At 43.8% G+C, this 576,716-nt stretch overlaps 2 protein-coding genes and 2 long non-coding RNA genes across 8 annotated transcripts; 2 read left to right on the forward strand and 2 right to left on the reverse strand.

The window, feature by feature from the left end:
- Positions 1-90,506: 90,506 nt before the first annotated feature.
- On the reverse strand, positions 90,507-183,886 carry LOC137518848 (uncharacterized). Of its 4 annotated transcripts, none has more exons than XR_011020911.1 (5): positions 183,682-183,886; positions 169,847-169,933; positions 109,545-109,642; positions 103,824-103,897; positions 90,507-90,709 (listed from the first exon to the last, which is right to left on the reverse strand). It is a non-coding gene; the product is annotated as an uncharacterized lncRNA (long non-coding RNA). The 4 variants fall into 4 exon arrangements; XR_011020915.1 differs by lacking the exon at positions 183,682-183,886 and adding an exon at positions 183,577-183,620; XR_011020913.1 differs by lacking the exon at positions 90,507-90,709 and adding an exon at positions 100,053-101,799.
- Positions 183,669-448,316, forward strand: DAPK1 (death associated protein kinase 1). The gene is made up of 26 exons (XM_068237212.1): positions 183,669-183,850; positions 195,174-195,331; positions 331,884-332,105; positions 343,943-344,081; positions 349,322-349,451; positions 349,576-349,624; positions 356,818-356,844; positions 360,917-361,069; positions 369,690-369,735; positions 371,569-371,658; positions 374,012-374,104; positions 385,446-385,565; positions 385,943-386,041; positions 386,203-386,301; positions 391,466-391,564; positions 397,609-397,806; positions 401,218-401,415; positions 407,566-407,664; positions 422,772-422,849; positions 425,626-425,848; positions 430,859-431,047; positions 434,962-435,159; positions 438,608-438,746; positions 438,884-439,004; positions 440,687-440,875; positions 445,110-448,316. Exons 2-26 carry the CDS (start codon positions 195,270-195,272, stop codon positions 446,340-446,342), a joined length of 4,293 nt encoding a protein of 1,430 aa, XP_068093313.1. The 5' UTR covers positions 183,669-183,850; positions 195,174-195,269; the 3' UTR covers positions 446,343-448,316.
- LOC137518861 (uncharacterized) lies at positions 253,969-293,727 on the reverse strand. The gene is made up of 3 exons (XR_011020916.1): positions 293,621-293,727; positions 281,651-281,774; positions 253,969-254,410 (listed from the first exon to the last, which is right to left on the reverse strand). It is a non-coding gene; the product is annotated as an uncharacterized lncRNA (long non-coding RNA).
- A 71,704-nt stretch (positions 448,317-520,020) lies between the features above and the next one.
- Positions 520,021-529,473, forward strand: CTSL (cathepsin L). Of its 2 annotated transcripts, none has more exons than XM_068237253.1 (8): positions 520,021-520,125; positions 521,361-521,497; positions 523,547-523,669; positions 526,067-526,216; positions 526,302-526,526; positions 528,086-528,254; positions 528,346-528,460; positions 529,210-529,473. In XM_068237253.1, exons 2-8 carry the CDS (start codon positions 521,369-521,371, stop codon positions 529,307-529,309), a joined length of 1,011 nt encoding a protein of 336 aa, XP_068093354.1. In that variant the 5' UTR covers positions 520,021-520,125; positions 521,361-521,368; the 3' UTR covers positions 529,310-529,473. The 2 variants fall into 2 exon arrangements, with proteins under 2 accessions (XP_068093354.1, XP_068093363.1); XM_068237262.1 differs by lacking the exon at positions 520,021-520,125 and adding an exon at positions 520,422-520,505.
- The last annotated feature ends 47,243 nt before the right edge of the window (positions 529,474-576,716 follow it).

Consider the following 576,716-nt stretch of genomic DNA (forward strand, 5'->3'; position numbering starts at 1 on the left):
TTCACCCAGTATATGTAGTATGCTGCCCCCAGTGTAGGTAGTATGCTGCCCCCAGTATGTGTAGTATGCTGCCCCCAGAGTAGGTAGAAATGTGCCCCAAGTTTAGGTAGTATTGTGCCCCCAGTATAGATAGTATTCTGCCCCCAGTGTAGGTAGAAAGGTGCCCCCAATATGGGTACTATGCTGCCCCAGTATAGGTAGAAAGGTGCCCCCAGTATAGGTAGAAAGGTGTCCCAATATAGGTAGTATGCTGCCCCCAGTATAGGTAGTATGCTACCCCTGGTATAGGTAGAAAGGTGCCCTAAATATAGGTACTATGCTGCCCCCAGTATAGGTAGTATGCTGACAGGGGCGTAACAATAGCCCCTGCAAGGGATGCAGCAACAGGGGGCCCTTAGGGGGACTGTCATGGGAAACTGTGAGAGGGTGCTGTCTGATACTGGGGTCTGTTATTAACTGCTGTTTGTTACTGGTGGTCTATTATGAAGTGAACTTTGTTATGGGTGTCTGTCATAGTGGATTTCTCTTACTGGGGTCTATCATGAGGTGCTATGTGTTACTGGGGTCTATCATGAGGTGCTATGTGTTACTGGGGTCTGTCATGAGGTGCTATGTGTTACTGGGGTCTATCATGAGGTGCTATGTGTTACTGGGGTCTGTCATGAGGTGCTATGTGTTACTGGGGTCTGTCATGAGGTGCTATGTGTTACTGGGGTCTGTCATGAGGTGCTATGTGTTACTGGGGTCTGTCATGAGGTGCTATGTGTTACTGGGGTCTGTCATGAGGTGCTATGTGTTACTGGGGTCTGTCATGAGGTGCTATGTGTTACTGGGGTCTGTCATGAGGTGCTATGTGTTACTGGGGTCTGTCATGAGGTGCTATGTGTTACTGGGGTCTGTCATGAGGTGCTATGTGTTACTGGGGTCTGTCATGAGGTGCTATGTGTTACTGGGGTCTGTCATGAGGTGCTATGTGTTACTGGGGTCTATCATGAGGTGCTATGTGTTACTGGGGTCTATCATGAGGTGCTATGTGTTACTGGGGTCTGTCATGAGGTGCTATGTGTTACTGGGGTCTGTCATGAGGTGCTATGTGTTACTGGGGTCTATCATGAGGTGCTATGTGTTACTGGGGTCTATCATGAGGTGCTATGTGTTACTGGGGTCTGTCATGGAGGTCTGGTCTTCACTGAGACATGCTGCTAAGGAAATCTATAAGCTGACCTATTTATGTGTCTCTGTATACGTGACCTGTTCCCATATCTCATTCTTACTGGCCAAACTGCACTTTACAAAGGTCATGTCCACTTCTGGTTGTAGGTTTGTCACCACCCCTTTTATATGCCCTTTTCCTTCAGGGAACAGTTTCAGTGTTTGCTGCTATTTTTCCTAAAAATTCCACTGATTCTTGATTGGTTGATTGGTTATTACACTACAAGATGGGCAGCGGCTAATTAAAAGTCTCATATTTTGCCTTGTTACAGTGTTCTGGATTTTAAGGGTCACTGGTTGCCATGCAATATGTCCCAAAGTGCATAGAGGCATCCAGATGTGTATATGCTTAACATATTAGAACATTTAGAAAGTTGAAAGTGAACACAAAGGGATCATGCACACATTACCTTCTTATTTTGTAAAACTCTTATCTTAATCATTTCATCTATAGGGATTCAGCAAATGTTTATCTTTATGTAGATTGTCAGTTCATTTATGTTTTTTTACATATTTATCTACAGCTAAACTGTTCAAATGAAAAAAAAAAGTTTTCTACCGTCTGACATATTTTTCCACATTTCATATCTCTATAAAATCTTTATTGGTGAATTTCAATCAGGTTGCATTGTAAATAATCAAACAAGTAAGATTTCCAAATTGTAAAGCTTTCTGTTTAATGGTTATGTTCATTTTATATACATTGGTACCCAGCGCAGCTTGGTGGCTTAATCCTCTGGTGGCTACTATTATTTTAGCAGAATTCTTTCTAAACCAAGTAGGATATTTGTGGTTTCGGTTTGGCTGAAGGGTAAAGTAAATCTGTACTTTGCTCAGACTTGCACTCGCACAGTCCTTGGAAATCATGGAGAAATATACGAAATCTTACAAAGTCAAATATTTTCAAATCATTATTCAGCAAATCCATTCCTTTAGTTAATAATAAACAATAAATCAAATCTCTAAAACAGTAAATGAATGTTATGATGTATATATGATAATGAAATGAGCTAGCTTTTGTATAGCTGTTTTTTTTCCCCTGTAGGACTCCAGACACATGGGCAGTGCACACAGAAATTCTAAGCTAGTTATGTGTGTATAAACTAAAAAAAAATGGTGGAGCTCTCCTCAATAACGCGATTGGGATGTGCCAGGTAGATCAGACAGCACACCTGATAAGTAAGTCCAAAGAAGTAGTAGACCGGCACCATCCAAGTAAGTATTCAATGCTCTTTTTAATTTAATCAATCATCACAGTACAATAATGCGACATTTCGGAGTGACAGCTCCTTTTTCAAGCATAGCTTCAAAAGTCGCATTATTGTGCTGTGATGTTTGATTAAATTAAAAAGAGCATTGAATACTTACTTGGATGGTGCCAGTCTACTACTTATAAACTAAAGGTAGACATACATCAGGCAACTTGGCGGGCGATCGACCTTCTGACTTGATTATTATAATCGGATCAGAGGAAAATTGGTGCTGCCAAGTGCATGACCAAAATTGGTCGCATGTATTGATTAGACATGCTACAAGATACAGGGCCGACATGCTTGATCGGGTGTACGGGGGTAACGATGTGATATCGGGATGAGGGGATGAGTGACAAACATGACTGAACCCCTGGTGCTGTCCCCCCAATGTAAAATACCCCCCCCCCATGTCCCGTCCAGTATATGTTGCCTGTCAGTGTCCGCCGCTGGCTCCTCGCTCTTCCTTCCATACATGAGCCCAAAATGGTTGCAGGCGTATACCTGGGCATGTGTGTGACATCACACACACCCCTACATTGCACCAGCAACCACTTGTATGGAAGAAAGAGTGCAGAAACAGAGCCAGCGGCGTACATCAACAGGTAAAGTATACTGCATAGGGCCGCGGGGGCACATTTTACATTGGGGACAGTACCAGGGCTGGCCAGGCGGTGGATGCGCGCCTCACAAGGCCAATTCTTGAGATATTTCATGCTGAAATTGGTCGTGAATCGGCCTGCGGTGTATGGGCAGGCAACAGATCTCTCTCCGATCAGATTCAATGAGAGAGAGATCTGTCTCTTGGTCGATCTGCCCATGCATCGACTGATGTATGGGCACCTTGAGTGTGTGAACCCCAGTCAAAATGTGCTACCTCTGCCAGAAACTGGCAATACACCTTACAATTTGTGGTAGATTAGGTGGTAAAAGATCAATATCTACTACCTTGAATCATTGAATAAAATATCAACAAAAATATTGTCCACTGCTGGTAGCTTTGATGAGGCACAAAGTTATTGGATCCTGGATCATGTACTGCTGTTGCCTTGCTCTCCTGCATTACTGGTACTTGGGATTAGATATAGAATGGACACGCCAGTAAAACCAACAAAAATCAAGTGACGTGTCCTTGTTTTTTCAGACATTTTTATGTGATTTGATATATGTACTGTATATAGAATTGAATGTCGAATCTGTTAAAGGACAACGAGGTAACACGTGACATGATGAGATAGACATGTGTATGTACAGTGCCTAGCACACAAATAACTAGGCTGTGTTCCTGCACGTGTTGCTTCCTGCATTTGAAGCACATGCTGCTCCAGTAAGATATGCCCAGTCTGGGTGTGTTCCACCAGCCAGAAGAAACTCATTCAATTAGTGCAAGTTGAATCAGCAATGACCTTCAGAAAGCTGGCTCACTGGTCCAGTCACGGGCTACTGCTACTGCGCATGCGCAGCCACAGCTATGCACCTCCTTGATCGCACTCCTGTGACCCGGGAGCGTTCTGCACAGTTCCAGTTTTTATGAATTGTGCAAGCGAAAAATGCTTCCGGCCATGCGAAAGTGATCAGGAGGCCGCGCATGCAGCTTCCAGAAGGGCACTGCTGCTGAACAGAGGAGCGCGGAATGATGGTGAGGTACCAGGAGGACATCAGGGGCTGGAAGAAGCCCCAGGTAAGTTAAACTGCCATCTTTTATTCACTTTAGGTTTCCTTTAAAAGAAAATCTTTCCTGTTTTACTTTTATATATGAATTTTGAATAGACTAATAAGGCAACATATACTAATTCCAAGAACAACAGAGGGCAATGTAATTCACTGTCACAAGCCCATGCCAGCTTCATTACAACAGGCTTGTACGATGTTGTGTTGCTAGGCAGTTGCTCCCATGGTCTCTGTTCCCAGGCCTGCTGACCATCTTTTTCCCAAATGGATGTGATTCGGTGTCCACCCTGCACCACGCCTGGTTTATTCCATAGTGCAAGAGCAGAAGAGAAGAAGAAGGTATATTGCCATATTTTTCGGAGTCTCTTGCTAAGTCTGTGTATTAGAACCTGCCAACTCAAATAGCTTACGTCTGAGATCACCTAACACACAGGGACATTTGTTAAATAAATTCAATTTTTGCATTAAGTAAAATACTGTGCAATGTATATGTAATCACTCTAAATTATAAAGATGTATTTCTTTTTTTAATCTGCTTTTATCACTGTACTGAGTTACAACCCCTGTCCTTGAGTACCCTGAAAAGAGAGTGTAACATCTTGGCACACAGCTGTAACATGCACAATTAGTCAAGAGAGAAACATTCATTTTTCATAACAGAACTGAAGCACATTGGTTATACAGTGCTCCGTTGGCTCTGAGTCTGTGTTTAAACTGAATAGATGTCCAAAACAGTCGCAAAGCCAATCTTTCACAGCAGAAGCTCGCTGTAATTAATCGACTGAACTTGTTTTAAAATGTACTATAAAACTAAACAAACCAAAAGAGCCCCAGTGCCATATATAGCTTTGGTTTCTATCACTCGGACTTCATTTCTGAGCTTAGAGTTTATAGCTCAGGAGACACAAGTTGTCCCTTGAAAAAAGATATAGTCAATTCATCAGTTTAGATAATACAAACTTTAGTATTCAAAGATAATCTGCCCTGATAGAGATACTGGTACTGCCATTGCAATTTTTGACAGCTTAAAAACTTAGTAAGTCATTGATCCAGATCAAATATAAAGGCAAAGAACTTGAAAATCCTGATTACCTAATTTTATCAGTAAAAAAAGTATTCTACACTTCTCATATGCTAGGGTGACAAATGAGCAAAATTAGTAATATTCCACTGTGTCATAGAGGCATAGAACATAGAGGTGCCTACACTCTACTCCTTATGCTGCTACAGCATTTTTTGTATTGACCTGAGGAAGCAGGCCATGGCCTGCAAAATGCTTTGTCAAATTTTTAATAAATATTTTCCCGTTGAACTGGTGTCTGTATCTTCTGGAGAGGTAAGCAATTACCTCTAATTTACACATTATGTTATACAATATATTTTGGGAGCCTCCACCCCACTCTTCTATCAATTAGACCTCCTTTAGAGGTAATAGCTTTACAGTTTTCTGGAAAGTGTATTGAATTACAGGAGGATGACCATCCAGTATCCGGCAGGACCTGGAGCACCGATCGAGGACAGTGAATTCCCTGCAGCCTTATACGTTGGTTGCAGGAACTGCAACCCACCTTTATGAGTATATTATTTTAAATACTTTCATCCCCCATTTACCTAACAATACTGCGCCATTGGCCTCCATATCTCTTTTTACTACCTCTACTACTGGTTTAGGTGTCCTTTTTCTCTACAAGAACCACCGAACCCCTTCTACATTGTGGATGATGTTGCCCTGTATGAGAAAGAGTAGCTGGAGTCTTCTGCAGCAAACCTCATTAGAATGGGGCAGTTCATGCTGATGTGTCTGGTTAAGGACACCCGTATCAAAACCATGAAGGACGCAGACCTGTACTGGGTGGCCACTTTATTAGACCCTTGGTTCAAACAGAAATAGGCAGAGATGCTAGCCTACCACAATCACAAAGGGTGGCCAAAATGTAGAACTTCAATATCAAGCTGAGACAGGTGTTGTATTCTGCCTTTTTAGGGTGGTGGTACAGGGAGAGCCATTAAAAGCCAAAGAAGTGGCAACAGTAACACTCCCCTGCCTTCAAGAACAGGGTGAATTGCTGCTGATGGTGATGTGGCAGTCATGTCCAATATGAGGTCCGTCTTCTGTACAATGCCTCAACAGGTTGCTTCTAGATCCACCTTCAAGGAACACCTCGACCAACAGGTATCCGACTACTTTGGAGTAACGATCCCCGTGGACACTCTGAGACTCTGAGGAGCAAAGAACCTCTGGACTTCTGGTTGTGTAGGCTTGACCTGTGGCCAGAGCTGTCACAATTTGCTATGGAGCTGTTGGCTTGTCCCGTGTCAAGTGTCCTATCAAAAGGACATTCAGTGCCGCTGGAGGGATAGCGACAGATGAGCAAAGTCGCCTAGCACACAGCAGTGTTCATTACTTAACATTATGAAAATGAACGAGGTGTGGATCTGAGAGGGTTACAACACAGATGTGTAATATGATTATTACACATTATTACCCTGGCGCATGCCAGTTACTTCAGGTCTCATGTCCAGTCCATCCTGACCACAGGCACAGATGTGCTCCACCATCATCAGCACAGCACCCAGTATGTAATTTGATCCTACTTCAATTGGCTTTACCGAAACAAAAAATGTATGTTATTACCCTGGTGTATGCCATCTACTCCAGACCTCATGTTCGCCCTGGCTAAAGGCACAGCTATTTTGCACCACCATCAGCACTGTACCTAGTATGTAATGTGATCCTACTTCAGATGGCTTTACCAAAAAAAATAAAAAATAACTACGCTGGTGCATGCCAGTTACTTCAGGCCTTATGTTCGCCCTGTCCAAGGCCATGGCTATCCTGCATCACCATCAGCATGGCATCCAATATGCCATTTGTTCCTACTTCGATTGGCTTTACACAAAAAAGAAAATAATAATATTACCCTTACTTTTGGCCTCTGTCTCATACCGAGGCTGAAGTTCAAATATTTATTCGACAGGTAAATGACCAATTTTTATGGCCTCTGTCTCATACAGAGGCTGGAATTCAAATATTTATTTGGCAGGTAATTGACCAATTTCTATGGCCTCTGTCCTATACAGAGGCTGAAAATCAAATATTTATTTGGTAGGTAATAGCTAAATTTTTATGGCCTCAGTCTCATACAGGGGCTGAAATTCAAATATTTATTTGGCAGGTAATTGCCCAATTTTTCAGGCCTCGAGTGTGGCTGTAAGAACAATGTTTTGGGTGAGTAACTCCTCAATTTTTCAGGCCTCACCTGCTGTGACTGAAATTTAAAATGTTTAGGGAGATAAATGCAAAGGTTTTCAGGCATCTCAGACAGTGGCTGCACATAACAATTTTTAGGCAAGCCATTAAAGTCAGTGAGGCTCGCTGCAAATTTCCGGCTCGCGAATTTATACATACACATATGTGTATATATATATATATATATATATATATATATATATATATATATATATATATATATATATATACATATATACACACACACATATATCTATATATATATATATATAGATAGATAGATAGATAGATAGATAGATAGATAGATAGATAGATAGATATCACTAATATTATAATTGCAAAAGTTTGGATGTTTGGATGTTTGTTACTCAATCACGCAACAATGGCTAATTGGATTTGAATGAAATTTGGCACACACATAATACATTACCTGGAATAACATATATTTTATCCCCACAACCAAAAAGTAGGCGGATACGAATACAAATTTCACTGGGAAAATGTAAACTGCAGCCATTCCTACACTATTATGGTAGGGTTCTCAAAATTTGCACAGTTGGTCACTAGGAGACTAGGATTACTATTCAGAAAAGTGGGTGAAGCCTACAAAAGCAATCAAAATTCACCTATTGTTTTTCCAGGGGGATATTTAATTGCTGCCATTCTTGCACTGTTAATGGCTCAAGCCTCAAACCTATTATATATACTGTATATATATATATATATATATATATATATATATATATATATAGCCGATTTACAGCTCATGTTGTAACTTCTAAAGGTATTCTCATTTTCAGATCTGAAAAATCAAAAGATGTGAACTTATGTTATGTACCTCTGCTTTTCAGCAGAAGCCTATACAGAGTATTTTGCAACACAGTAACCATCCCCCTCCCCACTGTTCTACATGGAAAGAACTTTTAAGATAAATGTGAAAAGGGATGAATTCAGACTTCAGCAATGAACAAACTGCACAGATGTGCAAATGAGCCTGTGGTCAGACACGTTGTACTTTCTGGAATGAAGGCTATTTCCTAAAAGCCAGAAAGCTCTACCTGCATATCATCATGAGAATGTCTGCAGTTTGCCATTGCTCCCCCAACCACATGAGCTGTTTTTACTGAGAAAACATAAAGAAAATAACACAAAATGCATATTATATGTCCTAATATCACATTCCAAAACTCTGAGGGGACATTATTTCCAAGCCGAACTCCAGCCAAACAGCTAAGTACACAGTTCAATAATATATATACAAATTATTTCACACGGCAGTTTTGTATAACCCATCTTTCTAACAGTGTTACCTTTCTGGAAGTCTAGTTATGAGATTCCCTCATTTTCTTTCTCAGCTTTGCAGCTTTTTTTAAAAGCTAAAAACAAGCACAGAAAGATGGAGCAAAGCCTGTACAGATCAATTGGTTTAATAAATAACACATTAACAGGAGAGGGTACAGAGTTCAACTTCACAGAAGCATACAGTGCCCTTCGCATCTCAGAGGACCACATCTCGTGGTCAGCAACACCACATTCTTCACTTGTCTTTGCAGTAGATGTCCAACAAGAGCTGGTGCAGGTGTGGGGCTCACAGAGGCCTACAATGTGCTGGGCATGCCAGGGGAACACACACTGTGGTCAGTAGTACTGTACATGAGAACGTTCCTGTCCTGTCCTGGCTGTAGGTGTGTAGAGTAGGTAGGTGCATGCATGTGGAAGTGTATTGGAGGAGACAGCAGGCGGATGCGGCTGTGCGAGAATCTGCAGCTTGCTGGGTGTTTCAAGGGCTACCCCATAGAGCCACATTAGTCCATGCCATAATGAACTGACACATCATTGCATTCCAGCAATTCTGGAAATGTGTTTAGCTTTCAGGGTCATCAAAGAGATAATTTGCATATTCAGCGGTTTAGTAAGAGGGCTTTTTGGTCCTTTTTAGTCCCTTACACGCTCCTAGGAATTCTGGTTCACCTAGAGCTTGCTGGGTAATCTGTAGTAAAGGAAAACAAGGCCAGAGGAAATTAAACAAAATCCTGCGATAATACAATCTTTAAAGCGTAATGAAACCCAGCATTTCTTTTTTACTCCAATAGATTATTTACAGCATATTATATACAACCAGCATTTTTTTTTTTACTAGAACAGCATTCAAAGGGTTACACACATGACTTAGAAGCTTCCTGCCAGCAAAGCTAGACATCCAAAGTGTAGATAATGTTATCTTGTGTTTAATTGTATCAAGTGAGGAATGTAAGTAAACACTTCTCTGACACTGCCGGGTCTCCTGAACAAAGTCAGACAATTTAAGCCCCATACACACACTCAACAGCGGTCTTTTAAGGTGCGTACACACGCACTGCCAGCGGCAACGACGGGTCCGCCAGTCCCTCCCGCTGGGCGGATGTTCAGCCGACAGTAGTGCGTGTGTGCGTGCTGCCGGAGGACTGATAAGGCTGTTTCTGAACGATCCGCTCAGCGTAGTGCTTGTGTACGCACCTTTAGGCTCTCACAACTTTTCTTGTGAAACACCTAAAAAAATCTCTTGCTATTGTTCAAGCAGCTGATATGACTGATAAGAAGTCAATTGAACATTTGGATTGACTTCTTATCAGACTTATCAGCTGCTTGAACAATAGCAAGAGATCTTTTTTAGGTGTTTTACAAGAAAAGTTGAGTGGGACTGAAGACCGCTGTTGAGTCTGTGTATGGGGCTTTAAAGAGGAACTCCAGTGAAAATAATGTAATAAAAAAGTGTTTCATTTTTACAATAATTATGTATAAATGATTTAGTCAGTGTTTGCCCATTGTAAAATCTTTTAAATCCCTAATTTACATTCTGACATTTATCACATGGTGACATTTTTAATACTGGCAGGTGATGTAGCTGCTGCTTGCTGTTTTGGCAGTTGGAAACAGCTGTAAACAGCTATTTCCCACAATGCAACAAGGTTCACAGACAGGAGACTGCCAGGAGTACCATGGTCCTCAGAGTTTCTTGTGGGAGGGGTTTCACCACAATATCAGCCATACATAGCCCACTGATGATCCGTTTGTGAAAAGCAATAGATTTCTCATGTAAAAGGGGGTATCAGCTACTGATTGGGATGAAGTTCAATTCTTGGACACGGTTTCTCTTTAAAGCATTTCTGCTTGTTACAACATGAATAAAGCAGTTATAAATAAAATGCAAAATCAGCTTTCCGAGCAAAAAAAAGTGTTCTTTGGGAACGTATAATTTCTAAATGAATACTAATACTTATGCACAAAAGCAAATATGATAACCGTATGGCATATAAAAAGTAGGAAAACATGTTCTTATTGAATATTATGTCAGGGTTTTATACCGCTTTAAGACGGAACAGGTTGCAGTGCTGAAATGCATAAACTGTTATCAGTTGGGCAGACTCCATGCCCTAAGTGAATCTTTACAGTACCTGGAAAGTTTAAAGCAGAATGAAGAGTTGTGTGCTGACAGGCATTCTCGGTTAAGAGGTGCAGAGGGAAATGCAGTGGGTGTTGTTTGAAGAAAGCTATGTAAGCTGGCACTGTCCTGGAAACTATCAGAAAAAGAATGTCAGGCAGCCTGACAGCAGTGTACAGTTATATGGCTGTGTTTATTGCCAGGAAAAACGTTTTCAGGAATTTAGTGTAATAAAACTATTTATTCAAAACATGCACTACTTAATCATTTAAATTGTCAAGCTGAAAAGACTCCACTCACTGTTAAAAAGCAATATTTTCACAGTTTTATAGAACTGCTGTATGTATTTAAGACGTGGCGTTTGAGTATGCAATGCTCCTAGCAAAGGTTTCACTCTTTCCCTTTTAGAGTAATGGACAGCATCATAGAATGTTGCAGAGCATTTTTCACATGGGCGTGCATTAATAATCCCTCTATTAATACAATACAATACAATACAATAACATTTCTATAGCGCTTTTCTCCCATAGGACTCAAAGCGCTTAGGCTCTCTCAGATTCAGATATTAAACACCAGTCAGCACAGAGCAGTCCATGACTAAGCAGGGCTTGTGATGGGCTGTGGGCATCTGGAAAATGCGTCTCCATATCTGTACGTTTTGACAACTGTGGAAGGAACTGCAGTGGCGAACCTAGAGATTATGTGGCGAACCTAGCAAAACGTTCATGGGCCCCTCAGGTGTGGGCACTCGTTAGCTATGTCACCTGCCCCTACTATGAGTTAATTGGCAATTTACATTCTTGTGCAATGTACACTGCATATAGTCCATGGGCACTGATAGAGGGTGGAGGAACACAAGAAAGGTAATAGTGAATACATTATGTACCACCTGGCCTCCTCTGCTCCAAGATCCCATAGCAGCTGCTATCACTGCTATGGCTATTGCTACGCCCCTGAGGAACTGCAAAATAGAGTTGGGAGGATGAGGATTGGCGGTCAGCTTGTTTACTCCTTTTCTGCACCTACTGATGTAGAGGCTCTGTGCAGTGGGAACATTGGGCCAGATTTATCAAGAGTGTCTGAGACAAAACGCTGGTAGGTTTGTAGAACTCCGTGCAGAACTGTCTCAGGCACCTTAAGAAGCCACTAGATGGTGCTGTTTCCTTCCTAAACTGTTCTAAGTGAGGAGGAGCTAGAACAGTGTCTCAGACAAATGAACACAACAGTGTATGACTTGTTTGTTTATCCATCTGGGACACTAGCAGCCCAGGTTGTAATTTCTCTCCTAAACTTTCATTCTCAAATAATCCCGATGTCTGCTCTGTCTTTTACATACATTTTTAACATGCTCTAAGAAGACAATTCTCCACACACTCGTCCACAATTCCCCTCCTTTTCTTAAACAAATAAACATCACCAGGGTGAAGGGGAGTTCACCTCAGTAACAAATGAGTGTGGGTAGATGACAGTAAATTAAAAAGGAAGCTATGAGGTGTCAGCATAAACCTGCTCTGCGCGGGGTTAAGAAGTGGTATTAGCCACTTCTTATTTAGGGACAGTTCTGCGCTGTTCTTAATCTAAGGAAAACTCTCAGAACTGCCGCAATCTCCCTTCACTTAAGAAAGCACTGGGAAGCTTCTTACAACCTGCAGAACACTCCCCCCTGCTGGTAAGGACAGTTTAAGAAGAAAAAACTGTCAGTAATGCTTTGATAAATCTGGCCCATTGTACCTAATGAAAAGGAGTGGAATTGCAGAAACCACTTCATCATGGGAAGGAATGGGGTACTGGGAAGCAGCTAAGGCTTCTGTGGTTCCAAGTGTTCCATAATTTGTGCCCCCCCACCCCCTGTCGAGGGAGAGGCGTGCAGCCTGCCACTGAATTATACATGTCAAACTCCAGCCTGTGGGCCAAATCTGCCCACATCATCTGCCCAAATCATCTCAGAGCCATTAAATTTGGCCCTCAAGTGGTTTCCCCACTTGGCATTATGTTTGGCCCACTCTAGACCACCAGGGAAGCTACATTGGAGGTGAAGCCTTAGAACACCAGGGAAGCCATACGGGGAGGGAGGCGGAAAGCACTAAACACTAGGGAACTGTATAGGGGAGGTGGGGTCAATAGACACCATGGAACTGTATAGATGAGAACTGGGACCTCTAGACACCAAGGAACTGTATAGGGGAAGGAAGAATACTAGACAGCAGGGAACTGTATAGGGTTTTGGAGGGGGCATTAGACACCTGGGAACTTTATAAGGGAGGAAGGTAGTTAGTAGACATTGAGGTTGGCTCGCAACTAGGTCCCAGTGTACAATTTCGGCCTACTTTGTCTTGAGTTTGACACCCCTGCACAAAATGAATCTGCGTGTGGTGGAAAAATGGGCGTGGCCATGACATGATGGGGCTGGAGCCAACTGCATGATGCTATATGCAGCTCTGGAGATGTGTTCAGCTTCTTGGGGATTTAAAGGAATGATTTGCTTATTCACTCACTAAGCAGAAGTGATACATCATAGTAGTTCCTTCTTACTTACATAACACTGAAAAACTTCCAATTACCTCTGTTTCAAGAATGTTAATTTATATTAAAAATTTTCTGTGTGCTATGATTCATAAACAATATTTATAAACTGGTCTGAATTCCTGATGTTTCTTGTGAAGCGGTTCAATAAAACAATATGATGTTATGTAGCTGATGTTTCCTCTGGATGTCACTGTTTAGGTTAGCCTGCAACAACACGGTCTGTCAGACCACTGGGCGGGGCTCAGCAGTGCTTTCTCATTTTGTTAGGGTTAGTAACTTGTCAGGAATAAAAGGAAAATGTTATGAGGGGTCTATGTCACATCAGTTCTGTTCACTAAAGCATATTCTTTGCAATAAATACATTCTGACAATGGCAAATCCTCTCCAAGCTCTTGTTCAGACAGGAGGAAGCCAGGTAACATGGGTTACCAAAACATGTAAGGTCATTGGAAATACAGGTTAAAGGTCACTGAGTGTATGTCTGGCATCTACTGAATCACTCATACTATAGGCTATAATAACACATACCTTTAAACAGGAAATTGTGCATTACTCCTTTAGTGTTCGCAAATATTTGAGAAAGTAGAAATAATTACGGTAATCAGAACTAAAAATGCAAAAAATGCACTGTAAACTGTAACTGTGATCAGGCTATGAAAGGAATACGATTTTAAATTGCCAAAGAGACATTTTTGTTTAAAGTAATATGTTTGTTTGTTTCCGAGATTGCTAGAGAAAATAACTAATCTTGCATGCTTAAAATAGATGTTTAAAAATAAAAAAAAAATAAAAAAATAAAAAAAAAGTTTTGGCTGCAAGAGTGTGTATAAAACTAGATTCACACGAAGACTGATTTACTAACCTTTCAGCAACTCTCTCTATGATCTGATATAATCCAAGACTCCTAACAGCAAAATAATAAAAAGGAATCTTGAAGTGAGAGGGATAAGGAGGCTGACATGTTTAATGAATATTAAACAATACAAATTACCAGGCTGCCCTGCTAAACATTTGCCTCTATCACTTTTAGCCATAGACACTGAACAAGCATGTACATTAGAGGTTTCTGACAAAAATCTGACTAGATTAGCTGCATGCTTGTTTCAGGACGGGGTTCAGAGTCAGACAGACACTACTGGCGCATGATAGATCAGCAGGATGCAAGGCAACTAGTATTGTTTAAAAAGAAATCAATATGGCAGCCTCCATATTCCTCTCACTTCAGGTTCCCTTTAATGAGATCACACTGGATTACTTCTGGATCACTTCAGAAAATTCGTAAATCAGGACTGTTGTGTCATCACCTGCCTCTCAACCTCACTCCAAGCAACAATGTTTTCCTAGATTTCTGTGGGCAATAACTCACAGAGCATGTTATTCTCTCTGTAGAAGCTCTTGGATCAGATGATGTCAAATAAATCACTATTATGGCTCAGATACAATATAAGTGCTTTTCTGAGTGCTTTTTGGCCCTCTGAGCTTTTTGAGAGCTTTTTAAAAAATGCTCCCGTTGACTTACATTAACATTGCAGTAAAATTACAATAGCTGTAAAATCGTGTGATTATACCGCAATTTTAATGTAAGTCAATGGGATCGCTTTTTAAAAAGCTCTCAGAAAGCTCTGAGGGCCAAAATGTGCTCAGAAAAGCCCTTTTTAGTGTGTCTGAGCCCTTAAAGTACCTGGTCAGGAGCCCAGACTCCAGCCACTTGCTGCTCTATAGACACAGTCATAGCTATAGGCTAAAATCTCAGGGACTTATTGATAAACTGCTTCAGCAGAAAAGTGCAGTTATTTCAGTAAAATTGATTACCACTTTTTTGATTGGCTCTTTTTACACTAGGGAAAATCTGGCTTCTTTTATGCAATTCAACATATTTATTTTTGTATTATTATTTCAATACGTTTTTATTGAATAAGTTTCATGTACAAAGTATATCTAATGGATTAACAACATCCTTCTACAGTAGATAAGGACAAGTGTAGTTACCATCTTAACATCAAAATATAAGAAGACATAGTCATAAGAGATAGGAGTGTATACCTGTTAAAATATGTCTTCAAGAGGTTTACAGACATTAGAGCAATAACCGCAGTGAGATAAATTTGAACTCTAAAGAGAGTTGCTAGATATAACCCGGAATGTAAAACTACACTAATGCATATCTTCTCACATTATTGACATGGGTAGTTAGTGTTATAGGGGCCCACCAATTCGACATACTGTATTTATAAAGAGACGATCTGCCCGATCATCTCTTTATTATTTACAAATAGCATTTGTTGGTATAGGCCATAATGAAGCACATTGGTGTTTGAAGGGTACAACCGTGTGCAAGATTTGCTGTCTATGGCACCACCAGTCCTAATAGAATGTGCCTGTGTAAGTCAATGGGATGGGTAACCCCCTCACCTTCGACCTAACACCCCCCCCCCCCCCTCCTAGAACCTGAAACTCGATCCAAGACAAGATTTTTCAACTGCAGAAGCCTTGCTTCATACAAACACATAATAGCAGAGCATTCTGCTTTTTTTCTTTTTTTTATATCGCTATATGAAGTCAAGGATTAGCTTTTGCTTACGAATTGCTAGATATCAGGTGAAACAATATGGAATCCAGAGACTGCCATAAAACCTTTGACATTCATGACAGGTAAATGTTTTCAGAAAGTTATTCAGTAGCCTGAAGACTTCTGAATGATTGTAATTTAAAAAGTAACATCTGGAATGTTCTTCTCCAGACAGGGTTAACCAAATGTCAGGGGCAGACAGTGGCAAAGAGTAGCCTTAGGATAAACAGAAGGTCTTAACTGCAGGAAATAAGCTTGTTGTTTGTGTATTATTGCATATAAGCATTTATATTGGCTACTAACAACCTCAAGCATTTTACAAGAAAATGCTTGCTAGAGCATCAACAAAAAATGTAACAACACTATTTTCACATAGTTGGGAAAACAATTTTTAACTGCCTCACTTTTACATCTGTACATCAACTTAGATACAGATTTTACATATAATGAATATGTATAAAAAAATATATGCCCGAAAAATATGTACAGTAAAAAAAGTGAAGTTTCACAATGTTCACCTAAATGTATTTTTTCTTTTTTTAAGAATGCTTAAACTAGCCTTATTGGGACCTTAAAGGGATTCTTAAGTCACACACCAAAAAAAAAATATTTTACCTGGGGCTTCTTCCAGACCCCTGGACTCCTACTGCCCACTCCCTTTAAGTAATGATGTGATTTGGCTCCATTTTGAGTGTTGCCCTGATTTAAGACGCAAGGCTGCTCATCCTCAGAATCAGAATCAGAACTTTATTTTGCCAAGTGCGACCGAGGTCGTACCCGGAATTGGTTGTGGTTCACATGGCAGTACCAACAGAGCAAGACAGAGATCGGCATAAGACAATAACAATAATACAAGCGAGACAGGCATAAGACAATAACAACGATACAAGCATTAAAGCAAGACAGGCAAGTAATCTACAGTACAATATGTGGTTTGCTCATGAACATGAGTCCTCTGGGTTTGGATATTGTGCTTCGTACAGCCCTTAGAGTGGAGTTCTACCCAGAAGCACCCACCAGGGTGGCAGCTGGATTTATATTACTGGCCCGGGTTCAGTGTGCCTCAGCCGGGCTAATTGGCCTGAGTGCAGCTAGCCTACCGTTGAGAGGCAGGAGTTCAGCAGGAGGGCTGCTTGGGGAAAAAAGGTGTCTCTGCGCCTATTAGTCCTTGGGCGGATGGTCCTGTAGCGTCGGACCGAGGGAAGGAGCTTAAAGAAGCGGCAGCCTGGGTGGGACGGGTCCTGGCAGATCCTATTAGCCCTTGTCTTCATTCTAGTGGTGTAGAGGAGGTCAAGAGGTGGCAGAGGAGAGCCAATGGTCCTTTCCGCTGAGCTAATGATTCTCTGAAGCTTATACTTACCACACAATAATGGAGGAGCAGAGGGTAGCTTCAATAGTGGTCGTGTAGAAGCTGGACAGCAGCTCCTGAGGCATACCAAATTTTTTCAATTGGCGCAGGAAAAATAGTCTCTGCTGAGCCTTCTTCTGGATTTTGGTGGTGTTCTCCGCCCATTTTAAGTCGCTCGTTAGAGTTGTTCCCAGGAACCTGACGCTAGAGACCCTGGACACTTCAATCTCGTTGATAAGGATTGGTTGTTGTGTGGGGGGGGTGTCTCCTGAAGTCTAAGATGAGTTCCACTGTTTTGGCTGTATTTAGGACGAGCTTATTGTCCTCGCACCATCTGCAGATTCTCTCTATCTCGCTGCGATAATCGTGTTCCCCCGCCCCGCCGATGAGCCCAATGATGGTGGTATCATCCGCAAATTTAATGACCTTTACAGAGTCAGCTGAGGAAGTACAGTTGTTGGTGTACAGTGAGAACAGGAGAGGGGACAGAACACACCCCTGTGGAGCACCTGTGTTGGTGGTGCTCACACTGGAGAGGCAGTTACCGAGCTTCACCTGTTGGGTCCTGTTAAAGAGGAAGTCCTTTACCCACGCGCAGAGTGTGGGGTCGACTCCAAGATGTGCCAGGTTGTCGATCAGTATGTTTGGGCAGATTGTATTGAATGCTGAGCTAAAGTCCAGAAACAGGATCCTAACGTAGGAGTTTGGTCTTTCGATCCTGTTGCTTAAATGGAAACTGTCTCCAGAAAGATAAGTGGAAAACGTATGGGAGGCTGGCACTTCCAAGCGTGAAAAAAGCTCTTTTATTGAAACATTAAAAAGTGGTAATACAACGACAGCCCGCTGTTTCAGGTGTCATCCTTTCTTCAAGATGTTTCAACCACAACCACCTGGTTGAAACAGCTTGAAGAAAGGCTGACACCTGAAACAGCGGGCTGTCACTGTATTACCACTTTTTAATGTTTCAATAAAAGAGCTTTTTTCACGCTTGGAAGTGCCAGCCTCCCATACGTTTTCCACATTGATTTGATCCAGAGGTGTGAGGATCTTTTGAGGCTTGGGCACCCTTATCCCTGCTTTAGAAGAGTGCCACTCTTTTTACCAGTGTCTTTTCCAGAAAGATAAGAACTTTTGCTTTATTAATATTAAGTCTGAGAAAATGGGGTTATGTGAAGTAAGAAACATCAAATTAGAGGACTTGGGATAATAGGACAGAGAGAAAGATTTCAGTGTCATCAGCATGATGCTAAAAACCTAATAAGCAGGTTTTTCAACTACTCCACGATGCAATGCATTTCACAGGTGCAATCCTGATTCATCAGGCAATCATAGGAGCAACTAAATTTAGTCTACCTAATAGCAAGCGCCTCTGTCCAACACACTACCTCCCATTTGATATAATTTTAGCAAAAGTTGTTTTTTATTCCTTTGGCGCCTTTGTACAAGTTTCCAGTGCCCAAATAGAACTCAGGCTGTCCCAAAATTCAGTTTAGCTTATCTCTTGTTGCTCCCGTTCAGCACAAAAGATGGGGGATGCCTGCACATGAAATAAATAAATAAATGGCTGAACACATCACAAACATAAAAAATGTTTGTATCAGAAATCAAACATTTTCTGATACAGAAATCCTTTATTCGCGGAGTCCGATTGGTTGTCGTACTCAGAACTGATCAGTACGTACCTAAAATGAGCAGATACTTTGTGTACCGCATACACATTACCTGAACTGTACACAACAGGTTCCAAGCATGCTGTAAGCGAAGAGGAGTAGAAAAATATGCTGCACCAAAACAATCTTTCCTAGCCAGCACTTTAAGAACATTCCAGAAGATTAACATTGCGATCTCTGTTATAAATGTAAGCAAAGTGCTGATCACAGTCTATGATCGGATATAAAATAAATATTTTAATTTCCTGAAGAAAAGCAGATGATCTGCTGTGTGTGTGGTAATGCCTCTTTTTCACCAGAGAAAACATAAATCATATACTACTGTGTGTGCCTTGTAATGTTTTATTGCATTTTGTTCAGAAGTGCGTTGAGTCTTCATTTACAAAGAGAAGTTTGAACATGTATTTTACAGTAAGCTATGCAGACTGGTCTACAGCAGTAAAATCAGACATATATCTGGCAGGATTCTAAGTATTCCTTACAAATATAACTTTCTCTGAGTGGATGTGCACTGTCATAGCACTAATATGCTGGTAAATTCCTCTCATTATGGCTCAACCCTTAATGAGAAACATAAAGTGGGCCTACAAAACCTACCTACCCCACAAACACACAAAATAGTGCCTACTATACGTTTTCGCCTCAGCAGTCTTACGGGCCTCAAGCAGGGCCTAACTATAGAACTATAATTGGCTCCCCCTCCCCCCCATCTTCTGGTCAGATCCTATGTTATTTATAGGATCCATGCCAGTATGCAACAGATTCGTTTGATCCATTGTGGTGAGCGAAACGCAGATTTGGAACCTGCACGATTTTCCCAGATCACCTATAAAGTCGATGCAAACAGTATCAATGCAAGCCTCTTAAAACAGACAGTGTCTGTTCTCACTAGGCTGGTCAGTACGTACTTCCCTGCTCTACTCACCTCACCCTGTTCTGTATCATCTCGTGTCCTCCACCACTGCTGCCACAGCAACATGGCTCCACTGCACAGGCTACTCACTGGTTTATAGATCAGAGTCCCAGCAGAAACAGGCCCCCATTGGATTGCAAATGAAAACCAAGGAGAATCCTGCCTAGCAACAGGGAGGATTCTCATAGGTTCACTGAGTAGTGGACCAGTGGCTGACAGCTGGAGGAGCTACATGCTATAATTAGAGATAGCCCAAACCTCCAATTTTCGGTTCACGAACCAGGTTCGCGAACCTCTGCCAAACGTTCGATTTGCACGAACTTTCGCGAACCGCAATAGACTTCAATGGTGTTACGTTTTTGCATGGAGTCTGTGCGCTGCACCTGAGCAAAACGGAAACAAACACACAAACCCGCAACCAAGCAGAGATGTCACTGTTAGGAAAAGACTGACAAACCAGGAGTAAATGAATAATAAGGATTTATTATTAAATGAAAATAAAGTAATGCTGTGCATTAACTGCATGCACAGAACCAATCAGCATTGACTTGCAGGCAAAGTATTCTACAGGCATACATGCACTACAGCAATAATACAGGCAGATATATTCATATAGCATATATACACAGCAATGATGATACCGGCAAATGTATTCAAATAAGCAAACAAATGTATGAGAATCAGGGTATATACAAGGACCTCTCTGCATAAAGCGATTTATGCAGAGTGGATCCAGTGTATAGGACTGTGTGCACACTGACCCTGGATCCGGAATAGTATCCACAACATAAATCTAGAAATGTATACAAATACAAGATGCACAACCGAGGAGGAGACACACGGATAGTCAGCAAGCATAGGTCATCAACAGGAGATCAAACAGTACAGTAATCGCTAGGCAAAGAATAGTCAGTAATACAAAGCACAAGGTCAACACGGGAGATCAATAGAGCAGGGAATCAAGGAACTAGGAAATCTAATACCAGGAACAGGGAACTCAGGGCAGGATGGCTAGAACGCGGAACAAAGAGCTAGCAACTAGTGAGTGTTCAGGTGTGACTTAAATGCCATGCTGAGAGACCATGTGACAGTCCAGGCCTCCTCCCTGTCTGTGGAGAGATATCAAGAAAGTCCGCCCTCTGCTGGTGGGCAGAAGAAAGTTCAGGTTGCAAATTCACAGAGGCTGGTGACATCTGCTGGTGAAGCAAAGGTAGTTCATGCATGAATTTACCAGCAGATGCAGATTGTGACAAATGGGGAGGCAAACTTTGAAAACTAGAAACATTTATGCTGGCCACAAAAGTGATGGAAAAGATGTTTCAAGGGGTCTAACACCTGGAGGGGGGCATGGCGGAGTGGGATAGACGCCAAAAGTCCCAGGGAAAAATAGGGTTTGGACGCAAAGCAGCATTTCATGGGCAGAAATCACATTGAATGCTAAATTGCAGGCCTAAAGTGCTTTAAAACATCTTGCATGTGTATACATCAATCAGGTAGTGTGATTAGAGTACTGCTTCACACTGACACACCAAACTCACTGTGTAACGCACCGCAAACAGCTGTTTGTGTCGTGACGGCCGTGCTGGACTGGTGCGCACCATGGCTAGATTGCTCTTCCTTACTCAGTGATGTCGGGTAATGTCTGACTGCCTTATCAACTTTCAATGGTTCTTTCTCTACCATTGTTAAAGCTTACATCTATTTTTTTAAATACTTGTTCTGCTTGCCTTTCAGTGCCTGCAACGAGAATCTTTTATGGAGGGCAAGTCTGCCATTGTGAGTGACCACGGGTAATGGCCGGGGAATCCTGGTTCGATTCCGGTCCGGAGTGGGAGCCTAAGAAGCGGCTACCACCACCACACATCCAAGGAAGGCAGCAGGCATGGCATGCACGTCCCAAGGTAGTGACCAAAATTAACAATACAGGAGGACTTTCGAAGCCCTGCTGTATATGACATTGATAGACTGTACTACCTGTAACGGGAATCTGTTATGGAGGGCAAGTCTGCCATCTATTCAAGTGAAAGGTATGCACTGACTGCCAGGTATAATACAATGTGCAGTCAAAGATGCAGTGAAAGGTATGCAGTGACTGCAAACAGCTGTTTGTGTAGTGACGGCCATGCTGGACTGGTGCGCACCATGACGAGAGTGCAGGTAATGGTGGCTTTCCAGCCCATATGGTCGCCGGGTTGAGGTAGCTGAATGACAGAACAGTGACTGTCCAGCTGATCAAATTTGGTCTGTCCACAATGAAGCAACGACCTTATTATCTTTGGTGTGCCACCCCCTGAGACACTCATATAGCCGGCGGTCATTGCTTCATTGTGATACGCAAGCCCCTTCACCGTGGCAAGGTAATGATCCCGAAGGGGAATGGGCACATGTACATGCCTTTAGCGGACAGGCACAGTGACGCTGCGTGCGCTTAACTCATGTAGGTAGGTGGTTGCACTGTGAACAACAGGTAGGTAGGTAGGTATATGCAGCAATGGGTATTACAATGTGCACCTGTCACACACAGACAGGTAGCAAACAGGCACAGTGACACTGCGTGCGCTCAGCTCATGTAGGTAGGGTGGGTGCACTGTGAACAACAAGTAGGTAGGTATATGCAGTAATAAGTATTACAATGTGCACCTGTCACACACAGACAGGTAGCGGACAGGCACAGTGACACTGCGTGCGCTCACGTAGGTGGGAGGGTGCACTGTGAACAACAGGTAGGTATATGCAGTGATGGGTAATGTGTACCTGTCACACACACAGGTAGTCACTGAATGTGCTGGGCCTGGCAGTGGCACACACAGTATGAATTATCAAGGCTGTCTATGCAACACAAGTGTCAGCGGGACACACAGAAAAAAAAATAGATCTCAACAACAAGATTAGCTCTCAAAAGAGATGTTGTGGGGTGCTATTTTAGCAATAAGAATCAGCAAGGAGCAAGCTAAGAAGCCTACAAGAGCCTAACTAATCTTTTCCTATGAGAGAGTCTGCAGCAGCTGTCCCTTCTCTATTTACTGCAGGCACACGAGTGAGTAAAATGGCCAGCAATGCCTGCCTTTTATAAAGGGGAGTGGCTCCAGAAGGGAGTGTAGCCTGATTGGCTACAATGTGCCTGCTGTCTGTGATGTAGAGGGTCAAAGTTGACCCTAATGGTGCACTATGGGGGCGAATCGAACTTCCGGTAAGTTTAGTAAGCTTGCGGTTCTCCGCAAGCTTACTGAACCGTTCGGGCCATCTCTAGCTATAATCACAATTTTAGTGTAGCGTACTGAGCCATCCAAGGAATCCTTATGTTCTGCTGCAATTTTCTTAACCACGTGAGGACCGCAGTGTTTATCCCCCCTAGTGACCAGGCCATTTTTAGTTAAATAGGCTACTGCAGCTTTAAGGCCAAGCTGCAGGGCCGTACAACTCAGCACACAAGTGATCCCCCCCCCCCCCTTTTCTCCCCACCAACAGAGCTCTCTGTTGGATGTGCTTCTGTGTCTAGGATCCCGTCTAGGAGTGCATTTCTACTGACTCTACAGATTGCGTGGTGATATTGTCGTTGAACCGACAGTTGACTGTGTACACTGTATGCCTCTGCTCTGAGGAAGCGGTCTTTGGCCGTGAAACACATGTCAGGCAGTCCTTTTTTATGATGTGGAGTCCTGTATTAGTTGTCTATGTACTTGTCCGCAATCTTGAAGAAATTTGAAAATTGAAGAATAAAAGACTCTTGGTTCATTTAAAACCCCGTCATATAGCCTTTGTGAATTGTATCTGATATTGCATTTGGGGTGGAACTATACTATTGTATTTTAAGTGATCTTGTATTGCTTTAGCCCCATAGACAGCCGTTCACGCCAATGGGCGTGGAGCGGTCCTGAGGCTGCTGCACTGCTCACGCCCATTGGCGTGGAGCAGTCGGCAAGTAGAATCAGTACAATTAGAAGAGTCACTGCATCAAACTTAAAGGGACCCTGAGCAGAGGCTGCGGGTATGCATTTAAGCATACCCACATCTATTTCATAAAGAGGAGACACTCACCAGTCCCTTATCTAAGCTCTCCTGCTCCCGGTCTGGCCGCTATAAATTACATTGGATCAGCGACTCTGAAATAAAGTTGCGCTGTGACCCAGAACAGGAAAACTGCTGGTCCTCTCTGCACATGTGCATGATTACAGGCTTTTTCCCCCTTCCTCTGCCGCTCATCAAATCGCTGTGCATGTGCGAAGGTGAGGAAGAAGCCTGTAATCCTGCGCATGCGCAGAGAGGACCAGCAGCTTTCCTGTTATGGGTCACAGCGCAACTTTATTTCAGAGTCGCCGATCCAATGTAATTTATAGCAGCCAGACCGGGAGCAGGAGAGCTTAGATAAGGGGCTGGTGAGTATCCCCTTATTACCAAATAGACGTGGGTTTGCTTAAATGCATACCAGCAGCCTCTGCTCAGGGTCTTAAAAAAGCTGCTCCAAAGATCTGAATTCTTTTCATTTCATAACGACACTTTTGGCAAAAGCGAGAACACATGTACGCAAACATTACACTTTTGCTAATTGCCACTGTGGCAAGGAAACAAAATTAGAATTTTCTGCAGATGTAGAAGATTATAGCTTGCAACAAACTGAAATTAAAATGTAATTTTTAATAACCTTGTTACAGAACAGCTAATGTAGCTGCTGAGTGCAATTTAACCTTTAAAGAATATTAATTTCCCTGGAGTTCTTTGTAAAGCTATTTTCTGTAATAGGTATCCCTAGAGAATTGTTATACGCATATACAAATCCAAACTAAAATGTTCTTTATTAATCTGCTTAAGCACGAGCAGCACAATCGCCAGTCTGTTGAGCACAAAGCAGCACAGTGAATGTAGCCTATGGTTTCTTGTGGATGGGACTAAACTGTCAATATCTTTCAAAATCTTCCCAGAATTACAGCCCTGGCTAAATTACATCCTCAGGAAATCCATGTAATCAAGACATAATTTAGGGACAACTGTTTCATTTTCCAGGAGATGAACTAAATGGGTTCATCATTTTTGTTATTAAGTAATTGTCAAGGCTCCCAGGCCATGCATTTATTGGGTAATATACATTCCAGTGAGGCTGCTGACAGCAGAGGGTGGAGGGCAAAGGATTAGCCCTGTCTTGCACAACATTGTCTCAGGTTGTCTGTAAAGGATGTATATTAACATTGCACTGTATCTCAGTACTGTAGAATGTATGCTGTCTTTATATGTGTTTTCCTTTGATGTCTGCATTCCTGAAACAGTGAACCTGCTTAAACTGTACCTGAAGTCATCTTAAAGGTTGGAAATAAACATGTCACGTATATACTTGCTTATAAGCCAACAATTTCAGCTCCCAAAATTTGCTGAAAAGTTACCCCCTTATACGCGAGTCACCTCCTTTCAGAATGAATCAGAGTGGAGCGAAGTGCAGCAGGCGTCTGTAGAGACACCAGAGCTGAGCATGCCTGTGGAGTCAGCACTGGGGATCCTCAGCCTGACTGGCCTGCAGAGTGGATCGGTTGGGATCACAGTGGAGGTGCTTGTGGAGAGGAGTGAAAAGCAGTTACATCAGAACCAGAGATTCATCTTTAGCCTGAGTGTCACTGGGCTGGCCAATACTGGGGGCACATCTGGATATTAATACTAAATAAGGGGGTGCCTCATAATGGGGGCACATCAGGCACATTTATACTAGGGAGGGGGCTTATACATGAGTCAATCACATTTTCCTGGTTTCTGAGGGAAAAGTGGGCTTATACATGGGTCAGCTTATACACGACTACGGTATGTTGTTTTCACTATGTTCGATCATATCCATCTCCTCCCCGTAGGAGATCACTGAACTCTTAAACTACATCCACACTCTCAACAAAAGCTGTTTAAAACGTACAATGACCTACAGATTTTGCCATATTGAACAACAATAGTGTAAAAAAATTTAGCCCAACAATGATGAGCGCCAAATATGCCTAGAGGCATATCAACTCAGATGACAGATATTGTGCAGTCGGCCGGGTGTGTACAATGTCGTTCAAATGACAATGTTCAATAGCATGTGCGCATGTCATGTGAAATGTCACCTTTGCTTGTGTGTGCAGTATTTAAACGACATAGCAATTTAGAGTATTATTGTGTGTGTATGACGTTGTTGTTTCTTTTTGCCGGAGTAATGTCGTTTGTGCAGCGTCCATCATTTATGTGTGGCGACATTAATCCACCATGTGTATGGACGGTTACACTTTAATAGTCTGCTCAGATCTTACTTCATAGAAAGTCACACAGGCTTTGCCCTAGAAAGTGATCTGTAGACTGCCCTGATTGGCCCACACTATGAAATCATTCTCCACCCATTCTCCTTCTTTTTGTCCTCACTCTTGCCCCACTATGCTGAGCAGATAGTCCACAGAGTCTGCACTGCCCCGCACAACAGTGCAAAACAAAGTTTCAGTGATCTGCTTCAAGGGAAGAGAGTTGGTTATTACTGTGTGTGCATACATGTTTATTTCTGTACTTTTTAGGTTACTTCAATTGCACTTTAAATACATTCAATTCCAGGTAAAAAAAATAAGTAAATCAATCAATTAATGGTTTCCAGGAAACACTGCAGCCTTGCCAACCCCTGAAAACCCGTATAATAAGAAAAATATGAAGGTTCTCCTTGCTGACGTCCTTCTAAATAATGCTAATTTACTGTTTTTCATAGTGACCCTTTGCTTCGTTAGTTAAAAGTGCAAAATAGCAAGTCTGTAAATAACTTTTACTAAAAGTGTTTATTAACCCAACAATGGTTTCCTTTCCTAGTGGAGACTGATCCAGTTGTAGAGGAGTGATGGACAGGGGATGGCATATTCATAGTTAAAAAAAAATGCCTGTGATGAGGTACTGGAATTCACTTAATAATCCTGGCCATCAACAATGGCGCAGTGCTCACCTGATAAACCTATCTCAGGGGAAATGTTCAAAAAATATGCCTGCAATGTTGTCATTATTACTACCCAGTTTTATAAAGAAAAAAATGAAAAATACAGTGGCACCTAGTCTCCCATGCAAGTTGGTATTCTCCGGTGAATTTGGAGCCCACCAGCGAGCAGCTCTGCTCCTTGAGGAATACACTTCTACACTCTCTATAAGACTGAGGGGCACTCTGGAGCAGTGAAGCTGAACCCACATCCAGTGTTATGGACACGGGGTTCATCTCCACCCTGGTGCCCTTGGGGACACTTAGTTACAGCTTCCTGATAAAAAGGTTTAAAAGGGATCATTTTTAACCATCTACCCAATTATACAATTGAAAAGAAACCATTTTCTTCGGTTTTTTAAATTTACTCTTCTGTTTTCATCTGTATACTTATTTCTTATTCCAGTTTCTCCTTCTGTGTACTTCTTTATTCATCTTTGGTCTTCTGGTCTTCAGTTTTGTTTGTATTTTGCTTTTATTTATTTATTTATTTTTCCTTTTCTTCTACCTTTCCATCAGTTTTTGCTACATCCTGCCATAATATTTGCCAGTAGCCCCCATGTGCTCATTAGATTTTTTCCCACCAAATGATCTATAAATGTATCACTAGGATACCCTGGTGGGGTAATGTATGTATGGTCAGTGCAGTGGTCAGTGAAATATAGGGAGATGTGCCCATGCATGCATTCCTTATGTATTTCAGTAGAGGTGTGCATGAGTGCACTAGAAACTGGCCATGGCTCTATAAGTGTTACATCTTGCACTTTTGTGCTTCGGCTGCCCCTCAAGCATAGGTGATTGCAGTAGAACTAAGTCAAGGCATTGCGCTGTGCAATCTCTCAGTTTAGTACATTCTAGTCTTTTATATACAGTGCACCATTGCAATCATATTTAGCGACCTTTTTATTCTTTATTTATCTGGATTGGACTACACCCTCTTTTCACATGATGATTCTGTACCATCAAATCTCCTGTAAACCTAAATGAGAGAGGATGCAGTGGGCCATGTGACTGGGCATTGCTTGATCTCGGGAAAACACTGTCATGAATTCTCATAAACTCAGAGTCAGTCAGAAACAGATGATCCCAGCAATTATAAGGGATTTAGCTAATGGGGCCACCTGCTAGCATGGTAGTTAAAGTCATTCAGTTCCTAGAACTGTATCCCTGAGTATTTAAATGAATTTATTAAATGATACAGCATCAATAATTCCACAGCACTTCACACAGCACATAGAACCATTCACATCAGCATCTGTCCCAGGGGACCTCATCGTCCGATATCTTTACAGTCACTCAGATCTCCAGGGCTGTTTTGGGTAACAGCCAGATGCACTTATGTTTCTAGATGGTAAAGGACTAGAAAGTCCAGCTAAATGCTTTTATATATAGGGTGAACATCTAGGTTGTGGTCTTATCGAATCTCAGCAAAGCAGCCCTGAAATCATTCAGGCATGCAGAGGCAACAAGGGAAAGATGCTCATCCTTTAATTTACAGCTGTGTTGGGTCTTCTAATGCTGGACATGCTGTTATACTAAATCTCATTTCTGGGAATCCATACATGGTCAGCATATATATGTTGCTCTACATGTCTCTCTGCCGCTTTCTACTCCACCATCTCCACCGCTATTTCCTCTACGCCGCTATCTCTGACATCATTTATGTGGCTCCCGGCACTTTGTTCCCAAATTGGTCACTGGACACCACAATAGCCATAATTCAAATTGTGGTCTATGGTGGTGCCTAAATGTTCTGTTTTGATTCAGCTGTGCCCCTATGCCCCTAGCCTCCCAGTTACCATTATTAGGTAACCCTGCAAGGCCCCCAGTTAGCAGTATTAATTGAATTAATATATGCCCCCCATAGTACTAATAGCCCTAATAGGTAGCCAGATGGAATGGTGTAATGTAAATTGTGAATTTCTTAGATTTATAGACCCAACCAATTCTATTTGAGTTTTCCATAGTTGTTTTCATGATTGTGGAAAAAAATCCATCTTAAACAATCTAAGGAGGCGATAGAAGCATTTGCAGGTTATGGGAGTTAATTTCTCAGTAAAAGAGAAAGAGAACAGGTAGTTATAACTTGGTGAGTTCTTCTCTGGACTTACTTAAACCCTTTCACATGGAAGTCTTGGTCCACACTAGGACAGATGCACAATAGTGCATCTCCAGTGCATCCTAGTGTATCCTGGTTCCGACGTGGTTCCGTCACAGTCAGCCACACTAGCACCATTATGCATCCATCTCCACTGCCGCTCAGGTTTATGCTACTGATCATGTTGCCCCTCTTCCTCCCACCGTTAACCACCCTGTCAAGGTAGATCATTTTAACAAAGGGCAGCTGTCTCATCTAACTGTAAACGAGGGAACTGCGTAGGAATCAACCACAAGTCTAGTTCTGTTGGTGAACTACACATCTCAGCAGACCTAGAGTACTGGGACCCACTCTTTCTGGGGTCCTCAATGTTGGAAGAATATTACTGAGGCTCCCTGTTACACTGAAAGAAGCCAATAGGAATCCTCCCTCCCCAGAGAGGATTCTCTTTGGTCCACTGAGTGGACCAGATGAGAATCTTTCCTGGGGAGAAAAGGTTCCTAGTGGCTTTTTTAGGCCAATGGGGAGCCCCAATAGTGCGCTTCTGTTGAGGTTACCATGGGTATTGAGGCACTTGTACTCAGCATCATGAGAAGCGGTGACGAGTGGCAGCAACAGGTAAAACAGTACGGTAAACAACGTAGTGAAAAGGGACACTATCCATTATCATAGCATTTCATTACACCTGTCGGCATCCGCTTCCCATTCCGTGTCTGGAAAAATAGTACCGTCAGGACTTTGCATTCCACTCCTGTTCCACTCCACTTTAAATCCCAAGGGCAAACGGATGCTATTCTTAACATAGGATCTATTAAAACATTGTTGCCACCCTGCTGAAGTGGACTGTTTAAGAGCCAGCTGTGTACAGAACCTAAGTCTTCTCCGATGAACTGGCCGGTGGAGAGGCATCCACCACATTGGGTGTCAGAGGCAACATGATGAAGTGTTTTGCTGCCATGTAATAGTATTGTGTGTCAAATGTGGGGTTACAAATTGCAGCCAGAAGGCAGTCTCAGGTTGGAGGCTGCACTGTCCTACATATGCTCAGTTCAGCTGTCTGTGTGAGAGAGCCCTAAGGATGAGGACAGGCCTAATGAAAATGAGAATAGTACCAGAAAGATGGCAGTACTGACAGCATGTCTAATGCAGTAGCTCCTAAACATTTTTAGACTAATCGTTTCCAGTGAGGAAAAAGTTGCTCATAAATTTAAATATTCTAATCTGAAAATGATATATTTTCAAAATTTGCTCATCATCAATACACTGGCCTCAGCTATTAATATTGTAATGTGTCAAAAAGGAAATAGAAAAATACAGTGCATTTATGTCTAAAGGGCTTCCGGGTAAATAAGGCTATATGCTATATTTATACATCACAATGCTAATACCATAATGAGCTTCTTTTGGCGGCTGTTACAACTTGACAGAAGGGATTATCACAGCACACCAATGGCATTCCTTAATATCTTAGTCATGATCCTCAAGAGCAGATTCGTTCTACTGAGTAACTGGAACAGCAAACATTTTACCTGCAAACAGTTTCTGTATATTTAAAGCAAACCTGGGAAGTTTGCAAGGCAAGCAAAAGGAGGCGGTAGCCTCTCGATCCTGGTGAGGCTTCCCCCATCCTCGTGTCCCTGTGATCTCGACTTGGGTGCAGGATACAGCCAGTACATGGCTTATCCTGCTGCTGCACAAGTTCCTGGTGGCGATAAATACTATTCCCCCTCTAGGTCCATGTGGATAATGGGGAATAATGTAATTCGGCTTCCAGCTATTGCTGGAGGCCGAATTACAGTGTTTTAAAAGTAACTATAGCCGCTATAGCCGTAATTCCTATTACGGTCTATGGTGGCGCTGGCTGCGCCCAAATCTCCTGCCCTGTTATTACAGCACTTGTCCATTCTCCTCCACCAGCTCGATCCAGTCTGTGCAGTAGCTTGGACCCGCTTTTCTCTAATTCTCTTTTTTTAACTTATCTTATTTTATATGATCATTTTTTTAGGAACTGTGTATGAGAATATATGCGAATATACTGTATGCTACCGGTATATTAATCTTATATTACTATTGCTTTGTACAAAAATACTTTTTGTTTGGAAGCCAGGATATTTAGTGTTTTTATGCCTCCCAGATATTTCCTTTTTACCTGATGAAGCGGGCTGCATTCCACAAAACACGTTAGACCCTGGATTTGGATGGGAATTTGCATCAGCATGGGTGCCGCATGCTTTTCAAAAATGAGCGTGGTACCCCAATGGAAATGCCGCTGTAACATTTATTACACAACACAGCTAATATAGCAACAACATTTACTATAATGGGTTGTTATTTCATCACTGGTAATTATTTCTCAACCCATTTCAATCAATCGTGCTTATCCTATATTATTAAACCCTGTACTGCACAGACTAAAAGTCATATAACAGGCATACTGAAGGTGACAGTCCTCTAAATCAATTTAATTGACATGACTCATATTATGTATCGTATATTCCAAGACCTTCTGACTGTAATTGTATATAACAATATGTATGAACAATAAATGAAACAGGAACACATTGTTTAAATTATCCATAATGTGTTGCAATCCCTTAAGAACCTCCACCTTCATATGTTCTTCCCCTATGTGGCCATCAGAGACAGCAGACAGTTTTGGATCTAGTCTGGGCTATTATGAACACTGTGTGCCCACGACAGGAATGATTTCCAGATGTGGCTGTTGGGGACTTGGAGGATTGAGGCAGAAAACGTTTGAATGGGCTTCCTGTATCCTGACTCTTTATCAATCACAGTGGACAATGCTGGCAGCAGGGAGACATCTAATGAGGCCATGTAATATCACAGATTTCTGGATAATGCTGCAGAAACATAGCTCTTCGGGGACAGCAACTTGCAGGGATATCCTGTTTCAGCGCTTCAGATTTTATTCAATGCTGTACATCTCAGAGAGAAGCTGTGCTCTGAAATTGGAACTAGGGAACTTTTAACGATATTAACAGCATTCCAAAATGCTTAAGCCAAATATCTGCTTCCTTTGTATACCTTATAATGGCAGTTACAGTGATACAATCCCATTTTTACCACATAATTAAAACAGAAGTAACTGTGAAGTAGAAATGTTATGAACTTGCACGTTCATCTTTTTTAAATTCAAATGGAAATTTAAAAACCACATTTGCTTCAGCAATGTGCAGAGTCCCATAATTCACAGGGAAAATGTGGACTTGTAAGTAATTCTGAAGATATATACTGTAGGTAGGTCACATGCAAATCTTTCCAGCAGCCATTATTTTGTACCAACATGAAAAATGGGGGTTTGGTAAGTGTGGTTCAGGCCATGGGCCGCTATACCAGAATTTCAGGATCAATTGTCTCAACTTGAATGGAATGAATAAAGGGTTTGAATTCTATCAGCTTTATCTTGCTGACTGTTTCCATGCCCCAACCCACTGATTACACCCAAGACTCTACTGTTAAGCACCATACATATGCTCAACAGCGGTCTTATATACTTTCACAACTTTTGTAGTGAAACAAGTTGAAACACCTAAAAAAAGTCTTTTGTTATTGTTCAAAGAGCTGATAAAACTGATAAGAAGCCAACTGTTGGACTGACTTCTTATCAGTCTTATCAGCTCTTTGAACAACAACAAAAAACTTTTTTTAGGTGTTTCAACTTGTTTCACAGCAAAATTTGTGAAAGCATAAAAGACCGCTGTTGAGCGTGTGTATTGGGCTTTAGCCTTCTTTTTAATGCATCCCATAGCAGTACCCATGAAGAATCCACTAGGGACAGACAAAAAAATGGCTCTGTTGTGGTATCTTCATAGGAATATATATACAGTTTATCATTATCCTGTTGTTGCTCTGACTCACTGAAATGATCCTTCATGTTCGGTCATTGACTGGTTATTGGCAGACTCTACAGCAGCTTTTGGCATGACTGGTGTCCTCCAGTACATCACCTTCAAGCCTCCTGGTTTGTCTTTTCTCATGTTTAGAATCACAATGTATGTAAAATGTCATTGGGGGAGGTAGAAACCAGACTAAAATGAGTTAAAGAAAGCGTTAAGACTCATACACACATACATGACTTTACAGTGTGTACAGGTAGTCCCCGGTTAAGGAACGAGATAGGGACTGTAGTTCCGTTCTTAACCTGAATCTGTTCTTAAGTCGGAATACTGTGCCATCTCTGTCCCCTGTACTTCCTCTGTGCCTCCAGTGTCCCCCTCTGTGTCACCTCTGCCCCCTGTTCCTGCTTGTACAAGTTTAAAAGCCATTTTTTCCTTGGATTTTTTAAAATCGATTTTCTCAAAAACTATAAGTCCAATTTGAAAAAATGTTTTTTGACTTGTTCCCATGGAAACACAAAAGCCATGCCGTTCGTACCGGCGGGCCATTCGTAAGTCAGGCGTTTGTAAGTCGGGGACTACCTGTACTTGTACAGATGCATCTCCAGCCTCCAGAGTAAGTGCAGCAGACCTGTGTAAAAATATTTACCTGCTCCAGTTGCATCAGGTCTCCTCTTTCTTCTGGCAGCTGCATACTCTATGCTGCTCTCATTTGGCACCATATCACATGACATGCATCAGGAGAATGCAGCATAGCCAGAAGCAAGAGGAGAGCCAATGCAACGGGAGCAGGTAAATATTTGTATACAGCTCTGCTTCGCTTACTCTGCAAGGGAGTAAGGAAGAGAAGCTGGCCCCCATAGTCCCTGGGCCCCTGATGGGGTGTGTGTGTGCTGCAGAGTACTCCATGATCCCTGTGTGTGCTGTTGAGCACAGAAGGGTATTAATATGCTATGGTTCTCTGCGCATCTCCACACTGCTTGGGCATCTCTGCAGCAAAAATGTACTAAACCAAAAAATTGTAATTCAGCTAAGTAAATCAGCCTTGCTAATTAGTGAATGCAAAATAAGGATTTCTGGGAAAGGCCAGGAAGGCCCAGGCCTTGGGGGGCTGCAGCCTAAGGGGGCACCTGGAAATGAAATAGGGGTTGCTACATATTGAAAGAGAAGGCTAAATATGGGGAGCAACTATTGAAAATAGAAGTTGATGCCCAAGGGAGTTGTACATGAAACAGGGGCTGCAGTACATAGATGTTACACATGGGAGAGGGGACTGTGCAAGGAATGGGAGGGGCGCTGCTGCACATGGAAAGGGAGCTCCAACATACTTGACCTAGGGGCAAAAACAGTATAAATCTGGCCTATATTACAGCCCCAGAGTTTACTTCTTTAAAAACAAAACAACCATGGCATATATCTTTCCAAGCAGGTCCCCACCAAGAGAAATCCCATGTTTGTTGAGGGAAAAAACAACAAAGCTAATTTCTGCTTTGTCTGTAATATGTTGAAGTCTTTATTTTAATGTATCTATAAATGTAATAATAACTAGATTCAAAACATGTTTAAAATGTATTTGAGCCAGTGTTATGGAAGGAAAAAAGGAAAGCAGAAAGGTAATCACTGGTTTTAGAAATTGGAAATGAAACAATGGAATGTATCACTTTTTTTTCTAGATTAAATCAAGGCAACGTTAGGTCAGCCATAATGGAATGTCATGGCAAAATGCAAACCATGAGTGCTAATGTGTTTTCTCCAGCCAAGTACTATCATATTAATTACAGTACTGTGCAATGTCAGACGAAGAACTGGCTTTCCTTGGTATTTAATTGTGCTTATCTGACATTCCCCTCATTTGGTTACTATTTGCAGCATTGGTCACATAATTATAACCTCTCAAGGGAGATAGTTTTAAGAAAAAGGCAAACAAGTAAAAACGTAAACTGTATTTCCATGTCATTAATTATTTGGTGGTTTACATGGATGAGAACATAGAAATGACCCACAATTTTCTGAACAATGTTCAAAACTGCATAACGTAATTGTGCTTGAAATTACAAACATAACCCAAGTTTCATTACTTATCTCTGCTTGTGTTGGCCTGGAGTATGATAGTTTTCCTGTGGGACAGTTTAGTGTTGGTGATAAATGAATGGAGCAAGATAAAAAAATATATCGCTCCTAGCATCAGCGTCTTTAAAACATCATAGAGATGCCAACCTTGTGGTTTTCTTTATTTGTGTATTCTGCACAAAAAATGTGAAAAAAGAAAGCATAAATTGTAATGAATCTGCATCAGGCTGTGGACTTATTGCCAACCTCCGTAGTCTTTTTACATACCTGGACAATCTATCACTTCATCCTGTGTAACTACAAAAGTCCCATAAGTGTTAACGACTATTTGTTAAACTAGTTTAGGAAAACAAAAATTAGCTTTCTTAACCACTTCGGGACCAGTACCCTCTGCCCCCTTAAGGACCAGAGGGTGCGGGTCCCGTAAACCGCCGCTTCCCGACGAATCGTCGCTAAAATCCGCCGCTCCCAACGAACACGCCGCTCTATCCCCGCCGCAGGCTGCTCTCTCTGCCATCGGTATGACGGCAGAGCGCTGTGCGCCGGTCAGGAGCCGCTTTCATTGGCTCCTGACCCTGTCACTCCATGTAAGCCAATGGGAATGGCTTACATGAATGACAGGGCCAGGAGCCAATGAAAACGGCTCCTGACCGGCGCACTGTGCTCTGCCATCATAGAGGCAGGGCAGCACATTTCCACGCAGACCGAGCGGGGACAGCGGCGGAGACGGGCGGGGGCGCACGGTCAATGGGACGTAGAGTTTACGTCCAGTCAGAACCGCAGCGCCCCCTGCCCGCCGTAGATTTATACTGCGGCGGTCCGCAGTAGGTTAAAACAGAAACAATTTGCGATAATTCAGGTTGGAGTGAACTCCGAGATGTTTCCCAGAGCTTCACTGCTAAATATATGCAAATTAACAATTGTTGCCCTTAGAAGCTAAACACACCTCCAGAACTGCTGGAATGCAAGGATGTGTCAGCTTGTTAATTTGCACAGAGCCATCCAACATCCATACAGACTGTTTTGGATTGGTTGATCCTCATCAGTGCATGGTATGGATTAGTTTGGCTCTATGGATGCATGGTATGGATTCGTTTGGCTCTATGGAAAATAGTTTACCAACTGTATTACTGTATCAAGTACAAGTTTTATTTTCACATAATATTCCTATTTAATCTTCAAAAGACTGTACTGTAAAGCCTCTTACACATGTATGAGGCATGTCACTAGACAGGGATCAGCAACTGATCCCTTGGGCAACATTGCAAGGCTGAGGTTATACAGATCTGCTGGTAGCCTGGATATTCTGTTCTATGCGGGTTGGGAAGAGCTGAGTGGCACTGGAGTGACGTCAAGCAGAGGGCATGGTAAGAGGGGAGAACAATGCTCCCAGCTGTCGCTCGGCCAAAGCGATCTGTCAGGCTGATCACTGGTTGAGTGGTTAAATGCGCTCGATGGCTGCTGTACACACACTGGATTCTCAGCAGAGGCAGTTGTTGTCAGTTGTTTCATCTAGCAAGCGTATGGCGCTTAAAGAGGAACTGTAGTGAAAATAACGTAATTAATAAAATTGCTTAATTTTTTCCAATATTCATTTATAGACACTTTTGTAACATCTTTAGTCCTGCCAGGTGGTGTCTGTGCATAGAACTATCAGTAAACGAACATTTTGCACAGAGGGATACTCTGTATGCTTGGCAGTTGGAAACAGATGTTATTACCCGCAATGCAATGAGGATCCCAGACAGGGAACTGTCAAGGCCATGGTCTTGACATCACACTGTGGGAGGAGTTTCATCACATTATCAGTCATCCCCCTCCCCCCTTCCCTGATGATTGACTCAAGAAAGGGTAAAGATTAGATTACTCATGGAGAATGGGAAAGGAGGTATCAGCTACTGATTGGGATAAAGTTCTGTTGGAGGTTAAAGTTCCTGATATTTTCTGTTGTAGATAATAATACCTTGACAACTTCCCTTGATTCCCACTAAAACAGTTATTGGAAGAATTTATCTTATGCTGGATGCAGACACAATGCAATTTCCCATCAGATCAACGGGTAATTTGAGAGAAAGTTACATCATGTGTACATGTCCAAACTTCTCCCGATGTCCCAATCGGACATGTCAGAAATAATCAGTTCGATCCCATTGAGCAGATGGGAAGTTGTATCGTGTGTACCCAGCAATAAAAGAAACCAGAGACGAAAAAAAAAAAGTTTTATACATACCTGAGGCTTCCTCCAGCCCCATGCCCATGGATCGTTCTCACGCCGTCGTCTTCCGCTGTCTGCAGCTCCGGTACTGGGTCCCATAACTTTCTCCAGTCACGGCCAGTCTGCACAAGAGGAAGTGTGCTCTCTACGTATCTCGCCGGGGGCCGAGCTTCAGTGGTCTCTGCGCTGGAATGGCTAGGTGTAGGGGGGGCAGGAGAAGCCTTTGGAGGTTACTGGAGGTACATATCAGATGTTTTCCTTTTATAATCTCAGGTTTACTTTAACTCTTCAGCTATGTATTTCTACTATCAGTATTAACCTAGCAGTCTAGGCGACAAGCCCCAGCAACCGTACATAGGACAGCTATTGTAGCCACTCACTCACTGTTCAACATGGATGCCATATACCGTAGTTCAGAAATGTTTACAGCAGAAATCCAATCTCCTTCTTCAGCTATCGGCATATCAATCAAGTCACCCCCAGCTGCTGCTCACATGGCTTGTTTTCATTGCTCACCTGCATGGCACTTCCATATCTTCTCTTGCAAAAAATATTTCCTTGTGTTTAGTGTATAAAACTAGCCATGCCTGTTATTTATGTGGGCTTCTCACACACCCGAGAAGAGTGCATAGAAGTTTACACAATAAGCTCAGTTATTTTCCTCCCTGCAGTGTTTATAAAATTCCACAAATTCCACATTCAAACCTTATCTGCCTACTGGATACATCATTTTTAAAATAAAAGTATAAAATATGCTATAAAGTTTTTATTATAATTATTTATTGTGCACTAAAACTACATTTTAAACAGTATATTTAATAAAAAAAAAATCTTTGAAATTAAAGTTTTACTTGGAAATCTCAACTTACTAGTTTGATTATCACATTGTATAAGCAGAAACGTGTCAAGATTTAGAGCCCCTTTCCCGTGGCTGCATGATGATCCTATAATCGGATCAGACACAATTTTCTTCCACTTATCTTTGGAAAATTGCAAGCCCAATTGCAATGTGGATAATAACGATTGCACACAAAATCATGCCACTACGCACGAAAGTTGCATTTGTAAAATAGTTGCAAACTTAGGTTGCAGCATGTTTGTGATTTCAACCACAATTGGCAGTGGAAAAGGGCACTTACTGCTGTAGTTAACACATTTCTGGCATTACAATAACCATGTCCCCTAAATCAGAGCCTTGGGTTGGGGTATTTGCTAAAATAAAGTAAAGGGGTAAAATCCAAAAACTAACTAGCAGTTACACATTTACTGCATGATCAGGGCCTCATATTAAAGGACCACTATCGTGAAAATCGTAAAATTTAAAATAATAATAATTGTAAACACATACAAATAAGAATATCATTTCCTCCACAGTAAAATGAGTCATAAATTACTTTTCTCCTATGTTGCTGTCACTTACAGTAAGTAGTAGAAATCTGACAAAACCGACAGGTTTTCGACTAGCCCATCTCTTCACAGGGGAGTCTCAGGGTTTTGTTTATTTTCAAAAGCATTTAGTGAGTGGCAGTTGCTCTGTCCAACTGCCAAAAAAGTGGGCAGCGAACAGGGAAGCTGGCCAGCACCACTGTATAAATCCTTTTCAGGGAATGTCTCTATAAAGAATAGGAGCCTTGCTGAGAATCCCCTATTAAGAGATGGACTAGTCAAAAACCTGTCGGTTCTGTCACATTTCTACTAACTACTGTAAGTGACAACATAGGAGAAAAGTAATTTATGGCTCATTTTACTCTGGAAGAAAAATACTTCTTAATTGTATATATTTACGCTCATTTTAAATTTTAACATTTTTCGCGATAGTGGTCCTTTAAGTAGTTAAGTTCATTAACTCTTTAATATTAGGGCTAAGCTTTAGTATACAACTGTAAAACATTTTTTTACATACATAATGTACCAATCCCAGCAGAAAATGGACCTCCAAAAATGAATATTTTGTATTTTTCTGATTTGAATAAAATAAGGGGAAATATCTGTATTAATAATGATATTATGTCATGATAAATAAAAGCAAAATGTAATAAGAGGACACTACACATTCCCGCTAGTACAGCATAGGGCTTGAGAATACTTGATGCTGAACACAGCCTATACCTCTTCACACTGGCTTCTCGGAATACCAGTCCCAGGGAAGAAACTTAAACAAATGATAGCAGCTCCCTTCCTGGTAAGTGTGTGTAAAGATAGTAGTTGGAAATTCAAGCCGAAGTGTCTAATTAGCTGCGTGCAGAAGTCACATAGAAGCTTGTAAAATCCGGGAAGGTTCACTCAAGTGACACCAGATCCAGTAATGAGAGTGCTTGGTTATTGGAACATGTAATGGACTACTGTACCCGCCTGATTTACAGTACTTGCCATGCAACAGCTCTAATCACTGAACCCTCAGCCTCGCTCACTACTTTGAAATTGAAACTCCTTCACTTACACTTCATTTTTACAGACCACCATCATGGCAATAACCCTACCTATAAAATATTAGAAAATAGCTCTCCTGACAACTGTTTGCTTTTATTAAAGATGAATAATCCCATTAGCTCAGCATTATCCATCTGCTGTTGTCAGTTTTCTGGCTTCATCACTTCAAAAAATGATTCCTTTCTAGTTCAAAATGCATTTCGACCCTAAGAGCCTAGGTGTAGTGTTACATGAGGAAAAAGTCTCAAAAGTTTATGATGGAGGCTGAATTCCCAAATGAAGTACTAGACTAGTGTCAGCGCTGCAAATAATCCATGTTTTTACATTCTCTGCATTATTTTAACCTTAATTTAGAAAAAGAGACAAAGTGCGCTAAGTCTTCTTGACTTCTATTTTTCTTCAGTAAGCTAAATGGTAAAGCGTGAAAAGCAAAGCCAGAGAGTCTTAAATCAGGATCTACACAACCAGCTAGTATACCTTGTATGTGAGCGGCATGCATGTTACTTGGCTTTTTTTTGTATTTTGGCACTCTGTATTCATGGTTTTGTTTGGGGTTTTAATTTGTCTTATTTGTTTGTGACAGAATGCATTGCTGGTATGATGAGGGAAACACCCCCCCCCCCCCCCCCCCCCAAAGTTGATTTTAAAATGTGGAAAAATTGCGTAAACAAAACATGCACAAACACAGAAAAATGTCTGAATCCCGAGCAGGCCATTGACTTCTATGTAGAGTGTGGTGGTGTGCGATTTGCCTCACGCAAAACTAACAAGTGTGTTCCCTACCTAAATCTTTGTCTTTACAGTATACTTTTACATCAAATATTTTGGTGCAGAAATGTTGTTATGGTTTTGGGACTCCTTAGTGCAGACATTTTTGTACATAATATCTATGTGTAAGCTATTTCGTTATGAGTCATGCCATCATTCCTCCTGCCCCCTCCATAGCAACAGAATGCTTCACTAGGCTGTGGACTAGCAATGCATCTATGCAGTACTCTTACCCAAGGGAATGAGTTCAGATTCCTATTGGTGACATTCAGAGGCGTCCGAGCCATTAGGCAGCTATAAATTTTCGCCTAAGGCGACAGGAAGAGGCAAGGGCGCTTCTGCACTGAGTAGTGAGAGAAGAAATGCCTCTCAGCTGACTCAGGTGTCAGTTTACACAGCAGCAGCGGGGCTGACTGGACTTCAGCTCAATGATTCAAAGAACCACAGTAATGAATGAGTCAGTGAGAGAAGGCACTCATCCTAGTCAGGGATCCGAGGAGTACAGCATCATCAGCTCCTGAGTCCAACTCCTGAGAATTCAGTCCCTCTCTCTCTGCTACTGCTAACTGCGTGGATGTAGAGACTGTGTAGCAGCCAGGCATTGACTTCCCCCCAGGCCGCCTTTCATTCAATGATTTAGGGTTGGTCCTGTGTCTGCTGTATTCAGGTTTGTTGATGTAAGGCAATGTAAAATACTAGGCTAGCTGATAAAAGTGCAATTAGAGGGCAGGCTAGCTGGTAAATATACACAGCATGATGTAGAACTCGTCTGGAGGGTCAGTGGGAAAAAATCTGTCTGGTCTCTCTCCATTGTTATAATGACTGCATGTGCAGATAAGGTCTTAAACAGGTTGAAAAGTTTTGACAGTCCCTAGACTCCAGGAGGGCTGCTTGCTGACTTGTGTAAGAGATTGGCAGGGACAGCAGTCCTATTACCAGCAACTAGTCTCTGTGTAATGTGGGACTGCAATACAGATAAACTGCTCCATCTCAGGCTATTCTCAGTCTCACTCCACTCCTCCTATCTCTGTATGTGTATAGTGTATGTCTACTGTGTGCTGTGTATAGTGTGCTCTCTGTGTGTGTGTGTGTGTGTTGTGTGCAGTGTGTGTACTGTGTGTGTGTGTGTATGTTGTGTGCAGTGTGTGTACTGTGTGTGTGTGTGTGTGTGTGTGTGTGTGTGTGTGTGTGTGTGTGTGTGTGTGTGTGTACTGTGCTGTGCGTGTCTAAAGTGTGTGTGTGTGTGTGTGTGTGTGTGTGTGTACTGTGTATAGTGTGTATGTTGTGTGCAGTGTGTGTACTGTGTGTGTGTGTATGTTGTGTGCAGTGTGTGTACTGTGTGTGTGTGTGTGTGTGTGTGTGTGTGTGTATAGTGTGTGTACTGTGCTGTGCATGTCTAGTGTGTGTGTGTGTGTGTGTGTGTGTACTGTGTATAGTGTGTATGTTGTGTGCAGTGTGTGTACTGTGTGTGTGTGTGTGTACACTGTGTGTGTGTGTGTGTGTATAGTGTGTGTGTGTACTGTGTGTGGTGTGTGTGAGTGCATGCCGCAATAAGTATATTTTATGGTGAAACGCTCTGCTGCATAACAACTATTTTCTGGTGAACCCATGCCGCAATAAGTACATTTTCTGGTGAAACGCTGCTGCATTATGATTTTCGGGGGTCTTGGGGGTGGGGTTCACCACAGGAGTGGTGTTCACCATGAGGGGTGCGGGGTATGGGACTGGGGGCAATCACGGGGGGGGGGGGGGGTGCCATAGGATTTCTCGCCTGGAGTGCCAAAATGGCTATAGACGCCCCTGGTGACATTGATTGTCCCTTCCCTAGAGAAAGCATGCAAAGCAGAGGAATCAGCAGTGTGTCTGTGCACTTGTCTTAGATGAGTACTTTATAAAATATTATAGACATATCAGTGCTGCAGACAAGATAGTAATATTTTTAAGAAAGGGTTAAAGAGGCAACACCATAGCTCTCCAAGGAAAGATCAGGTGTATTAAACCCTCAAATAGCATCTTTTTTAAAGTATAGCACGCCTACTGATGCACCCTGCTGCTTCCCTTACCATTCACATCCTCTTAGGACCCATGATACTCTCTCCTTGCTTAGTTTGTCCCGTGTGTGTGTGTGTGTGTGTGTGTGTGTGTGTGTGTGTGTGTGTGTGTGTGTGTGTGTGTGTGTGTGTGTGTGTGTGTGTGTGTGTGTGTGTGTGTGTGTGCATGAGTGTCATAGGAAATAACAAGAAAGCCAGAATTTTCTGACCCACTCTTTGCACCAATGAAAGGGGGGGGGGCATGAAATCGTGGGGCTGGAGCCTCAGAACTCAAGTTCAGTAATAACCTGATCCTGAAGACAACAGGTCCTAGTAGGAAAGAAGATTTGGTCTTTTAATTTGCATTTTGCATTATTACTACCCAGCGTTCAGTGCTCCATCAGGCCACCAAACACTTGTTTACCACTTCACTGATGACTAATCCTTCATCTAGAATCACTGATACTGAACTGTCCATTTATGGCAGAGAAAGATAAATATTCCATTATACTTGTACTTTTCTCACAAGATGCTTTTAAAAACAATTATAAAATTCTATCTCAAGAGAGCTGTTGACCTTAATGTACAAATTATTTTTTCTTCTTCCATGAACCACTTTTCTGTTAATATGTTTGAGCCCTCAGTTACCTCAGCAACAACATTATGATAAGATAACGATGATTGTTCAGGGGTGATACTCCAAGACAGGAATTAGCAGCCAGATTCCTTCAAGTCAAATAAGCTTTGCATCAAAACTGACCTTTCTCTGGAGTATCTGACAACGTTTGGCAGTGATTCAGTATTATGATGTATCTGGTATGCTGATACAAGTGGTCAGAGTGGCTTTGGTCTTCTCAGGAGATGGTGAACAGCCAATAAGAGCATTGTAAGGGGCCAAAATTTAGACTCTTAAAAAATTTGGTCACAAAAATAGTTTTGTTGAAGTGCATATGAAAGATATTTTCAAGGGTTTATTACCAGTAATGATTGTTAAACTAGACTTCCAACCTTTTTTTCCCCTTTGGATAAACTATGTAACAGTTAGAACTATGTCGGTTGTTTACTGCTGTCTACTGGTTGAGGAAACGTTCCCTTATACCAGCTCACAGGCTCACTAAGAGCAAAAACACAGTTCAAATTTACTTAGAACCCAGAAAACCATAAAGTCAGTTTAGTTTAAAGCAAATGCTCCTTCTCTTGATTTCATTTGTGCCAAGGTAAATAACATTGTTTTACTGGCCATGCAGGCTACAGTTGCAGAATGTGGCCTCTCTATTTACACAACAAGGCCAAAGAAGCGCCCGAAATTAGATAAAATTCCATTAAAAACAAATAAAAATAGAAAAAATAGAAGTGGCTTACCTCTCAAATGACACTAGTAAAAGAGGATAAAGTAGGTTTTTATCAGCAAAGGCAACACGTTTTGTGGGTGCAAACCCACTTCCTCAGGCCAAGTGCCAAAGTTTGTATAGCCAAAAGCTTGGAGCGCCTCTCTATTTAGTGGAACCTGCCATGTAGCTTTTTTCAAATTCTACAAATAAAATCCGAATCTGCAATTTTCTCAGATATTATAATGTATTGATTTATTTGGATTATTTTATGGTCAGAATTTTTTTTGCAGAATGTCAGGATATAAAAAGTACTCAGAAAGATTAAATGGGCACATTCATAGCTTCTGCATACATGTTTTTTTAATGTATTTAATATATCGCATACTTGTCTACTGACACGATCTTGTGCGCCCACTGGTGCTAAAGTTCCATGCACTGTTCAGGAACCAATTTTAATGGCTCCCAAACATGTGATCACTGTGAGACAATCACAGTGATTGCAGAGTGAATTTTTTTTAAAGGCTCTGGTCCTTAAACAGACACTAAAGCGAGAATAATTCTCGCTTCAGAGCTCATAGTTAGCAGGGGCACGTGTGCCCCTGCTAAAACGCCGCTATCCCGCGGCTAAAAAGGGGTCCCTTCACCCCCACCCCCCCCCCCGCAAAATCAACGACCAAATTGGTCGTAGATTTTGCTGCTCCTAGAGGCAGGGCTAACGGCTGCAGCCCTGCCTCCAGCCGCGCATCGCCGCCTCTCCCCCGCCCCTCTCAGTGAAGCAAGACTGAGAGGGGTGGGGGAGAGGCAGAGATACGCGCTGACAGACGCGCGTGGTGCAGGGCTGCGGCGGTTAGCCCTGCCTCAATCCGGAAGAGATCCCCCGCTGCTCGAAGGGGATTTCAAGGGGTCAGGGACCCTCGTTTAGCCACGGGATAGCGGCGGTTTAGCAGGGGCACACATGCCCCTGCTAACTATGAGCTCTGAAGCGAGATTTATTCTCGCTTCAGAGTCTCTTTAAGGGGGTACAGTTACATGGTCCCGAGGTGGTTAATATTGTGATGTTTTTGTTTTTATTAGACATCTATGTTGACATGTTCTTGCGGGGTGGCATATAGTGAGGAAAATTTCCTAGTGGTGTGTCGCAACCTAACAAGGGTTAAGAACAACTGAGCCACATCATATGCTAGACATCACTCATTATGCTAGACATTGACATTTATCTTGTCCTTAAAGTGAACCTGAACCGCGTAAAACTATTTAAAATAAACACATGATATACCTGCAAATGAGAATTACATACTTACCTCAGAAGCTCACCATTTTCTTCTTACAACGATTCCTTCCATTTCCGACAAGATTTTGTCAGAAGGGAAATATATCAGTTGCTGTCAGTTATATATCAGTTACTGTAAGTTATAACTGAAAGGACTACTGATGAGCAAGGTGATGTCCATGTCTCCCTATGACTCAAGTGGACAATATTACAGTTTAACAGTGTGCTTACCAGGAAGCTGTTATGTGGTAATAGCCATTTTCAAAATGTAGGACAAAGAATTGCAGTGATCACATTGGACAAGTGGAGAGGAGAAAGAGATGAGTTGACTATATGAGAGGTAAGTATGATCTGTGTCTGTTTATTTTGACTTTTAATTTTTAGTTCAGGTTTGCTTTAAACACTTTTGAATCAGACCCCTTGAGATAGAAGGAAGCAGACAGCAATAAGCTTCGGTTCTGGCAAAGCCATAATAACTGTGCTTGAGGAACATCTTGCTGCTGTTTCAAGGGCTGAAAGCTAGAGAAATCCACAGCTGCAGAAATATTTGAAAAGCACACATTGAGAAAAAGGGATTGGTTAAGGCCCAATAATAGGATCTATACAGCATACGTTTGTCTGGATTTCTTCAGAGCTGCATGCATGTAGCCAGTTCTAAGTGTTAATGTTTTAACACACATGGAGTTTCTAAACAGTACACATAAGTGTCCTATGGTAAAAGATGTAATGAATTAACTAAGAATAACACACAGAAAAGAGTTACATGTGCCCTTTTAAAGTAACTCAGCTGGTGAAATGTGAAACGTAATGCTGAGAGGTTTTAATTGGTGTTTATTTTATTTTCAAATTTTAAGGAGCTTCTATTCAAATATATCTGTTTTTTTTTTAGAATATTGTGACCTCTGAATGACACATCCCCCCGTAGGTAGTATATATCTAGCATAACCATGTGGTATCATTTCTCTTGCAGTATAGTTTACCTAAACTGTCGCTCAGCTCCAAAACATGATATAATATATGAGTACTGCGAATACTTCTATAAACCACATTGAACTATATTATTTCAGTCAGTGATTACCGATGTCATCGCTTCATATATGGTTCTTCATAATGTCAGGAAGTCAAAAAGGGTTATGGAAATCATCTACCCTGCTGTATATACTATAGCAATAGACCTCACAGAAGCTCCATGACTATATAGAATAAAGATAATGAGACAGCATGTCATAAAAACTCCATGCTTCACAGTTTTATCTATAAAAAAATGCATGATGGTGTAAGCTAGTGAAGTGTGGTCTGGTGTTAGTCGAGGAGCAGAAATGCAGACATCAAACCATTGATTCCTGCAGTGGCGTACCTAGGGCATTTGAAACCGGTGCTGGGTATTAACCACTTCAGCCCGTGGGGATTTTTCACCTTATGCATCAGAGCAATTTTCACCTCCCATTCATATAATATAACTTTATCACTACTTATCACAATTTATTGATCTATATCTTGTTTTTTCCACCACTAATTAGGCTTTCTTTGGGTGGTACATTTTGCTAAAAATAATTTTTTTCTAAATGCATTTTAACAGGATTAATAAGAAAAAAATTGAAAAAAATCATTATTTCTCATTTCTCGGCCATTATAGCTTTAAAATAATCCACACTACCATAATTAAAACCTATGTATTTTATTTGCCCGTTCGTCTCGATTATGACACCATTTAAATTTTGTCCCTATCACAATGTATGGCGCCATTATTTTATTTGGAAATAAAGGTGCATTTTTTCCGTTTTGCATCCATCACTATTTACAAGCTTATAATTTAAAAAATGTTTGTAGTATACCCCCTTCAAATGCATATTTAAATAGTTCAGACCCTTAGGTAACTATTTATGTCTTTTTTTTTTTTGTTTCCATTAAAAATTTTATTTGGGTAATATTTTGGTGTGGGAAATAAACAGTTAATTTTTAATGTTATTATATGTGTAAATTGTAATGTAAAAAATATGTAGATGTAGTTTTACTATTTGGCCACAAGATGGCCACCTTGAGGTTTTTTTTCCTCCTTGTGCTTCTTGATAACCGGAAGCACAAGGGGGACGTGGAAAATTTTACGTGCAAAAAGACTGAAGCCTCTTGTAAGAGCGCTTCGGTTTTTCTGCTGGGGACACGGATCGGTGATCCCGTTCACTGATCCCAGGGCTACTGGGGGACAGCATGGGGGCACAGGGGCACGCCCGCGATCGCGCGTGGGAGCGTGCCAAAGCGCAGCACCGCAGCAGAGCAGCCGCCCGGACGTGAAGTGTGCATGGCGGGTAATGCCAGGCATAGGTGCCCCCAGTATAGGTAGCCTGGTATAGTTGCCCCCAGTATAGGTAGCCTGGAATAGTTGCACCAGTATAGGTAGCCTGAAATAGTTGCTCAAATATAGGTAGCCTGGAATATTTGCCCCCAGTATAGGTAGCCTGGAATAGGTGCCCCCAGTATAAGAAGCCTGGAATAGTTGCCCGCAGTATAGTTAGGCTAGAATAGATGCCCGCAGTATAGGTAGGCTGGAATAGTTGCCCACAGTATAGGTAGCCTGGAATGGTTGCCCCCCAGTTCAGTATAAGTAGTCTGGAATAGTTGCCCCAGGCCAGTATAGGTAGCCTGGAATAGTTGCCCACTGTACAGGTAGCCTGGAATAGTTGCCCCCAGTATAGATAGCCTGGAATAGTTTTCACCAGTATAGGTAACCTGGAATAATTGCCCCCAGTATAGGTAGCCTGGAATAGTTTCCCCAGTATACATAGGAAGCCTGAAATAGTTACCCCACTATACGTAGCCTGGAATAGTTTCCACCAGTATAGGTAGCCTGGAACAGTTAGCCCTACTATCAGTAGCCAGGTAAGTTCCTCCAGTATAGGTAGCCACTATAATTGCCCCTAGTATAGGCTAGCCAGGTAGGTGTCTCCAGTATAGGTTAGCCAGGTAGGTGCCTCCAGTATAGGTAGCCAGTATAGTTGCTTCCAGTATAGGTTAGCTAGGTAGGTGCCTCCAGTATAGGTAGCCACTATAGTTGCCCCCAGTATAGGTTAGACATGTAGATGTCCGCAGTATAGGTATCCAGAATAGTTGCCCCCAGTATAGGTTAGCAAGGTAGGTGTCACCATTATAGATTAGCCAGGTAGGTGTCACCAGTATAAGTTAGCCAGGTAGGCCTGCCCAGTATAGGCATCCCGCCCACCCCCTCCCTCCCCGGATGCTGCTCCATTAGCACCTGCAGTCAGTGGCCATCCTCCTCTATCATATTGTCCCTGGCTTGCCTAATCCCAGTTTGGCGCTGCATGCAGCAGAGTCCTCAGTGTGGTGATGCTCTCGGCCATCCACAGACAGAGAGAAGGCGGATCTTCCTAGTAGCCGTGCATATACAGGAAGTACTTACTTCCTGTATACGCGCAGGTACTAGGAGGATCCACTTTCTTCTCTGACTTTCTGCAGGAGGATGCGTCACCTTGCTGAGGACTCTGCTGTATGCCATGCCGGGCATGCAGCAAAAACGTGAATCAGGCAAGCAAGGGACAATGTGATAGACGAGGTAGGCCGCCAAGTCCTGGAGCTAATATGGCGGTGGCCGGGTAGGGAGGGGGGTGGGCAGGATGCCACAGCATGCAGCATCAAGACTTTGGGGTGGGGCTGGCCTTTTTGACACCCGCCTCTTGCCTGTCACCCGAAGCGCCACACCCCTTGCACCATATTAACTGTACGCCAGAGGATTCTGGTAATACCTTTAATGACTAACTGTACATGGTTTATTGCAAGCTTTGAAACGTGAAGTCTCTTCTTCTGGCATTATACAGAACTGGATCTGAACTGTACTACACTAATGGTATGGTTCTGATCCAGTTCTGTATGCTGTAATGCCTGAAGAAGAAACTCTTTGAAAGCTTGCAATAAACATTGTAGTTAGTCATTAAAGGTATTACCAGAATCAACGTTTGTTGGTCTGATGTTGTAAGGATACTACCGTTCTAAAGCATGATGGGTTGTCTGCTTGCCTGGGGTAATAGGGTAACCTTATGGAGTTCAATGGGATTATATTGCTGGAAGAAAGGAAGAGATGTGTCTTTATGTGACATGATGCCATGGAAGATGTTGGTGATATAAAAATCAATAATAATAATAATAATAATAAGAAGAAGAAGAATATACTGTGCAGTAATCTTATCTCAGCACAGAAGCGGTTTCATACATGTGAGTAGACTGGAACTCTTGCCCAAAACTCACTACATAATACTTTCAAGTCATTTGTATGAAACACTTGTGCAGTGCATAGAATTTTTGATCCAGATTTAAATACCAACCAGCACATTTATCCCGTGTTTATGTGGGTTTTTCCTCCAAGAACTCCAGCTTCTTCCTACATACCCAAAACATACTAATCGATTAATTGGCTCCACCTAAATTGGCCTTAAATTACAATGGGGACAGTAGACCATGACTGTGGTAAGGGTCAGACTGTGAGTTCCTCTGAGGGGCACTTCATGACATCACTATGTACTCAGTACTGCACTATGCAAGATGTCAGCCCTATACAAGAATATGTGCCATGTCAGGCACATTTTGTTAACGGGTGGGCATTTTAACTAGTATTATAATAGCATGTTATAAACTTAATCCTAAAATGCTATGCTTCTAATACAAACATTCTATGCTCATAAAAGTAGAGATGGCCCAAACGGTTCGGCCGGCGAACGGTTCCCGGAGAACTTCCGTGGTTTGCAATCGCGGAGAACCGCGATCTTTAATGGAAGTTCGATCGCCCCCATAGTTCATCATTAGAGTCAACTTTGACCCTCTACATCACAGTCAGCAGGCACCTTGTAGCCAATCAGGCTACACTCCCTCCTGGAGCCACTCCCCCCCTTATAAAAGGCAGGCAGCGTCAGGCAGTGGACTCACTCGTGTGCCTGCAGTAATTAGAGAAGGGAGAGCTGCTGCAGACTCTCATAGGCTCATGTAGGCTTGTTAGCTTGCTCCTTGCTGATTCTTATTGCTAAAAAGATCTAATCTTGTTCTTGTGATCTATTTTTTTATCTTTTGTGTGGCCCACTTGCATTATATACAGCCCTGTCAGTCAGTCGCAGCTGGCCTTTGGCCCCTTAATTCCTACTGTGCCACTGCCAGACCCAGCACATTCAGTGACTACCTGTGTGTGTGTGACAGGCAGCTGCAGATTTGTAATCCCATCCCAATCACTGCACCTGTTCACTGTTCAGTGCACCTACCTACGTGAGCGCATGCATTGTTAATACCACCAGTCATTGCACCAGTTCACGGCGGTACCTGTGTGTGTGTGTGAAAGGTGCGCATTTGTAATACCCATCACTGCATATACCTACCTGTTGTGTTCACTGTTCAGTGCACCCACCTACCTACGTGAGTGTGATATTCAATACCACCAGTCACTGTACCTGTTCACAGTACGTGTGTGTGTGACAGGTGCACATTTGTAATACCCATCACTGCATATACCTACCTGTCGTGTTCAGTGCACCCACCTACCTATGTGAGCGCACGCAGTGTGATATACCACTCCGTGCATACCTGTGAACTGCACCTGTGTGACTGCACATTGTATTAGTCAAGTCAGTGCATACCTTTCACTTGAATGGAAGGCAGACTTGCCCTCTATAACAGATTAAAGGATTTAAAGATGATTCATCTCATATACAGCAGGGCCTCGAAAGTCCTCCTGTATTGTTATTCTACCTCGGGATGTGCATGCCATGCCTGCTGCCTTCCTTGGATGTGTGGTAGCCATTCCTGCTCCTTTGCCCACAGCGTGCCTGCTGCCTTCCTTGGATGTGTGGTGGTAGCCATTCCTGCTCCTTTGCCCACAGCGTGCCTGCTGCCTTCCTTGGATGTGTGGTGGTGGTAGCCGTTTCTTAGGCTCCCACTCCAGACCGGAATCGAACCAGGATTCCCCGGCCACTACCCGTGGTCACCATGGTACTGAGAAAGTACCATCTAAAGTTTCACACAGTTGAATGAATGGCAGACTTGTCCTCCATACCACATTCTTGGCAAATGCTTTTGATTTGGTTTGTCTTGCGCTGGGTAAGGGTCTATCTGATCACAGATGCCTGGTCTGCAAATCACGGTCAGGGCAGGTACATTACTTATACAGCAAATGGGTCCTTACTTGGATGTGTGGTGGTTGTAGCCGGTTCTCAGGCTCTCACTCTGGACCAAAATCGAACCCTGATTCCCTGGACATTACCCGTGATCACAATGGCAGACTTGCTCTACATAATAGATTCTCGTTGAAGGTACTGAACAGCAAGCAGAAAATGTAATTTAAAAAAAATAGATGTAAGCTTTAACAATGGTAGAGAAAGAACCATCGAAAGTTGATAAGGCAGTCAGACATTACCTTATATCACTGAGGAAGAGCAATCTCGCCATGGTCCAGCACGGCCGTCACAACGCAAACAACTGTTTGCGGTGCGTTACACAGTGAGTTTGGTGTGTCAGTGTGAAGCAGTACTCTAATTACACTCCCTGATTGATGTATACACATGCAAGATGTTTTAAAGCACTTTAGGTCTCCAATTTAGCATGCACTCTGATTTCTTCCCTTAAAACGATGCTTTGCGTCAAATCCAGATTTTTCCCCAAGACGTTTGGCGTCTATCCCACTCATCCATGCAAAAACTCAGATGTTAGACCCCTTGAAACATCTTTTTCATGACTTTTCTGGCCAGCATAAGTGTTTCTAGTTTTCAAAGTTCGCCACCCCATTAAGGTTTATTGCGGTTCGCGAAAGTTTGCGCGAACCGAAAGTTTTGCGAAAATCGGAGGTGCGGGCCAACTCTACCTAAAAGTAATGTATGAAGTTTTGTAATATATTGTGTTTTGTAATATGTATTTTTATTTTACTATGTTTTATACTAAATATACTGCCTTGGTTTAATTCACAACATATGGAATTTTACTGGTAATAATGTTATTCTGTTTTTCATACTGCACCTGCTCTTTTAAATGGCAAGTACAGTGCTTACTAAAACATTGTGCTTAAGTGTTGTAGTAAACACTTATCAAAAGGGCCTGATGCGCTAAACTCCAGTAAAGTTCCTGTGCACAGGGAACAGAATGAAATGTTACCATTGCTACCACAGGAGGAGCAACGGCTGGCCAATAAACCATTAGCGCCACGCACATTACTGGGTTACTGTTGCTATAAAATGCAGTGTACCAACTATATAGTGGCTTTCAATGGACTCCTACAGTCACATAATCAAATGCAGCACTGGAAAACACTTTTACCTCTCACAAAAGCCCTCAGAAATAATTAAATTCCCTATAAATGAGGCTTCAAGCTGACATTCATCATAGTTAGAAATTATAGCACATACAGTGCAATCTCAAGAAGAGGGTTATCTACTCCTGCAGCACTTAAGTCCTGAATTGATGCAAGTCTCAAACTAATTCACCACAATATGAAGCTGGGAAGCGAGACCCAATGCCACAGCAAATAGCTAAAGCTCTCTTGTGAGGTTTTTTTTTCCTCCCAGGCAAACCACTCAACTCAATATTTCCCACTAAACTACATCACCAGTTATCACCAAAGCTGTGACAACTATACTTTTGTTGCAAGTAAACTCTCTTTTTAGTGTTTTTCTTAGCTCTAATTTAATTACTGTGTTCTGAAATAACAGCATCTGTAGAATTGTTGTACTGTAGAGGAAGAATAAATACTCAGAGTCTCGAGCGATGCAGAGGAAGGTATTTTATTTGCTGAAACCAAAACAACTACTTACAATTCTAATATAAATATTTAGTATACTGGAGACAGGCCCGTTTCTAGGGCCGTGCGGGCCGTGCCGCCGCCCGGGGCGCTGTTGGGAGGGGGGCGCTATAATGGAGGGGGGAGCCGGAGCCGCAGGGAGGGCAGCCCGACCTCTCCCTACCTCTCCCGGGCCGCCCTCCATGCTCCCCCCTCAGATGCAGAGCGAGCGCAGCAGGAAGCGCTGTTTACAACTCACCTGCCTGGCTCCAAGCGCTGCTCTCTCGCCGCCTGTCTCCTTTCTCTGCATAGATGCGGATACACACACACGCTGCTTCCGGCTAAACAGGAAGCAGCGTGTGTATCCGCATCTATGCAGAGAGAGGAGACAGGCGGCGAGAGAGCAGTGCTTGGAGCCAGGCAGGTGAGTTGTAAACAGCGCTTTCTGCTGCGCTCGCTATGCATCTGAGGGGGGAGCACGGAGGGAGAGGGAGGGAGAGGTCGGGCTGCCCTCCCCGCGGCTCTGGCTCCCCCCTCTATTATAGGGGACAGCTACCTATCTAACCTATCCTGGGGGCAGCTACCTAATCTAACCTACGCTGGGGGGCAGATACCTTATCTAACCTACCCTGGGGGGCAGCTACCTATCTAACCTATACTGGGGGGCACCTACCTAATCTAACATACACTGGGGGGCAGCTACCTATCTAACCTACACTGGGGGGCACCTACCTAATCTAACATACACTGGGGGGCACCTACCTAATCTAACCTATACTGGGGGCAGCTACCTAATCTAACCTATACTGGGGGGCACCTACCTAATCTAACATACACTGGGGGGCAGCTACCTATCTAACCTACACTGGGGGTCACCTACCTAATCTAACATACACTGGGTGGCACCTACCTAATCTAACCTACACTGGGGGCAGCTTCCTATCTAACCTACACTGGGGGGCAGCTACCTATCTAACCTATACTGGGGGGCAGCTACCTAATCTAACCTACGCTGGGGGGCAGCTACCTAATCTAACCTACGCTGGGGGGCAGCTACCTATCTAACCTATACTGGGGGGCACCTACCTAATCTAACCTACACTGGGGGGCAGCTACCTATCTAACCTACACTGGGGGGCAGCTACCTAATCTAACCTATACTGGGGGGCAGCTACCTATCTAACCTACACTGGGGGGCAGCTACCTAATCTAACCTATACTGGGGGGCAGCTACCTATCTAACCTATACTGGGGGCACTATACTGGGGGCACTTATCTAACCTGTATTGGGGGAACCTACCTAGCTAGCCTTTACAGTTTGCAACTATACTGGCTACCTATATTGCAGGCACCTACCTAAATAACCTATACTGGGGGCACCTACCTATCTAACCTATGCTGGGGGCAACTATTCTGGCTACCTATATTAGAGGCACCCACCTAGCTAACCTGTACTGGGGCACCTACCTATCTAACTTATACCGGGGGCAACTATACTGGCTACCTATACTGGAGGCACCTACCTGGCTAACCTATAGCGGGGGCAACTATACTGGCTCACCTATGCCTGGCTACCTATACTGGGGTACCTATTCTTGGCTACCTATACTGGGGGGACCTATACTAAGTGCAACTAGACCTGGCTAACCTATACTGCGGGCACCCATACCTTGCTCGGGGGGGGGCGCAATTTTTACACCCTTGCCCTGGGTGCATTTTGGCCTAGAAACTGCACTGACTGGAGAATCACAATGATGACCCACCAAATTCTCACACAAGAACTATATATATATATATATATATATATATATATATATATATATATATATACACTGTATATATATATATATACAGTCATACATATATACAGCGGGATGCGAAAGTTTGGGCAACCTTGTTAATCGTCATGATTTTCCTGCATAAATCGTTGGTCGTTCCGATAAAAAGTGTCAGTTAAATATATCATACTAGTCCTAAGGCCCGTTTAAAAACGGGCGCTAGGCTGTGGTAGCGCCCTTCCTCCCCCCGCCTCGCTCACGGCTTCGGGACCCGTCCTCCTCTGCCGCACGTCATTACCCCCCCAGCTCTCGGCAATATCTCTGCATCCCTCCGTGCACATGCGCAGAGACAAAAAGCACTGAAACACGGATATGGGATGCAGGGACACTTGCCAATTATTAGGTGGGATAGGAGACACACACAGTGATATTTGAGAAGTGAAATGAAGTTTATTTAGATTTACAGAAAGTGTGCAATTATTGTTTAAACAAAATTAGGCAAATTTAAATTTGGGCACCACAAAAAAGAAGTGAAATGAATATTTAGTAGATCCTCCTTTTGCAGAAGTTATAGCCTGTAAACGCTTCCTATAGGTTCTAATGAGAGTCTGGATTCTGGTTGAAGGTATTTTGGACCATTCCTCTTTAAAAAACATCTCTAGTTCATTCAGGTTTGATGGCTTCCGAGCATGGACAGCTCTCTTTAACTCACACCACAGATTTTCAATTATATTCAGTTCTGGGGACTGAGATGGCCATTCCAGAACGTTGTACTTGTTCCTATGCAAGAATGCCTTAGTGGATTTTGAGCAGTGTTTAGGGTAGTTGTCTTGCTAAAAGATCCAGCCCCGACGCAGCTTCAGCTTTGTCACTGATTCCTGGACATTGGTCTCCAGAATCTGCTGATATTGAGTGGATTCCATGCTTCCCTCAACTATGACAAGATTCCCAGTCCCTGCACTGACCACGCAGCCCCACTTTTTGTAAATCCAATAAACTCAATTTCACTTCTCAAATATCACTGTGTGTGTCTCCTATATGATATATTTGACTGACAATTTTTCTTATTGTCGCAACCAACGATTTATACAGGAAAATCATGACGATTAACAAGGTTGCCCGAAATTTCGCATCCCGATTCCCACTATATATATATATATATATATATATATATATATATATATATATATATATATTATAAACTTGGTGGTTCTCCCCTATTTGTTTCTTTTAAATGTTAGCCTCTTTCATGTGTTTGTTTTTCCTTCCATGTTAAAACAAAATTTGTGTACTGTAATAATCTGCAGTGTTTAGATCAAAATTTAAAAACAGAATGTTGCAACAATTTTATGCACCAATTGCACCACCACCAGCGTGGACATAGTGTATGGGCGGAATGAAAGGCCTCGTCTTATCTTCATAACCACTTATGAATGTCTTCTGGAGAGGAAACAGCCATAGTGCCGCTCTGTCTTCCCCTCGCACCAACCACCAGTTGCTAACACCTGTTATGCATGGATGCACATTATAACATTACTGTAGTGCATCAACGTCCTGGCATTTGTCTCCTCTAAGTGGCTGCTGGCCACATTTCAAGGCACTGGACCCAGTTGCCATTTCAACATAATGACTGGCCCCACCCACATACCTGGGGAGAAGATTGAAGGTCTGAGATAAGCTCCAGCCCCAATAGACTAAGCTTCTCCCCAAACAGATAGAAGATGCTCTTAGCTCTGGGCTAAACCTCCAAGACCCTCAACCAATTCAAACTCTTCCTTGCAGACCCTCAATAAGCCCCTTTTTCTAACCCACAGTCCCTTAGTTTCCCTAACTATTTTCCATGTAGACCCTCAATAAGCCCCTTTCTCTAACTGCCAACTATTTAGTTATTTTACTAGAGAGACACCTGGCTACTGGATTCTTTTATCTGGCACATGGTACGGCCATCTCAGTGGTACCAGAAAATGGATTATTCCTGTCACAAAGGCTAGACAGATCCCTAAAATGGAATATGTACGGTATGGATTTGTGATATTATTTTTGCTGTGTAATGTGAATCATTGAGCTCCTGTAACTTTTTATCTGAGGAGTGTATTTGATTGTAGTAGGAAGGGTGCTGTGCAATGTCACAAGGAATTGGTGGCCAGAATTTTCAGGTGTACAGGGAGCAGAGGTCTGTAGTTGTGCCACTGGGCCTGTAGTTACTTCCTCTATCTACCATTTGTCTAGGCTCTACCCACAAAGAACCGCCGAGCCACTTGCATTCCAGCATGGATTCCCACAGACAATAGGTTCCATCTGTGCACCTACAGTTGTGCACATATGAAGTGTATACTTGAAACAAAAGGGAACCTGCAACTTCTTCTTTACCTTTCCCACAGGTTTTTCAGTGATAGTCCTATACCACAAACTAATGGGAGAAATTAACTTGTTGCTGTTACCTCATAAAATATATCTTTAATAATAATTTTCAAGCAGGCCAATTACTTTCCCGCCCCACTCTGATTGGCTGTAGTGCTGTGTCCATCCACCCTGCACATGACCCCTCCTACCCCTCTCCGCTGAGATTGGCCACAACACTGATTGGATGGCGTGTGTGGCTGAGAGATGGCACACGCGATCCTGCCTTGTTCAGCGTTGTTCCCGCTACCAGCTACTGAAAGAATATATTACATTTTTCTATTTCTCTGTACTTGGGAACAGCTAGCTAAAGCTCTGCTTTTTCAGTTATGATTTATAAACATAACTTTATGTGCCAGTTCGTGTTTAAAAATGTCTTTTAATGACAAATTCGGTGTTCTTTCTCTATCTGAAATACTGGGTGGTATGCAAATGGAAGACAAGTGCAGAAATTAATATGTGCTGATTTGCTTCTATAAACACCAATTTGAGATTTGTTTACTTTGTATTGTAAGCCACTGCCTCCACTCCACCACCTGTTGGGATGTTTGCCAGGACCTGTTTCACAAGAGGAGCATCATCCCAGTTTCTTATTTATCATCCCAGAACTCTACAAATACAAGATTCCTTTATCCAACAGGAATGATTACTTGTATCATATTAAGTCAAAACTGAAAGGTAATGAAGATTATTTATTTTTATCCCTTTGTCTATTATGCGGAAAATTAAAAATGCATTTCAAAAATTAACTGATTAAATGTGAAAAATGTAATATTTAATACTCTCAGAATCCAGTAGGATGCTTTGCTGTCACGTGATGACTTTTATATTTGAAAGAAATTGTTCTAGCACACAGGGGTCAGGAACCTTTTGGGCTGAGAAAGCCATAAACCCCACATTTTTAAAAATGTATTTTCCTGAGAGCCATACAATATGTTTCAAACTGGGACAGTGCGCATGCGCAGCAGAGGGCTCACATCCCTGTTGCGATGGTGATGTGTATAAAGCTGATCCGCTGAGCAATGGAAGTGTCAGACACGACTTCAGCTTCTCTTGGGTTTCAGCAACATCAGCAATTTCCCTGAAAGCCAGACAGGAGAAATTCCCACTAACAGCTTGTACAATTAGCTAGCTGACTTGGGGGTTGATTCACTATGTAGGATGAGATCCCCGGAACAGGCAGCCTATTGGGCCACTCAAAGTACCGGGATCTCGTCCTACATAGTTACTGGACCTGACAGGGTCCAGAGTGGGACAATTGGAGCAGCAGTTAGTAGTGGATGCTACAGCAGTAGCGTGCCTACCTTGAAAATTTTGCTTGCACTGCCACACTAAGCTGCGCTGCTTGAGCAGTGTAGCTTAGTGACTCAAACCCTACTGATTTGTCTGTGAGCCAGATGTAGCCATCAAAAGAGTCACATCTGGCTTCCAAGCCAAAGGTTCCCTACCCCTGTTCTAGCAGGTTGTCAGTCACATGTCCTCCCCTTATCCCCTCTCAATACAGCAGCATGGGCCAAGCAGTATGTCTGTATAGCATTTTGCTATACAGCAATCTCTAAAGATCATTTAAGGCATTTTAGGTGAGACAAATTAAAAGTGTGTACATAGCCTTACACCATTTTCCATGCTAATACCTACAGAAAGGCAAAAACAGATTGTCCATAAATTTAAGGGCAGTTGGCTACCCTGATAGAACTGCACTCTTGGCTGACCTGAGCCCTATCCATAGTTGGGAGGGATAAGTAGGAGCAGTATTGAAAGGTAGCAAAATAGACATCAGATGAAAAAAATCTAATGTGATGCATTGCTATTATTCTAATCTAAATTAACTGCAGATGACAGGGGTTACCTGTGTAACCCTCTAAAAGAGGGTCCCAAAAGTTTTGCTAATGTATTTCTATGTGTGAGGTAACTTTGGCATCCAAGGCTAACTTTCGCCTTAGATGCTTGCCTGTGGAACCAAAACGGCACATGGGGGAGGAGTGGAGGCATTGTAATGATCGCATAGACTGTTGCTAAGCAACCAAAGCACACAGAGAGCAGAACTTGAGGAGACAGGAGCAGCAGCGAGGAGTGGGAAAGGAGGGCACGAGGAGAACTGCCATAGCAGTCACTAAGACTAAGAGGGGACCCGGCGGTCACGCAGAGACTACAGTAGAGCAAGTAAGGCAGAGGCAACCTGGCCAGACACTGACCGGAGGCCAGAGGCAGCGTGCACAGAGTCCATCCGAGCAAGTCTGGACAGAAAGGACCTCGGCAGCCAGATAAGTATTCGGCCTGAGAACCAACTACAAGTTACAGTGTGTGTTCAGTTAGTAGCCAGTGTTCAGCGGAGGCTTGCTGAGATTGAAATATAGCAACCCAGAACCTGAAGAGGCCAAGTACGTTCAAAGTGCTGTTACTAGAGACTGTTTGTGTGCAAAAGCTTTAAAGATACAGAGACCTTGGGCTTGATTTACAAAGCGGTGCTAACAGTTAGCACGCTGGTGAAAAGCCCTTTATCACGCCTAAACTCAATTTAGGCATGATAAGTTTAGGTGTGATAAGTTTAGGTTTGATAAGTTTAGGCGTGATAAGTTTAGGTGTGATAAGTTTAGGCACCAACTGGGTTAGCACCGCAGTGCACAGCTGATCAAAAGTTTTGCGCTAGCAAAGTCTGGTGCACTTCACATAGAGTTTAATGGCGCTGCTTTGCATGCGGGACTTTGCGCGCGATCTAAACTTATCTAAACTTATCATGCCTAAACTTATCACGCCTCAACTTATCACGCCTCGACTTATCACGCCTCAACTTATCACGCCTAAACTTATCACACCTAAACTGGCTTTTCACCAGCATGGTGCAATGGTTATCACACCTAAAGTCTCTAACTGGGTTAGCACCGCTTTGTGAATCGAGCCCCTTGTTTTGATGATACAGTTGTTGATGCAAGATAGAGCTGCCCAGCTAAAGTGAAGAAATCTTCTGCCGCTTATATAAAGGGTATTAAGTTTAAAGGCCTTGCTGTCACTAAGGGACATTAAGAGCCTCCATAAGTACCCCGCAGAGCTGACACAGCCCTCCGCTTGCATTAAGTCCAGTTACAGAGACATTGTTCCTGTCAAGTACGTTTCAAGTCAAGAGTTAGAGTTCATGTGTTCTTCTGTGCAATGTTCTGAATTGTTACCAAGAATTTGATACAAGAAGTGAACCAAAGTGTGATTTATGCATAATACCTAAGTACACGGTCCTAAAGAAAGAGGAGATAACCAAGGCCGTGAGAGTAAAGAAAACCTGTTAGTATTAAAGAAGATAAGTGAAAGAGGAGGAGTTGCATTGCGTCTTGTGATACTAAAAGTGTGGTGCAGTAAGGAGTGAACTGACCTTTGACCAAGATACAGAGTCCACTTGCTTGGAGTACAAGTTTTGCAACAACTCTAATGTCGAGCTTATTCAGCCTAAAAGTCAAAGTGCACTAAGAGAGAGTTATATTGTGGGAGAGTAATTTGGGTGGCATAGCTGGGTGCATTGGTCACTTTATATTTTGTTTTGTTTACTTTTATTTTCCTAATCCTTTTTGATTATTTGATTTCTATTTAATTTTGTTTGTTATTTTTGGAGGCCCTGTGCAGAAGGGTGTGTTCTGTGTAAAGTGGGTTTGTGGTAGATTATCAAGGGTAAAGAGTCTGAGAGATCTTTGAGCATCCTTTTTGGGATCAACCAAGAACTGTGCAACTATACAGTACCATCTTAAGACCTGTCACGAGTTTCCCCAAAGTTTTGCTGAGCAATATAGCTTGGACTTGGTTAGAAGGGACTGAGGGTGTTGAATCTAATACAAACACATTTGAAATATATTACAGTGATTGGTTGTGAGTTACTCTGTGTGTAATGATGTAATTCATGTGCCGGTCAGTAGGGGGCGCATGATATACGTCATTACACTGCCTGCACAGCGCCATCTTGCCTTCCAGAGGAGAGGGGGACATAGAGAGCCGACAGAAACAGCAGAGGTGCCCGCGATCGTGCTGGGGAGGCACATAATCCATCTTGCCCCCCAGCAGGTGCAGGAATGAAAGGGGGACACGGAGGGACCCACGATCGCCGGCAGCAGCAGCAGGAGCTCAAGGAGGCACCCGGCATTGCGCTGGGGAGGACTGCACATCCTCCATCTTGCCTCCCAGCACATGCGGCAATGACAGGGGGACACGGAGGGACCAGCGATCGCACTGGAGAGTGACGGACCTCACTCATTTTGCCGGCAGGCACGTTCAGCAAGGAGAGGGGGACACAAAGAGGCTACAGCAGCGGCAGGAGCAGGCTACAGCAGTGGCGATCGCTCTGATGAGTGATTTTACAGCATGACGAGCTACGCTCGTCCATACCGTTCCCAGCAGGTTTTGTATGGACGAGCTACACTCGTCCATACCGCTCAGAGGGTTAATGTAGTTATCTAATCAACCAATCACATGGCAGTTGCTTCAATGCATTTAGGAGTGTGGTCTTGGTAAAGATAATCTCCTGAACTCCAAACTGAATGCCAGAATGGGAAAGAAGGGTGATTTAAGCAATTTTGAGCGTGGCATGGTTGTTGGTGCCAGGGGGGCGGGGCCGAGTATTTCACAATCTGCTCAGTTACTGGGATTTTCACATACAACTATTTCTAGGGTTTACAAAGAATGGTGTACAAAGGGAAAAACATCCAGTATGCGGCAGTCCTGTGAGTGAAAATGCCTTGTTGATGCTAGAGGTCAGAGGAGAATGAGCCGACTGATTCAAGCTGATAGAAGCGCAACGTTCCCTGAAATAACGACTCGTTACAACCGAGGTATGCAGCAAAGCATTTTTGAAGCCACAACACGCACAACCTTGAGGCGGATGGGCTACAACAGCAGAAGACCTCACCGGGCACCACTCATCTCCACTACAAATAGGAAAAAGAGGCTACAATTTGCACAAGCTCACCAAAATTGGACAGTTGAAGACTGGAAAAATGTTGCCTGGTCTGATGAGTCTCGAGTTCTGTTGAGACATTCAAATGGTAGAGTCAGAATTTGGCATAAACAGAATGAGAACATGGATCCATCATGCCTTGTCACCACTGTGCAGGCTGGTGGTGTAATGGTGTGGGGGATGTTTTCTTGGCACATTTTAGGCCCCTTGGTGCCAATTGGGCATCGTTTAAATGCCACGGGCTACCTGAGCATTGTTTATGACCATGTCCATCCCTTCATGACCACCATGTACCCATCCTCTGATGGCTACTTCCAGCAGGATAATGCACCATGTCATAAAGCTCGAATCATTTCAAATTGGTTTCTTGAAAATGGCCCCCACAGTCACCAGATCTCAACCCAATAGAGCATCTTTGGGATGTGATGGAATGGGAGCTACGTGCCCTGGATGTGTAGCCCACAAATCTCCATCAACTGCAAGATGCTATCCTATCAATATGGGACAACATTTCTAAAGAATGCTTTCAGCACCTTGTTGAATTAATGCCATGTAGAATTCAGGCAGTTCTAAAGGCGATAGGGGGTCAAACACCGTATTAGTATTGTGTTCCTAATAATCCGTTAGGTAAGTGTATATTGCTGTAGCAACACCTGACTTCATTGTGATGTCTAGAGATCCACTTTGACAAAAGTAATTGAAAATAATATAAAGCATCAGATTGTAAAGCTGTAAACATTGAAAAAAGCGTACGTAAAAATTGACAAAAGTCAAATTACACAAATGTTCTCTATAGACATAAGACCTGCAATGACTTATCGGGTGTTAAGAAAAGCCGTGAATGGGTTCACAGTCACTAGCTGTCTGGCAATATCAATACAGGTGCTAAAAGATCATTAACATTCACCCAAAGGAATCTGTCAGAAGCGATCCCTCCTGGCACCTGAGAATCATTGTAAGTCATCATCTTTTGATTCAGAGGATTTTCCAATCCTCCACAACCCCTCCACTGCCAGCCAGGGCCCTCTTTATCTTCAAAGTTGAGCCCCCTTCTGTGTGTAGCACGACAGCACTGGACAGGCACCAGTAATGTTCACCCTTGTGAAGTAGCCTGGAGAAAAAAGCATGCAAAAGCTCCGTGCTACTGCAGGGGAGGTGAAAGTGGCCATGTGCAATATTTACATTAATGCTGAATATTGTAAAAAGGGTCCAGACGCAAGAATGTAGGGGCATAGGAAAACTGGAGAAGCCTGTGGACCATTCAAAGGCTTCCCCCTACTAAAGTATCTAACTCTTTTTGCTGACTTCAGGTACCCTTTAAGAGCATAGTGCTAAATGTCTATTCCTTGCAACTGAAATTACCATTATTTTCCTAAATCTAGTTTACAGTGCAGCTACACAATTCTTCCAAATTAGGTTAAAGAAAAAATGCAAAAAAAAATACATGAAAATGCATTATTCAGAAAGCAATATTGGACCTGTCAAGATGTGTAGAGGACAAAGAAGAACTGGCCTAGGAAAAAACATTCCATGAGTTTGCAGAAAAACAGGAAGTAGAGCCCAGCAGGGATAGAATCAGAAATGCTACTTCAGATGAAGGCTATTAGTTTTGCAGACAGAGACTGAAAAATAAGACGCTGAATACACACAAAATCTACGTTCCATTACTGGCCCAGTAAGCGGCCACCAGGAGGAAATGAAATCCTGTGCACTGGACAAGCAACAGACAGTGATATATTTATTTCATCCAATTAAATATTCATATAAAGTAAAGCAGAAAACATTCTGTCAAGCTGAGACAATTCCGGAGTGGCTCAGTGACTAAGTGTACTTTGTCTGCATGTCATTTCCAAATGTCTTATGGCTTTGTCTATTTTCTTGTGAAAATACTAAAAAGGAAACTGGAATACTTTAACCCTTAAAGCAAACTTGTCCCATCATTCACCAAATTAAAGAACAGTCTGTACTATTATGTCAAAACCAAGATATTTATATATGAGTCACCAAGTCATTATATGAAAACATCATAATTGATTCCCACCTTCATCCTTGCTGGCCAGTTCTTCTGTGTGACCCAGTGGCATGTGGGTGAGTGTGTACATTCCGCTGGGTCACTGAGAAAAGGCACCCTACAAGGATGAAGACAGAAGCACATAGACTGAAGGAGGAGCGCACCATCCCAACAGGTGAGCTCGCTCCACTGCATATACTTTGCAAGGGAACCACTATTCACTTGTGGGTTGAAATCTGAGGGGGGCACAAGCCAGCTCTGGAGCTATCTGGAGGAACAGGGGCTTTAGATAAAAAAGGCACCACCTAATGCCGCTTCTAGGGAGAGAAGGAGTTGTGGGTCAGGGGGGCCCATGTCATTTTTTGCACAGGGCCCCATTGTGGCTAAGACCAGCCATGTGGAGACCACCAGGCATGTGTTCAGAGACCACCAGAAGTCTCCATAACACTACTGCTCTGGGGATTGTCCAATCTGTTTGCACAGGGGTCTGCTTTATAGTCCGACACATACTCAGGAAGAACTTCTGTTTACTCTATGAAGCTATAGTGGTCAGCAGCTTTCATTGCTATTGTGTTAAACTAGAGGGTACCTGAGCTGTAGACTCTCTATCAAATTACCAGAGAAATTAGATTATGCTGTTGTTATTTTATTGTTAATATCTCATTAATTAAATTTGAGCTAATAATATTGAGTTTCTACTAGTATTAAGCTGTTACAATGTGAATTTGCCTAAGATGAATCATTCTACACCTCAACAGAAACTAACAAAATGACTGCCAGTTAATCCAGTTCTGTATTTAATCAGAAATAGGATCGCACTGCTACAGTGTTGACAAGTTCTATACAGTCAACGGTGTAGCAATAGCCATAGCAGCAATAACATCTGCTATGGGACCCTGTAGAGGAGGGGCCCAGGTGATACTTGATGTGTTCACTTTGTTTCTCCACCCTCAGACTTTGTCTCAGTGCCCATGGACCCAACACAGTGTACATTGCATGGAAATGTAAATTGCCCAGTCAACTCATATCCATAGGATAGAGGCAGATGGCATTGCTCAAGAGTGGCTCCATCTGGGGGCCCCATAAACAATTTGCTATGGGGCCCCATAGTTTCTTGCTACACCACTGTACAGTGCAACATACAGTCCATAGATTTGCACCACACCTAGGACTATGTATATAACCCAGTAACACATTGCAGGCAGTGTGTTGTTGTGCTCGTTGAACCACAAACTAAGCAGTGTGAAATGCTCCATTGACATAAAATGGCATCGTATTTCAATGCGATTATATTGTCTGATGTAACGGATGAGCCGTGAAAGGAGTCTTGGGGTCTGAACACACTAGGGTGCTTCTTTCTGCTTTTCAGCAAAGCATGTCAGTCTGTATCATTGATATGTTGCTGAAAAGCAGACAGAAGCGCGTTAGTGTATTCAGGCCCTTAGGCCCCTTCCACATTCGCACTGGAAAACGCAAGGGCCATTGCAACACAATTGCATTTCAGTGTAACTCATCCCAATGCGGTTGTGATTTCCATTCATTACAATGATGGAAATTGCAGTGCATTTGCAGGAATTCAAGCCAAGCATGAGTTGTGATTCCGCGGTTTTCACAACACATGCATGGTGATATCAGACAGTGCAGTCTATGCACTTCTGATGTCCCTGTGGATCCTGTCGAATTCCGTAGCTGAAAACACAAGTGTGGGTAGAAGCAGGGGTGCAGCTAAGGTTTTTGTGGCCCCAAGCGGACTGTAGGAAGTGGCTCTATCCTGCGGCGTGCGAAGCTATCCCGCATAAGTGGGCGTGGCCATGACATGTGGGTGGAGCTGGAGGGCGGATTGGGGCGGGGCTGTTTGCGGGGAAAATGGATGTGGGGGTGATTGAGGCGCGTGCAGCACGCCGCGCCGAAAGATGGATTTGGCCATGACATTGTATGGGCGGAGCTTAACCGTAGCACAGCAAATATAGCCAACTATGACCATTAAATAATAAATGCAGCAACAGTTACCCCAGACACCAGAAAATAAAAACGCAATTTGTGCAACATTTCAGCAGAAAACAAACGCAATTTGGGCCACATTTCAGCAGAAATCAAACGCAATTTGGGCCACATTTAAGCAGAAATGAAACGCAATTTGGGCCACATTTCAGCAGAAATCAAACGCAATTTAGGCACATTTTCAGCAGAAATCAAACGCAATTATGGCACATTTTCAGCAGAAATCAAACACAATTAGGGCCACATTTCAGCAGAAATCAAACGCAATTTGGGCACATTTTCAGCAGAAATCAAACGAAATTAGGGCACATTTTCAGCAGAAATCAAACGCAATTTGGGCACATTTTCAGCAGAAATCAAACGCAATTTGGGCCACATTTCAGCAGAAATCAAACGCAATTTGGGCACATTTTCAGCAGAAATCAAACGCAATTATGGCACATTTTCAGCAGAAATCAAACGCAATTAGGGCCACATTTCAGCAGAAATCAAACGCAATTTGGGCACATTTTCAGCAGAAATCAAATGCAATTAGGGCACATTTTCAGCAGAAATCAAATGCAATTAGGGCACAGTTCAGCAGAAATCAAACGCAATTAGGGCACAGTTCAGCAGAAATCAAACGCAATTAGGGCACATTTTCAGCAGATATCAAACGCAATTAGGGCACATTTTCAGCAGAAATCAAACACAATTAGGGAACAGTTCAGCAGAAATCAAACGCAATTAGGGCACAGTTCAGCAGAAATCAAACACAATTAGGGCACAGTTCAGCAGAAATCAAACACAATTAGGGCACAGTTCAGCAGAAATCAAACACAATTAGGGCACAGTTCAGCAGAAATCAAACACAATTAGGGAACAGTTCAGCAGATATCAAACGCAATTAGGGCACATTTTCAGAGCTGCAAAAAGAAAAGAATTTACTCACCTGGCACTGGCAGAAGTCTTCTCTCCCCATCTCCTCTCCTGGCCGGCTCCTCAGGCGCGCAGTTCCCACGGAGCTCCCTCCCTCCTCCAATCTCCCGCGCTGATTGAATCAGGGCTACGGGAAGATGGCCACCCGAAGCCCTGTACTGGAGGCATAGTCTCCAGAGCAGGGCTTCGGCGGCGGCCATCTTCCCGTAGCCCTGCCCTACTCTGCTCTGCCAGCCCCGCGGGGCTGCGGGAAAACAGTGATGTCACGCCGACGTCACTGAGCCGCCGAGGCCCCTACGATCTTGAGGCCCCAAGCGACCGCTTGGTTCGCTTTATGCCTCGCGGCGCCCCTGGGTAGAAGTCCTTAGTGTGCATTCACATTATGCATGTTGAGTTGTATTAATAAGTATTAATAAGTTGTATTGTAAGTAATAACTTTAAATGTTGCACAGAAAGACAACTTCACTGAGATTTCTGTGCTGGTTGATCAAAACTTGAATTTACAGATTTGTTTGGATACATAGTATTTCAGCTTTGTAGTGTGTATCTGCTTTAAATTCGGCTTTAAGCTCTTAATATTCATGCCTAGCCTCATGAGACAGTAAGATAAGTAAAATAACTTACTAAAAAACAAAACAAACGAGAAATACATGAAGGAAACCGGGTGCATCACCTTTGTAATGAAAATCAATATTTTTAATGTAAATATGATATTGGCTGTGTAAGCCTTGTTTAATTCATCCCTTACTGTATATTTCTGTAGAGATCCCCCCAAGCCTGACATCTGCTTTCCACCAACATTTCTGTAAATAGATTGAGCTGACTGGGGTCAGCTATATTTAACTTCCATTTGTTTATTTTGGCATTTATAAGGTGAAGCATTGTAAATCAACTCTGCAGTACTTTATATTATCTTAAGCAATTCAATACTTTCGCCGAATGCAAGTGCAATAATTCACTTGTAATAATAACCAAATTACAAAATCATATGGTTATAAAAACAAAATTAAATGACCACTGATCATCACAGCAGATTAATGGCTCTATGAATTCACATACATGCTCGATTAGACGGTGTTTTTAAAACAAACCTGTGATGTTTTTAAAGCAAAAAATTGAGATACTAACCTCGGATCCTCCAGAGGCTCCTCCCATCTCTCTCCACCTTGCCGTTCCAGTGCTGTGTCTTCCCGAACCTCGCGGCCGCGCTCCCTTATGAGAATGAGTGTGGTCGCACTGCAAACCTGTGATGTTTTTAAAGCAAAAAATTGAGATACTAACCTCGGATCCTCCAGAGGCTCCTCCCATCTCCCTCCACCTTGCCGTTCCAGTGCTGTGTCTTCCCGAACCTCGCGGCCGCGCTCCCTTATGAGAATGAGTGTGGTCGCACTGCAAACCTGTGATGTTTTTAAAGCAAAAAATTGAGATACTAACCTCGGATCCTCCAGAGGCTCCTCCCATCTCCCTCCACCTTGCCGTTCCAGTGCTGTGGCTTCCCGAACCTCGCGGCCGCGCTCCCTTATGAGAATGAGTGTGGTCGCACTGCAAACCTGTGATGTTTTTAAAGCAAAAAATTGAGATACTAACCTCGGATCCTCCAGAGGCTCCTCCCATCTCTCTCCACCTTGCCGTTCCAGTGCTGTGTCTTCCCGAACCTCGCGGCCGCGCTCCCTTATGAGAATGAGTGTGGTCGCACTGCACCTGTGCAGTAGCACGTAACCGCATGGGCTTCAGTGGAAAAAGCCAAGCCCCATTTGATCCGTGCTATTGCTCATGGGCGAGCCATCGACAAAGGCTTAGCAACAGTTTTCCGGTGGTCACATGCTAGAATGGGCCAGTGGAGGAGGATGGGGATTATTGTTGTACCATTTATACCAGTTATTATACCAGTTACAAATGTCTACAAATGTATAATTATAACAAATCCATAGTCAATTAACCCTCCGCACACTCACATGCAAATTCTCATGCAAAGTCTTTCACACAACTCATGCAGGAACCAGTGCTATCCCTACAGCTAAGTTAAAAGCCGGGATCTTTGTTCCAAGAATAAAGTCTCTTGCATTTTTACATACATCGCATTGAGGGCTCCCGTGTTAGTATTTATGTTTGTGCTATGCATGTTACAGGGTCAGAGTTAGAACACGTACTAATACGTTAATTGACTTTGCTGTTTTATTTGCCATACCCCCTCTATCACCTCCCCATTACATATTAAAATATTTAAATGTCCATGTTTTAATACATAACATCAGAGGGCAATATAAAAGATAGGAGATGAACTTTCTTTCCTTTGACGTGTACAAAGGACAAGGGGGCATGACATGCGTATGGAGGAAAAAAAAATTTCCACCTAGTCAGGAAAAGGTTCTTTATAGTGGTTAAAATATGGAATATATTACCACAGGAAGTAGTTATGGCAAATTCTTTATCTGTATTGAAAATACTTGAGATGAAATAAGTTTCAGGTTTTATACATATCTGGGGCTTCCTCCAGCCCCCTTGAGGCCGTTCAGCCCCTCCCCATCTCGCCTGGCTGCTCCGGTCTTCTGCTGGATGGTCCGGTACTCTGGCAAAGTCACGCTTCGTCGCACGTGTGTGGCTGGGAGTGTTCTCCGGCCAAAAAACAACAACAGAAAAGTAAAGCAACAACAATGCAGCACTATGCACTTCTGATGTCCCTGCAGATTCACCGCACTGTGTTCCCAAAAACGTGCTATGTGGGGAAACCGCCTAACAAAACACTATCACTCCACACTGTTCTCATAGGACCCTGTCAGGCCTATCTATGCTGTTTCCGATCACTGGTTTAGTGCAAGGATTCAAAATGCATAAGAAGAGTTCTATCTGTACATATTTAAGCAGAGAGATGGAAAGTTCTGGGCATTACTTTCTTTAAAGATAGTACAGTTGTAAAAAATGTTTTTTTCCTGAATTCATATCTATTGTGAATATTGTCACCTGTGCAGAAATGAAAGAAAATTTCCATATTCGCGCAGGGATTTGATACAAAACAATGGCCACAATTCATTAAGCTCATCTCCTGTCTTTAGTAATGATTATGTGCTGTTTTTTATTGTTATCACCATGGTGATAATGCATTTAGTATTCACTAAGCAATTTACCTCAGGCAAACCTTAAAAATAAGGATTTTATCCTAAATTTAAGGAGAGATTTCTTAAAGAGACTCTGTAACAACATTTTCAGCCGTACTTCTTCTATCCTATAAGTTCCTATGCCTGATCTAATGTGGTCTGGATTACTGTAGCCTTTCCTAGTTGCACAGTGACTTTATTATCTCTGTTATATGATCTAATCTTCTTTCCTCTGACGGCTTTGTCGAGCTCAGGCACTCAGGCTGTAATGTGCTGCTCTACTTGTGATAGGATAGAAGCTATACACACTCTCTCCACGCCCCCTGCAGGCTCTGTGTGAGTCACAGACTGAGCTTTTCTCAGCCTATCACTTGCCATGTCTTTTGTTTGTAAACACTGCCTAAAACTGGCAATTACAAGCCAGGATTGCAACAGGGAGTGGCAGAAACAGCACAGAGGGGCCCAGGAGAACATAATGAATAGAATGGTATGCTTTTTATTGTAAGAATTTTAGAGTACAGATTCTCTTTAAGTTAAGGTTTCAATCCTTAAAATAATGACAGAATTCTAGAGTTACAGACAGGATGCTAATTCACAAAGTGTAACGTGTGTGAGGAAATATCACCTGGCCTGAGCTGTTGTTAAAGTGGACCCAAATGAAAAATACAATATTTCAGAAATAAAATCTATTTTCTAAATTACAGTAATAAATAGCAGCCTTTTTTCAGCTGCATGATGACAAATAGGAGGAATTGCTAATGGCTGCCACCTGTATAACCCTAGTTATGAAAAGAGAAGGGTGAAAAGCATGCACTGAATTGCTCATAGGCTTGAAGGTGTGTTTATGTATATTCTGTATGTGTCAGAATAGTGCAACTAAATATTTTGAACTACAAAAATGTTTGGTTTGGGTCCGCTTTAAGTGAAGTTTTACTACAGACTGCAATGTAAAGTAAAGCATTCTGAGCTGTCTGCTTTATTTTGTGCTAGTTTATGCAGAAGGGGACTCTGTATAGAGAGACAAATACACAGCAAGCACACAGAGAGGGAGGGAGAGACACCAAGAATATATATACAAGCATATACTGTGTATATATATATATATATATATATATATATATATATATATATATACACACAGCCACACATATACACATTTACTGTACACACAAATAAATTCACACACAGAGACAAAGAAACACACGCAGACCCAGCCACACACACACACAGCCACAGCCTCTCTCTCTCCTTCCTTTGCTGTCATACACAGGCTAGCTATAATTGTGCTGGCAGCAGGAAAGGTGGAGCTATATCCTTCCTGTGTGTGTTCCTCCTCCCCCTATCTACTGCATCGAGAATAACTACAGAGATGATAACTTAAGGCGCGTACACACGCATGACAGCAGCCAACGTCGGGTCCGTCGGCACCTCCTGCTGGGCGGGTTTTCAGCAGACTGTAGTGCGTGTGTACGCACTGTCTGCGGACTGATAAGGCTGTTCCTGAACAATCCGCCGGGCGGATCGTTCAGGAACAGCCTTATCACTCCGCCGACAGTGCGTACTCACGCACTACAGTCTGCTGAAAACCCGCCCAGTGGGAGGTGCCACTGGACCCGTCATTGGCTGCTGTCGTGCGTGTGTACGCACCTTTAAAGACTGGAGTGATAAGACAACCCTCTCACTGTGAAAGCTTATCACTACATGTTAATAAGGCAAGCTTCTTTAGTGAATTAACACTTAAAATACTGAGCGATGTGTGGTGACAAGTTTTTACTTACCCTTTTATCACCAGCATGATCTTATTGAATTGTGGCTAATATTACAAGCAGGATCTCACATTATTCCAATATTAGTATAAATTAAGCTTACAGCTACATACGGTAGCTCACAACAACTGTCCCTTTTTTGGAAACCAAATCCCCCTGTCCCTCTTTCTTCCTCATTTGTACCTCTCTCATGACTGATGTTAAGATCTATGTAAATATATGTATTTTTCTCCTGAAAAATGTTTTAAATTGGCTCTATACTTTATTCCCATCCTTTAAATTAATATATTTCCTACTTTCAAATGTTATTATGAAATAAAACTAATGATGATAGAAAGGACCAGTGTGATTTGAATGATGAAAGTACACCTTTTGCTTATGGATTCTTTGGGAAATGTGGGACTAGGGGTGTGGCTGGGCGTGGCTAGAGGTGTGGCGGGGGTGTACCTTAAAGTGTCCCTTTTTCTTAACTCAAAAAGTAGGGAGGTATGCAGCTAGTTTTGGAAAGTCATAGTTAGCTGCAAACTGAAATAACATTTCCTGTTATGTGCAAGTATATATTTATATATATACATATATATATATATATATATATATATATATATATATATATATGTGTGTGTGTGTGTGTAATGAATAGCGGAGATGCCGCCGCGCGGTTTGGCGGCGGGGCGGCTGTCTCCACGTTCAGACCGGCGGTTTCCGCACAGCAGCATGCGTCTGATTTGCCTGGGCCTTCTAGTGCACACAGATGGAGAGCTACGCGCGCTAGAAGACAGGACCTTTATGCCAGCAGGAGAGGTATCAGCTGATCAGGACGATCAGCTGATTCCAGCGGAACTCCTGATTGGCTGAGTGGCTGGGGGCGGCGCTGAGGAGCGCTGCAGTATATATAGATCTTGCTTGTCAGTTGCTGGTTGTCTGAAGTTGCGAATACTTACGTGTGAGCACTCAGACCTCAGTCAGATCCTACAGTGTGTTAGAACCAGGTGGACCTGGGAATTCACAGCCAGATTACGCTCTTGTTATTACTGTGTTGTACTTTAGACCAGTTCCAGGATGTTGAGACCAAGGACCTCGCACCCAAGCTTAGGATTACTGTGTCATTGCTGTGTTATACTTTAAACCAGTTCCAGGGTGTTGAGACCAAGGACCTCACACCCAAGCTTAGGATTACTGTGTCATTGCTGTGTTATACTATAGACCAGTTCCAGGGTGTTGAGACCAAGGACCTCACACCCAAGCATAGGATACTGTGTTATTCCTTAGACTACTTCCTGGGTGTCGAGACCAAGGACCTCACACCCCAGACTAGGATTGTGCTTTATATCTGTTATGACCATTTCCTCTGTCGACCTCTCTCTTGCTTTCTAATTCGGTACCTCTGCCTATCTGCCTACCAGTTGCCAAACCTTGTCTGTACCCGGTTACCGAATCAGCCTTCTGTCTTTGTACCTTATCTGCTCGTGTGTTGCCGACCTGGCCTGCCCGACCCTCCTGGCTGTCACTTATCCTCCGAGTGTTCAGTCTGTCTGTACTACCCGTGACTGCAGTGCAGTCAGTGGCCTCCACCCTATAGGAGTCCCCTGGCTGATTACTAGTTTACCAGGGAATCACTGGCTGCCAGATTATCTCTATCCCCTCTCTTAGGAGATAGTCCCTGCACAGCCGAGGGTCACCTGCTCCTCAGGTGGTCTCTGGCCAAAGTTATCTGTGTCTCCCGCCCCACGAGAGATAGCCTACAGTTGCACCAAACACTTACACTTCATTAGGTGTCCAGAGGTTAGTCATACTTGTATTATTGGTGATTCTGCAGATCATCCATAATCAGGTATACATCTGTGCTGTTGATGATTCTGCAGATCATCAATAATCAGATTCTCTCTGTGTGCTGACACCAATCATTACAATATATATATATATATATATATATATATCATGGTATACAACATACAATAATATTGTAAACATTACTGGCAACAGTTCCAACATTAAGCCAAAAACATGAACTTCACTGAGCACCTCTGAGATATCACTGATTACAAGCCCGAGAACACTGATTCCTTTGTGTCTGAAAGGGTGCAAATCCCTGTAGCTATACTATAAAGTCTAGTAGAAGACGTTTCCATACCTCCCAACTTTTTGAAATGAGAAAGAGGGACACTTAAGCCACACCCCTGATGACGCCCCATTACACCCCTAGTCACGCATACCATGAAGATTTCATAAGAAAAATATGTTGTTTTATAATTCAAACTACACTGGTCCTTTCTATCCTGGTTCATTTTCGTTCATATTAACATTTTAAAATATGTAATATATCAATTTAAGGGATGGGAATAAAGTTTAGAGTCAATCAAACAAATGTTTTAGTAAATAAATATATATATTTACATAGAAAGAGGGACACTGTCCTGAAAGAGGGACAAATGAGGAAGAAAGAGGGACAGGGCTCCCAAAGAGGGACTGTCCCTCCAAAAGAGGGACAGTTGGGACTGGGAGCTATGCGTTTCCTTAGGATAGGACGTGGTCATGACTACGAAAGACAACCAGCTCCATATTACTTTAGATTATGCTTTTGAAATGAAAATGTTTAGGAAACAGAGAAGTCTTGTAGATCACTTTGAGCGCAGAATTATTTAGAAATGACTTTAGCTCCCCCTAGAGGCATACTGTAAGTATAACTTTTGAGCCTTTTGAAAGGAAGTTGCACAGCTGTTATTGATAAGCTTCAGTTATTTAGAATACTAAATAGACTTAGGCTAATACTGTCATAAAGTGAGATCTTGCTTGTAATATTATTTTGTATCATATGAAATGCCTGAACAAATAATTTTTGCATAGATTCACAAAGTATATGACCACGAGAAAACACGTTTGGACTTATATGTGCAAAAATATATGGATATCAGAAAGACATTTTTGCCAACTGCATTGAAGTCAATGCATATGAGAAAAATAATTTTCTGACAAATATTCAAAAATATTCACAAGAAAATGGGCACAAGAAAACACATTTTTGAACAATTATTGAAGTCAACGGGTATGCAAATCACCCTTGAAAATGTATTTTCACAAAAATGTATATCTTGCAAAACTGTATTATATTTTCAGGAAAATCTCACATCAGACGAAAGTGAAAATTTTGAACCAAAAAAATAAATGGAGAAATTTCAAGCTCATGCCTATTTCATACTTAGGTGGACAGCATATCCACTGTGTGGGACAGTGATTAGCTACCTCGCTTTGTAATGTTACATTCCCAGCCAGGAAGCTAGCTGTCTAGTGTTTATTTCCACTGCGTGATCTCATTTTCTCCTACAACAACAACAAAAAAGACTGGCATGTTAACAGTTTTTTCCCTGAATTCCCCCTTACATGCAGAGCCTGCCACGGAATCACTGCTAGAGATGGCCCGAACTGTCTGCCTGCGGACAGTTCCTGGCGAATAACGCGTATTTGCATTGGCAAGTGATCACATGGCGTGTTCAACGCGTCCCCCCATACATCATCATGGAGCCAAACTTTGACCCCTAATTCCACAGTCAGCAGGCACATGGCAGCCAATCAGCTATCCCTTCCTCCTGGAACAACCCTCCACCCCCCCCCCCCATAAAAATGCCGGCACGGCGACATTTTACACTCTGCCTGTGTGCTGCGTATAGGAGTGTAGGGAGAGAGCTGTGCTGCTGACAGACAGGGATAGCGTTAGTTAGACCTGTGTTCTGTGTGTTCAGTGCAGTATCTTGCTGCCTGCTACCACAGCATCCTGATCAAGCACCAGTAGCCCTTCCGAGGCAAGGGGGCCCATGAATATCGTGACCCCACTGTCAGGTCAGCTCTTCTGAGCCTACGTCATCTGGTGCTTACTGCCCCTGCACAGTAGTTATGTGCAGTACACGCCAGATGACATGGACACGCGGACAGACACAGAAGAGCCGACCAGCAGGGTCGCAATCTTCACAGGCGGCCAGCGGGACAATGCAGAGGACCGGCGAGGGACTGAAACGGCTGCTAGGGGCTGAAAGAAGCCCCAGGGGAGTAAAATCTGTTTAAGCCCCCTCGTCTCGGAAATCCTTTAAGGGCTGTTTTTTCTTGCTATTGTTATATTGCAGTTCTGTGTGTCCACTGTCCAGTGCACTGACGAATTTAGCTGTTGGACACAGGTGTACACACTACTCAGAGCCTGATTTAGGCCAAGGCCACCTAGGCCATGGCCTAGGGCACCACAGGAGCAAGGGCACCATGTTATATTGCTGTTCTCTGTGTCCAGTGCACACATTCTCTGAGTCCAGTGCACCGACTAGATAACCTAATAATCCTTCACCACCACTACTGGCATCATCTAGTATCCACTACAGCCCCTGTATAAGGCCTCACTGGCAGGGCCTATATTGTGAATTAACTATTGCAGGTGGTACAAACCCATCTGTCACCTGACCTGCATAAAGTGACATTCTGTTTCGCAAAAAAAAAAAAAAAAACAGCTGAGTGTCAAGAACCACTGGTATCTAGTATCCACCACTGCCTCTTGTATTGTGAATTGATTGTTGCAGGTAGTATAAACTCATCGTTCCCCTGACCTGTGTGAAGTGACATTCAGTTCCTCACTGGCAGGGTATTTATTTTTGCTATTTTAATATTGGGTAATAAAAAAAAGACAGGCAGAGGCAGGCCACACCACAGAGGTCATGCTGCTGTGATTTCCTGTGGCCCTAGAATATTGCCCATGTACCCTGAACTCACAAAATGCTGATGATGGTGTTGACTGGCTAACACAGCACACCTTATTTTCTACCGCTTCTGCTTGGAACTTTGCCTGGTCTTCAAAGCACGGCCAGGGCAGGTATATTACCTACAATGTCCAATGGGTAAACCTGCTGACAGCTGGGACTACACGTAACACCCAAAATACATGTAATCTGGCAGCAGTGGTCCCCCAACATACACAATCTGGCAGCATTTCCCCAAAATACACGTAATCTGGCATCAGCGGTTCCCCAAAAATACAGATCTGACAGCAGTTCTCCCAAAATAGGTACCCCCAGTATAGCTAGCTAGGTCTATAGGTGTCCCCAGTATAAGTAGCCATGTGTATAGTTGTCCCCAGAATAGGTGGCCAAGTGTATAGATGTCCCCTGAATAGGTAGCCAGGTCTATAGGTGTCCCCAGTATAGCCAGGTGTCCCCAGTAAATGTAACCAGGTGTTCAGGTGTCCCCAGTATAGCCAGGTGTATAGGTGTCCCCAGTATATGTAGCCAGGTGTATAGGTATCCCCAGTATAGCCAGGTGTATAGGTGTCCGCAGTATATGTAGGCAGGTGTATATCTCCCCAGTATATGTAGCCAGGTGTATAGGTGTCCCCAGTATATGTAGCCAGGTGTATAGTGGCCCCAGTATATGTAGCCAGGTGTATAGTGGCCCCAGTATATGTAGCCAGGTGTATAGTGGCCCCAGTATATGTAGCCAGCTGTATGGTGGCCCCAGTATATGTAGCCAGATGTATGGTGGCCCCAGTATATGTAGCCAGATGTATGGTGGCCCCAGTATATGTAGCCAGGTGTATAGTGGCCCCAGTATATGTAGCCAGATGTATAGTGGACCCAGTATATGTAGCCAGGTGTATAGTGGCCCCAGTATATGTAGCCAGGTGTATAGAGGCCCCAGTATATGTAGGCAGGTATATAGTGGCCCTAGTATATGTAGCCAGGTGTATAGTGGCCCCAGTATATGTAGCCAGGTGTATAGTGGCCCCAGTATATGTAGCCAGGTGTATAGTGGCCCCAGTATATGTAGCCAGGTGTATAGTGGCCTGAGTATATGTAGCCAGGTGTATAGTGGCCCCAGTATATGTAGCCAGGTGTATAGTGGCCTAAGTATATGTAGCCAGGTGTATAGTGGCCCCAGTATATGTAGCCAGGTGTATAGTGGCCCCAGTATATGTAGCCAGGTGTATAGTGGCCCCAGTATATGTAGCCAGGTGTATAGTGGCCCCAGTATATGTAGCCAGATGTATAGTGGCCCTAGTATATGTAGCCAGGTGTATAGTGGCCCCAGTATATGTAGCCAGATGTATAGTGGCCCCAGTATATGTAGCCAGGTGTATAGTGGCCCCAGTATATGTAGCCAGGTGTATAGTGGCCCCAGTATATGTAGCCAGATGTATAGTGGCCCCAGTATATGTAGCCAAGTGTATAGGTGCCCCCCCCCAGCTGGAGGGGAGCAGCGCAGCACAGAGGAGCATTGGGCAGAGCAGCGGGGAAGGGCGGACGTTTCCCCCCCCCCTTCCCTCACCTTAGGGCTCCACTCCCTGGCTCTCCCCTCCATAACATTGCGGCGGTGCTCCGGGCGGGCGGTGGCTGGCAGCGGTGGGCGGGACTTACCTCCTCCAGTGTTCCGGCGAGTGGACGCTGTGCGTGCGTGCGTGCATGCAGCTAGTCTGGTCTTCACTAGACCAGACTAGCTGCACGCATAGGCACAGCGTCCACTCGCCGGAACACTGGAGGAGGTAAGTCTCGCCCACTGCCGCCGCTGCCAGCCACCTCCCGCCCGGAGCACCGCCGCCAGCCACCGCCGCAATGTTATGAAGGGGAGAGCCAGGGAGAGGAGCCCTAAGGTGAGGAAAGGGGGGGGGAAACGCTTGCCCTTCCCCGCTGCTCTGCCCAATGCTCCTCTCTGCTGTGCTGCTCCCCTCCAGGGTGCTAGGGGGGACGGCGTCCACTCTGCAATAATAGTAAGTGGACGTCATCCCCCCGCGTTCACGCAGGACTCGACCCCTGTTAATATGCCAATGCCAACATCATTCTGGTCTCTGCTACAGTGGCTGCAACAAACAATTTTTTTTCAAAATAAATTAAATTTTTGTATGTAATGTATACGCCATGACAACATTGTTTTGCCTCTGCTACAGCGGCTGCAACAAACAATTTTATCCACAATTACTGTATTTTTTGGACTATAAGACTTACTTTTTCTCCCCCAAAAGTGGGGAGATAGTCCAAATGCAGGGAGTTCCTGGCTTGTGAACGCCTGCCAATACTAACCTCCAACCCACCACAATGTCGAGGACTCCCTATACTGTGCCCATGCAGAGGAGGACACATGGGGACAAATGGAGGACACAAAGGGGCATACAGGAGGACACAAGGAAGATACAAAGGGGCATAAAGGGGGACAAAATGAGGACAGAGGCAGACACATGGGGGACATAGGAGGACACAAGAGGGACAGAGGAGGACACAGGGAGACACAAGAGGTACAAGGGGGCATGAGGTACAAAGGGGGCATATTCGAACAGAATGCCCCTTCACCATGGATGCACCAGGTTTAGTATATATTTTTTTCCCTGGTTTTTGTCCTCTAAACCTAGGTGCATCTTATCATCAGAAGCGTCTTATAGTCCGAAAAATACAGTAATTAAATTTTTGTATGTAATGTACGTATATGCCAATGTCATCATCATTCTGGCCTCTGCTACAGCAGCTGCAACAAACATTTTTTTTCCCAAAATAAATTCAATTTTTGTATGTAATGTATATGCCAATGTCCTCATCATTCTGTCCTCGGCTACAGAAGCTGCAACAAACAATTTTTTCCCAAAATAAATTAAATTTGTGTATGTAATGTATATGCCTATTCTAACATTATTCTGGCCTCTGCTACAGCGGCTGCAACAAACGAATTATTTCAAAATAGATAAAATACATTTTGTAAGTAATGCATATACCATGTCAAAATCATTCTGGCCCCTGCTGCAGCGGCTGCAACACACAATTTTTTTTAAACCAGATAAAAGTGTTATGGCCTCTGCTGCTGCAGCTTCAACAATTTCCCCTCCAGCATGCCACGGTCCAGGTGTTAGGCCCCTTGAAACAACTTTTCCATCACTGTTGTGGCCAGAAACGGTTCTTTTAGGTATTAGAATTTGCTTGCCCATTAAAGTCTTTGGCGATTCGCTGGTTCGCAAACGTTTGCGGCAAATTTGCCATGAACCATGAATCAAAAATTTGCCGTTCCCAACATCACTAATCACTGCACTAAATCCATACTCATATGACCATGCAGCAGAGTGTACCTGACAGGGTAATTTTCATAGGTCCACACCCACTCTGTGACATACTCCCTGCTAGATGTGAAGTACGTCACTGGGATTCCCATGCGCACCGCACCGCGCTCCATCATTCATACTGACTGCATCGCCATAGACTTGCTGCGGTAGGCTTTCATTGCACTGCATTGCGTGTATTAAGTATGAAAGTCTCCATAGACTTTCATTGACTTAGCAGCCTCTTGCTGGAAATTTCCACTTGATACTGATCAAAGAAGAAGAAGAAGAAAAATATGGCGAAGATGTCAGCTAGTACTTCTGACAAGTTCTTAATCTTAAAATACAAGTCTCAACAAAATTCTGGTTTATCATTGTGGTTTATCTTGTCTATGCCTCTTTCATGGAATCTGGGCACTCAGGGCTCACTACCAATGGAGACCAGAACTGAAGAAATGGTTGTTTTTTTTTACCATTCTCTAGTTACTGTTACACTGGAGAAGTATTCCTAAATGTTGGGAATACCACAAAGATTCCCAGATTTTTATACATCGACAAAACTTCTGCTGACCATTTAAAAAGCTGGTTTAAAAGCTGGTTTATAGAATTTGTGACACCAACAAGCAGCATGTAGATATTTATAATTTGTGAGACACAGCTAAGGCTCATATATGAAGAAGAAATATTTAATATACTGTACACAACTATGAAGGATTAATGGGATTGTTTAGGCAGTCTCTACCAAGTACAGTACATTGAACATGTAGAAGAATAAAATATATTAGCTTGGGTAAAGGCCAAACATTTAAGTGATGAACTATGGAAAAAAACATGCACTTAAAAACTTTTAAAGATTTGTTCTTTTAAATATATGATCAAACAAGCAAGTGCCTCTTTTCTTTTCTTTTTCTTTATAGATGTGGACAGTAATATACAAGTAGATCCAAGAATGATCAATGAGATATTCAAGCATAGTTATTAACATATCTTCACCTTTGTACAGCTAATTTTAAAGTTCCCTGTGGAGGGCAAAATTGATTCAATAGACTAGATGTAAACAAAAACAAGTTCCTGGGATCGGATGAGCTATCTATAAAATGTTTTAGGGCTAGTTCACAGTGCTCAGTTGTGTTGCAGAATAATTCTGCATGTCAGCTCACTGCCCAAACAATCCTATGGGCCTGTTCACAGTAGAGTATTGTAACTGATCACATTATTCTAACTCGCTGCATGCAGGCTTTGTATTAAAGCCTATTTCCAGTCTACATTGCAGTTCACATTATAACGCATTATAACGCATGGGTTATGCAACTGACCACTGTGACCCTAGCCTTAAACTTTTGAAAGTAGAAATGTCCGCTAAATTAGGAAGGATATACAACAACATATGTTCTGAATGCACTTATTATCTCCAAAAATGAAAATGTGATGTCACTTCCTGATCTCTAATCAACGGGAAACCAAAGTTCAAATATTCGGGGTTTCCTTTCACTCCAGCTTTGTATTTTGCTGCATATGGTTTAATAAAGGGAATACTCACTGAATGGCTGGACTCTGGTTTTCTGTTTGATGGAATTTGGTCAGGGTATGATGGATTGCCCCATGAAGTCAGGGAAATCTTTCATGTTATTATTATGGTTTGTATCATTATACATTTATATAGCGTCAGCATCTTCTGTGGTGTTGAACAGAATATAAAGTATAACAATAGAATATACTGCAAACAATACAACAATTAAGACAATGGTCGATTACAGCAGATGCAATTGTGGATTACAGCAGATTCAATGAACAAATCAACAAAATATTTTTACATATGTTTGGAAGATTTATATGCACATTACACAATATTGACAGACAAAAGGGAAAGAGAGAGCCAAACAATGGCCTGCGGACAAATTTACTTCCTTATCTGAAAGTTGTATGGCCCAGAAGCTTGATACCACCATGTATTGGTCAGTGGTCTAGAGCAGTGCTATTGAAACTGGCCTGGGAGAGCCACAGTGGGTTTGGGATGTTATTTGCACATACCACTGTGCTACCAATGATTGTATAAGAAATTTAAAATACCTCTTGATACCACTTAGCCCAATAGGTTTTACAGGAACAAGCATTTTTTCAGTATTTTTTCTTCTCTAGTCTTACCTCGTAACTCATCCCTTACTCTCTTCCTCTGTGGTAAGTCTCTACCCCATTTCGCTCTCAACTTCTCGCCTCCCTCTTAACTTTATTATTATTATTTACTCTTTCTTGTCATTTCTCTCTCTCTGGGCCATATGCAATTCACCTTTTTCACTTGAGTTTTCTCCTAGGTGATATTTTTACAACTTGGAAATAAAATGCTTTTTAAGCCACCAGCAAGCAAACAAATACTCAAAATAATTTTGACAGTACTTTATCAACTACTTTTTGGTACTTTTTCCATTGAAAAGTGCTAAAAACCTATTTTAAATCAAAGATGAAAAATGATCTCCTAGGAGAAAACTCAGGAGAAAAAGTGAATTGAATATGGCCCTCTGTCTTTCCTATATGCTTTATCTTTCCTGTCCCTCTCTCTGTCCTCCAGCTCAACACTCTCTCCCATTTTTGTTTTGCTGCAGACTATGTTTTGTCATTCCAGCCATGGCCGGCCTTTGACCTGAGCGACCAGAGCGGTCGCTCAGGGCGCCGGCTTCCAGGGGGGCGCTCCTGCCGTTCTGGCGAAAATATACTTGGCTGCGGGCTCTGGCAGGTCCATCTTCCGTGGTAGCTCCGCCCAAGTTCGTACTGACCCACTGGGTCAGTGTTCTCAATACTGAGCTGCTGATTAGCAGAAGGACCAGTGCCCCGCCTACCCCTCCTCCTGCTTCCTCCCCCCTTGATGTTTCTTCAGCTGCGTGTCAGTGTTCAGCAGCAGCTGTGGCGCGAAATTTGTACTAAGAGGAGTGAGGAGCAGTGGAGGGAGACGAGCACTGGGAGCTGTACATGGAGGAGAGGAAGATCAGAGACACAACCAGACCCAGCCGGCAGCTGTACACGGAGGGGGAGATCGGAGACAGAGATAACATCTACATAGCCTGCAAGCCGTACATGGAGGTGGGAGCTGAGACACAGCCAGACTGAGGCACACCAGAGAGGTGATAGTCTGGCTTCTTATTTTTGCCATTTGATCTCTATTCTAGTGTCCATCTCTGTCTCTATCCTGTGTCCACCCTCTCTCCCTGTGCATCTCTTTGTGTGACTACTCTCCTGGCATCCTACTGTGCCCACCTTCCTTGCATGCTGCGCTGTGCTCACCTTCCTACCTTCCTTACACCCCCTGTGCCCACCTTCCTTGCATGCTGTGCTTACCTTCCTTACGCCCCCCTGTGCCCACCTTCCATGCAGCCCCCTGTGCCCACCTTCCATGCAGCCCCCTGTGCCCACCTTCCATGCATCCCCCTGTGCCCACCTTCCATGCAGCCCCCCTTCCATGCAGCCCCCCTGTGCCCACCTTCCATGCAGCCCCCCTGTGCCCACCTTCCATGCATCCCCCCTGTGCCCACCTTCCATGCAGCCCCCCTGTGCCCACCTTCCATGCAGCCCCCCTGTGCCTACCTTCCATGCAGCCCCCCTGTGCCCACCTTCCATGCAGCCCCCCTGTGCCTATCTTCCATGCAGCCCCCCTGTGCCCACCTTCCATGCATCCCCCCCCCTGTGCTCACCTTCCATGCGTCTCCTGTGTCACCTTCCCCATGCGTCCCCCTGTGCCCACCTTCCATGCTCCCCCCCCCCTGTGCTCACCTTCCATGCGTCTCCTGTGTCACTTTCCCCATGCGTCCCCCTGTGCCCACCTTCCATGCTCCCCCCCCCCCCCGCCCACCTTCTTTGCCTCAGTCTACTTGCAACCCTCTTATGTCCTACCATATTATTATTATTATTCATTTATATAACACTGACATGATCTTCTGCAGCACTCTACAGAGTACAGTCATGTCACGGACTGTCTTCAAAGGAGCCCACAGTCTAATCCTACCATTTATTTTATTACAAATTTTTTTATTTACTGCTGACATCTTCGGCAGCACTGTACAGAGTGCATAGTCTTGTCACTAACTCCCTCAGAGGAGCTCACAATCTAATCCTTACCATAGTCCTACTATGTCTGTATCAGTGTAGTGTATGTATTCCTGCCTAGGGCCAATTTAGGGGAAAGCTAATTAACTTATCTGTATGTTTTTGGGATGCAGGAGGAATCCAGAGTGCCTAGAGGAAACCCACACAGACAGCCGGGGGGCATACAAACTCCATGCAGATGTTGGCCTGGCTGGGATTTGAATCAGGGACCCAGCGCTGCAAGGCGAGAGTGCTAACCACTACGCGGCCGTGCTGTTCTAACATAGTCATAGCCCAATGTGCTACCATTTATTATTTATTTACACAGCACTGGCATCTTCTGCAGCACTTTACGGAGTACAAAGTCATGTCACTGTCCTCAGAGGAGCTCACAATCTAATCCTACCATAGTCATAGTCTAATGTCCTACCATATTATTATTATTATTATTATTATGTATTTCTATAGCACTGACCTCTCCTGCAGCACTTTACAGAGTACATAGTCATGTCACTGACTGTCCTCAGAGGAGCTCACACTCTAATCCCCACCATAGTCATAGTCTAATGTCCTACCATATTATTATTATGTATTTATATAGCACTGACATCTCCTGCAGCACATTACAGAGTACATAGTCATGTCACTGACTGTCCTCAGAGGAGCACACAATCTAATCCCCACCATAGTCATAGTCTAATGTCCTACCATATTGTTATTATGCATTTATATAGCACTGACATCTTCTGCAGCACATTACAGAGTACATAGTCATGTCACTGACTGTCCTCAGAGAAACTCACAAGCTAATCCTACCATAGTCCTAGTCTTGGATCTGCCTATATACACTAAAAGAGGATCTGCAAGCCTAGCCTATACATACACTAAAGGGGGGAATATGCCTTTATATAATAAAGGGGGGATCGTAGTTGTGTGTGCGCGCGTGTGAAGAGGATGGGGGGGGGGGGGCACCAAAATCAGGTTTCGCTCAGGGCGCTGTGAAACCTAAGGCCGGCCCTGATTCCAGCTAGATATAGTTACTCTCGGGCCCATATGCAATTTACTTTTTCTCCTGAGTTTTCTCCTAGGTGATATTTTTACAGCTTGTCATAAAATGCCTTTAAAGCCACCTGCAAGCTAGAAAACACTTAAAGTAAATTTGATAGTACTTTTTTCACCAACTTTTTATAATTTTTTCAGTTGTAAAATACTGAAAGTTTAGTTTAAAGAGAATGTAAAATTGATCTCCTAGGAGACAACGGAGGTGAAAAAATGAATTGCATACGTTTCGACGTACAATTTTTTAGGGTAGTGTTACAGAGGCAGAGTTCAACACTTTTTATACTTCAGGTGTTAGTATGTGAAATATATCATAATTTGCAAAGAACATACACTCTGCGAACAGTTCAGGCTCCTCTCTCTATCCTATCATAACCCTAAAGGTGCTCATCAATGATGCAGTCTTGATTGTACTATTTTACCACTTCTGAGTTCAAAGTATATTCACTCAGTTTATTATTCTATTACACAGATTTGGTAAGATTGTACAATCCCATTATTATTGGTGGGCGTCTTTAGAGGTGCTCTGAGAGGATCAGCCAGTCTTTCCGTGACAGTGCTGAGCTGATTCCCGGTCCCTTCCTCCTTCTCTTTGCTCCAGTTGACAGACTCTTTGTGGCCAGCACTGCAGAACTACAACTCTGAGGAGTCTCAACACTGTCTACTTTTTCCATCCTCAGTGTGTTTTAATCTTCTTTTTACATGGACTCTGTACTGACTTCCTTATCTGTTTTCTGTCAGTCTATCAGTAAGGTCTCCATCAGTCCTAAACCTTCCTGTAATAATCTGGTTTTTTAATCATGTTTACCTGTGCTTGTTCTGGCCCCACCAACCTAGCCAGCTGTTACAAGTAGGTCCACCTCAGCATGATCCCTTTTGGTAACATGGAGGGTCCACTGCCTGGCTGGTGTCCATGACATGCTGTTGTGGACTTTGTTGGGTTGGGTACGGTGCATTTAGTCCACCAGGAGAAAAACGTGATATAAATGTTATGTGTCTTGTCTCATCTACATGATAATCATCTTTGTGTAATTGATTCTCAGTTTGTTTCATCACTACATGGACAGGTCTGGCAGAAGTCACATTTTACTATAACTTACAACAACAACAAAAATCAGAAATAGATACCATAAGTCTTTTCAGGAAATAAGCTATCATGGTGTGTTGTTTTCATCTTATTTCCAAATTAAATGGGTAATCTTCATCTACCCTCTGCATGTATATAGCAATAACAATATAATATCCAAAACAACAATATAACTGCAAATACCTAATTCAGTCCTTGATAGACTATAAAAGAGTCCCTGACTCTCGGATCTGTGGCAAACTTGAACAAATGTTCTTGCCACCATACTAATAATAAATCTATACTCCATACCAAAGTATAGACTCCACCTTCACACCCGATGACTTTGAGGCAAAGACAGCCTTTATGATGGGAAGGCAAACATGTAAACAATTTGACATGTTATTAGGTCATACAAAAAAAGTCTGAAGATTCATCTGATAAATGCAGCCAGAGCTCTGATCTCAGTGTTCTGGAAAAAATCTGAAGCACCTTCGGTCAGGGATTGGCTTAGAGTCGAGGTCATGGAGGGACTGGTTTCCCAGATTAAAGATACAGCTAAGAAACATACCTTTACATGGGCATTGTCGATTGAATTCCAATATTCAGAGGAATATAAGCAAATCATGGATGTTTAAACTGTAGTCTTCTCTCCTTATGTAGACTCTACATCTCCTCTTTTGTGTTTATCACTTCTCACTCCTTTGTTTTTCTTTCTTTTTTGTCACTGGATTTGGTATACAGTATTACTATATGACTGCTATATCTACTAAAATCTTGTAACTTGATTAGGAAGTCTTGTATCTGATACTTGTATATTTCAGCATAACTTGTTCTAATTGTTGCAAATGTCACAAAACTGAGTTGATGATTTATAGTTTATTGATGCTGGCTTATTTCTGTTCCTCCTGATTGTGCAACATACTTGCTCTTTTTGTACAACTACAACTCTGTTTTCCATAAATCTTTAATTGTGAAAAACACAAAAACAATTTGACATGTTAACAAGTCAGGTGATGTAAACAATGCACGTGATGTGCATTACTGCAAGAAAGTATTGCATTCCTTGATACGTTACACATTAGAAATGACAAGCAATTCTCAAGTAATTTGATTAGCACATTATTTCAGTGACAATGGAAATGGAAGCGATGATGACCAAAAACAGAAGTGACAGCGGCCAACTCAAAGCAATGAACTGCCAGTCAGTTAACCGATAACTGATATGCTGGAAACACACCATGAGTTTCCGCGTCGCACGCGGCCGTCGATACGCATCGATTCGATTATTTCCGAAAATTTCCGAACGAATTTTGATGATTTTTCGGTCGATTGCCATGTAAAGTATGGCAAATCGACCTAACGATCCATCGAACCTTCAATCGGACATGTCGGAAATAATCGAATCGACGCGTATCGACGGCCGCATCGAACGCGGAAACGCATGGTGTGTATCCAGCAATACATTTACTCATCTACCAGTTATTGATTCTGAGACTCTTGCTCTGATTTGCCCACTTTCACTTTTACTTCAGTCACCATCACTTCCATTTCTGGTGTGAAATATAAAAGACAAGGATGGAGAATGAGCTACACATTATCGTGGTTGGCATGTATGGTTTCTGAAATCTTTTTTTTTTTTTTTTTTATAAACCTGATATTGAAAAAACTGTTTTATGAGTTCTGATTTGCTAGACCAGGTTTGCTAGACTATTGCAATAGCACATATTCACGTATTTAATTATGAGTTTAAAGTGGATCCGAGACAAACTTTTACTCATTGCATAGTTGTGTTCCTTTCATATAGTTTATAGGGAATTCCTAAAGCCAAATACTTTTTCTGTTTTATTTTAATACTCTAATTCCCTATAAACTAAACAAGCCTCGCCCGCAGCTCCTTTTGTGCCTTGGCACTGCAGCAAGGGCTTATGGGAGCTCAATCTGGGCAGGAGGAGGAGGTTACTAGCCATTGATTTCAGAGGCAGAGGGGAGGAGGGAGGAGGAGAGGGGACTGAATTTACACACAGGCAAGCTGATAGCATCTCCAGCCCTCAGCCTGTTACAATGTGACAAACATGGCTGCCCTCATTGTATCACAGTAATAAATAAGCATAAACTTCTGAAGTTGTTTGCAGCTAGATATGCTGTGTAAACTATCTAAACTTTAGATAAGGTATATAGACAAGTTACTTGTTATAGTTAGTTTTTCATCTCCGATCTACTTTAAAGAGACACTGAAGCGAAAAAAAAATGATGATATTATGATTTGTATGTATAGTACAGCTAAGAAAAAAAACATTAAGATCAGATACATCAGTCTAATTGTTTCCAGTGCAGGAAGAGTTGAGAAACTCCAGTTGTTATCTCTATGCAAAAAAGCTATTAAGCTCTCCGACCAACTTGGTCGTGGAGAGGGCTGTTATCTGACTTTTATTATCTCAACTGTAATTGAACTGTTTACTTTTCCTCTAGCAGAGGAGAGTTTATTACTTCACAGACTGCTCTGAAAGACTCATTTTGAATGCTGAGTGTTGTGTAATCTGGACATATTATAGGGCCCTTTTCCACCAGCGCGTTTGCGCTGGCTGAATCGCAAAAACGCAAACCGCTAGCGATTTTACAATCGCTACGGTTTGCTTTTTAACATAGGAATCACGGTAGGTCATTTCCACTACCGCGATTCGTTTTTGTCGGGAACGCGAACGCGCGGCGGAGCGATAATTGCCGCGATTTTGCTATGCAGTGCATAGCATAGCAAAATCGCGGCCACGAACGTCGGGGAATCACCGCTAATTGCGATTCAGCAATCGCTAGCGTTCAGCGTGAACGCTAGCGATTGCTAGTGGAAAAGGGCCCATAGAGTGATGCAATGTTAGAAAAAACACTATATACCTGAAAATAAAAATATGAGAATATTTTCTTTGCTGCTAATCTTCTAGTAATTATTCATAGTACACAACCAATTCATTATATCATATATTTTTTTTCACTTCAGTGTCTCTTTAAAGAATAAAATGATTACTTGTCATTCACAATCTGTCCACTAGAGGTCACTATATACTTACGTTTGGCTTGGTATAAAAATGCTTGTGCTGCTGAATAGAAGCTGTGTGCAAGGTAATACATTCATTATACTGTGTTCGCCCAGTTGAGGCTGATCAGGGGTTTTTTATGCAAATTGTGTGGAATATTTCCTATTACTGTTAATCCATAAGGTTTCTGCATTACACATAAACAGTTTTTTCAATTTTTTGTCTTTATTATCAGGCTTATTTTTGCATATTTCTTTCCTGGGTGAATGTCAGACACTGCTAAAGGCCCAGCAAAAACTCAGTATACAGAGGCACCAGAGTAGAGTAAAACGTTTTAAAAACCGCTTAAAAGCAGAGGGGGATGTTAGGGTGGACTTACCTCCCTCTTACAAAAAAAGAAAACTCACTTGAGTCTCGATAAAACAGAATTGGCAAATAATTTATTCAACTCCACAAATGCACAGAGGCACTCACCTATTGCTTGACCCACTGAGTTGTGCTCCTATTTTTGAGGAAGAGGGTCACGCCCGCGAAATGCGTTGCATTTGTGGAGTTGAATCGGTGCCTCTGTATACCGAGTTTTTGCTGATCTTCCAGTCTACCCTGGGTGGAGGGGTGCATCCCCATCTACTATCTACAGAGAGCGACTTCTTAACCTGAGTGGGGTCAGGTCCTAATGCTCCCCACCTGCATTTAAAGTGGCTGCCTATGGGTAACCTGTGTTTGTGAGTATATACACATAAAATTGTATTGAACTCTTCATTTTACCTGACAATACTGCACCATATTGGGCTCTTGATTCTCTTCTTGTTTTTAAGCTGCTAAAGGCCCGTATGCATGACATGATTTTTATGGCGATTTTTCACAACAATGTTTATCAAAGCCTTGCTAAACATTGTTGCACAACGCAGCCATCAACGGTGATTGCTCATCTTTAAACAACCATCACGGCGGATCCAATCGCAAACAATCGTTGCGAGACTTCCATGAAAAACTAACGCAATATGCTCTCCTTTCAGCATGGAATTTTAACCAGCTCCAGACCGTCTAACACCAATGGGTGGTGGGAGCGTGGCTGCTGGAGGCCCGCCTAACGCCAATTGGTGTAAAAGTGCGGTGGGCAGGATTAGCAGGGAATATAAAGAAAAAAAAACGAGAGCCCAATATAGTGTAGTAAGTATTGGAACAGGAAGGGAATAATGAAAAGTAAGTATTATACTTACAAACCGGGGTTGCCCCTAAGGCAACCACTGTAAAGGCAGGTGGGGAGATTAGGCCTGTCAGGACTAAGATGTAGAGATGTTGCGAACTGTTCGCTCGGCGAACATCTCTGGGGCCTTTACTACTTCCGGGTCGCTCATGACGTCACGCACATGCGCAGAGAGTGCCCGGCAACAGGAGCGCGATCTAGGACGCGCTTCACCGGGCAACGCAGGCGTACTACTCCGGGTCAGATCGACCTGGAAGTGGTAAAAGCCCCAGGGATTCAGAGATGTTCGCCGGCGAACGGTTCAGGAATCGTTTGCTACATCTCTACTAAGATGTCGCTCTCTGTGGATAGAGGAAAAAGAGGGTGTACCACCCTTCCACCATGGGTGTATATCTTGATTTGAAAAAGATGTACAGAGGCGAGACAAGGATAAAATATGCTAAAATCGGTGGTGGACCAGTCACTCCAAAACAGACACGACACTGTCGATTGAGGTAGTCACAATTTATTCACATACTCCTAGAAACAACTGGCAACGTGTTTCGCGGGTATATTCCCGCTTCTTCAGGCAATAACAAATAGGAGTACACACAGTACAGTCTCTAAGCGCCTCTGGGATTAGCAGGGAACACGCTTGTGCCTTCCCTGCTTGTAAACAGAGCGGGAATCCATCAACACCCTTCCAGCCGTGATTGGAGCTGGCAGGCTGTAATAAAGGAAAAAAGGGATATTTTATAAAAATAATAATAATAATAATAACTTTCTAAATTAATAAAAATAAAAATTGCAGCAGCAATCAGAGACCACCAAAAATGCTCTATTATTGGCGAGAAAAGGAGGTAAAATGAATTTGGGTGATAAGTTGTTTGACCAAGCAATAAATATTTAAAGTGGCGAAGTGCTGAATTGTAAAAAATCTAACAATATAGAGACAATGGCCTCGATTCATAAAGCATTCCCGCATGCGGGAATGCAGAAAACGGCACACTTTACCGACCACACAGCAAGATCTGTATTCATAAAGGCTTTTCCGCATGAAAAGCCGACATTCGCGAGCAAAGTGATAAATCACCGCCTTGCACGGTGATTATCACAGCAAAAGTAACAAGTGGTCAATTCATAAAAATTAGAGGTAGCGGTATGCAGACGGGTATTACCGCTACCTCTGATGTGGCGAGAAGCGTGCGGAATCCGTTGCAGTGAATGGGACAGACCTCCCAAGCAGCTGCAGAGAGAACACCGCACGGAGGGATTCCGCCTGCTTCTCCGGCTTCCGCATGTCTCCCGACAGCCTAACGCCTGCCTACAGCGGAGTATCTCCACACGCCTGTCACAACAGGCAACATTTTTATGAATTACCACCCTGAAGGCGGAAATACCGACAGCGGTGTTTCCCCGCTCGACTTTCCCCGCTCGCAGGCACTTTTATGAATCGAGGCCAATGGGCAAAAATCGCCTGTGGCCGTAGTTCCTCAATACTTGACCATCTTACCCACACAAAAGATAATGGGTGGGGCAAACCCCAACACTATAATACTTCCACAAAATATCTGAACACATACGGGTTACCAGCCGCCTTAATGTGCCAAGTATCAAAATTTATTATTCAGTAAAGGACATACATAATCTCTAATAACACACCCGCTCAGCTCAATGGTTAGTTGTGGACACTGAATCAGGGGATTATCTAACTCCATTATCAGTGGCTGTTGCATGGAACTTGCCGGATTGTGGAAACATTAAGGGGGGCCCCCACTATAACAGCTTATTATCTGTATGGCACCAGTATGAATGCGCAGGATGCTTGATGTATGCAAGTGTGGGATTGTCCATATGTATTATCAAAATGGAACATTAATTATCATTGCTGCTTTGATGGCCACATTAGTTTTTGCATACGCAATTTTAAATTTTTGAATCATGGTTGCTCTTTTTCATATGTGTGTTATTAGAGATTATGTATGTCCTTTACTGAATAATACATTTTGATACTTGGCACATTAAGGCGGCTGGTAACCCGTATGTGTTCAGATATTTTGTGGAATTGTAAAAAATCGCCTGGTCACTAGGGGGTATAAACCTGTGGTCCTCAAGAGGTTAATTTATAGATTTCATCAGTCTTGTGGAGAGGGGTCTGTGATAAGACAATTTATAAATAGCAATTTAATCATACATCGGAAATGGCAATATAAAGTATTTATTTCAATTGTTGACAATGCCATGACTTCTGTACGCTTTACTAAATACAGTGGGTTGCAAAAGTATTCGGCCCCCTTCAAGTTTTCCACATTTTGTCATATTACTGCTACAAACATGAATCAATTTTATTGGAATTCCACATGAAAGACCAACACAAAGTGGTGTACACATGAGAAGTGGAATGAAAATCATACAGGATTCCAAACATTTTTTACAAATAAATAACTGCAAAGTGGTGTGTGCATAATTATTTGGCCCCCTTTGATCTGAGTGCAGTCAGTTGCCTATAGACATTGCCTGATGAGTGCTAATGACTAAATAGAGTGCACCTGTGTGTAATCTAATGTCAGTACAAATACAGCTGCTTTGTGAGGGCCTCAGAGTTTGTCTAAGAGAATATTGGGAGCAACAACACCGTGAAGTCCAAAGAACACACAATACAGGTCAGGGATCAAGTTATTGAGAAATTTAAAGCAGGCTTAGGCTACAAAAAGATTTCCAAAGCCTTGAACATCCCACGGAGCACTGTTCAAGCGATCATTCAGAAATGGAAGGAGTATGGCACAACTGTACACCTACCAAGACAAGGCCATCCACCTAAACTCACAGGCCGAACAAGGAGAGCGCTGATCAGAAATGCAGTCAAGAGGCCCATAGTGACTCTGGACGAGCTGCATAGATCTACAGCTCAGGTGGGACACTCTGTCCATATGACAACTATTAGTCATGCACTGTACAAAGTTGGCCTTTATGGAAGAGTGGCAAGAAGAAAGGCATTGTTAACAGAAAGCATAAGAAGTCCCGTTTGCAGTTTGCCACAAGCCATGTGGGGGACACAGCAACCATGTGGAAGAAGGTGCTCTGGTCAGATGAGACCAAAATGGAACTTTGTGGTCAAAATGCAAAACGCTATGTGTGGCAGAAAATTAACACTGCACATCACTCTGAACGCACCATCCCCACTGTCAAATATGGTGGTGGCAGCATCATGCTCGGGGGGTGCATCTCTTCAGCAGGGACACGGAATCTGGTCAGAGTTGATGGGAAGATGGATGGAGCCAAATGCAGGGCAAACTTGGAAGAAAACCTATTGGAGACTGCAAAAGACTTGAGACTGGGGCGGAGGTTCACCTTCCAGCAGGACAATGACCCTAAACATAAAGCCAGTGCAACAATGGAATGGTTTAAAACAAACATATCTATGTGTTAGAATGGCCCAGTCAAAGTCCAGATCTAAATCCAATCGAGACGCTGTGGCAAGATCTGAAAACTGCTGTTCAGAAACGCTGTCCATCTAATCTGACTGAGCTGGAGCTGTTTTACAAAGAAGAATGGGCAAGGATTTCAGTCTCTAGATGTGCAAAGCTGGTAGAGACATACCCTAAAAGACTGGCAGCTGTAATTGCAGCAAAAGGTGGTTCTACAAAGTATTGACTCAGGGGGCCGAATAATTACGCACACCCCACTTTGCAGTTATTTATTTGTAAAAAATGTTTGGAATGATGCATGTTTGTGGCAGTAAGGTGACAAAATGTGGAAAGCTTCAAGGGGGACGAATACTTTTGCAAGCCACTGTAGTACTGCTTCAATTGTGTTCCAGTTTTTTCAAAACCCCAGTGTTGTGGCCCTGCCTTCCGGTGCCCCCTGTAATGTGGAAGCTCAGCAGTGATTTATTAACAGATCCAGGATGTTTTCTCATTGCACACAGGAGAATCAAACCACAGAAACTGAAAGGAATTCTGATATACATTCATTGCAGATAATGTAATAGTGACACCTACAGGCCAGAGGCTGGAAACCACTTGCCTCTACAAATTTAAATTTCAGGAAAAAGTATCAAGTGGTATAAAATAACAATATTCTAGAACAGTGCGGTCCAAGTTCATGGACATGGAGGGCCAAATTATTTTGAGACTACACGGTGGACGGACGGGTACAATAAACGCTCGGTACCAATAGTGGTATTAAATGTACAGAACAAAAGCACTGATATGATAAGTGGGTTTTCTCACCCTAATGAACTCAGAGACCACAGTGTCCTACATAATAAATGCTAGTGACATTATGGCAGGGATTAGGTTGTAGGCAGCAATTTCCCCCTAAAAACACACATATGAGATTTCAGGCAGCATTTGCCCCCATAAAATACATTCTTCATACTTTTGGTTAGCTTTTCCGCAATGACACAGGTCTGGGAGCGGCGGGGGAGCGAGGTCCAGCAACAGAGATACAGCTGCTGCTATTGGGGCCTGAGTGTAAGAACCGCCCAAGCCCTGGGAGAGGAGAGATATGGCTGCAGCTGGGAGCTGGAGCTCTGGGTTGCACCTGCTTGGACTCAAGGACAGTAGAATATCAGTAAATTTATGGACATTCTACTACCACTACTACTATAACACCACACATACTGCTCAAACTTCCAACACTTCTGCTACTAATCATGTGGCAAACAGATCAATCCCTCCCTGATCTGAGTCTGACCAGAGAGGGATCCCCCCATACACGGCACACAGATTTTCATTAGATTTCATCTTGAAATCTAGTTAAAATCTAGCAAACCATAGTGGTTCACTCTTACATTCAGTGCAATGTATTACAATGCCTTGGACTGGCAATCTACCGCCGTTCCACTGCCGTGTCTGATTGACTGAATTTTTCATCTGGTCCAATTATAATATCAATCATTTTTTGCTGCAAATTGATCGGCATTACAATTGATGCGGCTAGTTTAGAGACAGTGGGTAGTGGGTGACGAGAGTGGTAGATAGAACTTACCGTACTTCATGGTGGATGGAAGGATATGCTGGAATTCCTCTTCTCTGTCAGTGTGCCAGACTAACAGCTGCATCTCCTCTCTCACTTCCTTACTAACAGCACCACATGTTCAGGCCAAGAGCCAAGCCTTGTTCCATATGCGGAAAGCTGCTGCAGGGCACTTTCCACTCCTCCTACCCTTAGGACAGAGCCTGGCTCTCCTCTTTTCACTCTGCAGACCAGGGGACAGTGTCTGTTTCCCAAGGCTAACAGCTGCTGCATGGTGTACAATGCAGTACAGCCAGGCTTTCCATTTCCACTGTGCAGGAGGCAGGTCTTCTTTCTCCTGCTGGCTCCTAACATCCTCCTTACTGGCCAGCCATGTATGCAACCTCATGGAGGGTGGAGAAAGTAGCCAGCAAGAGACCCACTATTTTAATGGGGGTAACGCCAGGAGCATGTAAGGGCAAGAAGTGCGCCCTTTGCTCTTAGTGGCGCTCCAGGCGCAGGCCTAGAATGGTTGTGCCTAAAAACAACACTGCATTTAGGGTCAGGGTGTCTCAGCCCAAAATTTAGCATGTGTACAGCCTCTTTTCTGATGCATCACCGAGAGATCTACAGTGTCATATATTGCCTTGGCCATGCTAAAAGTCTCTTTCACCAATCTTCTCATCAGTATACACCTCACTTGTCACTCGTCTTGTTGGCATTTAAAGTGAAACTGAAGTGGATGTAAGAAAAAACTCAGATACTTACCTATGGAGAGGAAAGGCTCTAGATCATATAGAGCCTTCCCAGTCCTCTCTTGGTGTCCTTGTTCCAGCGCTGTCACCCCCTCGCAGGTATTTGATCAACTGGTCGAACACACCTTCCAAGCTCCTCAGAAGGCTTCGGAAGCCGTCATGTCTCTGAGTGCCACCGATGACGGGCGGCTCCGTACTGCGCATGCGTAAGCATGTACTCACACATTGGCCTCAATTCACTAAGCTTATCTCTAGTCTTTAATAACGTTTCTATAGTTATCACCATGGTGATGAAGCATGTAGTATTCAGGAAACATTTTACCTCAGGCAAACCCAAAGTTAACTCTTCTGTCTTTAAGTTAACTCTTCAACCCTCAAAATAACTTCAGAATTCTAAAGTTAAAGACAGGCTGTTAATTAACTAAGTGTGAAAATAACTACAGAGGAGGTAACTTAATTACAGAGGAGGTAACTTTAAGGCTCGTACACACGTCTGATCAAAGGCAACGACGGGTCCGTCGTCATCTCCCGCTGGGCGGGTTTTCAGCAGACAGTATAGCATGTGTACAGTCTGTCGGTGGACTAATAATCCACCGGGCGGATCGCTCAGAAACAGCCTTATCAGTCCACCGACAGACTGTACACACGCTGTACTGTCTGCTGAAAACCCGCCCAGCGGGAGGTGACGACGGACCCGTCGTTGCCTTTGATCAGACGTGTGTACGAGCCTTAAAGAATGAAGAGATAAGATAACTCTCTCACTGTGTGGTGGTAAGTTTACTCTTGCCTTACTATCTCCAGCATGATCTTGAGGATTGAGGCCAATGTCAGTATGGAGCCGTTGCTTCTGAAGCCTTCCAAAGGTTCCCAGAAGCGGAAAATTTAAACGGTGGACGGTGCTGGAATGAGGACATCAAGAAAGGACAGGAAAGGTTCTATGAAATCCACAGCCTCCCTTCTCCATAGGACAGTATCTAATTTAATATTGTTTTTTTAATTCGCTACATATTTGTATTAATGGCTTTAGCAGTAGATTACTTCAAAAGCTGTATATCTGCAACATGTAACTTTAAAGGTGGCTATACACTAATAGATAGCCACCAAAATCGACCATTAGATTCCTCTCACTTAAATCTGATCAGAGAGGGAACTATTACTGACACACACTGTACACAGATTTTCAATAGATTTTACCATGTGGATCCACCACTGCCTGCTGGGCCCCCATGTCTCCCCATCTGATGTGCTTCCCCGTTATATATGACCACATACTGTACATGGAGAGAGGACACAGGAAGACTGTGGCGGTGAACAGGTGAGGGTACGTTTCACTGCCAACACTCTGCATGGCCCAAGTGGTAGCACATTTTAGATGGAAGGAGAGTGCTCGGGGTGTCTGTCGGATCTATCAGTTATCCCGAAATTGTGACATGTGACATGGGGTGTGACTGACATAACAGTGGTAATATTACTGTGCACACACAGCGCACTGCAATATTACCTTTACTAATGCCAGCAAGAACTGTGAGTTACGCTATTAGCACGACTCGTGGTTCTCGAGTAGCATGCTTGCTGCTACGCCAACGTGCATAACTAAAGAGCATTTCCATTAGTTACATGCATTATGCTGGGAATACGATCCGTGCGGATCGACTACCGCTCGTCCCCGCCAGCGCTCCTTATCAGCTGCTCGATTCCCTGCCATTGTCCGCCGGCGGGGATCGAGCGGGGGTCGAGCAGCGTGATCGGACCAGCTGAATATTATCAGCTGGCCAGATCAGCTGTTCGATACACGGTACAGAAACGTACCGTGTATCCCCAGCATAACAGAAGTAACTGTCGCGCTACTTGAGTACCTCGAGTCGTAACTACTGGTACTTACTACCATAATAAGGGTAATATTGCCATGCACTGTATGTGCACAGTAATATTACTGCTGTTATGTGAATCAACCTCAAGAAGAGATAACCATATACAGTATATAGCAATATATAATACTAGCCCTACTAAGAAATTATCTGAAGTCGCTTATTTTCCAGTACAGCAAGCGTTAAAAGTTAAGTCGTAGTGTTCCGTGTTATAGTATTAGGAGCCCTATGAGCCTATAAGTGTGGCGGGCGTTTGCTGGTTGAATATTCCTATGCCCATGTATGTTTTACCCAGGCCTGGTCTGCCCATGATGCCAGGTGAGGCAACCTCCTCAGGCAGAATTCTGGGGGCAGCACCAAGCAGAAACAGGAAGTGAAGAGAGTGCCAGGCCAACCTATACTGGGGGCAACAGTACCTGGCTAACCTAAACTGGGGGCAACTGTACCTAGCTACCAATACTGGGGGCACCTATACCTGGCTACCTACCTATACTGAAGGTGTTTTTGGGGTGCTCACCGCAGCTATAATGTGTGGTGCAAATTGTCAGGTGCTGTGCGATCATTCCAATTCGGGGGGGGGGGGGGGGGAGGGGGGTGATCCTCACAAGTTTGCCTCAGGCAGCAAAAAGTCTAGCACCGGCCCTGGTTTTACCTGCCTGTACCATGTGAAGATCTCACTCCACTACTATGATAAAGATAGTACGTGCATCCTGCTGTACTACTGATCATCTGTGAAATTTCTGTCCTATCCTTTATCACAGTGGCCTGACATTATGGGGAAATGCCTAAACATTTAATCAGCAAGTGCCCTCTCCCTAACAAACACTGGGCCCCATTGCTTCCCAGCCCTATTTGTGCTGATATCTGGTGCTCCTTGAAATATAAAAGATACGTTTTCAACACAGGAGTAATACAGTCTTTGGAGAGCACTTTATAGAAACTGAAACTAATTGTTTTGTATGGTGCTAAAACAGATTTGAAGTAATGTATTCCCGAATGGTGCTTCCAAGTGTTCTTCAGCAACTGACATTTTTTTGTCTCTCTCTGTATTTAACCAGTTCCCGTGGTAATTGCTTTCTGAATACAGAAGAACAAAAAGTGGCACTGCGCTAATTGCCTAGACATAAATACCATGACATAATTTATTTTTACTCCACACTCACAAATGCAAATCAATTAATTGTGTGTCCATGGGCTACTAGTTTCCTGTATCTTCAATAACAAATCAAGACAGTGGATAACTGAAAAGTTTGCAAGCTATCAAATTACCTTAATTCCTGCAATGACTAAGCCCCAGTGTTTCTCTTTTACACTTAACCTATGGCTCCTAAACTGTCGGAAGCTTTTACAAATTTCAGGCTCACTCTGCATAGTCACTATGACTTCTGACTTGGAGTACTGCTTTGTCTCTCTTGCCATCCACTGACCAGTCTGACCACCTTAACTGCCAGTAATGAGGCTCTCATTGGTTAAAGCAAAAATGGGGAACAGAGTTCCAGGTCAGAAGTCAAGGCCTTTCTATAGAGTAGATCTGAGATTTAAAGTATAAAAAGGGGAACCATTTGGCATTTATGACCCTGTGCGATTCACAGAAAATTCACTTTATTGAATGTCACAACAACAAATCAAACCATAGAAAATTAATAATTCAAGTCAAGACAAACAAATTAAAATAGTCTGGCAGTGGTAAACAAAATGAAATTCAGTTCAGACATAGGTTTGCAAGCATAAAACATTATTGGCAATCAGCACAATGTCTGTATATAATTGGAAATCAGATATCCCTCACCAGTCCGGGACTAGTTAAAAAGAGAAGTGGTGGTTGGCTTATACCTCAGAAGAATAGACCAATGGACTAATGATGTCTTGAAAAAATGATTTTATTAGCATATGAAGCAAGAACAACACATTTTGCAGGGTTAACCGGCTTCTTCAGATCAATCAGTACAGAAATGTGTCAGACAATCTGATATAGGCCTCAAACCTCATAGCATCAGCTTGAATTCTTCTTAAAGAGAACCCGAGGTGGGTTTGAAGAATATTATCTGCATACAGAGGCTGGCTCTGCCTCTACAGCCCAGCCTCTGTTGCTATCCCAAACCCCCCTAAGGTCCCCCTGCACTCTGCAATCCCTCATAAATCACAGCCACGCTGCTGACAAACAGCTTGTCAGAGCTGGCTGAGTTTATCTCTATAGTGTCAGTCTGCTGCTCTCCCCGCCTCCTGCAGAACTCCAGTCCCTGCCTGCATCCCTTCCCTCCCTGTTGATTGGAGGGAAGGGATGGGGGCAGGGACCGGAGCTATGCAGGAGGGAACAGCTGAGACTGACACTACAGATGTAAACACAGCCTCACAGCACGGCTGTGATTTATGAGGGATTGCAGAGTGCAGGGGGACCTTAGTGGGGTTTGGGATAGCAACAGAGGCTGGGCTGTATAGGCAGATCCAGCCTCTGTATGCAGATAACATTCTTTAAACACACCTCGGGTTCTCTTTAAAGGAGAGAAATAATGGGCACAGGAAATCCTCAGAATATTACCACAAGCATATGGAGATATTGAGAGCATTTACAGAAGCCTTGAAGAAGTGCCACAGATAGCAACCTTACTAGAAAGTACTAGAAAACTTTTAGTACAGAGTTCTTATATCACTACAGTGATTCCATAAGCAACTACCCCGCCCACAGCCAGTGGCATACCTACAGACCTCTGACCCTGATGGAGAATTTAATCCTGCCCCCATCCTCACACCATAGCTCAGTCCACCTCACCTTCCTACAGTCAAACACAATCTTCAAATAAAAAGATGCAGTAGCTTAATATTTCACATACAGTGGGGTGCGAAAGTTTGGGCAACCTTGTTAATTGTCATAATTTTCCTGTGTAAAATTGGTCCTCAAACTAAGGCCCGTGGGCCGAATGTGGCCCCCTGAGGCTTTTTTACCGGTCCCCCATACACAAAATGTATTATAGATGCAGTCAGCTACATCTCTAAATATTGGTGGTCCCCATATAGAATGAAGCCAGAAAGCAGTAATTTGCATGTTTCCAATCAAATTCCACATCAGGTGATACTGTTGTCCAATTGGACTGCAGGTTGTCACCTGGGTATGCTTCACTGTCTGGCCCGCCAAGACTTCTACATCATTTTATGTATGGTCCGGCCCCCCAGCAGTCTGAAGTATGTTGACCCGGCCCTCGACCAAAAACGTTTGGGGACCCCTGACATAGGGAGACACACAGTGATATTTGAGAAGTGAAATTAAGTTTATTGGATTTACAGAAAGTGTGCAATAATTGTTTTACAAAATTAAGCAGGTGCATACAGTACATTTGGGCACCACAAAGGAGAAATGAATTGAATATTAATATAAATCATAGTAGATCCTCATTTTGCAGAAATTACAGCCTCTGAACGCTTCCTGTAGGTTTCAATGAGAGTCTGGATTCTGTAAAACATCTGTAGTTCGTGCAGGTTTGATGGCTTCCGAGCATGGACAGCTCTCTTTAACTCACACCACAGATTTTCAATGATATTCAGGTCTGGGGACTGAGATGGCCATTCCAGAACATTGTACTTGTTCCGCTGCATGAATGCCTTAGTGGATTTTGACCAGTGTTTAGGGTTGTTGTCTTGTTGAAAGATCCAACCCGGCATATATTCAGCTTTGTCACTGATTCCTGGACATTGGTCTCCAGAATCTGCTGATACTGAGTGGAATCCATGCATCCCTCAACTTTGACAAGATTACCAGTCCCTGCACTAGCCACACAGACCCACAGCATGATGGAACTACCACCATATTTTACTGTAGGTAGCAGGTGTTTTTCTTGAAATGCTGTGTTGTTTTTCCTCCATGCATAACACCCCTTTTATGCCCAAATAACTCAATTTTAGTTTAATCAGTCCACGGCAACTTATTCCAAAATGAAGCTGGCTTGTCCAAATGTGCTTTAGCATAACTCAAGCGGCTCTATTTGTGCTGTGGGCAGAGAAGAGGCTTCCTCTCACATACTGCATCTCCTTGTGTCAAGTGTGCCGAATAGTTGAATGATGCACAGTGACTCCATCTGCAGCACGATGATGTTGTAGATCTTTGATGCTGGTCTGTGGGTTGACTCTGACTGTTCTCACCATTCGTCACTTCTGTTTATCCGAGATTTTCCTTGGTCTGCCACTTCGAGCCTTAACTTGAACTGAGCCTGTGGTCTTCCATTTCCTCAATATGTTCCTAACTGTGGAAACAGACAGGTTAAATCTCTGAGACATGTTTCTGTATCCTTCCCCCAAACCATGATTGTTAACAATTTTTGTCTTCAGGTCATTTGAGAGTTGTTTTGAGACCCCCATGTTGCTACTCTTCAGATAAAATTAAAAGAGGAGGGCAACTTAAAAACTGACCCCTTAAATACTCTTTCTCATAATTGGATTCACCTGTGTATGTATGTCAGGGGTCACTGAGCTTACCAAGCCAATTTGAGTGCCAATAATTTGTTCTAAAGGTTTTGGAATCAATAAAATGACAACAGTGCCCAAATGTATGTACCTGCCTAATTTTATTTAAACAATTATTGAGCAATTTCTGTTAATCCAATAAACTTCATTTCACCTCTCAAATATCACTGTGTGTGTCTCCTATATGATATATTTAAGTGATATTTTTGTATCGTGACAACTAACAAGGTTGCCCAAACGTTTGCATCCCGCTGTATATAGCAGCCTTATACCCCAGATATTAAAATTAGGTAGCCATGTCCCAGTGTCCTCCTTTATGAAAACCCAGTGGCCACTGCCTTGTCATGCTGCCGCTTACCCTCTTCCACTCTGAGTAGCTTACCTGGGCCTCCTGGCAGCAACGCACCACTGCTGCGTGCATCTAGTTTAAGGCCCCGGAGTAGGATGGTCCAGGGGAGAGTGGTTCCATCTGGTGTGTGCGCCTAGTTTTAGGCCCCGGAGTAGGATAGGGCCAGGGGAGAGTGGCCATCCCATACACTGGGGAAAAATCTATCAATACAGCAATACTGAGGGCACTAACTGGCTTGATTCACACATAATATTATTATTGATTTATATAGCGCCAGCACCTTCCATGGCGCTGTACAACAGCATACATGGTATAACATTACAAAATAAACAATACAACAGTTAATACAAGACAAGGGTGGATTACAGCTGATGCAGTGGAAAAATCAACAACAGATTTTACACTGGGGTGGGAGGTATGTACACCCATTACACAGCATTGTGAGACAAAAGGGGAAGAGAGCCTTGGCCAAAAGGCCTTGCAGTCTAAAGGTGTCCAGTCCTTGGCATCAGTTTTGTATGCGTTTCTGTGGATTGGATATGTTCAAACATAAATCTGTACATTTCCGGTTCAGTCCTGTCCTGCCAGTTTTGTATGTGTCTCTATGGCTGTGTTCAGGGCTGGATTTACCATAAGGCATTGTAGGCATGTGCCTACAGGTTCCTGATGATGGAAAGGCGGTTGACTCTCCTCCCCTAGTGCTTCCCTCCTTCCCTATGCAGAAGTCCAAAGTTGGTTTGCACACCAGTAAGTTTTTAAAATGCGTCTTTATTCCTTAGTGCATTGGTCAGCACAGTGTATTGACAATTGTTTGGGGGCCACGGCGGGTCCTGTTCATCAGAAGGGGATCCACCGTGCACTTTCTGATGAAGGGGACCTGCCGTGACCCCGAAACAATTCTCAATACACTGTGCTGACCAATGCACTAAGGAATAAAGACGCATTTTGAAAATTTACTGGTGTGCAAACCAACTTTGGACTTCTGTATTGTGTTGGATGTGGCTTGGCATCCTGGTTATGCACCCAGAATATCAACGGTAAGGTGTGCCATCCTTTCTTCCTTCCCTATGCAGAGTCCAGAGCAGAGCGTAAATGGGAGCTCTCGGCATTCCACTGGCGAGATCTTCCTTCAGTTGGGAGCAAGCCTAGTTACTTAATACTGAGGGTACCTCTGGCTACCTAATGCTGTAGCTAGGATGGGCAAGGGAAGAAAGGAAGAAGTGACAGTGGGGCCAGACAGCACAATTGCGATGCAGCAGGGTATGTAGGCTCATGGAGGGCAAAGTCTAGGGTGCCAGGACATCTGTGCCTATAGGCTCCGGTGATGTAAATCTGGGCCTGGCTGTGCTTCACACAGCAGTGTTCTCCCCAGGATTTTTTTCCAGCCGGGTGGCATGAAAAAGTAGCCGGGTGGGGTGTGAGGTGGGAATGCTGGACCAGTGCAACTCTACTTACAGCATAAGAAGAGGATGAGGAGGCGAGCTGATGACAGCCAAAACTAGTTAGGTGATGCACCCGTCTAAAAGAGCCTGGAGAGAACACAGAATATGGGTGTTATAGTTACATTTCATACTGGGGAGATTATTGCATTTAATATGGGGGGGGGGGTTAATTTCACGTTTCATACAGGGGTGTTGCATTTCATAAAGGGGGTGATTTTTGTTTTTCATATGGTTGTGATTTGCTGCTGGGGTCAAGCGGTATTGCAGATAGTAAACAGGAGTCAGTATCATACTAAATTATCTGCAATACCCCTCTACCCCAGCAGCAAATAACATCCATATGAAATAACTTGCATGTGAACGCTGCAAGAATCACCCCCACACACTGTCCTTTCAAGCCACTTGCACATACCCTCAACACTGGATATATGTTCCATTTTTACTATTTTTGCAGCAGCAGCAACTTTTAACATACTTTGTCCAGCTAGTACAGCCAGGGCCAGATTTGTAATTTTTACTGCCCTAGGCAAACTTTTCACAACTGATCTCTGTGATTGAATTGGCCAGTTGCTAAAAATCAAGTCATGTTTCCACATCTTATAGGCAACCAAGCAGGCAGATGAGACAGACAGCATCAGCAGCAGCCTCCATCCCCAGCAAGTCATCTAATCCACATTGCAGCCATTGTTTGTTTTCACAGGTCCCCTAGCTAACTAGCTTGAAAGCTCCGTGTACTCAGCAGACTATGCACGATATCAAATAAGAAGTGAAGATTAGCAGTGGTTTCACTCACACCAGAGGAAGGATGATTATCCACTCATGTGCAGTGCTCTGAACTTTTCCCGGCATCAGTGTGGCATGCTTCAGAGGAGCTGGTGTTGTAGAGAAGCAGCCAGGAAACAGAGGGGGCGGGGCGTCAGAACTCCTTGCCGTGCACTGTATCTGGAGCTGAAGATTCATGCTGCCAGGGCACAGGAGAGACTCTGTGTGGATACGATCGCTCAGGGGAGGGGGGATAGAGTGTCTGCAGCTTCAGGTTCTCTCCCAGCCGCCCTCAAGTAAGGCCCGGTTCACATTAGCGTTCGCTATCCGGATTTTCCGGATCTGATCCGGACCGCATACTGTACAAACGGAACATACGTTCCGCATAGCAATGCAAAGGCTATGCGGACGTTCACATACGTACGTTCCGTACAGTACGGAGCCGGACCGGATCCGGACTCTTTTCCAACATGAGCTATTTTTTGGGTCCGGATCTCCGGCCCACGCACCCGGACCGGAGCCTGACCTGAGCCTGACAGCACCATCAGGAACGCAGAAACCAATGGGAAACGGAAGGCACAGAACACACTACCTACAAAAACCTGACGTTCTACCCCACTTCCTATGCATATCCAAGCGGCCATTTCGGATGGGGACACATGGGCCAAGCATGTCTGGAGTGGAGCAGCAGTGACAGACGTGTTGGAGCTGTTTGGCAGAATGTCGGAGGTGGAGGTGAGGCCTATAGCGGAGGAACCTGATTGTACATGTGCACCAGGTGCACCTTCTGCTGACCCGAACATTTTTTTATTTATATTTAACTATTTTTTGCCCACGGATCCAGATGGCAGCCTGATGCATGCCTGATACAAACGGACCGGATCTGGATCGGAACCGTACGGTTCTGATCAGGATCAGGTCAGGATCCGATCAGGATCCAATCAGGATCCGGTCCGTTTACTTGCCAAAACGCAAGTGTGAACGGGGCCTAACTGTGACAGGACTAGTTTCCCTGCGCTCTGTTTTTATTTGTACCTGGCGGCTGCCTCTGCTAGCTGAGCTGCCTGCAAGCTAACAGACACAGGCAGCCAGCAAAGCGGGGCATAGAAGAGGCTTTCCGTTATGGCGGTGACAGACAGTCAGCCAGCCCTGCCCCTTACAACCTGCTCAGCCAATCACTGTACAAGCAGGAGGTCACGCAGGCAGATGAGCGCTCCTGCAATGTATAGCGAGAGCTGAGCACTGATTTATTGCAGGCAATGAAACCCTCTGCCAGCATGACATCTGCTTTAGCAAGGTAGGCGGGCGGGATCTCAAACCAGCCGGGCGGCCCGCCCACTTAAAGAGCCCTGGGGAGAACACTGCACAGGTGTACATTTCCGATCCAGTCAGGTAAGGATGTGTTCCCACTGCTTCCGGATCACCTGCGGCCAGCGGGAGTGGACAGTATAATGCCCCAGGCTGTAATGGTCCGCAGTGATCCAGCTGGAGCTCAGATGCTCTGCCCCATAAGCTATGTGGGGGTACACATCTGCCTGGCCCGGGTTATCATGGATTGCACAGAAGTGCTGTCCACTTATTGCAACGGATACCGCAGATCCATTGCAGCGTGACAAGTGTGAACGGCTCCTATGTATAACATAGGTGCCGTTTACTCTCCGCATAGCAGGGAGCAGAGAATGGACAAAAAATGTCAGTTCTCCACTCTAGTGGGGACAGAGCCTGAAACTGACAAAAAAAACCTGACTGGACCGGAAATGTACAGATTCTAAAGTCTAATACTTTAGGGTACAGATTAAAAACTTATCCAAACAAAATTAACTCAGTCAAGCAATGGTACATCATTAGTGATAAATAATTTGAACTCTGCTGCATGTTTACATTTTCAATTAAAACACAAAGAAAGCACAGATTATAGAGAAAAATATACTTTTCATAAATCAGCACTGTTACATAAAGGGGCTTCTGAATTTATTCTAGGTTGTGTTTCAAGAGGGGCTCATGTAAATGAAGTTTCACATACATTAAGCAATGGTTTGCTGCTGAAAATCATCGTAAATGCTATACTTGTGTTCTATATCTATATATATAATAGACTAAGTGCCTCAACCTTCAAACAAGAAGAAGAAGTACTTTGCATGAGAAAATTTATGCGTCCTCAAACACCAAGTTTAAGGCCTCTTTTCCACGGACTGTTGAGCTGTGTGCTCAGCAAGCAGTTACCAGGCAGCAGTGAGCAGATACCAGGCAGCAACAAGCAGTTACCAGGCAGCAGCAAGCAGTTATCAGTCAGCAGTAAGCAGATACCAGGCAGCAACAAGCAGTTACCAGGCAGCAGCAAGCAGTTACTAGGCAGCAGTGAGCAGTTACCAGGCAGCAGTGAGCAGTTACCAGGCAGCAGTGAGCAGTTACCAGGCAGCAACAAGCAGTTACCAGGCAGCAACAAGCAGTTACCAGGCAGCAACAAGCAGTTACCAGGCAGCAACAAGCAGTTACCAGGCAGCAACAAGCAGTTACCAGGCAGCAGTGAGCAGATACCAGGCAGCAGCGAGCAGTTACCAGGCAGCAGCGAGCAGTTACCAGGCAGCAGCAAGCAGTTACCAGGCAGCAGCAAGCAGTTACCAGGCAGCAGCAAGCAGTTACCAGGCAGCAGCAAGCAGTTACCAGGCAGCAGCAAGCAGTTACCAGGCAGCAGCAAGCAGTTACCAGGCAGCAGCAAGCAGTTACCAGGCAGCAGTGAGCAGTTGTGAGAGTTTGAGAGCCATTTCACTCCCTATTCACAGTCCATGGAAAAGAGGCCTTACCCTAGCAAGTCTGACATTGCAAATCTGGCCTAATTGGCTATTCATGAGGCAATGCTCATGCAAATGCATGCACAAACCAATACCACAAAGCAGTCACCCTGCTACATGCTACATTAGCACTATCCGGCTTAGTGCACACCAGAGCGGTTCGGCAGCGTTTTGCGATCCACTTGCGGCTGCGGATACGCTTGGGTAATGTATTTCAATGGGCTGGTGCACACCAGAGCGGGAGGCGTTTTGCTGAAACGCATACTCCCGAGGTGAGGCATTTTTTGGATTGCGGAGGCGTTTCTGCCTCCAATGTAAAGTATAGGAAAAACGCAAACCGCTCTGAAAAACTGCAGTTCAGAGCGGTTTTGCAGGCGTTTTTGTTACAGAAGCTGTTCAGTAACAGCTTTACTGTAACAATATATGAAATCTACTACACCAAAAACGCTTTACAAAACCGCAAAATGCTAGGTGAAATGCTACAGAAAAATAAGAAAAAGCGTTTCAAAATCTGCTAGAATTTGGCGGATCTGCTAGCAGTTTTTGGTGTGCTCCAGGCCTCCAGGAGCGCCACGGGGAGAATTCCCAATGCCCCCTTTTTATACAACTGGGGGGACCGCAGGGTCCCAGGCTCTCTCACTGCCTGGAAACCACAGCGGCACCCCGGAGGGGGAGGCTGGGTGGCGTGGACGACCCCCCCCAAAGTGTGGCCAGCGCCGGGGAGAGCCGTCTGCACCCACCTCCCAATATTAAAAACAGGCACTTACCTTAACGTCCATTGCGTTCTGCTACATGCGCATTAATTTGGGGGCACCACATGAGAAAGGAGAGAAGCATGGGTCACCCCGAGCTTTAGAGCTCAGGGCTGGCTCACATACAGCACTCCAGAGGGGGGGGGGGGAGGACAGGCGCACTCACTCCAGGGTTCCCACCACCGGAGCAAGCCATCCACCACCTGCCTCCAAAGGATACAAACTGCACAAAATGCTTTCCATGAGAAAATTAATGCGCATGTAGCAGAACCCAATGGACGTTAAGGTAAGTGGCTGTTTTTAATATTAGTAATCTCCCAGCGAAGCAGGCACACCATCCGTTCCTTTGGGTGCTTGGTGAGGCGGTATAGGCAATACCAAGCTCGTAAGTCAATCTCAAAGATCTCACCAGCACACCACAGTTCAAAGCACACCCTTTATTGTGCCAGTATCCACAAAAGTTCCAACAATTGTTTCTGGAGCCACGCAGGGTCCCCCTTTCTCAAGGCATATGGTTACATCACACATTCATGTCAATTCCTCTATATACACTCCTACTACCCAATACCCCACTCGAAAGCTGTGACCTCACAGATGACACCATGGTTATTAACATAGGTAAACACAATCTCCATTTCCCAACTATGAGTAATCTATGGGCTGTTCTTGCAAAATGCATATTTCAGGGTATCCCCCCTGTCGTTCGTTTACTGTACCTATCATCATCAGGTGCACCCAGATCGCTACTGGCATACTACCGTTCTGATTGCATGCATTCAAATTTCCAATACCTTCCCCCTCTGTCCGTTATCTGCTCATCACCGTCCTGATTCCACAGAACGCTCGCCGCTGATGCCGCCTGGGGGCGTGGCCAACGTGTGTCCAATCCCTCTGCACAGTGTCACCAAGCCAATCCACGATGACGCGCAGGCGGCTCACGTGTCGCATGCGTCACGCGTCTTACCAACGCCAGCCGCATGCGCAGTACACGAGTGACCAGAGCGGGCGTGTCACTGATCCCCGACTCCGCCCCTCTCGCCTGAGCCTTCGTCCAGGGAGACCGGGGCGGGCGCATCGTAGACACAACTCCGCCTCTATCTCTCCCAATGTGCACACCGTAGGTACCACTAGCGATCGTTCGCGCAGGGTGACCGAGGCAGGCGCGTCATTAGACGCAACTCCGCCTCCATCCCTCCCAGCGCGCTCACCATGGCAACCAATACGCATTATACCTATGTATAATTACAACTGTCCGCAGGACTAGTGGTATTAATCTAATGAATGAATGGCTTAATACATTAACAGCTATCACCAAACCTCAGGGCCGCACAAGGGGGAGACAATAATCCCCCATCTAATGCACATAGAGCACTTCAGATAGGGAAGGCTTAGAGCTGAATGCATTCGTTATTATAATTTAGTACTTACCACCTGCAATCTCGGGGCACCCCATGACGTGAAGTGCCACCCCCACATATGGGAGAGTCATACAGACTGATAATCGTGGGAAAGTGGCCAGAGCAAATCTGAAAAAGCAAACAAACAGAATTCCCATATTACTCTATGAACAACACAACCATGCTGATACAGTGAAATATCAATAAAATCAAAGATTAAAAACACAAGATCATCCTGAAAAAAGGGGGGGTTAATATTCATATGATGACACCAAACTTTACATTATCTTTCCCCTAAAAAACATGTCAGGGGGTTGTTCTTATTCAAACCCCCCGGTGCAACTGTCCCCATCTCGAAGATCCAAAAAGCCTCTCGCTGTAATAGTTTTCTCTCCCAGTCTCCTCCCCTTTTGGGCCTATTTACTTGCTCGATCACTACCCCTCTCATCTGGTGTGCTCTGTGGTTGTTTTCCACACAATGTATGGCCACCGGCTTAGTGTAATCTAATTTCTCACCCTTTTCTTTGGCTACCCATGCCACCCTGATGTCACTACGGTGATGTTGGAAGCGTTTTTTAAAAGGATTCGTGGTCTGTCCTATATATGCTAGGCCACATGGGCATTTTAGCATATACACACAATGGTCCGTATTGCAATTAAAGTACCCATTCATTTTGTATTTTTTGCCACTATTGGGGTTCACGAATTCTGGGCCCACTATAATGGAATCGCACACGTTACAGTTGTGACATCTGTAACAACCTTTTTTGTTAGAAAATACAAATTCTTTTTTATATTTAGATTGGGGGTCGGCTTGCACCAGAAGATTCCTGAGATTAGCACTGGACCTGTATGCAAACATTGGTCTTTCCTTTATTTCCTGAGTAAGTGTCCGATCTGCTTGGAGAATGTCCAAGTTTTTGATGGTTGCTTTCTTAACCAAGCCCGCATTTTCATTGTGTGTTTGTACAAAAGGTATTCCTTTCCTGGGGTTGGCATTCTTTATGCTCCTGCCCTCCGCTATTTCGAGTGCCCTCTTCTTTGCTCTCTCTAACACCTCGGTCGGATATCCTCTTTCCAGAAACCTTATTTCCATCTCAGCCATGTTTGTTCTGCACATCTCACTGTCTTTACATATCCTCAATACTCTAAGGAATTGGGATATGGGGAGACCCTCCTTCAGATGTTTGGGATGTGCACTCTGGAAATGTAGCAAGGTGTTCCTATGTGTCTGTTTGCGATACAAGGTTGTGGTTAGGGCCCCTTCATCATTAATCACCATTACATCCAGGAAGGGTATCTGTGTCACTGATACCTCGGGGTTGAACACAATTCCTTCAAATATACCATTGAGGAAGTCCACAAACTCATAGAGTTCTTGTTCAGTGCCATTCCAAAGGACAAAGATATCGTCTATAAATCTGGCCCACCACATTACATGGAGACTGTATGGCGCAGAAGTATAGACGAACTCCTCCTCCAACCATCCCATAAAGAGATTTGCAAAGGCCGGTGCGGCCGAGCTTCCCATGGCTGTGCCCCTGTGTTGTTTATACCACTGAGTCTCAAACCTAAAATAGTTCGATGTCAATATGAGCTCCAGACCCTCAACGATAAACTCGGCTGGGATCTTTGGGTGCTGAGACTTATTCAGGAAGTAACGTACTGCTTCCAATCCAGCCATATTTGGAATAGATGTGTATAGGGCCCCTATATCCATTGTGCACAGTAGGGTATTCGCTTTTACTTCCCTTACATTCCCCAATTTCATTAGGAAATCATTCGTGTCCTTTAGATAGGCCGGCAGACCCCTCACCATGGGCTGTAGGACAAAATCTATGAATTGTGCCAAGGGCTGTGTTACCGATTCTGTTCCAGATACAATCGGTCTGAATTTCAAAGGGTTTACCCCCTTATGGACTTTAGGAAGTCCGTATATTACTGGTCTCTGTGGAAAAGCAATATGCATATAATCATATTTATTCTCTGTTACCCAACCATTATTAAGGCCCAACTTTAACAATTCCTCCAGTTTTTGTCTAATTTCATTGGTGGGATCACTGCCCAGACATGCATATGTACTGTTATCACTCAACATGGTGACCATGCCCTCTCTGTACTTATCATAATCCATAATCACAATTGCTCCCCCCTTATCTGCTGGTTTTATAATTATGGTGTCATCATCCCTCAGGCGATTAATCGCATCCTTTTCTGCTCTAGTCAGATTAGGGCGCGACTTCCTGTTCCCTTCACCTCTTTTGGTATCAAATTTGACCATATTGCTAAAACTTTCAATGCTCGGGTACTCCCCGGGTGGTATGAACTTGCTCTTCAACTTGAAGGGACTCACCTCTTCTGCGTCGCTCTGCGGCTTTAGTGGTTGCTTAGAGAAAAATTGCTTGATTTTTAATGTACGTTCAAATTTGAACATATCAACTTCCAGCTGAAAGTCACTTTTGGGATTATTTGGGCAGAACGATAGTCCCTTAGATAGTAGATTCATTTCTGCTGGGTCTAGGCATCTTTGTGATAGATTAATTACCGGGCACGATTGGTCACCTTCCTTGTTTCCATTTGGTGTTTTTTTGTTGTTGCTTTTCCGCTTGCTCCTCCGGGGTCGTCTGCTTCTCCGGCCTGTTGAAAAGAATTCGAAGATCCTACTCCGGCTTCGCTGTCTGAGCTTGGATTTTCTGTGAGGACATCGCTTTCTATATTGGTGGGTAAGTCCTTTGGTCTTGGTCTCTGTTTTGGTTTGTGTGGTTTCTGCGGTTGTGGCCTCTGCGGTTGTGGCCATCGTCTGTACGGGAAGGGTCGTCCGCTTGGATGTTGATTTCCGTGTACCCATGGATACACCCGGCCTTCCTTATAATCAAGACAAACCAATTTATATTTATCACGCTTCTTTTGCTGAATGAATCTTTTGTACTCCTCAATGTCCTTATCCAATGCTGCTAGATCCTTTTTAAAGCTTTCGCTCCTCTCTGATACAACTTCTATCTTGGTCTGAATCACGATAATATCACTCTCCACATCTGATAGTAAAACCCTTATTTCTTCAATGATCATCAGCATGTATGTAAGGGAGTTCTTAGTCGATAAGGCACACCACCGTTCACAGAATTCAGTTTTATTCCTGCTGATGGTGGGTTGTAACGGTATACGGAATCCTTCTTTTCTCTATAATATTCTGACAATGTTTCTCCATGCAGTTCAAGATCCACCTTCCTCTTCCTTAGTCTTTTATATTCCTTAATCAGGTCTTTATCATTATCGTTGCCAAATCCACCTCCAGGCCTCCTTGGGAATAAGATATCATTGATGTCATCCGATGAATATTCACATATCTGATCTTCCTCCTCCATCGGGGGCTAAACCGCCCGTCAGGGTGTCTTGTGTATTCTCTACTTGTCTGGCTCAATCGCAGCCAGACAACTGATTCAATTGCACTGCCAATACGGACCCAATCACAGTCCGTGTCAATCCGTGAAAGATCCTCTTCCAGCCGGACTATTGTTGGTTTCGGATAATTCCTTTAGGAGGGTGCTCTGACTCTGACTTTTTAATATTAGGAGGTGGGTGCGGATGGCTCTCCCCAGCGCTGGCCACGCTTGGGGGGGGGGGGGCGGCTGCGCCACCAAGCCTCCCACTCCGGGGTGCCGCTGTGGTTCCCAGGCAGCGAGAGAGCACTTTGCAGTATTGGTTTTTTGACCCTGCATAGTTTGGCATGCGAAAGCAAATGCATATTTGCATGAGCATTGCCTCATGAATAGCCAATTAGGCCGGATTTGCAAAGCCAGACTTGCTATGGTTAAACTTGGTGTTTGAGCACGCATACATTTTCTCATGGAAAGCCTACTTCTTCTTGCTTCAAAGTTGAGGCACGTACTCTATTAGATAGATAGATGCGGCGTATGCTACGACGCGGGTTGGCTAGTTACATATATTTGACTTTAAAATTTGAAAGGAGGAGGAACCCCCAAAGAATGTCTACTGGGATTTATAAAACAGATTCAATTCATACTATATATATAGACAGCTTTTGACTAAATATCTCTACTATTACACCAGGAGGGAAATAGCAGTCAAGTGAAAGGCTACTACCCCCCCCCCCTTTCATTAAATGCATAGAAGGAAGCAGAAAACCAAGTGCAAGATCATCCACCAGGCAACCTAGGCAGGTGCTTGGGGACTAGTGGGTGTCAAGGAGCCCATCTGCCACCTTATTTTACCTCTCTCCATTCCAGCGTACGTAAAGGACCACAAGGGGGCCCCAAATCTACTACCATGCCTAGGACCCCATTAATTCTTAAACCATCTCTGGATGACTGCATGAGATATGAATGGGTCGATAAGACAATACAAAAGGATGCTGAGTGGGGGGCCAGGAGGCTCAGACCTTTACTACCCTTTCATCCTCTACCTTCTCTCTTCTATCTCTTCCCTTTCCCTGAAGCCATCGGATGCGTGTTTGAACCTACATGCATGGCAAGATACACCTACACGAAACGGTGGAAAAGAAATCTGTTTTTCAATAAGCTTCTCTGATAACTATGGTAACATAAAACACTTAATGTAACTAGAAGTGAAAGCTCTAATCTAACTGCCACTAAGACTGGTATTAATATATGTGACATTTCTTAACAGCTTTGCCTTTTTATTGCCGTATATGCTGGGAGGCACCAGTTACTGAATGTTAATTTTGTTGTTCTAGGTTTACTCTTTTCTTATAAAGACAATAAACTTGATCTGTTCAAAAATAAAAAGTGAAAGAGAGGAACAGTGTTCAGTACAGAAAGGTCTCATTTTAAAGGAATCGTCAGGCATACAATGCTGAATGCAGTAGTTCTGCGCCTACGCAGTACACTGCGAACAACGTAGGCTTGATTGACAGCGGCGCTCGCGCAGGCGCAGTAAGGACGACCTCGAGGTCGGCCTCTGCAGCGGTGGGGACCCCCGGCCGGCGGCTGGGAGCCGAGATGCTGTGTGGGACATGTCGGCTGCAAGGGGCTGGAGGAAACCATAGGTCCACCTATAAAGGCTAGAACAGTGTTTCTCAGCACTATTAAAATATGTACCCCTTTATGAAAGATGGTGTTTACCGAGCAACCCCTACTGTGAGCCACATCATATCAAGTACAACTTGATATATATATTTTTGGAAGATGCACTCCATATTTTTGTATAATTGCATTTGAAACATTACTTCATGTTTTTAAAAACCAACCCAAGTACCTCCAGGGCTACACATAACACATGTTGAGAACCTAAGGGTAGAGGCAGAGCATCAAATCTCAGTGAATCTCAGTAGTGCCTACAAAACATATACACAGGCAGCACTGGAGTATATAGAGCATACATCAAAAAAAGGAACCTGGAAAAAGGGGTGCAAGGGATTGCCGCTAGTAGAATATCACTACAATTAGCGATATTCTACTGCTGGATTCCGATAGTAAAATATCGGTAATGTTTACGATATTTTATTATGGCTAAACTCAACCCTACTCACACACAGAACCCTCCCTCTACCGTTGCCTAATCCTAACTCTAGGACCTCCCGGTGGTACCTAACCCTAAGACCTAAGAACTGTTACAATAATGATTGCCTGATGTGTTTCTCAGATCAAGGCTGCTTCATCAGAGGTACTTTCTCATCACTGCTGGCAGGACTGGACTATGTCTCTCATTCAGAGATGGATTATGGTGAAATGGGGAAACGGGGGAATGTAGCAGTGTTGTCTCCCACTGATTTACACCTGCTCTTTTTGGTAAGATGGGGTGTGGAAAGAGGTATTCAGAGGAGGTAGCAACCAGGCCCCTGGAAAAGCACCAGGCCCTAGGCACTTGGCTAAGTTGCCTTGTGGATGATCCAGCTCCGCTCTCATGTACTATCTTGGATTAGGTGGTAATATTACCTCCATCACTGTAATGATGCTGATTTTTTTGAATTGGCTGATGTTATTTGGCAATTGATTGCTTTATTGTAAATGTGCTGCTGTTTATTTGCAATCATCTATATTTTAATATGATCACATTAAATTCTAGCTTTCCATCATTAATTAGATCCTCCCAGCAGTAGGCTTCCTTCTGTACTCTACATTCTGGGTCAGCCTTCCTCCAACTGGTCTCCAATTCAAGAAAGGTGAGTGGAAATTTTGACTATGCCCTTCTCATAGCACTGATCAAGTGCCCCACCTCCAGAGAGAAGAAAGTAGGAAGAGAAAGATTGTCACATGGCATGGAGGAGACTCTGAATGGTTTCTTAATGGTTTTTGAATAGGCTCTTGTAGGCTTGTTAGCTTGCTCCTTGCTGATTCTTATTGCTAAAAAAGCACCCCTCAACAGCTCTTTTGAGAGCTAATCTTGTTCTTGTGATCTATTTTTTTTTGTGGCCCACTTGCATTATATACAGCCCTGTCAGTCAGTCACAGTTGGCCTTTGGCCCCTTAATTCTTACTGTGCCACTGCCAGGCCCAGCACATTCAGTGACTACCTGTGTGTGTGACAGGCAGCTGCACATTTGAAATCCCATCCCAATCACTGCACCTGTTCACTGTTCAGTGCACCTACCTACCTACCTACGTGAGTGCACGCATTGTTAATACCACCAGTCATTGCACTTGTTCACGGTACGTGTGTGTGACAGGTGCACAAATTTAGGCATAAGAAAATATTAAAAATCATAATAAAACTGTTATTTTTCTATTTTATTTGAGATAAATTTGAGTGAAATATTAAGACATCTTCAACTAGAACAATGAACCAAAACTGTTCAAACACTGTTTCTGCTTCTGAAACCAGAATAAATGTTTTCCTAACAAGTGCGGAGGTGTGACAAGTAACAGTAGTCCCACGCTAGGAAACTGAACCCTCCCTGTACGGATCTCTCTCTTTTCCCATGCAAAGTGTTATGTTGACTCTGAAAAGAGGAAGATGCATACTTGGTTTTTTTTCCTAGCATGCCTACTCTGCGTGACAGCCATAAAATGTGCTATAAAAAGTTTCACAAAAAGCCTTTTTTAAACACATAAGGGAGGTTTGTAACATAACTCATGTAGCCCCCCCATTACCTGTGAAGGTTGGCATCATCATCTGCAGCTGGCCGCGCCTCAAAGAATCGGGCTGTTAGACTGCCTCAGCTGCAATGCACGCCAGGAGATGCAAGCTGCATTGCATGCAGGGAGCTGTAGTATATACATCTCCCCGGCAGGAGATGTACTCACATCTACATACTACAGCTCGGCGTACATTGCAGCCTGCATCTGCTGGCATGCACTGTGGCTGGGAGTGAGCTCACAGGCAGATTCTTTGTGCGGCCAGCTGCAGATGATGATGCCAACCTTCACAGCGATGGGGGCTACGCGAGCATCCCCCTGTAGGTAAGCAATTGTGCTCCCTCCTGTCCCCTGGCCCCCAAACGGCATACTGTATAAGGAACCTCCCTTATGGAGAGGTTCATTATAAAAAAAATTAAGGTTGCTCAGTGCCGTTTAACGCCAAGTAAGTGACACACGCGGTTCATTAGTTAGGTTGGGTTAACACCAACAGAAAAAATATATGTTGAATCGGTGTATTGATATAAAGGAGAAGTCCAGACAGAAGCGAGGTGGGGTGATGCCAGACACTAGTGATGCTCAAATACCCCTTTTCAAAATTCGAGTTAGGTCGAATTCGAATAGTAAATTATTCGAGGTCAGTCGAATATTCGAGTCGAATAATTTTTACTATTCGATCTCGGACTTCGAGCTCACTATTCGAGTCGGTATTCGAGCTCACTATTCGAGCTGACTATTCGAATTGGCCTTAAATAGCTTCCAACACTTGTTTTGAGGGTGAATGATGCAAGAAACATCTTTTTTTCCAAGTAACAACAGCAAGTGATTATGTGGGGATGTTCCTTTAAAAAAAAATGTGGAAAGATAAGTTGTGTCCTTAATTTTGTTCAGTAGTGTTACTGTATATACTTCTTCTTCTTCTTCTTCTTCTTCATCTTCATCTTCATCTTCATCTTCATCTTCATCTTCATCTTCATCTTCATCTTCATCTTCATCTTCATCTTCATCTTCATCTTCATCTTCATCTTCATCTTCATCTTCATCTTCATCTTCATCTTCATCTTCATCTTCATCTTCATCTTCATCTTCATCTTCATCTTCTCCTTCTCCTTCTCCTTCTTTTTCAATATCGTCTTCTTCTTCTTCACGTATTTCTCTTTTCAATTTTTTTTTTAAAGAAATGCAGCTATTTTTGAGCGTAACAAATAGCTGGTGGGCGCACGCATGTTGGAAGCGCCATTGTATGTGCTCCCTGGCAGTGGAAACACAAAGACAGCAGGAGGTAAATTCAGCAGCAGGAGGAGGAGGATGAGTGTGTGGCAGCAGGCAGTCAATGAGGCAGGCAGCTCGCCGTGACATAATAGCCCTGGTACCTAGCGGTGATACCAGGGCTGTAAAGAAACACAACAGGAGGTCCCAGACAGCGGTCGTGCAGCCCACATTGTGTCCAATACACAACTGGGACAACACAGTTTTCAACCCGGGCACCTCAGAAAAATTAAACCTTTTTTTTTTTTTTAATGGTTTGTTTGGTTTTGGTTTTGCAACCAATATAGCTATTGTTTGACGTAATAGCTGGTGGCAGAGTGGCAGCAGAAGGTAATTCTGTGTACCCTGGCAGTGGGAAACACAGACAGACAGCAACAGCAGCAGGAGGAATGGAGGAGTAATGTGAGCAGCTATTGTTTGACGTAATAGCTGGTGGCAGAGTGGCAGCAGAAGGTAAATCATCTGTGTAGTGTACCCTGGCAGTGGGAAACACAGACAGACAGCAGCAGCAGCAGCAGGAGGAGGTATGGAGGAGTAGTGTGAGTGTGGCAGCAGGTAGGCAGCGTGACATAATAGCCCTGGTACCTAGCGGTGATACCAGGGCTGTAAATAAACACAACAGGAGGTCCCAGACAGCGGTCGTGCAGCCCACATTGTGTCCAATACACAACTGGGACAACACAGTTTTCAACCCGGGCACCTCAGAAAAATTAAACCTTTTTTTTTTTTTTTAATGGTTTGTTTGGTTTTGGTTTTGCAACCAATATAGCTATTGTTTGACGTAATAGCTGGTGGCAGAGTGGCAGCAGAAGAAGGTAATTCTGTGTACCCTGGCAGTGGGAAACACAGACAGACAGCAGCAGCAGGAGGAGGAATGGAGGAGTAGGCGAGCAGCTATTGTTTGACGTAATAGCTGGTGGCAGAGTGGCAGCAGAAGGTAAATCATCTGTGTACCCTGGCAGTGGGAAACACAGACAGACAGCAGCAGCAGCAGCAGCAGGAGGAGGTATGGAGGAGCAGTGTGAGTGTGGCAGCAGGTAGGCAGCGTGACATAATAGCCCTGGTACCTAGCGGTGATACCAGGGCTGTAAATAAACACAACAGGAGGTCCCAGACAGCGGTCGTGCAGCCCACATTGTGTCCAATACACAACTGGGACAACACAGTTTTCAACCCGGGCACCTCAGAAAAATTAAACCTTTTTTTATTTTAATGGTTTGTTTGGTTTTGGTTTTGCAACCAATATAGCTATTGTTTGACGTAATAGCTGGTGGCAGAGTGGCAGCAGAAGAAGGTAATTCTGTGTACCCTGGCAGTGGGAAACACAGACAGACAACAGCAGCAGCAGCAGGAGGAGGTATGGAGGAGTAGTGTGAGTGTGGCAGCAGGTAGGCAGCGTGACATAATAGCCCTGGTACCTAGCGGTGATACCAGGGCTGTAAATAAACACAACAGGAGGTCCCAGACAGCGGTCGTGCAGCCCACATTGTGTCCAATACACAACTGGGACAACACAGTTTTCAACCCGGGCACCTCAGAAAAATTAAACCTTTTTTTTTTTTTAATGGTTTGTTTGGTTTTGGTTTTGCAACCAATATAGCTATTGTTTGACGTAATAGCTGGTGGCAGAGTGGCAGCAGAAGAAGGTAATTCTGTGTACCCTGGCAGTGGGAAACACAGACAGACAGCAGCAGCAGGAGGAGGAATGGAGGAGTAGGCGAGCAGCTATTGTTTGACGTAATAGCTGGTGGCAGAGTGGCAGCAGAAGGTAAATCATCTGTGTACCCTGGCAGTGGGAAACACAGACAGACAGCAGCAGCAGCAGCAGCAGCAGGAGGAGGTATGGAGGAGCAGTGTGAGTATGGCAGCAGGTAGGCAGCGTGACATAATAGCCCTGGTACCTAGCGGTGATACCAGGGCTGTAAATAAACACAACAGGAGGTCCCAGACAGCGGTCGTGCAGCCCACATTGTGTCCAATACACAACTGGGACAACACAGTTTTCAACCCGGGCACCTCAGAAAAATTAAACCTTTTTTTTTTTTTTTATGGTTTTTTGGTTTTTGGTTTTACAACCAATATAGCTATTGTTTGACGTAATAGCTGGTGGCAGAGTGGCAGCAGAAGAAGGTAATTCTGTGTACCCTGGCAGTGGGAAACACAGACAGATAGCAGAAGGGCAGTACACAGCAGCCCACTGTAGGTGTAAAATGTGTGGCTGCAGGCGACGTAATAGTCAAAGTGAACCAGGCTGGCTTAGTGAGCAGGAGCCAGGAGGTGGTAAAGGGTGGTAAGGCACATTAACGATGGTTCCGGCAGCCAGTTCATGTCCCCCTCTCGCCGACAATAGGGGCCAGGAACTCGCCTTCCACCCACGCCTGGTTCATCTTGAGAAACGTCAGTCTGTCCACAGACTTGTGAGACAGACGTGAGCGTTTCTCGGTGACCACGCCACCAGCTGCACTGAAGCAGCGCTCGGACAGCACGCTGGAAGGGGGGCAGGACAGCACTTCCAGGGCGTACTGCGCCAGCTCGCTCCAGATCTCCATGCGCTTGACCCAATACTCCATGGGATCAACAGGGGCATCGCTGTCAAGCCCGCTGTACGACCCCATGTAGTCAGCCACCATGCGGGTCAGGCGCTGGCTGTGACCGGAGGAGGATGCTGCTGCATGCATCTCCTCTCTAGTCACTGCTGCCGGAGCCTCTACAGTCCTGTAGAGCTCGTGGCTGAGAGACAGCAGGTCTGTGGGGCGCTTGCTGCTGCTGGATGCAGGCACCTGCTGCTGCCTCTGTGCTGGCTGCTGGACAGTGGGGGTGGAAGGCTGGGGGAAGGCTTCCTCCAAGCGCTCAACAAGGGCCTGCTGCAAGCTCCTTATTTGTTGCGCTGGGTCTCCTCCTGCAGGCGGCAGGAACTGGCTCAACTTCCCCTTGAGGCGTGGGTCCAACATCATGCTGATCCAGATGTCCTCCCTCTGCTTCATCTGGATCACCCTGGGGTCCCTGCGCAGGCACGTCAGCATGTGCGCTGCCATTGGGAAGAGGCGGGCCACGTCTGCTGGCACATCGACGTCAGTGCTGTCCTCATCCTCCTCCTCTGCCGCCTCATCCTCTCTCCACCCCCGCACCAACTCAGCTGCGCTGTGCTGATCCCCCTCATCAGCAGCCAGGTCAGGGACCTCCACCAAGTCCTCCTCCTCCTCCCCCTCAGAGGTGGACTGCGCAGCTGGTTGCCGCTCCTGCTGGTCCAAGGCTGCCGCTCCCTGTTCCAGCAAAGCATCGAGGGCCCTGTTCAGCAGAGAAACCAGGGGCACCCACTCGCAGACCATAGCATGGTCCCTGCTCACCATGTTTGTGGCCTGCAGGAAGGGAGCCAGCACAAAGCACACCTGCTGCATGTGCCTCCAGTCATCATCGGGGACGATGGACGGGATGTTGCTGGTCTTGTCCCTTCTCTGAGCGGCGGAAACAGTGGCCAGGGCAAGGTACTGTTTGACAGTGCGCCTCTGTTCAACTAGACGCTCCAACATCGCCAGGGTGGAGTTCCAGCGAGTTGGAACGTCAAGGATCAGCCGATGGCGTGGCAGATCCAGCTCCTTTTGCACGTCTTCCAGGCTCGCACAGGCTGCAGCCGAGCGCCGGAAGTGACGCACAACATTCCTTGCCGTTTCCAGCAGTTCGCCCATCCCCTGGTAGGTGCGCAGGAACTTCTGCACCACCAGGTTCAGCACGTGGGCAAGACAGGGGATGTGGGTCAGGTTTCCCCTGTCTATTGCGGCAACCAGATTGGCCCCATTGTCGGCCACCACCTCTCCGACTCTGAGGCCTCTGGGGGTCAGCCAAATCCTCTCCTGCTCCTGGAGTTTGGCCAACACATGGGTTGCCGTCAGCTTGGTCTTCCCAAGGCTGACCAAGTGCAGCAGCGCTTGGCAGTGGCGGGCCTTCACGCTGCTGCTGAGGCGGGGGGTTTGGCCAGGTGTGCCGGAGGATGGCAGAGGATCGGAGGAACCTGCTGCAGTTCCCCTGACCCTGCGGGGTGGCACCACCCACTGTGTTGCTGCTGCTGCTGTGCCCGCTGCTGCTCTCCCATCCTCACCCCCTTCCACCAAGCTGACCCAGTGGACAGTGAAGGACAGGTAGCGGCCTGTCCCGAAGCGGCTGCTCCAGGAGTCCATGGTGACGTGGACCCTTTCACCAACCGCGTGCTCCAGCCCTCGCTCCACATTGGCCATCACAAAGCGGTGCAGTGCAGGAATGGCCTTGCGGGCAAAGAAGTGTCTGCTGGGGAGCTGCCAGTCTGGGGCTGCGCAAGCAAGCAGCGCACGAATGTCGCTCCCCTCCTGCACGAGCGTGTACAGCAGGAGTTGGGAGCACATGGCCCGTGCCAGCAAGCCGTTCAGCTGCCGCACGCGACGGCTGCTGGGAGGCAGAGCCCTAACCACCCCCTGGAAGGACTCGCTCAAAAGGCTCTGGCGTGGCCTTTTGCTGACACGGGAATCAGCAGACACAGCAGAGGAGGCCACTGAGGACTGGCTGCCAGAACAGGCCTCAGTGTCGGCGGCAGGAGTTGCAGAGGGGGGAGGAGCAGTGCGTTTCCGCACTCCTGCTGGTGCTGCTGGAGGAGCAGGAGGGCGGGTGGCTGCTGTTGCTGCTGCTGCTGCTGAAGGCTGTGCAGTGATGGGTATGGTGCCACTGCCAGCACCAGATGCCTTCAGCCTCTGGAACTCCTCATGCTGGTGGAAATGTTTAGCCGCAAGGTGGTTGATGAGCGAGCTGGTGCAGAACTTTAAGGGGTCTGCACCTCTGCTCAACTTCCGCTGACAGTGGTTGCAAGTGGCGTACTTGCTGTACACAGTGGGCATGGTGAAATATCGCCAGATTGGTGACTTAAACATCCCCCTACGGCATGGAAGCGCTGCTGCCTGTCTCCCTGTGGTGGTTGGGGGGGGGGGGCTTGGGTGCGGCTGGTGGTGGTACTGGCAGATGCTGCTGCTGCTGCTGCTGAGCCTGAGACACCAGCAGGCTGTGGGACCTGCCTACTGCTGCTGCCAATGCTTGCAATGATGCGCCTCCTTGCAAGGCCCACAAGAGCATCCTCCTCCTCCTCCTCAGAGCTGCTGAGGACGACATCCCCTGGAGGTGGTGGCACCCAGTCTCTGTCTGTCACCGGGTCATCATCATCCTCCCCCTCCTGAAACATGTCCTGCTGGGATGAGGACCCCCCAAACTCCTCTCCTGATGCATGGATGGGCTGCTTGACTGTCGCCACAGTCTTGCTGTCCAATCCCTCATCCCCCAAAGTGCCCATCAGCATCTCCTCCTCAAAATCGCCAACAACAGCAGACAATTGACTCATGATGCCTGGGGTCAAAAGACTGCTGAATGACAGGTCGCCAACTGACGGTGAACTGGCCTCCTCCCCAGGCCCTGCTGGGCGGCTGCTGCGAACAGGGGTGGTGGTGGTGAGGGTGGAGGCCTCGGATGCAGAGCTGATGGCGGACTGCTCATCCTCCGTCATGAGTTGCACCACAGTGTCTGCATCCTTTTCCTCAATGGGACGTTTCCGACCCGGCTGGAGGAAAATGGGAGCAGGTGCTACACGCTGCTGCTGCTGTGTCTCTGCAGCGTGAGTTGCAGATGCTCCTGCTGGGCGGCGCCCAAGGCGTCCACGGCCAGTGGCTATGGGAGGAATGTTAGCCACTGACGCTGCTGCTGCGGAACTGTGCATGGTGGCGCGCCCGCGGCCGCGGCTTGCCACAATGCTGCTCCCTCTCCTCCTGATTCCCTTGCTGCCCTTGCCCTTGCCCAAACCACGCTGGCTGCCACTTCCAGACATCTTCAATGTTTTGGGCGTATAGACAAAAGTTTTTTAAAAGGGCGGGTGAAAAGTGGGGTACTTTAATGGAGTGGGTTGGTTGGTGAGGTGACTGAGTGAGTGTCCCCTAGTACAGTAAGTAAGTAGTAACAGTCAGGAAGTACAACTAGCAGTTACAATAATCAGTAGTAATCACAAGTAAATTTAGTGTGTGTACACTCAGACAGTGAGTGCACGCACGCAGGAGCTAGTAGCCTATGAACACAGTGACTGAGTGTCCTAGACTCCTAGTACAGTAAGAGTAAGTAGTAACAGTAAGTAGAACTAACTAATTACAATAATCAATCAGCGATCAGAAGGAAATAGAGTGTGGGTGGTGTGTGTACACTCAGACAGTGAGTGCACGCACGCAGGAGCTAGTAGCCTATGGACAGTGACTGAGTGTCCTAGACTCCTAGTACAGTAAGAGTAAGTAGTAACAGTAAGTAGAACTAACTAATTACAATAATCAATCAGCGATCAGAAGGAAATGGAGTGTGGGTGTGTGTACACTCAGACAGTGAGTGCACGCACGCAGGAGCTAGTAGCCTATGAACACAGTGACTGAGTGTCCTAGACTCCTAGTACAGTAAGAGTAAGTAGTAACAGTAAGTAGAACTAACTAATTACAATAATCAATCAGCGATCAGAAGGAAATGGAGTGTGGGTGTGTGTACACTCAGACAGTGAGTGCACGCACGCAGGAGCTAGTAGCCTATGAACACAGTGACTGAGTGTCCTAGACTCCTAGTACAGTAAGAGTAAGTAGTAACAGTAAGTAGAACTAACTAATTACAATAATCAATCAGCGATCAGAAGGAAATGGAGTGTGGGTGTGTGTACACTCAGACAGTGAGTGCACGCACGCAGGAGCTAGTAGCCTATGAACACAGTGACTGAGTGTCCTAGACTCCTAGTACAGTAAGAGTAAGTAGTAACAGTAAGTAGAACTAACTAATTACAATAATCAATCAGCGATCAGAAGGAAATAGAGTGTGGGTGGTGTGTGTACACTCAGACAGTGAGTGCACGCACGCAGGAGCTAGTAGCCTATGGACAGTGACTGAGTGTCCTAGACTCCTAGTACAGTAAGAGTAAGTAGTAACAGTAAGTAGAACTAACTAATTACAATAATCAATCAGCGATCAGAAGGAAATGGAGTGTGGGTGTGTGTACACTCAGACAGTGAGTGCACGCACGCAGGAGCTAGTAGCCTATGAACACAGTGACTGAGTGTCCTAGACTCCTAGTACAGTAAGAGTAAGTAGTAACAGTAAGTACAACTAACTAATTACGATAATCAATCAGCGATCAGAAGGAAATAGAGTGTGTGTTGTGTGTGTACACTCAGACAGTGAGTGCACGCACGCAGGAGCTAGTAGCCTATGAACAGTGACTGAGTGTCCTAGACTCCTAGTACAGCAAGAGTAATTAGTAACAGTAAGTAGAACTAACTAATTACGATAATCAATCAGCGATCAGAAGGAAATAGAGTGTGTGTTGTGTGTGTACACTCAGACAGTGAGTGCACGCACGCAGGAGCTAGTAGCCTATGAACACAGTGACTGAGTGTCCTAGACTCCTAGTACAGTAAGAGTAAGTAGTAACAGTAAGTAAGTAGAACTAACTAATTACGATAATCAATCAGCGATCAGAAGGAAATAGAGTGTGTGTTGTGTGTGTACACTCAGACAGTGAGTGCAGTGCGCACACGCAGGAGCTAGTAGCCTATATGAACAGTGACAGTGAGTGTCCCTACGGGTACAGTAAGAGTAAGTAGTAAGTAAGTACAACTAACAATAATCTATTAGTAATCAGAAGGAAATAGAGTGTGTGTACACACAGACAGTGAGTGAGTGCACACACGCAGGAGCTAGCTAGTAGCCTATAAACAGTGACAGTCAGTGAGTGTCCTACTCCTAGTACAGTATAACTACAATACTATTAGTAAAGGACAGCAGAAATACTGGTATAGATGAGAGAAATAAACAGAGGACAGCTGCCCACAGAGGCAAGGCCCCCCTGAGGCCTAAACCTGTAAGCTTGCAGCAGCTGCCTGTCTCTAATGTAACACACAAGCTACTAACTAAAATACAATGTCTAACTAACTAACAACAATATAGGTGTGTATAGGAGGTGTATGTGAGCAAAAACGCTAGGTAAATGACCACAATAGAGCTCTTGCTAAGCCAAAGCACAAAGGAGCAACTCTCTCTCTGTACAAGTCTCAGGCAAGCACGGAGAAACGTAACATGGCGGCCGCTATTTATAGGGTAGGGGCTGGCCAGGGTCCCCCTCTGTGATTGGCTGCCGTCAGAGGGCCTGGGAGCCCTCTGATTGGCTCTAAGGACATCAATCTGGGCTATGACGCTATTCGAGCTCGGTACCGAGCTCGAATAGCGCTGGGTTGCTCGAATAGCTCGAATAGTGAATGGGCTATTCGAGTGTACTCGGATAGCCCATTCGAATAGCTCCAGCTATTCGGAGCTCGAATACCGAGCTCGAATAGCTGAAAAAGAGCTCGAATATTCGAGCTACTCGAATATTCGAGCTCTGCTGAGCACCACTGCCAGACACCACTATTATGAGCCATTGCCAGGACTGTAAGTTAAAAATACAGATAATGATGGGATTGTAGCTACATGTCAAACAGATTTGTAGTCTACTGGGCAAATTAATCAAGATTAGGGATGGTCAGTGATAATACAGAGTTAATGTAGGATTATTTGAATTTTGTTTTCAAATGTAAGCAGCTTAAAAACCTCCTTAGAAGCAAGGCATCTCCCTGAGCCACCCACGCAGCTCTCTACTGAAGGACCTGGATATGGTTATAATGCTATGCCTAAGACCCACCTGATAATTGAGGTGGATACAATCTGATGAGCATCTAGTGAGAAGGGACAAGGGAGATAGATGTGATTTATCACCTGGGGAGCACAAGGCACAAGTGATTTCTAGGGGTTGGAATAGTGCAAACAAAAAGACTGAACAATATTGCCCTATGTGGAGTCTGTTTTCTATTTACAGGAGTGGAGAGCGCAGCAGTACAATTGAGCTTAAAAACTGGACCAATCAGATACTGTCTAGGTGGGTTTTGATTAGTCCATTTAAAGCAGCATAAATTTGCAAGCAAATTGTCTTCAACTCATGAAGCATAACCGCATGAGGTAATGCAGTAAACTGATGATTTTATGGAGCATTTAGTAAAATGTCAATTCATAAAGGCTGTTACTGCATGGCAAGCTGAAATTACTGAGCAGTGAGGTAAATTACTGACTTGTGCGGTAAACACCTCAACACATGTCAGTAAATATTATCAATTCGTGAAGATGAAGAGCATGCGGTAAAGCCAAGTAACATGTTCGATAATTACCTCCAGCTCTGATGTGTCAGAAACCAGCTTCAGTGTGCGATAATACATGATTGACTGCAGCAGACAGCCAATAGGAAGAGTCCACCAATATCAACCAATATCAGTAATACTTTGACTTATTACATAAGGTTCACGGAATGAGGATTTTTGCAAAGTGAGCATTGAAATGCTGAATTAAGCAGATAGGAGGAGGAATTTCTATTTTTTGCGAAAAAGAGCATAGCATGCTTGCTTTAAGATCGTAAAATATATTTGCTGAACTTGTATCATATAAATTGTTTAGTTAGTAATAATGACTTACCCTTTAACTAAACTTATAAACATATGTATTTATAGTTATGTGGTGAATTTTTAATTTTACTGTACCAGGAAATATGGTCTCATGCTCAAACCATAAATGGTGCTATAGATAGGCTTATTTTCAGACAAAATCATTACAGTATTTCAGAGCATTTTAACATTGATTTTATCATTACCTTGAGGCAAATTTGTCTGATCCAAAAATGGCTCCATTAAGAAAGAGTCTAAGGCTCCAATGCTCTTTGAAACCCTATTATTAATTAAAATAAAGAGTCCAGAAAGGATCGCTCATCATGAAGAATGCACAGGTTTGGAAATGCACTTACACAATACATTTGGTAGCCTTAGAATAAAAATGGATGAATTGGGACAAAGGTTGTCTGCTTGATTAAATTCCTATGTCAAGTTTGGACTTTAGTGGTTTTTATTTGAATGCTAGTGGTTCAAGAGACAGGAAATGCAAAGGCAAAACTAGAAACTTGATCAAGGCTTTATCTCTTCCCCACTGAGCAAAAATGTTTTATCTGTCATCATCAAAAAATATAATAACCTCTGATGCCTTTTCCATACTATCTTCCAAACTATCTAAAGCTCTTTTTTTCCTGTTGGTTAGATTTAATGTGCAAAAGGTAATTGATAATAGGCTACAGTCTTCTAAGGGCTCTTTCACACTAGAGGCTAGTTTTGGCGTTTTACAGCCAAGATCATAGTTAGCGTTTTCCAAGGTAAAATAAAAGTCCTTAGACTTTCATTTTACCTTTCACACCTAAAGCAGCTTTTTTGGGTGTTGAGTTTTGAAGCTCCCTGGAGCTTTTTCAAAGCTGTTTGCAGCCGAAGTTGGCTTTTCACGTTTCAATGATAGTCAATGGAAAAGGCCAACTACAGCTTTTTTACAGCTGTTTCAAAGCGTTTTACAGCTGACTTGTTGACTTCTTTTTAAAGAAACAAAAAGGTAGTTTTCATATAAGCTGTAAAACGCTTTGAAAACGTTGTGTATTGGCTGTAAAACGCTGACAGTGTTTTAGCCTTTTCTACCGCAGCCCCTAGTGTGAAAGAGCCCGATTAACTGTCTTATCTATGTTTATTATTTTACAGTTTGGCTTCTCTTTAACCAATTGCCCTCTCCTGGGACATGTATCTACATCCCTGAAATCTGCACTTGAGCTCCTAGGGGCATAGATACTTATCTCCTGGTATGAGTGGTACACGGTATTGCACAGATTTGTGAATGGGAAGATATGTTCCCAAAGCCAATCTAGGGGTCTAAATTGTTAATGATTGCTAATGATTACTCTTGCAAAGAGCAAATTAAGTGAACAGTCACTTCCTGCTGGCCTGGAGCTGTATTCTAATCAGAGGAGATTGTGTAGGGACATCTAGTGGCCCCCCAAAATATTACAAGACATAAACTAAAAAAATAAAATTTCTAAACCTGTGAAAACTCCCTTAACCCTTTCTACACCTTCCCTGCCCCCATATAACACATTTGTGAAAAAACAATTGCCAAAATGTCGGAATTTAAAAAAACAATACGCATACATATATTGTTACCTTAGGGGCTTAGCTTTTTTAAATATATATGCCATGAGGGTGTATTACTGTTATTTTTTGCAAATAAGGGTTTGTTAATTATTGATAAAGGACAATACAAAAAAACAAAAACAAGATAAATGGGCAAATAAAATGTGTGGGGTTTAATTATAGTAGCATGTTTTATTTTAAACTGAGATTTTTTTTTTCCATTGTGTTTCTCCTTATTCAATTTAAAATGCATATACAATAAAATAATTCTTATCAAAAAGTACCATTCAAAGAAAGCCTAAGTGGTAAAAAAAAAAACAAAACCAAAAAATAATGTATAGGTCATTAAGGTGTGAAAAGTCATGATAAAGTTATTGCTGAATGAATGGATGCAGTGCTGAAATGTGAAAATACCCTTAGAGGTGAAGTGGTTAAACCAACAAGGATAAAGCATGGCCTGTGCAACTCCTATAGGTGAAGGATGTCATTTTCAAACACATAACCTGGCTTTTTTTTAATCTTTTTTTTCTTAAATATAAGTTAACAATTTAATCTCTACAGCATTTCTATAATTATTACTACAGATACCTTCCCCACATTAATTGGTGTCCATGATACCGTTTTTTCTCATGAAAGCAATAATTGTGCAACAAAATGTTAATAAGGACATTGTGGATGCTCTTACAAAGATGGGCTCCACACTACTGCCCTTAATGCACCTGTCACTATTTAAACAATGGCCTCCTTTCATGACATAGTCTATCTCCTTTTCATGCAGAGACATCTGTTTCTGGTAACAGTCTCTAGCTTTTATAGAGCGGTCTAAAAATACCTGGTTCCTGCAGCTGAGGTAAAGTTAAATGCATTGTTTGCCATAGCTATGTCCACAATGTTCCACGTGACTGAACTCTGCTCAAACATACTCATCCAGGTGACAACAGGAAATGACACACAGCTCAGCTAGCAAGGGACAAGCATGATCAGAGTATACAGCAGTTGACAGATAATGTTCTGCAAATTTTTCAGGTGTTGCAGGTAGCCCCTATAAGTAACTACAAATAGTCATTCAGCTGTATATAATGTTTGTAAAAGTACCTATAGTTGTTTTCATAAGTGAGTATCATAACCCAATTTTTTTAAGTAATCTGTGTTTTAAATGTGATTTCAACAGAAACATAATTACGCTTTTGTAATTAACTTTTTCTCTTGAGATTTCTCCCAGGAGATATTTTTTTCAATCTAAAACATAAGTTTTCAGCAAGTAGCAATTGAAACATACTAAAAAGTAGATACAAAAGTAATATCAAACTTATTTTAAGCATTTTCTTGCATAGTGTGAGGTACTTTATTGGTAAGGTATATCTCCTTGGAGAATCCTCAAGAGGAAAGTTAATAGGATATGGGACAATATGTTTAAAGCGGACCTGAACTCAGAACTTCCTCTCTGTTTTAAAAGATAAGCAACAGCATAATAACCTTTACAGAAAAACATTTATTTGTTGCAGTCCACAGAACTCCTACAATAAATCTGCAGTGTGTCTACTTCCTGCTTTCATGGAAGCAGACATAGGGTTAACATCCTGTGTTTACAAATTAGCTGCTCTGCCAAGGGCTGCCAAGATTCCTGTGTTGACACAGGTGAGAGATCAAATTACAGTTGTGATTAGTCACAGATGAGGGGGAAATAGACAGGCTATACTCTCTAAATACATACAGCGTGTATTTCTCTTTATTTTCCTTGTATCATGTGCAAGAGTTCAGGTCCACTTTAACTAAAGTAACACCAGCTTTATATGTAACAGAAGAACAGTTCTCAGTTACAATTTGTTTATTTATTTACTCAATATTCATAATTCACTCCTGTGTCTGTTCTCGGTAATATATTGTCTTACTTAAACTCTGACATTTTTGTCACATCTTAATTACAAACACTGCTTTGCATAAGCTTCAGATTATCTTATCTGGCGTTTTACACAGTATGTCTTTCGTTGGGCAGATATATCTGATGGGTTGCTTGTTGTGTACTTTGGAGTTTGGACACTTGTCTAATGCTGGGGATACACGGTACGTTTCTGTACCGTGTATCGAGTAGCTGATACGGCCAGCTGATAATATTCAGTAGGTCCGATGATGCTGCTAGATTCCCACCCGATCGATCCCCGCCGGCGGACAATGGCAGGGAATCAAGCGGCTGATAAGGAAGCGCCAGCGGGGACGAGCGGGAATCGATCCGCGCGGACGAGCGGGGACGCGGCGGGAGTCGATCTGGAGGCTAATCGGCCGCCGGATCAACCCGTGTATGCCAGGCATAATGTACTCTAGGATGGCATGAAAAGAATTGTGAACTTGGCTAAATGGACAGTTAGACAAATGTTGTTTCACCTGAACGGTCTAATCCTCTTAACAAGGTGGGGGGGGGGGGGGGTAAAGCCCTCCTTATGCCTAACCATAACCTTGCTATCTAATGTTAAGCTCCTACCTAATGTTTAATCTTAACAGTCTTTTCAATATTAACCCTTCCCTAATGCCTACCCTACCTACCTAAAGTCCAAGTGCTCCCCCTACTTCCCCATCTTATCTATGCTATCAACTAACCCCCCACCTTCTACTGTATGCCTAACCATCACTGTTAACCTTAAAGGGAACCTGAAGCGAGGAAAATTATTTAAAATAAACACATGACGTAGCTGAAAATGAATATTACATACTAACCTCACTGTCAGTTCCTTTCAGAAGCTCAGCATTTTCTTCTTACAGCGATCCCTTCCAGTTCCGACAATATTTTGTCAAAACTGAAATATACTAGTTGCTGAGTTATTTATCAGCAGCTGTCAGTTATAACCTGAATGTACAATCTAATGTCCATGTTTCCCTATGGCTCAAGTGGGTGATATTACAGTTTAACAGGAAGCTGTTAGGGGATAATGGCCATTTTTAAAATGGAGGACCGAGAAATCCATTGATCACAGTCGACAAATGGGACGCAGGAGAGGAGAAAGAGATTGAGGAGTAGACTACACAGGAGGTAAGTATGACCTGTGTATGGTTATTTTGACTTTTTATTTTCAGTTCAGGTTCTCTTTAACCAATACTCACCTTTCATTGTATGTGGGGCTGTATGTGGGATGAGTCTTTTCCCCCTGGCATCACAGATGACATCACCCATACATTTGATAATACAACATGGTGCAATCTTAACTCCTGACAGTATCAGGTAAGTCAGGAATGACAAATATTTACTTATGCACTGGCATTGCCATCATAGAACATATTTGTATTTGTAGAAGGTAATGACTGTGGATCAGCTTGGACATTCCTGCGGCCCAACATTCTTTCAGATAGTTCCCCTAAGCTCTGTAGATCATACTACTGCTACTAAAATTTGCAAACTGACGAACAATTAATATATTAAATAGTAAAGCCCAATGTAATCCAAATCTTTTATTGTAGTCTAAAATACAAACGAGTACACTCCTTCAGCTACATATTTATAGCTGTTTCTTACTCTGTTGGGTATAACTTTGCTTATTTCCACTCCATACACACAGAACAGGAAGAGAGAAGTATTATTATTATTATTTATTGTATTTATATAGCGCTAACATATTACACAGCGCTACACAATAAATAAATGGGGTTAACATACAAGGTAGAACATACAAGGAACTCACAACAAAACAAGATCATGCATAACAGTAGTTCAGTTTCTTTGGTCAAAATAGAGTCTGTTCTAGTCTGCAAAAAGGTGTCAGACAGTAAGATTGCATAATCAAACTGGAAACACTTGGGGGGAGGGACTTGCCAGAGGCTTACAATCTTAAGGGTGGGGGGGTAGAGACAATAAGTGCATCTGTTGAGAGGGTGCCCAGCAGAACAAATTATGGTACTGATGCGGGAGGGTAGAAGAGCATGAAAAGGTGAGTTTTGAGGGCTCGTTTGAAGGTATTAAAGGTGGGGGCAAGTCTGATGGCTGGTGGGAGCGAGTTTCAGAGAGTAGGGGCATGAGATATGTGCGGTGCGAACAGGCACAGGTCATTGTAGGACTGGAGGGGGCGGTGGGGTATGTGTCTGTGGATAAGATCGGAGATGTTGGTTGGGCAATTGGCAGGTCCTGTGCACAGATTTGTAGACTAAGCACAACATTTTAAAGTTGATCCTGAAGAGGATGGGGAGCCAGTGGAGGGCTTTACAGAGGGGAGTTGTAGAGGCACTGCTTTGAGAGGAGTTGATCAGTCTGGCTGCCACATTCATTACCAATTGAAGGGGAGCAATATAGTTTGAGGGGAGGCCTGATAAAAGGTAATTGCAATAGTCTAGGTGGGAGATAACAAGGGCATAGATGAGGAGTTTGGTGGTATCAGTGGACAGGTAGGAGCAGATCCTGGGGATGTTGCAGAGGTGGAAGTTGCAGGATGGAGTAATAATTTGAATGTAATCCAAAGTATTACACAGAAGGAGAGTAATCTCCCCTTTTGTGGTAAGGACACAAGTAACAAACTGTCAGAAATTCCAACCCCTCATTGTAGCCAGAGCTAAAAGCATTTTGGTAGGAAATGAGCTTATATATATAAAATTCTCAGTGAAGGGCTGACGTAACAATACCATAAAGCGACCATTTTACTTCACCTGCTTGCTTTGTTTCTGCTCCCTACACTTGCTTTAACCCATCTCTAAAACACCTGGTGTTTTTTCAGTATTCAAAAGGTGACATAAATTCCTTTCTGTTTCTTTAACAGGTGAACAAGCTTATAAAAACAACCTTCGTTCCATTTAGAATACAACTAAAGCAAATGTAGCTTCATGAAGAATAACATGTGGACACAATGAGGTACTGTATGTTAATTCCTAATGCATCTTTGTAGAACGGCACTAAAGTCATAGAAGCTGAAAATATGGTTTCGGTAAGAATTAGAATTGTAGCCGTTCAGAACTGCTAATCCTTGGCATCAAGAGGTGACAATTATGCGTGCATATTAATTTACCTTAGCATTTCCTGTGATCCCCATGCAGTTCATTACCTTTCCTGGAAAAAGCTGGTATTGTCATCCTCTGAGGCCTGCAGGTGCCAGCAGCCTGTGCCTAGTGAACTATACAGTACACAGTAGAAGTCTGGGCCTTCATTATTATTGGGGAGGGAGCAGTTCATTTCCTGTCTCTTATCTCTTTATGGCAGATTGGAATGTGATTTACAAGTGACCCCACAGGTGGCTGCTAGAGAAGGTCACAGATTCCAACTAACGATTATTTATTTTTGCTGCACAGGTACAAATCAGATTTGAAAAGCTGAAGATTAATTACCTGACAGCTCATTAATTAGCCAGCTGCCGGGTATCAGTATGTTTTTCTTCTGAATCTGATTAGCCCCATGCAAAGTTCCGGTTCTGCCAAGGGGAATTAACACGCATCTGGGCAAAAGAAATGGCACAAGTCCACATCCAGATAACATCTCTGGTGGCTGCAACTTGAGATAGCTGGATAACTAGGTTTCCTGTTTAACTATGTTTGGTAATTGTGGGAAACATCTGGGGCCGTATGCAATTTACTTTTTCTCCTGAGTTTTCTCCTAGGTGATATTTTCAAAACGTGTAAATAAAATACCTTTTACACCACCTGCAAGCAAACAAATACTCAAAATATTTTTGACAGTACTTTTTCACCTTCTTTTTGGTACTTTTTCCTTTGCAAAGTGCTAAAAAGTCAATTTAATTTGAAGATGAAAAATTATCTCGTAGGAGAAAACTCAGGAGAAAAAGTGAATTGCATATGGGCCCTGGTACCTAATACTACTATCGGGAAAGGGGGCCTAAAAGCTACCTAATACTAATACTTTTAATAATGGCAGAGTTAAAGGGAATCTGAAGAGAAATTAAACTTATGATATAATGAATTGTTTGTGTAGTACAGCTAAGAAATAAAACATTAGTATCATAGACATGAGTCCCATATTGTTTCCAGTACAGGAATAATTAAGAAACTTCATTTGTTATCTATGCAAAAGAGCTGATCTGAGCTCTCTGATCCATCTTGGGTCGGAGACAGGGGCGTAGCAATAGGGGTTGCAGAGGTTGCAACCACATCGGGCCCGAAGGGCCCTCCCTCAACTGTACTATTAGCTCTCTATTTATAGCTCTCTATTAGTCCTGTGCTCATAGTAATCACTTCTATAGATACTTTGAATAGAGGTAATTATTAACAAACTGTTCCCCATCCCCTTCCTGCACCTCTGACACTTTAGTTGCTATTGGCAGGTTTTGGTGTGCCGTATTAATCGTTATGTATAGCTGTTTGGGGGGCCCCAATGTAAAACTTGCATCGGGCCCCACAGCTCCTTAGCTACTCCACTAGTCAGAGACAGTCCTCTTTTTTGAAGCACTTATTCATCAAAGAAACAGTAAGAGATAGCTTCAGATAAGGTTTTACTGCAGAGGATTTCAAAGGGTCATTAGTTCTGCTTTGTTTCATAGTTTAAAATACAGAGTGTGGTTCGTAACTGCAAATATTATAGAATGATGGAATGTTATAAAAAAAACAAAAAAGCTATATAAATGTAAATAAAAATGAGACTCTTTTCTTTGCTACTAATGTTATTAATTATCTGTACTGCACATAAAATTTATTAAATCATAAGTTGTTGTTTTTTTTTGTTTTTGTTTCAGTGTCATGTGTGATTTATTTTAGATCTAGCTTCAAAACTTACAGTATTTCTAAATGATTTCCCCTAAAAAAAACTTCTGGTGCAGTTTCCTTTTTCTGGGCAACTTTGTTTGAATTCCTACATTTAACAATATGACATCCAATGAGTTGATTCAAGGACGTTTGGGGTAAAAGGCACAGAAAAGAAATGACTAGCATTTTTGGAGTGTGGAAAAAGATACTTGTTTGTGATTTATTTCTGCAAATACTGGCTATATAAATAGTGCAGGTGGTAGGGGAGCAGCTGTGCATAAAACCTTGTCCATGCAATTTAAGATTTCTAAATGTCCTGGTGTCGTATGAGCAGCTGTATTCACACTGGAGAGATTTTGTGTGATGCTGCTAGGGAAGAAAGGCTATATGCAGCATGACAGGAACGACAAGAAATGCAAAGCATTTATAGAGTAGTCAACCTCGAAAGAGCGTATGTGGAGAACAGTGATGGTAAGTGAACAAAAATCCAGTCTGCCCTTCACATCTGTCCTATAAAGTCTACTTCTCATAACACCTTTTAGAAGCTCGCATACGGTATTTACCATATCTATTCAGTTCCTAGATACAGTGCACAATTCCCAGAAACCTGTTTTACTTTTGGAAAAGGAGTGTGGAAAGGAGCTAGAAACTTCTTGGGGGCAGTTTTACTTCGGTTTGTATACTGAAAGAAAAGCTTTCCCTCACTGCCTGTTACTGGGACCTCTATATACCTCCTTGGCTTTAATATGAAACATGGTAATTCCATCTGGGTTTCTAACTCTTCTTCATCACTCAAAGAAAAGAAGTTTTACTTATGTGGTTTCTGTCTTTCTTGAAGATATTTCCTCACTTTCTGTTTCAACAAGAGGTGATGGAAATTCTCATGGATAGGGACACAAGAAAATGTAGAAGGGGCTCTAACCCCTTAAGGCACACCTGACGTGACATGTGACATGATGAGATAAACATAGGTACATGTAGTACTAGCTCTGCTAAGAAATTGTCTGAAGTAATTTTCATTTTTCCTGCTCTGAAAATGTTAAAAATGTAGGAGTTGTTGTTTATGCAAATTAGCTTGTCATATTCAGTCGATTTCAGGAAAAGTAAATAGAAGGCAACCCAGTTTGATATGAGGGAGACAAGGTTTCCGATAAGGTTTTAGCGATGGAAGGTTCAAAGGGACATTACTTCTGTTGATTTTCAGCTCAGCAAAGCAGATTTTTCACAAATGCTGTTTAGAATTCAGTCTTAAAATTAAGTCCTTAAACTGAATACTCAATTCTATATTCTATATAACTTAAGTAAAACATACAATTAATAATCTTATAAAATTTCACTTCAGCTTTGCTTTAACAAATGTAACAAGCACCTGTATCTTAGTTTAATTTACTTGTTTTTGTCACAAGCTCATGGTTGACGGAATAAATATTCATGGTCCTAGAATAATGAATCCTAGAAATAATTAGCCTATTATTCGTCAGTCAAGATGTCATAGTTGATAACTTCCTCAGTCACTAACTAAGCACTTCATCAGATTCATCACCATTGTGCCTCAAGTGACATGTTCGTGTGTACACATTCCATGTTATTAGATTTTATTAATGTTGTCATTTAAACTCATTTAGATTAACATCACATATATTAGAGTTATACATTTGATGAAAAGTGCTGATGATAGGGAAGTTAGTCATTTATATACAGACAATTCTTTGCTCAGGAAAGCTGCCCATAAATCTTAAGATACCATAGATATGACTTATTTATTGGCACCTAAGACCAGCTCATCATCTGCAGATGTTTTAGAGGGTAGAGGCTCTAATGCAGGCGTTCCTAGTCCAGTGTGTTTCTCTGAAGCGACAAGTATATTGACCTGTAGAATCAGGTAAGTTAATTTTCAGCAAGTAGGCTAATCTCTAAAATATCACGGTGTAATACTCATTGGGACTTGTCAAGGAAAGTGCTTTATAAATGGTACATCACCCCCATTTCAGTAGGCTCTTCCCAAGCGTGTTGGAAATGTGGGGGTGCTCCAGGGACATACCTACACATGCTTTGGGAATGCCCCTTAGTGTCTCGCTTATGGGTTAAGGTTAAAGGGACACCAAGCAGTGCAGAAACTATGGAAAGATGCATATCATTTTAAAGCTCTCTTTCTCCTCGTTCCAATGATATATAAACCGTCGCCCTACGCCTTTTAGTTTTAGCTATTTTCGCGATTGAAATTGCCGCGGTCGCGATTTCAATCGCGAAAATAGAGAAAACTAAAAGGCGTATGGTGACGATTTAGGTGTCGTTAGAAAGAGAGATTTAAAATGATATCCATCTTTCCATAGTTACTTGTATTACACAGGGCGACTTTTTCTGCTGAATGGAGCTGCTGACAATGGGGAAAGTGTCGTCCTGTGTAATACAAGTAACTATGGAAAGATGGATATCATTTTAAAGCTCTCTTTCTGGCGACACCTAAACCGCGGCCCTACGCCTTTTAGTTTTCTCTATTTTCGCGATTGAAATCGCGGCCGCGGCAATTTCAATGGCGAAAATAGCGAAAACTAAAAGGCGTAGGGAGGTGGTTTATATATCATTAGAAAGAGGAGAAAGAGAGCTTTAAAATGATATGCATCTTTCCATAGTTCCTGCACTGCTCGGTGTCCCTTTAAAGAGAGTCTGAAGCGAGAATAAATCTCGCTTTAGACCTCATAGATAGCAGGGGCATGTGTGCCCCTGCTAAAACGCGCCATCCCGCAGCTTAACGGGGGTCCCTTCACCCCCAAATCCCCTCCGTACAGCGGGGGAGCGCTTCTGCATTGGGGCAGGGCTAACCGCCGCAGCCCTGCCCCACGCGCGTCTGTCAGACGCGTATCTCCGTCTCTCCCCTGCCCCTCTCAGTCTTCCTTCACTGAGAGGGGCGGGGGAGAGGCGGCGATGCGCGTCTGATAGACGGCGCTGAGAGGCAGGGCTGCAGCCGTTAGCCCTGCCTCCAGGAAGAGAATTTTACGACCAAGTTTGCGACCAACTTTTGCGGGGGTGGGTTTGGGGGTGAAGGGACCCCCGTTAAGCCGCGGGATAGCGGCGTTTTAGCAGGGGCACACATGCCCCTGCTAACTATGAGCTCTGAAGCGAGATTTATTCTTGCTTCAGAGTCTCTTTAAGTCATATATCCGCAGGTCCTTTATACCTAGCTTTACACTATCTCCCTGTCACTAGTGGACTAGAGATCTTCCTATTACAGCTCGACCTCCTATATGCCATCTTATTCTCAGTGCGCTTCACATGATTTGACTAATTAGGGCCTGAGCCCACCTACGCAGTTGTGTCCGCTTTTCAGTTATACATTAATGTTACAGATGTTGAAAAGCGGACAGAAGCGGACACAACTGCATTAATGGGCTCAGGCCCTTAGAAATCCCAAGAAGAATTTTCAATTCCACAATTACTAGCTACTAATAGATACAATCTACTCATGGAACAGAGAGTTAGAGCCAGATTAGGTCTTGAACAAAATTTTTATGCCGTCCCTAATTCGTGGTGTTAGCTTTGGTCCTTTGTTTTTAAAGCATTTTTATCCTGGGTTAGCATGCCTATAGATGTAACAAATAAACAGCGTTATTTGGGAGTTAGGTTATCTCTGTGTTTTGTTGGTAATGTTTTATTTCCATTTATATTATATATGTTATCTGTAGACAATTCATTCAATGTGATCTTTGCATATCTCTGTGCTTGTTATTATTGTATTGTCAGTACTACCTTTTCTCTGATCCTTTGTTATCTAATGTACATTTCTTACATGTTTCAATGCCTTCTTATAAAAATGATAAAAATATTTTATGATCAAAAGAGAGCCATATACACCCTGGTGTGCATCCTCCCACCTATTAAAGTGTCTATCCTGTGATCTATCCAGTGTTTTTTGTTTTGTTATGAGAGTGACAGACCACTTTGTATTCTCCACAGGCTTTTCATTGTGGTTGCCCTTAGCAACCCGCCTTTGTAAGTAGCATTCTTGTTGATCCTTAACCACTTTCCCCTCCACTACAGTATATCTACGTCAGCTGTGGCACCCTCCAAGCCACAGTGACGTAGATATACTGACCTCCTTGCAGCCCTGCTGTGCACGATCGGGTGCGCTTCAGAGCGCACCCTCCGGCACTGTCAGCTGCAATACTAATTGGTGGAAGGGAACATGTTCCCTTTTGGCCAATTAGTATACCCTCCTCCCATGAATGATCGCTGCAGTAGTGAACTGCAGCGATCCTTCATCTGTCCCCCTCGGCGCACAAATAGTTAAAAAAAATGCACAAGCAAGCAGCCACACTCACCTACCTCGTTCCTGCGTCTATCCTGAAGCCTGATCCTCCGATCACCGCTCTGAAGTCAGCCGCATATTGCTGGAAACCCGGGTCCCGGCTTGATGACGTCATCAAGCCGGGACCCGGGTTACCGGCAATATGCGGCTGACTGCAGAGCGGTGATCGGAGGATCAGGCTTCAAGACAGTCGCAGGACCGAGGTAGGTGAGTGTGGCTGCTTGCTTGTGCATCTTTTTTAACTATTTGTGCGCCGAGGGGGCTGCCTAATGGGGGGGTGCATCTGGATCTATATATTATTGGGGGGAGGGGGGATATGTAAAGGGGGGGTGCATATGCAGGGGGGACATCTGAGTAAGCAAGGGAAGGGGGGGGTTACACATTTTGCACATCTGGGCACCTGGGGGGCCCATAACTTAATACTGGGGGCACATTTGGTTATAATGGGGGGCAGCACTAATCTTGGGGGTACATCTGACTATAATGGGGTAATCCTGATCCAGGGGACACATGTGGTTATAAAGAGGGGCACTATTCTTGGGGGTGCATCTGTCAATCGATTCTGGGGGTGGCAAACACAGGGGACACATCTGGCTATGCTGGGGGGGCTGATATTGGGGACACATCTGGCTATACTGGGGGGGGGGGTGATACTGGGGACACATCTGGATATCTATACTGGGGCGACTTTAACTGGTTGCACAGTTTTTATGTCAATCGCACTTTTTATTTTTAAACAGAAATTGGTCAAAATTGAGAAATGATGCATTTTTTTATTTTTCCCCCCCTTTTTCCCATTAAAATGCATAGAGAGGAACATTTTATTTGGGACCAAATACCCCCCAATGAAAGCTTAGTTTGTCTTGAAAAAAACGATATATAGATCATTTAAGTAGCACGAGTACAGATGAAGTTATTGGTGATTAAACAGGGACACCGCTGAAGCGTCAAAACTGCTCTGGTCAATAAGGGGAAAACAAGGTCTGGATGCGAAGTGGTTAAGCTGGCCATACACTAGGCCGATTCCCTGCCGATCGACAGCAGATTCGATCACTGGGATCGAATCTGCTGTCACATCGTTCCCGCTACACGCTAGATTTCGATCTATCCTGTCCGATCCCGTCGATCGCTCCGTGCGGAAAATTACAGTCGATCGCCCACGGGTAGGGAGCGCGTCGCTAGCCGCGTTCGAGTGCCCGACCATCGACGCAATAGAGCCTGCATACATTACCTACTCCGCCGGCGCGACTGCCCCCGGTCACCGCTGCTCCGTCTCCGCTTTGGTCTGGTCTCCGGGTCTGGCATGCTTCACTTCCTCCTGCCCGGCAGGAAGTTTAAACAGTAGAGGGCGCAGGAAGAAGTGAAGCGTGCTGGAGACCAGACCAGACCAGCGCGGAGACGGAGCAGCGGTGACCGGGGGAAGTCGCGCCGGCGGAGCAGGTAATGTATGTGGGGGGGGGGGGGGGGGGGGGAGCGGCGTCAGCACCACCACCACAGATGGTGAACGGTTTCAGGCTGAAATCGGTTCACAATCTGTTTGCAGTAAAGGTAGCCATACGATCCCTCTCTGATCAGATTCGATCAGAGAGGGATCTATCTGTTGGTCGAATCTGGTGGCAAATCGACCAGTGTATGGCTACCTTTACTGCAGCATCCTGGAATACTATACTTTATTGGTTCAACTGGTTTTCTGTTTGTTTGTCTTTAATTGTCTGATTCTGGAGTTTGTCAGCGGAGAGCCACTCACCATATCAACTGTCTGCTGAACAATGATCAAGCAATTTACTCCCGAAACAGAAGCACAGATTCTAGCAGTTGATTCAGCTTTGGTAATTGTTGGTTGCATAAGAGAATCTCTTGCTACTGATAATCGCAATAAACTAACAGTGTTCAGCCATTTGGTTAAGACCTCTATTCACATCTACACAAACTTACTATAGGTCATTTTTTCCTCAACATTATTATGGCATGTACCCCATTGTTAATGAATGCACTGGTCAAGTTCCTGCCATGGCATCATCATCTCAAGTACCCCTTGACAAATATACAACATAACGTGGGTTGTGCAAATAGCACAACTTGTGTTACCTTGCTTACAGCACTTTGAGCTACTTGCGTAGTATGTGTTACCACCTAGGCACGGGTTGCACTGTTTGTCACTCAGCCTCAATGTGTGAATGAATGGGGTCCTGGCTTGATGATGTCATCAATCTGGGACCCGGTTCATTAGGCATAGTGAGGCTGACAGTGGTACTGCAGGGAGGGGAATGCAATCGCTGCTGGAATGAGGACAGCTGAGAGATACTTATGATCCCTACTTGCTGATCACTGCATGGGGGGAGGGGGGCACCTTAGCACACACCTGACTACCTTTGGGGGGACTAATAAAGGTGCACACTTAGCTATCTATATTGGAGGGTGGCAAATAAAGGGTCACATCTGGCTATCTATATGGGGGGGCTAATAAAATGTATTAAAGGGAGGGGGCTAATACTACATGAAAAGTACACACTATAGCAAAAATAAACCTTTATTTGGGAATCAAATATCATCACCTTAAATTGTGACAAGAACATAATTTACGTTTTGCGAGAAATAGCCAAATAAAATCTTTTTTTTTTTTTTTTTTAACAGTAGCACTATATATTTTTTATTATTATTATTGCTTTATAAAGCGTCAACATATTCCGTGGTGCTGTACAAAGTAGGAAAATAATGATTTATAAAATAATACAGACAATGATATACATAATGATACAGACAATTATATACATCAAATATGGACACTGGTACAAAATACGGAACTGGTGATTTAAATGACAGATGTAACAGGATAAATAAAATATATAAAAGAGTGCAAACTATGAAAAGAATAACAAATTCCAAGACACAAAAGGGTGAGAGAGCCCTGCCCTTGTGAGCTTACAATCTTAAAGAGAACCCGAGGTGGGATTTCATTATGTTACTGGGGCACAGAGGCTGGTTGTGCACACTAACAGCAGCCTCTGTTGCCCCATGGTGTGCCTCCAGGACCCCCCTGCGCGCCGCTATACCCCCCGCAGTGCTGGCAACACACAGCGTGTCGCCAGCACAATGTTTACCTATGCGGTGTCTGTTAGCGCCGCTCCCCCGCCTCCTCCGTATCGGCGCTACCCGCCCGCGTCCCTTCCCTCCCACTGATAGGAGGGAAGTGACACAGGCGGGTAGCGCCGATGCGGAGGAGGCGGGGGAGCGGCGCTGACTGACAGCGCAGAGGTAAACATTGTGCTGGCGACACGCTGTGTGTCGCTAGCACTGCGGGGGCTATAGCGGCGCGCAGGGGGGACATGGAGGCACACCATGGGGCAACAGAGGCTGGTGTTAGTGTGCACAACCAGCCTCTGTGCCCCAGTAACATAATATAATCCCACCTCGGGATCTTTTTAAGGAATGGTGGAAACAAGAGGTGGGGAAGTATGCAGTGTATATACAGGAAATGCGTATTTGGGTTATTCAATAAGAACTAAGACTTGATGTGAGGTCGAAGGGGGAATGGCCTAAGTTAGAGCGTTTAAAGATTTCAAAGGTGGGAAAGTGACAGATGTACTGTGGAAGGGCATTCCAGGAGGGATGAGGCATGTGAGAAGTGTTGTATACGTGAATGCGAGGAGGTAATTCTAGAGGAGGATAGAAGAGGCTCATGTTCAGATCTGAGATTGCAGTTGGGTTGGTATCTGGAAACTAGTTAGGAGATGTATAGGGGAGAGAGATTGTGGAGAACTTTGTAGGTTAAGGTTAAGAGTTTGAACTGGATCCTCTGGTTAATTGGTAGCCAATGAAGAGATTGACAGAAAGGAGCAGCAGAGGAAGACTGAGAAGAGAGATGAATGGCACGAGCAGCTGAGTTCAGTACAGATTGGAGGGGTGCTAGTCGGTTAGTTGGAAGTCCACCAAGCAATATATTACTATAGTCCAAGCGAGATATAATAAGAGCATGTACTAACATTTTAGTCGTGTCCCGAGTGAGAAAAGGTCAGATGCATGATATGTTTTAGAGTTGGAGATGACAGGAGCTGGTTATGGAGCTGATATGAGGAATAACCTCCCTGGCGGAGCTCGGGCTGAGCCGCCGCGGAGGATTTTTCAGGCCCTGGTGGGCCGATTTGCATAATTTTTTTTGTTACACGCACCTAGCACTTTGCTAGCTGTGTGTACAAACCGATTGCCGCTGCTCCTCGCCGATTCGCCGCTACCCGCCGCACCCCCCAGACCCTTTGCGCAGCCTGGCCAATCACCGCCAGGCAGCGCAAAGGGGTGAATCGGGACTCCCTCCAACGCCATGGTGACAGGGAAGCCAAACAGGAAATCCTGTTCTGAATGGGATTTCCTGTTTGCTCTGATCGCCGGAGGCAATCGGAAGGGGAGGGGAGATGCCGCTGCACAGTGGCTATCATGTAGCTAGCGCTAGACCGTAGGTCGGAAGGTCCCCGGTGTGGTCCTGGCTCCTCTCCTGGTCCCTCCGCCGCATACCACACTGCCTACACCCGGGCCAGGTGTTGGGCTCCCACTTCCTGAACCAGGACGCTCTTCGTCATCACGTCGGCTGCTGCTCGTCATCACGGCGGCCGGCGTGACAGTGCTGCGCATGCGTGATTTAACCGTGCATGTGCAGTACTGTGACGCTGGTCGCTGTGATGATGCGCAGCGGCCGACGTATTGACGAAAAGCGTCCTGGTTCAGGAAGTGGAACCCTGACACCTGGCCCCGGTGTCCGCGGTGCGGTATGCGGTGGAGGGACCGGGAAAGGAGCCAGGATCACGCCGGGGGACCTCCGGTGGGCTGCAGAAAGCCCCAGGTAAGTACCAATTTTGTTTATTTTTTGGGGTCAGGGTCCCTTTAAATGTGCTTAACAAACGCTTAGGATTATGTGAGTGGGAAGATATGAGGGAGGAAAAATATGACTGTTTTGCAGAAGAGAGAGCATTTCTAAAGTTGTTCAAGGCTTTTTTTGGTAAAAAATTAAATCCTTATTAGTATTGTTTTTTCTCCAACGCCGTTCAGCTACTCTAGAGCACCCCTTTAGCTGTTTAGTAGCTTTGGTCAGCCAGCGTTGGCTACTGACATGGTGTGGGCGGATATTTTTAGACTGTAATTGGTAACACTGCAAATAAATGTATTTTTTCAATTGTTTTCTTTTTTCTCCCACTAAAATTAATAGGAAACAAAATTGATCTTTGGAGGAAGAAAAAAACACTGCTCAATTAACCACTTTACCCCCGCCCGTACGAATTTCTCCGTCCCTTTTTCCATCCTTTAACCCCCAGGGACGGAGAAATCCGTACTTTCCGCGCTCCCGCCGCTGCCCGCGCTCCCGCTAGTAAACACGCTGCCCGCCGCTCGCCCGAAGATCAATGAACGGGAAAATCCATTCCCGTTCGTTGATCTAAGCCCCGCAATGATCCGCTGCTCTCCGATGAGCAGCGCGATCAGTGGCGTAGCTAAGGAGCGGTGGGCCCCGATGCATGTTTTACAATGGGGCCCCCCCAAGCACTCTATACGTAACAATTGATACGGCGCACCAAAACCTGCCAAGGGAAACTACAGTGTCAGAGGTGCAAGAAAAGGATGGGAAACAGTTTGTTAAGGATTACCACTATTAAAAGTATCTATTGAAGTTATTATTATGAGCACAGGACCAATAGAGAGCTAATACTGTAGTTGAGGGAGGGCCCTTCGGGGCCCCTCTGGCCCAAGGGCCCCGATGCGGTCGCTACCTCTGCAACCCCTATTGCTACGCCCCTGAGCGCGATCATTGTGAAAAAAAAAACACTTACCCAGCCTCCTAGTACTTCCTCCAAGAGTCCTGAATGACGCTTGGAGGTCGCATTAAAACAAAAAGTTACTGTGGCCATCTTGTGGCCAAATAGTAAAACTACACCCTAAACATTTTTCACATACAAATAAATTACTTTTACACAAAAAATTAACTCATTACCTCTCACACTCCCATTTTTTTTTTTTTGTAAAAAAAAAAATAAAAAAATTTACAATAAAAAAAATACATAAATAGTTACCTTAGGGACTGAACTTTTTAAATATTTATGTCAGGAGGGTACAACACTGTTACTTTATAAACTATGGGCTTGTAATTAGGGATGGACGCAAAACTGAAAAAAATGCACCTTTATTTCCAAATAAAATATTGGCGCCAAACATTGTGATAGGGACATAATTTAAACGGTTATATAACCGGGACAAAAGGGCAAATACATTTCATGGGTTTTAATTACAGTAGCATGCATTATTTAAAAACTATAATGGCCGAAAACTGAAAAATAATGAATTTTTTCCCACATTTTTCCTATTTTCCCATTAAAACACATTTAGAATAAAATAATTCTTGGCATAATGTCCCACCTAAAGAAAGCCTAATTGGTGGTGGAAAAAACAAGATATAGTTTGTTTAATTGTGATAAGTAATGATAAAGTTATAGACGAATGAATGGAAGGAGCGCTGAAAGGTGAAAATTGCTCTGATGGTCAGGGGGTAAAACCCCTCAGTGGTGAAGTGGTTAAAGTCTAGTTTGTGTTGAAAAAAACAAAACAAAACCCATATATATCATTAGGTGTCATGGGTAGGGATAACGTTATTGGTAATTCACCAGGGACAAAGCTAAAATGTAAAAAATGCTAGGACACAAGGCCTAGATGTAAAGTGGTTTAGCAGTGTACTATGTGCACAAAGACCTATAAAGTTAGGCATATGGGGTACCACTTTCACAGTGACAAGTAGTAGAGTAGATTTTAGGGTGTATTTAAACTGCGCCTGCTGCCATCTAAATAAAAAAAATAGTGACAAATTGAATATAGAACTGAAAAAAATGTAATTTTCAAAATTATGGTTACATTTGGGAAGATTTCAGCCAAACCACACAAGTCTGTATATTACCAATTACCCCTGATTGACTAGCCCTACATGCCTATTTTAAAAAATGTTAACAGTTGTGGCATTTATCCTGTTGGTTAGACAATTAAGGACCTTTCATTATTAATACAGATTAAGGGGGAAAAAATGTACCAGCAACATAATTTAAATAAACTCTGTAACAAAAAAAAAATTCCCCTGGGGGGTACTCACCTCGGTAGGGGGAAGCCTCAGGGTCCCAATGAGGCTTCCCTCTCCGCTGTAGCTGCAGTCAATCCAGCGCTGGCTCCCCCAAAGTCTCCTGCAAATCTGCAATCCACACTCGACGCTTGGTATATTTACCTTCCCTGGCTCCAGCAGGTGCGCTGTTGCGGCTCTCAGCACGGAGATAGGCGATCTCTGTCAGGTCCGCTCTACTACGCAGGTGCAGGAGACTTGCGACTGCGCAGTAGAGTGGGCCAACAGCGAACGGCTATTTCCGCCTATCTCTGAGCGGAGAGCCGATACTGCACCTGCGCTGGAGGCGGGAAGGTAAATATTTACATCCCCGCTGTTGAGAGGGCCAGAGCGAAACCGCTGAGGGACACAGGAGGACGGGGAAGCCTCGATAGGATCTGGAGGCTTCCCCCTACCGAGCTGAGTACCCCCAGGGGAAATTTTTGTCGTTACAGGTTTTCTTTAAGTTAAATTAAAGGTGATAAATAGATTAATACAATATGAAGTCTTTTTCTACAGTGGTGCTGTTTATTTTCAAACTCTAACTGGTGAAAACAGAGTTTTTCCCTTTAATATGCATATGAAATAAAATATCTGCAGAGGAGAAAAGTGCCCAAATAATGTTTAGCCCCCCCCCCCCCACACACACACACACACACACACAATTTTGCAAACCATGCAGCGCTATCCTCTTCTATAAAAACACTCCGGACACAATCACAGGTGCTAAGGGAACAAAATTCCACTCTGGCTTCAAAGAAGATCTCGATATAGTAATCAGCGCTGCACCCAGTAACCAACCAAAGATGGTAAAAGCTGCAGCCACCCACTGCTCAAACAAACAGGTGACCGTCACCGGATAAAAAACAATTATCCATTAGCTAGTTTCCAAATATGTATTGGTAGATCCACATAAAATTTGTACATATAGTACTCAAATCGAGGGCCTTTATGACAGGGTCACTTCAGTAGATAAAATGGTGTAGTGCACATCCAGTGCACACAAATAGCAAATAAGTTGATGGAGTAATGCCCAGTTTGCACAGCTCTACTGGTTTTGGCATTCCACTGTCATCATGAGCGAGTCGTCCTGACGACATACATGTGCCATACATGTCAGACCTGCAAGGCTGACGATCGTTTCGGGGCCACTCTGGGTCCCCTTTGTCAAGGCAGATAGCAGAAAGACTTTCTGCTATCTGCCTTGACAAAGGGGACCCTGAGTGGCCGGAAACGATTGTCGGCCTTGCAGGTCTGACATGTATGGACTTCTTCTTCTTCTTGAAATACGATTGGAAAGCCTGGAAGTCCGGCACCAGCGCACACACACACTGGAGTGTGGTCCTCTCTCTACTAGATAAATAGGGATAAAGTTACTGCTAATTAAATAGGAGCATAGCTAAAATATCAAAACTGCTGGGTTCCATGAGGGGAAAACAGGCCTAGTTACGAAGTGGATAAAGGATATCCGAACAGATATCCTGTACAATACCAATCCTATTTAGAATTGTCTGTGCTCTCATTTTTTCCAAGAGTTAATGAACCAGTGGAATGAACAGCAGTAACATAATGTTGATGTTAACCATGGCTTAGATTTCAAACTAAGATTTTCAAAACCCAAAATACTAATATGGGACTGCAGGAGAGGCATTCATGGCGTTTCGCCGCCTGGGCTTTTTGGTGCAGGGTGAGCCAAATAACGGATCCCCTTGCTGCCGCACAAATTCCGAGCGGTGTTAAATACTTACCGGTATAGGTTCATTTTCACTTCATGTTTGCTTTAAAAATGTGATAAAGTGGTAAACAGAAAGTTATGATATTGTTTATTTTATTTTATTAATTTAGGCATTTTCCATTATATCTATCTACAATTTAAAGGACACCATAACTGAGAGGGATATGGAAGCAGCAGTATTTATTTCCTTTTAAATCAGTTGTCTGGCAGTCCTGCTGATCTCTTTTGCTGCAGTAGTATCTGGATCACACCCCTGAAATAAGCATGCAAATAGTCTAGTCAAACTTCAGTCAGAGCATCTGATCTGCATGCTTGTTCAGGATCTATGGCTAAAAATATCAGAGGCAGAGGATCAGCAGGACAGCCAGGTAACTGGTATTGTTTTAAAAAGAAAAACATGGCAGCCTCCAAATCCCTCTCAGTACTTTAATTTCGGTCACTCATTATACATTCGTACAGTGCTGATCCATAGGAAATCCAGTTACTGCAGCCATGTTGTCTAAATTAGCCTATTGACATCGGCAAACACTAGATGAGCATGCAAGGCCTAGAACTGCATTTTAACATTGCTATCCATATAGATAGATAGATAGATAGATAGATAGATAGATAGAGAGATAGATAGATAGATAGATAGATAGATAGATAGATAGAATGTGTTTTTCTTCACATTCCCCACTCTGTAAATAACATGTGACAAGTGTTTTGTAAAGGTGCAGTTGCCACGTCACTGCTGTTGTTGCACACAACACAGGACCACCGAGGTTTTATTGTTTTCTGTTACTAGGCAAATGATATTGTCTGAGGCTGTGTGCAGAGGAGGGTCCACACTACTTGTGTCCTCTTGTCTATGCTGTGACCTCTTTACATGATGCAGAGACAACAATGGAGAAGCATTCTCTCTGTTTGTTCGGTGTGATGAAACAGGCGAGAGCATGAGAATGTCAACCAAAATCCCCCGAATGCTGAGAAAAGCAGATGTTAAATAGTTTGATAAAGAGTAATCAGAGGCTTTGGCATCTTTCATTGCAGTCTGTGTTTTACAACGTGACACAGCTCAAAGTGATCCTCACCTACACAGCTCTTTGCCTAGGCACAAAAGATGATAATTTACAGGGGGTATACTCAGAATGTATTAGTATTACAATGTATCATAGTTGTATGTGGACACAGACAAGCGAGACCGGGTGTATTGTTGAGCAAAACAATCAGTGTTTAGGATTTATTACAGTTTTATAAAAAGCAAAGTTATTTAAAAAAAACAACAACAAAAAACAAAATAACGTAAGGAATACAATGTTTGGGGGTTGACATGACTTAAAGAGAACCAGAGATGAAGCACCCTCATGTATTTTATTACATTTATCAGTGGGAACATGACAGTAAACACCCACCCTGCTTTTAGTTTCATTGTTATCTGCTTAATTAGTCTATTAGCAACTGTGATAAGAATCCATCAACTATTCAGTCAAGGTTTGACCTGGAATCATTATAGCTGAGTCACTCTTCTGTGGAGTCCTTTCAAGCCCAAGCCTTCCCCCTCCTGGCTTAGATCTTCTGCTTTACATACTGAGAGCTCTGATGACTGGGAGGGGCTGCTGCTCCTGAGAGAGAAGCTCTGTGGCTGTAATATGATCCCTGTGTGCTCTGTGTGCACTAGATTCTCATAGGAATGAAACTGCAGTTATTATCAGTGACACTTCCTACAGGCAGATCATACCAAAATGAAAGCACATAGATGAAAGGCTGCATAAGCCTAGATAGCAGCATAGTCTCATATAGCCTAGACAGCACATCCAGAACAACTCATATAACCCGGAAGGAGAAGGGATATGAGCCGGCGGCCATATTTGATTTTTCCTGGAGCAATAATGGATAAAAAACACTAAAAAAGGCACACCAGAGCGGCAAAATTATCAGGTAGAGCATTTATTCTTTACAAGCTATCAACTGATATGTTTATTTTGTGTGAAACGTTCATCTCTGGTTCCCTTTAAATAAGATGCAACAACCATGCCAAAGAGTCTCAATCATAAGACAATATTTGGAAGAATAATAACCCATTTTAGACTACAGCCGTATATAAAAAAATTAGGACGCCCCATTAAATATTTAGTTTAGTTAAGGCCCGGTTCACATTAGCGTTCGCTATCAGGATTTTCCGGATCGGATCCGGAACGCATACTGTACAAACGGAACGTACGTTCCGCATAGCAATGTAATGTCTATGCGGACGTTCACACGCGTCCGTTCCGTACGTACCGGAGCCGGATCGGATCCGGACTCTTTTCCAACATGCGCTATTTTTTGGGTCCGGATCTCCGGCCCATGCATCCTGACCGGAGCCTGACAGCACCATCCGGAACACAGAAACCAATGGGAAACGGAAGGCATAGAACACACTGCCTACAAAAACCTGACGTTCTACCCCACTTCCTATGCGTATCCAAGCGGCCATTTCGGATGGGGTCACATGGGCCAAGCATGTCTGGAGTGGAGCAGCAGTGACAGACGTGCTGGAGCTGTTTGGCAGAATGTCGGAGGTGGAGGTGAGGCCTACAGCGGAGGAACCTGATTCTACAGGTGCACCAGGTGCACCTTCTGCTGACCCCAACATTTTTTTATTTAATTTCGCTATTTTTTGCCCACGGATCCTGATGGCAGCCTGATGCATGCCTGATGCAAATGGACCGGATCCTGATCGGATCCTGATCGGAACCGTACGATTCCGATCAGGATCAGGTCCTGATCCGATCAGGATCCGGTCCGTTTGCAAGTCAAAACGCAAGTGTGAATGGGGCCTAAGAAATGTTCACATATCAATTTCTAATCTTGTTTTTATCTTTGGAAAAGAAAGTGATTTAATAGCAGGTAAGTAACAAAAATTAACCTTGATTTAAACGATATTAACAAACTAGCACACTACCAGTCTGGCATTTGTCTGAGAAAAATCTCCACTAGGACCAAATGCAGTACAAATCTGCAGCATTTCCCCACAGGTGAGTTGGGTGGGGAAACTCTGCCTATTTCTACTATATCCTTCCATCTAAATCACACCCGAATTCCTATAGCTGTGCATGGCACGGCTAAGCGATTCGGGCTGCGGCTTTGTAAATCAGAATCGGCCAGCACCTAATGGAAATAAGCCCCTAATGAAGAATTCTTTCAGCTGTGAGATGTTTGAGGGGCTTCTTGCAAGTGCAGACCCTTTCAAGTCACCCTATAGTCACCCTATAATATCTAAATGAGACTAAGATTTGGGCGCTGTACTGTTTAAACTTCCTGCCGGGACAGGAAGTTCAGTGAAGCCAGCTGGACTCGGAGCCCGGCGGAGAAGAAGACAGGGGAGAGAGCGGGGACACGCGCCAGCGGAACAGGTAATGTATTGCAGCTAGCGTCGGTCGTCGGGCATTTGAACGCCGCTACCGACACACCCCCGCCGGCGATTGAGCAAAATCTTCCGCATGGACAGATCGACGGGAATGATTGATTTTGGACGGAAATTGATCGTTCTGTCAGCGTTTGCGCAACGATTTAACAGCAGATTGAGGAACTGGCCTGACGTCATCACCGCGGACCGGGAGGCAGAGGCGGCGAGCGGCTGCGGGGAGAGCTGCGTCGAGGAACATGCTGGGAGCTTTGGGCTGGAGGAAGCCCCAGGTAAGTAGCACTTATTTTCTTTTGGAATGCCTGATAAATCCTTTGAGCTAAAGTGCAATAAAGTGAATGTGTGCTTACTTCAAACATCCAATTGTGTAACTACTTAAAAAAAAGCAACCTGCAACTGGTTGCTATTATAATTCCCACGTGCAGGACACATTCTGATTTTGTTCCCCCCGCCAATAACGACCACCTCAGCTGACAATCAAGCATGCGCACGGCAGCCCTCAATTCTTAACCCAGAAGCGATCCACCCAGTGGAGGACACCACACCTCCAACCGCTACTTGAAGTCACACACCCGCTGCTCTGTCATTCTACCCCCCCCGCATAGCAACAGTATGCATAATCGGCTACATAGCTGACACGCACCTGTAAAGGCTGCCCCAGTGATGTCACCCAAGGGGTTTGGGTCCCGATCCCTGATGGGCGACACACATTACAGGTATGTGCACACCTTTAGAGCCCTTGTCGTAGCCACAGGACACCATTAGCCATAAACCGAGATGGTGTCCACTTCAGGGGTGAATATAAGGATAGGATTATGTTGTAATTTAGAAGTACCTGAGATCTATAGACATTATAATAAACATTGGTACTAACAATGACATAATGATAACGCCTGTGTTTAATGATTGTTTGGAAAGTTACAAGCCCACTTTGACATGCTAAACGTATTAGCTAATGTATACTAGTAATTCTAGCAATCTACTCCTAATTCCAATGCTATTGTATCATCATAATGATTTCATTTGCCAAGGAAAATTTTAGGCACCTAATAGCCAGAGCTGTGTTTCCTACTTTGTAAAACATAGAACCTTTTAATAGGTTATAGATTAGCTATAAACTTGTATTCTACTTAATTACTACACCACAACCATCAAGTAAATGCATGCTTTAAGCTACTTGCGTTCAATTTACATTTGGCTGCTTCTGTGATCAGGGTGATTTGTGAACTACGGCATATAGCAATTTCATGGGGGGAAGCTGTATCTTCTCTTATCCCAGGGGAGTGTATGATTATTAAAATTCATAATTCTACAGCTAAATATAGATGTCAAAGAGTGGTAGGAGGTACAAACATGATTCAACTACTGAACAATATTTGCTGTGATAGACTATTCCCTTATGCTGGTCATACCCATCAACATGTGGTCCTATGATAAAGCAAATGATTAGAAGAAAAAATCATTGCTTTAATACAATATTGCATTCCAAAATTAAGAACCATCAGATTGTTTCTGTATTTTTAAATTCAATTCAAAGAAACTTACAAATAGGAATGTTTGTTTGTTTCTAATATTGCTGGTTTCTAATCGGCTCTAAGGAAAATTAGTCACAAAGCTTATACTGTGCATGTGCTTCTGTAGTTTAAATTCTTCTGCAACTGTTTTAAAACCAATCATATACCCAAAGGCATGAAAAACTATTTCCCTGTGTGTAGCATAAATGTGCAAGCTCATGGCAAAAGAAGAGAGTTCGTATAACTACAGACAGGCGGATAGAAGCAAGCCTCCACATTGGTTTAAAACACCAAGTTCTGTACTATAAAATGTTTAAATAGGACAGCAGACTGAATACACAGAAGATTAACATCCCTTATAGTCCTTTGCAGGAACAATGTCTAAAACACAATCATGCTCACTGTCACTGCATGAGAATAAAAGCTTTGCCTGCTGAAGAGCAGGCGAGTGCTGCGACATTTAACTCCTAGCCGACACGCGGCGGCAGCCCCAGGACCGCTCAACACCAATTGGTGTGAAGTCCTGGGGTGGGGTTTTGCAGGAGATCGTGTGCATCGATGCACGCGCATCTCCGATAATAAACTCCCAGCGGTGATCACCGCTAGGAGACTGTTAGACGGTGAAACTTCCGTCTATTTACACTGTACAGCGCTGCGATCTATGGCAGTGCTGTACTGGGGACAGCCGTGTGACACGGATGTCCCCCTGGGAGGCACAAAAGTGATCAGCAGTCATAGCCAATCGCTGTGATTGGCTGGCGGAGGGAGGGAAACAAAAATAATAAAAAGGGGAAAATGTATTTACAAATATATAACAAATAAAAAAAAGAAACAAAACATGCCGGCAGGGTTCAGACCCCACCAACAGAAAGCTCCGTTGGTGGGCGTAAAAGGGGGGGGGGGGGGGGGAATCACTTGTGTGCTGAGTTGTATGGCCCTGCAGCGAGGCCTTAAAGCTGCAGTGGCCTAAATTGTAAAAAATAGCCTGGTCACTGGGGGGTGTAAGCCTCAAGTGGCTAAAACCATAAAATAGTGTTGTGGTTTCAAACCAAAAATCATTTCTGGCTTTACCAGTTTTTGGCATCCATACCTTTATGGTGCTTTGAAGAATCAGCCTCCCCAAGTACCTCTTCATTAGCCTCTTCAACAGGCATTTCCAGTAGCATAACTTTATGATCCCGTACAAGCAGTAAATATATTTGTAATGCAAGAATATGTATGTAACTGGGATAATGCAGAAGTTTACAAGCAGTACTAGTTAATGCATGGAATAACACACTGATTAGCATATTATAATGTGGTTATGATTTAAGCTTCATATGTAAAACCCTCTGCAACATTTTAACATTTACATAGGTGGCAGCACATATAATTTTGTAAATTAAAGTCCCTTGTCCCTTGACATGCATGTTATTGCAATGTTATGCAGATGCAAAGCAAGATCAAGTGTAGAGATGGCTCGAACCTCCGATTTTCGGTTCGCGAACCACAAGCATGAACTTCCGCAAAAGTTTGGTGCGCCCGAACTTTCGCGAACTGCAATAGACTTCAATGGGGAGGTGAACTTTGAAAACTAGAAACATTTATGCTGGCCACAAAAGTGCAGGCGATGGCGGTTTTCAAGCCCATATGGTCGGGCTGAGGTAGCTGAATGACAGAGCAACAGTGACTGAGTGTCCAGCTGATCGAATTTGGTCTGTCCACAATGAAGCAACAACCTTATTATCTTGGGTGTGTCCCCCCAAGACACTCATATAGCCGGTTTCAAGCCCATATGGTCGGGCTGAGGTAGCTGAATGACAGAGCAACAGTGACTGAGTGTCCAGCTGATCGAATTTGGTCTGTCCACAATGAAGCAACAACCTTATTATCTTGGGTGTGTCCCCCCAAGACACTCATATAGCCGGTGGTCATTGCTTCATTGTAATACGCAAGCCCCTTCACCGCAGCAAGGTAACGATCACGAAGGGGAATTGACACATGTACATGCCTTTTGTGTTGTTGTTGCAGCTGCAGTGCAGCCAGAAAAATTAGGCAGGCATGTACGCGCACCAGAAAAATTATTACAGGGAGTGCAGAATTATTAGGCAAGTTGTATTTTTGAGGAATAATTGTATTATTGAACAACACCCATGTTCTCAATGAACCCAAAAAACTCATTAATATCAAAGCTGAATATTTTTGAAAGTAGTTTTTAGTTTGTTTTTAGTTTTAGCTATTTTAGGGGGATATCTGTGTGTGCAGGTGACTATTACTGTGCATAATTATTCGGCAACTTAACAAAAAACAAATATATACCCATTTCAATTATTTATTTTTACCAGTGAAACCAATATAACATCTCAACATTCACAAATATACATTTCTGACATTCAAAAACAAACCAAAAACAAATCAGTGACCAATATAGCCACCTTTCTTTGCAAGGACACTCAAAAGCCTGCCATCCAAGTATTCTGTCAGTGTTTTGATCTGTTCACCATCAACATTGTGTGCAGCAGCAACCACAGCCTCCCAGACATTGTTCAGAGAGGTGTACTGTTTTCCCTTCTTGTAAATCTCACATTTTATGATGGACCACAGGTTCTCAATGGGGTTCAGATCAGGTGAACAAGGAGGCCAAGTCATTAGTTTTTCTTCTTTTATACCCTTTCTTGCCAGCCACGCTGTGGAGTACTTGGACGCGTGTGATGGAGTATTGTCCTACATGAAAATCATGTTTTTCTTGAAGGATGCAGACTTCTTCCTGTACCACTGCTTGAAGAAGGTGTCTTCCAGAAACTGGCAGTAGGACTGGGAGTTGAGCTTGACTCCATCCTCAACCCGAAAAGGCCCCACAAGCTCATCTTTGATGATACCAGCCCAAACCAGTACTCCACCTCCACCTTGCTGGCGTCTGAGTCGGACTGGAGCTCTCTGCCCTTTACCAATCCAACCACGGGCCCATCCATTTGGCCCATCAAGACTCACTCTCATTTCATCAGTCCATAAAACCTTGAGATATTTCTTGGCCCAGTCTTGACGTTTCAGCTTGTATGTCTTGTTCAATGGTGGTCGTCTTTCAGCCTTTCTTACCTTGGCCATGTCTCTGAGTATTGCACACCTTGTGCTTTTGGGCACTCCAGTGATGTTGCAGCTCTGAAATATGGCCAAACTGGTGGCAAGTGGCATCTTGGCAGCTGCACGCTTGACTTTTCTCAGTTCATGGGCAGTTATTTTGCGCCTTGGTTTTTCCACTCGCTTCTTGCGACCCTGTTGACTATTTTGAATGAAACGCTTCATTGTTCGATGATCACGCTTCAGAAGCTTTGCAATTTTAAGAGTGTTGCATCCCTCTGCAAGATATCTCACTATTTTTGACTTTTCTGAGCCTGTCAAGTCCTTCTTTTGACCCATTTTGCCAAAGGAAAGGAAGTTGCCTAATAATTATGCACACCTGATATAGGGTGTTGATGTCATTAGACCACACCCCTTCTCATTACAGAGATGCACATCACCTAATATGCTTAATTGGTAGTAGGCTTTCGAGCCTATACAGCTTGGAGTAAGACAACATGCATAAAGAGGATGATGTGGTCAAAATACTCATTTGCCTAATAATTCTGCACTCCCTGTATAGCAATTCAGGAATCCACCTGGAGTCCTGGACCCTGTTGGTGGTGGCGGAGAAGGCAGTCAAGCGGCCTGCAGGCAGAGATGCTGTGTGGGGACCGACTTAGTCATGGGGCAGGCAGTCACATGGCGTGCAGGCAGAAATGCTGTGTGTGGGGACTGACTTAGTCTTTGGGCGAGCAGTAGCCCTCTGGGATCCATGCCTCATTCATTTTGATAAAGGTGAGGTACTGAACACTTTTGTGACTTAGGCGACTTATCTTCTCAGTGACAATGCCTCCAGCTGCGCTGAAGGTCCTTTCTGACAGGACGCTTGAGGCAGGGCAAGACAGAAGTTGGATGGCAAATTGGGGCAGCTCTGGCCACAGGTCAAGCCTGCGCACCCAGTAGTCCAAGGGTTCATCACTAGTCGGCTACCTGCCGGTCCAGGTGTTGGTGGAGGATGAATTTGGAAGAGCTAAGGTGAGGCTTTGGACTAAAGAATTTCCGCATGTCCGACATCACCATGAGATCGCTGGAGCATCCTGTCCTTGCCTGCGTGGACATGGGAGGAATATTACTGGCAGTGGTACCTTTATTCTGTTGTGTTGTGACATCACCCTTAAACGCACTGCAAAGCATAGTTGCCAGCTTGTTCTGCATGTGCTGCATCCTTTCTGCCTTCAGGTGAGTTGGTAACATCTCTGCCACTTTGTGCCTACATCTAGGGTCTAGTAGTGTGGCCACCCAGTACAGCTCATTCCCCTTGAGTTTTTTTATACGGAGGTCCCTCAACAGGCTGGACAGCATGAAAGATGCCATCTGCACAAATCTGGATCCAGACATACTATCCATCTCCTCTTGCTCTTCCTCACTGACGTCAGGTAAGCTCTCCTCCTCCCCCCAGCCACGAACAATACCATGGGAAAGTTGAGCAGCACAAGCCCCCTGTGATGCCTGCTGCGGTCGTTCTTCTGCCGCCGCCTCCAAAAACAAAACAAAAAAAAACCACCCTTCTCATCATCTGAGTCTGACTCCTCTTCCCCACACGACTCTTCCTCCTCCTTCTCCTCCCCCCTCTGTGCTGCCGCAGGGGTTGAGGAAACAACTGGTTCTGATGAGAATTGATCCCACAACTCTTTCTCCTGTTCCTGTTCTTCTTCACGCTCCTCCACAGCTTGTTCCACCACTCTACGCACGGCACGCTCCAGGAACAAAGCATAGGGGATCAAGTCACTGATGGCGCCTTCACTGCGACTCACCATGTTTGTCACCTCCTCAAACGGCCACATGAGCCTGCAGGCATTTCGCCTGAGTGTCCAGTTCTTGGGCCAGAGCATCCCCATCTCCCCAGATTGTGTCCTTCTACTGTAGTTGTAGAGATACTGGGTGACGGCTTTCTCCTGTTGTAGCAGGTGGTCAAAATGGCCAGGGTTGAATTCCAGCGAGTCGGGCTATCACAAATCAAGTGTCTCACCGGCAGTTGTTTCTCCGCTGAATGTCCGCAACGCATGCCATGGCCGTGTAAGACTGCCTGAAATGCCCACACAACTTCCTGGCCTGCTTCAGGACGTCCTGTAAGCCTGGGTACTTAGACACAAATCTTTGAATGATGAGATTCAGCACATGTGCCATGCAGGGAACATGTGTCAACTTTCCCAAATTCAAAGCTGAAATTAGATTGCTGCCGTTGTCACACACCAAGTTGCCGATGTCCAGTTGGTGCGGGGTCAGCCATTGATCCACCTGTTTGTTAAGAGCAGCCAGGAGAGCTGCTCCAGTGTGACTCTCCACTTTGAGGCAAGACATGTCTAATATGGCGTGACATCGTCGTACCTGGCATGCAGCATAGGCCCTGGGGAGCTGGGGCTGTGTAGCTGGAGAGGAAATCGCAGCACCAGTAGAGTTGAACTGCCACTCAGCCAAGAAGGAGGAGGAGGATGACAGCAAAGAGGATGTAGCAGGAGGAGAGGAGGTGTTAGGACTCCTCCTGTGACGTGTTCTGTCCATTGCAGGTGGTGCCGCAAATGGACAGTTCTGGCTTGTCAGTCTGCGTTCGGTTGTGCATTCGCAGTGAGTCATATTGTCATTTGCAATTGCTCTGCAGTTATGAACAGCTCAGAATACTGTAATTATTCCACTAATAGCCCTGGATTTCCTGCATGCATGTTCTTGCATAGAACTGCATGCATTTGTTATGATGGTCTTTCAGCTAGCAAATGGGATTCAGGCCAGCACAGGATTGAGTGATTACCATTCAGCTGTGTGAAGATTTGCATGCTTGCATCCATTGGCTGATGCCAAAATAAAAGCCTGCCTTTGCTGTTAGACTGTGGCCCGTCATAGTTTCAGTCTTAGCCTGTCTAGCTGTTACTACTGGGCCCTTGTTCCTGGTTCCTGTTACCTTGCGGGGATTGCGCTGACTCCTGCGTAGGAGTAGCGAATCCTTCCTAGTCCTGTTCCTGTTACCATGCGTGGATTGCGCTGACTCCTGCGTAGGAGTAGCAAATCCTTCCTAGTCCTGTTCCTGTTAACTTGCGTGGATTGCGTTGACTCCTGCGTAGGAGTAGCAAATCCTTCCTAGTCCTATTCCTGTTACCTTGCGTAGATTGCGCTGACTCCTGCGTAGGAGTAGTGAATCCTTCCTAGTCCTGTTCCTGTTGCCTTGTATGTTGGTCTGTGTGTGAACGCTTGCTGTCGCTGGGTCAGTGACTGGATTGGCAAGCGTTCATTCTGTTTGTCTCAAGTCCTTGTTTATGTTTAGTTAGATCCATGGTACATTTGAACTGGCAGGACCCCAGGGATTTTGTTCAATAGTTAGTTCTGTTATACTGTTTAATACTACCTGTGATTATCTGTGTTTGACCTATTGCCTGTTTATCTTGCTCTGTCTGTTCTGCCTTGTGGATTGCGCTATCTCCTGCGTAGGAGTGGCGAATCCTCTGGTCCTGCTCTTGTGAGGTACGCCATCACTGCGGTCGTGATTGGCTGCCTCATTCCAGTCTGTCTTGTATCTGTCTGTATGTTTGCTATCGCAAGAGCAGCGCAACATCGTACTGCGCTGCCATTGCGTCTTATCAGAGGCCCAGAGCTGCAGTTGCTTTGGGCAGCCTGTGTAGCCTCTTCCATAATTCAGCTCTCAGCCTTGTTTTGCTGGCTGGTCAGAAAGTATGACCCCCCAGCGTAACAGGAGGTGGCTGCAAGCCTACCTGCAAGCCGTGGAGGTGTCACAAGTTCTGCTGCACAGCCACGTACTCCCTGCTTGCCAGCGGTCACCAGGTTGACCCAATGGGCTTTGTAGGTAATGTACCTGCCCTGACCGTGCTTGGCAGGCCAGGCATCCGTGGTCAGATTGACCCTTGACCCAACGCTGTGTGCCAGAGGTAACACCACTTGCCTCTCAACTTCATGGTACAGTTTGGGTATCGCCTTTTTGGAGAAATAATTGCGGCCTGGTATCTTCCACTGTGGTTTCCTAATGGCCACAAATTTTCGGAAGGCCTCAGAGTCCACCAGCTGGTATGGTAACAGTTGGCGAGCTAACAGCACCACCAAGCCAGCTGTCAAACGCCGGGCAAGGGGGTGACTGGCAGACATTTGCTTCTTCCGCTCAAAGATTTCCCTCACGGTCACCTGGCTGCTGCTGTGGGCAGAGGAGCAGGAACCGCTCAAGGTGAGAGGTGAAGTGGAGGAGGGTGGCTGTGATTATGAAGGTGCAAGGGAGAAAGCGGATGAAGATGATGCACCTGAAGGAGGAAGAGGAGAAGGAGGGTGGCTTTTCTTTTGTGTGCTGCTTTTCCTCAGGTGGCCTTCCCATTGCAGTTTGTGCCTTTTCAGCATGTGCCTTCGTAAGGCAGTTGTCCCTATGTGGGTGTTGGCCTTTCCAAGGCTCAATTTTTGGAGGCAGAGAGAACAGATGGCATTGCTCTGATCTACGGTAGACACACTAAAAAATGTCCAAACCGCTGAGCCCCCCTGGGGTGTGGGCACTATGGTGGCCTCAGCAGCTGACGTTGAAGGGCATGTTGGCTGGCTGTCCTTAGGTGGTGATACATGGCGCCGGACACTACCACCAGCTGTTTCTGACAACGAGCTCCCCCTGCTTCTTTCAGCTACTCGTCTCCTCCTACTCCTCTCTGACTCCCCCTCTGAACTGTCCCCCCTGTTCATCTCCTCTATTGGGAACCCACGCGGCATCCGTATCATCATAATCATCCTCCCCAGCTTCGCTTGCCTCAGACACCTCATAAACTGCACCAACATCATCCTCCTCCTCACACTTTACGTCCATAGTGTCGCCTAACTCGGACATATAAGGCAGTGTAACTTGCTTAGCGCCTTCATCTTGTTGTAACAAGAATGGCTGTGCATCAGTGATTTCCCCACCAAATAACTCCTGCGAAGTGTCAAATGCAGCGGATGTGGTGCTAGTAGTAGCGCTGGTGGCTGCGGAAGATGAGGTGTTCTGTGTTAAATAGTCAACCACGTCATGACAATCTTCGGAGTTGATGGGACGTGCCTTCTTCTGAGCACTGTACTTTGGCCCAGGGCCGCACGAAATCACGTCAGCACGACCTCGAACAGACCTGCCGGGTGACCTGCCTCTACCTGTTTTGTCCATATCAGGAAGGATGAAGTGAAAGGTATACACTGATTTGACTAATACAATGTGCAGTCACACAGGTGCAGTGAAAGGTATGCCGTGACTGGTATTACAATACAATGTGCAGCTGTCACACAGGTGCAGTTAACAGGTATGCTCGGAGTGGTATATTACACAGCGTGCGGTCACACAGGTATTGTGAACAATTATGCAATGACTGGTATTACAAATGTGCACCTGTCACACACACACAGGTACCAGACAGGCACAGTGACACTGCGTGCACTCACGTAGGTAGGTGGGTGCACTGAACAACAGGTAGGTATATGCAGTGGTGGGTATTACAAATGTGCACCTGTCACACACAGACAGGTACCGGACAGGCACAGTGACACTGCGTGCGCTCACGTAGGTAGTTGGGTGCACTCCCCCGTTAGTGTAAATTGGCAATCCGTGTCCTTTGTCTGTCTATAATATAGATGTTAAATTTTAAATCTTACCTACAGGAAGACCACAAGTGACCCTGATGCATACATTTTTGTGAAAAAAAAGGCCATAATTTAACCACTTTACCACTCAACTACAGTACATTCACATCGGTCATTGTAGAACCCAATTTTTAAATGTCAGGGTCATGGATTCTTAAGCTTCATACAAATGTCAGAGGAAAGTCATGACAAACGCCAAATGACCAGTCGCCAGATCTCGGTCACTTCGGCCAATCTGCCTGGCAGATCATTTTGGCCGATAATCGTTCATAATCAAGAGTGTGTACAAAAATTTGTACATAATGAATGGTGCATCCACAAAGCTGTGTGAAGAGTAATGCTGGGAATACACCATGCGTTTTTCCAGCAGATAGATAGTTCGATAGATAATTTCTGTCCAATCTCACGTTCGATCTTTTTACCGCTCGATTTCTCATAGAAGTGAATGGTAAAAGATAAGAAAAACGAGCGGAAGATAAGAGAATCGAGTGGTAAATTGAACGGCAAAATCGATCGAGACGAGAATCTAGCGTAAAAAAACGCATTGTGTATTCCCAGCATAAGAGAAGTGTCATTTACGGCTGTGTGTGCAAATTAACTGTCAATTTATCGGTAGTTTACAGTGCAATGTGTACACGTGCTAATGCTGTGTCAGTGACGTGTCTTTCATCATTCGTTTTGAACGAGTTCCATCTGACGTGTGTACAAACCTTTTACCTTTACAGTAAAAAAAAAACGATCACAGCCTATGCAGGATTGGAACTAAATATACATATGTTGAACTCTTCATGTCACATGTCAGTTCAGGTGCCCTTTAAGAGCCCACATACCAGATTCTGACACATGCAGCTGCTTAAAAAAAAAGGAGTAGTGAGCTGCCACACATACAGGCACAATACCAAAAGAACTGGAGCTTAATCTCACCCTCTGCTCTTCTTTCAGTCACAATTTAAACAAATAAATCTTGCAGTCATGTGATTCATGCAAATCTTCAGATTCCTTCAGAGCATGGCATGCACTGTGTATCCAGAACATATACCACTGCATGACCCCAGAGAAATGACAGAGCAACTATTATGTCACCTGTTGCTCTAGGCAAGAAACATGTTTTTCCAGTTGACTTAAAGTTCATAAATAAATAAACTGAGAATGCCAATTGCGAGTCATATATGTAAACTCGGATGACTGCACACAGTAAATCTACATATACACTGGCTTTCAAAAGTTTGAAAACAACCTGTCGTTTAATATATTCAAGTATAAGCATATGGTAGGGATGAACAAAAAAAATCTCTTAAAATAACACATATGCCCCACCCAGGAGGTGAAAAGCAAAGCTTCCAGCAGTTGGGGGGCCTCGGTAACAGATATCTGGGAATGGGAAATTTAGGTGCTGCAGGTACCAGGTAAATTTGGGTATCGACATACGTGGCCATGATAATAGCTGGGATTAGCAGCTGTAACAGTAAAGCTCCTGATACCGTATTTCTAGCTGCAGTTTGTATAGTGGGCGGCTCTAGAGCCCCCTATTTTATCTAGCGTCAAATTTTCCTGTTGTAGCGGCTGATCGCATCTATTAACATGGGCACCTATGGCAACATTCAAACTTCCCTGGCGACCAATAAAATGCAAACTACGGGGAAGTCGGAGCAGATATCAGGGATTGCGGCATTGGGGGGTGGTTAGGGTTTGGCATTGGTTGGAGGGTTCAGTTAGTGTTAGGTATCGGATGAGGGGGGGAGGTTGGTTAGGAATCAGATGGGTGGGTCAATTAGAGTGGGGATCAGTTAGGGTTAGGAATCGGTTGAGGGTCGGATAGGGTTAGGCATTGATAGAGGGAGGTGTTCAAATGAGAATGGAGTCAGATTAAGTGTTAGTAAAATATTGGTAAAAATACAGATATTTTACTAACGTAATTATATATAGCCTAATAGTAGAATTAGTAGAATACTGGTAATTTTACTGGTAGTCTATCTCTAGTACCCATTTTTCAGGCGCCTTTTTTGCGTATATGCTTGCTGAGGCGTGTGCGCGCACGCGTGTGTGTGTGTGTGTGTGGAGGGGGTGAAAGTACAACTTAGTTAAGTCTCTGAGTTGATCTATATAACCAACAGCTGGTCTATTTAACTAGCAGCCAGCACCAATTTCCACCTTTTAGAGGAAGCTGTTAAGAATGTAAGGAGTATTTATTGCGTATTAGTAGTGTATGTTGTGGATCTTGAAAATAAAACAAACCGTTCTTGGAGAGGTTCATGGAGAAGTTAAATAGTGAAGAAAATTTGAAAATTAATATAGCAAAAATAGAAAATTAATAGCATCTCGCTACTTAATTATTTATGTAAAACAGCAGTACTATTTAATAGGCAGAATGATCAAAGCACCTTTATTAGCTTGCTAAGTAAATAAATTGTTTCCGAATATATAGACGATTGAAGGTTGCTGCTCTGCTATACTCTATGTACAACCATGCATTTGTATGCATGAATTTATGAAATAAGTATACAGCTTAAATAGAATAATCACTTTCTAGCATGTTCTGCAATACATTTGGTTGCCTAAGGTATCTACTATTACACTTTCTGTGCACATATTTTATGCGTATTTGTAAATTCACAGTTAAAATGTCCTCTGAGTCTGCAAGTCCCAACATGCTCAGTGGCTGATCTCTCAGGCATTCATTAAATCAGCAATAAATAATAAATTAATAACTGGCTGTTCCCAACACCGGGATGTGTTTCTGGTTAAACAGGACAGTTGGACAAATTCCTAATCTGCATTGTACTTGAACATGGGCCAAAGAAAATGGAAGGAAAATATATACAGCAAGTGCTTTGATCTCTGAAGTGGATATTTGCTACAGAAGGATTCAAAGGAAGGGTTAGAACCTCTTTTAAGTGCCTTTACTGAAAAGTTTTTTTTCCCTTCTGGTCCCAAAGTGCAGAAAGTAGGTACAAATCTCCCCAATAGAAGAAAAGAAAGCAAACACAAAACCCTGACAGATTTTTTGGCCCTGCCAGGCTCCATCCAAAACTTACAAATGAACTGAACCTGGTGGAGAGGTAACAGTCTGCTGTCTTACTCAGGCTTCATTAGCAGCAATTATTTTCTAATGATCCCAAAAGCTGGCCATACACTGGCCCGATTTGCAGCCGTTTCGACAGCAGATTCGATCACTGGGATCGAATCTGCTGGCAATCGTTCCCGCAGCACGTTCCCTCTACTGTTTAAACTTCCTGCCGGGCTAGAAGAAGTGAGGCATGCCGGACCTGGAGAACAGAGCGCAGACAGAGCAGCGGTGACCGGGGGACTGGAGTCGCGCCGGCGGAGCAGGTAATGTATGCGGGGGGGGGGGGGGGAGCGGCGGCGGCAGCAGCACCACCACCTCAACAGATTGTGAACGGTTTCAGGCTGAAATCGGTTCACAATCTGTTTGCAGTAAAGGTAGCCATACCTCTGATCAGATTCGGTCAGAGAGGGATCTATCTGTTGGTCGAATCTGATGGCAAATCGACCAGTGTATGGCTACCTTAAGAGTCCTTTTACACTTAATCAGTTGCTCTCAGTTATAAGTGAAAGAAAACTGATTTTCAAAGTATTGCCCATGTTTTCCTATGGCCTCTTTTACACTTAACGCGTTTTAAAGAGTAACTGTCGGGCATAAAATCAAAAATCAATTCTTTATTTTTATCTGGTAAACAAGTAATAATTGAGATTTTAACTTTTGGATTGCCTGGTTAGCATCCTTATTACTTGTTTATCAGATAAAAATAAAGAATTGATTTTTGATTTTATGTCCGACAGTTACACTTTAACCACTTCACAGCTCCAGTACAGTATATCTACTCCCCTGCAGACTTCATCTAACCGCCCAGGGGAGTAAATATACGTACTCCCGCTGCTACCACTGCTGTAAGCGATCCCGTTTATTTGTGCGCTCGTTCATGTTGCCATCTGCCCGCCAGGAGATCAATGAATGGGAAAGCAATTCCTAATCATTGATCTAAGTCCCCGTAGCAATTATCGGCGCCTTTTATGAGAAGCTGCACGATCATTCTAATAAATAAAAGTTTCCCATCTTCAGTACACTTCCTGTAAGCATACATATTTCGCTTACAGGACATATAACAAAAAAAAGACTGAGGCCATCTTGTGGCCAAATAGTAAAACTACATCTAAAAGTACTTTTTTTAAATGCAAAGACCTGTTTTTACATTTTAAATTAACCCCTTACTTCCCACACTCCCCAATAGTTACCAACATTTATTTTTTTTGTAAAAAAAATACAATGAAATAAATTTACAATTATAAAAAATGCATTAATAGTTTTATTAGGGACTGAACTTTTTTAATATGTATGTCAAGACGGTATAATACTGTTACTTTATAAATTATGGACTTTTTATTAGTGATGGATGCAAAACTGAAAAAAATGCATCTTTATTTCCTAATAAAATATTGGCGCCAGACTTTGTGATAGGGACATCATTTAAATAGTGTAATAACCGGTACAAATGGGCACATTAATTACGTGGATTTTAATTACGGTAGCATGCATTATTTAAAAATTATAATGGCCGAAAACTGAAAAATAAGGATTTTTTTCCATTTTTTTTTCTTATTTTTCCATTAAAAAACATTTATAATAAAAAACTCTTGGCATAATGTACCACCCAAAGTAAGCCTAATAAGTGATAAAAAAAAACACATTTAACACATTTCATTCTGATAAGTAGAGATAAAGTTATTGGCAAATGAATGGAAGGAGCTGAAAGGTGAAAATTGCTTGGATGCTGAAGGGGTAAAACCCCTCAGTTGTGAAGTGGTTAACTGAAATCTTCTTCCCAATGCACTACTATGGAAAAAATGCGTACCAACGCACACTAACGCATACCAACTGATTACCGTAAGTGTAAATGGGGTTTAAGAAATCCTGAAGAAACATTCATATCCAATCACACCATATCAGCACACCACCCACAGCAGCAGGTGAGAAAATGTTCAGACCCTCTGCCATGGAAGCACACCTTGACATGGGCAGGGGGAACATAAACTCTGCTACTGTCTGGGACATCAGAATAACAGGAAAATGCTGGAAGTCATCACTGAATACTGCAGACACATTCGATGTGCAACCACCAAATACTGAAGCTAAAGGCCCATACTCACGGGCTACGCGCGTGTTGTGGCGACAGGTCGCCCGTGAGTATGAGGCGCAACACTGGCGCGCACCCCGAACCGTCGCTTGTCGCCGCTGTCGCCAGGCGATTGAACCGTTCAATCGCCTAGCGACAGTTGCCGCCGCAACTTCGCCACAACTGTCGCTAGTCCGTGTGTGTATGCGGACTAGCGACAGCAACCCCATAGCCCGCGCACTGAGTTTCCAGCGGGGAGGAGGAACGTCGGTGACAGCTTCCGTCGCGCCACTAGTCCCTCTTCCGCAGTGTGTATGCGGAGGGACGTGGCGACAAGCTGTCGCTGAACTGTCGCGCACACGCTCCTGTGTGCTAGCGACATGCAGTTTTGGTTGCCCGTGAGTATGGGCCATTAGAAACACATAATTTAAGTAGCTCCTCAGACTCTAGTTTGAAAAAAGTGAGTTCTGCAAGGTGGTGGGAGGCTTCCATAATGCAGTGTCAGCAAACTGCAGGTAATTTTGTCCTTACAGCCATCATCATGCATTCCTAACATAAAATACTATTACCCTGCTATGTTCTAGCACAGGCATGGGCAAACTTGGCCCTCCAGCTGTTAAGGAACTACAAATCCCACAATGCATTTGCCTTTATGAGTCATGACTGTGGCTGTCAGACTCCTGCAATGCATTGTGGGATTTGTAGTTCCTTAACAGCTGGAGGGCCAAGTCTGCCCATGCCTGTTCTAGCACCTGCCCCTCGAGCACCGTTAGGCTGGGGCAGTTCAGCGATTGGGCCAGAGCTCAGCTATAGTATTGCCAAACTCAGATTGGCGGCTTATACCCATAATAAGCACTTGGCTACATTATAGCTGAGCACGGCTGCCCGGCATTGAAATCACCTGGAGTCTGCACTGAAAGCATGCAGCATGAAAATTAACAGGGCCAACATTACACTGGCCGCTTTTTAATCTAAGTGTAGCAGCATCATTACAAAGGTGTTTTCATTGGGCTGTTTTCAGTGCGCCTTTTAAAAGAATGAGTGTCCGTGACCAGCAACAGATCTGGCACCAAAACACCTGACGTCAGATCAATCTGCTTAGGAAGAGAAGCATACAATTATCTCTCTTTCACCTTCATCTGAAGCTGCAATCAGTTGCTGCAGGATACAATGTAAACATCATGGTTATGTGCTTGTTCCATGTAACCTGCTCAGTGGAAACTTATGGGACAAGCACGCTATGCTGAGTTGGAACACAGCACAGCAGCTGTCGGGATGCCTACATCTTTTTACTACATTGCAGCACTCAGAATATCATAATAAAATAGTGAAAGCATTTGTACAAAATCAATTCAAAAATATAAGAATTATTATTTTGTCTACATTTTTTTAAATTACTACAGCAATAAATTAAATTAAATATATAATATGATCTTGAACAATATTAAGAAAATCAGACCTACTTAAAATGTAACTCGGGGGCCGGGGCTCCAGTTCAGGCAGTTTTTTTGTGTATTTTGTAGAACACTATATTAAATTATTTTCAGAAATAATTAATGGATGGTCCAGAGGCGTCCCGTGTCCTCCTCGACCTTACCGTCACTGGCTATGTGAAAACGTGACCTTGTGAACTAGCCCATATTGATGCAGTGCTGCCTTAGGAGTGGGGTTCAGGAACAAGGACCCCCGAAACATGCCTGCTCTGCGTCTGTGCAATAGCCCAGACCGACTCAGGCTTTAGCGGAAAAGGCCGAGCCAATCGGGTCCATACTACTGCACTACTAGCATGAACCTGATCGGGCTCTGCTTTTTCCTCTGAAGCCCGGTCAGGTCCGTGCAACCGCGTGTGCGCAAGTGCTCAACAAGCCCCTGTGGACAGTTTTTGTGCGGAGACAGTGCTGGAACGGGCTAGTGGAGGAGGATGGGGAAGACTCTGGAGAATCTAGAGGTAAGTACCAAACTGGGCACTTTTTACCCTACTGGTTTCTACTATTGAAATGAAAGAACTATTTTACTAATGCAGTACTGTGGTGTAGACAAATGAACTGGATGTCCCCTCCCAATAGCAACAGTACAAGTCACTAAGCTATAGCCAAGGGATATGTCTGTATACACTCACGCATGGAACTGTTGCCTTTGGGATTGAGACCCGATCTCTACTGGCAATAGCTATTGAAAGTATGTATGTAGCTCTACTTTTCACTATTTTTTTTATTAACCAGTAGGCCTCACTGCGGCCATTACAGATTTCTCCAGGCAGCACTCTTCCAGAAGAGTGACCAGCCCATCCTGAACTGAAAGCAGATGGCAACAAATATTCCCCCCATGCCTGACCAATAGTTGCCTGCATTACTGGCAACCTGAAAGACGTGACTACATTTCTCTCACATATTTGATAATCCATCAGGTGAAGCTCACCTTCCTTGTCACTTCTTCTTGTTCTTCCGGTATGTCTTCATTCCTTAACTCTCCAAAACTATGCTTTCTTCTGAGTTATTTTTAATTCTGTAATCAGAACAGAGTTTGTGATCAGCTTCTCCCCAGTGTGTATGTAGAAAACAGAGAATACAGCCAATCAGCACCATATACTCTAAGAAGATATTTCTACAAGATGACTTTCCTCGAAAATGGAATAGTAAATAAAACACAAAGACTATCATTCATAAAGCATTTCCGCATGCGGAAATGCTTAGAACAGCTGACTTTACCGACCAGTTAGCAAAGTCAGCATTCATAAAGCCTCTTTCCGCAAGGAAAAATGACACTACCGAGCAGAGTGATAAATCACCGCCTTGTGCGGTGATTATCGGAACAAATGTAGCAAAATGTTAATTCATGAAGATCACCGCAAGCTGTGTGAGGTCGGGAGGTACCGCTCCCTCTGATGTGGTGATACCAATGTAAGTGAATGGAGACACACAGACCTCCCAGGCAGCTGCAGCAGAGCGGAACACGGAGAAATGTATCAACTCGGCAGCTTCCGTGTCTCCGCAAGCCTACCGCTTGTCTACCGCCAGCTTAGATCGGGGAATCTCCGCACTGCTTCCGCATATGGATACTTTTCTATGAATGCCCACCCAGAAGTCTAAAAATCCGCCAGTGGTGTTTTCCCGCACTGATTTTCTTTACCGACAGACTGTTCATGAATGATAGCCAATAAATGTAATACAGCAGCCAGTATGACCTCTATAAATTACCCTTAGTGACAAACGCGCAGGGGCTTTTCTAGGTTCCTGGGAGATCCGGGGCACCCCTGGGCACCAAGAGGGAATGATTGTGCAGCGCGCGTGGTGAAAAAACGGGCGTGGTCATGCCCCAGAAAGAGGGCGTGGTCATAGGTGGGGACAAATGTACATGAACATAGCAGTGGCGTAACTTAAATATATTCAATAGGCAGTATTTCACATAAATAAGCCATCTACCTGGCTTCTGTCTTGTCTTTGGCTGGCTGGCCTGTGTGCTGTACTCGGCTGGCGGTTATGCTGGGCTGCCTGGCTGGTGGTTATGCTATGCTGGCCTGACTAGTGGTGATGCTGTGCTGGCATTGCTGGCAGTAATGCTGTGCCGGCCTGGCTGGTGGTTATGCTATGCTGGCCTGACTAGTGGTGATGCTGTGCTGGCATTGCTGGCAGTAATGCTGTGCCGGCCTGGCTGATGGTGTTGCTGTGCCAACTTGGCTGGCAGTGATATTTGTCTGAATTACACTACCTGAAATGTACTGTTTCATCAAACAAAGCACACAGTGGGCTTGATTCACAAAGCGGTGCTAACCTACTTAGCACGTCTAAAGTCTTTAGACGCACTAACCAGGGTGCTAAGTAGGTTAGCACCGGATTTCTCAATCAGATCGCGCGCTAACTTTGCGCGCGCAAAGTTTTATGCGCAAAGTTTTACGCGCGCTAAGTCCCATAGGCTTTAATGGGCATTTCGCGCGGAGCGCCCTGTGCTCTGTGCAGTACGCGCGTAAAGTTTTACGCGCATAAAGTTTTGCGCGCGTAAAGTTTTATGCGCGAAAAGCTTGTTTAGACGTGCTAAGGGGGTTTTCACAGGCGTGCTAACAGTTAGCACCGCTTTGTGAATCAAGCCCAGTGTCTACTATCTGGTGGAATATAATGTTTTTCCTGCATTTGTACTTTGAAGATTTTTTTTTATCTTTTTGAAAAAAGATTTTTGGGGATACAATAAAGTGTGAAACAACATTTTGGAACCAAACTACTGTTTTGTGGTCTCACCTTGTTAATATAGATCCTCCTGTATAGAAACCTGTGATATTGAGCCAGCCTGGCTTTGCTAGATGACTTGCTGTGGGCTTTGTTGGGCTGGGCAATTTGCTGGGGGCATTTTGGGGGGCTTTGCTGAGCTAGGGGCTTTACTAGGCTTTGCTTGGCTTTATGCTTTGCTGGGCTGGGACCAGGAGGCTTTGCTAGGCTGGGGGGTTTGCTTTGCTGGGGGCTGTGCTTTGCTGGGCTGGGGCCCTGGGGCTTTGTTTGACTGTAAATAGGTAGGTGCCCCCAGTATAGGTTAGATAGATAGGTGCCTCCAGTATAGGTTAGATAGGTAGGTGCCCCCAGTATAGGTTAGATAGGTAGGGGCCCCCAGTATAGGTTAGATAAGTATGTTCCCCCAGTATAGGTTAGATAGGTAGGTGCCCCCAGTATAGGTTAGATAGGTAGGTGCCCCTAATATAGGTTAGATAGGTAGGTGGCCCCAGTATAGGTTAGATAGGTAGGTGCCCCCAGTAAAGGTTAGATAGGTAGATGCCCCCAGTATAAGTTAGATAGGTAGATGCCCCCAGTATAGGTTAGATAGGTAGCTGCCTCCAGTGTAGGTTAGATAGGTAGGTTCCCCCAGTATAGGTTAGATAGGTAGGTGCCTCCAGTGTAGGTTAGATAGGTAGGTTCCCCCTGTATAGGTTAGATAGGTAGGTGACTCCAGTGTAGGTTAGATAGGTAGGTTCCCCCAGTATAGGTTAGATAGGTAGGTGACTACAGTGTAGGCTAGATAGGTAGATGCCCTCAGTATAGGTTAAATAGGTAGGTTCCCCCAGTATAGGTTAGATAGATAGCTTCCCCCAGTATAGGTTAGATAGGTAGGTGACTACAGTGTAGGTTAGATAGGTAGGTTCCCCCAGTATAGGTTAGATAGTTAACAGCTCCCAGTATAGGTTAGATAGGTAGATGCCCTCAGTATAGGTTAAATAGGTAGGTTCCCCCAGTATAGGTTAGATAGATAGCTTCCCCCAGTATAGGTTAGATAGGTAGGTACCCCTCAATAAAGGTTAGATAGATGTCCCCAGTATAGGTTTGATAGGTAGGTGCCCCCCATATAGGTTTGATAGATAGATGCCCCCCGTATAGGTTAGATAGGTAGCTTCCCCCAGTATAGGTTAGATAGATAGATGTCTCTAGTGTAGGTTAGATAGGAAGGTTCCCCCGAGTAAGCAGGAGGGGGCACTGGGCGGAGCGGGCATAACGCAGTTAAAAACTCACCTTCCAATCTCCGCAGGCAGCCTCCATCTCCTTCCAACTTCCTCCCCCAGCATCCCTCCCATTGGTAACAGCGTCAGCTGTGATGTCATCACAGGGGGCGCTGTAACCAATGCAATGGACGCCGGGGGAGAAAGTCGGAAGAAGATGGAAGCTGTGCCTGCAGAGATCGGAAGGTGAGTTTTTAACTACGCTATGCCCACTCCCCCTCCGCTCAGTGCCCCCTCCTGCCGTAGTGTTTTCCGGGGCACCATGGCAACAGGTTTGTGGTCGGTGCCCCGGATCAAAGGCCCTAGCGACGACGCTGCAAATGCGTAATGCACATACAGCTCTCAGTAAAAAAAGGGTAATAGGGTAAAGACGGGGGATTGACCCCTGGGGGCTCAGGCTCTCTCCCCTCCCCCCGCCCCCCAATAATTCACTGCCACCAGGGCTTCCTGTCACTTGCTCTGCAGGAAAACACAAACAAAAGCTACCATGTGTAAAATGGCTAATTTAATAAAAGTATATAAAAGGTAATGCCCGTACCTCATAAAAGCACACATCTCTATTTTTGTAGCAGCTGTCAGTTCCACTTAAACTGACACTGAAGACGTGTGCCCCTGAAAAAGAAATGTTTACCAGCTCCGTAAAGCTGGCCCACCTCCTACTCTGTGTATTTTGAGAAACATTTAGGCTAGGTTCACAGTGGGTGTTGCTTTTCAGCAACGGAACGGGAAAGTCTCACCATACATTATCCGCATATTGTGTAGCATAGTCAATGAAAAGTGTGCTTCACTCTCACAGTTAACGCATGTGATTTACAGTTAGGCCCCATTCATGCAAGGGACACACTTTCAGTTTCAGTTTTCTGCACGCTTTTTTCTGCATACGTTTTCTGCACACCAAGCGTGTTTCTATGCAGGAAAACACGCACGTTTTTTCGCTGCAGGTATTGTAATTGATACAAAAAACGGACAAAATGTGCAGAATTTTTTTCTACGTGCAAAAACCACATTCATTGTGAACTAGCCCATTCATTAACATGAGTTCTCAGTTTGTCTGTGCAGAAAAAGCGTACATACATAGTCAAGTGTGTTCCCTGCCTTACACTTAAAGGGAACCTGAAGTGAGTAAAATTATTTAAAATAAACACATGACGTAGCTGCAAATGAATATTACATACTTACCTCACCATCAGTTCCTCTCAGAAGCTCATCATTTTCTTCTTACAGTGATCCCATCCAGCTCTGACAAAATGTTGTCAGAACTAAAATAAACCAGTTGCTATCATAACTGTTATATATCAGCTGCTGTCAGTTACAACTGAATGTGCAAGGTAATGTCCATGTTTCTCTATGGCTCAAGTGGGCGATATTACAGTTTAACAGTGTGCTAACCAGGAAGCTGTTATGGGGTAATGGCCAACTTCAACTTTTATTGAAAAAAATGCTGCGCCACCACAATGAAGACAATATGTCGTTACTACAATGATATCACTAAACACAATACACATAAATGTCCTTAGATCCAGAGCAATGGTTGGAGTGCGCTGTGTTGAATCCTCTAGAAGAGTTTTTACATCAGTAACATCCACTGCGGAGGGAGGGAGGTGGAGGGAGTTTTGCACGGGCACTATCTCACCATTGACACGGTTGATGTGGGTGTAGTTATATGCAAAGAAAGCAGGTTACGCTATGTCAGATTGTTTTACAGATATGGTAGCGCGCAGTGGATGTTACTGATGTAAAAACATTTTCAACTTTTGACTATTAATTTTTAGTTCAGGTTCTCTTTAAAGAGGAACTCCAGTGAAAATAATGTAATAAAAAAGTGCTTCATTTTTACAATAATTATGTATAGATGATTTAGTCAGTGTTTGCCCATTGTAAAATCTTTTAAATCCCTGATTTACATTCTGACATTTATTACATGGTGACATTTTTACTGTTGGCAGGTGATGTAGCTGCTGTTTGGCAGTTGGAAACAGCTGTAAACAGCTATTTCCCACAATGCAACAAGGTTCACAGACAGGTAACTGCTAGGTGTACCACGGTCCTCAGAGTTTCTTGTGGGAGGGGTTTCACCACATTATCAGTCATACAGCGCCCCCTGATGGTCTGTCTGTAAAAAGGAATAGATTTCTCATGTAAAAGGGGGTATCAGCTACTGATTGGGATAAAGTTCAATTCTTGGTCGGAGGTTCTCTTTAAAGGGGTTCTTTCACGAAAAAAGTTTAACAAGTTGAACAACAGTTTAACTGCCAAAATAGCAAGATACCAGCCGGCCTCCCTAATCACTTGCACACTATTATGTCAGTTAAATTTTGCAACTGTTGTTCAGGAAATGCTGTTGAAAACAAAGAAAGCCCTGAGAATCCCCCTTAAAAAGATGGACTGGCCCAAAACCTGTCATCTGTCACATTTTCTAACTGCCTACTTTTTTCGCGAAAGAACTCCTTTAAACAGGCCCTATCAGTTGCTTTTAGTTATAACTGAAAGGACAACTGATTTTCAAAGTAATGCCCATGCTTTCCTATGGCTCAGTTCACACTTAACGTGTTTTAACTGAAATCTTTTTCACAATGCACTGCTATGGAAAAAATGCGTACCAATGCATACGAACACGTACCAAGGCATTAAGTGTAAATGGGCCCTAACACTCTGCATGAAGTGCGTTGGGATGGTGCACACAGTTAGACCCTAAAGGCCGCACTGTGAACATCGCATTAGTTTGTCATGGCAACTGCCCACTGTGAACCTATCCATAGAAATGTTATCTTACTCATAATTTAATGTGAAATGTAATGTGGCAGTTTTTCCTATCCGTAGCTAGGGTAACCAGGTAGAAACACATCGCAGGGAATGATTACTGCAGAACTGTAAAATAGCATGCACTGTCTCATCTTTATGAGTAGGCTTTTCCAAATGTAAACAATACTTGTCTCAGGTGTAACTACTCAGCCGACTTAATGAATACATATACATGGTCATAAATATTTGTGTGGAAGAGAAAGCTGGAATCACCCCTATAAAAATGATATGCTGGCACCTGCGTATTTCAGGTTTCGCCGCACTGTAATCACATGCTACATTTCAGCACACTTTCACTCCTCTGACATTCATAAAACATCCTGCAATGCTGAGAGCTGGCTGTTATTGTTCCACTTGAACTCACGCTTTGGGGGAGTTGCTGAGAGAAATGAAGTGGCTAGCACCATAAGGAACTGAGAGGAACTCCCTTGTGCATGATGAGGCTGTTTATTCACAGGTGCAGCTTCGGCAGAGTAAAAAGCATTATTGCAGAAAACTAAAAATATCTTCAAAACACAGTAAGGCCTCGTTCACAACTAAAATTGTAATCGCAAACACAAGCGTTTTGCGATTTTGTGCAGCGTTTCCCCCCCCCCCTCCCGGCGCTCCACTGCGCGCTGCGTTATTTGGTAAAAGCGCTTTTTCCAAAGCGGTTTTGTCATTCACTCCCTGACGCAAGTCAGGAAGTGAATTATTTGACCCGGAAAAGAATAAATATAATGTATGCAAACGCAATCGCTGCACAAAGCGATTTTGTAAGCATTTGCGTTTTTCCTATACCTTCCATTGCCCCAAAAATGGTACAGACACTGCTTTGCTCAACACACAGCACACCAATCGCGCTGATATGAACCATCTCATATAGATTAATTGCACAAGCATTTTGTGTGAGATTTTAAAAATCGCCTGTGCTTGAAAAAAAGGCCGAAAACACCTCTATTGTGAACGAGCCCAAAAAGTGTGGATTTATTTCAAAAGAACTAAAACTTAAGAATTCAAGTACAATCGCCCCCCCCCCCCCCAACTTATAGTCAATGGGAATCAGTCCTAAAAAACCCCAGATACTTGACTAAGGAGAGGGAAGGCTCTGAGTCCAATAGAACCTTCCCACTCCTCTCCTGGTCCCCATTGCAGTGCTGGCTCCCCTGTACCAGTATTCGACCAATACTGCAGTCTCCGCCGCCGAAGGAAGGTTTCGGAAGTCTTCGGGAGCCCAAGACGGGCCAAACCTTACTGCGCACGTGCTAGCTCCTTCTCGTGTGTTCTTGCGCGTGTGCAGTATGGAGCCATCTGCCTTCGGGAGGACTTGGCTCCCGAAGAGTTCCAAAGTCCCCCGCGATGGAGAATTTAAGAGAAGACCCAGAGCCTTCCCTCTCCTTAGGTAAGTATCTGTCTTTTTTATTTTTATGACTGATTCCTGTTGACTTTAGAAGACCACTGACATGACAAATTTGTCCTAAAATAAAATGTATTATAAATGTTTGTTTTCCTATGTTGCTGTCACTTGCAGTAGGTAGCACAAATCTGACAGATCTGACAGGTTTTGGATTAGTCCATCACCTCACCTCACAGGGGATTCTCTGGGTTTTCTTTATTTTCAAAAGCACATAGTTAACAGCTGTTGCATTAGTTATTTTGCCAGGGAGGCTGCAATGTGTTTTTTTTTTAAATTAAAAAAAAAATATTTCATGCAGCCAACTGAAAGTTGGCTGCATGAAAGCCCACTAGAGGGCGCTCCGGAAGCGTACTTTCGATCGCCTCCGGCAATCGAAAGTAACAAGATAGGCCGCAATGAGCGGCCTATCTTGTTTCGCTGAGCGGAGTGACGTCATGGATGTCAGTCGACGTTCTGACGTCAGAGCCGCCCGATCCAGCCCCTAGCGCCGGCCGGAACTGTTTGTTCCGGCTGCGCTGGGCTCGGGCGGCTGGGGGGACCCTCTTTCGCCGCTGCACGCGGCGGATCGCCGCTGCACGCGGCGGATCGCCGCGGAGCGGCGGCGATCGGGCAGCACACGCGGCTGGCAAAGTGCCGGCTGCGTGTGCTGCTTTTTTCAAAACGAAAATCGGCCCAGCAGGGCCTGAGCGGCGACCTCCGGCGGCATACCCCGAGCTCAGCTCGGGATTACCGCCAAGGAGGTTAAGAAAAAGTTCTCATTTCCATTAGGCTTGGTTCACAAATAAAAAGGTGTCCAGTCCTGTCCTATCAGTTTTTCACATTTGGCATCGGTTTTGTGTGTGTTTCTGTAGATGTGTTCACACATAAATCTGTACATTTCTGTTCCAGTCCTGGCCTGTCTGTTTTATATCATCTTCTATTATTATTATTATTTATTGGATTTATATAGCGCCAACATATTATGCAGTGCTGTACAATACATAGGATTACAGACAATGATAACAGGGGTGACAGCACAATGCAGGTAATAGGCAATAGATACAACAATACAGGTAATAAGTAATAAGATACACAACACAATACAGGTAGTATTGCAATGCCAGATCATACACTGGAGTGGTAGTACTAATAATACAAGTTCACATATTCTAGGTAGAGTGTACAATCAAGCATGATACACAAGGGGAGAGGGCCCTGCCAACAACTTACAACGTAGAGGGAGGGGGTGGTGACACGAAAGAAGGGGGCTGAATCGAGAGGTTCTCGGCAGAGAGAGTTAGGGCAGCGTTGAGGTTGGGTAGGCCTCCCTGAAGAGGTGAGCTTTAAAGTGCTTTTTTGAAGGTGTTGAAGGAGTAGGGAGCACACAGCGGTGATGTTGAAATCCACGTCCTGTCAGAGTCGCGCAGCCACCGGCAGGACGTAGATTTCAACTAGCGTGGTACGGAAGCACTTAAGGAAATACTGAGAATCCTCCAAGAAGATATGGACTAGTTTATAGTGCATTTTGCTCTTGGAGAAATGTTTGTTTTGTATTTATATCTTAACATGGATTTAACATTTTATAATTTTTTGTGATAGTGGTCCGTTAAAGCCCTAATTTGGCCTCCCATTTTGAATGCACATAATAAGCAATATGCCTTAATTAACAAGTCTCAAAGTTTTCTATAGTCTTTGCAACAAAGGTGCATATTCAGAGCATATATATTGTTCTGCACTTACTGTAGTAGTTTTATGACTGGGAGACGACTATTGTCTTGAGGAAAAAGAAGAAGAAACTGTTGTGCCGAATATACAATTATGGTGTCAGCAGCTGTTCATGTGTGGGCTTACCTAGGGGCTATAAACAATTACTGGATAAATGTTCTACATCACTTATTTTCTAGAAAAACAAGCTGTCTTAATGCTGAAATTATGCACTGACCTACATGTATTCTTCCTCTACATGCACTCTTGCTGTCATTTGTTGCACAGATAAAGGCCTCTGTCAGGCAACCATTAAAGGGAAACATGACCTATTTTTTGTGCCCCTCCTCCAAATAAAATAGTTCCCAGAGGGGCAAAATATCGGAGCTCTCCAAGTCCTGCAGTTTCAAAGAACTTCCTAACATCCAGATTTTGGATATCAGTGCCTGCCCTTTGTCTCCATTGTGGTTACACATAAACAGATCTGATTTGAAGCTGCCTGGATCTAAATTTTATCCGGTCAGGAGAACTTGTACATGCAGAGCCATCAATGGCTGTTATACAGCTTTACAATTCAACTATCTGCAAGCCATTAGTAGATGCAGTCTCTGTCTTAGTAAACACACAAGGCCACCGTTATTAAATTATCGATCAGGCTGTACAGAGAATTTTGATAGATAGCAGGTAGGAAATGGCGGGAGATCAATGGCCCATAGCATTCCATTGCATTGAGTGAATGAGAAGTACAGTGAAGCGTATCGATAGATTTTCAGAAGATTTCATACTAAAATGTATTGAAAACCTGTGTGCAGTGTGATGAAGGAAGAAGACTGCCACATCGAGGGTGTAGCTACCTTGAATCTTACCAAAATGTATCCAAAACACCAGTGTCCTGCATATGGTGGCATTAATTAAATATTTGATGCTCAAACTTTATTAAAGGATACCTGAAGTGAGACTGATATGGAGACCAATTACCATTTAACCTATCTCAGGGCTCAAACCCACTATGGTTGTTGGTGCCAGGCGGGCCGGTCTGAGTACTTCACAATCTGCTCAGTTACTGGGATTTTCACGCACAACTATTTCTAGGGTTTACAAAGAATGATGTGAAAAGGGAAAAACATTCAGTATGTGGCAGTCGTGTGGGCGAAAATGCCTTATTGATGTTAAAGGTCAGAGGAGAATGGGCCGACTGATTCAAGCTGATAGAAGAGCAACGTTGGCTGAAATAACCACTCCTTACAACCGAGGTATGCATCAAAGCATTTGTGAAGCCACAACACGCACAACCTTGAGGCGGATGGGCTACAACACTCATCTCCACTACAAATAGGAAAAAGAGGCTACAATTTGCATGAGCTCACCAAAATTGGACTGGAAACTGGAAAAATTTTGCCTGGTCTGATGAGTCTCGATAGTCAGAATTTGGTGTAAACAGAATGAGAACATGGATCCATCATGCCTTGTTACCACTGTGCAGGCTGCTAGTGGTGGTGTAATGATGTGGGGATGTTTTCTTGGCACACTTTAGGCCCCTTAGTGCCAATTGGGCATTGTTTAAATGCCACGGGCTACCTGAACATTGTTTCTGACCACGTCCATCCCTTCATGACCACCATGTACCCATCCTCTGATGGTTGCTTCCAGCAGGATAATGCACCATGTCACAAAGCTCGAATCATTTCAAGTTGGTTTCTTGAACATGACAATGAGTTCACAGTACTAAAATGGCCCCCACAGGCACTAGATCTCAACCCAATACAGCATCTTTGGGATGTGATGGAACGGGAGCTTCGTGCCCTGGATGTGCATCCCACAAATCTCCATCAACTGCAAGATGCTATCCTATCAATATGGGCCAACATTTCTAAATAATTCAGCCCCTTGTTGAATCAATGCCATGTAGCATTAAGGCAGTTCTGAAGGCGAAAGAGGGTCAAACACTGTATTGGTATGGTTTTCCTAATAATCCTTTAGGTGAGTGTACTTATCCTGCTTCCTTGTCTTTATTGGCTAGTAAGCAGGATGTTCACAGGTAAATAACACCAAAAGTAGCTAAAAAAACCCCTGTAGTACAAGTTCCTCCAAGACACTTCCCTATAGTAAATCTCTCTGTGGATTGATGGTGCCAGAGACAGAGCAGAGTCGGGCCAATCCCAAAGTTTTGCAGTGGACCCACATGTGCGCCTACTAACCCCCCCAACCCTACCACCCCCTCCCCCCACCTGGTGTTACTCTCACCCTTATAATTGGTACTCACTGTTCAGCATAAGCACCAAAGTGCCCACAGTCTGGTAGTCTCAGCGCATGGCATGCCTAACCATGTTATTGCCTGGCCATTTCCATATAAGCATTTACAAGCAATGTGGAGAGAAGTGGAGTGTGAATAGATTGAGGCCCCTTAAAATATGTGAGGAGATCAGCTGGGGAATAATTAAATAAGTAAAACTTTGGTACATTTTTGTCCTGCACCCTCACATATTGCAGTTGATCCAGGGGAAGAAAAAAAACCCCCCAAAGCTTGGCCAAAGCTTCCTTCCGGACTTCAGGTTGCAGTTAGATAAAATATCTGTGTCAGCTGGGAATTACCTAGTAATTATAGCTGTGGATGTCCTTCAATGCAAGGAAAACAATCAAGCCTCCTTTAAATGCAGATACAGAATTTACCAAATCTTGCAATGGAATGGCGCTCGTGGCTGACAGACACTGAACTGCTCCACAAGTGTGCAGTTCAGCTTTCTGTCTGAAAGAGGGCTTAAAGCAGAAACATCAAACTAAAATACAAAGTGGGCTGAGATTAAACATTGGGACCTAGTCCCAGGCTAACCTCAATGTCTATTGGCCACATTCCTCCCTTATAAAGTTCCCTGGTGTCTAATGGCTCCCCTCCAACCCCTATACATTTTCCCAGTGTCTAGTGGTCCTCCTCCCTCCCCTATACTGTTCCCTGGTGACAAGTGGCTCTTCCTCCCCTATACACAGGGTCGGTTCCAGCCGCAAGGGGCCCTAGGGCAAAATCAATCTGAGAGGGCCCCCTGCCCCTTACCCCAGCATATTCACCCCCATGGCACCTGAGCCAGCTGCTGTTCCCACAAGATCTCTCCCTTAAACTTTATTGTGTCCCCCAGCTAAACCTGCACTGTTTTTCTCAGAATAGGAACTCGCCTATCCCGGCACGCTGTTCCATCCATGCTCCCTGTCTTCATCCCTGCTGGCTGCCTCTTCTCTATGACTCTGTGCTTGTTATTGCGTAATTACTCGTCATGGAGGAGAGGCAGCCAGCTGGAATGAAGACAGGGAGCATGGATGGAGCAGCGCCCCGGTGCCAGGATAGGTGAGTTGCTATTCTTACAGATTGGTGCAGGGGGCACAAGTCAGGGGGACATCTGGTGGCCCTTCAGTACTCAGGGGCCCTGAGGCAATTGCCCCCTTTTCCTCTATGGTAGCACCGGCCCTGCCTATACAGTTCCCTAGTGTTTAGTGCTCTCCCCCTACCTACCCCATATAGCTTCCCCGGTGGTCTAGAGTGGGCCAAACATAATGCAAAGTGGGAAACCACTTGGGGGCCAAATTCAATGGCTCTGAAGGCCTGATTTGGCCCGCAGGCCGGAGTCTGACATGTATGGCTTAAAGTGTGTACGCACATCGAATTTTGATTTCCCAATTTTACAGCTTTCATATACAGTAGTATGAAAGCTTATCTACACAAACTGTTCATAATATTCAAAGTACATAGAAGTGGTAAAATTGACCAGTTACTGGCAAATCGAATTTGGATGTGTGCTCTTTTTTTCCCAAGGAGCTGAAGGCAGTGAATTCACCACCTGTTAGCTGCTTCAGTTCACCAGCTCAGCATGGGAGGTAGACAGGTCTGTCCTTTCCCCCTCCGATGAAGTTGCACCAGAGCATGGCAGAACCGTCCTAAAATGGGACATGACTGAGACTTTTTCTGCCCACTGGATAGCGCCACGGGATGTCAAACATGACACAAACAGTGCCATTCAGCTGCAAGTACAATTGAGTGGTGCTTGTGGTCAACAGTCAGGAAACTGGGCGCTAGTTTACTTTGGGAGACCCAGCAAGAAACCTCATAAGGAACAGTTATCCAATAACAGTACCCTCTTACAGCACAAAGCGTTTTGACCGGCAAAATAGTGTGGTGGGTGTAGTATACTACAACTTATTGGAAACTTAGCAGTTTGAGAGGGTGCTGTCCACCCATTCACATTAGCTGAAATTACCTATGATGTTTCCTGCTGGGTCCCCTAAAGTAGACTAGTGCTGGAAGCTGAACTGCCCAACAACAAGTGCGCAGTTCAGCCTCCCGTGGAAGAGAGGTTTAAGCTTGGCACACACATCCAATTTTGATTGGCCAATTTCACCCCCTCTATATATTTTATAAACTTACCTACACAATCTGTGCATAGTATTCAAAATCTGTTGGCCCTCATACTACATGAAGCTGGTAAAATTGGCCAGTCATTGGATGTGTGTGGACCAGTCTTCCTCCCCCAGCAAGCTAATTTGCATAAACCCCGCCAAGTGGCTGGATTACACCCGCTGTCCAGCTCAGTATGAAGCCCAAGAAGTGCCATCTTCTGGTGTGTAAGCTTATAGAGGAAGTAACAATTATGGAGCAACTGTTTGTTGTCACTATGACCAGCAGCAGGAGATAATTATTTACTGAAAAATAATAAATGTCATTTAGTAGCTAACATGTAACTCTAATCATGAGTAATTTGAAGTAGAATGTTAGTAACTTTTGCTGCACTTTCTCTCGGCGTGTACCTGACAGATTCCATGCGTGTCCCCTTCCCTCCCTGTAGTGTGTGCCAGCCCACCTCCTCCCCCGCCTCTCCCCTCCTCCGTGCGAGCGGCTCTCCTCCTTCCCACCTCAGTATTGTGAGCACCGGCTGGCTGAGTGGCTGGTGGCAGCGAGCTGCTGGGAGACGTGTTCCACCTCTGGATTGCCGCCCGTTTCCGCTGGACGCATGTTGTGGCTGCCCATTGTCCCCGGCTGTCCAGTCCTGTCCTCAGCCGAGCGGCGCCGGGGTGTTGTCTGGTAAGCCGGGGCACCCCTTTCTTCTTGTCTGGAGTCTGCTGCCTGGGTGATTGGGGAAGAAGGGGCAGGCTCCTATCTCCTGGCACGGAGAGAAAGGCTGGGCTTCATTGTAGACCTGGGAAACCAGGACACCCCAGCAGTATTTGCATGTTACCGGGGACAGCTGCATCTCCTGCCCAGAGCCCTGCTACCTTCTTACTAATGAGCTGCAGGAACAGTGATGTCATGTAGGCTGGGAACAGCTATGTGTCTTGTATGCTCATTACATACACCTAGCAATGCTTGGAAATTAGATTCAACCTTAGCTATATCAGTGTTTGCAATAGCAGTGTCTGCAGGTTTACCATTCATCTTATAGCATGGGGTACATTAGCCCTTAGCAGACAAGATGTTGCAGTGGCACCTATAGCTGGCATGTTAAGTGGTGTATAGGATGAGCCATACCAGGTCTATAGTGGCTAGATATCCAGGGATGGGCTGACATGGCATGTTCTGGATGCACCATTCAGCTTTGCTTGCATTTGAAACAATGTGAACTTATACATTTTGTTTCTTTCTGAAAGCTTCTAAATATTCTTTGGGGGAAAATGGCTTGCCACACCACTATCATGGGGCAAAAGGAAACATGCAATGAGTATTACATAGTATTACTTTGGCATCTATTGGGAATACAGCATTAGATTTGTTACAAGTAAATTGGTTGCAGTGTTTATGATAATCCTGTCAGGATAATATAGAATGGATTGTTTTATGGTGGCCACTAATGATCCAATCTTTTTCATCCAATCTTACAATTTCTATGTGATATATAAATATATATATATATATATATATATATATATATATATATATATATATATATATATATTAGTATTTATATAGCGCCGACATATTACGCAGCACTGTACAATGTATATATATTTATATATCTTGTCACTATCTGTCCCTCGAAGGAGCTCACAATCTAATCCCTACCATTGCCATATGTCTATATTATATAGTGTAAGTACTGTAGTCTAGGGACAATTTTTAGGGGGAGCCAATTAACTTATCCGTATGTTTTTGGAATGTGGGAGGAAACCGGAGTGCCCGGAGGAAACCCACGCAGACACGGAGAGAACATACAAACTCTTTGCAGATAGTGCCCTGGCTGGGATTCGAACCAGGGACCCAGCGCTGCAAGGCGAGAGAGCTAACCTCTACGCCACCGTGCTGCCCATCTATCTATCTATCTATCTATCTATCTATCTATCTATCTATATATATATATATATATATATATATATATATATATATATATATCTATATATCTCTCTGCCTAAATTATCCATTCAGTATAGTCACTCAATTCCCATACCTCTATACTACATAGATGTGGTAGAGTTTGATTATAAAGATCGGATCATTAGTGGTCACCTTTACCTGTTGGGTATCTGTGTGTGTAGAAATTGGACAGTGCTGCTTTTTTTTAATGTGATGAAGTGGATGTATTATATAGACCTCCTAAGTGTCCTGGTGCTAATATGTACCTTTGAGCCTTTTTGATAAGGCTAGTGTCATGCTAGGTACACACAATACAATTTCCCGTCAGATCGACAGGTAACCTGACAGAAAGTTGCATCATGAGTACATGTCCAAACTGCTCCAGATCAATAATAGGATCGATTTTCAGATCATTACTTCACAAAATCCATCCTATTATCGATCGGGAGCAGATCGGACAAGTTGGACCCTTCAATCTTCACATTGTGTGTACCTAGCATCAGAAGGATACAGTGCTGGCTTCACCGCTATACTGCTGGTTCTATCTCTTATCTGCTGCCCTGTAGTTAGTGTTTGAGCCTACAGAAACAAGGAAAAACAGCAGTCACTTGTGAATGTAAAGAGAGGGCAGAATACACTTGTGCATGGATGTTAAGATTATGCAGTTGTGATTTGGGGGCACCAAAATAGAATTTAGATTATGTTTTTGTTTATAGTAGTCTTTTGCAATGGAGACAGGCAGCAGAGTAAGAAAAATCAGAGAATCTGTGTATACAGTACTTAAGATACAGGGCTACTCTACTGAATGCTGAATTCGGGTTAGAGAAGAGTTATTATATACATTAAGGTTGTTTTACACTGCATTTAATAGATTAGATGTTAGATTTGAATCCACTAAAAATCTGTTTACAAATAAGTATGTGTCAGTCAATGCTGAGTTGTTGTATTGATTTGAGCATTGATCCAACATCTATTCCTTATCTTATTGTATTTAATAAGTGCGGGGGGGGGGGGGGGGGTCAACCGTGGGTGGCAACAGTAAGTCACCAAGGCTCCCATAGCTTTGTATTGCATTGTGCAGTACAAATCTAGTGATGGCTGTTGTTGTGTAATCAATATTTGATATGGTTTCTGCTAAAATTCTGTCTAATATCCAGTCGTATAGTGGTATCAGTAACTTATCAACTGATTACCTGGTCTACCACACTTCTACAAGTATAGAGCATTAAGGTGGCCATACAGTGATTGATTTTGGTGTTCAACCGACCAATAGCTTACATTTTTTTTTCTTATCAAATCTATTCAGATTTTGTAGGTTTGATTGATTCAAACCAATCAGTATCTCTGTCAGATAATGAAAAGAAATGTTCTGTCAGGGCTGGAACCCACAAACGCTTTTGGCAGCGTTTTGGCAGCACTGCGATACGCTAGCAGTTTGCCAAAACGCTGGGCTAATGTTAATGGATGGGGCAACTTCCACAGGAGCGTTTGCGTTTCTCAGAAACGCAAACGCAGGACGTGCAGCATTTTGGGAGCGTTAGCGCTTCAATGTAAAGTATTGAACCGCTAGCGGAAACGCTCAGCAAAACCTAAACTGAGCGGTTTTGCTAGCGTTTTGCGGTTCAGCACACTGTAACAAAATGAAAAATAATTCACAGGACCAATCAGGATAAAAACGCAAAACGCTAGGCACCCGCTGGGGAAAAAAATACAATGTTGCAAAACACGACCAAAAACGCGCATGAATCCGCTTGCAAACCGCTCAGACAAAACGCTAGCGGTTGCGTTTTGCGTTTGCGGTTTTCAGTGGGTTCCAGGCCTCAAACAGGATGGAAATCTTCCATTGATTGTACAAGATATTGCATATCAGTTAGAATTCATTGTTTAACATTTTACATGTGCCCCATCAGCTTGCTGGAGAGGAAAACATGGTTAGGCCTTACGACTCACTTCCTGAACAGTTTGACAGCAGAAATCTACCAGACATTGATTCCAGTGTGTGGAGCACTGAAGATCTCTCCATGTCAAATCGTTTTCTGATTGGGCATAGTTTGATCAGTGTATGGCCACCTTTAGGGCTGATTCACAATGAGACCTTTTTGGCCTCACAGATAACAGGTCTTAACTACATTACTTGTAAGTGGTGAAGAGGCTGAATATTCTTCATTTTGCTGTGTGTCAACGCTAACAATCCACAAGCTGCCACAATTGTAACCTGCGTTGTAGATTGGCCATCATGCTACTGGAAAACCGGCAGCAATTTGAATTAGGTCAGGGACCAAATGTACAATGGCAGTACCCATTACTGTGTGATTTTTTTTTTTTCTTTTTTTTTTTTTTTTTGCCCTCTTACTAATGTTTATATTTGTATACTAATGTGAACAATAAGACCATGCAAAACTGGCCCACTGTTCACTTTCTTCATTACAAACTGCTGCAGTAAAAGGCATTCAGTGACATAGTAGCTGCTTTCCCATGGGAAAGAGCCACAAGCAACAAGCATGCCATTGTCAGTATAGCTAGCATGGCTGGTGCTGATGGCACACCTCTTCCTCCATCAGGACCTGGCCACATAGGTACCCAAAAGACACAATACTTTGTTTGGCCAAAGAAACCTGTTTGGTTAACCACTGGAGGTTATGTCACTGCAAAGTATTGCTGCTGCTGCTGCACGTGACAATAGATGTCTGCTTGAAACTTGCCATGAATGTCTCTTGTTTGCATGAACATTCGGTTAATTTTGTGTCTTTGGTAATGCCTGTCATTGCTTACTGGGCTTTCAGTCAATGCCACACTTTTCTGTCCAGCAAATGTGTGCTGAAGCTGTGCTGTCAGAAAGCAATGTCTGTTGTTTGCACTGTGTATGAACCTGAGGTAAGGATATGGAGGCAAACACATTTATTTCCATTTAAATAATACACATGGCCTGGCTGTCCTGCTGACCCACTGCCTCTAATACTTTAAGCCATAGACCCTGAACAAGCATGCATATCAGATGTCTATGACAAATCCCACAAGATTAGCTACATGCTTGTTTCAGGTGTGTGATTTAGGGCCCATTCACACTTGAGCGCTTTGCCGGCAATTTTGGCAAAACGCTCAAACACTAGCGCTTTTCGAAGCGCTAGGGTAATAAGTCTATGGGCCTGTTCTCATTTGGGCGATTCGCGCTAATAGCCGCAAATTGCCCAAAACCGCTAAACGCAAACGCGTAGCCTGCACCATTTTCAGGCGATTTCCCGGCGATCGCATTTTAGTGCTATAGAAGTGCTAAAATCGCCAGGTGTGAATGGTGTTTTTTGGCGTTAATCGCCAAAAAACACCAGAGCAAAACACTAGCAAAATCGCTAGCGATTTGCAATCAGCAAGTGTGAATGGGCCCTTAGACCCTACTGACCAGAGAGATAAGCAGAACAGCTGGTATTGTTTAAAGGACCACTATCGCAAAAAAAAAAAGTAGGCAGTTAAAATCTGACAGAACCAACAGGTTTTGGGCCTTTCCATCTCTTCATGGGGGATTCTCAGGGTTTGCTTTCAACAGCATTTCTTGAACAGCAATTTAACTTCCAAAATAGTAAGATACCAGCCGGCCTCCCTAATCACTTGCACACTATTATGTCAGTTAGACTTTGCAACTGCTGTTCAGGAAATGCTATTGAAAACAAAAGAAAACCCCAAGAATCCCACATGAGGAGATGGACTGGCCAAATACTTGTCAGTTCTGTCAGATTTTAACTGCCTACTTTTTTCGCAATAGTGGTCCTTTAAAAGGCAATAAATATGGCAGCCTCCATATGTCTCCCACCTCTGGTTCCTTTTAAAGTAAACCCAAGGCGAACACAACAAACAATCGGAGGTGAACCTAATGTAAAAAATAAATACTTACCTAAGAAGAGGTGTCCTCCTGGAAATCCTACCCAGCACCCTCTTTAACCTTCCTGGCAGTTCGGGGTAAGCCGCGCAGGAGGTTTTCTCAGGCCCTGCTGGGCCGATTCGCGTAATTTTTTTTTTTTTGCTGGACGCAGCTAGCACTTTGCTAGCTGCTAGCTGCGTCAGCATACCGATCGCCGCCGCCCCGCGCTCGATCGCCGCTATCCGTTGCGCCGTGCCAGGCAGCGCTGAGGGGTGGGCCGGGACTCCCAATGACGTCGGTGATGTCATCCCGCCCACGTCGCCATGGCAACGGGGGGAGCCCTCTAGGAAATCCCGCGCGAATCCCGGCTAATGTAACTCAATGGGGCTGCATTTTGCGACATTTGGTTTCAAGACTACTCCTCACGGTTTAGGGCCCCTAAAATGCCAGGGCAGTATAGGAACCCCACAAGTGACCCCATTTTAGAAAGACACCCCAAGGTATTTCGTTAGGAGTATGGTGAGTTCATAGAAGATTTAATTTTTTTGTCACAAGTTAGTGAAAAATGACACTTTGTGAAAAAAAACAATAAAAATCAATTTCCGCTAACTGTTGACAAAAAAATAACATCTTCTATGAACTCGTCATACACCTAACAGAATACCTTGGGGTGTCTTTTTTTCTAAAATGGGGTCACTTGTGGGGTTCCTATACTGCCCTTGCATTTTACGGGCCCAAAACCGTGAGTAGTCGGGAAACCAAATTTCTCAAAATGACTGTTCAGGGGTATAAGCATCTGCAAATTTTGATGACAGGTGGTCTATGAGGGTGCAAATTTTGTGGAACCAGTCATAAGCAGGGTGGCCTCTTAGATGACAGGTTGTATTGGGCCTGATCTGATAGATAGGAGTGCTAGGGGGGTGACAGGAGGTGATTGATGGGTGTCTCAGGGGGTGGTTAGAGGGGAAAATAGATACAATCAATGCACTGGGGAGGTGATCGGAAGGGGGTCTGAGGGTTTGGCCGAGTGATCAAGAGCCCACACGGGGCAAATTGGGGCCTGATCTGATGGGTAGGTGTGCTAGGGGGTGACAGGTGGTGACAGGGGGTGATTGATGGGTGTCTCAAGGTGTGATTAGAGGGGGGAAATAGATGCAAGCAATGCACTGGCGAGGTGATCAGGGCTGGGGTCTAAGGGCGTTCTGAGGGTGTGGGCGGGTGATTGGGTGCCCTAGGGGCAGATTAGGGTCTAATCTGATGGGTATCAGTGACAGGGGCTGATTGATGGGTGATCAGTGGGTGATTAGATGGCAGAACAGATGTAAACAATGCACTTTGGAGGTGATCTGAGGGTAGATCTGGGGCAATCTGATGGTGTGGGTGGGTGATCAGATTGCCCGCAAGGGGCAGGTTAGGGGCTGATTGATGGGTGGCAGTGACAGGGGGTGATTGATGGGTGGCAGTGACGGGGGGTGATTGATAGGTGATTGACAGGTGATCAGTGGGTTATTACAGGGAAGAACAGATGTAAATATTGCACTGGCGAATTGATAAGGGGGGGTCTGAGGGCAATCTGAGCGTGTAGGCGGGTGATTGGGTGCCCGCAAGGGGCAGATTAGGGTCTGATCTGATGGGTAACAGTGACTGGTTGTGATTGATGGGTGATTGATGGGTAATTAGTGGGTGTTTAGAGTAGAGAACAGATGTAAACACTGCACTTGGGAGGTGATCTGATGTCGGTTCTGCGGGCGATCTATTGGTGTGGGTGGGTGATCAGATTGCCCGCAAGGGGCAGGTTAGGGGCTGATTGATGGGTGGAGGTGATTGACGGGTGATTGGCAGGTGATCAGGGGGGATAGATGCATACAGTACACGGGGGAGGGGGGGGTCTGGGGAGAATCTGAGGGGTGGAGGGGTGATCAGGAGGGAGCAGGGGGCAGTTTAGGGTTAAAAAAAAAAAACGTCGACAGAAAGTGACAGGGAGTGATTGATGGGTGATTAGGGGGGTGATTGGGTGCAAACAGGGGTCTGGGCGGTGGGCAGGGGGGGGTCTGAGGGGTGCTGTGGGCGATCAGAGGGAAGGGGGGGGCAGGATCAGTGTGCTTGGTGCAGTGCAGTGTAGGGTGGCTGCAGCCTGCCCTAGTGGTCCCTCGGACACCGGGACTACCAGGGCAGGAGGCAGCCAGTATAATAGGCTTTGTATACATTACAAAGCCTATTATACTAAGTACATGCGGCGATCCGGGTGCTAGTAACCCGCCGGCGCTTCCGAACGGCCGGCGGGGTACAGCGTGAGGGGGGCGGAGCCAGTCGCCGGCGGCTGATCGCGTCACGAATGATGCGATCGCCGCATAACCACGCCTGCAGCCGCCCCCGCCGATGGGCGGATTGCGGTCGTTTAGGCCCGGACTTTGCCGCCGCCCATCGGCTGGGGGCGGTGCTTAAGTGGTTAAAATAAAAAGTGCTACCGCTTATCACAAAACTTAGATTATGTTCCTGTCACAATTTATGGTGAAGATATTTGATTCTGAAATAATGCTGAAGTGTATTTTTCACTAATGAACTGAGAAAATAAAAGTATTTTTAATGGTAAAAATTAATCTCATTAGCTCAGGAAACATATATTCCCATTCACCAATTAGTGCTGCATCAGATAGTGCCAGAAATGTGCACAGGAGCAAGCCCAATCCTACACAGCACTGCTTCTGCTACAAGACATATATCTATTGACTCGTGGCTTACATGAAGTCACAGGAGACATAGATATAATGTAGTGGTAGATAAAGTGGTTAAGAACTGATGCAGATTTCCATACGCGATTAAAACGTGTGCTAGTGGAAATGGGCCCTAATGCAAGTCTGAAGCGGGAAAAAAGGCACTCGCCTAAGGAGAGGGAAGGCTCTGGGTCCTTTAGAGCCTTCTTGTTCTCTTCGCAGTGCCTGTGTTCCCGCGCTGGATCTCCAATTAGCAGTCTCGGTTGGAAACTGCTCCCTTCCGTCACTTCCACCACTGAGGTACTCTACAGCAATCTTCGCCTGAGTGCTCCTGAAGACGGCAGCGTGCACGCGCAGTACGGAATGGCCATCTTTGGGAGCACTCAGATTCCCGAAGATTGATGAAGAGTCCCTCAGTGATGGAAGAAAGCAGTCTCAGACCTCCGATCGGTCGGAGACAGCTAATGGGGGATCTAGCTCTGGAACGCACACACCATTAGAAGAATGGGAAGGTTCAGACTGTGCTCCTCTTGATTCGCAAGTGTGGCTATGCCTGCGCAGTAGCACAGAGATGCTTGTGCACACGTGCCCGCACGGTTGCGATTACAAATCCGACAAGCCTTTGTCATATTTCTTTTGGGGGTCTGAGTGCGGCAACAGTGGGGGCCAGGAGAATGTGTTCAGTATTTGTTTTCTTACAAGAGGTTCGCCTTGGGTACACATTAAGATATTCTGTCACCTGACATTATTCTTCATGATCACTTAAGATGACTGCATGCCATTCTTCGTTATCACTTCTGATGACCGTATGTCAGCAATCCCCATTAAAGGGCGCAAAAATGCTTATCGGCCAAATAAATCTAACATGGCTTCTTGCAGAAGTATCAAAGCTAGAGAGACTAAAATGAACATAAGATTGTACGTATTGACAGTGTTGAAGGCAAAAAAATGATTTTGCGCTGTCAGTCTTGTTGGTTCAGGCAGCCTTCATCTTTTGCATATGTTAATTATGTTGCAGTGTCTGTTGGGTCATACGCACCATTGTCCATCTGGTGCTGGTGCCACCCGTGTGGTCCACCTGCCGCCGTCTTATTCTGTTCTGCTGCTGGCACCCCAGCTCAGGTTCACTGAAACCTATGCTGTGAACAGCCTATAAGAATGGACACTGTCTGTTCTCATAGGCTTCCATTGAGTCTGTCACCATCTGCTGTATCGTCAGTCTGTCTCCAGCCTCATCTGCTCAGAGTGCTCCCACGTCGCCATCCTCCTCTGCCCACAGCTTCGGGAACGGGGTCCTGTCACTTCCGTCAGTCGCAGCCAGTCTGATGTAAGTGAAGTGCGCCCTCCACATATCTCTCCAGTGGCTGCTGGAGAGATACGCAAACAGCGCACTTCACTTACGTCAGACTGGGTCCGACTGTCGGAAGTGACAGGACCCCGTTCCCGAAGCTGCGAGCAGAGGAGGACGGCGGCGTGGGAGCAATCGGAACGGATGGGGATGGAGGAAGCCCCAGGTATGTATAAAACATTTTCTTTATCTCAGCTCTGAGTCCCTTTTTTAAGCTTGGTACACACTATCAATTATGATTGGCTAATCGCTGACCAATTTTACCTCTTCTTTGTAGTGTGATGGTCAACAGATATTCAATACGATGAACAGATTGTGTAGGTAAACACTCATACTACATGGAAGTGGTAAAATTGGTTAGTGATTGGCTAATCATAATTGAAAGTGTGTACCAGGCTTTACTGTTGATAGAGAGCAAGGTTGATTCTTCCATGTGAAAACTAAGTGAAACCATCGCATACAATTTTTTTTTTTTTAATTAACATTTGCTGTGCAGGAAAATGGAAATTTTAGACCATTTCTTAGTAGGGTTAGCATCATATTTAACTATGTTTTTCTCATCATGTCACATGACCACAGCAAAAAATACTATTTGCATTTTGTGGTTTTCTTAACTGATTAGTTTGAAAAAAAAAAACTCCATAAGGGGGAGTATTGTTGACTGTTGTGTCATGTTTGGGACATAACAACTGAAGGGAGTGTCATTGCACCACCCCGTGGATCTTCATTTGCAACTTGTGCAAAGCATGTGCATACTTTGCATTGTTGTTGGTATACAAACATAAACATATCTGACTAATGTTTTGACTATGTAAGCCATGTTAATGCCTTGCTCAATGAGCAATAAGTCAAGTCATTTGTACTGGTATTATACAGTATGTCACCAATGTAGACTTAAAGGTGCACTATGGTGAAAATTTTTAAAATGTAACATATGTGCAAACCTATACAAATTTAGAAGTATGTTTTTTCCAGAGTAAAATGAGCCATAAATTACTTTTCTCCTATGCTGCTGTCACTTACAGTAGGTAGTAGAAATCTGACAGAAGTGACAGGGTTTGAACTAGTCCATATCTTCGTAGGGCATTCTCAGGGATTTATTTATTTTTAAAAACACTTAGTGAATGGCAGTTGCTCTGTCCAACTTCCAAAAAACTGTGTAGCAAGCAGGGAAGCTGGCCAGCATCATTTTTTAACCACCTTAGCGGTATGGACGAGCTCAGCTCGTCCAGTACCGCCAGAGGGTGCCGCTCAGGCCCTGCTGGGCCGATTTTGTTCAAATAAAGTGCAGCACACGCAGCCGGCACTTTGCCAGCCGTGTGTGCTGCCTGATCGCCGCCGCTCTGCGGCGATCCGCCGCGAGCAGCGGCGAAAGAGGGTCCCCCCAGCCGCCTGAGCCCTGCGCAGCCGGAACAAATAGTTCCGGCCAGCGCTAAGGGCTGGATCGGAGGCGGCTGACGTCGGCTGACGTCCATGACGTCACTCCGCTCGTCGCCATGGCGACGAAGTAAGCAAAACACGGAAGGCCGCTCATTGCGGCCTTCCGTGTTACTTTTGGCCGCCGGAGGCGATCAGAACGCCTCCGGAGCGCCATCTAGTGGGCTTTCATGCAGCCAACTTTCAGTTGGCTGCATGAAATAGTTTTTTTTTAATTTAAAAAAAAACCTCCCGCAGCCGCCCTGGCGATCTTAATAGAACGCCAGGGTGGTTAAATCCTTTTTAGGAAATATCTTTATAAAGAAGAAAAGCCTTGCTGAGAATCCCCTATGAAGAGATGGACTAGTCCAAAACCTGTCACTTCTGTCAGATTTCTACTACCTACTGTAAGTGACAGCAACATAGAAAAGTAATTTATGGCTCATTTTTATTCTGGGAGAAATGCACTTCTCATTTGACTATGTTTGCACATATTTAAAATGTTACAATTTTTTTTGCCATTTTGCCCCTTTAGGCCGAATGTTTTGGGAGATTTTCACACAGCTTTATCGGTTACTGACCAGACCTACTTATGTGACCAGTAAAAATTAATTGCTATTCTTCTATTCCTTTTCCACCTACAGGTATCTAATTTTTCAGTGACATTATACAGTAGATGCTAAATGTCTATACATCTGTATCTAACCTGCTCTGCTTCTTCTTTTGCAGGGAATGTAAGGAGTCCATGGATCCCAGGGGTCTGACTGTGTAGTGATGGTTTCTAGCTGTATATGGCAGCAGACTTGCACAGAGCATTGAGGCACCATGACAGTGTTCAGACAGGAAAACTTGGAGGATTATTATGAGATTGGAGAAGAACTTGGAAGGTATGGAGAAATAATCATCAACTTGCTCGTGTGTTCCTATATCTATAAAAGCTGAATATTGATAATGGCAATTTTCATGAGTTGGGGAGTACCACAATCAAACAAATTAAACCAAGTGTGTGTGTGTGTGTGTGTGTGTGTTTTCCCATGACAGTGGAATGCCCACTGCTATGTTTATGCAGTATTATTGTTACGCAGTTGTATTGTGCTGAGGTTTTCAACAAATTCGCAACTAGCGTCATGAGCTGCATCCTCTCTATAGAATACCAGGATTATACATCTGAATCTATAATAATTATATGAATGTATCAAACTGACAGTAATACATGTTTGTTTTAGAGGGTGCCTGTTCTATAAATACTTTACATCTGTAATTAGTTACCAATGAAAGTTACATTACAGTTAGACCCGATTGTGAGCAAAGAGAAAGCATCCATTTACTGTCCTGAATTCTTAACTCTTTTTAATGAGAAAAAAGGAACACAGCCTAGTTGTATTAGGCTTGGAACTTTGCATACACATGTTTATCTCATCAGAACTTGTGTGTCAGTACAGGTACACTTTAAAAATGACAGCTTAACACACATTGGAATGTTTTGTTACCTAGGTAGAGCAGATGAGAAAAAAAGGCATGCTCCTCTGCCCTTAGTTTGACATGAAGTGGACCTGAACTCAGAACTTCCTCTCTGCTCTAAAAGACAAGCAGCAGTAATAACTTTTTTAAAGAAAAACATTTCTGTGTTTCAGCTGATAAAAATCCTGCAATAAATCTGCAGTGTCTACTTTACAAATTTAGTGTACAAATTAGCAGCCGTGCCACGGCATAGGCGATTCCTGAGCTGACACAGCTGAATAGATCAAATTGCACTGCTGATTAGTCACAGTTGAGGGGGAATTGGACAGGCCGAACTCTCTAGATACTTAAGGTGGCCACACACTATACAATAAAATGATCCGATTTTACTGCAATTCGATAAAAACGATCGTATCTCTCGAAAAAAATCGAAAGCTTTTTTTTAATTCGACTGAAAAATCTGATTGGATTTCCCGTTTTTTTTCCGATTTAAATCGATCCGGAATGCCAGATATTTCTGTACAATTTCTACTAAAGATTGTATGGTGTGTGTTGGATTGTCAATTTATTAATACACACCCCCTAGCAATTTTCTGAGAGTTTCCAATCACTTTTATCATCATTGGGGAAAAATTTAACATACGTGTGTGGTACATTGGTCATATTTTTGAAATGTTACAATCACTCAGAAAAATTGATTGCAATTCTTAAATTGAACAGATATTTTAAAAATTGTATGGTGTGTGGCCACCTTTACAGGGTGCATTTCTCTCCCTTTTCCTTCTGTCCTGTGCAAGAGTTCAGGTCCACTTTAAGAATTCTTCACACACTAAAATTAACCAAATAAAGGAAAAAGATTGATTCCCCACAAGCAAGTTTGTATTCACCAGGTAACATTTGCATGCCACTCCCATGTGAATCATGCGAACATATGTTGCTTTTACAGTTTGTCATTGCTTTTAGCTGCATCTGCTAGGAGCATGAACAGGCACAGCGTGACTCCCAGCAGCAGTATGCCTGGTTAGATCTGCAGAACACTTTTATTTACACTGGATACATCCATTAATTAGAGATATCTGCGCTAGCATGAACTGGTTGCTTTATACGATGGCTCTTTCTTTGCCGCTGTTCTGAGCATATATAATAGTAATTATGCTCCTCTGTGGGTAGCAGTAGGGCCATTAAAACTAGTTAAGTATTGCTCAGTTGGTTTACGTGAAGTTTGTGTAGTAATAATCCATCTGTATTCCGCACACTGCTACCTCAAGGCTTATTATAGAAAACATTCTTGGACTTTATTACTGTTTCCATTCATGATGAGGTTATGTTTTATAAATTAAATGTATTCCCTTCTGCATTTACAGAACTTCTTTGTTGTTGTGTAATTGCTTTGTGTCAGAATGACATCGGATTTCCCTTTGATGTTTATCATTCATTGTAAGCGTATCTGATAATGTGGTTAGGGTCACATGGGTAATGCTGAATGTTCCCTTCACAAGCTGTGTACTGGGTAATCTGTCTTATTAGCTGCATTATATTCAGCATGGTTATAGTTCTGATCTTGAGACACATGATCACTGCTTGTTCTTAGGAAGTTCTGTCTGCATTTTATAATCCACAGTACTGAAGAGTGATACTTGCATAGTAAATGTATATAATCATTAGAAAGACTTATAGGTTCATACGCCTAAAGTGAACCTGTCAGTATAGAAGTGCTTCCATTTTTTTATACAGGTAGGTGCATCAGGGTCCTTATTCTTCATCATTGTTATTGAACAAGCATGCAGCCAGTGAAGGGCTGAGACATCTGCCAGTTCAGTACTGGCTTGCCAATAGCAGTCTGTAGTATGGGGAAAGTAGTTGGTGGCATCTTTATTCCTAAAGTTTGTAATGGGTGGCAGATTATTGATTATACTGTGGCTGTGTAGTCTGAGTTGAGGAGTCAGAGCAATTTTTGGGTACCTGGAGTCGGTGGTTTCATAAACTGAGGAGTTGGATAATTTTTGTATCGACTCCAAATCTCTTGATTATACAAGTGATCAGTTCTTCCACTTCTTTCGAAAAAAGTGATTGGCTGAGAAGTGACTTTTACACCATGTTGCAGCTTTCAATCAGTTGTACCCAGAAAGACACAAGAGACGGCACACCACTGGCTGCAAACAATTTTGCTGTATTGGATCAAGTACACTACATGTTACGGATATTACATCCTTCCTCAGGTGTCAGCTGACACCTGAGGAAGGATGTAATATCCGTAACATGTAGTGTACTTGATCCAATACAGCAAAATTGTTTGCAGCCAGTGGTGTGCCGTCTCTTGTGTCTTTCTGGGTACTTCCTAAAGCCGTGGGAGCAATCCGGCTGGGACAAGGCACCGGCTTTAGTTACAGGTTTGTCTGACCTGTTGGACGCGCTCTCCAGGCATCTATAGTGTGTGGATTCAATCAGTTGTACTACTGCTCTGCTAGTTTTCTATCGCTTCATTCTGTACAAAATGATGCGTCCGTCCATCGACACTAATCATCAAATCTTTACCACCTCTCCGGATCAGGTTTCTGTCAGGTAAACTTTAGAAGACCAATGCAGATTTAATTCAACTAATTTTTGTTTTCCAGCCTACATAAGCCATTATTAGTAGGGCTTCTTTCAAACTATACATTATGCATTCGCAACTCAGCTGAAAAGTCGCATACGGTAGTGTTGCAGTTCAAATAAACAGTGAGGAATACAGTACAATGAAAGTATAGCTCACTGCCACTGTAAATGCGCACATTTCCCTGTAGTCACACTGCAAGCTGTGCGTTATCATGAGGGAACCCACTGCACCACAATCCATTTGCTAGCCCCAGAGGGATATCATTGCATCGCGCTGTGATGTGATATTGTCCATTGTGAAAGGAGCCCAGGGGCTTTATAGGAACAATGTGCAGGGCAAATCCAATTCAGGAGCCAACGATGAAATAATCAAGCTATCGATTCATTATTGGGATTTGAATTTGATTAACCACTTGCAAAACTGCCATCTCTAAACATTGAAAAATATATATCTCCAGTAGCAAGTTCTGTTTAACTCATGTGTCAGTAATTTTAAAGGATGAGCTGGCAACACTGTGCGATAGATGCACCTTGAACTTTGGACTCTCTCTTTTATGTGCATCTAGTGTACGTTGAGTACTGACAACTATTGCAGAGAATGTCACTCTCCTCAGTAAATGCATTTACACACTTGGGTAATGCTTACACACAGGCAGATTTTTAAATGCACACTTTAAAGTAGTACAGTAAAACCCCCGTTATCCTGAACTCTGGCATCCGGCAGTCTCAACCTACTGGCATGCCTGAGGGGGAGAACAGGAGCAAGGTGCAGCATAAGCCACTTACCGAAGCTTTGGGCACCATCTTTTACACTTCCTGCAGCTCCCAGCGGCTTTCATGCGTCCTCTGTGTACGGGTCGCAGAAGCCGCAGAGGGCCCATGGGGTGAAAAGTTTCTTTCCCTGTCCTGAGAGACTGAAAAGTGCACGGAGAGAAAAAGATTTCTGCTCTCTGCCCAGTTGTTCTAATGACTGCACCTGCTCAGCTACTGATAAGGAATCATACAAAATATTGTGTAGACAGTCCCTATTTAGTGTGCAGCAGAGTCTTGAGTACAATGCCCCAGCCTCTCAAGCCCCACCCCAAGTGCTGTGTACTGTGGTGATGTTGGAGAAGGCTGCAGAGCCAGTTCTGCTCCATCGGAGGACAGATTGAGTGTAATAAGCTGAGGCAGGGAGCACACTCGTTTGGCAGTTTTCTGTGTGCATTTCTCTGTATGCATTTTCTGCATACTATATTTGTCTGTATGTGTGAAAACATGCACATTTTATCACAGAAGCTAATGTAATTGATAGAGAATATGTGTGCAGTGCTTCACTGCTGTCAGTTTTTATCTGCCTGGCCTGCCTTTCCAATTTCTCTTTTGTGTGAGGGGGGGAAAGGGGGCCCCATCCAGTTTCACAGTGGGCTCAGTGGTTTCTAATTATGCCCCTGACTGTATACATACAGTAAGTACAGGTAGGTATTGGATGCTGCCATCCAGAAGCTAGCTAGGTGCTTTCAGTACACTTATTGCAAAAAGTACAGATGTGCAATTCACAAAGCTTTGTGCATTGGTAATTTATGCAAATGTACTAACATATGCATTAAAAAAAATAGAAGGCTGAACCATTGCTTTATAGGCAAAATTTATCAAAATAACTGATTCTCCATAACTGGTAGATGGCTGAACAGAGCAGTTTAGCCATAAGTACACTACTTGTCCATGTAAGCTTCTATGGCTAAATATGACTAAGTGGGACTTTAAAGGGGTATTTATCAATGTACCATTTTTGAGGACCAAGGGGTTAATTGGAAAATGCCAAAGACAGGTCATCCAACGGTAATTAAAATCCTAGCTTTATCAAATATTTCAAATTTATCAAAAATCACACATGACAAAGATGTTTAAAAGTACAATAATAGCACACTATAAAGGAGAAGCACGTTGTGATGTTTTAAATCTGATAAGTAGAGTACACATATCGCTGATTTGTCCCACTCATGTTTATAGAATAGGATCTGATACAGGATCTACAGGATACAGAGATCCCTGTAGAGAAGAAGTGCCGGTTTCAATATTTTAATTTTTCATACATAAAGCCATTTCATACATAAAGTTCATAAACTCAATGTGTTTCGTGAAACCTCTATACTGTAGTGTTCACTTCTTCAGGAGAGAATCCTGGCGTCATGTGAGTAAAGGAGGTTTCAGATTAAGTCTGGGTTCCCATGTGGTTCAAATTACGACTCACCTGTCGAAAATAGATTGGATCACAATCTGATGGAGTCCAAGCAATTAGGTACCCTTGCTGCCTTGTCCACAAATTGCAGAGCAGCTTAGTTGGATCTGTGAACATGCGTGGGTAAGGGCCAATTCACACTGGGCGCTTGCCTGTCGCTTCGGCGTTCGCGATTTGGCGTCAAAATCTTGCGATTTGCACTTGTGATTCCCGTCAATAGAATGAGAATCACAGCGCAATCGCCCCAAAGAGGCTGCATGCAGCGCGTTTGCGATCGATCGAAATTGCAAATGTATCCATACGAATACATTAGTAGCAACGCTTTGCTGATCGCTGACGATCAGCAAAGCGCTAAAAAAGCGACAAGTGTGAACCAGCCCTAACCACCATTACACTACTTATCCATGTAAGCTGACTGTATGGTACACAGCAGAAGCTGATGAAGAATTTTTTTTTTTTTTTTTTTTTTTTTTTTTTTTGTGCTACTTATCAACCACAGTCAATAGACTCCCCGACTAGCAACCACTCTGCCATTAGCTGTTGCTTCCACTGACATGAATGGGAATGCTTATCTGACATAAAGTTATTGAAAAGGCTGTCTATCTGCTACTTGAAACCAGGCTGTCAGTAAACAACATCCTGGACCCTCTACAGTCTGGCTTCAAGAAACACCACAGCTGTGAAACAGCCCTCATCCAAGTCTGCAACGACCTGCTCATGGCAAGGGACAGAGGGGAATGCTCCATCCTAATCCTGTTGGATCTCTCAGCGGCTTTTGATACAGTTGACCATGAAATTCTGCTTAACAGACTGCATGAGTGCTGTGGCATCAGTGGATCAGTCCTCCGGTGGTTCAGATCATTCCTGACTGACAGAACACAGAGAGTATCCCTAGGACCTATCATGTCCAAACCTGCACCTCTACAATTCGTAGTGCCACAAGGATCAATCCTATCCCCTCTGCTGTTTGCAATCTACATGTTGCCACTCGGTACACTTATCCAACGACATGGCCTGACGTACCACTGCTACGCCGATGACACACAGCTATACCTGTCCTTCAAACCTGGTGGAACAGACCTTACTCCAAAAATAAACTCTTGCTTAGCTGAGCTACAGGCATGGATGAATGATAACTGGTTGAAACTATATGCTGACAAAACTGAGGTCCTCTTTGTCTAAAGCCAGTGCTCGCCATCAAAACAGCTCTATCCTAAAGCAACACCAATCAGGATTGGGAATTCGGACATAAACAGCTCCAACCTTGTGCGCATCCTTGGCGTACTAATCGATGGGGATTTAAGTTTCAGAAACCAAATTTCATCTGTAGTTAAATCTTCCTACTTTCATCTGAATAACATTGCAAAGATTAAACATCTGATTCCCCCAGAGGATCTTCCAACCCTAGTTCACGCCTTCATCACATCACGGCTGGATTACTGCAATGCCCTTTATGCTGGCCTCCCCAAAAAGGACCTGCGTCGCCTGCAATTAGTGCAGAATGCTGCTACCAGATTGCTAACAAACCAGCCTCGCCACTGTCACATTACACCGATCCTTCGCTCACTGCACTGGCTACTAGTAGAATGGAGAATACTCTTCAAGATTGGACTGCTGATCCCTGCACAATCTGGGCCCTGGATACATGAAGGACTTGCTGAAGCTTCAGCACACCTCTCACAACCTCAGATCAGCAAGTTCTATAAAGTTGGTCACTCCCAGAGTGCACCTCAAAAAATCAGGAAATAGAGCCTTCTGTCATGCTGCCTCTACTCTTTGGAACTCCCTGCCACACCCAGTAAAGACAGCACCATCCCTGGAGCTGTTCAAATCCAGACTGAAAAGCCACCTGTTTAGCCTGGCATTTCCGGACTTATAAAATTCTTCCTCTGTACCACAATGGTCTGAGCCATGCTTATGCGCTTTGAGTCCTATGGGAGAAAAGCGCTCTTCAAATGTTATTTGTTGTTGTTGTTGACACAGGAGTTCACTGTGCTGCCAATCGGGGAGACTACTGTGCAGGTACCTGAAATGCTTTGTTCAGCCGCCTGGCAGGCTTTCACCGAGACATGGCAACACATAAAAATCCACCTTGTGTTTGGTCAGACTGTACGGTGTTAAAGTAATGGATCCATTGTTCACATCAATGCATTGTTTGTGTATGTGTGGTTTCCATGTGTGTTTGATTTGTGGAAACCAGATTTCTGAGCCACCATTTATGTGCATGTTGACAGTACAGTTCATTGTGTACCTGTGAACTGTAATTAAATGAGTGAGTGAAATCCAGCCAGTAATCCAGTAACAGTGAAAAGAGATGGAAGATGACTGTCGCTTCCTCTGTGAGTGGCAGCATGCTATAAAGTGCCTGAAATAAAGCAACTTTCCCATCTTCCATGCTTAGAAGTCTATCTCATATAAATGATGCTGAGTATATGGTGGATCCAAACCTGTTATTTATACCCTAGCTCTTTACAAATCGCTATCATAATGGGTCTTTCTACAGCAGAATAAACCTTGGTTGTGAGAGATAGCATGGTCCTGAGAGTAGTAGGCTCAGTGGCTTGGGCATTCTTTTATACCTTTTTTTTTTTTTAAAGGGGTTCTGTGGTGATCTGGAAAAACAAAAAGTGTCACTTACCTAGGGCTTCTAACGACCCCCTGCAGATATCCTGTCTCGCGCCATCACTGAAGAATCCTCCGTTCCCCCACCACGGGTCACTATCGAATTATTTGTCTAACTAGACGACTGTCACTGCGGCTGCATGTCCGGGAGCTTACTTCGCAGGTGCAGCACAAGAAAACTTTGTACTGCGCCAGCGCAGTAAGATCCCGGAGATGCGAGCGGGAGCGATGACGCGAGCAGACGCAGTGGCAATCGTCTAGTTAGATGGATAATTGGACGGTGACCCACGGCAGGGAACGGAGGATTCTTCAGTGATGGCGCGAGACAGGATATCTGCAAGGGGCCGTTAGAAGCCCCAGGTAAGTGACACTTTTTGTTTTTCCAGACCACCACAGAACCCCTTGAAGGTATTAGAATATAGATGACAAATGTTTAAATCCACAATTTACGATCAATTCAATATTTTGTCTAATTGGGCAACAAAATTGTACAGTAGAGGAACTATCAAAGAAACTGTCCTTCTGTAAACACCACATACCTATAGAGCTTTTAGCCAGCAACAATAGAAAGCTTTTCAGTGGACTCTGATGACAGCAAAAAAAGGTTGGCTAGAGCTGTACAATATAAATAGGTTCCGCTTCTCTGTCATTATTTGCAGAGGAATGATTTCCTGTTTGTTTCTGCCCTGCTTACACATGCTGCTTTTTCACACATCATATGAAAACAGCTAAGGGATTTTTTTAGATACAGTGAAGGACCTGTGCTGTTTTTTTTTTTTTCAAAAATATGTGGCATTTAGAATTTAACTTTGATAGTTGTCCTTTAAGTCAGTTATCTCTGCATATTGCTTGGCTGATTAGTGACACATGAAACGGAATACCCTGAAACCCCTCATCGGGTCTAAACCCCACACCATGTGGTCTTGACCACTACTTTAATTGTCGTGCACTGCATAGCAAGTAGAGAACTGTGATTGTTTCAAACACCTAACGGTATTTGCTATTTCTGCAAATACCGGTAGGTGTTTGAAACAAACATCACTGTTCTCTACTTCATTTAGCCAGGTGAGCACCTGGCTGTCCTCGGCTTGCCTCCTCATCCTCCTGCTATGATGTAAGCAGAGTTGCGCCAGCCCTACATCTCCCCCCCCCCCCCCCCCATTGTACCCCACCCCCTTACTTTTTCATGCCACCCAGCTGGAAAGAAACTTGTTGGGAGAACACTGAAAACCTATTGTTACTGTTGTAGTTACTTTAACTTTTATTAGTTCAGCCTAATCATATGATAAATGACTGGAAATGAGTTCCTATGTTATTTGACAGGAAGGATTGTTTCTCTCCTAATACTGCATTTGTGTTGTATTGGTTCTGCTGCAGAGTTCTGTACTCATCTGTATCGTTCGCTGATAAAGGCCACAGTCTAACTTCTTTGGGCAGCCTTGGAGTAAAATTTCAACCGCCGTACTTAAATTTTAAAGTGTAAAATGTACCGGTACTTCCACACATATTGCTTGCGTATCCAGCTTGTTTGTCCTGCCTGCTTTTGCTTCTTGTCTGTTGCTTGTAGTATGCCAGTGTTTAAAGAAACTGACAGCTTTGTAAACTTCATGTGGAATGCTGTGAACTTTATGGTCACGATGAGAAAGGGAAAATACATGCACTTTGGACTCATTTAATTGCATTGTCAGTTATAGCCTGCAGTTATTTCCTGCTTCTCCTCAGCGTGACTAGTGAAAGTTATGCTATATTTTACCCCAGCTCTAGCCCACATTTTCATCTTGTTTCTGGTTAGATTGTAAACTTTTTACAGGTCAATCATCAGCATCGTCATTTTAACATGCGTTTGACTTCAGTTTGAAGTTGGCTAATCAGTTTGAGCTAGTGCACAAGGCCCATTTGTCTTCAGTTTGATTTCAGGTTTACCTCAGGCTAGTCCCAATTTTCCATTCACTGGTACTGCTGGGACATGAATTGAGTGTGAAATGGAAGTTTTACTGGGGCCTCCTTCTTCATGGTGCTGCTGCTCCTGTACTTCTACAGCCTTTTCTTGTGTTTCTTCATGGTCCCTGCAGAATAGAGCATGGAATATGATCCAAGTGCGACGTGCTTGGGTGTCCCTCTGTCCCCAGGAACAGCAGCAGCAGGTATGCAAAGAGAAGGGACCCAGCACCATCCTCAAGTTTGTATTAAGCACTTTTATTTAAGGCATAAAACAGAAGATAGGACAAGTAACGATGAATTGATAAAGAGGAGCTCCTTTTTATCAAGTCGTTGTTGCTTGCCCTATCTGCTTTATCCTGTTTTATGCCCTTAAATATAAGCGCTTAATACAAACTTGAACACCGTGCTGGGTCCCTTCTCTTCGCATCCATGGATGGTCATAATGACTTACTCTGGACATTCCATTATGTCACTTCCAGTAGTGATGTCCCATAACTTAAAGAGCCTGAGAAGAAAGACTGTCTATGGCTGAAGCAGAATCAGCCGAGCATGCTTGAATGGAGTGAGCTGGCAGTTATTATTACCTGTCTTAGTGATTTAGCTTCAGCCATGGATGTCCTCTCCATCCACATGGCTTTTTTATCATTTTCTGTCACATCCAAAAGTAGTTTCCTGAGAGAAAGTGCCTTCTAATAACCAGTGTCATTATGAAGCATGACAACCTATGTACCGGTATTACTATGTAACATGCCTGTTTATATACTGTACGTTGTCTGTATCAAACCCAAGACACCTCTAAAGCCATCAGAAATACCCTCTGGGGTCTGTGTACTGCTTGTAGCGAACCTAGGCTTGAAGTCATCTGCCAACATTTAGCGGGAAGTAATGTTGTATCTTTGTAGCGGGGGCATTGTAGTTGTAGTCTTCTAGTTGTGCGAGTGAGTCCTTTTACTTCATAACATAAGTCTGGCAATGATTTGGCCTCCTGACGTTTTAATTTTCTTTGAACCTAGAGTGAGACATACTGAAAAGTTCTACAGCGGAAGAGCTGTATCGGCATAAGAATCTTAATTAGCCAAGTAACTGAGGCACATGACTGTTGGAGCAATGTGCCATGTAAGATAGATGGCTATGTTCCGGTCACTCTAACAATCACCAAGTTCATGTCACCACATAAAATATATAGTTCTAACAGCATTGCTTTGATGTGAGCTCCACATCATTCTAGCAGTGTGACTGGCTGTATAAGATAGCTCAGGAAGGATTGTTAATTTTTTTTTCTCTGCTGGTTATTGGAGAAACGCAAGCATTTATACGAAGCCAAATAAAATATTGTTCATTATTAAAGTCAGGCAAGGCAGACTACATAAACAAGATTTCAGAACAGGCTGCATGTTTGAAAATATGAACAATTAGCTGTTGGTTTTCCCCATTTCAGCCAGTTAGATACTTCCTCTGAGTTTCTGAATTTATAATGTTTATATTGTGTTTGTAACCATTATCTCATTAATGCTTATGTGTTCCCAAAATTACAAGGGAAGGGGAAGAGTAACTTACAAATGACTGTCCCAGTGTGGCACTACCAGATGCGCTGTTCATCCTCTCCAATCATGTGCCGCCCCACTACCTGCCTTAACTGATGCAGTGTAATCACGTAGCCATGTGATTATCCAGATACCGGGTGCTAGGCCACAGCCGCTAAACTCCGGCAACGCATACTGATGCGTCCTCCTCACCCGTCTCCCACCACTGTCCGAAGTATATGCACACAGGGAGATGTTGCTTGCTTGGCAGCTGTCACAATGCAATGAGGTTCTCAGACAGCAAACTGTCAAGTCTGGAAGCAGGGTCACACACGCACACGCACACACACGACGCAGAGACACTGGGATTATTATATAGCATGTCTGTCTCCTGATATATATCCTATAGAGAACTATGAGAGGCGCTGTGTGCGGACACGATTGGACAGACTTGGCAGTACTGTAGCATTGTGGTGTGGGTAGAGGAGGTGAGCATGGATTTTGTCAACTCCCACACTGAGAACCTCTAGACACAGGAACAGCTTTTTCCCTCAGGTGGTAGCCATACTTAATAACCACGCTAGAGCTGCTAGGACTTGAAAGTAATCAGCACAGAACTGAAAATGAACAATTCTTACCTTGCTTACTGCCACTATACTTGCATACTGACCTTGACTTGTAATATACATACTGTCTGTCTTTGTATTTCTTTTGTTTGTGTTTAAGCACCTGCCAAGACAAATTCCTTGTAAGTGCAAACTTACTTGGCGAAATAAATTGATTCTGAGACAGCTGTTGACTTTTTAATAATAATTATTTATATAGCGCCAGCATCTTCCATGGCGCTGTACAACCGCATACAGGGTATAACAATGCAAAATAAACAATCCAATGTTTAATACAAGACAATGGGGGATTACATCTCATGCATTGAACAAATCAACTACAGATTTTTACCAGAGCTGTGGAGTCGGAGCAGAGGAGTCTAAGCAATTTTGGGTACCTGGGGTCAAAGTCAGTGGTTTTGTAGACTGAATTAGTTACATGATTTTTGTACCAAATCCACAGCCCTGGTAAGTATTAGACTAAGGAGTTTTAGTCATTTTGCATACTTGGAGTTGAAGTTGGAGTCGGTGGTTTCATAAACTGAGGAATCTGAGTTGATGTCGGATGATTTTGGTACCGACTCCACAGCCCTGATTTTTACACAGCGGTGGGAGGTATGCACACACATTACAGAGCATTGAGAGACAAAAGGGGAAGAGAGCCCTGGCCAAAAGGCCTTTTTTCAGGGCTCGTTCCCACTATCGCGAATCTGCATGCGTCCAACGCATGCAGATCCGCACATGTAATGCAAGTGGATGGGCCTGTTTCCACTGTAGCGTTGTTGAGGTGCGTTTTTTTCAGCGTGAAAAAAACGCACAAAAGAGCCAACGATTTCGCCTGCGTCGGGAATCCGTGCGAATCGCCGCTAATGTATTTAATAGTAAAAACGCATGCGTTTGTTACATGCGTTTTTACCCGCGATTTCGCGTGCGATTTCGCACCTTTTTCAATTTTATTTAGCCCTGGCAGTGTCATGGTTAATTTTGCATGGCACCCTGCCATGCGAAATCGCATGCGAAATCGCGGGTAAAAACTCATGCGGAAACTCATCCGCATGCGTTTTTACAAGCGTCGGAATGCGGCCGAAATCGCGTCGCAACAGTGGGAACCGAGCCCTCAATGTCTGCACATGAGGATGGGAAAGTAAACTTTGCATCATAAGGGTATTTGTCATTTAATAACTGGATCATGACAGATTAAGATTTTCATTATTATATTCTATTATGTAGAACATATTTTTCCATAGACTCCTCAGGTTTACCACTAAAATTAGATGTATAAACTTAATACTTTTTTTTTTTTTTTTTTTTTAATTTTTAGGCATTTGTATAAGATGATTGTGTGCTTAACATTGGGAGCATCCTTAAAGCACACTAGAAATGAGAGGGATATGGAAGCCGACATTTTTATTTCCTTTTTTAACAATGCACATTGCCTGGCTGTCCTGCTGATCCTCTGCCTCAAATACTTTTACCCATAGACCCTGAACAGGCTAGCTGATCAAGTGTTTCTGACTGAAGTCTGACTGGATTAGCTGCATGTTTGTTTCTGGGGTTATTCAGACACTTCTGTAGCCAAAAAGATCAGCTGGACTGCCAGGCAACTTGTATTGTTCAAAAGGAAATAAATATGGCCGCCACCATATCTCTCTCAGTTCAGGTGTACTTTAAGGACTGGGTTCCACTACAAGCAGTTTTGGGGAATTTACTAATCTCATAATTCTTTCATAATTCCACTAGAGCAATTAGATTTCTTTCAGAATTGCAATCGGGGTGCCTGATACATTTTTGAAGCAAAGTACCTGTGTTCAAAGTATTTTTACACATAATCCCTTACAAAATGTCTGAAATATTTATTTAAAAAATAATAAATTAGAAAAAGTTGCTTAGCTGCTGCGTTTTGCAAATTTGTAGTAGAAGAGCTCTTGCTAATGTAAGGCTATGTATGTGTGTGGCCCCACTTGAAGGATGTGATTCTCTAAAAAATCCCCTATAACATTACATAAGCAAGAACTTTACTAATCACAAGCGCTTACAAAAGCCATGGTAGTGGATCCCAAGCCTTATGCAGACATACCTTGCTGAGCTTCTGAATAACTGGTCCATAACTCTGCATGTTTCATTACAAACGCTGCGCACCTTGCTTGTCACTGAGATTTAATCAAGGCTTCTTGCTTAAAGAGAATCTGTACTCTAAAAGTTTTACAGCAAAAAGCATACCATTCTATTCATTATGTTCTCCTGGGCCCCTCTGTGCTGTTTCTGCCACTCTCTGCTGCAATCCTAACTTGTAATTAACAGTTTAAGGCAGTGTTTTACAAACAAACTAACCAGCTTGTGATAGGCTCACATAAGCAGAGTGTGTGAGTCATACAGAGTATGCAGGGGGCCTGCAGAGGGTGTGTATCGCTTCTAGCCAATCACAAGCAGCCCTGCACATTCCACACATTCAAGCCTAAAGGCCCATACGTTGGATTTTTGCGAACGACGGGTTGTTTGAACGTCCTGTTGTTCAGACGTCCGCACGCCAAATCGGCCCCGGCGGATCGCTCAAAACCAGGCTTATCACCCGAACGACAGTCTGTACACATGCCCGATTTGGCGTGTGGACGACTGAACGACGGGACGTTCAAACGACCCATCGTTCGCAAAAGTCCGACGTGTGTTTGGGCCTTTAGCCCGACAGAGCCGACAGAAGGAAACAGATTAGATCATTTAACAGAGATAACACAGCCACTGTGCAATTAGGAAAGGCTGCAGTAAGCCAGAGCACATTAGAACAGACAAAGGAACTTATAGGATAGAAGAACTAAGGTTGAAAATTTTGTTACAGAGTCTCTTTAAAGGACAATTGTAACGAGAGGGACATATTTATTTCCTTTAAAGTGGACCCAAATTAAAAATACAAGATTTCAGAAATAAAATCTGTATTCTAAATTATAATCAGGGCTGTGGAGTCGGTCCAAAAATCCTCCGACTCCTCAGTTTAGGATTCCACCGACTCCGACTCCTCGACTCCTCTAATTTGCATATTGCAATTTTGTTGATTAACAGTATGTAACGTGAAATTCGTCTCTTAACTGCCAACGCTTAGGAATTTTACAAGACAACTGAAGTGAGAAGGATATGTAGACAACTATATTTATGCTTACCTGAGGAAAATTTATGCGTGCTCTAACACCAAGTTTTAACCCTAGCAAGTCTGGCTCTGCAAATCTGGCTCAATTGCCTATTCATGAGGCAATGCTCATGCAAATATGCATTTGCTTTCGCACGCCAAACTATGCAGGGTCAAAAAACAAATACCGCAAAGCGGTCGCCCTGCGGGAATTAGTTCATGCCACATTAGCACTATCCAGGATCACTTATTCCCTTTAGACTAAAACTAGTCCTTGGTAAGAGTACTTGTAAAAGGTACAGACCGGAACAAAGAACATCTATCAGGCCCTAGGCAATGTAACTGTGGGTACATGTAAGAATGATGTGCAGGTACTCTGCAGGGGAATGAGGAGATTCTTCCTCTATTACACATTCTTCATGCAAAATCTGAACAAGGTTTATGGGTGATAGACAACACCTCTGTGTTCAATGTGCACAACATTATCAGTGGATTCCCTGCAGCTCTGTGGGGAGAGCATATGTAGAGTATAGTACTATTGTGTAACAAAGTAAACCTGAGACAGATGAAATTAAAGTTTTATACATACCTGGGGCTTCCTCCAGCCCCCTTCAGGCTAATCAGTCCCTCGCTGTCCTCCTCCGCCACCTGGATCTTCTGCTATGAGTCCAGGTACTTGAGCCAGTCTGGTGTAGTGCGCATGCACACACTCCGCCGCCGGGAGCATACTACACCTGCGCAGCACTATTGTGCAGGTGCAGAACGCTCCTGGCTGTGGAAGCGGCACGTAGCCAGACTGCTCTGACTGGCTGAATTACCTGGACTCATAGCAGAAGATCCAGGTGGCAAAGGAGGACAGCGAGGGACCGAATGGCCTGAAGGGGGCTGGAGGAAGCCCCAGGTATGTACCGTATAAAGCTTTTCTTTTAATTCGCCTCAGGTACCCTTTAATTCATAGTCACCAAACCAAATTTTAACAACATATCAATTTGAATTAATGAGCAAAGAGAGTGCATACATTTGCCTAAACCAGCATCAATGCAGAATTATTTCCATCTCATTGACCATCTCTATTAGTGACACGGCTACACATTAGGCTTTATACTTACAGCATAGATGTTGTTTCGTATATATGAGATTCATGTGTACACATCATGTATACAATCACAATCAGGCGTACATTTGAAATCGGCGCCGGTAGACTTGGGCGCAGGATACAGCGTTATATAGCTTATCCTGCTTCTGCACAAGTCCGGGCCGATTTAATTACTATTCCCCCTCCAGGCCGACATGTATAGTAGGGGAATGAAATAATTCGGCTTCCAGCGATTGCTGGAGGCCGAATTATTATGTTTTTAAGCAACTTCGGCTCTGTCTTCTGACGGAGCCGACGTTACTCACTGAGCACTTCAATAGGAATGATTCCTATTGAAGTCTATGGAGGCGCCGGCTGCGCCCAAATCTAGCAGCGCTGAAAAGCACTGCTCCGACAATCAGATGTGTACATCTGACTTTAAAGAGAATCTGTATTGTTAAAATCGCACAAAAGTAAACATACCAGTGTTAGGGGACATCTCCTATTACCATCTGTCACAATTTTGCCGCTCCCCGCCGCATTAAAAGTAGTCAAAAACAGTTTTAAAAAGTTTGTTTATAAACAAACAAAATGGCCACCAAAACAGGAAGTAGATTGATGTACAATATGTCCACACATAGAAAATACATCCATACACAGGCAGGCTGTATACAGCTTTCCTTTTGAATCTCAAAAGATCATTTGTGTGTTTACCTTCTGTCCCCTTCTTCTCTCATGCACTGAACATTAAAGGCTTCCTGCAGACAGCTCTGAATGTGCCTGTGTTTGTAATTCCTCAGTATGTGTCAGCCAGCTACTTTCACAGCCTAAAGCAGCCCATACACTCAGCCGATTTTCTGGCCGACCGATCGATCGCGGTCGATCGATCGATCGCAAATCGGTTGGCCAATCGACCGATCGACGGCCGATTTCGATCGATTTCGACGGATTTCCATCGAACTAGCAGGGTGGAAAATTTAGGTCGATCTGATGAGATTGCTTATCAGTTTGCATTGGCCTTAATGGAAATCTGATGGCAAAAAAATGCCATCAGATCGAATTTCAACAGATTTCAAACTGAAATCTATTGGAATTCTATCCTGGTAAAAAATGTTCTAAAAACGCATCAGATAGATCATCAGATGCATTTCTTATCTGTCTGCTGCCAATCTGACGAGTGTATGGGCACCTTAACAGAGGAGGATTTTTATCCAGCTCTCTTCTATCACTGATAAGATAGCAGAGAAGCTGCTGGCTTATGTAAATAAAACACACACTGGAGTGTGCATAGAGGAACAGACCAGCACAGAAGAGTTGGCAGCCTTCCAGACACAGGCCGACAAGTCTGACAGGGGAAAGATACATTGATTTATTACAGAGACCGTGATAGTACAAAGTGCTGCAGTGAGCCAGAACAGATTAGAATAGGTTTAGGAACTTGTAGGATGGTAGAAAAAACGTTGTAATTTTTGTTAGTCACTTTAAAGATACGGGGACTGCTTTATTGAAGCAGCACAAGTAACTCCTTTTGATTGGTTTATTTCATTTTTGTGGACTGAACACAGCTATTAATGTGTATATATACTGTATATATACATTATTTTTAATGACTATTATCTGAGAAATAGAACATTTTATCATATTTTCTATTTTAATTACAGTTACAAATTCATTAGGAGTCGGAGTCGGTGCATTTTTTTCCCGACTCCAGGCACCCAAAATTGCTACGACTCTGACTCCACAGCCCTGATTATAATGATAAATAGCAGCCTTTTTTTTAGCTGCATGAGGACAAATATACAATATTTTACATTTATTGGAGGAATCCCTCCCTTCTTTTCATATTGCTTGGATTTTTCCGGCAAACTGGTGGAGGAGATACAAAAACAAAACACAGGCTGCTACTGATGATGTCACAAGGGAGGTGATCTCAGCTTGTGTGAGATTTCACATAGAGGATGCCCCTGTGAGGGAGGGCAGCTGATGACAAACACACCCATGATCTAAAACCTCCTACTAAGCTCAGAAGTAATGGCTGCCACCTGTATAACCCTAGTTATGAAAAGAGAAGGGTGAAAAGCATACACTGAAATGCTCATAGGCTTAAAGGAGTGTTTATTTATCTTTGTAGGTGCCAGAGTGGTGCAACTAATTATTTTCAATTAAAAAAAAACTTTTGGTTTGGGTCCGCTTTAAGCAATACCAGTGGCCTGGCTATCCTGCTGATCCTTTGCCTCTAATACTTTTAGCCATAGACCCTGAACACGCATGCAGCATATCAGGTGTTTCTGACAAGATTAACTGTGTGCTTGTTTCTGGTGTGATTCAGACACTACTGCAGCCAAATAGATCAGTAACACTGCCAGGCAACTGGTATGGTTTACCCACTTGCCGACCACCCACTACCGATGGGCGTTGGCAAAGTGGCACCGCCAGGACCGCCTAACACCGATCGGCGGCACCTGCGGGACTGAATCGCCGGGGATCGCGCGCATAGATGCGTGCGCATCTGCTAGCAATAGGCTCCGCCCACCCGCGACGTCAACCCGCTGGCCAATTAGCAGCGCCGGCAGGTTGTTAACTCTCGATCTGTCGCTACAAAGTGTATAATACACTTTGTAATGTATACAATTATACAGGCTGCCTCCTACCCTGGTGGTCCCAGTGATCGAGGGACCACCAGGGTAGGAGACAGCTGTGTATGTATGCACCCAAGCACACTGATCCTGCCCCCTGATCGCCCACAGCACCCCTTAGACCCCCCTGATCACCCCCTCAGACCACTGTTTGCACCCAATCACCCCCTAATCACCCATTAATCACCCCGTCACTATCTGTCAATGCTATATTTTAGATCAGGTCCTAAACTGCCCCCTGGGGGTTTCTGATTACCCCCCCCCTACCCCCTCAGATCCACCCCCTCAGATCCCCCCTACACCTGTGTACTGTATACATCTATTCTCCTCTGTAATCACCCACTGATCACCTGTCAATCACCCATCAATCACCCCCTGTAACCACCTGTCACTGCCACCCATCACATCAGACCCTAACCTGCCCCTTGCGGGCACCTGATCACCTGCCCACACCCTCAGATCGCCCGCAGACCCGCCCTCAGATCACCTCCCAAGTGCATTATTTACATCTGTTCTCCCCTCTAATCACCCACTGATCACCCATCTATCACCCCGTCACCACCTGTCACTGCTACCCATCAGATCAGATCCTAATCTGGCCCTTGCGGCCACCCAATAACCCGCCCACACCCTCAGATCGCCCTCAGACCCCCCCCCCCCCCCCCGCTGATCACCTCGCCAGTGCATTGCTTGCATCTATTCTCCCCTCTAATCACACCCTGATCACCTATCAATCACCCATCAATCACCCCCTGTCACTACCTGTCACTGCTGCCCATTAGATCAGACCCTAATCTGCCCCTTGCGGGCACCCAATTACCCACCCATGCCCTCAGACCCCCTCTGATCACCTCCCCAGTGCATTGCATTCTAGCACCTCATGAAACATGACAGGTGCTCAGAAAGGTTCAAAATGGGAAAATTCACTTTTTGCACCATAGTTTGTAAACCCTATAACTTTTACCCAAACCAATAAATATACACTTTACATTTTTTTTTTTATCAGACATGTAGCACAATAAATTTGGACAAAAATGTATATAGAAATTTTACTTTTTATTTGAAAAATGTCAGCACAAAGTTAAAAAACTTTTTTTTTTTTTTTTTTTTTTTTTTTTACAAAATGCATGTCTTTTTTTGATGAATATAATAAAAACTAAAAATCACAGCAGCAATCAAATAGCACCAAAAGAAAGCTGTATTAGTGACAAGAAAAGGAGGTAAAATTAATTTAGGTGGTAGGTTGTATGACCGAGCAATAAACAGTTAAAGCTGCAGTGGTCTGAATGGAGAAAAAAGTGTCTGGTCCTTAAAGAGAAGGTCCAAGCAAAATAAATGAGTTTCACTTACCTGGGGCTTCTACCAGCCCCATGCAGCCATCCTGTGCCCTCGTAGTCACTCACTGCTGCTCCAGTCCCCCGCTGGCAGCATGCCAACCTCGGAAGTCGGCGGGCCGCAGGTTGGCATGCTGCCAGCGGGGGACTGGAGCAGCAGTGAGTGACTACGAGGGCACAGGATGGCTGCATGGGGCTGGTAGAAGCTCCAGGTAAGTGAAACTCATTTTTTTATTTTGCTTGGACCTTCTCTTTAAGGGGTTTTAAGACTGCAGTCCTTAAGTGGTTAATAAATTCTCTATGGCAGTCTCCATATCCCGATAGTTCTTTGTTTTGATCAATGATAATGCATTGACAGTAAGATTGAACATCAGTCAGCTTGCTTTTTATAGAAGGCTTGTCTTCCTCTTCTGCTGCTGCTAAGTTCTACAATGGTTCAAGGTAGTGTCTTCTACCGTATATGGAGCTGTTAATGTATTTTCTCTCTGGCATTTCCAAAAAGAAGCTGCGCTCTGATCTAGCATAGAGATCTGACTGTGATTTGACACAGCTCTCACTACAGTGGTGATGGTTTATATTGCAGTCACATTCTGTTACCGGTACCAGTGTTCTATTGGCAGCTGAAGTGTCATTCTCTGAGTAGCCGGCGCTCTCCTGCAAGAGCCAGATAAATGAGCAGGTGGAAGTGTCCTCACGTATTTGTGCCATCACATCTCCACTCTGACTGCAGTATCTTATGCAGCCCGAGCACATATGCTGCAGACACAATAGATTCTCATACAGAACATCTGCGCTTATTACACAGGACATATTTAATAGGTTCCAGAACAGACCATGTATTTTACGTTTATTGCATGGATTGCGGGCTAGAATTTTATGTTCTGTTTTATTTAGACGTCAGCATATGTACCCATAGCCATCATCTGCGCAGTTAGGAATATAAATGAGGATGCTAATTCAATATGCAGGAGGATGTATTCCTGCTGAGCATCTGTGTATATTTGTGTCATTATTAGAACTGCAACTCCCCAGTGCATTTGCTTTGACAGGTCACATGACTAATCACCAGACCTTTAGCCACTATGTACATTGCTGTGATAATGAATAGCAGGTAGAGGAGGCTTCTATGAACTTTAGTGTTTGAGAATTGCCGTGTCGATAAGTTGTTTTTTGCTAATGCAGTTAAACACATTTTTTGATTGGGGGGGGCTGGAGGGGAGGGGGGGACATGTTAAGGGTTTGGCCCGGTTCAGTCTTTCAGGGAGCACTCTGTGCTTTTACTGTGGTCCTGTACACAGTTATATTTAATTGCATGTTTGTTTCACTAAACCGCCTGCACTGTCAGTACAGTCACCCGGTCTGTCCAATAAAAGTCTTGTAGTTCAAGACACATTTATATTGCGCTTTTCTCCTGGTGGACTCAAAGCGCCAGAGTTGCAGCCACTAGGGCGCTCTCTATGGGCAGTAGCAGTGTTAGGGAGTCTTGCCCAAGGTCTCCTCACTGAATAGGTGCTGGCTTACTGAACAGGAAGAGCCAAGATTCAAACTCTGGTCTCCTGTGTCTGAGGCAGAGCCCTTAACCAGTACACTATCCAGCCACTTTTATCAGTCTGACGGTGTGAGACCAGTGTTATACCCACATAAGCACATACAGTAGAATCTCGTTATAGCAAACTCTGATATAGTAATCCTCTGGATATAGTAAACTCAGTCCTCAGGTCCAGCAAATGCGTTTGTATAAATATTATTCTGTATTGAGGATAGATGTGAGTTGTCTCTCTTTGTATGGAGGTGATGGGAAGAAGATACCATGGGGTACACCTATTTATATGATTTCCCCTGGTGACTACCTGCTTTTTCCTAATCATGCTGTTTTTTGCTGTCTGCGTGTGACAGGGAATTTTCCATCTAAAGTTATGCAGTCATAGCACATTCCAGAAAGAAAGGTGTTTTCTCAGCTAAGCACGTGAAGCGCTGCTGAAAATAGCAATGCTGGAAAAGTGGAACTGCCACTAAAATCTTATTTCATGCTAAATGCTGAGGCACATTATTGTTACCTAATATTTTTCCTCTTGACTCATTTGGTTAAGGTTAGGACGCCTGTTAGGATTTTTCTGGGAGGTTAGGTGAACATGATCCTGGAAAGTGATTAACCTACCAAGCAGTAGTAGGAGTGGAGAGGTAGCAGCAGGAGTTTGAAGGCGTACTTATAACATAGCCGCCGGGAGATTTGGTCGCAGGGTAAGGCCGATAAACTGCTTACCCTGCTCCTGCACAAGTCCGACTGCTATTGCTGGCGGCCGAATTACAGTGTTTTTGTAATGAGTTGTGCTCAGTCTTCTGATGGCATCCAAATCAGTCACTGAGCGCTGCTATAGCCGTAAATTCCTATTTTGGCCTATGGTGGTGCCAAATCTCCTGCGCTGTTTTTACAGCGCTCGGTTTGAAGTAATACATTCTACAACGTTTTACTTCTGTCGGATAAACTGGACCAGTTCTCTTGCTTCTCATAGTCACTGGAGACAGTCGCTGAGAGGTGATGACAGGTAAAATCTTTCCTGGAAAAACTAGGGATTAGTAAAAGTCTCTCATAAGTAAAGTCTTGGCTGGACCAATTAAGACCATTTGCAAATGTGGGTCATTTCTCCCCATTCATGCGCATGTGTACTCAGCTTCTCAGGGCTCTCATTCCTCAATAAGTGACCTTTGCATTGTCAAGACAACTTGTCACAAGAGAACCATGGGAGCAGCCATTTTTGGTCTCTTGCCTTAAAATGCTAGTCACTGAAATGCTGGTCCTCTGGCTACAATTTTGTGCATTAATGATTAAAAACAGAATGTGGTGATCTGCAAATCAATGTAAATCCTATAATCGATTTAACATAGTTCAGACTCCCGTGCAAATGTTATGTTTTTCTTCAGCTTGATAATGGAATAATCAAATGCTGCATCGGCCCATTTTCAAGCTACAGAAATTTGCATAAAATTAAACATTTGCATCTATACAGAATGAGAATGCATCTCATTGGCTGTCCTTAGTTTTAGACCCAGAGTCTTGCTGTGCAGCCATAATGTTGAAATACATATAGAATACAGTTTGGCGTTGTCCTTGCTGAAATTGGCAAAGCTTTTCCTGAAAAATATCCTGCGCTGCTCTCAGCCATGGCCAACCCTCTGCCGCCTTTTTAACCCTTAAGGGTTGTTTCACTCCAAAAGCGCTCTTAAAGAGAGTCTGAATTAAAAGTAATGTGGATGTTGCCTTATTTCCTTTTAAACAAAACCAGTTCCCTGGCAGTCCTGCTGATCTATTTGGCTGCATGCAACTAATTTTATCAGATCTGACAAAGTCAGAAACATCTGACCTGCTGCATGCTTTATGCCTAGTACACACCATACAATTTCCTGTTTAGATTTTCTGTAATTAGATTATTTTCTGCAAAGTACTGGTAGAGACTGGTCATTATCCCTGGTGCATTGTCTTCTGGTTATCTCCTGCTGAGTAGAACAATGCCTAATTGCTAGGCAGATGGTTGGATAGGTAATTTCCAACATGTTGGAAATTATCTATCTGGTAGGTAAATCTTATGCTGGGCATACACGGCGTCGAGGGGGAAGATTATCAAGTCGATTGATAATAACTCGATTGAAAATACCCGACATGTCCGATCACCGCGGGGATCGATTCTGCGCTTGATCGATTCCGCTCTCAATCCCCGCAGGCGGACAATAGCGGAGAATCGAGCGGGTGATGAGAAGCGCCGGCAGGGACGAGCGGGAATCGATCCGCGCGGACGAGCGGGTACACGGCGGGGGTCGATCCGGCAGCTAATCGGCCGCTGGATCGACCTGTGAATGCCCAGCATAACAGAAAAACTTACAGAAAATTGTATGGTGTGTACTAGGCATTAGAGGCAGAAGATCACCAGGATTGCCAGGCAATTTGTATTGTAAAAGGAAATGCATACGACAGCCTTCATATACCTCGCTTCAGGTTCCCTTTAAGCTGTTCTGATCACTAGTGTTTTAAAAAGCACTTAAAGGGAACCTTAACTGTGGGCGAAAAAAAAATTCTTACCTGAGGCTTTCCCAAGCCTCCTGCAGCTGTCCTGTGCCCGTGCCGGTCCTTCGGTGCCCTCCGGTCTCCCTCCGCGGCTAAGTTTTCGTTTTCGGCCGACTGCCAGTCGTCCTCCGGCCAAGCGTCTTCTTCTTCCGCATTCCCCATCGTAAAGAGCCGTAAAGCGCGTCCGCATGACGCGTCTTGCGTCATGTGGACGCGTTTTACGGCTCTTTACGACGGGGAATGCGGAAGAAGACGCTTAGCCGGAGGACGACTGGCAGTCGGCCGAAAACGGAACTTAGCCGTGGAGGGAGACCGGAGGGCACCAAAGGACCGGCGCGGGCACTGGACGGCTACAGGAGGCTTGGGAAAGCCTCACGTAAGTGAATTTTTTTTTTCGCGCGCAGTTAAGTTTCCCTTTAAAGGGAACCAGAGAGGAACGGGCTGAAAAAAAAAGAACAAGCCTTTATACATACCTGGGGCTTCTTCCAGCCCCATAAGCCTGGATCGCTCCCACGCCGCCATCCTCCGCTTCCTGGAACCGCCGTTACCGGGCCCGTCACTTCCGGCGGACGCGGCCAATTGTCCGCATCACAGGGGCTCCCTCCATACATGTACGCATGCGGCTGCACAGCAGGCAGCCTCATGCGTACTTGTATAGAAGGAGCTCCGTGTGATGCGGCGAATCGGCCGCGTCCGCTGGCCGACTAGCGGCAATGACGGGACCCGGTACCGGCGGATCCAGGCAGCAGAGGACGGCGGCGTGGGAGCGATCCGTGCCTATGGGGCTGGAGGAAGCCCCAGGTATGTATTAAAGCTTCCCCCCCAACCTCTCTGGTTCCCTTTAAGCAATGCATTACTACAGGCTATTTCTTTCACACTAGAGAAAATAGTATTCATTGAAGTGTACTCGAGCCGAAGTTGGAGTACAAATCACATACTTGCCTAAGGGTGTGTACAGACATGCGACTATAGTCGTTTGAAACGATCGTTACCGACGGTATTGCCCGACGATCGTTTGTAAAAAGTGCACAAACGATCATTAAAACGACCGACCAACGAGATGTCGTTGGTAAAGAACGATCCATTCTGCCAGATCTTTTCCAACGACCATCGTTCAAAAAGTAATGTCTGTACAACGATCGGTCGTTGATCGTTCGTTCTCAAAGCTTTGCACATGCTCAAACAGTTCTTTTTGACACTTGTGTTTGAAATCAGTTTATACATCATGTTGCGCACGCAACGCTCGTTCCAAGATCGTTCGTACACGAACGATGTTCAAAGTAGCCTTTCTTCAAACGATCATCGGCCGATACCTCCTTTAACATCGTTCGTCGTTCAGAACGAACGATCGTTATCGTATGTCTGTACGTACCCTAAGAGGGAAGCCTCTGGATCCTAATGAAGCTTCCCTCGCTGTCCTCTGATCTCCCATCAACAAGCTCGGACCCTCCAAAGATTACCTACACCTGCAGGAGCACAGCCTCTGCAGCTGTGTGAGCACAGCTGCACCTGTGCAGCCAAGTTTGTGCTAGTAGAGGAAGACGGCCCAATCAACTGGAGGATCTGCGAGGGGCAACGTGGGACCAGAGGACACAGTAGGAAACATTAGGATCCAGAGGGTTCCCTCTATTTAGTTAAGTACCTTTCATATACCCGCGTATACGCTTAATTTTTAAGCACAAAAAAATGTGCTGAAAAGTTACCCCCTCAGCTTATATGAGAGTCAGTGGAACAGAATGGATGATGGAGCAGGTTGTGTTACTGGCAGAGGAACGTAAGGATCATGCACCAGTGATCTTGCTCTTGCCAGCTGGCTCCCTGCTGTGTCCTGCCCCCCCCATCCCCTGCAACATGGTGTGCAAGACTACCTGTTGCTCAAGGCTACCTATGTTCCCTGGCTTGTGGAGCAGAGCGTGCAAGCAAAATACCAGCGGTGCAGTGATCGAGGATTCTTCCTGTGTGGCAGTCGCTTTGTCTCATATTTGACTACGTCTAATGATGTCTTGACACATTTTTTTTTTCTCTTTTACTTTTTTTTGCAGGTATTAGTCTGTTATGTAACGTTCTTCTAAAAGTTTCAGAATAGACTGTATAATTAAGATGATCACTGTTTAAAAGTACACAAAGAACTGGTTTTCAAATGGCAAGTTTTAATACACATGCAGCTTATCAGTGCATTGAGCGAGGCATATATTTAGCTGGCATTAGGTGGGTGTATGAAGCAATGCTGTACTGCAGCTGTTCAAGCCCTGTTTATCCCATAATCATAGTGCTGAAAAAAAGGTTTGGTAATTGTCACAAATATAGTAACCAGGGAGGACACCTTTGGAGGCAGAGAAAGCAGGATAAATGCCTGTAGTTATGTAAAGAGTAGATGGCTTCTTACAGTATGCAGTGAAAGTATAACAATGTTCCAGGTTCTCTATACCTCATTTGCCACTTGGTGGATTCCTTTCAGATATTTGAAATATGCTGGCACAGTGAAGATGGGCATCAAAGTAACATTAAATAAATCAATAGGACGAAGCATGTTTCTTGCAGTCATTTCTGTGATTGCTGGCATTGAGACACTCGACATGAGCCTGATTGTAATGCCTCTGTCTAGAGCAGAGGTGACCGTAGCAGGGTTGCCAAATCCTCCCTTTAACCACTTCACCCCAAAGGCGTTTACGGACAAGAGCGATTTTCACCTTTCAGTGCTCATCCCTTTCATTTGCCAATAGCTTAAAGGGAACCTGAAGCGAGTAAAATTTAAAATAAACACATGACGTAGCTGCAAATGAATATTACATACTAACCTCACTGTCAATTTCTCTCAGAAGCTCACCATTTTCTTCTTACATTGATCCCTTCCAGTTCTGACAATATTTTGTCAGAACTGAACTATACCAGTTGCTGTCAGTTATATATCAGCTGCTGTCAGTTACAACTGAATGTGCAAGGTAATGTCCATATTTCCCTATGGCTCAAGTGGGTGATATTACAGTTTAACCGTGTGCTGACCAGGAAGCTGTTTTAAAATGGAGGACAGCAAATTAGTTTGATCACAGTGGATAAATGGGATGCAGGAGAGGAGAGCTTGAGTAATAGACTACACAAGGAGGTAAGTATGACCTGTGTATAGTTATTTTGACTTTTTATTTTCAGTTCAGGTTCTCTTTAATCACTACTAATCACAATGAAATGATCTATATCTTGTTTTTTCACCACCAATTGGGCTTTTTGGGTTGATATTTGTTTTCAGTAACTACTTTATTTTCTATGCATTTTAAAGGGAAAAACAAGGAAAAAATACACGATTTCTCTAATTTCATCCCCTATAGTTTTAATATAAACACTGCTACTGTACATAAAACCCACACATTTTATCTGCCTATTTGTTTTGGTTATCACAACATTTTGATTATGTCCCTAGTACAAAGTATGTTGACGATATAGTATAAGTAGTCTCCGGTTAACGAACGAGATAGGGACTGTAGGTTCATTCTTAACCTGAATCTGTTAAGTCGGAGCACTATACCATCTCTGTTCCCTGTACCTCCTCTGTGCCCCCCTGTGCCTCCAGTGTCCCCCTCTGTGTCACCTCTGCCCTCTGTACCTGCTTATACATGTTTAAAAGCCATTTTTTCTTAGAATTTTTTAAAATCAATTTTCTCAAAAACTAGAAGTCTGATTTGAAATTTTTTTTAGGAGGGCTTGTTCCCATGGAAACACAGAATCCATGCCGTTCGTATCGGCGGGTCGTTTGTAAGTCGGGCGTTCGTAAGTCGGGGACTACCTGTATTTGGAAATAAAGGTGTATTTTTTCTTTGGTGGATTTTTTATTTTTACACTATTTTCACACGCACAGCGGCTGCAGCACTGTCTGACTTATAAAAACGTCCTGGAGCCATTAAAAGGCTCTAGCAGGACATTTTTATAAGTCAGCTTGTCATTAAGTGGTTAAATACTGACACATTTAAGTTATGCAGGTTCTGGGGCTGTGTACACATAATCACTGACTAAACCATCTAACTAGCCCCAAGACCTGTATAATTCATGTGTCCGTATTTAAAGTGATGAGTTGGCAACACTGGACTGTAGTTGTTGGAGCAGCATGCAAGCTGAAAAAGCATGAATTTAAAGTGATCTACCAGAATCTACCTACAACTGCAGTACATCCACATCACTCAAACGGGAGGTGTGGGATCTACCCAGTAGATCATGATCAACGCAATGAGTACCCCTGTCTAGAGGTTGCTTTTGTGTAACGTAAAATGGGAAATCTATTATTCTGAGTCACCAACCTGTTTGCAGGCAGCAAACTACAGTGGATAGAGAGCTGCAGGGCTGTGGAGTCGAGGAGTCGGAGCAATTTTGAGTACCTGGAGTCAGAGTTGGAGTCTGTTTCATAAACTGAGGAGTACCAACTCCACAGCACTGGTAAGTATTAGACTGAGGAGTTGGAGTGGGAGCAATTTTGGGTCAGATGATTTTTGTACCGGCTCCACAGCCCTGGAGTGCAGCAGACCACATGCACTCCAACATAGTGAAAAAAGTTACCTACTCCAATTAATTAGTTATTTTTCTGCCAATCTTAAATTTGATCTTTTAAGACTTTTTAACACGGTTCCAGACTAAATACACAGAAAATGTGTGGCCTATGAGCATAGATTAGATCCTGAATTCAAGGCCCTGTGAGGTGTACTCAACCACACCATTAGAGGGTGTGTGTGGGAGGCTTAGCGCATACATTTTAAAATGGCCGCAGCCAATTTTTGAGAAGCCGAAAGACTGCTCACCCTGCATATGCTGAAAGTCCAGGGATGGTGTTAATGCTATTCCCCCTCCACGTTTTCGCAGCATGGTTGGGAACATTATTCAAGCAGCAGCTATTACAGAGGGCAGAATTACTGTTTTTTTTATTTTGTTTTTTTTCTCCCAATTTCAGCTCAGGCAATCCCCGGCGCACAAATTAGAGCCCAGTTGGCCCTCTGACGCAAGACTCTCTACAGTAGTGGTCAGCTGGGTATTAACCAACTCTGCATACTTAAAGAGAATCTGTATTGTTAAAATCGCACAAAAGTAAACATACCAGTGTGTTAGGGGACATCTCCTATTACCCTCTGTCACAATTTCGCCGCTCCTCGCCGCATTAAAAGTGGTTAAAAACAGTTTTAAAAAGTTTGTTTATAAACAAACAAAATGGCCACCAAAACAGGAAGTAGGTTGATGTACAGTATGTCCACACATAGAAAATACATCCATACACAAGCAGGCTGTATACACCCTTCCTTTTGAATCTCAAGAGATCATTTGTGTGTTTCTTTCCCCGTCTGCTCTCATGCACTGAAGTTTCAGGCTGTTTCTTCCTGCAGAGTGCAGACAGCTGTGCCTGTATGTAATTCCTCAGTATGTGAAAGCCCAGCCAGCTCAGAGGAGGATTTATCCAGCTTGTAAAAGATGAGAGAGAAGAGAGAAGCTGCCCTTATCTAAATAATACACAGGCAGTGTGCATAGAGGGGGGAGATGCATCACAGAACCACAACACTGAAGAACTTGGCAGCCTTCCAGACACAGGCTGACAAGTCTGACAAGAGAGAGATAAGTTGATTTATTACAGAGATGGTTATAGTAGAACGTGCTGCAGTAAGCCAGAACACATTAGAATAGCTTTTGGAACTTGTAGGATGATAAAAAACAGGATGCAATTTTTGTTACGGAGTCTCTTTAGAAGGGAATGACTATGATTTTAGGGGCATGTGTACTAGTCTTACAGGGTCACTTGATACAGTCACATACAATTGTCTTGGGTGCATATGAGCATAGAACTCCAACATTCGGTATTCTTGCAGACTCAGATTTGTCAGTACAGTCCCCTCTATCTGCCAGTCAAGCAACTGGGTCAGCCATATGGAACTAGTAAATACAATATACGAGTACGCCTGTCTGCTCTGCTCTCATATACTGTGTATCATCAGTATTCAGCCATGCTTATCACTTGACACCCTTTCTGGTTCTCACTTTTAGTAGCTTGCAGGCACAGTGATCTGAATGTCACGTATTACTATAGATAGATGTAGAACTGTATACTGTTAAAGGAAGTGTGAAACTTAACTTGTTGATCAGTGTAGCATATTTTGCCGTGTTGAAATCTAGACTGATAAAGGCTTAAATGGTACAGTTGTCAGTATTCTCAGTAAACGTCACTACAGCAGGTGCTCAGTTACCCGGGAAGGATCATTAGTGATTGTTCCGGGTGACAAGGTTAATAAAAATCACTGTACAGACACTGCTCTGTTCTATGGGGAGGGGAATGATAAGTGGCACATGAGGTGCTGAGCAATAATGGGCATTACAAAAGTCTAGCAACTACAGTTTGACATAAGCATGCTGATAAAACCTGACTCCTTGTTACCTGTTTACTTTTCCTAGCAATCTTTCACTTAAAATGAAGATCATCAAGGTAAAAGTTAACCTCTTATCTCAGCAGCTGGTTCCAATCTTAGGCTCATTTACATTGGGGCAAAGAGTTCCCTGTAAAAACAGCATTGCCACTGCAGGGTAAAGCATCATCACACGTTGTGTGTGCGTGTGGTGCAATGCATACAGTGAAACATACAGTACATACAAAGTATGCTTCACTGCACATAATGTGCACATTATGCGATACTGCATTGCATGCATCACTTTATGCCAACCGAATATTCGCATGTGTTGTTCAATTGTTTTGAGAATCAGGCGTGCGCAGATACTGCTGGCGACAGGAACGTGATTGAGAAGTGCGGATGGGACCACTCATGCGCAGTAGCCGTGGCTAGAGTTCTAGTCGCAGATCTTTTGGCAGGGGACAGCTGCCCAACAGAGGGGAGCTGAAGGACACCAAGGGACCTGAAAGTCTATAGGGGCTAGAAGAATCCCCAGGTAAGTTAAAAAAAAAAAATGAAAAAAAATCGACTTTTTTTTCAGGTGCACTTTAATGGGTTGACGGACATCTGATAAGGACCTTACTGCTAGCCCTGCCCCAACACACACATTGGTGCTGTAGCTGTGCTGGGGATGCACTGGATCTCTGCTTTCAGAAAGAAGTGGTCCTAACATGTACTGTATTTAAAAATAAGCAGTAAACACCACTCCCTTCCACTGAGGAAGTGAAACACTTCACCCTACAGAGACCTTTTGTTAGAACGAGCTAAATAAGCGGAAATAAAGTTGAACAAACCTGGCATAAAAAGCTGATGTGATTTGGCATGGAGACTTGTTTAAAGTCATTAATACGGACCATTAAACAAATGACTTTAGACAAAAACCCACCTTGAACTGTCGGTTGTAACTTATTCATAAAGATAAATGTTTAACTCTTCTTTTTCATTATCACAATTAACTAAACTGTTTTTCCCAAACGTCACTTAAAAATCTATCACCATTATTAACTTTGTAGTGTGAGTACTCCCTGGTCCTTAGGAAAAGACCATGTGTCTCTCCGAAAGCCCTGTTAGAACCCACACAAGTCAGGAGAAATGGTTTTGCTTTGCTCATTTTTGTGTCTGACGCTTGTAAACAGTTTTGTGAGAAATCCTCAGTACTGCATTGAGTGATGTGAAGCACCAGTGGTTCTTGTGTCCCACAGATTGGGAAACGCTAGCATTGTTGGTTAAGCCCTGTAAGGTCTTTAGCATACTGTGACCTTGATTCTGATAGTGGTCTGGATGCCCTGTGACCGTTAAGGTAAGACATGCTTGGCCGGGCTGAATGTAATGCCCTGTGGAGAGGTGAGGGGGAGCAGAGTAAGATCCTGTAGGATCCAGAGAGGAAGCAATCACAGCAAAATTCTATGCCAGCCGATAGCTTGTTTTTGTTTTGATGGTGCAGAAAATAGGGGTTCATACAGACATCAAGCCGAAACAATTCAGAACCGGCATTTCGGTGGTCAAATGCAAAGTTTGTAAATGCCTTAGTTACAGCCATTAAGACACAGGCAAGGCTGTGGAGTTGGTACACAAATCTGACTCCTCAGTTTGATTCCTCAGACACCTTGAGGCCTCTTGCACACTGCAAGTGATTCCGATTCAGATTCCGCTTTTTAATCTATTTTTACATCAGATTCAGATTCCGATTTGCAGTGTGCAGGGAGCAAACTGCAAATCGGAATCTGAATCGGATGTAAAAACTGATTAAAAAGCGGAATCTGAATCGGAATCACTTGCAGTGTGCAAGAGGCCTGACTCTGACTCCTCTAATTTACATATATCAGTCTTGTTAATTGACAGTACAGTATGTAACATAAAAGGCATTTCATCAATGTCAGTGCTTAGGAATTTTAAAGCTATAAAAGCATCTGCATTTGGCAAAAGAACAAAACTGCTGGTCAGGAAGCTGATACTTTACCCCGTCCTGGCCTGTCATTGCCAACATAAATTCTCTGGCATTGTATGAGATTAACTGGAGACCCATAACGGCTGGGTTATGGTGTGTAGCCTCGCCACCTTGCAGAACAAGGCCTTATATCTGATATAGAGAAGGCCATTTTCTGCAAAGGGGCAGAGCTACGCACTGGAACCCAGCTTGGTACAGGATAGGAGCACACTAGGCAGTGCTGACAATGCGTTATCTGAATTTTTTGTTTCTACCTTTTCAGGTGTGTTTTGCATGCATATGCCTTTTTCTAAGGAGAAAAATACAGTATCATATTTATTAGAATCGCATCAAAAATTAATGTAAAAATGCAGTACTCTGCAGTGAAATACAGATGTTCGTTTCACATTTTTCTTCTTAGAATTGACCAAAAATATTAGGTGACCATACCTGAGCTTTCATCCCCCCCCCCCCCCCCCCATCTGGATTAAGTAAGAATTTTCAACAGGAAGAGGGAAAAGCACCAAGACTGAGGGGAGACCAGCTAAGCTGATGGAGCTAATGATACAATCTAGATTGTGCAAGCTTACCACTTGTATCTGGTGTGAGGGACTAACTAAATTATCCATTCAAAGTATATTAAATCAGGGCTGTGGAGTCGGAGTCGGAGTCGTGGAGTCGGGCAATTTTGGGTGCCTGGAGTCGGAGTCGGGAAAAAATGCACCGACTCCGACTCCTAATGAATTTGTAACTGTAATTAAAATAGAAAATATGATAAAATGTTCTATTTCTCAAATAATAGTCATTAAAAATAATGTATATATACAGTAATAGCTGTGCTTAGTCCACAAAAATGAAATAAACCAATCAAAATGAGTTACTTGTGCTGCTTCAATAAAGCAGTCCCCGTATTTTTAAGGTCAGATATACATATCTGATTGTGACTGTATATATGATGTGTACACAGGAATCTCTTATATATACTAAATAACATCTATGCTGTAAGAATAAAGCCTGATGTGTAGCTGTGTCACTAATAGAGATGGTCAATGAGATGGAAATAATTCTGCATTGATGCTGATTTATGCAAATGTACGCACTCACTTTGCTGATGAAATCAAATAATTTGATATGATGTTAAAATTTGGTTTGGTGACTACAAATTAAAGGGTAACTGAGACGGATGAAAAGTAAAGTTTTATACATACCTGGGGCTTCCTCCAGCCCCCTTCAGGCTAATCAGTCCCTCGCTGTCCTCCACCACCCGGATCTTCTGCTATGAGTCCTGGTAATTCAGCCAGTCAGCGCTGTCTGGCCGCATGCTGCTCCCACAGCCAGGAACATTCTGCACCTGCGCAATAGTGCTGCACAGGTGTAGTATGCTCCTGGCGGCGGAGTGTGTGCATGCGCACTACGCCCGACTGGCTCAAGTACCTGGACTCATAGCAGAAGATCCAGGTGGTGGAGGAGGACAACGAAGGACTGATTATCCTGAAGGCGGCTGGAGGAAGCCCCAGGTATGTATAAAACTTTAATTTCATCTGTCTCAGGTTTACTTTGTTACACAGTAGTACTATACTCTACATATGCACTCCCCACAGAGCTGCAGGGAATCCACTGAGAATGCTGTGCACATTGATCACAGAGGTGTTGTCTGTTTACAATCTCCTCATTTCCATGCAGAGTACCTGCACATCATTCTTACATGTACCCACACTTATGCTGGGAATACACGGTTCGTTTTTGCCTTCGTTTAAACCTTCGATTCGTTCGGTAAACGAATCGAGTGTTGAAAACGTATGTGAAAATAGTCATAATCTCATTATAGTTTCGATTAATAGACCCCAAAAACGAACGACTAGTGATCGAACATGTTTGATATTATCTCTCTTTATCCATCTAATCGAGCCATTGGTAGGCTTGATGGCTGTTCAGATCGATTATACATTCGTTTTTGCTAGTCCGTCCCTGTAAAAAGGGATTTTCGTTTCGTTTCTTTGCAGCCTTCGATCATTGGAAAAACGAAACCATCAGAATCGGAAAAAAAAACTAAACCGTGGGTGGTGATATTAACCGTATGACTGATTATTTCGGGATCGAAAAGGACAAAAGGCACAATCGAAACGAAGGTTTAAACGAAGGCAAAAACGAACCGTGTATTCCCAGCATTACATTGCCTAGGGCCTGACAGATGTTCTTTGTTCCGGTTTGTACCTTTTACAAGTACTCTTACCAAGGACTAGTTTTAGTCTAAAGGGAATAAATATAGTAGTCTACATATCCTTCTCACTTCAGTTGTCTTGTAAAATTCCTAAGCGTTGGCAGTTAAGAGACGAATTTCATGTTACATACTTTTAATCAACAAAATTGTAATATGCAAATTAGAGGAGTCGGAGTCGAGGAGTCGGAGTCGGTGGAATCCTAAACTGAGGAGTCGGAGTCGGTGGATTTTTGGACCGACTCCACAGCCCTGTATTAAATGCAGCAGACTTTCGTTTGTGTTTTATTTATTTTTTTTTGTTTTTTTTTCCCCCCCGTGTAAGAAAATGTAAATTGGTTGTGAGCTAGCCCATTGATTTACATGTGCTGTCCTCCAATGGGTTTTTGCATTGTGGAAAATGCGTGTGAATCTTGTGAATGAAAACCCTGCCTTAAACATCATAAAATAAAACTAGCCTCACTTCTATTAAGTAGCTGAGACAGCATGCTGGCAGATATGGAAGTTTGTTTACTAAAGCATGTTGACCTTTTACTTTGACTGATAAATTGCCATATCCTCTACAGGTGCTCTGCTGAGATTAGGTGACATTTATGGGTATATAAATATTATGCAACACACAGAAATGTTGAATTTATCTCTGTGTATTACTGTAAAAGAAACACTATGCATGGACTAGAATGCTCAGCCCCATTGCCTTACATTTTAGCCATTAGAACGTAGTTGTACATGCCCTGAGGGTTTTAGCTTCGTATTTTTATACTTGCGCTGTAAAATGTCACACAGTACATTTTAGGATCTGGAGGGAGGCGGGAGGATAAAGTCTCAATACATAGACAAGATGAGGTAAAAAGACAGTGGGAACCTATCATTATGGAGGGTGGAGAGGGGGGTGGGGACAGTGTAAAGATTAAGGAGGTTGGTAAAAATTCAAGTAGCCAATTTCATGTAAACAAAATTGGTAAATGTGGTGGTAAAAATATAAAGTGCATGGTAACCAATGCTCGGAGCCTTGCAAATAAAATAGACGAACTAGAGTTCATTCTGAATGACAAAGGCTATGACATTGTGGGAATAACCGAGACATGGATGGATGAAAGCCATGACTGGATAGCTAATTTAAAAGGATACAATGTGTTTAGGAGGGATAGAACAGGGAAAAAAGGTGGAGGGGTTTGTCTCTTTGTTAAGAATTCTCTTACAGCTGTCCTCAACGATGAGATGGAGGAAGATTGCGAAGATGTGGAGTCCGTTTGGGTAAATATTCATGGTGGAAATAAAAGTTGCCAATTGCTTATTGGGGTATGCTACAGGCCACCTCTTATTAATGAAGCTGCAGAACTGCGATTACTACAGCAGATTGAAAAAGCTGCAGGTAAAAATGAGGTCATAATTATGGGCGACTTCAACTTTCCAGACATTGACTGGAGTATTGAGGCTACCCATTCTGGTAAAAGCAGCAGATTTCTGGCAGCACTACAGGACAATTACTTGACTCAAATGGTAACTGAACCAACTAGGGGGAATGCGTTACTGGATCTGATCATTTCTAATAGACCAGATAATGTATCAAATGTGCAGGTTCAAGAACATTTGGGAAATAGTGATCACAACATGATAACGTTTGAGCTGGTGACTGATAGGCCACGGGGCAGCGGGACCACTAAAACTATGAACTTTAGAAAAGCAAAGTTCACTCAAATTAGGCAGGCACTAAGTTTGGTGAACTGGGATAATGTACTACAAGGGGAAGACACTGAAGGGAAATGGCAAGCTTTTAAACTTATACTCAATCAATACTGTAGTATGTATATCCCATATGGAAACAAAATGTCTAGGAATAAAAAAAGGCCTCTATGGATGAATAGAAAGGTTAAAGATAAAATGAAGAGGAAAAAGGATGCCTATAAGGTCTTAAAACAGGAGGGGACAGAGGCTGCACTAAGCAATTATAAGGAGTGCAATAAAAATTGTAAAAAAGAAATTAGGCAGGCAAAGATTGAAGCTGAAAAACAAATCGCTAAGGATATCAAATCTAACCCAAAAAAGTTTTACAAGTACATTAACTCTAAAAAAAGAAAGGTTGACTGTATAGGACTCCTAAAGGATGAGGATGGGAACTCAATGGTGGATGACCAAGGTAAGGCAGAGTTATTAAATGCTTTCTTTGCTTCTGTCTTCACAAAAGAAACAGCACTGTTGCAAACTACAGAGGCGGAAGAGTCTCAATCTTCTAACTGTAATATTAAATACTTAACGCAGGAAGAAGTGAAGGCAAGACTAAATAAATTAAAAATAGACAAGGCACCTGGCCCGGATGGCATGCATCCTCGGGTCCTAAGGGAATTAAGTTCAGTTATAGATAAACCCCTTTATCTTATCTTTTGTGACTCTCTTGCAACTGGCAGAGTCCCAGTGGATTGGCGTACAGCCCACGTTTTCCCATTATTTAAGAAGGGCAAAAAATCTGATCCAGGAAATTATAGACCTGTAAGTTTAACATCAGTTGTATGCAAACTATTTGAGGGGTTACTAAGAGATACTATACATGACTTCATAGTAGAAAATAATCTTATTTCTCAGCATCAACATGGGTTTACTAAAGACAGGTCCTGTTTGACTAACATGCTCAGCTTTTATGAGGTAGTGAATGCTAATATGGATATTGGGAATGCTGTAGATGTGATATACTTGGACTTTGCAAAGGCCTTCGACACTGTTCCCCACAAAAGTCTGGTGCAAAAGTTGAGGATGCAAGGACTGGGGAAGAGTCTGTGTTCATGGATAGGGAACTGGCTAATGGACAGAAAGCAAAGAGTTGTGGTCAATGGATCATACTCAAAATGGGAGACTGTTAGCAGTGGGGTCCCACAGGGGTCTGTTCTGGGTCCAGTGCTCTTCAATTTATTTATTAATGACCTAGTAGATACAGTAGTGAGCAATGTTGCTATTTTTGCAGATGATACAAAATTGTGCAGAATCATTAACTCTCAGGAAGATAGTGTCATATTGCAACAGGATCTGGATAGGATGGCTATATGGGCACATACATGGCAGATGAAATTCAATGTTGACAAATGTAAGGTCATGCATTTTGGACGTACTAATGGTCTAGCACCATACAAAATAAATGGGATACAGTTGGGGACATCAAACTTGGAGAAGGACTTAGGAGTACTCATTGACAACAAGTTAAATAATCGTACTCAATGCCAAGCAGCTGCAGCTAAAGCTAACAAAATTTTGGGATGCATTAAAAGGGAAATAAAAACTCGAGATGCTAGCATAATATTGCCCCTGTTTAACTCTCTAGTAAGGCCACATCTGGAATATGGAATTCAGTTCTGGGCACCACATTACAAAAAAGATATTGCAGTTTTAGAGCAGGTGCAGAGACGAGCAACAAAATTGATGCGTGGGATGGAAGGTCTCACTTATCGAGAAAGGTTAGATAAACTAGGTTTATTTAGTCTAGAGAAAAGACGCCTTAGAGGGGATCTAATTAACATGTATAAATACATCAGAGGGCAATATAATACCTTGGCGGATGAGCTTTTTGTCCCTAGGCCTTCTCAAAGGACTAGAGGACATGATCTGCGCATGGAGGAAAAACGTTTTAGCCATTTATTTAGGAAAGGGTTCTTTACAGTAAGAGTGATTAAGATGTGGAATGCATTGCCACAGGAAGTCGTTATGGCAAACTCCATACCTGCATTTAAAGGGGGCTTAGATGCTTTCCTTGAGTTGAAAGACATCCATGGCTACAATTACTAGGTAATGCCTAATGATGTTGATCCAGGGATTTTATCTGATTGCCATCTGGAGTCGGGAAGGAATTTTTCCCTTTAGGGGCTAATTGGACCATGCCTTGTAAGGGTTTTTTCGCCTTCCTCTGGATCAACAGGGATATGTGAGGGAGCAGGCTGGTGTTGTACTTTATACTGGTTGAACTCGATGGACGTATGTCTTTTTTCAACCAAAATAACTATGTAACTATGTAACAATTAGCCTCTTGTTTGCCTGTGAAGAATAGGACTTTTCTTTAGTGGTATGTACAGAGTGTACAGGGAAATTATGCCATGGAAATTGTGCTAATCAAAAGACACTACATAATACCAGGCCTCTGTGTCTCTTGTAAAGAGCACAGCTTGTTGGGTCTGCTGTTAACCATATTGTAAATATTATTTTTGGTTTCCAAATAATGAAGCATTGTTAATGCACTGTACTTTTCAAGGTATTCATATATATATTTTCTGAGTTACAGGCATATGCGCTAGTGAAAGATGGGGCTTGACATTTTATTTTTTTATTATACTGGGTAAATCACATCTTGGCATCAAAACTAGTTTTATATTTAACACTGAAGGGTTTAAAATAAGAATAGATGGGCATAGTGCCAGAGAAAGTCAGAGACTGTGAATAGTTGCTGCACGGGGGGGGGGTTTGAGTTAGGGGTATGCATACTGCTGGAGGGACTTCTGAGGGCTTATAGCGGACCTGAACTCACAACTCCTCTCTGCTCTAAAAGATACACCGCCGCATAATAACCTTTACAGAAAAATATGTATTTGTTAGAGCCTGAGCCCACCAACGCACTTGTGCGCAGTTGTCCGCTTTTCAGAAACGCATCAATGTTACAGATGCTGAAAAGCGGAAACAACTGCGTACAACTGCGCTCAACTGCAATAGTGGGCTCAGGCCCTTACAGCTGATACAAACCTTGAAATAAATCTGCACTGTTCCTACTTCCTGATTCATGGAAGCAGACATAACAGCCTGTGCTTTCAAAATTAGCACATCTGCCTTATCTGCCATGGCAGTCATGTGACACAGAGGAGAGATCAAATTACATAGTTACATAGTTATTTTGGTTGAAAAAAGACATACGTCCATCCAGTTCAACCAGTACAAAGTACAATTCCAGCTGTCCCCCACATACCCCTGTTGATCCAGAGGAAGGCAAAAAAAACCCCACAAGGCATGGTCCAATTAGCCCCAAAAGGGAAAGATTCCTTCCTGACTCCAGATGGCAATCAGATAAAATCCCTGGATCAACATGATTAGGCATAACCTAGTAATTGTAGCCATGGATGTCTTTCAACGCAAGGAAAGCATCTAAGCCCCCTTTAAATGCAGATATAGAGTTTGCCATAACGACTTCCTGTGGCAATGCATTCCACATCTTAATTACAACTTGTGATTAGACACAAATGAGGGGGAGTTAAACCGGCCTGAACTCTATAAATACATATAGGGTGCATTTCTCTGTTTTTCCTTCTGCCCAGTGCAAGAGTTCACTTTAAAAGACATCCAAGGTGAAAATTAACTGACGTGATAAACAATTGTATCTATCCTCCTTCTCCTAAAGATTACCTTTTTTTTTTTTTTTTATTTTTTTTTTTTTATATCCCGCAGTTTTATTTTATTTTTAAATATCATTTTTAAGTTTACTGTTTCATTGTCTCTGCTCAATGACACATACATTGACGTATAAATCTATGACCGGTTGACCCTTTTTATGTCTTTTCTGTTCTCAGAAGCCATTTACTGGCAGGAAAGTGTTTTATGGCTGTAGTTCCTTATTAGTGAGGGTTACGCTATAGTCCAACTCAGTCCTGACCCAGACAGAAACTGTCACTTTCATACCTGTTGTTTAACTCTTTCAGGCAGAGAAAGAAAAAAAGGAACACCGCATAGTCATTTCTGTGCTTGGCACTGTACATACATGTCTATCTCATTATGACACCAGGGCTGTGGAGTCGGTACAAAAATCTTCCAACTCCGACTCCTCAGTTTATGAAACCATGACTCCGACTCCAGGTAACCAAAATGGCTCCGACTACTTAGTCTAATACTTAACAGGGCTTTGTATTTTGTACACTAATCATCCGACTCCTCAGTTTATGAAATCAACGACTCCAACTCCGGGTACCCAAAATGGAAAAACAATGCGTATTGCTAGAAATCAACAATCATTACAATAGATAATCTAGTGTTAGCAGGATTCAAAGTTATAGACAATGGTGTGAACCATGCAAATAGGAACAGCCTATTAGGTAAAGTGCATAAGAGGTATAGAAGTGAAACAAAATAGGAGATACTTGGCCCAGAGAAAAGATGGTGGTATGAAGGTAGCACAGCAAAGAGAGACAAGGTTCACCTCAAGACTATCCCACTAGTTCCGCGGGCGTCACCCCGCTTATGCAAGGAGAGAGGTCACCCTATCATTGATAATAATTTTGCCTTCTTGCGGTCCAGTGCTGCTGTCTACATCCAAGATCTTTAGTATAAAGACCATGGAAACATCATTCATCTGCTGTTTCCAGCGATTCAGTCTTGCAGTGGGTACTTGGCTTTGGATCTGCTAGCTGTTAAGCTACATACCCACAGAAAGATAATATCAGGGAACTTCACCAAGGAACAATTGTTCCCAGATGCATCTTTCATTATCTCGAATGATGGCATGCAAACGATTGTTCAAATTTTTTGGTAGTCCATTGACATTAGCGCAAATTTAAACGACCATTCGAGTTGAGATCCTTCATGACAAAAAAAAGTTGTGCTTTTTCTTAAAGCGGACCCAAACCAAACATTTTTTTAATTCAAAATATTTAGTTGCACCACTATGACGCATACAAACATAAATAAACACTCCTTCAAGCCTATGAGCATTTCAGTGCATGCTTTTCACCCTCCTCTTTGCATAACTAGGGTTATACAGGTGGCAGCCATTAGCAATTCCTCCTTTGCTGGGCAACATCTAATCCACCAGTTTGCCGGATTGTTTGCCGGCAATATGAAAGGAAGGGAGGGGTTTCTCCAATAAATGTAAAATATTTTATATTTGTCATCATGCAGCTGAAAATAGGCTGCTATTTTTTTTATTATAATTTAGAAAATAGATTTTATTTCTGAAATCTTGTATTTTTAGTTTGGGTCCACTTTAAAGAGAACCTAAAATGAGGTTCTTCAAATGAACATTACATAGTTACCTTGCCATCAGTTTCTCTCAGAAGCTCACCATTTTCTTCTTACAGTGATCCCTTCCAGTTCTGATAACATTTTGTCAGAACTGAAATATATCAGTTGCTGTCAGTTTTGTATCAGTTGCTGTCAGTAACAGCTGACAGGAGAACTGATGTGTCCATGTTTCGCTATGGCTCAAGTGGGCGATGTTACAGTTTAACAGTGTGCTGACCAGGAAGCTGTTATGGGGTACTACCCATTTTCAAAATGGAGGACGGAGAATCCCATTAATCACAGTGGACACACAGGACGCAGGAGAGGAGAAAGAGATTGAGGAGTAGACTACACAGGAGGTAAGTATGACTTGTGTATGTTTATTTTGACTTTTAATCTTCAGTTCAGGTTTTCTTTAAGGGCTTGTACACAATGCTGAGCTTGCGCTGCGTTTTTTTTTTTTTTTTTTTTTTTTTTTATCGCAAAGCCTTCATGAAAATAGAAAATCGCATTGCACCAGTGTGTACAGGTCTTCGCAATTTTCACAATTTTTCAAAAGACCTTGCGATTAAAAAACACATGCGTTTTTTAAAAGCGCAGCAGTGTGTACAGGCCATTATACGATGTTATGTGATGTCAATCGAAACAACTGTTCGGGTAAAATCGTGCACAAAAAATCTTGCCGTGGGTATGGACCTTTAGATCTGCTAGCTGTTAAGCTAAGTAAACAAACACATGGGAGATTTGTCACCCAGAGATTGGTAAACGTTCCCTCATGCAACAATTTGGGGAGCCTGCTCTACAGACTCATCCCTAGCCTTTTCTGTCGCTATGGAGGGGGGCAGAGGGACAACAAATGGTGGATGACTGAGTAGCTTCAATCGATTGGTGGGGGTTGAAAAAAAAGCTATGCGATTGGTAATGTTCAGGGGTCGTTAAGGATCTGACAGGACTGTACACACAGCTATTGTCTGCTGAAACAGTCGTTATTGGCTCTTTCCATCAATGGTTGTCGCATGTGTGTACATCACTTTAGATCTGCTAGCTGTGAGAACATGAGGAGTCTTTCAGCTCACTTGACAATTTACAGAATGTAAATGTGACGCACTTTCTCTTATTGTCAGCCTAGGCTAGTTAGAGGAGCAGGAACCGAACGTCATACCTTTTTTACATCTTATACAGTATTATAATATTATAACAATATTCATTAGTTTTGGAATTATTACTGTATTGTGACTGCATAAGATTTTGTTTGTGTTAGTATGTGAAATGTTCATTGCCAACTCTGTGTAAGCAGAGGATCTGTGCGGCATGTTGATTTTCCATATTTTCTGTGCAGCATAATTCTGTCTATATATTGACTCAGCTAAGATTCAACCATACAGTTCATTCTGATTCATATAGTAAGTGACAGCTTGACCAGAGATTGAACCAGTGAACTCGTGGTGTGCTGCATAATATTCTGTTGGGATGTTATCACTACACGTTTTGACATCTTTCTTTCTTGGATGGGCGTAATAAATAGGAATAAGTGATGTTAGGCTAAGTAGGCATTGACAGCGTCAGACAACTGCCTACCAAATGCCTATAGCATTATGTTGTGTTTTGAAAACGGTTACAAACCTATTTAAGAAGAGCTTAGTGAGGCGCTCAGACAAACTTAAAAATGCTGGGCAGATGAAAGCTACCATCCCAAGTTCCCAACTGCTATTTTTGCTTTATGGATGAAAGATTCTTATCCTTCATCTTGATTATCTTTTACGTCCTCTCCTTGTGTTTTTGCATCTCAAGACTTCTCATGAACTTCATGCTTTCTTTGAAATTTGCTCCCTACCAAGTGTGACATGCTTTAACTATTGAAGGCTTCAGACATACTGTTAAGTCAACAATTTACCAACCTTTAGCACCTATAGGATGGCTACAAAGCAGGCATCTTCACAAAAATTGTTTGCGGGAGGCAGGAAGTTACTGACTTGCTTTTTTCCTAACCTATTAGGGCAATTTTTGAAAACAAACTTTCAGTTGCTGAAGCCATTATTAGGCCTAACCATATTTTCCTCTCCCCTGGTGTTGAATATTTGGCAAAAATATTGAAGCACTTTTTTTTTTTTTTTTTTTTTGGGTCCGATTTTCAAGCCCAATGTATACTTTGCTAAAGTAGCTTTTTGTTGTGGTAAACTCAGGAGGCACTGCAGGATGAAACTCCTTTTTCTCTTTTCCTCAGGTCTCTGCTAATGTTGTGGCATCATTTCTTGTAGCTACTGTTATGTACATGGGACTTTCTGTGTTGGTCAGAGGAGTTAAAGAGAAACTCCAACCTAGAATTGAACTTTATCCCAATCAGTAGCTGATACCCCCTTCTACATGAGAAATATGATTTTCACAAACAGACCATCAGGGGGCGCTGTATGACTGATTTTGTGCTGAAACCCCTCCCACAAGAAGCTCTGGGTACTCTGGGCAAACTGCCACAATGTAACAATGTTCACAGACAGGAAATGGCTGTTTACAGCTGTCTCTAACAGCCAGAACAGCTAGAAACGGCTACATAACCTGCCCACAGTAACAATGTCACCATGTAATACATGTCAGAATGTGAATCTGGGAGAGGAAAGATTTTACAATGAGCAAACACTGACTAAATCATTTATACATAATTATTGTAAAAAATGAAGCACTTTTTTTTACTACATTTTCACTGGAGTTCCTCTTTAAGGGTAAGTTCATCCCTCTAAACTAGGTTTAGAGGGAAACCTGGTATGTTGTCTGAAATTCTGAAGCACTGCTCTAGTTTTTTTAAAAGCTTGGGTAAAAAAAATTAGATAAGCAAAGGGAAGCCTCAGGATCCTATTGAGGCTTCTCTCTCTGTTCTAATGTCCCCTGTCGCTGAGCGTGGCACCCCTGAAAGTTAGCGACAATGCATTGTCTCTAATCACATTGTGCCCGCGTGAGCCCAGCCATGCTCAGTAAGCCAGAGCTGAGAGCTCTGTGCTACTGCACATGTACGGCCATGCTCTCGTCTACTGTAAATGTGTTGATTTTTATTTTATTTTTTAGTTGTAGTTTTACTTTTTGGCCACAAGCCATGAGTTTGTTTACATGACGTCACTCTAAGCGTAACATATACGCTTAGAGCAGGGGTCTGAAACTCGCGGGCCATTTGCGGCCCTCGATGCAATATTTTGTGGCCCTCGCCGGCAAAAGCTTCCTTATAGTTCGCTTCAGTGCTCCCAAGTAATCCGCCGCATCCCCGCCGCTAAACGAGGGCTGCAGAGCCCCCAAATCGCCCGGGGGGCAATCCGCTGGCATTTCCTGGAAGGGGCCGAGCTTTCAGCTTCAGCTCTGCCCCTCCTGACGTCAGTCGCCGCACGGATCACCGCCTCTCCCCGCCCCTCTCAGTGAAGGAAGAGTGAGAGGGGCGGGCAGAGGTGGCGATGCGCAGCGATTGTGAAATTCCTTATGCGGCCCAGCCTCATCCTGACTTTGCCTCCTGTGGCCCCCAGGTAAGTTGAGTTTGAGACCCCTGGCTTAGAGGGACGCAAGAGCCAGAAAAAGCGAAACTTCTGTCGCTGTCGCTTTTTCTGCGGTGGAGAGGAATTAGTGAGCGGGCACCATGGCCCGATTCATTGATTCCTGGGCTAACAAACCGCGGGCCGGGAGCGCACGCGCGCGATCGGCCGCGGGAGTGCACGGACGCGCACTTGGCAGCTTGGACGTAGCTAGTACATCCCGGAGGCGAAAGTAGTTAATGTTTGTAAAAGCAACAATACCAGATATGTACTGGTGTCCCACTTTTCCTGCTCTGGAGTAATTGCGCCAGTAGAAGTAGCCCCAGATATATGTGCAGCCATTTTAGGTAGACTGGAATAGGTGCAGCTTGTACAGGTAGCCAGATAAAGGTGCAGCAAGTATAGGTAGTCAGGAATAGGTGCCCCAGTATAAGTAGCAGATATAGGTGTCCCAATATAGGTAGTAGGTAAAGGTGTTCCCAGTATAGGTAGCGGGTATAGTTGCCCCAGCATAGGTAGTAGGTATAGGAGGCCCCAATACCGGTAGCAGGTATAGGGACCACTGCGGGAGCGTAGGCCAGCTTCATCCTCTCTCCCTCCTCATGGGCCCATCCCCTCCGGCAGCAGGCTCCTCTTTTCTCTCCCGATCCTCTATGACGCATATGTAATTGTACGTCATACAGGAATTAGAGTGAAGAGAGGAGACTGCTGCCGACGTGGGCAGCATGGATCCAGCGATGGCGTGAGTAATTACACTCCGACCGCTGCTCCAGCCTTACAGGGAGGCAGAGGAGGGGGGCCCATGTGGAGGGAGGAATGTTGTCGGCGCTCCCCCCCCCCCCCCCCCCCATAGCGTTGTTGTTCAAATTCGGGCTTCCTTACTCGGAAACCCGGATAATTCAGTGCACAGCAGTTCAGCGCCATTACTTGCGGATAGAGTCACTGAGTTGCATTCCATTTCGCGCTTCATGGGACTTTGATGCTTCCGCCTTCCGATTTGGAGGGAGGAAACTTAGCAGTCATGTGAAGCGTGACAGAACCATCTGACCTGCATGCTTGTTCAGGTTCTACTCTATGGCTAATATTTTAGAAACAGAGGATCAGCACAACTGCCAGGCAACTGGCAGTGTTTAAAATTAGATAACTGTCAGCCTCCATAGCCCGCTCACTTCAGGTTCCCTTTGACTTTGCCCTGTGTTACTCCATGTTTTGAGTCATGTATTAAAGTAGAAGTACGAACGCCATACATCAATTTTCACATTTTCGGTTCTCTAGCCATGCAATTTTTTACCCGGTCATGATTAAATATGCTTCAAGAGCAGTGTTCTCTCCAGGCTCTTTTTTTGGGGAGCACCCGGCTGTCATTGGCTCGCCTCCGCCTAAGGTGTAAGCAGAGTTGCGCCAGCCCTGCATTCCCCCATCACATCCACCCAGCTACTTTTTTATGCCACCTGGAAAAAAATTCTGCGAAGAACACTGAAGGTTTTTTATTTTATTTACAAGACCTTGTATAGTAGATGCATTTCTTGTCAGTTGCTCTTTTAATTTAACCCTTTCATTGCTTTCATTTTGAAGGTCTGTGGTGCTGGTAGTCTGGTGGAGCATGGTTTATATTTATCTTTATGCAGTCATTTAGTTACCTGAGACACCCTTGGGGTATGTGTTGTTGGAAATGGTTGCTAACTCTATCTTAAGCTTGCACAATGAGCTGGTTGCTTTGGGAACAGTGTTATGGTTTATCAATCCTGCATGTGATACCTTCATAATTAATACTAAAGCATCCCGCCTACGCACCGCATTGATGATGCTTTGTGAACCTCTCTCTAAAGGTCTCTTTTCTCTTGACCGTTTGGATGCTCCTCTGTGTTAGATAAGCAGATCCTGATAACACAATTGAGGCGCTGCTATCACAGCTCACAGATGGTGGAGCTTCCCGTGCTCTGCTCCTATGAATCATCACTCTGTTTTCATATCTGCCTCTTATTTCCTTTTGGATGTTGTACTTGTGTCACTACAAGCCGTGATTACACTGATTATTATTCTAGCAATACAGCTAAACATTTAGAACAAAAACATTTTAGCTTAAAACACCAATGGTCATCATTTATTTTAGTGAGTAACCATGGCGACCCACTGCTACCAATCAGATTTTTACCCTGCTTTAGTTTCCACTCCAGGCAAGAATATTATAGGGTTTCTCTTGGGCATTCCTGCCAAATGAATGCAGATACCAGGAGCCAGCTGGAAGTTTTTAGGAGTGCGTTCCACAGTCTACGATTAGAGAAAAACTCAAGTTAAGTGCTGGCTGTAATCTGTAAGAAGCCATGGCTACCTGGCACCAGGGATGTGCCCTGCTTACAAGCCAGCCCAATTAAATGATAGTACATGTTTTTATTTTATATCAAAATGCACTATATAATGTAGACTATAATGCAGACGTGGAGAGCGCAGAAAATCAGACCCTGGATTTATGTAAAAGTGGGATAAGCCAAGCCGCAAAGTAGGAAAATGTAGTGAGTTTCATCATTTGTTTGTTTTTGTTACTTAGAAGGGCACTATGGCAGAACTGCACCATTGTGTTATCCCTGAAGCCAGCCATATAATAGGAACTGCATAACACTCTCAATATGCTTGAGTACTTAGGCATACTTTCTGTCTGCTACTCTGCCACTGTTTTCTACAGGTGAACTCCTGCTCACTAGGACTCCCTCTAACTAGCAAATCTGTCTTTGCACAGGCAGATTGTTCTGGGCTCTCATATGCAGATGCCCAATAATAATATACAGTAATCTGTACAAAAAGGCATCTAAAAAAAACATAAGGTGTGTGTGTATACATACACAATGACAGTCGTCCATTCAAGTGACTGTTCAGGCCCGAGTGTTGTACAGACTCGTCACTAGGCTTCAGGCAAGGGATGTTGTCTTTTTGAGGGATGCAGTCTTTTTGCTATGGAAGAGTGGGGAGGAGGCAATCCTTCCAGCTGGTGGGGTAAAGAGGGAAACAAAGTAATCTGAGGCGGTCTGGCACTCCGGACCTCTCAGCAACGCATAAGGGAGGCTGATTCTCAGCAGAGGCAAAAGAGTCGATGACTATTCCACTGTACTTCAGTTGCCTCTTCAGTTGCCATGTCTAGAAGGCAAAGACAGGAGCTGAAGCAACCTGCAGCAATGAAACTCCTCAAACGTGTTTATGCTTTTTTTTTTTTTTTTTTTTTTTTTTTTTTACACCTCTCAAAACTAGAATGAAGAAAATCCTGAAAATATGCAGTATTCACACCAGAGCTTCTTCCTACCCATATGTGGTTGTAAAAAGACATGTGACTTGCATCTATGTTCTTGAAGAATGTAATTGCCCATTTGTTTTAGTGGCCTTTACATAATACAGATGCATAGAGCAATGTAAGGCGGAATGTTTTTCATGTGCAGCACGTTACCTTATTAGCAATAATGTCATTTTTGCTGTTTAAAGAGAATCTGTACTCTGAAATTCTTACAATAAAAAGCATACCATTCTATTCATTATGTGCTCCTGGTCCCCTCTGTGCTGTTTCTGCCATTCTCTGCTGCAAACCTGGCTTGTAATTGCCAGTTTTAGGCAGTGTTTACAAACAAACTAACCAGCTTCTAATAGGCTCAGCTAAGCAGAGTGTGTTAGTCACACAGAGCCTGCAGGGGGTGTGTACAGCTTCTAGCTAATCACAAGCAGCCCTGCACATTCCAGTCTGACTGCCTCAGCCTGACTGTGCCGACTATAGAGAGAAGATTAGATCATATAACAGAGATAACACAGCTACTGTGCAATTAGGAAAAGCTGCAGTAAGCCAGACCACATTAGAAAAGGCATAGGAACTTATAGCATAGAAGAAATAAAGATAAACAATTTGTTACAGAGTCTCTTTAAGCTTTTATATCTCTTTACAGGCTAAAAATGCCATTGTGTGACCCAGTGAGTCCTTAGAAAAGATGGATTTTACAAGTGTATTAGTGGTTTCTACTATTGTAGGCTGTAATTTGGAGTAATGAGTGTCTCCATATATAAAAAATATGGTTCTTTGACCTTTTTTATATGATATTTTGTGCAAAATTACACATTTATAAGCTGGGGATATTGGGGTTAAACTAATAATTGGCCTTCCCTACGTCACAAAACTTTAAAATACACCTGAAGAGAGAAGCAAATGGTTGCTGCCATATTTATTTCCTTTTAAAGGCAACATTAAAGTGGACCTGAATTAAAAAAAAATGTAGTAATTCTTAACTAAAACTCGTGATGAAGATTAATAGTCTAATGAAAATAAAGGAATAAAGATATTTTGACATTTCAGCTGTCCTAATTGTTGTCTGGTGGAGCGTACCTCTATATGCTGGCTGGCATGTGTCAGTTGCTAGCCAGTTCCTTCCTCCAGCCCCTTCCTCTGATTACGCTTAGTAGTTGCGGTTCCCAGTAGGACTAGCACAATTCACCTGGTACCTTGGTAAATGCACAAGGAAAAAATGCCTTATTTACTTTTTAAAAAATAATTTAAAGGACCACCGTCACAAAAGTAAATTTAAAATACATCTGTACAGATACATATAAGAAGTGCATTTCTCTCTGAGTGAAATGAGCTGTGAATTTTTTTTTCTGCTATGTTGCTGTCATGTACAGACAGTAGTAAAAGTCAGACAGAACTGACAGGTTTTGGACTAGTCCTTTTTTTTTCATGGGGGATTCTCGGTATTTCCTTCATTCTTTACAAAAGCACTCCCTTGAAAGGATCTGTACAACGTCAGCCAGCTTCCCTACCCACTTACACGGTGTTTTGGCAGTTGGACAGAGCAACCGCTACTCAGTAAGTGTTCTTGAAAATAAAGAAACCATCAAAAGTCCCCCATAAGGAGATGGACTGGTCCAAAACCTGTCAGTTCTGTCATATTTTTACTATCTACTGTAAGTTACAGCAACATAGGAGAAAACTAATTTATAGCTCATTTTACTCTGGGATATATGTACATTTTATACATATGCATACATACAAATTTGAAATGTTAACTTTTTTTTTTTTACCATAGTGGTCCTTTAAATACACCAATCATTTTAAATGCCAATAGGAGAGCAATGGGAGTGAATATTAAAAGTACTTCCACTTGAAGTGACCCAAAGGCAGTCAGTTTAACTTACCTGGGTCCTCTTTCAGCCCCCTGTAGTCCTTCAAGTCCCTCACTGTCCCCTCGTTCTGCTTCTGTGCACCTCAGAAAGCTGTCCTGATTGAGTCTTGTCACGGGCTACTGTGCATGCATGGTCCCACAAGAAACCTCATGCATGTTCAACTAAACACCTTTTTTCATGATTTTTAAGATTCATGAATTTTCATACAATTTGCAAAATCCTGTATGAACTTGAAATGATTTGCATCCCATTGACCATCCCTACTCATTAAACATTTAGGGCTCATTCACTCTAGTTATCATCCTGATTTATAACTTCTTGCTTTCACTCTAGTTAGTGAGTTGAAACGCAACTCGCTGACTCTTGCAGCGTGAATGATAAAATGAAAGTGTATGGACTTTCATGTTACCAAGCAAAACGCACACTATGTGCAATGAGTCAAAACTTGCTGCAACTCACATAGTGTGAATGAGCCCTTATGACAGGATTTTAGATGTAGAAGCCTCATTTCACACATTTGTGCACTCTTGATTACTGAGCTCTTAAAGAGACTCTGTAACAAAAATTGCATCCTGTTTTTTATCATCCTACAAGTTCCAAAAGCTATTCTAATGTGCTCTAGCTAACTGCAGCACTTTCTACTATCAGTCTCTGTAATAAATCAATGTATCTTTCCCCTGTCAGACTTGTCAGCCTGTGTCTGGAAGGCTGCCAAGTTCTTCAGTGTTGTGGTTCTGCTATGAACTCCCCCTTCCAGCCCCTCTATGCCCACTGCCTGTGTATTATTTAGATAAGGGCAGCTTCTCTCTTCTCTCTTATCTTTTACAAGCTGGATAAATCGTCCTCTGAGCTGGCTGGGCTTTCACATACTGAAGAATTACAGACAAGGGCAAAGCTGTTTGCAGGAAGAAACGAGCAGCCTGAAACTTCAGTGCATGAGAACTGCAGGGGGAAAGAAACACACAAATGATCTCTTGAGATTCAAAAGGAAGGGTGTATACAGCCTGCTTGTGTATGGATGTATTTTCTATGTGTGGACATACTGTACATCAACCTACTTCCTGTTTTGGTGGCCATTTTGTTTGTTTATAAACAAACTTTTTAAAACTGTTTTTAACCACTTTTAATGCGGCGAGGAGCGGCGAAATTGTGTCAGAGGGTAATAGGAGATGTCCCCTAACGCACTGGTATGTTTACTTTTGTGCGATTTTAACAATACAGATTCTCTTTAAATGGTATTTACAGTCTTGTGGCTGAGAATTGCTTCTCCTGCTAAGCATGCCTTGCGAAGGCTCGGACCTGCATCTGTCAGTACATTATGTCACAGGACTGGGGTGCTTCACTAGACTTCCACATTCATTTCACTTGCAGCCATTTCAGTTTGGTTATAAATAGACGAGGTTAATTTTCTGTTTATGGTCAAAGAATTTAAAATGCTGTTAAAAGTGACAGGTCTCTGCAGAGTTAAAGAGAAACTCCAACCAAAAATTGAACTTTATCCCAATCAGTAGCTGATACCCTCTTTTACATGAGAAATAGAATGATTTTCACAAACAGACCATCAGGGGGCGCTGTGTGACTGATTTTGTGCTGAAACCACTCCCACTAGAGGCTCTGAATACCGCGGTACTCTGGGCAAACTGCCACAATGTAACAATGTTCACAGACAGGAAATGGCTGTTTACAGCTGTTTGTAACGGCCAGAACAGCTAGAAACAGCTACATAACCTGCCCACAGTAACAATGTCACCATGTAATACATGTCAGAATGTGAATCTGGGAGAGGAAAGATTTTACAATGAGTAAACACTGACTAAATCATTTATACATAATTATGGTAAAAATGAAGCACTTTTTTATTACATTATTTTCAGTGGAGTTCCTCTTTAAAATCTGTCAAGAATCTCATTCTGTTCAGTTACCAGAAGAACATCATATGTTTCATTTAAATCAATTATCGTGTCCTCTGGCAAGTGCTGTGCAGGAAGTATTCATAGCTGGTTACCAGGGCTGTGGAGTCGGAGTCGTGGAGTCGGAGTCGTGGAGTCGGGCAATTTTGGGTGCCTGGAGTCGGAGTCGGGAAAAAATGCACCGACTCCGACTCCGACTCCTAATGAATTTGTAACTGTAATTAAAATAAAAAATATGATAAAATGTTCTATTTCTCAGATAATAGTCATTAAAAATAATGTATATATACAGTATATATACAGTAATAGCTGTGCTTAGTCCACAAAAATGAAATAAACCAATCAAAATTAGTTACTTGTGCTGCTTCAATAAAGCAGTCCCCGTATTTTTAAGGTCAGATATACATATCTGATTGTGACTGTATATATGATGTGTACACAGGAATCTCTTATATATACTAAATAACATCTATGCTGTAAGAATAAAGCCTGATGTGTAGCTATGTCACTAATAGAGATGGTCAATGAGATGGAAATAATTCTGCACTGATGCTGATTTATGCAAATGTATGCACTCCCTTTGCTGATGAAATCAAATAATTTGATATGTTGTTAAAATTTGGTTTGGTGACTACAAATTAAAGGGTAACTGAGACGGATGAAAAGTAAAGTTTTATACATACCTGGGGCTTCCTCCAGTCCCCTTCAGGCTAATCAGTCCCTCGCTGTCCTCCACCACCCGGATCTTCTGCTATGAGTCCTGGTAATTCAGCCAGTCAGCGCTGTCCGGCTGCATGCCGCTCCCACAGCCAGGAACATTCTGCACTTGCGCAATAGTGCTGCACAGGTGTAGTATGCTCCTGGCGGCGGAGTGTGTGCATGCGCACTACGCCTGACTGGCTCAAGTACCTGGACTCATAGCAGAAGATCCAGGTGGCGGAGGAGGACAACGAGGGACTGATTATCCTGAAGGCGGCTGGAGGAAGCCCCAGGTATGTATAAAACTTTAATTTCATCTGTCTCAGGTTTACTTTGTTACACAGTAGTACTATACTCTACATATGCACTCCCCACAGAGCTGCAGGGAATCCACTGAGAATGCTGTGCACATTGAACACAGAGGTGTTGTCTGTTTACAATCTCCTCATTCCCCTGCAGAGTACCTGCACATCATTCTTACATGTACCCACACTTACACTGCCTAGGGCCTGATAGATGTTCTTTGTTCCGGTTTGTACCTTTTACAAGTACTCTTACCAAGGACTAGTTTTAGTCTAAAGGGAATAAATATAGTAGTCTACATATCCTTCTCACTTCAGTTGTCTTGTAAAATTCCTAAGCGTTGGCAGTTAAGAGACGAATTTCACGTTACATACTTTTAATCAACAAAATTGTAATATGCAAATTAGAGGAGTCGGAGTCGTGGAGTCGGAGTCGGAGTCGGTGGAATCCTAAACTGAGGAGTCGGAGTCGGAGTCGGTGGATTTTTGGACCGACTCCACAGCCCTGCTGGTTACAAGTAAAAACACAGATTCCCATTGTATGCTGTATAGTGATATACAGCCTTTGTAATGTACATAAAGTAATGGGAGTTTCTCAATAAAAATGACTGTATTGAGGAAATTCAGACAGAAAAATTGAGAGTAAGGCCTCATTTCTGTATAGCGTACTTTCATGAGCACATATGGAAACATGATCACAGGGACAGCACTTTTGAATCGCAGCGCATGGTTGCCTGCATTTTGGGGCAATTGCACCCGCGATTCCATTCAGTATAAGGAATGGGATCACAAGCTCCACCCTCGGTAGTGACGCGTGGCTCTGTGTTGCAGTTGAAACGAGCCCTAAGCATTCATTATACAGTAATATTGTATTCAGACTCTCATCCTGTGTACACCATTTATTTCTTGCTCATGTAAATTCAGTATCATGTGTATCTGGGAATAAACTAGGGGCCAAACCCACTATCTGACCCAGTGTTATAAAGTAATGCACAGCACCTGCTTTTTCCTCCATTGGAGTGCAGATCCCATTCAGTGACACTGCATTGGAAATCGCTGCATTGTGGGATTTGTAGTTTAACAGCTGGAGGGCAACGTTTGCAGATCAAAAATGGAAATTGTGGACAAACCATAATTGCTGTCATTAGAATTGGGAACCTTGGAATGAAATGAGTGGAAGGGTCTCAAAACATTGCACATACTGCTATTCCACAAGGTGGTTTTTTTTTGTAATTCTTTTTGTTTTCAACTTAAAGTGGCACTTAAGTCAAATAAGAGTTTTACTCACCTGGGGCTTCCCTCAGCCCCCTGCAGCTGATCAGTGCCCACATAGAGTTGCTCCGATCCTCCTGGACCCGCCGGCGGCCACTTCCGGTTTTGCCGTCAGCCGCCGACTCGGGCTCGGAACGCAAGTGATTCTTCACGGTCCCAGCCACAATAGCACCCCCTATACTGCTATTGCAGCCTTCCTTGCCGCAATAGCGATATCAGCTGGGTTCTGGTGCAAAGATCTGCATCTTGCAGAAAATGGACCTAGCCTCTTCTATATCAGATATTTAAGAGTTAGAAGCCAAATATCTGCAAGTGGGCAGGGCTACATGCTGGAACACAGCAGATACGGGGCTCCCGTAAATCTTATTATACAGACAACATACTGGGGCATTCACGTGGACCATGACAGGTCAGGATGGCTGACAGGGTAAAGTGTCAGTTTCCTGGCCAGGAGCTTTTTGTTCCCAAAAGATACCATCTTAAAGATGCTTTATTTCTAAGCGTTGGCAGTGATGAGATGCCTTTTATGTTATGTTATTTCAATCAACAAGATGTAGTATGCAAATTTAGAGGAGCCAGAGTCTGTGGAATACTAACCTGAGGAGTCGGATGATCTTTGTACCAACCCCACAGTCCTGGTTGTGATGATTGTGATAAATAGCTGAATGTAGTGGTTCATACTGTATCTACAGTAGTGACATTTGTTGTAAAACTGGTGGTAAAATGGGAAAAGGTATATTTATCCATACACTTAACCTTTTTCCATTTTTAAAATGCATACAAAATAATTATTAGATAGAAATGTCTCCACAGGACAATCGAATCCCCCTGCCCTGCAAAAAAAAAAAACATACTGTATACACATACATCACTTGGGTGTCATCAGTTGTGCTAATCATTGCTCATTGTCAGAACTGCTTTGGTCTGTAAGACAGATGTATGCAATCCTGCTCACGTCAAGTGCGGTTGTGTTAACGTTTGACTAAATTGGACCCTACAAGATTCACTAGCTACTATAGGTTACTTTTTTGGTACATTTTGCTTTTTCTCAAATAAAGGCATTTATGTTTTTATTGTAATGCTGCACAAATGTCATCTGGTCTGTTGTGTGAATTGGCTCTTCCATGTGTTTGTGTGTTTGAAAAGCATCTGTTTTTGCTGTGATGGCCTGTAGCTGTTTTATAGTAAACAGGTATGTCAGGAAGTGCCTGCCTCCTGCATAACCACTATTAATAGCAGAAGATTGCAGTGATGCAGTCTATTTTTAGATGTATCTGTAGCAATTTATTTCACAGATAACTGTATTGCACGATGCCATCGTGGTGAGCTTTGCATGTCACGACTTCTTCTGTTCTGTCGCATGGCCACGCTTTATTGTTTGAAGCAGCAGCGAGCTGCCTGCATGAAAGCTGTAAGCTCAGCTGGTAAAATCTCCATCCAGATTACACAAATAATCATTCACAGGATGCACCATCTGCAGATCTTTGTCACCCTTTAACTGCAACTGCAAAAAAAAGTAGTACATTCTTTCTGGCTTGTACCTATGCAGATAATGTTTTCTTTCTATTAAATATAAGTGTGTTTCTTGCTTCTGCTGGCAAAGGGTAGCTATTTGGGCATCTTAAGCACAACACATAAAGCCAGACACTTTTTTTTTTTTATAGAGTTTGGGCACCATTTGCAAAGTAATTTTGCAACCTTGTCAGGATTTATTTACGAAAATAATTGACAAAAGTAGTAAGGGGTTGCAACAAGATTTTAGTTGAGCATTTGTTTTTATACTATATAGATTAAAAGCGATCACTGGGCATAACATTATGTATAAAACATATTGTTGAAACAGATGCATATAGCCCATGGATTGTAAAAAGCAAAATAAAATTGCAAATCCTTCTGGACATCATCCTCTCCCTTCTGTTGTGGACTTAATCTTAGGTTCATGCCAAGTCCGATATCTGACCGCTTTCTGCAACAGACACAAGCGGACATGTTGGGAGATCCTATGTTTTTATAGGATCGTTCACATGTTTGATTTGAATGTGTCTTGCATAACAAGTCCTATAGCAGAGTATCTGCGACATAACCATTACAACAAACGCCGTGATTGCATGGACTGACAGAGGATTGTACATTGGATGTGCTTTGTGTTAACCTAACCTTAGTACATTTGCTTATGTCTTAGGCTGGTTTCACAGTGGGACATTACAGGCGCACGTTAGAGCAGCCTGTAACGCAGCCCACCGCACAGTAATGAAAAATCAATGGGGCTGTTCACAGTGCGGACGTTGCGTTACATTGTAACGCTGCGTCACAAGGCAACGTACTGCATGCAGTACTTTAGACGCGGCTAAGCCGCGTTAGACTGCTTGCACATGCTCACTAATGTTGGGGAGGAGCGGAGAGCGGCCAGGCACATGGCTAATTAATATGCACTGCACGTTATGACGTGCAGTGTTTACTTCCTGGAGCAGCCGCTCTGTGCGGCGATTGGCCGGCGGGACCACGTGATGCCGCATGCGCACAAGAGTGCGCATCACGGCATCACTGACGCCAGAGTGAGCTGCACAACGCGGCTCACTCTGACGTCCAGATCCAGCACCACCAGGCGTTCCGTTAGGGGGACGTTATGCGACCTTAACGCCCCCTCTAACGCAACGTCCTGGTGTGAAATTAGCCTTAAAGTGGGCCTGAACTCTGGCACAGGACAGAAGGAAAACCTATAGAAATGCACCCTGTGTGTATGTAGAGAATGTAGCCTGTATAATTCCCCCTCATTTGTGCATAATCACAAATTGTAATCTGATCTCTCCGCTGTGTTACATGACTGCCTATGGCAAAGATGGCAAATAAGCCCATTTGAAAGCATCGGCTGTTAATATGGCTGCTTCCATAAATCAGAAAGTAGAAACAATGCAGATTTATTTTAAGATTTGTATCAGCTGTAACAAATTAATGGTTTTTTTTTATTTTTTTATTTTAAAGGTTATTATGCTGCGGTGTAGCTTTTAGAGCATAGAGGAGTTCTGAGTTCAGGTCCACTTTAAAGCATACCCGAGGCAAGCCTCTGGCCAAAAGTCAAATACTTACCTAAGAAGGGGGAAGCCTCTGGATTCTGCAAAAGCTTCCTTCACCATCCTCTGGTCCACCATTGCTGAGCGTGGACAACCTCCCCCCCCCCCCCCCCCCTTTCATTGTGTGGGCACACTCATGCATGAAGAGGACCGCGGTCGCGATGTGCTGGAGGGTCCGTGCAGAGGCGGCAGTCCAGAGGACAGCATGGGAAGCCTCTGCATGATCCAGGCTTCCCTCTGCTTCTGTAAAGGTAGCCATACACTGGTCGATTTGCCATCAGATCCGACCAACAGATAGATCCCTCTCTGATTGAATCTGATCAGAGAGGGATCATATGGCTGCCTTTACTGCAAACAGATTGTAAATCGATTTCAGCATGAAACCAATCACAATCTGTGAAGCTGCCGCCCCCCGCATACATTACCTGCTCCGGCTGACGTGTGTCCCCTGGTCTCCGCTGTCCCTTCTCTGTGCTCGGCTCCTCCAGCCTCACTGAACTTCCTGCCGGGAAAGTTTAAACAGAGGGCGCTCTACTGTTTAAACTTCCTGCTGAGACAGGAAGTTCAGTGAAGCTGGAGGAGCCGAGCACGGAGAAGGGACAGCGGAGACCAGGGGACACGAGCCGGCCGGAGCAGGTAATGTATTGCCGCTAGTGTCGGTCGTCGGGCATTCGAACGTCGCTATCGACACACTCCCGACCCGCCGGCGATCGAGTGAAATCTTCCGCACAGACGAATCGACGGGATTGATTTCGGGCGGAAATCGATCATTCTGTTGGTGTTTGCGCAACGATTTCACAGCAGATCCGTTCACAGGGATCGCATCTGCTGTATATCGGCAGGAAAATCGTTAGGTGTATGGGCCCCTTTAGTATTTGATTCATGACCCGAGATCCACTTTGGGTTTTCTTTAATATAAATTAGTTTGATTGCATGCACGCACACACCTACACAGCATTGTTATACATTAAATCCATGATGGCTCCTCTTTTCTTGAAAAAAGTTATTATTGCAGGTGTTAAATAAATCCTGGCTTGGATGTAGGATCATTTCTGTTCTTTAGTCACCTTCAGCCCTGCAGAAGGTTGCTACTTTCACAATGTCCATGCATGCTACTTCTAAAGCACAAAGAGTATGTGTGCAGAACAGTTGTTGAAGAGGGCTATTTGTATAACCTTTTCCACATCTTTACATTGAAATCAGAGAAGAAGCTATTTTCTGAAGTGTGCTTGCTGTGGGAATTCCTATGCTTCACTGTAACTAACACTTTGGATTATTGTCATCTGAAACAATCACACTTTATTGTTTTGAGTGCCAGTTTTGGACTTGTACAGACAACCTCTTCTGTTCTGTGGAGAGAAAATACAAAAAGGAGACCCAGGAGAGTGACTTTACATATTACTTTTGGAAAAAAAACTTTAGTGAAAGTAAATTTTAGTTGTCGGCATTGCTCTCAATATCGAATCTCACACTATATCCATACCTTGCTATAGTTGTAGGTGTGTGTAGAGGTGTTTTGGCATTCTGAATGAGGGCAGGAGAGGAACAACTAATACTGTAGAGTATTAGAGACAACACAGGAAACATTAAAGCAGGCCATACACTGGCTCGATTCACGGCCGTTTCGACAGCAGATCCGATCCTGGGATCGGATCTGCTGCCAATCGCTTGCGCTAAACGCACCCGCCGATCCGATTCCCTCCCGAAATCGGATCGGACCGTCGATCGCGCCGTGCGGGAAATTACCCTCGATCGCCCGGCGGTAGGAGCGCGTCGCTTGCGGCGTACGATTCGGGCCCGATCCGAGCATGTATAAATTACCTGAAGCTGGCTCCGGGGTCCTCTTCTCCTCGCTGCACCGCATTTCCGCATGTCCCAGTGTACGCTTATACTTCCTGTGTCACTCCGGTGACCAGGAAGTTGAAATAGAGGGCGCTCTATTTGAACTTCCTGGTCACGGAGTAACACAGGAAGCGCCGGGATGGAGCAAGAACAGCGGTGCGGTGCAGTGCGGAGAAGATGCCCGGGAGCCAGCCTCAGGTAATGTATACGGGGGGGGGACAGGCGGCAGGAGCAGCTGAACAGATTGTGATCGGTTTCAGGCTGAAATCGATTCACAATCTGTTTGCAGTAAAGGCAGCCATACGATCCCTATCTGATCAGATTCGATCAGATAGGGATCTGTCAGCTGGTCGATCTAATGGCACATCGACCAGTGTATGGCCACCTTAATAAGAAAGGTAAATGTTGCATGATGTTTTATTTCCTGATTACCTTTAGTGAGAGTCTATTCTCACATGACTGTACATTTGTGAGCCTTTTCTGTCCTACGGAGAGGAGAGGGAGAGAACAAGCAGGAAGTGTCCCACAACAAGTGCTCAGCAAAGATGGATCTATTTTGCCAAATCACTGGAGGCAGATACTAGCATTGCGAGTCACAGCAGATTTTAGTCAAATCTATCAAAGATTTAGGTGACAAAACTGTAGTGTATGTTTGTAGTGTAAAGAGGCACTATGACAAAGCACTGTAAAATGTAAAGTGTGTGTGTATGTATATATACAATGGGTTGCAAAAGTATTCGGCCCCCTTGAAGTTTTCCACATTTTGTCATATTACTGCCACAAACATGAATCAATTTTATTGTAATTTCATATGAAAGACCAACACAAAGTGGTGTACACATGAGAAGTGGAACAAAAATCATACATGATTCCAAACATTTTTTACAAATAAATAACTGCGAAGTGGTGTGTGCATAATTATTCGGCCCCCTTTGATCTGAGTGCAGTCAGTTGCCTATAGACAGTGCCTGATGAGTGCTAATGACTAGAGTGCACCTGTGTATAATCTAATGTCAGTACAAATACAGCTGCTCGGCATCAGAGGTTGTCTAAGAGAATATTGGGAGCAACAACACCGTGAAGTCCAAAGAACACACAAGACAGGTCAGGGATCAAGTTATTGAGAAATTTAAAGCAGGCTTAGGCTACAAAAAGATTTCCAAAGCCTTGAACATCCCACGGAGCACTGTGCAAGCGATCATTCAGAAATGGAAGGAGTATGGCACAACTGTAAACCTACCAAGACAAGGCCATCCACCTAAACTCACAGGCCGAACAAGGAGGGCGCTGATCAGAAATGCAGTCAAGAGGCCCATGGTGACTCTGGATGAGCTGCAGAGATCTACAGCTCAGGTGGGAGACTCTGTCCATAGGACAACTATTAGTCATGCACTGTACAAAGTTGGCCTTTATGGAAGAGTGGAAAGAAGAAAGGCATTGTTAACTGAAAGCATAAGAAGTCCCGTTTGCAGTTTGCCACAAGCCATGTGGGGGGACACAGCAACCATGTGGAAGAAGGAGCTTTGGTAAGATGAGGCCAAAATGGAACTTTTTGGCCAAAATGCAAAACGCTATGTGTGGCGGAAAACTAACACTGCACATCACTCTGAACACACCATCCCCACTGTCAAATATGGTGGTGGCAGCATCATGCTCGGGGGGGTGCATCTCTTCAGCAGGGACAGGGAAGCTGGTCAGAGTTGATGGGAAGATGGATGGAGCCAAATACAGGGCAATCTTGGAAGAAAACCTCTTGGAGACTGCAAAAGACTTGAGACTGGGGCGGAGGTTCACCTTCCAGCAGGACAATGACCCTAAATATAAAGTCAGGGCAGCAATGGAATGGATTAAAACAAAACATATCTATGTGTTAAAATGGCCCAGTCAAAGTCCAGATCTAAATCCAATCGAGAATCTGTGGCAAGATTTGAAAACTGCTGTTCACAAACGCTGTCCATCTAATCTGACTGAGCTGGAGCTGTTTTTGCAAAGAAGAATGGGCAAGGGTTTCAGTCTCTAGATGTGCAAAGCTGGTAGAGACATACCCTAAAAGACTGGCAGCTGTAATTGCAGCAAAAGGTGGTTCTACAAAGTATTGACTCAGGGGGCCGAATAATTACGCACAACCCACTTTGCAGTTATTGATTTGTTAAAAATGTTTGGAATCATGTACGGTTTCCGTTCCACGTCTCCTGTGTACACCACTTTGTATTGGTCTTTCACGTGGAATTCCAATAAAATTGATGCATGTTTTTGGCAGTAAGGTGACAAAATGTGGAAAACTTCAAGGGGGCCGAATACTTTTGCAACCCACTGTACATGTATATGTCTGTGTGTCCTAGAGTAAACTGCACTTTAATTGACTTTCTTTCTAGGTAGCTGTCATTTACAGTAAGGGCGCATTTCCACTTGAGCGGAAACCGCCGCGAATCCGCAGAGTTTCCTCGCAGGCAGATAGTGCGGGGAAACTCTGCCATAGGGTGCAATGGTAACGCCGGCCGAATCGCTATTCCATCCGAATCGGCGCGGGAGGCTGCGGATCCCATAGCCGTGCATGGCACGGCTGATGGGATTTGTGTGCTTTCCCCGCAGACCCAGAAGAGCCGACTCGCGTCTCGCAGACACGCGCCGCTCTAGTGGAATCGCGCCCTAAGTGTTTTAAATCTGATCTGTTTTAACCTCTTAACGTCAGGTTTTGGACATCTGATCCATTTTCTCAGGGTTTTCTTATTTTCAAAAGCACTGACTGAGTGGCAGTTGCTCAAACTGCCACAATAGCTTGCAAGTGAGTAGGCTAGCCGTCTGACACCATTGTAGAGTTTCTAGCCAGGGAGTACTATATAAAATAAAGGAGACATTTAGGTTCCTTTATAAAGACTGCTCCTTGTGAACAGGAAAAAAAAACCTAGATTAATAACACTGTGAGTGAAAGTTACATTGAAACAGTCTTTTACACTGCATTTTAGTTTGGAATAAATGCACATCTTATATGTATTTATAAATACGGTATGTAGAGGAACTCCAGTGAAAATAATGTAATAAAAAAGTGCTTCATTTTTACAATAATTATGTATAAATGATTTAGTCAGTGTTTACCCATTGTAAAATCTTTTAAATCCCTGATTTACATTCTGACATTTCTTACATGGTAACATTTTTCTGTTGGCAGGTGATGTAGCTGCTGCATGCTTTTTTAGGCAGTTGGAAACAGCTGTAAACGGCTATTTCCCACAATGCAACGGTTCACAGACAGGAAACTGCCAAGAGTACGTACTCAATTTCTTTGTGGGAGGGGTTTCACCACAATATCAGCCATACAGCGCCCCCTGATGGTCTGTTTGTGAAAAGGAGTAGATTTCTCATGTAAAAGGAGGTATCAGCTACTGATTGGGATAAAGTTCAATTCTTGGTCGAGGTTTCTCTTTAAGGACTTGTTTCCATATAACGTGCTTTCTGGAAATTCGATCGCAGGGACTGCAGACTGCTGTTTCCATTCATGCCCTGTGATTCACTTTTAAATAGTTGCCTGCATTTCAGGGCGATTGCGCCCGCGATCCCATTTAGTATTATCAAGCTCCACCCCCTCCCTCCGCTTCCCCGGTAGTGACGTGCAATGTAGACCTGTGTGGCTCTACTGTTGACTGGAAACGAGCCCTTACCATTTTTGTCATAGCGCCCCTTTAAAGGCCTGTTCACACTATGTGCATTGCGTGAAGCACACATTTTACAACTTATGTTAATGTTCTGAAACACTTGTTGGACATATTTGAATTTGCTTTCTTTGTAAGACACATGAAAAAATATATGTATCCTATGTGCATTACTACATGCTTGGTGAAAATGGCTACATTCAGGGCTGGTTTCCACTATCGCGAATCCGCATGCGCCCAACGCATGCGGATTCGCACATGAAATGCAAGTGGATGGGCCTGTTTCCACTGTAGCGTTGTTGAGGTGCGTTTTTTTCAGCGGTGAAAAAACGCACAAAAGAGCCACAGAATTCGCATGCGAATGAAATCAATGGAAAAAGCACACCGGCATTGCCATGGTTAAATTCGCATACATCGTCATCCATGCAAATTTTCATGCTAATTCGCACGGAAATTTGGATGCACACTCTTGCGAAATTTGCACTCGCATGCGAATTTTGCCGCAGCGATTTCGCAACGCAATAGTGGAAACGAGCCCTCAAAGCTTAAGGGTAGTGCATGGCTATGCATTAATAATAAGCGTAAATGCAGATGTTTGAGCAGGCAGGCAGACTCAAACACCTCTCTCTTGCTGGGAGTAAATGGGTCGATCCGGCGGCCGATTAGCCGCCGGATCGACCCCAGCCGCGTCCCCGCTTGTCCGCGTGGATCGATTCCCGCTCGTCCCCGCCGGCGCTTCCTTATCAGCGCTCGATTCCCTGCCATTGTCTGCCGGCGGGAATCGAGCGGGCGGGGGTCGAGCGGCTTGATCGGGCCAGCTGATTATTATCAGCTGGCCGGATCAGCTGGTCGATACACGTTACAGAAATGTACCGTGTATCCCCAGCATCAGGCCCTGTTCACACTCTTATGGTGGGAATACAGGGGTAGACCGGCACCGCGTGTCCGCGTGTTCCCACAGTCGTGCGGATCGATTTCCGCTCGTCCCCGCAGGCTCTTCCTTATCAGCGGCTCGATTCCCCGCTATTGTGCGCCCGCGGGGATCGGCCGCAGTATCGACCCGCCGCGTGATCGGTCCTGTCGGAAATTATCAATCGAGCCATCAGCGGCTCGATTGATAAGGGGGCATCGAGCCGTGTATGCCCAGCATTACGTTTTTTGGTGTGCATTTTCTGCACAGGAAAACTGAGAACTAATGTTAATGGGCTAGTTCCCACTTGAATTGTTGTTTTCACATGCAGAAAAACAACGGACAGCAATGAAGCACTGCCTAGAAAACTGAAGACAAGTGTGGATCCAGCCTCACTGAGGGCTGATGCACACCGAGCAGGTTCCTTGGCGTTTTTGCAGCCGCTTGGTCAATGTATCTCAATGGGGTGGTTCACACCAGAGCGGGAGGCGTTTTGCTGAAACGCATACTCCCGGGGTGAGGCATTTTTTGGATTGCGGAGGCGTTTCTGCCTCTAATGTAAAGTATAGGAAAAACGCAAATTGCTCTGAAAAACGGCAGTTCAGAGCGGTTTTGCATGCGTTTTTGTTACAGTAGCTGTTCAGTAACAGCTTTACTGTAACAATATATAAAATCTACTACACCAAAAATGCTTCACAAAACCGCAAAAATGCTAGCTGAAGTGCTACAGAAAAATTAAGAAAAAGTGTTTCAAAATCTGCTAGCATTTTGCAGATCTGCTAGCGGGTTTTGGTGTGCACCGGGCCCCAGTGCCTACCTCAGAACTGCTGCTAGCTTGCTTGCAAAGACAAATCATACTGTACCACTGCTATCGCATGCATTGGGCTCTATTCACAGAACTTCTCATACAGGATTTATCACCTATTCAATAAAAATAAACCTTTCAGCACATTTACAAGCAAAATAATCAGTAAGTTGTTACTTATTAACTTTATTTCATTATTACTTTTCTTAACTTAATTATATTATATTTTTGCTCTTTGGGAGCTTAGAAATTGTAACATGGATAAGGTGAGGATAGAGGAAACGGGTGAAGAAGCTTTGTGAGTCATGCTCATTGTCAGGAAAATTATTTTTAAAGCAGCCCTGAAGCGACCAGGAAAAAAAACGTAGGTACTAACCTAAGAATCCAATCAGTTAGTTGCACCAATGTCCACTGTATTGAGGCAATACTCACTTTGAGGAAACCCGCTTGTCTGTGTTTTTATTTTTAAGGTCTCACAATCTGAATTGGGCGTGTGTGGACCATTGGCGCAACTAACTGATTGGATTTGTTTCACTGGGACTTGTCTCAGTGCATAGTCAGCGGCCACACAGGAGCTTGAGGACTGAGTGCAACATCACGGTGAAACTATCCTAAGATGGAAGGCTCTGGATCTTATAGAGCCTTCCTGGTCCTCTCTAGCTCCTCATTCCCCTATTGTCTCCCGTTTAAAAATTGGCACCTTCGGGACTCCTTGGAATGCATCAGAAGCGTCCCCGAGTTCTTCCAAAGACTGGTTCATCCACACAGTATGAACGCACTTGTCTGCCTGAGGAGAGCTGAAGACTTATTTAACCTGCAGGTCAAATAAATTCACTGGGGATATAGCGCTTTGGTGAGTATCTAGGCGCCCCCCCCCCCCCTTCCATTTAAGGTTGCTTTGAGGCCTCTTTCACAGTAGGACGTTGCGTTTTGATGTGACGTTAAAGTCGCAACGCAAATAACGCAACGCCCCAAAACGCAACTTAACCACTTCGCATCCAGACCTTGTTTTCCCCTTATTGACCAGAGCAGTTTTGATGTTTTAGCTATGTCCCTGTTTAATCAGCAATAACTTTATCCCTACTCACGACACGTAAATGATCTACATATAGTTTTTTTTTCAGGATAAACTAGACTTTCATTGGGGGATATTTTGTCCTGAGAATTATTTTTTCTGTGCATTTTAGCGGGAAAAAAGAGGGGAAAACGTTAAAATTGCATTATTTCTCAGGTTTTCTTCAATTCTAGTAAAAAAAAAGTGCTACAGTAGGTAAAAGACATGTCATCAGTATTAAGTCCCCCAAGGATAGATGGCCAGATGTGTGCCCAGTATCAGACCCCCCCCCCCCAGTATAGCCAGATGTGCCCCCCAATATCAGCCTCCATTATAGCCAGATATGTCCCCGCATTTTTTATATATATATATATATATATATATATATATATATATATATATATATATATATATATATATACATATATATATATATATATATATATATATTTTTTTTTTTTTTCTACGTACCCCAATAAAGCACCCCTCATTATAGCCAGATGTGTCCCCAGGATCAGTGTTCCCCCATTATAGCCAGATGTGTCCCCAGGATTAGCGCCCCCACCCCATTATTGCCATATGTGCCCCCAGCATTCAGTTATGTCCCTCAGGACCATCAGATGTGCCCCCCATTATGAAATCCCCCACCCTGTTACCCTGATGGGCCCCAATAATACTTTTAACCCCCCCCTTACCACTATGCCCCCCCCCCCCCCCCCCCCCGTGGCCAGATCATAAAAAAAATGCCCCTGCAAGATGAATATCTCACCTTACCTGGTTCCTGCGATCATCCTGCAGCTCCAGCCTACATTCTCCGCGGTGCACTCAGCCCTGTGATGCCGAACGTCCGGGTCCCGGCTTGATGACGTCATCAAGCCGGGACCCGGATATTCAGCGTCACAGGGCTGAGTGAAGAGCGGTGAATGGAGGCTGGAGCTGCAGGATGATCGCAGGAACCAGGTAAGGTGAGATATTCATCTTCCAGGGGCATTTTTTTTACGATCCGACCACGGAGGGGAAAGATGAATGATCACGCTGTTTGCTACAGCGATGATCGTTCATCTGCGGGGGAGTCACTAATTGGCTACAAGGAAACATGTTCCCTTTTGCCAATTAGTAAGGCAGCTGACAGTGCCGGAGGGTGCGCTCTAAAGCGCACCTGTTCCTGCACAGCAGGGCTGCAATAAGGTCAGTATATCTACGTGGCTGTGGCTTGGAGGGTGCCACAGCTGACGTAGATATACTGTAGTGGTGGGTAAAGTGGTTAATGCCCCTTTATCGTCGCATACAGTAGAGCATACAGGCAATGAAAAGTATGCTTCCAAGTAATTACTGAGCATGTGCAAACAGTCCAACGCAGCTAATAACGTGTAGAACGCACAGCATGCAGCGCTTTCTAATAACGCCACACGTTACACACAATGCACTGTGAATGTCGCACAGACTTAGTATTGCTGTGCGACTTTTTGGGGGCATTGCGTTGTAATTTGCGTTACGACTTTAACGTTGCATCAAACCGCAACGACCTACTGTGAAAGAGGCATAAAGGATAACTAAAGTGAGAGGGATATGGGGGCTGACATATTTATTTCTTTTTAAACAATACTAGTTGCCTGGCTATCCTGCTGATCTATTTGGCTGCAGAAATGTCTGAATTGCACCAGAAACTAGCATGCCGCTAATCTTGTCAGATCTGAGAATGTCAGAAACACCTGATCTAAAAGTATTATAGGCAGAGGATCAGCAGGCTAGTCAGGTTACTGGTATTGCTTAAAAGGAAATAAATATGGCAACCTCCATATCCCTCTCAATTCAGATTTCCTGCCCATTGGAGAGTATTTTTTTAAAGCGGTATTGTCACCATAAAAATCAAATTTCAACAGCAACTGGTGTGAGTGCATTAAGTTATAAAGATGCTAATCCTGCATTCAAAACTTTTTTTTCTGCTGTTATGGTTTGGAGTTATTACATACTATAGGAGCACTGGCCCTAGTGCCAAACAGTGCCAAAAAGTTGAATGCTGGGAGTTTTTTATCTATAATCCTCCTCTTCCATTTATTTCCCTGCCTAGCTGATCACTTCTGTTTACAAGCAAGGCTGAGGTGACTCAGTGATTGGATGTGTAAATAAAAAAAAAAGACTCTGGGAGGAGGGCAGCTAATGAATACACAATGAGCAAGAGAAGGGAGGGGGGAAACAAGAGTCAGGGAGGATATGATGTCCGCACTAGCTTGGCAAAATGGCCACTGCCTAGAATAGGTTTTTCTGCTTTTCCTTTGTAAAATTCACAGGAATCATTAAGTGGATAGTACAATACATCTGTTATGTAAGTAGAGGAAGTATTTATCTACTTATATGCTTGTTCTTTAAGAATTGTAGTTTGCTCTTAAGAAATCAAAATCCCGTTTGGGGTAGATTTTAATTTTCATTGGCCTACAGTGTGCTGTCTAGATTAGAACCCAAACGCCAGCCAAATAAAGTGTAATTTATTACATTAGCTCAGAAACAGTGTGGCTTGGTATAACCCAAATTAGAAAATGATTGAATTGGTCTTGGTAAATGATTATGTGGTAGTGCTTCTGAATATTTATAGCAAGCATTGATGGTTAATAGTGTGTATCGGAGAGCATGACTCTCACAGGAACACCTGTCTCAGCCTGACTTTACTTCTCCGCTGACTGAGACTTTCAACATTTCTGTATATTCCCAAAGGTAAACACTGCAATTTTAATCATTGTAAGTGTTTTGCCAATTTAGAAAAGCTGTTGACTTTTTTTCTCAAGGAAATATCTTTTATATCCGCTGTTTAGTTTTATATCTTATTCCCGAGAAGTGACAGCCTCAGGTGACCTCATTACAGCATAACCCTGATACACAGACGACTGGCACTATTACATAGAAATAATGTGCTGCTACAGTAGAACTAGGAGTGTGATGTACCGGCTCTAAATAAACCTGATAATATAACTTTTTGTCTTATCCAAGACTGTAGATCCTGCTAAAGTGCAGTGAATACATATCCAGGGCTCCGGGATTGAGCACCACTAATGATGGTCATCTGAAGCAATCCTTATCGATAGCTTTAAGCATCCTTTTCCCATATAAGCATGTTGTTGGCCTCCTAATAATCAGTTTGTTCTCCTGTATGGAGAGCAGGACAAATGGGACATAAACTGAAATCTGGCAGTGGCATAGCAATACATATACAGAGGGAGTGAGTTCACCAGGGCCCCCGAATTTGAGGGCCCACTTGGGTATTGGCTCTTTTTGGTGTTGTATCAGATCACCTCTATGTATAGGAAACCATTCTTCTGCCTACACCTCTCACACAGTGGTTGGCCTAGGAGCTAGTTTTGGTGGTCTGTATAATTTGATTTATAACACACTGTATGTGTACTATGTAGAGTAGACCAACAGATTGGCTGATGTGCCTTTTTCACTGAAATTTGCGATAGTCATCAAATGTGATGTGATTGCTATTTTCTATTTTTACGCTATGTTTCAACACAATTGTAGGGTTTTGAATGCTTGTGCTGTGTGATGGCATTTGTGATTTTTTTTTTTTTTTTTTTTTTTTTTTTTTTACATGAGTTTGCATTGCTTGTGCTCACATAGACTTGACCAAATCACAAATGCAGAAAAATGCTGATTGCAATGTCTTATTATACATAAGTGCTGATTTAGAAGATTGATTGGGCCATCAGATTGCATAGTGTATGGTCAGCTTAAAGGTTGCCATTAAAGGACTTACGAGGCCAGATTTGCAAAAAAAACATAAGTTAGATACCTGTGCGTGTTTGCAAGGCACGGAGGACGCCGTCCGCGCCCTCCGTGCCGTTCCGCCTGGTCCCCGCTGCTTAATATGCCCCCGAACGGTCCCCGACCGCGCGGCCCGGGTCGTGCTCCCCAGCCTGTACCAAGATGGCCGCCGGAGCTGGCCGCGGCTGCACAGCTCTAAGGCCAACCCCCCGATCCACGTAACAGTAGCGTGGATCGGGGAGTTGGCCTTAGAGCTGCGCAGCCGCACTCGCGGCTATGCGGACTGCGCAGCCGCGGCCAGCACCGGCCGCCATCTTTGTGAAGGCTAGAGAGCCCGACCCGGGCCGTGCGGTCGGGGGTCGTTCGGGGGCATATTAAGCAGCGGGGACCAGGCGGAACGGCACGGAGGGCGCGGACGGCGTCCTCCGTGCCTTGCAAACACGCACAGGTATCTAACTTTTTTTTATGTATTTTTTACAAATCTGGCCTCGTAAGTGCTATCAATTTACAAATCTGGCCTCGTAAGTGCAGTACAATTTTTTTGTGAAAGGCCACATTTTCAATCAGATTATTTGGATCATATTTATGAAAACAAACTGGTGGGCTCAATGATGGCAGTGTCAGTTGCTTCCTTAAAGATCTGGTCGAACGGCATAATTGATTTTTATCACAGTGTAGCAGTGTGTGGAAACATGGAGTGCAGCCTTGTGTGAAGGGATTGCAGCTGGCAATAGCATGGGACAGAGCACTGAGTGATCTGTCTGAAGCACAAAGGAAAGGCCCAACTGCGTTATGGGTTATCGCTATTATATTTTTTATATAGCACCAACATTTTCAGTAGTACTGTATAGTGTACAAAAACGTGCAATAAAGGGGAGCATAGATACATGAGCAGTTCAACTTACTATACAATCAGGACACCGAGTTACACACGTACCGATGCATACAATTGATATGTAGTTTGAATAACGTCGCCAATACTGATAGATGTTTGTTTGATAAATTGCACAATGACAGGAAACACAAGGTCCCTGCTCTTTGCAAGCTCATGCTGGGTACACCCCATACAATTTTCTGGCAGATTTACCTGCCGCATTCATTATTTCCAACATGTCCGATCTGAATTTCTATCGCTTTTCCAATAGCTTTTTTTAATCATTTTTTCGATCGATTTTTTTTTCTTCCAGTTCTACGAAAATCGATCAAAAATACATTGAATTTAAAAAAAAAAAAAATCAATCAAAAATCAGATTGGACATGTTGGAAAAAATCGATCTGGCATGTAAATCTGCCTGAAAATTGTATGGTGTTTATGTAGCCTCACAGTCTAGAGGGTAGTGGGGTGGAGACGCTGTGGGAGTAGACAAAGGAGTTAGCAGATGAGGCAGTGAGGTTTAAATTATAAAATTAAAGGCTTGTTTGAACAGATGTCTTGAGGGTACATTTGATAATTTCCAGGCTTATAGCAAGACTGGCTGTGGGAGAGCGTTTCAAAGGAGAGGTGACACTTGCGAAAAGTCCTGAATGCGAGAGCAAGATGAGTGTTAGGAGTTTGAACCTGGATCCTTATGATGATTGGCAGAGTGAGGGGCAGCATCAGAGGAGCAGGAGGAGAGGTGGATGTGATGAACAGCGGAGTTCAATAGGAACTGCAGAGGTGCAAGTTTGTTTTCTGATTAGAGAATGTACAAGCATTTTAGCAGGGCTGTGGAGTCGGGCAATTTTGGGTGCCTGGAGTCGGAGTCGGGGAAAAAATGCACAGACTCCGACTCCTAATGAATTTGTAACTGTAATTAAAATAGAAAATATGATGAAATGTTCTATTTCTCAGATAATAGTCATTAAAAATAATGTATATATACAGTAATAGCTGTGCTTAGTCCACAAAAATGAAATAAACTAATCAAAATTAGTTACTTGTGCTGCTTCAATAAAGCAGTCCCCGTATTTTTAAGGTCAGATATACAGATCTGATTGTGACTGTATATATGATGTGTACACAGGAATCTCTTATATATACTAAATAACATCTAGGCTGTAAGAATAAAGCCTGATGTGTAGCTGTGTCACTAATAGAGATGGTCAATGAGATGGAAATAATTCTGCATTGATGCTGATTTATGCAAATGTATGCACTCCCTTTGCTGATGAAATCAAATAATTTGATATGTTGTTAAAATTTGGTTTGGTGACTACAAATTAAAGGGTACCTGAGACGGATGAAAAGTAAAGTTTTTATACATACCTGGAGCTTCCTCCAGCCCCCTTCAGGCTAATCATTCCCTCGCTGTCCACCACCCGGATCTTCTGCTATGAGTCCCGGTAATTCAGCCAGTCAGCGATGTCCGGCCGCATGCCGCTCCCACAGCCAGGAACATTCTGCACCTGCGCAATAGTGCTGCACAGGTGTAGTATGCTCCTGGCGGCGGAGTGTGTGCATGCGCACTACGCCCGACTGGCTCAAGTACCTGGACTCATAGCAGAAGATCCAGGTGGTGGAGGAGGACAACGAGGGACTGATTATCCTGAAGGCGGCTGGAGGAAGCCCCAGGTCTGTATAAAACTTTAATTTCATCTGTCTCAGGTTTACTTTGTTACACAATAGTACTATACTCTACATATGCACTCCCCACAGAGCTGCAGGGAATCCACTGAGAATGCTGTGCACATTGAACACAGAGGTGTTGTCTGTCACCCATAAACCTTGTTCAGATTGTGCATGAAGAATGTGTAATAGAGGAAGAATCTCCTCATTCCCCTGCAGAGTACCTGCACATCATTCTTACATGTACCCACAGTTACATTGCCTAGGGCCTGATAGATGTTCTTTGTTCCGGTTGTACCTTTTACAAGTACTCTTACCAAGGACTAGTTTTAGTCTAAAGGGAATAACTATAGTAGTCTACATATCCTTCTCACTTCAGTTGTCTTGTAAAATTCCTAAGCGTTGGCAGTTAAGAGACGAATTTCATGTTACATACTTTTAATCAACAAAATTGTAATATGCAAGTTAGAGGAGTCGGAGTCGAGGAGTCGGTGGAATCCTAAACTGAGGAGTCGAAGTTGGAGTCGAAGGATTTTTGGACCGACTCCACAGCCCTGCATTTTAGTAGCCTCTTGTGTAAGGAAGGGATGAATTCTGGAGGTATTTTTGAGAAGGAAGTAGTAGGAGGATGTTAATGTGTTGAAATTAGATCTCCAAGTTCGGTGTTACTCCCAGACAGCGAGCTTTAGGAGTTTAGGTTATTGGGATATTCTTTCTATATTGATTGCAACTATAGGTGGGGAGCAGAGAGAGATGGAGGAAATATCACAACCTCTGTTTTGCTCATGTTAAAGCGGAATATAACCCTGCATTTCAACTTTGCTCTAAAACATTATTTACAGCATATTATATGCAAAAAGCATTTTTTTTTTTACTAGACCAGCATTGGAAGGGTTAAACACAGAGGTTTTAAGTTCCGTGCAGACATTCAGATGGTTACATTCTATTTAGTTAGTGTGTAACTGTTTATCAATAGATACATCTCTTTGGCTGTCCTCCAAGCTCCTTCTCAGTGAGAGAGATGAGTCATAATAAACACATATTTGTAAACAAAAAGTATCTAACTCAAGTTCGGATTCGTCTGCAGAAATCTCTAGGGACTTTAAAGGCCTGTGTAACCCTTCCAATGCTGGTCTAGTAAAAAAAAAAATGCTGGTTGCATATAATATACTGTAAATAATGTTTTAGAGCAAAGTTGAAATGCAGGGTTATATTCCGCTTTAAGTTTGAGGAAACCGAAAGATATGAATGAAACTGCAGACAGTCAGGGACTCGAGATAATAGTGTAGAGAGGTCGGGGCTGAGATAGATTTAAAGGGACCCTGAGCAGTGAAAATAAACAAAATCGGTATTTACCTGGGACTTTCTCCAGCCCACCGTGTGTTGGAAGGTCCCCCGGCGTCCTCCTGGCTCCTCTCCCGGTCGAGATGCACAATCCACCACCGTTGACACCCGAGCTGAGTGTCAGGCTGACAGTTCCTTATCGGTGATGCTCGTCCTCACGCCAGCGCTATGCGTCATCACGGCGGCCGGCGTGACCGTACTGCACATGCGTGGTTTAGAGTTAGAAAAAGAAAACCGCGCGTGCACAGTACTGTCACACAGGCCGCCATGAAGACGACGAGCATCACCGATAAGGAAGCGTCAGCCTGGCACTCGGCCCGGGTGTCACCGGTGGTGGGTTGTGCAGCGGGACTGGGAGAGGAGCCAGGAAGACGCCGGGGGACCTACCGACCTACGGTGGGCTGTAGAAAGCCCCAAGTACAGATTTTATTTATTTTCGCTGCTCAGGGTCCCTTCAAATGTCATCAGCATGGAGATCCTTTTTTTTTTTTTTTCCCCTTCCTCTCTCACTATAATTGGTACAGCCATGACACACTTAAAGTACACCTGAAGTGAGGGATATAGAGCTGACATATTTCCTTTTAAACAATGCAGATTGCCTGGCTGTCCTGTTGATTCTCTGCTTCTACTATTTTAAGCCATTGAAACACACTGAACAAGCATGCAGATCAGGTGCAGGACTGAAGTGTGACTGGATTTGCTGCATGCTTGTTTCAGGAGTGTGATTTAGACATTACTGCAGCCACAGAGATCAGCAGGACTGCCAGGCAACTGGTATTTTTTATATGGTAATAAATATGGCAGCTTCCTATCACTTCAGGTTGTTTTTTAAAATGCACAAAAACACTGTTGTAAGGCTCCAGAATTTCCTCTACAATCCCCCTGAAGAATCAGCACTGTCATATACAGGTGTGAGATGGAACCTTCTTAGTGTTAGGTGCAGTGAAGTAACTAAAGGGCTTGGGGCCCCAGTGCGAGTTTTACATGGGGCCCCAACCACTGTATTGATGTGGGTCAAGGGAGCAAACCTACCAAGGACAGTTGCAGTGTTGGAAAGGTGTATTTAGAGTGAGGAAACAGTTGGTGAAGGATTACTGCTATGTAATGCACATATAGAGGTGTTCATTACCAGCATAGCACCAAGGAAAAGCTAATAAGATGGGTGAAGGAGGGCTCCTAGTGGGCCCCTCTGCGGTCGCAACCTCTGCATCCCCGATTGCTATGATGCTGGTTAGGAGGGAGGGCACGAGAGAAGGAGGCAAACGGGAAGGGAAAACTAAGTGACTATACTTTTAATTGATATTTTATATACAGTGGGATGCGAAAGTTTGAGCAACCTTGTTAATCGTCATGATTTTCCTGTATAAATTGCTAACTGTAGAAACAGACAGCTGAAATCTCTGAGACCGCTTTCTGTATCCTTCCCTAAACCTTAATGGTGTACAATCTTTGTCTTCAGGTCATTTGAGAGTTACTTTAAGACCCCCATGTTGCTACTCTTCAGAAAAAATTATAAGGGAAACTTACAATTAACCCCCTAAATACTCTTCCTCATAATTGAATTCACCTGTGTATGTAAGTCAGGGGTCACTGAGCTTACCGAGCCAATTTGAGTTCCAATAATTCGTTCTTAAAGTTTTGGAATCAATAAAATGACAACCGTGCCCAAATGTATGCACCTGCCTATTTTTGTTTAAATAAGTATTGCACACTTTCTGTAAATCCAATAAACGTAATTTCACTTCTCAAATATCACTGTCTGTGTCGCCTATAGGATATATTTAACCACTTCAGCCTTCAGTCGTGTTTCACTTTATGCATCCGAGCAATTTTCACCTCCCATTCATTTGTCCCAATTCATTGATCCCTGAGCTAATGAACCGTGGCACGGGAGCACGCATAACTGACATTTTTTATCGTAACAACCAACGATTTATACAGGAAAATCATGATGATTAACGAGGTTGCCCAACCTTTTGCATCCCACTGTAGTCTGTTATATTACCTATTAGCTGGAAGAGTGTACAATCAAGATTGTATCATTAGTTGGCTTCCTTATGCTGGGAATACACAGCTCGATTCTGAGCTGATTAGATGGTTAATTTCCGACATGTCCGTTCACCATTCAATCGGTTTGCCTAGGTGTGTGAAGTCAGTCTTTTGGGTTGTCAGTCTGTTTCATAAACTGAGGAGTCTGTGTTGGAGTCGGAAGATTTTTGTACCGACTCCACAGCCCTGGTTTTGCGGCTCGATTTGTTATTGACGTGAATTGAAAAAAGATAAGCCAAACAAGCGGTAGATAAGAGGATAGAGCGGGCAATATGATCGGGCACAAAATCGAGCGCCAGAATAGACCCGTGTATTCCCAGCATAAGAGCAATATGAATCATGTGAACGGGTTTTTTTTTCCCCTCAAAAAGCTATTTACAGACCATTCTTGAGCAAGGTAATGTTTTGTAACCTTCATATGAGCCAAATAAACAAACATCCCTTTTTCTTCCTGGTAACTGGTTTAGAGATGGGTGGTGCCCTGCCCAGAATTATGCCATGGCTGTATTGTAGCTGCTGATTGCATAGACAGACATTCTGTGTAATTTGCTTCTGTGTTGCAGCCTAGCTGCTCATCCAACAACTCCGCTATAGTGTCCTCCCTAGCAGGCAATCTAGCTTAGTTATTACATTTTGTATGCCATTACTGCACTAGGACTGTGGAATACTAGCTAATTTGTGGAGGGGGGTATGTTGCTATAGCAGAGACCTGTGATTTGGTTGTATGTACAGGCTTCTTGTGGCAAATTTAATAGCATCTGCATCAATAACAGAACAGCATCTGCAGATTTTTGGTTTTACTGAGGCCTAGAGGAATCGCACATGCTTTTCCCATGTGCGCAAACACTCCAGATGTGACAGCTCATGCTAATCAATGGGTAGGCTCACATTAGTGCTGTAAAATTATTAAATTTTCTGCATGCACTACTTTTTCACAAACAGCGTTTGATCAGATGCTGTCAGCTGACTGTAGGCTGATGCTTGCGGTAAACGCACAGTCAACAACAAAAATAATGGCTGTTTCTACGAACCTAAAGGTGGCCACTAACTGTCTTTGCTTCCTATCTATCACGACCACCATGAAAATCCAAATTTTCGTTCAACGAAAATTCATTCGGGCGACATTTTTTTCACTCGTTCATAATCGATTGTGTCCACCAATGGAGATTATTTACAACCAATCCGATCACAATTTCAGATCGCTCAAACGATTTTTCGCTAGAAATTGGACCGTTAGTGGCCAGCTTAAGTGTGATCCCTCCTGACTACAGGCTTGTGCACACCTAAAAGCGCTAGCATAATCACAAATGCTCAGCACTTTTAGAAGTGATTTTTCTAAACGATTCTAGGCATGCGTGTGCCTAGCGATTTTCGGAGCTTTTTGGTGTAGCAATTTTTTTATTTTTTGTACAGTAGAGCTGGAAGTGTACAGCTTTTGTAAAAAAAAAAAAAAGCTTAGAAAATCGCTCTATTCTATTACTTTTAAGGGCGATTTTCCACTTTCCTATGCTTAAAGAGAACCTGTACTGAGTAGAAATATTTAAAATAAACACATGAGGTAACTTCAAATGAACATTACATATTTACCTTGCCATCAGTTCCTCTCAGAAGCTCACCATTTTCTCCTGATAATATTCCCTTCCAGCTCTGACAATATTTTGTCAGATCTGAAATATATCAGTTACTGTCAGTAAAATATCAGTTGCTGTCAGTTATAGCTGAGAGGAAAACTGATGTACCAGGTAATGTCCATGTTTCCCTATGGCTCAAGTGGGCAATGTTACAGTTTAACTGTGTGCTGACCAGAATGCTGTTATGGGTAATGGCCATTTTCAAAATGGAGGACGGAAAATTCCCTTGATCACAGTGAACAAACAGCACGCGGGACAGGAGAAAGACACTGAGGAGTAGACTACATGGAAGGTAAGTATGACTTGTGTATGCTAATTTTGACTTCTAATTTTCAGTTCAGGTTTTCTTTAAAGAGAAACTCTGACCGAGAATTGAACTTTATCCCAATCAGTGGCTGATACCCCCGTTTACATGAGAAATCTATTCCTTTTCACAAACCGACCATCAGGGGGCGCTGTATGACCGATATTGTGGTGAAACCTCTCCCACAAAGAAATTCTGAGTACGTACTCTTGGCAGTTTCCTGTCTGTGAACCCTGTTGCGTTGTGGGAAATGGCTGTTTACAGCTGTTTCCAACTGCCAAAACAGCAAGCAGCAGCTACATCACCTGCCAACAGTAAAAATGCCACCATGTGATAAATGTCAGAATATAAATCGGGGATTTAAAATATTTTACAATGGGCAAACACTGACATTTATACATAATTACTGTAAAAATGAAGCACTTTTTTTATTACATTATTTTCACTGGAGTTCCTCTTAAACATTAGGGCTGAATCGCCCCAGAAATACTGCAGGACCCGCGTTTGTGAAAAAAATCACATTGCTTTGGTGTGATCCGTCCCATTCAAATATGTTAGCCAAACCTTTTCAAAGCGCTAGCGTTTTGAAAAGCGCTCAGAGGCACTCTAGGTGTGCTCCAACCCTTTAGTTTTACTTCTGGGCAGACTTGTAAATAATTCTCTGCTCAAGGAGAATTCATCAGTTCATCATTCAGAGTTGTTGAACCTATTTTGGTTCCTGGACGTAGTTTCTACGTCCAGGAACCATGCGCGCCCCCGCGGCCGATCGTGCACACGCACTCCCGGCCGCGGATTCGGTAGCCAAGGAATCAATGTATCGGGCTATGGAGCCCGATCATTGATTCCTCTCCCCTGCTGAAAAAGCGACAGCTTCTCTCGGAAGCTGAGCTTTTTCTGGCCGTCTCCTTCCCGATACGTCACTCTAAGCGTGTGCTACACTTAGAGTGACGTCATGTAAACAAACTCATGGCCGCCATCTTGTGGCCAAAAAGTAATACTACACCTGTAAAAAAAAATAAATTAAAATTAACACACATTTACATTATAAATCTATTGTTTACCTCCCACCCTCCCAAAACTACCCAAATAAAATGTTTACTATAAAAAAAAAAAAAACCATTACAATAAAAAAAAAAAAAAAAAACATGTAAATATTTACCTAAGGGTTTAAACTTTTTAAATATCAATGTAAAGATGAAATATTTCTATATTTTTTTTATTTTAAATTTGTAAATAGTGATAGATGCAAAACGGAAAAAATGCACCTTTATTTCCAAATAAAATATTGTCGCGATACATTCTGATAGGGACATAATTTAAATGGTGAAATAACCGTGACAAATGGGCAATTACAATACGTGGGTTTTAATTATGGAGGCATGTATTATTTTAAAACTATAATGGCCGAAAACTGACAATGAATTTTTTCATTTTTTTTCTTATTCTTACTGTTAAAATGCATTTACTGTAAGGTAGCTCTTAGCAAAATGTACCCCCCAAAGAAAGCCTAATTGGTGGCAGAAAAAACAAGATATAGATCAGTGCATTGTGATAAGTAGTGATAAAGTTATAGGCTAATGAATGGGAGGTGAACATTTCTCACGTGAAAACGACGGAACCTGAATGGGTTAATTGACAGATGGCTTTTGAGCTTCAAGTAGCTGGTGGTGATTTTAATTCTGAAATATTTCAAATTTGTCACAAAACAGGATTTTTTCAGAACTATTACAATTTCCCACGCTCTCTATGGAAGAGTGCAGGAGGTCATAGAAGAATCATTAGTGGGAAAAATGGAGTTTCACACAATTAAAAATCACTAATGTAGTTCAGCCCTATAAAGTAAAGAAAGCCTTTCAGTAGATGTGGTGATTTGAGTGAACTGCAGTGTGACTGATCAGAGGAAATGCAGTTCTTGGCTCACATGTTTCTCTCTGTGTACACCTTTTCTACCTGGTTATATCTCCTCTTTAGCTTTGTGCAGTCTTATCGCATACTTAAGCTCTCCTTGTCTTTTTATAGTTGTTTGCTTATGAATTTCTTAAGCAAATATTACATTATCCACGAAAATTAGCCATTGTTGCTTTTATCTGCTTGTGAACATAGTTTATTTATTCTATTGTGAGTACAACATTTACTTTTATGAGTAACAATCTTTTTAGGTTTCAGCTGGGTACAAGCTAAAGCTGGGTATGTACACGCTTTTGATTTCTGGCGCCCAAAATGATGGTCATCGTTCGAAGTGACAGTTTAAGAATAAATTTGGTAATCCCTATAAAGAAACAGCTGAGCAGTTCGGTCTGTGAAGACTGGAGGGGGGAGGACAAGCAGAGCTTTTCTGTAGAGACCAGAATAACATCGGCCATGGATTTTTCTGCTTGGTCTATAAAAATTGTGTGTAGCTTGGTTTGTAGCTTGGAATTGAGTCACATGCAGCGACGCCTGTATTTGATTGGTCCATTTCTAAGCTGCATAAAATTAACATAAATGTTGCATTCACTCAGAATTCTCAGCATTTCATTGACCCTCCCTAGTAGTCTGTGTTTTGGACAGCCAGAACATAACCAGGGTTCTAAGCACATGGCGCAAAGCCTGCACTCTGGACGTTTAGATAGCGCCTTGGCTTGTCCTCTGGACAAGGAGCTGGCGCCTTGGCCTGTCCTCTGGACATGGAGCAAGCTCCCTGGCCTGCGCTCTGGACATGGAGCTGGTGCCTATGCCTGCGCGCTGGACATGGAGCTAGCGCCTTGGCCTGCGGATCTGGACATAAAGCTTTATCACTACATTTAGAATTCAGCAACACCACCAACTTCAGAAGTAGGAAATACAGTGCATTTTCTGTGTTGTAAAAAAAAAGTGCATTTATTTTCATTGCACCATTTAATACTTATGATCCATGAAGATAATGTTCATGTCCGATATAAAGATAATCAATTTGACTTCCATATATAAAGAGATTTTCAATTGTAATATAAATGCTGAGCGGCATATGGGTGGGATCATATGCTTTTCATTACTGTGCTATACTGACAGCAGGATTATCACTGGATGATGGATTTAACGTTACTTTAATTTTTTTTTCTTTTTTCATACTGAGTAATTTAACTCACAGGAAATGGATATCACAGCTCTTTGTGGCCATGCTGATCTCAGACCGCCTGTTGTGAAATGTGATTATTTTCATAAGATTCTACACTTTTAATGTGTAAACACAGGAGCAACCCTATCAGGATATCTAGATAAAATATAACTTTTATTATTTTCCTTTTAAAAGAGACTTTTACTGTAGTATGACTCTTGAGCATAAACAGGGCGGGGTTCACAGTACGATTTAGTCCTTTTCAATGATATGAAAATACATACCAGGGATTCCCAACAGCAATGTTGTTAAGGTGGCCATGCATATCCCGACTTGGCGGCCAATCGACCATCTGATTCGATAATTATTGTATAGGATGAAAATCGGTGCCGCTAAGAGGATGCCTGATCAACGACGCGACCAAAATTGGTTGACAGTGTATCGATCAGACATCACACATACCATGTGCTATACGTCGACGACGCGCATAGTGCTAATGTAGGAGCGGGATTCCGAAGACACATGAGCACCGTGTGGTGGATGACATGGGACGTAATGTATAAATGCACGTGGGGGGGGGGAATGGAATGCAATGACACATCATTGCATTCCAGCGGATCTGTAGGTGTGCTTAGCTTACAGAGACAACAATGGATTATTTGCCCAAAACTGATAACTTTTTAGTTGGCATATTTTATTTTCTGGCGGATTATTTCAGACCTCTTTTCTTCTCTGTATGGCACTTAAGCTATCTTGAGTAGATTACCAGCTGATGTGGCAAAATGATCAACCCCTCTCTGATCTGTATTTGATCAGAGCGGGATTGATTCCATCCACACATTGCACATAGAACACATGCTGAGATGTATTGAAAATGTAGTTAAGGTCAATCAAACCAGAGTTGCACTGCTCGATGCAGTGCTATGCTATGGACTGTCGATCGATCACCGTTCCATTTCCACCCTCAAACTAAATGATGTGATGTCACACGGCGGGCAGGGAAGAGGTGTGAACAACGCAATCGGCCGTAACTGGGGGAGAGTTGATCCGTTGGGTGGATCACGTGCGGTTCGGGGGGCCTCTGTACACACACCCAATTATCCGCTGTAGTCAGGTGTGGGTATGAGCCTTTACACAAAGCTCTTTTTATCCTTTTTAGTTCAGATCTTTAAATGGAAACTTCTAGCTTCTATTCTACATAGATGGCTTATTGCTCAACTTTCCCTTCTACCTTACCATTTTCCTCCAGCTTTTATTAGTTGGAACAGACACTTTGACAGCACAAGAGCTACATAAAATCTGCACTGAAGCAAAATGCAGAACTAACACCCACCATACAAAGCTGTCACCTTCAACAGGCCTCACAGAATTACCAGTGATAAAAATCAATGTCCTCTTTTCATTTCCGTTTGTTTGTGCTATTAACTCATGTATACACGGTTTAGAGAAGTAAAGGACAGAATTCCCCTTTTTATCATCATGACCACTGCATCATCGTTACCAAGGACAAGAAAACAAACCCTGACAAAACCTTATGACTTGCAAAATCCAAGCCTTCATTCTGTTTATCAATACCTTAGCTGGGAAGCCAGATTATATGTCCATATCTGCTGCTGGTGTATGCTTTATCATCCTCTGCCTGCACTGTGGTGGGCAGTGCTTTGGGATTTTCACAGAATTGGCTGAGCATTGCTCTGTCAGATTGGAACATCCTGGCATACTTTCCGTAGGTAACCCCTATTTGAGTCATCTCTATTGAACACCACTGACATTGCTGTCATTGAACAGTGATAAGTATACCAGTTACTAATTTATTTTTACCTGAGACGTTACAAACCCAAAGATTTATACTTGCCTGGGGTTTCCTCTACTCCCCTGTAGCAGAGGACTGGAGGACCCCCCCCCGACAAAATGGGCGTGGACACGCATCAGACTGTGGGCATGATCATGGGTGGAAACAGATGTACAAATGCTGTTAGCCACATGTGTGCCCCCTTCACCCCGTAGATAGACAGAGGTGCCCCCCTTCCCCTGTTTAGATAGCCAGATGTGCCCCGTTTATATAGCCAGATGAACACCCCCCCCCCCTTTTGATGGCCGCATGTGCTGTTTATGTAGATACATGTGCTCCCCTTTTTCTACTGCTGTTAACATTTCTGCACTCCTGCAGAGGGATATAGCGATGTACAGAGGCGCCAATAGGATAAAACACGATAAAAGGTTTAAAATATTCAGGTAGTGGACCGACCAACCCAAAACAGACTCGATGCTGTCGCTTAAATCAAACACAATTTATTCACATACTCCAAGAACTTGGAGTATGTGAATAAATTGTGTTTGATTTAAGCGACAGCATCGAGTCTGTTTTGGGTTGGTCGATCCACCACAACCACCTGAATATTTTAAACCTTTTATCGTGTTTTATCCTATTGGCGCCTCTGTACATTGCTATATCAAGTTTTCCACCCTTGGTGGAAGGGTGTTGCACCCTTTCCTTCCTTCACAGAGAGCGACATCTTAATCCTGAGTGGGGACAGGTCTAATCTCCCCACCTGCTTATATAGTGGTTGCCTGGATGGCAACCCTTGTTTGTGAGTATAATACTTGTCAATATTCTCCACCTAATCCAATACATACTACACTATACCGGGCTCTCGGTTTTTCCTTTTTATCTATCCTGCAGAGGGAGGAAGAGAAGCAGAGGCACTTCGGGCAGCCAGCAAGCCGCCTCTCATGCACGTGGGGGTGCAGCGGCTGTACTGAGTGCCCTCACAGTTCTTTGCCCGGGGACATATGTCCCCCCTTGCCCACCCACAGCTTCGCCTCTGCTCTGTAGTCTGTGGGCTCCCTCAGTGTATGCCTGGGCCAATCTGTTCTCCTGCAGTGAGCTCCAGTTAAGTCTCCGACTGAGCCAGTCCTGGACTACTGCACATGCACAGACCTGTCCGCGCGCCTCCTTGGTTGTACTCTCGTGGCCAAGAGCTATTTGTGTCCGCACAGTTACAAGCCTTAACTAACTGCACAGGTGCTGAACGCTCCTGTATACAGGAGCATGACCAAAGATCTGCTGTGGAGCCAGTAGTCCCAGACTACATGGGCTGACTGTGGGAGACCGGACAGGAGCAGATGCACACTGAGGGAGGTCACGGATTACCGGGGACTGGTGAGATACTGTACATCTCTGATTTACTTCACTCTGCACTTCCATTTTGTGCGCTCTGAGACATGGGCACAGGTGAGGAAATAGATTAACACCAGAATCTGCTGTTCTACCTGAGTGATGTTTTCAGGTGTGTATAAAAGACTGATTAGCTCACCCTGGAATCGGCCCTTTTCTGGGAAGCACGTGGCAAGTATGCCGTGCTAGCAAACAAAATAATTTCAGATTTGTGTTAGAAAATACTGGTACTAAAGTATTAAAGAGTAACTGCCAGGCTGCAAAAGCTAATTTAAACCTCTATTCTCCTGTGTTAAACAGTTTAGAAGGAAGCCAAAAAGGCAATACTGAAGATAAAAATCTCTTACTTGGATGCTTGCTGAACAGCAAGGCTGGTTATTCCCAAGTTCCTAAGGAGGCCGCAGGCCGCATAACATACTGCAAAGCATTCTGGGGCTTCTTCTTCTCCCCACTCTGCACTACCTTGGGTCCTCCCCCTTCATTTCCCTATCACGCCCTAAGGCTGCTTTCACAGTGGGAAGTTACAGGCTCATGTTACAGCAGCTTGTAACATCACAGCACTGAAAAATCACAGGGCACATGCATGAGTCTGCTATTGTTCCTAGCCACATGGCTAATATTCACTGCACAATAGTGTTGTCTGGATCATGAACCGTTAGGATCTTTGATCCTGATCGAATCATCAGGAAGGAGGGAGGATATTACATCACAATTGGCTTCATACGAGACAGACAAACATGGAACCTGCCATGAGCTGTCAGGAGCATCATTCTCTGCAAATACTACATAAACATTCTGTGAAATCCAAACGTGGACAGTGAAATGCATATGTAATGTATGTACAGCCAATATTTAGCTACTGATATGTGTTTTTTTTTCCTCTGAGACCCTATACCTAACAGCTCCTCTTTAAGCAGCGCTTCCAGGCAAGTCCAACATCATACTCCCAAGTACAAGATGAAACTTTCTATACTTGTTGAATCTTCAGTATAATATGCCGATCAATAGTATTTCTGTGTGAATATAACTAAGACACACTCGCCAGTTCCACTGACTCTCACCACAGGAGTCAGGAGTATTGCAGCCCCCTCCCAGGCTGTGTGAACGGCCCCAATACCTGGAGTCTTGCTGGTATGATGGTTTCTCTCCGCACTGCAAGCTTCATAGAAGTTGCTTCCAACACTCCCCCACTACTGAAGGTGTAAATACAATGTGCACACTTAAATGTTGTCCCCGCACCACAGAGAGACAACTAAAACGGGCCAATAAGTTCCTCGTTACCTCAGATGAACATTAAATACTACATAGCGTAAAACCATTTAAATAAGTTTAATAGAAAGGTTAAAACACAAGTGTAGTGGTCAAGGTACAGGCATAGAGTTTTGTACGGGCTCTCCCCTGTGCGCTACTCTGGATTAGTGCTCAGCTGGATACCCGAACTCCGCTCTGTTCAAGCTCAAACACTCGTAACTCCGCCTGACGCACTTATTGGCCTGTTTTGGTTGTCCCTCTGTGGTGGGGGGGGGCAACATTTAAGTGTGCACATTGTATTACACTTTCTGTAGTGGGGCAGTGTAGGAAGCAACTTATGTGAAGCTTGCAGTGCGGAGAGAAACAATCATACCAGCAAGACTCCAGGTGTTGGGGCCGTTCGCATAGCCTGGGAGGGGTCTGCAACCCTCCAAAGCGTGACTGACTCCTGTGGTGAGAATCAGTGGCGTTGGTGTACATTGTGTATAACGTGGACTTTAATAGCAGTGCAGTGTTGAATGGATAACTTTGTTTATATAGTTGTTGATTTTGATTTGTTTCAAATTGTAGATTTGCTCCCAATAGAGAGGATTTGTAGTTAGCAGCCCATCTATCTAGTGGCAAGGTTTTTGTTATCTGTAGGGATTTTTTTGTAAATATTGTAAAGCCCCATACACACACTCAACAGAGGTCTTTTATGCTGGATACACACCATGCGTTTCCGCGTTCGATGCGGCCGTCGATATGCGTCGATTCGATTATTTCCAACATGTCCGATTCAAGCTTCGATGGATCGTTAGGTCGATTTGCCATACTTTACATGGCATTCGACCTAAAAATCATCGAAATTCGTTCGGAAATGATGGGAAATAATCGAATCGACGCGTATCGACGGCCGCGTGCGACGCGGAAACTCATGGTGTGTATCCAGCATTAGGCTCTCACAAATTTTTCTTGTGAAACACCTAAAAAAAAAATCTCTTGCTATTGTTCAAGCAGCTGATAAGACTGATAAGAACTCAATTCAACATTTGGATTGACTTCTTATGAGTCATATCAGCTGCTTGAACAATAGCAAGAGATTATTTTTTAGGTGTTTCACAAGAAAAGTTGTGAGCGTTGTGCAGAAGGCAAAAAGCCCCTGCTTCTTAACCCCATGTTTCACTTTAAGACTACAGAGACAAAACGAACCTGTATGGTCTTCTTCAGAACTGAGCAGGATGCATTTGATCTAATTTTTGCACTCATGTCTAGTTGCATTCCATGTAATTTCCCCAGGTCAGTGCAAATACCAGAGCATACAAGATTATGGTGTCTGGAAGATACAAACACACAAATGCTAAGAAAAATATTTTCAAGCATAGTAGAAAATGGCTTTAATTGCTTTATTGCATGCCATTTTCAAACATATGCTACACATTTACATCAGGCTAAGCAAGTATATTAGTCTGGTATGTATAGGAAGATTTAGTATTCTCGGTCAGCCTCAGCTGACTAGTTGACTATCCACTTTGCAGTAATTTGGTTAAAGCGGATCCAAGATAAAAAACGAACTATGGCTGTGTGCAAACATGGTTGGGTCTTGCTTCAATAGATCAGGTAGATCCATTACATTGAGCAATGACAGAAATGATACCCATCAATCGGACAGGAAATAGCATTGTGTATACCCAGCATAAGGCCACCCTGATATATAATTTTGCTGGAAATATCTGAAAGGCACCCATTCTGTTCTTTACTAGAACCATCTATAAACATTTTGCATATAAAGTCATTCTCATGAATTTCTCACCTCTGCAACTCCCTTCTGCAACTCCCTTCTGCAACACATTAGTCATGCTCCTCCCCCTGAAACCTGTATGCACACCCTGATCTTAGATCTCTAATCCAACCAAGAATGCACTTCTCAGTCACTAATCAAGTTCTGCTTGGTACAGAATATGAGGCCAGAACTCATGATCATCTGATATACTCTTTATGCACTGCCCTACTTTGAACAGCACCAGGAAAGGCAGACACTGTATGAATCATCAATAACGGTCATTTTCATGATAATTTAAACTATTGTTTAAACGATTATGGTATTTGTTTGCACAGTTGGATCTGGGAACGTTCGTGCACTGTTGCTGATACCCAATCCATCTTCAGATGGTTACTTGGCTTAAAGCGGATCCGAGATGAAAAACTAAATAGAACAAGTAACTTGTCTATATATCTTATCTAAAGTTTAGATAGTTTACACAGCAAATCTGGCTGCAAACCGCTTTAATAGAAAATGATTATTTCTTCCTGTGATTCAATGACAGCAGTCATGTTGTTTATAAACATTACACAGAGGCAGGCTTATCTGTATCTTGAGCAAAATGTATTTATTTATTGTATTTATAAAGCACCAACAGAATACACGTGAATCTTGAAAGCCTGCAATTGTGAAAAGGTTGTTGTCAGCATAATGAAATTGTGTATGGTTCTTTTTCTCCCCTTCAATGTAATATTTTTTTCCTAGATTGACAGAAGTTACATAACTCTGTAACCATCTGTTTTTGTGGGAGTACAGAAACAAGATGTCTTGGTTTCTGTAGCTACTGAAATGACTGTCAAGGTTTTGCGCCAAGTTAAATAAATATTTTTTCTTTATTTTGGGGAACATTGTTTTGTGTTTGGCATGAATGGGATTAGCTTTGCAGATCACAATATTGCAATTTTAATTTATATCAGATTAACACATGAAAACCATTTGGAGGTTACAGAAGCTTATTAGCTGATCAGCTCATAAGGTGTAATTACTTTCATTAAGGGACACTAAATGTTATTCATACCCAAACATTTTTTTATTGTAATTGTAAGTTTTTTTTGTAAAATGAAATTTTCAGCCCAGTCTGTAGCCAGTTATGAATTTCAGTAAATGCTAAATGGTGATTCCTTGCAGTGACAGCAACAGTCCACTGGTAGATGGAACAGACTTAAATTTTAATTTGTGCATTATTATTATTTAGTATTTATATAGCACTGACATCCTCTGCAGCGCTATCTATAGTGTATTTACTCACTCAGGGCCCTCTCACACTATGAGCTTGATTCATTAAAGCTACTGCGTACAAACAGCGCAGGTTAATAGGAACGCACGTACTTTATGCGCAGTCCTGTCAGCATAGTGTGCACTCTTAACTTACGGGCAATGTTCCTAACTGCCATGCAATGTGCTAGTAGGTTCTCCCCTAGCGTGGGCCCTACTACGGTGATTATTGTAGTAGTGGCTGTGCTAGTGGAGTACATCACCTGGCAGTTAGGAGTATGGCGCATAAGTTGAGTGCACACTATGCTAATAGGACCGCGCATAACGTGCGTGTGCTAATATTTACCCATGCTGTTTGTGTGATCGCTTAAATGAAATAAGCCCTATGTGCATTGTACCCCAATGATATTCCTATGGGCCTTTCATATAGAGTGTAGTGCAGCGGGTTCTAATGCAGTATTGCACAGCATGCTGTGCATCAACTGGGCTATGCGTGCATTTACAGTGGCAGGGAAGCATGCTTTCGTTGTATGCTTCACTGAATAACCCCATTCACGTCTTAATGCGCAGTGCAACTTTTTGGCACTGGGAGGGCAGCACGACATGCACAGTGCAAAAGGTACCTAACTGTCCCTCAGAGGAGCTCAAAATCAGATCCGTCATTATCTTATGTTCCTGTTATTGGATAAGGCCATTTTTTTTTTGAGCGGTGGAGGGGGGGGGGGGGGGTTGGTATTAACCTGTCTGTATTTGGGGGGGGGGGGATGTGGGAGGAAACTGGAGTAAATAAGGAAGCCAACCCAAACACCAGGAAAAATATACTAACTCCATGCAGAGTCTTAGCCCAGATTGGAACGGTGGAAGGTGAGGTGTCAAGGCAAGAGTGCTATCCATTACACCACTTTCATTCTATTTCCATCTGTAGCAGATGGTTTGTTCATGTAGGTAGGTCTGTTCATCTAAAGGTATATTAGATTTGATGATTGGAGCCCGACAGATTTCATGCCGAATTATATTGAAAGACTGTGTACAGGGATTTGATCTGATAGATCCCCCTCTGATCACAAAAGTATCTGAGAGGGATTTATCACTGTGTGGCCAGCTTTGGAAGGCCTTTATATTAGATTTTCATTAGATTCGGTGCTTTATCTAGCATCTACACTAATCTCTTCAATATACCATATGCTCTATAGTTGGCCATACACTTATAGATGGCCACTAGATCAACCATCAGCTAGATCCCTCTCTAATCGAATCTGATCAGAGAGGTATCGCTTTGCTGCTCGCACATTGCACACAGATTTTAATTGATTTCAGCATGAAATTGTTTCAGAATCGGTGGAGCTGCTCCTGCCTGCCTCGCCACCCCTTGACCATTTTCCATCTGTGCTCCTCCAGCGTGCAGCAGTAACTTCACCTGTCTGCTGGCATCTTTCCTCCCTGGTCCAGTGCTTTAACTTCTTCTGGTGGGTCACCTTCTCCCTGTGTCCCTTTTCTCTTCCTGTCATGTGACAATCCGAAGTTCAAGCACTAGCGTGCCGGCAGCATACATGCCATCCTCTGCTGATTGAACTTCAGCTTGTCACTTGACAGGAAGAGAAGAGGACACATGTAGGAGGAGACCCACCAGAAGAAGTTAAAGCACCGGACCCGAGATGCACATGTCAGCGGACAAGTGAGAATTCTACCGCTATTCGGCGTCAGTCATCACTGGATTGAATGCCGCTAGCGACGCGCTCCTGGCCCACGTCTATCAAGCAAAATTTTTACATCTGGTCCAATCTATTTTGGACAGAAATTGATTGGGCACCATTTGTGTTACCAATCGAATCTGCAGTGTATCTACGTAGTGTATAGCCTGCTTTTGCCTGGCTTTAAATAGAAGTCTCATGTCTGTGTTTTCTGTTCAAGTAAAACAAAAAAGGCCAGCACCGCTGTCTGTATTATAAGCTCTTTCAATAGCACCCATTGGCAGCAGTGACAGACTGCTGTTTCGGTTTACATAACCTTTTTCAAACTGCTGATCAGTATCATGCAATATTTAAATCGGGGATGGAGGCTGGTGCTCTGCTTGGGGGTCCCCGGAGGTTGGTGCTCTGCTCGGAGGTCCCCGGAGGCTGGTGCTCTGCTTGGGGGTCCCCAGCTCGGGGGTCCCCGGAGGCTGGTGCTCTGCTTGGGGGGTCCCCGGAGGCCGGTGCTCTGCTCGGGAGAGGGGGGTCCCTGGAGGCCAGTGCTCTGCTTGGGGGGGGGGGGGGGGGGTCCCCGGAGGCCGGTGCTCTGCTCTGGGTCCCCGGAGGCTGGTGCTCGGTACAGATGCACCTTTGCTGACAGATGCAGATGAATTAGTATAGGCAGGCCCCACCATTCATGTCTGCAGGGTGCATGTAGAATCAAAATTGTTTCAGTGGAAATCCATTGCTTATATGCAGTCAAATGTGAATTACTTGTGCATTTCTGGAGCACAGTTAGAATGTACGTAAATGAGAGGTATATTATCTATTGGACAAAATTATTTTTTTCGATCAAGAAATTCGAGCGATTATCCCGTTTTTTTTTTTTTTCAACAAAAATCTGATCGGACATGCTGGAAAAAGCTTTATATTCGATCTAACGGAATAATTGAACTAAATTATCTAACTCAAAAAAAATGAAAAATTGTACCATGTATGGCCACCTTAACACGCACACGCACTATGGTACACAAACTGTGTATATAACTCGGTTTCCATAGGATTTTCCGGTCTTGTTTACTAGGTTATTATATGCTTATATAGCAAGGACAGTGGCAGTGTTTTGGAAGGACTTCTTGCAGAGTAAATCCACAGTAGACTCTTAAGGTTTTCTGACTATGCTGAATTACAAGGAAGTAAAATCAAATAAAAAAATCTACGAAAGGTATCTAAATTATATAACAGACAAGGTAGATATACACAGGTTGATAATTGCCCAGTCCAGCAATCAGTTAATAACTGTTTGTCTGAAAATAAATATATTGACATAACATCTACTCAATACCAAATACCTGCAAAGTGGAGGGCCATTGGAGGGGGGGGGGGGGGGGGGGGCTTGAGGCTGTGTGTGATTATATTCCTGGCAATGAAAGTATTCCCATCGTACACAATAAACTCTACAAACTCTACACTGAAGTACCGGACATTTCTCATACAATTGGCTCTATTCACAAAACTTCTCATAAATGACTTATCACCTAAGTGATCAAAATAACCTTTCAGCACATTTACAAGCAAAATAATCACTCACAGTAAGTTGTTCCTGATTAACTTAATTTCAATATTACTTTTCTTACCTTGATTATATTATATTTTTTCTCTTTTGGAGCTTAAAGCAACACAGATAAGGTGAAAACAGAGCAAAACAAGTGAAAAAGCTTTGTGAATCATGCCCAATGGGTAGGTTTTCAACTGTACTTTTTGCATTAAATCTAAAATACAGTTTGTCCTGAGCTAAAGTGCTGCAAAAGAATCACACAAACATTGTGGTGGGAGAAAATAAGTTTGTCTTTGGTAAGTGCTATTAGAGCTTCTAAAGTTCCATCAAACATATTGATTTTGACATGCCTCAAAGTTCAGGGTGAACACGGTTTCTCCTCTACCTAGAGTTACAACAGATCAATAGAATGTAGAACTGTTGGAAAGCTGACATTTCTGTGAAGGGATTAAAGTGGAATTTTGTACATTTCTATTTTGCCATCTGAGAAAGGTACAGACCACATGACCTAGTCAGGTGATATTTTATGCATTACAGAATTGGTTGACTTATTTTGTTGGTCAACTTTTATGAATGTTCAGTATTAAAAATAGAGTTTAAACAGTGCAGTGTATGTACTATATGGAAGATAAAGTTTTATACTGCTTGAACTGAACAAGCAAAAAGTCACTTGGATATACTGTAGTCGTTTTTTTGCAGCTGCGGAAGGAGCCTTGCTAGGTTTGAAAAATAAGGTTTGGACCACTGAGAATGCTTGGAAAGGGAATATGAAGGTGGGGACATCACTAGAAAAGTAAAATGCTTGTTTCATTAGCAGTCTGTATTTCTGGAGCAATGCAATTATTACAATGTACGTTTTTTGCTGCAGCTAGCTTTGATTATGGGGGGGCAGCACAGGGGTGTAGCGGTTAGCACACTCGCCTTGGAGCGATGGGTCCCTAGACACTACATGGAAGAAAAGACTGCCTGGCAATGGTGAAAGTAATTATGATATATACAGTCAATAAATTGATCCCAAACAGATCTTTTAAAAATGTATTCAATTTATTAGGGAAGACCTATCTGCACAGAGTTTGTATGTTCTTCCCGTGTCTGCGTGGGTTTCCTCCAGGCATTCTGATTTCCTCCCACATCTCAAAAACATACAGATAAGTTAGATAAGTTAACACTTACCCCCCCCCCCCAAAAAAAAAAAAATTGGCACTAGGCTACAATATATACACAGCACAATACATGCATAGACATATAACTATGGTAGGGATTAGATTGTCAGCCCCTCTGACAAGACAATATACTCTGTACAGCGCTGCAGAGGATTTTGGCGCTATATAAATACTGAATAATAGTTATGTATTTATTACTTTGTTTTCCAGTTTAATTTAACTCTATAGCATAACATTTGCACAAGATTCAGATAATTCATTTTTTTTTTTGCTAGCCAATTCAGGTCCGTTGTATATTCTCTACTTCTCAATGTTCAGAGACTAAATTACAAAGCACATTTTTAGCCACTGCGATTTATGTACATGTCAAATAATTACTGCTTTAAAACCACTGTGAGCAGCAAGCCGTTAGTCCACTGAAACTGTTGCTTCCATCTTTTATTACTTCATGCTGCGGTTAGAGCTGTTTTACTGCTTTAAAGAAAAAAGGGCAAAAATGCGTTTTGTCCATTACTCTGCTCTGAAAAGTTTGTTCTAAGGCTATAGTCACAATGGTGTATATTTCAAGCGTTATGGAAACCTGAGCAACCACAGTACATGTCAAACGTTTGGGGAACACCAGACATCGTCGTGTATCTTCTTTCTCTCTGTGAATGCCTGTCAATGGCTTTAAGTGACCATGCAGTGAGTGGGGAAAGAGCCAGAAATATATTTCCATTTAAAAAATGAATCAGAACAAGTGTGCAGATTCGACTCTCTGGCCTCGTTTCATAAGAGGCTGTGCGATTAAAAAAAAAAAAAAAAAATCTGGACCTTTAGGCTGCTTACACACTAAGACGTTACAGGCGCACGTTAGTGCAGCCTGTAACGCTCCCCCAACGCACAGCAATGTAACACAAGTGGGCTGTTCACACAGCCCGAAAGTGCAGCATGCTACGGCGTTACAGCGGCTTAAGCTGCGTTAGACTGTTTGCACATGCTCAGTCAGGTTGGGGAGGAGCGGAGAGCGGCCAGGCACATGGCTAATTAATATTCACTGCACGTTGTGACGTACAGTGTTTACTTCCTGGTGCGGCCGCTCTGTGCAGCGATTGGCCGGCGGGACCAAGTGATGCCGCATGCGTCCAAGAGTACGCATCACGGACGCCAGAGTGAGCTGCACAACGCGGCTCACTCTGACGTCCACATCGAAGTGCACCAGGCCTTGCGATAGGTGCACGTTATGCGACCTTAACGTAGCACCTAATGCAACGTCTTGGTGTGTAACTAGCCTTAAAATACCATATTCGGTATTTTAGATTTTTTTGTGTGTGTGCTAATTCATAAAAAATGTTCACAGGTGCGGTAGACGTTCAGTAATTTACCGGCTTTAATTGGCAAAAACGGTAACAGAAGAGCAGTGTGAAGCTGTCTGTTTTGTTATGTGCAGTGAGGACATTACAATAAGAGGCATCCCCACATCCCTTTAGAATGTACGTGTTTTGTTTTACTTCCTCTGCTTGCTCTGAATCTATTAGGGCTATTTTCAACTATTGCGTTGCGAAATCGCTGCGGCAAAATTCGCATGCGAATTTTCGTGCGAATTCGCATTGGATGACGATGTATGCGAATTTAACCATGGCAATGCCGGTGTGCTTTTTCCATTGATTTCATGCGAATTCGCATGAAAATTCGCATACCAAAACAGCATTGCGAATTCCCTATTAAATACATTAGCGGCGATTCGCATGCATTCCACTCGCAGGCGAATTCTGCGGCTTTTTTGTGCGTTTTTTTCACCGCTGAAAAAAATGCACCTCAACAACGCTACGGTGGAAACAGGCCCATCCACTTGCATTACATGTGCGAATCTGCATGCGTTGGACGCATGCAGATTCGCGATAGTGGAAACGAGCCCTAAGTCTTTCTTAACATTTTATTGCCACAGCTTAGATGAACTCCATCTTAAAACATGCCATGCTTAGGTGATTTCCTCAGTAGTTCCTCCACATCTTCAAACAGGAACCTGAATGGTTAAACGACCGAAGGGCTCCAGGAGAAACCTCTTTTGTTTCTCTCTGCTGCCTGGGGGTAGAAAAGCTTGTTCCACCTGAGAAGCCTTTGCATTCTATCAAAATCCGATCAGCGGGACTTGCAGGAGACAGGGGCTGTTTCTATTGGCTCTGCTCCTGTCAGTCATAGCTCTCTGCTTCTGCGAGTCACGGCTGGCTCTGCACAGTCTCCGTGCTGTTTACGCCACACCAAAGGTGCCGGTAGTATTTCTGGACTTTACCACATGTTGTAGTCTTTATGAATTGACATTTACTGACATTATTTTTAGGTATTTACAAGTCTGTAATTTACCTCACTGCTTGGTAATTTCAGCTTTTCATGCTGTAACAGCCTTTATGAATTGACAAGTGCTCGGTAAAGTCAGCTGTTTTCTGCATTACTGTAAGCAGTAATGTTTTATGAATCGAGGCCTCTGTAACATATGACCTAGCTAGCCGCATTTTTTGTTTCATGTATGTGATTCTGGAGCTAAAATCATCAGGAGGACAGACCGGCAGTTGGCAGGAAGTATTCGTTTCACTACAGGGTCACTTTAAAACTAAGCTTTTCCTTAGTTTGCCTGTTACATCTCAAGTATTCTTGTTAAATAAATACATTTGAAAAAAAAATCCTGCCCATGTCTGTGGCCTGCGGGGAAACGTTGCAGAATTGTGCCGTTTTCGCCACTAGTGGAAAGGGGCCCTGAAGCTGACTGATACCCTTGCAGGCTGCAGGACAGATTATCAGATATACTCATTAGAGATCTAATTAGTGAGCAAATAGAACACATGCAGTTCTCTGCTCCCATACAGAAGAAGTTTGTCTGCCTTGTTTACATAGTATATACACTTCCAGCACAATTTAATGCCTGGTATGAACCATGCAATTTCCTGTCAGATGGGTTGAATCGATTATTTATGACAGGCCCGATCTGATTTCATATTGTTTTTCTGATCGATTTTCTGATGACTTCTATACAAGATCGATGAGAAAATCAGAAATCAGGTCGCCTGTTGCAAATCGTTTTTGTCCAATCTATCTGATTGGAAATTGCATGGTGTGTACCAGGCATAATGCCTGGTACACACTATGTAATTTCCCGTCAGATCGACGGGTTGGACTAATAATTTCCCACATGTCCGGTTACGTTTCCAATCGATTTTGTGCAGAAGTGATTGAAAACCTGATCAGACGTGTTCGAAATTATCGATTCAACTCCTCAAAGTGAGGGGAAATTGCATGGTGTGTACTAGGCATTATAGTTCTGCCTAGCAATGTCAGGCTTATCAATTATCAGCTAAATGAAGTGTAAAGCACAAGTTATAACCCTTGAAAACAAGCCAGATGGTTTTAGCTGTTAATTTTATGCTGCTTTTAATGCTTTAGGCTGTAGATAAAATTTGATGACAATACCACTTTAACTCTAGCCGTACACAGATATTCCTTACTACTAGAACACAATTCAAGTTGGTTATCACTAGTGCTGCTCGAATACCCCTTTTCAAAATCTGGATTGACCCGGATCCGGATACCCAGATATCCGATTTAAAAATTTTCCAATCCGAATCGGATATCCGACCCTAGTATCCGGGATATCCGGGCAAATTTGGATATCCGGATAGAAAAACCGGAAGTGGCCTTTAAATTGATTTAAAAACGTTTTTTAGGGTATATGAGGCATGCAGCATCATTATTTTGTAAAGGGGAACACTAATTGATGATGTGGGGACTTAAAATCCCCCCTCCCCCCCCCTGTCAATTAACATTAGGTCTAGGTTCCAGACAGCGGTCGTGCAGCCCACATTGTGCCCAAAGTCCAACTGCACAACTGGGACATGGCAGTTTTCAGCCAAGACACCTCCCAAAAAATTATGCAGCAATTGTGTTTTGGGTTAAATATAGGTGGTATCAGTGGCCTGTGGCACCCTGGCCTGGTGGTGGGAGCAGGGCAATGCAGCAGGTGTAATGTGTGCCAGGAGCATGCCGAACGTGGCAATTGGCACTTGTCACATGGCACTTGGCAAGTGACACGTGGCAAGTGCTGAGTGAGAGTCAGACAGCAGAGGAGAAGACACTAGTGCACACTAACTGTCACACTGCCACTGCTCACAGCACAGCAGTTCTGTAGAAAGCTAACACAATAGTACTACTACTTTAACTACTACTAGCACACTGACTACAGCACTAACTACACAATAACCGTAATCCTATCCCCTAATACCTAACCTATACCTAAGGCTAATAGCTGGCCAGCAGGCAGCAGCTGGCCTGGTCTGTGCACAGCACACACACAGACACATAGCAGCTTCCTGCAGCACACACTCTGTCACACAAATGACATCAAGCTAATTAACGATTTAACAATAGTGTAGTGATAGTAGTTAAGGGGTTAATTACAGAACAGCTTATCACTGTGTACAGCCCTTGGCCCAGCAGCACTGGAGCACACACTCTAACTGTCACACTATGACATCAATCAAGCTAATTAACGATTTAACAATAGTGTAGTGATAGTAGTGAAGGGGTTAATCACTAAACAGCTTTAGGTTTATAACTGTGTACAGCCCTTGGTAGGCCACCAGCACTGGAGCATGTCTCTCAGTGAGCATTCAGCAAGCTAAGACAATATGTCTCATCATGGCAGCCCTCATTATTATACGGGGGGGGGGGGGGCTGGCCAGTGTTCCTTTCTGTGATTGGGTGCCAGGGTTTAGGCTGGGAGTCCTCTGATTGGCTCAATAAGGTCAAGTGGGGCTGGCCAGGGTTCCCCTCTGTGATTGGTTGCTAGGGCTTCTGCTGAGAGCCCTCTGATTGGCTCCACGACGACAGCTCCTTAGTTACAGTATTTCAGATCCGGATATGCGGCCAAATATCCGCAGATAGCTAGCCGAATTTCTAGAGAAATCCAGAATTCGATCCGGATAGCGCAAAAAAGTTCGGCTATCCGGGTACCGGATATCCGGAATCCTGATGAGCAGCACTGTTTATCACCTTCATAAATAATTAAGTAGAATGAATAGAAAGTCACATTGTCACTTTTAATTGCACGCAAAAGGATTTTTTTTGTATAAAGAAACATGCTACTTTAAATAATGTACTAGTGGAGTATAATTAACCTATTTCTCTGAGAGAAGTGCAGGCATCTTGATACAATGAGAATATAACTCATTTACTGCATCTCAGCATATTCTTTCACTGCCTCTATTCAAATTGTCTCCTATTGTTCTGGCAACCTGAACTTGTCTCCTTTCCAGCATCTCATGTTCGGTTTAAATGAAGATCAAGAATATTGTGCATTTCACAGTTAACCAGAGGGGAGTGGTTTGCCGAGGATGAGCAGTGCTACAGGTTAAAATACCAGTTCAGCAGCTATCATTACACCTAATAACCCATAAAGATAAGGGAGCTCAGTTGCTACTAATAGTTTGGAGCAAAGTGTATTGTGCTCTGAGATACAGCTGACTGTGTAGAATGAAGGCCTTTTCACATTGTTCAGGTTAGCTGGATATGCACCACGCTTTAATACTTGTTGATAGGTGGCAATAAAAACTAACCAATTATTGCTTTTGGAAACTGTAGACAGTCATTAATCACACAGGGGCTGTCTAGCATTTGGGGAACATATCAGCCCAGTGTACCCTCAGATGGGGATTTTTTCTATTTCTATCTTTTCTCTTTCTTTTTTTTTTAATATAGGTAGAAAAAACGTTTTGTAAAAAATACCTTTTAATGACCAACGGATAGAGTTAAATTATGCAAGCTTTCTGAGATCTAGTCCCCTTCTTCAGGCATATTTCCAGATGTTAGCTGAAGTAAAACACTGATGCAGGTAAATAGTAAACACAAAGATAACAGTTGTGCTGGTTACTGTTTATCCATTAGGTGTCAGGTGATCAGCAGGCTGGAGCCAGTGAGTTAGTGCAAGCATACATGAAATCCAGCAGGTTTCTGTAGATCATGAAGCCAAGTCAATTATGTTAAATAAGGTGTCATGAATCCTGTTCCACAATGTAAACCTTCTGTTCATGTCTTGAACATTTTATTTTTAATAAAACTATTCCATGATATGGAGATTTCAACAGGTCTGTGTGAGGCATTCGATTGCCAGAAAAATCCACCTACAATGATGACCTGTTGACTTATCTAATCTTCCAAATCTACGGTAACCTTAAAGTGAACCAGAGACGAAGCACCCTCATGTATTTCTCTCTCTCTCTCTCTCTCTTTATATCTTATTAGCCCTGGTAAAATCCCAGACTGAGCATTCAGTCTGGCTTTGCTCAGGAATCATTATAGCGGAGTCTGTCTTCTCTATCTTTTCAAGCCCACCCCCTTCTGGCTCTCCTATAATGACTCCGCTATAATGATTCCTGAGCAAAGCCAGACTGAATGCTCAGTCTGGGATTTTATCAGGGTTGATAACAAGCCGGCTGAGCAGTGAAGAATGAAACCGAGAGCAGGGTAGGTGTTTTCTCTAATGTTCCTACTGATATATATGGTAAAATACATCCGGGTGCTTCGTCTCTGGTTCACTTTAAAGAGGCACTGCTACGACATACAGTATAGTTTTGTAGAATGTAATAGATTATTTAGAATACCCAATTTAATGTTAATTATCCTGGTTTCATATTCAGAAACCCTTCCTATATGTACAGTATGTAGCTGTATATGGATATGTAACTCCACCCTCCCATGTTTATCCTAGGTTATTTAGCTATGCAGCCTTCTACCCCACAGCACTCTGGGAGACAAGGTGTTTTTGCTCACTGCAGAACACAGAACAAGCATACATCCTGAAGTGATGCACCTTGCCAGCAGTACAAGATACTGCCACCTTTTATATAGTTACTAATGGAATACAGGGAGAGGAAAGATTTTACAATGGGCACTGACTGAATTTATACATTAAAATTGCTTATATTTTACAATATTCATTAAGTTATTTTTTAGTAAAGTTCCTGTTTTAATAGCCACATAACCATTTCTTTCAAGAATTCTGTAATAACATGATGACCCAATAGATCATCCTGGGATGGAAAAGTGACAGGAGTATGACACATCACCATATAATAGTGCACAGATAAGAATGGAATCTGAAGCGCAGTGCCAGTTCAGCAATGTTCACCATGTCCACAATTCCATCCAACTGTGAGCATGGCAGTAAAGTAATAAAGATAGCAAACTGCAATCCTCATGCAACCTTTTGGCCTCAAAAGAAAATATATGGATGTGTGTGTGTGTGTGAGTGTGTTTTCCTTAATGCGGAACTATAACTAAAATAACGTAATTTTAGTTTAGGTTTAAAACCTCTGTCAGATTTTTATTGCTGTGTGGGTTCTGTTTGGAAAGCAAAGGTTTCCCTAATTTTCTGTTCCAGTGACAGAATCGCTTAGACCAGGAAGTAAGATGAAATATGTCCAAAGTAACAAAAATGCTACTTCTAATGATTTGTAGTGTGTTGTAAATCTAGAACACCCACATGAAATTGGTGGATGAGGCACCCAGAATGATGTATAATTAATATTGGTTATCACAATAAATAGGAAGAAAAGAGGTATCTTACCTTAATTTTTAGAGAGCAACAACTGTGACGCCGTCGATATGACATATCGAATGCGTCATGGAGTTACCAACGCTAGTTCTTCGCAAACCACCCAAACTGACAGTTTTTGGTTTAAATACACTTTTTTTTCCCTTCACCAAAGGGCTGAAGAAATCTTTTCATGGTCAGTTAATTAGCCCCCTGTTGAAAAGATTCTCTGCCAGCACAAGGGACCCCCTGAGGTGTTTATGACCTCATCCATCAGGTGAAGGGTAGATATCAGTTGACAGAAGCTCATAAATTGTAGCTTTCTCCAGCCTGATCGGCACCGACCCACCAGGAGTCCGACACCTAGCTGCCTTGTGGCCTGAGTTGAAAGGAGACAGGAATGATCCTTATCACGCCATCTGGGCACCCAAAGATTCAACCAAACTGTAGAAACTGTATTTAATAAATAGGCACAATTTGGTAATATTTCTGGTGTTCCCAAGATCGCAGTTCCCTCAAATTCACGGAGTTTATTAGATTCCACACGACACTGGTCCTGAGAGATTTTCAGCTCTCTGGATCTTTCGGAACCAGTGCCAGTAAGGTGAAAGTGAGGGACGGTGCTATTAGCGATCCAGACTCCTCGTGTTTGGTATTAGCAGATTCCCCCACTTGTGCTGATTATGAATATTTATTTGGGTTCCTGATATTACCCACGGGCATGCCGAGAGCGGGCAAAATATGAATTGGCCCAAAACCTCTCCCTGCCTAAGGGGGCATTGCCTTATTCAAATTGCAAGGCTGGACTTGTATGTGTCATAACTCCTACCACCTACAGTGAGGAACAAAACTGACATGACCCAAAAGTCCAGCGTCCTTTACCTTCAATCTGATGCCTAGTAACATCCTGGCAGCCCGCAGGGACACGGGCCAACCTCCATCTTTGAACTTTCTAACAAAGGCCTGTTGGCCGCATGGCAACCGCCATTTTGGGACTTTCGCCAAAGACTTGCGATTGCCGCATGGACTACCAATAACGGTATTTGAACTGTATATAATCAGACATCCTGTTCCTTTTCTTGCCTTCTCTCTGTCAATCAATCTGTTCTAAAATAAGCTGTGTGTATGTAGTTTAGAAATAAACTAACGATTTTATCGTTCAGTCTTGTGCCTGTTCTGGTCATCTGATTGCTGCTATAACGAATCTGCCCTCTGAAGAGTCAGTCATACTACCGCATCGTTTTATGATTTGCTTATAAATTGTTTGATAGCTAGGTTGTAAATAACCGTTTCTTCCTTCTAGGATTAGCTAGTACCAGATTTCCTGTGCGAAATCGATAACGTTAGTTTCTCGATTGTAAATACAATTCGAGATTGCATCATATAGGGACCCAGTAACCTTTCTTTAACGTCACATTGCTCACAGTCTTTAAGCCGTCGGAAGTGACTACCCCCCGAACGGTGACTTGAGCGTGTTGAACGTGATTGGGCTGGCTACCGTATTATGATAGCGGGAGTCTCTTTCCTCCCTGAACTTGAGAGAGTGGTGGCAGTCTACTTTATTTACCCGATTTCCAGCGCGAAATCGATATTTTTAGTTTACAGATTGTATATACAATCAGAATTGTACATGTATGGGCACCTCCAACCAATCTTAACCGTTTACTACGCACACAGTGAATTTGCCTCCAGCAGTCTCTAGTGCATGAGACCTGCATGGCAACAGTGGCCTAGTAATACGGGATTGGTGGATGTTTGTCCCATTACATATTGTCGGCAGCTGCGCGACCAATCTTTGTCAGTCTGTTCACCGTACTTCCTGCGTATGCTAACGGAAGCAGATTAGACGGGATTGGCACGCTCTGTCGCCCTTTTCTTCTTACCTCTGACGATCCAGCAACCGGTCTCGTTGTCCGTCTGCGCCCGTACTTCCTGCGTACGCTAACGGGAGCAGATCTCGACAGGATCGCGGGGCTGGATTGTCACATAACCAAGAGAGAGATTTTCTCCCTAACCCGGGGACGGGTGTTCCCCACACAGGCAGAAGGTGATTTCATTCTTGCAACTCTGGTTTGTGAGTACCTCGATTTATTTTCCTTAATTATCCTTCCAGTGTCAAACTTACTACACCATATTGGGCTCCTATCCTTACTTTTTCATCCTAAACTCAGTGGTGGTTGATCAATCCTTGAAAGTTATCATTGGGTATCCCAGCTTTTCCTAATTACTTACAACCCTGTCTGCATAAAAGTAGTATTGGAACACACTGTTGTACAATATTTGTGAGCATTACTTTAACAATATTGCTCAGAGATAGATCTGTCCTTTGGTCGATCCACCACCTTTAGATGCTCGGAACGTTGGGTACATGCTAACAGGGTTATCCCAAAAACCTAATTTTGCTATAGTCTCTCTTTAAAACCCCATCTAGCTTGTTTGGGATGACCTGGACATGAGGGTGAAAGCAAAACGACTTAGGAGTGCCACACATTTAAGGGAAATCATGCAACATAGTTGGGAAGAACAAATATTTGATTTCCATTGTAGAAAGAATGCAAGGAATTTGTTCATCAAATATATCTACCAAATATGGCTACTTTGAGGAACCAAACGTTTAGAATACATTTTGGCTTATACATGCTAACTTTAAATGTTTGTTTATTCCTATCCTTTCATTTCAGAGTTCAATGAGACATTGAACTGCTTGACTATTCTATAATATATAGTTGATCCAGACAGCACTGGTGACCTGAGAATGTCACTTCCTCAAGCAAAGTCTGTCAGAAAGCATTGCTTAGGAAAAGGTTAAGTAGGCTGGTGAAGCTTGTGAATGTAATGATAGGCTAGCTGCTGTCCCCAGGCTGTGTGCAGCAGTCAGCTCCTTGCTCACAGCTGCATGGAGACCGTAAGATGAGTTTGCATAACTGCATCCCCATGTGGTGTCTCTGGCTTGCCTGGTTCACTGCAGTATGCTATATGTGACAGAAAATTCTAGTGAACTCAGGCTATTTTTCTATAAGTGCTTTCCAAAGCATATGGCTGATCGTCATGCAACATCTAGCAGTGATGCCCTTTTTTTGTGCATTTTCATTAATTTAAACATACTAGTACTAGAAGTGCTAGCTCAGCCCATGCAAAATGAAAGTGTGCTACCAGTGGTCATTTATCATAAAAATTGCTTAACGTAGCCATATATCTTATTACGTATAACCAGGCTGTATGACTCATGTATAATATACCAGTTCTGTTGAAACGCTTTATGATGTCTATAACTAGTCATTTTCTCTCATATCCTCTTTTTACTTTGTTTTTCAAAGGACATAATCTCTCTTTTATAGTAGGCGGTCTGTTGAAACATAATTTTATACTCTTCCTTAGTAAAATATAGATTCTGCATTCACTATTCTCCTGCAAGAGTGGTATAACTCACTATTATTTAAAAAAAATATATATCTATATTAACCAACTTAATACACAAGCCATTTTGTTCACGTGCACAGAGGTTAGTGTCCGGATTTCAAAGCATTTTGGCACAGAAAAAATATCCTTATGAAATCTCTACAGATTTTATGTACTTTAACAAATCATTTAACTTGTAAATACCATGGTTGTTCTCAGGCCACTGCTTAGTAGATCTACATGCTTAATTGTGAGTCTAGACCTATCTGTAGAGGACCCCTATAGATGGGTAGGATCCATCCTCCATGTGTAATAAATGTGTAATTGCAGTAAACTCAGTGAAGCGGTTAGTGTATGACGGGGAGGATATGCCATAAGTTTGACTTTCTTCTTTGTGCAGACTTGTGAACCAGTGAGACAGAGGAGAGAATTCTGCTCATCTTTTACTCCAAGCTTTATAATGTTGTCATGGTTTCCAGCAAGTTTCCTAAAAAAAGTTATAGTAGATACAGGCTGAAGTTATAAGATATTATATAATGGCAGTTAGTTACAAAAAGGCTTGTGTAGTGAAGACATATGTGCAATAGAATTTTGTACTAAACTGGATAAACCATTTAAAGGGAAACTGTACTGAATTTATTAAAATACAGTAGAAAATATTTTACAGTACATTTATATATATTTCCTGTAAATAAAATTCATATTGTTAAAAGAAAACCTGATTCTATTAAGTAATATTTATCATTAGTGATGGTCTTCCCTGGTCCTGGTGGAATTCTAGAGCATTATATCCTCCCACAGGGGAGGATCAAAGCAGCTGCAAATTTAAGAACATCCCTCCTATGAGATTATGACAGTAAATCTAAAATATTCAAACATTCACAGCTTCCACAAGAGCACTTAATCAAGCTGCACCCATTACAACTTGCGATGTTGCCTGTGATGGCTGACTAGGTAGGGTTCCGCCATAATTCTAGCCGTATCCACAGTTACTTGATCCAATACCAACTTTCATAAATCTGTGTAAAATGAACTTAAAATCAGCATCAGCTTAATGTCTTTAGTATTTCATTGGCTATTTCTACTCTTAAGGATTCTCAGCATTATACTTACTAATACCACTTCTTCCATATGCCCCTTCCTGTTGAAGTACAACAAAGATCAATAATCTTGGTCAGCTTATAGAATTCCCAAATACTTTGCAGTGACCCAGAACCACTAAGAGTTTTTCAGGGGCTAAAAGAGGCCAAAAAGACCTCTAACAAAAATTTTGCCTGCATAAAACAGAAGGTATTATCAATAATCCAGTGAGCAATTACAGTTTCCCCTGATGCATCACTCCTGCATATAATCATCTATTGAGGCCCCTAACCGCCAGTCACACTTTGCAGAACCACTGGTGTATACTGAGCCTATAGCTTACAAATTTAACAGAGCCACACCAATCTAACATGCATACAGCTTTTCTGGACAGGAAAGTCGACGACCTTAGTTGCCTGCGCGATGGCTCAGTGCCACTGCTCTATCTGCACGCCCGCCCGGTGTCATATTGCATTTACAAAAACAAGCGCTAAGCTACTGCTACGCATGTGTGGCCAACTACATCTGGTTCAAAGGTCACTGACTTTCCTATGGCTGCAGTCTTTACCGAAACAATTTACCAGCTGACGGAGCTGCTTGGTAGTAAACCGCCACCGCAGTAAGTGATTGCTCAGGTGCTGGGACCTATGGATGGCCATTGTTTCCCCAAGGCTTTTTTCCTCTGTATTCTTCAAACCGGCACGGAAGTGATGTTTGGTGGAATGCAGTAAATTATTCAAGATACCAATTTTTACGTTCATTTTCCTGGTTTCAGTATCGGAAACACTTCCTATATCCATATATTGATATATTTTGGTATGTAGCCTTGACTTCCCAGTGATGTCACAGCCTAGGCTGTTTAGCTATGCAAAATTTTCCTCCCAGAGCATTCTGAGAAACCAAGTATATTTTCTTCTGGCTTACAAACACTGAGTATTCAAACATTTTGCAGAGCTGCACCGGACGGCTCTAAAGATGTTGATGTCGGTAATGAGCTTCAGATTTTAAATCTGGGAGAGGAAAGATTTTACAATGGGCAAACACTAACTAAATAGTTTAAAAAGTAGTAAGAAATGTCATTAATGATGTGGTTTTCAGTACACTGAATTCTGTAGACATTCTCTGCATTCAATTGATAGGAGAAACTGTCTTCTCAACGAGCCACCTAGTGGTCAGAGGGATTGGTGGCAGGGTAGGTATCTATGTACCTGATCATCAGGATGTAGTTAAGGCCTAAGTACGAGTGGGTGCAGACAGCCTATCAAGGAAGTAATAGGGCGAGTGTGAGGGAGATCCAGTAGAACAGAATGCTTTGAAAACTATTCCTTTTACTTTATCCTGAAGAGGATTTCTTAACTATAAATGCTGCTTTGCCTGTACAGTTAATTTTCACAAATGGGTCTGTTCTGAGTCTCAAATGGTCACCAAAGTCAGATGAAAATCTCCTTGCAAACCAGTCGCTACACCATACCCACACTCACTGGCCTCCACATTTTGCCAGATATTTTTAACACACTAATGCAAAGTCAGCTGCACTCTCTGATAGGCCTGAAAGATAAATCGGATTTAAATCGAAATCGTGATCACCAAGGTCACAATTTCAGAATCGTCAAAGCAGCGAATATCGCGATCACATAATTTCCACATGGGGAAGTTTGAAGAAGCGCCTTCAAACTTTCCCAAAGTCCCAGTGCGTGCGGCCCGCAGCGTTAGACATACCTTGCGTCTTCTGTCGCCCTCTGCCGGCTCTTGTGCTTGGCAAAACAGAGGCGAAGTGGATAGACTGCCATCGCTGGACTCGTGCTGGAAACTATGTCCAGAACTGATGCAGCTTGGGGGACAGAGGAGGCACAGAGAGACACAGAGTGGGCACAGAGACACAAAGGGGGCAAGAGAGACCCAGAGGAGGCATGAAGAGGCAAAGGGGGCACAAGGAGAGACAGAGGGGGAATAAACAGTCACAGAGAAGGGAACTAAGCTTGATTTGAAGGATATCGTGAATCGAATCGAAATCGCAATTTCGGACAGAAATCGCTCAATTCAATTTTTTCCTAAAATCGTTCAGGCCTACTCTCTGACATGTTCTGTAAAAGTATGACATTTGTGTGTGTTTTTAGGAAGTGCTGCAGAGTGCTCACTTTCGAACAAAATCTAAGCCAATTTCTTTTCTTTTTAACTAAACAACCCTAATGCTGGGAATACACGTTTCGTTTTTGCCTTCGTTTTAGCCTTCGATTCGTTCAGTAAACGAATCGAGTGTTGAAAACGTATGTGAAAATAGTCATAATCTCATTATAGTTTCGATTAATAGACCCAAAAAACGAACGACTAGTGATCGAACATGTTTGATATTATCTCTCTTTATCCATCTAATCGAGCCATTGGTAGGCTTGATGGCTGTTCAGATCGATTATATATTCGTTTATGCCGTCCGTCCCTGTACTACGTTTCGTTTCTTTGCAGCCTTCGATCATTGGAAAAACTAAACCATCAGAATCGAAAAAAAAAACGAAACCGTGGGTGGTGATATTAACCGTAAGATCGATTACTTCGGGATCGAAAAGGACAAAAGGCACAATCGAAACTAAGGTTTAAACGAAGGCAAAAACGAAACGTGTATTCCCAGCATTAGTTTAAAAAAGTATGTTTCTGGACCTGGAGGTTCGAAACAGACCCGTACATACTGTGAGGACTGCAGAGAAGTTGTCAAAGAAAACTCTGAACTTAAACGTGCATTCAAGACCAACAGATAAGTGCTTTCTAAGGGTATACTTAAGCAGCTTAAAGAATTTGCCATATCTGTTTTATTAACTGTACCATTTGCCTGGGAATGCTGGATCTCATACAGATGGATCACATTGCTGTTAACTGTTCTTTCGAGATAAGCTCTCCTCAGCTTTAACATACAGTCTCTTGAAGGAAGAAATCGCAAATGGGGCTACATTCAACATTTTTTCGCTTCACGTGTTTGAGTATTTATTGTGGCACTCAAGACAAAAAATTTCTAGAACACGGTTTGCTTTTTAATCCTTTTATTTTTATTTTAACTGTACAAAATATGCTTGTATTCTCCCCTTAATTTAGTGCATACTAGAAATCGGCCTAGGTGGGAATAATTTCAGTGTGGACCAATTGCACTGTATAACATATGTCTCTTGCTCTCTATCTTTCTCACCCGGGGGTTGGTATCTTATAAGAGTTTTAATTTAGGTGGGCAGATGCAGGGGCTTCATAAATCCAGAATTTTATTTGAACCTATTGAAATGTGAACCAACAAACTGAGACTGGGAAAAATTGTTGGTACCGATTAAAGATGTGATCTATGCTTCCATGAAAGTTAAGAGATGAAATGAGAAGCAATTGCCCCGTGTGCACCTGCATACTGTTGGTAGGTCATCAAGTAAAACAAGTGTGAAAGAAAATACAGAATTGCTTGTTTTACAAATATTTTCTAAACTTGCCTGGATACATTTGTTGGGACCCCTAGAAAACATAAAGATTTGCATTAGCTATTCACTTTTATTACAGATCTCCAATCAAGCAGTAGTCATTCAGCTGCGTTATTTGGAGAAACCTGACCGGACCACCAGGCAGGGAGAGCCTGGTTCAGCTTCTGGGGAAAAGCCAAGTGGTTGGGTTGGCTGGAGATTTTAGTGCCCTCTTGGAAGGGTGCTACTAGCTTCTAATAATCTCGATGAACCATGTTTAATTTTGGCAGATTAAAATCTACATCAGGTTTGCATTAAGGGTCCTATTATTTATTTTTATTTTTTTCCATAATTTTTTATTAACAAGTTTTCCTTACAGACAAGAGTTGTTACATGTTAATTGCAATAAGAACAGTAGTGGAACATTATATACATATGTCATGGTGGTTCTAGTAGGTTGCTTATATTCGTTCCAAGACCTCTGGTTTTGTTAGTCTGGAAAAAGGGGGGGAGAGGAAGGGGTAGGGAGAAGGTAGTAGACACAGGGGGGGAAAGGAAGGTGATAGGACGAGGAAAGGGGGGAGAACCGGGGGGGAAGGGAGCATAGGGAGCATAGGGAGAATAGGGAGAATGGGGAGAATGGGGAGGATGAGTAACTTAGGCAAGTTCTATACACCATGTTCAAATTTAGAAACAATTGGATTTATCAAACCGGTATTCTAGTGAATTGCTCTTTTTAGTATGCGAGTGGTCAATTATCTGTGCGGATAGTTATATACCTTTTTCTTATACTCTTAAACTGTAGCTGGACCATTTAGTTATCAATACCGAAATTTTTAATTTTTAATTGTTTGTGCTCTAAGTGTAGTGCTGGAATTGGGATTAGTTCTGTGTTTTGGTCTTAGGGGTCTTACATCAGAGGAGTCTCTTGTTGAATTCAAGGGTGCTCTGATTATTTTCTGTGTTGTTTTAGGGGTCTTTGGGGATGTGTCAATAGGGTTAAAGGTTTTTAGTTTTAAATTAATTTTTATATTAATGTCCCTAGGTGAGTCGAACAGTGGTTCTAGCGATCAAGTTATTGCTATTGCTAAGGGTTGAGCAGGGGTCAAGCTTTTAATTCTTGTTGTGATGATGTTTTCCTGAATAATGTTTGCATTGGTACTAGCAAAGATTTGGGAAATTGAAGGTATGCTAACCGAGTTCCAATGACTAAGTATTAGTTGTTTTGTTACTAGTATTAATTGAGAGATAGGGAGTCTGAGGTGATGTTCGAATTTATCTATATTCGAGTGGAAGAGGGCTAAGGCTGGGTCCGGGGGAGTTTGTTTTTTGGTCATGGAACTGATTTTCATAAAAATCTGGTCCCATATCGGGGACACTAGAGGGCACTCCCATATTATATGAAATAGTGATCCTATATTTCCACAGTTTCTCCAACACATAGGTGATTGCTTTTTATATGTGGCTAATTTGCGGGGGGTAAGATACCAATTGTGGAATATCTTTAGTAGAGTTTCTAAATGGGTGGAACAGTGGGAATACCTCTTAAGGTTGGAAATATTTCTCTGGAGTATTTCAGGTGAGATTTTTGAGTTAAGGTCCTGCGACCATTTTCTGTGGGTTTTGTCCGATGAGGATGCATAGAGGGAAGATTCCATTAGGGTAGAATACCAGTGAGAGAGGCCCCTTCTTAATGTGTTCGGGGATTTTATATATGCTAAGATATGATTAGGGAGGAGTAGCTGTGTAAATTTATTCGATGATAGATAATGGCTGATTTGTAGGTAGGTTAAGAACTCTGAGGATGGAAGTTGAAATTTGTACACCAGTTGCTTAAATGGTAATGTATGCTCGTTATTGTAGATTTCTTCTACATATTTTATTTCAGAGTTGGTCCATCTGGACAGATTTACGTTTTCTATAAGTAGTGCCAGCGTATTTAAAGGTGATTTGATTGGGATATCAGTTGCGTTTTTCTTCCTAGTACGATGGTAATATTGCCATGCATCAAGGGTGGCTATTATCGTTGGTGGTAGGTTTTTAGGGGTAGGATGCTTGTTAATTTTTGCCATTAGTATATCTGGCAGTGGATGTTTAGCTATAGTGCATTCAATTTTTAGCCATGGTTTAGTGTTCTGGACTGACCACCAGTTTTTGGATAGGTCAAGTATGGCTGCTAAATGATATTTTTCGATGTCAGGTAGCCCAAAGCCAGTGGATTTTAGAGATTTTGTGAGGGTATTGTATGCTATTCTGTGGGATTTATCTCCCCATATAAACTTAGTGATTAACTTTTTGATTTCCTGGAAGAATTGTTTAGGAACTGGGATGTTGACTGTCCTAAAAATATATAAAAGTTTCGGTAAAACCGACATTTTTAGGGCTGCAATCTTCCCAAGTATGGAGAATTCAAATTTTTTAATACGCTCAAGGTCCTTCTTAGTTGACGAGATGAGTGGAAGGTAGTTGTATTTATATAGATCCGCTGTTGTGGAGGGGAGGTTGATTCCTAGATACGGGAGAGTATGGGATGCCCATAGAAATGGATGGTTTTTAGTAATTGTGTTTTTTTGTGTGGGTGACAGGTTAAATGGTAACATTAGTGATTTATTTTCATTCACTTTGTAGAGGGAGGCATGGGAAAATTCCTGAAGGGTTTTTCGAATGTGTTCTAGGGACATGAGCGGGTCTTCTATACTTAGGATCACATCGTCGGCAAATAGGCCTATAGAATATTGTTTCTTATTAATCTTAATACCCTTGATGTTTGAGTTCTCTCTTATTTTTGTAGCTAACGTCTCCATTAAAAGGACGAAGAGGAGGGGTGACAAGGGGCATCCCTGTCGGGTGCCGTTAGTTATGTGAAAAGGCTCTGATAGATATCCTGCTACCGTAACTGTTGCTGTTGGTTGAGAATATAGAGAGGATATTGCATCCAAAAAGGAGCCTCCAAATCCAAATTTTAGTAGGGTTTGCCTCAGAAATCCCCAGTGAACTCTGTCGAAGGCCTTCTCCGCATCCAAAGCAAGGATAAGGGAAGGCCTCCGACAGAGCTCTATGTAGTGTAACAGGTTGATGATTCGTCTTGTGCCGTCAGGGGCTTCCCTGCCCCTGACGAAGCCCACCTGATCCAAGTCGATTAATGAGGGGAGTATGTTTAGTAGCCTGTTGGCTAGTAATTTTGCGTATATTTTTGTGTCGCAGTTTAATAAAGATATGGGCCTATAATTGCTTGGAAGTGCTGGATCCTTTCCAGGTTTAGGGATTACAGTTATATTTGCAGTTTGGAATTCTGGTGGGAGATTTTTGGTTTTTATTATTAAGTTGAACAGTTTTGCTAGTTTGGGAGCTAGGATTGTTTTAAAGTGTTTGTAATAGTCGTTGGTAAAGCCATCTGGCCCTGGGGATTTATTGCTTTGGAGCTTTGACAGGATCCTGTGGACTTCGTCCTGGGCAATCGGAGCATTAAGAGTGTCTATCTGTTCTTTAGTTACTTTGGGGAGGTTGATTGAGTCTAAAAATGCTTTAATCGAGGCTGGAGACGGTTGGAAGGTGTTTTTATCGTTGTGCAGATTATAGAGTTCACTATAAAATTTACTAAAGGCATTGACTATATCTTTTGGATTGGAGATGTGGTCATCCTTTGATGGGTAATTGAGGAAGGCTATTTTAGTTTTTTCCCTGGCGTGTCTTAGTTGGGCTGCCAGTAGTTTACCGGCTTTGTTACCTTGAGAGTAGAATAATAGTTTCTTCCTCTGAAGAAGGGAGTCATATGAGTAGGCCAATTCAGCTCGGAGGTTTTGTCTAAGTATGAAAAGCTCGTTCACATTTTTTAAGGAGATATTGTTTTTGTTAACAGATTCTAAGGTTTGGATTTGCTTTAATAATGAGGTGATTTTGGAGTCTTTAAGTTTTTTTTGGACGGAGCTCTGTTGAATGCAAATGCCTCTAATGAAGGCTTTATGCGCGCACCAGAGGGTATTTTCCTGAACCTCGCCATTGTCATTTAATTCATAGAAGTCACTCAATTTGGAAAGGATAACTCTCTGGGAGTCAGGATTAGTTAAAAGGCTCGCATTAATTTGGAGAAGAATTTGTTTGACAGATGCTAACAGTGATGAAAGGCAAAAAACAAATGTAAATAATGATATACTTGCTGCCAGTCCACAAAAAAAAAAATATATATATTTTATTAATATAACCAAAATAGAAACTTTTAAAATCACATGAGATGGCCACCTCCTCTCATAACCCCAAACTCACAACACTGGCAGACACTGCCCAGGCATACATGAGCTCAAAAAAACAGGGTAGGTGAATGTGCACATATATGTCCAAAAAAAAAAAAAAAAGAAAGGAGGGCAGCAGATGACAGGCCAACAAAATGAAAAATGAAACTGAGTCCAAAGTTCCAGCAGCATAAGTGGAAATAGCACAATGCAGGACAGACAGCCCGAGCAGCAAGCCAGCAAAGATGAGAGCAGCAGCCAAACACACTTATCACATATATGTGTGCGAATGGAAGACAAACTTGTTGCATCACAATGGGATAATCACATCAGAATCTCACCCTTCCGTGGTGCACCATATGGAGGAATATGAAGGGATACAACCCAGAAGCTGTGGAGCCAGCTGTGCGTCACGCTGGTCTCTGCTGTACTCCGCTGTATGAGCCAAAAGTGTCCAATGGCTGGACGGGTCCGCGTGCGGCTAGGTAGGTGCAAATTGCCAACAAGTCCTGGTGAGCTCAGATGCCCAACTGGCAGTGCTGCTGGTCCCCCGATCACATGGGGTGAATGGTGGAGTGGTGAGTGCAGAGGGGGGTCACCGGGAGGAGATGGCGTCTCATGCAGGCAGGCGGCGCCTTGACATGTTTCGCCGTTCTCACGGCGTCTTCAGAAGGCGTGCCTGCGTATCCAGCATGCGGGTACATATCCGCATATGGGGCCAATGGGAGCCGGGCGGAAGTGCGCGTGTGGGCCGGAAGTGACGCTGGGGGACCGACAGAGCGAGCAGATGGAACGCAAGCTCTAGCCTCCACGTCACAGCGCGCCCACAAGCCACGCCCCCCGGCTCCGATGTCTCTCCCATCTCAACACACGCAATCCTCATTCATCCATCACAGATACACGCAAAAAATATTGGTTAAGCCTATCCTATAGACACATATAAGCCTAGATACATACTTTTATTATATTATTGGAGATAAAGGGACAAAACTAGAAAAAAAATACCAATCCAAAGCGTCAGTGACAACTGAACGCCAGGGTACAGTGCAAAGCACTGATGGAAAGGGGCTGTACGCCCAAGCACTATAGAGAAAATGTAGTCCCACACAGGTTCAGATACCGTGGCAGAGGTGGAACGACCGCCAACCGAAACACGACAGAAAGGAGAGGGGAAAAAAAGGGGGACTGAAATGGTGGGTAAACGCCACCTATATATCAAAGGGGTAAAAACGAGGCATAACTAAAAGCCTCGTTTAAACCTGGTGACTGACATGCCTGGAGCTCAAAAATCCACCTTGTTTCTCTCTGAAGGAGAAGGCGATCAAAATTCCCCCCTCGTATAGTACCATGGATCCTATCGAGTCCTACGAAACGTAGTTTCCTGCCAGTACACGTGGGGCACTGCCTCACATGTCGGGCAATGGGGGTGCAGGATTCTTTATTACCAATATTTTGCATGTGCTCAGAGATACGTCTCCACAGGTTTCTCTTTGTTTTGCCTATGTAAAACGCCCCACAGGGGCAAATCAACATGTAGACCACCAGTTCAGTTTGGCAGTTCACATAATGTTTTAAGGTGTGGGATCTACCGTTGGGTAGTGTAACTGTTCTCCCTACTTTTATGAATTGACAATAGGGACAGCCCCCACAGGTATAAGTCCCCAATACAATGCAATGACGTCTAGGATTGACCCCCCCGAAATGACTCTGTACTAGAGTATCTCGTAGAGATGTAGCCCTCCTAAAGGTAACAATGGGGCGCTCAGGGAACACATGACCTATCACCGGGTCGTTCAAAAGTAAATACCAATGTTTTAGTAAGATTTGTCTTAGTTTGGTGTGTTGCGCACAGTATTTCGTTATAAACCGTAATTCCGGTATTTGTGACTGGGTTTTCCGATCAGAATGCTGCATCAAAAGACTGGAACGATCCCTTTCCCTGACCCTATTGAATGCCCGTCGCAATGTAGCATCGGGATATCCCCTGCTGCGAAATCTCGCCCGTAGTTGATTAGCCTGGGACTGAAATGTTTCTTCAGACGAACAATTCCGTCTCACTCTCATATATTGGCCAGTGGGTATACCCCTAATCGTATGGGATGGATGAAAGCTCGAAGCGTGCAATAATGCATTAGTAGCCGTCTCTTTTCTATACAAATCAGTAGTAATACGTCCCATCGCATCACTCGATATACGTATATCAAGGAAGGGGATCGTTGCAGGATCAGATGTTACAGTAAATGCTAGATTGCGAGTGTTGTTATTGAGTCTGGCAATAAAATCGTTCAGATCAGAACCTGTGCCAGTCCACAAGACGAGGATGTCGTCGATGTACCTGTGCCACGACAAGATGTGGCACAGGTACATCTCCAAGTCCTCGTCTGCGAACACAGCGCGCTCCCACTCCCCCAGGTACAGATTGGCATAGGACGGGGCACAGGTGGTGCCCATCGCTGCGCCCTGCATCTGGAGGTAGTGGGACCCATCAAAAACAAATATGTTGTTGGTAAGAAGCAATTCTAAAAGACCCAGTAAGAAGTCGTTGTGTCCCCTTTCAGTACACGCGCGCTCGTTCAAGAATGTGGCCACTGCCCTGACTCCTCCGCCGTGCGGGATGCTCGTATACAGGGCCTCCACATCCAAGGACACGAGAAGGGTCCCCGGTGGTACTGTAAGTCCATCAAGAACCCGTAAAAGCTGCGTCGTGTCCTTGATGTATGAAGGAAGGCCCTGTACATGGGATTGTAGGTGCCTATCGATGTAGATGCTCACTTTCTCAGTGAAAGCACCCCTGCTTGACACAATGGGTCTACCGGGGGGATTTATAAGGCGCTTATGTACCTTAGGTAGCGCATAAAAGGTGGGGATAATCGGATCCACCACCTTTAAAAAATCCGCCGTTTTTGCGTCTATAATGCCATCTCGTAGTGCCCCATCAATGAGCGTCCCTAGTTCACCCATAGCTTTAATCAATCTAGACGGAGAAACCCTCCGATAGCATCCCGGACGGCCGAGGAGATCAAGGCACATCTTGCGGTAATCAAAGGTAGTCATTAGGACTGTATTGCCCCCCTTATCTGATGGTTAAAAGGCTGTTGTTCAGCCTCCATGGGGGCCTTGATCCTGTTGGAGTTTTAAGTGAAATGGTGCAGTGAACTGGTGCATGGTCTGACCAGCTGATTGTACCTATGCTGGTTGAGGAGAATTTTTGTAGGGAAGCTAGGTTTGTTAAAAAGAAATCGATTCTCGAGTAACTTCTATGAATCAAAGAGAAATGTGTGAAATCCTTCTCCGAGCTGTGTTGTGCCCTCCATGGGTCTATTAAGTTTTCCTGTAACAGTAGCTTATGTAAAGAGGGCCTTTGTCTCGCTTTTTGATTAGAGAGGTCTAGAGGTGGGTAGATACAGGTATTAAAATCTCCTCCTATGAGAAGTGTGCCTTGGATTAGGGGCTTAGCTTTTTTGAGGAGAGATCGGAAAAAGGCAATCTGACCTGTATTGGGGGAGTAAACATTAATCAGGGTGAATATACTGTTATTAATGTTGCATACCACAATTATATATCTGCCTTGCGGATCCTTGGTTTCTGATAGGATCTGAACAGATAGAGATGTATGCATAGCTATGAAAACCCCTCTTTTCTTTTTGGTGAAGTTACTGAGGATTATAGTTGGGTAATTTTTGTGTGAGAATTTTGGAGTTTTGCCCTCTGCGAAATGCGACTCTTGTACAAAGAGGATATCTGACTTATTGGTTGTTGCTTCTCTCCACAGGGCAAATCTCTTCTGTGGGGTATTGAGCCCATGTGCATTGATGGATAGGCATCTGAGAGTCATTTTAAGTTAGGGATGATATGAATGAGGAGTGTTCATAGCTATATTTAATTCTAAATGCTTTAACACATACACAGAGAATATTTGTTGAAATCGTAACAAGAGAGCACGAACTTATCAATCCCTTTAAGTAGAGCCTTAGAGCGACAAAAACAGTTGAATATCTAAATATTACACAAAGTATGAACCAGATAGAAACGTCAAGAGCTGGGTAGGTAGGGTTGCCTAGCTCATGGCTAGGGAGAATACTCGGGGGGCAAAGAGTATCCTTAAACAGCGAAGCCATCAGCGGAACCCAAACAGTTCAACCAAAGGAAAAAACCTGGTACTCAGGCAGCAGTGAAGATAATTCAAGTGACTTTTTTCCAGCCAGGCTCTGTTGCAGATGTATGAGAGAAGGGGTTGCTTGAGTTGGGCCGTTTAGGTAATGGAAGTTTGTGTTCTTTAAGAAAACGCATCCCTTCTTCTGGGGAGGAAATTGCCAAGGTTTTGCCCTCTTTTTTAATCAGGATTTTGGTGGGGAATCCCCATCTGTACGCTATTTGTATGTCTCTGAGGTGTTTTGTGAATAGCGAGAGCGATTTCCTTTGCTGCAATGTCACAGCGGAAAGATCTGCATAAAGTGAAATTTTGTTATAAGGCTCAGGGAGAGAACCATTTTTCCGTATGAAAAAAAGGAGTTCTTCTTTGATATGGAAGAATTGAAAATTGGCGATGATGTCTCTGGGGATAGTCTCAGCGAGTTGTGGTGGTTTTGGGAGCCTGTGGGCCCTTTCTATAGACAATTCCAGGGGAGAGCAATCTGGGAAGACCTTTTTAAGCAGGTTATACAGGTAAGGCTTAATTTCCATGTTTGTAATAGATTCTGGAATGCCGCGGAATTTTAGGTTGGACCTGCGGTTTCTGTCTTCTAGGTCTGTTGATTTTTTCTTAAGCCATGTAATATCTGTGGAGTTGTGGTCTACTACATCCACCATATTATTAAACTCTGTCGCAATGTCGGCGAGTTTGTCTTCTGTGTAAGATACTCTCTCCTGGGTCTCTTTGATCTCGGTCTGCATTTTAGCGGTATGGTTTTGCAAGTCTATCAGTAGTGAGGATCTAAAAGAAAGCATAAGGTCTTTTAAGTATGCTTGCGAGATAGGCTCTGCTGTGGCCGGGAAGTTTTCAATGGCGGCTAATGTGTCAGTGCTTGTATGCCTCAGGCCTACCTGCTCCGTGTCCTGTTGTAGTTTCATCCTGGATTTCTGCGGACTCCGGGTAGAAGGAGAGCCCGGGTCTGAGTTGGAGTCGGAAGGGTCTTTTTCTCCGTTTCCCCAGTCCGCTGTGGCATGTTCAGCGGTGATTGTCTGTGGAGCGGCGAGTGCTGCGTCATTAGGCCTCGGAGAGTCAGCGCCATCTTGCTTTCCTCGGGCCGCTCTCTGCTTCATCTCCGCAAATAGGTCAGGAAGCTTTTTGAGTTTGTTTTTCTTCCTCTTGCGGTTGGCGTCTGTTTCCATTTGTGGATCCTCCATGTTTGGAATGGATATTGTGGCTCAGGCTGTGTTTTTTTCGCCGCTTTTGTGCTGCTTTGAGCGGAGCTGCTCTCTCACGCTGCCGTCCTGGTCTCCGGCGGCCACGCCCCCCCGGGTCCTATTATTTTTATTCATGCTATTTTAATTTGTTTTGTTTCAAATATTGTATTGGATCACAACTCTAAAGCAACATCTGTTATCTGTTGAATATGGAATAAAGAATAAGTGGCAATTACTTTTGTCATTTCAGAGTTACTTTAGAGATAATTGTGGCATACTTTGTGTGGAGACAAGTCTGTCTCCTGAGTCTGGCGAGATTGGAATGTGGAGTGTTTGCTGAATTGCAGATATGACTTATTGCAGAAGTGCTGCTGGCACAGCACAGCTGGGAGTTTCACAATTCCTAGCAGTAAAGAGGAAACTACTTCTCGCTGGGTCTCCAGCACTTTCTGCAGTCAGAAACTGACAAGTGCAGGAAAAAGTGTTGTCTGTACATAGAGGTGAGTATTTCTGTGAAGGTTCTCAGCGATTATAGGTCATGATTTATCCAAAGGAAAATAAGGTAGCTTCAACTGGACACTTTTTGTTTTAGAAGAAATGTAATCATTTCCTGACTAGTGATGGTCATGTCTAGGAGAACTCATGGAGAAGCATGTGTTTTGTTTGATGAGCTGATCATTTGCAAAGCTCTTATTTGCTGTGATCACATCCTGCTTTAGCACATGCTCATGACTAGCAAATCAGAAACTTAAAGAGGAACTCCAGTGAAAATAATGTAATAAAAAAAGTGCTTCATTTTTACAATAATTATGTATACATGATTTAGTCAGTGTTTGCTCATTGTAAAATCTTTCCTCTCCCAGATTCACATTCTGACTTGTATTACATGGTGACATTGTTACTGTGGGCAGATTATGGAGCTGTTTCTAGCTGGTCTGGCTTTAACAGACAGCTATTTCCTGTCTGAACATTGTTACATTGTGACAGTTTGCCCAGAGTACCGTACGGTACCAGAGCCTCTTGTGGGAGGGGTTTCAGCACAAAATCAGTCATACAGCGCCCTCTGATGGTCTGTTTGTGAAAATCATTATTTTTCTCATGTAAAAGTGGGTATCCGCTACTGATTGGGATAAAGTTCAATTCTTGGTCGGAGTTTCTCTTTAAAGTGTACCTGGATCCTTGCACAAGACACAAGGAAAACCTAACAGAAATGCTCCCTGTATGTATTTAACCACTTCAGGATCACAGTTTTTTTCCCTTAAAAACCAAAACAACTTTCACATTTCAGCCTTCCTCCCATTCATTCAGCGGTAACTTTATTGTTACTTATCACACTGAAATGATCTATATATTGGGTTTTTTTTTCGCAACAAATTATGCTTTCTTTGGGTGATAGTTTTTGCTCTGAATTATTTAATGTTATATGCATTGTAAAGGGAATAAGGAAAAAAAAAGAAAAAATGATTTCTCAGTTTTCAGCCATTATATTTGGTACATTTCAGCCATTATATTTGGTACATTAAACCCACACAATTTATTTGTCCGGTTTATTACAACATTTAAATTGTGTCCCTAGTACAATGTATGGTGATAATATTTTAACTGGAAATGAAGGAGCATTTTTCCATTTAGGGATTTTTAATACTTTTTCACTTATTACAAGAACTTTTTTTTTGAAAAAATATACTCTCATGACATCCGTATTAGAAAAGTCCCTAAGGTAACTATTTATGTAAAAGAAAAAAAAAATGATGTAATTTTTTTAAAAGAAATGTAACAAGTGTCTTATTTCTGTAACTGTGGGGCAGGGATGGAAGGGGTTAAAAGTAATAAAATAAAATAAAAAAATAATAAACTTTCTATGGAAAACAGTATAGTGGCATAAATAGGTGTATTTTACTTTTTGGCCACAAGATGGTGCTATTGAGACCGTGTTTCTATTAATAGAACACAGCCGAACACGGAAGCGTTGGGTCTGAGAGCTTATGAGACGTTAACAAGCTCTGCGAAGACACGGGAATGGTGTTTGGGATTGAGAATCAAAAGATTCTCACATCCTGATCACAGATGGAGGGGGCTGTGATGGTGGATCGGCGGTAAACAGCGCGGGGATCGTGAACGCGACGGTAAGGCAGCAGTACGCATATCTACCCCCCTGATCCGCACGTGTAGTTTAAAGGGGCGTGGATATGTGTTCCAAGGATCCTAAAGTGGTTAAAGAGTTTAGTCTGTGTAATTCCCACTCATTTGTGTCTAATCACAAGCTGTAATTTGATCTTCCCCCTGTGTTCTATGACTGCCTATGGCAGATAAGCTCATATGAAAGCACAGGCTGTAAACAATATGTCTGCTTCCATGAATCAGGGAGTAGAAACTGTGCAGATTTATTTTAGGATTTATATCGGCAGTAACAACGAAATGTTTTTTAGTTTTTAAAGGTTATTATGCTGTTGTGTATCTTTTAGAGCAGAGAGAAATTCTGAGTTGAGGTCTGCTTTAAATATTTATCACCTGACCAAACTGATCACCTTCTTTTCCAAGACTTCTCCTAGACATGGGCATGACTATTCCTGACTCCTACAGTGTAAATGATTTACCTGAATTTCTAACATGCCCAATAATCACTTTATTTCAGCCAACAGTCTGGCTGGCTGATGGTACAGATGTTGATTGCTTAAAGAGAATCTGTACTCTAAAATTCTTACAATAAAAGGCATACCATTCTATTTATTAGGTTCTCCTGGGCCCCTCTTTGCTGTTTCTGCCACTCCCTACTGCAATCCTGGCTTGTAATTGCTTTTTTTATGCAGTGTTTACAAACAAAAAACTGTGATAGGCTGAGAGAAGCTCAGTTTGTGACTCATACAGAGCCTGGAGGAGGCGTGGAGAGGGAGTGTATAACTTCTACCTATCATAGCAGAGCAGCACATTCCTGCCTGAGCCAATAAAGCTGACAAAGGAAAGATTAGATTATATAACAGAGATAATACAGCCACTGTGCAACTAGGAAGGGCTGCAGTAAGACAGATCACGTTAGAACAGGTATAGGAATTTATAGGATAGAAGAAATAAGGCTGAAAATGTTGTTAGTCTCTTTAAGGTCCTGGTTGAAGAAGTGTAGGGCCCTCGCACACTCTCCTCTGTCCACCTCTTACTCCTCTTCTCTGTCTATTGCTAACCTCCACTTCTCTTCTGTCTAACACTAACTTCCACCTCTCTTGTGGCTAACACTAATCTCCATGTGGCCACTAATGATCCAATCTTTTTCATCCAATCTTACCAAATCTATGTAGTAGAAGAGTAAACTGAGTGAATTTATTGAAAATATACTATAGGCAGTCCCTTATATTACATAGAATTGGTAAGATTGAATTAAAAAGATTGGATCGTTAGTGGCCACCCTAACACTAACCTCAACTCTCCTCTTGCCTAACCCTAATCTCTTATTTTCTGTGCCTAACACGAACTTTACCTCACTTCTGCCTAACATTAACCTCCCCTCTCCTGTGCCTAACACAAACAACTCCCTTATGTAAGATGAAAAGAAAAATTTGAGAGCCCCGACTAGTGTAATACTGTTGATTAGTATTAGTAGCAATGGTTAGTAGACATTTTACTCACAAACATGGGTTGCCGCCACAGGCAACCACTATATGTGCAGATGGGGAGATTATTCTGTCCCAACTCAGGCTAAGAAGTTGCTCTCCGTAGATGGGAAGAAAAAGGGCAGAAATGCCCATGGATATCCAATGATTTGTGTATACAGAGGCGCCAAAAAGTATAAAATATATTAAAAACCCGTTTAAATTGTGGGGTACTGGTGGACTTACCACCTCATAGATGACACAACAATAATGTATCTAAAACGTATTGAACATTTGTCTTAATCCAATAACATCTGCAACGCGTTTCTCGGTCTGTTGCCCGCTTCCTCAGGCAAAGTACAACAAGGAGCAGCTGAATGAGTGTCAGGACATACAGACAGAGGGTTATAAAAGTATCTCCAAAAGCCTTGCAGTTTATCAGTCCAAGGTAAGACAAATTGTATATGATTGGAAAAAGTTCAGCACTGCTGCAACTATCCCTGGGAGTGGCCGTCCTGTAAAGAGTACTGCAAGAGCACAGAGCAGAATACTCAATGAGGTGAGGAAGAATCCTAGAGTGTCAGCTGAAGTCTTATAAAAGTCTCTGGCATATGCTAACATCCTTGTTACGGCCTGTTTCCACTGTACGCGGTGCAATGCGGCTACATATCACACCGCGGCTGCACTGTAACCAATGCACGGCAGTGAAACAGTTTCCATTGCGTTCTGGTTTTGTGAAGCGGTGCAGAGTGATCCGAGAATCTGCAGCATGCTGTTGCTGCTATGTGTGGAGAAAGAGGCACTGCACACCAACATCAAAACCTCATCCCAACTGTGAAGTATGGTGGTGGGGACATCATGCTCTGGGGCTGCTCTTCTGCGTCAGAACCAGGATGGATTTAGACCCCTCTATAGCACGGCTCCCCATAAGCTTCCTCCAATCAGCTTACGGAGGCAGGAGGGAAGGGAAACAGGTGGGGAGCCGCGCTATAGAGGAGGCGGGGGAGCGGCGAGACTGACAGCCTTTCAGGTAAACAGCCAGCTAGCGACAATCTGCGTGTCGCTAGCCTGGTGTATTTTTTTCTATAGGGGACAGCAGAGCCCAGGGGAGCCTGGAGACGGTGTGTAAGGACACAGAGGCTGCTCATTGTATACAGTACTTGCCTCTGTGTCCTAATAGGATTTTTCAAACCCACCTCGGATTCTCTTTAATGCTGGGTATACATCATGCGTTTTCCCGCTCGACCCGCTGGTCGATCGTGATCGATTCGACTATTTCTGACATGCTCGATTCAGGCTTCGATCGTTCCTGCCGTCGATTTGCATGTTGAGTATGCAAAATCGACGGCAGGAAAGATCGAAGCTCGAATCGAGCATGTTGGAAATAGTCAAATCTATCCCGATCAAACCCGCGGATCGAGTGGGAAAACGCATGGTGTGTACCCAGCATAAGGCCATCTGTCCACCAGCTGAAGCTCAGCAGAAGATGGGTGTTGCAAGAGGACAACAACCCAAAGCATAGACTTAAATCAACAGAATGGCTTAAACAGAGGAAAATACGCCTTCTGGAGTGCCCCAGTCAGTCCTGACCTCAACCCAATTGAGATGCTATGGCATGACCTCAAGAAAGCGATTTACATCAGACCTCTCAAGAATATTGTTGAACTGAAACAGTTCTGTAAAGAGGAATGATCAAGAATTACTCTTGACCGCTGAGCATGTGTGATCTGCAACTGCAGGAAACATTTGGTCGAAGTTATTGCTGCCAAATGAGGTTCAACCAGTTATTAAATCCAAGGGTTCACATATCTTTTCCACCTGCACTGTGAATAATAATACAATAAAAGCATGTAAACATTTAATTTGTGTGCTGTTAGCAGACTGTGATTGCTATAGATATACATACCGTATATATTCTCAAAAACCTCATGCAATCAAAATCTTGCTATAATATTTATATTTGTTTCACATGAGGGCTACTTGGGATCTTATATCTTATAGGTTGCTATGGAAATGGGATTAGTGTATAGTACAGTGTAATTACCCTTGTTGCTGTGTGCTGTCTGTGAAGGCATTTGTCTGGGACAGCACGTGCAATTTTTTCAGCTCAAGGTCATCTATCGCAGTTGACTTGACGTGCCACCTGACTCATTGTTTTGATGTGACAGCTAAACATCCTTTTGGCTAGTGGGAGAATTCATGACTAGTCGTTGGCTTAAGACATCCACACAGGGGACTGAGGGCAGCCTGCCAAGCGCAGTGAAAAGATTGATTCCGGGGTTATAATTCAGCAGTAATTCAATAGGTATTAGAAGATCACCCAACAAATCACTGTTATTACTGAAGCATTTGTTCGCACACAAGCCTGTCAAAAGTGCGCTTGAAACTTAAACATGCATAATATCGTTCACATTACTAGTTGCTGAGCTATATACCATGAAGACTTTCTCTGTAGAAGAGCTTTTTTATGTTGTAGCTATATTATACCTATTCTTTCACAAGGCATAATGAAGCCTAGAAGCAGCTGCTTTACCATAGTCTGTCCCGATTACTGTTACAGTGGCCATTCACTGCACAGTCATGATGTACTTCAGCAGAAAGCGCAGAAAATCCTGGGGTTAAATAAGAATTGAGGATCAGTGTGCAAAGTATCTGACTTTTGTTGTCAATTATGGTTGCTTTGTGGAGCTAATAAAAACAATATTGTTAGTGGATTTTATGTGCACTTGAGAGCACCAACAGGCAGACTGAAAAAGGTTAAAGGGGAGGAATTTCCTTCTCCCTGACACTATTGGCAACAAGAGTACTTGTCTTGGCTTCAGGAGAAGTACAAACAAATCTAGTGTAGTATGTAGAAGAAAATTTATAAAGTGAGGGAAGATCACTCCCAAACTGGGGTTGCCTGCTCACAACCAACCACTGTGCGTGTGGGAAGAACTCAGGTCTGTGAGAACCCCACAGGGAAAGTTGCTTACCAAAATAAAAACAATAATCCTTGCCTCCAAGGGTGGGTAAATAACATGGAGAATAGGAGTGTAAAAAAGTTTCTCAAAACAATTTAAATGTCCACCTCTTACCACCATTTTAATCAGAGCTGCCCACACTTTTTTGGCTTGCAAGCTACTTTGAAAACTACAAATTGAAACTGATCTACCGGGTACAACCTACCTATAGATGCAGCCACAACTGCAACATATGCACAGTGGTGGCCCATTAGTGATTACCACAAGTCACCATTTAAAGCGGTATTGTCCCCATAAATATCAAATTTCAACAGTAACTGGTCTAAGTGTATTAAGTGATAAAGATGCTAATCCTGCATTCAAAACTTGCAAAACTTTTTCTGCTTTATGGTTTGTAGGAGCACTGGCCCTAGTGCCAAACAGTGCCAAAGAGTTGAATGCTGGGAGTTCTTTTTATCTATAACATATTCCTCCTCTTCCATTTATTTCCCTGTCTAGCTGCATATCAGAAACACCCTCTGATTACTTGTGTTTACAAGCAAGGCTGAGGTGACTCAGTGATTGGATGTGTAAATAAGACAGTGCAGTTAATACAATACAATAACCTTTCTATAGCGCTTTTCTCCCATAGGACTCAAAGCGCTTAGGCTCTCTCTGATTCAGTAATTGGTAGTAGGATGAAGTATTCACACAACAAAAGTTATATTTCTGCAAATGCCAAACGGAACAGGTGGGTTTTCAGTCTGGATTTAAACACGTCCAGGGATGGAGCTGTCCTGATCTGTTGAGGTAAGGAGTTCCAAAACGTAGGGGCAGCATGACTGAAGGCTTTGGGACCAAAAGTTTCCAAGTGGACTCTGGGTATGACTAGATTATTAGAACCTGTGGATCTGAGAATGCGGGGATTGCTACGCGGCTGCAACATATTCTTTCATGTATCCAGGGCCCAGATTATTCATTCAGTTGTTAGTATACACCTCAGTGGGAGTGTCTGAAGTTATGGGAGGAGGGCAGCTGATGAATACACAATGAGCAAGAGAAGGGAGGGGAGGGGGGGAAACCAGAGTTAGGGAGGATATGATGTCAGCATTAGCTTGGCAAGATGGCCACTGCCTAGAATAGGATTTTCTGCTTTTCCTTTATAAAAATCACAGGAATCATTACGTGGATAGCACAATACATCTGTTATGTAAGTAGAAGTAGTATTTATCTACTTATGTGTTTTTTATTTCTAGCTTAGCATGGGCGTCGCTTGTTGTTTAATGCATATCATAGAGTCCTCCACAGTAAACTAAATAGAACAGAGCTTGACGAAATAGACACAGTATAATGCTCAGTGTCCGGCCAAATTTTTATCAGCTGTAGCACATAATGCTTCTAAATGTATGGCTCCTTGCCTTGCTCATAATCCTCTACACACTGCTGTGCAAAACAGGACAGCATATAAGACTTAAGGTTCGTATACACGTCCGATAAAGATCGTTCGTTACGTACGATTCGTGACGTTTACACGATATTCAAATTAGACCAAAAAGATTGTTCGTAATGAACGATTGTGTACACACGTGAACGATATAAGTGTAAAGTACTGAACGACGAACGATAAAAAAGTGCGTGCGCAAACGGGAGTGACGTTATGACAGGCAATAAGAACATGCGTACTACTCCACAGATAATCATTATCGGACGATCTTTGTACACACTGCAACGATTGAACGATTATCTTTCCAAAAAATCCGCCGGGTTGGATCGGTCGGATTGAACGATAACGGTCGTTATCGTCCAAAAAAAGATCGTTGGAAAATTTGGAACGCACGATTATCGGTCCGATTGTCGTTATCGTTCGTTTTCGAACGATCGTTATCGTACTTGTGTACTCAGCTTTAGCACATCCAAAAGACTAAGTACAATGCACATGTCACTCAGGCAGGGTGTGTGGGAACTGTCCAGAAGTCCTTTGCAATCTACCAGTAGATCAAGATCTACCTAATGGGCACCCAGGTTTTAAATTGTTTTTAAACATTTTTTTAGACCCTAGGAACCGCCTATTTTTTGACCATTTTTAGCTCTGGTGCTGAAATGTGTATGCCATACAGTCTTCATGGTGTTTATCCTCTGTTTTTTAAACGAAAAATGTTGGTTCATTCAATCACATTAATATACGAAGAGCTCTGAGTACAGCAATCAGTCACAGAAAAAGCTTTAAAAAAACCTTTTCCCAGCTCACATGATAGTTTAGCTACTTAGAACGCCTCCAGAACTCAGAGATTGTTGGTTCCACATATCCTTGAATATGAAGGTAAACTGCAAAGCTTTGCCCGTGCCCGTTTCATTTAGGGCAGCTATGCTGGCGTTAAATTAACTCATCCAACACAATGCGTGCTTCCACAATGGGACAAATACAGGATTCTAGGGGTTTTTTTTCTCTGTCCATATGTCATCTGTCTCTTGAAAGGTGGGAGGTTTGGTGGCTGGAAGTAATGTTTGCAGTGGCTGTCTTTCACATGAAGCAGGGCTGTGGAGTCGTGGAGTCGGAGTCGTGGAGTCGGGCAATTTTGGGTGCCTGGAGTCAGAGTCGGGAAAAAATGCACCGACTCCGACTCCTAATGAATTTGTAACTGTAATTTAAATAGAAAATATGATAAAATGTTCTATTTCTCAGATAATAGTCATTAAAAATAATGTATATATACACTATATATACAGTAATAGCTGTGCTTAGTCCACAAAAATGAAATAAATCAATCAAAATTAGTTACTTGTGCTGCTTCAATAAAGCAGTCCCCGTATTTTTAAGGTCAGATATACATATCTGATTGTGACTGTATATATGATGTGTACACAGGAATCTCTTATATATACTAAATAACATCTATGCTGTAAGAATAAAGCCTGATGTGTAGCTGTGTCACTAATAGAGATGGTCAACGAGATGGAAATAATTCTGCATTGATGCTGATTTATGCAAATGTATGCACTCCCTTTGCTGATGAAATCAAATAATTTGATATGTTAAAATTTGGTTTGGTGACTACAAATTAAAGGGTAACTGAGACGGATGAAAAGTAAAGTTTTATACATACCTGGGGCTTCCTCCAGCCCCCTTCAGGCTAATCAGTCCCTCGCTGTCCTCCACCACCCGGATCTTCTGCTGAGTCCTGGTAATTCAGCCAGTCAGCGCTGTACGGCCGCATGCCGCTCCCACAGCCAGGAACATTCTGCACCTGCGCAATAGTGCTGCACAGGTGTAGTATGCTCCTGGCGGCGGAGTGTGTGCATGCGCACTACGCCCGACTGGCTCAAGTACCTGGACTCATAGCAGAAGATCCAGGTGGTGGAGGAGGACAACAAGGGACTGATTATCCTGAAGGCGGCTGGAGGAAGCCCCAGGTATGTATAAAACTTTAATTTCATCTGTCTCAGGTTTATTTTGTTACACAGTAGTACTATACTCTACAAATGCACTCCCCACAGAGCTGCAGGGAATCCACTGAGAATGCTGTGCACATTCAACACAGAGGTGTTGTCTGTTTACATCTCCTCATTCCCCTGCAGAGTACCTGCACATCATTCTTACATGTACCCACACTTACATTGCCTAGGGCCTGATAGATGTTCTTTGTTCCGGTTTGTACCTTTTACAAGTACTCTTACCAAGGACTAGTTTTAGTCTAAAGGGAATAAATATAGTAGTCTACATATCCTTCTCACTTCAGTTGTGTTGTAAAATTCCTAAGCGTTGGCAGTTAAGAGACGAATTTCATGTTACATACTTTTAATCAACAAAATTGTAATATGCAAATTAGAGGAGTCGGAGTCGAGGAGTCGGAGTCGGTGGAATCCTAAACTGAGTCGGAGTCGGTGGATTTTTGGACCGACTCCACAGCCCTGACATGAAGTGTTGCTTTTGTGGCCTGAAGCTGTTGAAGGGTTCCTGGGTGAGGCAGCATTTTATCAAGACATTAGAGGATCTGCCTGCACTATTTTTCAAAGCAAAAATAATAAAGTTGGACTTCCTGAACTATGCAAATCACAGCTTTATAAAGCAGAAAACGCAGTAGCTGGAAAAGGCTGTGATCTCTTCAAGGTCACCTTGAAATAATTCTCATCTCAAATCTCTTGATTAACAGTCTGAAGCTTTACCACAAGAGCTTGACATGGTCTATTATAAACTTGGCACCATTTTGCAAGTGCTTTGGGAAACACAGAGGTCTTACCTTTTAACTAATTGATTGCAGTGTCTGCTTCAAAAGAGATGTGTGCTACATGCTCATTTATGCTTGCGGAGATTTCATTCAGAATTCTCTTGACATGATAGATTGTTAGGTTGTTTTTTTTTATTTTACGTTAATCTGGGATTTATTTATTTTTTAAGGGTTTTCTGTTTTGCGATCATTTCCCATTTTCTGCTTTTAAAAAAAAAAAAAAACAGGCTATAAAGATGCAGAATATCTCAAACTAACATGAGGCTGTATAAGTGCTTTTATAAAGCAATTTAAAATAACATTTTACGTGTTGATTTCTACTTTGAAAACCATCTATTTTATATTATGTTTAAAATACAGTAGTTAGAATTAATTTATATTGTTTCTTTTATGGCAGTTAATAAAGTGCCCCTTACCCAGCAACCCCCTCCTCTCCTCCCTAATATTCGCCTATGGAGTCTTAATATATCCAGGTAGACCACTCGGGTCCTCTCTACACTAGGCCCCTTTGCTTCTGTTACACAACCGAGCCACATTAATCCATGCCATGCACTGAGGAGGACCAACCAATCTGAAACAGTATGTATACATGTTGGATTATTGTGGCTCTGTACAATTAAGCTGACACATCATTGCATTCCAGCGGTTCTGGAGGTGTGGCTAGTTACAAGTACAAAGGATAATTTGCTCCTTTCCTGTGTGCAGATCCATTGAATTCTTACTATTTTTCTTCCATGGTTGTAGCACAGTAAGTTTACCTATGGCGGTGCTTGGACATTTCTGTTAGTGGACCTCATGAGCGAGTTCACAAATAAACTGTAGGTTTGGACATAAATTGTAAATTGATCTTAAAGTGCCCCTGAACTGGTTTTTGATTAACATAATTGTAATACTGCTTATTTGTGCGTTACAGAACCCCCTTTGGCCCCCGCGCTGCTCAGTCGTACATTTTCGACTGAACAGAAAGTTGATTATGGGCGAGGAGGAACTGTCAAGTCTTCCTTCTCTCTGCCTGTCCTTAGTTTCGCCCCTTCCATTCGCCGCTTATAGTTCTAGATAATTGTTACAGCACACAGCAGCAGGAGAGCTGCACAGTGAGCGGGCTTGTGGAAATTTGAGGTCTGAAGCATAGTACACTATAATACAGAGAATCAGCAGGTCAGCCAGACAACTGGTGTTGCTTAAAAGGAAATAAATATGGCAGCCTCCATATCACTCTCAACTCGGGTTCACTTTAAGGCAAGACAAGTATCTTAATGCATGAAGCCTGTGAAGGGTTTGGCAAAGAGGGACAACAGATTTGTGGGATGGAGAGCTGATCAGCTTTAAGGCGATGTGACGAATTTTGAATGAAAAACGCAGACAAAAACAGAAGTGAAGGAAAAAATGTTGTTCTGCTTTGCAATACATTTTGGGGTTTGTTTGTTTTGTGTGTGTGTGTGGGGGGGGGGGGGGGGGGGGTTTGAGGGAATATTTTGCAACTTTAAGCGTCTTTGTTTTTGCTGCTTTTTCACTTTAGCTTACTGTGCAGTATGCATTAGTTTCAGTGGCTAACCACTTCATGAGATCAGTGCCATTTTCAGTGAGGGTTCTTACAGGAGTGCTTGTGGAAAACAGGCCCTCTTTGAGTTACTTGGCATTGTGACAATGTTGATTTTACCTTAAAGAGTAACTCTGAGGACAGAAATACTGTCAATCATTACTAGTATACTGTTTATGCTGCAAGCTTCAAGACTGTCATCCTGCACACATCTACAGTTGGTTGCAAAAGTATTCGCCCCCCTTGAAGTTTTCCACATTTTGTCATATTACTGCCACAAACATGAATCAATTTTATTGGAATTCCACATGAAAGACCAACACAAAGTGGTGTACACATGAGAAGTGGAACGGAAATCATACATGATTCCAAACATTTTTTACAAATAAATAACTGCAAAAGTGGTGTTTGCATAATTATTCAGCCCCCTTTAATCTGAGTGCAGTCAGTTGCCTATAGACATTGCCTGATGAGTGCTGACGACTAAATAGAGTGCTCCTGTGTGTAATCTAATGTCAGTACAAATACAGCTGCTCTGTGAGCGCCTCAGAGGTTGTCTGAGAATATTGGGAGCAACAACACCGTGAAGTCCAAAGAACACACAAGACAGGTCAGGGATCATGTTATTGAGAAATTTAAAGCAGGCTTAGGCTACAAAAAGATTTCCAAAGCCTTGAACATCCCACGGAGCACTGTTCAAGCGATCATTCAGAAATGGAAGGAGTATGGCACAACTGTACACCTACCAAGACAAGGCCATTCACCTAAACTCACAGGCCGAACAAGGAGAGCGCTGATCAGAAATGCAGTCAAGAGGCCCATGGTGACTCTGGACAAGCTGCAGAGATCTACAGCTCAGGTGGGGGAAATCTGTCCATTGGACAACTATTAGTCATGCACTGTACAAAGTTGGCCTTTATGGAAGAGTGGCAAGAAGAAAGGGATTGTTAACAGAAAGCATAAGAAGTCCCGTTTGCCGTTTGCCACAAGCCATGTATGGGACACAGCAACCATGTGGAAGAAGGTGCTCTGGGCAGATGAGACCATAATGGAACTTTTTGGCCAAAATGCAAAACGCTGTGTGGGGCGGAAAACTAACACTGCACATCACTCTAAACACCCCATCCCCACTGTCAAATATGGTGGTGGCAGCATCATGCTCGGGGGGTAGGGGTGCATCTCTTTAGCAGGGACAGGGAAGCTGGTCAGAGTTGATGGGAAGATGGATGGAGCCAAATACAGGGCAAACTTGAAAGAAAACCTCTTGGAGACTGCAAAAGACTTGAGACTGGGGCGGAGGTTCACCTTCCAGCAGGACAATGACCCTAAACATAAAGCCAGGGCAACAATGGTATGGTTTAAAACAAAACATATCAATGTGTTAGAATGGCCCAGTCAAATTACAGATCTAAATCCAATCGAGAATGTGTGGCAAGATCTGAAAACTGCTGTTCTAAAACGCTGTCCATCTAATCTGACTGAGCTGGAGCTGTTTTGCAAAGAAGAATGGGCAAGGATTTCAGTCTCTAGATGTGCAAAGCTGGTAGAGAAATACCCTAAAAGACTGGCAGCTGTAATTGCAGCAAAAGGTGGTTCTACAAAGTATTGACTCAGGGGGCCGAATAATTACGCACACCCCACTTTGCAGTTATTGATTTGTAAAAAATGTTTGGAATCCTGTATGATTTTCATTCCACTTCTCACGTGACAAAATGTGAAAAACTTCAAGGGGGCCGAATACTTTTGCAAGCCACTGTATATCAAGCATGCAGATCAGATTTCCCAGCAGGTTTCTGGCTGCATGGCTTTTCTAAATTGGTGACCCACTAGGTATTGAAATGCGGTTTAGAATCTGAATCAGTTTATTCGCCAAGTGTGACAAACCTCACACCTGGAATTTTTTGTGATACACAATGGCATGGAAAGCTGTTTTTACAGATATGAGGCATTTGGCACGATCAGATGTAAACAGTAGAAAGGGAGAAATGAGAGTTAGCGTCATAATACAGGCAGCAGAAACATTAAACATAACAAACCTACTAAAAAGTATCCTTACCACCCGACAAGCTCTATTGTTGGCCTGGTCCATTGTGGATATCCCATCAGTTGCTAGAATGCAATGCAACTTATAAATGGAGAGACTCCTACAACAGAGACTCTTCCCAGCGGTAGGTTCTGAGCCCCCAGCTATCAACTGGTCTAGACTCTGTGATCTAACCTCTGAGATGGTATACAGTGGTTTGCAAAAGTATTCGGCCCCCTTGAAGTTTTCCACATTTTGTCATATTACTGCCACAAACATGAATCAATTTTATTGGAATTCCACGTGAAAGGCCAATACAAAGTGGTGTACACCTGAGAAGTGGAATGAAAATCATACATGATTCCAAACTTTTAAAAAACAAACGCAAAAAACTGCAGAGTGGGGTGTTGCGTAATTATTCAGCCCCCTCAGTCAATACTTTGTAGAACCACCTTTTGCTGCAATTACAGCTGCCAGTCTTTTAGGGTGTGTCTCTACCAGCTTTGCACATCTAGAGACTGAAATCCTTGCCCATTCTTTGCAAAACAGCTCCAGCTCAGTCAGATTAGATGGGCAGCGTTTGTGAACAGTAGTTTTCAGATCTTGCCACAGGTTCTCGATTGGATTTAGATCTGGACTTTGACTAGGCCATTCTAACACATGGATATGTTTTGTTTTAAACCATTCCATTGTTGCCCTGGCTTTATGTTTAGGGTCGTTGTCCTGCTGGAAGGTGAACCTCTGCCCCAGTCAAGTCTTTTGCAGACTCCAAGAGGTTTTTTTTCCTAGATTGCCCTGTATTTGGCTCCATCCATCTTCCCGTTAACTCTGACCAGCTTCGCTGTCCGTGCTGAAGAGAAGCACCCCCCGAGCATGATGCTGCCACCACCATATTTGACAGTGGGGGTGATGTGTTCAGAGTGATGTGCAGTGTTAGTTTTCCATCACACATAGCATTTTGCATTTTGGCCAAAAAGTTCCATTATGGTCTCATCTGACCAGAGCACCTTCTTCCACATGTTTTCTCTGTCCCCCACATGGCTTGTGGCAAACTGCAAACAGGACTTCTTATGATTTTCTGTTAACAATGGCTTTCTTCTTCCCACTTTTCCATAAAGGCCAACTTTGTGCAGTCCACGACTAATAGTTGTCCTATGGACAGATTCCCCGACCTGAGCTGTAGATCTCTGCAGCTCGTCCAGAGTCACCATGGGCCTCTTGACTGCATTCCTGATCAGCGCTCTCCTTGTTCGGCCTGTGAGTTTAGGTGGATGGCCTTGTCTTGGTAGGTTTACAGTTGTGCCATACTCCTTCCATTTCTGAATGATCGCTTGAACAGTGCTCCTTGGGATGTTCAAGGCTTTGGGAATCTTTTTGTAGCCCAATCCACCTTTAAATTTCTCAATAACTTTAGCCCTGACCTGTCTGGTGTGTTCTTTGGACTTCATGGTGTTGTTGCTCCCAATATTCTCTTAGACAACCTCTGAGGCCCTCACAGAGCAGCTGTATTTGTACTGACATTAGATTACACACAGGTGCACTCTATTTAGTCATTAGCACTCATCAGTCAATGTCTATAGGCAACTGACTGCACTCAGACGAAAGGGGGCTGAATAATTACGCACACATGTAAAAAATGTTTGGAATCATGTATGATTTTCATACCACTTATCACGTGTACACCACTTTGTATTGGTCTTTCACGTGAAATTCCAGTAAAATTGATTCAGGTTTGTGGCAGTAATGTGACAAAATGTGGAAAACTTCAAGGGGGCCGAATACTTTTGCAAACCACTGTATGTATTGATGGGGCTCATGGAATATTTCCCCCTAAGGTACCCTACTTTCCCTCCCTTGGTTCTCATTCCCTGGGCAAACCTTTAAGGTCAACCTCCACCATAACCTAACTGAAGGTGAAGGATAAAGTTGACCACTTATGTTTAATGTCCGTTCATCTTTCTCTTCTTGTTATCTGGTTTATTTTAATCTCTTTAATTGATGGTTTATCCACTTTTATGTCCTTTGGTAAGCGGAGCCGGAGGCAAATCCCCTCCTTGGAGTGTCAATAATATTCACCTGTTTTTGATGTGCTTATCCTCCAGGCTGTTCTATTTACATTTGTGATTATCATTGGATGCGCTGAAGTGTCCTCTTATACCTCCTTGTACAACAGTACAAGGATATACAGGTAGTCCCCGGTTAACGAACGAGAAAGGGACTGTAGGTTTGTTCTTAACCTGAATCTTTTCTTAAGTCGGAGCACTGTGCCATCTCTGTCCCTGTACCTCCTCTGTTTCCCCCTTTGCCTCCAGTGTCCCCCTCTGCCTCCAGTGTCCCCCTCTGTGTCACCTCTGCCCTGTGTATCTGCTTATACAAGTTTAAAAGAAATTTTTTCTTTGAATTTTTTAAAAATAGATTTTCATAATCTACAAGTCAAATTTGAAAAAAAAAATGTGGGCTTGTTCCCATGGAAACACAGAATCCATGCCGTTCGTATCGGCGGGTCGTTCATAAGTCGGGGACTACCTGTACTGCATCTAGTTATAGCATACTTACTTATAGTCTGTATTTCCTTTTCTCAAAAATGCCAATAAAAGCTTACTGTTGCAAAAAAAAAAAAAAAGTTAAGGGTATCAGAGATGGCACATTTACAACCAAATCAGCAACATTATTTCTGTCCTGTTTGAAGTGCAATCACTGGGGCTGTCTTTCTCTTAGTCATCGCCAATAGGGATTCGCTACTGGAGTGCGATCTGGACAGCAAGTCATTACATATATAGGCAGCAATTCCAGGTGCAGCTCACTTGCAAGGAAAGGCTGCAGATCCGAGAATAGTAGAAATAGGCCCTGATCAGTCTCTCCCTGGATGAAAGACTGGGGAGTGACGATTAATCTGCTATCTTGCACCACTTTAACTCAATCAGATTTCAGCAAAAAGCTGATTAAAAATCAACCAGCCTCATCACTGCTGTTGTTGCACTATTTGATGCAGTACAAAACGTTGTGGTTGTCTGTCTCCCTGCCCATTCCACAAAAAAAAAAATATACCGCCACCCCAAATCATGCTTTCATTATTATTATTATTGATTTATATAGCGCCAGCGTCTTTCATGGAGCTGCACAGCAGAATACAAGGTGTAACAATACAAAATAAACAATACAACAGTTAAAAATGGGTGATTACAGCTGTTGCAGTGAAATAATCAACTACAGATCTTTACATAGAGATGGAAGATGTGTATCCACGTTGCACAGCAACGACAAAAACAAGAGAGCCCTGGTCAAACGGCCCTAGGGCTGGGACACACTAGGAGCACTCTTACGGCACTTGCTGTTTACTACACCAATAGATAGCTATGTGGGTGGTCCCACTAGCAGCGTTGCTATCGCAGTGTGATTGCAAAACACTGCTTGCAGCATTTTGGGAGCAATCGCATCAGTGGTTGCAGTAGCCAAATCGTGATCGCTCTGGGAATAGCAGTGAAATCGCGGGTGCTTTACTATTGCTGCAAAGTGCACGTAGCGAGTCCCAGCCCGTACGGTTTGCTGGTTTAAGGGATAGGACAATAGGTGAAGGGAGGCTGTGTACGAGATGGGAAAATGGTGTTCAGTGGCCAAAGTGTCCTAAGTGAGAGTATGCTTGCCTAAAGAGGCACGTTTTTAGGTTGAGCCTGTAAAAGGGAAAGTGTGGGTGAGTGGCAGATGTGTTGAGGAGTTCCACTGGAGGGGAGAGGATCAAGAGGAGTCTTGGAAGCTGGAGTGAGAAGAGGTGACCAGATTGGAAGACAAGAGAACATTAGTAGAGAGGAGATTGGGTTTAAGATGGTATTTGGAAATTAGTTTATTTAAATAAGAATTATATAAGAAGTTCAATAAGATAAAAAATAATTTCCTTAAACTGTTTGGAAGGTAACCAGTCAGTTATACTGGAGTCAGTAGACCACTAGATGACTTGGATCATAGGGATACTGAATCGTGTGTGTTATATATAGTAAGGTCCATTTATACTGCAATTGTAACCCTTTGGCCATGATCTCACTGCCGCTATTGCCGCTTATAAAAGCACTGATCGCGGTCGCTCTGAATTGTGAGTGTGTACAGTGATTTTACTACGCTAATCACGGTGAAATCACCCGTGTTTTGCGACTCACAAGTGTGAATGGGCCCTAACAGGCTATGAGTCCTGTAATGAGTCCTGTGATGTAGGAAAATCCAGTCTGGGTACATGTCGTGGTGTCCTCTTCTCTTCCAGCAAATGTCTAATTTAAAAAGAGCATTTCTCCAGTTATCTTCAGTGAAAGTGTGCCAGCACATCTGGCCCCTGGGCACGTAGCCTTTATTAGTACATTGGGTGGCAGCACAAAGACTGCTGAACTGCAATGAACAACAATTTTACATAGGTTTATTACCAGGTTGGCTCTGTTTGCAGCATCCAAGGCTCCCAATAAAGGTTCCAGGTGCCAAGGAGCTGCAGGTGCTGCTCTCTTCAAGGGATATTTTGTTATAGTGTAAAAAAACATATGTAACTGGAATTAAAGTGGAAAAGCAGAGTAATTAGAAGCAAAAATGTATTTTTGAGATAAAGGAAGTCTTTGTATCACTGTCTCTGTGTCATTTTAATGAGAGTATTTTGATTGAGGTCTTTTTGTTTTCCTACAGTGGACAGTTTGCAGTGGTGAAGAAATGCCAGGAGAAGAGCACAGGGGAGCACTATGCGGCAAAATTCATCAAAAAGAGACGAACCAAATCAAGTCGGCGTGGGGTGACCCGGGAGGATATTGAGAGGGAGGTCAGCATACTGAAAGAGATCCAACATCCTAATGTGATCACGCTGCATGAGGTGTACGAGAACAAAACAGATGTCATTCTCATGCTGGAGCTGTAAGTACCACAGAGCTTCCCCTCACATGCTTGTTTGTGTTTCGGGTGCTGAGAGGATGATGTAATGTGCTTCCTGTGCTAGCACAAGAATGGCACAACACCAACTGAAGCCTGCTATTTCAAGAGCCCTCCATTATCCAGGCTGTGAGGGTTTTGCATTACAAAACCAGTCAGTAACAAGTTTACTTTCACTGCAGGGTGCCTGATATGGAACACAAAGTCCTGGCAAATATCCATTACTGTGATAAACACTGCAATTCCCTGTAATCTGCACACTGGCTTCATGCACAAAATGCGCGTTAAAGAAGAATTATGTGAAGTAATATCACTTATTTCAGTTCATTTTAAAATACCCTTTCCTTATATGTACATACTAGTCAGTAGCAGCGGCGTACCTATAGGGGAGCAGGCATGTCTCCTGCCGTGGGCACCATGCCTACACCCTTCCTTACCCTGTGCTTCTTCCACTCTGAGCACCACATAATTCTCCTTAAATGTAATGAACTTACTGAGTTCATCACATGACACACTCCGGAGCCGCACATTATTACAATAAATTGGACGGCTTTGCTGAAAGCTGAAGAGGAGCGCAGATAGGAGCTATACACACTGGGTGAGGTATACATGGCTTCCCTTCACTCTATGCTGCAGACACTGCAGTCATGGAAGGGAAGGGGGGTTATGTAGAACAGACATAGCAGCCATCGTGGGGGGGGGGGGGTGTCTTACTGGGGGACTGGAACTGCAACCATGGGGGGAAGGTCTTACAGGGGGACAGACACTGCAACCAATGGAGGAGGGGTGGGGTTTACAGGGGGGGGGGGCAGACACTGCAGCCATCATGGGGGGAGGGGGGTTGTCTTACAGAGGAACAGACACTGCAACCATTGGAGTAGTGGGGACAGACACTGCACTGCAGCCTTTGGGGGGGACTGACTCTGCAACCATTGGAGGAGGAGGCCTTACAGGGGGGGGGGGAGACAGATACTGCATACATTGCAGGGGGGGGGGCAGTCTTACAGGGGACTCGCACTGCAACCATTGGAGGGGGGCTTATAGGGGTACAAACATGTAGCCATCGGAGGGGGATCTCATAGTGCACAGACACCGCAGCCATCGTAGGGGGGTGGCTGGTCTTCTTACAGGGGGACTGACACTGTGCAACCATTGGAGGAGGGTAGTATTCTTATGGGAGAAGCACACTTTATCCACCAGAAGGGGGTCTTACAGAGGACATATACTGCAGCCATCAGTTGGTGGGGGAGTGGTACTGCAACCATTGGAGGGTGTGTGTGTTTCTTACAGGGAGACAGACACTGTAGCCATCAAAGGGCGGAGGGGAAGGGCGGGCATTGTAACCTGTTGGGAAAGATCCAGCATTATCCTTTGTCTAACCTGGAGGGAAGGGAAGGGATGAAACCAATCATTGGAAATACTTCTGTCCTCTGCAAATGGGAGGGGGGCAGAAACCTAATACTGCTAAATGTGGGAGTGCACGGACAGAGACGCACGGGGAGCAAGGTCACAAGGCTGCCAAGCGGACGTACTGCGCAGTATTTGTCTGGGTCAGATGGTGCCTACCACTACACGGAGGGAAATGCTGGCATACGGGAGGTGCGGTAAGAATCTGCACACATTCCCACACACACCTTACCATAGGCCTCAATTCACCAAGGGAAGTTCGATAAAATTAATTTTGGTTGATAAAATACTGTATTCGGTATATTACACTTTTTTCCCCCCAAATTCACTAAGATTTCCTCCCACACGGTAGAAGTTTGATAATTTAATGAACAAACATGCTTCAGTTCACTATGCTCTGTTCGGTAAGTCTGATTTATGCTTGCGCATGACGCGCTTGACGGCGGGGAAGGCGAAGAAGAGGATGTGTTGCTGGGGGCCGTCTATCAGTCGGACGAATATGAAACTAAGCCGCGGCGGGGGACCGGAGGACACTAGAGGAGCTGCGAGGGCACAGTATTGCTGGGGGCCGTCTATCAGTCGGACGAATATGAAACTAAGCCGCGGCGGGGGACCGGAGGACACTCGAGGAGCTGCGAGGGCACAGAATGGCTGCAGGGGGCTTGGGGAAGCCCCGGGTAAGTGAAACTTTTTTTTTCCACCCACAGTTAAGGTTCACTTTAAACTCTAGTTCTCGCCCATTATGTGACATCGCGTGTTCCCACAGGTAGGAAGATGGATCGGGGAACATTTGTTCATCGTGTCATGACACTGTGGGTTCCTTGATCCATCTTCCAGTGAGTACCGGCTTTAATACTGTTGTCGTTAGTAGCATACAGCTTTAGGGCTGGTTGAGATGGGCAACCTCCAAAGGTTGCCAAATGCTTTTCTACTAGCATGCAGAAAAACATTTGGCAAACTTTGGAGGCATTTGGTAAATGCGTTGTGTTTTGACTCCTACAGGGGGACACTAAAGCACCGCGGTCAGCTGATGTCTAGGATGAAACGAGACAGGTTCAAGTAAAGCGTTTGCGTTAACCACAGTAAATGAATGTGCCAGCGGCTGCCCATTCATTTTAATGGACAACGCCTAAATGACGAGCGCAGTAGCCACCATTTAATGCCATCTAGACATCCATGTGACCTGACCCTTTAGGGCCCTTTTCCACTAGGGTTTTTTTTACCCTAGCATGTTTTGATTAAAAATTAATTCCTGTTAAAGATATATGAATTCTGGTTGTCTAAAGTAAATAGAAAAAAACCGCCTCACTAAAATGTAGGTACCATGAACCTATCCTGAGGCTGCTACACACAGAAGCACAGGGCTGAGCTGGGATTTTCTGTTACTGGTAGTTAACCAGCCGGGCGGTATGGACGAGCTCAGCTCGTCCATCACTGCCGGAGGCTGCCGCTCAGGCCCTGCTGGGCCGATTTTCATCAAATAAAGAGCAGCACACGCAGCCGGCACTTTGCCAGCCACGTGTGCTGCCCGATCGCCGCCGCTCTGCGGCGATCCGCCGCGAGCAGCGGCGAAAGAGGGTCCCCCCAGCCGCCTGAGCCCAGCGTAGCCGGAACAAAAAGTTCCGGCCAGCGCTAAGGGCTGGATCGGAGGCGGCTGACGTCAGGACGTCGGCTGACGTCCATGACGTCACTCCGCTCGTCGCTATGGCGACGATGTAAGCAAAACAAGGAAGGCCGCTCATTGCGGCCTTCCTTGTTTATTCTGGGCGCCGGAGGCGATCGGAAGAACGCCTCCGGAGCGCCCTCTAGTGGGCTTTCATGCAGCCAACTTTCAGTTGGCTGCATGAAATAGTTTTTTTTTTATTTAAAAAAAACCCTCCCGCAGCCGCCCTGGCGATCTTAATAGAACGCCAGGGTGGTTAAATAAGGAGGGAGCCATGGATGGACTTCTTCAGCATTCTTGTATGGAAATGGAATAATCCCAGGCCAAAATTGCCCAATCATACTCACCTAGTAGTGTCTGTAAGCAGGAAACCATCGCTTGATCCACTCAGAAATTGTACTGTAGTATTACAAAATTGTATTTGATACCCACACCAATATAGTATATTCCTTCTTTAGTAAGCATTATTCACTAGCATGGTACAAGACACCAGTATAAAAAACATTGGTGACCAAAAAAGACCCAGCTTTATAGGTCTCCGTGTACTTTTAGTGTATTTTTTTAACCAGCAGGAAAGGTGCGCAGTCTGTAGATAAGAAAAGTAGAGTGCAGGTGACCCCATGCAAATCACGGATTTATTTTTCTTCTTCTTCCTGAGAGCGTGCATGAAATATTTAACCAGTTCAGTGTGACATAGCAAAGATAATATGAGTAATTGTACGTGTGTTTCCTCATGCAAGTGTTACAAGTTGCAAAGGAATTTGGAATACCCCTTGTGCAGAAGTATTTTATCTTATGAACATAAGCATATGTTGAGCTGGTTCCTATTAAGAGAAATGTACACTTAAGGTGGCCACACACGATGCAATACAATGATCCAATGTTACGACAAAATTATTAAAAATGATCGGCTATCCCGAAAAATTGAAACCTTTTTTTTTACAAAATTCGAGCGAGAAATCCGATCAGATTTCCTTTTTTTTATATACCTGTATATACTGTAAGTTGATCGGTAGTGGTGGATTTTTCTGGTCAATTTTTATAAAAATTGAATGGTGTAGGGTAGATTGTCAATTTATTCATGTATACACACAAGCAAGATTGGGGTAAAATTGTGTGTGTGTGTGTGTGTGTGTTATTCTTGAATTTTTCTTGTATATTAATACTTTTTAAAAATTGTATGGTGTGAGTGGCCACCTTTACCTTGATTCTCGTTTTACTGATGTGCTAATAAATGACTATTTGCATGCTAGAATGAGGTGTGGGTATATAACCTGTGCTTTGTTGGTGCCAGAATGTTAGGCAATATAAGGTTTTACTGAAACGCTTAAAATGCTTACATATTAAACCAGAAAGGTGCACAGCATCTGGTATTTTAGACATAATCCAGTCACACACAGCACCTAGGGCAGAGCTTGCATCACCCAGAGATAATTTGCCTAATAGCAATAACTAATATATTTTTAATTCTACTTTTTTCCTTTGAATGCAAATCCCACTTTTATTATGCGGAAATGCAATTTTCTCCTTCTAGTCAGCGAGACATCCTGCAAGGTCTCAACAAATTTTGTGTAGATTCTTGCCTGCTTCTGTTTAGTACCGGTATATACAAAAGCTTGTACAAGCAGTGGGCCAATTTATAGGAGTATTGAGATAATATTTGATATATTGTTGCCACAACATCCAGCAAACAATAGTTGGGTAACTGATTTAGAAAGTTGTAGGGACAGACCAGGGCTGTAGAGATTGAAGCAATTATTAGGTACCTGGAGTCAGAGTACTAACTGACTTTGACTTCAAATATATTAAATTGCAATTAAAAATACATGAAAATAGCCAGTTTCATCAATGGTAATCATAATATACTACTTTTCTGCTGTAAGAAGCTCAAAGTGTACTTGTTTCAGTAGTTTTAAGTCCATCTGAGCTATTATACAAACTAACATCCATACATAACTTTAATCTGGATTATAGTGTGATGCAAAAAGTGTTTTAATTTAAAATGAACTGTAATGTGTTAAACAAGTTAATTTGAGTGTAAACACGTATTGTGTGCTGTTGGACGGATTTCACATTGTAATATTCCTTGGACTCGTGGTCTATTTTCATGCTGCTTAAATTGCATACAATTACTATAAAATTTGCATCATCTCGGGATTATCTGCATCTCTCTGACCATCCCTAGTTGGCAACACACCGCAGTTTATATATGTATGTCTACGTAATCTTCTAAGTAATAGCCATTATATGTCATAGGTTTTTCACATGTGGTACACATCCCATTGGAGGTACTTGGGATGGCTTTAGGGGGGTACTTGAACTCCTAATCAGTCTTTTACAATGAGTTTTGAAATTCTAAAATTCTAAAGCCTATATAAATATAACTAAATAAGTATTCTAGTAAATAGTGAAAGCATGAAGGCATGTTTGAAGAGCCATTATAAACAAATATTGAGTATTCTTAACAACTCTATAGCAAACATATAATTCAGATTCCGGGTTGCTTGGCAGAACTCCTATATAATTTCCCTGTCCCTGCATGTTCCTGTATTCATGCATCCATTGTGCCTGGCGCAGCATGCAGGCGGACTTCGGGCAGCAATCGTGGGTCACGGTGGTAGGTGAGCACTTATGGGTCGTGGGAGAGCATGTGTGTTCCCACCCATGTACGCGGTGGGAGCTGGGTCACCACTGTGCACGCCAGGTCATGGGTACACGCATTAATTGGCCTAGGGCCTGTTATTTAATGACCAGATTTTTTTTTACTAGTCTTATATAAAAAAGTGTGTGTTGTAGTAATGTAGAAGAAACACTGGTATATTTAGTCGGGTACAAAGGAGACTGGAGCAAAAGTTGAGCAGTTGCTCAGAGCAACTGAGAGGGATTAAAAATGAGCTACCCACCCACACTTGTTCCGCATAGTTATAAAAGTTGAGCATCAAAAACAAAAAGAGTTCAATATTATAGCGCCACACAATCCTGCTGTTCCTAGGAGACAGTCTCTCGTTCTCAAACAAATTCTTCTCTGTAGTTTCTGGAACTTGATTATCACCACCACCACACCAAATATTGGAAAGGGACTCACCCTCTTCCAAGACCTCCAGTTAGGTCTTAATCACACCTTGAGGTTATTCCCAGGTCACCACCGACCTTATCGATCTGTATCTTTAGTGTTCCCACCAGGGGCTACATCAATTCTCAGGAGATTCACAGCTGCTGCTATTTGACCTCCAAATAAAAAAACCTCTCATAGCGTAAAGCAGTTTTAGCTTAAAACACTTTAAAATTTATTGCACTTACAAAGTTCTCCACAACATAACAGCATAAGTTTTTCCAACGGGCTCTCCCCCGCATTGTTGGCCTCCGAAGGGCTCCCCAAGTGTTGCTTAGCTATCCGGTATGACTGCCGCGCGGTCAGCCATCCGTGTCGCTTCCGCGTTGCCCCGCTTATCTCCACACACTCCACGCCGTCAAGAGTCCCGCCCGTTGGCGTGGAGTGTGTGGAGACGAGTGGGGCAACGCGGAAGCGACACGGACGGCTGACCGCGCGGCAGTCATACCGGATAGCTAAGCAACACTTAGGGAGCCCTTCGGAGGCCACCAATGCGGGAGAGAGCCCGTTGGAAAAACTTATGCTGTTATGTTGTGGAGAACTTTGTAAGTGCAATAAATTTTAAAGTGTTTTAAGCTAAAACTGCTTTACGCTATGAGAGGTTTTTTTGTTTGGAGGTCAAATATCAGCAGCTGTGAATCTCCTGAGAATTGATGTAGCCCCTGGTGGGAACACTAAAGATACAGATCGATAAGGTCGGGGGTCACCTGGGAATAACCCCAAGGTGTGATTAAGACCTAACTGGAGGTCTTGGAAGAGGGTAAGTCCCTTTCCAATATTTGGTGTGGTGGTGGTGATGATCAAGTTCCAGAAACTACAGAGAAGAATTTGTTTGAGAACGAGAGACTGTGTCTCCTAGGAACAGCAGGATTGTGTGGTGCTATAATATTGAACTCTTTTTGTGTGAATTTTATAATTTTTGCGCACTGCCTGGTATATCTAACACATTTGCGCATCCCAAATTGTATTTGATTATCAAAAACAAAACCTTCTACTGACAAGTCTACCTAGATTTTCCTGCTTACCCAACATTCTTATGGCCTACTCGACATAAACTGCATGCTTTCTTTTCTGACATTTTATTAGCTCAGGAAATGGGTTGCTTTCAAAGTAGAGGTGTGGATAGAAAGTGTGTGGTAATTGAGTAGTAAAGGTTGAAAACGGATGGGAAAGAATGGGGAGAGACTAAAATTAGATGCACAAGAAAAAAATCCCATGCATATCTCTAATTTGAAGCCCCCTGTATTGATTGTTTTGAATTTAATGAAGGGCCAGGAGACTGAGACGAAATGCCATTCAAATGGTAATTACAGTCCATTTATGTCCCAAAATGTTAATGTACAATCTGTTATAGCAGACTGAATAGTGTATAAAGGTGTGCACATGCACAATTGCCTATATCGTCCCTAGCGAGAGAATTCATGGTCCGAGTGCCATACAAACTCATCGTTTTGCTATAGCAGAGCAATGTTTCTGAGGACGGGGGACAACAGTGTGGTGGTCAATGGCATGGCTTTGTGGGGGGGGGGGGGGGGGGGGGTAGGCTAAAGATCTAGCATTTCTGATCTGTATGCTGTGTCAGGGTACACCTGTTTACACCTTAGATTCTCGGCTGAGATGGCCCTTAACTGGTGTCATCTGCCGTGTTTACCCAGATTTAGCTACGAGTCTCTGCACAGATTTTCATTAATCTTTACCTTTATAAGACCTTAGACAAAGAAAATCTAGTCCCACTCTAAAGGTAGCCATACACTGGTCGATTTGCCATCAGATCCTACCAACAGATAGATCCCTCTCTGATCGAATCTGATCAGAGAGGGATCGTATGACTGCCTTTACTACAAACAGATTGTGTATTGATTACAGCATGAAACTGATCTCAATCTGTGAAGCTGCCGCTGCCTCCTTCCCCCGCATACATTACCTGATCCGGCCGGCGCGTGTCCCCTGGTCTCCACTGTCTTCTCCGTGCTCGGCTCCTCCAGCTTCACTGAACTTCCTGCCGGGGAAGTTAAAACAGTAGAGGGCGCTCTACTGTTTAAACTTCCTGCCGGAACAGGAAGTTCAGTGAAGCTGGAGGAGCCGAGCACGGAGAAGGGACAGCACAGACCAGGAAACTCGTGACGGCTGGAGCAGGTCATGTATTGCCGCTAGCGTCGTTCGTCGGGCATTCGAACACCACTATCAACGCACTCCCGACCCGCCGGCGATCGAGCAAAATCTTCCGCGGACGGATCGACGGGAACGATTGATTTCGGGCGGAAATCGATCATTCTGTCAGTGTTTGCGCAACGATTTCACAGCAGATTTGATCATAGTGATCGAATCTGCTGTATATCGGTGGGAAGGGTGTATAGGCCGCTTAATATAAAAACTTTTAGTTTTAAAATGTATGGAAATTCCTTAGAATCTCTCCAGATTATTATGCTTTGTTTCCCTATTGTAGAGCCTATAATTCCTGTTCCTGGGACTTACATGACTTTATTAAGGACCCTGCTTGTCCCAGGTATAGACATGTATGATCGCAACTATACTGGTCCAGTGCATCTTCTGTACAATCTGTACATAGTGGGATATACATAGGATACAGTACAGTGTGCTATACAGCACTATCTAAGAAATTATTTATCCTTAACCACTTCTCTACCACAGTTTTTTCCCCCCTTCAAAAGCTCTTCTCATTCATCCAGTAATAACTTTATTGCTAATTATCACACTGAAATTATCTATATATTTTTTTTGGGGACAAACTAGGCTTTCTTTGGGCAGTACTTTATTCTAAGAATTATATTATTTTATAAGCATTTGACAGGGAAGAAAAAGAAGAAAAAAATGAAGAAAATTCTCAATTTCTCAGCTTTCAGCCATTGTAGTTTAAAAATAAAAAGTGGTATTGTAGATAACAGACACATTGTATTTGCCAATTTGTCCCGGTTTTTACAATGTTTAAATTTTGTCCCTAGTACAATGTATAGCGATATTTTATTTTGGGTTAGGGATGAAGGAGTTAAAAAAATAATGAAAATGTTTTTCTATGGTAAGTATACAGTAGAATGGTGTATTTGGAAGTAATTTTACTTTTTGGCCACAAGATGGTGCTATACTAACTGTTTTCTAAAAACAGAAAACAGAACCAAGTGTGTACATGTGTTTATAGGTTTTTATAAACAGGGGCGTAGAAAAGCATGGCCTGTCTCCTCACCTGCGTGTGTTGGAGCTCAGGGCTGTTACGTTGCTAAGTGGTTAAAGAGACTCTGAAGCGAGAATAAATCTCGCTTCAGAGCTCATAGGTAGCAGGGGCACGTGTGCCCCTGCTAAACCGCCGCTATAGCGCCGCTAAACGGGGGTCCCTTCACCCCCAAACCCCCCACTGCGACACTTGGTCGCAGACTTGGTCGCTCCTGGAGGCAGGGCTAACGGCTGCAGCCCTGCCTCCAGTCGCGTCTATCAGCGGCGCATCTCCGCCTCTCCCCCACCCCTCTCAGTGAAGGAAGACTGAGAGGGGCGGGGGAGAGGCGGAGATACGCGCTGACAGACGCGCGTGGGGCAGGGCTGCGGCGGTTAGCCCTGCCCCAACCAGGAAGCGCTCCCCCGCTGAAGCGAGGGAATTTGGGGATCAGGGCCCCCCGTTAAGCCGCGGGATAGCGCCGGTTTAGCAGGGGCACACGTGCCCCTGCTATCTATGAGGTCTGAAGCAAGATTTATTCTCGCTTCAGACTCTCTTTAAAGCACCCTTGACCCAAATCTCTCCCCCCCCTCCCCCTCATACTTTTAATACTGTTTTATTAGTGGTGTTAGGACATATGTCACATCACCATCCTCCCCCTGTATTGGTGTACTAATACAGCTATTAGTGCATTATCCTTCTGACCTCAGTTACCACAAGCCCATAACACATATCGGGAACTAAAGCAGCGAGTGGAGGGGTTGGAACTAAGGACGGGCACAGAGGAGTAAGAACTGCCATTTCCTCCCCACCCATAATCGACATTCTGCTCAGTCGAAGATTATGAGTGAGCAAATCGGGGGGCACTGGAGGGGGGAGGATGGTGCTGTGACATATGTCACAGCACCACTAACAAAACAGTATTAGGCCTCTTGCACACTACTTCTGATTTTGACCTGATTTTTAATCGGTCCTGCATGATGCGTTTTTTTCTCCGTTATCTTGTTTTGATAGTATCCAGAGTAAATTGCAAATCCAATTTGATTTGCAGTATGCAAAAGGCCTTAAAAGTAGGTGGCTGAGCAGTAAGGCTGCAGGGGTTAAAGGAAAGTAGCTTTAAAATACAGTGTTCTCCCCAGATTTTTTTTCCAGCCGGATGGCATGAAAAAGTAGCCGGGTGGGGCAAGATAAGGGAATGCAGGACTGGCTCTTCTCTGCTTACAGAAGAGGAGGAGGTGAACAGATATCAGCCGGGTGCTCAGCAAAACTAGCCAGGTGAAGCACCCGGCTGAAAGAGCATGGGGAAAACACTGAAATATTTTTTGCAGCTCAGGCTGGACCAGTAACATTGTACCACTGAACAGTGCCTGACCACATTAATGAATTCTGCACTGGGTTTAGAGCACCTATTACACAGACCAGTGGCACTGGAGTCTATCTTTTGTAATTTGGACAAATATAGCTACTATGTAGGAATTTGAGGGAGATCAACATGTTGCACACTGCAACAGGAACTATGTAGAAGTATCCAAGTACCCTCTCCCACACCTCTTCTTAGATCTGGGATGTCCACCTGCCATTTAAGTAGCAGTCTAACAGTGTTATGCCAGCCCCTGGGAATGTTCCAATTCCTGCTGAGCAATTTCTTCCTCAGTGGCGTGACATTTCATCACATCAGGTGACAGTTTAAGTCCAAGTGCTGTAAAGACACATTGCTAAGGGGTACCTGTAGGGGAAAGCGTGCAAAAATTGGGTACTCCCCTCGGGAAAGTCCTCCAGAGCCTTCCCCATCCTCCTCCACTGGTCTGTTCCAGCTGCATCTACCAAAAGACTGCTGAGAAGGGTTTTTGGATGGCAGGCGTATACGCATTACCACGGACCCACTTAAGTTTCGCAGAAAAAGTCAAGCCCGATCAGGTCCATGCTACTGTTTATGCGCAGTCAGGCTCTGCTTTTTCATGGACCCGATTGGGCTCTGCTTTTTCCGCTGAAGCCTGAGCAGGTCCATGCTACTGCACAAGCGCAGTTCAGCTGCTCACCCACTATCTCCATGGGTGTCCGTGCTGAAACAGCCTGGCAGAGGAGTATGGAAGCCTCTGGAGAATTCAGAGGCTTCCCTCTCCCGAGGCAAGTATCCAAAATGTTAGGTTGCAAACATCACAGGTTTGCTTTAAACCTAGCTACACATTTTGTTGCTATGGAGGAAGGAGGAGGGCAACAGCGTGTTGGACATTGGAATGGCTTTGGTGGTCAGGTTGAGTAGTCAGACGTCGCTTAGCCATGTTCACTTAAAGTTCTAGCGTGACAGATCTTTAGGTGCTGTCGGGGGGACATTTTGTATACATGCTAGATTTCCGTCCGAGACTGTCCTGAACGCCTGCCTCAGCCATCATTGAACTTCTGTGTGCACCTAGCTTAAGAGATTATTTTCAGCACCTTGTAATTAAATTAGCCATTTATTTTTATTTATACAGCGTTGCAGGCGGCGAGCTTTTTGACTTTCTTGCGGAGAAGGAATCCCTGTCAGAAGAAGAAGCCACAGAATTTCTGAAACAGATCCTAAATGGTGTCAGCTACCTCCACACTCTGCAAATTGCCCACTTCGATCTCAAGGTACAGTGTGTGTGTGTATATGTGTGCGTAATATGTTTGCACTTTATAAATTCAATATAAAAATATATATATATATATATATATATATATATATATATATATCTATATATATATATATATATATATATATATATATATATATATATATATATATATTTCTCCTAGAAAGGGGGGGGGGGAATTTTATCATGCTTGACCCACAAAACAGATTGTTTTCCTTTCATATAGTTTTCAAATAAGGACTGGTATTATCCAGGTTATAAGTTCCTTGGTGCTTTCCCTGTTTATCCATTTTAGTTCTTGCGTCACTCTGAGGGCCTCCCTCATAATTCTACTTAGTTTGAGCAATGTCATTTGAGACTGTCCACACTGCTTCTATACATCTAAAGTGTTAATAATGCCAGAAAACAAGCAGTATGAGCGTCAGGACTGCTAATGCGTTCTGCTTTATCATATACTGTAGACACCTGGTTACTTCTGTCAAACGGGGAAGTGTAGTCTGGCATCTTTTGTTCTTCTTACTTTGGATGGACTACACCCAATTACCCCACTCATAAGCTGAATTCAGGAGAATTTAGTATATTCTATATGGAGGTTGACACTTGTTTAAAAGGAAATAATGCAAATAGCCTGTTTGTTCTGCTCATCCTCTACCTCCAAAGGCTCATATCCGAACGACCAAGCAATTGCACAACTTGTATTTTCCCTGCACTAACCAACTGAATGGCCAACTTATTTGCATACTGCACGCGCAGGCGGAACTATGGACTGCACCATATGGCCGCATTCAAAACAAATATAAGTCGTTCAAATGACTTGTACATATGTGGCCAACTGCATGATATTAGCCCAACAGTCGTATGAGTAAATCCATCCGTTAGATCAGGCAAAAACCGATATCAGTTGCTCATCTAGTCGTTTGTCACGCGTTCACATGCCCAACTATCGTCCAATAAACCAAGCTTGAACAACAGTTTGGTGGTAAAGTTGCACGTGTGTACGAGCCTTAACACTTTAAGCCAAAGGGATCCAAAACAAGCCTGCAGATCCGATGTTCCTCGACTGAAAAGATGGCACATGGTGGTTTCAGGTTTGTGATTAACACCTCAGCCAAAGAGATCCGCTGGACTACCAGTCAACTACAGGCAACTGGTATTATTAAAAAGGAAATAAATGTGGTAGCCTCCATATCCCTCTCATCTCAAGTTCCCTTTAAAGAGAACCCGAGGTGGGATTTAATTATATTAGTGGGGCACAGAGGCTGGTTGTGCACACTATCACCAGCCTCTGTTGCCCTATGGTGTGCCCCCAGGACCCCTCTGCGATCTGCTGTCCCCTCCGCTGTGCTAGCGACACAGTGTGTCGCCAGCACAATGTTTACCTATGCGGTGTCTGTTAGCGCCGCTCCCCCGCTTCCTCTGTATCAGCGCTACCCGCCCGCGTCCCTTCTCTCCCGCTGATTGGAGGGTAGGGACGCAGGCGGGTAGCGCCGATACAGAGGAGGTGGGGGAGCGGCGCTGACAGTTCTCTTTAAGGCCTGGTAAAATCCTAAATAATACCTGGCTCATTTTTTGCCATGTGGGCAGGGCCGTGGAGCAATTTTTGGGTACCTGGAGTCAGTCTGTGGTTTCATGAACTAAGGAGTTGGAGTCTGATGATTTTTGTACAAAGTACACAGCACTGGAAAGTATTATACTAAGGAGTCGGAGTTGAGGAGTCGGAGACAAAGCCATTTTGGGTACCTGGTGTTGGAGTCAGTCGGTGGTTTCATAAACTGAGTCCGCGTTGGGGAGTCGCATGATTTTTGTACCGACTCCACAGACCTGCTTATGGGTATGGGTGGCATGTAGAGGTTTGCATGGGAACAGAGTAAGTATGGAAATATATGGGTTTTGGGAAAAAGCGATGCCTGGAATCAGCATATAGATTTGCAAACCTATGATTTCCTGTGATCACTTTCTGCTTGTAATTAGCAAATCAGGGCTTTATAAATATTTGACCTCTTTCAAACTGATCACTTGCTCCTCGAAAAATTCCTACAGGTACAAACGTCACTAATGGGGAATAATCTCCATTTCTCATATTCCTGATACCCAGCTCTGTGTAATATGTTGGCGCTTTATAAATACAATAAATAAATACCCTTCAACATTAGCCCTGTTCTCATTTTCCTTCATAACTCCAATTGCATGTCTGTGCAAATGAATACTAATTCATACCGCTTTGTGACAGGCTGCTTGCAAATGGACAAGGATCCTGTGGCAAAAAGTGCATAAATTAACATATTGCATGTTACTGCTGTAACCTGGAGATCCTGGCAGTTTAATTGGAGGTCAGAGAGAGCAAAGCAGGCATTGACTGGCTAGTAAATGAGTAACAAACAAGTTTGTGAAACCCTGCATGATCACTAACTTGGGGGGCCTTCCCAGTCTCAAGGGATTTCAAAAAGTGAATTACATCCATTGTAATAAGGGGCGTATAGGTAGCAGGTGCGTTTGGGGACAGGCACAGTGCTAAGCTAGTCTGAAGACAGTCTGATTCACCAGTGCTTTATTTGTACTGTACATGCTATTTAAAGGGACACTTAAGTCAAACAAACAAAAAAAATGAGTTTTACTCACCTAGGGCTTACAATAGCCCCCTGCAGCTCTCCGGTGCCCTCGCCATCTCCCTCCGATCCTCTTGGCCCCGCCAGCAGCCACTTCCTGTTTCTGTGACAGGAGCTGACAGGCTGGGGATGCGAGTGATTCTTCGCATTCCCAGACACATTGGCACCCCTTATGCTGCTATAGCAGCATAGATGGCGCTATTGTGGCCAGGAACGAGAAAAATCACTCGCGTCCCCAGCCTGTCAGCTCCTGTCACCGAAACAGGAAGTGGCTGCCGGCGGGGCCAGGAGGATCGGAGGGAGACGGTGAGGGCACCGGACAGCTGCAGGGGGCTATTGGTGAGTAAAACTAATTTTTTTTTTTTTTTTTACTTAAAGGGACACTTAAGTCAAACAAACAAAAATGAGTTTTACTCACCTGGGGCTTCCAATAGCCCCCTGCAGCTGTCCGGTGCCCTCGCCGTCTCCCTCCGATCCTTCTGGCCCCGCCGGCAGCCACTTCCTGTTTCGGTGACAGGAGCTGACAGGCTGGGGACGTGAGTGATTCTTCGCATTCCTGGCCACAATAGCGTCATCTATGCTGCTATAGCATATATCATATACCATATAGCAGCATAGAGGGTGCTAATGTGCCTGGGAACGCGAAGAATCACTCGTGTCCCCAGCCTGTCAGCTCCTGTCACTGAAACAGGAAGTGACTGCCGGCGGGGCCAGGAGGATCGGAGGGAGACGGCGAGGGCACCGGACAGCTGCAGGGGCTATTGGAAGCCCTAGGTGAGTAAAACTAATTTTTTTTGTATGACTTAAGTGTCCCTTTAAGTGTCCCTTTAAAGACCACTTAAAAAAAAAATAAAAAAAAATAACAAAATATATACATACTTACCACTAACTAAATTTACCTTTTTAATCTTACTTCAGCATTGGCATTATTTTACCCTATAGGACCAATGTCAAACATAGGAAAATGTGGCTGCTGCTAGATGGTGCTGCTGACCATAAACTCCAGCGCAGCACGATATTCTTCTGATCAAAGTGTCTAACTATGTTCGACACTCTTATAGTCGTCGCCTTCTCCCTAGCCGCTCTACCACATTTTGATTGATCAATGGGGGCGCCACTATGAATTAACGTGTCGGAAAAGGCTGACACATTGATCCCCTCCAGCAGCACAGTGAGCCACATAACAAAATTAATTTGGCCCTCATGTGAGAGGGTGGTGCTACAGCACAAAGCTAGTGCTGGCTCTGCCACTAATGCTGGGTCACTTCATCACTCTAGTGCGAGGAGGTACAAACTGTCCGGGTACAAACACCGGTACTTTTTCCCAATCGCCAACATACACAACACAGACCCTCTGGAAAAAAAATCTAGATGCTTGGGGGACATGGATGAATGGGGTATTGGAAAGGGTAAAATAGGCACTCCAGTGTCATATAGCAGTATGCAGTATATTATTCGGGATACCCACTTTTACATTTTTTCCTGGTTGTAGCATCAGTAACACGTCCTATATCTATATACAGTATTGATATGTAGCCCTGCCCTCCCAGTGATGCTTAGCCTAGGCCAGGGGTCAGGAACCTTTTTGGCTGAGAGCCATAAACGCCAAATATTTTAAAATGTAATTCAGTGAGACCCGTACAATAGGTTTCAAACTGGGACAGTGCGCATGCGCAGTATAGGGATGTCCCTGTTGCCATGGTGATGTGTACACAGTTGATCCGCCGGGCAGCGGCAGTGTCAGACACGTCTCCAGCTTCTCTTGGGTTTCAGCAACATCAGCGATTTCTCCGAAAGCCAGAGAGGAGAAATACCGACTAACAGCTTGTACAATTAGCTAGCTGACTTTGGCCATTTGGCCCAATAGGCTGCCTGTCAAGTGACAGGCAGCCTATTGGGCCATTCAAACTGTGGGGATCTCGTCCTACAAAGTGACTGGACATGACAAGGATCCAGAGTGGGACAATTGGAGTAGCTGTTCGTTTTGGGGGGAGCGTAAGTTAGTAGTGCATGCTAGAGCTGTAGTATGCCTACTTTGAACATTTTATTTGCGCTGCCATACTAAGCTGAGCTGCTTGAGCAGTGTAGCTTAGTGAATCAACCCCTACTGATTTATCTGTGAGCCAGATGTAGCCATCAAAAGAGCCACAACTGACTCCCGAGCCATAGGTTTCCTACCCCTGGCCTAGGCTGTTTAGCCACATAAAATTCTTCCCCCCAGAGCTGTGTGTCTACGATTTTGTTTGTTCAGTAGGATAGTTTTGGACTGAGCTAATTAGCCTTTTATGCACAACTGTGCACTTGTGTCTGAGGGAACACCAAAACCTGGAGTGGATTTTTTGAAATGTCATTGCAGAAGAGAGAAATCTGGTACATATGTAAACCATTGATTACTTTGCCAGATTCTCTCTACCTACAGCTGCCATACCATATATTTTTGTAGTATGCATTAGCTGTTTAAGGTGGCCTTGCACAATTTAACCAAAGCAATGGATTTTTCAAATTTTATTTTTATTTTTTTATGAAAATGATCAGTTGTATAATTAAATTGATTGTAGGGTTTTTCTTTTTTGGCCAGAAGTAGCATGTAATGTTGCTTTATTATGCATGCTTTGTTCTTTGCCTTCTCTAGCCGGAGAACATCATGCTCTTGGACAGAAATGTACCCAAGCCTCGCATTAAGATCATTGACTTTGGCCTAGCTCACAAAATTGACTCTGGAAATGAATTCAAAAATATTTTCGGCACACCAGAATTTGTGGGTGAGTACATCGCTTTAGAAATTTTCAGCTTTGAAAATAGTGGTTGTCTTCAAATGCATTAGTAGTTGCTCTGCAGGTGAATATTCTTTCCTCGCTAAATTGTACTGCTCTGTCTATATTGTAGCTCCAGAAATTGTGAACTATGAGCCTCTTGGCCTGGAGTCTGACATGTGGTAAGACCTGCCTATTCACACTTGCATTTTTTCATTTTTTTTTCTTCTTTTTTTGTAACTTAACAGCTTTATTTCTCTGAAACTTTTATAATTTGTTGTATTGCAAAACTTCAGTTTAGTATAGTTTCTAAATGTATTTAATGCAATGATCTCAGTTAAGCACACAAGCTGCGTTTGAATAATGTACACATATACAGCGCACAGCTCACCTTCTTGGATAGCTACGGTAGATAAAAGTAATACAGGGCATAAACACCAGAACTGCCACAGAGGAGCAGAACTATAGGAAAACATGAAAATTTATAATAAGCTATTAAGCCCTTCCCTACCATGTGTGTGGATTGTGAAGTCTGAGCAACCATCTAGTAGCTAGGCTTGTTGGAAGAGGACTTGCATCTGAGCCGAATAGTGAGGAAAGGAAGAGCATGGAGCATTCCTGGGACAAACTGAGGAGTAACTTTATACTAGTTACAGTACACCTGAATTGAAGTAAAATAATTTTACATATTTGCTTAACTAATGGGAAGCCTCTTAGTGATCCAGTTTTTATAAAGAGGTACATACTTCGGTAATGTTAACACTAGACCAAAGGAGACTTGTATTTTTAAATACACTTGCTGGATTCAAATTCCCCTGGAGGTGTACAATACAGTTTAGCCAATACTAGTAGTTTATGATTCTTTTGAGTATTTCATTATCCTGGGCCTGCCGTTTCTGACCGGCTTGATTTTGATAAAGCTCTTCTGGTCATCTGACCACAAAATAAAAATCTTTTGTTGAGTAGAGATGGTCAATGAGATATTAAGAATTCTAAAGGGGCCCATACACTCAGCCGATTTTCTGGCCGACCGATCAATCCAAATCGATCGATCGATCTATGGATCGATCGCAAATCGGTTGGCCAATCGACCGATCGATGGCCGATTTCAATCGATTTCGATGGTTTTCCATCGAACTGGCAGGGTGGAAAATCTAGGTCGATCTGATGAGTTTGCTTATCATTTTGCATTGGCCTGAATTGAAATCTGATGGCAAAAACATGACATCAGATCGAATTTCAATAGATTTAAAACTGAAATCTATTGGAATTCTATCCTGGTAAAAAATGTTCTAAAAACACATCAGATAGATCATCAGATGCATTTCTTATCTATCTGCTGCCAATCTGACGAGTGTATGGGCACCTTAACTTGCTTGGAATTGGGATAACTAGATGCACTTCTTGCCAGTTTTGATTGGTTGAATTCCAAGCTTTGTGCAAAGCCAAAATTATTAGAATCTCATTGATGCTCTTGACTGTTCAGGAATTTTCCCTTTCAGAGTAATTGAAATCCAGGCCCTCATTTAAAGATGCTGAAATTGCTATTTTTTTTTAGTTAATGCAACACATGTTGCAGTTTGTATGCAGATTGAAATTGCCCATTTCCAAGCTGCACAGAAATTGCAAATCAAACATTTTGACTGAACCTGGAAAATGCCATCTCTGATTCTGATCTATCTCTACCATCTGCCAACAGAAGAGCTCCCTCTAGTGACATAGATGCTGTAAAAGCAGTTGTTCTTCACAATTTAGTTCTTATTGATGATGGAAGTCATCATTATCGATGAATTCTGCTATCCGCCCTTTTTCAGGCTCACATGAACATAGGAACAGTGCAAACATACATTACTGTCCAATTGTCTTTTAAAGTAATTGATTTCAGAAAGATTTGAAATGACTCTACTTGAACACTCCGTCTACTTGGAATGAATCTTTGGGGTCTATTTACAAAAGTGGTAATCTGTGAAATAACACTTTTCAGATAATTATGAAATAGTGATCAGCTTAAATGTTTGCCAATTTTATTTAGAATTTCCATTTTTATGTAATTGTACGTAATATTAATTATAAAAAGTACCAATGATATGTGAATTGAAAATGTTACCAAGTTTATGCAAATGTTGCCATTTGTATGTAGTTTAAAATTGGAGCAGTCAAATACTGTTGCAGACTTTTAGGTTAGTCCAGTTTCAATATGCATAGAGCTTACAATAAATTGTTCATCTAGTCAGAAACATTTGGATTTCATTGACAATCTGCAAGAAAGTATCTAACGAGTGGACAGCACATCATAGATCGCCAAATAGTGTTGTCCTCTTGGATAATGGTGAACACTGTAGGCTAAAATGGAAAACAGTGGTGTATCAAATGGCTAGATCCAAGAACAGCCAAAGAAACAGGCATTCGGCCACTAGTGCAATAAGATTCCTGTGAATGTCAGGGAAAGTACAGACTGGAGTGGGTATCCTTCAGTGTATGGTCGTGCTCAGGGTGGGATGAAAACAGAGGTCTATAAATTAGCATAAAGAGAAAAGCATCCAGCACTCCACTAAAAAAAGTATTATTTTCTTTGGCTTAAAGGTACCCATACATCTAGCGATTATGGCAGCCAATTGACCAGTAGACGTCTCTCCGATAGAATCTGATCGGGGAGAGAGATCTGTTTGCCTCCATAAACTGCAGGGCGTATCCCAATCTATTTCAGCATGAAATGAGAATAGGCCTCCTGACACTGACACTCTGCCCCTGGAAACCCCCCCCCCCCCCCCCCCCGCCCCCAAAATGTAGATATACTCCCTGGTGCCCCGCACTGAAAACCTACATTATTTTACCTGTCCAGTGCCCCCACTCCTCTTCTGGTTTCCCACCCCACGTGGTTTCTGGCGTACTGCACGAGGGTCCTTGTGTGACGTTAACCACGTCGGGCTCAAATCTGGAAGAGGAGTGTGGACACAGTAGCGAACACCGGACAGGTAAAGTATTAATGCAGGGGCACAAGCGGTATGTCTGCATTTGGGGGAATGTGGCTGCTGGTTTCCGTTGCTTTCGTTGTTTGCGATCATTGCACACTTACCAACAGGGCTGTGGAGTCGGTACAAATATCCTCCGACTCAGACTCCTCAGTTTAGGATTCCACCGACTCCTCGACTCCGACTCCTCTAATTTGTATATTAATCTTGTTGATTGAAAGTATGTAACATGAAATTCGTCTCTTAACTGCCAACGCTTAGGAATTTTAAAAGACAACTGAAGTGCGAAGGATATGGAGACTGCCATATTTATTCCCTTTAGTCATAGATTAAACTAGTCCTTGGTAAGAGTACATGTAAAAGGTACAGACCGGAACAAAGAACATCTATGAGGCCCTAGGCAATGTAACTGTGGGTACATGTAACCAGGGCTGTGGAGTTGGAGTCGGGGCAATTTTGGGCACCCGGAGTCAGAGTTGGAGTCATTGATTTCATAAACTGAGGAGTCGGAGTCGGGTGATTTTTTTTTTTTTTTTTTTTGTACAAAATCCACAGCCCTGTTAAGTATTAGAGTAAGGAGTCGAGGAGTCGGAGTCAGGGCCATTTAGGGTACCCGGAGTTGGAGTCGGAGTCATGGTTTCATAAACTGAGGAGTCGAAGTTGGAGTCGGAAGATTTTTGTACCGACTCCACAGTCCTGCATGTAACAGTGATGTGCAGGTACTCTGCAGGGGAATAAGGAGATTCTTCCTCCATTACACATTCTTCATACACAATCTGAACCAGGTTTATGGGTGATAGACAACACCTCTGTGTTCAGTGTGCACAACATTCTCAGTGGATTCCCTGCAGCTCTGTGGAGAGTGCATATGTAGAGTATAGTACTACTATGTAACAAAGTAAACCTGAGACAGATGAAATTAAAGTTTTATACATACTTGGGGCTTCCTCCAGCCCCCTTCAGGCTTATCAGTCCCTCGCTGTCCTCCTCCGCCACCTGGATTTTCTGCTATGAGTCCAGGTACTTGAGCCAGTCTGGCGTAGTGCGCATGCACACACTCTGCCGCCGGGAGCGTACTACACCTGCGCAGCACTATTGCGCAGGTGCAGAACGCTCCTGGCTGTGGACGCGGCATGCGGCCGGACTGCGCTGACTGGCTGAATTACCAGGACTCATAGCAGAAGATCCAGGTGGTGGAGGAGGACAGTGAGGGACTGATTAGCCTGAAGGGGGCTGGAAGAAGCCCCAGTTATATATAAAACTTTTCCCTTCATTCTTCTCAGGTACCATTTAATCGTAGTCACCAAACCAAATTTTAACAACATATCAAATTATTTGATTTCATGAACAAAGGGAGTGCGTACATTTGCATAAATCAGAATCCACGCAGAATTATTTCCATCTCATTGACCATCTCTATTAGTGACTCGGCTACACATCAGGCTTTATACTTACAGCATAGATGTTATTTAGTATATATGTTACGGCCAGAACCCGAAGTTTGGCCACTTCTAGTTCTGGCCGGCCACTTCGGGTTCTGGCCGGCCAATTCGCGAAGTGCCCGCTGCGCTGCGGCCAATGTTAGAAACGGATCGTTTACTCTGATATGAATGTATCTTCTGGCCGCAGCGCAGCGGCCAAACGTATTAATTTGTTGCAATTTTTAAGCCGGCGGCAATGTAACGATTCAAGCCGCCGGCTTTTTCATCTGCCTCATCTCTCTCCCTCTCTCTTCTTATGGCCAGCCGGGCGGGGACACGCGTGTCCCTCCGGAGTCGTTCGTCGCGGCAGGGAAGCCTGCCGTTCTTGCAGAGCGGGTGCTGGCAGAAGCAATGTCTGCAGCCTCCCCGCTCTGCTGCCCCTGCTGCGACGAACGACTCCCGGGGGGACTCGCGTGTCACCCCCCCGCCGGCTGGCCATAAGAAGAGAGAGGGAGAGAGATGAGGCAGATGAAAAAGCCGGCGGCTTGAATCGTTACATTGCCGCCGGCTTAAAAATTGCAACAAATTAATACGTTTGGCCGCTGCGCTGCGGCCAGAAGATACATTCATATCAGAGTAAACGATCCGTTTCTAACATTGGCCGCAGCGCAGCGGGCACTTCGCGAATTGGCCGGCCAGAACCCGAAGTGGCCGGCCAGAACTAGAAGTGGCCAAACTTCGGGTTCTGGCCGTAACATATATAAGAGATTCCTGTGTACACATCATATATACAGTCACAATCAGATGTGTAAATCTGACTTTAAAAATACAGGGACTGCTTTATTGAAGCAGCACAAGTAACTAATTTTGATTGGTTTATTTCATTTTTGTGGACTAAGCACAGCTATTACTGTATGTATAAATTATTTATGATGACTATTATCTGAGAAATAGAAAATTTTATATTTTCTATTTTAATTACATTTTAAATTCATTAGGAGTCGGTGCATTTTTTCCCGACTCCGACTCCAGGCACCCAAAATTGCCCCGACTCCACGACTCCGACTCCACAGCCCTGGTTACCACCATGCATCCGATCGAGCATGTCTGCTTGAAATTTTCCAGCATGTCCGAACGATACATGTACACAATTTAGGCCTGAAATTGGTCTCGCGTCTATTGGGCATGCTTTTGGCGGCACACATTTTCATCTGATGATAATCGTTGAATCTGATGGTCGATTGGCCCCCAAATTTACAGATGTATGGCTATCTTAAATGTCAAGATACTGTAAAAATACGTGTCATCATACCCGGTCTCTGAGTTGGGGCAGTGTGGAAATGGCAACTGTCTAACAGTCGTTTTGCCTAGTTGGCATCTTCAGAGGTTATGCGGCTGACTGGGTTACCCAGTTCTATTTAAACCCGGAACCAGGTAACCCAGTCACCGCTCCCATGCTATCCCATAGCCTCACCTCAAGGACCGGGTATGGATACATCTATTTTTAGTGTTTTGATGCAAAGCCAAAGTAAATAAAGCTTTTTTTTTTTTTTTTGGAGTGCAGTGCTGGAAGCTTTTCTCATTATGCTGCTAATTCAGACAGCCTTTTTTCCAACTTTTGTAGCCATGGCAATCAGTTGGCATATCCTTGCTTTATGCTGGCCCCCACTGGTCGTCTTCTTTGATCCATCAACATTATGATCTTCACAATTGTGGGCATAGGCTTGACCATTTTTTTTATTTGAAAACTTTGCAGAGTGGTTATTCAATTAACTTTATTAAAATGTGGTTTAAGCGGCATTCTGTGATTGGTGTTTTGGTCAGGAGGTCCCAAGGTTGAGGTCGACTGATATGGAGTTGGGGGGGGGGGGGGGGGGATATAACTGAATTGGAAGTTGTTTAAAACATGGAGATGTGAGCAGGGCCGGATTACCAACCAGGCAACAGAAGCAGTCGCTTGGGCCCTATTCAGAGTCAAAGGGGCTCCATCCGCATATATTCCAGCCCTCGCCATCCTGTTAAAGGACGCCGCCCACTGCTGACTGTCTTCAGAGCCGGGCTCTCCTCCTGGGTCCCTCTCCTGCTACTGTGCACTCTGCCGCTGCCCGCTCCTCCCTCCCTTCCCACAGAGAACCACAGCTGCAGCGGGCAGGAATGATAGCAGCAGATGACAGACGCCCACTCACCTATCCGTGATACAAGTGATAGAGGTCCCATCATCCGAAACCCACCTGTCTCCTCTACGGTGCCGCCGCTTGCTCTGAACTTCCTGATTCTCAGATCAGACAGGAAGTAGGAAGTAATAATAGTAGTAACAGAGCGGCAGCACTCTAGTGGAGACAGATGGGCTCCGGATGACGGGACCTCTATTGCTTGGATCGCAATAGGTGAATGCGAGTCATCTGGTGCTGTCATTTTCCCCCACTGCGGCTGCCCTTCCCTGCAGGACTACCGTATTCACGGGGGTGGGGGCTGCATGGTGGATGTGGCGGTCTAGTTTCGTAGGAAATTGGTTGTTCAGTGGGGTGGGGGTTATGTAATTCTGTCTGGGGGGAGGGGGCTTCCGGGTTGGCGGTGTCCGGAGCTTTCTGTTATTGCCAGGCTGGAGATGCAGGGGGAAAGTGCTGCTGCTGTGATATCTGGCACCCTCTTCACAGCGGTGCCCCGAGTGACAACATCCCAGCCATTTATCTCTCCCTCTGCATGTTGGCGCTGCTATTCCGTGAATTGTGCACCAGCAGAGGAAAGTGGCCTGTTGCCCATAGCAACCAGTAGAGCGGCTGCCCCGGTGTGTCCGGCATGTTACTGTGCACACAGCAGCTGCATCTTCCCATTCTAATATGGGGTGGGCGGTGGGGGGCCCAAATCCGTTACTTTGCTTCGGGCCCCATTTAGCCTTAATCCGGCTCTGGATGTGAGCATATAAAGCATCTCCTTTTCAAATTCTTTATTTTCTTTCTAAATGTATTCTTTTTCTTGCAGGAGTATTGGAGTTATAACGTACATTCTGTAAGTATTTAATGAACTTGCCTTTTATGTATTTTATAGCGATTGTATCTTTAATCATGGGATGCATCATGGATGAAGGAGGAATTGTATTAAGTACAGTATAGGCATTAGAAATGAATACAGTTTACAGAGCTGATTTGGACTGATAACTGAAAGATCATGAATGCCAACATATATAGCATTTATCAGTCACTCTAGTGTGATACTAAAGAAGAACTCTAAGCACAATGGGCATGATTCACAAAGCTTTTCACCTTGTTTCCTCTGTTTTCACCTTATCTATATTACCTTTTAAAGCCCAGAAAAAGCACAAATGTAATTACGGTAAGAAAAGTAATATTGAAATAAAGTTGATCAGGAACAACTTTGAGTGATTAATTTTTTTTGTAAATGTGTTGGCTGAAAGGTTATTTTTATCAAATGGGTGGTTTAAAAAAAAAAGTCATTTTTGTAGAAGTGTTGTGCATAGAGCCCCTTGTGTTTGCTTTAATTTTAGATAGAGATGCTAGTACTTCTGTCATCACTTGGTTTGCAGGACCTTTATACTATTTATTTTGTCAATACTGCAGCATACAAAGTAGATAGTCTTCACTACTATAATTTGGTGAAAGTTGATTAACCTGTCAGAATGTTTTTGGAGGGTGGAAGGAAACTGTGTTGCCTGGAGGAAACCCACACAAACAGTGACCACATATTAACTCCATGCAAATTTGAACCAGAGACCCAGCACTGCAGACTGAGGGTTTGTTCATCCTCATCCTATGGGCTGGTGCACACCGAGCGGCTTTTTCAGCGTTTCTGCAGCCGCTTGCGGCTGCGGATCCGCTTGGTCAATGTATCTCAATGGGGTGGTGCACACCAGAGCAGGAGGCGTTTTGCAGAAACTAAAAATGGGGTGAGGCATTTTTTGGATTGCGGGTGCGTTTCTGCCTCAATGTTAAGTATAGGAAAAACGCAAACCGCTCTGAAAAACGCCTGTTCAGAGCGGTTTTGCGGGCGTTTTTGTTACAGAAGCTGTTCAGTAACAGCTTTACTGTGACAATATATGAAATCTACTATACTGAAATCCGCTGCAGCAATCCGCAAAACACTAGCAAAACGCCATAGAAAAATAACAAAAAGCGTTTCAAAATCTGCTAGCATTTTGCGGATCTGCTAGCGGTTTTTGGTGTGCACCAGGCCTAAGTGTGTGTTTTGAGAACACACACATAGGATAACATTAGCAAGAGCTTTTAAAATCACAAATCACGCTTAGAAAAGCTCTTGTAGTGTGAACAAGCCCTGAGTGTGCTTCTCACTATGCCCTAGCATCTCTAATCCAACAAATGATCCTATCAAATGATCAGATTGTCCTAGAGTGAAATATTTTTCTGCAGACCTATAAGAAGCAATCAGGTGTGTGGTTAGTGACCAATCAGGTATGCTTTAAATATTAATTGGTTGCACGTATACATAGCATGACGCGCACAATCGATTGACATAATGTGACAGAAATGGATACTCATGGGAGTATTTGTACATTGATTTGGCATTCCTGGCCAAACCGTTATCAATCAGAGCAATCAATTGACCAAAAGGTCTACCCATGCATACCAGGCCTCTCCAGAGCTCCAGCAGCAGAAAGTATCTGACACCTAAAAATGCTTTCAATGCAACCCCCCCCTCCCCCCCCCCCCCCAATTCAAACACACTAGCGTTTCATTTCTTTTTTTTAGAATGGCCCCAAAAGTCTGTGTAGGGTAGAGATTTTACACCATTGTAATACCTTGCATTGCTGTTCTTTACTGGTCTGTGTATTCTAAGGGCCCGTTTCCACTAGGGCGAATTCGCATGCGTGGCCTGCATGCGCATTCGCATAGGCAATGAAAGTGGATGGGACTGTTTCCACTTGTCAGGATTTCTGAGCGTTTTTCTGTGCAGGATTTTTCTGCACGGTAGAGCCTGCAGAATTCGCCTGCGTGAGGAATGCAGGCGATTCGCACATAATGCATTTAATAGGGAAACCGCACATGCGTTTTTTTGCCGCGATTTCGCGTGCGAATTCGCATGAAAACTAATGCAAATTGAACCAGGCAGTGACATGGTTAAATTCGCATATACCCTGCCTTTGCGAAATCGCGGCAAAAATCGCCCGCGGAATCGCATCCGCATGCGATTTCGTCAGCGGTGGAATCCCGGTGATTCGCACCGCACTAGTGGAAACGGGCCCTAAAGGGAAATTGTCAAGATTATTGCACAAAAATACCATTAAAAAGTTAGAATTTTGCTATGAAATGGGCTGTTACCATTTTCTTATTTTGTTTATTCCTACCTCCGAAGTCTGATGTAGCAGTGAGTCAGTTGCTCTTATAGGATCTGATGTGTTGTAGTTTTAGGGGAAAACCTTGTTTTACAACTCCTAATTACTCTTGTGACTATGTGAAGAGAAGCCTGAAAGTTCTGTGACTAGTCAAAACATTATGCAGACTATAGAACTGGCAACAATCTGTCAATCAGTGCCTGCAATCCTCCCACAAGTGTCTAGTTCATGCTGAACCCGCACCTGCCTTGTTGAATCACTGGTTTTTTTTTTTTGGTTAGGTTTGCTAAATGGAACTGAACATTATCTGCTCCACTCATAGAGCAGCACTGCAGACTATGTGGAGTCATCACTGTAGGTTTTGTTTTTATTGTTTCAAAGAGCTGCAAGATTGTTTCCTTTCCATCTGCCTCATGTGAGTTTAGCTTGACTCAGGGCTGTATTGATATATTTGAACTGTGATCTTTGCGGTCCATCAGTCAGCAGTAATTTCCACAGCTTGCTGAGACAATGAAGAAATGATAGAGACATCTCCTGCAGTTACATCTGAGCTGCATGTCCATCGCTTTCTGTGCAGATAGCCGAATGACCACATCATTCAGATCAATTGCCGTCTGCTGTGTTATTTACTTAGAGATTTTCCTGAGCTGTATCCTGTTCGGAGATGATCTCCAGAAAACATGTGCAGATATAAATAAAATCTGTGTGTGCGTGTTTGTTTTTCGTATTATGGCATCAGTGGTACATATGTCAAATGTAAAGTGTCAACAGTCACAGAAATAAGAGAAAATAGTAGCACCTTTCTGACCCACATGCTTGCGCCAAGCCAGTGACCAGGATGTGGAATATGTAGTAAGTTGGCAGCTAGAGAGATGATGTTTAATTTATCATGTTTAAAACCAAAGATGTATGAAAGCGTTGAGCTTCCCGTGCGGAAAAGGTTACCTCCATAATGCACCTGCCACAAAACCATGTTTAGCGAAAAGGACGCCGCGATTAGCGTCAATAGAGGGAAATTTAGGCGCTAAACTTGGGGCTATTGCTGTATCTTATCGGGCGCCTCCTTGCGCCCAGATTTTCCTGTATTGCCACTAATCGTGGCTTTTATCATTGGAGCCTATGCGTGGCATCCTTCTTTCCTATTTGCTCTGTGCGCCCTTTTTTCTTGATTTGGGTTTTCTTAGTCTTGTGAATTGCTTCACACAGGTGCTGTGTGCACATTACAGACTGTGTTAGATTGAGGTCATTAGAAGCCCAGAATGCGGATGCTGAGAGGCACTGGTGTTTTAGAGCTCAAACGGTAATGCTGGTAACAAGGTTTGACAACCTTATCAATGAATATAATCCACAGTGGCACGCTCACAAATGTGGTTAGCATACTCTGGTGTAATGCGCTTATATTGCTTTCTATAAATTGCAGTGCTATTTCACAGGTTTGTGTCCTTTCATAGGCTTGCACAAAATACAGCAGATCTCCAGAATGTCACTTCAATATGTTTTAATAGTAAATGATCTATTCTAGATATTTACTCACCACGCTCACTAGTGGTGCTGTACAATGTTTTTTTTATATGCTTGAGAGAGATTGGAACCTGACATGAATGGCTTGCATAACATTTACGTATCCCCAAAGCTTAAGGCGCAGGTGAGGGAGCCAGGCTTCATGGTGTTTGCCTTTGTGAATGAGCCGTACGTTTGTTTTTACAAATGTTAGCTGCTGGACTGAGCAAGCACAAGGGCAGAGGAGAACTAATAACTCTTGTGTTTTTCTAGGTTAAGTGGTGCATCTCCCTTTCTTGGTGAGAGCAAGCAAGAGACGCTGGCTAATATATCAGCTGTTAGCTATGAATTTGAAGAGGAGTTTTTCAGTAGCACTAGCAACCTGGCCAAAGATTTCATTAGGCGGCTGCTTGTCAAGGATCCAAAGTAAGTATTTGTGTCAACAGGGTTATTGAGTGTGAACAGAGTAAAACAAAAGGATAATGTATTTTGAACAAATGTCATGGCATAAGCAACCTGCTGAAGAGAAGGCAACTCCCATTACATTTCATGGTTTACCATTAAAGATCAAAACAAATGATTTGTAATGTTATATGTTAATGCAGTGTTTCCCAAACCTGTCCTCGCGAACCACCAACAGTGCATGTATTGCAGGTGACCTCACATATGCACAGAAGGGGTAATTAGTGTCTTAGCTATGTGGATTTAACTAACTGTGGATTTCCACAAAACATGAACTGTTGGGGAGTCTTGAAGACAGGTTTGATAAACAGTGTCAATGTAAAGCAAAGTACCCCAAAGTAAAGACCCCGATATTCGGCACAGGCAGGCGCATAGTCCATGCCGGATACTTGTGCTTGCCGGTTTCTTGAACTGGCATTAAATGCACTAGGATGTGCAGGATGCATTGAATATGGCGCCTGGACAATCTGTGAATAGTGCCTGCTCTAAAAACTTTTCTGTATAATAAGAAAACATGGTTATGCTAATTATGGCTAGACCTATGTGACAGCAATAGTGGCTAGAAAATTGATACGGCAAACATACCCTGAAGGTAGCCATACACTGGTCGATTTGCCATCAGATTCGATCAACAGATAGATCCCTCTCTGATCGAATCTGATCAGAGAGGTATCGTATGGCTACCTTTACTGCAAACAGATTGTGAACCGATTTCAGCCTGAAACCGTTCACAATCTGTTGTGATGGTGCCACCGCTCCCCGCCCGCCCGCATACATTACCTGCTCCGCTGGCGCAACTGCCCCCGGTCACCGCTGCTCCGTCTCCGCTCTGGTCTCCAGGTCCGGCATGCTTTACTGCTTCCTGCCCGGCAGGAAGTTTAAACAGTAGAGCGCCCTCTACTGTTTAAACTTCCTGCCGGGCAGGAAGAAGTAAAGCCTGCCGGAGACCAGAGCGGAGACGAAGCAGCGGTCACCGGGAGCAGTCGCGCCGGCGGAGCAGGTAATGTATGCGGGCTCTATTGCGTCGGGCACTCGAACGCCGCTAGCGACGCGCTCCCTACCCGCGGGCGATCAACGGTAATTTTCCGCATGGAGCGATCGACGGGATCGGACGAAATGGATCAAAATTCGGCGTGTAGCGGGAACGATGTGACAGCAGATTCGATCCCAGTGATCAAATCTGCTGTCGATCTGGCGGGAATCGGCCTAGTGTATGGCCAGCTTGAGAGTCATTCCATTTTAGTTTATCTTATGAACTGTTAAAACTGAAATACAATCACTGTTGGTGCGCTCCTATACAATGAAAAGACAGCGCACAAGGAGACTCTGGGCCAGATTTATCAAAGCAATTACCAACAGTTTTTTCTTCTTAAACCGTTCTAACCAGCAGAGGGAACAGTTCTGCATGATAAATAAGTAACTTCTTAAAGAGGAACTCCAGTTAAAATAATCTAATAAAAAAAGGGCTTCATTTTTACAATAGTTATGTATAAAATGATTTTTGCCAGTGTTGTAAAATGTATCACATGGTGTCAGTTTTACTGCTGGCAGGTGATGTCAGTAAACCGCTATTATTTCCCACAATGCAACAAGGCTCTCATAGTGTGATGTCAGAACCATGGTCCTGACATAACACTGTGGGAGGGGTTTCACTACAATATCAGCCATACAGAGCCCCCTGATGATCCATTTGTAAAAAGGAAAACATTTCTCATGGGAAAGGGGATATCAGCTACTGAGTAGGATGAAGTTCAATTCTTGGTTTCGGATTCTCTTTAAATCCTACTTAGTAGCGGCAGTTTAGTGTGAATTTCTAGAACTGCACTGTTAAGAAAAGTCCATTCCTAAACTGCTGCAGAATAGGAAGTACTTAATAGCTCCTTCAGGGCTCAGCCACACTATAAGCACTTTTCTAAGCGCTTTGTGATTGATTAGCGCTTTCTGAGCGCTTTTTAAAACTTTCTCCCATTCACTCTCATTATTATTGTGGCAAAAAAGAGTAAAAATCGACAGGATCGTGTATGCAAAAAAATCTTAAGTTTTACCACGATTTTAATTAAAAAGTGAATGAGTGAAATTTTTAAAAAGCGCTAATCAATCACAAAGCGCTCAGAAAAGCGCTTATAGTTTGGATCCAGCCTCACAGATTGTGCAGGCTAGACATGATTTGTGAAGTGCTCCTCCCCCCTGCTGAATCCTGTGAAGCAGTTCTGTGCGCTAACCCTCCAGTGATGGGCATTGATGCAATACAGCAGATGTATTGGTTACCTCAGCAACAGCAATTTCCCTCCCATACTGCACTGTCTGAGAAACCTTCCTAGAGCCTCCTATTTATGAACAGTTTAAGAAGGAAACTGCACTATTTTGTGATTTCTAAATATGTCTGAGACAGTTCTACATGGATTTCTAAAAACCTACCAATATTTTGTCGCAGACACTCTTGATAAATGCGCCCCCCCCCCCCCCCCATCCAAAATGACAGTTCAACATCTAATTAATAACTATATTTAAAGAGTACTTAAACTGACACATTATATGATGAGCTAAACCTTGGTACATATATCCTATCCTACTTGATAAACCTGTAAATAAACCAGTACTTTATCTGTGCAGCCGAGGCAGCAACCGCTCTCCTGAAAATTAATTAGGCAAAATACCTCTATCTATCTGAACAAACACTCCTGATGACCTTTTGAATTAATTTTTTTTTTTTTTTTAGCACCATCATCTTATTTCCCTGTGGAGGATCTAAATGGACCAAATTTTATGTAGCACTGACACTTAAAGGATACCTTAGCCCTTAATTAATTCTGTAATTGATGTCGTGTGTGTGTGTGGGGAGGTGAGCATAGGCTTACCATACCTCCGGTGGCCCGGCGTCTGTCTCCGTTCATTTAGGAAAGGTCCCGGTCTAAAGCAGGGGTCGGCGCAACCGCAGTATGTGCGCTCCCATGGAAAGATATAGCTGTAGCGCTCAGTCGCAGGTGCCCAAGCAAATAAACTGTGCGTGCAGTATGTACAGGTCAGAGGGCACTCATGACAGCTACATCTTCCCATTGGAGTGTGCACACACTCCCGAGGACATACTGTGGCTGTGCAGGCCTTGCTGACCACTGCTTTGGATCGGGACCTTTTTTAGATGAACGGAGACAGACATCTGGCCATGGGAGGTGCGATAAGCCTATGCGAACCTCCCACACATGGCGTCATTTATAGAATTCATTAAACACTTCGGTATCCTTTAAGGGTGCAGTTTTAGTTCATGGTGCCACTTAAGGCTAGGTTCACAGTGGGACGCAACAAAAATTTGTACCGCACATTACCGCTGTGCTAACATCGCATACAGACAATGAAAAATATGCTTCCCTGTATCTGTTAACGTGTGAGTTTAGAAGTAACGACTGCATGCAGTGCATTAATAATGCTACACATTACACATTACACTGTAACACTAACACCGCACTGTAAACGTCTCATAGACTTATAATGCTGCTTACCGCACTGTAAGGATTTTATAACGCACGACCATAACGTCCCACTCTGAACCTAGCCTAATGCTAGGTACTCTGCATGCAATTTTCTGACAGATTTGCTGTCAGATTATTTCCAACATGTCCGATCTGATTACAATCAATTTTTTTGAATGATTTTCCATAGAAGTGAATGGAAAATCGATCGGAAATCATATCGGACGTGTTGGAAATGATGATAGTAAATCTGTCAGAAAATTGCATTTTGTATACCTAGCATTGAGGTTTAGAATTTAACCCCTTAAACAAATAAGAATATGAGACTGCAGGGAAGTTCTATTTGCTGTGCACTACTACACATACAGTTAATTTATATTATAAGTTTATTTTAAGTTCAGGTTTGCTTTAAAGCATTATTTCTCAACCCTGTCCTTAACCTTCCTGGCGGTAAGCCCGAGCTGAGCTCGGGCTATGCCACGCAAGAGGATATCTCAGCCCCTGGTGGGGCGATTCGCCCCATTTAAAGTGCTGTACGCACAGCTAGCACTTGGCTAGCCGCACGTACAGCTTGATTGCCGCACAGCGGCGGAACAGGGCCCCCGCCAGAGCCCTGCGCTGCCTGGACCAATGACTTTCGGGCAGCGCTAAGGGCTGGATCGATCGTCGGTCCATGACGTCATTCCGATCGTCGCCATGGCAACAGGAAAAGCCAAACGGGAACGTGTTATATACGCTTTGCCCTGTTTGCTATTGATGCCGGCGACGATCGCACTAGAGGGACACATGCGCCCTCTAGTGTTGTTTCATGTAGCTACCACTCTGGTAACTTTACATGAAACAAAAATAAAAAAAAAATGTATTTCTGCCTATTTGGCAGAATTTATTAACCGCCAGGAGGGTTAGAGACACTGAAGCGAGACTAAATCTCGCTTCAGCTCTCATATATATATATAAAACGCCGCTATCCCGCGGCTAAACGGGGGTCCCTTCACCCCCAACCCACCCCCCGCAAAAGCTGGTCGGAAAATGGTCGCTGGCTGTCTCTTCCTGGAGGCAAGGGCTAACAGCTGCAGCCCTGCCTCCCAGCGCGTCTATCAGCGGCGCATCGCCGCCTCTCCCCCGCCCCTCTCAGTGAAGGAAGACTGAGAGGGGCGGGGGAGAGGTGGAGATACGCGCTGACAGACGCGCGTGGGGCAGGGCTGCGGCAGTTAGCCCTGCCCCAACCAGGAAGCGCTCCCCCGCATTACGGAGGGGGTTTGGGGGGACAGGGACCCCCGTTAAGCCGCGGGATAGCGGCGTTTTAGCAGTATCTATACTATAGCAGTACTATATATGAGGTCTGAAGTGAGATCTATTCTTGCTTCAGACTCTCTTTAAGGACCCCCAACAATGCATGTTTTACAAAAAAAAAAGAGGGTTAATGAGCTCTGTTGATAAATCAATTCACCTGTGAATGTTTGTGGTTTTCTGCAAAACATGCACTGTTGGGGGCAGGGGCGTAGCTAGAAATGACTGGGCCCCATAGCAAAAAAAAATTATGGGACCTTCCAACACTACGGACCTCGGACCTCCCACCCAAACATTTTGTAGGGAAATCTGATTTCCCCACAAAATGCAACCAGATTGTCATCCGATTTCCGTACAACATGCAACCAGATTGTCGGCAGATTTCCCTACAATATGCAACCAGATTGTCGGCAGATTTCCCTTCAATATGTAACCAGATTGTCAGCAGATTTCCCAACAAAATGCAACCACATTGTCAGCAGATTTCCCAACAAAATGCAACCACATTGTCAGCAGATTTCCCAACAAAATGCAACCAGATTTTCGGCAGATTTCCCAACAAAATGCAACCAGATTGGCGGCAGATTTCCCCACAAATTGCAACCAGATTGGAGGCAGATTTCCCAAAAAAATGCAACCAGATTGGCGGCAGATTTCCCAAAAAATGCAACAGATTGGCGGCAGATTTCCCCACAAAATGCAACCAAATTGGTGGCAGATTTCCCCACAAATTGCAACCAGATTGGGGGCAGATTTCCCAAAAAAATGCAACCAGATTGGCGGCAGATTTCCCAAAAAAATGCAACCAGATTGGCGGCAGATTTCCCCACAAAATGCAACCAGATTGTCAGCAGATTTCCCAACAAAATGCAACCACATTGTTGGCAGATTAACCAACAAAATGCAACCAGATTATCGGCAGATTTCCACACAATACGCTACCAGATTGTTGGCAGATTTCCCCGCAATATGCAACCAGATTGTCTGCAGATTTCCCCACAATATGCAACCAGATTGTCTGCAGATTTCCCCACAATATGCAACCAGATTGTCTGCAGATTTCCCCACAATATGCAACCAGATTGTCTGCAGATTTCCCCACAATATGCAACCAGATTGTCTGCAGATTTCCCCACAATATGCAACCAGATTGTCGGCAGATTTCCCCACAATATGCAACCAGATTGTCGGCAGATTTCCCCACAATATGCAACCAGATTGTCGGCAGATTTCCCAACAAAATGCAACCAGATTGGCGGCAGATTTCCCCACAAATTGCAACCAGATTGGAGGCAGATTTCCCAAAAAAAATGCAACCAGATTGGCGGCAGATTTCCCCGCAATATGCAACCAGATTGTCTGCAGATTTCCCCACAATATGCAACCAGATTGTCTGCAGATTTCCCCACAATATGCAACCAGATTGTCTGCAGATTTCCCCACAATATGCAACCAGATTGTCTGCAGATTTCCCCACAATATGCAACCAGATTGTCTGCAGATTTCCCCACAATATGCAACCAGATTGTCGGCAGATTTCCCCACAATATGCAACCAGATTGTCGGCAGATTTCCCCACAATATGCAACCAGATTGTCGGCAGATTTCCCAACAAAATGCAACCAGATTGGCGGCAGATTTCCCCACAAATTGCAACCAGATTGGAGGCAGATTTCCCAAAAAAAATGCAACCAGATTGGCGGCAGATTTCCCCACAAAATGCAAGCAGATTGTTGGCAGATTTCCCCACAAATTGCAAGCAGATTGTCCCCAGATTTCCATACAAAATGCAAGCAGATTGTCCCCAGATTTCCCCACAAAATGCAGTATATGTAGTTAGGTCTATAATGGGCTAACATTAATTACCTGGAGGGAGGGTGGTTGGGCAGGCTGGCACACTATTTGTGGTGCAGGCACTGCTCTGGGTAGGCAGTTAGGTAGCTGGGTGGGAGGGTAGGGAGATAGGTAGACGGGTGGGAGGGTAGGCAGATAGGTAGTCAGGTGGGAAGTTAGGTAGAAGGGTGGCAGGGTAGGCAGATAGGTAGCCAGGTGGGCACTTAGGTAGCCGGGTGGCAGGGTAGGCAGATAGGTAGCCAGGTGGGCAGCTAGGTAGCCAGGTGGGCAGTTAGGTAGCTGGGTGGCAGGGTAGGCAGATAGGTAGCTGGGTGGGCAGATAGGTAGCTGGGTGGGCAGTTAGGTAGCTGGGTGGGCAGTTAGGTAGCTGGGTGGGCAGTTAGGTAGCTGGGTGGGCAGTTAGGTAGCTGGGTGGGCAGTTAGGTAGCTGGGTGGGCAATTAGGTAGCTGGGTGGGCAATTAGGTAGCTGGGTGGGCAATTAGGTAGCCGGGTGGCAGGGTAGGCAGATGGGTAGCCAGGTGGGAAGCTGGGTGGCAGGGTAGGCAGATAGGTAGCAGGGTAGGCAGTTAGGTAGCCGGGTGGGAGGGTGGGCAGTTAGGTAGCCGAGTAGTTAGTGGGGTAGGGGCCCGACTCCTATCCCCCCTGCCTCACCTGGGGTCCCCCCTCCTTCCATCAGCGGCGAGAGAGCGGCATATACAGGAAGCTCCAGCGGGGTAATCAGCCGCTAGAGGTTCAGCTGCCTCCCGGGCTTCGGTGTCTACTCTCTGTATTGCTGGTCGCAATAAACCATGAAGCGGTGCGAGCAACAATACAGAGGAGACACCGTAGCCCGGAGGCTGCTGAACCTCTAGCGGCTGATTACCCCGCCGGAGCTTCCTATATATGCCGCTCTCTCGCTGCTGATAAAAGGAGGGGGGACCCCAGGTGAGGCGAGGGGGGGGGCCCCGGCCGGCGGCTTTAAAAAAAAAAAAAAAAAAAAAAAAAAAAAAAGGTCCTCTCAGAGCTGCGGGCCCCCTGTGACGTAGGGCTGCGCGCGGGGCCCCATAGCAACGCTATGGCTGCTATCCCTCTTGCTACGCCCTTGGTTGGGGGTCCTTGAGGACTGAGTTGAGAATCACTGCTTTAAAGGGTACCTGAAGCGAGACAAAAAAGAAAAATAGTTACATACGTACCTCAGTAAATGGAGGCTTCTGGATAATCTAGATTGGCTTCCCTGATTTTCTTATACACCTCTGTTCCTCCTCAGGGACCTTTGTTAAATATTTGACATTTAATGTGCACTGCGCAGGCACAAAGTACGGGCTGCGCTTGCACAGCAGCACGGAGTTGCTTATGGACAACTTTTTCCTCCATGTGCACTCTACAGCCAACTCTACTATGTGATCAGGCTCTTACATGGAGGGAAACAGGAAGAGGGTCCCAGTTTTCAGAGGAGAGGTCATGGAAATCGGAGCCTTTTTTTCTTCTTATGCTTTTAGGTTTGCTTTAAACAGTAGTATTATTTTTAAAAGTATGCCTAGTTGGTAATTCTTTTTAGCAATGGTTAGTCAGGGAATCTTGTGATGTGAAGTGGGTATGTGCGTTTTTCATTAAACTATAGATATTTGTGCTAGGGCTCATTCACACCAATAAACGGGAAAAGGCATAGAATTCTTCTTCTTCTTTTTTTTTTGCTTTGCACTATTTAAGCAGGTCACAGTTTAATGACTTAACTGCATTCACTTCTGCACAACAATGCATACAGCAGTCTATTTGAAAAATGCAACATGCAAATGCATTAGTGGGAATGCTTAAATGTGTTCAGTTTGTGCTTACGGTTCACAAAAAACGTGTATGCCCATCGCAGGCAACACACTGTGTGTATGAGCCCTAAGGTAACATAATAACATCTGACAAACTAGTATTTGCACGACTGAAAATTAAAGCTCTTTATGACTAGGTTTTCTAAAAAAACTTAAATTTTTTTTTAAAGGAAAAGAATGACAATTGAAGACAGCTTGAATCACCCATGGATTAAGGTAAGTGTAGAATACATCCTGAGTGCAGCATGCAGTGTGTTACTGATTCTCTTTTACTTATTAGCATTTTGACTCTCATTTGTTTATCGGTTTGCTCTGAAGTCACTGCGTTGTACATGGGTATTGCTAGGACCCTTGAAGTGGCACATTTGGGAGAGAATATTTGTGATGCATGTAGAGAGATGTGTGAAAAAGTAGGTGTGGTTAATGTAAGTGTACGGTTTTAGTTTATGCTGCCAATTTTTTTTATTTTTTTTTTAGTATTTCACGATAGTTATAAGAAAGACGCCATTCAAAAGTCCAGCCAGCACCAGCAGTTTCATGAAATTAAATTTCACTTAAATCTTCATGTGTACATAGACACTAAATGTAGCAAATGTAGACTCAAGTCCATGGTGAAGTAAACAATAGCCCAATTCCATGCATTTACAAGATCAGCTATACCTCAGAAAGTACACTTTCATACCGCTATTTTAGGTGTGTGTCCATCTTCAGGCCAAGAATGCAACACATGAACACATGTCCAAAACAGCAGTACACTAGCATCAAGAAAAACTCCCATGCACATTTGATGTCCTGCCACATGAAGTCTGGACTCTAGTTCAGGTGTGTTTCTTCAAATTACAGTTAATAGAAACTCAATTACAAAAACTGCATTAAGTATAACTGAACAACAATGGAACTCAACAAATTCAGTATGAGAGGAACCCAAAAAAACACCGTAAGGCAGGGAAAATTTCAGTTTAAGAGTACTTCAACTCTGTACTTTATTTTCAAATAAGTTATTTGTGTGTAAGGTATTTGTGTATCTTTACTTTGTCTCTGAGCAGACCCATACCTCAGGCTACATCACTTCCTGTATGCAGACTTGTTAGAGTTTTTAAGGAAAGGGACCATACAGAAGCAAAGTAATGGTGTCTAGTCAATGCTTTGGAGGACAACATACAAAACAGCTGTGAAGTTCATTTCCACGAATATTCCTACTTTCTTCTGATATGCTCTCAAGCCTACAGGCAGGAAGTGGGAATGTCTGAGGAATGGAACTTCACAGCCACAAAGTAAAAGTAAGTAACTGATTACATTTTAGGGGACAAAATGCAAATACCCTTTGAGAAAAACAGGACATCTAGTGTCCAGATATACTTTAAACATAATATTTAATTGGTGCAGGAATCTCTGTGACTAAATAGTTGACGCAAACACTTTTGACATTGATATAGCGGTAGTGGGAATTAACCATAAGGGAGCAATAGACGCTAATGAGCGGGTTGTTCTACAGCATCAAAATAATGATGCTAATTATTGATAGTGTTCAAAACACATCCTATTAGCTTTATTTAATTCTCTACTTTGCTCTGTTGGTATGCAAGTGATATGAGATTTGGCAGGAAGCTAAATTACAACTGGAGCGAGTGAGCGCTGCAATGAACAGCACAGCTTTATTGATGGAGTTAATATTAATAACTGGCAGCTTGCTTTCCTCTTAATTTCCTCAGTGAAGTCTTGGGAGAAGCTGAACTCCATCTTACCTTGCAGCTTATTACACTGGTAATAACTGGCCTATATTCTTCCCCCAGATGTCCTATTGCCGATCGTGGCAGACGCACAATAAAGCACATAAATCACGCATTTCCAACCTCCTTCCTATGCTTAAAGTGATCTTTTACAGTTTACAGCTTTTATAGTTCAGTGTGATTACTTCCATAAAAACACTGCAGTGTATGGAGCGTGATTATTTCCATTGTCAGGCATTTTCTTTAGTGAGTGCTTTTATACAAAACTCCCCCTGTGGGTTGCACAGAAGTTTCTCACTGTGCCTGATACTTCTTACAGCCTAAAGATACTCAGCAAGCACTCAGCAGAAAAGCCTCTGCAGTCAACATGGAGAAGTTCAAGAAGTTTGCCGCTCGCAGAAAATGGAAAGTAAGTGTTTGTCATTTGTTCCTGTTGCCTTACTTTGTAAACCATATACCATTTCTATGAGACTTTCCTAAACCTTTCTCACTTCTTCAGCTACAGAATTGCATACAGTGCTGAATGGAATACTGAATGTAAACAAAAAAGTGTTCGTGCTAAAAGCAGTCACTGTATTTTTGGAGTACTAGGAGAACCTATTCACTGATTGCGGACCAAAGGCTCTGGTCCCTTTAAGGACCAGAGCCTTTTTACTTTTGCACTTGCTGATTACTGTGATTGGCTCACAGTGACCAGGAGGTCAGGATTAAATGAAAACTGCTCCTGACCGAGTTAAGGAGCAGTTCTGTGACGGCGGGGACAACCCATGTTTGAGATCGTGTAGGGTTAAAACTATGCTGCATTAGGGTTAATGTCATCTGAATACACTGTATTATATTTCTATAGATACGTTTTATAGACTATAGTACCCAGGATGGTGGAGTCTGACTCGGGGAGTCGGAGACGGGGCAATTTTTGGGTACTTGGAGTTGGAGTCGGGAGAAAATGCACAGACTCTGACTCCTAATGAATTTAAACTGTAATTAAAATAGAAAATATGATAAAATGTTCTATTTCTCAGATAATGGTCCACAAAAATGAAATAAACCAATCAAAAAATAGTTACTTGTGCTGCTTCAATAAAGCAGTCCCCGTATTTTTAAAGTCAGATACACATATCCGATTGTGACTGTATATATGATGTGTACACAGGAATCTCTTATATATACACTAAACATCTGTGCTGTAAGAATAAAGCCTGATGTGTAGCCGTGTCACTAATAGAGATGGTCAATGAGATGGAAATAATTCTGCGTTGATGCTGGTTTATGCAAATGTACGCACTCCCTTTGCTCATGAAATCAAGTAATTTGATATGTTGTTAAAATTTGGTTTGGTGACTATGAATTAAAGGGTACCTGAGACGGATGAAAAGAAAAGTTTTATACATACCTGGGGCTTCTTCCAGCCCCCTTCAGGCTAATCCAGTCATTGTTGTCCTCCGCCACCTGGATCTTCTGCTATGAGTCCTGGTGATTCAGCCAGTCAGCGCAGTCTGGCCACGTGCCGCTCCCACAGCCAGGAACATTTTGCACCTGTGCAATGGTGCTGCACAGGTGTAGTACACTCCTGGCGGTGAAGTGCATTCATGCACACTACGCCCGAATGGCTCAAGTACCTGGACCCATAGCAGAAGATCCAAGTGGCAGAGGAGGACAGCGAGGGACTGATTAGCCTGAAAGGGGCTGGAGGAAGCCCCGGGTATGTATAAAACTTTAATTTCATCTGTCTTGGGTTTGCTTTGTTACACAGTAGTACTATACTCTACATATGCACGCCCCACAGAGGTGCAGGGAATCCACTGAGAATGTTGTGCAACATGTACCCACAGTTATATTGCCTAGAGCCTGATCCATGTTCAGATTGTGCATAAAGAATGTGTAATAGAGGAAGAATCCCCTCATTCCCCTGCAGAGGACCTGCACATCACTCTTACATGTACAGTTACATTTCCTAGGGCCTGATAGATGTTCTTTGTTCCTGTTTTCTACAAGTACTCTTACCAAGGACTAGTTTTAGTCTATGACTTAAAGTATTAGAGGCAGAAGATCAGCTGGCTAGCCAGGTAACTGGTATTGTGTAAAAGGGAATAAATATGGTAGCCTCCATATCCCTCTCACTTCAGTTGTATTTTAAAATTCCTAAGCGTTGGCAGTTAAGAGATGCATTCCATGTTACATACCTTCAATCAACAAAATTGTAATATGCAAATTCGAGGAGTCTGAGTCGGTGGAATCCTAACCTGAGGAGTCTGAGTTGGTGGATTTTTGTACCGACTTCACAGCCCTGATAGTACCTGGTCTCCGATTCCCTTATAAATTATGACAATGTATTTTTAAGCTTCCTATTCCTTGGCAGTTTGAAGTAATTTTTGCTACTATGTACTTTTTGTTACTATGTATTTTTGTTGTGACATGTTACAATATTGTGTGAAGTGTTGTAAGCAGTTTAAAACGCATTAAAAGGTGATTGAAAACAACCGAAAAACATTTACAGTATATGTCCAAATCCAGTGTCCAAAAGTAAATCACGTTTTGCTATGTATAAAACGACTCAACTTACAAAATCAACTTACAAATACAGTAATCTCCTGAACCGGAACCTTTATGGAATATATAACATGTATTATACAAGACAGAAAAATTCCTACCTGTATCTGCCTGATAAAAATATCTGATACAATAAGATACACTTAATAGGAATTTTGGCAGATTCTTGATGAAAAGTAATAATGTACGGTTTTCTTTTTTTTTCCCCCAAGCAATCTGTCCGCTTAATATCCCTGTGCCAAAGATTATCAAGATCTTTCTTGTCCAGAAGCAACATGAGCATAGCTCGAAGTGATGACACTCTGGTAAGGGAGCTAATCAACAATAATTACGTTTTCTTTCTTGTTTTTGTTGACCAGGTTTAATAGAAAACCAATACTGCAAGTACTAGTCAAAGCTTACTGTGCTAGCAATGGTGTAAAAATGAGGTTATTCAGATAAATATGTGCTTTACACACCATTTCTGGGTCATTAACCGTGATGGTAAAAGGTCTGTGCTAATCTACACAACATCTTTACCACAGCAAATCAATCTCGGTAGCCTTAAACAGGAACTGCAGTGAAAATAATGTAATGAAAAAGGTACTTAATTTTTACTATAATTATGTATAAATGATTTAGTCAGTGTCTGCCCATTGTAAAATATTTCCTCCCTCTGATTTACATTCTGACATTTATCACATGGCAACATTTTTACTGCCGGCAGGTGATGTCTTTGGTAAGGGCTGGTTCACATGGACGCTTGGCGGCGTTTACCGCCAAGCGTTCGGGACTCATGGGCTAAACACTCCCATTCAAGTGAATGGGAGCGTTTAGCATTGTGCGGCTACCAGCGATTGCGCATTTATCTCCTCGCATGCGGCTTCTGGGGTCGTTTAGCCACAGCGTCTTCATGTCCCCTTGCGGGGATGAGAAACGGGAAGCCCGACGATTGCCATACCGCCACCCCCGAACGAGACGTCACAGGACGACGCCTGGGGGCACACCATAGGGCAACAGAGGCTGGTGATAGTGTGCACAACCAGCCTCTGTGCCCCACTAACATCATTAAATCCCACCTCGGGTTCTCTTTAAAAATGGGTTCTTGACTTGCAGTAATTCCCTTCCTGTGTGACTAGTCATAATTCACATGAAGCCTAGCTTAAAACTCATTTTCCTGAACATGAGAGAGCCTAGCTTTGGAAAATTGGGGGCCTAATGTAGTTACAACTATCAGTAGCAGTAAGGCCTAGCTATTAGCTACTGCATTTGTAGGAAAGGACTTTCTTCTTATCCAGGCAACAAAGTTAGTGCTATGCAAATCTATTTCCACATGGCCAACTGTTTAAAAGCTTGCCTGAAGATGATACCAGCAATCTTAAAGTTGTATGAAATTCTAATCTCATCTGTGGTCTAATAACAAAAGAAAAATACCATACACATGGTTTCCAAGTTACTGGAAGGGTTAATACTGAAATATCTGATTCACTTAGAGGCTAATTGATAAGATTGTTGTTGCAGTAGCAAAATTATCAGATTGACTTCAATTAATCTAAGCTGTGTAAACTATGCAGAATAGCAAAGGGGGATCTGCCAGTATTTCTTATGCTGGGTACACACAATGAAATTTCCCACCCACTCGATGGGTGATCGCACAGGAAGTTGCATTGTGTGTTCGTATCGATAAAGTGATCGATTTCCAATTATAAGTGCGCAAAACCGATCATTTTATCGATCGGGAGCCAATCAGACATGTTGGAAATAATTGCCTGATTCCCACCTGTCGGGCGGGAAATTGCATCGTGTGTACCCAGCATTATCCTGGGAATACACTGAGTTTTTTTGGGCAGATTTACTATCCGATCTGATTTCCAATCGTTTTTCCAGTCGATTTCCATTCACTTCTATGAGAAAATCGATCAGAAAAACTATCAATCAGATTCAGACCTGTCAGAAATTATCTAGCAATCCATCTATCTGCTGAAAAAACTCATGGTGTATTTCCAACATAAAAACAGCATTCTGATGCTCAAGCCATTTGTTATCATGTACTAGGTGAATTAGGTTTCACAGAAGAATTACATTAGCATTTTAAATTATCTAGAAAAGGATCTGCGATGCAGGGGGGAGTCTTTTTTTTATTTTTGGAATTTCATCAGGTCCTTGGATACTATCTGGTGGTATTCTCATCAATCGGGCAAATTCCGCATTTACACGACAGTCTAAAAATCACTGTTTGCCTGTGGGGTTACACAGCTATTTTTGGATGAATAAAGACATTCGTCCATTAAGTCCAACCAGGAAAAATAATAGAATAATGTAAGCATTAGGTATCTTTCTCTTCTGCACCTTCACATATCCCAGTTGATCCAGGAGAAGGCAAAAAAAAAAAAAAACCTTACAAGGCTTGGGCCAATTAACCTCTAAAGTGAAAAATTTCCTTCCTGACTCCAGGTGACAGTCAGATAAAATCCCTGGATCAACTTTGTTGGGAATTACTGTAACTAGAAATTATAGCTGCTGATGTCCTTCAATGCAAGGAAAGCATTCAAACCTCTTTTAAATGTAGATATAGAGTTTGTTATAACTAATAAAATATTCCACATTTTAAAGAGACTCTGAAGTCTCTTAAAAATCCTTTTTTTATTACAAAATCCTGTTTAACATGTTAGCCCTACCTAAACTGCCACATCCCCGCCGCTATCTAAATCCCCCCTAACTCCCCCCTCCCTCTCCCCCGCAAAATCCACTACTTTCTTGGTCGCGAATTTTGCTGCTATAGGAGGCAGAGCTATGAGCCGCAGCTCTGCCTCCATTTGCGTCTATCAGCCGCGTATCTCTCCCTCGCCCCTCTCAGTGAAGGAAGACTGAGAGGGGCGGGGGAGAGGCGGTGATCCGGGCTGACAGAAGCGCTGAGAGGCAGAGCTGTGGCTCATAGCTCTGCCTCTCGCGGAAGCGGTGCCGGGATTGCCCCCCAGGGAGTTTGGGGAAATTTAGTTAAATTACAGTGGCGGGGATGCGGCGGTTTAGGTAGGGCTAATATTTTAAACAGGATTTTGTAATAAAACGAGGATTTTTAAGAGACTTCAGAGTCTCTTTAACAACGGTTACTGTAAAGAACCCCTTTCTAAGTAGATGGCAAAACCTTTTTTTCGTCAATATGCAGATCATATCCCCTTGTTCTTTGCTTGGCATTGAATACGAGTGTTTAACTTGTTATCAACAAGTATTCCCAAGTACTTTTCCAAGTCTGATGTTCCCAGCTGTAAGCCTTTTGTGAATAGTGTACTGGTTAAAGGCACCGCCTTTTATTATGGGAGACCAGGGTTCAAATCCTGGCTAAATCCTGGCTAGGGGCAGTACCTATTCAGTAAGGAGTTCAAGGCAATACTCCCTAACACTGCAGGGTGGTCTCTTGAGCACTTTGAGTCCGACAGGAGAAAAGCGCTATACAAATGTTCAGATTTATCTTATATGTTGCTCAACTATTGTCCATGGTGCATGCCCTTACATTTATCTACATTAAATTGAATCTGCCATCATTCTGCCCTTATAGCCATGCTGTTGAGATCCTATTGTAAAATGTCACTATCCTACTTAGTGTTAATAATTCTGCATAATTTTGTATTATCTTCAAACATGGGAACATTACTCTGTATTCCATCCGCTAGATAATTTCTAAATAGATTGAAAACGATGGGACCTAGTACTTACCCTTGCGGGACCCCATTGCTGATAGTTTTTCATTTTGAATATGACCCATTTACCACCACTTTGGCAGTCTGTCCCTTAACCAGTTCTTTATCCACAAACACACATTTTCTCCTAGTCCGTGTATCCTCAGCTTCTGCACCAGGATATTGTGGGAAACAGTGTCAAAAGCCTTAGCAAAGTCCAAGTACACTACATCTATTGCTTTCCCAAGATCTAAATGTGCATTCACCATTTCATACAAGTTGAGCATGTTGGTGAGACAAGACGTGTCTTTAATAAATCCATACCGATGAGCTGAAATGAGATTATTCTGTGCTATAAAATCTTGTATAGAGTCTCTTAGAATACCTTTGTGCAATTTAAACCCAACTGATGTTCAGCTTGCAGGTCTGTAGTTTCCCAGTTCTGATCGGTTTCCCTTCTTAAATAAGGGAAACACAGCAGCTTTACACCAGTTATAAACTGAGCCGCTTGAAAGAGAATTGTAGAAAATAAAGTAGCCTATCAATAACTGAACAGCTCTTTTAAAGGAAACCTGAAATAGAAGAATTTATAATTACCTGGGACTTCCTCAAGTCCCATGTACTCCATGGGCTCCCTCACCGTCCTCCTGGGTGGCTCAGTTCGTTTTAAATCTTCCCTGGCACAAAGGCTTCAGTTGCATCAGTCAGTCACTCTGCGCATGCGTGCCCATCATGCTCCCGTTGCCGGGAGCATACTGGTCCTGCGCAGGTAGTACAGACCAGCCCGACTGGCACAACTGAAGCCTTTGTACCGTGGAAGGTTTAAGACGAACAGAGATGCCTGGGAGGACAGTGAGGGAATCCAAAGAGTACATATGGCTGGAGGAAGCCCCAGACGAAGCAGGTCATTTGGGCAGATAAGCTTTTGTAAGTATCAATTCTTCTATTTAAATAATCGCAGGTACACTTTAAATCTCAGAAGTGGATGCCATCTGGGCTATGAGCCTTATCTATCTTGATTTTATCTAAGTGTACCTTCCTGTTTTAGACGATTCACGTTGAATGAAGTAGATTGGGGACCACCCAGGGCTGTATTGTGGGACAAGGGCATCGCCTTGTTAAAGACAGAAGCAAAGCATGCATTTCAAATTTCAGCTTGGTCTTCCACAATTAAAGTGACCCAGAGATGAAGAAAGCTGTTTTTTATTTACCCAGGGCTTCCTCCAGCCCCATAAGCATGGCTGTGTCCCTCGCCGTCCTTCTACGATGTCCCGTTCAGCCACGGTGAGCCCCGGTAAGTGGCTCAGTGACCTCAACGGCGGACCTTCTGTGCAAGCGCAGAATGCCCCGGCTGACGTCACTCAGACTGAGTCCGACTGAGCCGCTTGCCGGGAGTTGGCTGCGGCTGAATGGATGATTTCGGGAGGACGGCGAGGGACGCATCCATACTTATGGGGCTGGAGGAAGCCCCGGGTAAGTAAAAAAATTAAATTTAAAAAAATGGCAGTTTTCTTCATCTATGGGTCCCTTTAAGTTCCCTGGCTGATCTTTTAAGAGTCCTTTATTCTCAACCTTCTTCCTTTTTGAATGTATGTATTTGTACAACTTTTTGGGGATTTAACTTTGTCACTAGCCATTTGTTTTCAGCTTCCAGTTCTGCAAGGCTGATTACTTTTTACAATGTTTTGTTACATTCCCTATATTTATTTAATGCAGACGTAGTCACCTCCTAATGTGGTGAATTCTTAATGATCTGTAGATCTGTTTTCACATTTTTGTGAACTCTTTATAAAGAGCCATTGATTTTATCGGTTGAATAGGAGTTTGTAAAAGGCTTTTTATAAAATATTAGAAGTAATTATGTTCTGTTAAGAAGACTTCTGCTTATGATGTATCTTTAACAAGCTCATGTAGGAAAAAGTCAAGTTAAAGGTTTCTTCTGTGGCAGCAGAAGAGAATGTTACAAAACAAAAAATTTCTGATGATACCTAGATTTGTTGAACTCTCTGGTGCCTGGCATTGTACCCCATAGGGGACCAGTTCAAATTTGTTTGTGTTTGGCTTGGGCTTTGCTTTTCTGCTGTCTGTCTTTTTTTTTTTTTTTTTTTTTTTTTTTAATTCAATCATTAAGATGTTCTCTGAGCCATAAGAGGGAAGAAACTGCTTTCCTCTGCATCATTATCAAGGTAGTGCAAGCTGCAGTTTTACATCTCCCTCAGGTCTCAATCTCCTCAAATATTTCACATTTACTTACAGAATTTCATATTAAAAGAAATGCTGGGTTTCACGTTTAACTGAAGGCCTTGTATACACCATCTCTCCTGGGGATATTATTAATATCCGCATAAGAAAAAAGCCAGTTCCATGTAAATAGTTTTAGAAGCTTTCTAGCACTATTGTGTTGAAGCAATTTACAGTACACAGTGTTGGTATCCTGAAGTGTTTTAAAGTGTACCGGACGGGTGTATTTAGATTTCCATTTTCTCTGGAAGAAAATGATTAAACTTATCTGCTATCAGTTGTGTAATGCTTTCTGCTTCCTTCACCTGTTCTGTGGCAAGGAAGCTTCTTTTTCACAGTTTTATTTTTACTTGTGCGATTATGGAGGGAGCCATATTGAATTTGACAAATTCCCTGAATACTTAGAGTAACTGTTAGGCAAAAAAAACAAATTTAAATCTCTATTCTCCTGTGTTAAATAGTTGGAAAGGAAGGCAAAAAGGCAATACTGAAGTTAGAAATCTACCTTACTTTTTTTGTCAGCTGAGTAGCAGTGTCTTTTCCCCCAGGCAGCTAAGGAGGCCGCAAGGCCGCCTGACAAGCTGCAAAGCATTTTGGGAGGGTTTTTTTTCTCCCCACTGCTCTCCATGGTCCTCCCATTCATTTGCCTATCCCTCCTCCAAATCTTTACTGCAGCCTGATTGGCTGCTTCCTTCCGTCCTTCCTGGTTTCCGCACCCTGTTGTGAGAGCCCCTCACATCGAGCTGGGAAGTTCGGATCTTTTCAATGATCCGGATGATTCGAATCGGATCATTGAAAAGATCCGGATCTTTGATCCGAATCTCGGATCATTTTACTACTGAAGCATTCGGGGGTGAAATGAATAGCAGGACAGGACTTTCCCTGCTGTGGACAGGAGAAGGGGAGGGGGGTGGATACACAGAGAAGGGGAGAAGATGGACAGAGGGCAGGGAGTGGACAGAGAAGGGAGGAGGGACGAGCAGAGAGCAGAAATGTTTGCTTGCACACAATACCCACATGCTGCAATCATATGCTTTACATGTATTTCACCTATATGCTCATCTGTGTACTTTGAATGCAAACGTCGCACAGTGAAAGAAAGCATTCCCCAAAGCATTCCCAGAAGATAAGTGCAGCTGTTTAGTGCCGAGTGCAGGAGGATCATATTGCGCTGCAATCACAGTGTCTGCAAAGTTACTGAGCTGTGCTGAGCTGAGCCAAAAGTTTCCCATGTGTTCACTGTGCACAACTACGGAACAGACAGCCTATAATTAGCAGCACGCTATAGCCAGTAAGTGTGCTCTACACATATCTGGCAGTGGCACCGATGTCTCCTCTCTCTCATCTACCTGTCTCCCTGCAAGGCTGGCTCCCATTAAACAGCCGCCATAACCCCCCAACCCCCCGCGAGTGACAACCTCCATGCCTGCAACCCCCCCCCCCCCCCCGCGAGTGACAGCCGCTATGCCGAAAGCTGAGCAACCCCCCCCCCCCACGAGTGACAGCCGCCATGCGCGCGGCGCCCCCCCACCCCCGCGAGTGACAGCCACCATGCGCGCACCCCAACCGCCCCCCCCCCCCCCCCGCGAGTGACAGCCGGCATGCACGCTCAAAGCGAGTGACAACCTCCATGCCCGCACACACATAACCCCCCCCCCCCCCGCGAGTGACAGCCGCCATGCGCGCGGCGCCCCCCCACCCCCGTGAGTGACAGCCACCATGCGTGCAGCCCCCGTGAGTGACAGCCGGCATGCACGCTCAAAGCGAGTGACAATCTCCATGCCCGCACACACACATAACCCCCCGAGTGATAACCTCCATGTGCGCAGCCCACCCCCTGCCCCCCCCCCCCCCCGCGAGTGACAACCTCCATGCGAGCTTCCCGCTATCCGCCACAACCCCCCCCCCGCGAGTGACAACCTCCATGTCCCAACACCAACAACCCCCCCCGGCAAGTGACAGCCGCCATGCCCGCTACACAAACTCCTAACCCCCCCCCCCCACCCCGAGTGACAGCAGCCATGCCCGCACCCCACCCCCCAAGGGTACGCACCACCCCAACCTCATCCCCCCACACGCCCCCCACCGCGAGTGACAGTTCTGCCCGCAATCACACACAAAACTACTCACATCGCAATCGCACGCAAAACTGACATCGCAATCTCACGCAAAACGACTGACATCGCAATCGGCCGCAAAATGACTCACATCGCCCGCAAAACGACTGACCACGCAATCGCCCGCAAAACGACTGACCACGCAATCGCCCGCAAAACGACTGACCCCGCAATCGCCCGCAAAACGACTGACCCCGCAATCACCCGCAAAACGACTGACCCCGCAATCGCCCGCAAAACGACGGACCTCGCAATCGGCCGCAAAACGACGGACCTCGCAATCGGCCGCAAAACGACGGACCTCGCAATCGGCCGCAAAACGACGGACCTCGCAATCGGCCGCAAAACGACGGACCTCGCAATCGGCCGCAAAACGACGGACCTCGCAATCGGCCGCAAAACGACGGACCTCGCAATCGGCCGCAAAACGACGGACCTCGCAATCGGCCGCAAAACGACGGACCTCGCAATCGGCCGCAAAACGACGGACATCGCAATCGGCCGCAAAACGACGGACATTGCAATCACCCCCCCCCTGCTGAGTGACAGACAATATGACCCAGTTAGACCAGAGACTGGTGGGAGTGTCTGAGGGCTGGGACTTGGGAGGGCTAAAGAATAATCAATCAGGAAGCAGGGTATAAGGGCGGATATTACATCACAACTGGCTTCAGACAAGACAGTCAAACATGGAACCTGCCATGAGCTGTCAGGAGCATCAATCTCTGAAAATACTATATACAAATTCTGTGAAATCCAAACGTGGACAGTGAAATGCATATGTAATGTAAGTACAGCCAGTATTTATCTGATATATGTGTTTGTCGTCTCTGAGACCCTATACCTAACAGCTCCTCCTTTAAAGATCTTGACATCTAAACAATGTTAAAATAAATAATGCATCCTTAGATTTTCATCCTGTGTGTGTGTGTTCCTTTCTCTGCACTAAACTACTAATTTATCACAGGGGTCAGATCTTAGAGTGTAAAGTCCCACACATACAGCATACTACAGCTGGCTCAAATTATAGTTTATGATTCTATCGGCTAGCAGCCTGTGACTGATCATGCACACTTAATGGTGTGTGGGTGGAGCAAATTGTACATGAACTTAAAGCAGCAGATTTGACCAGTAAAACTTAAAGGGGATCTTTCACGAAAAAAGTAGGCAGTTAGAAAATGTGACAGATGACAGGTTTTGGGCCAGTCCATCTTTTTAAGGGGGATTCTCAGGGCTTTCTTTGTTTTCAACAGCATTTCCTGAACAGCAGTTTAACTGCCAAAATAGCAAGACACCAGCCGGCCTCCCTAATCACTTGCACACTATTATGTCAGTTAAATTTTGCAACTGTTGTTCAGGAAATGCTGTTGAAAACAAAGAAAGCCCTGAGAATCCCCCTTAAAAAGATGAACTGGCCCAAAACCTGTCATCTGTCACATTTTTTAACTGCCTACTTTTTTCGCGAAAGAACTCCTTTAAGATGAAGAAAAAATATAACTGCCCTAGTTACTGTACTAACAGTCATATAACGAAAGGACGACATAGCACTCAGAAGGTTGTATGCAGCAACAAGCTGTATGGGAGCGTATTGGGCACACACTCCACATTTGAGCCGGACATGAGGAAGGGCTCCGCTTGAAAGTGGAGTGTGTGCCCACGAAGCTCCCTTACAGCTTGTTGCTTCATACAGCCGTCTGAGTGCTGTGTCCTTCTTTCGTTATTGCAGATTATAATTAAGCAAGCAAATCCCACACATAACAATTAGTTGGCATGTTACCCAAAAATGCATAATTCATTAGGGTGTGCACCACACATCACAATTGGCAGCCAATCGAATCGATCCTTCCATTCTAAGTCAATGTCCCACTTACCCTAACACTCCAGCATCTCTGTCTCTCCTACATCTCTTAGGGCCTGTTCAGACTATGCGCGTTCCTGGACGTTTTCAGGGAACGTGTCTGGGTACCAAAAACGCATAGGAACGGCTCCTAATGCTTTTGAATGGGCTAGTTCACATGTATGCGTATGAGACGCATACGTTTCTCATCCGCATTGCTGCACGCAGTTCTGTGCGATACGCATAGAAACGGACGCAATGAAAGTCTATGGACGCGTATCAAAAACGCGTACTATTGCGTTTTTAGCGTCCGTTTTCCTCTGTGGTTCCCATAATTTTTTTTCCCCCTGGGTCACGTGTGTGTGCAAAACGCAATAGAACACGCATTAGAACGCAAGAAAAACGCATGCGTTTTCACCTTGCGTTTCTTTGATTTTAAACGCATTCTTCATACGCAGATCGTCTGAACAGGCCCTTAGTGTGTCACTCGATTGGCAGAACATTTTAAGCAATTATATTTCTTGGCGTTACCAGTATTTTCTGGCATTTAAGACGACCCCCAAATTTTCCAGTTAAAATATACATTTTTGGATATACTCGCCATATAAGACTACCCCTCTTGACTGTTGGACATTTGTATACTGTATTGTATGTACTGGTGCTATACTGTATAAACAGGTACAGATACTGGTGCCGTACTATATGTGGTACCCAGTATACAACAACCAGCCAATCGCAGCAAGCGATGTACCTTACCGGCGATCGGCTGGTTGTTGTATACAAAGGCTGCTTGGATTGGTCAGCTATCCCTGTCTCCAAGACTATTAGAGAGGTACCGCAAATACGCCTCTTTCACCCCTCTGGCCCGATCTTGTATACGATTACCTCCTTCTCTACCTCTCAGATCTTGCGCATGCTCGCCTGCACCACTTCACTGCAGTCCTCATGAGCAAAATCTGAGAGGCAGAGTAGGAGGTACAGTTATAGGATACAAGGGCAGGCCAAACGGGTGAAAGAGGCGTGTTTTTCTGGGCTCTATCACTTTTTTTTAGACTCCGGGCGTCCCAGATGCCTGCAGCTGGCTCCGGCCTTCACTTACACCTTCCCAGTGAGGTGCCCCCTCACCTTGTCATTGGGAGCTAGTTAAGTCCCTTTTTTTTTTCCATGAATCCTGGTGAGTAGATTTTCTTCTACCATACTTGTACAGAACCGCCCTTGCTGCTTTCCTACGGTTACCGCACATGGCGGGGATGCAGCCACCATAAGCGGCAACTGCAGATTCTACAGTCTGGCTCGCAAGTTTCAGCACCCGCCCTATAAGACAACATCCAGCGTAAAGGACAACCCCCGACTTCTGAGAAGTTTTACCTGGGTTGAAAAGTAGTCTTATATGTCAGAAAATACGGATTTTTGATAGGATCCATGGATCACTGCTTAGTGATCACTGCTTAGAAAAATGAGTTGTATGGTCCAAAATCACACCTGTTGTTGTTTAAACTAAAGATATGTGAGCTAAATGTGTAAAAAAAAAAAAAAAAAAAAAAAAAAAAAAAAAAAGTTTCTGATCTTTTCTAGATGCATCTTAAAATTTTATAACAAGAATATTCTTATGAATGCTGTAAATTATTCTAGCACAAAGGAAAGATCTACATAAAAAACACCTGGATGTAAAGAATGTTGGGATTACATTTTCTTTCTTCACTAGTTTTGTTCTATAACTTTTTACATTAGTCTGTCACAGTATGATGGAGAGAGGTTGGTGATGCATGAAGAAATATACCTTTTATTATTGCAGGATGAAGAAGATTCTTTTGTTATGAAGGCCATCATTCATGCTATAAATGATGACAACGTCCCCGGCTTACAGCATCTCCTGGGTTCCTTAGCAAACTATGATGTAAACCAGCCAAATAAGGTAACATTGTATCAACATCCTTTGCAGTTTATAAGTATGTTTGCATGAAAAGTTATTCTTATATTGGGGAACATCCTTTGTAGCAGTGAAAAAGCACAAACTCTTTAGCTTGTAGCGTTAGGATTTGGCTTTTTAGCTTCTGAGAAAGACTGGTAGTGATTTCCCAGGCTCATCTACTCTTTCCAGCTTCAGTATCCATAAGGTGATCAGAGGGTTTTTTTTATAACCCAAAATGCCCATTATCAGGTGCTGGTCATACCTTGCCTGGTGTAGGTATTATTGAACAGGTGATGGTTGGGTGTCAGTGACTGCAATAATCAAGCAGCCTGTAGCATAGTATTTCCTTTTAGCTTATCTCATACTTCTTTTTGTTACAGCATGGCACGCCTCCATTATTAATAGCTGCAGGCTGTGGAAACATTCAGATGTTAGAGTTACTGATTAAACGTGGAGCTCAAATCAGCGTGCAGGATAAGGTCTGTATAATTTTACTAAGCATTGTTCATGTTTTACTGAATTACTGTTAAGTGTTAAGTTCATCCAATTTACATTTATATAAAAGCTAGTAAGTGACTTTTGATGAAATCACTGAAACTATGATTTCCACTGAGTATCATTTCCTTCTGTTCACAATTAGGCTGGATCCAATGCAATTTATTGGGCCTCGCGGCACGGTCATGTGGAGACACTGAAATTCCTCCATCAAAATAAATGTCCCCTGGATGTTAAGGACAAGGTAACGTTTCTGATTAACCTGTAGCAGCAGTTATGCTGAAGTTCTTATTCCACAAAAAGAAATATAAAGTTTACACTACACAGAGTGTATTTAATACATGCCATATATGGACGGCTCCTTGCAAAATCAGCAGCCATTACCCAGATATTTGTAGTAGTTTCTGAAGTAAAGGTCACAGCCCTCTTCTCACTGATTCCAGTGGCTACTTTGCTGATCATGTTACACTCCTCGAAGCTACATCCGTGAGCGAGTTTTCAGGCTTCCTCAGAAAAAGCTTAATTTCAGACAAAACTTTATTTTAGTTTGTGTGTAAGGGTTAGAACAGTCATATTCCACTGCTGTATTTGCCCCAGTTTGGGGAGTTGATCCTTCACGTCCTATACTAAGCGCCTATGTAACTGGAACAGGAATTGTGGAAAATCTTCTCAGTTGACGCACCGACAATAGTGACAATCTGGTGTTCTGATGTGTCTCCAGAATATTAAAGGAATACTGTAGGGGGTCGGGGGGGAAAATGAGTTGAAGCTACCCGGGGCTTCTAATGGTCCCCCGCAGACCTGTGCCCACGCAGCCACTCCCCAATGCTCCTGCCCCGCCTCTGGTTCACTTCTGGAATCTCAGACTTTAAAGTCTCAAAACCACTGCGCCTGCGTTGCCGTGTCCTCTCTCCCACTGATGGCACCAGGAGCTCATGGTGCAGGCACAGACCATACTGGGCCAGCACAGTACGCTCCTGGTGACATCAGCGGGAGCGAGGACACGGCAACGCAGGCGCAGTGGTTTTCAGACTTTAAAGTCTGAGATTCCAGAAGTGAATCAGAGGCGGGGCTGGAGCATCGGTGAGTGGCTGCGCGGGCACAGGAGGCCTGCAGGGGACCATTAGAAGCCCCGGGTAAGTTCAACTCATTAGTGAAATCTTCCCAACTGAAATACACAGAGAAATAAAAATTTGGGGTATGTTCAGTCCCCTCTCTGCTCTGTCTAAAGCTAAAAAAACAGCTTTTCACTTTTTATTGTTCACTGCAGGCCTTGAAGTGGGATTGTCTCCATAAAAGTCAAATTTCAACAGCAACTGCTCTGAATGTATTAAGTGATAAAAATGCTAATTCTGCATTCAAAACTTTTTCTGCTGTTATGGTTTGGAATTATCACATACCTTAGGAGCATTGGCCCTTTAATTGCCATTGCCATCGGCTGGCAAAACAGTTGCATGCTGGGGAGTCTTTTTATCTATAATATATTTCTCCTCTTCATTTCCCCCCTCCTTCTAATGACATAAGACAATGCACTTCCTAGTATAGACCTCAGTGCCAGTGTCTGAAGACCCTAGGGAAGGGTGGGTAACGAATCCACAATTAGCAAGAATTAGCTTGATTCAAAGGTAACCAAGATGGAACCTGTCTAGAATTGGATTCTCTGCTTTTCCTTTATAAAATTCACAGGAATCATAAGGTGGATAGTGCAATACATCTGTTATGTAAGTAGAACTAGTATTAATCTACTTACAGTATATATGTGTTTTTCATTTCTAGGTTAGCAAGGGTGTCACTTGTTATATAAAGTATACCAGGTTTAACTGGCGTTCCACAGTGCACAATAGATGCAGTTTTAAGAACCCATCTTGCACATCTTGCCTATTTTGTAAATCAGGAAGTTACAATTGCAGTTTCCAACTGAAGCACTGAAGGTGCACATTGGCACGATTGCTTGACCATTTAGATGGAATGGCATTGTAATACAACTTTTACATCTATTTGGCCAGATCTGACCAATGGTTCTCATGGAGGTATCTCCCTGAAGCAAGCACTGATACATGGCATTATGGCTATGACTTGATGAGTATTGTTTTCTCATATTATGTCATAATTTATGTAGTTTTGTAAGTTTATAGAAGTCAAAGAAAATGCAAACTACAAGCAGGGATACAGAAGATACTAATCAAGGCTGTACCTGCTATTGCCTAAATACAATCTTTTTGGACCTTTCTACATCCTGAAGTATACAGACTTCATTTTGAACTATACTTTTAGCACGGCCATGTTTTATCAGCCTCTAAACCTGGTTTCTGTCCATTCTTTTTTCAGACTGTTTTACAGAAACAATCTCTATGAATGTTGCATAAAGTAGAGATGTGAGGATACTAAGCTGACTCATTTTGAAAATCTAGATTTCTTAGCTATACAGCTGGTCTAGCTGAAATGCTTTCAGAGTTACTCAGCTGGAACTAGTATACAGATTTTACGGTCTGTTCACACAAGCCACCCTTCTCACATGTTTCTCCTGGGAATTTGGGACAAGCCGTCTGACGCATATTCTTCCCACTTCACAAGGTCACACCTGATTTATTCATCCACCAGAAGAATCCAGAGAGGAGAGGAGGCTTGCAAGCTGTACTGCAGTTCCAAGTACATTTAGCCTATGAAATAGTATTGTCCACCCGTTTTGCTTCGCTACACGGTTTATGTTCACATTTCAACCTGATGCCTAGTAGAATTTGCCTTGCTTAGTTTTGGGATTACAGCTTTTTGGTCTTTTGGCCCCTTACACTTTCCCAGTGGTTAGGTCACCATGCACCCTTTGGATATTCTTTTGGAATTTAAAGTGACCCTATAGTGCAAGGAATGCAGAGGCTGCCATACTTATTCCTTATAAACCAGGGGTGTCAAAGTGGTAATTGAGACCAAGTTGTGGGCCATCCTCAATGACTAGTGGCCACCTCCCTCCCTTATAAAGTTCCCTGGTGTCTAATGCCTCCTCCTCCTTTATAAAGTTTCCTGGTGTCTATGGCCCCCTCCTCTATACAGTAACCTGGTCTCTAGTGACCCTCCCCTACAGTATACCGTTCCTTGGTGTCTAATGCCCCCCCCCCCCCTCCCCTAGTTTCACCCTCCGCTTCCTATACAGTTTCCTGATGTCTAATGGCCCCCTCCCTTCCCTGCTGTCTAGTGGTTGCACTCCCTCCCCATTCAGGTCTCTGGTGTCTAGTTGTTCCCCCTCCAACCCCTAAATAGTCTCCTGGTGTTTGTGGTCCCTCCTCCATGTCCCTAAACTGTTCCTTTGTGTCTAGTGAGTTCCCTCCCCCCCCCCCCCCAACATATGGTCTCCTTTAAGATCTAGGGCTTCACCCCCAATATAGCTTCCCTGGTGGTCTAGAGTGGGCCAAACATAATGCACAGTGGGGAAAACACTTTTGGGCCAGAGTTTAACATGTATGTTTTAAACAATGCCAGTTGCTTGGTGGCTCTGCTGATATTTTTGGCTTCTGTATTGTCTGAATCTTGCACCTGACCCAGTCAGAGTCAGAGCACCTGGTCTGGATAATTAATTGTTCAGGATCTGTGGCTTAACTAGTTACCTTTTCCGAAGCAGTATATCTATGCCCCACAGGACTCCATCTAAAATCCCAGGGGCGTAGATATATGTACCTCGCCGCTGCCGTCGTTGCCTGTTAGTACACCGTTCCCATTCACCAATCAAAAGTACCTGTGATCATTTGCATCAATGGTCATTCACAAAGTAAAAGTAAAGCATACACACACCACTTCCTGTGCGTTGTTCACAGTACACAGAAGGAATAAAGTAGGGGGACATCAAATTAAAAATACATACAATTCTTTTGTTTTTTTATTGTTTTTTTCGATCACTTATATACAAAATTGATCGGAGAAACCACCGGAAATCAGATCGGACACGTCTATCTGAGGGAAAATTGCATGGTGTGTACCAGACATTCGAGGCAGAGTTCAAGCAGGACATGCAGACAACTGGCATTGTTTAAAAATAAATACAAATGGCAACCTCCATATACCTATCTGCAAGGTCACTTTATACATGTTGTACAACACTGATTATAATGCACATGACCTGACTGTTTGTATTGCCTCACCTCACAGTTGACCATATCAGACGTATTTCCATTAGGCACAGTGTTCTCCCCAGAAATGTCTTCCAGCCAGGTGGGGATGGATATACTGGGTCGGAGGGGGGGGGGGGGGGAGCATTATGCTGGGTGCTACTGGATGGAGGGTGGGGGCCAGCACAGGGTAATGCACTTAGTGAGGGCAGTACATAAGTGTGTAAAGGCGCGTACACACGCCTGATTTATTTAAACGACGGGTCATCAGACCCACCCGTGGGGGCGGCCGTTCTAGCGACAGTTTCCCTGTGTGTACAGTCTGTTGGCAGGCTGATAAGGCTGGTTTTGACAGATCCGCCGAGCGGATCAGTCAAACTGGCCTTAACAGCCTGCCGATAGACTGTACACACTGGCAAACTGTCGACAGAATGGCCACGCCACGGGCGGGTCTGACGACCAGTCGTTTGCTGGAATCCGGCGTGTGTACGTGCCTTATAGGATCATTTGGTTGTCTGCCTGATTAAAATTACTTGCTGCAAACAGCAAAGATGAATATACTTCAGCACACACCATCTATAGAAGCTAGGAGCACAGCGCATTCAGCCTCATTCACAGAAGTAACAGGCATTTACATCAATGGTTAGCTGTTATAGTGTGCTTCAGGACCACAGCATATTCAGCCTCTTCCACAGAAATAACAGGCATTTTCATCAATGGTCAGCCGTTCTAGTGCGCTTCACCTTTGGTGTGGTACTTGATGCAGAGACTAATAGCTGAACAAGTGCTGGCCAAACGCTGCCTGCATATTGAAGGCATTCAGCATATGTGAAACACCACTGCAGCAATTGCGGCCACGAGACCGCACACAGGATAAATAACACACACACATGACAGGAGGAGACTTGGCAGAATGAATAGGGCCAGGTGTCCCGCGGTTCAGGTTCATCTGTGCTGCGTGTAACGTCACACAAGCTTTCCCCGCCCCTCTACACTACTGAGGGGAGCTGGGGAAGAGAGATAGCGACCCTGAATGACAGCGGGCCAGCTGCAATGACTCAGCCACTGCCTACTGTCATGAAGGAAGAGGAGGAAAGTAATTCTGCCACAGACCAGGGTAAATGACCGCCAGGGAAAGCTCCCGGCTAAAAGGCTCTGGGGAGAACACTGAGGCATGGATAAAGCCCGTTGTTTTAGCTCATATAGGTATTCTCCACTGCTGATACTTGGTAACTTGGGAATTGAGACAGAAATGCAGGATTTTATTGTATGTTGCCCAAATTCTGACACTGGATCTTTTTTGTGTTTTAGTCTGGGGAGACCGCATTACATGTAGCAGCTCGCTATGGCCATGTGGAAGTTATACAGTATTTGTGCAATATCGGGTCAAATCCAGATATTCAAGACAAGGTTTGTATTTATTACTATTGTCAAAATCAATGCAGAATTGTCCTATATTCTATTATTATATACAAGTCAAAACCTATTTCTGGACAAACTGTCAAGTTCGCTGGTAGGGAAAATAGGGTAGTAATAGGGTAGTGACCCTATCAGTTACTCCCCTAACCATGTGACACTCCCCATTATTCAAAGTGTCAGGATGTGGCCGAACACTAGGAATCCAGTGCAGGAGATTTGGGTGCAGCCAGTGCTGCCAGGAATTACCGCTATAGCGGTGCACAGTGAGTACGGTAACTTCTGCACCGTCAGAACACTGAGCTGAAGTTACTTTTAAAACACTGTAAAATACAGCTATTGCTGGCAGCCAAATTAATTAATTCCCCACCATCCCCGTGGACCTGGAGGGGGAATAGTAATTAGCGCTGCCAGGACTTGTGCAGCAGCTGGATAAGCCTTATACTGGCTGTATCCTGCTCCCAAGTGTCCCAGCTAGTTTGAGGAACTTTACCACAGTCATTTTGGAACCAGAGAAGAGGCCTGAGGGATAAAGAGGACGACCATAATAAGCGGAGCAGGAGGTTTTCCTGTTACAGGTGCATTTGGTCATGTACCTCTTCAAAATAGCCCATAAATATTTTGCAGTGATACATTTTACAGACACAACTAGTTTGCCCTTCAGGACACTAATTCTGCAGAATGCTGCAAAAACATCTTTGCTTCCCCCAACCTGACGCCTATTGAAGGGTTCGTTATGGTTGGCATCACCTTATACGGAGGGGAGTTAGAAGGAAAATTCCTTCTCTGTCCACTCTACCATTCTATCAAACAGCCATTATCCAGTATGTATTTCCTTGCCTACAACAAAGTCTGATGAGGTTCACCTTATGTGGATTTAAAAAGGAACTGTAGTGAAAATGTCAGTGTTTGGCCATTGTAAAATCTTTCTTCACCCCTTTATACATTCTGAAATTTAGCACTAGTGGTGACATTTTTAGTCCTGTCAAGTGAACTCTACGGAATGTTTAACTGAGAGTTCTAAACCTGGTACAAATAATGCCTAGTCTCCAAAAATGCTCAGCTTGTGAGAGTTCGACATATGTAGCCAGCCTATGCTAAGGGAGGGCAGGGTTAAATACCAATATGCAACAATATATATAGATATAGGAAGAGTTTCTGGTGCTGAAACCAGGGAAATGACCATAAAAGTGGGTACCCTGAATAATTTACAACATTCTACTAAATGTCATTATCGTGCCTATTTAAAGTAACAACTGCCTGTAACAACATACTGTGTAGTAAAATGCAGTACATTTTTCAGGATACCCACTTTTACATTCATTGTTTTGGTTTCAGCTTCAGAAACCCTTTCTATAGCTATGTATTGTTGAATATTGTATGTAGCCCTGCCCTCTGTGATGAGAGCATTCTGGGATACCAGGTAGATTTTCTATTAGCTTTAGAACTCTCAGTAAACAAACATTCTCCAGAGATCATCTTACAGTAATAAAGATGTTGCTGCCTGTGATACATTTCAGAATATAAATGGGGGTGAGGAAAGATTTTACAATGGGCAAACACTGACTACATTTTTATGAATGATTATTATCAAAAGAAAAAAGCAAATGTATTCATGATTTCCACTGCAATTTAACCTTTTAGCAGCCACATAAAGGTGGCTGCAGTGCTGGATTTTTCCTACCGCAGGGTAAGTGTGCCTTCCCCAGTCTGGCAGGCTGTGCAGAGAGACACAGGGCGCTTTTATAGTTACCTGTTCCGGTCGCTGGACCAGCTTCTCTTCATCCACTCGTGGTATTGCAATCCCGGTATCCTGTTCTGGCTTCCGATCACGTTATTACATGTGCTCGGAGCTCAGAAGATAGTGTCAGCGTTGCTCAGTGACCTCGGCTGAAGTAGCGCATGCATGGCTAATCCGTGCACGTAGCACATCGCCGTAAGCGCCCTGCGCAAGCGCAGTTCTTGAAAGCATGAACTGGGCAGGACGCTTAAATTAAACATTAGCTCTTGAAACGTAAAGATTTTATACTGACCCGGGGCTTCCTCCCACCCCATAAACACGTCTGAGTCCCACGCCATCCTCCTACGGTCTGCCGTTCAGCCGCAATCAGCCCCGGTAGCTGGCTCAGTCGGGTTCAGCCTGGGTATTTTGCGCATGCGCGACCACTGGCACATGCGTAGAAGAGCGTTGTGTAGAAGGAAACAGGATGGCGTGGCACTTCTCCTTTAAGGGGTGCGTTGCTTCCAGTCTTGGTGCGAGTGAGGCGTGCCCAAGGTGGTCAATATAATGGCTGACAGGCTATACTTTCATATGCTTGTAGACAGTTGCTTATACAAGACGTGTGCTCCGCTCCACAACTTGGAAAGAAGAGGTTTGAACATTATACATATAGAGACAGATAGCGTGCATCTTCCGTCTTAAGCATGTAGATTTATTGTCAGTGTTGTACATCAAAATTGAATTCTGTGCATTGCATATTCCATAACTGCATACAAAGTTTTGTCAAGTATTGCGCATATATAGTACCTTGCGGTTCCTTGTGAGGGCCTGTCAGCGTGGGAGGTGGGAGTGAGGGACTGATGTGGGCCTCAATTCAATTTCAATTCAATTTTGATGTACAACACTGACAATAAATCTACATGCTTAAGACGGAAGATGCACGCTATCTGTCTCTATATGTATAACATGCGTAGAAGACCCAGGCTGAACCCGACTGAGTCAGTTGCCGGCGCTGATCGCGGCTGAATGGCAGACCGTGGGAGGACGGCGTGGGACTCTGACGTGTTTATGGGACGGGAGGAAGCTCCGGGTAAGTGTCAAATCTTTGCTTTTCAAGATCTCTGGTACACTTTAAAGTGAACCAGAGACGAAGCACCCTCATGTATTTTACCATATATATCAGTGGGAACAATAGAGAAAACCCCTACCCTGCTCTGTTTCATTCTTCACTGCTCAGCCTGCTTGTTAGCAGCCCTGATAAAATCCCAGACTGAGCATTCAGTCTGGCTTTGCTCAGGAATCATTATAGCTGAGTCTGTGTTCTCTGATGTCTTAAGCCCAAGCCCCTTTCTGGCTCTGCTATAATAACTCAGCTATACTGATTCCTGAGCAAAGCCAGACTGAATGCTCAGTCGGGGATTTTATCAGAGCTCATAAAAAGCAGGCTGAGCAGTGAAGAATGAAACCGAGAGCAGGGTAGGGGTTTTCTCTAATGTTCCCACTGATATATATGGTAAAATACATGAGGGTGCTTCGTCTCTGGTTCACTTTAAGGCGATGGGCACATCCTCGCACTGGGTGCGCGGATGGGAAGCGCACGTGCGACTTCAGGCAAAGGTGCAGGTTAACAGAACCAACAGCGAAACCACGGAGGGGACCCAGAGGACGCCAAGGGAGCTCGCTAGCTACGGGGGGCTGGAGGAAGCCCCACGTAAGTCAAGATTCCATTTATTTTGTGTTCATGGTCCCTTTAAGGTCGGGCTTCATCACACCTGTTCCACTTTACAACAGGGATGCTCACCACGAGTAAATCACAAGTAACCACAATGGTTACTCGTGATTCAGATTGGCTTTAATTGCCGCAGCTGAGCGGCTATATGCGGCAGGGTTAATTACCCACAACGCTGCTGCCCGCCCTGCATTTCAAAGGGCTTGCAAGTGAAGCGACCTATTGGTCGCGTTGCAAGCCTTGCTATGGTGCACTTCCTCCTTCCGGCTTGAACAAGCAGGAACGTTCAGGAGTTGACGTCACTGTTCATTACATTTACCCTTAATTTAAGCTGATATAAGCAATTGGTTTTGATCATGTTTTTTTTTCATCCTATGCTCACACTACAGACTTTTTTGTTCTCTGAAATAATCACTAGTGATTGATTTGGGTGATGGTTTTGGAAAGGTCACTTTAAAGTCTATGGAGAGGGACAGGACAAGCAGGAAGTGCTTTGTGCAGACTACAATAGATGTTCCCGCAAGAAAAATAGGTCAACAATGAAGCACGATGGATCTCTAACAACCACTTCAAGATGTCCTTCCTTAGATGATCACAATCATCTTAGTAAGGGGAAATGTAAAGTGCATATGTGGCTTTAGTTTTGAAAGCTGCGGCTTGAGAGGTGCTTTAATGGCAACCTGAAGCGAGCGGTATATGGAGGCTGCCATTTTTATTTCTCTTTGAACAATGCCTGACAGTCCTGCTAATTCTGGCATCAGTAGTGTCTGAATCACATACCTGAAACAAGCATGCAGCTAATCTTGTCAGAAAGCTCCAATCTGCATGCTTGTTCATGGTCTATGGCTGAAAGTATTAGAGGCAGAGGATCAGCAGCACTGCCAAGCAACTGGTATTGTTTAGAATTAAATAAATGTCAGCCTCTATACATCTCTCACTTCAGGTGCCCTTTAAAATGATGGTTTAGCTTGCTATTTTAAGGCAAGAGCCACTCCTGTATTTATCTGTTAAGAAAAGCGTTCACATTTGAATAATGTATGGGAACAATTTTCCTCCTACACGTGCTTGTCTTGTGTAGTGTGGATCTGTCGCTATGCATTTCACTTTGTGTCGTCAAAGTGGTTTTCTCCTTTGGCTGTGAAGGAGCTGGGGGATTTTGCACAGCTGTGTGTGTATGCTGGGACTTGCTGCTGCAGCACAGGTGCACAAACCGCAATGAGTGGGAGACTCGCACTTTACTGTGCCACATTGTTCAGTACAAAGACATACTATGAATTCAACTTAATGCCTTTATGTGCATTTGAATGACTTTTAAGACTCATAGGGGGCTGTAATGCAAAAACATTTTCCACACCAATGCTCCAGTCATTTGGTTTCACAGGGAGTTTTTGTGACACACATAATAAGCTTCCTAAGTTCTGTACATAGCCTGGAAAGGTGTGTGTGTACATACACCACACACACACAACACATACCCGCTACTGTAGCACATCACCTCTGTAATACAATACAGTGTTGTAGGTTTACAGATGAAAGTAAAGAACATGGCTAAAAGTTTAGTCCAAGCCAAGTACCGGTAACTTTAAAACCTACTCTGGTGAGTGTTAGCACTCTGGCCAGCTAAACATAAGCTGCTGTAACATCACTTTATACATTGATGAGAAGTCGTCTTTTAGCAGTTACAACCACAACCACATGCTACAATTGCACTTAGTGTTGAGGCTGCCATAAGTGTACAGTTTTCCCAAGATTAGATAAAAGATTGATGTGTCCCTGACAGCAACCATCTACCTGGATTCCTGCTATGCATCGCTAGATATTCTGTCAGATTTCAGCAGGAAACTGATCAAATATCGATTGGAACATTGCTTGATGCAATACTAAGCTGTGAGGATACACTATTCGCATGCCAATCCCCCAGCAACAGTCTGCTCTCAGTCAGGAGTAAAACCTAATAGTTTCCTAATAGTTTACCTCAGTATATTCAACAATTTTTGTTCAATGTTTTATTGAGGCAGGGGTTGTCTATTTCCTGCCTGTCTTCTGCACAGAAAAATCCATTTAAACTGAGAACACCCGTTAATCACACTTGAATGTGTTTTTCACATGCAGACAAAAAAATTACCGTACATGCTGCAGCATAATTCTGCACATTGTGTGCATTTTCTCTATCCGTTACATTAGCTGCCGTGAAAAAACGTACACATTGTTCTGCATACAAACACATGGTGCACAGAAAAAATCAGCACAGAAAACTGAAAGATAAGTGAGCCCTGCCTCATTCAAATGTGTAGTATATAAAAACCTTTAATAGTGTGTGGTAGACCCTAAACTGATCCTTTGTACAAATTCTGTGAAGTAAAGCAAACCTTATTAATGCATTATACAAGTTGCCATTGTATCATTGCTCACCTTCTTACTTTAGTATAGCTTACTGTTCTCCTTTTTGTAGGCCTGTAAATGTTCAGTTGTTTTCTGTATTTTGTTATACAGTTCACGTTTTTCCAATGCTTAATCCAACATACATTATCTAAGATGCTTCAGTCAGTTATTAAGTGTATACCTCTCCTTGATTGTTGCCACTTGCAGGAAGAAGAAACCCCTTTGCATTGTGCTGCCTGGCATGGTTACTATCCTGTGGCAAAAGCTCTGTGCCAGACTGGTTGCAACGTGAACATTCGTAACCGTGAAGGAGAGACGCCACTTCTGACAGCGGCAGCGAGAGGATACCATGATATTGTGGAATGCCTGACTGAACATGGAGCTGACCTTGATGCAACGGACAAGGTGAATGATTCCCGTTGACAGAAATTACACTCCCTGGCGCTCAAGGGCCATTTATGTCTGTAAATTACATCTCCTCAGATACCTAATCGGCAGTTAGGAACTTGCAATTCCTCCTCATTAAACTCTGCTAGTAAAATATTGAAATATAGCAGGGAACGCTCAGCGTGGTGTCAGTGCTGGGACTTGTGTGTAATTTGTACATACCTGTGTGACTGGGAGAAAAATCAGGTTAAATTACAAGCTTTTCAGCACTCTGCGTGATGACATATTAAGTGTAAATACCAGCTCAGAGTAATATTTCCAGCATCAGCATTTCAGCGCCTTCATTATTTAGCGGTGTCCATCATGCATGTGTTGTACTGTAGAGTTTCTTACCCTCGTGCATTGAAGCTGCTGTTTTTAGCAGCATATCCCAGCATACAGCAATGGAACTGAAGACATATTGCTTAGCATAGTGTTGCGTATTGGAGCTATTTGGAGGACTAAACAAATATTTATTATCCTTTATAAAGCGCCAACTCTGCAAAATGTATCCTTACTTTTACTGGTAACTGGTTGTTATAGCTTTGTAGAAGAGGGTGATGTTATCAAGTTTTTAGACTTTTACGGATGAATTACAAAACAAGATGAGCAAAGAACTGCAGCAAACGTAATCTGTCTTTACCTTAAATTGCACCTTCCTCTGGGGAAAAAAAGTGTCCAAATGGCACAGAAAACTGACTGCCTGTGCTTGGTTCCCTTTACCCTTCAGTCCAGCCCCTGTACACAAATACAGTAAACTATGAATACGTTTTATGGCCATTTCATATTTACAGTAATTCCATCAGGAGGATTTAACCACCTTAGCGGTATGGACGAGCTCAGCTCGTCCATTACCGCCAGAGGGTGCCGCTCAGGCCCTGCTGGGCCGATTTTAATGAAATAAAGTGCAGCACACGCAGCCGGCACTTTGCCAGCCGCGTGTGCTGCCTGATCGCCGCCGCTCTGCGGCGATCCGCCGCGAGCAGCGGCGAAAGAGGGTCCCCCCAGCCGCCTGAGCCCTGCGCAGCCGGAACAAATAGTTCCGGCCAGCGCTAAGGGCTGGATCGGAGGCGGCTGACGTCAGGACGTCGGCTGACGTCCATGACGTCACTCCGCTCGTCGCCATGGCGACGAAGTAAGCAAAACACGGAAGGCCGCTCATTGCGGCCTTCCGTGTTACTTTTGGCCGCCGGAGGCGATCAGAAGAACGCCTCCGGAGCGCCCTCTAGTGGGCTTTCATGCAGCCAACTTTCAGTTGGCTGCATGAAATAGTTTTTTTTTTATTTAAAAAAAACCCTCCCGCAGCCACCCTGGCGATCTTAATAGAACGCCAGGGTGGCCTCCCTTGCATGAACAAAGAATTGTTTCTTTCTGGTAGGAAACTGTTCCTCTGATAGGCTGAGGTAAAACACCACAAAGCAGGCTACAAGGGCTGTGAATTATCCATATTCTGTGCATAGTGCAGACATAACAAGATGGCAGCTCCCCCACAGGCAAAAAAGGCAGCAGAAATTTCCATTCAACTACCTGTTGTTTTCAACGTAAAATCTCAGCACATACTACCTGTATGCCAGATGGGGCTTTTTCTGGGATCCACGGGGCGCTGAAACATGCCAGTCAATCCAGTATGGTAAATGTTAAGAATTTTATAAAATATTAATCTATGCAAACACACCTTAATAAGTATTTTTAGTTAAAATCATAAGGGCCCGTTTCCACTTGTGCAGTGCGAATTCGTTACAGAAAACGCAAAAACAAATTTGCATGTGGATGCAAATTTTCCTGTGAATTAGCGTACGTTTTCGCGTATTTTTTAAGTATGCAAATTTAACCATGTCGGGGCATGTGTGCTTTTACATTGATTTTAGGCGACAACGTATGCGAATTCGCAGTAAAATTCACATCCGAATACGCATGGCTCTGCTGTGCAGATTTTTCCTGCACAGAAAAAACGCTTTGTTTTCCTGACAAGCGGAAACAGGCTAATTAAGTTGTATTGGTTGTGCGAATCTGCATGCAGAAAACGCATGCAGATTTGCGATAGTGGAAACTAGTGTTTGGAAAGTATTTCTGGAAAATAGTGTCGTAACCAATATATGCATCAGGGGTACTGGAGATGTTACTCACAGCTGGGATTATGTGGCATAAACGGTATATGCTATAATCTATGGTATATATCTAAAAGGCAGTGTGATAATAATAATCCGATCATTTGTATAGCACTTTTCTCTTGTTGGGCTCAAAGCTCTCAAGATTGCAGCCATTGGGACACGGTTGCCTTGAACTCCTTACTGAATAGGTACTGACCCTAGCCAGGATTCAATATGCACGGCTTGAACGTAGTGCTGCGTGCCGATTGCAAAACAGTGTAATGACGTGGGAGTGTACGTGTGTGTGTGTGTGTGTTCACGTGGTGGAATCTTTAAAGATTGGGCGGTTTACTGGTAATGTAGAGAACATGCAAAAGTTATGTACTGCAGATCTTTCTAAGAAACCGACCCTTTTCTGCATAAGGATGGATGTCTGAAATAAACACAGGTACTTCTCCATTTCAGTGCATAGGCGGCAGCTCAACAGTTGTTTATTGGAAAATCGAGAGCATTTTGTGTGGTTGTTGAGAAATCCATTTATCCTGTTTTGCTTAAGGGCTCTTTCACATTAGGGCAGATTTTCTGCGTTTCAACGCAAAGGGTAAAGTTTGCGTTACCCAAGGTGAAATGAAAGTCCATAGACTTTCATTTTAGCTTTCACATATAACGCAGCCTTTTTGTGCGTTGCGTTACACTGCACCTAGGCGCAGTTTTTCGGCCGACGCTAGCTTTATGCGTTACAATGTTAGTCAATGTAAAACGCACACTATGCGCATTTTTAATCCGTTAACGCAGGCAATCAGTCCCAGAATGCAACAGAGGAACAATGTAGAAAGTTGAAAACTAAAAGAAAAAAAAATTACCTGCGTTTTTCTATGTGCTGTAACGCATTGAAAACGGATTAAAAACGCACACTCACTGCAGTGCAACGCATATCAAAACGCATTAAAACGCATACAACAAAACGTATGCTTTGAGCGTTCTCCAACGCAAGCTCTGATGTGATTAGCAGTACTGTCTGTGTGTTTCACTTACTTACGGTAAATATTGTCATTTGTATGACGATTGCTGTGCATTCTGGAGAAAATGTTTTTGTCTTGATGTTTGAATCCTTTGTTGCCTCTTACAACATAAAAGCTTTGTAGCCTAAAATTGGGTGAAGGGGATGAAACTGTTAACCAATGTGTTTTACAATTTTCCATTCTAGAGGACGCTGGCCATATATGTGCACATATGTAAGAAAAAGAGCTAAAAAGTACATTGAATGTGGCTGACCAGTTCTCATGTCCCTCTCTTGCAGGATGGGCACATAGCGCTACACCTTGCAGTCAGAAGATGTCAGATGGAAGTAGTTAAAACCTTGATCAACCAGGGGTGCTATGTAGACTTCCAGGATCGTCATGGTAACACACCACTGCATGTCGCCTGCAAAGATGGCAATATCCCTATTGTAATGTCGCTGTGTGAAGCTAACTGTAATTTGGATATTACTAACAAGGTGAGCTGCTAATAACAATCATTTGAAATGCCTGTGAAGCACTATAAACATAATCTGATATTAAACAATCTCTGCCGCAGAAATTTCCTGCAGTTTCGAAGCTGTACTTGTTTATTTACAGGCTAGCAAGAGGGTGTTTTTTCATCATTTTATTAGTACAGCAGTGTGTCTATTGCACAAACTAATACACTTAACTTTATGCTTAGCTATGTAAAAAAAAATAAAAGCTAGAGTCCGGCAAAGACATAGTTGGGCTGTTGTATTGTATTTTAGCTATTACAATTATTTTAGCTATTAGCCTGACTGTGCTATTATTTTTGTAATGTCTCACTCGTTTTAACCCTTGTTAATTATTATACATGCATATTGGAAGTCAAATGAATCGATCTCCTGCAGTGTTTGTGCATGTTTCACTCACAAGTCAAGGGTCATTTCTTGTTTATATACTGTATGCCTGGTTGTCAGGATTTTTCCTGTTAAGTTTGTCCACTTAGTAAATGTCTATGACCTTTAATCTTCAGATAACCTTATTCTAAACCCCAAAGCTAGATTGGATTTTTCATTCATCATTTATTCGTCAAGAGGGATATCCTGAAATGGGTTATATCAGAAAATAGTGAGGATTCCTGAATGGCTAGTGAAATACAGTTCGTGTGATTTCAGTCCCCAAAGATTGTTTGAATTTATGAAAGCATGTAAATATGTAAATTGTTCTCATTGTGGTTGTGCGAAGAAGTGCAGTTACACACCTAATTTACAAACGTTTCCACAACCTCATTGTCAAAAGATGTGACCTAGGCTCTTGCCACCTATTATGAGACTATTTATTAAAAAACTTTTGTTGTTTTTAAAAAATATACAGACCTGGATTGCTCAACCACTTAGGTTCTCCAGTGTTGTCCACTCATAAATCAACTGCAGTTTATTTTAAGCTATCCATACACAATGCTGGACACACAAGCATCAATTTTTACCAGCAAATCACTCGAATCTGCCAGTTATCTATGACACGAGCCACAACAATCATAATTTTGATCGATATGTGGGTTAAATTTACTGAAATTACAATCGGAATGGATGGTACATTTTAATAAATCCGATACAGTCAGGGAACTGTGGTAGATCGACAGCCCATAGCTTTGCATTGTATTGAACAGTGCAACACTGCAGTTCACTCGTTTTTTTTAAATAGATTTCACGGTGAAATCTACTGGAACTCTGTGTGCAGTATGTGGGGGGATTCGATCCCCCCCGATTACAATCTGATCAGAGTGGGATTGATCTGTTTGCAACATGTGGGGCAATGTAAATGTGTATGGCAGGGGTGTCCAAACTTTTCCCTGTTGAGTGCTAAGGGGCTTAACTAGCAAAATTAAGAATAATTTCTGCTGATTGCTGTTAGGGACACTATGCCTGTGACATTCTGTCAAATAAAACAATTCCACGGGAAATAACCAATAACCCATACACACGGTAGCAGTTGGCGCTGTGGCACCCCTGCACCCTGAAGGAAATCCTGAGTATGTGGTACTGGTACTGGTGTGGGTGAGGTTTGAGTGAGGTGTACTGGGTTATGCTTGGGAGTGCTCCACAGTTGTTGTTAAGTGATTTTAGGGTAAGAGGGCCCATCTTTTGAAGAGTTCACTTTTGATACCAATAAAGGCAGATTCTATTTGGATATCCCCTGAGTAGTCACATGATTGTTTGTGATCAGACTGTTGCAGCTGCTAATCAATGGTATAGTGGCAATGTCTAATCAGTGGCTGCTACTGCTACAGTGCTGAAAACCTACAGGTGAACAAAGGGTAAAGCAAAGCAGCGACACAAGGTAGCCCATGCATGAGACACTGCAGCTACGGAGTGCAGGCAGCATGGAATTAACAAATGTAGAGAGCTCTGATGGCCACCAGAAAAGGCTTGGCGGGCCCCATTTGACCCCAAGCCGGACTTTGGACATGCCTGGTGTATGGCCACCTTAACTTGTGCATTTAGCAGACCAACCAATTGCTGTTCTTGATCAGGAATCATTTGGGAAGTTGCATTCATTTTGCCATCTTCAATAACTTAAAGGATACCCGAGGTGACATGTTGAGATAGACATGTGTATGTACAGTGCCTAGCACACAAATAACTATGCTGTGTTAATTTTTTCCTTTCTCTGCCTGAAAGAATTAACTATCAGGTATGTAAGTGGCTGACTCAGTCCTGACTCAGACAGGAAGTGACTACAGTGTGACCCTCACTGATCAGAAATTCCAACTATAAAAAAGTTTCCTAGCAGAAAATTGCTTCTGAGAGCAGAAAAGAGATAAAAAAGGTCAATAGTAATCTAATCTAATACATTTTAGCTCTGGCATACTTCAATGAATGTGTCATTGAGCAAAAACAATAAAACAGTTAAAACTTAAAAGGTAGATTTAAACATAAACTAAAACTGTGGAATATCTTAAAAAGTCATTTTTAGGAGAAGGAAGATAGATGCAATTTTCTTTCATTACTTTATTTTCACCTCGGTTGTCCTTTAAATTTGATCAGATTTCAACAGACATCTGTAAAAAACTTAGTGGACCCAAATTAAAAATACAAGATTTCAGAATTAAAATCTATTTTCTAAATTATAATAATAAATAGCAGCCTTTTTGCAGCTGCATAATTACAAATATAAAATATTTTACATTTATTGGAGGAACCCCTCCCTTCCTTTCATATTGCCTGGACAGAATCCGGCAAACTTATGGAGTAGGAAGTGTCTGGCAAAGGCGGAATTGCTAATGGCTGCCACCTGTATAACCCTGGTTATGAAAAGAGAAGGGTGAAGAGCATGCACTGAAATGTGCATAGGCTTGAAGGAGTGTTTATCTTTGTATGTGTCAGAGTGGTGTAACTAAATATTTTGTATTAAAAAATTTTTTTGATTTGGGTCCACTTTAATCAAAACACCTCCACCACTTTTTTTTATAACCATATATGCAGTACAAAGCTATGCAGCAGTCAATCTCCTGTGCTTGACCAATAGAAATAACCAGCATGGCCAGTCAGACTTGGATTAATATTTCAACTACATTCCACCAACCAAGGCCCTAGTTTTTTTTCCCCCTTATTTTCATGCAATTCAATTTTTTATTGAATCAAACATCTAATCAAATAAAAATGTCTGATGGTACATGTCTAGTATTGAATATGGTGCCCCTTGTGTATCCCCCTGTAGAATGTCGTACAGGAGACTTAAGTGTTCTGTCTGTTTGAGAAATACCAGTAATCTTGTTGGGGTTATAACTCTGGATATAATATAAAACTTGTTCTGACAACTACAAAGGTGGAAGGGTTAGCTTATTTTTCAGCATGACTACAGGTCTTATCATCTTCACAACCATTTCTGCTTTGAACACAATGAAGCATTTTATCATTCTCACGCAAAGGAATTGCTTTGGGATATCTCTGCGCTTCCATTACTAAACTGTGATGGTCTTGTCAAACGATGGAATTAATAAGTATAACATTGTTAAATGGGCGCCTGCTTGGCAGCTTGATTCTTACATGTGACAAAGTTTAAAGTGGAATTCCACTGAGGCTGAGAGGAAAATAGACGTCTTTGTAGATCAGCTTTTATCTGTATATACCAGCAGTATCTTCCAATTAGAAAATGCAAGCTGGTTGTGTCAGGGTAAAGCTGGCCGTACACTCATAGATTGCTACCTAATGTGGCAAAATGAGTGCTACTCCTCCCATTGGAATCTGATCAGGGGGGTATTGAGTCCTACAGCACACAGCCAAGACCAGATTTATACCTTTCTGCCCCTAGACCAGGTATGGTGCAGCTTCCATTCTATGTGCAGCCCTCTCTTCCTTGTGCAACATCCATGTACTGCAGCCCCTTTCTTTCATATGAATCTCCCTTGGGCATCAGCTTCCCCTTTCATGTGTTGCTCCCCATGGGCAGAAATAGTTCCTCTGTGCCTCCTTGGGCTGCAGCAGCCGCTATGGCCCGGGCCTTTGTGGTCTTTCAAAATCTGTTTTCAATAGCTTTCAATGTGAAATCGACTGAAAATCAGTCGAAGTGCAGCATTGCATTTCAATGAAGTATAATGTTATGGGTTGTCGATCGATGCTTCTGCCCCATCCTTAATCGACAGCAAGCTCATGGTGAACCAGAACTCCTAAGAGTGTGTGAGGGGCTAAAAAGAACCAAAAAGCCCTCTTAATAAAATGCTATGTAAAGCAGAAATGTGCCTCCTTAAAACAAAAGGTACTTGCGATTATTCAGGTTGGTGTGTGCATCTGAGGTATCCCACAGTGCATCACTGCTGAATATGCAAATCCCCCCCTTTGTAGTCCCTGAAAGCTAGCCACACCTCCAGAACCTGCTGGAATGCGATGATGTGTCAGCTTGTTGATTATACAGATAAAGTCAAAATACCTCAGCGCATGAAGGAGGAAAGTTCAAATGCAAGCTGGTGTGATCAGGGAATAGTGAACATACAGTACCTGTTCCTGTAGTAATCCCACCTCAGGGGACACCGTCCAGCCGAGTCCTGTCTGAAGTTCGTAGAGCGGAGCCGCTTTGCTGTCATATCCGCAGGCTCTCGCATGGATGTCGGGATTACATCAAATGACATTCTGTAGATTTCACATGTTGGGTGCAATACATCACTCTAAGGGCCATATGCAATTCCCTTTTTCACCTGAGTTTTCTCCTAGGAGATATGGTAATTTTTAAATCTTCAATTTAAAATAACTTTCCAGCACTTTTCAACTTAAAAAGTACCAAAAAGTAGGCAAGAAAGTACTATTAAAATTATTTTGAGTATTTTCTTGCTTGCTGGTGGCTTAAAAGAAATTTTATTGGCAAGTTTAAAATTATCACCTAGGAGAAAACTCAGGTGAAAAAGTGAATTGCATATGGGCCTAAGATTCAATCAGAGTGATCAAAAAGGAAAATCCATGAAAGTATCTGTTTGGCTACTTTAAGCAAAAAGACATCTCTTTTTTTTCCATTTAGACGTGAGCTCTCCGAGCCAGGCCTAAAGTGGATCCGTGATGAAAAACTAACTATAACAAGTAACTTGTCTATATATAATATCTAAAGTTTAGATAGTTTACACAGCAAATCTAGCTGCAAACAGCTTTAATAGAATATGATTATTTCTTCCTGTGATACGACAGCAGCCATGTTGTTTGTAAACGTTACACACAGGCAAGCTTATCTGCATCTTTAGCACTCAGCCTGTGAAAAAAGCCTAATCCCCCTCCTCCCTCCTCCCCTCTGCCTCTGAAATCTCTGGCTAGTAATACCTCCCCCTGCTCCTGCCCAGACTGAGCTCCCATGAGCCCTTGCTACTGTCTGAAAATTCCAAGGCTCTCTGAAAAGCTGTGGGTGAGGCTTGTTTAGTTTCTAGGGAATTAGAGTATTAAAACAAAAAAGTATTTTGCTTGAGGAATGCCCTATAAACAATAGGAAAGGAACACAATTATGCAATGAGAAAAAGTTCACCTCGTATCCACTTTAATAAACATGAGTTTAGCAAGGTATAGCAAGCATTTACTTACTGCTGTGCAGCTACTCATTCATGAAGAGTTACTCCAATCAGATACTGTTTGTGGTTGCAATGAAGTGAAAACTGACTATTCTGACATGTAAAATAATCATAACTGACAGCCAATCGCAATGGAAAAGTCATTGTAATAACATTGTGACAAAATGTTTTTATGTATATACCATAGGTCTGACAAATGTTTTGTTATCCTTTAAATAAAGTGATGTTTCACTTTAAAATGTGTATGTAACGACAACTAAAATAACAATTGTAGAAATAAGTAAAACAAGAAAGCTGGAATCATTTCCACTACATACGGATTTCTGTATGGAAAAATGTCTCCTATCTAGCAGCCCATGCTAAATAAATGGGGTATTTCCATCTAATGCCTTTTTGTTAACATATGGTAACAAAAAAAACTGACAGTCTGTTGCCCTATTCCAGACACCATGTATATTTTCTTAATTACATTGTGCTGCTTGGCAAAAACCATGAGCATTTTTCTTGCGTGAACATATGTGATGCTTGGAAAACAGGTGTGTGGAAATGCACCCTATTACCATGAGGTTATTGATTATGATTTAACCACATATTGTTCTTGTTGTTTTTATTCCAGTATGGCCGATCCCCCTTACATCTCGCAGCAAATAACGGTATTCTGGAGGTTGTTCGCTATCTTTGCCTCTCTGGTGCCAACGTTGAAGCATTGACTCTGGTACGGAAATAACCATTTCTAGGGTTTTTTGGGGGTTTTTTGAAACGAAAAATATGAGACAATTCACATTTTTTGTTTCTACTGTTTTCAGCATTAAAATAAGTAAAAAAAAAAAAAAAAAATTCTGTAATAATTTGACATACATTGCTTTCAGTCAGCAGTTGTTGGGCTCCAAGCTTTGTACAGGTTTATAAAACTGTGAAATGGTAGAAGAGCAGAATTATCTCATTACATATAGTACTACAGTGGAATATCTGTACAGTAAACTCCAAGGGACCAGGAAAAGTGTTTACTATATCAGAAGTTTACTATATCAGAATTAGTCATACATTGTATATTTATACAGACACATTTTCTGAGGCCTGGGGACTGAGTTTACTATATCCAGAGGTTTCCCATATCAGAGCTTTCTATAAAAAAGATTCAACTGTATTAACAGTTTCTGCCTGTTCACATATGCAGCAAGGCTGAGCTATACACACTTCTACTGACTGCCTTCGCATGTGGTGTGAAATGGCCCATCTCTGCATACATAAATGGGCCCACCCAGCCACTGCATGAAAATGTGTTTTTATGCCACACTGCAGAGAGTGGTATTTTAAAAGAGGAGTGTGGACAGTGGTGATGAGGTGGTGCAGAACCATTGGGACAAACCTTGGCCTCATTTACAATAAATGCGCTGTCATGTGCATTTCGGAAGCGCGTATGGTGTGCGATCAGCAACAACATCAGAAGTGCATAAACAGCACTTCTGATGTTCAGACTATGCGGCTGCGCAGCAGTGCGATGCACTATCGTCCTGCTGCATGCATTTTTGGCAAAGCGCATTGCTGATCCCATTTACTGTAATGAATGGTATCAGCAGCGCAACGCATATATGGCGTGCGATCGGGTGTGCTTGTGTCCCAAACGCACGGCCATATGTATCACAGGCCCCCTAGTGGCCAGACCGCACAATGTATTTCAGCCCACAGACACATTCGATGAGCTGAAAACGTTGGAATTTTGGCAGCAGACAGACCAGAAGGAGGCGTGCGAACTATAAAACCAAACTATTAGGCTGCCATCATCTCTGTTAAGTTGGGAAAGAGAAGCCCAGTCTGACTGACTCGAAGACTTGCGGATAAAAACGGCTAACAGGCTATTCTGGCTAATGGCACTTCTTGGTAGCGAATCTTCAGAAAGCTAGGATTCGTTCTGTGTGGCTGAATAGTAGGTGTAGCCGGAAAATAAATGACTTCTTAGAAGTCTTTTATTAATAAATGCATTATAAGTTAATATATACAGAAAATCATTAAAATCAACAATTAAAGAGACAAGTAAGCCAGTATAATATAAAAGGGGAGAAAATACGAATACTTAAATTCCAGGTGAAATATGTCCGCTTTGGAAAACAAATTAAGTCCTTTGTTCCAGATTGGAAGAACTGGGAAAAAGAGAACCAGCCCTCGGTCCTCCAGCTGGTTCTGGTCAGAATGGAAAATGGGAGAACTAGGGAGTAGTCCCCGTCGGGTTCTTTTGAATGTATGACCCACATTTTTGTGCGGAGGCTCTGGGTCAGCCCCTCGGCTGGACAGGGTGCGATTAACCTTATGGGTGGAATATTGGAGTCCACCAGAATATGACAATTCCTATGACATCAAACTTGGTTACCGTAGCCTGTCCAGTTCCTGAGAAGTTTAATAACTTGGTCATGGTTTACCCCCGCCCCTCCATATTGATATCAAAACGTTCAGCCAGACACCACAAATCAAATGATATAACTCACATAACTATCCTAGGTACGGTATTCTGTAAAGAAGCAAAAATCATATACTACCTTTATGTTTAATGCTGGTGGAATGGCTCCAGCGCATCTGGACCCCTGCTGTTTGGAAGGCTTGCTTCTGCTGGAGTCACCAACTGATCTCTTTTCAGTTAGCATGTTCACATACACTGGTCGATTCTAGCCATCGATGGCCGATTCGACCATTTTGATCAAATCGGCCAGAAATCGATGCAGCGGAAAGCATGATCGATCAGCAGATCGATCGATTTCCGGCCGATTTCGATCGATTTGATCCATCGGTCCGGACGGAAAATCTGGGTCATAGGGTTGCATTGGATCGAATGGTGCAACACTGCATTTCGATCGAATTTCAATAGATTTCATTCTGAAATCTATTGAAATTTGAATCCTACTGTGTGGCACACATCAGATTACATTCCTGTCAGATTCAACCTGATAGGCATCTGACAGATATCTATCCGATAGTCGAATCTGCTACAAATCTATAAGTGTATGGCCACCTTTATTTAACTGGGATCTGCCTGTGAAGAGAAACCCTTTGTTCTTTGTAATTAAAACAAACATTGGGACAGTCATAGACAAATGGGATTTCATGAAAAGAAAGCTCTGCTTATCAGCCACAAAAAAAGACAGAGACCCCAAGCTCGGCAGTCTGCTATACCTAAACATACAATTTGGGTTGTAACGTTTACTAACAATCGGTGCAGAAAACCAATTGCGGTTTCTCACAGCTCTTCCATGACAATGTGTTGCCTAATGTGAACGAGGCCTTATTCTGGGGAGAGATATACTTCTTTACTTCTTAATGCATGTATATGGGCTGGTTGACTTAACTGTATCACCTAGGATGGCTTCAGGCCTTCATACATTGCTGGAATTGCTTATTTGAAAATCCAGTATGTTCACTAAACTGTGTGAATGTATCTATATTTAAATGTTAAATGAAAGAATGCCACTGTGGGGAGAACAGCTGATGCTCAAATCTCCAGAAAGGGTCTGTTTCCTCTTCTTTCTTTTCTTTGTTTTGTTTTTTTTTCCTTTCTCCCTGCGGGTCTCTACTCTCACTGTCTAGCTGTCACAGTGGACAGTGAACACTCTGATCTTAAAACTGTGCTATTCATGTAGACTGCCATGGCCCAATTTATCCAGCACTCCTCTCTTAAAGAGAACCTGAACTGAAAATAAAAAGTCAAAATAACCATACACAGGTCATACTTGCCTTCTGTGTGGTCTACTCCTCAATCTTTCTCCTCTCCCGCGTCCCATTTGTCCACTGTGATCAGTGGAATTCTCCGTCCTCCATGGCCATTACTCTATACCAGCTTCCTGGTCAACACACTGTTAAACTGTAACATCACCCACTTGAGCCATAGGGAAACATTGACACTACCTTGTACATTCAGTTGTAACTGACAGCTGCTGATATATAACTGACAGCAACTAATATATTTCAGTTCTGACAAAATATTGTCAGAACTGGAAGGGATCACTGTAAGAAGAAAATGGTGAGTTTCTGAGAAGAACTGACGGCGAGGTAAGTATGTAATATTCATTTGCAGCTACGTCATGTGTTTATTTTAAATTTTTCTCGCTTCAGGTTCCCTTTAACCACTTCCCAACCGCCTAACGCACAGAGGCGGCCGGGAAGTGTGCCCTGCAAGGACCGGCTCACCCACAGAGGCGGTGGTCCTTGTAAGGGCATGGGCGGAGCGATCGCGTCATCCGTGACGCGATCCTCCGCCGGCGCCTGCCGCCGCTCACCCGCCGCAACATCCCGCCGGCGGGATGTTAACCCCGCGATCGCCGCATACAAAGTGTATAATACACTTTGTAATGTTTACAAAGTGTATTATACAGGCTGCCTCCTGCCCTGGTGGTCCCAGTGTCCGAGGGACCACCAGGGCAGGCTGCAGCCACCCTATGTAGCACCCAAGCACACTGATTTCCCCCCCCCCTGCCCCAGATCGCCCACAGCACCCCTCAGGACCCCCCCTGCCTACCCCCCAGACCCCTGTTTGCACCCAATCACCCCCCTAATCACCCATCAATCACTCCCTGTCACTATCTGTCAATCCTATTTTTTTTTTATCCCCCCCCCCCTGCCCCCTCCTGATCACCCCCCCCCCCCCCGTGTACTGTATGCATCTATCCCCCTGATCACCTGTCAATCACCCGTCAATCACCCCCTGTCACTGCCACCCATCAATCAGCCCCTAACCTGCCCCTTGCGGGCAATCTGATCACCCATCCACACCAATAGATCGCCCGCAGATCCGACATCAGATCACCACCCAAGCGCAGTGTTTACATCTATTCTCTCCTCTAAACACTCACTAATTACCCATCAATCACCCATCAATCACCACCTGTCACTGTTACCCATCAGATCAGACCCTAATCTGGCCCTTGCGGGCACCCAATCACCCGCCTACACGCTCAGATTGCCCTCAGACCCCCCCTTATCAATTCGCCAGGGCATTATTTACATCTGTCCTTCCCTGTAATAACCCACTGATCACCTGTCAATCACCCATCAATCACCCCCTGTCACTGCCACCCATCAATCACCCCCTGTCACTGCCACCCATCAATCAGCCCCTAACCGGCCCCTTGCGGGCAATCTGATCACCCACCCACACTAATAGATCGCCCGCAGATCCGACATCAGATCACCACCCAAGCGCAGTGTTTACATCTATTCTCTCCTCTAAACACCCACTAATTACCCATCAATCACCCCCTATCACCAGCTGTCACTGTTACCCATCAGATCAGACCCTAATCTGTCCCTTGCGGGCACCCAATCACCCGCCTACACGCTCAGATTGCCCTCAGACCCCCCCTTATCAATTCGCCAGTGCAATATTTACATCTCTTCTTCCCTGTAATAACCCACTGATTACCTGTCAATCACCTGTCAATCACCTATCAATCACCCATCAATCACCCCCTGTCACTGCCACCCATCAATCAGCCCCTAGCGGGCAATCTGATCACCCACCCACACCAATAGATCGCCCGCAGATCCGACGTCCGATCACCTCCCAAGTGCAGTGTTTACATCTGTTCTCTACCCTAAACACCCACTAATTACACATCAATCACCCCCTGTCACTGCTACCTATCAGATTAGACCCCTATCTGCCCCTAGGGCACTCAATTACCCGCCCACACCCTTAGAACGCCTTTAGACCCCAGCCCTGATCACCTCGCCAGTGCATTGCTTGCATCTATTCCCCCCTCTAATCACACCTTGAGACACCCATCAATCACCTCCTGTCACCCCCTAGCACACCTACCCATCAGATCAGGCCCTAATTTGCCCCGTGTGGGCTCCTGATCACTCGGCCAAACCCTCAGATCCCCCTCAGACCCCCTTCCGATCACCTCCCCAGTGCATTGATTGCATCTATTTTCCCCTCTAACCACCCCCTGAGACACCCTCAATCACCTCCTGTCACCCCCCTAGCACTCCTATCCATCAGATCAGGCCCAATACAACCTGTCATCTAAAAGGCCACCCTGCTTATGACCGGTTCCACAAAATTCGCCCCCTCATAGACCACCTGTCATCAAAATTTGCAGATGCTTATACCCCTGAACAGTCATTTTGAGACATTTGGTTTCCAGACTACTCACGGTTTTGGGCCTGTAAAATGCCAGGGCGGTATAGGAACCCCACAAGTGACCCCATTTTAGAAAAAAAAGACACCCCAAGGTATTCTGTTAGGTGTATGACGAGTTCATAGAATTTATTTTTTGTCAAAAGTTAGCGGAAATTGATTTTTATTTTTTTTTTCACAGTGTCATTTTTCACTAACTCGTGACAAAAAATAAAATCTTCTATGAACTCGCCATACACCTAACAGAATACCTTGGGGTGTCTTCTTTCTAAAATTGGGTCACTTGTGGGGTTCCTATACTGCCCTGGCATTTTAGGGGCCCTAAACCGTGAGGAGTAGTCTAGAAAACAAATGCCTCAAAATGACCTGTGAATAGGACGTTGGGCCCCTTAGCGCACCTAGGCTGCAAAAAAGTGTGACACATGTGGTATTGCCGTACTCAGGAAAAGTAGTATAATGTGTTTTGGGGTGTATTTTTACACATACCCATGCTGGGTGGGAGAAATCTCTCTGTAAATGGACAATTGTGTGTAAAAAAAAATCAAACAATTGTCATTTACAGAGATATTTCTCCCACCCAGCATGGGTATGTGTAAAAATACACCCCAAAACACATTATACTACTTCTCCTGAGTACGGCGGTACCACATGTGTGGCACTTTTTTACACCCGAAGTACGCTAAGGGGCCCAAAGTCCAATGAGTACCTTTAGGATTTCACAGGTCGTTTTGCGACATTTGGTTTCAAGACTACTCCTCACGGTTTAGGGCCCCTAAAATGCCAGGGCAGTATAGGAACCCCACAAATGACCCCATTCTAGAAAGAAGACACCCAAAGGTATTCCGTTAGGAGTATGGTGAGTTCATAGAAGATTTTATTTTTTGTCACAAGTTAGCGGAAAATGACACTTTGTGAAAAAAAACCAATAAAAATCAATTTCCGCTAACTTGTGACAAAAAATAAAATCTTCTATGAACTCACTGTACTACTAACAGAATACCTTGGGGTGTCTTCTTTCTAAAATGGAGTCATTTGTGGGGTTCCTATACTGTCCTGGCATTTTAGGGGCCCTAAACCGTGAGGAGTAGTCTTGAAACGAAATTTCTCAAAATGACCTGTGAAATCCTAAAGGTACTCATTGGACTTTGGGCCCCTTAGCGCAGTTAGGGTGCAAAAAAGTGCCACACATGTGGTATCGCCGTACTCAGGAGAAGTAGTATAATGTGTTTTGGGGTGTATTTTTACACATACCCATGCTGGGTGGGAGAAATCTCTCTGTAAATGGACAATTGTGTGTAAAAAAAAATTAAACAATTGTCATTTACAGAGATATTTCTCCCACCCCGCATGGGTATGTGTAAAAATACACCCCAAAACACATTATACTACTTCTCCTGAGTACGGCAATACCACATGTGTGGCACTTTTTTGCAGCCTAACTGCGTTAAGGGGCCCAAAGTCCAATGAGCACCTTTAGGCTTTACAGGGGTGCTTACAATTTAGCACCCCCCAAAATGTCAGGACAGTAAACACACCCAACAAATGACCCCATTTTGGAAAGTAGACACTTCAAGGTATTCAGAGAGGAGCATAGTGAGTCCGTGGCAGGTTTCATTTTTTTTTGTCGCAAGTTAGAAGAAATGGAAACTTTTTTTTTTTTTTGTCACAAAGTGTCATTTTCCGCTTACTTGTGACAAAAAATATCTTCTATGAACTCACTATGCCTCTCAGTGAATACTTTGGGATGTCTTCTTTCCAAAATGGGGTCATTTGGGGGGTATTTATACTATCCTGGAACTCTAGCCCCTCATGAAACATGACAGGTGGTCAGAAAAGGCAGAGATGCTGGAAAATGGGAAAATTCACTTTTTGCACCATAGTTTGTAAACGCTATAACTTTTACCCAAACCAATAAATATAGGCTGAATGGGGCTTTTTTTATCAAAAACATGTTTGTCCACATTTTTCGCGCTGCATGTATACAGAAATTTTACTTTATTTGAAAAATGTCAGCACAGAAAGTTAAAAAAATCATTTTTTTGCCAAAATTCATGTCTTTTTTGATGAATATAATAAAAAGTAAAAATCGCATCAGCCATCAAATAGCATCAAAAGAAAGCTTTATTAGTGACAAGAAAAGGAGCCAAAATTCATTTAGGTGGTAGGTTGTATGAGCGAGCAATAAACCGTGAAAGTTGCAGTGGTCTGAATGGAAAAAAAGTGGCCGGTCCTTAAGGGGGGTAAAGCCCTAGGTCCTCAAGTGGTTAAGGTGGCCATACACTTATAGATTTGCAGCAGATTCGACCATCAGATAGATTTCTGTCAGATGCCTGTCAAGTCGGAATCTGACAGGAATCTATCTGATGTGTGCCACACACTAGGAACAGATTTCTAACAGATTTCAGAATGAAATCTATTGGAAATCGATCTAAATGCATTATTGGACCATTAGATCCAATGCAACTCTATGGGCCCTCGATCTGCTGGCAGCAGCAGATCGATGTAGATTTTCCATCCTGTCAGATCGATCAAAATCGGCCGCAAACCGATCGGCAATCAATTTCCAATCGATCGATCGACGGCTGAATTTGACCAGTGTATGGGCCCCTTTACTCTGTCCTATATTGACAATGCTGTTACCAACTTACCATTGCTGTGACTGAGGCACATGGATATCAGAGGGCAGGGACGTTTGCCACAGAATTCACTGCTACACCAGGAAGAGGAAAACTGGACACCAAAAAGAGGGAGACTAGTAACAAGAGTCTTCGTTGGGAGTGCAATTTGGGTAAAGAGGTGCCCCAGTGTGAATAAAATTCAGTGAAACACGTTGCGCGTTGCCTGTGGTAAATAAATATCTCTGTCTTTACAAAGATCTTGTCATTGAGGTAAGCCACCTCATTTTTTTCAATTATATCTTGTTTTTAATTCAATTTTATTCACACTGGGGCACGTCTTTACCCAAATTGTACTTTCTGTATTCCCCAGCATACCCTGTTGGAGGGGTCTAGACAGACTACATATGGTATAAATAGTAGATAAAGACTAAAGGTGACTGGCACTCGAAAGGGCTGGAATAGGCAGTCGGAATTAAATACCAAGCAGACTGTGCTCTTTACCTGGTGAAGAGTTCACAATGTATTTGCTGAGAAGAAAAGCAGGTCCAGCACCAGTCTCAATGCTTCAGTGAAATTTTTAATCCAACAGGTACAGTGATTACAAGCACATGGAGGTACAAAAGGACGGCCTGACAGCCGTTTCGCAGGTCCCCCTGCTTCGTCAGAGGCCAAAAGTGGGGTGTACATACATAGCTCCATATAAATAGCCCCCATATTGCATAGGAATTAACTCACCCCCATCTCGCCAGGCGCCAGCCAGCAGCAATGCGGAAGCCGCCCCTGCTAGTCTATACCCATCCTGCCAATCCAGATTCGGTAGCTTTATCAGGACGTCCAACGTGTCAGCCAAGTAGGAGGGAATTTGGATCAAGAATGGTCTCAAAAGATATTCCAAATATTTGGACAGGGGTTCCGTAAGGGACCCTCTGGCAGACACTATTGGACGCCCCGGAGGCTCCTCCAAATTCTTATGGATTTTTGGCAGAAAGTACCAAACCGGTTTTTTAGGGTAAGGTGGTAAAAGATCCTCTCCTAATTTCTTAGGCAGCCACCCCAGTTCCACTCCCCTCCGTAACAGAGTTTGTAGTAAACTTTTATAGTGGTAACTAGGGTCTTTGGAGAGTTTCTCATAAAATTTATCAGGGCCTTCTAGCTGTCGAAGGGCTTCCTTTACATAGTAAGTTCTTGACATAACCACCAAATTTCCACCTTTGTCAGCCTTCTTTATTATTAATTTGGAGTTGTCCTTTAACCAATTTAAAGCTGCAAATTCGTCGTCATGGACCCTTTTATGTTTAATATGGGAAGAGGCGTGACTCACTAGAGAGCGGGATGGCAAGTAACCATCTGCTATACGCCGTTATTGGAAGTGCGCCCGGCGTGTTCTGGTTGCTAAGGCAGCCAGATGAATCACTTCTCTACTCCTCCCCTCTCGACATGTGGTGTCACGGACGCGTGGCCATACGCGGCAGAGGGCTCTCTGCCGTGATTGGCTAATGCAATTTCTTCTGTGATTGGCTACAGCGGCAGTTGGGAGTACCCGGAAGGGGCGGCTTCCGCATTGCTGCTGGCTGGCGCCTGGCGAGATGGGGGTGAGTTAATTCCTATGCAATATGGGGGCTATTTATATGGAGCTATGTATGTACACCCCACTTTTGGCCTCTGACGAAGCAGGGGGACCTGCGAAACGGCTGTCAGGCCGTCCTTTTGTACCTCCATGTGCTTGTAATCACTGTACCTGTTGGATTAAAAATTTCACTGAAGCATTGAGACTGGTGCTGGACCTGCTTTTCTTCTCAGCAAATACATATGGTATAAATAATAGCGATAATCTATCACTTTTACTAAAAAGAGACCCAGGTCCAGCTGGACCACCCCGAGTGGAGTCTGGTTTGTTGTCCCCACCTGCTTCCTGTGGTCGATTGCCCCTCTGCAATCTGCCTTTGTGAGTAGTACAATTACCTTACCTGTTGATATCCCATATATGAAAACATATTGTGCTATTGGGCTCCCGTTTTTGTTTTGTTTTTTGTCTTCTCCTCCAGGGTGCTGAGTCACCCCTACTACTCTACTTCATTGGGAGCAGAACAATGTATTTTCTCCCAATAGACCATTTTTTATTTAAAGGATACTGAAGTGGCATTCGATAAACGTAGGTACCTATACTACTAGTCCTACTGAGAAATGATGTAGCCCCTTTGTGCAAATGAGGCAGCTGAATGTCCTGAATAGTAAGTAGAAGGCGAAGGAAATTGGCTGAGGAAATGATGCTGATAGCATTTTAGTGCTGAAAAGTGTAAATAGTCAATACTTCTGTTAGTTTTGCAGCAGAATGAAGCAGATTTTACATCAGACTGTCGTGGCTACTGTTTAGAATTCAGGCTTCAAATTCAGATCTTAAACTGAAAAGAAAAATGTGATTTTGCTCTATGTTAATAATTTTCTCTTTACCATTAGTAATACACATACAATCAACTACCTCATAGGTTTGTTTTAATTTCAGGTTTGCTTTAAAGCGTTGTTATACATAGTTTGAGAAGCTTGAAACATCAGTTTTTGTTTTCCGAATTATAGAAAACATTAACACTGATCCAAGTTATCACTAGATTGTTAGTTATTCAAGACACTGGTGATGCTAAGGCATGTTGCATTCCTGGGTAATGCAGCAAAATGCACTAACTGAACACATGCAAAATATACTAAGTCAATGTCTTGTTGTATGTAATCTTCGAGAACATGAAATTGGTTGCTATGTAAAGATATCGCTGCCATAAAGCAGAACATTTTTCTATAGGTTTCAGGATTACTTCTCCAGCTAAGATAAGGCAGTAATCTGTGTAAAAAAAAAAAAAAAGTGAGAAACTAGACTTTGGTTTAATGTCAGAAAAACAGGAAATATTACTCTAATCTTCTGAACTTATGGGCATTTTACTGTTTAGCTGTTATATAGAACAATTAATTTCTGAATGATGATGTTATAAATCCTGCACTTGTATGTGACAGCAGATAAGATCTCCCTAATAGACATTTAATAAGGACACAGAAAATTCAGCATTTCATTTCCCAGTGTTCAGATATGCATTAAATCCATGACTCGAAAAGAAGTGTGGGTGTGAAATCACAGCTTTACTTTCTTTTCCAACGCTTTATTTTTAAAGAAAACAAAAAAAAATGAATTAAAGTCAAAGAAAATTGCCCAATATGTAGCACAGTCACAGTAATAATACTGTTGACGGTAACTCGCAATCTCTCAAAATTGCATTGATATAGGTTGTGTGTTGAAGGTTTAGTGAAAATGCCTCTTACAGTCCTCTTCACTTGCTGTTGGACTTCTCACTGTCTCTCCCCTGGTGGGCTGGCTCAGTAGTGCTTGTCTTGCAGTCCAGAATATTGATCCCCAATCTCTCTGTTTTCATGGTTCTCAGCAGATATCTCTGGACAGCATTTGTTTACGCCGTCTGCTTTTCCATCTCAGTCACAAACCTTTTATTTCTGTGGCAGCTGTAAAATAATTTTAAAACTTAAGCGTTCTGTGAACTGCATTTCTCCCACAAAAATTTTGAAAGTTTTTCTCAATTTAAGTTAATGTCGTATGATTGCATTGCTTAAAGTGCATAGGCAAGATAATCTGCACATTCAAGGAGAACTGTAGTGAGAGGAATATGGAAGCTGCCATATTTCTTTCCTTTTAAGCAGTTGCATGGCTGTCCTGCTGATCCTCTGCCTCTTATACATTTAGCCATAGACCATGAACAAGCATCCAGCAGATCATGTGTTTCTGAATTTTTTGTCAGATCTGACAAGATTAGCTGCATGCTTGTTTCTGGTGTGATTCAGACATTGCTGTAGACAAATAGACCAGCAGGGCTGCCCGGCAACTATTGCTTAAAGTGAACCTCCAGACTAAAAATCGACTCAGCAGCACTGAAAAGGCCTGGTGTTTCTTTAACTGTTTCACAGCATCAGAACTTTTTTTTCTCTTATACAAGCCTAATTTTTAGCTGCACAGAATGCAAAACTGCCCGGCCATTTTGCCCCTAATGCTGTGCAAAGCATGATGGGATTTCTGATGATGTTCTCGTTCTGCTGTTTTGGTGCATTTTTTTTTTTTTATTTTTTTTTTTTACATTTTGAATTTTACATTTGAAGCCTAGCACGTGCAGCTGGGAGGGGTAATCAGGACACAGGACAGTTGGAACTGTCTCCTGCTCCCAGTCACCTCCTTTTAACCAAAAAGATGGCTGCCCCCATGACAAAGATGGCAGCCCCCATGAATCACAAACATTTGCCTGTTCTTTTAAAATGGGGTGGGTAAGAGATTATATTACCTATCTATTCTAATTAACATAACTAATGTAACTTAATGACAGTATGTTTGTTTAGGCTGAAGTTTCCCTTTAAATGGAAATCAATATGGCAGCCTCCATATAACTCTCACTACTGTTCTTTAATTCTTCTACCCACCTCCTATGATGAACAGTATATATTTGCCAACTGTAATAAAGCCTACATACTTGTATTTCAATCTAAAATATTGGTCATGTGACCTGTAACCTAAGTTTATTTAAAAAAAAAAATAGTATCACACAGAGTGCCTATTGTACCACAGAATATTGTACCACAGAATACCGAAGGTGCAAAAGAGCTTCACACAATCCCAGCAACCAGGAAGATTACAGGGTGGCAAGAAACAACCTTAACAGGGAACAGAGTAGTCACAAAGTATTACACTGAAAGGTTGAAACAGAACCTCTCCTATAATGACTCATAAGCTGCCGCCACCAACTACAAGACACCCCACCACCACCACCACTTGCAACACCTAGCATTGAGCTAGCTGAGAAAACCAGTAATTTGTACTGCCGATTCAGGAAGCAGGCAGGACCTGTGGGGCCTCCAATGGCATCTGCTTCCATTGACGATGTCCCAAGTCTAAGCTTGCCTCTTCTAGTTGTGTGCGCGTCATATGTTTTGTGCAACCTGACCATGCTGGATGCCAGGGAAGCCTTAGGCCCTGATGGAGTGTCACCAGCCTGCCTGAAAAATTGTTCAGGGCAGCCTGCTCCCATTCTCACCTCCATCTAATCCAAATCCCTACAGGAGGACAAAGTCCCTGCATGCTTCAAGAGGTCCACCATCATTCCCATTACAAAAAGCAGGGGGCCTCCAACCTAAATAACATCAAACCTGTGGCCCTTTCATCAGCCATCATGAAATCCTTTGAAAGAGAAATTCTCTCCCTCGTCAAGCTCTCCACATTGGCCCAAATGGACCTGTTTCAGTTTGCGTTTAGAGCAAACTGGTCTACCGATGTCATCAACTTCTGCCTGGAGCTTATCAGCGACCACCTGGACAGTTCGGATTCGTATGCCAGGATCCTCCTCCTAGACTTTAGCTCGATATTTAATACCATCTACCCTAGCATACGACAGGAGAATGTTGCAGCACTTGAGGTTCATCCCACCCTCCTCCTGTGGATCACAGACATCCTCACAAACAGGTCTCAGGTCATATAGCTGGGCTCTAGCTCCTCGCAACCCAGGGTTGCCACAAAGCTGGGTCCTGTCACTGATGCTGTTCTCCCTATAAACTAATAACTGCAGTTCTACAGAAAACTCTGTCAAGGTCATCACATTTTCTGATAACATTACCATTGATGGCCTTATCACCAAAAATGATGAGCAGGCCTACCATCAGCAGGTGGATAGAGTATTCCACGAGATGATCATTGACTTCAGGAAGCATGCTCCCACCTCCAATCCACATCGACAGCACTGAAGTAATACCTTCTGCTGTCTCCTGGGCACAACCATCTCGAACAACCTGGGCTGGAAAGCCAACATTGCCTACACCCAGAGGTAAGTACAGCAGAGACTATCCTTTGCCAACTGAAGAAGTTCAATATGGCCCAACAGCTTCAGACAAGCTTTTACTCTACTATTAAGTCACTATTGAGTCTGTCCTGACCGACACAAACCACAGAGGGTCATCACATCAGTAGAGGGGATTACTGGACCTCCTCTACAACTCCAGACTGCGTTCTAGAGCGTGAAGGATTACCAATGATCCCTCACCCAGGCCATCACTTCTTCAGTCGACTTCCATTAGGCCCCCAGAGGTTTCGGGCCATCCCCATTGGTTGTCAACCTCCTGGACTCTCTTCACACCCTCTATTCTGATTCCTATCAGACATCGATTGTGTTAAGTATTTCTCTCCCCAATATGCTGTGTCACCCCATCTGTCTGGGTAGATCAGGGAAGGTAAAAACAAACTGTCTTTGCAAGTTATGATGAGTTATGTACACAAAATCAGTAATGGTAAGATAAGATCAGGCTAACTGCATCCTGCTGAACATTCAGAAGATGTGGAATTAATGACTCATGACTCAAGAACAGTGGTTTTATATGAAAACCTGCAGGCTCTTATGTCAACATTTCAATACAAGACAAATAACATGTAGATTGTGCTTTTCTCCTGGCGGACTCAGAGCTTGAGCTGCAGCCACTAGGGTGCGTTAGGGAGTCTAGCCCATGGACTCCTTACTGAATAGGTGCTGGTTTACTGAACAGGAAGATTCGGGCAGAGGTCTTCTGTGTCAGAGGCAGAGCCCTTAACCATTACACCATCCAGCGATTTTCATAGGCTCCCCTCCATTGTCCCCCACTTATGTCTGGTCTAATAGAAAACAAAGGAGCAGTGCATGCTCTGTCCACTCCGTTCTCCATGTATTCCCACACTCTTGCGTTCTGGGCATGTGTACTTCAGAAGTGTTGCTCATGTTTTAACAGTGATTCAATGAAGAAGTAATGCTCTGTTCACAATATGTCTTTGCCTTGCATTTTGACGGACTGAGCAGCAGACTGAAAATGGACTGCATCTGTTTTTCCATGGGCCAGTTCACATTAATAGGTTCTGTTCTGTTTGTTGCAGAAAAAAAGCCTCCTGCATGTATTTTTTACTTCATTGTTAATCGCCATCATAGTGTCTGGTCGAGGCTTCCTGAGCTGTAATCTGAGGCATGTGTAAAAAAATGTGACCTAATAGCCCAATATAATGTATTTCTATCTCTATACTAGGATGGAAAAACTGCAGAAGACCTTGCCAGGGCTGAGCAGCATGAACCGGTTGTCAGTTTGCTGTCAAGGCTTCGGAAGGTAAGTCCATTGATAAAACTAGACACACTTTGAGAATCAAATTATTTTTGGTCTGCAATGCTGTCACATATAAGCCACAAAACAGAGTATTGCTTTTAAAATTTCTGATGGATGCAAGTCTGTTTTTAATTGATGTGTGGATTTGATTAAAAGGAATGTTTAGTGTATTTTTTCTTTAATTGACTGTATAGTGAGTTCCTGTGAATCTGGACTACCAACTTCTCCTCCTTTCCCCACTTGACAGCTGCCAGCCTTCAGTATTGCTTCAGAGGTCTGGTGATGAGGTCATTGTGGGACTATGAGAACACCTTAACGTATCTAATCAGCCTTAATATATACAGTGCAATAATAATGAAGCAACACTCTGGAGAGTTAAACCATGTGTATAGAAAGCAAATGAGTGTTTATAACCCACAGGGATAACTATGTAATAAATAAATGTAAAAATATCAGTTTTATTACATCTACTTTAAAACTCTTGTCAAGCATTAACAGGCCACACACAACGTAATGGGCCTACACTAGCCCAGCAGTACACAAGGAAGTCCACATGTAAATGGAGTATGGAATTAACAAAGTAAAATAGATTTATGTGTAGGGCTGTGTCTTTGGACATCTGACTTGTTTTGTGAATAAAAACCACTTCCTCAGGGACCTGTCAAATTCTTCAAAAAAAAAAAAAAAGCCTCTAATAGAAAAAGAAACAGCAGGCCTGTAGGAAAGAAGAATGGTTTAGCTGGGAAATGACAGGAAATAAAGAACAGAAGAGACAAATAAGGCATAAACTAATGGAAAGGAAAGCAAAGGCAGAGAAAAGGAAATAGTGGACAGAGGGAATCATAGATATGGTTCTCCACAATGTAATGTTACCGTAATTAAATAACATGGCAACACACAGAGCATTTGTATACTGAGACATAGCATTTAATTACAATCTAATTTTTAGCAATGCAATTATGCTATTTACAATCTTGCTATGGTTACAACTCATGTCATTCTTTTATTGTTTTGCTCAATGAACCCCAATGTTTGTGTTGTGCTTTCGCTGCAAATATATATTTTCCCATGTAACAGCAGAGCACGGCACTGCTGCCATTCTCCCCGCAGGAAATGTCTATGTCTGCGGAGCCCGTGTCAAGATGCGCTTACTCTATTTGTCCTGGGAGCCCATATTTAACGCATAACACTAATAGGATTGAACAGCCTGTATTACTGTCAGTTTTGTGATGTATGCCTCCCTTTGCAGAAGGGTTGACGAGGGAAACAACCTAGTGACTCTACCACTGTGCTTTCCTATAGAAATATTCTTACATGCAATCGCAAGAAGGAAAAAATATATTTGAATAAAGTAGCATAGCTTTGGGTCATTTATTACATATTTGTAGATCAGTTTGTATATTTGGGCATCACCCAATTAGAGAATTTAATACAATAAAAATTGACATTGCACTATAATTCGTAATTTTTCTTAAATATTTGACACGATACGGGACATACATAGACCTTTGAAGGGCTTTCTGCTTTATTAGAAATAGTCATTTGTTTTTTAAACTCTTTATATAAAACCTAGGCTGTGCGCATGTAATATGCATGTCACAAAGGACACTTGGGCATACCGGTAGCATAGATTGCACTAATGCTAGGTACACATGATGCAATGTTTGGACAGATTTACTGTCAGATCGATTATTTCCAACATGTCCAATTTGATTTCCAGACGATTTTTCATAAAGTGAACAGAAAATTGATTGAAAAATCGGTCAGAACGCAGATCGGACATGATGAAAATAATCGATCGGAGTGGGGAAGGACTTCTCCTTTAAATTCTTTGAAATGGTACGAAACCATTAAGATGGGCATCTGTCAGGGTCAATTTCACAGCTTATTACGGTATATACTGTAGCTGAGCCCCAGAAATCAGTTTTTCAGATTCAGTGGGCACTGGTTTTTGAGATAAGACACCAGGGGTCAGCCATTATAAAGCTGAGTGCCGAATATTGGATTTGCAAGGCAATAGGGTTAGACGTTAAGGTTCAGAGCAGTTTTAGGAGGGTTATTGTTGGGGAATAAGGTATGAGGGAGGGGATAACGTTAATAGTGACAGTTAGTAGGTTAGGCATTTAGGAAGGGGTGTGCATTGGGAAGGGAGGTTCAGGAAGAAATTAATATTGGCAGAAGGGGTTACAATGAAAGGGGGTAGGTTAGGGGTAGACATTTATGTAGGGGGTAACGATGGGAGGGTGTGTAAGGATTAGGCATCAGGAAGAGATTCATGATTATGTATAGGTTCATAATGGGTTAGGTAGTCCTAGGCATTCGGTAACAGGAGGGCTTGGTTAAGGGATAGATGATAGATCAGAATCTGGTTAAAAAAAAAAAAGAATCCACCACCGGAAAGCGGATAGTCAAATACTGGTAACAGAACATAACCAATATTTTACCTATCGGCATTAATCAGCACACAAATTAGCATGCACCTTTTTTAACCATAAGGACAGGAGCACCAGACTAACTAGATTTTTGTGTACCGTATGTGTGTATTTATGTGTAAGTTAGGAGTATTCCCTAATATGTGAAAAGATCTCTGGATGTGGATCATGTAGGAGCCACTCCCACCTTCTTTTTGGGCTGCATCTTGTATCATCTGAACTCTGAAACCGTGTTCACGTGCCTGTATGAATGAACCTGTGATGATGAAACCATTGTTTCCTGTACAGGATTTTCTAATAATGTAGAAGTTTACATTTTGTGAATTTCCCTTATTATTTGTCCACAGGACACATACCGAATTCAATACATCCAGCAGCTGAGGCCTATACAGAGCCCACAGCCAAGGATAAAACTGAAACTGTTTGGACATGTTGGCTCCGGGAAGACCACACTTGTAGAGTCCCTGAAATGTGGGCTTATTCGTAGCTTTTTCCGTAGGCGCCGGCCTCGCCTTTCTTCCACAAATTCATCCCGATTTCCACCTTCACCAATGTCTTCCAAAACCTCAGGTAACGTTTTGAAGTAGATTTCTAGTTTATTCCAGAGTCTTACAATGTACAATATACTAGTAATGCCACATTGCCTCTTTAGGATGTTGTGTTGTGGACCTAAAAAGTCAATACTGGTCAGCACTGTGCAGGTAGATCAATAACTTCTGGACCAAACCTACCATAGATGTACATTATATGTATTGGGAGGAATACGGTAGGTGAAACGAATGGACTTGATTATAAAACCCCTCCTATCCTAGCATTGCCTTTGCTGGCACCCTAGCCCTGTGTCTATAGGCGCCTTCTGCGGGAAAGGTGGCTCCCCTAATGTCCCCACTCACTGGGGAGAGCAGATGGTGCATGCCATGAAGTTGCCTACCGCCAGCAGGGGTTGTGCAGAGGGGTTGAAGCTTGTGTCTGCATTGCGGGCAAGCTCATCAAACTGAATAATGGGGTTCTTTAAGGGCTTAAGCCTCATCTACACGGTACAATTTTCCGTTAGATTAGATCTATTAGATAATTTCCAACTTGTCCAAACGGATTGTGTTAGATTTTGGGTACTTATCAAAGCAAAATCTATTGCAAAATTGATCTGAAACTATTTGGATGTCTACACATGATGTAATTTCTTATTAGAATCATCTAATAGATCAGTCTATCTGATGGAAAATTGGACCGTGTAGATGAGGCTTAACTTGCACAGGTTTCTGACAATCCTCTGTCTATAGGCCCATACACACGTCGGATTTTTCTGAACGACGGGTCGTTTGAACGTCCCGCCGTTCAGTCGTTCGCACGTGGAGTCCGACGTATGTACGGACTATCGTTCGCGTGATAAGACTGGTTTCCAGCGATCCCCCGGGCGGATCGCTGGAAACCAGTCTTATCACCCGAACGATAGTCTGTACACACGTCGGATTTGACGTGCGAACGACGGAACGTTCAAACGACGGGTCGTTCGCAAAAATCCGACGTGTGTATGGGCCTTATTGGTGACTGACAAAGTAATTTGAAACTGAAAAGCAGATAACAGGATGACAAAAGCCTGTGTACACTATTTTAAGGCTGGTACACATCTTTCACGAAAAACGGCTGAGGTGGCAGAGAACAACCGCCTCAGCCAATAATCAAGCATGTGTACGGCAGCCCCTGACCCCAACCCGCAAACGATCCGCCCGGCGGATAAACGCACCCCATGCAACAGCCAGTCGCACTGTCTTTGCCACTCCCACGCCCTCCGCGTGATGTCACGCACCGCTCTGCCCCCCGCACGCATAGGAACAGAACACGTTGTCAGCTACACAGCTGACGCTCGTCTGTACAGGCTGACCCAGGGGTGTTGCGGGTCTTCATCAAGGGCGTGAACGCCCCTTTCAGCTTAAGTGCAGACTGGAGACACAACATTCATACAATTAGGACATTTGAGACAAATGAGATCTTTCATCTATGATGTGCCAACTATAGATGGCCTGAAGGTAAAGCAGAAAATCCATTTTAAGTGTTCTGTTTGGGTTTCTTTTTCTGCATTATTTGCTTTAAGTGAACAACTTAAAAGATGGAAATGTATACTGATGTTAGACGAGGAAGCAGAGGGATTTGATTACTGCTTTAATAGAACAGCATGTACCATTCTATTCGTATCCTAGCACTAGTGTGCAGTAATAACAATGCATGATATTATGACTCCGATACTCAAGTCAGGCTAAGTACGGTGCTCAAGTTACAAATGAAAATGCTTTTAATCCAGTGATTTCTTACCACAGCTGTACAAGCGCCTATTCATTACGCTGAACATATTGGCATTGTTCCAGTGAATAGAGATCATCTTTACAAAGGGAAGACCCCTTAAGTGTAGACTGAAAAGAAACCTGAATTGGCGGACATGGGACAAAGGGCTTTAATTATTCAGCGTAAAGTGCAGTCACCTTTGTGTTACATTTTTCTTAGGCAGCTGTTATTTCAGCAGTGAATAACAACCCCTTTACAATGCAGTGGTGTCATGGCTGTAGTTGGTAATATCAGAGAACATTAGCTACAAGTGTCAGGTTTCCTTAGAAGCCTATAATAAATTGTGCTTCCTTTCCTCTATTTCCAGTGCTTGCTCAGACATGTGGCTCCTTTGACCCTTTATGATTATGCACATTATGCAAAAGTGTTCTGCAGCCTGAGGCAATCAGTCTGATGTCACATGCTAGTGTGTTTTCTCATTGCTTGCTGTTAACACAATACCTTGCTCTTTGCCCAGTGTTGTGAAATGAGTACCTTGTTTAAGCAGAAATAGAATAAGCACTTACCTCAGAGATATCTGTGGAAGTGAACTTTGTGTATTTGTGCTATACTTGCTTGTGCGGATTTATTTATACATCTGCTGGCGTGGGCTTCATAGCATGTGTCTTGTAACTGTTTACTTCATCGCGGCTTAGGAGACCTGATCTGCTGAGGTATAAGTCATAGCATTGTTATGCATGTATAACCTTTGCTCAACCTTAGAATTATTTACACATGTGAATGCAAATAAACAAATGACCCGAACTAACCTCTGAGGCACAGCGAAGAACACGGAGTCACAGATCATTATAATATATTATTTGTTATCAGCAGATACTCTGGGTCAGGACTCTATAGTCAAAATCGGTGAATATAGAAATATTATTCATTGTAGATCTTAAGGATGGCATGCAGTGCCTCTATCACGGATTAACCAAACCGAACGTCGGTGTACGATCAGATGCTTGTATGTGTGGGGTGGGACAATGAAGGTGCACTGTTCTTTACAAGTCTGTGTGCAGATCCCTCCTGTGACCTTCTGACTGAAGTCAGACTGGCTTAGCCACATCTTGTTTCAGGAGTGTGATTCAGACACTATAGCAGCCATAGAGATCAGCAGGACTGACAGGCAACTGGGATTGTTTGAAAGTAAATAAATATGGCAAAAAAAATAAAGTTAAAGTGTACCTGATCTGAATAAAAGAAAAAGTTTTATACATACCTGGGGCTTCCTCCAGCACCATCTGCTCAGATCGCTCCCACGCCGCCATCCTCCGCTGTCTGCAACTCCGGTACCAGGTCCCGTCACTACAGCCAGTCGGGGCCAGTCTACGCTGGAGAAGTGTGCCCTCTACATATCTCCAGCAGTTGCTGGAAAAATACACAAACAGCGCACTTCTCTTACGTCAGACTGGCCACGACTGACAGAAGTGACGGGATCCCGTTCCGGAGCTGCAGATAGTGGAGGACGGCGGTGTGGGAGCGATCCGAGCGGATGGGGCTGGAGGAAGCCCCAGGTATGTATAAAACTTTTTCTTTTATTCAGCACTGGTTTCCTTTAAGGACACAGGATCAGAAGAACAGCCAGGCAATTTGCACTATTTAAAAGAAATAAAATAAATATATGTTAGCCTCCATATTCCTCTCAGTTCAGGTGTGCTTGGAGGATGTAATGTAGGCCCTATGATTTAAATCTTTTCGTGCTTGATTCACAAAGCGGTGCTAACTGTTAGCACGCCTGTGAAAACCCCCTTAGCACGTCTAAATGAGCTTTTCGCGCGTAAAACTTTATGCGCGTAAAACTTTACGCGCGTACTGCACGGAGCGCAGGGCGCTCCGCGCGAAGTGCCCATTAAAGCCTATGGGACTTACCACGCGCATAGGACTTTGCGCGCGCAAAACTTTGCGCACAAAACTTTGTGCGCGATCTGATTGAGAAATCCGGTGCTAACCTACTTAGCACCCTGGTTAGCACGTCTAAAGACTTTAGACGTGCTAAGTAGGTTAGCACCGCTTTGTGAATCAAGCCCTTCATGTCTTAATAAGAGAACGCAACAGCAACCCAAAGCAGTATGTCACATTGTATGTTGTCTGGTTTGCATTTCATAGTCCTCTTAGCTCAGAACCTGCTGGTAAAATACTACCTAGAAGCAACAGATTGAATACTGACTTCTTTTTTTGCTGATTTCCCCTGGTGGTATTTGCATCTTAGATAATTAAGTGTAATTATGTACAATTTAAATGGTTTCTTCGAATTCATAAACTGTTATAGCAACAGTGCTGCCACATTTTACTACAGTAGTTAAGTAATGTGATGCTATATTACATTTTTTTCTTTTGCCTCCTCTGAAGTGGTTCATCTATTTGGAAGCCTATTAATACTACTCCTGTTCATGGGGAAGCTTCTGGTAATACATTTTGTAAGCAAAGCAGACTTCTACCACCCAAGTTGCCTGTCTGTTGTCTGCTACTATATGAAGTTTTAAGCGATATCAAAAAGAGAAAGTTTATGGTGCCTATAATAACAAGATTTATCATACCTTTTTAGTTGCTATGTGCAAACTCTGACACATCATTGCATTCCAGCAGATCTGGAGGTGTGTTTAGCTTCTAAGGGTACAATGGTTAATTTGCATATATTCAGTAGTGTTGCACTGGGAGACATCTCAAGCTCACTCCAACCTGAATTATCGCAAATTCTTTCTGTTTTAAGAAAGCAAACTTTTGTTTTCCATAGCATTTTAGTAAGGGGGATTTTAGGACCATTGTAGCCCCTTACACACTCCAATGGGTTCTGGTTCACCATGAGCTTGCTGGTTAGTCTGTACCTCTGGGTGTTTCAAGCCCTACTCCATAGAGCCAAATTAATCCATGCCATGCACTGATGAGGATCAACCAATCCAAAACAGTCTGTATGCATGTTGGATTATTATGGCTAACATGCTGACACATCATTGCATTCCAGCAGATCTGGAGGTGTGTTTAGCGTCTAAGGGCAACAATGGTTAATTTGCATACATTCAGCAGTGATGCACTGGGAGACATCTGGGAGCTCACTCCAACCTGAATTATCGCAAATTCTTTCTGTTTTAAGAAAACAAACTTTTGTTTTCCAAATTCTTCAAGAAATGGAACAATCTGCTACCCTTTTCCTTATATGCAGTAAATTTAATAATCAGAACAGGTGGCCTAGAGGTGGTAAACATGCTAATCATTTTGACAAGGAATTGGAATATTTCTAATAGTTTGTTATATGTTTAGTTTCAGTGAGCATCTGTGACTTGTATCCCGGCTGTGAGAATGTCAGTGTGAGGAGTCGCAGCATGATGTTTGAGCCAGGCCTGACAAAAGGAGTTCTGGAGGTGTTTGTCTCCCCATCAAATCACCCTCACTCCTCTGTTGATGACCAGTCCACCAAAGCTATTGACATCCAGAATGCCAATCTCAATGGTATGAGCTAAATCATTCTTTCTTTTTTTAATTAAACTAGATAAGACATACCGGTAACCGTTATCCTTGCCTGTTACGGCTACAGTGATTTGTCTTGATTTAGGCCACCCTATGACGAAGGATGATCTTGTTTAAAAACGTAATGATCTGACAGATTGGATTTACTGGTTGATATTTGTTTGTCTGTATTAGTCTAAAGTATGTATTCTAGTTTGCTTTGTTTCTATTATTTTGTCTATATTCTGTCCATTGGCGTGGTGTAGTGGATAGTACTCTCGCCTTGCAGCGCTGGGTCCTCGGTTAGAATTCAAGCCAGGGCACTAACTATAATGAGTTTGTATGTTTGCATGGGTTTCCTCCGAGCACTATGGTTTCCTTCCACATCCCAAAAACATACAAATAAGTTAATTGGTTTTCCCTTAAAAATTGACCCTAGACTACAATGGACTATGGTAGGGACTAGATTGTGAGCTTCTCTGAGAGACAGTGACAAGACTATATATACACTCTGTACAGCACTGCAGAAGATGTTGGCACTATATAAAAACATAACTATAGATGATTGTTTTCATAATTAGGCTGAGAAGAAAATTAAATGTCAGTCTGGGGATCAGTAAAATCCATCAGGATAGAGGAACATACTGGCTTCCATCATGGCACTCTCTGTGCTCGACAGGTCCCCCTATGCCTGGATCTAAAGTCACCTGTTTATGCTGCAGTAGTGGTATGATCCTCTTTACACTTGCTGCTGCCACACTACTTCCAGCCACTGCCCTAGAGTGAATGGGAATGGGACTGGAAGCAGGATTCCCTGCAGTGTAGTATGAGGAGTCACACCGTAGGCGGTCAGCAGCATCAGATCCTAAACTTAAAGGTGCGTACACATGCACTACTATAAGGAATGACAGGTCCGTCGGACCCGCCCAGAGTCGGACCCTCCCACTGGGCGGGTATTCCAGCGATAGTAGAGCATGTGTACAGTCTGTTGGCAGACTGATGAGGCTGTTTCTGAGCGATCCGCTGAGCGAATCGTTCAGAAACAGTGTTATCAGTCTGCCGACAGACTGTACACACGCTCTGCTATCGCTGGAATGCCCGCCCAGTGGGAGGGTCCGACTGACCCGTCGTGCCTTATAGTAGTGCGTGTGTATGCACCTTAAAGGCCATCTCAAGTTGGTGATTGCCTTAGGATGGGTTTCTCTCTGCAAGACTTTTGTTTTTCCATGTGCTTATACTACAATTGAAATGTATCTACTTTTGAAACAACAGAATTATGCATAAATAACACCACTTATATTATATCCAAAAATATCATATTCTTTTAACAATCTTAGATCATTCTGTACATGGTCCTAAATCATTTAAATTCCAGTAACAATGACCCCCATGATATTCTAAACAAACATAATTAAGAGTATGGATCCAGCATTTAAGGCCAAAAAAGGTTTTCTTAAAATAATCTGTCCTGTGTCAGGAAACCTGGCTTTTGGTGCAAGTATGAAAACTCGTTCCATTGAGAGCGGAACTGGGTCACAAGGATCATAGTAACTAAAGTGCATCAACTCCTTTCATGCTACATTGAAAACCTTGATTGGAATGCCATTAACAATAATTGGTGTCCCTGACATTACAAAAAGGAGGGAAAAAAGTTCCAGGGCTGTGCAGTCGGAGCAATTTTAGGGTACCAGGAGTTGATGGTTTAATAAACTGAGGAGTCGGATGATTTTTGTACCCACTCCACAGCCCTGGAAAAAAACAAACCCTATACATGGCACATCATATGGAGTGTCACCTCCACTGGCACCATATCTGGCAGTCAGATAAAGCAAATATATCACATCCTGCATAAAATTGGGTCTTTCAATGTGAGAAATAGCGCTAGTGGATTGCCATTCCCCTCCAAGTCGCCAAATGCATCATGGTCAATGGACTTCTTCAGAAGCAGCAGTTTCAGCTCTAAAGTTATCTGATAAGAATCCGGTCAGAATGTCATATTTTCACATTTGGCTATTGCTGATACTATAAGTAATGCTATAAGTAATATGGCCCATCATTCAAATGAAAATGTCAGATAATAGTACATTATATCTGGTCTAACAATCTCACTTGTTAAGGTGGGGGATCACAAAATAAGTAGTTGGCTATAAAAACTGTTTCTATACAACATGGAACTGTAAGCTGAGCAATTGTGGATGTTTTCCAGCGGAATTCTATTAAATTATTTTATCCTTTTATCCCCCTATACATTCCTAGTAGTTTGGGTCACCCTGAGCTGCTTGGTTACTCTGTTGTACTGGTCCAAGCCCTATTTCATACAGCCTTATCAATCCCTGCCATGTACTGATGAGGACCAAAAGTCCGAAACAGGCTGTCTACATGTGGGTTTGTTATGGCTGTGTAAAACTGAAAGCTATAGGCTTGCTATACACCAGCGGTTCTGGATGCTTGCTTGGCTTAACAAGGGCGAAAAGGGATAATTTGCATATTCAGTGGTAGTGCATTGTGGGTAACCACAAATGTTCACTTATAACTGAATTATTGCAAATTTCCTTCTGTTTTAAGAAGGCAATTACACCAAGCTTTGCTTTTTTAGTAGGAGGGCTTTTTGGTTCCTTTTATCCCCCTATACATTCCTAGTAGTTTGGGTCACCCTGAGCTGCTTGGTTACTCTATTAAATTATGGAATGAGAGACAGAAATTAAATTCCATTTGAAGCAATCCTGCAGAAAACAAATTGATTTACAGCGGTTGCTTTAGCAACCAATCTTGCATCCATTGCATAAAACTATATCAATAAAATAAAGTCACTTTTGCCTTCATAAGATACTATTATTGTCATATGTGGTTTGTTTATTTTTTTTCTAAACACTTTTTTTTGCAAGTTGTGCATTGCAAAATAACAAGCAGTACAGTATGTACATACATCATATGGGTGATTCGGGGATGATCACAAACATTTTAAAACCATGCATACGCAAGATAAAGATTAGACTATATGAGTAATAAGGAGTTGTCAATTAGCAACCCCGCGCAATGCATTATCAAGCGTGCAAGACATATACAGTACAGTAATTGCAAATAAATAAAAAGGAGGAAAAAACAAAGGGGGGGAAAAGAAACTCACCACAAAAATAATTAAGCAACTATAACTCTTGGAGCGGTTGATGTAAAATAGTGCAAAATATAAAAGGCGTATAAAGTATTCAGGCTGCTGCATAGCAGGATTTATCCAAACTAGACTGCAGAATCTGAGCCTGTTAAAGGGGATGCTTTCCATTGAGCCCAAACTCAACCAAACTTGTTAAGGCAACCCTGCTGAACATTCACCAATTTTAACCAGGGGTAACATTGCATTGACAAGTCTAGTCCATTGATGGATGGTAGGCGGAGAGGGTGTCAGCCACTGCAGGGCTATAGATTTATTGTCAAAGATGTGAATTGTCTTAAAAATGGGCTTTCAAATGTTAACTGCTGCTCTTCAAAAACTCCAGAGGCAATATTTAGGATGACAATGTAGGGGCTTCTGTAATACATCAGCCAGACATCTAGTCACAGACTTCCAAAAACTAGCTACAGATGGACATGTCCAAAAGAGATGCCAAAATCTGCATCCAGAGGCGAGCACCTAGTGCACCTAGAGTCAGAAGTACGTTTGATTTTTAGCCATACACTTGGGGGTCAAGTATGCCTGTTGCATTATGTAAAATTCAATGTTTGCTGCTGGCAGAAATGGGAGCTGATGATGGAGTCCAAAGCCTCTTCAGATTCCTCCATGTCTAGTTAGCACAATGATCTTTTGTTAGATGCAGTCATTCATAGTATCTTTATTAAGAAATGTTTTGGTTAGCAGGTATTTGGAAATATGTAGCTAGCTGAGCTCTGGCATTCATCTAACCTGTGCTCTGTTGTTGTAGGTGTTGGTGATTTCAGTGTCTGGGAGTTTTCTGGAAACCCTACTTACTTCTGCAGCTATGACTACTTTGCTGCAAATGACCCCTCATCAATTCACATGGTAGTGTTCAGCCTTGAGGAACCATACGAGACTCAGTTAAATCAGGTTATATTCTTGCTCAACTTTCTCAAGTCCCTCATGCCTGTGGAGGAGCCTATAGGTATGCCATTGTGATTGTGTTCTGTTTACTTGCTAAAAGAAAAGATAGTGAATGTTTATAACACAAACAGTTCATATCGACACTATAAACAAACAGACCGGATCCTAACGGAGCTGAACGGATCCTGTGTTTATCAATAGGTTCTGTTCACGAAGCTCCAGTATTTGTTCGGCACCACAAGTTTATGTAACGGAGGGTCACAGATCAAAAACTGATGCCTATTAGAAACTGAACTGTTTCAGTTTTTATTTACATGGATCAGTTTTTAATCCGTCCAGTGGTTATCAAACCGGTCCTACGAAAGCCGAGGTCCTCACACATTTTTGACACAGCTCAAATAATTGATGGGTCTGAATCAGGAAAGGCGTGGTCCATCAGGCAGAACACAGTCCTCTCTTTCTCAGTCCATCCTAAACACTGGCATGGATCTGGCCCTCCAGGCCTGGAGTTCGACACCTGTGGTCCAGTGTGAACTGGGCCTTAGTAAGGCAGTAATGCATACTTTTTTATAGGCACTGTGGCATCCAGGATTAGGCAAAGCAATCCACTGTTCATTATGCAGAATTTGTTACTTGTTGCCTTTATATCACACGCAAAGGAAATTATAGTTATTAAAGTGGACCTGAACTCAGAACTCCTCTCTGTGCTAAAAGATACACAACAGCATAATAACCTTTAAATGACCACTACCACGAAATATTTCATTTTTAAACACCCCCCCCAACAGTACTTACACCAAACATACAGAAGATTCACTGTGACATTTATTTCAATATCTAATATGGCCCTTTAACTATCCACATGTCACTGTACCCTCTATGTGTCAGTCCCTGCACTAGTGCTGACGGACTTCTGTAACTGTAATCCCATCAAAGGCGAACCCTTGGCAAGCATTGTAAATAAAGTAAATGACTTTTTTTTTTTCCCCCTTGGCCCCAACTGCCATAACCTGATGGAAACTCACACGCTGCAACCGATGTTCTTCCGACCTCGAAAGGCCCCGGCACTCTCTGCACGCCAGGCAATCAGGGAGGCAGCTCTCAGTGCAGCGCGGGCACCACTTCTCATTGCGCATTCACGCTGGAGCCGTTCTCCCCGTCCATTCAATCACCGCTGCTCTTGCCTGCTTGCAATGACACACAAGCGCAGAGCAGCTTTTAGGAGAGCGGCGAGATATAAATGAAAGAGTATGTATTTATTTTTCAAATACAGACATGTGGGCAACAGTTTGGACTTCACATTTACAACTCAGCATGCTAGATATTAGATATTGAAATAAATGTCACAGTGAATCTTCTGTATGCTTGGTGTAACTACTGTGGGGGTGTTTAAAAATGAAATCTTTCGCGGTAGTGCTCATTTAAACAAAAAACGTGTTGGTTACAGCTGATAAAAATCCTAAAATAAATCTGCACTTTTTCTACTTCCTGATTCACTGAAGCAGACGTATTGTTTACAGCCTGTGCTTTCAAATGGGCTTATCTGTCTTATCTGCCATGGCAGTCATGTGACACAGGGGGATCAAATTGCAGCTTGTGATTAGACACAAATGAGAGGTAATAACACAGGCTAAACTCTCTAAATACATTCAGGGTGCATTTATCTGCGTTTTCATTCTGTTCTGTCAGTTCAGGTCCACTTTAATTGTCACAGCTGTTTTTTTCATGAGTGAATGTTGTTGTCTCCTGTTACCACATGAGGTCGCCACATGAACACTTCCAGGACATTCTTTTCATCATATCAAAATCACTAAGCTGGCTTAGCTGCAGCTATGTAATAAAATTATACCGAAGAAGCAATGTACATTTATTTCCATGTATAAAGCCGCATCTACACGAGTAGATGCGGCCGCAATGCTCCTTATCAATTGAGCCGCTGACGCGGCTCGATTGATAAGATCCGACAGGACGGATCTCCACACCGCCGATTCCCTGTTCGATCCCCGCGAGGGGACAATGGCAGGGAATCGTGCGGGAGATAAGCGGCGCCGGCGGGCACGAGCGGGGAATCGAATGCGGCGCACGCGTGCCGAGCGGGGACGCGGCAGGCACGCGGAGGAGGCGATCCGGCGGCTAATCGAGCCGACGGATCGCTACAACCTCTCCCCGTGTAGACGGGGCTTAAATGCCTTACAGGTAAAGGAAGAGAAAGCACTGTCGCATGACCAAAAAATGATAAATTTTTTTGCTTTAACAATATTTATTGAAGTGATGCAAACAGATAAGGAACATCCTATACACGTGGCATATAAACAAGGGAAAAGTAAGGGAAGCTTGAACGACAGGTAGTACTTGCAGCAATGTATTTTGCATAATCAACTGGCCCTGAAGGTCTCTAATCAGATATGTCCTTTGCTTTCCTTTTTCCAAATTGCTCAAACACACAATGGGCATGATTCACAAAGCTTTTTTTTTCACCAGTTTTCCTATGTTTTCACCTTATCTATGTTAAGGGGCCCATACACCTCATGATGTACCTGCCGATATACAGCAGATTCTATCACTGTGATTGAATCTGCTGTGAAATCGTTGTGCAAACGCTGACAGAACGATCGATTTCCGTCCAAAATCAATCGTTCCAGACGATCCGTCCGTGCAGAAGATTTTGCTCAATCACCGGCAGGTCGGGAGTGCATCGATAGCGGCGTTGGAATGCCCGGCGACGGAAGCTAGCTGCAATACATTACCTGTTCCGCTGGCGCGTGTCCCCGCTCTCTCCGCTGTCTTCTTCTCCACGCTGGGCTCAGAGTTCGGCTGGCTTCACTGAACTTCCTGTCCCGGCAGGAAGTTTAAACAGTAGAGCGCCCTCTACTGTTCCCTGGACAGGAAGTCCAGTGAAGCCAGCCGGACTCTGAGCCCAGTGTGGAGAAGACAGCGGAGACCGGGGGACTTGCGCCGGCGGAGCAGGTAATGTATAGCTGGCGGGGGGGGGGGGCAGCTTTACAGATGGTGAATTGCTTTCATGCTGAAATCGATTCACAATCTGTTTGCAGTAAAGGCAGCCATACGATCCCTCTCTGATCAGATTCGATCAGAGAGGGATCTATCTGTTGGTCGATCTGATGGCAAATCGACCAGTGTATGGCCACCTTTACTTTAGCTCCCAGAGAGCAAAAATGTAATATAATTGAGGTAAGAAAAGTAATATTGAAATGAAGTTAATTAGGAACAACGTACTTTGAGTGATTATTTTGCTGGTAAATGTGCTGAAAGATTATGTTTTATCAATTAGGTATAAAATAAGTGATTTATGAGAAGTTTTGTGAATAGAGCTCAATGACATATTGACCATTTTCCATGTCTCGGGGGTGTCTATGCATTGTAATCACTTCAGTGTAATGCTTCACACCTGGCGGGGGTGTCATACTATTTCTGGGATTGGAAGATATAGTCATCATGTGGGCTACATGAAGTAATAGTGCCTTTCTCTTGTTGTTGTTCTGTGACAGCATATGGGGGAAAGCTGAAGACTCTTCTTCCAGTGGTCCTGGTTGCCACCCATGCAGACATTGTGAACCTTCCACGTCCAGCTGGTGGCGAGTTCGGATATGACAAGGATACATCCTTACTGAGAGAAATAAGGAACAAGTAATGAAGTGTGGATGAGACAGAATGTCTGACGGTCAATGAGAGCGATTGTGTGTATATGTGAAGATGACTCTGTACATTCTCTGCTGAAATATTCTGAGAGCAGATGTGCAACATGTCATTTCTCTAATTCCCAGGTTCGGCAATGACCTTCAGATTTCTGACAAGCTTTTTGTGCTGGATTCTGGTGCTTCTGGCTCCAAGGACATGAAGCTGCTACGCAATCACCTGCAGGAGCTACGGGGCCAGCTCATTTCTGTAAGTCCAAAGCGTCTGCTAAAGGAAAGGTTTCAAGGGTTTTGTTTTTTCTTTAATTTTACATTATTAGAATTTCTACTAAAAATAGTCAGATGTATTTTAATCAAGAAATGAGAAAGTAATATTTAGATCTCTGCCTGGGGGTCTGGCTGGAAATATTTGCATGACACAGAGACATTTTTATTAAAAATGCTCCTGGGTGGCAGTTGTAGAACGAGCATCGTACACACATGCTATTCACCCCCGAGCAGCATGCTCTGCTCTGTGGAGAGGATGGGGGGGGGTTGTGTAAGGGTACATACACACATCCAATGATTGCCACATTTTATCACTTTTATGTAGTATGAGAGCTTACCAATTCAGTCTGTTATTGAGTTAGCCCTCATACTACATGGAGATGGTGAAATTTGGCAGTCAAAATTGGATGTGTGCATGCACCCTAAAGGTGGCCATACATCTAGCAGTGATGGGCAGATTCGACTGAGAGACTAATCTCTTCTCTGATCAGAGGGAGATTGGTCAGCTTCCCATACATTGTAGGCCAATTCCCGATTGATTTCAGCTTTAAACCTTGCTGGAATCGGCCTAGACATTGTCAGATCTGACAAAATTAGCTGCATGCTTGTCTCTGGTGTTATTCAGACACTACTGCAGCCAAATAAACCAACAGGGTTGCCAGACAGTTTGTATTGTTTAAAAGGCAATAAATATGGCAGCCTCCATATCCCTCTCCCTTCAGTTGTTCTTTGAGTGGCACACACAGCGGGAGCTTCTGTTGATGCTCACATAAAAGCAATGGGCATGGTATGAGCGTGACTTGGCATGTGGAAAATGAGGCTTGCGATGGGAGACGTGTACTGACTTTCCCAGTGTAAATGTAACATGTATACTAGCTTATGTTTTTACCTATATAAAGACATATTTGCACAAGCTGCATGAAAACCAGTGACATGTTGTTTTGAAATATTTTGTGTTTAGTTAACCTCCTTAGTGGTAATCCCAAGTCAGGCTCGGGATGGAAATCCGCAGCTCAGAGCGGTAATCCCAAGCCTGAGTGAGTTATATGCAGGAGCTGCTGCAGATCTCACTGTGGTATGTTTTGTTTTTTTCTCGTTTTTAGGGTCTAAAAGTTGTGAAAAAATTGCACAGCTTTTAGACCCTAAATCTGGAAATAATCCTAACGCCACAGAGGTTAAATATGTCTGCATGTGTATATTGCTGAACAAAATAAATACACAATTTTTCATGTCTATTAATTTACTATACAGTATTGTATAATATGTCAGTGTACAATAATAACCAATGTTTAAACGACCTGTTCCCTATAAAATGTATAGGTTAACTCCACAAGTAGTAATTTTTCCTTTCTTGAGTGCCAAAGATGTCTTCTAATAATATCTGTAGTGGTGATGTTCTCGGTGCCTGGAGCCCATAGCATTACCATTACCTGGATGGCTGTTATATTTCAATCCGGTTTCCATTAAAAGGAATTCTCTGTTAATAGCTGAACCAGTAAAAATGTGATACCAATACATGATATTGATTGCATATAATAATCATATATCATGCAATGCTATCCATCGGTTTCTTCTCCCCTAGTGGAAAAATGTATGTATTTCTTTGTTTTAAATTGTGAGGAATTTATGGGATGCGGCAATTACAATAATTATTTCTTGTTCTAGGATTGTCCTCCAATGACACCTTTATGTGAGAAGGTGCTCTCAACCCTCCCGTCATGGAGGAAGCAGAATGGTCCCAATCAGTTGCTCTCATTCCAGCAGTTTGTGTATGATGTGCAGGAGCAGTTGAATCCACTGGCCACTGAAGATGATGTCCGCAATCTAGCCCAACAGCTGCACAGTATGGGAGAAGTAAGTAGTTCCTCCCTTCCACATGATGAATAGCCACATTACATACATAGCAATAGCATAACATTTACATACAGTCAAAGTGATAATTGTATTTGATTCTCATTACCTGTGTTTATACAAGTAGCACATTACCTATCAACACTGCATGCACTTCATGCTAGAGTGATTCCGTTATTATTGGAGTGGTTTACCCTATTCTCATACATGAATTACTCATCTTCACACGCCTGCATTATGCATCTTATCAGATATCAGGCCAGATATTTCTGTAGAGCTGCACAGTAGTGCCTCAAGTGATTCAAATCCACTGGCAGTGTGAACAGCCCAATTAGACTAGTGCACTATTGTTTCCCTGTATGAAAGCTGAAGCAAAAGTAGCATACAAGCTTTGTTAGATTAATATACATGTGCATGCTTATTGTAGTGATGGAGAGAATTATTTAGCGGTGGAATTTTTCCCAATATCTAAAGCCCTCATCTTCTAACGGCTTTATGCTGGGTACACACGGTAGGATTTTCCATGCGATTTTGCGACCCGATCGTTTTTCCCACACTATTCTGCGCTCTATTTTCTTATCTACATTCGTTTTTCTTTTTTTCCATTCACCGCTATGAGAGATCAAGCGCAGAAACGATCGGGAGCAATATCGGACATGACTGATTTTATCAATTGGATCCATCTATCGCACGGAAAATCATACCGTGTGTATTAGGCATTAGATTGACATTTCGAATAGATTAGATCAAATCTGCCAATGATCTCCCTGATGAAACTTTCCATCCATTTTGGACAGCTCATACATCAAAGCTGTGATTGGACATGGCAGTAACTTTTATGGATTGGGTAAGGGAGAAGCAGCAGTAAGGGATTTTGGTTTACATTGCCTTGACAGGTCTTTGATCAGTACAAAGCTAATTGAAATGTGATTGAGATTGAATGATGAAAGTTGGTAAAACTATTGATACTCCCTGTTCCATTACTGACCAGAGAGTAGACATCCTCATCTTGGGTGTCGCCTATCTCCATCTTATGGCAGGGACTGTGCAACCAAAATGAAAAAATTAATTTTAAAAAAAGAAAACCAAAACAAACTGTCCTAGGACTAGATCTGGACAACATTAGTTAAGGCACTCTTATAACATTTTGTTTACTGCAAAAGTGTTTGTGTGTCTTGACATAAATTTTGTTATTTAGTACTGTGTTTTTGTGTAAGTTTCACTTCTCTATGTGGCAGTCAGTGAATGAATGGTGACTTCTTTGTGGCTGGTTTGTGGAGTGATGTATGTTTGCCATCTTCCCCATGTATATTACTGGAGTGGCCACACAGTTTTCCTGTGCCCATGGAATGGCCAAAATTAAAGAGCTTTTTCAAAAAACTGCTTAGGCTCGGTTCACATTGAGCCTCAAATAGCTTACGTTCCGCTCCGATGAGCGGAAACGCAGCAGCGGAAGCAATGCTTTTCCGATGGGAAAGTTCACGTTGCTACGTTCCGCTCAGTTCCACTCCCTGCGTTCCGCTCATCGGAGCGGATGTTTCCGACCTGCACAATCCTTACGCTCCACTTCGCGGAACGCAGCGCAGAAGTGGATGTTAGGCTCAATGTGAACCAAGCCTAATGCTGGGCATACACGGATGCAATTATGCGCCTGATCGAGCCGCTGGCTCGATCCCGGCTCGTCCCCGGATCGATCCCGGCTCGTCCCCGGATCGATTCCCGCTCGGCCCCGCGGGAGCTTCTTATCTTCCGCTCGTTTTTGTCCCATTGTCCGCCCGTGGGGATCAAGCGCAGTATCGATCTTGCAGGGTATCGGACACGTCGGAAATCATCAATCGAGCCATCAGCGGCTCGATTGATGAGAAGCAATCCATCCGTGTATGCCCAGCATTAGAGTGGTAAGTGAATCTGGCACAGAATCAGGAGAACAGTGCTAGGTAAAATTAATCTTTTAGGGAATCTTGTAGTGAGAGTGAGATAAAGGCTGTTATCTTAATGCTGTGAATACATGATGCGTTTTTCAGCTCGATTCTCCACTCGATCGATTTTGGCGCTTGATTCTCTTATCTTCCGCTCGTTTTTCTTATCTTTTTCCATTTACTTCTATGAGAAATCGAGCAGTAAACATAGAACGTGAGATCGGACATGTTGCAAATTATCAATAGAACCATCTATCTGCTGGAAAAATGCATGGTGCGTTCCCTATATGTCTGGCTATCATGTTATTTTGCCATTGTATTTTTTCTCACACATATGAAACAAGCAGGTAGCTACGGTAGTGAAATCAGACTCAGTGACTCAGAAAGTATTGAGAACATTGGATTAGTTATAGAGCCAGGCAAGTAGCATTTTTAAAAGCACATGAGATGAAAGTCTCTGTATCAAGGTGCGTACACACGTCAGATAAAAGTCTTTGGAAAAGGCAAGATCGCAGACCAATTTTACTCCCTTTCATGTAGTATGAGAGCCATACTCTACACAGTCTATTCTATTGAGCTGAACTCCCCATCAGATAAAAATCTTTGCAAGACGCTGCACACAAAGATGCTGTACACACGCAACAGATCAGTATCTGCAAAAGATCTGTTCCTGCAAAAGATCCATTCCTGCAAAATGCATTCATAGTCTATGAGATCTGCAGACTGTGTAGGTATGGCTCTCATACTACATGAAAGGGGGTAAAATTGGTCTGTGATCTTTCATTTTCCAAAGACTTTTATCTGACGTGTGTACCCACCTTCAGTCTTTGTACAGTTGTTTAAAATTATTCAACCCCCACTGAAATTGAGTGTTTTGGACAGTTTGACATTGATTTTGATCATTTCAGTCATCTTGTTTACAATTAAATCAAAAAGGCACTTGTAAATCAGACAAATATAACATTTATAATGAAATGACCACAAATATCTTTTCTGTGCTCACATCATTATCAATTTTATTCAACCCCCAAGTGACATTCATTCTTAGTACTTAGTACAACATCCTTTTCCAGTTATAACAGCTTTTAAACGTGAAGCATAGCTTAACACAAGTGTCTTGCAGCGATCTACGGGTATCTTAGCCCATTCTTCATGGGCAAAAGCCTCCAGTTCCGTCACATTCTTAGGCTTGTGTGCTGCAACTGCTTTCTTTAAGTCCCACTAGAGGTTCTCAATCGGATTCCAGCCTTTAATCTGCAACCTATCTAGTGGACTTGGAGGTATGCTTGGGATCATTGTCCTCTTGAAGGTCCAACGTCTCCCAAGCCTCAGGTTTGTGACGGACTGCATCACATTTTCATCCAATATCTCCTGGTACTGAAGAGAATTCATGGTACCTTGCACACGCTGAAGCTTCCCTGTACCTGCAGAAGCAAAACAGCCCCAAAGCATGATTGACCCCCCCCCCCCCCCCCCCCCCCCCCCCACCATGTTTCACAGTAGACGAGGTGTTTTTTTCTTCATAGGCCTTGTTCTTGCTCCTCCAAACATAGAATTGATCCATGGGCCCAAAGTTCTAATTTTGTTTCATCAGTCCACAGAACACTATCCCAAAACTTTAGAGCATGGTTGCAGATTAAAGGCTGGAACATTTTGGAGTTGCCGTCGCAGTCACCAGACTTAAATCCGATTGAGAACCTCTGGTGGGACTTTGCAGTTGTAGCGCGCAAGCCTAATAATGTGACTGAACTGGAGGCTTTTGCCCATGAAGAATGGGCTAAGATACCCATAGATCGCTGCAAGACACTTGTGTCAAGCTATGCTTCACGTTTAAAAGCTGTTATAACTGGAAAAGGATGTTGTACTAAGTACTAAGAATGAATGTCACTTGGGGGTTGAATAAAAGTGATAGTGATGTGAGCACAGAAAAGACATTTGTGGTTATTTTATTATAAATATTATGTTATATTTGTCTGACTTACAAGTGCCTCTTTGATTTAATTGTAAACAAGATGACAGAAATGATCAAAATCAATGTCAAACTGGGCAAAACACTCAATTTCAGTTGAATAATTTTGAACACAACTGTATGTGTGGTGTCCAGTTTGAAAGCAACAGCGTGCAATTGTAGTGGTATTGGCTGTATTAGTATTATTTTATTGCTACTACTACTACTACTACTTGAATGTAACTATTACATTTACAACAATTAGTGGACAGTTATATGGTTCCATATATTAAATCATTTTAACTAAGTACTGTACTATTGTGGCATACCGTTCTTGGTATAATTAATCCTTACATTTTGCTTTATACAGATTAACATCATGCAAAGTGAAACTGTCCAAGATGTGGTGCTTTTAGATCCAAGATGGCTGTGTACAAATGTTCTCGGGAAACTACTGTCAGTGGAGAATCCTAAAGCTCTTCACCACTACAGAGGAAGATACACCATGGAAGATATCCAACGTTTGGTTTCAGACAGTGATGTGGAAGAACTTGTGCAGGTTCTAGATGCTATGGACATTTGTGCACGGGATCTGAGCAGTGGAACTATGGTAGATATTCCTGCCCTCATTAAAACCGATAGCTTGCATAGGTCATGGACTGATGAAGAGGAGGACATCTTAGTTTATGGAGGTGTTAGAATTGTTCCTGTGGAACACCTTACTCCATTCCCTTGTGGAATATTCCATAAAGTCCAAGTCAATCTCTGCAGGTGGATACACCAGCAAAGTGCTGAAGGTGATGCCGACATACGTCTGTGGGTAAATGGATGTAAGCTAGCAAACAGAGGGGCTGAAGTTTTGGTGTTGCTGGTCAACAATGGTCAAGGGATTGAGGTACACGTGCGAGGACTTGAAACTGAGAAGGTTAAGTGTTGTTTACTCCAAGAGTCTATTTGCAGTATCATTGATAACTTATTTGCAGCCACCCTGCCAGGGCTTTTAACTGTAAAACATTATTTAAGCCCACAGCAGCTAAGGGAACACCATGAGCCAGTAATGGTTTATCAACCCAGAGACTTTTTCCGAGCCCAGGCTCAAAAGGAGACCTCACTGGCAAACACAATGGCTGGCTACAAGGAAAGCTTTAGCAGCATCTTGTGCTTTGGATGCCTGGAGATTTACTCCCAAGGAAGCCTAGGCATGGATCATCACACCTCAGACCTGAATATTCTTGTAAGAAGAAAACTCAGTCGCCTTTTGGATGCTCCAGATCCCATGGGAAAGGACTGGTGTCTTCTAGCCATGAACTTGGGCCTTCCAGAGTTAGTTGCCAAATATAACGCCAACAGTGCGGCACAAAAACAATTTCTAGAGAGTCCTGTGTGTGCTCTTCTACAGGAATGGGGAAATGCTCCTGATAGCACTGTAGCAATATTAATGTCAAAACTGAGGGAGCTTGGACGTCGGGACGCAGGAGACTTTCTGCTCAAGTCATCCTCCGTGTTTAGAGTGAACTTGGATGTGCATGGACAGGAGGCCTATGCCGCAAGTTGCAACAGTGGCACATCCTATAACTCAATTAGCTCAGTAGTTTCACGATGACTGACTCTTCCATTATGAACTCCTATTTGCTCTACTGCTACCAGTGTAATGCTTAGTTATTATATACGATATTATTAGGGTATGGGTTATAAGTCATTAATTTATGAGCATTCCATTGATGAATGTTACATGCCCTAAAACATTGTACTTGGTGATCTTTCTACTTTTTAATAAGAATTGTTGCCTTTTATCGTAGATTTTTTAAAGGCTCATACTTTGAATTTTTCAATCCTGACTTCTATATCTAGAATGTGCTGCTAACTACTGCCACCTGAATGGATAAAAGCCGTTCCTTTTATTTAAAAAAAAAATGGTTATTTTATACATGTTAATAATGAAGGTGCTCAAATGCACATTTTTTCATTTATACTCAGTTTTCCATATCTGATTGGCTAGGTTTACAGAATATACCCAAATGTGGGATTCTGCTGTTTTATTGGAGGGAGATTATGCGTTAGGAGAAGAATGTGAGTGCCTTGTTGGAAATGGGTCAGAAGTATACCTCTGGGTCATAGACCCAGAGGCAAAGGTGCCAAGGGTAGAGAGTGATTCTATTATCACTGTATCCCTTCCATTGTCTTTTTTTTTTAAGTAATGGACCAATTATTTCACTGTTTGGGCAGACATACAGTCATACATTTTTTGTTTTTGGTCCACTTCAAAATTTTTAGGCTAGGTAGGAAATGTGGGCTGGAGGTGTCAATAAATGAGAGTAATAATGGCCTGTTATGATTAAAATCCCTGTTATCTCCACAATAGCCTTCAATAGCTTCTGCAACCGGTCCCCATTACAGGTACTGGGGGTCCAAGTCACTTGCAGAAGTCACATACGTGTTTATTTAATCTGCTGCTGTTTCTCTGGCTGCTAAATGCTTCTGCACTGTTAATAGTAGAACACTTCTGCATAAACATCAACTGAGAGGCCATTTTCTGAAATGGAGCAGTAAAGAGGAGCAGTGACACGTTGAATACACACTGTTCCAGTTACTCTGAGCAACTAGACCCCCAGCACCTGCTAAAGACTATGGTTGGGAAAATGTAGTGATGGTTATCAGGGTTGTAATAAGGGCTGAATTAGTAGTATGTTACCCAGCCCACCCTCCTCACTCCAGCCTTATAAAGCAGATATCAGATGCAAGTTGGTCAGTGTCCCAGGAATAGCTGAACCCTTTGCATCTTTGGCTGTTGATCTGTGGTTACAGTGTAGGTAAATCTTGCCCTGTGTTTTTTTTTTTTTTTTCCTTCATCATGCTGTCTACCTCTTCATCACTGTCTGCATCATAATCCTAAAAACTACGGTTGTTAAAAACCCAACTAAAACACATTCTACATTAATGTAGAACCTTGGGTTTTGTTTTCCAGTGCAGTCTACATATCTACACAATACTACTCTGTGGCTCAGGTACACAAGTAATTTAACCATTCAAAACGTTACACGTCAAAGTATTAGAGGCTTTGTCCACTTAGCAGATTCAGTGATTGACAAATTTTTAACAAAGCTTTATTTTCTTGTTTGTTGCTTGGTCATTTATTAAATAATCAGCATTTCCAAAAAAAAAGTAAAAATGTGAAATCTTTTACCAGTCTCATCTCAGGTATAGGTTCTTACAGTCACTCCAAACTTTGTGTAAGACTTGTATCATAGGCAGTCCTGCAACAAACACCCACTGCAATATTTCTATGTTAGGAACAGCAGGCATCTGTGTTATTATTACTATCGGCAAGGGCATGTTCATAGATTTCCTATACTTGAAATAAATACAAGGATTTTATTGCTAGGACTTTAACTCGCTGCCAATACAGAGGGAAATCTTTCATTTATGTGTTTTCTCTTGAAGATGCATGTGATGAATGGAATATTCTATATGTATATAGAGGAATTACATTTCCATTTTTAATCTTTGGTTTGTAGAACAATTTTAAATCCTGTTTTTTATATGTACATATCAATAAATAAACATGTTGCCTGTTAAACATTTCCATTTGTATGTATAAATATATAAATCACATGAGGTCACATGCTCATTTTTTTTCTGTAAAGAGTTGCATGAAAGTGGTTCTTGTGACACTGCAGGAAAATCAGCCCCAGAAGACGGTTTAGCAAGAAAAAAAAGTCTGCATTTGATTTGTCACTTCCTGTCCTGCTGTTTCAGCATCTTGACAGATGTCAGCTGCATCCTGCTGCTCTGTCATGAATGACATGTTGGGCAGAGCTTTAAAGTATACCTGAGACCAGTAAAATAAAATAAAAAAATTATACCTGGGGCATCCTCCAGTCCCCTTCAGGCTGATTGGTTCCTCACCGCCTTCCCAGACCGCCTGGATCTGCCGCTAGGTGGCCCGGTAATCCGTCAGTCGATGCAGTGTAGACCCAGGCACTCCTGTGGCCAGGAGCGTTCTGTGCTTGCGCAATAGTACTGCAAAGGGTCAGAACTCTCCCGGCGACTGGTTTGTGAGGAGGAGCGTGTGGCTGGGCTGTGCATGCGCAATGCATCCTGACTGGTGGAATTCCAGGCCACTTAGGGGAGGATCCAGGTAGCCTGGAAGGACTATGAGGGAGCAATCAGCCAGAAGAGGGCTGGAGGAAGCCTCAGGTATGAGTATTTTTTTATTTTACTTGTCTTTGGTTTCCTATTTAAAATTGATGTGCTATGTGGTATAGGAATCCATTCCTCACTGAAACCATTCCTTTCAGACTTCGGGTGGCAATCTATAATGCTAGGTACACACGATGTGTTTTTTGGTCGATTTTCCATCCTATCGATTTCCGATTCGATTTCCGTTATCTTTTCTTATCTACTATTTCTATTCACTTCTATGAGAAATCGATCAGAAACACGGTCGAAAATAAGATCGGACATGTCGGAAATTATCTATCGAACCATACATCTAACACAAAATTGTATAGTGTGTACCTAGCATAAGTGTACAGTCAGCCTTATGCTGAGAATACACGGGTCGATTCTGGCGCTTGATTCTGGGCCCGATCGTTTTGCCTGCTCAATGCTCTTATCTTCTGCTCGTTTTTCTTATCTTTTTTCAATTCACTTCAATGTCAAATCGAGCAGCAAAACAAATCGAGCGGTGATCGGACATGTCGGAAATTATCAATCTAATCAGCTCAGAATTGAGACGTGTATTCCCAGCATTAAGGTGCCCATAAATCTAGCGATATATGGGCAAACTTGACCAACATACAGATCTCTCTCTTATCTAATCTGATCAGAGAGAGATCTGTTAGCTGCCCATACACCACTGGCCAATTCCCGATCTATTTTAACATGAAATTTCTCAAAAATCGACCTTGTGACCATGCCTCCTAATGTTAATGTGCTCTCTGCCCATGCATTAAAATACTTTACCTGTCCGCTGTCACCCGCTGCATTGCTCATCCATCTTCCGCAAAACCTCCCCACATGGCTACCGGCATATAGTATGAGGGACGCGTGTGTGAAGTCACGACGGCAGCGAGTGGGGCGCGATTGCGGAAGCTGGGCCCCGCCACATGCGACAGGTAAAGTATAAATGCACGGGGCACACTTACATTTGGGGGAAGAGCACGGGGGTTCCACCGTGTTCAACACTCATCCAGATATCACACACCATTACCACCGCACACATCAATACATTTGACCAATATCTGGATGGAATTGGTTGAATTGTCAATTGGGCATGTTTGTGGCGGCACAAATTTGCATACAGTTCGATGATAATTCTGAATCAGCTGGTTGATCAGCCACGAAAACACTAGATGTCTGGCCACCTTTAGAATCCCAACTTTTTTTTTTGAACAACATCTGAACAGCATGTAAAGCCAACACCGCGCATCTAAGCAAAGGACATATTATCTGGAGCTGGGAGCACACATAACACCAAGCTGATGTCTCCTCTCTCACTTGTATTGCTAGTCCCCCTCCTCTCTCAGCCTGGTCAGTGGGGAGAAGTGTGCCCAGGGATCACTCTCCAATCACTTGCAGATTAGATAAGAAACTAATAAGGTGGCCATACAGAAGGTGACTTGGTGGCTGATAGACCATCCAATTCGATTATTTTAATTGGATTGGAAGAAAATCTGTGCCATCAAGAGCATGGCCAATAAATGATGCGTAACCCCCGGCGCTGTTCCCCCTAGTGAAAATATCGTCTGATGTATGGGCAACTATAGGGGTGGGAATACACAATAAGGGTTGGGACCCACTATGCATCTCAATGACTTATTGCAAAGGCTAGTGTGAATTTACACGATTTGCGATTTTTAAGGGAATGTAATGTGTACCTGCAGTCCCACAAGCTAAATTGCTCCAAAAGTGCTGCCGCCCGATTACAGATTGCAAGTGCCGTTTTTTGGCAGGGAAACCACCCTCATAGGATTCCACTGCCATAGCGCTTTGTCGATCGCCAAGTACTGAAAAATGCTTGAAGTGGGCCCCTGCCCTGATACATGTTAAGAGATCAAATATTCCATTTTATAACCAAAAAAAAAAATTTTTTTTTAAAAAGGAAGTCCCCTTAATCAGAGTTTAATACATTTTATTTTGTGAACATTGATTCATAATAGGCAAATCTGGAGATCAACCTGTCAGGAGCGCTGGGGGACTGCAGGTAGAACAGGCACAAGAGCAAAGCGCTGTGGGTTTGTACTGTAGCACACAATATAAAGCTTGTGACTTCAGCAGGAAGAGGAAGATTAGATTGGATCTCTGCTGTGATGATTTGCTATAAGAAGTGAGTGCGAACTTCAGAGATGCCTGCTTGTTCTTTACTGCTGAAAGTTAAACCGTAAGGGCCTGTTTCCACTGGGGCGGAAACCGCACCGAATCCGCAGAGTTTCCCCGCAGGCAAATCGCGTGGGGAAACTCTGCCATAGGGATGAATAGCGCCGCCGGCCGAATCGCTTACGCTAGCGATTCGACCGGCATTTCCATCCGAAGTTGTGCGGTAGGCAGCAAGTCCCGTAGGCGTGCATGGCACGGCTGATGGGATTCGTCTGCATACCCGTAGACCTGGAAGTGCCGACACATGTCTCGCTGACGCGCGCGGCACAAGTGGGAACAGGTCCTACATTTTGGCATCTTGGTGTACCATAAATTTAATAGGGCTATCAGAACCATGTGTATAATCTAGTTGCTTGAACAAATAATATGCCAAAGCTGTTCTAGGCTGTAGCACAGGTCAGTTGCAACTGTTTAAGTAGCACTATCGCGAAAAAAGTAGGCAGTTAAAATCTGACAGAACCGACAGGTTTTGGGCCAGTCCATCTCCTCCATGTCTTAACTGGGAGTTTAATCCAGGCCAGGTTATAATGAGCAATTATGGCACAGATTGATGCATTTTTATTAAGCTCATCTTTTCTACATGTACACATTTATCTATAAATAAATGACCTCAGTTTGCATTTGAAATGCAAGACGCCGGTGTAGAGGTCCTGATCGATAAATGAAACCAGCAGCTGTTCCCCTTGTTCACAGTTCACTGCAGGTGTCAATGCAAGTTTTTCAGGTTTGTCAGTATGGTGTAATCTGTAATTTGGCCACTGATTTACAGCTCATAATGCACAGGTGGCTCCTGGTCAGGTGACTGGCTTTACACAGGTCAGGATTCCAGGATTTCTTTAGGTGACAAGCTGCTGTTCTAGTCTTCACTTCAAATAAGCGCCAGTGAAGCTGTTTTGCTAGTCATAGTTTACATAAACCTGTGCAAAGCATCATAGATATATCTCACACAGCAACCATTGTGCCTTTTAATTGCACTGCTCAATGACAACTGTTGTATTGGACAAAAAGTAAACTTCATTTTTCCTATGCTCCAGATTGGCTTATAAACAAATTTTTATATTGCGTGCTGCATTTCCTGTTCAGAGAGCACCAATTGGTGCACAGAGGGAGAAGACATGTAGCATACATTTATAACGTGCTGACACATTCTCTTCAGTATTTTACAGAGTACGTTTGACAATTCATAAAGCCAACCATTCAGGCTCGTTCCCACTGCATGCTTTCAATCTGGCTTCCGGTTTCCATAAGACTGGAGATTCACTAGAACAGTGATGGCTAACCTTGGCACACCAGCTGTGACCAAACTACAAATCCCATCATGTCTCTGCCTCCCCGAGTTATGCTTAGAGCTGTCAGAGTATTGCAATACCTCATGGGACTTGTAGTTCCACCACAGCTGGAGTGCCAAGGTTAGCCATTACTGCACTAGAACATTGTCTTTTTCAGTGATAGCCCAAGTTGCTGTTCACACCAGTGTGATGTGATCCTTGCTGAATTGCAAATGCACTGTATGGTGCATATTTTAAGCGACTGAGTTTCTTCCCTTTTAACTCCAATTGAATGGGACTAAGCAAGCAAACAGGAAAAACCTTTGTCTTCTGTGTTGTGTAGTAGGAATGGACCCTTCCTCATCTCCCTTCCACAATCTGGGGTCAGTTTTCAGGGGAACAGACTTATCCAGGGATGGGGAAACTGAGGAGCCTTCAGAAACCAACATAGGCATTGGGAGAACCTACAAACTCAGTGTCCTGGCAAAATTTGAGCCAGAATCTCTTTCACTGCTAGGGGAATGCCCCGGGTTGGGAGGTATGGTCCTTATCCCCACGCCAGCCCCCACCCCTGTGGCCCAGCATCATCCTGTGCTCTGCTAGCATATAATGCAGAGTATGGGCACAGTGGCAGTAGCAGGGCTTCTCTCACTCATCCACCATCTAGTCCAGTGATGTGCGTCCTGTCACCAGTGTTTAGCTCTCCCTCTAGTGCCTGGAATCTCTTCTGCACTAGCAAGTCAGCTAGGAGCTGCACTAATCCCAAGAACTAGTCTCCAGACACTGTGACTGGTTGCCAGTAATGGAAATGAATTTTGAGCAGCTGTTATAAAGCTTTGTTTGCTACCTCTCACTATCCAATGACTGATGGTTGTCAGGGATTAGAAGGAGAGATGCTTTCTGTGCACTGTGCAGGTCTCTTTCTGGTTGGGAACCAGTGGTTCCCTACTAGTGTGCCACAACACGTTAGTTGTCCTGCAACAGGATTAGTGGTGTGTCCCCAGCTGCCAGAACTATCAATGACTGCCGGTACAGCCGTGATGCAAGAAGCATCCGAATCCCTCTAGCTGTGCCATGGACGACTAGAAGGATTCAGATCCATGATGGGTTTAAAGGAGAACTGTAGTGAGAGGTATATGGAGGCTGCCATATTTATTTCCTTTTAAGTAATACCAGTTGCCTGGCAGCCCTGATGGTCTATTTGCCTAAAGAAGTGTCTGAATCGCACCAGAAACAAGCATGCACTTAATCTTGTCATATCTGTCTAAATTTGTCAGAAACACCTGATCTGCTGCATGCTTGTTCAGGGCTTATGGCTGAAAGTATTAGAGGCAGAGGATTAGCTGAATAGCCAGGCAACTGGTATTGCTTAAAAGGAAATAAATATGGCAGCCTCCATATACCTCTCACTACAGTTCTCCTTTAATTGCATTTTTTTTCCCACATGTGAATCAGAAAGCCACATTTCCCCATCTGAATCTGCATGCTGGGAAATACTACAACTTCACATAGGTGGAAAAGGACTCATAAGGTGACCACACACCATACAATTTTTTTAAATCTGTTCAATTCGAGAATAGCAATCAATTTTTCTGACTGACTGGTCAGATTTTTTAATTGTTACAATGTACCACACATCTATGTTCAATTTTTCCCCAATCATGCATAAAATAAAAGCTCAGAAAAAATTGATTGGAACTGTACATCAAGTAATTGACAATCCATCACACACCATACAGTTCTTGATAAAGTTGGTCTAAAATTTCCAACATGTCCAATCTCCAAAAATCCCCCCAAAAATGGGAAATTCGATCGGATTTATCGATTGAAAGCAAAGAAAAGCTCTTGATTTTTTGGGACAACCGATCGAAATTATCGAGTTGGTGAAAAATTGGATATTTTAATTGTATGGTGTGTGGCCACCTTTAGGGTTTTTCTATTCATGGTAAATACATTGTATCATTATATGTTTATAGGACTAGTACAGGGCACCAAGAGGCTACAACCTCTGATGGGTTTCCTATTGATGGCTGTACTCTTGTTTGGAAATGATAGTGTATGATTTAGACATTACTGTATCAGGAATGCACCTTAGGGCTCAGACACACTACAAGTGCTTTTCTGAGCGCTTGCGATTGATTAGCGCTTTCTGAGCACTTTTTAAAAATTGCTCCCATTCACTTTCATTAAAATTGCGGTAAAAATCTACGCAAATTGCATACGTTTACGCATACGCGATTGCTGCGATTTTTACCACAATGCTTTGAGTCCTATTGGAGAAAAGCGCTATAGAAATATTATTGTTATTTAAACGGAACCGGAGTTGTGAGACCTATGGAAGCTGCCATATGTATTTCATTTTAACCTCCCTGGCGGTATGATTACTTCCAGATTTTATTGTTTAAAAGCACTGCAATTTTTTTCACAAGCTGGGAATACGCGGTACAAGCCACTGGATGGCTTGATTGATAATTTCCGACATGTCCGATCATGCGCCGGATCGATTCCGCGCTCGATACCGTGGGGCGGGACAATGGAAAAAGATAAGGAAAACGAGCGGAAGATGGAATCACCCGCGGGGACGAGCGGGAATCGATCTGGCGGCATAATCGAGCCGCGGAAACGCACCATGTATTCCCAGCATTAGACCCTAAAAATCATACTGCTAGACAGATCCGTGGCAGCTCTGCACATAATGCTGGGTACACACTATGAGATTTTCTGGCCGATTTAATGTCAGATCAATTATTTCCAACATGTTTGCTTTCTGATCGATTTCCGAGTATTTTCTGATCGATTTCAGTTCACTTCAATAGGAAGTTGATTGGAAAATGCTCAGAAATCGATCGGAAAGCAGATCGGACATGTTGGAAATAATCGATCTGACAGTAAATCGACCAGAAAATATCATAGTGTGTGTACCCAGGATTACACACCTTCCATGGATCCAACTCGGGATTACCACTCTGAGCTACAGATTTCCCTCACGAGCCTGACACTGGGTTACCACCAAGGAGGACAATACCAGTTGCCTGGCAGTCCTTCTGAGCTTTCTGGTCAGTAGGGTGTAAATCATCCACCTGAAACAAGCATGCAACTGTCAGATTGGAGTCAGGGCCCTTTTCCACTAGCAAGCGCGATCGCAAGAGCAAATCACCTGCGCTTGCGGTCACACAGGCTCCTTTTTCCACTGTCAGCGTTCTGCTGTAGCGCCGTCGGGAGTGTAACGCAATTGTGTCAAGAATCCCGCAGGACGGCAATTGAGTTTCGCCAAAAAACGAATCGTGATCGAAGCGCCGTAGTAGAAAAAGAGCACCGCGATTTACATGTTATCGCAGTGCTCTAGCGATTAGAAAAAGGTCTGCGATCCGCTTTTTAAATCTAATCGCAACCAGCGGAAAAGGGCCCTCAGAAACATCTGATCTGCTGCATGCTTGTTTAGGGTCTATGGCTTGAAGTATTAGAGGCAGAGGATCAGCAGGACAGCCAGGCAATGTGCTTTATTTAAAATGAAATAAACATGTCAGCCTCCATATCCCTCTCACCACGGGCACCCTTTAACATTTTGTCTGCAACACATTACAGTACATTCCAATATATACGTTATATTATTTGACCAATCAAGTACACAGCAACAGGAATCTTAAGCTACATACTCACGGGGGACAATTGTCCCCCGTAGCATGCGCGCACGCGAACAGGGAGCGAAAGCTCCCTGCCGCCGACAGCTGTCCACACGTCTTGCCAGAAAAGCAGAGACGCGGCGGAAGCTGTTTGTGAAGGGAGCATCCGCCGGCCGGATGCTCCATTCACTCGCGTAGGTCTCCTGTCGCTAGCCCGCGTACTCACGCGGGACTAGCGACAGCTCCGGCGAAGTTGCGGCGACAGCTGTAGCCGGCGATTGAACATGTTCAATCGCCTGGCGACAGCTCCGACGGGCGACGGTTCGGGGGGCGCGCGTTATACACACGGGCGACCTGTTGCCGCAACACGCGTGTGCCACGTGTTGCGGCGACGGCCGTACCCCATGTGTATGGGCCTTTAGAGCTTCTAAACCTTCACCAAAGTAGAGATTTGTTCCACCTTCTTGTCCTGATGACCCACTGATCCCAGGACAGAAGGTCAGGGGAAATACCAATGGTGGAAATCACACTGACACAAATTCTAACCCTCCTGTGCCCTTTTTAAGATCATAAAGAAAAATGTTGGCTGGAATTCCACATTAAATTGTCAGCTCATTTAAATAAGCTGATGCCAGTAAAAATTCCAGTGGCATAAAACCTCTTAAAGTTATACGGGATGGACGTGGAAGTATGCTTAGAAGCACAGCAAGTGTGATCCAGCCATTATACAAGGCTGTTCAGTAACATTCATGGTATTGTCTGTAGATACACCATGTGCATGTATCCACTGAGCTGAAGAATCTTCAGTGTTCTGAAACATAATTTCCCACCTTGGCATAAAATGTCTTTTAAAGTAAACCTGTGATGGCGGAATAAAGATTTTATACTCACCTCATGCTTCCTCCAGGCCCATGAGCACAGATGTGCATGCGCAGAAGAGCTGACTGGCGCGATTGAGCCACAATACCGGGGCTGAATGGAGGTAATCGGGGGGGGGGGGGGGGAGGGGATGCATCAGTGCCCATGGGGCTGGAGGAAGCCCCGGGTGAGTAAAAAAAAATTTCCGCCATCACTGGACCAACTAATGGAAAAAAAATCAAAAGAATTTTCATAGTAATTGTAAATAGCTAATTGTAAAATGCTTTATTTTAATTTTTATTATGAAAATTATTACCTAGGAGAAAAAGTGAATTACCTCTGGCTTATAAACAAATTATGTTGTGTTGATATCTCACTGTGTAATTGAGTACGAGATTGACTCTCCAACAGGCATTAGGACTCAATCCCTCAAGCGACAGATCAGGGGCCAATGCTGTATACACGTGTTGCTTGCCTCCACACTAGCAGTACTTTCTGTTGCTATGGTGGTGGGATTTGGGATGATGGAGCAATTTCCAGTGGGAGGGGTAAGAAGGAGACCAAACCTCAGCCAAGACCAGGCATGGGCAAACTTGGCCCTCCAGCTGTTAAGGAACTACAAGTCCCACAATGCATTTGCCTTTATGAGTCATGACTGTGGCTGTAAGACTCTTGCAATGCGTTGTGGGACTTGTAGTTCCTTAACAGCTGGAGGGCCAAGTTTGCCCATTCCTGGCCAAGACCATCCAACTCTCCAGATCTCTTAAAGTGGACCCAAAATCTGGCACAGGACAGAAGGAAAACGGAGAGAAATGCACCCTGTATGTATTCAGAGAGTTTAGGCTGTCTAATTCCCTCTCATTTGTGTCTAAGCACAAGTTGTAATTTGATCCTCCCCTGTGTCACATGACTGCCTATGGCAGATCAGAATCAGAATCAATTTATTTTTCGCCAAGTAAGTTTGCACCTACAAGGAATTTGTCTTGGCAGTTGCTTAACAAACACAAACAAAAAACAATACAAGGACAGACAGTGTGAATATTACAAGTTAAGGACATTATAAGTATAGTGGCAGTAAGCAATGTGAGAATTGTTCATGTTTAGTTCTGTGCTGATTACTTTCAGTCCTAGCAGCTCTAACGTGGTTCAGCATTAAGTATGGCTACCGCTTGAGGAAAAAAACTGTTCCTGTGTCTGGAGGTTTTGGTAGCGATTGACCGGAATCTTACTCCTGAAGGCATGCGCTGGAAGATGGAGTGAGCTGGGTGAGAGGGGTCAGAGGCAATTTTGGTCGCTCTCTTTCTGCACCTGCTAGTGTAAAGATCCTGCAGGGAAGGTAAGCTACAGCCAATTATCCTTTCCGCTGATCGGATGATGCGCTGCAGCCTCCCCTTTTCTAATGCTGAGCAGGAGCTGAACCATACAGTCATGGATGATGTTATGGTGGATTCGATGATTGCAGTGTAGAACTGCACCATTAGCTTTTGAGGTAGGCCAAACTTTTTCAGCTGCCGCAGATGGTACATTCTCTGTTGTGCTTTCTTGACAATAGTGGCAGTGTTGTTGTCCCATTTTAAGTCGTTTGAGATTGTGGACCCAAGAAACTTGAATGACTCTACTTGGGTTATTGTGGATCCATTTATGGTTAAGGGGAGGTGCTGGGGGGGAGATCTCCTAAAGTCTATTATCATCTCCATGGTTTTGAGAGCATTTAGTTCTAAGTTGTTGCTGCTGCACCAGGAGGAAAGCTGTCCCACCACATGCCTGTATGCAGACTCATCCCCGTTTTGAATGAGACCAACAACTGTTGTGTCGTCTACAAACTTCAGAACCTTAACAGATGGATCTGTGGAGATGCAGTCATTGGTGTAAAGTGAGTACAGCAGTGGGGAAAGCACACAGCCCTGGGGTGCACCAGTACTGACTGTCAGAGAGCTTGATGTGAGTTTACCAAGTCTAACACGCTGTCTTCTGTCGGTTAAGAAGTCGGTTATCCATTTGCAGAGGGATTCAGGTATGTGTAGCTGGGAGAGCTTGCTGTGCAGCAGTGATGGAATTATGGTATTAAATGCAGAGCTGAAATCTATAAATAAAATCCTGGTGTAGGTTCCTGGGTTATCTAAATGCTGTAGTACATAATGCATACACATGTTCACGGCATCGTCTGCGGATCTGTTAGGTCTGTAGGCAAATTGCAAAGAGTCCAGCAGGGGATCTGTGATGGATTTCAGATAAGTCATTATCAGTTTTTCAAATGCTTTCATGACCAGTGATGTCAGGGCAACAGGCCTGTAATCATTTAAACATGTAGGTTTTGTTTTTTTTTTGAATTGGTACAATAGTTGCGCATTTAAAACAGGCAGGAACAATTGAGAGTTCTAGAGATGCTTTGAATATGTCTGTAAATACAGGCGCTAATTGGTCAGCACAGAGATTCAAGCATTTCGCAGACACAGCGTCTGGTCCCATTGCTTTCCTGGTGTTTTGTTTTTTAAAGAGTCTATTTACATCTGATTGGCATATTGTTAGAGCATGCACATCTGGGGACAGGTTAGCAGATTGTGTCTGGCCTTCTGTGTTGTGTAGTTGCTGAGGCACCGCAGGGGGTGGAGACATTGGCTGGCAGGAAGAGTGTTCAGTTTGCCTGTGGCAGAGATGCAAATTGACTTGTTGTGTTTGGCTTTTGTTAGTAGTGTCAAACCTGCAATAAAATGTATTCAGTTCATCTGCAAGCTGCAGGTTATGTAGTGAGGGGGGAGGAGATTTCTTCCTGTAGCTGGTAATTTCATGTAGAGATTTCCATATTGTGGATGAGTCTGCGTTAGAAAAAATTTCCTCAAGTTTTTGAGAATAATCTTTTTTTGCGGCGGTAATGGCTCTCTGCAGTTTGTATTTCGCAGCTTTGTAGAGGACTTTATCGCCTGTACGATATGCCCTTTCTTTATCGAGGCGCAGCTTCCTAAGATGTGATGTGAACCAGGGTTTATCGTTATTGTACCTGGTGCACTTTTTTGTGGGGATGCAGGACTCTTCACAAAAGGTAATATATGATGTCACAGCGTCAGTGTATTCATTTAGGTCACTGGAGGATTCTTTAAATAAATTCCAGTCAGTTAAATCAAAGCAGCTCTGCAGTTTTTCTACAGCTTCACTAGTCCATTTCTTAACTGTGGTCAGTACAGGTTTGGCAGTTTTTAGTCTTTGGATGTATGTTGGGATAAGCTGTATAACAGCATGATCAGAGTTCCCCAAAGCTGCCCTGCTGACAGAGTGATACGAGTCCTTAGTCATAGTGTAACAGTGATCAAGTGTCTTACCTTCTCTAGTTGCGCTTGTGACATGTTGCCTGTATATGAAAGTACAGGCTGTAAACAATATGTCTGCTTCCATGAATCCGGAAGCAGAAACCATGCAGATATATTTTAGAATTTGTAGCAGCTGTAACAAATGTTTTTGTTTATAGGTTATTATGCTGTTGTGTATCTTTTAGAGCAGAGAGGAGGTCTAGGTTCAGGTCTGCTTCAATGACGTATTGGGGCTGCCATACAAGGTACATTCTTGGCATACATGACCTGCCGACTCAGCCGAGAACCCTCTCCTGCGTTGGTGGACACACGCTTGCAGCTTGAAAGCTACTTTGAAAGTTCTGAATTTAAAATGATCTACATGGCAGAATCTACTTGCAGATGCAGCCACAAGTGCAGCACATGCACAGTGGCAGTCCATCAGTGATTACCATAAGCCTCCAGTCAATTAGATGCATATCAAAGAGTGCTCCTCAGTAAGCCAAATAGAACAGTGCTTAATTAAACAGCCTCACAATGTCTTGCTCAGTGTCTGGCAAAATTGCAAGCAGTAGGATGTTTCTAAATGTATGGCTCCCCACCTTGCAACATTATAATCCCCTACACTTCTGTGCAAAACTTCAGGGCCGCATATCTCACTAAGCTCATCCAAGTCAGGCACAGGGTAAGATGCAAATGTCACTCAGGCGGGTGGTGAGGGACCTTCCCAGGAGTCCTAGCGGTAGATGATGATCAAACGGGCTCTAGAGTGTGTAGTGGGATTAAGCAGTCAGATTTCTGCAGAGAAATTTCCATACTCTGCCCTGGATCTGCATCTTGGCAGCCTATAGGCATAAAACAACCATATGCCTTAAACCCTGCTTGTCACACCAAGACATGCCCATGTTACACGTCTGGAAATCTCGAGACACTTGTTCTTATTTACACGCTTTTTTTTTTTTAAATGCATTATGATTCAGAATCACAAGTGTGAATGATCAACTCCAGTAAATTATGCACTCTGTCACCCCAGCATGTGACTGTCCAACAGTGGCACAGCAAAGCATGTGCCCAGAGCCGAGACAAGGTCCTCCAGCACCCAAGGCTGAGACACCAAAGTGCGCCCCTGCATCCCTCCACCCCAGCCATCACACACTGATTGCTATTAGACTAAGAGGCACCCCAGGGCCCCCAACACCTTAATCTCTAGTTATCTGGCTTGTAGTCACTTCCATGTATCCCCTTTTCTTATTTCTTTCTGCTTCAAACACAATTAGGAATGACAGGTGAATGAATTGTGTGCCCCCTCCTACACTGCGCCCTGAGGCTGGAGCCTCTCCAGCCTATGCCTCGGCCCGGCCCTGCATGTGCCTACTTTGCCTAATGGTAAATCTGGCCGTGCTTAATATTAGCTTTCATTTTTATATCACTTTTATAGATATGTTCATTGTTTTATTGGGCAGCACTGACCAGGTCATACTTTTCTATTCCAAAAAGCGATGTAAAACTGAGAATGGAAAAGAATTAGTGGCCAGAACCGTAGCACCTGACTTTCCCACTTCTGTTTCCGTTCCAGTGTTTCTGCAGTGTTTCGTACTGCAGCTTACTTCCCCCTTCCTGCAAGATTCACTATCACACACTTGGCCAAGAATGTTGTATTATTAACAAGAAATTCCTGGTTAGCAGATCAGAAATGTCTTTCCTGTCATACAGTTCAGTACCTTAAGTACACTCGAAGTGAGGGGGATATGGAGGCTGCCATATTTATTTCCTTTTAAAGGAGTACTGTAGAGAGAGGTATATGTAGGCTGCCATATTTATTTTCCATTTAAGCTATACCAGTTACCTGGCTATCCTGTTGATCCTCTGCCTCTAATACTTTCAGCCATAGACCCTGAACAAGCATGCAGCAGATCAGGTTTTTCTGACAATTTTGACAGATATGACAAGATTAGCTGCATGCTTGTTTCTGGTGTGATTCAGCCACTACTTCAGCCAAAAAGATCAGCAGGGCTGCCAGGCAACTGGTATCGCTTAAAAGGAAATAAATATGGCAGCCTCCATATACCTCTCACTACAGTAGAGGGTAAAGAGGCGACCAATGTATATAAAACACTTTAAAATCAATAAAATGAAAAAAGGTTGAGGTGGCTTACCTCACAGACGACAAACTCACTTTAAGTAAGGAAGTTTAATTGAATATTAAGCATAGGCAACGCGTTTCGTGGGACTATGCCCACTTCCTCGGGCCAAATAAAAGTGCCCTAGCAGTATGCCGCATGAGAGGCGCCTCTCATGCGGCATACAGACTGCTAGGGCACTTTTATTTGGCCTAAGGAAGTGGGCATAGTCCCACGAAATGCGTTGCCTGTGCTTAATATTCAACTAAACTTCCTTACTTAAAGTGAGTTTGTCGTCTGTGAGGTAAGCCACCTCAACCTTTTTTCATTTTATTGATTTTAAAGTGTTTTATATACATTGGGCGCCTCTTTACCCTCTACTGTACCTTACTCCCCCCACCCTTCTGGGAGGGGAGCCCTGCGCACCTATCCAAGGGGCGCAGGTTTTTTGCTAAGAGAGCGACCAAGTCCAGGACTGCTGGTAGACCTGAGTGGAGTCAGGTTTAAAACACTCCACCTGCCTGAAGTGGTCGGTTGCCCCCTTTGCAACCCACCTTTGTGAGTGCCCTTCTATAAAGTACTTTTTTATATCCAATACTTGTGACATACTGCACCATTTGTGCTCCCGTTTGTCTTTGTTTTTTCCCTCCAGTACTGTACACACCTCTCACTACAGTTCTCCTTTAAAGAGAATCTGTATTGTTAAAATCACACAAAAGTAAACATACCAGTGCGTTAGGGGACATCTCCTATTACCCTCTGTCACAATTTCGCCGCTCCTCGCCGCATTAAAAGTGGTTAAAAACAGTTTTTAAAAGTTTGTTTATAAACAAACAAAATGGCCACCAAAACAGGAAGTTGGTTGATGTACAGTATGTCCACACATAGAAAATACATCCATACACAAGCAGGCTGTATACAGCCTTCCTTTTGTATCTCAAGAGATCATTATACACAGGCAGTGTGCAGAGAGGGGCCTGGATGGGGGAGTTCATAGCAGAACCACAACACTGAAGAACTTGGCAGCCTTCCAGACACAGGCTGACAAGTCTGACAAGAGAGAGATAAGTTGATTTATTACAGAGACTGTGATAGTGGAAAGTGCTGCAGTAAGCCAGAACACATTAGAATAGCTTTTGGAACTTGTAGGATGATAAAAAACAGGATGTAATTTTTGTTACGGAGTCTCTTTAAGCAATACCAGTTGCCTGACTTCCCTACTCATCCTCTGTTTCTGACTTTGTCAGATCTGACTGGATTAGCTGCATGCTTGTTTCTGTGATTCAGATTCAGACACTACTGCAGCCAAATAGACCAGCAGGGCTGCCAGGCAACTTGTATTGTTTAGAAGGGAGTAAATAAGGCTGCCTCCATATACCTCTCACTACAGCTGTCCTTTAATCATCCTGCTGGTTAATTTGTGACTATTTTCTCGCCACACATTCTATTTGTGAGTTTACATTTTGTGGGGGTTGGGGTAATTTTGTTAACAGCTCGTACTGGTCGTTACTGTAGTTACCCCAGGTCCTCTCTTCCCAGCTGCACTTTGGTGGTTGTGTTCACTTGAATGAGTATTTAATCACTAATGTCAGTTGTATCTTGAGAGAGCCAACACAGCTTGAAAAGGACAGTTCGTCCGAAACAGCGTCTGTCGCTGTATATGGCAATCTTACTTCTTTTATCATAATAAAGAGCTTTTATTGCTGATGTGGTGCTGCAGACTTCCTCGCTGTTTGTAGGCTTTGTATTAACATCTATGTTCACACACATTTTAACAAGTGAATTACCCACTGTGAATCCAGCCTCAGTACATGAAATGTTGCACTAATTAATCCATGTATGGACTGCCTCCTACAATTTATAATTGAATATGTTGGGCTTGATTCATCAAGCAGCGCTGCTAAAGCAACGCGGCTTAATAACCTGTAGTGCGCCCTATGCACACCTTACATAGTAGTGCCTTTCTTAGTTACGCGCATTGCTTTCTTAGTAATGCGCGTAACATTAACTGCGGGTGGTCCTGCTTCTGTGAAGTATCGCTACTGTGATACTTCACTCGCGGCCCTTACTGTATTAATTTACAGTACACTGCTATGTAAATTAATACAGTAGCGGCCGCAAGTGAAGTAGTGATACTTCACAGTAGCAGGGCCACCCGCAGTTAATGTTTCGCACATTGCAATGCGCGTAACTTATGGCCCATACTCACGGCTACTTTTCTGGCCTGTCGCTAGCACATGGGAGCGTGTGCACGACAGTTCGGCGACAGCTCGTCGCCAGGTCCCTTCGCGTACACACGCGGAAGAGGGATTACTGAAGCGACGGAAGCTGTCGCCGACGTTCCTCCCCGTCGCCGGAAGCGCCGTGGTTTGTCTATTGGCTGCTGTTGCTAGTCCGCATACACACGCGGACTACCGACAGTTGCGGCGGCAACTGTCGCTATGCGATTGACCGCCGCCAATCGCCTGGCAACGGTTGAAGAGATCAGCAGCACCACGTGGATGTATTCAAGCTCTTTATTGCATAAAGATAGCGCCCAGGGACAGCGACAGACGCTTTTACGCATGGATGCTATTGAGAATCTTATGCGTACATTTTTACGCATTGCTAGGACGCTTTTACGCATGGAAACGGATGACGTCATGACGTCGTTCGTTCCGTTTTTCAGCAGTACGCTTCTCGCATTGCCCCCTGGGAGATTGGGAGGAGCGTTATGACATTGCTGTGGTTTCCCATCAGGTCCTCCTGACTTGGTAAGTGCTGATTGGCCATTGGGGTTATGACACTTTTCAAATCATGCTGTGATAACGGCTGCTGATTTACATATCTGTTTCCCATCAGGTCCTCTCATTATGCTTTGCCCTGTGATTGGATACTTATGCTTTTTTGTATTGTGATGTTATCTGATTGGTCCATGTGACCCTATTGAAACTGTATATAAATGCCTTTATGTTTGCTATCTTTTTTGAGTGAGCCTATACAGCTTGAGAAAGGAGCTTGTCTCCGAAACAGCGTCTGTCGCTGTCCCTGGGCGCTATCTTTATGCAATAAAGAGCTTGAATACATCCACGTGGTGCTGCTGATCTCTTCAACCGATGTCTTAGGAGCTGCTGGACCACAGCGCCACATCAGCCTAGCACACGGATACCCTCACCAGGGTGCCTATTGACTGTGGTGCAAAATCGCCTGGCAACAGCAGCGACGAGCGACGGTTCGGGGTGCGCGCCGCATACTCACGGGCGACCTGTCGCCGCAACACGCGCGTGTCACGTGGTTGCGGCGACAATTGTAGCCCGTGAGTATGGGCCACAAGGAAGGCACACTCCTTCGCACTGCTATGTAAGGTGTGTATAGAGCGCACTACAGGTCATTAAGGCCTTCTGCTTGATGAATCAAGCCCATTGTATATTGCCTTTTTCAAAATAAACCCCTTCTCTCTCTTCTGCACCTTTGTCTTCTCTCTATATAGATTTGATCTAATTGTATAATTCTTCACCCTATCTTCCTCAGTATTGTATGCGGTGTGCTGTTTCTAATGTACTATTTATTAAATATAGTCCCTGCTCTAGCTTCTGCATGCCTGATAGTTCCTCACGCGTATTTGTTGCACATCCTCATGCGCATGTACACACAGGGGCGTAGCAATACGGGATGCAGAGGTTGCAACCGCATTGGGGCCCCAAAGGGGACTCCATCAACCACAGTATTAGCTCTCTATTGGTCCTGTGCTCGAATAATCACTTCTATAGATACGTTGAATAGTGATAATCATTAACAAACTGTTCTCCATTCTCTTCTTGGACCTCTGACACTGTAGTTGCCATTGGCAGGTTTTGGTGCGCCATATCAATTATGTATAGAGTGCTTGGGGGACCCCATGTAAAACTTGCATTGGGGCCCACAGCTCCTTAGCTACGCCACTGTGTACACGTGACATCTGGCCGCACCTTATGTAATGGGAGGTGAGAGGGTTGGGCTGCTGTCTATCTGACGTGGATACACAATTGATGAGCCGGCCCCCTGTCCCGCTCGCCGCTGATTTGCCTCTGTGTAGTCGTCCGTGCTGTCTGTATGCATACAATTTGGGGCATGCGTAAAATAAATAGGCGTGCGGTGGGAGGGGTAGCCGGTGACGTCAGACGCCACGCTCAGTAAGGTGAGTGCTGTAATGGCGCAGTATACCGGCCTCCCTTCACCCTCCAAGAGACCTTTGACGATGTGAAGCCCTCATGAAACAGCTGTCCGGTAGAGGGGAGCGCTCTCCATCGGGGGCCTCCACTGTTTATACCATCTGCTGAACAATAAACAGCTTTATGGTGAAGAAACAATGGTGCCCGCCCTGGATTTCTTTCTGATCAACTTTGACATGGTATACTGGCGGTGCCACAGTGTAGTGTGAACCAGGTTGTATTTTGATGTGGTCTACCTATTGCTGAGTGCTGGTCTTTTCTACTGAATCTTTACTAATTAGTTATTTTCGCCCCCTGTAACTAGACATTGGTGTGTGCTTTGTTGAAATATTTTTGTACTTGAAGATGTGACTCTTTCCCGTACCCCAAAAATGTCTATTTTTGCTGCTCCTTGTAATACAGTGAAAAAATGTTCTGGCACAAAGCATGTGAATGTATAAGAAACTATCCTGCTTTTGCAGCAGTCTGTTGCAGTGGTTATATTTAGATGGTTTAACCAATTTTTATCTAAAAGTAGTGTGCCTCTTTGTAATTCGGTCAAGTTCTTCTTCTAAGACATGTTTACGAATTCCTTACCTGTCATGTGAACTGAATGCCAGTAATTGAATTATAGCCTCCTTGACTTTGCACCCGTGAACTAGAAAAGCATATATTTATTTTAATGATGGTTTAACCTCTTGCACGTGTATGATATGTATACCTGACTGAACAATACATATCTAGTGACTTGGTAATCTAAATAAGTGTGAGATGAGGTCATCGGTTTGGAAGCTAGAGCTTGGGTGTGTAGCCAATATCCATTCAGACAAGTAAGCAGAATGCAGCCCAAGTTAATCACTCACAGTGCATACATGCTATAGTTCTGCCCACATCACATGTCAAAGAGCCAAAGGGATGACCACTTGAGATAAGCAATGTTTTCCTCTCTATGTTCAGCTTGTGCACCACTGAAGGCATACGGTAACTTCCATGACAATTGAGTGTGAATAGCTTGGACCCATTCCAAACTGCATGAATGTTCTTAAAAATGACATAAAATCAGCTTCAACTCAAAATGATTAGCATCATATTGGCCATCTCTACCGCTTACAAATTTGATTGGATTTCAGCAGGAATCTGCTTTATGATTGATCACACAGCTCTCCCCACTGATGCAGTATAACATTATGGAGGCATTGATCATGTACCACTCCCATCGGCAGACCCCACAATCCCACCAACCCAATAGGAAAAAAGAATGGCCTTACCTAATCAAAGTTCAACCCAATGAACATCATATGAGCGTGCCTTGTTTTTTGGGGTTTTTTTTTTTATAGATTTTTGTTAGATTCGACTTTTTACTAATCTAATGCCTAATCTGTTCAGATTACTGAATGGTGTATTTTAGACGATACATGAAGAGAAAATATCCTTATTCAATTCACTTTCTCTCCCAAGTTTTCTACTAGCTGGCATTTTCTTTAAAGAGAAACCGTGACCAAGAATTGAACTTCATCCCAATCAGTAGCTGACACCCACTTTCACATGAGAAATCTATTCCTTTTCACAAACAGACCATCAGGGGCACTGTATGACTGATATTATGTTGAAATCCCTCCCACAAGAAACTCTGAGGACCGTGGTACTCCTGGCAGTTTCCTGTCTGTGAACCTTGTTGCATTGTGGGAAATAGCTGTTTACAGCTGCCTAAAAAGCAAGCAGCAGCTACATCACCTGCCTGCAGTAAAAATGTTACCATGTGATAAAGGTCAGAATGTAAATCAGGGATTTAACATATTTTACAATGGGCAAACACTGACTAAATCATTTATACATAATTATTGTAAAAATGAAACACTTTTTTATTACATTATTTTCACTGGAGTCCCTCTCTAAGCCACCAGCAAGCAAGAAAATAATATTGCGGGATGCTGAAAGCTTATTTTAAAGAGAAAATGAAAAATTACCCCCTAGGAGAAAACCGACGAGAAAAAGTGAATTAAATAAGGGCCCATCATTTGTTCAAGCAAAATATGATCACATTGGTCAAAAAAATTTAAGGAAATGTCTTCACAAAACTATAAGTTAAGATCAGATTTGTATAAACACTGATCATTTCTGTGATTCTTCAAATCATAAAGTTCTGAACTGATGTTATCTATCTTTTCATTAACCACTTTGCGTCCCTGGGGTTTTCCCCCTAAAAAACCAGAACAGTTTTCTACATTTCACACTCTTCCCATTCATTAGCCAATAACTTTATCACTACTTATTGTTAGAACCTGCTTCTATATCACCTTGCTTCGACACCAGTAACTTCTTACAGTTACGTCTCACAGACTGTGAGATCACTTGACTCTCCACACAGCAAGCAGGAGATAGACTTTCTCAGGCTTCTTCAATGTTTACGTTATTTATTCAAGTAACAGAAATACAGATAGATACAGTTTATCATCTCCTGGCAAAGCAGACTTCCATGTTGCGTTACAGCTGCGTGAGTACCTTCCTGCTGAAAGTACCCAGGTTTTCTTGTATCTACTCTATGTTACATCTAGACTACCTATGTACAGCATACATTATATCAGATTACAGAAAGGAAGCACATACTTAGAGGTCCCAGTCAGCCTTGCGAGCTATTGCGAAAGTAAAGAGCAGAATGAGCTCCCATAGCTCCCTCAGCCTTTAATACTGACTAGGAAAGAGTTAAATATGACATCATCTTCGCCACCCCCTAGATCAGACTATTGGTGGACCCACTCGTGGTGTCATCATACACACCTACTTGATTAATAATCAATGAGGCTTCTGACCTATATGCAGGAATGTGGATATTTACATAACATGGCTGATGTTTATTGTTCTAGTGGCGGTACATGCCCAGGTCAGGAAGACCTGCGGCCTTGTACTAGAACAGCTTCTTGGTATGTTCTAGTTCTGCTGACAGAACTGCAGATTTTCTCTCTCAGAGAAAATCCCCTTAAAGGGCCGATCTGCACTCCAAGCCTTTTTGACTAACTCAGTCCAAATAACTGAGGCCTACTTAAATTATAACAATCCCCCCTAAAAAGGCTTGATCCGCAGATCCCCACTTCTGAACCTAACCGTACCTGGTTTCTTTCCTTTATGTTTCACTTTTCGATGTTCGTGCTCACACAACTTCTCTGCTCTAGGCGGTTACCCCTGGAAGAGAGAGAGCAAGACCTCTTGGTCTTCCTGTAACCAGGCTCTCTGGGGAGGCCCTACTTCTAAATCCCTCTATACCACATGCTCAGCATTTGCATCACTTACGTATCACTCACAAACTTGCATGACCACAGAAAAGTGAAACTCGTTTGTTTGTTACTCAATGGAGCAGTGCCAGGTGCCTTCTAAAAGAACGCCTTTATACAATCAACTCCATCACCGGTACTACTAAACCTATACCCGTAACCCTGTATATCCCTTAATTTGAAAATATCGGTTCAGGAGATTGTTTATGAGGCACCAATTAATTTGTTTTACGTAATTTTAACACGCAACCTCACCTGGATAATGATGCCTAACGTTGTCATCCCCATCCAGACGACCAGTGGGTGTAGAAAGAACTTTGGAACTGCAGAGGCCCAGTCCGAGTGTCCCTGGAACATCACCGGAACCTTTGTCCACCAGGTCAGACTGGCACTCACCTGCTCATTTTTGTGTTCTACCTCGTTAAGATCACCTGTATCATGGTGAAATCTTACCTCTAACTTAGTGTACTGTTTGTTTAACCTTTGTAACAAAATGTGGTCGTCTTGGATCAAACCCTGTTCCCCTTTGTCCCATGTCGTGTTCTCTTTCAGGACGGGAACTACCCGTGAAACTTTGCACTTTAGAGTTCTCTTAACACTTTGAGAAATAACGTCATCCAACCTGGATGACTGGATCCATATGGGATCTCCGCTCACCCAATATGTTCCCCTTGGAAACTCCCCCTTATCGGAACAATTATGAGAATATACCTTGAATGTATCCTTAGACACTATGTTAAAAAAACAAACCTTTCCTTCAGCCACCGGAACTATCGGTTGGGCTTCAGGGTGGATCTTTTGAATAGTAGCCTCGCATTCTGCGTTATTGAGCCCGCAGGCTTCTTCACTAAATTTGACTTGCCCCGGCCAACGCAGGTACTTCTGCAAGAATTGCCCGCATGAGGACAACTGTACTTGCTTCACCTCCCCGTCTAGCACCAAAAAAGGTTGACCTCTCAGGTCCTGGTGTGAGACACGGGTTGAGGTGGGAACTAAGGAAGTGGCGGTGCCTAAAGGAATGTTGCACCGTTTCCCTTTGTTCACCCAAACATCTCAAAGCTGCCATGCAAAAGATCCTTCTCCAGAAAAATTACTATACCTCCCCTTGTCCAATCTCAGTTGCACAGGATCTTTAAGCCTCTCCCTGACAAAATATGCCCCCAACCAGGCCCGGCCCTAGACTGTTTGCCGCCTGAGGCAAAATTCAAAAAAATCGACGATATTACACAGTCCATATGCAGCCACTTATTCTCATGCTAGTTGGGTAAGTGAAGAGGTACTCTTAATTGAAAGATTGCAGAGAGTACAGTCTTCCCGACCTCAGGTACATATTGTGCCTCAGGACATAAGGGGGGAAGAGGTCCAATCAGGATAGTTGGGGGCAGGGCCGGCCCGCCCATGAGGCGGGGTGAAACTTTTGCCTCAGGCGGCACTTCTGGAGGGGCGGCAGCCGCCCGTCTGTGTGTGTGGGGGGCCGCCCGAGCTGGAGGGGATAGCGGGCAGGAAGGGGGTATTGGGCCTAGCGGCGGGGAGGGGGGTCGGACCCCCCCCTCCCTCGCCTGGGTCCCCCGTCCTCCGCTCCCCTCCAGCTTTAGAAGTGAGGTCGCTGGCTGCAGCTATATTGTAAGAGGCAACGGGCGGGGATCACTCACCTCTTCCTCGTTCCAGCCCGAGCCTGCGCTCCACTGACATCACTTCCTGCGGCGTAGCAGGAAGTGACGTCAGTGGAGCGCAGGCTCGGGCTGGAACGAGGAAGAGGTGAGTCCTCCCCGCCCGTTGCCTCTTACAATATAGCTGCAGCCAGCGACCTCACTTCTAAAGCTGGAGGGGAGCGGAGGACGGGGGACCCAGGCGAGGGAGGGGGGGGGTCCGACCCCCCTCCCCGCCGCTAGGCCCAATACCCCCTTCCTGCCCGCTATCCCCTCCAGCTCGGGCGGCCCCCCACACACACAGACGGGCGGCTGCCGCCCCTCCAGAAGTGCCGCCTGAGGCAAAAGTTTCACCCCGCCTCATGGGCGGGCCGGCCCTGCCCCCAACTATCCTGATTGGACCTCTTCCCCCCTTATGTCCTGAGGCACAATATGTACCTGAGGTCGGGAAGACTGTACTCTCTGCAATCTTTCAATTAAGAGTACCTCTTCACTTACCCAACTAGCATGAGAATAAGTGGCTGCATATGGACTGTGTAATATCGTCCCCTGTGGTGACCCGTGTGGTGTGAATGGGGTTCCCTGTGTTGGCTTTCCCTCCCCCGGGACCGCTCTCCCCACCCTCTTTGTCACCTGGAAATGTGGCTTGATCTCGATTTTTACTTCTTGTTTCGAGAACCACCAACCCTCGGCTTTCCAGCCTTTACGTGTGCATAGTTGGTTCAGAGGCGCTCTCTGTTGGTAGTTCCAGAGTGTGATGTTGTCCCCCGCGTCTCTCCGGCAGGAGAATTGACGCCTCCTGCTCGTTCCTTTCCAATCTGGAACCATCTCACTCTGCATAACCAAGACAAGGTACCCCTGAATCACACACTCCACCTTTTGCTTTTGCACGTACCCATTGTACTGCAATGTACCTTTTAACAAACCTTTGGATTGGTGCATCGATTCTGGGAGTGTGACATTCAATAGCAGGTGTACACTGCCGTTCACGTCACCCTTCCAGCACACCTGACCTTTCAGCCGTGCCCTGAAATTTGTTTCCTCCTGGCACAAGTGCTCTTTTCCTCCGTCCCTGCATGGTCCATCTGTGCCAAGCGGAGGGAGGTGTGAAAGGATTAGTACCTTTGTCACCCAACATTAACATGCTTGGGCCTTGCATTCTCATTAACCCCTTATTATACATGAGAATGTCCTCTCTTCGTTCTCCTAGGACGGAATGGCAACCTAGGATCACCATCAGCACGGTACTCTTCATTATAAAAGCACCACCTTGGGAAAGAAAAACATTAGCAATTTGCACTATGCTTTGCTCAGTCAGTTTTTTTTTAGACGTTTTCCGATCTCAGGAACCTCGGTTTTTAGTCTCTTTCCAATTTCTGGAATCTCGTGTTTTAGTCTCTTTCCAATTTCAGGAATCTCGTGTTTCTCCAAACTTAGATTGGCATCTGGAACATTTCGTTTATCCAACTGACATCTCCATCTTTGCTGCCAGCACTGCAGCTGTCTCGATTCCATATTGCCCAACTCCTGAAATCACAATACAAACAAATCAATTCTTATTAATGATTTGGGATTCGCCCTGCGGCTTGTACTCTGTACACTTTAAATTGATCAATATATATCGTAATTGATCTCGTTGCTTTATGGTTCTCATGAACTCTGTTTACTCTTATTGGTAGATTGGAGTTAAACTTCACCCCCCTACCTCAGTACTATCCTCAGTACTTACCTGTTTAAAATATGCTCCCGCGGACTTCACCTCTGGAAGCTCTCACCTCATTGCAGCTCACTCCACATCCCCCCCTATCTGTCCATGCGCGGCCGTCGCATGCACAGATTACGGATGCCACACCTGTTGCTGCTTTGCAGGTGAGCCTGCAATGCTCTTACTCATTTTCGCATTACCTTATCTAGAACTTCATCGCGATACCAGCTCTGCTAGAAGTTCTGTGTGTTGTACCCTCTGATCAATGTTTGCCGTGCCACTATCTAAACTGCAAAAAAAATGGCTGCCTCCCTGTAGGAAGGAGCATTTAACACTTAAACTACACCGGGTGCCGGGCTAAGCATACCAGCGTCACATGCCTGTATGCAGATCCCTGACTGCCCACGTGGTAGGTAGTCACATGGCAAACACCGTACTGATACACTGTCACTCTGTACATGGCAATTCTTTCATTTGTATAATTGCCCCATGAACTGCTGTCAGTTCTTGTTCTTTGTGCTACAATTGATAGGAGCTGGAAAAAAACATATTTGACCAATCAGTGGACGAAAAAAAACGCACAAAAAAACAGCCCCAGCCCAGCATAGACCTCTTAGTCAAGCTCTGGCCCTGTCCACGACAAAAACCGGAAAAAAACGTTACCGCTCTGAAGCAGCGGCGACGGAAACCCGGATTGGTCAACTCCCTTTTTTCCAACCTCCGGCACCCCCCTGATGCACTGTCCCCCCTTCCTTCTATTGGGAACTCATGCTGCACCACCCATTAAGGTGCCCCACTTACAGGAATAATCCCGTAAGCAACTCAGTACAGACACTTTCCTGACCTGCACTGCAACGTGTGTCCCTGCACCTAGCTGGGACACACTTCCTATCCGTGCTCCTGCTAATCTTACAGTAATAGCTTGGTGCACGTATCCTGGCATTCCTTTCCATGGACTCAGGGAAAAACTCTGGGGAAATACTTCGAGAACCGAGACACACAGTAGCATGTCTCTGTATTTCTACCCCCCTCCCTTTCAGCTGTTCTGCCCGGAGCCGCGAGCACAGCCTGACGTGACGTGGATCCCCCAGCCCCTCCTCCCCCCTGCCATGACGTGTGGGGGACATGACTCTTGGGGGCGGGCCCTCTCCACTGCCGCCATTTTGAGTCCTGGACTGCCAGCTAAGATGGCTGCTCCTATAGCAGCCTCTCGACCCTAGAAACCTTAGGAGAGAAAACAAACTCACACAGAACATACATTTTTTATGCATAGTTACACACAGCATCGATACATTTTACCGAGAGTCAGCCTTCCGCTACCTATACTCTCTGGGATGCTTGTCAAACTTGAGACAAACCGCGTCACAGCTGCAATGCTAAATATTTTACATCTTAGCATCACCCAGGGACATAGAAAACTCTCTCTCCTCACAAATCATCTGCAGCATATCTCCGCCATAACTCAGAACTACTCAAGCGCGCAGCGTAACTCTAAACCATATTAACAGCTAGTACTTCTGAGACGCACATTTATCAGTCTGACATGACTACAACATTAAACCTATATATACATTTAGAACTTTTAGCGGCCCTGACTGGAACTAGATAAGCTTGCACCTCTCACTACGCTATCCACTACGGACAGAGAGGAAAAAAAACACACTGATCGGCTCTGGAAAAACGCCAGCTCCCCGAAGAAAAAACTTACTTCTAAGTTTTACAACTGTCTCAACTCCCCTCTCCTGTCTACTCAGCTATCTCTCTCTCTCTTCTCCCTCCCATCCAGTACAAACAGACTGTAGCTTCGCTGTCAACACTCCTACGCAGGCAGCTTCTCTGAGAAAACGAAAGAGAGAAAAAAAACAACCGCAGCAAATACCGCCAGCAGCAAAAAACATGCCTGTGACAAATGTGGATGTAACCACATTCTAAACCGTAACATACAGTACAGAAACATTAAAACCCATACTATGTACGCTCTAGCAACACAGGAACATTGAGTCCTAAAAAAAAATCAAAGCACATAAACTCTGAACTCTTATAACACCAAATACAACACAGATAACGCCATATAACAACGTAAATCATACATGCCTGAGCCGCGGACTTCGTATGCCTGCCAATTCGACCAGCTTTTGGCAACTTCCCCACGAAACTGAGTGGATCTCTGGAACTCCTGAGCGTCATCTCTGTGTACCCACACTGGCTCAGCGGATCGATCTCCAGCGGCAGCTGCCAGCCGGCCTCGGAGCGTTCCAGTCACCTGCGGTCCGGTTTAGGCTATTGACTGCTGTGCACTTACAGTCAAAGTTTAACATCCAAGAGTTTTGCCGCTGGTTTCCTCGAATTGCAGCCCGTGTGCTTGCTTGGCTCACGCAACGCACACTCCCCACACCACTTATCAGTCTCAGCTTGATAAGCTTTACAGTCCGCGTCTATTCCGCTTGTTTTGCTGTGGAATATCTTGAAAACTTCTTCGGCCCCGGCCCCTGTCTGCCTGTTTTGCTAGGCAGGGAAGGGTTTCAGCGCCACTGTTAGAACCTGCTTCTATATCACCTTGCTTCGACACCAGTAACTTCTTACAGTTACGTCTCACAGACTGTGAGATCACTTGACTCTCCACACAGCAAGCAGGAGATAGACTTTCTCAGGCTTCTTCAATGTTTACGTTATTTATTCAAGTAACAGAAATACAGATAGATACAGTTTATCATCTCCTGGCAAAGCAGACTTCCATGTTGCGTTACAGCTGCGTGAGTACCTTCCTGCTGAAAGTACCCAGCCTTTAATACTGACTAGGAAAGAGTTAAATATGACATCATCTTCGCCACCCCCTAGATCAGACTATTGGTGGACCCACTCGTGGTGTCATCATACACACCTACTTGATTAATAATCAATGAGGCTTCTGACCTATATGCAGGAATGTGGATATTTACATAACATGGCTGATGTTTATTGTTCTAGTGGCGGTACATGCCCAGGTCAGGGAGACCTGCGGCCTTGTACTAGAACAGCTTCTTGGTATGTTCTAGTTCTGCTGACAGAACTGCAGATTTTCTCTCTCAGAGAAAATCCCCTTAAAGGGCCGATCTGCACTCCAAGCCTTTTTGACTAACTCAGTCCAAATAACTGAGGCCTACTTAAATTATAACACTTATCACACATACATGATCTATACCTTGTTTTTTTCGCCACCAATTAGGCTTTTTTTGGGTGGTACACTTTGCTTAGAATTATTTAATTTTGAACAGATTTTAATGGGGAAAAAATGAAAAAAGGAATTATTTCTCAGTTTTCAGCAATTATAATTTGAAAATAATAAGTGGTACCATAGATTAAACCTACACATTTGATCTGCCCGTCTGTCCTGGTTATTACAGGGTTTAAATTATGTCCCTATCACAATGTATGGCGACAATATATTATTTGGAAATAAAGGTGCATTTTTTTCCATTTTGCGGCTTTGTATTTTTCTTTAATTGTTGTGGCACTTTTTAATCCTCCCCGCTCCCTAGTTAGCGAGATGTGCTCCCTTATACCCCACTCCCCCATACTTGGCCAGATGTGCCCTGTTACCCTTCCCCAGCCCATGATGTGCCTCTGTAAACCCCCTGTTTAATTCCCCCCCCCCCCCATAGTTAGCCAGATGTGTTTTTTACGCGTACGTTAAAAAGGGGCGATGGGAAAAAAGGGCGCCGGGTTTTTAACGGTAAACATGGATTACGTTTAAAAATGTATTTCGTTTAAAAGTAATGTTTTTAAACGTTATAAATCATTAAATAATGTGTATTAAATTGGCAATTGTAAAAACGTTAATCTTTCGTTTAAATAATGAAACGCATAATAACGTTTAAATTTTTTTTTACTAAGTAACCCTCCCTGTACCTACCCCTAACCCCTAGACCCCCCTGTTGATGCCTAAACCTAAGACCCCCCCTGTTGGTGCCTAAGTAACCCTCCCTGTACCTACCCCTAACCCCTAGACCCCCCTGTTGGTGCCTAAACCTAAGACCCCCCTGTTAGTGCCTAAACCTAAGACCCCCCTGTTGGTGCCTAAACCTAAGACCCCCCTGTTGGTGCCTAAACCTAAGACCCCCTGTTGGTGCCTAAACCTAAGACCCCCCTGTTAGTGCCTAAACCTAAGACCCCCCTGTTGGTGCCTAAACCTAAGACCCCCTGTTGGTGCCTAAACCTAAGACCCCCCTGTTGGTGCCTAAACCTAAGACCCCCCTGTTGGTGCCTAAACCTAAGACCCCCCTGTAATTGTTTTCGTTTAAAAATAATGTAAAAAAAAAAGTAAAAAAAAAAAAGTAATGTTTTTCGTTTAAAAATAATGTTTGGGAAAAATATTGTACTGGTTTTCGTTTAAAAATAATATTTAAACATGTATAAATCATTAAATAATGTGTAATCATGAGAAACAGTAATAAAACATTAAGTCTCCGGGCGCCGCTTTTAAAACGTTAGTTTTCTCCGGCGCCCTTTTTTCCTACCGGGCGCCCATTAAACGATATTTATTATAGAAGTGAATGGCGGCGCCCGATTTGTCCACTAGCCTCAGGCGCCCGAATTTACTGTTTCCGTTTTTTACTACCCCCCTCCCCTTATTCATAGCCAGGTGTATGCCCTTTATGCCTCCCCCTACCCCATTTATAGTCAGCTGTGCCCTTTTTAATTTGTATCCCCCCCCCCCCCCCATGGATAGCCAGGTGTTGGCCCTTTAAGATATTTTATTTCCCCAAATGCCAGGTGTCCCCTCCACCCCCTCTGCAGAGCTAGGCGCAGGGAAGCATTAGGAGTAAGAATCTCTCACCTGACCTTGTTCCACCGGCGATCACGATCTCCTCCCTGCAGTACCGCTGACAGCCTCACTATGCTGACCGGATCGGGTCCCAGCTTGATGACGTCATCAAGCCGGGTCCCGGTTCACTCAGCATAGTGAGGCTGACAGCGGGACTACAGGGAGAGGATCGCGATCGGCGCTGAAACAAGGTCAGGTAAAGATTGATACATTGTAATCCTCCATGCTGCCCGATCGCAGCATGGAGGGGGAAGGGGGCTATTACAGAGGATCGGGCGGGGGGTGGGAGAATCGGAGACCCGGGAAGGGATGCTAGTGTAGTGTAGTTAGGGGGAGGGGGGTTAATGAGCCCAGGAGCGTGCTAGCACGCCCGCTGTGCTCATTAAATGACAACAACTTATAATCACGTCATGTGGCTTTCAGGAGCCACTTGCAATGACGTGATTATACTGTATGTGGCATGTAAACTGGTTAAAGTACATCCGAGGTGAAAATAAACTGATGAGGAAAGCAATTGTATCTATCCTCCTCCTCCTAAAAACAATTTTTTTTAGATTTCTCACTGTTTTATTTTATATTTAAATCTAATTTTTAAGTTTTTACTGTTTCATTGTCTCTGTACAATGACACCTTCATTAAAGTATGCCAGAGCTCAAATCTATGGATTATTTACCCTTTTTATCTCTTTCCTGCTCTCAGAAGCCATTTACTGACAGTAGAGTTTTATTGCTGTAATTACTTATCAGTGAAGGTTACGCTATAGTCTGACCCGGTCCCGACCCAGACAGAAACTGTCACTTGCATACCTGACGTTTAACTCTTTCGGGCAGAGCAAGAAAAAAAAGGAACACAGCATAGTTATTTGTGTGCTTGGCACTGTACATACACGTCTATCTCATCATGTCACATGTCACTTCGGTTGTCCTTAAATACAGCTGGTGTCCGCACTGATGTGATCTTGAGTGAGTGATCTATCAGTGAATGGTAACTGGCATGAATTGCATTAGGATTGATTCATGCTGTAATATTTCAGACGAACAAAATAACGTCAATGCACATCAACATCATCTTTACTGATTTAAAATGATCATTTAAATGATCACTGCTCACAAAAAGGGCTTTTACATGGCTGCCGGCACTAAGCTATTGAATAGTGCTGTAGCCAACAGCCAGTGCTTGACTATACATCATATGAGCGCATGCGCACCATAGCAACCCCTGAAAATGAACACAGGAGAAGGTGAGTATTGGTTATGGTATAAGCACGGTTTTAGGAGGGTTATCATTAGGAAATAGGGAAAGCAAAGGTTAAATGTAAGAATTAGGGCTGGGAGGTAAGGTTATGCATAAGGAAGGACTGTACACAGGGAGGGGATTAGGGTTAGGATTGAAGAAGGACTTAAAGGGAACCTGAACCGAGTGAAATTATTTAAAATAAACACATGGCGTACCTGCAAATAAATATGACATACTTAGCTTGCCATCTAGTCCACTCAGAAGCTCGCCATTTGCTTCTAACAATGATTCCTTCCAGTTCTGACAAGATTTTGTCAGAATTCAAATATATCAGTTGCTGTCAGTTACTGAAAAGACAACTGATGATCAAGGTAATGTCCATGTTTCTCTATAGCTCATGTGGGCAATATTACAGTTTCACAGTGTTCTGACCCAGAAGCTGTTAAAGGGTCATCACCATTTTTAAAATGAAGGATGGAGAATTCCATCGATCACAGTAAACAAGCAGGACGTGGTAGAGAAGAAAGAGATTGATAAGTAGACTACACGGGAGGCATGTATGACCTGTGTATGTTTTCTTTGACTTTTATTTTTCAGTTCAGGTTTGCTTTAAAAGGAACCGGAAGGAAGAGTGATATATATAGGCTGCCACATTTATTAACAATACGTGTTCCCTGGATGTCCTGCTGATCCTCTGCTTCTAATACATTTAGCCATAGACCCTGAACAAATCATGCAGATTAGATGTTTCTGACGTAAGTTTGACTGAATTAGCTGCAAGTTTGTTTCAGGTGTGTGATTCAGACACTACTGCAGCCAAAGAGATTAGCAGGACTGCCAGGCAACTGGTATACAGTGGAGGAAATAATTATTTGACCCCTCACTGATTTTGTAAGTTTGTCCAATGACAAAGAAATGAAAAGTCTCAGAACAGTATCATTTCAATGATAGGTTTATTTTAACAGTGGCAGATAGCACATCAAAAGGAAAATCGAAAAAATAACCTTAAATAAAAGATAGGAACTGATTTGCATTTCATTGAGTGAAATAAGTTTTTGAACCCTCTAACAATAAAAGACTTAATACTTAGTGGAAAAACCTTTGTTTGCAAGCACAGAGGTCAAACGTTTCTTGTAATTGATGACCAAGTTTGCACACATTTTAGGAGGAATGTTGGTCCACTCCTCTTTGCAGATCATCTCTAAATCCCTAATGTTTCGAGGCTGTCTCTGTGCAACTCTGAGCTTGAGCTCCCTCCATAGGTTTTCTATTGGATTAAGGTCCGGAGACTGACTAGGCCACTCCATGACCTTAATGTGCTTCTTCTTGAGCCACTCCTTTGTTGCCTTTGCTGTATGTTTTGGGTCATTCACTAACTCCTCCCGTGTAGTTCTAGGATGCTTTTTCACCTTTCTCAGAACCATTGACACCCCACGAGGTGAGATCTTGCGTGGAGCCCCAGAGCGAGGTCGATTGATGGTCATTTTGTACTCCTTCCATTTTCGAACAATCGCACCAACAGTTGTCACCTTCTCTCCCAGCTTCTTGCTAATGGTTTTGTAGCCCATTCCAGCCTTGTGCAGGTCTACAATTTTGTCTCTGACATCCTTGGACAGCTCTTTGGTCTTTCCCATGTTGGAGAGTTTGGAGTTTGCTTGATTGATTGATTCTGTAGACAGGTGTCTTTTATACAGGTGACTAGTTAAGACAGGTGTCCTTAATGAGGGTGACTAATTGAGTAGAAGTGTCTAACCACTCTGTGGGAGCCAGAACTCTTAATGGTTGGTTAGGGTTCAAAAACGTATTTCACTCAATGAAATGCAAATCAATTGCTATCTTTTATTTACGGTTATTTTTTCGATTTTCCTTTTGATGTGCTATCTGCCACTGTTAAAATAAACCTATCATTGAAATGATACTGTTCTGAGACTTTTCATTTCTTTGTCATTGGACAAACTTACAAAATCAGTGAGGGGGTCAAATAATTATTTCCTACACTGTATTTAAAAAGAAATAAATATGGCAGCCTCTATACACCTCTTGCTTTAGGTTCTGTTAATGTTGAGAAGGAGTGCTGGAGTTAGGCATCAGGAATGGGTTAACATTGGGCTGTGTACCAAGAATAGAAAATATTGCAAAAGGGTCATTTAGGGAAAGTTATCAAAAGAAAAGCACTGAAAATCCAGAAAAAACACTCCCAGAAAGCCAACAGTACAATGTTGATAATTGCAATTTTCTGGTATTAAAATAGTTGGCCTCAACTACACCCAAACATCCTCATATACTAACAGAACACACCATGTCCTATCCATGAGTGAGTAGCCATGAGCAGTACAGTCATTTGTAGGAAAATAACTATGCATACCCACTACTTGTCATGACCTCTGGATTGTTAACAGACTTTGCCTCCAGGATTAACTTAGCTTGGACTTTGCATTCATTAGAAATTTGTGCTTGCTCTAGCAACCATCTTGCCTGATCATATGCTATGTTCTCATCCCTGACCTGGCAACATCATGCAAATATCCATGAGAATTGTAGATCCTGGAGTCAGCTTGATCCCCAGAAGTTACAGCCAGTGTGGCATTGCTGCCGGTGACCATTATTAGGACACATCATAGCCAGTACTGGGTGAGCTTGTGTCTGAAGAGGGGGCCGTCAAAGAGAGGTTTAATTTACCTGGATGATGTCCTCTTCAAACTGCGTTCCATCCTCTTGATACTTCCAACTTCACAGCAGAAGTTCTGTCTGTGAAGCAGGAAGTGTCTGGAAGATGGGGTGCAGCAAGAGGTGGACATTCAGGAAAATTGCCTCTGCAGCGGCCCCCTCCTCAGACACATGGGGACAGTTTTGCTTCTTCTCATGATCAGTATCTTTCTTAATTAGAGCTTGCCTGTGCTCACTTTCTATTTATTTGCACTGTATTAATAAGCCGGTGCTGTTATCTATGCACACGAGGCAGTTGAATGCAGTCACATGCAGCTGCGGCTCTCGCAGGGGCGTAGCAATAGGGGGTGCAGAGGTAGCGACCGCATCGGGGCCCTTGGGCCAGAGGGGCCCCGAAGGGTCCACCCTCTATCACAGTATTAGCTCTCTATTGGTCCTGTGCTGGTAATAATCACTTCTATAGATGCTTTGAATAGTAGTAATCCTTAACACACTGTTCCCCATCCCCTTCTTCCACCTCTGACACTGGGGTTGTACTTGGCAGGTTTTGGTGCGCCGTCTCCATTGTTATATATAGAGTGCTTGGGGGGGCCCCATGTAAAACTTGCATCGGGGCCCACAGCTCTTTAGCTACGCCACTGGGCTCTCGTGAAAGTAAATAGAAGGGAAAAACACGTCTATCTGTCTGCATAAAGACTTCTGAATGAAGCAGATTCTACCTCACACTGTCACAGCTGCTGTTTTTACCTTACACATAAAATTGCAGCTCTGAAATTGAACATGAGACTGCAGGAAAGTTCTGTTTACCTTTAGAACTACACATACAATTATCTCACAAGTTTATTTATTTTGGGTTTGGTAAAATAAAAAAAAACAATAAAAAAACCAACAACATAGCTTTATCAAATATAAAAAAGAGCCTGAGAAAGGGCATAATCTTCTATTCACCTAATTATGAAAAATACAGGAGGCTGGTGATTTTAAAACTGCACATTTGAAAAAGACAAAGTCAGGGTACAAAAAAAATGTTTTTCATTACACGGTCACATTATATTACTTATTCAGCATGGTCAGTAACTTTTCCCTGGTAGAATAAATTAATATGACTTGCCAGGGGCGTAACTACAGGGGAGTGACCGCAGATGGGCCCAGAGCTGTAAGGGGGCCCCAACTACTACTTCACACCCTCTGATAAAGAGGTTCATCCTTTAGATCAGGTGTTTCTGTGACTCTGCTTGGTTTTGGGAGTGAAAATTTTGATACCCACACTTGTTTTATGACTCTTGCAAGATAACCCCCCCCCCCACACACACACACACACACACACACACACACACGGCTTTGAGAGTCACAACTCACTAGGGGTAGGCAGGATAAAGAGTGTGAAGATTGGGGGGGCCCATCAAACTTTTGCTGGGGGCCCATGATCGACAGTTACGCCTCTGTGAATTACCTTAAAGTACCAGACTAATTTTAAGGTCATGACATAAAAAAGCAACTTAAAGAGACTCCGTAACAAAAATTGCATCCTGTTTTTTATCATCCTACAAGTTCCAAAAGCTATTCTAATGTGTTCTGGCTTACTGCAGCACGTTCTACTATCACCATCTCTGTAATAAATCAACTTATCTCTCTCTTGTCAGACTTGTCAGCCTGTGTCTGGAAGGCTGTCAAGTTCTTCAGTGTTGTTGTTCTGTGATCCATCTCCCCCCTCCAGGCCCCTCTCTGCACACTGCTGTGTGTTATTTAGATTAGAACTGGAGCACAGCGTGACCAAGCGTCCAGCAGGACGCGAAACGGCTGTCGCAAGCCCCTACTGATGCCCGGCATCCCCACCTCCACCTCACAGCCACCATTTTGACCACCCGTGGAATGCACTTGTGGTATGTAACCCTTATGATTGTGGACATTGCAAAATAAATTTACAGATGGAAGGTGCCCGGACGTTTCCTTTCCTCTTTGTTTTTCCTGTTATTTAGATTAGTGCAGCTTCTCTCTGCTCTCTTATCTTTTACAAGCTGGATAAATCGTCCTCTGAGCTGGCTGGGCTTTCACATACTGAGGAATTACATACAGGCAGAGCTGTCTGCACTCTGCAGGAAGAAACAGCCTGACACTTCAGTGGAAGATAGCTGCAGGGGGAAAGAAACACACAAATGATCTCTTGAGATTCAAAAGGAAGGGTGTATACAGCCTGCTTGTGTATGGATGTATTTTCTATGTGTGGACATACTGTACATCAACCTACTTCCTGTTTTGGTGGCCATTTTGTTTGTTTATAAACAAACTTTTTAAAACTGTTTTTAACCACTTTTAATGCGTCGAGGAGCGGCGAAATTGTGACAGAGGGTAATAGGAGATGTCCCCTAACGCACTGGTATGTTTACTTTTGTGCGATTTTAACAATACAGATTCTCTTTAATATGACAAAACAACAAGCAGTAAGCAATTGAAGGCAGGAAACGCATCTGTGAGAAGATAGGAGGGGTAATTAGCAGAGTCATCACTAATGCTGCTTGAAGAGTCACTCCGTCACACAATACTGTATCAGATGATTCATCATAATTCTTTATCTGCTATTTCAAAGCTGATGCTGGATCAGATGCAAAATATGCTCTGTGTGAGGTGCTATTGAAGACAAGTAACTTCATACCACTGGCTGTCTTGAATATTAATCTTCGTATGCTGTGACAGGAGGTGTGTATGTACACAATCCCAAAAGTTAATGTGAGCTAACATAAATAGTAGTCTAGGTTTAAAGCGGGATTGCCACCATAAAAATCAAATTTCAACAGCAACTGGTCTGAGTGTATTAAGTGATAAAGATGCTAATCCTGTATTCAAAACTTTCAAAACTTTTTCTGCTGTTATGGTTTGGAGTTATCACATGCCTTAGGAGCACTGGCCCTTTAATTGCCATTGCCAAACAGTTGCATGCAAGGGGGTATTTTCATCTATAATATATTCCATCTCTTCCCTTTAGTTCCTCCTCCTTCTAATGACATAACACAGTGCACTTCCTAGTATAGAGCTCAGTGGGAGTGTCTGAAGACTCTGGGAGGAGGGGGGTAACGAATACACAATTAGCAAGAGGAGGAAAAAAAAAAGAGTAACAGAGGAAATGATGTCAGGAGGTCAAAGATAACCAAAATGGAAACTGTCTAGAATTGGATTCTCTGCTTTTCCTTTATAAAATTCACAGGAATCATAACGTGGACAGTGCAATATGTATGTTATGTAATTAGAACTAGTATGTATTTAAATGTGTGTGTGTGTTTTTATTTCTAGGTTAGCATGGGTGTCACTTGTTCTTTAAAAAAAATGTACCTGCTAGAAGTTGGCAAAGTGGTTGCATTCACCAACAGGGTCAGGTCCCCATGACTAACATTACAAATCACACTGACACCACACCAGTGACTCCAGTTCTTCAAGCTTGGTGTTTAGGAGTAAACATTTTATTTTACATTCTTTAAAGCCTCAAATTAACAACTAAAACCATCTCACACACTTTCTTCCTGTCACAGATGGCAACTAAAATGATAGTGCTTACCCTCAACACATGCCAAGGAGACTAAAGAAAAACTGAAGTGAGAGGAATATGGAGGCTGCCATGAATTTCCTTTGAAACAATGCACATTTGTGCAAGCAAAACATGATCAGATTGGTCAAAAGATCTAAAGAAATGTCTTCACGAAACTAGAAGTTTTGATCAGACTTGTATAAACATTAAATATTTATGTAATTCTTCACATTAGAAAGTTCTGAACTGATGCATCAGATGAGCGCATGCGTGCAATAGCAACCCCTGAAAATGAACACAGGAGGAGAAAATCAACACAGGAGAAGGTGAGTATTGGTTATGGCATAAACACTGTTGTAGGAGGGTTAGCATTAGGAAATAGGTGAAAGCAGTTAAATGTAAGCATTATAGATGTGTGGCTATGGAGCAGGCTCTGTAGATAAGTAAATGCTTGCAAACCCCCCTAAAAGTCTGCACCATTTACAAACATCCCCAATTCCCCATACACGTCAAACTCTGGCCCGCAGGCCAAATTTGGCCCTCAGACCCATTAAATTTGGCCCTCAAGTGGTTTCTCCACTTTGCATTATGTTTGGCCAATTCTAGACCACCAGGGAACCTATATTGGAGGTGAAGCACTAAATCACCAGGGAAACCATATCGGGAGGTAGGGGGAAAGCACTAAAACTGTATAGGGGAGGGTGGGGTCTCTAGATCCCAGGGAACTGTATAGGGGAGGGTGGGGTCTCTAGACCCCAGGGAACTGTATAGGGGAGGGTGGGGTCTCTAGACCCCAGGGAACTGTATAGGGGAGGGAGGACCACTTTACACCAGAAAACTTTATAAGGGAGGTTGGTGGTCAGTAGACATTGAGGTTGGCCCGCGACTAGGTCCCAGTGTACAATTTTGGCTCACGACTAGGTCCCGTTGTACAATTTCGGACCACTTTGTATTTGAGTTCGACACCCCTACCTTATAGAGAGGTTTGTTTGATTAGTTTGTAAAATTTGATGCCACTTTCCCTTTAAAACTCGCCAATCTTTGAAATCTTCAAACATAACCTAACAGCTCTCTTCCTGAAAGCATGTGTGTAATCTGGCATAGGCCATTTTAGTCTTGATTATACTGTCAGTATTTGCAAACACCTGGAAAATGTCATATACGGTAGTTGTTTTCCAGGTATATGCATGATAGTTTATAGTCATTATGAGGCTTAGCTCCTATCTACTACAACTTCTGCAGTGCACTCCACAGTTTTCAGAGGGGAAGCTACCACAACCCACATGAGGTTACCCACAGTTGCTGCAAAATTAGCACTGCATGTTGCAATGGTTTAACTGCCCTCAACAATGCTAACCCCTAACCACATATGTACGGGCCCCATTTATTTTCCATTTATGCAAGGGTGGTAAAACAACTGTGATTTACTGACCCACAAACCGTCAGAGTAAATCAGGCCTTCTCTCGGGTACTCACCATTGTTTCCTCGCGATAAATTAAGCACACTGGTGTTGAAATTCAAAAAGGCATACATTTGCCTGCGCAAGTAGCGCACAGCAATTTGATTGGCGCTAATGCCAGGGAAGCAGTGCCTATTATACTTTTAGCACCACGCATGCTACTGAGATAATTAATTGTATGTGTTTTTGTATTTTTTTTTAACCAGTCTCCTGGTTTGTCTTCTCTTGAGGCCACTGTAGCTCAAGAAGTGATGGATGGTATGATCAGAATCACACACTGATGGACCTTGACCGTTGACTGCAGCTTGTAATCTCTTGAGAAGTTGTTCTAGGTTTTTGTCCACCTTTCTCACAATCCTTCTGGCCAGTGTGAGGTTAATTTTTTCACTTGCAGTCGCCTCAGGTTGCTTGGCTATCGTCCCAGTATCCTTAAATTTCTTCATATTTTGTTGTCATAAGAACACGAAGCTGCTTAGAGATGGTCTTATAGCTTTTACCTTTAGCATACTTTTGAATAATTGTCGTTCAGATCCCCTTTGCCTTCCTTGGTCCATGTTTAGTGTGGGACACACAAAAATCCTAAACAGCAGAGTCACTACATTTCTTCTTTGAAATAGTCAGAACAACCGATTGTATGATTGGAAACAGGGGCTATACTAATTGAAACAAAACAGCTAGTTTGAAAAATCAATCTAATTCAGTTTATAATTTTTTTAGGGTACTAACTGGTTTGTCCAGACCATTTTACAATATCTTGATAGAATAAGCAATACTTTATATTATTTCACACTTGCTTTGCTTTACTGATATATGAAAGGCTTGCAGGTATTTGTTGCAAGGAGGGGGAGTAGCACTCCTGTTACGACGCACATGTCATGACCTGACGAAGATGCATGTGCATTCAAACGCATTGTCATATCAGCAGATGGAGTCGGCTCACGATCCAGGACACCCCTCACTCAGCTGCCTTCCGCCCCTTCTTGCACCTCTGGCACTGTGGTTGTCCTTGGCAGGCTTTGGTGCGCCATATCAATAGTTATGTATAGAGTGCTTGGGGGGCCCAATATAAAACTTGCACTGGGTCCCATAGCTCCTTAGCTACGCCACTGGTGGAATATACTTTCAAAAGCATTATTTGAACAGTGTTGTTCTGTGGCAGGTGGTGCATTGCTTTAAAAACAGCAAGAAAAAGGCAAAACAATGGAAGAGAGACAGACCATTATAAAATATAAAAGTGTAGGTCTTTCCTACAAAAAAATTGCAAAGAAATTTAGTGCCAGTGCCTTTTTCACCACCAGTGGCAGAGCTGGATTTACAGCTCAGGAGCCTGTAGGCACAGGCGTTCTGGCGCCCTAAACCCCGCCCCTCAACTCAGGCCCCTCCCCCATATTAGGTAGGCATCCTCCCTCCCCGTTTGGTAACCCCATTAATCTATGTAGTAGATGTGTCCCCCACCTCAAGTATAGGTGAGCCAGATGTGCCTCCACCTCAGTATTAAGTAGCCCCCCAATGGGTAGGGGGGCACCTAGGGAGGGGAGCCACCTCTCCTACATAAGTCTCCTACATAAGGAGCCTGTAGGCATGTGCCTACAATGCCTTATGGTAAATCCGGTCCTGACCAGTGGCAATCAGAAACTGGGGGAATATCTGACAGGAAGAGGACTTGTAACGATTTGTGTCAGCAAGAGACAGAATTCTGATTATTAGGTGATCTGCAGTATCACCTATAATGCAGATATATACCTGACCATAAGGTGATGTGCAGAATCTATATATATAATAGAGTAAGTGCCTCAACCTTCAAGCAAGAAGAAGAAGTAGCGCCCTGCCCCCAGGGCCGGTCCAAGCAAGAAGAAGAAGTAGTGTCAAATCAAACCAAGGGCAAAGAGGGATAATTTGCATATTCAGTAGCAGTGCATTGTGGGTAACCATAAATGTTCACTTATAGCTGAATTATTGCAGATTTGCTTCTGTTTTAAGAAGGAAAATTACACCAAGATTTGCTTTTTTTAGTAGGAGGGCTTTTTGGTCCCTTTTATCCTCCTATACATTCTTAGTAGTTTGGGTCAGCCTAAGCTGCTTGGGTACTCTGTTGTACTGGTCCAAGCCCTATCTCATACAGCCTTATCAATCCTTGCCATGTACAGATGAGGAACAAAATGTCTGAAATAGGCTGTCACATGTGGGTTTAATGTGACTGTGTAAAACTGAAAGCTATAGGCTTGCTTAACTTACCAAGGGTGAAAAGGAATAATTTGCATATTTAGTAGCGGTGCATTGTGGGTAATCACAAATGTTCACTTATAGCTGAATTATTGCAGATTTTCTTCTGTTTTAATAAGGCAAATTACACCAAGCTTTGATTTTTTTAGTAGAAGGTCTTTTGGGTCCCTTTTATCCACCTATACATTCTGAGTGGTTTGGGTCACCCTGAGCTGCTTGGTTACTCTGTTGTACTGGTCCAAGCCCTATCTCATACAGCCATATCAATCCTTGCCATGTACTGATGAGGATGTTCACTTATAGCTGAATTATTGCAGATTTCCTTCTGTTTTAATAAGGCAAATTACACCAAGCTTTGATTTTTTTAGTAGAAGGTCTTTTTGGTCCCTTTTATCCACCTATACATTCCGAGTGGTTTGGGTCACCCTGAGCTGCTTGGTTACGGTACTCTGTTGTACTGGTCCAAGCCCTATCTCATACAGCCATATCAATCCTTGCCATGTACTGATGAGGACCAAAAGTCTGAGACAGGCTGTCACATGTGGGTTTGATGTAGCTGTCTAAAATTTAAAGCTATAGGCTTGCTATACACCACTGGTTCTGGATGCTTGCTTGGCTTACTAAGGGTGAAAACGAATTATTTGCATATTTAGTAGCAGTGCATTGTGGGTAACCATAAATGTTCACTTATAGCTGAATTATTGCATATTTCCTTCTGTTTTAGGAAGGCAAATTACACCAAGCTTTGCTTTTTTTAGTAGGATGTCTTTTTGGTCCCTTTTATCCCCCTATACATTCCGAGTGGTTTGGGTCACCCTGAGCTGCTTGGTTACTCTGTTGTACTGGTGCAAGCCCTATCTCATACAGCCTTATCAATCCTTGCCATGTACAGATGAGGACCAAAATGTCTGAAATAGGCTGTCACATGTGGGTTTAATGTGATTGTGTAAAACTGAAAGCTATAGGCTTGCTTAACTTACCAAGGGTGAAAAGGAATAATTTGCATATTTAGTAGCGGTGCATTGTGGGTAATCACAAATGTTCACTTATAGCTGAATTATTGCAGATTTTCTTCTGTTTTAATAAGGCAAATTACACCAAGCTTTGATTTTTTTAGTAGAAGGTCTTTTGGGTCCCTTTTATCCACCTATACATTCTGAGTGGTTTGGGTCACCCTGAGCTGCTTGGTTACTCTGTTGTACTGGTCCAAGCCCTATCTCATACAGCCATATCAATCCTTGCCATGTACTGATGAGGACCAAAAGTCTGAAACAGGCTGTCACATGTGGGTTTGATGTAGCTATGTAAAATTTTAAGCTATAGGCTTGCTATACACCACTGGTTCTGGATGCTTGCTTGGCTTACTAAGGGTGAAAACGAATTATTTGCATATTTAGTAGCAGTGCATTGTGGGTAACCATAAATGTTCACTTATAGCTGAATTATTGCATATTTCCTTCTGTTTTAGGAAGGCAAATTACACCAAGCTTTGCTTTTTTTAGTAGGATGTCTTTTTGGTCCCTTTTATCCCCCTATACATTCCGAGTGGTTTGGGTCACCCTGAGCTGCTTGGTTACTCTGTTGTACTGGTCCAAGCCCTATTTCATACAGCCTTATCAATCCCTGCTATGTACTGATGAGGACCAAAAGTCTGAAACAGGCTGTCACATGTGGGTTTGATATGTCTGTGTAAAATTTAAAGCTATAGGCTTGCTATACACCAGTGGTTCTGGATGCTTGCTTGGCTTACTAAGGGTGAAAAGGAATTATTTATCATCCTGAGCTGCTTGGTTACTCTGTTGTACTGGTGCAAGCCCTATCTCATACAGCCTTATCAATCCTTGCCATGTACAGATGAGGACCAAAATGTCTGAAATAGGCTGTCACATGTGGGTTTAATGTGATTGTGTAAAACTGAAAGCTATAGGCTTGCTTAACTTACCAAGGGTGAAAAGGAATAATTTGCATATTTAGTAGCGGTGCATTGTGGGTAATCACAAATGTTCACTTATAGCTGAATTATTGCAGATTTTCTTCTGTTTTAATAAGGCAAATTACACCAAGCTTTGATTTTTTTAGTAGAAGGTCTTTTGGGTCCCTTTTATCCACCTATACATTCTGAGTGGTTTGGGTCACCCTGAGCTGCTTGGTTACTCTGTTGTACTGGTCCAAGCCCTATCTCATACAGCCATATCAATCCTTGCCATGTACTGATGAGGACCAAAAGTCTGAAACAGGCTGTCACATGTGGGTTTGATGTAGCTATGTAAAATTTAAAGCTATAGGCTTGCTATACACCACTGGTTCTGGATGCTTGCTTGGCTTACTAAGGGTGAAAACGAATTATTTGCATATTTAGTAGCAGTGCATTGTGGGTAACCATAAATGTTCACTTATAGCTGAATTATTGCATATTTCCTTCTGTTTTAGGAAGGCAAATTACACCAAGCTTTGCTTTTTTTAGTAGGATGTCTTTTTGGTCCCTTTTATCCCCCTATACATTCCGAGTGGTTTGGGTCACCCTGAGCTGCTTGGTTACTCTGTTGTACTGGTCCAAGCCCTATTTCATACAGCCTTATCAATCCCTGCTATGTACTGATGAGGACCAAAAGTCTGAAACAGGCTGTCACATGTGGGTTTGATATGTCTGTGTAAAATTTAAAGCTATAGGCTTGCTATACACCAGTGGCTCTGGATGCTTGCTTGGCTTACTAAGGGTGAAAAGGAATTATTTATCATCCTGAGCTGCTTGGTTACTCTGTTGTACTGGTCCAAGCCCTATCTTATACAGCCGTATCAATCCTTGCCATGTACTGATAAGGACCAAAAGTCTGAAACAGGCTGTCTACATGTGGGTTTGATATGACTGTGTAAAATTTAAAGCTATATGCTTGCTATACACCAGCGGCTCTGGATGCTTGCTTGGCTTACCAAGGGGGAAAAGAGGTAATTTGCATATTTAGTAGCAGTGCATTGTGGGTAACCACAAATATTCACTTATAGCTGAATTGTTGCAGATTTCCTTCTGTTTTAAAAGACAAATTACACCGATACAGTGTGCGGCATTGCAGGAAGTGACGACAGTGGAATGCACGATGGAACAAGGAGGTGAGTCATCCCTGCCTGCTGCCTCTTACTAATAGTGGCGGCTGCTACTGTGCTTAAACAGGAGGGGGAGTGCACATGGGGGACCCAGGTGAGGGGGGGGGGGGGTTTCCTGCTGAGCTTAAGCTGGAGAGGGGGTGCACATGGGGGACCCAGGTGAAAGGGGGGGGGGGGTTCCTGCTGAGCTTAAGCTGGAGGTAGAGCACACATGGGGGACCCAGTTGAGGGGGGTCCAACCCCCCTCCCCGCCACTGTGCCCAATACCTTCTTCCTGCCCTCTACCCTCTTATGCGGCGTATGTTACCCTGCGGGTCGGCTAGTCACCTATAATACTGGTATATCAGAAGCTGCCGTGACAACAAATACAGGTGGTGTAACAGGTGTAGTGCTTGGTGCAACAATAGTAATGATAGGAATGACAATGCCTCACCAGAGGAGCTGGTGGGCACTAACAGTACCAAACCCCTCACCAGAGAATAGGCCCCTCTGGTGAGAGTACAGTAGTCAGACTAGCAGAGTTTGGCAACAGACTGGCAGATACGGTACAAAGTCAGAAAGCAGAGACAAGAAGGTTATAACAGGCAGAGTCGGCAACCAGATCAGATGGGTAGAAGTACAAAATCACTGAGAGTAAGAATAGTCAGAACGAGCAAGAGTCATAAGAGATAATACAATATATGATTATAATTATGGCTATCAATTCAATCCTATACTGTGTGAAATCCCCGGTTTCCTCCCGGATCAAAGCACACCGGATCTATCTAAGGTCTGAGCACTAACACGAAGTATTCGCAACAGCATACAAGTTGCCACTGAATCCGCCGTGCTTAAGAAGCGGAGGAGACCCCTGAGGCACGCCCACCGCACTTCCCCCAATCAGCAGCGGCAAGCGTACCCGATGACGTCAGCCGACTAGCCGGTCAGCTGACGCGCCTCCTCCTGGCATAAAGATCCTGACGGTGAGCGCGCGCACGCGCTAATGCAACCCTGTGAGCAACAGAGACACCCGACCTTGGCGTACCAGACACCCGAGGTGCAGGAAGACTGGCAGGCAGAGAATCAGAAGCAGTTGCGGTGGAAACGCCATCCGCCGCCGCTGCCATAGCACTATTCCTCCCAGCACCCCTGTGAGCAGCAGAGACACTCGTCCTCGGCGTGCTAGACGCCCAAGGTGCGGGAAGACTGGCAGGCAGTGAATCAGAAGCAGCTGCAGTGGTAACACCATCCACTGCCGCTGCCATGTTGCCACTCATTACAGTACCCTCCCCTTGAGGCGTGGACTCCGGACACGTACCACACGGCTTATCAGGATGTAATTCATGAAACTTCTGCCTTAATTCCTCAGCAAGCATGCTATGATCTGGCACCCAGGATCTCTCCTCATGCCCATACCCCCTCCAATGAACCAGGTACTTTACAGAGTTGCGTACCCGACGAGAATCCAAAATCTGCTCAATCTCGTACTCAGGCTCGCCATCAATCACCACAGGGAGGGGAGGGGGGGGGGGGAAGAGGAATACACATGCACAGCTGGCTTCAAAAGTGATACATGAAAAGACTTTCCGCATTTCATATTAGATGGTAGAGCGATCACATAGGTCACATCATTAATCTTTTTGGACACAGGGTATGGGCCTATAAATCTAGGGCCCAGCTTGGCTGAAGGCTGTCTCAGCGCTAGATGCCGTGTTAAAACCCACACCATATCCCCAGAATCAAATACCCATTCTGCAGACCGCTTTTTATCAGCTTGTCTTTTCTGGGTTAAACAAGACCTTTCCAGATTTCTTTTAACCATAGTCCAGATCTCCCTAAGATCTCTGCCAATCTTCCATTGCAGGAAGGGAAGAGGACACCACTGGTAATGGGGAAAATTTAGGAGATCTCCCCGAGATCACCTGGAAAGGAGAGAATCCTGAAGAGGTACTTTTAAGATTGTTATGAGCAAATTCCGCATATGGTAGGAATTTTGCCCATTCCAACTGAGCATTGGCCACATAGCACCTAAGGAACTGTTCAAGTGACTGATTGACTCTTTCGTTTTGCCCATTAGTCTGTGGGTGGTAGCCTGATGAGAATGAAAGGTTCATTCCCAGATGATGACAAAATGCTCTCCAAAACTTGGACATGAATTGGACTCCCCTATCTGACACCACATTTTCTGGTATCCCATGCAACCGAAAAATGTGATGAATGAAGAGATCTGCCAGTTCCTGAGCTGAAGGGAATCCGTCCAGTGGGATAAAATGAGCTATTATTATTATTATTACTTATTGTATTTATAAAGCGCCAACATATTACGCAGCGCTGAACATTAATTTAGGTTACAGACAATATTTAGGGGTGACACAAAGCAATATTACAATACAGGAATACAAGAAAACCAGATCACACACCATAGTATGAGTACCAGGTAATGCTTAGTCAGTCACTGGATGGAGCATGGAGTTTAGGCAAGTTAGGTTCACTCAGATGCATAGCATGGGTGCACAGTAATGGAGGTGCAAGATCAGGTAGGACACAAAAGGAGGAGGACCCTGCCCAAAGGCTTACAATCTAGAGGGAGAGGTAAGGACATGAATGGTAGGGGACCAGAGTTCAGCTGTAGGTTTAGAGCACTTGTGAGGGGTGGTAGGCCAGAGTGAAAAGGTGAGTTTTGAGGGCTTTCTTGAAGATGTTGAAGGAGGGGGTTGCCCTAATGGGTGGAGGTAGGGAGTTCCATAGTGTTGGAGCAGCTCTTGAGAAGTCCTGGAGGCGTGCATGAGACTGGGTGATTCGGGGGGCGGTTAGGCGAAGTTCATTGGAAGAGCGGAGTGAGCGGCTAGGTGTGTACCTCTGAGTAAGATCGGAAATGTAGGTTGGACAGGTTTTGTGGACAGATTTGTAGGTCAGACACAGTATCTTGAATCTGATTCTGGACTGGATAGGAAGCCAGTGGAGAGAGTCAAGGAGGGGATCCGCCATGGTGGAGCGATGGGAGCAGTGGATAATTCTGGCTGCCGCATTCATGATGGACTGCAGTGGGGCTGTTCGGGTCATAGGGAGACCAGACAGCAGGGCATTGCAGTAGTCAAGGCGGATGAGGAGTTTGGTGGTGGCAGAGGTCAGGAAAGGGCGAATCTTACAGATGTTACGAAGGTGGAAGTTGCAGGACTTAGTGAGGTTTTGGATGTGGGAAGTGAAGGAGAGTGCGGAGTCCAGGGTGACACCCAGACAGCGGGCTTGAGAGGTAGGGCGAATGGTAGTGTGGTTAACAGCGACATGCACATCTGGGAGGTTCGTGGATGGCCGGGTGGGAAGATCATAAATTCCGTTTTGTCTAGATTTAGTTTCAGGAACCTTTCGGACATCCAGGAGGAGATGGCTGATAGGCAGGAGGAGACCTTGTCCATGGTAGTGGTGGATATGTCAGGGGTGTGGAGGTAGATCTGGGTGTCATCTGCATACAGATGATAGTTAAAACCCATGGAGGAGATAACCTTGCCAATGGCGGATGTGTATAGGGTGAAAAGTAGGGGGCCAAGGACCGAACCTTGGGGGACTCCCACCGAGAGGTGGTTGGGGGTGGAAGAGGACTCATTGAAGGCGGTCATGAAGGAGCGGTTGGAGAGGTAGGATGAAAGCCAGGACAGGGCGAGATCGTGAATGCCCAAGGACTGGAGGGACTGGAGGAGTAGGGGATGATCTACTGTGTCAAAAGCTGCTGACAGGTCAAGGAGGAGGAGAATGGAGTATTTACCTTCAGCTTTAGCTAAGGCAAGGTCGTTGACCACTTTGGTGAGAGCAGTTTCGGTTGAGTGGGCAGGCCGAAATCCAGATTGGAGTGGGCCATTTTGCTGAACCTGTCGACTACCACCCAGATGACAGTTTTACCCTCAGATCTAGGAAGTTCGCCCACAAAGTCCATGGACAGATGGGTCCATGGCTGCTCTGGCACTGGCAATGACTGGAGAGTACCCACCGGAGCCTGTCTGGAAGGTTTATTTCTGGCACAGACTGAACAATCTCTGACAAACTCCTTACAATCTGAGACCAGGGATGGCCACCAGACACATCTAGCAAGCAAATCCTGCGTTCTAGCCACCCCAGGATGCCCTGCATTCTTATGCCCATGAAACAACTGTAACAGTTGCAAGCGATAATGTAGTGGCACAAACAGAACCCCCTCTGGTTTCCCCTCGGGGATGTTCTGTTGATAGGGACCCAGAGTAGACAACCAATCCTCCCATGTGTCGGTGGCTGCTAAGACAACTTTCGCGGGCAGGATATTCTCAGGAGTTGGTGGCTTCACTGTCTCAGGCTCAAAACATCTAGACAGGGCATCTGCCTTGATGTTTTTACTTTCTGGTTTGTAGGTAATTATGAATCTGAACCTCGAGAAGAATAAAGACCAGCGAGCTTGTCGGGGGCTAAGTCTCTTGGCCCCCTCAATATATTCTAAATTCTTGTGGTCAGTATAGACCGTAATCGTATGTTCTGCCCCTTCGAGCCAATGGCGCCATTCCTCAAACGCTAGCTTGATGGCCAATAACTCTCGGTTTCCAATATCATAATTTCTCTCGGCAGGAGAAAACTTCAGAGAGAAAAATGCACATGGATGCAATCTGCCCTGAAGACCAGAGTGTTGAGACAGTACAGCCCCAACCCCAACCTCTGATGCATCCACCTCTTCAATAAAGGGAAAAGAGATATCAACATGCATGGGAGCAGAACAAAACAACTTTTTCAATGAGGAAAAGGCTGAATGCGCTTCAGCTGACCAGTTATAAGTGTCTGCTCCCTTCTTGGTAAGTTCCGTGAGAGGTAACACCACAGAAGAGAAACCCTTGATGAATTTTCTATAATAATTGGCAAAGCCAAGGAACCTCTGGAGTGCCTTAAGCCCTAGAGGCTGTGGCCACTCTAGCACAGCAGATACTTTTTTAGGGTCCATGGAGAGTCCGGTGGTAGAGATGATATATCCCAAAAAAGGAACCTCAGACACTTCAAAGAGGCATTTCTCTAGTTTTGCATATAAAGAATTCTGCCTCAATTTCCCTAAAACAAACTTTACATGTTCCCTGTGTTCAGCCAAATTGGGTGAAAAAATAAGTATGTCATCCAGGTAAACAAGGACGAACTGGCCTAGGACTTCTCTGAAGACCTCATTGATCAACTCCTGGAAGACGGCGGGAGCGTTTCACAACCCGAAGGGCATGACCAGATACTCGTAGTGCCCGTCGGGTGTGTTGACCGCCGTCTTCCATTCGTCACCCTCCCTTATGCGTACCAGGTTGTGTGCTCCTCTTAAATCGAGTTTAGAGAAGATACTTGCATTAGTCACCTGAGAGAACAGATCATCAATGAGAGGGAGTTGGTAAAGATTTTTTACGGTAATTTTGTTCAATCCCCGATAATCGATACAAGGGCGAAGCCCACCATCCTTTTTTTGGACAAAAAAGAACCCTGCTCCGGCCGGAGACTGAGAATGACGAATAAACCCTTTGGCCAGGTTTTCCTTAATGTAATCCTGCACAGCAAGTTTCTCAGGCCCAGAAAGGTTATATAAATGGCCTCTAGGGGGCATACAACCTGGTCTTAACTCAATGGGACAGTCAAAACTTCTATGTGGCGGAAGTTTGTCTGCCGCTTTGGGACAGAAGACATCAGTGAATTCCATGTAAGGTGCAGGCAATGCTTACATTTGAACCTTGGTAATGCAAAGAGCAACTTTCTCCAAGCAATGATGATGACAGAAGGAGGACCAACTTAATAGCTGCCCGGAACTCCAGTCAATCTGAGGGGAGTGTTTTTGCAACCATGGCATACCAAGGATCACTGTGGAAGTGGCCATTTTGAGCACAAAAAATTGTATCTGTTCCTTATGAAGTACCCCCACTTGACACAACAATACAGGAGTCTGTGACAGAGGTTGTTTCCCCTGAAGTGGAGAGTCATCCACTGCAGTAACAAAAATCTGTCTGTTCAAAGGAACAATGGGAATTCCGAACCTCATAGCGAAATCATAGTCTATAAAATTGGCTGCTGAGCCAGAGTCTATAAATGCCTGGGTAGACGAAACTTGATCTTCCCAGGTAATAGAACACGGGAGAAGTAAACGATTCTCATTTAGAGGTAAGACAGGCTCGCCTAGAGTAGTACCTCTAGCTACACCTAGGCGGCAGAGTTTTCCGCCTTCTTGGGACAATTCTGTACCTCATGGCCCTTCTCCGCACAGTATAAACAGAGCCTCTCAGTTCGTCTCCGATTCTTCTCTACCTCAGACAATTTGGCATGTCTGATCTGCATCGGCTCATCCTGAGTAAGAGAAGGAGATGGAGAAGGAGAGGGGGTATAGACGGATCTCCTGAGAATCTACCTCGGGTTTGTTTTTGATAACGAACTCGGCGATCTATCTTGACTGCTAATGAAATCGCATCATCAATAGTCTTAGGTTCTGGATGACTTAACATAAGGTCAGCCACCGCATCAGATAATTCCGTTAAAAAATAATCCAAAAGAGCAAACTGTCCCCATCTAGCCGACACAGCCCACCTTCTAAATTCTGCAGCATATGTTTCAACGGTGTTATGCCCCTGCCTGAGGGTCCTGAGCTTCCTTTCAGCTGTAACTGCTAAATCGGGATCGTCATATATAATCGCCATGGTTTTAAAAAATTCCTGAACAGATGCCAAGGCCTCATGACCACTAGGGAGACTGTAAGCCCATGTCTGCGAGTCCCCAGATAATAAAGTTTTAATAAAAGTCACTCTCTGACTCTCCGACCCTGATGACGTAGGTCGTAACTTACAATACGAAAGGCAGCGATTTCTGAAATTCTGAAAATCAGACCTTTGCCCTGAAAACTTTTCAAGGAGAGGCATTCTGAACTCCGTAACAATAGGGGATGGCACTGATGCATTAGTTGCCTGAAGGGTGTGCACCACCTCAGACAACTGAGTGATCTGTGTCTGTTGAGCGTTGACCGTGTTGGTTAAGCCGTTAACGGCCGTGGTCAAAAGTTCAACCTGACTGCACAGTGCCTCCATAGACATTTTTTGGTCTGCTGTTCTGTAACGATTTGTGTCAGCAAGAGACAGAATTCTGATTATTAGGTGATCTGCAGTATCACCTATAATGCAGATATATACCTGACCATAAGGTGATCTGCAGAATCACCTATAATACTGGTATATCAGAAACTGCCATGACAACAAATACAGATGGTGTAACAGGTGTAGTGCTTGGTGCAACAATAGTACTGATAGGAATGACAATGCCTCACCAGAGGAGCTGGTGGGCACTAACAGTACCAAACCCCTCACCAGAGAATAGGCCCCTCTGGTGAGAGTAGAGTAGTCAGACTAGCAGAGTTTGGCAACAGACTGGCAGATACGGTACAAAGTCACAAAGCAGAGACAAGAAGGTTATAACAGGCAGAGTCGGCAACCAGATCAGATGGGTAGAAGTACAAAATCACTGAGAGTAAGAATAGTCAGAACGAGCAAGAGTCATAAGAGATAATACAATATATGGTTATAATTATGGCTATCAATTCAATCCTATACTGTGTGAAATCCCCGGTTTCCTCCCGGATCAAAGCACACCGGATCTATCTAAGGTCTGAGCGCTAACACGAAGTATTCGCAACAGCAGACAAGTTGCCACTGAATCCACCGTGCTTAAGAAGCGGAGGAGACCCCTGAGGCACGCCCACCGCACTTCCCCCAATCAGCAGCGGCAAGCGTACCCGATGATGTCAGCCGACCAGCCGGTCAGATGACGCGCCTCCTTCTGGCATAAAGATCCTGACGGTGAGCGCGCGCACACGCTAATGCAACCCTGTGAGCAGCAGAGGCACCCGACCTCAGCGTACCAGACACCCGAGGTGCGGAAAGACTGGCAGGCAGAGAATCAGAAGCAGCTGCGGTGGAAACGCCATCCACCGCCGCTGCCATAGCACTATTCCTCCCAGCACCCCTGTGAGCAGCAGAGACACTCGTCCTCGGCGTGCTAGACGCCCGAGGTGCGGGAAGAGTGTCAGGCAGTGAATCAGAAGCAGCTGCGGTGGTAACACCATCCACCGCCGCTGCCATGTTGCCACTCATTACAGGACTGAGAGACCCAAAGCCACAACAGCTTCAGAAGAGAGTGAGCAGCTTGTGTAATTGTATTGAGTCACCTTTTTTGAGTCACAAGCTTGTGTGGTCATCAGCTCACAAGACCAAAACCTCAAGCATAGCTCATTAGTTGTAGTAAGTGAAAAGAAAAAAAAGAAAGAAATCCATTTAATTAATATCCATATCAAAAGTGGAGACTGAATCTGTATCAAAACTGAAATGCCATTTGAGTGTACAGATGCTTTAACCCTCCTGGCGGTATAAAAAAATCTGCCAGGAGGGAGCGCATCAGTTTTTTTTTTTAAAAATTTTTCCTATATCATGTAGCGAGCCCAGGGCTCGCTACATGATAGCCGCTGCTCAGCGGCATCCCCCCGCCCTCTTCGATCGCCTTCGGCGATCTCCGATCAGGAAATCCCGTTCAAAGAACGGGATTTCCTGGAGGGCTTCCCCCGTCGCCATGGCGACGGGGCGGGATGACGTCACCGACGGACGTCATTGGGAGTCCCGGGCCACCCCTCGGCGCTGCCTGGCACTGATTGGCCAGGCAGCGCACGGGGTCTGGGGGGGGGGCGTGCGGCGCGACAGATAGCGGCGATCGTGCGCGGGGCGGCGGCGATCAGTGTGCTGGCGCAGCTAGCAAAGTGCTAGCTGCGTCCAGCAAAAAAAAAATTAAACAAATCGGCCCAGCAGGGCCTGAGCGGCACCCTCCGGCGGCTTACCCCGAACTACGTTCGGGGTTACCGCCAAGGAGGTTAAGGGCTGGTGCACACCAAGAGCGCCTCTGAGCACTTTTTGGATCGCCAGCACTTTGAAAAGCACTTGGCTACTGAAACCCTATGAGGGTGTTCCTGCAGCAGCATTGTGATTTTTCTAAAATTGCAAATGCGTTGCATGTACCATTTTTGGAGCAATGCAGCTTGAATGAATAAGCAAAAAATGCTCATTCATTAAAACATTGCTTCACAAAATCGCAAATCGCTAAGTGCTAGCAATTGCAAAAGCAATTTTGGTGTGCACTAGCCCTAAGACATACATGGTAGGCTGCAAACAATGCTTGAATAATGGATAATTCTGAATTGCATTAAGTCGCAAAATGACATGTGTACCACTAATACATGCAACAACAATTCTTTTAACAAAGGTGAAGTTTCACTTTAAAGCAAACCTGGAGTGAAGAAAACTTATGATATAATGAACTGTACGTGTAGTACGCATAATGAATAGAACATTAGTAGCAAATAAACGAGTCTCTTGTTTTTATTTTCCGTTATATAGCTTTTTTCAAATAATATTGCATCTCTGTCATATTTGCAGTTTACAAACCACACTCTGTATTTTAAATTATAAACCAGAGCAGGGCTTTGAACTTTCCTGCAGTAAAACCTTGTCGAACCTGTCTCTCAATGTTTCTTAGTTGCTTAAAGGACAACTGTAGTGAGAAGAATATGAAGGCTGCCATAATTATTTCCTCTTAAACAATACCAGTTGCCTAGTAGCCCTGCTGATCTATTTGGCTGCAGTAGTGTCTAAGGCTCAGTGCACACTGAGCGGTTTTAGCAGGGATCCGCCAACCGCATCCGCCTGTGAAAACGCTTGGCTAATGTATTTCAATGAGATGGTGCACACCAGCGGTTTGAGGTTTTTAGCAAACCGCAAACGTGCCTCCTGCTGCACGTTTGCAGTTTGCTGCCTCAATGTAAAGTATAGGAAAAGCTCAAACCGCTCTGAAAATCGCTAGGCATGTTTAGAAAATGTTTCTAAACATGCCTAGAATCACTCTGAAATCTGCTCACAAAAACTGCTAGCGTTTTGTGGACCTGCTAGCGGTTTTGGTGTGCACTGGGCCTGAATGCTTGTCTAGAAACAAGCATGCAGCTAATCCAGTTAGATCTAACAATGTCAGATGGCTAAAAGTATTAGTAGGATCAGCAGGGCTGCCAGGCAACTGGTTTAGTGGTCCTTTAAGTGCTTCAGAAATCCAGACTGTCTTTGACCCAGGTTGGGTTGGAGAGCTCAAAAAAGCTGTTTTGCATGGATAACTGATGTTTCTTAATTCTTCGTGTACTGGAAAACAATATGAGACTCTTTTCTTTACTACTAATGTTCTATTTCTTAACTGTACTACACATACAATTCATCATGGGCAGCATGGTGGTGTAGTGGTTAGCGCTCTCGCCTTGCAGCGCTGCGTCGCTGGTTCGTATCCCAGCCAGGTCAACATCTGTAAGGAGTTTGTATATTCTCCCCGCGTCTGTGTGGGTTTCCTCTGAGCACTCCGGTTTCCTCCTACATCCCAAAAACAATTCAATAGTCACCTTGAAGTTCAGTCCAGCCACCTAATTTAGGCAGCACTTGCTGGTGCTCTTTTCCTACACATCCCAAAAACATACAGATAGGTTAATTGGCCCTATACTACAATAAATACACTACATGATACCACGATACATACATAGACATGGTCCCAACTATGGTAGGGATTAGACCAGGCATGGGCAAACTCGGCCCTCCAGCTGTTACGGAACTACAAGTCCCACAATGCATTTGCCTATGAGTCATGACTGTGGCTGTCAGAGTCCTGCAATGCATTGTGGGACTTGTAGTTCCTTAACAGCTGGAGGGCCAAGTTTGCCCATGCCTGGATTAGACTGTGAGCTCCTCTGAGGGACAGTTAGTGTCAAGACTATAATCTCTGTACAGCGCTGCGTAAGATGTCGGCGCTATATAAATACTAAATATCGTATATTCCGGCGTATAAGATGACTGGGCGTATAAGACGACCCCCAACTTTTCCAGTTAAAACATAGAGTTTGGGATATACTTGCCGTATAAGACTACCCCTCTTCCAACACACACCAAATGAAAAGAAAAAGAAAAAAAATCATGTACTGGTGCTGTGTTTGAACAGATACTGGTGCTGTACTGTATGTGTTACCCGGTATATAACAGTATATAGTCAATTGACTTGTTGCATTGGTCAACTCTCCTTAAGTAGACTGTTCAGCTCTCCTTGTCTACTTGTTTATCAGAGCGGTATGGAAGAATAGATTGCGCTCCCTCAGCAGGGAGATCTGAGAGTCGGTAACAGGATAGGACGTTTCACCCGGAATCAATGACTCCCGACGTATAAGACGACCCCCAACTTTTCAGAAGATTTTCAAGGGTTAAAAAGTAGTCTTATACGCAGGAATATACAGTAATAATAATTATATCATACGTTTATTTTCGCTTCAGGTCTGCTTTAAATACGCTTGCTGCAGACCTCTACCAAAAGCAGGAGAATTTCGACTAAAGTCCTCAGGAGAGTAGAAGTGCGAACTGATCAGTATGAAAATGTACTGCTCTTCGCTGTGCAAGTCCTTTAGAAAACCACCCCCACTGTGTCTCGGCATTGTGTAGCTTTTACCTTTGAAAAATGTCTGTTCTTGGTGGTAATAATTGATCCTACATCATAGAATAATGTGAAGCTGCAATTAGGTCAATGTTGTGTCACTGTCTGACGAGACAAACACTTGGCCTGAGGTGAAGCAACACATTCTACTGTGCTGGGAGGGACTGAAGTCAGTCAGATATTAGTTATAGCATTTATATACGATGACTTATCAGCAGTGGAAGACTCGTGGTTGTGTAACATGACATTAACATTTCTATCCACAATAAACGGTGCTAGGAGATTAGTGGTCTATAGTCAATGTATGACCACTGAGAAGAATTTTACAGGATTAGGATTCACAGTTAGCATTACCTTATAAAAAGAATCAGAATGCAAACAGATTTGGCGCTACCATTATTATTATTTTTTTAATTTAGCTAATTGTCAACCACTACATGTTCAAGTTTTCGGGAAAAATAACGAATTTGACTTTCAAGCAGCATTTATAGTATGACATCTTCCGCGGTGTCACTTAGGGTCCTTCACCACAATGCTTGCTGCGTTGCAATACCATCACAGCGCAGCAGTGCTGAAAAGTAGTATACAGTACAATTAAAGTATGCTTAGACATTTTAAAGTATGCAGTAAAAGTATGATTGTTTAAAAGGGAAAACAAATATGGCAGCCACCATATGCTTCTCATTTCAGGTGTTATTCAGGGGAACCAAGTCAGATACATGACTAAACTACGCGTTTGTTGAGCAGTTCAGCATCCCACCTGCCACTCACGAGCGCCATTTGGGTGCAATTTAAATGCAGCCGAATGGCAGCAGTTGACACACTGTACTGTTACTTTATGAAATAAAACCGGGACATGTTGTGTCTGAGCACGGCAGCGCTCAGATGTTATTCTACGGGGAGCCACCTGTCAACCGCTGATACTAAGCACTAGCAAGTGCCTGGCTGGGCTGGTGCAGAAGAGCAGATGACAGGCTGTAAATTCACACCATCTTCAGCTGCTCCTCTGAAGGAAGCCTAACTGATGAGTATGTTTTTTGGAATGTGGGAAGAAACTGGGGTGCCCAGGGAAAAACCCACACAAACACAGGGAGAACATACAAGGTCACACAGCTATGGGTCTAGGAAAGGAACAGGACTCTTTGTTATGGCCCGTACTCACGGGCTGCAGAAGTGGCCTGTCGCCAGCACACGTGAGCGTGTGGGCGACAGGCCGGCGGCAGCTCCTCGCCAGGTCCCTCCGCGTACACACGCGGAAGAGGGACCAGCGGCGAGACGGAAGCTGTCGCCGACGTTCCTCCTCCCCCCGCCGGAAGCTCCATTTACCACAATGGAGGTTGCTGTCGCTAGTCCGCGTACTCACTCGGACTAGCGACAGTTGCGGGGGAGGTGCGGCGGCGACTGTCGCCATGCGATTGAAACTTTCAATCGCATCGCGACATGAGCGACGGGCGACAGTTCGGGGTGCGCGCGCGTGCGACGGCCCATACTCACGGGCGACCTGTCGCGCCGCGTGTTGAGGCGACAAAAGTCCCTCGTGAGTATGGGCCATTAGGGCTGGTTCACACCAACAGCAGTTCTGTGCGTTTTTAAAAACGCTTGTGCTTTGAAAAGCGCTTGGCTAATGTATTTGAATGGGATGGTGCACACCAGAGTGATTTGTTTTTTCCCCAAATGCAAACTGGGGTCCTGCAGCATATTTGCTGATTTCTGAGACGATTCAGCCTCAATGTTAAGTATAGGAAAGTGGAAAATCCCTCTGAAAAGCGCTAGATCAGAACGATTTTCCAAGCGTTTTTGTTACAGAAGCTGTCCACCTACAGCTGTACTGTAACAAAATATAAAAAAAAACTACACTAAAACGTTCCATAAAAAGCTAGGCATGCTTAGAAAATCGCTAGGCACATGCCTAGAATCGCCCAAAAAAATCACTTCAAAAAGCGCTAAGCGTTTCCTTTTTCGCTATCGCTTTTTGGTGTGCACTGGCCCTGAGTCTTTTACTTTGCATGCAGAAGCTCTTCAGCTGTGAGGGAAGGGCAGTACATCACAGACTGGCATTGTTACAGAGCTGGGGGATGGGAAAGTCCACCCCACATTCAAAATAAAAGAAAGGACTTTCAGCAAAGTGCAAGCTGAGAATTCTCTCCTGGTAATATTTTTAAAAAATTTTTAGCGGTAACAAAATTATTTGCAGTTACTACATACATTTCTGGTAAGTTTAGGAGACTGGTTTGGTAAGCAGTGGCTTCGACTCTTTAAAGAGACTCTGTAACAAAAAAAGTTCCCCTGGTAGGTACTCACCTCAGGAGGGGGAAGCCTCGGGGTCCCAATGAGGTTTCCCCCTACCCCGTAGCTGCAGGCAATCCAGCGCTGGCTCCCCCGAAGTCTCCGGCAATCCAGGCTCGACAAGCCTGACAAGGCTAGATATACTTACCTGCCCTGGCTCCAGTGAGGGCGCTGTTGCGGCTCTCAGCATGGAGATAGGCGAAAATAGCCATTCTCCGTCGGGTCCGTTCTACTACGCAGGCGCAGGGGAGTGGCCCGACAGCGATTGGCTATTTCCGCCTATCTCCGAGTGGAAAGCCGATACTGCGCCTGCGCTTTAGCCGGGAAGGATAATATTTACATCCCACCGTTCCGGGCCCTTTTTCGCAGCCACCGTGGGACACAGGAAGACGAGGGAAGCCTCGATAGGATCCAGAGGCTTCCCCCACTCAAAGCGAGTACCCCCCAGGGGAACTTTTTCTTGTTACAGGTTTTCTTTAAGGGGCAAGAAAGAGTGGTCCACAACAAAGTCTCTCCACAGAAATCAATGGTTTATTTAGGACGTGTCCTCACAGCAGAATCATGTGCTATGATTAAGGGCCGCATGGCCCGAAACATGTCAGCCTATGTACCCTTTTTCTGCTGTGAGGACACGTCCTAAATAAACCATTGATTTCTGTGGAGAGCCTTTGTTGCGGACCACTCTTTCTTGCTCATTGTTCCAGTATATAGGCCTGGCTGCCTATGGTCCAGCACTGCCTTCCACAGAGCAGTTTGAGCGGTGATTTCCTTTCATCGTTTATTTTCTTTAAGGGCTCATTCACAATATGAGTGTCTGCAGGTTTTTTTAAGCACTGGCGATTTTAGAAATCGCCCCAAATGCGCTTGTGCAATTATTCCCTATGACAGTGTTCACATGTGCACGTTTTGATTTTACAAAAATCGCAAACGTGCTATGTGTACCATTTTCACAAAGCACTTGAAAAAGTGCTTTGTATAGCGATTTCCCGAGCGCTTCTATGAATAAATACATTGTATTTATTCATTACCGGGTAAAAGAGTTCACTTCCTGACTGATGTCAGGAAGTGAAACGAAAACATCGCTGAGCAAAATCGCTTATAAACGTTTTTTTTAAGCGCAAAGCGCAGGGAAAAACCCTTTAAAAACTCTCAATAAATCGCTCAGCGCTGGCGATTTATACTGTGAACAAGGCCTGACCAAATTATCAGGGACTGCTGCCAGCTGTAGAATCTGTGCTTCAGGGCTCCAATTCACCATCCCTCTCTCCATCTGCCTCATAGGAAGTACACTAGCAGAAGTATCATTGCACACATTCCAGAAAGGCGCCGTGATAATCTGTGTGCCAGGGAAAGCTGCTAGTGGCTATCTGTAAAATTACAGTATATGCCATTACTTAAAGGGACACTTAAGGCTCGAAAAAAAAAACGAGTTTTACTCACCTGGGGCTTCCACCAGTCCTCTGCAGCTGTCCGGTGCCCATGCAGTCTCAATCTGCTCCTGTCCCCCGCCGGCAGCCACTTCTGTTTTCGGCAACAGGCGCCGACAGACCTGGGAACGCGAGTGATTCTCTGTGTTCCTGGCCGCAATAGCAGTATAGAGGGTGCTATTGCGTCCAGGAACGCAAAGAATTGCGTTCCTAGGCCTATCAGCGCCTGTTGCCAGCGGAGCCAAGAGGATATGAGCGAGACTGCGTGGGCACCGGACAGCTGCAGGGGACTGGTGGAAGCCGCAGGTGAGTAGAACTAATTTTTTTTCGAGCCTTAAGTGTCCCTTTAATTCCGATAGTAAAGTATTAGTAAATTTTACTTATATTTTACTAACGCCTAACCCTGTTCTCACACAAGTCCTTCCTCTACACTACAGTCTCAAAATGCCCAGCTCTAACCCACCCCCATGATGCCTAAGCTTAAATGTCAAACCCTACCTTAACTGAAATCCCTGACGATAAATTTGCACTGATTCACTGTTAAATAGCCACCGGGAAAGTTTGGGCACTGCTATAGGCTCCTGTGTTAATAGCTGTGATTAGAGGCAATTGCTGGAAAATTGGCCGCCCACTATAAAAATGCAACTACAAATAGCGGGCCAAATTTGGGCGATTTGGGGGGTCGCTAGTTATGTATGACATGGATCAGAGTAGCTAGTTAATTTCATCAAAATTTAAAAAAAATTACTTTAGTGCGTGATGTGCACCCCTTACATAGCAGAGCTCGCTGCCATGTAAGGAGTGTGCCTTCCTTAGTTATGTGCAGTGCCTCCTTAGTAATGCGCGTAACATTAACTGCTCGAGTGAATTATCGCGGTAGCGATACTTTACTCGCAGCCACTACTGTGTTAATTTTTAAATTGTTGTGTAAATTAACACAGTAGTGGCCGTGAGTAAAGTATCGCAGTAGCGATACTTCACAGGAGTAGGGCCACCTGCAGTAAGGCCTTGTTCACACAAAGGGCGTTTTCAGGATTTTTTAAGTGCCGGCGATTTTGAAAATCACCCTAAAAGCGCTTGTGCAATGACTCCATAAAACTTCTCATTTTTATACGCAAGCGCAATAGTTGCTTTACGTGATGTAACGTTCGTTCTAATGATCAGATCGTTACACACATTTTAAAACTAACTTTACTTAGGTCGTTCTTTCATCAATTAAAAGTTTATTCGTCGTTATCAATGAACGATCGTTGTCGCATGTGTGTACGTAGCATTAGTGTTACGCGCATTGCTAAGGAAGGCACACTCCTGCAGCAATGCGTTACCATAACGCTACATATTGCAATGCGACGCAAATGTCACACTGTGAACGTCCCATAGGATTATCATTGCAGTGTGGTAAGCTGCGTTATAACACTTTATAACGCAGCTCCGCAACGTCCCACTGTGAATAAGCCCTTAAAGAAAAACATTACAAATCCTACAGTAAATCTGCACTGTTTCTACCTCCTGCTTCATGGAAGCAGACATATTGTTAGCATCCTGTGCTTTCAAATGTGCTTATCTGCTGTGGCAGTCAGGTTACACAAGGGAGAGATCAAATTACAGCATGTTAATTAGTCACAAATGAGGGGGAATTAGACAGGCTAAACTCTCTAAATACATACAGGGTGCATTTCTCTGTTTTCCTTCTGTCCTGTGCAAAAGTTCAGGTCCACTTTAATGGAACAAAATCTGCAATACTAGTTATAAAGAAAGTGTATCTGAGAAACAGGGCCGCCATCAGAAATTTTGGGGCCCCTTGCACGTCATCAGGCCTGGGCCCACCCACTGGTTGCTGTGCCTGCCCACTAGCCACCCCACCCCTGTGTCCGTGTGCGCGAAGTGGGCTGCGGCGAAAAATGTGCATGGCTCAGACACTGAAGAAAGCGGCATGCACAGCGTGATGCGGCAAAAAGTGGGTGTGACCATGGCATGTTGTGGGTGGAGCCAAATACTAGCAAAATACAGGTAGTCCCTGGTTAACAAATGAGATCGGGACTTGAAGGTCCGTTCTTATCCTTTATCCATTCTATTTTGTCCCCCTCTTTTCTTCCTGTGCTTCTTTTGTTCCCCTGTCTCACCTCAGTTTGTGCCTCTTTTGTGTCCCTCTGTGTGACCTCATGTTCCCGTCTCATCTCTCTTCTCCCTGTGCTTCTTTTGTCCGCCTATGTTCCCCCTGTGCCTCTTGTATCCCCCTGTGTTACCTCTTGTCCCCTTCTGTCTCAGCTCATCCCCCTGCTCTAGCCAGGTATAGGTGCCCCAGTATAGGTAGCCAGGTATAGGTTCTCCCAGTATAAGTAGCCAGCTATAGGTGGTGTCCCAGTATAGGTAGCATGGTATAGCTGGTGCCCCAGTATAGGTATTCAACTATAGGTGGTGCTCTGGTATAGGTAGCCTGGCATGGGTGGTGCACCAGTATAGGTTAGCCAGGTGCAGGTGCCCCCAGTATAAGCAGCAAGCTGTAGGTGCCCCAGTATAAGTAGCCAAGTATAGGTGGTGCCCCAGTATAGGTAGCCAGGTACAGGTGGTGCCCTCAGTATAGGTAGCCAAGTATAGGTGGTGCCCCAGTATAGGTAGCCAAGTATAGGTGGTGCCCCAGTATAGGTAGCCAGGTATAGGTGGTGCCCCAGTATATGTAGCTAGGTATAGGTGGTGCCCCAGTATATGTAGCTAGGTATAGGTGGTTCCAGCCCCAGTATAGGTAGCCAGGTATAGGTGGGGGCCCAGTATAGGTAGCCTGTATCCACATATAGGTGGTGCCCTAGTATAGAAAGTCCTCTGTAGCGGGCTCACTCATCTGCTCCCCACGTTCAAGCACTGATGTCACTCTTCTCTCAGTGCTGGAACGCGGTGTGCTGGTTAGTGAATCACAGGCTCGCAGCCAGCACATGCGGCCCTTCCAGCACTTTGGGGGGGGGGGGCAGGGCCCCCATAAGCCCTGGGCCCCTCACTGCAGTGTCAGTTGTACTCCCCTGATGGCTGCCCTGCTGAGAAATGGGGAACACACACAAGGCAATATTTTGACCTTTCCTGTGCTTTTATTAAAACAATAAAGTAAATGCTGATATTTTTCAGGGAGACAGTTTGGGCATAACACTATACAGACGTGTTTCTAGCTAGGGCTGCTCAAATTCGGAAACCGGATGAAATCTGGATAGTTGTTATCCGGATTTCATCCGGTTAAATCAAATCACCTATGCGGTGATTTGATTGCACAGGTCATTTGATTTAACCGGACGAAATCCGGATAACAACTATCCGGATCTCATCCGGTTCCGAAGTTGAGCAGCCGTTTCTAGCCTTTAGGCTAGTGATGAAATCTGTCCCATGAAGAGGGAAGGAGAGTCAACATGCGGACACAATAGAGCGGCATGGATCAGGCTGCATAAGAGAACAATGGCCTCAGTCGAGACAATCTGCCAGACTGATCACTAACCGATGCATCAGCCAAAAACTGTCTAGCATGTGTACAAGGCTTAATGCTTCCAGCGGTTGCATGGGGTGCTGTTAAATTGTGTGCTTTCTTTGACATATTGCCATAAATGATACACTTCTGTTCACAGTCTCATCTAAAACGTATATTTGACGTTATGAGAGTTCCATCTGCATAGAAAAATGCAGTTTCAGGCTAGGTGCACACATAGCAGAAACGCTAGCGTTGTGTAAAACGTTGTGTTTTATGCACCATTGTTACTCAATGGGCCGCATAAAAAAAAGCATGGGTATGCGTTTGTACTTTGGTGTTTTTAAAATCGCTAGTGTTGTTGCACATTATGCATGAACGTATCAAAAACACACATGATGAAAGTCAATGGAAATGCAATGTATGCGTTTTTGATGCTTCTTTTATGCATTTTTTTTTAAATAAAGATTTCTGATGTGTTTCTGCTTCCTGTTGGCTTCCTAGTGATTTGCATAAATGTAAATTTAAAAATGCATGCGTTTTGTATATGTTACGGCCAGAACCCGAAGTTTGGCCACTTCTAGTTCTGGCCGGCCACTTCGGGTTCTGGCCGGCCAATGCGCGAAGTGGCCGCTGCGCTGCGGCCAATGTTAGAAATGGAATGATTCCTCTGACATTAATGTATCTTCTGGCCGCAGCGCAGCGGCCAAATGTAGAACAACTTAGTTCATTTAATGCAATTCAGCCGGCGGCAATGTAACAATTCAAGCCGCCGGCTTTTTCTCTGCCTCTCTCTCCTCCTCTTATGGGCAGCAGGCGGGGACACGAGTGTCCCCGGGAGTCGTTCGTCGCACCAGGAAAGCAGAGCGGGGAGGCTGCAGACATCGCTTCTGCCAGCACCCGCTCTGCAAGAATGGCAGGATTCCCCTGCCGCGACGAACGACTCCGGGGGGGGGGGGGCACTCGTGTCCCTGCCCGGCTGCCCATAGGAGAGAGCGAGAGAGGCGGGGGGGGGGGGGGGGGGGGGAGAAGGAGAGAGAGAGGCGGGGGGGGAGGGGGAAGGAGGAGAGAGAGGCAGAGAAAAAGCCGGCGGCTTGAATTGTTACATTGCCGCCGGCTAAATTGCATTAAATGAACTAAGTTGTTCTACGTTTGGCCGCTGCACTGCGGGCAGAAGATACATTAATGTCAGAGGAATCATTCCATTTCTAACATTGGCCGCAGCGCAGCGGCCACTTCGCGCATTGGCCGGCCAGAACCCGAAGTGGCCGGCCAGAACTAGAAGTGGCCAAACTTCGGGTTCTGGCCGTAACATATATAAGAACCGCAAACGCAATTAATACACATTAAAAAACGATTTAAAAAAACCGCATCTGCGTTAAAAACCGCAAACGCACAAAAAATGCACACAACACAAAATAAAAACATGCCATAAAACGCAGCCTTTCACGTTGTTATGTGTGCACCCAGCCAAGGTTATCCAGGCTAAGGGCTGGTTCACACTACAAGAGCTTTTCTAAGCACTTTGTGATATTAAAAGCTCTTGCTAATGTTATTCTATATGTGTGTTCACAGCAAAAAAATGCTGATTTTGTAAAAATCCCCCATAGCATTGCATTAGCAAATCTCTAGCGCTTAAAAAGCTCTTGTAGTGTCAGTGAGCCCCTACAAGCATTATACGGTGATCCTTAGGACCATATGTTTGGTCATACCTAAAAAAAGTATCACTGGTGCCTGTAAAGCTGGCCATATATGGCAGAGGCTATGATGATTGTCTTGGCAGACCTAGTGTCACTAGTGGCTGGGAATGCTAGGCTTTTTCTTCATTCACTCCAACTCTGCTAGTTAAACAAAGATATGGAAATACTTTGCCTGAAATATATTGAGTAATGGAAGCACATGACTTGTGAAGGGAAGATCATCCAAGGAGCTGATTGCTGACAATAAAATAGGAAGGCACTGAATGTTGGTTATCTTTCTTCTCAAGGTCTTCCTACAGCAATCATTTATAATCTTAGAAAGAAAATGCTGTCCTGTTCAAAACCCCAGCAGAAGGGGTCACCTCAGTGCTACACAGGTCCAGATAAACATACTAGAGTACTTTAGGGATAAACAAAACAGTTATACACAAACTATCACTGGCATTAGGTTTCGTAACACTGTGGTTTTGAAAATCATAATTATACGCGTGTAAAAAGTATGTTGCCGGCCTCAGGAACCATCTAGTGTGTTTTGAGGTTTTAAGCCCTGTGAACAGTGGTGTGTTGTAGTGTGGCATAATGGCCACTCTCTAACACGGCTTAACGCACTGCGATGTACCACTTACAGTGATGTTCACAGTACAACGGGTGCATTGTGGTACAACAAGTCGCGGTATGGTAACACTGTGTGCAGTGCATTATGGCTAAACAGTGAAGCATACTTTTCACTGACTGTATGCTTCACTATACCTGATGCAAAGTGCGCTGCCACTGTCTCAAACCATTGCGTTGCGTTCCAGCAGCCACAAGTAATGCAGCGTTCCACTGTGAACCTAGCCTAGGCGTGATTACCAAATATTTTGACCTGTACACAGCAATGGAACTGAGTTTTTCAGGATGCAAATCATTCTGTTTTCACACATACAGTGTTTGGTTACCCCGGCCCCTAGGGATATGTGTAAACAGAATATATGCACATAGCAAGTAAATTAATGTATAGAAATAAAAACATTTGTATTTATATAGATAACACTGTAAGTCTGTTGTGTAAACAAGAAGCTAGTGTCATTTGTTAATTCAGGAGTCTCCAGACCACATAGGCTAATCTGTAGCCTGTTGGCCTTTGTATTCCCTGAGTATTGGTGGTAATTAGCATATGAAAAGCAGGCATGCAATATCAAATCTCTTTAGGCTAGGTTCACACTGAGCATGCTTCAGTCCACTATACTTAGCTAGTGGTTCCAGGTCACCCTGAGCTTCTTGGGTATTTTGTTGTAGAGGGCCATTGCAGTCCATTGTAACGCAGAACGCTGTGATGTAGTGCAGTACCACAACGCGCGTTTACCGCATAACACCCGCATTTACAGTACAGAGAAGCATACTTTTCATTGACTGTATGCTTCATTGTATGTGATGCCGATGCAACATCTAAATAACGTTTTGTGCTGCTTTGTCGTTGCGTTACTGCTGTCACAGGGAACGCAACACAACTCCCACTGTAAACCTAGCATGAGACTACGTACACACTGAAAGATAGAATTGTGCGCAATGACCAATCTATCACTGAAGATATCAAGCGATGTGAAGAAAGATTGCATACGAAATACCAAATGATGCATAAATTATGCAGTTGACTTCATGGACACAATGGGCTTGATTCACTAGACAAATTGCATGCCTTATCCCAGGTAACACGCCGTATCATAGCGACGCTACAAACTTATGCCTGATAATTGGCAATGACGAGAACTCCACTCGTCCTGCCCTGAGCCCCTGTGGGTTCGTAGTGCTTGCTATGCTACTCTGATAAGGCGTGCTAACTTTGATAAGGTGTGTTATCTCTGATAAGGCATGCTATTTGTCTTAGTAAATCAAGCCACTTGTTTAAAAAACGTTTATAGCTCTGTACACACTGCTAATTATGAATGATTATCTGTCTAAGGGCTGGTGCACACCAAAAACCGCAAGCAGATCCGCAAAACGCTAGCAGATTTGGAAACGCTTTTTCTTCTTTTTCTGCAGCGTTTCAGCTAGCGTTTTGCGGTTTTGTGTAGCGGTTTTGGTATAGTAGATTTCATGTATTGTTACAGTAAAGCTGTTACTGAACAGCTACTGTAACAAAAAACGCCTGTCAAACCGCTCTGAAGTGCCGTTTTTCAGAGCGGTTTGCGTTTTTCCCATACTTAACATTGAGGCAGAAACGCATCCGCAATCCAAAATCTGCAGCAGCCCGGGAGTATGCGTTTCTGCAAAACGCCTCCCGCTCTGGTGTGCACCAGCCCATTGAAATACATTACCCTAGCAGATCCGCACCCGCAAGCGGATCGCAAACTGCAGCCGAACCGCTCTGGTGTGCACCAGGCCAAAGTGTCAAAGCCAAGTCACTCATTTAAAATGTATCATTGTGGATTGGTCGTTACTTTAAGCCATCATTTGTGCCAAATTTTTTTTGTGTCAATTTGAACTTTGAGTTGTCCTTCAGTTGTTTCAAATTATTTTTCCTCCTTGTGTGTATGAAGCATGAGGGCCCTTCCACACCGAGTCCATTGCGCTATGTCACAAAGGACAATATCACTGCATTGCAATGCAGCAATATTCCTAAGGCTCGTACACACACGTCCAACATGCACAAAACCTTGCACCTCTTGTGGAATAGCAATCTGTAGCAACTGATTTTGTTTGTTGTGTCGCCTCATAGCTGGGTGTCTGATGTTCCCTTCCCCCATCCCTCCCCCACAGGAAAAGCATGTGGAATCCTGTACAGTTTCTGTAGAGATCCTTTACTAGCTAAAAAAAGGGGGTAATGGCAATCCTATTTGCACATTCTTATTCATTGTAACATAAAAAATATGGGATTGTGGGATCCCTCACTTTAACAGACGACTTACTTTCAACAGAAACGTGTTGCTTGCTATCACTGAGAATGGCAGTTTGTATGACAGATAGGATCCTTTTGTTTAGAAAGAACAGACAGTGCAGTGTGACTTCCATTGTACTTTCCACACTTTGTCCTGGTTGTATAAGTTTTGTTTTTTTACTTGCATAACAAGGGCTATTATTAAACTTTTTGTACAACTCCTCGAATGCCTAGTCCACCAGCGCATTACCCAATACATCAACACCAATGCCCTACTTGACCCCCTACAGTCTGGATTCCGACCTGCGCACTCAACTGAAACAGCCCTCGCCAAGGTGGTCAACGACCTTACCCTTGCCAAGGCCAAAGGCAGTTATTCCATCCTGCTCCTCCTTGACCTCTCTGCAGCATTTGACACTGTTGACCACTCCCTCCTCCTCCAATCACTACAGTCCATGGGCATCCATGGGCTTGCCTTGGCCTGGATCTCCTCCTACCTATCCAATCGCTCCTTCACCACTTCCTTCAATGGCTCCTCCTCAACTCCTGCCCCCCTTTCAGTTGGGGTCCCCCAGGGCTCTGTTCTGGGCCCCCTTCTTTTCTCCATATACACTTCCTCAATTGGCAAGCTTATCTCCTCCCTGGGCTTCAATTACCACCTTTATGCAGATGACACTCAGATTTACCTCCATACCCCCGATCTCTCAGCCACCACCATAAACAAGGTCTCCTCGTGTCTCTCAGCAATTTCCTCCTGGATGTCAGCTAGGTTCCTAAAGCTTAACCTAGACAAAACTGAGCTCCTGATCCTTCCACCCCATGCTGCTGCACCCATCCCAGGTTTCCACCTCACAATCGACAACACAACCATTCTCCCTACCTCCCAGGCCCGCTGCCTGGGTGTCACCTTGGACTCTGACCTCTCCTTCATCCCACACATCCAAAACATCACAAGAGCCTGCAATTTCCACCTCCGTAATATCTCCAAGATCCGCCCATTCTTAACCCCGGACACGACCAAACTGCTCATCCATGCCCTCATCATCTCCCGCCTTGATTACTGTAACTCACTCCTTTCTGGCCTCCCCCTGAAACGCACTGCCCCCCTTCAATCAGTGATGAACGCGGCTGCAAGACTCATCCATTCTTCGCACCGCTCTGCATCCACATCTCCCCTTTGTGAATCCCTGCACTGGCTCCCTATCCGTCTCAGGATAAGTTTCAAGATTCTATGCCTGGCGTATAAATCTGTGCACAAAACATGCCCTACCTACATCTCGCAGCTTGTTCACAAGTATACACCAGGTCGCCCCCTCCGTTCCTCCAACGACCTTCGCCTCACCACCCCGCGCATTTCACACTCCCATGCCCGCCTGCAGGATTTCTCAAGAGCTGCCCCCACCCTCTGGAATGCCCTTCCACCACCCATCAGACTTGCTCCCTCTTTCAACACATTCAAGCAAGCCCTCAAAACCCACCTCTTTATGATGGCCTACCCACCTCCTACCACACAGTAACTCTCTAAGGAATATTTAACAGCCCCCCCCCCTAGTGTTTCCACCCCTCCCTTTAGATTGTAAGCCTCTGGCAGGGTCCTCCACTCCCTAGTGTAATCTACAGGATCATGTGCTCCTGTCCTATGACAGCCTGTACTTGTATTACTGGGCCTACCTAACCAGCCCATATTGCATGATCATGTATTTTGTACAATTTGTATGTATAACTTTGTTCTATGTGTATATCCCTATGTATGTCATCCTTGTATCATTGTATATATTTATTGTCCAGCGCTGCGTAATATGTTGGCGCTTTATAAATACAATAAATAATAATAATAATAATAACAGAGGGCTGGAAACAGGAGCAGGGCAAAATGGTTTCCGCATCACAAGCAGCTAAGCATGCTTGCAATAAAACACCATACACTGGGTAACTTTTTATTTTCATAACAACAGTAGTAGATATTTGTCCCTAGAAAATGTCTTAAAATTCAGCACTGATAAATACCCCTCAATTCCGGTGATTGAATTGGTGTTTGTAATACCAACTAATGAAGTCAGTTGGAGGAGGGGTACCGACCTTATCCCTCGCATCTAATTAGCACTTTTCACTACTTGCAAATAATGGACAAGATGCATAAGACGATTGGATTGTGTGCTATGTGGTCAAAGTGGTTTATTTTTCAGGAACTGGGATTGCAAGATGTCTATTATCTATCAAGCTACTTCCAGTGCTGGCCTTTGAAATGCACAGTGCTGCCTAGATAACATCACACTTCAGCTACAAAAGTAACCAGTGTTACTATGGGCACTTTACAGAGCTGACAAGTGATAATGGAGAGTTGCAAGACTTGAGTAAATATTAGCCAACTGGAGAGAGAAAAAAAATCCTTAGCAAAATGTGGCCATTTCAATACCAATTAAACAATGCTGCTGAAAGCAGAGAATGGATATATATGATTTAATATTCTGTATATCACCAGCTTACATCATATGGATATAGGGACTAAGGGGTTTGTTCACACTATGTGCGCTTGTTTTTTGTAAGCACTGATGATTTTTAAAAGCGCTTGTGCGATGTTTCCCTATGTGAGTGTTCTCACATGAGCGATGAGCTTTCTTTCCAATCGCAAACGCGGGTCCTGCATCATTTCCCAAGAATTTGTGCTTCAATGGAAGGTATAGGAAAATCCCTAAGCGCTTTAAAAAGCGCTTGAATAAGAGATTTTGTGAGAGCTTTTCAACAGAAATTACATGAAACAAATTCAGTTCCATGTCAAAGAGTTTACTCCCTGATTGTGTGAGGGATAAAAACACGGTAATCGCCAAACAAAAGCGCTTGGCAAAATCGCAAATCGCTCTAAAAATGCCTGAAAAATCGCTTTTTTCCACTAGCAGCCGCAATCACAAACGCCAGCGATTGCGATTTTTCATTAATTTTGTTATGCGATTGCGATTTTTAATTGCATTGCATTATCCCTCTTAAAAACGCTCCAGAAAGCGATTGCGATTTGCAAATTGAATCACTATAGTGGAAAATACTTCTCATGATTTCTATGATAAAGTAACAACCCTAGCGATTAAAAAATCACTAGCGATTTGCGACTTTACGATTCAGCTGTGCAGTGGAAAAAGGCCCTAAAAAGCACTAACAAAAGCGCTCAGCACTTGCGATTTATAATGTGAACTAGGCCTAAAGGTCCGTAGTCATGGGGGGATCTTCCTGGGATCCCTGTCATCCAAGGGATCGTTTATCAATCGCTGTACAGACACATCATTAGCCCTTGGCTGGCGACGTGTCTGTTGCTATGGAGGGAGGCAGAGGGATAAGTAGCGTGCGATTTCTGGTGGGTGGGGGAGCAAGGAAAGCAAAGCGATCGTGCAGTGCTTGGGCATCCCTAAAGATCTGTTATGCAGGATCTTTAACGATCATCGTGAGGCAGCTGTACACACGCTGGTCTGACGCCCAATCCACAGCCACGGCGGTCATTATGGTCCACCACAGCTGAATTCAGACCAGATTGTGTATGCAGCTTAAGGTCGTCGGATCCTTGTGTTTGTCACAGTCCATTACTATATTTCCTATTTATACAGCACTGAAACATTTTCCTTAGTGCTTTACATGCAGCTATCTGTTCCTCTAAATGGCTCATAGTCTAATGAATTAGTGCAGTTTAATGGTGGCCACTAAAGGTGGCCACTAACATTCAAATTTCTAACGAAAAATCGTTCAAGCGATCAGATAATTCTTATCGGATTGGTTGTAAATAATCATCGTCCGATTATTGGATTTTCGTCTAACCAAAATTTGGATTTTCATGTCAGTTTTGATAGATAGGAAGCAAAGATTGGTTCGTTGATGGTGTAGTGAACAATGTATTACGATATTTCACTTCTAATCAGAATTATCTGATTGCTAGAAATTGAATCTTTAGTTGCCACTTTAATGATCCTTTTTCATCCAATCTTACAATTTCTATGTAATATGAGGGATTTTACTGCCATTTTACTGTAAGTCAATGGGAGCGTTTTTTAAAAAGCTCTCAGAAAGCTCTGATGGTCAAAAAGCACTCAGAAAAGCGTTTATAGTGTGTCTGAGCCTGATAATCTCAGATGATGCTTGTACAGGCATCCCCCTCAGTGATATATTGGTAGTGTTGGTGTTTGAATTCAGGACCACGTGGTTCAGTGCCAGAAACCAAGCGCCAAAACCTGACCTTTAGGCGCCAAAACCTGACCTTGCCCCAGGCACAACTTGGTCTTGATCCGTCCCTGTTCACCACCATACAACCAGGGATGGTTCTAGACTATTTGCCACCTGAGGCAAACTGGTGATTTCACCGTACCAAACCGCCATGTTCGTTCTCGATCCTCGATGGTTAAACATCGCAATTTCCACTAGTGGAAAGTACTGCTTGAGCGAATGCACCGCGTGGGAGAGCAAGCAGTAGTGAAAAAGGGCCCTAAATAAGCCCAATTTATCCAACCTTTCCTGGTGAGACGGTCTGTCCCTATGCTCAATTTTGCTGCTCACTTTCGAGTTTACTAATTACAAATTTGCGTGTATATGCTGTATTAGAATAAACACAAATTTCAATGGAGAGGGACCCATAAAATCAACCTCCGGCCACACGCGTGCACTTTGCCCCTCCCCCTTCCCCTCCAGCTACAACAACACAAGCAGTCACGCGCTAGCCATCACATGACCCCACATTTGTAGGATACGCCCATATTACAGGATTCAGCCAATGGGTAGGCCATGTAGGCGCGGCCGAAAATTCCCCATATAATCGCGCCGGCGTCTTCCAATGCCTGTAGCTCCAGTCCAGAGATCCCGGGGTCAGGTATGTAGAGGTGATGATGGCAGGAATGTGTGTCTCGCTGTGCATACGGCTGTGCATAGGGAGTTCCTGTATCGGCTGAAGGCTAGCGATGCCGCTGCTTACTGATCGTCTGTATAGTGGCCGCCGCTCACTCACAGGTCTGTGGCCAGCCGGGTTCCATCGCGCATTCCTTAGCATGGGGCTGTTATATAATAAGCGGGAGGGTCAGTGAGCTGAGCGTGTGATGCGCGCTGCAGTCATCAGCTGGATGGATGACTGACTGCATCCTCTGCCTGGGACACAAACACCCCTCCTGCTGGGGATGGGCAGCCTGCTGTCTTCCGGCGTCCTCGCTGCTCCCGGCTGGAGTGTTTGATGAGCCCTATTCCCCAACATTACGGGTACAGCTGTCGGAACACCTGCTCTGGAATTGCGCCACTTCGGCACTCAACAATGTTTAGGGGTGGTGGGCTGTGTTACCTCTAGAAAGGCTGAACGTTTTTGTGTCCTTATGAAGGACCCAATTCCTCAGGTGACCATGCTACAGGATGTAGGTAACTGAGGGCTTCTACATTCTATAATCTGGTAACTGGGGGAGGGGGAGAGAAACTTTTGAACTAGCAGATCGGGGCTGTTATCATCCCGCAGTAATGTTTACTGAGAGGGGGTTGGGAACCTTTGTTCCTACCATGACCCAACCCCCATCCTCCTTTACACTCCATTGTCTGGATTGCCTTGTCCTTTAGGCAATGGGCACACTTGTGGCATTGTTTAAGAAAATGCAAGTTATGCTTTCCTAAAGACTCTTTGTAAACCATTGCACTGTGTGCAATTCCTATTACTGTCATGCAATTCCTATTACTGTCATGCTAAGAATTTAGGTTTTTAGTGGGTTCAAGTGTGATCCCTGTCTTAAAGTATATCTGAGATGGGGAAATACCTGTGACTTCCATCAAGCTTTAACCCTCCCATGCTGTCCTCATTTGTCTGCAGTTGGCCCTGGTCAGTCCTTCACCTGTGTGGCCCTAGGTACAAACAGGTGCAGAATGCTCCCAGGGACAGGAGCATGTGTGACTGGGCTGAGCTGACTGGATGACTTACTGGGGCCAGTTGCAGACAAATGGGGAGGATGGTGTGGGAGTGATGGGGCCGGAGGAAGTTGCAGGTGTGGTTTTGGTTTTTTTCCAACCCCCCCCCCCCCCCACAAACACACACCATACTTGTATGTAACAGGTTTTCTCTTTCCCTGTTTGCAGATTGAATCATGGTGCTGTTTGTAGTAGCTATTGGCTTGTGCCTAGCAACTGGCTTTGCTTTTCCTCACAATGATCCAGCAATTATGGATGAAACGTGGGGCATCTTTACAAGGATGTATAATAAGAAATATTCAGAGGTAAGTTGGTTGTGGGTGTTTGTTTTGTTTGTTGTTTTTTTTCCCCCCCAGTGGAAGGCTGAACTTGTTTCAGTTGCCAAACATCGAGTACAGCATCCCAATAGCAGCATGGTAGATTTTTACACTTACCCATTGTGTTGCCCTGCTTTATGCATCCCTGCTGCATGTGCCATGCAAGTTGATGTAGAGCTGACATAATCAACAAAGGGATGATTTGCATTTTTAGCAGTGATGCATTGTGGGAGATCATATGCTCACTCCAACCTGAATTGTAAATGTCTTCTATTTTCACAAGGCAAACTTCTGTTTTGGGAGGGCAGGCATAATTTACGTACAGGCCCTGGTCTCAGTCCATAAACAGCTTGGCAGAATCTACTAATGTCATTTAGGTTGGGTAAAAGGCTACAAACTACCTTTTTTAGGGCCCATTCACACTTGAAGTGGCAAAACAGTAGTGCTTAGCAATATTGTTTTGTGCATGTGTGGGTTTTTTTCTTTTTTTTTTTTACAGCAATTAGCGTGGTAAATGTGATTCCTGACAATTGCATTCAGGTCGCCACCGCCCACCCCAATAAATTGCATTAGCTGCTGTGAGGTGGGATCACATTTGTCTTTCAGCTTTCTAAACTTTTCAGAAAACTAAGACAAATGTGACTCCTGCCTTAAGGGGATTGCAGCCATGTACAAGCAAGTCACAAATCGACCATTCCCTGAGTAATCAGGTGGTGGCTTAAGGTAGCCATACACTGGTCGATGTGCCATCAGATCGACCAGCTGACAGATCCCTATCTGATCAGAGAGGGATCGTATGGCTGCCTTTACTGCAAACAGATTGTGAATCGATTTCAGCCTGAAACCGATCACAATCTGTTCAGCTGCTCCTGCCGCCTGTCCTCCCCCCGCGCATACATTACCTGAGGCTGGCTCCCGGGCATCTTCTCCGCATTGCACGGCTCTGTTCCGGCTCCATCCCGGCGCTTCCTGTGTTACTCCGTGACCAGGAAGTTCAAATAGAGCGCCCTCTATTTGAACTTCCTGGGTCACTGCAGTGACCCAGGAAGCGCCGGGATGGAGCGGGTGCAGTGCTGAGAAGACGCCCGGGAGCCCGCATCAGGTAATGTATTTTTCATCGGATCGGCCGCCGCTAGCGACGCGCACTTTACCCGCGGGCGATCGAGGGTAATTTCGGATCGACGGACCGATCCGATTTCGGGAGGAAATCGGATCGTCGTCGGCGTTTACCGCGAACGATTGGCAGCAGATTCGATCCCAGGATCGAATCTGCTGTCGAAACGGCCGGGAATCGGGCCAGTGTATGGCCACCTTTACACAGCTTAGCTTAGGTCTCACCTGCTGGTGTGCTTGCGTGTTTTTTTTTTTTTTTTTTTTTTTTTTTTTAAATCCATGCTGGCCCAGAGTAGTGTGGTAGTGAGCAGGCCACAGTTTGCAACCAGTCTGGCTACAGCCAACTAATTATACATGCACCTGCCTACTTTTCACAATAGCTGAATACAGAATACTACAGGTGCCCAAAACAGGTTTACTAGAATAGTTCTGTTAAGGGTTTAATATAATGCTAGGGCTCGTTTCCACTATCGTGAATCTGCACGCAGATTTGCATAACAATACAAGTGGATGGGCCTGTTTCCACTTGTCAGGAATTCTTTGGTTTTCTGTGCAGGAAAAATCTGCACAGCAAAGCCACCAGAATTCGTACACTGCAAGGTGGTGTGAGATTCTAATACTATGTATTTAATAGGAAATTCGCATGTGTTTTCACTATACAATTTTTCCATGCAAATTCATGTACATTTTGCCTAAAAATCAATGTAAAAGCACACACATGCACCGACATCGTTAAATTTGCATATTTGCATTAAAATTTGCATCCGCATGCAAATTCATCTTCGTACTGCACAAGTGGAAACATGCTTACGCCCATATACTGGTGCTTGACCTGGACATTTAGTTTTACTATAACAAGATTTTGTACATGAATGCTTTGATAAGCATGCAAATAAACATGGTTAACCGTAAAATCTTTTTCAGAGGGAAGTTATTGTTCGGAGGACGATATGGGAGAAAAATGCCTATAAGATCATGAAGCACAATATGGAATACCGTGAGGGAAAGCACACTTACACACTTGCAATGAACCAGTTTGGAGATCTGGTAAGTACTAGATGAGTTTTAAGGCTCAGACTGACTTTTAGCTCTTATCAGCATTTGCTCACTAAGGTAAAACTTGCTACTTTTTATTAGGAGAGTTGCGTTCAGCTATATTTCTGTTGTGTACCAAGCAACACTGCTCTGTTAAGGCCTTGCGCACACTTAGTGTCTAGCCTGTACAGCTACCCTGGGCGTCCATGTCAATCTATTGCTGATAAGCTTGGCTCTTATCTTTGCTGCCTGTGACTACCTTGGGTGCCCTTTTTCCTGCTTCGCTATGTGTAACCATATCTTGTGTCAGCTCAAGCATTGTCTACATTTCCCATGCAAAGCCATGGTCAGTCAGCACTAAGGCCTTGTTCACATAGTACAGAGCGCTTTTGTAAGGGCTTTTCCCTGCGCTTTTTTTGAGCGATCTGCACTTTGAAGAGAAAAAGCTTGCCGAATAGCTTTTTCAAGCAATTTCCCTATACTTCGCATTAGTGCAGGACCCGTGTTTGCACTCAAAAGTAAGCTTTGCTCATGTGACAAACAAAACAGGCACACAGAGCCCAACATAGTGTACTATGCACTAGTAAATGAAGGTGTGTGCGCAATATACTCACAAGTCAGGGTTACTGCACAGGCAACTGCTGTAAAAGCAGGTGGGGAGATTAGACCTGTCCCCACTCAGGCTTAAAGGTGGCCATACACTGGCCCGATTCGTGGCCGTTTCGACAGCAGATTCGATCCTGGGATCAAATCTGCTGCCAATCGTTCGCGCTAAACGCACCCGCCGATCCGATTTCCTCCCGAAATCGGATCGGTCCGTCGATCGCGCCGTGCGGGAAATTACCCTCAATCGCCCGCGGGTAGGGTGCGCGTCGCTAGCGGCGGCCCATCCGATCAGGTATACATTACCTGACGCTGGCTCCCGGGCGTCTTCTCCGCGCTGCACCGCTCTGTTCCGGCTCCATCCCGGCGCTTCCTGAGTCACTGCAGTGACCAGGAAGTTCAAATAGAGGGCGCTCTATTTGAACTTGCTGGTCACGGAGTGACACAGGAAGCGCCGGGATGGAGCAAGAACAGAGTGGTGCAGCGCGGAGAAGACGCCCGGGAGCCAGCTTCAGGTAATGTATACGGGGGGCACAGGCGGCAGGAGCAGCTCAACAGATTGTGATCAGTTTCAGGCTGAAATCGATTCACAATCTGTTTGCAGTAAAGGCAGCCATACGATCCCTCTCTGATCTGATTCGATCAGATAGGGATCTGTCAGCTGGTCGATCTAATGGCAAATCGACCAGTGTATGGCTACCTTAAGTCTCTCTCTGTAGATCAAGGAAAAAGGGGTTAACACCTCTCCACCAAGGGTGGATATGTATAATGTAGTATGGATACAGAGGTGCCAGAAGGATAAAAAGCTAAAACGTTTAAAAGTGAGGAGGTAGTGGAGGACATGCCACCTCCGAGCAGACACAAGAAAATGCCAATCAGTTTTCAGCAAAACAATTAATTTACATGCTCCAGTAAAATGCGTGTTTTGTGGGAGTGATTAGCTTCCTGAGGCAAGAAGATGGAGCATATCCTGTGGGTAGAGACAGATGGCTAAGTAAGACTTTGCTCGTGTGAGAACACTCACATAGTGCAACATTGCTCAAGCGCTTTTAAAGCTATTTTACTCGCCAGAGCTTAAAAAAAACGCTCTTAGTGTGAACAAGCCTTTAGTGTTGTGAGATGGCCAACAGGCTCAAAGTGCCTTTAAAACCCTGTATAGAAGTCTAAGTAGTGTGTGTGGGTATCCCTTGGGGGTTTTCTTTCTCTCTCATCAAAATGAGGTTGACTAGTAGTTGCTACAGTGCATATTTTCTTTGGCATGAGTTGGAGCCCCCATCTGTTCCCCTGTGCATTGGCTAAGCGTAGCATGCCAGTTTTGCTAACCTCTCCAATGTAGCCAGTGTAGACCTAAAAATGAGTCCTATTAAAGTGGGCCTGAACTCAGACCATCTCTGCTCTAAAAGAGGCATAACATTTAGACAAAACCTTTGATACAAATCCTAAAATAAACGTGCAGTTTCTGCTTCCTGATTCATGGAAGCAGACATATTGTTTACAGCCTGTGCTTTCAAATGAGCTTATCTGCCATAGGCAGTCATGTGACACAGGAGAGGGATCAAATTACAGCTTGTAATTAGACACAAATGAGGCGGAATAGTCAGCTGAAACGCTCTCAAAATGCATACAGGGTGCATTTCTCGTTTTTTCTCCTGTGCAAGAGTTCCGGTCCACTTTATTACAACCCACGTATTGTCTGCAGTCCACTGCTATTGGTAAATGATATGAACTTGCCTCATTACAGTGCAATGTTCTAAGGATCACGCTTTGATTTGCATGTGTATTAAATCCTATTTATTTTTTCTTTAGACCAATGAAGAATTCAAACTGCAGGTGAATGGTTACAAACATATGCCCAATAAGACCAGCAAATATGTATTTATGGAGCCAGCTAACTATGAGGCACCCAAGCAGGTTGACTGGCGTGAAAAAGGCTTTGTGACTGATGTCAAAGATCAGGTATCTAAACACATCTGGCTATGCAAACATGTATGATTTAAGATTACAGCTGCACGATTTACTAAAACTTGTGTGTTCTGTTTAGGGTCAGTGTGGCTCATGCTGGGCTTTCAGTGCCACTGGTGCATTGGAAGGACAGCACTTCAGAAAGTATGGAAAACTGGTGTCACTAAGCGAACAAAACCTTGTTGACTGCTCTAGACCAGAAGGCAATGAAGGCTGCAATGGAGGTCTGATGGATCAGGCTTTCCAGTATGTTGTTGACAGCAAAGGCATTGATTCTGAAGAATCCTATCCATACACTGCTAAGGTAAGAAAATGGTCCAGAAATAACTGGGTTTGGCATGTCTGCAGCCAATTGCATCCTGTGACTAAAACTGTAAATGTTGATGCTGTGACCTATGTAGTATGCTTGTCAGGGAAATGTCTTTCCTTGGCAGCCCCCCTTAACTGTACCATATTGCACATTAAAGCGGTATAAAACCCTCACATAATAATCATCATGTGTTCCTACTTTTTATATGCTGAATAATTATCATTGTTTTTGTGTATTAGTATTCTGAAATTATACTTTTTTTTTTTTTTTTTTTTTTTTTTTTTTTCTCTGAGCTGACTTTGCCTTTTTATTAACTGTTTTATCCATGTTCTAACTTAGCGTGCATACACACATCAGGCCATAGTCTTTGGAAAATGAAAGATCACAGACCAATTTTACCCCCTTCCATGTAGTATGAGAGCCATACCTTCAGTCTATTCTATGGAGCGGAACTCTCCCATCAGACAGAAATCTTTGCAAGATGCTGCACACACAGATGCTGTACGCATGCAAAAGATCCATTCCTGCAAAATGCATTCATAGTCTTATCTGCAGATCCTCATACACACCTTGTTTAACAGGCATTCATCTGCAGATCAGATCCACCAGGATGTATCTTCAGATCTGCAGATTGTCTGACCTGCAGATGAATGTCTAACAAGGTGTGTATGAGGATCTGCAGATATCAGACTATGAATGCATTTTGCAGAAACAATCTTTTGCAAATACTGAACTTTTGAATGTGTACAGCATCTTTGTGTTCAGCATCTTGCAAATATTTCTGTGATGGAGTTCAGCTCAATAAGAATAAACTGTAGAGTATGGCTCTCATACTACATGGAAGGGGGTAAAATTGGTGTCTGATCTTTCATTTTCCTAAGACTATGGTCTGTGTGTGTATGCACCTTTACTCAGTTGTACTGGTCCAAGCACTATCCCATACAGCTGTCTACATGTGGGGTTGGTGTAGCTGTGTAATTAAAGCTATAGGCTTGCTATACACCACTGGTTCTGGATGCTTACAAGGGTGAAAAGGGATAATTTGCATATTCAGTAGTGCTGCATTGTAGGTATCCACAAATGTTCACTTATAGCTGAATTATTGCAATTTCCTTCTGTTTTAAGAAGGCAAATTTCATCTAACTTAAGCAGAAATGCTTTCTGATTGTCTGACTCTGTTCAACAGAGCCTGAAGTGTTTTACATTCCTCACTTGATACAATTAAATACAAGATAACATTATCTCAAGTTCTGATGCATCTAGTGTTGCTGGCAGGGAACTTCTAAGTCCTGTGTGTAACCCTTTAAATTCTGTTCTAGTAAAAAAAAGCTGGTTGTATATAATCTGTAAATCTGGTAGAGCAAAGAAATGCTGGGATTCATTCTGCTTTAAGTTCAGACGTGGCTTACAAATGCTTGATTGTTACTTTGCAACTGCAAGGTGCTTGCTTTTGTCAACTGGATTATTTAGTGGCACACTAAACTCATTTTGCTGTCAATGTGAAATGCTTAATGCTGTTAACAGCAATTAAATTTTTTTTTTTTTGTATTTAGGATGAGCAGGATTGCAAATTCGACCCTGCTAATATTGCTGCCAATGATACTGGTTTTGTGGATATTGAATCTGGAAACGAAAAGCACCTCATGACTGCAGTGGCATCAGTTGGCCCAATCTCTGTTGCAATTGACGCCGGACATGAATCCTTCCAGTTCTATGAACGAGGTATGTATTCTCCAGCGCTAAGCCCCCCCACATAAAAAAATTAGAAGAAAAATTAATGACTTAACATTCTCCAATCTAACTTGCCTCATAGGAATCTACTATGAACCCCAGTGCAGCAGCTCAGAACTGGACCATGGTGTTCTTGTTGTTGGCTATGGCCGTGAAGGGACTGACGATGGAAAGAAGTACTGGATTGTTAAAAACAGGTAGGGCTACACTCCTAACAGCTTTCATTGGTAAGAAGCCGTCTAGCAGCTTTCATACTGCAATCAGTAGATGGTTAATGAGATCCAAACAATTCTGGCTTGCATACAACTTTGGCCAAAAGGAAGTAGTTTAGACTTGTCCAGTTCCAAGCTGACATCTTGCATGCCTTGACCATCTCTAGTGATCAGTGAAGCGCTCTGCTACATGTGTGGTGTTGGGCATGAAAACTATGATTGCAGAGTGTTGTAGCAGTGCTAGCTTAGTATCTAAAAAAAAAAAAAAAAAAGCTGGTGCATCAAAGGTAAGCTAGACTACTTTTGGCATGTCTGGCATTGAAACTTATTTCCAAGCTAGTTGGGTTTTCTTTAACTTGGCATTTTTAAAGGAAACCAGAGCTGAGTAAGTGGTGTACAGGCTGCGGACGGCAGCGTGGGAGCGATCTGTGGATGGGCCTGGAGGAAGCCCCAGGTATATACTTTTACTCGGCTCTGGTACACTTTTTTTTTTTTGGGGGGGGGGGGGGGGGGCTTATTTATACTTAAGGCCCCTACACTATACCTGGCTACCCCTATACTGAAGGCACCCATACCTAGCTACCTAAATGTTGGTAGATCTGGACTCTGCAAATTTTATAGTAGCTCATGAGCTGAAAGTGTGGGCACCCCTGTTGTAAACGAATGCTGCTTGAAATACAAATGACATTTTGTAACTTTTTTTTTTTTTCCTTCTCCCCCCCCCCCTCCCCCAGCTGGAGCACTAAATGGGGAGACAAAGGATACATCAAGATTGCCAAGGACAAGAAGAATCACTGTGGAATTGCTACATCAGCCAGTTATCCTTCAGTGTAACTTTTTTTTTTTTTTTTTTTTTTTTAAAGACTTTGCTAGGGGAGAAAACAACTTTTTTTATTTGTTTTAACCAATCAAAATGCTGACCTGCTGGGAGATGTCATCAGACTCTGGATTTAGTATTGTTTTTAATGTTTTTATGTAAAATAAATGTTTGGTCTGAAGCTAGTCGTGTACTTGTGTTGGGTTTGCCAAATGGGGTAGTGGCTCGGTGCATCCCATGTGCCTCAGCTGAGTCAGACTGGGCTGTCCCCCTGGCAGGCAGAAAAATAATCCGCTGTCATAGGCTGATTGGCAGGGGGAGGGAGGCATATAGAATAAGCAAAAAAAGTGAATTTTTTTTTTTTGACAAAAAAAATCAGTAAATGGACACTAACAGGATTGCATTTCTGATGAGATATATAAATTATAATTGCTATATGCTGCAATAAAAGTTCACTGAGCTATTAATACTTTGTGTGGTGCTGGTCCTTGGAGGTTCTTACTGTATTGACCCCTTGGTATGGGGGTGAGGGCTTGGCACACTACCTTTGAAGATTTGCTGGTGCTCCTGGATCATCGTTTCTGTGATATATATTCTGAAGTATTTCCACTTCATGTTCTCTTCTTAGTGATTTGCATAAATTTAAAAACCGCATCTGCGTTAAAACACAAACTCTGCCAAAAATGCAGCAAAAACACAAAAAAACCCCCACATAACATTAACCTAAAACTTCACCTAAAATGCAGCCTTTTACGCCATGTCATATGTGAACCCAGCCTTAAGGGTTACTACTATTAAATGCACAGAGGTGTACGTTATAAGCATAACACCAATAAAAGGCTAGTAAGATAGATAAAGGGTGGCTCAAGGACCCTGAGGCGGTTGCAACCTCTGCATCGCCTATTGCTATAACCACTGTTTATTACCTCATTCACCCCTATTGTCATTGTCTGTAAACATTTATTATCCAGTGCTATGTAATATGTTGATGCTAAATAAATCCAATAAATACAGAAACAGCAGAGCTCCTGATAAACCTAACCTCCTTTAAATTAGACAAATTGAAGTATTAGGGGATATCACATCAGCCTTACCGGCGGTAGATTGGACTTTCCACAGCTAAGTTTTACAGACAATTTCTACTCTGTAGAAGGTACATAAGGCAGACATGGCTAGAGAATACTTTGGGGCTTCTCCCAACCCGCTGTCTTGTGCCCTTGCTGGAGCCCTGGTCCTCCGCGTTGTCCCGCTGGCCACCCGTGAAGATCAGGCGCAGAAGGCTTGACCTGCCAGCGGGTTGGCAATTTTTCACAGGCAGCCAGTGAGACAACGCGGAGGACCGGGACTGCGGTGAGGGCACCAGACGGCTGCTATGGGCTGGAAGAAGCCAAAGGTACGTAAAATTTGTTTAGACTTATCCGAAAGTCCATCTGCATATGTCTAAAGATGTTTTTCTGCTGAACAAAATTTGACTGCCATGTCTTTTAGGAATTTCCAAAAGATTGTATCCACATATTGCCAACATCTAAAGGCGTCTTTATGAAAGTTTTGTCGGAGAGATGCCTTTAGACTTCCGTGCGGGATGGAGGCAAAGATTTGGTAATGCCTTAAGACCAGTGTTCATAAATGGCCGGCATAGGAAAGTAGCTTTAAAAAAGTCTTAACCTCCTTGGCGGTAACCCCGTTACCTACATAATTTTTTTTTTATTTCAAACACGCAGCTAGCACTTTGCTAGCTGCGTGTTTGGTCTGATCGCCGCCGCCAATGCGCCGCTACCCGCCGCGGATACAGCCCCCCTCCCCCGCTTACCTCTTGTGCAGCCTGGCCAATCGCCGCCAGGCTGCGCTATGGGGTGAATTGGGACTCCCTGTGACGTCACTCCGTTCGTCGCCATGGCGACGGGGGAAGCCCTCAAGGAAATCCCGTTCAGAACGAGATTACCTTATGGGCAAGCGGCGATCGGAGGGGACGGGCGGACGCCGTGGGGAGGGGGGAAGCATGTAGCTAGGCTAGCTACATGCTAAAAAAAACCCTCCCTCGGCTGCGCAGCCGCGGGAATTATACCGCCAGGGAGGTTAATATGGTAGTAGAATCTGGAAAATGTGTTAAAAGGGGAAAGTTATTATTTAGTATTCATTATAGCGCCGACATTTTATGTAGCACTGTACAGTGTATAGATAGTTTTGTCACTAACTGTCCCTCAGAGGAGCTCACAATCTAGTCTCTACCCATAGTCATATGTCTATATCGTGTATTGTATGTAATGTAGTCTAGGGCCAATTTAGGGGGAAGCCAATTAACTTATCTGTATGTTTTTGGGATGTGAGAGGAAACCCACACTGACACGGGGAGAACATACAAACTCCTTGCAGATGTTAACTTGGCTGGGATTCAAACCGGGGACCCAGCAGTGCAAGGCAAGAGCACTAACTACTACACCACCGTGCTGCCCCACTGGTGTGTAATAATGACTACGCATGCCAGCAAATTGGGCTTAAAGTACCCCTGACCTGGTCTGGATAAACTTTTAAATTATTTTACTACTGGTGCTGTGTGACTTTTTCACAGCACCATCCTCCCCCCTCTAGCGCCCCCCTGTGGCCCGTTCTAACAGCAATCGTCGTCATTATTATCGGGGAGGAAGTGACAGTTCTTCCGCTCCACTGTGCGTACAAAACTCCGCCCCCACCTGCCGCTTTAGTTTTTTATGTGTTTCACTGCTCACACTGCTTCACTGCTGTAGGCCAAACCTCTAATCTTGGTAAAGGGCTGCTTCACTTCACTGCTGGGAATTGTGAGCACTAATTATATTACATTGCTGTTTGTATATTGTTTTTTGCTGCTGCAATATCTGGTGGATTGTCTGTTGTGGTTCATCTGATATTAAGCAGCAAGTGTCAGCTTTTAAAAGTACAATTTTTTTTTTTCTTTTCCCTCTAGTTTGTTTTGCAGCAGGCAATTGGCTAGGGGGAGGGACTAGCTGCAACAGGAGGTATTTGGTCAGCTTCAGGACTCAGTACTGAGCTTGCTCACTAAGTGGCTGCGTCACAAGTGGCATAGGCGTTAAAAACAGGCGTTACAACACAGGCACAAAGAGAGTGGTGAGAGGAAGTAGGTAAGGACTAAAAAAAAAAAAACAAAAAAAAAAAACCTTCAATCACTATTGCGTTTTTTTGCATTGGTTAGAATGTGCTAGGCACGCTGTGGTGTAGTCTTTGAATTTTGAGGACTCCACCCCAACTTCACTCACTCCCCACACTCCCCAACTTTACTTACTCTCCCTCTCCTCCTCCCCAGCTACACTCAATCTCCCGTTTCATCTTTTACCGCCACAGTTTACTTTAAATAATTTTTCTCCAACCCTCAGCTGGGACACGTCCTTCAGGAGTTTGGGCACGCCCAGACACCTGCTGAAACACATCAGAAAAGTATTAAATGCTCCCGCCCTCCCTCTAACCTTAGTGTATTTGTGTTTCCGCCCGGAAACACACGGAAAGGTAGCTCCTATTTCTTGTTTTTTTTCTCACCGGAGGGTGAGTTTTTTTGTAGCCTAGGCGGTGGTACCTTAGTGAGCCGAAGGACTGGGAGAGTCAGGAAGAACGTGCTGCCGCCGCCATTATCCTGGACGCCCTCGGGTGGAGCAGGGTGTGCCAGTTTCCTTCCTCCTGCGTGATGCTGGCTTTGACGGAGGACGCAGTGGTGGGGCGCATGACGCACTTCCGGGAGGAGGGAAGTTCCGGAAGTGAGGTCAGGCGGATGCGCAGATGAAAGGACGCCGGGGAGAGGCCGCCATGGGGCATGATGGAGTCGGCAAACGCACCTGCGGCTTCCGCGTCCCTGAGCAGTGCACCGGCAGCTATGACAGCAACTGCAGCATCGGCGGCATCCACATCCTCAGCCTCCACAGCCAAACAGTCAGATGGTGGGGTGAGTGGGAGATTTCTTCTCCCTTAAGGAAACTTACCATGGAGTTAAGTATTGTAATGAAGTTTCCTTGTCTCTATTATTTTTTCAGGCCAAAGTGGAGTCTAAATCTGGTGGCTCTAGTGATAGGCCTAGATCTAGGAGATGTTGCCAATGTCTGTCCAAATTGTCTTCTAGTTATAGGAAGAGTTTGTGTCAGAAATGTATTGATGCGGTTGTAGCCTCTGAGTCATCTGCTATTTTTAAAAAATGTTATGCGTTCAGTCAATAAGGATATGTCGGAAACTTAAAGCAAATTTAAAGAGTCTATTTTGCCAGTTTCCACGGGGGTCTCGGAAGCGGAACCTTCTGCTGCTCCTATTGTGACCATTCCTCCTCCTTTTTCAGGTGAATTGGGCGAATCAGATCCTCCTGCGGGCCCATCTCAGTTACCCGTTGAATTTGGGGGGGGCCCTGAGGGAGGACGAAGAGGAGGAGGAGGAGAGGGAGGATTTGGGAAGCAGGGGCAATTTCTCTGAGCTTGAGGAAGGAGAGAACGATCAGTCAGAGGAGGACTCGGATGAGGAGTGCAAAAAGCCAGCAAGATTTTTATGTAATACAGAGGAGGTTAATGAATTACTTAAAGCTGTATACACCACTGAACAAATTCCGGAGGTTCAAAGGGAACTTTCTGTTCAGGATCAGGTGTATTCTGGTCTGGCGCAGCAAACGGGTAGAGTGTTTCCCTTTCACCAGGCTCTTAAAGACATTATTGCATCGCAATGGCAGGAGCCAGAGCGACGGTTGTTTATCCCAAAGTTGGCAAAGAGAAAATATCCGTTTGCTCAGTCAGATATGGAAAAATTTACAAAATGTCCAAAGATTGATGCTTCATTGTCGAAACATTCAAAAAATGCGGACCTCTCCTTTGAGGACGCGGGGGTGCTTAGAGATGTTATGGATAAAAGAATCGATTTACTACTCAAGAAAGCTTGGGAGTCTGCCTCGTTTGCATTCTTACCAAGTGTGGCAGCTACTTGTATATCCAGAAATTTGAAAGTATGGATGGAAAATTTAATTTCACATATTTCTTCTGGTAAAGCCTTGAATACATATGTCAAGTCTCTGCCGGTGGTCTTGAAGTCAGTGGCTTTTCTGGCAGACGCAGCGGTGGAAATTATTAGGGTTTCGGCCCGCACTACGGCTCTTATCAATTCTGCCAGGAGAGCGCTTTGGCTCAAGACCTGGGAGGGAGACTTAACATCTAAAAACAAATTATGTTCGGTTCCCTTTGAGGGGAATTTGCTTTTCGGGAGTGAATTAGAGAATATTCTTTCCCGCTCAGCTGAAAGAGGTAAACAATTCCCCAGTAGACGTAAACCTTTTCAGTTTAAGAAACAGGGAATTTTTAAGAGGCCGGGACAGAGGAGTGAGGACCAGCCCAAACCTCAGTCACAACAAAGGAAATGGTCTTTTCCAGCAGGCAAGGGGAAAGGGGGATTTGCCCTTGCTAAACCCAACAACCCCAAAGAAAATAAGTGACTCTCGGCCGGTGGGGGGAAGGCTTCGTTATTTTGTTTCCCAATGGTGTCAGATAAATCCAGATCCTTTCATTTTAAAAATTTTAAGGGACGGTTATCGTCCGCAATTTTTTGTTCCACCCCCCATCAGAGTTTATGTGAACAGTCTTCCTCGAGAACAGAGGAAGGCGGACGGTCTTCAAGCAGAAATTTCGAAATTGCAAAGCGGGTAATACTTACGGTACCCCCAAATCAGGAGTACCAGGGGTATTATTCCCATGTGTTCTTGGTGACAAAGAATACAGGGGATTTCAGATTCATTCTGAATCTGAAGTCTCTAAACCCTTATTTGATTTACAGAAAGTTCAGAATGGAGAATATATGCTCAGTAAAGGCTCTGCTGCAGGGGAAGGAGTTTTTTGTGTCGATAGATTTGCAAGACGCATATTTACACATTCCTATCGCCCAGTCGCATCAGAAGTTTCTGAGATTTGCAATTCAGTCTCAGGGACACTGTCGCCATTACCAGTTCCAGGCACTTCCCTTCGGAATTGCGACAGCCCCTCGAATTTTCACGAAAGTGCTGGCCGAGGTCATGAAGTTTCTAAGGCTTCAGGGAATAGAGATAATTCCTTATTTAGACGACCTACTAATCTTTGCCAAGACAGAGCAGACGTTAGTACAGCACAGAGACCAGGTAATCCAAACTCTAACAAATTTGGGATGGATAATAAACTATCAAAAATCCCACTTGACACCAACCCAGACAATTTCATTTTTGGGCTACGTAATCGATTCAATAAGAGGCAGGATTTTCCTTCCCACAGTAAAGATAGAAAAATTACAGTCAGAATTGAGACCTCTTACTGTCACAGGATTCATCCATCAGAGACATAATGAAGGTTTTGGGATTAATGACAGCAGCACTACCGGCAGTCCCTTGGGCACAGTTTCACAGTCGGGTCCTGCAGAGGTGGCTACTAGCAATCTGGGACAAGACGCAGGAATCTCTAGAGAGGATAGTGCACATCCCGGGGCAAGTAAAGCAAAGCCTACACTGGTGGCTGGACATGTCCAGTCTAGTCCAGGGCAGAGTGTGGAGACAGGAGGACCCAGTCAGAGTTCACACAGATGCAAGTTCATGGGGTTGGGGGGCCACGACCCTAGGTTACCAAGCACAGGGGACATGGTCCAAGAAGTTGGCAAGGAGCCCGTCCAATCTCAGAGAACTTCGGGCAGTGCTGGAGGCGTTTTTTGCCTTTCAGGGAATTTTACGGAACAGGCATGTTCTGGTATTTTCCGACAACGTCTCCGCGGTGGCGTATCTCAACAAACAAGGGGGCACCAGATCAGCGAGTCTGTACCTCTTGTCCACAGAAATTTTTTGTTGGGCAGAAGCAAATCTGCTGTCGGTCGAAGCGATTCACATAAAGGGATCTTTAAATGTGGAGGCGGATTATTTGAGCCGCCACGAACTCGATCAGTCGGAATGGGAATTGAATCAGGAGGTTTTCCTCTGGTTAACAGGGAAACTTGGTTTCCCAGAGATCGATCTTTTCGCCTCCCCGATCAATGCAAAGATACCTCAGTTTTTCTCTCTCCACAGCAGTCCGAACTCTCTGGGATTGGACGCACTGTCGGTACCATGGACATTCAATCTAGGCTATGCCTTTCCGCCCTTAAAGTTAATTCCACGAGTCTTAGAGAAGGTGCAAAAGGAAAGAGCAAACTTAATTCTAATCGCACCTGCTTGGCCCAAGAGGGTTTGGTTTGCCACACTCTTGAGTCTGTCAGTTCAGTCTCCATTACCACTCCCGTTGAGGTCGGATCTGTTGCGACAAGGGCCTGTATTCCATCCCAGACCGGAGTTGTTCAATCTTGCGGCCTGGATCCTGAAAGGATAAGTCTTAGAAATAAGGGGATATCGGAAAAAACGATTGATACATTATTAAAGTGTAGGAAACCTATCACGCACAAAATCTATAGGAAAGTGTGGAAGGTATTTGATTCATGGTGCATTTCGCATAATAGAATGAGATCTGAGCTGGGTACTATTCTGGACTTTCTCCAGGATGGTCTAGAGTTGAATTTGTCCCTCAGTACGCTCAGAGTGCAGTGTTCTGCGTTGTCTATTCTACTAGATAGACCTTTAGCACAAGAAAGATTAATCCGAGATTTTTTTCGTGCCATACAAAGATCCACTCCGATCAAACAAAAAATTGTTCCACAGTGGGATCTTTCCCTGGTCCTCAATATATTGACCAAGACTCCCTTTGAACCCATCGATGAAATAGATCTAAAATTTTTGACGCTGAAAGTTATCTTTTTAGTTGCAATTACGTCGGCTAGAAGATTGGGAGATCTTCAGGCCCTGTCCATAAAGGATCCTTTTTTGACAATTTTTCCGGACAAGGTGGTTCTCCGGCTTGATCCGAATTATTTACCAAAAGTCTCGTCGGATTTTCACAGATCACAAAGTATTATTCTTCCGTCTTTTTAAGACAAACCTTCTTGTGCTAAGGAGTCTGAGTTTCACTGTTTAGACGTAAGACGGGCTATTTTGGCCTATTTGTCAAGAACCAGGGATTTTAGGAAGACATCTCATTTATTCATTTTATATGGTTCCAAAACTTGTGGGCTCCAGGCATCTAGACAAACTATTGCTAAATGGATCTGTGAGGTGATTTCTTTAGCCTACAAGATTTCAGACTCCACTCCACCAACGGGTATTAACGCCCACTCAACTCGCTCCATCTCGACATCATGGGCGGAGAGAGCGGGGGCTACAGTGCAGCAGATATGTCAGGCGGCGACCTGGGCAAGTCCTTCCACCTTTGTCAAACACTATAGAGTGGATGTGCTGTCGCAACAGGATTTGTCGTTTGGCAGGAAAGTGCTACAGGCTGTAGTCCCTCCCTAGGTGGGTCATTTACTTTTCCATCTCTCCTGAAGGACGTGTCCCAGCTGAGGGTTGGAGAAAGCACCTGCTAGACTTACCGGTAGCGGTGTTTCTATCCTGAAGCTGGGACACTGTCCGCTACCCTACCCTTCTGCGCACTTTCCTGGCGTCTGTTCCTGTTAGAGGTCACTAGGAGGTGCTTCGCTCCTCTCTTCTTTCCTGGTGTGTCCGGTCTTCAACTTTCTATACACTGAGGTTAGAGGGAGGGCGGGAGCATTTAATACTTTTCTGATGTGTTTCAGCAGGTGTCTGGGCGTGCCCAAACTCCTGAAGGACGTGTCCCAGCTTCAGGATAGAAACACCGCTACCGGTAAGTCTAGCAGGTGCTTTCCCCACACAAAAGACATCATGTTGGACGATGCTGTGCAGTGTACATCCTGCAACATGTATGCATGCCTTGATCAGCGGATTGAGGGTGTTTACTGTTGCCCTGGGTGTGTGCGTGTTGCTCAGTTAGAGGCGGAAGTCGCAGAGCTAAATAAGCATCTCGCAACACTGAGGTTCTACAGCAGGGATGGGCTGCACCTTAATGGGGAGGGTGCAGCTGCATTGGGGGAGAAGATGGCTAGGATCTGGGGGGAGGCGGGAGGATAAAGTCTCAATACGTAGACAAGATGAGGTAAAAAGACAGTGGGAACCTATCATTATGGAGGGTGGAGAGGGGGGTGGGGACAGTGTAAAGATTAAGGAGGTTGGTAAAAATTCAAGTAGCCAATTTCATGTAAACAGAATTGGTAAATGTGGTGGTAAAAATATAAAGTGCATGGTAACCAATGCTCGGAGCCTTGCAAATAAAATAGACGAACTAGAGTTCATTCTGAATGACAAAGGCTATGACATTGTGGGAATAACCGAGACATGGATGGATGAAAGCCATGACTGGATAGCTAATTTAAAAGGATACAATGTGTTTAGGAGGGATAGAACAGGGAAAAAAGGTGGAGGGGTTTGTCTCTTTGTTAAGAATTCTCTTACAGCTGTCCTCAACGATGAGATGGAGGAAGATTGCGAAGATGTGGAGTCCGTTTGGGTAAATATTCATGGTGGAAATAAAAGTTGCCAATTGCTTATTGGGGTATGCTACAGGCCACCTCTTATTAATGAAGCTGCAGAACTGCGATTACTACAGCAGATTGAAAAAGCTGCAGGTAAAAATGAGGTCATAATTATGGGCGACTTCAACTTTCCAGACATTGACTGGAGTATTGAGGCTACCCATTCTGGTAAAAGCAGCAGATTTCTGGCAGCACTACAGGACAATTACTTGACTCAAATGGTAACTGAACCAACTAGGGGGCATGCGTTACTGGATCTGATCATTTCTAATAGACCAGATAATGTATCAAATGTGCAGGTTCAAGAACATTTGGGAAATAGTGATCACAACATGATAACGTTTGATCTGGTGACTGATAGGCCACGGGGCAGCGGGACCACTAAAACTATGAATTTTAGAAAAGCAAAGTTCACTCAAATTAGGCAGGCACTAAGTTTGGTGAACTGGGATAATGTACTACAAGGGGAAGACACTGAAGGGAAATGGCAAGCTTTTAAACTTATACTCAATCAATACTGTAGTATGTATATCCCATATGGAAACAAAATGTCTAGGAATAAAAAAAGGCCTCTATGGATGAATAGAAAGGTTAAAGATAAAATGAAGAGGAAAAAGAATGCCTATAAGGTCTTAAAACAGGAGGGGACCGAGGCTGCACTAAGCAATTATAAGGAGTGCAATAAAAATTGTAAAAAATAAATTAGGCAGGCAAAGATTGAAGCTGAAAAACAAATCGCTAAGGATATCAAATCTAACCCAAAAAAGTTTTACAAGTACATTAACTCAAAAAAAGAAAGGTTGACTGTATAGGACTCCTAAAGGATGAGGATGGGAACTCAATGGTGGATGACCAAGGTAAGGCAGAGTTATTAAATGCTTTCTTTGCTTCTGTCTTCACAAAAGAAACCGCACTGTTGCAAACTACAGAGGCAGAAGAGTCTCAATCTTCTAACTGTAATATTAAATACTTAACGCAGGAAGAAGTGAAGGCAAGACTAAATAAATTAAAAATAGACAAGGCACCTGGCCCGGATGGCATGCATCCTCGGGTCCTAAGGGAATTAAGTTCAGTTATAGATAAACCCCTTTATCTTATCTTTTGTGACTCTCTTGCAACTGGCAGAGTCCCAGTGGATTGGCGTACAGCCCACGTTTTCCCATTATTTAAGAAGGCTAAAAAATCTGATCCAGGAAATTATAGACCTGTAAGTTTAACATCAGTTGTATGCAAACTATTTGAGGGGTTACTAAGAGATACTATACATGACTTCATAGTAGAAAATAATCTTATTTCTCAGCATCAACATGGGTTTACTAAAGACAGGTCCTGTTTGACTAACATGCTCAGCTTTTATGAGGTAGTGAATGCTAATATGGATATTGGGAATGCTGTAGATGTGATATACTTGGACTTTGCAAAGGCCTTCGACACTGTTCCCCACAAAAGTCTGGTGCAAAAGTTGAGGATGCAAGGACTGGGGAAGAGTCTGTGTTCATGGATAGGGAACTGGCTAATGGACAGAAAACAAAGAGTTGTGGTCAATGGATCGTACTCAAAATGGGAGACTGTTAGCAGTGGGGTCCCACAAGGGTCTGTTCTGGGTCCAGTGCTCTTCAATTTATTTATTAATGACCTAGTAGATGCAGTAGTGAGCAATGTTGCTATTTTTGCAGATGACACAAAATTGTGCAGAATCATCAACTCTCAGGAAGATAGTGTCATATTGCAACAGGATCTGGAATGGATGGCTATATGGGCACATACATGGCAGATGAAATTCAATGTTGACAAATGTAAGGTCATGCATTTTGGACGTACTAATGGTCTAGCACCATACAAAATAAATGGGATACAGTTGGGGACATCAAACTTGGAGAAGGACTTAGGAGTACTCATTGACAACAAGTTAAATAATCGTACTCAATGCCAAGCAGCTGCAGCTAAAGCTAACAAAATTTTGGGATGCATTAAAAGGGAAATAAAAACTCGAGATGCTAGCATAATATTGCCCCTGTTTAACTCTCTAGTAAGGCCACATCTGGAATATGGAATTCAGTTCTGGGCACCACATTACAAAAAAGATATTGCAGTTTTAGAGCAGGTGCAGAGACGAGCAACAAAATTGATGCGTGGGATGGAAGGTCTCACTTATCGAGAAAGGTTAGATAAACTGGGTTTATTTAGTCTAGAGAAAAGACGCCTTAGAGGGGATCTAATTAACATGTATAAATACATCAGAGGGCAATATAATACCTTGGCGGATGAGCTTTTTGTCCCTAGGCCTTCTCAAAGGACTAGAGGACATGATCTGCGCATGGAGGAAAAACGTTTTAACCATTTATTTAGGAAAGGGTTCTTTACAGTAAGAGTGATTAAGATGTGGAATGCATTGCCACAGGAAGTCGTTATGGCAAACTCTATACCTGCATTTAAAGGGGGCTTAGATGCTTTCCTTGCGTTGAAAGACATCCATGGCTACAATTACTAGGTAATGCCTAATGATGTTGATCCAGGGATTTTATCTGATTGCCATCTGGAGTCGGAAAGGAATTTTTCCCTTTAGGGGCTAATTGGACCATGCCTTGTAAGGGTTTTTTCGCCTTCCTCTGGATCAACAGGGATATGTGAGGGAGCAGGCTGGTGTTGTACTTTATACTGGTTGAACTCGATGGACGTATGTCTTTTTTCAACCAAAATAACTATGTAACTATGTAACAACATGCAGGGGAGCTGCCCTGTGTGGGATCATGTTAATTGAGGTCAGAAGAATATCTGACCTCAATTTATCACAAGTCTGCACACAGCACAGCTCCTCTGCGCGCTGTGTGCAGTGTAACACATAAGAACTAAAGCGGCAGGTGGAGGGGGCGGAGTTATGTATGCACAGCGGAGAGGAAGAACGGTCACCTCCTCCCTGATAATATCCAACGTTCTGCCTCAGTCGAAGACTTTGACTGAGCAGAACATGGGCTAGAGGGGGCACAGGAGAGGGGAGGCTGGTGTTGTGTGCTAGTCGCAGCACCAGCAATAAAGCAAATTTAAAAGTTTAAGGGGAGGGGGGAAGAGGGTAAGGGGTACTTTAAGAGCATTATGTCAGGACAGTCAGACCCAGAGGAGATGGGACGTTCAAGATGGCTGCACAATCTTCAGGAAAGGAACACGCTAGGCCAGTGGTGTGGCTAAGAAGCTGTGGGCCCCAGTGCAAGTTTTGCATTGGGGCACCCCGAGCTCTCTATACATAACAATTGATACGCCACATCAAAACCAATCAAGGACAACCACTGTGTCAGAGGTGCAAGAAAGGAATGGGAAACAGTGTGTTAGGCCTGGTGCACACCAGAGGAGTTTTTCTGAGCGTTTTGAGTTTTTGAAACCTACTAATGTTATCCTATGTGTCTGTGCACACTGGAGCGATGAGGTTTTGTAAAAAAAAACAACCCCATAGCATTACATTGGGAAGAGCTTTTGAAACCTCTAGCATTTGGGGAGCTTTTCTGGTGTGTCTCAGCCCTTAATGATCACAGATATTCTAATCTATAAAAGTGAATATTATCAGCATAGGACCAATAAAGAGCTAATACTATGGTTGAGGGTGGGCCCCTCTAGCCCAAGGGCCCCGATGTGGTCGCTACCTCTGCACCCCCTATTGCTACGCCCCTGCGCTAGGCAGAATCGCATGAGTTTTCCCCATAGTGCATAGTGGAAAATGCATATGCATTTCTGCCTAGTGTGTTCCTACCTTCAAACTTCTGAGCATTAGAAACAGTAGGCAAAGCACTGGATGCTTTTCAAGATCTACTTCAGGGAAGTTCTCATTCTCTCCAACAACATGGTTGTAGCATATATCAACAAACAAGGGGAGCACAAAGTCTGCTAAGAGCCCATTCGCGCTGCTTCAAAACTGTTGCATTTCAACTGATCACGTGTTCCATAGCAGGGCAACGTGAAAAGCTTTCTGTTAGGCTTTGTTCACATCTAAAATCGAAATCGCTGAAGGCCGCATTTTGCGATTTTGAGAGTGATTTTTTTTTCCTCTCCCGGCGCTTACCATGCTACGAATTCGTGTAAAGCACTTTTCAAAGCGCTTTTGCAGAGCGATTTCTTTTTTCACTTCCATTGTAGCGAAATCTTCCTAAAAATGGTACAGGCAGCGATTTACTGAGCGGAACAGAAACGAACCGCTCAGATGTGAACACTCTCGTAGGGAATCACTGCACAAACGCTTTTAGAGTGATTTTGAAAATCACCGACGCCTAAAAAAAAGCGCAAAACGCCCTAGGTGTAAACAAGCCCTTAAAATGCATTTAATTGAACTGACTCATATGGAAACATAGACACTGGGCTGCACACAAGTGATTCAGTGTGAATGGACCACTAACTTGACACTTACATCATCAAGGGCAGAAACCAGGCACAGGTCAATATCAGCAATTTATATAAAAGGTAGCTTGAATATTCAGGCGGACTATCTAAGGAGGCCTGCAATAGTCAATCAGAGCCTAATGCCGGGAATACATGGTACGTTTCCGCGGCTCGATTATGCCGCCAGATCGTTTCCCGCTCATCCCTGCGGGCGATTCTCTTATATTCTGCTCGTTTTCCTTAACTTTTTCCATTGTCCCACCCGCAGTATCGAGCACAGAATCGATCCGGCGGGTGATTGGACATGTCGGAAATGATCAATCAAGCCATCTAATGGCTCGATCGAGTGGTACAAACAAAACGGTTTGTACCATGTATTCCCAGCATAAGGCTAGGTTCACAGTGGTCAGATGCATAACTCACGCCTTAAAATGTGAAGTGCAATGGAGACTGGCTATAGACTTTAACACAAAAGCCTGCATGCAACGAGTTAGAATAACGCGATCCGTTACTGTGAACAGACCCACAGAATTGTATGGACAGTGATATAACATGCAGAATTATTCTTCAATGCAAGTGACCGCTGTGAAAATGGCCTTAACCAGAAAAATGTTTAAACACTCGATAGATGGCGAGAACCAAGTTTCGATCTATTTGCATCACCAAGCAACAGAAAGGTCAAGTGCAGTCAGGGAGAAGAGATAGATACTCTGGCCCATGTGCAATAAACATTTTCTCCTGAGTTGATGGTGATAGCTACAGTAGGTAATATTTTCACAATTTCTCAATAAAATGCAGTTTAAACCACCAACAAGCTTACATTCTTAAAATAATTTTTAATGGTACTTTTTCACCTACCATTTAGTGCTTTTTCAAATGCAAAGTGCTGACAAGTTATTTTAAAGAGAAGATGAAAAACTATCACCTAGGAGAAATAAATAATTGAATAAGGGCCCCTGACTCTCCTAGGACTGTCAACTAGCATATGCATTTCTTCCATTACCTCTGAAAAATATCATTTTGCCTTCTTAAAAAAAGACTGTATTTGAGATAATTCAGTTTTAGGCAACTGTGGTTTCCCATGCTGACTCCTGAACAATGCAAATCTCTTTCTGGCCCTGACGCATATCCAGAACTGCTGTTGTAGAGTGAGGATGTAGATAATACATTTTACAGAGCCATACCCAGGCCAGGATTTACATCATAGGAGCCTGTAGGCAGGGGCGTATCTAGGTGATATAGAGCCTATGGCAAATACTGAAATTGCGCCCCCCCAGTCAGAGACCCCTTCCCTTCTAAAAACAGCATCGTTTCTCGAGTACGTGTTATGGTAGCCTGTGTTTTTTTATCTCGGAATATTGCTGGTTACTTTTTGGGAAATATATTTTCTTATTATCTCTCTGTCCTCTTTTCTAAAACTAAGCTAAGTGTGCCCTACAAACATAAGTTAAGTAGCCATGTTCCCCAGATAACATAATTCATCTTATCTGAGGTCTGAGTGATGTGGAGGTATGAGGGCAGGCATGGTGGTGCAACACGGGGGCAGGCATGGGGGCACAGCCCAAGGGCAGGCAAAGCGACACAGCACAGGACACTGCACCCCTCTAGATATGCCTCTGCCTGTAGGCACTGATGTCCTGGCACTCTAGACTTCCCCTCCATGGACCTACAAACCCCCACCAAACTGCACTGCAAGTGTGCTGGCTGATTCACTTCTACCTTAACTCCCTTGCCTATCATAGGTAGCTAGAAGGGTCCCTTAGTATTAGGTAGCCAGAGGTACCCTCAGTATTAAATAGCTAGAGGTGCCTGAAGGAAGCTCTTGTCAGTGGAATGCCGAGAGCTGGGTGTGTAACCTCTCATTTACGGTCAGCTTGGGACTCAGCATAGTGAAGGAGGGAGGGGATTGAGCCGCCTTTCCACCATCAGGCACCTGTAGGCACGTGCCTATAGTGCCATATGGTAAATCTGGCCATACCAATTCAACATACATACAGTCTGATTCAGACTTCTCGTTGGTTCTCATCAGTGCATGGTATGGATTGATATGGCTCTATGGTATAGTGCTTTAATTAGTACTAAGGAATACCAGCTAAGGCCTGGAACCCACTAGGAGTGACTTTCTGAGCGCTTTGTGATTTGAAAGCTCTTGCTAATGTAATGCTATGGGTGTGATCCCACTTGAGGGATGTGATTTTATAAAAAATCCCCCATAGCATTGCATTAGCAGTACCGCAGTAAGTCCTGACCTGTCCGACTGGAAGACCATCCTGGGGGCCTTTTAGGTGATCTACAGGGAGCAAATAGTAGAATGGGGGGAGTGGTGGACATAAGGACAGGTAGTAGTATATGCCTGCTCCCCCCGTTTCTCCAAAGTTTTTGGGCTCTGGTATCCTTTAAATCTGACCCTATTTCACTTCACAACATGGTTTCTGAGAGGGAGATCCTGAAGTCAAAGCCTCATCTATACGGTACAATTTTCCATCAGATAGACGGATCTATTAGAGAGATCTAATAAGAAATTGCATCGTGTGTAGACGTCCAAATTGTTTCAGATCAATTTTGTGATAGATTTTGCTTCAAAGTACCTAAAATCTATTGCAAAATCTAACGCAATCTGATTGGACCGGTTGGAAATTATCTATAGATCCGTCTAATAGATCTTATCTGACAGAAAATTGTGCCATGTAGATGAGGCTGTAATGATGTCACCAGGAGCGTACTGCGCAGGTGCAGACCGTACTAGGCCTGTGCAATACATTCCTGGTGATGTCAGTGGGAGCGAGGACACGGTTATGCAGGTGCAGTGGTTTTTCCAACTTTAAAGTCGGAAATTCCAGACGTGAACCGGAGGCGGGGCTGGAGCATTGGTGAGTGGCTGCGCGGGCACAGGATGTCTGCGGGGGGCCATTAGAAGCCTCATGTAATTTCAACTCTTTTTCCCCAACCTCCCTACAGTACTCCTTTAAAGAGGAGCTGTTAGGTATAGGGTCTCAGAGAAAATAAACACATATATCAGTAGCTAAAGATTGGCTGTACTTACATTACATATGCATTTCACTGTCCACGTTTGGATTTCACAGAATTTGTATATAGTATATGCAGAGATAGATGCTCCTGACAGCTCATGGCAGGCTCCATGTTTGTGAAGCCAAATGTGTCGTCATGTCCTGCCTGCTTCTGATCACAGATACACTCGTTCTTGAACAACACGGTGTGCAGTGAATATTAATGAGCCATGTGGCTAGGAACAATAGCTGACTCCTGCAGTGTAGTCTGCCCGGAGATTTATCAGTGCTACGCTCTGGACTGATTACACAAGCTGCTGTACCGTCTCATTAGCAGCCGAGGGGAGGGCCCCAGAATGCTTTGCAGTTTAGCTGCGGCTTGCGTCTTTATGGGTCTATAACAGAGGTTAAGATAAGCACACATCAAAGGTAACTGAAATGTTTATCTTCACTAATGGCTTTTGAGCTTCCTTCTAAACTGTTTAACACAGGAGAATAGAGGTTTAAATTAGCTTCTGCAGCCTGACAGTTACTCTTTAAAGACCTTTCTGATAGGGTATTACAGACCATTCTTAACACACAGAAAACCAGTTACTCATTAAATTTAGAAGTACTGGAAGGTTTATAGGTCATGGTGCAGCAAGGACAGTAAAGAATTACCTTGTGTTGCTTCAGTTCTAGATTTTTTTTCAGGAAGGTTATGGAAAGGGCTAGCCCTTAGTACAATCACTGTACAGTACACAGCTTTTTCTATGTTTTTGGACAGTTGTCTAGCAAACGAAGGGTTAAGGATCATACACATGTCCAACAATGCACAACCAACCTCACAACATGACCAACCAGTTGTTTACCTGACAAATACGTACATACACGCCAACCAACAAAACAACCAACTCACTTAAATACTATTTGTGCAAGCTAAATGACAAACTGTACTTCAACAAAGTTGTTCAAAAGACTTGTACACACATTCCAACCTGCATGATAGTTGGTCAGATTGATCCACTGATTGGATCTGCCAAACAACCTGTTAACAGTTGGTCATGTGGTTGTTTGCCAGCCGTATGCACATACAACTTATTTTCCAACAGACAAATTTGGAAGATAGTTGGACACATTGTTGGTACATGTGTATGAGACTTTAGTAAGAAGTTTTTTCAAGGCTAATGCTAGGTACACACAATACAATTTTCTGGCAGATTTACCTGCTAGATCGATTTTTGAAAAAATCAATCTGGTAGGTAAATCTGCCAGAAAACACACGCACGCACGCACGCACGCACACACACACATGAACACTAAATATTAATAAAACACACATACGCTGCACATATAAATAAGCATACGTATTGTACGACTGTCGGTGAGCTGGGCGCAGGGAGAGCTGAATGACGGCTCTCCCTGCTGCCGTGAGACTCGCCAGCGGCGTTACAAACTACTCCCCCTCCAAGTTGTCGCAACTCGGAGTGAGATGTAATTCGGAGTCTGACAACCGTTAGAGCCCCGAATTACCATTACGCACCCCAAAAGTCCATACATAGCGGGGAGATCTGGAGGACCGCCATGGTGCTGGAGTGGTCCATCCATAGTGGGGAGATCTGGACCACCATGGTGCTGAAGTGGTCCATCCATAGCGGAGAGACCTGGACCGCCATGGTCCTGGAATGGTCCATGCATAGCGGGGAGATCTGGACCGCCATGGTGCTGAAGTGGTCCATCCATAGCGGGGCAATCTGGACCGCCATGATGCTGGAGTGGTCCATCCATAGCGGGGAGATCTGGACCGCCATGGTGCTAGAGTGGTCCATCCATAGCGAGGCGATCTAGACCGCCATGGTGCTGGAGTGGTCCATCCATAGCGAGGCGATCTAGACCGCCATGGTGCTGGAGTGGTCCATCCATAGTGAGGTGATCTGGACCGCCATGGTGCTGGAGTGGTCCATCCAGAATGTCTGACTGTGCGCCATTTTGTGGAATATGATTGGAATATGCTGATTGAGAAAAGGCAGCACTAACCAGGCTGTGAGCTGATTGCTGCTCGAAGAGGGACAGCAATGGCAAAAATGTAAGAAAGGAAACCAGGTTCCACTGTCCTGACTGCAACTCGGGACTTTGTGCAGTCCTATGTTTCAAGATTGATCATACCAAGCATTTTATTTGTGTGTTTTTTTCCTGATTTGCATTATTTTGTCATGCAAAAAAGTATGTATTTCATTTGTATTATTTTTAACTATGAGTTTATTTGCATTATTATTTTCATGCCAAAGTATTGCCTGTACTAAATTTATGATTTTGTGAAAGTTATTTATTAATATGTTCTATTATGCATTGTATGTTACACATGAATAAAATGTTGTTGGGTTTATAACTCCTGAAAAAACAGGCAACCTGATCAATCGACCGATTTCAGACATAATAGCATGATCGCTACGGACAGAAATCTAGGTCTACTCTAGAGCTGTGATTGATTGATGACCCATAGCAATGCACTGGATCAAACAGTGCAATTCTGAAATCTGTTGTGTGCCACACACTAGTAACTTATCCAGAAATCCTGGTGTGATTCCATACATGATATAAAAAGTGTTGTTTAATAATGAACACATCTAACATTAGGATGCTAAAGTATTCATAGGCAGTGATGTACAAGATTTCAAACATAAAATTTGCATATCTGTGAAGAGACATGTTAGTATTGTCATGATTCATAACCATTCAGGATTATCAACATACTCCAGTTAGGCATCATTTCCTCTTGTAAGTCTAAAACCAATTTTATGACCTCACCTATATTCAGAACCAGCCAGCTAAATGAAATTGGGTGAACATTTTTCTCCACTCCATTGTTTACAAACTGTATTCACTGGCCTGCTTAGATGTCCACAAGTATAGAACATTTTTCAAACTCAAATGATGATGAATAAATAGGACTGGTCAAAAGATAAATGAAAACTAGATAAGCATCTTATAGCAGAAAATTGTATACTTACCTGTCGGTAATTTTCCTTTCCCCATGCGTCCATGGCAGCACTACGGGTATTGTCCCGCCCTCAAATACCCCATAGGACCAATATGTATAAATGTCTGCCCTTCCCACTTCCCTGTGTCTTGTTAGCTAGACCTCACCGAATATGGGTGGGTACCCTATGCTGCCATGGACGCATGGGGAAAGGAAAATTACAGACGGGTAAGTATACAATTTTCTGCTTTCCCCAAGCTTGCATGGCAGCACTACGGGACTTAACTAGCCAAAAATAAGGGAGGGAGATCATTGCAGGTGCACAAAAAATAAGCAACTTTATTACACAAATTAAACAGAACAGCGGAAGATATAACTGCTCTTCCAAAAATAACTGTAGTATCAGTAGAGGTATCAACCCTATAGTGACTAATGAAGGTATTTAAGGTTGACCAGTTAGCAGCCTGACATATCTTCTCAGGAGCCACTTTTGCTTGTGCCGCCCAGGAAGTTGCAGTATACCTGGTCGAGTGAGCCCGTATCTCTTTAGGTGGCTCTAGGCCTGATGCTCTACAGGCTTTCTGAATTAAACGGACCAACCAGGCCGCAATCGTCCTTGATGAAGCAGCTAAACCCTTCCTGTAACCAGAATGGACCACAAATAGTCTATTAGACTTTCTAAAGTCCTCTGTCACTTGAATATACGTTTTTAACGTAGATGCAACGTCCAGCGGGTGTAAAGTGTCTGAGTCAGGCAAAGTAAAAGTTGGTAGAGACCACTCTTGGTTCATGTAGTATGATGACATCACTTTCGGCAAGAATCCCTGCACCGGCCTTAGCACCACTCTGTCCTGGAGGAATGTTAGATGAGGCTCCTGGTGACTTAGGGCCTGAATTTCTGAGACTCTTCTGGCCGAAGTTATCGCAACTAAAAATACTGCTTTTAATGTGAGATCTTCCACAGAGCAGAGTTCCAGAGGATGAAACGGGTGAGATGATAGGAACTTAAGAACTAGAGGAAGGTCCCATTGTGCAAATACTGGTTTAACTAGTGGTGCTCATCTGAGCTAGGATATCCGAGTTACTCGGATATCCTAGCTCTTTTTTCACTATTCGAGCTCGAATACCGAGCTCGAATAGTATTAACTATCCGGGCTGTGCTATCCGAGCGCACTCGGATAGCAAGCAGCTATCCGGAGATATCCTAGCTATCCGAGCTCAGATAGCGTCACGAGCTCGGATAGCGTCACGACAGACGTCACCTCGAGTCCTCACAAGCGAATCAGAGGGCTCCAAGCCTTCTGACTGTAGCCAATCACAGAGGGGGAGCCTGGCCAAGCCCCCCTCTATAAATAGCGGACGCCATCTTGCCTCACTCGTCCTGCTTGCGACTTACTGACTGATTGTACTGAGAGACTGCTCCAGTGCTTTTTGTCTGTGTGCAAGTGCATTGCTATTGTTCTAAACCTAGCGTTTTTACACTCCAACACTTGATCTTCAACTGTATTGCTTTGTATTGTAGATAGATTGTATTTTAGGCAGTTTAGGTTGTGTAATTAGGGACTAGGGAGGGAGAGTCTGTCACTGGTGCTGCTGCTGCAGGCCTGCAGCCAACAGCTAGGCCCTGTGCCTGCCCTGCTCTGTGCTCTTGCTCTAGTCTCTAGTTACCTCACCTCACCTGTGCTCTCACCTGTCCTTACTGTACTACTTCTGTGTTAGATAGATATTGTACTATTTTATAGTTAGCAAGGCCCAGCTTTACTGCTATACCTGTCCTGCTGTATCTGCTCTCTGTAATCTAGTCACACCTGTTGTATTGTTTAGCTAGATTCTTCTATTGTTTAGTTAGTACTGTAGTGTACTCTAGTCTGTGTATAGGTACCGTCCGTCACCGCGTTACCTAGGGTCTTTGTGTGCGCAGTCAGTGCACGTCTGCGCTGTCCGCACCCTCTCGTTAGTTCTACACCCGTCCTATTGTTTATTACTTCTATTGTGTATTTGCTGACTTGTACTGTAGTCTGTGTATAGGGACACCGTCAGTCAGCGTCAGCTAGGGTCTTTGTGTGCGCAGTGCGCACTCTCTCGTTAGTGCTACACCGATCTCTGCTGTAGAGTACACCTGGCCGTCACCTCACACACTTACCACCACCAGTCCCACCCCATTAAAGTACCCCACTTGTCCCACCCGCCTTTACATACATAAGGTTTTTTTTTCATTTGTATAATATTAAAAATATACAATGTCTGGCACTGGCAGCCGCGGTCTGGGCAGGGGCAGCAAGGGCATCGCCAAGAGAGGAGGTCGTGGGCGTGGCAGCCGCGCCACCACCACCATGCGCAGTTCTGCGTCTGCACCAGTGGCTATTCCGCCATTAGCCACTGGCCGTGGACGCCTTGGCCGCCCAACAGCTGGGAGTCACGCTGCAGAGACGCAGCAGCAGCAGCGTGTGGCCCAGATGTTCCTCCTACCGCCAGGTCATAGCCGTCCTATTGAGGAGAAGGACGCAGACGCTGTGGTGGAACTGATGGTGGACTGATGGTGGATGAGCAGGCCACCATTAGCTCTGGAACAGAGTCCTCCACCCCCGCCACCACTCCTGTTCGCAAGAGCAGCAGCAGCCGCTCAACACTGCCTGGGGGAGAGGAGGAGGAGTGCAGTTCTCCAGCCCCAGCGGGCGACACCAGCACCCTATCACTCAGCACCTTCTTATGGACCCCAAGCACAGAGAAGGTATGGAGTGCTGTTGAGGAAGAATTGGCAGAGGAAGGAATGCTCATGGGCACTTTGGGGGATGATGCTTTGGACAGTCAGACAGTGGTGACTGTCCATCCGCCCATGCATGCAGAAGGGGAGTTTGGGGGATCCCAGCAGGACATGTTTGTGGAGGGGGAGGATGATGATGACAGGGAGCAGGACAAAGACTGGTTGCCAGGTCCTGGGAGTGGGGATGTCATCAGCTCTGAGGAGGAGGAGGAGGAGGATGCGTCTGCGGGCCTTGCTAGAAGGATCAGCATCGCAGGCATGGGCAGGATCCCAAGTGGGCGTGGTATGCAGGCCACACAGCGTGCTGATCAGGAGACGAGTTCTGCCAGTGCCACCACCAGCCGCACCAAGAACCCCCCCCAACCACCACAGGGAGACCAGCGGCAGCAGCACCTTCCAGCCGAAGGGGCAACTTCACCTCCCCAATATGGAATTTTTTCACCCTTTCATATTTGGAGTGCAAGTATGCCACCTGCAACCAGTGCCGCAAGCAGCTCAGCAGAGGGAAGGAGCCCTCTGCGTTTGGCACCACCTCTCTGGTCAACCACCTTGCAGGGAAACACTTTCACGAGCATGAGGAGTTCGTGAAGTTGAAGGAAGCTGGCAGTGGCAGTGGCAGACCCGCCACCACTGCGAAGCCGTCGGCAGCAGGAGTGCGTCAGCAACGCACTGCTCCTCCTCCCTCTGCAACTCCTGCCGCCGACACTGAGGCCTGTTCTGGCAGCCAGTCCTCAGTGGCCTCCTCTGCTCCCTCCACTGCTTCCCGTGCCAGCAAAAGACCTCGCCAGACCCTGCTCAGCGACACCTTCCAGGGGGTGGTCAGGGTTCTGCCTCCCAGCAGCCGTCGCGTGCGTCAGCTGAACGGCTTGCTGGCACAGGCCATGTGCTCCCAACTCCTGCCTTATTCCCTTGTGCAGGAGGGGAGCGACATGTGTGCAGCCCCCGATTGGCCAATCCCCAGCCGACATTATTTTGCACGCACGGCCATCCCTGCACTTCACCGCTCTGTGATGGCCAATGTCGGGAGAGGGCTGGAGCACGTGGTGGGTCAACGGGTCCACGTCATCATGGACTCGTGGAGCAGCCGGTTTGGGACAAGCCGCTATCTGTCCTTCACCGCGCATTGGGTCAGCTTGGTGGAAGGGGGTGAGGAGGGGGAGCAGCATCGGCCGGCACTGCCAGAGCAGCAGCAGCACCAACAACGCAGTGGGTGGTGCCACCATGCAGGGTCAGCGGAACAGCAGCAGGTTCCTCTGATCCGCTTCCATCCTCCGCCACACCAGCCCAAACCCCCCGCCTCAGCAGCAGCGTGAAGCCCCGCCACTGCCAAGCGCTGCTGGAATTGGTCAGCCTGGGGAAGACCAAACTGACGGCGAACCACGTCCGAGAGCAGGAGAGGAATTGGCTGACCCCCAGAGGCCTCAGAGTCGGAGAGGTGGTGTCCGACAATGGGGCAAACCTGGTCGCTGCCATCAGCAGGGGAGACCTGACCCACATCCCCTGCCTGGCGCACGTCCTGAACCTGGTAGTCCAAAAGTTCCTGCGGACCTACCAGGGGATGGACCGACTCCTTGAGGCGGCAAGGAAGGTTGTGCGTCACTTCCGGCACTCGCCTGCAGCCGTGGCGAGCCTGGAAGAGGTGCAGAAGGAGCTGCACCTGCCACAGCACCGGCTCATGCTCGATGTTCCAACTCGCTGGAACTCCACCCAGGCGATGTTGGAGCGTCTGGTTGAACAGAGGCAGGCTGTCAGTCAGTATGTTGCACGAGCAACAGTTGCCTCCCTCACTGCAACTGGGCGTGCCGCCACCAACCTCCCGTCCATCATCTCCACGGAGGACTGGGGGCACATGCAGCCGGTGTGCTCAGTCCTGGCACCCTTCCTGCAGGCCACCAACATGGTGATCAGGGACCATGCAATGGTGTGCGAGTGGGTCCCCTTGGTGTGTGTGCTGGACAGGGCCCTGTATGCACTGGTGGAAGAGGGAGCGGCAGCCTTGGACCAGCAGGAGCTGCAGGCAGCTTCACAGGCCACCTCTGAGAAGGAGGGCTCGGAGTTGGTGGAGGTCCCTGACCTTGCTGCTGATGAGGGGGAGCAGCAGAGCGCAGCTGGACTGGTGCGGGGGTGGAGAGAGGATGAGGTGGAGGAGGCAGAGGAGGACAGCAATGTCGGCTCTGGGGCTGCCGATGATGTGCCAACAGACGTGGCCAAACTGTTCCCAATGGCAGCGCACATGCTGAGGTGCCTGCGCAAGGACCCAAGGGTGATCCAGATGAAGCAGAGGGAGGACATCTGGATCTGCATGATGCTGGACCCACGTCTGTAGGGGAAGCTCAGCCAGTTCCTGCCTGCAGGAGGAGACCGTGCGCAACAAATGAGGGATTTGCAGCTGTCCCTTGTTGAGCGCTTGCAGGAAGCCTTCCCTGAGCCATCCACCCCCACTGTCCAGCCAGCACAGAGGCAGCAGCAGGTGCCTGCATCCACCAGCAGCAAGCGCTCGCGCACCACAGACCTGCTGTCTCTGACCCAAGAGCTCTACATGAGTGTAGAGCTGCCAAGGACTAGAGAGGAGGTGCCTGCAGCAGCATCCTTCTCCAGTCACAGGCAGCGCTTGACCCGCATGGTGGCTGACTACATGGGGTCCTTCAGCGGGCTTGACAGCGTGGCCCCTGTTGATCCCATGGAGTATTGGGTCAAGCACCTGCCGATCTGGAGCGAGCTTTCGCAGTACGCCCTGGAAGTGCTCTCCTGCCCCCCTTCCAGCGTACTGTCAGAGCGTTGCTTCAGTGCAGCAGGTGGAGTCGTCACTGAGAAGCAATCTCGTCTGTCTCACAAGTCTGTGGACAGACTGACGTTTCTCAAAATGAACCAGGCTTGGGTGGAAGGCGAATTCATGGCCCCTGTTGTCGGCGAGAGGGGTACATGAAGTGACGACACACATACACCTGCTGCTGCTGCTGCTGTTATATTACATCCTGCTGTCTGTGTCTCCACTGCCAGGGAACACATTACAAGGTGCTGCTGCCCAAGCGCCACCAGCTATTACGCTCAAAAATAGCTGCATTAATTTGAAGAAAAAAAAATTGTAATTATTTTAGAGGTGTCCAGGTTGAAAACTGTGCTGTCCCAATTGTGTATTGGACACAATGTGGGCTTCACGACCGCTGTCTGGAACCTCATGCTGTGTATTTACGGCCCTGGGACCACCGCTAGGACCCAGGGCCTACTATGTCTCGCTGCCTGCCCTCCTGCCTGCTGCCAAATGCCAGTCTGCCACACACACTTATCCTCCTCACGCTGCCTGCTGTTATATTTCCTCCTGCTGTCTGTGTGTTTCCACTGCCAGGGAACACATTACAAGGTGCTGCTGCCCAAGCGCCACCAGCTATTACGCTCAAAAATAGCTGCATTAATTTGAAAAAAAAAAATTTGTAATTATTTTAGAGGTGTCCGGGTTGAAAACTGTGCTGTCCCAATTGTGTATTGGACACAATGTGGGCTTCACGACCGCTGTCTGGAACCTCATGCTGTGTATTTACGGCCCTGGGACCACCGCTAGGACCCAGGGCCTACTATGTCTCGCTGCCTGCCCTCCTGCCTGCTGCCAAATGCCAGTCTGCCACACACACTTATCCTCCTCACGCTGCCTGCTGTTATATTTCCTCCTGCTGTCTGTGTCTCCTCTCCGCTGCCAGGGAACACATTACAAGGTGTTGCTGCCCAAGCGCCACCAGCTATTACGCTCAAAAATAGCTGCATTAATTTGAAAAAAAAAATTTGTAATTATTTTAGAGGTGTCCGGGTTTAAAACTGTGCTGTCCCAATTGTGTATTGGACACAATGTGGGCTTCACGACCGCTGTCTGGAACCTCATGCGGTGTACTTACGGCCCTGGAACCACCGCTAGGACCCAGGGCCTACTATGTCTCGCTGCCTGCCCTCCTGCCTGCTGCCAAATGCCAGTCTGCCACACACACTTATCCTCCTCACGCTGCCTGCTGTTATATTTCCTCCTGCTGTCTGTGTCTCCTCTCCGCTGCCAGGGAACACATTACAAGGTGTTGCTGCCCAAGCGCCACCAGCTATTACGCTCAAAAATAGCTGCATTAATTTGAAAAAAAAAATTGTAATTATTTTAGAGGTGTCCGGGTTGAAAACTGTGCTGTCCCAATTGTGTATTGGACACAATGTGGGCTTCACGACCGCTGTCTGGAACCTCATGCGGTGTACTTACGGCCCTGGAACCACCGCTAGGACACAGGGCCTACTATGTCTCGCTGCCTGCCCTCCTGCCTGCTGCCAAATGCCAGTCTGCCACACACACTTATCCTCCTCACGCTGCCTGCTGTTATATTTCCTCCTGCTGTCTGTGTCTCCTCTCCGCTGCCAGGGAACACATTACAAGGTGCTGCTGCCCAAGCGTCACCAGCTATTACGCTTAAAAATAGCTGCATTAATTAAAAAAAAAATTGTAATTATTTTAGATGTGTCCGGGTTGAAAACTGTGCTGTCCCAATTGTGTATTGGACACAATGTGGGCTTCACGACCACCTTCTGGAACCTCATGCTGTTCATTTACGGCCCTGGGACCACCGCTAGGACACAGGGCCTACTATGTCTCGCTGCCTGCCCTCCTGCCTGCTGCCAAATGCCAGTCTGCCACACACACTTATCCTCCTCACGCTGCCTGCTGTTATATTTCCTCCTGCTGTCTGTGTGTTTCCACTGCCAGGGAACACATTACAAGGTGCTGCTGCCCAAGCGCCACCAGCTATTACGCTCAAAAATAGCTGCATTAATTTAAAAAAAAAAAAATTGTAATTATTTTAGAGGTGTCCGGGTTGAAAACTGTGCTGTCCCAATTGTGTATTGGACACAATGTGTGCTTCACGACCGCTGTCTGGAACCTCATGCTGTGTATTTACGGCCCTGGAACCACCGCTAGGACCCAGGGCCTACTATGTCTCGCTGCCTGCCCTCCTGCCTGCTGCCAAATGCCAGTCTGCCACACACACTTATCCTCCTCACGCTGCCTGCTGTTATATTTCCTCCTGCTGTCTGTGTCTCCTCTCCGCTGCCAGGGAACACATTATAAGGTGCTGCTGCCCAAGCGCCACCAGCTATTACGCTCAACAATAGCTGCAATAATTTAAAAAAAAAATTGTAATTATTTTAGAGGTGTCCGGGTTGAAAACTGTGCTGTCCCAATTGTGTATTGGACACAATGTCGGCTTCACGACCGCTGTCTGGAACCTCATGATGTTCATTTATGGCCCTGGTACCACCGCTAGGTACCAGGGCCTATTATGTCAGTCACATCACACTGCCTGACACACATTACTCCTCCTCCTGTAGCTGCATTGAGCTTCTGCTGTCTGTGTGCTGCTACCACTGCCAGGGAGAACAGAAGAAGTACTATTTTCTACTGCCACCTGCCCACCCACTCTCCTACTGAGTACCGACCGACTATTACCACACACTACAAATAGCTGCAAGCCTGCAACTACTACTTCCTCCTCCTGCTGATGTCTGTGTTTTACCACTGCCAGGGTACACAGAAAAAGGCGCTGTGGCTTGCAATGTGCCACTACCTACCTATTATGCCATCAACACAAATATAACTATGGTGTTATTACAATAAAATACTTCCACAAATGAAGTAAAAAAAAAATATTACAAAAGAAAGGAAAACCAAGACACACACACTTATCCTCCTCACGCTGCCTGCTGTTATATTTCCTCCTGCTGTCTGTGTCTCCTCTCCGCTGCCAGGGAACACATTACAAGGTGTTGCTGCCCAAGCGCCACCAGCTATTACGCTCAAAAATAGCTGCATTAATTTAAAAAAAAAAAAATTGTAATTATTTTAGAGGTGTCCGGGTTGAAAACTGTGCTGTCCCAATTGTGTATTGGACACAATGTGTGCTTCACGACCGCTGTCTGGAACCTCATGCTGTGTATTTACGGCCCTGGAACCACCGCTAGGACCCAGGGCCTACTATGTCTCGCTGCCTGCCCTCCTGCCTGCTGCCAAATGCCAGTCTGCCACACACACTTATCCTCCTCACGCTGCCTGCTGTTATATTTCCTCCTGCTGTCTGTGTCTCCTCTCCGCTGCCAGGGAACACATTATAAGGTGCTGCTGCCCAAGCGCCACCAGCTATTACGCTCAACAATAGCTGCAATAATTTAAAAAAAAAATTGTAATTATTTTAGAGGTGTCCGGGTTGAAAACTGTGCTGTCCCAATTGTGTATTGGACACAATGTCGGCTTCACGACCGCTGTCTGGAACCTCATGATGTTCATTTATGGCCCTGGTACCACCGCTAGGTACCAGGGCCTATTATGTCAGTCACATCACACTGCCTGACACACATTACTCCTCCTCCTGTAGCTGCATTGAGCTTCTGCTGTCTGTGTGCTGCTACCACTGCCAGGGAGAACAGAAGAAGTACTATTTTCTACTGCCACCTGCCCACCCACTCTCCTACTGAGTACCGACCGACTATTACCACACACTACAAATAGCTGCAAGCCTGCAACTACTACTTCCTCCTCCTGCTGATGTCTGTGTTTTACCACTGCCAGGGTACACAGAAAAAGGCGCTGTGGCTTGCAATGTGCCACTACCTACCTATTATGCCATCAACACAAATATAACTATGGTGTTATTACAATAAAATACTTCCACAAATGAAGTAAAAAAAAAATATTACAAAAGAAAGGAAAACCAAGACACATAATATAATGATAGAGAAGAAGAGGAAGAAGAAGAAGAAGATGAAGATATAGAAGAAGAAGATATAGAAGAAGATGAAGAAGATATAGAAGAAGAAGAAGATATAGAAGAAGAAGATATAGAAGATGAAGAAGATATAGAAGAAGAAGATATAGAAGAAGAAGATATAGAAGAAGATGAAGAAGATATAGAAGAAGAAGATATAGAAGAAGATGAAGAAGATATAGAAGAAGATATAGAAGAAGAAGATATAGAAGAAGAAGAAGATATAGAAGAAGAAGATATAGAAGAAGAAGAAGAAGATATAGAAGAAGAAGAAGAAGAAGATATAGAAGAAGAAGATATAGAAGAAGAAAATATAGAAAAAGAAGATATAGAAGAAGAAGAAGAAGATATAGAAGAAGAAGAAGAAGATATAGAAGAAGAAGATATAGAAGAAGAAGAAGATATAGAAGAAGAAGATATAGAAGAAGAAGAAGAAGATATAGAAGAAGAAGATATAGAAGAAGATGAAGAAGAAGAAGAAGAAGATATAGAAGAAGAAGAAGATATAGAAGAAAAAGAAGCTATAGAAGAAGAAGAAGCTATAGAAGAAGAAGATGAAGACGACGTAAATGAAGACTTCCAACAACCATTTTGGACACACCTTTTCATGCAAACACTTTTCATGAAGTTAATTTACTTTTTTTGAGACCTTTTTTATAACTACTACATCACCACCTAATCACTTGATGTTTTTCTTCATAAAAAAGGTGGTTTCATGCATCATTGACCTCCTATACAAGTTTTACAAGCTATTTAAGGCCAGCTCGAATATTTTACTCGAATACAGACTCGGATAGTGACGTCGGATATCCGAGGTCGAATCGGATATTCGATTACATCGGATATCCGACTTCGAGTGAATTCGGATAGTTTACTATCCGAATTCGACCAAACTCGAATAGGATAATGAGGTATCAGAGCAACACTGGGTTTAACAGGTGGCCGTAGCTTCATTATTGCGGACATGAATCTCTTGATAAGAGGATGTATGGCCCATCTAACAGATGTAAGAGCTGAAACAGCCGAAATTTGCACTTTAACTGAATGGTAACTTAGATTTTTGTCAACAGCTGTTTGTAGACAGGACAGAATATGGTTAACCTCCGGACGTAAAGGATCGAAATTACTGGATGAAGCAAAGGCAAGATAAACTTTCCATATCCTCTCATATGATGCATTGGTAGTGGCCTTCCTAGATTGTAACAATGTAGCAATAACTGAATCTTCACATCCAAAGCTCCTTAGCTTCCTCCTTTCAATCTCCAGGCCGTTAGTTTGAGAGAGGCTGGATTCGGGTGGTGTACTGGGCCCTGGCACAGAAGATCCTTGCTGATTGGCAATGGAAGCGGCTTGCCCTTCATCATCTGTCGAGCTATAGGATACCAAGGGCGCCTTGGCCAATCTGGTAGCACCGCTAAGACTGTCACCTGTTCTTCCCTTAGTCTCAACAATAGACGGAGAATAACCGGAACTGGAAGAAACACGTAGCCCAGCTGAAAGTGCCAAGGGGCCGTCAGGGCATCCACTTCCTCCGCCTCTGGGTCGTGGAACCTGCTGTAGAACCTGAACGATTTCCTGTTGAGTCTGGTCGCCATCAGGTCTATCTCTGGAGTCTCCCAACGAGCACAAATCAAATTGAACGCTTTCTGGGATAGAGACCACTCTGCGTTGGAAACCTGATGTCGGCTTAGATAATCTGGAATCGTATTCAGAGTCCCCGGAATGTGAACGGCTGTCAGAGAGAGGAGATTGCATACAGCAAATCTGAAGATTTTCTCTGCCTCTATTAACAGTGAATAACTCTGAGTTCCTCCTTGATGGCGAATATAAGAGACTGCTGTCACATTGTCCATTTTCATTAGCACTGCTCTGCCCTTCACTAGGTGCTGAAAATGAATACGAGCGCAGTAGGCTGCTCGTAGTTCTAGTCTGTTCGCTGGCCAATGTGACATGTAATGGGGCCATTGGCTCTGAGCTGTTTGTTTTTGGCAGATCGCACCCCATCCTGTCATACTCGCATCTGTTGCGATTTCTACTGGGCGAATTGGAAGTAGAGGAAGACCCTTCAGAATATTCTCGTCCGAGAGCCACCAACTTAGGTCTTTTTTCATAAGTCGAGTTATTAAAACCGGTTGATGCACACTTACTCTGTCCCATTGTTTTAGAAATCCTTGTTGGAGTAATCTCTGATGCCACTGTGCCCACAGTACCATAGGTATCACTGCTGCCATCGTTCCTAGGGTTTCCATACAAATTCTTGTTTCGAGGCGATTCGAGAGCAGAATCTTGCGTACTCTTTCCTTTATTATTGGAACTTTTTGATCCGGAACACAAACTAAATTTCTTTCCGTTAGAAATCTTGCACCCAAGTAGACTAGATCTTTTGTTGGCTCCAGCTGGCTCTTTCGAAAATTGATCAGCCATCCGAAACTTTGCAGTGTGTCTATCAGAATTTCCCTGTGTGCCATACTCTGTTCTTTTAAATCTGCTAGAAGCAATACATCGTCCAAGTAGTGGAATACTCTTATGTTCTTTACTCGGAAGAGCGCCACAACTTCCACCAGTATCTTAGAAAATGTCCTGGGTGCTGTACAGATGCCGAATGGGAGGCATACAAATTGGAAATGGTGCTCTTGGACAGCAAATCATAGATATTTCTGGAAGCTGGGTCTTATAGGAACTTGCAAATATGTCCTCTAGATCTATGGAGAGTAAGTAGTCCTGGGGCCGTACTATGGAAATAATGGTGTTGATTGACTCCATTTTGAATTTTTCCAGTAAAATGAAAGAGTTCAGATGTTTTAAGTTGAAAACCGGTCCCCAGTCTCCCGTCTTCTTCTGTATGAAAGTAGGAGAACAGAGGCGCCGGCAGGATAAAAGCGGATAAAAACTTTAAAATTTACTGGGAGGAAGCGGTGGACTTACCTCCATAAAGCAGACACGAAAGACTGTCTGAATAGTAGCAATCACATTAATTAACTAGTACCCCAAAACAGTGCAACGCATTTCGCAGGCCCAGCCCGCTTCATCAGGCAATAAACATGGGGACAAGACAGAATTTCAGCAATAGCAGGTGTAGCGCCTCAGTCACTGAGGCGCTACACCTGCTATTGCTGAAAGACTGAGGCGCTACACCTGCTATTGCTGAAGACTGAGGCGCTACACCTGCTATTGCTGAAATTCTGTCTTGTCCCCATGTTTATTGCCTGATGAAGCGGGCTGGGCCTGCGAAACGCGTTGCACTGTTTTGGGGTACTAGTTAATAAATGTGATTGCTACTATTCAGACAGTCTTTCGTGTCTGCTTTATGGAGGTAAGTCCACCGCTTCCTCCCAGCAAATTTTAAAGTTTTTATCCGCTTTTATCCTGCTGGCGCCTCTGTTCTCCTACTGCTATACCGTGTCCACCCCTGGTGGAGGGGTGATCTACCCCCTTTCGCATCTACAGAGAGCGACTTCTTATCCCTGAGTGAGGACAGGTCTAATCTCCTCACCTGCCTATACAGTGGTTGCCTTTGTGGTAACCCACGTTTGTGAGTATAATTTTCTCACGATAACCTTTACTTCATTTATGCTTAACATACTACACTATATTGGGCTCTCGGTTTCTCTACACTTTATCTTCTGTATGAAAAATAGTGTCGAAAAGGACCCTGTTCCCTGATCTTGAGGGGGTACTGGCACAATGGCTTGTTTGTTTAGAAGACCCGTTAGGTATTCCTGTAACATCTGTCTCTTCTCTGGACGCAGTGGTACTTTCGTTCGAAGAAAATGTGCCCGAGGAGGGTGATTGATAAATGTCCAAGCGTGCCCTGTGGCAATTGTCCACTTGACCCAGGATGACTGGACGTTGTCCTTCCACACTTGGGCAAACTTTTGTAGCCTTGAGCCTACAGGGCAAGCTTGGACTCTGTAACTGTCAAAAGGACTTTTTAGCTGATGGCTGGCCCAGAGTCGATTTTTGCTTTTGGGATCTGTTAAAGGATGACTGGCCGGATGTCCAGTTCTTTCTATAGTTTTTTCCTGGCTTGTATGTTCTAGCATTCCTATATTTGGATGATTGTGACTGTGACTGGTTGAACGAAGATTGCTTTGCTGGTCTCTTATCTTGAGGTAATAACCCGGACTTGCCTCCGGTAACCTTGCTGATGGCAGAGTCCATCTTCTCCCCGAATAGGGACTTTCCATCATATGGAATTTTACACCATAACAATTTGGACTATGGATCTGCCGCCCATGCCTTCAACCACAAGGCTCTTTTTGCCATCACAGAATATAACATTGATCTCGCCGAGGCTCGGAAGAACATCAATGGCTGATTCTCCCACAAAATCTCCCGAAATCTTCAGGTTAGCAAGTGCATAAGTTATAGTGTCCTTGTCATCTTCTTCAATAGCTTGTTCCAAGGTTTCTGACCAACTTCGAATGGCCTTACCTACAGATGTCAAGGCTATCGCCGGTTTACAAGATCCACCAGATATAGTATAGATTTTCTTGAGGTCGAAGTCAACTTTCCTTTCTAGTGTGTCCTTAAACGAGATGGCATCATCCTGAGGTAATGTGACGTGACTGGCGAGTCGAATGACAGACGCGTCAACCGGAGGAGCTGTATCTAACGGTTTCGCATTCTCCATCGGAATCGGATATAATTTAGAAAATCTGTTGGAGAGGGGTAACTTCTTATCCAGTCTTGACCACTCATCTGTAATGATCGCCTGGATCTTCTCCATTACTGGAAAGGTAGATTTCTCTTTCTTCAAGTGTTTGTAATATTGCCTTTTTGTTTTCTTTTTTGCTTGCTCTGATTCCTCCTCTGAGTCTTCCCATTCAATGGCCTCTCTCTCTAGCTGATCTAACAAAAGGTTCAACCAAGGCGAAATCAAACCCAATTTCATTATCTTCTTCTGCAGCATTAGCCCCCAAAGGAGCGATTTGACTTTGAGCTGAAGTAGAAGGCTGATTTCCTTGCTGTGGTAAGACTGCCACACACTTCTTAATGGAGTCTTGTACTGCCTTTTGTATAAGTTCAGATACATCCACTGGATCTGACATTTCCTGTCTACCTAATTCATGGAAGCAGTTCATACAAACAGTCTTTCCGGGAGCGGCCTCCTGACCGCACCCCCAGCAGTAATTGTTATGTGCATCTGCTGCATGATTCCGTGGAGATCTGGATATAGATTTCCCTCTATGATGTTTGGACCTTTGTTTTTTCGATCGATCATGCGTTCTGTCTCTAGAGGAGCGTCTTTTCGGAGAACGTGACTTCTTGTGCTTCCTTCTGTGGCTGCAGAGAAAGAACAGAAATGTCTGCAGCACATGCCTTTTCAAAAAATAACTTAAAGAGAGGAACCTACCTGCCCCCCCCCCCCTACCTCTCTCTATGATGCTGCTCTGAACGGGGTATTCTGGCATCCATCCCTGGCCAATGCATTACAGAAGCCATCTCTGAAAAAGGAAGAGTAAGTCAGAGAGAAGCCTGTCGACCGAACTCTATCCCTCTCCCCAGCATCCCCCTTCCCCTGCGGCATCACTATACAGGTAATTCCTACCCTCTCCTGGGACTGTCTCCTGCTGAAACCTCCACGCCGCACGCAACAGCCATCTTGCCGGCGAGAGGAATGCTTATTTAAAGCTACTGCCCGAGATGCAGGGCGGAGACTGGGCCGTCCGAGCCCGACTTCCGCCTACCGCTCTCTCCTCCAATCATCTCAGCGAGGCTGAGCGAAAGTTGTACTACGTCATGCGCTCCACGGCGGCCCGAAGGGGCGGAGTTAACTTTCGAACCCCTCGGTCGTGGAACGCACGCCGAGCAGACGTCCCAGCAGGGGAGAGAAACGGGGAGCTGCTGGAGAGGAAGGAAGGACAGCACAGGAAGGACATAGGGATGCCGCCCCCAACCAAGCTATTAGCCTGGTATAAACACAGGCACCTGCGGACGCCCGGCACATTATTATGGCTCAATAGCGAAATAGGTGACCTGATGGTGATAGACACCACGACCCCCTCAGAGTCAGCAGTACGGGGGTCCACCTATGAAACACGTTTAGAGTTTATGAGGTGCAGTACAGGATAAGGCTACCTGTACATAGTAGATCACAATTTATGCGGCCAGGAGGGGGGCTTATTAAAAATTAGAAAAAAAGTTGCGCAGGAACTAACCTGCAAGTCCTATGAGGTGAGGACCGGAAAAAAAAGACCCAGGGAAGTGGGAAGGGCAGACATTTATACATATTGGTCCTATGGGGTATTAGAGGGCGGGACAATACCCGTAGTGCTGCCATGGAAGCTTGGGGAAAATGTAATTGTGGCCATACACTTATAGATTGCCAACAGATTCGACCACCAGATAGATTCCTGTCAGATCAAATCTGATGTGTGCCACAAACTAGGAACATATTTTCAATAGATTTCCGAATAAAATCTAATAAAAATCTATTGAACCGCAGAATTGCACTGTTATGTTAGGTACACATCATACAATTTTCTGTTATGCCTAGTACACACCATACAATTCTCTGTTAGATTTTTTTGTAAAGGGGCCCATACACTGGTCGATTTCAGCCTTTGATCGATTGATCGAAGGCTGAATCGATTGGTTGATTGATCGATTTGCGGCCGATTTCGATCGATTTGATCTATCTGACAGGATGGAAAATCTAGATTGATCTGCTTCCTATGGCCCATAGAGTTGCATTGGATGTAATGGTCCAGTAATGGATTTAGATCGAGTTTCATTCTGAAATCCATTGGAAATCTGTTCCTAGTGTTTGGTACACATCAGATAGATACCTGTCAGATTCGACTTGACAGGCATCTGACAGAAATCTATCTCATGGTCAAATCTGCTGCAAATCTATAAGTGTATGGCCACCTTTAGATTTTTCTGTTAGATTTTCTATTAGATTATTTTCTGTAAAGTACTGGTAGAGACTGGTCACTATCTCTGGTGCATTGTCTTCTGGTTATCTCCTGCTGAGTAGAACAATGCCTAATTGCTCGGCAGATACGGTAGATGGTTAGATAGATAATTTCCAACATGTTGGAAATTATCTATCTGGCAGGTAAATCTTATGCTGGGCATACACGGATGCAATTATGCACCGGATCGAGCCGCTGCATCCCCACTCGTCCGCGCGGATCGATTCCCGCTCGTCCCCGCTGGCGCTCCTTATCAGCCGCTCGATTCCCCCTCTATTGTCTGCCGGCGGGGATCGAGCAGGGAATCTATCCGGCAGGTCATCGGACCTGTCGGATATTATCAATCGAGCCATCAGCGGCTCGATTGATAAGGAAAAGAAACTCCATGTATGCCCAGCATATGGCCATAGACTTATAGATTTGCAGCAGATTCTACCATCAGATAGATTTCTGTCAGATGCCTGTCAAGTTGAATCTGACAGAAATCTATCTGATGTGTGCCACACACTAGGAACAGATTTCCAATAGATTTCAGAATGAAATCTATTGAAAATCGATCTAAATGCATTATTGCACCACTAGATCCAATACAATTCTATGGGGCATCGATCTGCTGCCAGCAGCAGATCGACCTAGATTTTCCATCCTGTGAGATACTGTAGATCAAATCAATAAAAATCTCCCTTTCGATCCTTTCGCCGCTCGATTAATGATAGAAGTAAATGGAAAAAGATAAGAAAAACAAGTGTAAAATAAGAGAATTGACTGCACAATCGAGCGGTAAAAACGATCGTGAGGAGAAACGCATGGCAGAAACGAACCGTGTATTCCCAGCATAAAAGACAATCTAACAGAAAATTGTATGGTGTGTACCTAGCATGACAGAAAATCGAACAGAAAAAGCCAACAGAAAAATCTAGCAGAAAATTGTATGGTGTGTACTAGGCATTTGATCCAGTGCAGTGCTATGAGCCGTCGATCTGCCCCTGCTCTAGACCTAGATTTTTGTCCGTACCGATCAAGATAGTCTGTCTGAAATCGAGTGATCAATCAGGCTGCCTGTTTTTTCAGTGCAAGGAGGTGTAAACTCAACTACATTTTATTAATGCGTAACATACAACACTTAGTCACTTACTGCGCCTGTGCAGGATGCTCCCGGCAACGTGAGCGGGAGCGAGGAAGTGCACGGCCAGGGCCGCGCAGGCCGCAGTGGCTGGCAGCATCAAAGTCGCAAAAACCGGAAGGGAGCCACGGCAGGGGACTGGAGGATCATTTTGTCCCGACGCGGGCGGGCACAGGACATCTGCGGGGAGCTGGTAGAAGCCCCAGGTAAGTTAAAGGTTTTTTTTTATTTTTATAGCTTACAGTTGTCCTTTAAGATCACTAGGACCCAGTTGGAAGCCCTATGATGATGTCAGTGTTGCAAATATGGAGGTCCCAGTGATTTGAGTATGAAGGGGAGGGATCTGGGGCTACCCACCTTAGCATTGGCTAAACCAAATTGGAAGTGGAGAGCAAAAAGAAAGTAAATATCTTTTAAACACGTTAGGAATGTTTTATAGTGGCTTTGTTACAATGTACATTGTGTTATATAGTGTTATACCATGTTTGACAACATCTCAAATGTTTTCAAGGATCTATAAAGAACATCAGTTAATTCCTTTTACTATTATGAAAGATGAAGCTTGTGCCATTGTTGTGACATGCTCTGCTTGTTACTGTCACATGTTCTTCCACTTCAGACTCTAAACAGAGCTGGTTTTCATCCCCCATTCAACAACCAGCTGTTTGCAGTGGATCAAATGTCACTGTGAGCTGGCTATATACAGTACCTGAACTCCATGACAAGACTTCCTAACATTACCCACTTTTCTCCAACAAAGTTTTTTTTTCCTGTGAGGATCTTGCCTGCAGAATATGCAAACAGCATAGCCATAGGGAAATCAGGTAAAAAAAAAAAACAACAACAACTGAGCAGAAGTAATGGAGGACAACCCTCATTCTTAAGGGGCTAAAAATAAACAAAAATTATATTTATAATATGATTACTACCATACTTTATTACCATAACGTGCGGTGTGACTTTTCCATTACGTTCCTGTTTTTCAGAGAACGCAACACAAAGCTCACTCTGAACTTAGCCCTACTGTTTATACCCAAATCATCTTTAATCCATAAAACACAGAATGCACATTCTGTATTCTTACTAAGAGTGATAGTTGCAGAACATTGTAGGCACTTTTTGCTTTCAAAGCAGAATAGGTGTGCGTAAAAAATGCTGATGTTTTTGTTTTAATGCAAATTAAGAAAAAAATAATTCCTGTTCCATGAACTGTTACCGCAAGTGAGTGAATGATGTGGTTTGAAAACCACATCTGGAGGCTGCATTTATATTAAGCTTAGTCACTACAAGTGTAGATTAAATAAGGCAGACAGTGTTATATGTAAAATGTCAAGCAATGAAAGATAACTGCTGGTGGTTGCTCCAGTTACTTGTATGCTGCTCTACAAAGAGTCCTCCAAGCTTTTTGCATGAGGTGATGCTCTTTAGGGTAACTTAAATGTAGATATGCTGGCGTTGTGTGACTTCACCTAGCCACACATTGATCAATAATGGCTCAATTCAACAAGTGATCAGTCAGTCTCTGATCAGAAATAAATCAGATAGTATCAGGGGCGTTTCTAGGATCCTTAAAGTGAACCTCCGGACTAAAAATCTACTCAGCAGAACTGAAAAGGCTTGTTGTTTCTTTAACAGTTTCACAGCATCAGAACTTTGTTTTTCTTACCAAAGCATCAATTTTAGCTGCATTTTTAGCTAAGCTCCACCCATCAAAGAAAACTGCCCGGGCTTTTTTCCCCTGATGCTGTGCAAAGCACGATGGGATTTCCTATGTTGTTATTCACGTTGCCTAGCAACAGGGAGGGGTGATCAGCGCACAGGACAGTTGGAACTGTGGCTCTTGCTCCCTGTCACCTCCTTTCAACCAAAAAGATGGCTGCCCTCATGAAATCAAACATTTGCCTGATCTTTTAAAACAGGGTGGGTAAGAGATTATATTACCTATCTATTTTAATTATCATAACTAATGTAACTTAATGACAGTATGTTTGTTTAGGCTGCAGTTCCTCTTTAAGAGATCCAGGGCACTTTTGTGGGTGCGGTCATGGGTGGAGCCAAATTTACATGAACTTAACAGCAGTTCAAGTAGGCCTGCCCAGCGAAATGTTAGATGAAGATACCCCCCCCCCCCCTCCCTCTATTAATACAAAAAAAAATGCAGGATATCACATAAATAGGCAGTGTCACTTAAACATAACTAGGCAGAGTTATCTGGCTTCTGTGCTGGCTGATCTGGCTTCCTGCTGGGTGGGCTGGCCAGCCACCAGGTTTACCTGGGAGTTCCCCCATAGCATTCCCTGACCTTCTAGTGGACCCCCTCCCATGCGCCCACGGGCCTCCCATAAAGGCACCACAGCACCCAGTATGCCCATATAGAGGCACCACAGCACCCAGCATAACCCTGATTTATGCACCACAGCTCCCAGCATGCCTGCCATTGTGGCACCACAACTGACTCTGCCTAGGGGACAACCCACAATAGATTCGGGGCACTTGTCACTGATCTTTGGGGCTAGTAACGTCCCTGGTGATTGATATATCACATGACCTCTACTAGATTTCAGCAGAAATTTGATCAAGGCTCAAATTGAATCCGAAAAAAATGGACGCCTGCGGCCATTTAGAAATTTGGATGCTGCTATAGACCATGGTGTTAATTGCAGTGGATAATTTGAGCACTGGAGGTGACGGATAGCTGAAGCGGTGGATATTGCAGAGGGACAGATAGCAGCATTAAAGTAGGAAATTAGTGAAAGAGGGACAGATAGCAGCGGGTAAGTGATTGGGGGCTATTATGTAGCTGCTCCCCACATCGTTACTTTAGTGTCTTAGCTGTAGGCAGTGGCGGCTCCAGGAATTTTTTTTAGGGGGTGCTAAGCAGGTGCTGGACCAATTTCCGGGGGAGCTGACGACCTGCAAAAAATGGGCGTGGTTAAAACCTGCCGCGGCACGCTAAAATGGGCGTGGCCATGACCAGATGAGGGCGGGGCTAACTGTAATTTAAAGTGAACCCAGGGTGAGAGTGATATTGTGGCTGCCATATTTATTTCCTTTTAAACAATTCTAGTTGCCTGGCAGCCCTGCTGATCTATTTGGCTGCAGTAGTGAACTTAATTACACCAGAAACGAGCATGCAGCTAATCTTGTCAGTTCTGACAATATTGTCAGAAACCCCTGACCTGCTGCATGCTTGTTCAGGGTCTATGGTTGAAAGAATTAGAGGCAGAGGACCAACACGGCAGCCAGGCAGCTGGTATTGCTTAAAAGGAGATAAATATGGCAGCCTCAATATTATTCTCACCTCGGGTTCCCTTTAAAAGTGCAACGCAAAGACAGAGGGCCCAAGTTTTGGTGACCCTTTCCCCAGAAAATTCACATAATTGTGCAGGTTTTCTCAAGAAAATACACATATTGTGAGCAGATTTGAACAAAAAGCACGTTTAATAACCCCAATATGCACAATCGTTATCAGATATTACCCCAATATGCACAATCGTTATCAGATATGACCACAATATGCACAATCATTATCAGATGTGACCCCAATATGCACAATCGTTATCAGATATGACCCCAATATGCACAATCGTTATCAGATATGACCCCAATATGCACAATGAACAGCAGATCTGACCCCAATATGCACAATCCTTATCAGATATGACCCCAATATGCACAATCGTTATCCGATATGACCCCAATATGCACAATCGTTATCAGATATGACCCCAATATGCACAATTGTTATCAGATATGACCCCAATATACACAATCGTTATCAGATATGACCCCAATATGCACAATCGTTATCAGATATGACCCCAATATGCACAATCGTTATCAGATATGACCCCAATATGCATAACCGTTATCAGATATGACCCCAATATGCACAATCGTTATCAGATATGACCCCAATATACACAATCGTTATCAGATATGACCCCAATATGCACAATCGTTATCAGATATGACCCCAATATGCACAATCGTTATCAGATATGACCCCAATATGCACAATCGTTATCAGATATGACCCCAATATGCACAATGCACACCAGATCTGACCCCAATATGCACAATCCTTATCAGATATGACCCCAATATGTACAATCCTCAGCAGATCTGACCCCAATATGCACAATGCACAGCAGATCTGACCACAATCAGCAGCACCACCTGAAAAAGAAAAGAAAAATCCATTTACTCACCTAGTCAGAAGACCTCCTGTTCCGACCTCCTCCTCTCCCAACCTCATTGTGGCACGCAGCTCAGCTCCCACGATCCTCTTCCTCCACGTGACTTCCTGCCTGCAGCACCCGGCGAGCAGGGCTACGGGAAAATGGCCGCCCGAAGCCATACACTGCAGACTCCAAGTCTGCAGAGCAGGGCTTCGGGCGGCCATCTTACCGTAGCCCTGCCTGCTGCTCCGGGCTGCCGCTGTGAACTGACTCGGCGTCTTTTAGACGCCTGAAGTCAGTTCACGCCAGGGGGTGCTTTGGGGGTGCTTGGACAATTCTAAGGGGGTGCTCGAGCACCCCCAAGCACCCCCCTGGCACCGCCACTGGCTGTAGGTAGGGGTGGGGGCAAGGTCAACGTTAGGCGTAAATAGGGCTATGTTATGCTGGGAATACACGGTTTATTTCTGCCGTGCGTTTCTCCTCTCAACCGTTTTTGTCGCTCAATTCTGCAGTCGATTCTCTTATCTTCTGTTTGTTTTTCTTATCTTTTTCCGTTCACTTCTAGCAGAAATCGAGCGGCAAAAGAATCGAAAGGCAGATCGGACATGTCGGAAATTATCTATCAAACCATCTAATCACCTAAAAAATGAACCGTGTATTCCCGGCATTAGTGTTAGGAGTAGGTAGAGAGGGTTAGTGTGAGAGGAAAGTTACGTAGAGAAATAGTAGAATTCCGGTAAAAGTACTATCATTATTAGCCAGCGCCCAATTGTAGAATATTGGTATTGTTACTGATATTTTATTAGTGTCTTCTCCTGGGTGCCACCATTTCCCAATGCCCTTATTGTATGTACATTATTATTATTATTATTTAGTATTTATATAGCGCTGACATCTTCCGCAGCGCTGTACAGAGTATATATAGTCTTGTCACTAACTGTCCCTCAGAGGAGCTCACAATCTAGTCCCTACCATAGTTCTAAGTATGTATTGTGTAGTATATGTATTGCAGTCTGTATGTCTTTTGGGATGTGGGAGGACACATGAGTGCCTGGAGGAAACCCACACAGACACAGGGAGAACATACAAACTCCATGCAGATGTTGACCTGGCTGGGATTCGAACTGGGGACTCAGCACTGTAAGGCGCCAGTGCTAACCACTATGCCACTATGCTGCCCCATGTACATCACTCAAACTGCTGCCCCTGCTAGTGTTCTACTACTTGTACTACAAAGCAACCAATGCTCCTCCCCCTGACCACTCAAGGAAAAATGTAGTGCCATGCCCAATCACTCTTTGGATTGATAAATCATATCATATATCACATCACATAATATTTTTCTTTATTCTTATGGCTTGCATATTTCCCCAGTTTATTTTGCGGCAAAAGATGTTTTTCCTGTAGCCTCCATGTCAGCACAAACAGTTGGGTTGATCCCGCCCCCTCAACCCCCATAGGACAGAATTTCTATAATAGATTCCCTGTTCACTGCGGTAGCCATTCTTTTTTCTGTCCTCCCTCAGGACAGAGTTTTCTATTTTATATCCCTGCAAAAGCCTTCCAGGTTTATCCCTTTCCTGGAAGATGACTCTCTGTTTGGGATGCTAAATGCTCCCCATGAGAGTTCTCGGCTGTGATTCCCTGCGGCCGAGATTCCGTATGTTTACAGCTTACAATGTGGCTGGTTTACGGTGCGCGCTGCTGCTGTGGCTGTTTACCTTCCTTTTGTTGTTCTAAGGTTGTTCGCCGGTATTGGGTAGCCGGTATCCACTCCAGCAACGCTGTTTCAGCCTTGTTAGGCGCGCGCGCGCGCACTCTGTGGTTTTTTGTCTGCTCTCAACGTTTGGGGAGCTCCACCTGCCGGCTGGCGGTGGTAGTGCCCCTAGTACGTTCTGTCCACCATCTTCGTTGTGGGCGGACGTGGAGAGCGCATGCGTCGGCCTGCGGCGGGGAGGACAGGCTATTTAAGTCAGTCAGGAGCCGGGTCTGGTCGCATCTGGACGTGCAGGACCTGGCTCCGCTCTCTCTGCTGGCAGCATTAATAAGTTCATTATTATAGGTGTGAAGGTACGGATTATTATTTTTTTTTTTTGTTTCTTTATACTTAGAGCTGACACATGTTTACTTTGTGTGCTGTTATTGTCAGGGGGCCGTGCACATGTTTCTTGTTTTCCAGCCACACAGTAGTTCCAGTATCCTCTGGAATTGTCAAGACGCAACATGGGGCGCAATGAAAAGACGCAGGGATCCTACCGCAGGTAGGCACACTGCAAAAAAAAAAAAAAAAAAAGGAGGGTAAAAGTATATTCTATACTTACCTATGGCTTTGAACATTTTTCAGCTCGCCAAAAAAGGACAAGAAGGATAAAGACTCCACTTATTACAGGAAATCAAGAGAGAGGTCTCGCAGTAGAGACAGAGAATCAAGAAGAAAGACACGTTCAAGATCTAAGAGAAGGTCCAGATCTAGAGACCGATCTGTATCGTATTATAGTTATCGCCCATACTCACCGGAGAGGCCAGGACATGATCGTCAGACATCTCATGAACCAGGGACCTCACATCAAGGAAATCATTCTCAGAAGCAATGTTAGGCCTGTGATAGACCAGCCTTGCCAGATAAAAAACTGTGCCATCAATGTTTCAAGGATTCGTCGAAAGAAAGAGAACAAGAGTCATCAGAAGCTCTAGATTTAATCAGACAGGCAGTCAGAGAGGAAATGGAGAAGGAACGACATAATAGTGCTACAGACATCTCACAAACACAATCGGCAATGCAAATAGTGGATGAAGAGGAAATAGCATCCGGGTTCGATTTCGCATTAATTCCGAAGTTTATTATAGCAATAAAGGAGGCTATCGATTGGGATGATGAAGCTATGGAGCTAGAGGATGATAAACCCGGAAAGTATTACCCACACTTGCAGAAGAAAGGTCCGACTTTTCCTTTTATGTCAGAGATTAAAAAACTCATAAAGGAGGAATGGGAATCACCTGAGAAGAAGCCATCATTGTTTAATAAATGGGGAAAGATGTATCCACTTAGTGAAAAAGATGCAGACTCATTGATGTCAACACCGGCAGTAGACGCGTCGATCTCGGATCTAGCCAAACATGTAACATTGCCTATGGACGACTCTGTCTCGTTTAAAGACCCCTTGGAAAGAAGAGTGGACTCAGACCTAAAGAAAATCTATATGAATGCGGCAGGTACCTGTAGATCAGGAGTTGCTTTAACGTCCCTAGCAAAGGCAATTAAAGCATGGACTCAGAATATAGAAAAAGCAATTAAGTCAGATGTCGATAAAGATCAGATCATAGCAGCGTTACAAGATTTTAAAGTCACAGCGGATTTCGTAGGAGAGGTTGGAATTGACGCAGTCAGGGCATCAGCAAGATCAATGCTATACTCAACTACAGCTAGACGAGCCATGTGGCTAAAGCCCTGGTCGGCTGATTTGGCGTCAAAACAGAACTGGGTGAAGATACCCTATGATGGAAAATTGCTTTTTGGTCCCAAGATGGATGCGGCTATCGCTAAGAAGACAGGGGGCCGTTCAGGCATGATCCCACAGGATAGAAAGTTAAGGGCTAACAGATTTAGTCAAAAGTTTCAGCAAAATCGATTTAGAGATTCAAAGTCTTACAAACCAGGACGACAGTATAGGCGCAACTGGAAAAGTACGCAGTCATCTCTGGCGAAAACGGTGAAATCAACAACTAATAACCGACAACCACCAGAGAAGTCTTTTTGAAGGTGCGTCCATCCATTCTCAACAAGTGGGAGCCCGATTAAAGTTATTCAAACGAGTGTGGATGGAGAAAGTACAAGATGCGTGGACACTGAGCACAATAAGCAAAGGTCATCGCTGGTTATTCAAAAGGGCTCCAATATCAAGATTTGTGAAAACACAGATGCCAAAGGTCCAGGAGAAAAGAGATTGCATGTTCCACTACCTAACATCCCTGATATCTCAGAACGCAATAGAAGAAGTTCTAAAGCAACACAAATACAAAGGCCTGTATTCGAGAATTTTTCTGGTCCTCAAAAAGACAAAAGATTGGAGACCGGTCATAGACCTCAGAAATCTCAATCAATATATACATGTTCAAAAATTCAAAATGGAATCGTTACAATCGATAATGTCATTGGTGCAGCCTCAAGACTACATGGTTTCCATTGACTTAAAGGATGCGTATCTTCACATACCAGTACACAATCGATTCAGAAAGTTCTTGAGATTCCACTTCGCAAATATCCATTTTCAATACAGAGTATTGCCCTTCGGCCTGTCAACTTCCCCCAGAACGTTCACGAAAGTACTGCAGGAAACAATATCAATCATCAGGTTGAAAGGAGTAAGAATTTTTCACTACTTGGACGACATACTGTTGTTGGCCGAATCCGAGAGCAAGTTGATAGAGCACAGAGATCTAACATTGTCCATACTTCAACAGATGGGGTGGCTTATAAATTGGCAGAAGAGCCAACTTCTTCCAACAAGAAAGATGGTGTACTTAGGAGCAGAGTTCGACACAATAAGCAACAGAGTAAGCCTTACTCAAGAAAAAGCAATTATGTTGACCAAGATGGCTACACAGCTGATGTCAGTGACTTCTTTGAAAGCGAGACATTGTCTAAAAGTGCTGGGACTCATGGCTTCTACCATCTCAACAGTGAAGTGAAGTCATTGGCATCTAAGATGTCTACAATGTCACTTTCTCAACAACTGGGACAAAAAATGTCTGAATCAGGAAATTCTTCTAACAGCACAAGTGAAGCACAGTCTGATCTGGTGGTCCAGAATGGAGAATCTTACACAAGGCAGGACATTACTCCACCAACGATGGATCACGATAACCACAGACGCAAGTGCGTGGGGTTGGGGGGCCCACTGCAGGGGTCACTCAATACAACATCGGTGGCCATCGTCTCAGCAGAAGTTGTCATCGAACTTAATGGAGTTGAGAGCGGTGAAGTTGGCTCTGAAAGAGATGACCCCATTACTGAGAGGACAGTCAGTAATCGTTCGCTCAGACAACAGGACGACTGTCGCTTATATAAAGAGGCAAGGCGGAACTCGCAGTGCGACTCTCCTACAGGATATGAAACCCATAATGTTATGGGCAGAGACGAATATACAGGATTTGACAGCCACTTACATTCCAGGAGTGGACAATGTGGAAGCGGACAAGTTGTCCAGAGGTTTAACGGACAACAACGAGTGGTCTCTCTCTCAGGAGGAGTTCAGGAAAATAACGAAGAAGTGGGGAATGCCTCTATGGGACTTATTTGCCTCAGAACACAATGCCAAAACAAAGAAATTCTTCAGCAGAGCATCATGCAGAGGAACAGCAGGAGTGGATGCCCTATCGCAACCATGGGAGAGAACCTCGTTATATGCTTTTCCCCCGGTTCCGTTGATTCTGAAGTTCCTGTTGAAGTTGAAATCGGAGAAGTCGGTAGTGATTGCAATATTGCCGAACTGGCCGAGAAGGGTCTGGTATCCTTTGCTTCTACAGTTGAACACCAGACCTCCCCTGAAGTTGAGAATAACGAAGTTTCTATTGTTACAACAGGGCAAGCCTCATCCGAATCCAAACAGGCTACAACTCTCAGCATGGAGGCTGAGAGGACAAGGCTGAGAAGTATGGCATATTCGGAAGAAGTAATTGAAACTCTGTTAAGATCTCGTAAGATATCAACAAATACAACCTATTCTAGGGTTTGGGCAAAATTCCAAGATTTTGCGCTTAAAAATCAGTTTAACCCAACACAACCACAAATACAGCAAGTGGTGTCGTTTCTACAGTCAGGTCTAGACATGGATTTAGGATACAATACACTGAGATCCCAGGTGTCGGCAATTTCGGCCGT

This window comes from Hyperolius riggenbachi, chromosome 1 (assembly GCF_040937935.1).
Source record: "Hyperolius riggenbachi isolate aHypRig1 chromosome 1, aHypRig1.pri, whole genome shotgun sequence".
NCBI classification, from domain to species: Eukaryota; Metazoa; Chordata; class Amphibia; order Anura; family Hyperoliidae; genus Hyperolius; species Hyperolius riggenbachi.

What these genes read in the sequence shown, in the direction of transcription:
- DAPK1 (XM_068237212.1), top strand. Translation starts at nt 195,270, where the DNA reads ATGACAGTGTTCAGACAGGAAAACTTGGAGGATTATTATGAGATTGGA. An exon ending in CTCGAAGTGATGACACTCTG is followed by an intron (nt 374,105 to 385,445) that starts GTAAGGGAGCTA and finishes TTATTATTGCAG; the next exon opens with GATGAAGAAGATTCTTTTGT. An exon ending in CTGAGAGAAATAAGGAACAA is followed by an intron (nt 438,747 to 438,883) that starts GTAATGAAGTGT and finishes TCTAATTCCCAG; the next exon opens with GTTCGGCAATGACCTTCAGA.
- CTSL (XM_068237253.1), top strand. Translation starts at nt 521,369, where the DNA reads ATGGTGCTGTTTGTAGTAGCTATTGGCTTGTGCCTAGCAACTGGCTTT. An exon ending in TGACTGATGTCAAAGATCAG is followed by an intron (nt 526,217 to 526,301) that starts GTATCTAAACAC and finishes TGTTCTGTTTAG; the next exon opens with GGTCAGTGTGGCTCATGCTG. An exon ending in CCTATCCATACACTGCTAAG is followed by an intron (nt 526,527 to 528,085) that starts GTAAGAAAATGG and finishes TTTTGTATTTAG; the next exon opens with GATGAGCAGGATTGCAAATT.